Source organism: Temnothorax nylanderi, unplaced genomic scaffold, assembly GCF_030848795.1.
Source record: "Temnothorax nylanderi isolate EJ_2023f unplaced genomic scaffold, tnyl_v1.0 TNYL_tig0003_pilon, whole genome shotgun sequence".
In the NCBI taxonomy this organism is placed as follows: domain Eukaryota; kingdom Metazoa; phylum Arthropoda; class Insecta; order Hymenoptera; family Formicidae; genus Temnothorax; species Temnothorax nylanderi.
Genome location: NW_027249065.1, coordinates 3,200,818 through 3,647,274, shown reverse-complemented (window position 1 = coordinate 3,647,274; position 446,457 = coordinate 3,200,818). Strand labels below are relative to the sequence as shown.

Sequence of the window (446,457 nt, the reverse complement as noted above, 5' to 3'; positions counted from 1 at the left end):
AGAAAGTATAGGAAAAATTTAGAGAGCAAAGAATAAAACGATACGCAGAAGTAAATATTTCCATTAAGACAAAAAACGAGACGTCTGTTGCAGTCGTGGCAAAAACATAAGTTGCTGTTATAGGCTGTGGCGGTCAGCTGTCTGCCACGAGCGAACTTGAGAACGCTGTAGAAACCCTGCCGAGCTGCCCTAGATATAGAGGTCGATGTTGAATCTTAATAACGCGAAAATATACCGGCGATGCGCCGCGTAGCGGACGCGAGTCGAACCCTCTCGCCGCGCGAGCCCGCGTTGCCGCTCGCGCCGCACGATCGTGGACGACGGAAGGCGCGCGGGATGTAGACATTATTCGAGAAAAATTTTCTGCGTGTATACATATATTGTTACAATATACTTATATTATTAATTGTAACCTCGTTGCTTTCGGCCGCCTTCCCTATCGCCAGCTCTTGATAGGAAAGTACTTACGGCTGATAATATTTGTACTTTCTCCTCACTCTCCACACTTACACTTAGTTTTAATTTAGACATTTAGGCCAATGTTGCCATATTATACTTTGGCTCAAGCCTGGCTGAGCGAACATGCCGAAGTTGGTTGTGTTATGGCAGCTACATCGGCCCAAGCTTGACTCAATGTAGCTGCCATAGCACAACCGAAGTTTGGTTGTGCTATGGCAGCTACATTGGGTCAAGCTTGGGCCGATGTAGCTGCCATAGCACAACCAAACTTCGGTTGTGCTATGGCAGGTACATTGGGTCAAGCTTGGGCCGGCTGAAGGCCCAAGCTTGACCCAAGGCTTAGCAAATTCACGCTTGGCTCACGCTTGGTCCAAGCTTGGCGCAATAGTTTAGCATTGGCGATTCCTACCTGGGTAGTTGGTTGACACATCAACGATACAAATATATTTTACGCTATGCGATTTTAACCGATTTAAACGTAGTTAGTTCATTCTATCTCTCAATTGAGAACACGAAATGGCAAATAGTTGAATTAATGAATAATGTATTCACCAATTATTAATAATATTTCGCGTATTTCTTCTTCAGTGTACGTTAGGAGGCAAGCAAAGTCTCGTGCGATTGTCGAATATACTGAGTATGCAATGTATGCATGTAACTATAATTAATTGATAATAAAATTCTTATTTTAATAATTTATTAAAATCATAAGAATAATTCTTTTGAGATAAAAAAATTAATATGCATAACATAATAATACTAAATTAATTCAAAGATATGGTAACTACACTATGAGAGATGGAAATCAATTTTCAGAAAAAAAATTAATTTTTGTAATTAATCGACGATCTTTCGCAAAGTAGTCGTTCGAGGTAAGTTATCTTGCACTTATTGAAAGCGTTGGAATCTTAGCTATCAAACGATCTTAAAATCAACTTTGCTATTATTTTTCTATTAGTAAGTAGTTCTGTAAAGATATTAGCGATTACCACCATTTCGATTAAAATGTCTCTAAAGATGGAAATCTCGGAACAAAATCAATTTTATTTTCGGAATCAATGATATCTCATAAATTAATGATCCGAAATAAGCAACTTTCATCTCGTTAGAAGCACTGAAATCTTAGCTTTCCAATGAGCTCAAATTAATCTTGTTATTATTTTTCTGTGCAAAGATATTAATGATTATATCGATCTCGTGAGGACAGAATCCGACTGTGCGCACATGCATTTTGCGGCGGCGATGCTTATCTTCAAAGCACGTATACTACATATGTTTCCACATCAGATTTTTTAGGAAGGGATTAGCACATGCCAAATCACATGCAAAAAAATTCGCATGGTCTTCTTTCGTGAATGGTGCGCGCGCGCCGGACTTTTAAAACGCTATAACTCGACAGGAAATCGATGTAACGACATGTGACAAAAACGGATCTTCTGTGTGTTTCGCGTCCCACAGATGCCTATGTTGAACACGTGAGACTTGCATATGTGTGCAATGGAATAAAAAATATTAGTTATCAGTTATCACCTCTCGCGCAATTAACTAGCTCTTACGATTAATGATTTGTACGCGTATCGAGGCGATAAATGCTCGTTCAAGCAGAGCATATTTCATTCGTATATCTATTCATTCGTAAAAATCGAAGCGATACGCGACGGGAATGTCGAGTTTCAATTACATTGCATATTTTTACACGGTCTTTTGAATTTTAATCGATCATTAATTCACAATAGAAGTAGTAAAGTCTCGCGTACGTCGGGTTTGTCGTGTCGCGCGATTGTAATTAACTGTGTTTTCGCGAGTGAGTGTTTGTGTGAGTGCGACAAAAGAATCTCAAAGGAATAGAAGGCGATCTGGAAAGCAATAACGACGAAGAGCGTTAATAAAGTGAGTATTTTATTATTTATTATTTTATTGCTTACTTTTAGAAGTTTTAATTGTGTAAAGATACACTATATGCGTTATTTATTTTTTTTATTGATGCGCAAAAATTCGGTAGCAGAAGAATCGATCTTTTCACTGTTCTTCTCGCAATTTCGCATACTTAAACTCGTTCGCCGAAAGATAACAAATTTCCCGTTAATTGCGACTTCATCAGCGACAACGTGGAGATTGAACATATTTTAAAGTGAATTTTTAAAGACGTGCGGAGAAGAAAATAATCCATTTGGCAATTTTGATCAGAAAAAACTTTCCAGAAGCATAAATGTTTCGCGGTCTATAAGATTTTAAAAGCTTCACTTACGCTTACGAAATCTATACACACTAATTTGCATTTACATGTTAATTTTTATTTTTGCGCAATCATCTTTAGGAAAATTTAATGCAAATTTAATAGTCACAAACCTTGTGAAGTAAAAATTGTATCATGACAATCTTTCTTCCATACGCAACCTATATGGCTATCACGAAATATTTCTTCCAAGTAAATTGCAACGCTATGCTAACATGACATGATTCTATTACCATGTTATTGCGTATATTAGGTATATTATTAAGAGGAAACCATTATTTCCTATTATTTATCACATAGCGTTATTAATATCTTGACATAGTCAATAAATAAGGACTAGCGCCCAGTTAATATTCGAGACCGACGTCGCCGGAACGTCTGACGAGCCGTTTGCACCCACGTTCCGCCGTGTGTGGAGGAGGTGTGTAGAAAGTGGCAGGGCGGCGTACACACGGCGGGGGGGCTAGACGAGGGACGCCGTAATGGCGGCTAAATTCCTGCAACGGCCGGATGCAATTTAATGCCAGTCGTCGTGGCACTATCATCGCCTCGCTGATGCAATATCTTTCGAGTTTCCGGCGTCTAGTTAGTGCGGAACGAGCTGTTGATAAATCTCTCCCACCAACACGCCGTTCCTCCCTCCTACCTACTTACACCCCCTTCATCCAACTATCCGTCCTCGCCCCCGCCGCGCGCGCGGTATGTGGAGGCCATTTCTCCGGGGCGGAATTACATCCCCCAAATTGTAATTTTGTCGGGCACCGCTTTCCAGCAGCACTCGCATTATTTCTCTCTATCCCCTTACGCTCGTACTCCACCTCTCTCGTGAGAGAGAGAGAGAGAGAGAGTTCCTCTTTCCCCTTTTAGTCTCGAGCAGGAGCTAACTTGCCGACGTCATCTTGAACGAGCCGCGTCGTGTTCCTCGTACGGCCATGTGTCTGCGAGCGAGCATCGATAGCCGGCTATTGGTTCAGCGGAATCCGCGAGTTATCGAAATGTGACTTCCGGAGAAATTAGATGCGAATTTAACGCGCGACCTTCAGTCGCTTTAACAAGGCAGACTGTATAACATTTTAGCGGATATTTTACTCAGTACTGAGAGGGAGTTGCTGATAAAAATAAAAATAAGAACGTATCGTTTGAATCGAATGTAACGCCGCGATAGCATCGAATTGAGAGAGAGATATCGCGCGAAACGAATTGAAATGCGGACAAAAATAAAATTCCGAGATATTTTTCCGCGCCACATTTTTGCTTCTACTAGGAAAATCGCCCGGTACGTCTGTCGAAAAAATTTTTTTTCATAAATATCGGCGCAACGATATTTCATTATACCGGTTGGAAAACTTAAAGGGAGATGAATCGTAGCGATGACAATTATCCTCTATAAATACCGTGGATTTCAAGGAGGAGGATGAAGAGAGCGAGACGCACGTCGCGAAACTTTAGAAGGGTCGCAAAATTAAACTGATCTTTAAGCATCAGCGACGAGCGGAACTTTAACGACGTCGTTATGAAATTAATTATTAAAACCGCTCGATAATCGTCGTTGAGTGTAGAAAGTAGCCTTTATCCCTTTTCAGCCGAACTGCCTTCAGAGGTTGCAGGACAAATTGCATCGAATTATCTTGAGAGTGCCACCCATACCACGCCATAGTTCGCTATGCGCCATGTAATTAACATTAAACGAGCCGGTGAGGCCGAGGCTTTCACTTCTGAATTGCAGTTCCCCGTCTGTTTATGCGTCCCTTACAAAATAGAGAACTTTACAAAAAAAAAAAAAAACAGTAGAAATAATTAAAAACGCCATGTGTTTTTTGTCCGATTTTTCGGCATGCGGCGCGTTCTTTAGAGATGTAGTAAAACGTGTGATAAAAAGAAGAAAAAAAATGGGATTACACATGCATTCGATGAATTGAAATAATAGAATAGAAATAATGCAAGTAAAAGCTGTCATTTTCACCGGCACATACCTTTTCATTGCCGAAAGCTTTAATTAATATGAGTGATGGAATTTATAAGAGTAAACACGAAGTTTTTCATTGGTCGATCAATCTGCTCTCTATTTAAAATATTAGTATTATTTTTTTTAAACATAGCCTATATGCTCTCGACCGATTTATCTTAATTATCGAACAGCATTAATTATTGTGTGAAAATTATGAGTCTGGAATCACCGATTGCGTTGAATTAACAAGACGTCTCCTTTCTACAATCGACGCTACATAATTGTACTTTGTACGTCATTAGTTATTTAATCCTGAAATTATAAGATCCGTCTTTCCGTTCGTTGAAATTCACGAAGACGATATCGACGCGAGCATTCGAAATCCAATGAGAAGAGCACTATCCCCGATAAAGAACCACCTCCATTAGTGAAATTGTAAGGCGGTGCGTCGCTTTCGGCATTTCGGAATGATAACGGGAAGACGATACTCGTTTCTTCGAAGTGCGTATAAGCATTCGAGAAGCGAATTTACGACGACTCTTCGTTGCCTGTATCGACGTCTGTATCGAAACTAGATGCGCCTGCACGAACTGCGCGTGCTCCAGCGAAGGTTTTATCGGCGAAGAAGATAGAAGATTGGCCGTACGTTCGGCGTCTTTGCCGGCATGATTGCAAGCTCGCCCGGATAATTAACTAAATTAATTAGGATGGGAAGGGGGAGGAGAGGCGAGAGCGGATATTTCGCAGGTTGACGGCGAAGACGCGGCCGGACGGTATAGAAGAAGAGGCGAGTCGCGCCTTCGGTGATAAGTTCACTGATAAAGTCTAAACTTCGTGCGAAGCGTGTGCCTCGGCACTATCAATCATGCCTTCTTGCTCCCTCACGAACACCGCTATCTAACATTCGTATACGACCGACGGCACGAAAGAACTCGGGAGTCAGGAGCCTCCATCGACATATATAGATAAAAAGATTTTATTCGCGATATCAAAAACTTAATTGCTTATTCCAATTGTTATATTTTAATCGCATTATTTAGTCTTGTTTCAATTTTTTTTTATTTAAATTCCTAAACGTTCTAATGTTTGCGATCTACTTCGTATTGCGACTTGTAAATTACGCGCGCCAAACACGTTAGGATCATCGCCCGCGCAGTCCGGACGCACCTGCGATAGAGAAGAGCGAAAATTAATTATACAACATCCGCGTGTTGCAGCGGCGTTCGCAATCGACTGCCACGGCGGTACTTCTGCAGATTGAAAAATTTTTATACTCGAATCGGTATGGTCGCTGACATCCGGATAATTCCCATATCCGCCGTGTCAACCCGGTTCGTTAACTTTCCGCCGGAAGATCGACAGACCGAAGAAACGAAAGCTAATGCGAGAGAGAACATTAGCGACAAGTCTGTGAACGTTAATACCGTTATTAGCACTGTCGTTAGACGAGGAAACAAGTAAAAAGAGAGAGGGAGAAAGAGCACGAAGGAGAGAGAAGTGTTGGCAAGGGGAAAGTCGTTGTTATAGAAGAAAGAGAAGGACAGTGATGGAAATGCCGCTCGCTGAAATCGAGCTCGATCTAGCACAATCAATCAAACGAAGGCAAATCGCAGGAAGAAACAGGAGAAAGGGGTGGTGTCCGAAAAGAGAGGAATCACCTTGGAAAGGAAGGGGGAGGGGGAAATAGATCGCATCAGCCGCGGGGAACGCGAAGAAAAGAAAAAAGAGAGCACGGCGCGGCATATAGCGCGACGAAGCGGCAGAGACATCACAAATCAAAGACGCGGTGACAGTTAATTCATAACTCGCAATCCCCCATGACCGTCCCCGCTGTGCCCCGCCACACGTCGTTCCCAACCCACCTTGGTCCCCCCCGTTTCAATCTGTGCCCCCGCGGATGTTATGCGTGCAACGTATGCACCTCACGGGAATGGACACCCCGTTGACTCGCGCGTGTGTGCGTTGCGGCACTTTTGTTTCTTGCCGTTCGCCGCTTTTCCCGGCCGTTCGTAGTTTTTTCCGGCATATTACGACGACACGAATAATTATCAAGCTTCAGTTAGAGGCTTAAACGCGCGATTTTTATCTCGTTTGCTTGTAATTCGAGAGCTACTGCGCGGGTCCCGACAAATTCGTAGGAAAACTTTTGAGAACATTTTAATTAATTTCCAGAATATTTAATAAAATACGTATATACGATTGTCATGCGATACCTACGTGCGTGCAAATTGGAGGAATATAACGAGTGAACGAGTTAGTGAGTTAATTGAATACAATTTTCTTTTCAAATGAAAGAGATTTATTATAATTATTTATTATAATTATTTGCAAGAAAAAATTCATTAATTAATCAAGATTGTCAAACAGAAATTTATTTCTAATATTTTTTTAACAGTTATTATATTAAAACTGCTTAAACATATTATATATTTTGTTATATATATTTAAACAGTTGTATAATTTTAGACTTTATCTTTTCTTGCATAATTTCACTTATGCGTCTTATTATCATGTTATTTTCCTTAAGAACATCCATAAAGAAATATTACTGTCGATAACGACAATAAAATAAAAATTCCGGTAATAATACTAATAATGATAATGAATGTATCTGCGCATTTCCATTCTTCAACTTTTAACTGTTCGCTCGACGACGGATATCGGGTTAATTATAATTCCAACAGGATTAGCTTTCATTAATTATATCGTTTCATCGTCATTCGGTGTCAGGCAACGGTTTCACCTTTATCTCCATCGTCGATCTGTTCAACCGCATTCACCACCCTTGCCCCGATAGCCGCCCTTCCAAACCGACTCGCCACCATGTTTCGTGCGACCGACGTACACTGAATGGGCGTTCATAGCTCATTTACATTAATACACGGGAAACACGAAACGTCGTTTGCCATTTGCTGCGAAAAAGAAAATTATTCCTCGGCCAAATGTAAGCGGTCCTCATTGCGCCTGACGAACGATCGACGCGTCTTTAAAACGGAACATTCCCGCGAGCGACGCGGATTGTCGTGATTTTTCGCGCGCGGTCGTCCTTTTAATTATCCCCGTCATGAGAGAATTATCGAACATTCCCGTGCCTTCCTCGAGATTTCTCATCGCCGCAGAAATCCGTACGGGATGTTTCCTTGATTTTCATTTGACTCGATCTGTTTCCGAGAAGGGCTGCCCGAAGCGAGGCTCGAAGTTTTCTGCCTTTCCGAAAGAGCAAAGAATCCGCGATATGCGAGAAAAGGAAGCGAGAATGACTTTCGCCGAGCAAATTAGCCCCCTCAATGAGGATATAACTTTGGAAAGCTTGACTAACGTTGCGTTTCCATGAAACGGAAGTTTCCTAGGCCGGAGACCTGGTAAGTAGTCAGGCTCGGCAGGTATCGCTGAAATATTTAAGACCCACTTTACGTCGATGTGGTAGACGTCGCTTCTGCTTAAGCCGCGTCGACGTGTCAGCGAGCAATAAATTTTAGTAATCGAGACCAAAGATTACAGAGTTGAGGTAGCTGTCATCGTTTGCCGCGTGGGACACGAGTTTGAGACTGTCGCCGATTCAAAAGGATCTCTAGCTAGCGAGGGTGCAGTTTGCAGTAGATAAATTCTGAGAAATCCCTGATGGATCGTATAGCTCGGAGACATGTATCGTATTAACAAGGCAAACTAGCAAAGATGTTTTATATAACAAGAAAGCCTCCGAAATGTTGAAATTCTTAAAATTATTCGTAAAGAATTCTTTTTTTTTTCTTCGTGCTCGATAAAAATTCTCCGCGTTTGTAGCTATGTAGTTTATTCCCGGCGATAAGGTATTCTTATTCGAATATACGTTAGAATAAGAAATGCGAATGAGTATATAATTTTAATCGGATATAAACGCGGATTACGAGAACTTCTAACGGAATCGCGCGATAATCATTTCTCAATTTGCGCAATCGGGTTAATGAGGGGCAGCCGGCACTCGGCTCAGCCGGCGATGCTCGATTGCCGGTGCTTTAAAGGGCCTAATCGATGCCTGATAGGGCAACATTATTACCTAACGCCAGACCTACGGACCGTGCCATTATCTCGCCCGCTACCATTACGCATGGCTGACCGGCACCTTTCGATTCCGCGGATTATGCCGTCGAATCACGCCAGCTCGCTCGTAATTTGTGCCGAGTCCGCTGAAACTAATAAGAGAAATTAAACGTTCCTTATCTGGGAAGAAAGAATTGCAACACGGTTGATCGAGTCGGTCAGTTCCAAGTTCTAAGATTTACTTGACTCAAAAAACAACGGCGGAATGAAAAATCATAAGAAGTTAAGTAATTGTCAAATATAAAAATTACGAAATTTTTGCGCACTTTGTATTCTTATTGCTTGCATTATTACGCATATATTGCATGAATTTTTATATAATATAAAACGTGGTTAATAAAGATTATTTATCGATCGAGTGCCCGAAACGATCGTTATTAGAACGGCCGACCACGTCTGACTTATAAGATTTGTCACTACTTCGCGCATCCGACTGTCGTCAATTATTTCCATCTCGTTATCACATTTTGAATGACTTCGACATAAGATCAATGATGTTTATTATTCAAATCTAATAACTCTCGAGTTACACGTGACGAGAGTTTCCGAATCGATTAAAAATTAATATAAATTTCGATAATTTTGATTTTAACTCGATGTTCAGAATAGAATTTTTCGTTTCTCCTTATTCATGGTTTTTATATTTCCCAATTCGAATAAATGAGGAATATCAAGTTAACGAATTTCAAAGATATTAACTTAATATATCCAGTCATTAGCGTATATATAGTACGACAGTAAAATCAGTTGATTGCGTTTTGTTCGGCATTAAATAAAAACTTCCGCGTACACAGAAATTTAATATTGGTTTAATAGGACCCGTCTGATGAATTGCTTTATCTCATTTAATACACATGCATTTATAAAGAGTAATCGGTACACGGAAAAGCTGTTGCGCGGCGAATCGATGCGAGTGGAATTGTTCTATATCTACCTCATTCTCTTTCCTTCTCTCCCTTCCTTACTTTCTCTCTCTTTCGTTCTTTCCTCTCCCCTGTCTATTTAATAATCCACCACCGCGTCGCAAATCCGCCGAAATACGAGGCGAATGCGAGCCGCCTCGAAGATTACACTACCATCGGCATTCGGATCGAGAATTGCCTTCCTTTTTTTCCTTTTTATGTTTCGATTTCTATTTAATTAATACACGCGTATGGAGGGTAAAGCCGCAGGAACGTATAGGAAAGATTGCCACTGCTCCGACGAAAGCGGGACGACTATGAGAATTTTCCGTTGGACGCCGCGCCGCGCCGGCTCCCATGAGGTGCTCCGCCGTGCACGGCGAGATCGAATGCTAATTCCTTTAGGTGCCTCGAGGCCGGAAATTTGAACGGGATTGAGTCCGGACGGGCGCGGCCCTCCCCGAAAATGTTCACCGTGCATAACAAAAAAAGTCGACTATCGCAGGCGGCCTAACGAGAATTACCTATGCGTCGGGCACTCGAAATGAGACTCAATTAGAAGCGGCCAACGCCGTCTGACCTGTAATACCCGCTACTACTTCGCGCATCCGACCGTCGTCAATTATTACTGTCTCATATTCGCTTTTCGTACAACGCTAACACGAGACACTGTTAATGATATTTGTTATGCAGTTTATAAAATCTGATAGCTTTCAAATAATAGGTATGTAATTTTGTTGATTAAAAATTAATTTATTTATAATACATTCGAAACGAGTACCCAACCCTTGATACAAATTAAATGATTGCTTTAGTCCACACAGTCGTTTGCGTTGTCTTTTAATTTTTGTCGATTAATCTTCCTCTCTTCGAAAATGTTTTAAGGTGCTACAAGTCCAATCCGATCAAATGTTTCCTTCATTAAGCGTAATTAAAAATTCCACCGATTTTCCGCGCTTTATTCCGGAGAACCTCTCTTTTCTAGACCACGTTACAGGGATCTTTCGTGCATTGGCGGCTTTCATAATGCATAGGGCGAACTATACGCACAACGCAGGTATTAAAGCGAGAGCACGAACCGACGTGCACCTCGAAGCGCCGCAAATTACCTGAACGCGCGGCATCAAATCCTTCGATCTGGAGCGAGAGGTGCCGAACGGTTCCCGGGCATCGATATCGAAATTACCTGCGAAAAAGCAAAGGTGAGACGCGCGAGAGGAAAGGGAGAGAAAGAGAACGGGTAAACGAAGCGCGCGCGCGCGCGGGCACGGGGATGTAAAAGGATGCTGACGCGCAGCGTTCCCTGACGAGAGAACGACGTCGCGTCGTGTCTTACGAAGAAGGGGGATGAGTCTTTGGAAACGCACGTGCCGCGGATTGCGGCGGCGGACTTAGCAGGCTCGCGAAACCTCCGGTGCGCGCGGCAACCCCCCGCCGTCGGGGAAAGGGGAGGGTGCAAAAAGCATCCCGCGAGAACACGTGCTTCACCCTTTTCAGTTAAGGCGTCGACACGGCGTGGTAGCGACGAGGAAGCGGGAGCGTTGGTGGATAAAAGGAGAGAAAACGATCCAGGTTGGGCGAGGACGGCAACAGGCTTTGCCTAATGGCCTGGGTCGCCTACCGCAGATCGGTTGATACTCAGTCAGAATAGGGTAGGTGGGGGAGTCTGCGTCTTTCTCAACTGAGTCTTACCCTCTCGTCTACCCCCTCGGCATCCCCTCGTGCCCGTCGTTCACGCGAGCGACACCCGGAGAATCCTTCAATGCTGCGAAGCTCCTGACGTTTCACGGAGGAGACGATTTGAATAATCGTTATATGCGCGGCGGTAGCTCGCAAACGAATTCGTTATCGGTGGCCGGATGCTCTTTCCCGAGACGGGCTGCTGCTTGGGAAAATTGAGAGTGCCACGAGTAGCTAAGCGATTCTACCGGTGGCGCAGTCCCGAATGCGAAAGCCCCGGATGGTCAGCGCGGAATAATACGCGTGCATTACGGGCTTTTTAAAAGCCTTAGCGAAGGAAGAGCGATGCGATGGAGCTTGGGGTGGATGTGGGTGAACGTGTAAAACGTGTTCGTCAGGAAATAGAGCTCTTAGCAGTAGTATTTTTGCTACCGCGCAGAAATTATCGCGTGAATTCTAGCGATAAGTGGAAGTCTTAAATTAAGCTCGCGGCGTAATACATTTTTTTTTCTTTCTACGAAATTCCAATCGCGTCCTGTCCCTCGCGCAAATATTTCCACGGTAAATATATATCTCGCGTAAAAATTAATTAGCATGCCGCGAGAGGAAAAAGCTGCAGGCTTTTCCTCCCGGCGAATCAATTTGTCGGCTTTATCGGCGGGTACCTTATCAAAAGTGCGACGAAAAGCGCCGCCGCCCGCGCGTTCTGCCAATTTAATTTGGCTGTCAAGCCCGAAGGAAAAGCTGGGGAAAACGACAGCCGTGGCGCGCCGCTGACGCTTCGAGCGGCCGCGCGGCCGGGGCAACGCGCGCGCGTTAATTTCTCGGCGAATTTATTAAACGTCATTGCCGCACCTGTACCTCAAAGCGAATCGACGCCGAATTTGGCGCGCTTTTACGCCGGAAACCCGATACGCCGACAAAGCTGATTTCCCGCGGCCCCGCTTGCGTATACCACCGCATTCTGTAAGCGATCGCGAGCAAACAACCTCTGGTCTTCTCTCTCTCTCTCTCTCTCTCTCTCTCTCTCTCTCTCTCTCTCTCTCTCTCTCTCTCTCTCTCTCTCTCTCTCTCTCTTTCTCTCTCTCTCATTTTTTTTTAATTTACGTCACCGCCCTTTTTACTTCGCAAACAACGCCCGCCCGGGCGACGAGCGATTTATGCGCGTAAACGGGGAGGAAACGCTAATGCGGCTAATGAATATGTGAGAGAAAACGTGTTACACACCGATGAACGACTTTATCATCCCGGGTTGTACATACATATGTTCGTCACGCTTTTAACATCATCGCCATGCATACGGCGAACGCCGAGAATGTTGATTTTTCCCTCGCGCGGAAAGTGCTGATTGTTTGGTGCGTTGGTGCCATGCATGAGAGAGGGATCGCAAGATCGCAAGAGAGATACCGGATTTGTGTGCGCGCCGGTAAATCTCCTAAATTGATCCCGACATCTGTATCCTATTATAAGGACATTTACATGCCGTTATACATCCGCGGTGCGTGTCTAATTAATAAATAAGAGTAAAATCGGAGGCGCCTTGACGGAACAATTTAATTTAATCGATTAATAATCCAAGGGACGGATAAGAACTAAAAACGGAGTCACATCTGTAGAATCTATCTAGTTTTAATTTCCGGTCTCTCGCGGAAGATCGTAAATGATATATCGAGGAAGTGCTTCGTAATTGCCGGCTTTATCTCTCCTACGTTCAATTTTAATTGCCGTGAGCTGTCATTGGAGGATGATCCATGGTGTGCAAGGTAAAACGTTTATTTCGACAGATAATCTGAGTCGGAAATAAGAAGATACCTCGAGAAACCTCGCTATCCGCGGCTCATCCGGTGGAAAGAACAGTATCTTTCGTACTTTTTCTCTTTGTCTCCATTATTAATACACAAGGGACGCGCGGGATCGTCGCCGCTTTCCGTTTTACAACAAACATCTCGCTCTCTTTTCCTCGGCGTTGTCATCAAGATAAGCTTCTTAAAAATCTTTTAAACCTCTGATGTGTTTTCTCTTTAAACGATAACCATCTCTCGTACAAGCAGCTTGTTTTTAATCGGCAAATTAGAGATATCGTGTTTTATATATTTTTCTCCAGAGAAATTTTTTCGGATCTTTATGGCCTCTGTGTATGATTTTCGCGGAGAAAACAATATCCGTCAAAAATTTATATTTTTCAATGCAAATATTTTTCTTTCATTTTCAATAATTTTCTTTTTTTATTTTGCTTTGTTACGGATGCGAAAAATAACGTGAAGGAAAGTCTCGTGAAACGTACGCGTTCCATTAATACAAGAGTTAAAAGAGAAAAAAGAGGAGACAGCTCGAACATGATTCCGCCATGAAATGATTACGCCGTTTCGATGACACCGAGATATGATACGCAAATTGTTTTGATAGTCAAAGTTAATAGCTTCGCCGGTGTACGGAACAACAATCGGGGAAAAGCGCGCGCGGGTGGGTCGCGATGTTTCCTCCCGTGAAATAAAGACCTCGTCGAATCGAGAGCGGCGATTTTCGATTATCGTCGCGGGCATAGGTAGATACACGCTCATGGATCGCGGAGGATCTACTACGGCCGAGATTATTCGCGGTCGCAGGCAACTGAATCGTTCCTCGTTTCGCGGCTAAATTGCCGTACCACGATTGGCAGCTCGTCATCGATTCGACCCCGCCGCCCCGCGCCGGACGCGTCCGCCGCGCCGTCCGCGCTATTATTGCACGCGTATATGCACACGAAGGTAGGATTGTGGTCGCCGCACGTATAACGGCGACTACTCCCTGACTGACATATGTATTTTTGTCGTCGACGCCGCCGACGTTCATGATTTCCATCTGGAATGAGGTTTCACAATCAGCGAAGGATGTAGTAGGTGCAAATCGAAAGCGAAAGATAGAAACGGATAAGGAGAGAAAAATATAAGAGATGCAAAGATGCTATAAACTCCGTAAATCGAGCCATCACGAAAAAATGTTTATAAATAATTATTTTTAATAATTTTTATATTTCAACTTCTGACGTAATATTCAATAATACTTTCGTAATATATGAACCGTAGTATAAAATTAATTATTTAAAAATAATTAATTTTATATTACTGTTCATATACCTACTACTGTTCATATAAAATTATTTTAAAATAATTAATTTTACATGATTTTACAATATGTAACTAATTATTGCTTCTATATAACAATGTTATTAGTTAAAGAGTTAAGTTTCATGTAACAACTTTTTCTTTATATAAAGTGACGCTCCATCAAACTTGAAATGGCAGAGGAAAAGCTAGTGATTGCGATCGCGTAAAAGTCAGTCTGAATTAAAGGTAAACCAAGACCGGGGGAGCAGAAAAATTCGCCAACTCCATAAGTAACTCGAAGAAAGAAAGGAGAAAGAACTTCGCCTTCTTCACTTCGCGATCGAGCCATATCGCGCGGTTTTTTCCTCTTTTTACGCGAGACTCGAGAGAGCTGGGGGGTAGGGGAGGGGGCGCGATGAAAAAGATTCATAAAAATTCTTGTGCATCTCGTTCCCGGTCACACTCCCCTCACGCCGACCCCCCCCCCCCCTCCCTCGCGAACAGCTCGCTGGCGAAACTCGCTTTCTTTCTGCGCGGCATCGTCGCGGTGATAAGTCAACCTCCATGCGCGAGATCGACGAGAAGTACGACGAGCAGAGAAAAAGGGGGGGCGGGAGGGGGAGGATCGGAGGTGCTCCCAGAATTTAATAACCATAGGTTCTTCCGCTCAACGGGAAAGACGCGACCTGGATGTAAGGCATGGATGTAATCTTGGCGGGTAACTCATACGTTAAGAAGACCGTGGAGGGGAGGGCGCACATTCCGGCGCCGCTAACAAACGCTATCAACCCCCTGGCTGTCAGCGGCGCTCGCCTCCGTACGGAGTTGTCTGGCCATGAAAAGGGGGGTGGGCGGCGGTCCCGGGGAAGGAGGGACGGCACGGCGCGCGCGAGCCGCCGCGACATAATTCTAATTTTATTGCCCGGGCCCCGGCGCTGGGATGCGCGCGCCTGCGAAGGAGACGTCGAATTTATGGGCAATTTTTCTTATTAATTTTCATAACTTCGACATGTGAGCGAGGCAGCGCGACAAAGCGGGCCGTCCCCGCTTTCCCCGGGCATTCTCTCAACCACCCCCGGGCTTTCCCTCCCTCTCGGCACGGAGATCGAGGGGTTGCGATCGTCACTCCGCTGCACGTGGAACGGCATACTTTCTTCCCGCGATCCTTATCGTGTCAAACTACACGGATTATGTCGGGAGGAAGATGCTGGATTTTCGAGGGAACTCACGGAACAAACATCTGTGAATCTAGATAAAATAATAACTAAAGTAGATAACATTAATTATAATAATGGGGATAAGGTGAGACAATTTTAAATTACGTCCGATATGATCTCTTTATTATTAATTATTTCAATAATTTGAAAAGTAGAGAAGGGACTGCGCTTTTGTTGAAAAGATAAGTTCCTTTATTTCAGCAGTATTTAGCAAGAAACCTGCATTTGCTCGGTTCTTACAGTGAATTATATCGATCTTACCACGAGATTTGCAATTCGATTCACAGCGCGAATCACGAATCATCGGCAGGACACTCGGAAAATTCGCGAACGCGTCGCAGCAATTTAGGATCGTCGCCGAATTTCATGAACCCGGCTCTTGTGCCGGGACTGGAGAGACTGCGGGTGAAATTTTTCGAGCACCGGAGTGGAAAGAAGCATCTTCGACGTTTCGAAGTGGTAAATAATGGAGGGTGACGGACGGGAGTGTTGCTGCAGGCTGTTGCGACGAGGGTGGATGGGCGAAAGAAGGGGGGGGGGTGGCAGTGGCGGATGGTGAGACGACAGTGGAGAAAAGGATCGAAAATTGCACGGTAAACTCGTGCCACGATTTCCACCTCTCGGCGCGGTAAATTGAGAATAAACAGGCGTAGACGAAGCCGATGGAGTATTTCGCGCGTCTCCGAGATTCATGAAGGAATCCGATGAAAACCCGGTGTTTGATTTCACTCTGTTGCGAATGATCGATGCGAGAGAGGGAGGGTGTCTTTCTCCCGTCGATAACAAGACTTGGGAAATCTCTCCCATATTCCGAAATAAATTAAATTATAATTCATTAATAAATATAATAATAAATATGACTAGGGACCAAAATACAGAATTTTATTTATCACATAAGATATGTTATAAGTCCCTAGTCATGTTTATTGTCATATTTATTGATCAATTGTGACTTAATTTATCTCGGAAAAAAAAAATAAAATATAAAATTGTATTAAATACTATACATAATATATATTAAGATTAGTTTTTTGTCTACGCTTCTACAAGGCATAGAATCTCGCCAGAATGTCATTGCTCACACCAAAGGTTTCCTCCGAGGTAACAGGCAATCGCGATAGGATACCTTTTCTTCCGAGATAGGCCCCAAAGAAATCTTATCTTCGCCGTGTATTTACAAGCTGCTTTCTTCCTACCCTTTACGTATTACCTGGCGCTATCTCATTCCATTCGGTGCGGCAATATCGCGCGGTGGAAACGTATATACGGAAACGTATAACGTTTCGAATTGCACGTGTTGCGTCCATGTCTTTCCCTTACTCGGATACGGTATTGCGCTGTCGGCAAAGTCTGCGTCCTCTCATCCATCACCGGGCTAAGGTCGCCGGTAGTCAGGAAAAGACGAGAGAAAGGCCTGCAGGCCGACAGGAGCTTCCTCCGATATCTCGACACGACGTTACGATTTGTCCGTGAACGGTGTTCCGTCATCCCGAAACAAAACTCCCGTCGTGCCCGGTCGAGCGTCCTGAGAAAAGTCGTTGCAACTCGCCAGCCGAGTAATTTCGATATTTTCTTCGTGGCACATCAATCGCTCAATGATCTCTCGATACATTATCGCGAATCCTAGGTTGATATTTTTCAGCAAACGGTGAATTGTCAAATTCATTACTAACTATTCATTACAGTATTATCGCTCGAATTTTTTCAGATAAAGAAGACTATTATTCTAGATGTGAAAATCACGGATATTTAAATTAACGTTAAAAATATATTTAAATACGTTGAGACACAGTTGATCACGGTGAATGAAGTAAGTTGAAAGGAACATCTTTTGCGGCGTTTATGCTCTCATTGCGATACGATTGCGCCGAAAAGGCGGGGAAGCTCGCTTTATCGCTCAGGCGAGAACTGCGAAGGGCGGTTATTATTAATTGCTTCCAGAGGGTTTTACAACCGGGCGGTTAAAGCCACGGTCTTTTTTACGAGCATCGAACGGGCCGGTTTGGCCTCCCTTTTCCACCGCACCGCCACCGGCGCGGCGCTCTCTCCATCCACTCTTTTCCCGCTCCGAACACTCGACCGGAAACTTCATTTACATCGTCAGCATCTATAAAATGGATTAATTGCAGCTGGCTGTGCGACGAGTGCTGGCATGCACAGCCGACGAACGTTCGACAGATGGAATTTATCCGCGAGTGAATCCTCTACAAAACCGCTCTTTTTATATTCTTTTCTTTCTAAAATATATACCTCCGGATCTTCTCTCGAAATACTCCATCTTTATTTAATGTTATTAAAGTGATCAAATTTTTTATACTTTAAAAGCTTTCCGAAAAATTGACGACACATCAGGAGATTGTAACTAAAAGAAGACATTAATTCTGTAAATTATGATTGCAAAAAATTCAAGCCTTTTAAGTCTGTGAAAGAAACTAGAAATTTAAAATCTCAAATATTGACGAAGCGTTAGAAAAACATTGCCTACGACTATGATTTAAAATAGAGTAAAAGAGAGACAAGAAACATCAAGAAACATTTTAACTACATTACAGCAACGTTTTAACATTAATGCAATATAGTTGAAATGTTTCTTGACGTTTCTTGCTTACTGGGAATATATTAATTGAATTATTTTCTCTTAAATTTTTACAAATAATACAATACAATATTTTACAATTAATATAAAATTTCTAACCACACAACTTTTTCTTCTTGCATTTTTTTTTACAAATAATTTAATATGAAATATTGAAATTGATATTAAAGATAAGGTCTGTAGTATAAAAACACAAATTTAAATTTGTTCTGTTTTAATGCTAATAATACCTTAATTAAAGATAATATTGTTTTACGGATTAAAGATAAAATTTTGCGGTTAATATAAAAAAGAAGAAACACTATTACCGAACGTAAGTCAACGAGTTTTAAATGGAACTACGCAGGAAAATGGAAATACACAAAAGTTGTGGATCATTTAACGAATTAACAATTATAATCTGCGATTAGAATTCCTGTCATTAGCATAAGCCCGCGTCAGTGGGGCCGAAAAGTTTCCAGCGTTTGTTCGCCAGTGCCAAAATAACCAGGAGGGAAGGAGTAATTTTATGCGATCGCGCCGGGAGATTATGAGGGAAAAGTAGCCGACGAAGTAGTTGAAGAATGTTAAGTCAGAGAACCTTATTATCTTACCAAGATAAATCACGAAGGAATTGAGATTCTTGTTTAATCGTCGTAATTACAATGGCAAAAGCTAAAATTAAAATTAGATACAGCAAAGTTTGCTCAGTGGATCTCTTTGATACGATTCGGCAATATTTCCAAGAAATATCAAGAGACACGATAGTGTTTCGCGCAAATTTACACCAACCATTGATAAAACAATATTGATAATGAGTAAATAAAAAGCAAATAAGTATTGGATAAGCTTATACCGTCTGTGAGCTTTATGATTACGTTATATGCAGGTTGATAATAATATCATACATTGTTATACTATAACGCAAAGAATTATAAAAGAAGAATTAGATTTCAGAAGAAAGAAAGAAGGAAAGAAGAAAAAAATCCTAGAAGTAAAACCATACGTTATCTTTCAAGATTAAAACTATTTTATCATTAATTGTCTCTTATATGTATAATAAATATAACGAAAAGAATTTTATTTTATTTTTTTTGCAAAATAATAATAACAATAAGTTAATAGTAACTGATACTGAACAGTTGTATAGTTTTCACTAGAAGAATTAAAATACGTAGAAATATATTTCTTAATTAATTTTTAACTTAAAGAGAGGATTTTTTTTTATTTAACATAGTTTTTGTCTGTTCTTTTACTTGTATGCGTAAGGCAAATATATTTATATTTATGATGAACACTATAAAGTATTATAAATAATTATAATAAATTTTTTCTGCCATATTCCAGTTTCTTCTACTGAGAACGCAGTACATATTAAATTTTAGGTACTACTCTTCTAAAATCAATATCAAGAACTCTGAGAATACCAAGCGTCGGTTATTCTCATACTTTCTTCGTAATACAGCCCTATAGGTATATACAGAAATCGATTTTCTTCGCTGGTAATAGCAGTATAACGGTATACTGCCGACTATAAGTACATACGTTTAAATCGATCGTAGGAAACCTTGAAGATAATATACCTACTGCTCGGTACGGGCTATTGATAAGACTAATGGAGTTCGCATTCGTTGTTCACTGCTACAGTACAGATGCCCTTACTTGTACCTATTTCAGAGAGAAAAGGATTTTTATGTAATATATCTCTAAATATAAAAAGAAGAGAGAAAATAAAATTACCGCAGGGATAACTGATCCGCACAATGCATTGCGGACATTTACATACATTACACATACGTCCATACAATGATACAATAATATGATTTTGAGAAAAATTGAAAACAAGACGCGGTCTAGCTTAAAAACATTAAAAATAATCAAAATATAAATAATAATAATAATTAACAAGAAGAATAAGACATGTATATGTATTTGATATATAAGTGGTAATGTTATTATCTCTTTAACCGAGATCATTTCGAACAGTTTGCGATTATTAGATCGTATATTTAATTAACTCGATAATTAAAAAACTTCTGAACGTAATGAGGAAGCAGTAATTTACAGAACAATATAATTTATTCAATTTATTTATTACAGAAATCCGGGTGCTTGGAAAGAGGATTTATAAGTCGCCTTTTCGTTGCGATGTATTTACGAGCGATAATTATCTTTTAAATAGCCTAACTTATGTAAGCTTGGTACTCGTCTTTTTAAGTGTTATACCGATAATTACACGGTTTTTCCTGATAATAATTCCTCTCACGAGTACGACTTGTAAGTGGTAGAGAGGCTCAGTATTCTAAAAACGAGGAAGTCAACGATTTTATCGTTACTGTTAACATAACATTGCCAGTTTTTCATCAATTTAAATGTGATTTGTACATTACCGTTGTCAGATTAACAACGCAAGGTAACACGATTGATTCAAGCAATCATTCTGTCATTCCAGAACATTAATTAATTTTTAAATATTTTAGGTTTAAATAATATTAATCTTTAAAGTAATTATATAAATATCTTTATACTGTTTCTTTGCTTTATAAATTTGCTTAAAAATGTTCTAGAATTTTAATGTGCAATCTAATTGTGATCTATAAACGTAAGAACACACACTATAAATATAATTATAGGTACATAAATTATATATATTATATATATATTCCTTATACATATTATTATTACTAGAAAAGCTTGTAGATAAGAAACAAGACAAAATTATATATGTAATTAATTAATTTATTCGTATAATTTCTATTTGTATAAATCCAATATTGAATTGTCATACGACATATAATTGTACAAGTTACAAATAATCTAATCAACGCCACGATTTTATTTAGGACAATTCGGTCTTCTACGGGAAAATTCGGCGATTTCATTTTTAAACGGTTGATTCGTATGATAACAAACAATAGATTTAATTTTATTTTCTCTAGCCTCGTCGTTAAGACTTTTGTCATCCATTCTTAATACTTTTCCATTTGCAGATATTTTCAAGTCTTTAAACATGTTTTGTAGATTTGCGTAAACTTGATTTTCGTAACACATATTCGAATGAATAGAATTTTGCATAGCGATTTTGTTCCTAAGATTTCTCAGTCGGGGTTGCAGCTTATGATACGCTTCCTCGGCACTCAAACGACGATCTCTTTCCTTCAGTAGAAAATTGGTGCTGTTCTCCAAGTTTCTTATCAAGTTCCGATTATGTTCAATCATGAGAGATAGCCGATTTTTTAATTCGTCCGCGTTGGTCCAATTGATGTGAGTTTTTACTACATTGTGTGATTTATATTTTCTACCACCTTTTCTTCTCATCTTCCGTGTATGCGTAGTTTGCTGTATTTGTAAAATGCAATCTTCCTGCGTCTTGGTTTGCTAAAATAGAAAAAATATGTTATATAAAGCGAATGTGTAAATGATATATTTTTATCAAAAATCTAATCGCGCGCTTTCAATTAATATTTAATTTGAACAACTTACAGCTTGATCTTTGTAAAATTTGTTCTCTTTTGGTACATGCTGAGAAGACTTGTCCTTTGGCATCATATCTTGTACAAAGACTTGTTTGTGGCTCAGCAACCTTTTCTTCATCGGTATTCTTTCCCCTTTGCTTTTCCTTTTCTTCAAAGTCTTGCGAATAATTTGAAGTACGTCAGCCGACACCTCATTATCCCTGAGATCAATCTGCGTGAGCACGCTATTTGTTTGTAAAAGCTCCAATACAATTTCTCCTCCGTGTTGAGTGATTCCGCAACATCGTAAGCACAGTGTCTTCAGCCAAAAGTCATTTTTCAGCACACGTGTCAATTGCCTCAAGCCAATATCGCTAAGATGATTTCTATCAAGTATTAGTACTCGCAATCCTTCCTCCTGAAATGCAAATGCAAACGTATTAAATAATTTGTCCGTAAAAACGTGACATCTTAATTAGAGTAATATTTTTCTCTCAATACATACCACCGTTGTGTTAGCGTCTCGAGGTAATGTTGACTCCTTCCAAATATTTTGCAGCAAATCCGCTTTTCTCTTTTTGAAGAACAACGATGACAAGTACGTAGCGCTTCTATTAGTGAGACAGCATGACGATAGATTCAGAACATGAAGATTTAAATTACATTGCAAACTTTCCAGCAACATATAACATCCTGTAAAAAAACACAAACACAAATATCTTTATTATTTTCATATTAATTAAAATTTATAAAGAGATTGTAAGAAACTTCTATTTGAAATATCCAGTAGATATAATGTCTGATTTATAGTGATAGCTTGAAAATTTGAATATTTTACACGTTTTAACCAACCTGCATCTCCTATTCGACATCTGGCCAACGACAAGCTTCGCAGATTACGGTTATTTGCCAGGCCATCACTGAGGATCCTTAAATATTTGGGCGTCAGAGGGATACCGTCAAGTGTGAGGTTGGTAATCATTAACGAGTTCTTCAGACAGACCGCGACGGAATGAACGAAGCATCGTAGCAAACAATTCGTGTAGAAAACTGGCTGCCGTCGATCCTTTCGCGCGCATCTCCTGAACGTGCGAGCAGAATGCCAATCCATTTTGCCATTTTGCGATTTGCGAGTTTATATATCATCGTCTTTTGCCATTGTCATATCTTTCAACTCTCCCTTTGACTGTCCCGTTGCCGTGACGTCACCTGCAAGCTTAAACTTACTGCGAGTAGTATCCGAAAGAAAAAAAATAATCATTGTATTTAATTTTATTTTTCAAACATTTCTCATGACAATGAAAATTTGGAAGAAGTATCAACACTGAAAATAAGATATGATTTAATTTTCTATGTTAATTCTATAAAAAATGTGCTTTACTCTTGAATAAAATTACTTTGCAAAAAGTTATTTATTTATCTTTCGGTTATTATAATCTTACTTTACATTTTACATAAAAGATTTGAAAATAAAAATTGACTTAATTTTAGACAATTATATTAGAATTCAGAAATAATTTTCAATATTATGATCAAATAAATTAAATAAGAGTAAAAGGCATGTAAGAGCCAATGCCGATGATGAAATGAGAACAATATACAGTAAGGCAAATTTATTATAAACATTTTCTTAATGTTTAGACCCTCTTCAGTGTACACAATATTTTGAATATGTCATAAATAATATATGCGGTTATCATTTATCATGCAATTGGTTAAATCAAATCACTGATGTCAAATCGCAAAAATGACTGCTATTTTATAAATAAAAAAAAGAAAAGTCAAAATAAATAGTCAACAAATAACTTTTGAAGGAAAATGCTTGAGAAAATTTAGAAACCTGGGAGACTTTTAAAAATGTACGTTTGGAGTACAGCATTGTATGATTACGAAACGTGAACGGTGACAGAAGCGGATAGAAAAAAAAATACAAGCATTTGAAATGTAGTGCTACAGGCGCATGATGAAAATACCGTGGATACATATAGTTAGCAATAGGGAAGTATTAGAAAGAAAGGAAGAAATATATGGAAAACAATAAAGAGTAGGAGAGATAGGATGATAGGACATCTGCTGAAACACAAAGGATTAGATTCGCGATGAATTGGACAGTTCAATAATTTTATTATTAAAGTTTTTAAATAAAAAATAAAAAATAGAAAATGTTGCACTGTTCCTAGCTGCATAAGCAGTAGGTAGAACAGAAAAAAAAAAGAAAAAAGTTTTAAATATAAACGTCTTTATTTAAAATTTCTAATGTATTTAAGCCTTTAAACCTTAAAACCTTTTATTCATTTTGCATATTTCTTTATTAAGAATCTCAGTTTATTATAAAAATGGAGTGCAGTAGTTAATGAAGAACTTTCTTCGAAAGATTTTACATGCAAATTACATATTAATGGAAATGATATTTAAGGAGGTTTGGGTGCTTCATCGGGGGGAGTAGTGGGACGCGGGGGTCCAGTGCGTGCTGCTGCTTCTGTCAAGCGTTAACCTTAAAAATGACTGATAAACAATACAGATGGAAAGGAAAGTTTGTGAGTAAAAAAAAATACAAGTGTATGGAAATCAGGACTTTTAATAACATGCACAATTTATCAAAAAATTTTTATATTATCAATCACATTGCAACTTCTATTCAAATGCCCCGCCGTACAACCTCTACTATACTCGTTTGCGCTGTTGTCATAATTTGCTTGCGTTCATTTCTAGCAGATGAAAAATCAAGCAATTTATGCTTTAAATAATTAATTTTTCTACGAAATGTGCGATAACCTACCCCTTTCTTTCACACATTTATTTGAAAATTATTAAGTTACATGTGCATATTTTTCTTTCCTTATCATTTACATTTTTTCTTGCATTATTTCATTCTGAAGGTGAGCAATATGTCATTTCCCATAAGAACCTATGCTAAAAAGTACAATTTTTGGAGTCAAATTTTTTCAAAACGTGACCATAAAAAATTCCCAAAAAATTCACATAATTCTATTTTGCATTCCAGAACAATATATTAAAATTTCATGAACCTGGCTGCATTTTTTTGTAGCACCTGAACCTCCTTAAAAAGAAGAAGATAGTCATGCCAATGGGTTTATACATTATAAGGATAAAATAACGATTTGGATAAAAATAATGATATTAATCATTCCTATAAATTAATTAATAAAAATATAACTGAGATAAATGTAATATTATAATTTTCTTTATATTAAATGATAACATGGACTACTAATTAATTTTTAAGAATAGTATTGATTCTGTGTCGATAAATGTACCTATATTTCCAGAGATGTGATGGAAGAGGTAAATTATAATTAATTAATTAATTAATTATAATTTAAAATTTTAATAAATTATAATTAATTAATATATTTATAATTTTAGTTTTAAAAATATAAGCCATAATATGTCTGAGAAATTTATTTGCTTCTCTATGTTATTGAAATTAATTTTAGGTAGTTTTTCACAATTTAATTAACTGAAACAAGTACTAAAGATTTTTCAATTAATTTACTTATTGAAGATTTTCAAACAAAATCTTTGCCAGAAAAATGGAGTTGGATTAATTTACAGATGATGAAGAAGTATAATATCTCTTTACAAGCGACACACTTTCGCCAACGGTCAAATCACGCCGATATACAAGTTCTCGTCCGATCACTTAAGTCAAGCGACGTTGAGCGCGGTTAGTACTTAAATGGGTGACCGTTTGGGAACACCGCGTACTGTTGGCATTTTTTTTTTTTTTTGAATTTACTTATTTTATGTGCCTAAAAATTATATTGTAGTTATACATTATTTATTGTATAAAATTAATTAAAATGATAACATGTGACATAAAATATAAATTAATAGATAAATATAAAATTAATAGATTCACCGATTTTTTTGACTGTATCGAAAACTTACAATCAAAGAATGCAGTAATGATAAAGTCATCGAATTAATGAGTAACGGTTATTTGCTTTATATATTCTAGTAAAAACTTATTCTCTCTTGTAAAATATTTAGAACAAAGAACATTAAATATTATTGGTACAAAATTAATAAAAACTAATTCTATATACATTAAATTATTGAAAAACTTTCTGAAAAAACAATTACACTCGTAGAATGTATGCTTCATCAGAAATATTTGACAAAAAAATATTGATTAATTTTATACTTATACGAGATTATTTTCTTGCAAAATCTTTTAATAAAAATATTATCGAAAAAAAATCACGACAAAAAGATATTGTACAAATGCCAAATTATAATTACATTTTAGCAAATATGAATTAATTTATCATCTCAGTTTATAATTTAAGAATGGTACCAATCAAATTAAAGTACTCCGTTAATGATTTTTAAATTAATGTCCAGGAAATTAAACTTTTGTCATAATCAATTTCATATGTAAATTGCAATCTATGGTGGGAGGAATTAAAAACGTTAGTAACTGTTTTAATCATACAACTAAGAACTGTGATCGAAATGTCATTAATATATTTGAAATACATGGGCACGCAATAATTAGATAATGGGAAAACCGTAGGTATATTATCTCTTTACAAGGAAGAGACTTTCGCCAACGGTCATATCACGCCGATATACAAGTTCTCGTCCGATCACTTAAGTCAAGCGACGTTGAGCGCGGTTAGTACTTAAATGGGTGACCGTTTGGGAACACCGCGTACTGTTGGCATTCTTTTTTTTTTTATTTTGTTACTTATTTTATGTGCCTGGAAATTACTTAAACTAATTAAAATAACATGTAACATAATATATAGGTGTACCAAATGTTTCTTTATGAAAAACATTATTAAATTTAAATAAAATATGTTGACTCAAGAACAAACTGAATAGCGGTCAAGAATTGGTTTAAAAGGATATTGGTGTTTATAGGATTATGCGACCATCGGTGTCTAAACACTCGTCAAGGCTAACAATAAGTCGATAGGTACGTTAGTAAATATAAGGATACTACATATCTAAAGACATTAAATTAAAATGTTCATCAATACGTTTACCTGAAAGCTTTGTGAATAAATCAAAACTATTATTAAAGTAACCTTTAGCTTTAAGTATGCTTTAATAAATTATTTTATGTAAAAGTTTAGCAAAAAGATATAATGGACTATTAATGGTAAATATTATTATTCTAATAGACAATTAAACTTTGTTATTTTAGTTAATTTTTTGTTTATTCTAGAAAATCCATAGGCCCGAGGTGTAACACCATCAGTGCAATTTAAAAGTCTGTATTGATTAAGAGAAATAAAGTTCTTTTTTTAAAGAATTTTAGGAGAATGTTCAAATCCTTACGGACCTCGTCAACTTATGTACAGGATTCTATTATAAAACTATCTAAGTATTAGTGTTGCTGAGTATACTATTTATCTTTTCAAAATAATCTGTTTTACATGTGATGTTATTCTTACCAGCCCTAATAAATATTAAATTATCGTTATTTTTCAAAAACCGTTTAGTATCACAAAGTAGTTTATTAAGATGAAAGTCAAATTGTTTGCTGGAAATATTCTCAAAAGATACTCTTTCAATGGTTGGTGTGCTATGAGTGCGGATGGATTGTCTAGCATTAACTGGTAAAAATTTTAAATAACATTTAATGTGTTTAATAAAATCACAAGCTACACAACTTTTATCTATTATTAAAATATGGCATACAAAATCACCTAACTGTAATAAACTTTGTATTGTCGGTGATAAAATGCGACTAATGAAAGATTGACAAATTACTTGCAATGCAAGCGGGGAAACGACCTCGAAAAACTCGTAGTCATAAAGGAAGAATCATTCGAGATAGATACTAGGAAGAGGAACTAGTGAAAATGAAGAAACACACTTTGTTTTGTTGTTAGGTGTGAATGATGAACGTAGCCCTATATATGATTTTGAGAAATAAGGCAAATTCGTTGTTTAGCATAAAGGTTTAAATATTAAGATCAAAACGTTTGTAATAAATTTGCCTTACTATATATATATTGTAATTCTCGCGCTTTACCATCGGCGTTGGCTCTTACTGGCCTTTTACTTTTATTTAATTTATTTGATCGTATATCTTGAGAATTTTTATTTCTGTATAGTTCAATATTATAGTTAAATAATAAGAACTGGTACCGAAATAATTTAAATATTATTTCCACATACACACATACATACACACATATACAGATAAAAAAATTTTTTAATATATTTCCATTTAAATATTAAAATGATTTAATAATTAAGTTATCTAGTTTTAATAAGTTTCTAAACTAAACAAAGCATCTATCAAATCAAGTAAATATTTATTATATTTTCAATTACCGTAATTTTATGAGTTTCTCTTCTGTATTCATTTTCTCTCTAATCTTTTTGCAGCGACATCGACTATACACATAAATTTTGGACAGACTTCGATCTTGCATTATACTGTCCAATAGCGGCGACCAATCTTTCAAATTTAGTTGATCAGCGCAAAATCGTAAGCAGTTCTTTTGTAGATACATTTCCATCATCGGCAAAGGTTTCACGTTTTTTTCGCGACATAGTGCCTTCATTAAAGATACATTAAAGATACATTAAAGATCACATATCTTATTTAAAAAAATTAATGCTTACGATGTTGGATAATAAGTTATTAAATAGAAACAGTCAATAATTTATTGTGCTCATTCAAATATACAAACAAGTTTTTAGAAATTACCTTAATAATTATCTTATTTTTTATAAATAATGAAGTAAATTCTCTGTTTATAATATTTTCAAAGTATAATTAAAATATAGCTAAATCATAAACCAATGGTTATATATTCGAACAAATTTGAGAATAACAAACCTTGTATGCGCATTCAAATAATTCACTAGAACCTTTCTCTTCGCAATTTTGCATAATGTCACAATTTTGCTCGATCACAATTTTTATTCCCTAACAACCTATAATTTTCAATGAAATACCGTTTTAAAAAAAACTCCAGAAAATGACGGATGACGCGTTCTGAACGGTTGAAGAAATCGATGTAAAAGTATCAAACATTTGAATGCGTACTATCGACAAAAAGATTTCTCAAGTTTCACCTCATACATCAAGAGACACAGTAGTGTCTCTCGTCGCTGTTGTTCCTTCATAAATTTCAACAACGGTGTTGCAAAGAAACGCGATTTCTATTACTTGCTCTTGAATCTTCAAGAAAACTTGGAGATCTTTTAAATTCGCTATCGATATATTTAGAATTTTCATAAATCTAAAATTTGTAGTTTTCATTTTTCATAATATTATACAAAATAATTCTAAGTGTTCGTGTGTTTTAATTCAGTTTGATCATAGTAATTTCGTGATTAATATCGAAGAATCGATTATTAATTGAAACGACGATTATCAGGAAAGAATTATTTATTTGATTCAATAATCAGATGGTAACAATCTTTTAGTTCTGCATACGTTATTATGGCTTTTTTTCTTCTCTCATTACAACTAATAGAAAGGAGAAAAATAATTGATTAATATATTGATACATCGAATATCACAAGCTCATAGTTGAAAGGTAGAAAAAGGGAATGCAGAATTTTCATGATAATTAGCATATTCAAAACATTTATATAATATATAACTTTTCATATTAGTTACATATAATATATTTATAATAAAAATATATAATAGGAATAATGAGACAGAAGGATAATTATACGTTATTGTTGAATATTATTTGAAAAATTATTTTAATTAATAACACGCATGCAGAAATATTAAGACTAAGATAAACAATAGAAAAATAAGTAGTAGAACATTAATTAATAGAAATAACAATAAATTATTTTATATCAAAAAATTTTTTAAATCGTGCATTAGATAGGTTTAAAAATATTATGAACCATAGAATAAAAGACAAGTTCATATTAGAGAAATAGAAAAATGTCGAATATCAATATATATGTAAAGATAAAAATTTGTCTTCTTAAAATGCATGACAATATATTCACAAGATAAAAGAATGTTGCATATAGGAGCAATGAATAAAAAATGCATTATACAATTGCTATTATACAAAGCAATATCAATCGTTCTTGTAAATGCACCTGTGCATCTCAAACTGCGCGCACAAACCGAGGACTCGCATTGAAGTGCAAGAAGTTAACGCGTTAAAAAGCAACGGATAAGAAGTAAAACAGATATACAAACGCACGATAAGCTCTCTCTTGCGCAAAGATAACTTACGTCACGGAAATTCTCTAAAACGGCCCTAAATAGTTGCCTTATAAAAAACGGCGCTGTGTTAAGCGATTAAATTTACAGTGATAATCCCCCGACATCTTGTATTTGCTACTCGCAAATTCTACCTATCCCTCCCTCTATTGTCTGCGATTATTACAGGCTTAAAATCACCACTTATCGTTCAAACACGCGCGTGGATCTTTCGTATACTGATCTCTGTTGTATGTTTAAATACTACTCAAATATCTCTGTTGCATCGTTTTTAAGCAAAGACACGAGATAGATAGATGCCGGGGGGGGGGGGAACATGTAAGAAGACTTTGAACAAGTGAGATACGCAGATTCTAAAGATGTCCTCGAGAAATCGCACAATTTAGCCAGTGGGTCTGAGGCCACTGTGCTGCCTACATCCGATTCTCGGTCTTCATTAAAATCTCGCGCACACCTCGAGGCGCCGTGTATCGCTTGACAAAGGAGCGTCCGCGATTCGTATTGTTCGCCACTGTGAAATCGTCATCGCAATTGTTACGTGACATCGCGAAAGTCCGCGACGAAAAGTTTTCACCTCTATCCCATTACCTTCTCGTCAGTTGCCGAAATACGTCGCCTGAATATTCCACCGTGTCTGACCAAGTGTTCCGTACTTGTATCGTATCTACTTCAGCGCGAGGCAAGCTTTGAAAGAAAAAATCTCTCACTCCGCTGCGAAGTTTAACGAGACTGCAAAGTTGATCTTATCGGCGTCCTTCCCAGTACAGAGCCCTATTTGGACGACCTATACGGTCCTATACGGTCGTAACATCGTGTTAAAAAACATGCGATAGGCACGCTCAGTAAACGTACGTACATGCTTGTATAAATGTACTGGCCTGTTATCATTGTTTATTTCTGCGGGCAATTAACGGCTTTATTCTTCTTTATCGAACAATTCAAGTGTACTTTTATTTACTAAATCGATTATGCATTCTATTTGTTATCTTTGTATTCTGAACCGACGTGATTTGCATGTATTTGAAATAAATCTTTTTAAATGTAATTACGTGTGAATATTAGCGTAATGTAAAACGTTAAATAAATTATCAATATTAATGATTAATATAAAATCTATTGCATACACATTTAATAATTAAATTGATTAATTTATTAAAATAAATCTTATAAATTAGATTTAAAATTAAAAACCAGCTTTGATTACCTTCTTTATGTAAAAATGCTATACATATTATTTTTAATAGAATTATAATATCGTTTTCTTCTTCACGCGTGTATAAAAGAGTTTCAAGATAGCAAAATAAATAAAAATTTTCATTTATTTAAGGTTTTTTGTCTTAAAATCTTTTCTATTTCTCTCACTTTAAACTTTAAATGCCCGTATCTCGGTATAGGAACTATAGACTTGCATCACTATGAAAACAGTGCCTCCGGTAATTATGCACACAACACTATTTGCCCGCTTCATGCCCACACAACGCGTAATCGGACGAATTACGTGAACGGCTATCTCGCGCGGAACGTCTCTGATTGCGCACGCCTCGAGGATCGTGGCTGCCAAGTGATACAGCTATTTGAGATGCGTCGCGGAACTTTTGAATTACATGTAGACACTTTCGGCAGAAGATAAGATAAAGCGGACTCTCCGAGAAAATTGCACTGACGTATGACCCCGTATACGCGAAATCTTCGCCTCGGTCTTGACGCGCGTTCAATGCCGAATTAGTCGTCAACGCGTTTGCAGAGTTTTCACGAAATTTCTATTCGTCTCGGCAAATCTTTGATCTGACCTTTCGACGAGCAATTAGCAACTACCGTGCATTGTGGACGCAACAAACTTTGTTTAATCTTTAATTAATTTTTTTGAAAGTGAAAGAAACTCTAAGTGATTGAAAAAAATCCTGGTTACTCGGCGTAAATTTCATCGGCGTTTACTCGTCGTTTAATCGAGTGATTCGAACGATTTAGCATATCGTTCCAAAGTGGTTTAGTCTCGACCTTATTAGCACGATCCTTTACGTGCGTTAATTAATGCAAAATAGTATTCGCACAATCAATGTTTGGGTTATGCAAAATCAGTACGCAGAGGATTGTTTCCTTCGGTCTCCGAGATAAGCAAATTGATATGGCGCAAGCATAAACGTGCAATTTTTACACACACACGCGTGCTCGGTAAGCACACGTTTCATTGAACAATATCGAATTCTCAGCAATCTTATTTTTTTTTTCTAAATGAAAAAAAAGGGGAGATTTCGCTTCTACCAATCGCCTTCGATGAAAGGTAACCTAACGATACTTGTCGTGGCTGTCATTGACGATTCAGAATCCGGCCGAATGCTTTTCGAAGTTTCCGACGATGCGAGAAATAGCAAGGAGACCCACCGCGATTTGAGAGCTCGTCTTAAGAATGGGATGCAAGATTAGCATACTGGAGTGCATGAGAGGCAAAGTCGAGCAAGAGAAGAGTATATCGTCGGGAACTAGCAGTTCTCTCGTTACAAGCGGTACGTTGCTCTTTTTCTTTCGTCTAACATATTTTTGTTTTAATCGTTTTGAATTTTAGAAGATAAATTGTTACATATTTCCAAAGCTTAAATTCGGGATTTATATCAAAAGATGTAGACAGTTGGAAAGATGTTTATATAACAATGCAAAACTATACATAATTTTCAGAACTTTATGGTGAAGATAGACACGATTAATATATAATTTATTACACACTTCATACAGCTATAAATTTAAAAAGCATTTTTGTAATGTTACTTAAAAAATCATAGCTATAGCTAAAAGACTGTATTTTATTATATGTAATTATTTAATAATTTTTATGGATAAATGATATAAAGATATATATTAGTAATGTATCGATCGCGCAGACCACCGCTTTAACTATTTCTTAATGAATGACACTGTAAAACCTATAAATGATGTATGTACGTCGTACATCAGTCTCTAACTTTAAATGCCTCCTTCTCATTGCAAAACATGATCAAGTTTGCACGTATTCGACTCTCAGATACGTAATATATGACTGGAGAACGTCAAACGCCGAAGCATAGTAATCTTCTCTCGAAGGTCAAATTCTGGGTGGTTATACGTTTCTTGCTTTATGTTTGCTCGGTATAACCCGTTTACGGCTGTGAGAAGTAACGCTACACTCTTCGAGAATTTATTTTTCAGATGAGAATTTATATTTCTGTCTTACCGCATGGCATTAATTTAATCTGTGTATCAGTGTATGTCTTCACACACAATCACAATAGCAAAAAATCAATACTTTGGAAACCAATACAAGTGCATTTTAAAACATTATGCCTAAAATCTACATTATCGTTAACATTTTCATAATGTCATTATGTCATTACATAGATATGCATTATACTCATATATTATAAAAAGAAATTTTAGAACCGCATGTATAAGTGAAATATAATAATGACCTTATTTGCGTTATATATTATTATTTTCAGCAAATAATTTAAAATTTGTGACTGTCATAAAAAAATAGCCATTTATTTATGTCTGTTTTATTTCTTATCCACTGCTTCTTATACTTTGGTATATATTTTAAAGCATTTTATTAAAACTATTTTCAGTTTAAAAGATGTGTATATACTCCTTTAATATTTATTGATGCCAATCAATCATCAATTATTATTTCAATTTTTACGAACTACTGGGGGCATATTATGGTTAGGATGAATATTACGTAATAATAAGTTTCTTTTTACTATAATTGAAGGAAACTGTTAGCTAGACATTTTTATAGTCAATCAAACGAGAACTTATTGTTACAAATGTTTACTTCTTCCTCTGACTTTCCAACCGTAATATCGTTTGACATTAACAAAAGCTGAACAACAATCAAATCGAAATCGCATATAATGCGTCCGTCTGATGGATGCCTCTCATGAAAAAGAAGGGAAGGAAGAGCGGGGAAGGTAGACTTCAGGTAACAGTCATTCTCCTTGACCTAGTCTACGACTGACCACGCCGTACGTATGCCGACTGGAGTCATCGTTCGAGACATGAATTAATCAAATATACAAATCCAGAGAGCAACTTCCAGCAACACGTTTCTAGCTTTTTGATTTAGGAATCTACGCGACGCAACGTCGAGCAGCGGTCGTATATTTCACTCTCAAGGATCGATTTTCTAGGACAAAAATTAATTATTTCCAAAGAGATTTTTCAAGGGAGTTTTTATAATTCTACTACTTTTTTTTACCAATTCTATATAACTTTAAGTTCAAACCGATTAACTTTCAATAATCCATTTAATAATAATTAGCCCAATTCTTTAAAAAAATGTTTTCTCAAATTTTGCCTTGTTTCTTAAACTTGCTTTTGTAACAATAATACGCAACTAGGATTTCATTTTTAGTTATTTTCCTAACGTTTCGCAATTGTGAGAGCTGTCTATATATGATGTCATTTTTTTCATTAGGTATTTAGTACACCGTAGTGATTTCTAGTAACGACTATCGTCCTTTTGTAACCTCTTATGAGGAGAAATTGAGGTTTATTATTTAAATCACTATAATCAATGTTGTGTATACACGATCTGCGGAGATTACGTAAACGGGACATTCTATTCATTCCTTTCTTTACACGCACTATTGTAATGCAATATTGTGATGTAATGGTTTACTAATAAATATTCCACAACTGCATATACATGAATTTAAATACATTTGATTCGAATGTCAATATCCTAAATCAGATATAGATACGTTATGTAATATTTCTATGTAATATATCTAATGTAAATGCACGTCGGGTACTTTATCGATCTCGTCGATTCCCTAGAGAGCTTATTAATACATTAGTTGTTTTAGCTTACTAGCGACAAAAACTTACACGTAGATATTATTATTATTACAGATACAACAGAGACCGACAAGAATCAAGACAGTTTGTATCTCGCATTCGGCAAGAGCCATTTTATTGAAGAGGACGATGGCAAAGTAGCGCAACGTTAGTTAATTATTAAATTAATCGTAAAGCTATCTATATAAAGTCTATCAATATCTATCAAAAGGCATTACACGAGTGCCGTTAACATTTCATATGATCTAAAATCGTAAACTTGACTTTTACATGTTATCGATGTTTACACGCGTGTATTTCCTCAATCAATTAATTAGATTAATTTCACTAATGTTCATATAAAATCGATAAGCTTGACTCCTGTGTAAGTCACTTAACTAATATGATGATATCTATAATGTTTTTGCACTCCTATGGACACGTAAGCAAGCTACAGGTTATAGCTTGAATTTTTATCTTATCAGATCTAAGATTGTTAAAATAAATTTATATTAATGCCTATGGCCTATGGTAATGTATTCGTTCTGACCTAAACAATTGTCACATAATTGTTGTTTAGACTTTCAGTTTAGAATTATGAGTAAATATCTAAATGTAGATTCTCTTTCGTCTGTTTAATTTTATTCTCTCAAATTTAATTGCTTGTGATTGTGACAATATCTATATGTATGTTTTTAAAATAATCTAATAGTTTTGATACTTTGCATTTTCTACATATCAAATAATATCCAATCTTTGACTTTTATCATTTATCACCTCTGTATGTGTTGTAGTTTTTTTAAAAATATTGTTAATTATTTTGTCGACGTTTTATTCCTAATTCTCATCTACCTCGGGGAAACCACGTTCCACTTCTTTTGAAACTCAGTTCGACACGGTACATATTTCTGTCCGTGTATCATGTTAAATGGACCTGCAGTATCTCCGGTCTCCCCGACAACGCTATCGCGTCGCTCTTCTGGGACCAGTCACTCTCGAGTAGAATTTTAACTTGGTCGATTCAGTGTTCTCGGTCAGTCGCTGTCTTTGGGCCGCAAACGACGCATCGTTCGGCATCGGCGCACACGTACAACACGTTTTTTTATCGTCGTTTTAATCCACTCGCGATTTTAATGTTCGCGAACAACGTCGGGACAAATTGTACGTCAGTGTCGTTAATTGTGAAACCTCACGAAAACTGACCATTTCGAGTGCGTGTGTTGTTTGTTAGCGAATTCTAATTACATTCTTTAATATTCTTAAACATATATTTAAATAATGAGGTGTGACAAGAAAAACCAAACAGAAGGATGTACACTCAATTGTTTGACTTGATAAATGCATGTGGTTAAAAATTTTTAAAAAATGTGAAGACTTTTGGTAATGTTTCTTCTTTGACAATAATTTACTGCAAAAAATTAACATTTTAAAGAAATTGAACTAATAAAAATAACTTTAATTTTTATTTTTTACGATATGATAGATACAACTTTTATATTATTTTTCAACAAAAAATTTACGAAATATTTTATAATTAAAAATTATACGATTTTTTTGGACAATCTTGACCTTTGGAACAGGAATAATCTATTGATCGACTTATTTAAATCTAGATGACTGACTCAACATCTCCAAAATTAATGATTGATAAGACTTCGATGATTATTTGCATCAATTAAGATTACATAATTAATGTATAACTTGATATATAATGAATCATTTCTGATCATTTCACTATGACAAATACGTTTATAATAACTTTGCAATTAAAGTGCGATATACTTTTATTTATATTTCAACTCAAGAGCATTTGATTTTTCATGCAATTTATAAATTACGAAGCCAAATTCAATTCTCTATACAAATATACAAATTATATAAATTTAACATTTTTTTCGGCATATTTATACATCTAAAAATAACAAATATATTTTATTATATTGTGTAAATTAAGTAATTTCTATTTTTATAAAAAGAGAAAAACCATCGATTGCATTGACAAATAAAAATATATAACATTTATAACTACAATATTAATTCGTACGCAGAAAATAATTTTTTAATACCATATTTCTAATATATTATTATGTGAGAAATTAATAAATTGCTTTTAATAATAATATGTGATAAAAAATGTTTCAAATTAATAATATATCTACTGAATTTAAATAATTAAAATTAATTTCAGCTTTTAAGAATGTAAAAACTTGTCTCATTAGTGCGGATTTCAGTGATCTTTTAAAAGAAAAATTCTCTGACAAATGTTCAGTGTAAACAATGGCACGTAACAATATAACGCTGTTAGTGTAATGAAAACAGACGCAAAGAAATATAGTTTCAAACAGTGTGAGATCATGTAGCCCCGCTTAACTCAATGATCGCAAGGCCGAAAGCATAATTCATATGGCATCGCCGCCGAATGAGTATTTCTTCCCAAGCGAGGACGAAGACAGCTTGGAGGATGAATTATTTCCAGATCATTTATTCGGTGCGTAAATGATCGTATCCAATCTCTCAAACTCCATTTTGGCGCCATTAAATATACACGTGCGTGCATTACGCAATTATTTTGTAATAAAGTACGTCATCCTGCAAATAGAACAGTATCTTAAAAATTGAAGCAATATAGATCAATTCACCTTGTCCATTAAATCCAATTAGCTTTTAATTGCAACAAATGCTAGTGTGACCCATAATCCTCATAAGATACGCGCATAAGTGAATGCACTTCTAACAAGCTTCGTTACCATAATTACTAATGCATTGACAACCGGATCACGTTAATTGATAAATTGAGCGCGACTAGGAAAATGCCCGATGTAGGTTCATAAACCAATACACGTACGAATAGAGAGTACCAGCTTTATTACATGGAATCAAGCTTGGCATTAGAGTCGGCAGACCATCAATTACGAAGCTATGGTCACGCTTAGCAACTACCTGTTGCTAAGAACTTTCGATTATTTGAAATAACACCGTCCGAGTTTCGAGCTTGATCGTAATTGAATTGAATATTCATTGATATTGTTTCAGGTAAGACGGATGCGCTTGATATTGTGGCTGAAAAGGATGAAAAAACACCCTTCCAGGACAGCACACTTGACGAGAACGGCGATTACTTGACCATTGTAAGTTGCTTTCTTATTGTTTAATGATAGTCTAGTTTTTGTTGATCATCGTTAACATCGATCATCGTTTTCCTTTTAATTTTTAATGATATCGTTAATTCTTTAATGAAGAGAATATTAGAGAATATTTTGAATGTCATTTTTGCTATTTTATATAAATTGCTTGAAAAATCACGCAGTAATCGAATAATTTATTTGTATTACTCTCCGATCTATTATTCTGTAAATAATCGATATGTTTATAACATAGAAAATCTTCATTACATTTCTTAAAACAATTAATCTTCAAGTTATAAAATTATCAAGTTAATTGTTAGTTATGTGAGAATATAATAAACTTCGAATATTCTCTATAATTAATCGATATAACAAATAACAAAAGATACAATGATATTTTATCGGACTTTCCGAGAAAGTATAAGCTAACGCATAAAGACGATGCACTTGACGATAGATGACGCGGCTTGTGACGTAGTCGCATCGTTATCACATTCCTATTAATCAGGTCTGCTATCTAGACTCTTTAACATTCGTAATCAAAGATAAGGATCGCCTAGGCATTGTTCCACTTTATATTTTTGAATACGGATAAGAGGTAGGCCAGTTTTCGATGGTACCGCATCGATCTTCGCCGATTCTTTCTTAATTTTCAATAACATCGTTAATAATGTAGAGTATATTAGAGAATATTAATCATCTAACAATCTAATAATAAAAATATTAGCAAATATGTAATATATTTTAACATTATATTCATATGATGAAAAACTCAGAATCCAAAATTAAACGATATATTAAATGACGGAGCAAAGTTACATATTTAGTAAATGTATAATCAGCATTATATGAAGTTTCGCTATAAATATTTATCTAAATATTCAATCTATAAATGTCGGTTTTAATTTGCCATGTCTTTAATGTAAAAATGTATTGTTATCACCTCTTTTACTTCTACATCTCTTTTACTTTTATATCTCTACTCTGTTATGTTCTGCATCCTTTTGGCTTTTACATGGAAGAGTATCTATTAAAAAATTCTCGATAATGTTATATTATTTGTTTATAAAGTATCAACACAATCGTCCGGATTGTTTAAAGAATTTTTAACGTGTAAGAGAGAAAATTGAAATTATCCAGCAAAAGGAAAGTTCACGAAAAAAAGCGGAAGTGCATAAATAGCTGGAAAAGGGAGAGACAGCGCAAATCCCGCTCGCGGGGAATATTCAATCGTTAAGGGAACGCAGCGAAAAGAAAAAAAAAGAGAGATAAAGAAAAAAAAAGCGGAGAAATAATCTAGCGAAGAGTGGCCGTCGGCGTCAGCCCTCTCCGTTCTCACAGGGTACCGTCGGGAAACCCTGCAATCAAGGGCCCCTCTTCCCCGCGATAAAAGCTTCGCGAGGCAGTGATTCTAAATATACGTGGGTTTTTTTTTTTCTACGTATCGCTGACGCGGCTTTCCACCGCGAGACCAACCCTTTTCAATAATTCGCGCGACGTTTACCGCAAAGTTTCGCGCGGGGGTGACGACAGGGTATAATGCTCGATCGGCCCGATAGTCATCCCCCCGATGGTCCGATTAAATATGAAAATTGTTCGGACGCGCTTCAACGTTCGCTGGCATAAACGCGGGCTGAATAATTGATTCGCCGCGCGCAATCGCGGTGAGTACGAACTCTCTCATTTGGCCGCTACTCCTCGACGAGTCAAGATCTCGCCGCTCCGCTCGCGGGAACGACTATAGACATGGTCTATAGACTGTCTATAGACGGTCTCTGGTGGAGCGCGGCCGGTCGGACGAAGAACAGTCGGGAGCCGCTCGTTTAAAGTATGCGGATGTGCGAGTGCACGCGATTGTCCGGCGCGTTTCGGACTATCCGAAAAATATCAGGTAAGAGGAAGATGCTAATGAAGTTACGTACTGCGCGCGTTCGGGAAAAATTGAAGCCGAAGCGGGGAAAGTCGATCAATACGACGGTACCGACGACACGTCAGATCGGAGAGCCCCCGCTGAAGAGAGTGTAAAAAGTTGCCATACAATAAACTTTCTATTATTTTCCGACGTTCCCGATCGTCGGCGTTGAACGAGCCGGGAGTTTATAGTTCGTCTGTGCGGCCAGAAGAAGTGTCTAGTTAAGCAGAAGTTTGGCGCGTGTTCCGAACGCGACGATGTCACTCTTTTGTCTTATTCACTTCGCTGCCGTTCCCCTCTGTTAATCGTTGTCTCGCGAACGTGCTCGTACTTATGCGCTCTCCGGCAGTCCGAGTGATAACACAATTGTCGGAGTTGTCACGCACGGCAATTATTCTGATTGAATTATCGGCGGGAGCGGCGTGTGTTTTATGCGAAAAAGTTAGACGAAAAGTTTGATACTATAGGCTAAAAGCGATCACGTTGCGTCAAGTTAAACGGGCGTTTGCGTTTAACAACCTGTTGATAGAATCATTCCAATTTTCTGCACTGTTTTTGCGTGAATGTTTTGGTTCACTGTATAATATTGTTTTCCTCCATGATTTCTCTAAGTTTATATAAAAATGTAAGTATGTAAGATAATTGCAATTGTCACTCGTGTTTTCAGTCACTATTACACTTTACGTCTATAGGAGACGTTGATTACTACCGCGAACGTAACTCGCGGGCGGCGAATCGATAGCAGGACGACCGTTGTTCTGTCGCAAGGAGCTTTTTTCTCGGTCGCAGAACTTTCCCTATCTGAATACAGCAGAACTTTTCAACCCTTCCTATGATTTACCTTCGTCGAACAATTAAAAAAACGAACACGTATCCTACGCGCTCTTCGTCCTAGCGTACAGTTCTCTTTTTTTTAATTAGCAGCTGTCTTCTCGCTTGGAGCGCAAAAAAGATCGAGAATGTAATATTCTGAACTGACCATAAAATGTCTCTCTAATTCCGTATTTCATCCACGAGGGATCAACTGTAATGACTCAAATGGTATCTGTACAATAAGCCGCATAGAAAGCGTGGCAAAATTGAACTTGTCGCAAATTTACGATGTCCATTTGATTTTTATTGTAAAAGGTAAATAAATGTAAGATTTATAGAGCGAGTTTTGCTAAGAATATGTGTGGATGATAAATTTTATATTAAGGATACATAAAAATATTTTTGAAAAATAATGGAGCTAATAATTTTCTCTCAGAATGAAAATGCATGTGATGTCATACTAAGAATATCGTCATGCTGTATATACACATGTGTTATTTGAAGTGCACGATAAAACTTATTTATAAACGCTTTTTTCCGTAGAGTAAAGTTTTATCCGGCTTTTTCATTAAAAAATACTGTCGTTATAGGAACTCTGGTATGCACCCAGACGCCTTATCGCAGATAGACGACTTCTGGTCTGATACAACGAGCGAATATATCGATTTCGTTATCTACTGATCGATGATCAGTGTCGCGATGATCCTCTCTTTAAACGTGTCGTTCTGTGCGATTCTGTGCAATGATTTGATAAAGTTAAACGATGGTATTAAAATATGAAGTACTTATTACAAAATGACCCGGAAAAAGTATCTAAAAGACGTATACATAAATTAAAATATTCATTTCGAGAAATAACAAAAAAATAAATAAATAAATGCTATATGAAATAATTAATATACATATGTAGATCTGGCTGCCAATGTGCAGTGTAATACATCATTTATGCAGTTATGCTATTTTACTTCAACGATCCTCAACGTTAATGAGACATTGAAAAATGAATAGATGTTGCCTTTACGAGTGCTTTATGTATACGTGACGAGACTGACGACGGTAACATTCGCAAGGAAGACTTGCAGTCGTAGTGTAGTAGCGTCTTCAGTGTCGTGTGCAGGCAAAGGAGATGGTGGTGCACTAAAAATACGATGCAAGTGGCTAAATTGATTTCGCAACTGGCAGCACGCATTAGGGTACGAATTTATTACCAATCATCGTTTCCGGCACGTTTGTTATATACTCGTAATTTTATGTTTCTGAAGAGTATTCGGGATAATAAATTAACTGCTCTCTCGTGAGCATCGCGAAAATAATCTGCGACGTATCTCTAATGCGCAGTAAATGCATATAGATTTTTTACAAAAGCAGCAAGAGTTTGCGATAACTCGTAGTGGTTGACTACTTGTTTTTTTATCGACGATTTTTATCAATTGGAAATGTGTACAATAAAACTGCTGACTTCGTTATTATCGTTATTATCGTCACATCTTTGACACATAGAGGCTAGATTAATACGGTCCGGCTGTTAATTTATCGCAAATGAAGGATCAGATTACGTGTAATAAAGCCGCAAAAAATGTGGAGGCATCTCCGCGTGCGCGTCGTCGGGCGAAAATTTACAAACTACTTGAATCGATGTATCTAGATAAAGAGGAATCAGTATGTATCCGGCACCCTGATATCGATGCATTAATATTAAGTCTCTGATTAGATTTGGTTAAATAAAAGCGTTACTCATGGCAAACACGCACAAATTACGAATAATAAAGAACTGATAAGTTTAACCTTTGACCCTTTAAGGGCCAGTTTCACCAACGTCGATTAACTGTAACCTTCGATTAAACTCACTCTTCATCTCTTTCTAACTGTCTCCCTTAGAAAGAGACGAAGAGTGAGTTTAATCGAAGGTTACAGTTAATCGGAGATGGTGAAACCGGCCCTAACCCATTTAATCGTAAATTTATTTTATTCAGCTTCGTGATTTACTTTTTCTTCTGTTTGCAGAAGGGGCCTCAAGATCTTAGTAATTATTTATTGACAACCAACGTTCCTAGTATCGTAAAAGTAAGTATTGCGCCATCCGAGATTCACGGTAAAATTATCGTCAATAAAATATTCGACCTTTGGTGCCACTAATGCATTAGTTTTGTTTTTCATACTTTTCTGTCAAACTTCTCCACTGCGCAGATATTATTAGTCTTTAGCAAAGATGACCCGCAATTGGACATACTTGCTAATACCGCGAGAAGATTGGGGTGGAGCGTGTCGGTGGCGAAAGACGCGGAGAAAGCAATAGAACTTTTCCAAAATCGTGCTCATGAATTAGTAATTATCGATCACAGGGGACATCACGCGGCCGAAGGCGATGCTATTTGTAGGTATGGCAGTTCGTTTAAATCAAATCTAATAAATGTAGTATCTAGAGAAAAAAAAAAGATTTCTGCCCAAAAAGTCAATTTATTCAAAAACATTTTATTAGTCCTTATAATGTGTAATAAATTATTTACACGTTCTTCTTACATAATTTTATTCAAATATCAAAAATATTAAATTTTAGAGCAATCAGATCAAGTCCGGTTTATCACAATTCTGTCATTATAGCGCTCGTGAAAAAATCGTAAGTTTGCCAATATTTTTTTCGCATACGATTTAATTTATTTTTACTTTCGTTTTAACGTTTGGGGACCTTGCATATCTTTTAGATACTTCATGCTCGATGAGAAAGACCATATTGTGGCATTGAACTTGCTAGAAACAGGTTTTAGCAGAGTGAGTGTTTGTTCACACATAAGAGTGCTTTAGGAGCACATAAAAAAAAGATTTATAGACAGGTTTTTTTACTGGGTTCTTTATTCAGTTTCGCTTGTATTTCAGGCACTGATAGAATGTTCACACGAAGGTATATTAATAAACGAATTAGTAGGGATATACACTAGCTCATTATTGCCAAGGACTCAACTAGCAGCAGCGCATGCATTATATTTGGCACTTGACAGGTGTCGCGATATGGTGCATGTGACCAATGATAAGAATATTGTACAGGTATCGTAAATATTGATATTCAATCCTCATATTTTGCACAGTCATTCTCAATATTTTCAACTGAAATGAAGAAATTTTATCTTATTGTACATATAATTATGCATTATGTATTATACATTTTATACTATGTAAAATACAAATATTTATATGTAGACAATAATTTCACGTTGTTTTTAGTTTCTAAATAAAGTCAGCGAAAAATTGTTAGGATATAAGACGGAGGAGATGATGGGAAGAAATCTCTCGGAAATAGTATTCTACGAAAATTCCGCTCTCATGGAGCAGCAATTGGCTAAAGGTCGGGAATTCGAAGGGAATATGAATTGCAAGAGGAAAAACAATCAAATGATTACGATCAATTGCAGGATAATTCCGTTCTGTATCACATTAAAGTACGTTCTATTGACGTAATAATCTAAAAAGTTTAACATCCTTTTTTGTCATAACATTTTATTTCTTTATATTGATTTCGTTAAAATTTTTAACATTTTTTTAAGCCATCTCTTTTGATATATAGTATCATCATTATTAAAATACACACTCTATTTATTATTTTATAACAAGCTATTCCGATTAATTGTTATATCTGTCTTCAGGAAACCAAGTCATTACATATACGTATACGACACTACGTATCTGTCGGAAAATTCAGCGCCAATAAGCCCGGTTAGCAGCCCGTTGCATCCTCCTCTTAAAACGAGTATATTATCGAACGCGCGGAAATCTTCAGATGTCAGATCTGGCGTAAGCGAAGGTAAGAAGGTACTTTTTTCTACAGATATGTAATAAATAACGTCGCTAATATCAATGGATTGCACCAACAATAATTAGAAAAAGTTATTAATACAAATAATTTTGTTCTCTCTCACTTTATTGAAATGTCCTTCGATATAAAAATGAACGTTGTAAGGCACAAATTAGGTCACCGGCAATTTTATGGTGCATTTTGCGGCACGTATTTTTACGTCAAAGCATTATCGTGCCGATATCAACCTTACATATCGCCATAAACATGTCAAGAAATTTAATAGCACAAAACTGGGGCGCACCTGCTATAGCTTGGCTAATGCGAAAGCTTCATGCATTTATCTCTCTAATTAATATACGTCGCTAATACATTTTCAAAAAATTGAAATTATGCGTAGCATCCTATTAGCATGCATATTCTGAGATTTTGATATTTCTATAATGTTAAATTGCACAGTTATCTCCAAAGGTTTTAAATCTATTACATGCTGTAATCTTTCTTTTAATGTATCAATCCCTAAAAAAAAAGATTATGTTTTCGTAACAGGTCGTAGGCGGTCCAGCTTGCAGAAACTGCACACTTTGCAACTGGAAGCTCCTATCACTAAAGTCATCACGTTACTTTCGAACGCGGTCACGGATACGACTAATCCGGAAACAGCAGCGCAGATCGATAAAGTACGTGATTAATCGAGATGCTCGTATTGTCTTATATATATATATATATATATATATATATAGTCACGTTCTGTCCAATTAAATATACGCTGCTACATCTTCTGCGTCTTCCGCAGGCAATCGATATCCTAAAGACGACTGAGCTCTACGTGCCGCATCTTAAGGAAGATAGAGCAATGTACAGTGATCCGGTTGCCACGGATCTCGTTGGCGCGTTACTTGCCGTAAGAATTATATGCCGCTCTTCATTTCGTATAAAGAAAATAATAGATTTGCAACAAACAGAAATCACGCGCGTCTATGCGCTCGAGATTTTTTCTCTCTCTATCGATTCTTTTGTTGTTTGATTGACAGTCTCCGCGCACAGCGTGGGAATCTAGAAGATCGTCGTCAGATTCCGCGAGATTGTCCACTATCAAAGCTATCGCGTATCCGGCCAACTCACGTGTGCAGGTGAAAAATTTTCGGGGGCCGCAAGAACTCATGGAGATACTAGACAACAGTCTCGACTGGAATTTCGAGATATTCAAGCTTGAAGTGCTGACGGAGAAAAGGTGAGTCATACGAACTCCCAACGCGACATGTAACAGTTTTGCAATTATTAATCTAAAACAGACGTCATGATTCCTACATTTCTTCCTCATAAAGGTATATTATGCCTAATTGTTTGCGTTTCGATTTGTTGCAGGCCGCTCGTTTTTCTGGGATTGACGATCATGAATTTGTACCAAGTGCCCGCTATGTTACATTGCGATGAGAAGACGTTGCAGAACTGGCTAGCCATTATCGAGCACAGTTACAACGCGGAGAATAGCTATCACAACTCGACGCACGCGGCCGACGTCATGCAAGCCACTGCGAGATTTATGCAATCGAAGAGGCTCAAAGAAATCTTAGAGCCTGTAGATGAGGTTGCTGCTTTAATAGCCGCTGCCGCGCACGATATTGATCATCCTGGACGGTCCAGGTGATACTTACTTTTAGTACTAAGAGAATATATTAACAAAAGCAAGAAAACTTGACAGAATTTTCTTTCGGCTAATTATTTTTTTACAGATTTAAAATAAATTTTTAATCAAAATTTAATTGACACTTATCATTTGTCAAAAATAATATATAAACTTGCTATTAAATATGTCGATAATCTAATGAATTAAAATTATTTTCCAGTCAGTTTCTTTGCAATGCCAACAGTCGTTTGGCAATACTCTATAATGATCTGTCGGTTCTCGAATCGCATCACGCAGCTTTAACGTTTAAACTATCACTCTCCGACGACAGTGTGAACATCTTTAAAGTAAGTTTCCTCTCATGCATTCTCTGTGTATCGCTATTCTGAAGGCGAGCGTGTAGAAAAATCCGAAGGTGTAATACCAAATTGAATGCCTGCTTTAGAATCTGGAGCGAGATGCGTACAAACTGTTACGACAAAATGTCATTGACATGATTCTGGCGACCGAAATGACGAAGCACTTTGAGCACCTGGCGAAGTTCATGAATGTTTGCAGCGCAAGAATTGGCGATGGTCAAGAGGTATATTCTTATTTTGTGAAAATCCTATTTTATATTTATCACAATTTTCTGTTATAACTTAAAATTTATAATATATTACTATGCTCACATTACCTTCCTAATTGATATTATAGTTATGTGGATTATCAGGTATATAAGAGAAATCTAATTATATATATATAATTCTTAATATTTAAAAGTGTAATTTTTTATATCCTTATCACATAAACATAAATGCATTAAGAATAAATTTAATTTCTTAGTATTTCAAAAATTATTTTACAAATATTTAAAATTTAATTTTAATATAAATATGTAGTATAGATGCAATCTTAATTTTATTTAAATTTATCATAATTTATCATAATTTTATTTAAATTTATAATTTTAAACCGTTCTAAGACGCGTGCAGAATAATGAACAAAAATCTAACTTCGAAAAAATCTTTCGCAGACTTATTCAGATTCTTTGGACATGTCTGTGGTTCTACAGCCAGATAATGTAATACTGGTTAAAAGAATGATGATCAAATGCGCGGACGTATCTAATCCAACGCGGCCATTAAAATGTTGCGTCGAATGGGCGAGACGAATCGCGGAGGAATACTTTAATCAGGTGAATATTTTGATAATTATTAATTGGAATCGTTCATCGCAGGAAAGATAATTCGCTACTCTCGCGTTCAAACAATTATTGATAATTTTCAGACCGACGAGGAGAAAAAGTTGAAAATGCCAGTCGTAATGCCGATGTTCGATAGAATGACGTGTTCGATACCGAAATCGCAAATCGGTTTTGTCGATTATATCATTAACGATATGATCGAGGCTTGGGATGGTTCGTTCTCTTCATTATTTTAAAATCTTTATTAAATATTGATATTTGAGTTTTGTTACTTTTGCCATTTGTTTCGCAGTGTTCATTGACATGCCAGAAATAGTGGGCTATATGCGACACAATTACGAGAAATGGAAAGAGTATAATGTAAGGCATCAGTTTTTTAATTTAATTTACTATTTAATTACTTCGAGATAATTAATTCGAAATCGCTATACTATGCAATAATTCGTTAATTCGTAATTTTATGCCATAATTTGAAAATAGAAAGGAAAACATGAACCACCTTAAATCTCTATAATTCAAAGTTCACTGACGTATTTCCTTTTTAATTGTGTGTCTTACAGGAACAGGGTATATCCACTTTACAAGATGTCGAGAAGCTACAGCAACATCCCGAGATGCAAATACCGCGATTATCTTGAAAAGCGCGTCTCGTTTCATTCTTGTGTCTCGTTATGTAATATTTACGCTGCGATTATCGCAAAGACGTGTATAGTATTTATGTATTTAAGGATAGAGCAACGTCATTGTGTGTGTTCTCGAGAGTCGTTTCTAAGAAAATACATGTAATTCGCCATTTTACGCGCCATCAGCATCCTTATTATTTATATATAACATTCATTCCCCTCAATGACACTCGCCGTATTACTATTTTAAACACACACGATGCACATTAGTAAGGTGCTTATAATATTAAGAAAGAAATACCTTTGTATATGCAGCTCCGATGACTATGTTACTTCGAATGAAGTCTTCGCTGTGTTTATGCATGTTGGCCATTATATTGTGCATTTGAGAACAACAAATAAATAACAACATTGCATTTGAATCATTTCTGATTTCTTACAGCCAGAACTCAATCCCTCGTCTAATTTTTTTCATTAAGTTTCGGCGATGACTTATTACTTGGAAGGACTGGTATAACTTACAAGTTGAAAGAAAATACACTATGTGTGTCGGATTTCACTTTATTGTTTCTTTCAGCCAGAGAAATGGCGTAGGGCCTATTTCTATGCGCTGCATAAATACAGAATTAAATAAAACCAGGTATAAAGTGTAAGCCGTATCGAGATAGAATTTTCCACAATTTTTTCATCAACAGAGCGTAGATATGGTCTCAGTTATGCAAATTACAAATTTTTCGTTCTTGTCTTTTGTTGAATACAGGAAATACGCATTCGCTTTTTCTCAATCCTAGGACTGCCCTGACATAAACGTTGTTGCATCTAAAATAATTACACTTATGCACGTTACAAATCAAAGTGGATGAGTATAATAACATCAATAGCCTATCGAGTTACAAGTATCAGCCTAACAGATGGTTACTAACAAAAGTCACATTCATAGTAAAGATTCTTACGTATGCTGACATATGCTTACAAGTATACATATGTGTTACATCATAATATTCCCTACGGGACGCACGGATGATCATGGTCGTTTTATCCAGTATCGACGAGACATTTAGCTTCATTTTTTTTTAAATCCCTAGCGACAATCAGAGTATCGAGTCATTTTTAGAGTTTATTCGAACGTTTATTGACACGTAAACACACGGAGTATTTTACGACAATATCTCGGAGTAAAGGTGAAGATTAAAGACACGAATCCTCCTTAAGGTAAGACTCCAGCTTGGAATTATCGATTATTAATATGTAATAACAAGTTTCAAGCACATTGTTGCTTATCGTTACTATTATAATGCCACATAGTATGATTCGTCCGAAGATCTAGGAATTACGCTTAACGCTAAATTACCCGCGTCTTCAGTGCAACCTACAACAAGTGCGTTGCCGGATCTAAGAATTTGCCTAAGCTCTTTCTTTTCAGTTATCTCTTTTAACATAAATAATTTTGCTGAAAATCAGGATTTGCCATCGATAGCCGTTTGTTTCGAAGTCCTAAAACTATTTTTCGCTTCTGATCGGTATAAGATATTTCGATAATGGTTATCGTCCAGCTTCAACATCACAGATACATCTTCTTTGTTTTGGTTGCGTGAGTTTGAAATTTATTCATTTAGCAGAAATGCAACTGTTTGCTCAACGTATTGTTCATTTTTGGTAACAAGTGGCGTATTTTTAGACGAAACGTGAATCGGGAGCTATTTCGAGAGATTGCTTCGTTAGCACTTGCCGCTAGTAGACGGAATTCGCGGAGTAACGAAGTAGCCTAGCATACAACACCTTTCCCTAAGTATTAATCTTATTATTAGCATTAAATATAGAAATACACATATACCTAAGTTGTATCTTTTTATTTTTATTATTTTTTTTTGGTGACGTGCACGTCATTTTTTGTCATTGTTATAGATTTTTGTTACATTTTGCCATCCTTATATCCCGGTTATCCCCGCGCGAAGCGACGCGTGCAACAATTGATCGGACGTACGACCATCACGATTCGGTATATTGCCACATTTGTGCTCGCGCGAAGCAACGCACGTAGAAAGTGATCAGACTATAATCTATTTTAGACCCTACATTATATCAACGTGCTCCTGCTTAATCTCGCGCTGAGATTTCCGCGGCCAAAATGATATAATCTCTAATAGCGTACTTGAAATTCGAAGATATTGGCTCGACGAAAGTGTGCGTCGTTAATTGTCGCGCAAAGCTTAACGCCGGCGTTTAATCATAACTTTCCTTATGCATGCTGAAACGAGAAAGAAGCAAATCGAAGGAAAACGTATTCTAAGAAAAATGCGTATAATCCAATATCCTAAAATAACACGCGTGTAGGCGTTATAGCATTCAGAACGCGCTCTTAGCACTCTCCGTGCCTAAAAAATTTCTGCAGGACTGGTGACGCCCGATCTAATATTTTATATTAGATTATAATTCGTTAATTCGATCTTTAATTCGCGGCAACTAAAGTGTCCCGGGTGTGTGCCATGATTTCCGAATAAGTCGACATTTTAGCTGCACTGAGAGAAATGTTTTGTTGAAACAACCAAAATTAACCAAAATTTTGTTACAGTAACAAAATTTTGGTTGTTTCAACAAAACTTTCTTCAACATTTCTCTCAGTGTGATCATCGCGACTGATCGAAGACGCGCTGTTTCTATTTCAGTCGATTTCTCTATTTCTAGGAAGGTTTGCTAAGCGAATTACGGTGGGAGCGAGAGAAGCTTCAGAGTCCCCCGTTTGGTGCGATGCAAACGACGGAACGATCAGTTCTTTAATTCATTATAGTACAAAAAATGTAACGCGTCGCGATGACGAGATTATTCGTTCCGATCCACTCTTAGGATTTCCGTTTTGGGTTTTTTTTTTTTTTTTTTTTTTTTTTAGCATGACCGTCCAGAATAACGCGCTGAGCAAAATGCGTTAGATCGCCTACTATTACGCCATTCCGCGATCTTGACGGAAGCAGCGTTCGAACGTCAAGGGAAGGCTCGATAACGAATCGATGACGTTTGCTCGAACAGTCAGACGGTTTCGCGGATAGAATCGACTCCACTCGGGTCTGCCTCATAAAGACAACACCGTCGGTTCGTTACGGGCAGCCCAAATTCGGATCGTGAGATCGCTACGCCTCGCGGCAATCGCGGGATGATGAATCAGCGGGAGGATTTCCGATCCTAAAAATCGTAGCTTCGCGAAAAATAGCAAGAAATGCCGTTGTCGCGGGAAAGAAAACGGCGGAGTCAATCTCGACCAAAATCTCGTCTGTATTCGAAGTCGATGTATTCTTGGACAGGACAGTCAGTGAAACGTCACGTGACATCGTAGGAAAACACCACCTCCGCGTCGCGGCTATTTAAGATGGACCCGCGACTCGCGCTGAATCAGAAGTCGACTCGGGCGATATACGGAATAGTCCGGTGATCTTCGAGTAAATCAATCGCGGATCTTCACGTTCCTAGATAAAAGTACGGTAGCACGTGTGATATTCCCGTGTTGCGCTTCTTCGCGAGTGTGTACCGCACCCCCCGCGGGATTACCCCGTTTATCCTCGCATCCTCACTTACGCACTAATTTGTTTTTGTTGTATTTGGGAAGGATGAAGGATACCAATAAGGATTACATCCTTATTATAATCCTATCGTAATCCTATATTATAATCCTACAACTTAAGATTACTTAAGAGTAACCTTACACGCTATTTACCTCAATTTATGCGTATGTTTTAGATCAGAATGTTAAGCTTATTACTTATGTTTTGTGCGGAATAATCTTAAACTAACGGATCCTTAGTTAATTTGCCAGTTAGTGCCCATCTCAGTGAATCATCTACCGTCGAGAACGGTCGTTGAAAACGCGTGTCCTTAATTATTGAATAAGCGAAGAGGGAAGAATTTTTTTGTCGCGAGTCACCCGCGATGTGCGGAGATCGCAGGTAATCGTTAATCATCGATATTGCGTATAATTGGTAAATCGCGCACAGTTTCAGACGCGCGTAATGAGGTACAAGGCTGTTGCGGAGGGCGTATGACTATAAACTAGTCCCTGCGCTGGTTCTGGATTGATCGTTATCGTTGTTCCATCGCTTAAGTTGGTCGATACTCAATTTCCGACAATTCCTGTCGGCCCGAGATTGAGCTCGGAGCTCTCGCTTAAAAACTCCCTGCGTGATCTTACGCGAACGGACTAGCTTCTTGCGGTTACGCTTCTGCCGCTTACGACTTACAACTAGCCTAAACTTTAGTGAATTTTTGTTCTCTCTTTTTTGAGTACCTGTCGCGAAACCGATTTACGATCTACTAACAGTATTATCTTTTCGGTCATCTATTCTCGCGTTCGTATTAATTTCGCGTTGCTCACTTAACTTGTTAGGAATTATTGAGTTGCGCGGGTCTGGTGTAATGCGTAAGAGGCTCCCAGATCCGCGATTTAGACCTGGAGTGGTTGCACGAGGGTGTTTTTTAGCTGGTGCAAGCCCGGAATAACTTTCGAATCTGTTTACGCGAAGTTTCTCTATCGTCGCACGAGGAAAGTTGTGTTAGATTATGTCGAAGGTCGTCTGATCTATGTTGCGTGATGGTATAATAGCAAGAAGAGTTAAGATCTTTTTTTTTTATATACAGATTTATCCAGTTATCGTCGAAGGGAAGAATTCAAGTAAAAGTGAGTTTTTCGCGTATGTGTATTAGATTTTAACGATTTTAACGGGGTGACACCTAGCTGTCACACCTAGCTGTCGCACCTAATCTATTAACGTGCAAGTTAGCGCTCTTACGTTTCCCTAAAAATTATCGATTAACCGTACCAACGAGTAGCCTAATTATTAGCGATTAGTGTCATCGACGTATGACGAGTCGGATTGGGACCTCGTTTATTGTGACCTTTATATTATTAATACGTTAGATGCTTATTGTGACTTTTATATTATTAATGCGCATTTTGTATGCATTTCACCTCGAAAACTCATCCACTCCGAAATGGATGACTTGGTAAGTCTTTTGTAACTACGATGTGCTTCGGCCGTTGTAAGATTTGCATGATAAATTTTCATCTATTGAGATCGCGTGTATAAATGCCTGCAAATTAGAACTGTATATTAATAGTATTTCGAGAGTAATTCCAAAAGATTAATTTATCTGCTTAACGATAATTCTTAAATACCGCCCGATCAAGAATATTAACGAGAGAATAAATGTATGATGTATGAGAAATAACGATTAATAATATTTTCGGTTATCTTGGCGTACCCTAGCTTACGTAGCTTAAAACTTAGAATTATAGTGCATACGCTGTGGTTACTATTTAATCGCGTTACTGTCTATGCGTCACTTACTTTGGAATACTTCGGTCTACTTCGGTTTTCATTCACTCTTGTCTCTCGCCCGGGCTGTCCATATTTTATCTTTTCAATTTCCGTTGAAAATGCTCTTCTCTTTTTTTGTTTTCCGATGGGATTTTTAAAGATCAAGCGAAAAGCACCGATCAGTCGTTACCGATTGTCGCGCTGATGTTTGCAGATGTCGATCGTGCCGCTCGTTTTCCGTAATTGGTGGGACGACTTCGACCGTCCCGTCTCACGACTTTTGGACCAGCACTTCGGCACCGGCCTCCACCGCGACGATCTGATCTCAAGTCTCACCGGTCTCGGCATCGATCGGCCACCCCTACGCTCGATCTTCGGGAATAGACCATACTACCGACCATGGGGCAACGTGACGCGACAAAGTTCGAGCGGAACCAGCACGATCCAGTTGGACAATGATACTTTCCAGGTTGGTGTTTATAGAACGACTTTGCGATACTGAACTCCAACGAAACGGGCTCAACATTACACGGTGCAATCAGATCGAAAGTGAATTTGCGTATCTTTTTCTCGCTCTTTTGCAGATCTCTATGATTTTGAATTTGAATAGGTCTAAATGTGGCTCTTTGCGAACAGGATAATATTTTTGGCTTGTTGTTATAGGTCGCCTGCACAATGGAGCATTGAAATATTGGAAGACTTTATATTTCTACTTCAATTTTAATTTATTCACGATTATTTCAATGGGTGTGAAGATAAATTTTTTCAATTTTACTGAGAAATGATTTTTTTCAACTGAGACTTTGTTGGTTTTGTAGTCAAGTTTTGTAGTTCATATTCAAATATCTTATCAAGAACACAAAATCTCATATACTTAATTTTTTTTCTATTTTTAATGTGCAGTTACTCAAAAGGTTTACTCAAAAAATTATTGCCAAACTATTTTTGTTTCCTTTGATATTTGCCAGTGTTTTGAGTGTCTCTCTGCTTGTTATTTGTTTCCCGTTCGTTAGAGAAGTAGTATTAGAAGTTTATTCAATTTATTGCATCGACAGGTAGAGCGATAGAATATGTACGGAATCTGTCAGGCTAGAAAATACGTCTTTTTCCGCGATCGTGCTCGTCCATGTTACGTGACATTCCACTGTGAAAATGGTCTTTTGCTACTTTTTCTGTTCAGCATTCGATTTGTCGTTTCATCTTTTCGTGGCGAAACACGAAAGATGGCCTTAAATTATAAACCTTACATTACAAGGATAATTTTGCTTAGGCCCAGTAACTCCTCTTGTTATTTTTGGTCGTCTTAATACCTATATCCTAGTATGTCCATGTATATATTCAATTATGCATTACGCATTAATTTAGCCTAGTAACGCGCAGGTCTTGCGATCAGGCGGACTTATCAAAGCCGAAGTAACGTATCTTTTTGTCGAAATCAATTTTATCTTGCAAATTATATTCACGTATCGTATATTTAATTCGTGAGACGTTGGTTGATCAAATTTTTCATCGTAGAGTTATTATTGAGTTTTTGTCAGGAAAGTGTTAAAAGCTTACTTAAGATATATTATAGGGCGGAAGTACTGCTGTGTAACGGTCCAATTCCGTCTTTCGCAGGATCCTGAAGAATATCATAGAGCAGGATCCTGCGAAAGATGGGAATTGGCCGAAAATTATTCAGAACTAATAGAAGTTCAGGGAATATTTAATCTCGCTGTCTTACGTAATAATCGATAATAATAATAACTCAAGAATAATAATAACCGATAATGCAAATGGACAATAAGAGACTGTTATCACTTTTCGATTGATCTGCAATTCAAAATCTCACCGCTAATTTCGCCTCAGAAGAATATCGTTATACTAAATTGCTTATAATTTTTGCAAGCCGCTTCTACACGTGTGCTCTTACAGTTTCCGGAAGAAGCTCTCTTCTGTCTCGTAATCTCAAAATCGCGTAAAATGACGTAAAATTATTCGTAATATTTTTCCTGTTAAATGTGCGTTTGTCGTTGGATATGACTTCGTGGTGCGGCAAGAAAGCGTAAACAAGAAGCAACGCGCGTTAAAATTACCACGGAATGCCCCGAATGCGAGTGTGATGCAAACGTGTTTATTTTTAGACGGGTTTTTCGCGTATTTTTAGTCGTTGTAATGCCGCGGAACTGTCCACAACTGGCTGGACATACCTAGCTTCCTCAGATTACGGAAAAATTACAAACCAATAGCCGTTGCGTTTCCTAGCACGGAGCGTATCGAAGAAATATACGGCTTTACGAGTGTGTTGGTCAGAAAAATCCATGTAAGGCTCGCGATTCGGGCTGATATGCACGCGATTAATGCTTAGGATTAACACGCGCTGCGGGGTATATCGATTATCTTACGCTTGCAGTTATCCTAAAACATATAGTAGACAAGTCGAGAATCAGGAATCAGTCGAATGCCTTGCTGTCGCGTCCGAGAGTATCGCGAATGAATTTAAATCGTCTGATCAATTTATACAAAATGTTTCTCTCCCTTTCTTTGTCTCTCTCATTCTCTCTCTTTCCGAGAGGTTCGAGTGCAGATATGCAGGGCGCTATTATCCCTTCGATTATAAGACGTCGTTGGATCTTTGACCTTTCGTTTGATTTCACACTGGATAAAACGTCCGCGGGGTTTGCTACTTCCCGATCCTCAAGATCGTTCAGCTATCGCGCCTCGGATCTAGCGTAACTTAGTAACTCGACAGTAATATCGATTAATATACATCAGTCGCCCAATAAGTTTAATTTTACATACGCAAGCTATAGATACGTGTTTACTCGGCGCGGTGTACAACTTGTGTCGCGACACGCCTAAATTAAGTTCGCAAAAGCGTTGTCGCGACACGCCTAAATTAAATTCGCAAAAGCGTAAGTCGGTTATGCTGTAATCGTTAATTATCTTATCTCTCCGGAAGTTCGGTAATGCAACAACAAATAAAATATAATCACGTTCGCTGTGTGCGATAACTTAGTCACGGTCTGAAGTAACGGTCTTTTTCGTGTTGTATTGGTTGTTTACGTCGAATATGCAACTTGCCTAAAAGCTCCAAAACTCACGAATTTTACACGGTCTTTGGCTCATCAAATTACATTCGCGCTTTGTCATGTGTGCAACATTGATTCACCTGACAGTTCTAAATTCATGAATTCGAGATCACTCTGTGCTACAATTACATTTATTTCCTCGAGAAAGTTCGATGATGCAACAGCGAACGGAATGTGCTCAATTATGCGTGATAGTAACTTAGGCTAAGACACGACTTAAACTCTTTAGCGGTTCTTAACTCCTTATTTTGGTATCGGTAACTCGAGCGCGATTTGCATCGGACGCAAAATAAATTTTGTGTCGAATACAAAGAGTCTCAAGTGATATCCTACGAAAAAAAGTACAATATTTAATAAGTGTAGTTATAGGGGAAGATACTTTCGTTTACGTTATCTTCTGGCAAAAAAACGAACAGCGAATCGTAATTAGATTTCGAAATATAGAAAAGTCGCAGGAGACAAATGATGAAAGATGACGGGAGTGGCGTAAGAGGAAAGGACAAAAGGGCGCATTCGTAAGAAAGAAAATTAAACGGGACGGAGAAGGGGTGGGGAGGGAAGGGAATGGGAGGAGGAGAGGGGAGGGAAGGGAAAGGAAGGAGAGGGGGGAGAAAAAAGGTGTTAACGGAAAAATCGAAATGGAGACTCTATCTACTCGAACGTTACTTTCGAAGGGAACGAATCAGCCGTTAAAAAGAAAAAGAAACCGCGGCAGGGGATGAAACTAAACGTAAGGGACGGGTGAAACTCAACGCTCGGTAAGAATGGTTAAAAGCAACGAACGAAAAAGTTCCGGAACACCAGAAGGCCCGAAAAACTGATGACTGCATCTGCTGCGGTTGCCGTTGTCTCTATCGTTGTGCATGCATACATTGTGCATCATAACGCGTCATAATTACGCTTTCATAATCGCGCGATCGCGAATCGACCGGGAGGGCGGCAACTCGATTTTTCGACGGATCGGGATGGTGAAACGAGTATTCGATTAGGACTATTTTTTTGGGAGGGATAAGAGGGCGTTTTTTTGCACCTCCCTCTGGACGAGGGAGGGCGAGTAAATCGGATTGGAGAGACGACTTTTCCTTCTGTTTTGCTCTCTTTTATAAGTTATTTTTCTTTGTTACTTCTTTCTCTTTTTTTCCTCTTCCCCGCAAAGGTTCGAATAATCTAATGCTCGTCAAGAAAACATCCACGGCGTTTATCTGTCCCCTTTTACAATGATTTCGTTTGTGCCGAAAAGAATTTAGCTTCTCCTACGGTATGGTAGTTCATCTAATCGCCCTATTTGGACAAGATCCAGTTGTGTAGTAATAGTCACGGTGTTAGCAGATTTCAGTCTAAAGGGACCAATTATCCTTCTCGTTTTGCCCGAAAATGTTCTACGAAAGGTACGCGTATCAAAAAAAGGACGATCGCGCTGCACGATCTCCGGTTAGTCACGCCGGTTTCGGAATCTCTATAAAATCACAGTTTTACCACAGTTCTCATTTTACCTCCCCCTTCTTTAATCGTATTGTGTGTGTATATATATATATATATAATATATGTGTATGTGTGTATGTATATTTCTTCTTTGTTACTTCTACTTTTCCTTCTCTTTCCGCGATATTTTTTCCTCGCGCAATCGCGCGCACGGTTTGCCTGCCGCAGGGTCCGAGGTGACTACTATTCCGTTCGTTATTAACGTCTTATGATTTTTCGTTGAGGGTTCGCGCGCGAGAAATCGCGCGCTGCAGCCACGGAATAAAATATGCAACCGAAAGAGTAGATGTATCGCGTCTCGCGCTTAGTCAGTCTTGTTCGAATGGAAGAACCGAGGCTCGTGCCGTCCCCCACGAGCGCTGACGCACCCCTTCAAAGGGTGCGCCGCTCACGCGAATGGGACCCACGGGGCCCGATCCCCCGCCCTGTTTTATAATCTCTATACAAAAATAAATGCTTTTTGAATACCCACAACAATAGAATCGTACAAAATGACTTTTGTGCTTTTTTTTCTCTCCTTCTTACACGGAACTCGCGTTTCTCTCTATCTCTTTTATTTGTACAAAATATGTCTGCGCGCAGCACTCGAGTCGACCGTCCGCGGAGCGGTCGCTCCGCAAACCTTCTTCTTCCTCCTCCCTTCTACTCTTTCTTTTCTTTTGGTACTATTTTCGAAAATGCACAGCCAGTTATCCTCCGCTAATCTCTTCGCGCTCGCGTTCGCCGCCGAGCTCCAGGATCACGCAGGATCACCCGGAGAAACTCGGGCACGCTTGCCTCACTACTTATAGGTTGTTAAAGCTTCCTCTCGTCAAAATGTTGTTTACCTCTCTCTTCTGTTTTTTTTTTTGTTTTTTTTTTGGTTTTGTTTTTATTGATGAAGGAATTTTATTTCCTCTCTCGCCGAAGCGAGCCGTCCCGGCGGTCGCAAAGGACCGCCAATAAATCACCTACTTGTATGTGTGCTCGTTTTCTTGATCGTAAAAAAAAAAAGGAACAATTTCACACAAGTAGGTGCGCCGACAACTACATCTTCCCGGTTTGCTTTTGTACCATAACGCGCAATAATCTAAATAAACGCGGGTTACATATGAGTGAATCGAGACGAGAAGAAAATTATTATTTTTTACGATGCTCTTATCTGACGGTCGGGATAGGATCTAGAACGTTAGCTGAATTGTCATTTTCCTCGCTCGTCGCGGAGGAACTCCAACAACCGGGCCTGATCGGCGATTCCCTGAACGCGGAGGGCGTGAAAAGGACGAATGTGAGATTTATCTGACGAAACGCTGTTTCAGATGGTAAGCCGGAATTATTGTGCCTGAAATAGCTCGCCTAACGCGTACGATGTTTTAGGATTTAGAATATGCGCTAAAATATGCACAGCGGCGTTCGAGATCCTCTTCCAGACGAAAATTCAGTCGAGCCAGAGCAAGAACGTAACATCAAAATAAAAGAAACGCTAATTCGCGCGGTGCAAGAAAAGGGTGGTGGGTCTTATTGCTCTCAAAAATCGACCATTATTTTTCGGAGTAAGCTCATTCGGGAGTGATATCGATACTTAACTTTCGCATTACGGATGCATGGCGGCTGTTTTACGATCGCTCACGGAAGAAATGCGAGAGACTTCTATTCCTCGGTGACGGACGAGAGGGGATCCTGAGCGAAGCTAAGTGACAAAAGCCCCCTTCCCGCGGGGCTGCGCTCTCTGATCCGCAGGTGATACTGGACGTGCAACAATTCTCACCGGACGAGATCTCGGTGAAGACGGTCGACAATCACGTCGTTGTCGAGGCCAAGCACGAGGAGAAGCAGGACGAGCACGGCTACATCAGCAGACACTTCGTACGCAGATACGTCCTACCTCCGTCTCACGACCTCGTCAACATCACCTCGACCCTCTCCTCGGATGGTGTGCTAACTATCACGGCGCCCAAAAAGGTACGCTCGACCGAGCCGAGACAATCCGCGTTAACATCCGCCTAGCTCCCTCATTCGCGGATTCAACCGCGAACGAACGGAGCCCTCTTTCTCTCTCCCTCTATCGCTCCCTTCTCTCGCTCTCTCTCCCCTCTCTCGTCTTTGTTATAGCTGATGTGGCTTACGTTACATATTTGACTTTTGCTTTTCGATTCCGACGTTCCCAATGCTGCGCCTCAGTGTGCAGTACTAGAGGAGGCAGATGGTGCCGACGGTTTTGGATCAAACACTACGAGCTCTGCTCTAAACTACAAAACAGAATATCTCTCGTTAACGTACGGAATTCAGGGGCGCAGTCTTTGCGCGTGGACGAGGCACATTCGCGGTATATCGTTAGATCAGCGTGCGTCGATTTTAAAGCAAGTTCCTGAAACTCGGCGATACCATGCAAAAGCGAATGACAAACTATCCGCGAAAAGACGACGATAACACGCTAAACGGTGTCCTTATCTCGATATTTAATCCCTTAATGTCCCCAGATTTAAAAGCAATTGCATTTTCGGTGAGTTTCAAAAATTGAATTCTGTTAAAATCGATGACACTTAGTCGACAGTCGAGTGTTCCTCGTCAAACGTGACACAGTTTTAATTTATTATGTAATTTATCGATTTATCGATATTGATCGATATCGATTAATTTATCACTATTGATATTTATCGATAATTAATTTTTTTGCTTATTTACATCATCTTTCTTAGTTTTTAGCTGTCAAGTACCATAAAGTGAATTTAATTGCAAATGTATACATATATATATTTAATTAATTATATATTTAATATATTAAATTTTAAATTCCCTATATCTAAATTTTGACTGTAAATTTATGGTTCTCTTGTGCGATGATTCCGGATGATTCCGACGCGTAAAAGTTAATAAAATTATCGGGGTAGAGACCTCTTTTTTGCAGATGATATGAATATATAAAGTTCATAAGTAGTGTATATGTTATAGTAGAATAAAACAGTTCAAAGCCGCATTTGTTATCCGCACTATATGCCTCGTACATTGACCTTAATCGTCGTATTTTTAACTATTTAAATTCATTGTTCAGACACATAATCCTATTAACTTAATGCATAATATATTATCGTCTAGACACCTTGTGCGCTTACCTATTATCGCAGTTCTCTTCGCATATTTGTTCGAAGCGTGAAGGAATTTCACAAATTCTAATCACGGCTGTTATCGTCGCGTACGGATTGTTCAAGCACCGACCCCGTAGGGTGCACTAAAAAACACAAACATAGCTCTCATAATTCGCTTATCGGGGCATCCGACGTTTATTTCTGTACATATGTTTTTCAGAACGTGACGCCGGCTGGCACGGAAAGAGTCGTCAACATTGTTCAAACGGGAGTACCAGCTGCCAAGCCGGTTCCCGTGGAAACAACTGTTGCTACTACTACTACTACGACCACCACTACCACCGACTAAGGAATTCATTGTCCGAAACTTTCATTCCGACATTTCACTTCATTCTTTTACTTTCTCGATTCTGGATATAGCAAAGCAATTTTGTAGAATGACAGAATCGTGCCGTACATAATAATTCTCTAATATTTTACCAAAATATAATTTTTTAATGCATAATATACATATATTTTGTTACATGATATAAATTATAATACCTTAAAATAGCGTAAAATTTATTTGTAATGTTCAATCGAGTTATCAGAGTAGCATCATCAATATGTTAATTTTAGCTTAAGTTTAATTGATTTTCTTTCCTTGTCTCTTCAATCCTAATTTGGAAAGAGAGATAACTAATTTCTGAGAGAGAAACAATTAAACCTCGGTTAAAATCCCTGAGAGAAAGTCTAATAATATAATTTACATGTGTGTATATAACTGGAATTTAGAGATTGTCAATTAAAAAAAAAAAGAAATACCAAAATGTTAAGCATCATAATATAATTTATATTCATCTTCCTTAGTATTGCTGCTTTCCAATCGCATTATCAATAATTACAGCAAATAAATTGTTTCCCTTTTAAATGCCCATCCAGAGAGATGGCTGAGTGCAACTGTGACCTCAACCATCTTCATTACTTTTACAATAAAAGTTAATACGATAAAATTTTATACACCAAATCTAATATCAGCAAATACCATGCAAATTATAAATTTCCTACTCAACAATTTAAGTATAATATAACATATGTGTATGTTGCATTTGTCGAATAGGAAGTTCTAAGTTGCATGTTACTTAATGTTTTCTAGGATTAGATCAACCCCAGCAAACCTCAACTAACAGTATTGCGTCAATGTCATTATTTCCCACTCAACAATGTATAACATATGTTATACCGCACTTGCATTGTTGAGTGTGAAATAATTCAAATAATAATATAGACGCACTGTTTATAGTTCTTGTTTGCTGGGATGAATCAAACGATCGCGTTGGAGCATCATCAAGCGAATAAGAGAAAAGAATTAAGAAAAACCCGAAAACTCGGGGGGGAATACCTACGGTAAACTGTCGCGCTCCGCACCGTGGTGCCCGCTCGCCTACATTTTCCCGTGCCGGCGGTCTCGACGAAGTAAGAAGCCGAAGTGTGTTACACTGATGGTGGAGGGTGAAGGGGGTCTTCGGGTGTTCGCAGCGTCCGAACTGAACCAGGGTTTGTTTACGAATGCGCCGCGGCTGGCCGGCCGGCCGCTTTATATAGGCGCGCGCCGCGTCGCCGCAGCGCGCGGAGGAAGCTTCGAGATCTCCGGCGGCGTCTCCCTCGCTCCGCCGCGGCGCGCGTAATGCGCAATTCCGCGCGATCGATCGTTTCGGGCCTTTCGCGGCACCCGACGCCAACGGCGCCATCGTAATCGGCATCGTCGCGACGAGATCTGTCGATCGGTACGTCGATCGCGACATTTTTTCCACGGCATAGCCGAAAAATCAGCAAATGCCGAGTATTGATCGGCGCCCGGCCCGGCCGGCAGGGACGACGGGATTTCTGGCACGTTCGCTCAGCTCGACCGGGCGGGGGGGGGCCCACCATAACGCCCAACCTATACAGGAGAATGCCGCCGCTTCCCCTCTCGCCCCCGCCGCCATTAGTACAGTCACCGGTGTGTGTGATGTAATGCCATGCCGTTTGTATAACGTGGCGTAGCCTTCTCGTCAACCGGCGCGCCGGTCTCATGTGCGCGTCGATTTGTTTCGTATTTCGAAAGAGGTACCTGCGGCAGAGGACCCGGATAGGAAAAAAAAGAAATACGGACATGTTTTGAGGCTTATTGCGTAACGAAGCGACCGCGCGGGGAACCTGTATACTTCGTAGGTGCGAGGCATGACCTTGGCCTGCCTCGTGTCCGTCCGAAATATTTACTCCGCAAGGAATTACGCGAGGAATTACGTTCGCAGGACGATTGATTTATGTCGCAGAGAAGACATTCCAGGGCGTGACGAAATGCGCGCTCTGTACAACGTGCGATAATGAGGATTCTGTTATCGCCGAGAGAGACAGAGAGAGAGAGGCCGTTATCACTGGTGGACCGATTAGACCGGTTGTTTTCGTAAATATTTTGTAAGCGTACGGTACCACGGTGGGGGCGGTGGGAGAGGACGCTACGCATCGTCCAACATTGCGAAATCGCGTGCGTGCGCCACGCCGAAACGCTGAAATGAAACGCAGTTTCTTCGGTCGGGGAAACGTTCGTGGTGGGATTTCCGTGCTGCGCAGGCAACTCGCGGAGTGACCTTGCGGTCGTCCCCGGCGTAGTTCCTTTTTTTTTCTCTTTTTTTATCAGCTCTTGAGGCGAGCGACAGCGGCTATTTTTACGACATTTGGAGGCGCGGTCGCGGGAGACCGGCCGGCCTGCGACGCACGACGACGCGTGTTTGCAAACACGCGAGAGGGGCCCCCGGCCCCCGGACTCACTCGCGGCGTGGTACGGGCGGCGATAGAGCGTGAGAGTGAGCAATTTCGATGCGAGCGCGAGATGGTCGGCAACAATCGGAGGCGCAAACATTACGCAACGTAACGCCAGCCCGCCTCGCGCCGCGGTTTGGATGTGGGTCGCCGGGACGATCCTCGCTATGCCCGGAGACGCGTAATCGTGAAGAGAGAGAGAAAGAGAGAGAGAGAGAGGGAAAAATGAGGAGATAAATGAATCCGCGCGCATTAGAGATCGCAACGGTTTCGGCGGTGCGCGACCGTCGGGCAACGGCGTATAATGTAGCGGCGTACAACCGGGTTGCATAACATTACGTTGGTCCCTCTCTCTCTTTCTCTCTCTCGGTGTATCATGTGCCGCTCTATCGATTTCCTTTTCATATTGCTCGTTAGCCCGGCCCGAACGTATCCACAAAGGCCGCTCCATTTTAAGTAGACGCAATTAATGCAATTTTATTCAGAGAGATATATGTATGAGGGGGGCGCGCGCGCGCGCGCGCACGTACGCGCGCTAGATACTTATCTCTCCCTGCGAGATCGTCTTTTTGTCGGCCGTTGACAACGGCCGGCGGATTAAGCTCCGACGGAAGGGTTGAACGGAGAACTACTTGTATACTTCATAGAAATAACAATGCGCCCCGTGCGATACCGCGTTACATTCAGATGTCATTCAGAGCGGCGTAATGAAATGCTAAGGTAGAGACGGTTGCCAACTATGTTGCGTCAAACGGGAACGGGCGTGATGATCTGTGGGAACTTTCTCAACGATCGCGATGTCTCTCTTCTTGCCGATCTCGGTTAGGCGATCTCTTGTCGGTACATGTCGGAAGATTGCGGTGTATACAGTTAGCGCACATCGCTAACGAACGGACTCTCAATTGGTACACCTTCCCACCGATGTAGCCTTTTTTTTTCTGATTCTGACAGGTCACTGGAACAAATCGACACAGTTAGAAAATCGAGAGCACGTTCTTTCCGATCTCAGGAGAACGATTAATTACAAAGAAATGCATTTACAGTTAGGAAATGTCGTGTGTAATTCGACGATCTCGCGGTATACCTCGAATATCCCAGTTTAAATTTCTTACTCGGCGCATCGCTCGTAAGTAAATAAATTTAGAACGAGCGATATGACCAAGTATATAGCGTGTGGTTTTTATATGTGGTTTCACATTCTGATTGCGAGCGGTCTCCAAGCAGTAATATGGCTCAGCAAATTTACTGAATAATAAATTCCTTCAAGTACATATAATACGTTCTGTGTGTTTTCACACATTTTTTTTTAAATATGCGAACACTGTTAAATATTAAGGATGAAAATTTAAACTAATATATCGTGTGGTTTTTATGTGGTTTCACGTTCTGATTGCGAGCGGTCCGCAAGCAGTAATATGACTCAGCAAAAAAATTTGCTGAATAATAAATTCCATCGAGTACATATAATAGATACGTTCTGTATACTTTACACATTTTTTTAAATATGCGAACACTGTTAAATATTAAGGAATAAATGTTAAACCTTGAGTTTAATAAATTGAGTTAAATAATACTTTGTTATTTTTAACTCCCATGTGTGTCAAAATTTATTATATTAACTCTGTTGGTTTAATTAAATTAACATTGTTTTAGTTAAATTAACGACAATATTTTGAGTAGGAGCAGTGGCGACCTATAGATATGGTTAAAAGTGACTCAAATTGAGTATAATTTGACACTGCGTGGTTGACAGTGAACAACTTACATCTCAGCAATTAGTAATAGCAATTGATTTCCTTAACAGATATCTACAGGTATAACGGATTCGAGAAATCGCAGATATTGCAGTTTAGGTGCTTTCCACCGAACGTTCTAGAACATTCGAGGCTCAGCTGCAGCAGCTAATCGATAGATGCACGAAGCGAGTTATATAGATATAACGTATAGAAAGTGCGCAAATGTTCGCTGTCTCCGACCCAGCAAAATAAACGGATCGATTATACGTTTCGTGCATTATTCCCTTCTCCACGGATTGTGTTTACCAGTGATAAAAATAGGAATTGCACGGTAGAGATTAATATAACTTCGTCGCAAGCTATTAAAAAAAAAAAATTCTTATTATTCTTGCGACTCTGATATTAATATCTACGCGTAAATTAAAGCCTATACCATTATAGTGTAAAAAAAACCTCAGTTTTTTTTTCCAACAAAATATACAGCTTGTAATGTTGTCAGAATGAAGAATAGCTTCGATGTAAAGTTAGACGGTTTTCCTCGCGTTCTCATCTATATTAAACCCAACAAGTTGTTTATACTTGATCGCACAGCCGGGATAGCAAAGGGTGAACGTCTATTACGCAATAGGGACGAAAATTGCCCCACCCATAATCGACGAGCGCGGCGCAGAACTTCGATCTGCCGGCGGGGAACGAAAGAGCGACTACGTCGCAATATTCTCTCCCTCGGAGGCCCCGGGGGCTGTATAAAGTTCTCCTCTCGCCATCGCGGCACCACGGTCAACCCTCATCAGATCGCTACATAAATAACGAACTCTCATTCGCGCGGCGTCATGCTTCCCCGAGCGGACGGGTAACCTGCCTGCCTGCCTGCCTGCCCTGCCCTGCCCGCTGAACTAATTTTAGTTTGCCTCGCCGGTACCGCGCGACCTTGAACTCGGCAGTCACGTCGAGGATGATGTTGCATCACGGGGTCGGGATACACCGGCGGATATATACTCGAATCTCAAATCTGGACCCGGAGATTCCGGTCGCGCGCGCGCGCGGCCGGCCGTGTCGTGTCAAGCCGGACCAACCGGTCGAGCCGGCCAGCCGGTTTGCAAACGATCTGCCCGGTTTGACACTTGTGACACGACAATGCTGCAAGGTATACCTTTTTCCACGGGAGCTAGGCAACATGGGCGTTTTCGAGTCCCGGGATGTACGCAGGTGTGTGTGTGTGTGTGTGTGTGTGTGTGTGTGTGTACGCGGTGCGGCGGCCTGGGGCGCGCGTTTCTCGAAACGTCGACGAAACGCCCCGCGCGCTATCGATCGCATCCGTGACCAAGTCCCAGCCGGCGAGAGTGTGTCGCTGGGTGAAGGTTGATGAACCTACGCCGGTTACGATGTTTTCGCCCGGCCCGGCCGGTGCAAATCCCGACGTATCCACCGGATAAATTACGGAAGAAATTGCACAATCCTGTGAGCTGCCGTGCCGGGATTACGCAAGGGATCGTCGTGCGAACCGTCGGAGATCTTTATTCGCAAAATATTACCACGTCAAAACTACGTTACTTTCTCTTAAAATTGAATTAAATTAACAGTTTAAAGGTTTAGACTATATATTATTTTAGTTGGTAAGAATTTACTCATGCGCTGATTTGTTTCGCTATACTGAATACATTTGTACTCATCTGAACAGGAATAAAATGTAATAACAAATAATAGGTTTAAGAAAAATTTGAATTCTTCATTACCATCTATAGTTTGTAACATTATCTTATGCGAATTTATGTGGAAATGATAACAGAAATATATAAATGGAATTTTCTGTATTCTTATTTACAAAATAGAAATATTTCACAATAGAAAAGACAAACGTCACAGCGAATAAAATCGAGTGTCTGTATATATATACATGTGAGCTTTAAGCTTCAGGTTTTGGACCTTTGCTTCGAGAGAAGAAACAAAATTCTAAAAATAATGAGATAAAAATAATGCACAACTCAGCGTGAGATCTTTTAATATTCTAGAAGCATCCAAGATGCACTGCGACCTTATTAGATTTTACCCACTCGGATATTCTATTTTTAAGTGGCGAAGGGAATTGTACCTCCAAACATGATGGATGTACTATTGAAGAAACTAGAAAAATAAACTCAAAAATTTATATATTTATTAACTTTTTTCTATCTAACAAATATAATAGGAACATTGCGCAACTTACACGGCGCAGATCTTCTTTGTCTACAGCCGATTCATGTACCACAATCGATATCAAGATAGTTATAGAGCAAATAATTTATTTATACAATAGGCTTCTTTGTTAAAAAAAAAGAATTTGTATCATATTATTAATGTCTTTTATCGGTTATATATATATATATAATAGCAATAAATAAATTGTTTTTACAAATATTAGAAATATGAGAAAAAACTGGAATTATATTATATTAAAATGTGTATGATCACATTCAACAATTATTAATTTTTAGATGGATTCAATATTTAAATGTTAAATAAATGAGAAAAAAAGTCATTATATTAAGATTATCGTCGAATTATACATCTGCCATCTAGCACAACTGGAAGTTACTCAGAAGAAAACATGACCAATAGATGATAATCTATAATTATGTAATTGTTTATCAAGTAAAATATTAAAAATTAGATTATTATACTATAGCTTCATTTATAGACTGGATATATAATAAATTAAGCCTGTATGTTATTTATATTACATGATTACATTGCACTATTCGAATGTATCTATATATATGTTAAGATTTTTATCATTAGATTCTCTCTTGCTTTGTCGTTTTTCTGTAAACAGCATGTGATAGGCATATGTTCCAAGTAAAGCTCCCGAAATAGGACCAACCCAATAAATCTAATTAGACAAAAAAAATTAAACGATTTGATAGAAATTTAAAAAGAAAAATAAATTAAGGATAAAAGAACATTATTTTTATATTTTATATTAACTATTGTTCGGATATACGTTTCATTCTTATACAAAATATTATATTCTACATAGTTTAATCTCGGAATGATATTGCCACTGAATTAAAACTGAAAAAAAATCATCGATATGCGATGTTTAAATAAACTGACATAGCGTTAAAGATAATTTTGTTATGTGTGCTACAATCGAGTTGCTTGTGCGTTCGTTAACGTAATCGGACTTCTATGTATCGTACATAATCTGATTGTGAGTTGATTATATGAAACAATAAAATACACTATCATTATAAAATCGGAGTCTGACAATCTTAGGAATAAATTTTCGTTTATATTTATAATACAGCAAGATTGTCATATAAAACAGAATTTCCATTTTCAACTTACCCAATGATCCTTCCAAGCATTATTCCAAAATGCAGGCCCGAATGTCCGCGCTGGATTCATACTGCACCCTGTGTAAGGACCCTGAAGGGATAGAAAAGAATAAATTATTGATTTTTTCAATCGCATATTTCACTGTAAAAAGATTATTGGTTTTTTTTATGTACTTTGTTACTTTCCTTTCTTATAAAATGGCAGCTGTATAGGATTTTATTGAAAATTTCATTGAAAATTATTGGACTGTACACAGAATATATTTTTTTCCAGTAAAAGAATAATTGATGCATTGAAGTAATAATAATGTTAATAATAAAGAAAATTGCGTTGTTTAAGAGTAATTTTTTTTTACCGCCGCGAAGGAAAGAGTAGTGACTGAAAGGCCGAATTTGAGGGCGCCTGAGTCCGAAAGGTGAGCGCATCGTGGATCACACGCGGCGCAAAACGCGCAAAGTAAGCAACTCGTGCAAAACACCTCGACTAATAAAGCCTGCACGTTGCTGATCCCCGGATGAACGACCGTCATGCAAACACCGACAGTCGAGTTCGGGTTTCCATCGTTGAACAATTCCGCCGGCGTTATCATCTGCGGGAATACCAAATCATCGTTCGCATCGAATATCGGGTGTACCGTGTAACAATAACGAAACAATAAAACAGCACTTTTAAAATTCCATATCCCCCGATGGCGCCGATAAATTGTCCCAGGATGTAAACCACGCCGGTCGGAATTGACTTCAGGCCCATTATGACCGCGCCGATGGTGATAGCCGGATTAAGATGAGCGCCACTTACGTGACCTATCATCTGAGAAATATCGGCGATTGAAATTTTGTACGCGGAAACACGATGAACCAGACTTTATATGCCTTGTAAAAATATATGTTTTTCATAAAATCTAATCAGCAAAATTTAACTTTATCGATATTGCAAGTTTTATGAAACTTATATCGCATATGAATGAAAAATACATATATTATGCATTACAAGTAATAAGTATAAAATGTAATAATAAGTATCAAATATATAAACTTGGCATTATATGTGTACATTACAAAATCCGTATCATAAAACAAGTGTACATTATACGTATTTTAGTAAATTGTGTTTATTAAATATATTCAGCAAAAAAGAATATTCATATCATTTCGAGGAATCAAGTATTCGACAATACGTACCATAATTATGAGATTCACCGTCAGACCGAAGGTGAGCGCCGGTTGCAGCGGCGGAGGCGGCGCGGATCCCAATCCGCCGATACTTCCCATGCAACCGATGAACAAGAGGACAGCAGTGCCAATGATCTCCGCCACGAACATCGTGATAGTGTTCTTCTGCATCTGCCATATTCCGCCTGTAAAAATTGCATAAGCATATTTTGACATTTATCTGAATTTTGATGTTAAACACTCACTACCTTGATCGTCCGACATGATGATTCGAGTTCACTGACGCGATCTGCGCAAATCGTTGCGCTGCGCGTCACATTCTTCGTATAAGATATTTAAAAAAAATGCGACATCTTATCGATAGATAGGGTAAGTGCTTCTTGTGAATCACTGCATACACTAAGAAGATATGCACATTCACGATATTACATCATTTCTTCGAACTTTAGTAGATATATAAATGATTAATTTTAAATCCAAATCAATAATACTGATAATACTCGATAACTCGATACTACGATAACTCCTGAATGGTCAAAGCCTGGTTTTTTATTTGCACGAGTCTACTTACATTCCGGGTGACCATTCTCTGGAAAGAACTCTACTCCTTCAGCCGACGTGGAAGAATAAAGCTCCGACTCGGAGAGTCTGAAGCTACCACCGTCACAGCGCATGCGTTGCCGCTGAAATTGCATGCGTTTTCCTCGCCATTAAAACTTTCAACGATTCTCGCAGATTGCCCGCAGAAAATCATCGCTATAAGAGATATGAATTACGCACGCAAGTGCCCGCGGTTGGCTCCCGCGGTTGGGGCACGCTCGTGTCCGTCTCAGTCGTTGGGGGGGAATATTCGCGCATCGTCTATAATCCATATAAAAACAAATTGCGAACTAGAAATTCCGCGAGCGATGTCGACGCAACCCTTTACGCTATTTCGCAATCACAATTATAAGGCCGACACGGAGTACGTGGTGAAGGTGGCCAAGACTCTGTTAACGCCCGTCGGTATCTGGCCGCTCTATCGAGGCAACTCCAAAACCGACAAGATCAAGAATCACCTCCAGACAAGCTTGATATTCTGTCTGATGTGCTTTCTGCTCGTCCCGCACGTCATATACACCTTCTTCGACGCGGAGGACCTGACCAAATACATGAAGGTCATAGCCGCCCAGGTGTTCAGCCTGCTCGCCATCATCAAATTCTGGACGATGATCATCAACAGAGATGGGATTAGAGACTGCCTGCAACAGATGGAGATTCAATACAGGGACGTGGAGTGCGAGGAGGATCGCTTGGTGATGACGAAGAGCGCCAAGATCGGCAGACTCTTCACGGTGACGTACCTGGGGCTATCGTACGGCGGCGCGTTGCCTTATCATATAATTATGCCGCTACTAGAGGACAGAATTATCAAGGAGGACAACACGACGCTAATACCCCTGCCGTACCTAAGCGACTACATCTTCTTCGTGGTGGAGGACTTTCCAACGCCGTTCTATGAGATTGTCTTCGTCTCGCAGATCCTGATCAGCAGCATCCTCCTCTCCACCAACACCGGCGTTTACAGCTTAATCGCCAGCTGCGTGATGCACAGTTGCTGTTTGTTCGAGGTCGTACGCAGGCAGATGGAGACAGTCCTCAGCGGCGGGATCGACGATCTCCACGAGCGACTCGGAGGAATAATCGAACACCATATGCGAGCCATCAGGTGAAAGTCTTCATTTGCGCCTTACGCGTTGGTGTCTCTGTAAATTTCTCCAATCGTATTTTCAATTAAATCGCATGCAATATGCATTAATATGCTATTAGTAACTAAGATAAAGACAGAAAAACGCGTTTACGTAATTTACATCAGTTTTATTTACGTTCACTGAGTAATGAAATACATTACAGATTCGCGGAGATGATTGAGAAATCATTAAACATTGTCTTTTTATGCGAGATGGTTGGATGCACTATTATTATATGCTTTCTAGAATTCGGAGTTCTTAAGGTATTTTCATTAATATGAATTATTAGAACAAAATGCAGGATAAAATTCAAACCTACGCTTATGCAAATTTATTTCAGGAATGGGAAGACGGAAAGATTTTACCTATGGGCACATACTTCGTTCTAATGACATCAATATTTGTGAACGTTTATATTGTATCAGCTATCGGTGATCGCCTTAAAGAAGAGGTACATTCCGCAATTTGTATACTAGATAATTCATAATTTATAAAATATTTCGTAATACGTATCCATCGCAATTACAAATAAATAAAAATTTTCCATAAAAATCGCTCGAGCTTGAATTCTAAGAATAATAAAATTAATGTAATCAATTAATCGATCGATTGATTTATTTCTTCCTTTTACGAAGAGCGAGAAAGTAGGAGAAACGTCGTATTTTATCGATTGGTATAATTTGCCATCAAAAATCGTGAGGGATTTAATGCTGGTGATGCTCAGATCAAACCGCCCATCAACCTTGACGGCCGCAAAAATATTCGATCTTTCCCTTCAAGGATTCTGCGAGGTAATTGCTTAATGTTTATCTAAAAATTGATACAAATAATATCCGCTATATATGTATTATGCGCGTTTCAGGTGTGCAAAACGTCAGCGGCGTACTTTAATTTTATACGAGCGATGACTACATAAACTCTGGAGTTATATCCTATATATAAACTATCGAACGCCTATGTATAAGAAATGCTAAGCTACCGTCACTTTGTGAGATATATGATATATCTCACTTACTCTTTTTATCAAATATTAGCTAAACAATCACCTCTCTGTCGAACAATAAATCGTATTACTACAATAATCCGAATAGCACACGTCATGCAATTTTCATATACAGTGTCTTCGTCCACAATTTTGCCTCTTCTCCGAAAAGAATTAATTTAAATTACTCTCTGAGTTATACGTCTAAGTTCGCAATATTGTATAATGCGTATTCTTTGTTTTGAACTTTTATTGCCGTATCATTATTTTTCCCTTTCCGAAACTTCTTCCTTTTCTCGAGTTTTATAAAACACAATTCGTGAGTAATACGAGACTGCAGCGTGTTCTACAATCATCCTAAATTGTCGGGCGCAGTTTGCTTGCAAAGAACATTTCAATAAAATGACTTACCAAATGGCCTGACATTGTTGAAAATGTTGAAATAGAGAAACCACAGTTGAATTTATCTATATAAACTTGTATAGATATATCTGCAAATATCAATTATTAAGAGATCTGTATAATGTACTTATTTATTTTTATATCAAAATTAGGAAATGCATAGAGAATTGCACATTAACTGATATCATTGCAGCAAACACACCCAGCAGACATTTCGAAATAGATTTCCTTGCTGAAGCACAGAAATATTCGTCCTTCTGAACACCGTACACTTTTGTCCTCGACGGCTCGACGAAGTAAACCTCCGTCTTCGCGACTCTCGATAGCGCCTGCGTAGTCAACGAAATGATACGTATTCTTTTCTCTAATGGAAGTTGCGGTGATTCTCAGAAGAATGGCCCCTTGCTGAAAGTTGCCACGAAGAGGCGAACTTCTCACACGCAAGCGCCCACGGTTAACTCGCGCGCTGCCCGATCAACGATCCCACGGCCACCACTTTGTTGCGGTCAGTCGGGAATCAAACGTGCGAAGCGAATAATTGTAAAAACGATGATCGCGGGCATGTCGCTGGCCGACGACCGCGCGCTATTCCGAAACTTCGACTACAGGTCGGACGCGGAGTACGTGGTGAGAGTCGCCAAAATTCTCTTGACGCCCGTCGGCGTCTGGCCACTTTATGCGGACGACTCCACGATGGATAGAATCAAATATATTTTCCAGACGAGCGTCGTATTTTGCTTAATGTGCTTTCTGCTCGTTCCACACGTCATCTATACTTTCTTCGACGCGGAGGACCTGACCAAGTACATGAAGGTCATAGCCGCTCAGGTGTTCAGCCTGTTGGGTATCATCAAGTTCTGGACGATGATCATCAACAGAAACGACATCAAGTGCTGCCTGCAGGAGATGGAGATTCAGTACAGAGACGTGGAGAGCGAGGAGGATCGATTGGTGATGGTGAAGAACGCCAGGGTCGGCAGGCAATTCGCGATTATATATTTGGGATTGCTGTACGGTGGCGCGTTGCCTTATCACATAATTATGCCGCTGGTGGCGGATAAAGTTGTCAAGCAGGACAACACGACGCACTTGCCTCTACCCTATCTCAGCGACTACGTCTTCTTCGTGGTGGAAGACTCACCGTTCTACGAGATCCTCTTCGTCGTTCAGATTATATTCAGCACCCTCATCCTGTCCACAAACTGCGGCGTTTACAGCTTAATCTCCAGCTGCGTGATGCATGCCTGCTGCTTGTTCGAGATCGCCCGCAGACACATGGAAAGATTGCTGATCGGCGGAACTGATGATTTTCACGAACGATTCGGTTGGATAATCACGCACCACATGCAAGCTCTCAGGTCGGAAAGAAAATTGTGAATTTTTCAGCAAATGTGTCGCCAATAATATCAATTTATTGGTATAAAAAAGAGAGAGAACAAATTTAAATTTTATTTTTACTATTTTATTTATTATTTTACTTTAAATATCGTCTTGAATGGCGTTAAATAATACGTCTTCATCGTATACGTATTGCCATATTTATTTACAATTACTCCGATTTATAATTTAATTACATTTATTTTGATTCCATGATAATACTTATTACAGGTATGTTGAGATGATCGAAAATTCATTAAATTTCGTCTTTCTATCAGAGATGGTTGGATGTACTATTATCATATGTTTTCTTGAATATGGAGTACTCAAGGTATTTGGATATATTCTCATATAATCTCGCAAAAGAATGATTTATTTAAAAAAAATTTCTTTTTCCACATAAATTTCTTTAAGGAATGGGAAGACAATCAAATATTCGGCGTGATTATATATTTTATATTAGTCATTTCGATTGTTGTGAATGTCTTTACCTTATCAAGTATCGGTGATCGTCTTAAGGAAGAGGTACATTTAATTTAAAACAAATAAGTAATCAATTTAAATTAAGCTATTAATTAAAATTAATCAATTAGTTTAATTATTAAGCATTGAGCTCGAGATTCATATTTAACTTTTTGTCTTGAAGAGTGTAAAGATTGGAGATGCATCGTATTACATCGATTGGTACACGGTACCAACGAAAAACGTGAATAGCTTAATTATGGTGATGATCAGATCGACCCGTCCGTCAACTTTGACAGCTGCTAAAATGTTCGATATTTCTCTCCAAAGCTTTTGCGAGGTAAGTGTAATTTCTTCCGTTGTATTAATCTGGATATTAAGCATATTGTTTGATTAACGTTCACAAATGTTTACAGGTGTGCAAGACATCAATGGTGTATTTAAATTTTATTCGAATGGTTACGACGCAAAACGTATGATTATTCCAAATGCCATTCACTGAAATATGAATTCTTTGTCTTGCTCAAAATATATATTAATTTCCTACCTGCTAAACCACAAATATAAAATATTATATTCATCATTTCTCTTTGCTCGTATTTATCATTTAGCGACGTTCATTTACGGCGACATTTACGGATCAAACGGTGAATCAGTTGCATTACTAATTCACTAGCAATTAATTAAAACAACATTAAGACTATTTCTAGGTCAGTCATTATAACAACATTAATGCTCGTTATTTGGATGCATATTTAATATACTTTTAATTTATTTTTACTTTTATATTTACAGTTATATTAAATAATATATTTATTAATTACCTATACCGTACGCAGTAAAAGTGTTTAATGCTATTATTATTAGTTGATATCATGCAAAAACACTCGGCTTCCACGGTTCTCCCTTTTCGCAGAAAGAAACGCAATCAGATTGCAAACTATGATTTTACGGTAGACTCGACGTTTTACTTTGCAAGTCCCCTCCATTTTAAAGTACCTCAAAGCATTATTAATATCCCCTCTGTTTTCAAAACTGCGCTTTTTTTCTACCCCATCAGAAGGTTCTACAAAACTTATGGAATACGTTCCGTTATGAACAGTGAAAACTATAATAACTTTTTACTCGACCCAACTGACCACCTTCTATTAATTATAATTATCACGACGTTTCGATCATTGGTTTTGGTCCTTTTTGATTTAACTTTTCGAACCTGGATCTTCCTATACTTAATCTGTGACGGGCAAAAAAAAAACTTTCACGTTCAACATGTAGAATTTTTCCAGGAAAATATTAGAATTACGTATTGTCAGTAACTTTACGGTTATCCTCGGACAAAAGTTTTCACCACGTCATCGTGATGACCACGACGTCCTCGCTCACCCCTTTCCGATTTGTTCCAACCGCAGCTGCTGTTTTTTCCCCCATGAAACTTAACCGATACATTAGAAAATGCAAATTACGAGTTATCAAAGTCGCAGCTTTTACGCGGCGAAGACGCGGAGGAGAGTTCATCGAACGGGCCGCGCATGCCTCGTGGTAGAAAATCGCGCACGGAAAAAACGGTTTTGCTGAAGTATCTAAAAATTTAGATACAGGTCTGAAAATAATTTTGTTGCACCATTACTCAGTACCTGGCCGTCGACCGACAGCCAAACAAAATCACAAATATTTTTCTTGTGATCGTCTGTTATCTGCTTCTCTATTGCTACATGGTATCGGGTGATCTTTATTACGTAGTCATCGATGACGAATCTTGGGAGAAACTAAAAATGATACCATCGATCTTGTATTCGATCATAGCAATCACTAAGTACAGTAATTTATTTATCTACAAGTGTGATATCAGAAGCTGCCTGCAGCACATCGAGGAAGATCGGGGAACAGTAGCCATCGGTGACGCTCGAAAAATAATTTGCTGAGCAAAGCCTGAGCAAAGGTACCAGGAGACGATTATTCGTCTTGTGCTTCACGTTCGTGTATTGCGGTGGACTATCTTATAACACGGTGGTGCCGCTGTCGAGAGGAAGTATCTATCGATGAGAATAGCACGATTAGACCCCTGTTCCAGTTATTATTAAGTTTTCTTTAATTTGTGTGCGAAATAGTTATACCTACGAACTCGTGTTTTTTCAACAAATTCTTTGAGGTTTCGTCACGTAGACGATCACATGTGACAATTTGCAGTTTCGCCACCATCTTCCATGACGACCATCTTCCTGATCCATGCATGCGCGCAGATGGAGATCCTGATGCGATTGATAGAGAGCCTTCATCAAATAAGAAACATCAAATAAGAATACAAAAGTAAGTGTTTCGTTTTATCGTATATGTTTCGTATTACTGTCCTTAATGTATTTGTATTATATATTCGATAACGGTCTATATGACAATCATATTTCTATTTATGAAATTTCGGCTATTTTCGAAATATGGGAGGTCGTTATTGACGACCTATCGACCAGAGTCATTGCTCAGATCGCTCTTGCGAACACTCTCGCTTCAGACATCATACGAAAAGTTGCCCGCGCTTAAAGCAAATAAATATAAGCCTCATATCGAACAAAATAGACGATACCTCACTACCTGCCTTTCCTAAGAGTCCGCGGCTTATTAATAGAAGACAGGGGTCTTTACCTCGTTTGCGTCGATCAAGGAGGAATTACCTGATACTACACGCAAAATATCCAACAGTATATTCTTTTTCGTCAGTATATATATGGACATTAAGGACCAATTTTACCAAGGTCAGTTAAATGTAACCTTCGTTTAAACTAACTCTTCATCTTTTTCTAACTGCTCCCTTAGAAAGAGACGAAGAGTGAGTTTAACCGAAGGTTACAGTTAACCGACGTTGGTGAAACTGGCCCTAAGTGTATAGCATTCGAAATATACGATCATTCTATAAGTATATCTATAATTTCGTAATTATGACTCGATATTATTATTAACAAAAAAATTATTATAAAGTAATTAAAATGGCTGTAATTTATTTCATGCTTTGACAATTTTACCGAATAAATAAAACTGAGATTGCAATGAATTTCTCTTTGAGATAAACGTATCTATGGATTGTAACATATTGCTGAAAGATTTATTACCGACATTAAAAGTAACTAGGGTATAAAAAATAAACAGTAGTACATCATTTATAAAATACACAAGTATACAGTATCAATTATAAAAAAAATATTTAATACGGGAGGTATGTACACTGTAAAATAAAATATATAAATATTATTTAAAATACGAAATATAAAAAAATGTTAATACATCACAAACATCTATTTTTTTACGTATTTACAATATCTCTTTATACATTACTGACGGAAAATTGTAAAGTTTAAGACCGCACCGCTACCACGAGAAAACTTTCTTCTCGGAACGTCAACCCTTTTGTATTAGTTTCCGGGAAATTCTTCCTCCATAATGTTGCAAAATAAAAATAGTCTCGCAATATCCCTCTCAAAGTTTCTACGCACGCGATATTAGCGATTTATTGTACGTGGCTTTGAGAGATTGTTTCAACCACGCAAGCGCGCGCGTCGCGAGTTCCCTTCTTCCCTTGAATCGAATCGCGGATCAACCGCGATCAGTCAGATCAGTGGCGAGTGAAACGCGCTCATCGTTTCATCTAACCTGCGTCCAGTCGCACACGGGATTCACGTGGAAAAGATGTTTGCCAACAAAAATTACAAACGCGACGTGGACCACGCTTTCGAGCTGAGCCGCTTCGTTTTTCGGCTGCTGGGTATCTGGCCGTACGCGCGTACAAAGTCCCGCTTACCGGAGACCTTCGAGAGACTCGCGGTGGTCCTCGTTTCCTACATCCTCCTCATTTGCGAATTGGTCCCGGCGATTCTGTACATGGCTGTCGTGCAAAAAGAGACCCGCGGCAGGCTGAAAGTCGTCGCCACCGTGATATACACGATAATGGCGATGGCCAAGTACGGCCAATTACTGTTCAGCAGGGATCGAGTGAGAGACTGTCTCGCGCAGGTCGAGGACGATTGGCGGGATGTCGAGTCGCGCGATCGCGACGTGATGATCGACAAGGCCAGAACTGGCAGGCGTTTGCTCATAATTTGCGCCATATTCATGTACTCCTCTGGAGTGTCTTTCCGAACGGCCATACCGTTGTCTCGCGGAAAGATCGTCACCGCACAGAACGTCACGATCAGGCATCTACCGTGCCCGACTTACTTCGTTCTGTTCGACGTGCAGCTCAGCCCCGCTTACGAGATCGTGTTCCTCATGCAGTTCTTCTCGGGATTCGTCAAATGCACGGTCACGACGGCGGTGTGCGGCCTCGCCGGTCTCTTCGTAATGCACATTTGCGCGCAGCTGGAGATACTGATGGCCCTGATGAACAATCTGGTGAACGAACGTGAATTTAAAAATGTGAACGAAAGATTGTTTGCCACAATTGTTAAGCATCAGATCAAAACGCGAAAGTAAGACAATCTTTGCATAAGTATCCTTGGCAAATTTTTTTATTAATATTTTAATGTTTTTTAATTAAAATTCATGTGTAAAATACCTACGTGTTACGTTACTGTAATTATAACAGCACATATACAATAAGTTGTTCGATGAATAAGATTCTTTATATACCAACGTACTTGGTTATTAATTATATCTATCTTTATTTTTGTGTAAAAATATCGGGAATTTTATTTATTACACGATTATCATATTTCTTTTTTCTTATGTATAAGAAAAATGTATGTATAAATTTAAAAAAAATTATATTTTCTCTACATTGCATTTCAGTTTCTTGCAACTGGTGCAGAGCACCATACAATATACAAGTCTACTGGAAGTTATTGGATGCACCATAATCTTATGCCTCATAGGATATTTTGTTATTATGGTGCGCAAAACATGATTATGTACTAACAATAATTTGAATAATTTTGAAGGAACATTGTACGACGCATACTAGGATGCACAATATACATGGGAACATACAAATAAATATAATGGTCAAATTTACAGGAATGGGAAGATAACAATGCAGTAGCTTTATGTTCATATCTCGTCGGACTCACATCGATCACTTTCAACATTTTCATTTTTTGCTTCATCGGTGAACAACTTTCGTCGAAGGTACATTATTATGTTATCGAAGTAATAATTAGCTTTTATTAGCTGACAATGTGAGCGTCATTATTTTAATTGATAATACGTATAACTTATTAATTAAACCAGGGAGAAAAAGTAGCATTAACAGCATGCACATTGGAGTGGTACCGTCTTCCAGACACGAAAGCGCGATCGCTGATATTAATCATGGTCATGTCGAATTCTCCGACGAAGCTCAGAGGAGGAAAGTTCATCGATCTTTCGTTCCGGACATTCGGCAACGTAAGTAACAATATGTTAGGAAAGAATAAAATATAATTTTACGAAGATATTTTCCTTATATTTTAGGTCGTTAAGACGGCCGTAACGTACTTAAATCTTCTTCGCTCTGTTGTTGGCTAAGTTTGAATAGTCCGTAGATGCAACGTAGTCCTTAAAGAAATATGTAAATACGGCAAAGACATATTATTCCCGAACAGTAACATTTTTGTTAGAATATCTGTTGTAAAAAGAAATGATAGCCAGACGAAAGTTAAAATACGTATTGACGTTCATACAAACACGTAAAAACTTTTACTTACCGATCAACATTGTAACTTTGAGAAATACAAGTTGCAACAGAAACATTAGCAGAATCAAACATGATTGTTTCCCAGAGAATCAGAAAACTTGATCAATGCAACATTGAAGCACTTTCTATGGAAACGATTTGCAACTTTTATTTTCTGTTTCTCACGCAACTACAAGTTTACTTTCCTGCCACAAACAGTAATTGTAGAATAAAATAAAACATAGGAATATAAATGTGATTTCAGCTTTATTTAATTTTCACTGACGTAATTAGAATTATAATATCAGAAATACGACAACATCATTACATCAAAAACAATACGATTGTTGTTATATTGATTTCTAAGCAGTCTTCTGTACTACACGTAAGCGAAACCACTGCGGTCAACGTCCAACGGACGCAATCATGAGTTTTAACACAGGAAGGAAAGTTAAAAACGTCCAACAGACTATTCTTAGCTCACTTAGCTGCTTGAAAAAAAAAAATGTACACGTTGACGAATGGAAGCACTATTCGTGGAAAGCAATCCTGACCCTCGGAGAATAGTTTGACTTGGTAACTCTTCTGCTTTCGAACCCTCTTCTTCACGCAACATTTTAATCTTTAAAACGCGCAAGCGCAAGCGGAGTACGAATTTACTTTATCGGCAGTTCTTATTTGCAGCGATCAGTCGTCATCCAGTTCGCGTAAAGATTTCACGCAAAATCGACAAAAGCATGCTGCGCAACGAACACTACAAAGATGACATGATTTACATCACGCAATTGACGCGAAACGTTCTGAGCCTACTCGGAGTCTGGCCGGCATATAACAGAAGAAGCTCCACCGGCGAAAGAGTCTGGAAGTACTTTTTGATCACGATGTCTTACATTCTTCTCTACTGCGTTCTGATTCCCGGTGCTTTTTTCTGGACAATCGAGAAAAGACCACGCGTCCGAGTCCAAACGATCCCTCTGATGTTCTACGGCTTCATGGCCAGTGGTAAATACAGCAATCTGGTATTCCGCGAAAAGGATATCAGGCGCTGCTTGAAGCACATCGAGGAGGATTGGAGGCTCGTTAATAGCGTGGAGGCGCGGCACATGATGATCGAATCTGCAAAGATCGGAATACGACTGGTGACACTTTGCGCGGTATTCATGTACGGCAGCGGGCTCTCCTTTCGATCCATCCTGCCGTTTGCCAAGGGAAAAATCGTCACCGCACAAAACATCACGATCAAACCTCTGCCTTGCCCGGCTTACTTCTATATCTTCGATATACAAGTTAGCCCCGCTTACGAGCTGATCTTCGCAATGCAATTTTTATCCGGGGTAGTCACTTATTCGATAACGATAGCTTTATGTGGCCTCGCGGCCGTCTTCGTGATGCACGCCTGTGGCCAGCTGAAGATTCTGGCGGATCTGATGAGAAATCTCGTCGAGGAGCAATGGCAAGAAAAACAGGACGTGAACAAGAAGCTGGCGAGAATGGTCGAACATCAAATAAGAATTCGAAGGTGAGAGTTTGAGAGTTTTTTTAATTTTTATTAAAACAACATATACATCAAGTGACTCATCGTCTATACAATAATGAAATATTCGCTAATCGATAATTCACATAATATACATGCGGACTGTAGTTAATTTTATTTTTCCATTTTCTACATGTGTTGATTCGGTACCGTTGACATTCCAGTTTTTTACAATTGGTAGAAAATACTTTACAACAAGCGTGTCTAATAGAATTGATGGGGTGCACGATGATAGTATGCCTTCTAGGATATTTTATAATAATGGTTCGTAGTCTCATACATTTAAAAGTTTCAATAACAAAGCAAAAAAATGTTTCCTTCGATAATGTAACGTTTATAGGAATGGGAAAATAGCAATTCGATAGCTATGTGCTCTTACTTTATAACAGTTACATCCCTCATGATAAATATGTTCATGTTTTGTTACACTGGCGAACAACTTAGTGTTCAGGTATGTTTATCCATACCATTTCATAGAAAATATTACACATATGGTGATGATAACACAATTGGACGTGCAGTTTATAATAATATATGGTAATGCTATTTGTTGCTTAATACAAGACAGTACTTGAGAAGATGTTATTGGAAATGTTTATAATATTTTTTAAATAATGCTTAAATTGGCGAAAATTTCTACAAGTATTGGATAATATTAATAACAGGCAGAAAGAGTAGCTAGTACATCTTGCGAGCTCGAGTGGTACCGTCTTCCGGACAAGAAAGCGCGTGGGATCGTGCTGGTAATAATCATGTCGAATATGCCTACTAAGATTACCGCTGGGAAGATCATGGATCTATCTTTCAAGACGTACGGCGATGTAAGAACATACGTTCATTCATTTCTTCATCATTGTAACACTACAATTAAGAACATTATTAAGTAGTTACATTTAACATTTTAATATAATGGATATCACACAAACACACAATCGAATACAACTTTCTCAATTTATCACACGCTTGTAAATTAAGAATATAATCGACGAAATAGTATATAAACTGTAGGATATTATGCTTGTTTTTCAGGTCGTGAAGACAGCTGTGACATATTTTAATATGCTTCTAAAGATAGCCGACTGAACATTTATGATCTGCATCTCCACCTTCTCGTTGGAACTATGATTACAAACGCATCGTAATGGTAACATCGTATCGTGTGTGCTCGTGATATAGATGTGTCAAATACAGGAAGCATGGTATGATGTACATATATATTTGAATATATTCTCGATTTAAATATATCTTCTCTATATAGAAGGGCGCGTGAGAAATTTTTGTTTCTCAGTAAAACTATACCTTAAAGTTTCATAAAATGCAGTTTAATAATTAATTAAGTTATGTAATTTTTTATTTTAAATTATTATTTTATCTCTTTATATAATCTCTTTTTTATAAACTGCATCTATATTTCATTTCACGACATAAAGAAGAGCACCCAGTAGAAAATAAGAGGTATCCGAAAATATAATTTCACAATTCGTCAATCACATATGTATATATAAAACCAATGCTGATTTAAAAATCCGTTGATCTGTGCGTGCGTCTATATCTCGCAGGCGGATCGAAGTATTGCATTTAAGCTATTACACATCAATTGTCAATTAACGTTCGCTCTTCAAAACTATAATATAAGCTACACATCATATTGATAAAGCATTGTATGTGACATAAGCATGCGAAGAATACAAAACTCAGACATAATATTACCTGATTTTGATTTAAATATATATTCTTATTAATATAATTGATAAAACTACTTTTAAAATATCAAGTAGCTTTTCAATGTTATATGGTAAAAATAAGCTGTACAATAATAAGACGTTTTATTTTGCTTCGTAACTATTATACTGCTCTTGGAAATCCATCTTACCCGGCATTAAAATCTCTAAAACATTAGCATGACACGCCGTCAAATATTATCTTAAATAGGACACTGTAACTTTCACTAAATGCAGTATACATTTTAATCGGGAGAATGATCACAAAAGATACTATTATATTTATTATTTGAGATATAATTACGTAATAATTACAAATTACAAATATGTTTGCATGCAATCCCGTCCAAAGTTTTTACACATGACTTTATCCATCCGATTAATGTGGTTTTTTAGTTGTAATAGAGACTTTAGTACAATTAACAATCAAAGGTGATTAAAAACTTGATTAATGTCGGCATAATATCAAAACACATTCAATGGAAATGATGTACCGCTTTCATTTTCATCTTTTCGTGCACCAAGTTTAATAAGTTTACTTTCAGATATTATATAAGAACATAAACACAGTTTTAGCTTTATTTAATCCACTGACGTTATTAGAAATACCACGTCAGAAGCACGATAAAACCATCACGTCAGAAGCATTATTGTTATATGTATTGATCTCTAAGCAAATCCAAGTATTACTGTAACTTTGTAATCGAAAATATTGCTGGCGGTCAACGTCCAACAGATGCAATCATAAGTTTTGATACAAGAAGAAAAGTTGAATCCAATCGACTGTTCTCAGTTGCTTGAAAAAAAAAATGTAGACGTTGACGACTGGGAGCGCTATTCGTGGAAGGCAATCCTGACCTTCGGTGAACAATCAAACAGGATTTCAATATTATAGAACAGAAATAAGCTATACAGTAAGCAATACTCTATTTTGAGTACTGTAACTCTTACTATGTAAATGCACTGCACATTTTAATCGAGAGAATAATCATGATGATAAGCAACAAAATATACTATTTATTGTTTAAAATAAAATTGTACGACGACTACAGTTATATTTCCACAGATACTCTGCTTTAATCAATAACAGCATTTTGTTGATACATTGCTATTATGTGGATGTCTGAAGGGATTTGGAAAAATTATTTGATTTGATATTTTTCTTAGTATCATGCACGCTTAGCTTTTACTCTAGGATCACAATGACGAGGACGTGGACAAACTTCCAGTCCGGCTTTAAATTTTAATGCATCACTTTCCTAGAGTTTTGAAACAGCTCCAGCATAACTAATTTTTTTTGTTTGGAACAAAGGGGTTTAACTTTAAAACCCTCCCTAGGATACACCAGTGGCTATTATCAATAAGTTTTGATTACAAAAAGTTAACCCTTTCATTGCTTCCAACAGGAAAACTTTATGTTCTTTACGAAGGGGGAAAATCACAAACATGTTTGCATGCGATCCTTTCGAAAGTTTCTGTGCATATATTATCCATCCGATTGATGTGGCTTTTCAATTGCAAGTTTAACAGAGACTTCAGTGCAGTAAAAAGCAATTATTTTCCAAAGAATCTGAAAGTTTAATTAATGTCGGAACAACACTCTTCTCTAAAACGGTTTATCACTTTTATTTTTAGATATTCGCGCAATTACAGGTTTAACAAGTTTTCCCTATTACAAGTAGTTGTCGCAGAATATAATGCTGCGGCACCGTATACACTATACACGAATATAAATATACTTTTATCTTTATTTAATTTATCGACGTCCTCAGAATCAAATTAGAAACACAACAAAATCGTCATATCGGAAATACAATGATAAATGTTATATATATTGTTCTCTAAGCAAGTCGGAGTATTACTCTAACTTTGTAATCGAAAATATTGCTGGCGGTCAACGTCCAACAAATGCAATCATAAGTTTTAATACAGGAAGAAAAGTTGAAGCCAGCAGACTATTCTTAGCTGCTTGAAAAAAATGTATACGTTGACGAATAGAAGCGCAATTCGTGGAAAGCAATCCTGACCCTCGGTGAACAGTTTGACTTGGAAACTCTCCTGCTTCCGAACTCTTTCTTTCACGCAACATTTTAATCCTTAATGCGCGCAAGCGCAAGCGGGCAACGAATTTACTTTATTGACAGTTCTTATTCGCAGCGATCAGTCGCCATCCAGCTTGCGTAGAGGTTTCACATAAGATCGACAAAAAAAAAGAATGCTGATCAACGAGCATTATAAAGATGACGTGATTTTTATCACACATTTGACGCAAAACGTTCTGAGGCTACTCGGGATCTGGCCGTCGTTTAATAAGAAAAGATCAAGCGGCGATAGACTTTGGAAGTACTTCTTGATCTCGATCTGTAACATTCTTCTTTATTCTGTGCTTATTCCGGGTCTCTGTTTTTGGTTGATTGAGAAGAGAACACGTATCAGGATTCGAACGATTCCCCTGCTTATCTTCGTTTTCATGGCCTGTGGTAAATACAGTAGTATGATTTTTTACGAAAGAGATATCATACGTTGTTTGAAGCACATCGAGGAAGATTATAAGACAGTTACCAGCGTGAAAGCACGAAACACGATGATCGAAACCGCGAAAATCGGAAGACGACTGGTCACACTTTGCGCGGTCTTCATGTACGGCAGCGGACTCTCCTTTCGATTGATCTTGCCGTTTGCCAAGGGAAAAATCGTCACTCCACAAAATATCACGATCAGGCCTCTGCCTTGCCCGGCTTACTTTTATTTCTTTGATATACAAGTCAGCCCCACTTACGAGTTTATCTTTGCAATACAGATATTATCCGGGATAGTTACTTTCTCGATAACGACAGGTTTATGTGGCCTCGCGGCCGTCTTCGTGATGCACGGCTGTGGCCAGCTGAAGATTCTGGCGGATCTGATGATAAATCTGGTCGAGGAGCAATGGCAAGAGAAACGGGAAGTGAATAAGAAGCTGGCTAAAATGGTCGAACATCAAATAAGAATTCGAAGGTAAGAGTCTGGAACTTTTAGTTTTTATTAGAACCATCAGTAATTCAACGTCTGTAATATCTGATTATTTGCTAACCGGTAATTAACATCATATACATGCGGAATGTAGTTAATTCTATTTTTTCATTTCCTGAATGTGTTGATTAATTCAATACCATCGACATTGCAGTTTTTTACGATTGGTAGAAAATACATTGCAACAAGCGTGTCTAATAGAATTGATGGGATGTACGATGATAGTGTGCCTTTTAGGATATTTTATAATAATGGTTTGTAATTTTATACACTCGAAAAATTCAATAAACGGAACAAAAAGAAATGTCCAATAATGTAACATTTATAGGAATGGGAAAATAGTAATACGATAGCTATGTGCTCCTACTTCTCATCAGTTACATCCATGATGATAAATGTGTTCTTGTTTTGTTACACTGGTGAACAACTTACCGTTCAGGTACTATACGTACAGTATAGTAAATAATAATGCATGATAATGCTTCGTTTTACGCGCGCATCATACAAGATAATATATAGGGGAGATTGGGGCGAAGTCGGCCCCGTGGCGGAGTCGTTTTTGCAATTATCTCGAAATCTGTATGTTGTGTGAACTCGCCATTAATACTGTAAGCGCGGCTTATGGTGCCCACGTGACCAACGGAGTTTTTGAGGTTACGTGCCATGTTGTGATTCTTATCGAAGCAAACGTGTTTTCGCAGGTCAAAAGTAAAATTTCTTCCGCGTCGAAAGTTTGTAATATCTTAAGTATTATTGTCTCTCCGAATCTCAAAGTAAGTGATTCTAAAGAGTAATGCATGCTGAACACGAATCCAGTGTAGTTTTTTTATTTTCATTGATTTCTATTATTTTATAAGCGACCAAACCTAAAACTTGTGTTCGGGGCGAAGTCGTTTCCAAGCCAAAACGAAGTCAAGAAAGCTAAATAATATGTGCTGCGTATGCTCGGAGATAGAAAACAGAGCCGATGGAAAACAGTGCATTTCGTGCAGGCGTAAGGCACACAACGAGTGCGTGTGCTCGTCAGACTCTGTTTTTACATGCTTTAACTGTTAGCGAAAAAGAAAATTGATTTTCTTGAAATTATTTTCCGCTTTACATTTTTCTACTAAAAAACAATGAATAAAGTGTTATCTATTATATTTTATGATCAAAATTATGTATCTTTATTTAAAATCCAGTCCGAGAATGAAGACACGACTCCGCCCCGGGAATTTTGACTCTTCGATTTTTGCACCTTTGTCGTTTTTACTCTATACCGGTTGAACAAAGCGACGTAGACCAAAAATGCCGATATAAATTCTGTAGCCAAGGGTTCACTCTTTACAATGGTATACTATATTTCACTAAAATGATTTATTTTGTTGTTAAACATCGGCACCGAAAAAAAAGGGCCGACTTCGCCCCGGTCTCCCCTACTTGAGAAGATATTGCTGGAAATCGTTCTATAATATTCTTAAAGCGATGTTTATATCTGCGGAAATTTTGCTTCACGAATTTCATGATATTAATAACAGGCAGAAAAAGTAGCTAGAACATCTTGCGTGCTCGAATGGTATCGTCTTCCGACCAAGGAAGCGCGTGGGATCGTGCTTGTAGTAATCATGTCGAACTTGCCCATGAAGATCACTGCTGGGAAAATCATGGATCTATCATTCAAGACATATGGCGATGTAAGAACATGTATCCAAAAGTATTTATTTATTTTTTCAGGAATCAGCAACACTAGAATTAAATACATTATGGAGTGTGATTATATTTGTCTTTGTAATATAATAGACACCCACACACACATACATGATTCAAGTACGACTTTCTTAACGAATCTCTCGTGCCAATTTTAACAAATATAATGTATGAAATAGTATGTAAATAATTGCAGGATGTTATGCTTGTTTTACAGGTCGTGAAGACAGCTGTGACATATTTTAATATGCTTTTAAAGGTAGTTGACTGAACATTTCTGATCTACATCTTCACCTTCTCGTCGGAATTATGACTACAAACGCATCATAATGCCTATACGTACACGTATCGTGTATGCTCGTGATATAGATGTGTCCAATACAGAAGCATGTGGTATGATGTACATATACTTACATTTAAATATATGCTCGATAAATATATAAAATTTCTTCTATATAGAAGTGTGCGTAAGAAATTTTGGTTTCTCAGTACGGTAAAATTATATACATGTATGAAAATTTCATTAAGTGCAGTTTGATAATTAATTAAATTATGTAATTACTCATTTATATTTCATATAAACTGCAATTATACGAAATGAATAAAACTATCCAGTAAAAACTAAGAAAACTAGAAATATAACTTCATATTTATCAATCATATATATGCGAAATTATTTGGTGCTTTATATGCTTGTTGATTTCGGTGTACGACTGTAATTTACCTTTAGGAAAATTTACTTAAAGTTCTTTAAAGTTACTTAAAGTATTTTAAAGTATTATAAAGTATACTAGCCGTAATAATAGTATAATAGTACTAATAGTATAATAGTATAAAAGTACTAATAGTATAATAGTAGACTAATAGTATACTGACAGCCGAACGTAAAGTTTTCTTTAAGTTATTAACCTCAATAAAAACTTTATAAGCAAGTCGCAAATATACTTTAAATTTACTTTTAACAAACGTAATACTTATAAATATACTTTAACTTTACTTTTTATACAGGTAATACTTAAAGCTGATTTTAACTTATGCGTGTTGTTTCAACAGTATACTTAAAAAGACAAGTTCCCTTTTTCACCACACTTGCACCACACGAGACATTAAGAAATATTATACCATATATCCAATTCAAAATTTTATTACTCTTTTTAAACTGAATTTGTTTCTTAAGATGATTTTTGAAAAATTATATATTTGCGCTGGTTATGACATATGTAGACTATATATAACACTTACATCAAATTAAGAAGTAGTCTACCACGTAAGGCAGTTGGCTCACGATCCAGAGGTCCCGAGTTCGAATCCCACCAAGGTAAGTGTGTTTTTCAAATACGAGAAAATATTTATAATCATAGACTGCATCTTAAGAAACAAATTTAGTTATAAAATAGTAATAAAATTTCGAAATAAATAATTTTTTTTTATTCCGGGTGAATATCGGAAATCAGTGTCCTCTAGTATTAAGAGGACTGCAATCTTAAGTCTAGTGTCTCATGGTTAGAGGATATTCCTCTAGATTTTAAAATATCTTCTTGAGACCGTATTTCAGAGGAAAATCCTCTAAAATCAAGCGGGAGCCACTAAATGACACAATATTTTTTTGGGGTGATTAATAGTAATTGCATGAGTTAACTTAAAGTAACCTTTAAAGTATATTATAGAAATACTTAAAGTTTGGTTCGAAATCACTTCTAGTTTATCAATAGTTTATCAATAGTAATTTCTTTGGTAAACTTTCTAGTTTATTTTAAGTTTTTTTAAGTAAATTTTCCTAAGGGTACAAACAAATCGAAATATCGTATATAATTGCATAATTTTTCTCGCAAAGTAGCAAACAGGATTTTAATATTATAGAACAGAAATAAGCTATACAGTAAGCAATACTCTATTTTGAGTGCTGTAACTCTTACTATGTAAATGCACTGTACATTTTAATCGAGAGAATAATCATGATAATAAGGAACAAAATATACTATTTATTGTTTAAAATAAAATTGTACGATGACTACAGTTATATTTCCACAGATACTCTGCCTAATCAATAACAGCATTTTGTTGATACATTGCTATTATGCACTAGTGGATGTCTGAAGGGTTTCGGAAAAATTATTTGATTTGATATTTTTCTTAGTATCATGCACGCTTAGCTTTTACTCTAAGATCACAATGACGAGGACGTGGAGAAACTTCCAGTCCTGCTTTAACTTTTAATGCATCACTTTCTTAGAGTTTTGAAACAGCTCCAGCAAAACTAATTTTTTTTTTATTTGTAACAAAGGGGTTTAACTTCACAACCCTCCCTAGGATACACCAGTGGCTATTATCAATAAGTTTTCATTACAAGAAGTTAACCCTTTCATTGCTTCCAACAGGAAAACTTCATGTTCTTTACGAAGGGGGAAAATCACAAATATATTTGCGTGCGATTCCTTCGAAAGTTTCTGTGCATATATTATCCATCCGATTGATGTGGCTTTTCAATTGCAAGTTTAAGGTGGTTAATGCAGTAATTTGAAGTCACAAAAACAACTATTGTTACTAGTGACAAATATGAATGATTTAGTATGTAAAAATCAGCATATATTAAAATTAATTATTCCTTAAGGTTTTTTCTCATTTAATCGTTGCTATAAACTGAAAATATCAGAGCAAAGTCACAAATTTGACTAGAGTTGGTAATATAACCATAAATATGATCACGCCGGTAAAGAATAAAATATACTAAAATAGAAAAAATATACGTCACAATTTCTACAATTCCGCGATAGTGAATATATTCATACAACTGCCGAAAAAGATATGTTATCCTTATAACCTCCATTCAACGGTAGGAGAATGGTAGGACACGCGTCTTGTGCGTCAGCTGACGCGTGCGACGTTGCCAAGCAGCCACTCAAGACGGCTGCCATGACTCTCGTGTCGTGTCGAAACGTCGAAAGTTGCCGAAAGTTTGTCGAAAGTTCCGCTTTATTTATATACGGTACGGTCAATCAATTTGGTGTCGCGTCAGTATCTTTAGAAATGTTTATTGCATCGATTAAACAGTTTTTTATTCGTTCATCTACTCGAGAAGTATGAACGTATTCCATAAATGTGCGATCTGACCCTCCTTTCTTTATTATCACCATGTAAAATTGGCAAAGTTTACGGACATATATCTCCGGAACCAAGCGGTAAAAAAATTTGAAATTTTTCAGACACACTCTAGGAACGTTAACCTTTCATTTAATACCATATTTTCCGGGCTATCTACATTTGACCTAAATGCTTGAACCACCTTAACAGAGACTTCAGTGCAGTAAAAAGCAATTATTTTCCAAAGAATCTGAAAGTTTAATTAATGTCGGAACAACACTTTTCTTCGAAACGGTTTATCACTTTTATTTTTAGATATTTGCGCAATTATAGGTTTAACAAATTTCCATATTACAAGTAGTTGTCGCAGAATATAATACCGCGGCACCGTATACACTATACACAAATATAAATATATTTTATCTTTATTTAATTTATCAACGTCCTCAGATTCAAATTAGAAACACAACAAAATCGTCATATCGGAAATACAATGATAGATGTTATATATATTGTTCTCTAAGCAAGTCGGAGTATCACTGTACTATGTAATCGAAACTATTGCTGGCGGTCAACGTCCAACAGATGTAATCATAAGTTTTAATACAGGAAGAAACGTTGAAGCCAACAGACTATTCTTAGCTGCTTGAAAAAAATGTACACGTTGACGAATAGAAGCGCAATTCGTGGAAAGCAATCCTGACCCTCGGTGAACAGTTTGACTTGGAAACTCTCCTGCTTCCGAACTCTTTCTTTCACGCAACATTTTAATCCTTAATGCGCGCAAGCGCAAGCGGGCAACGAATTTACTTTATTGACAGTTCTTATTCGCAGCGATCAGTCGCCATCCAGCTTGCGTAGAGGTTTCACACAAGATCGACAAAAAAGAATGCTGATCAACGAGCATCATAAAGACGACATGATTTTTATCACATATTTGACGCGACACGTTCTGAGCGTATTCGGAGTCTGGCCAGTGTATAACAGGAGAAGATCTACCGGCGAAACAATTTGGAAATACATCTTGATCTCGATCTGTAACATTCTTCTTTATTCCGTATTTATTCCGAGTCTCTGTTTTTGGTTGATTGAGAAGAGAACACGTATCAGGATTCGAACAATCCCTGTGCTTATCTACGGTTTTATGGCCAGTAGTAAATACAGTAGTATGGTTTTTCACGAAAGAGATATCATACGTTGTTTGAAGCACATCGAGGAAGATTATAAGACAGTTACCAGCGTGAAAGCACGAAACACGATGATCGAAACCGCGAAAATCGGAAGACGACTGGTCACACTTTGCGCGGTCTTCATGTATGGCAGCGGATTTTTCTTTCGATTGATCTTGCCGTTTGCCAAGGGAAAAATCGTCACTCCACAAAATATCACAATCAGGCCTCTGCCTTGCCCGGCTTACTTTTATTTTTTTGATATACAAGTCAGCCCTACTTACGAGTTTATTTTTGCAATACAGATATTAAACGGGATAGTTACTTTCTCGATAACGACAGGTTTATGTGGCCTCGCGGCCGTTTTCGTGATGCACGCCTGTGGCCAGCTGAAGATTCTGGCGGATCTGATGATAAATCTCGTCGACGAGCAATGGCAAGAGAAACGGGAAGTGGATAAGAAGCTGGCTAAAATGGTCGAACATCAAATAAGAATTCGAAGGTAAAAGTCTGGAACTTTTAGTTTTTATTAGAACCATCAGTAATTCAACGTCTGTAATATTTGATTATTTGCTAATCGGTAATTAACATCATATACATGCAGAATGTAGTTAATTTTATTTTTTTATTTCCTGAATATGTTGATTCAATACCATCGACATTTCAGTTTTTTACAATTGGTAGAAAATACATTGCAACAAGCGTGTCTAATAGAATTGATGGGATGTACAATGATAGTGTGCCTTTTCGGATATATTATAATAATGGTTTGTAATTTTATACACTTGAAAAATTTAATAAACGGAACAAAAAGAAATTTCCAATAATGTAACATTTATAGGAATGGGAAAATAGTAATACAATAGCTATGTGCTCCTACATTACATTATTTACATCCATGATGATAAATATGTTCATGTTTTGTTACACTGGTGAACAACTTACCGTTCAGGTACTATACGTACAGTATAGCAAATAATAATACATGATAATGCTTTGTTTTACGCGCGTGTCATACAAGATAATGCTTGAGAAGATATTGCTGGAAATCGTTCTATAATATTCTTAAAGCGATGTTTATATCTGCGGAAATTTTGCTTCACGAATTTCATGATATTAATAACAGGCAGAAAAAGTAGCTAGAACATCTTGCATGCTCGAATGGTATCGTCTTCCGACCAAGGAAGCGCGTGGGATCGTGCTTGTAGTAATCATGTCGAACTTGCCCATGAAGATCACTGCTGGGAAAATCATGGATCTATCATTCAAGACATATGGCGATGTAAGAACATGTGTCCAAAAGTATTTATTCATTTTTTTTCAGGAATCTGCAACACTAGAATTAAATACATTATGAAGTGTGATTATATTTATCTTTGTAATATAATAGACACTCACACATACATGAATTAAATACGACTTTCTTAATGAATCTCTCGTGCCAATTTTAACAAACCTAATGGATGAAATAGTACGTAAATAATTGCAGGATATTATGCTTGTTTTACAGGTCGTGAAGACAGCTGTGACATATTTTAATATGCTTCTAAAGGTAGTTGACTAAACATTTTTGATCTCCATCTTCACCTTCTCGTCGGAATTATGACTATAAACGCATCATAATGGCTATACGTACACGTATCGTGTATGCTCGTGATAGATGTGTCCAAAAGAAGTATGGTATGATATACATATATCTATATTTAAATATATAATATCGATAAATGTATAAAATTTCCTTTATATAGAAGTGTGCGTAAGAAATTTTTGTTTTTCAACATGGAAAAACTATACATTAAAGTTTCATAGAATGCAGATTAATAATTAATTAACTTATGTAGTTATTATTTTATCTTCTTATGTAAACTGCATCTACATTTCGCTTCACGAGATGAAGAAGAGCACCCAGTAGAAATTTAGAAATAATTGAAAATATAATTTCACATTTATCAATCACATATGTATACATATATATAAAACTAATGCTGCTTTAAAAATTAATCTGATGTGCGATTATATCTCACGGGAGGGTCAAAGTATCGTATGATGTAACTCGAGCTGTAACACATTAATTATCAATTAAAATTTACTCTTTAAAACCACAATCTAAACTACATATTGTATGGATAACATTGCATCGTACGTAACGTAAGCATGCGAAAAATACAAAAATCAGACGATAAGCATATAAAATATATCAACTGATTTTTATTTGAATATATCCTTATATAATTAGTTGCATAATATTTCTATTTTTAAAATATCATGCAGCTATTCAATGTAATATGTTGGAAATGAGTCGTACAATAAGAAATATTTTACTTTGCTTCGTAACTATTACTGCACTTGGAAAACCATCTCACGCGGTATTAAAATCTCCAAAACACTAGCAAGGCACGCGGTCAACTATTATCTTAAATGGAGAACTGCCACCCTTACTAAATCTATTATACATTTTAATCGATAGAATGATCCTGATAATAGTAAAAATATATCAGTTTATTGCTTGAAATATAATTGCGTGATAATTAGAATTATTTTTCCACAGTTACGCTGGCTAAATAAAAAGTAGCGCTTTGCTTATATATTGCTATTATCAGTAAAATCTTATAAAACGAAAATAATTTCATTGCTTCCAACAGAAAAACTATTTGTCCTTTACGAAAGAGAAAAGTCAGAAATGTTTGCATGCAATCCCTTCGAAACTTTCTAATGTAGCTTTTCAGTTGCAAGTTGTAACAGAGACTTCAGTACAATCAAAAGCGATTACTTGCCAGAGAATCGGAAAACTTGATTAAAACCGGCATACAGGATTTAATAGGAAGAAAAGTTGAATCCAATCGACTATTCTTAGTTGTTTGAAAAAAATGTACACGATGACGAATGAGAATGATATATTCGTAGAAAAAAGTAGTCCTGACCCCCGGTGAACAGTTTGACTTGAAAACTCTCCTGCTTCCGAACCCTTTCTTTCACGCAACGTTTTAATCCTTAATAATGCGCGCAAGCGCAAGCGAGCAACGAATTTACTTTATTGACAGTTCTTATTCGCAGCAAACAGTCGCCATCCAGCTTGCATACAGATTTCACAGAAGAATGGTTGACAATAGAATGCTGATCAACGAGCATTATAAAGACGACGTAATTTTTATCACACATTTGACGCGACACCCCAGCGAGAAATGACCCATCGAATCGACGTCTAATTAACGTCGAAAACGTATATCGAAAAGTAATTGAAATATTCATCGATTTCGATTGATTTTGCGGCACAACTTTCGATGACTTTTCGACTCAGAATAAATCGATTTCGACTCGATATTGATTATTTCCTCACTGCAGATATGGGCCGATTCACCGTCTCCGATTAACATAATCCTCCGATTAAACTCTTCGGCTCTTTCTAAGGGGGGTGGGGGAGATCCATAGACTTGCAAGTTGCGAGAAGAAGACGGATGAATTGATGAAGGGGATTATTAAAAAATGGGAGAATATCTCTTGGAGATTGAGGAAAGGTTTCCTCAATGTATTTGACTAAATAAGAGGCTTTACTAGAGTATGATACGCAATTAAATATTACATGGTTAATATTTTGCATTGGGTTGCTGCAAGGGCAGCGTTCGGCTGATGACAAAGAACGAGACGTCTGTCGTAGCGTGGACATAAAGTAAACCATACATAGAAAAACGTAAGACGTAAAAGACTGTACAATATATAACCTTTCGCGACTTACGTTTTTCTCTAACTTATTTTAGCCTATTAACAGCCGTTCGAAGTTCCGATCGCGGACTTATATCCAATTGCAGCACTGCTGTTTGGCGCCGTCGGCGCTCAACGAAATATTCAAGTCGTTGCTCGGTTGCCGGATTGTTTGCGCACGCGCAGCAAATGGCTCATACATATAACGCAAGTAATAAAAAGCTGTGTTCAGCAGAGAAAACTACTTTGCAATTGTTGTAAAATTTGTGAATGTGATTGGTGTATGCTTTTAATTTTGGCCGAAATTAAGAGTAATACACCAATCAAATTCACGAATTTTACAACTGCAGTTGCACAGCAGCTTTTTGTGCTGAACACAATTATAATTAGTATAATGCTTGTATATATAGGTGCCTATATATAAAAACTTTTTTACTTTCTGTGTTTAATATTTAGTTTTTATTATTTAATTTTTTAATTTGATTTAATTATTTTATTTTTAATAAGTCCAATTATTAATATTTATTTTATAATTGAACTTATTTTTTATTTTGATAAATGTAAATACAAATATCTTATTAATATTTAATATTAATAATTTAATTAAATTGCTTAATTTAACTTCTTGTTTAATAAATGAGCGGATGTAGTACTGAAAATGTACTTATTATATAATATTTTAATTTTCAAAATTGTCAAATTACAAACAGAAATTTTGTTGTGACTTTTACAGTTATAAAGTAACTATTTAATGGAAATGGAAGCCTAAAAAAATTAATATTGTAACGCAATTATTATAATCCATCTTCACCTTCTCGTCGGAATTATGACTACAAACGCATCATAATGCCTATACGTACACGTATCGTGTATGCTCGTGATATAGATGTGTCCAATATAGAAGCATGGTATGATGTACATACACCTATATTTAAATATATGCTCGATAAATATATAAAATTTCATCTATATATAGAAGTGTGCGTAAAAAATTTTTGTTTTTCAGTACGGTAAAATTATATACATGTATGAAAATTTCATAAAGTGCAGTTTGATAATTAATTAAATTATGTAATTACTAATTTATATTTTATATAAACTGCAATTATACGAAATGAATACAACTATCCAGTAAAAACTAAGAAAACTAGAAATATAACTTCATATTTATCAATCATATATATGCGAAATTATTTGGTGCTTTATAAGCTTGTTGATTTCGGTGTACGACTGTAATTTACAAACAAATCGAAATATCGTATATAATTAGAGTTATTACACATTAACTATTGATCAACATTTTTCGAAACTACAATCTAAACAGCATATCGGTAACATAAGCATGTGAAAAATACAATAATTCGACGCGATATACAATATATGTACGACGTGATCTTGATTTGATTATTTTTTTATATAATTAATTGCATAATTTTTCTCGCAAAGTAGCAAACAGGATTTCAATATTATAGAACAGAAATAAGCTATACAGTAAGCAATGTATTTTGAGTGCTGTAACTCTTACTATGTAAATGCACCGTACATTTTTATCGAAAAAATAATCATGATGATAAGCAACAAAATATATTATTTATTGTTTAAAATAAAATTGTACGATGACTACAGTTATATTTCCACAGATACTCTGCCTAATCAATAACAGAATTCTGTTGATACATTGCTATTATGCACTAGTGGATGTCTGAAGGGTTTCGGAAAAATTATTTGATTTGATATTTTTCTTAGTATCATGCACGCTTAGCTTTTACTCTAAGATCACAATGACGAGGACGTGGAGAAACTTCCAGTCCTGCTTTAACTTTTAATGCATCACTTTCTTAGAGTTTTGAAACAGCTCCAGCAAAACTAATTTTTTTTAATTTGGAACAAAAGGGTTTAACTTCAAAACTTTCCCTAGGATACACCAGTGGCTATTATCAATAAGTTTTTATTACAAAAAGTTAACCCATTCATTGCTTCCAACAGGAAAACTTCATGTTCTTTACGAAGGGGGAAAATCACAAATATATTTGCGTGCGATTCCTTCGAAAGTTTCTGTGCATATATTATCCATCCGATTGATGTGGCTTTTCAATTGCAAGTTTAACAGAGACTTCAGTGCAGTAAAAAGCAATTATTTTCCAAAGAATCTGAAAGTTTAATTAATGTCGGAACAACACTCTTCTCGGAAACGGTTTAACACTTTTATTTTTAGATATTCGCGCAATTACAGGTTTAACAAGTTTTCCCTATTACAAGTAGTTGTCGCAGAATATAATACCGCGGCACCGTATACACTATACACAAATATAAATATATTTTATCTTTATTTAATTTATCAACGTCCTCAGAATCAAATTAGAAACACAACAAAATCGTCATATCGGAAATACAATGATAGATGTTATATATATTGTTCTCTAAGCAAGTCGGAGTATCACTGTACTATGTAATCGAAACTATTGCTGGCGGTCAACGTCCAACAGATGTAATCATAAGTTTTAATACAGGAAGAAACGTTGAAGCCAACAGACTATTCTTAGCTGCTTGAAAAAAATGTACACGTTGACGAATAGAAGCGCAATTCGTGGAAAGCAATCCTGACCCTCGGTGAACAGTTTGACTTGGAAACACTCCTGCTTCCAAACTCTTTTTTTCACGCAACATTTTAATCCTTAATGCGCGCAAGCGCAAGCGGGCAACGAATTTACTTTGTTGACAGTTCTTATTCGCAGCGATCAGTCGCCATCCAGCTTGCGTAGAGGTTTCACACAAGATCGACAAAAAAGAATGCTGATCAACGAGCATTATAAAGACGTGATTTTTATCACACATTTGACGCGACATGTTCTGAGCGTACTCGGAGTCTGGCCGGTGTATAATAGGAGAAGATCTACCGGCGAAACAATTTGGAAATACATCTTGATCTCGATCTGTAACATTCTTCTTTATTCCGTACTTATTCCGGGTCTCTGTTTTTGGTTGATTGAGAAGAGAACACGTATCAGGCTTCGAACGATCCCTCTGCTTCTCTACGGTTTCATGGCCGGTAGTAAATATAGTAGTATGGTTTTACACGAAAGAGATATCATACGTTGTTTGAAGCACATCGAGGAAGATTATAAAACAGTTACCAGCGTGAAAGCACGAAATACGATGATCGACACCACGAAAATCGGAAGACGACTGGTCATACTTTGCGCGGTCTTCATGTACGGCAGCGGACTCTCCTTTCGATTGATCTTGCCGTTTGCCAGGGGAAAAATCGTCACTCCACAAAATATCACGATCAGGCCTTTGCCTTGCCCGGCTTACTTTTATTTCTTTGACATACAAGTCAGCCCCACTTACGAGTTTATCTTTGCAATACAGATATTATCCGGGATAGTTACTTACTCGATAACGACAGGTTTATGTGGCCTCGCGGCCGTCTTCGTGATGCACGCCTGTGGCCAGCTGAAAATTCTGGCGGATCTGATGATAAATCTCGAGGAGCAATGGCAAGAGAAACGGGAAGTGGATAAGAAGCTGGCTAAAATAATCGAACATCAAATAAGAATTCGAAGGTAAAAGTCTGGAACTTTTAGTTTTTATTAGAACCATCAGTAATTCAACGTCTGTAATACTTGATTATTTGCTAATCGGTAATTAACATCATATACATGCGGAATGTAGTTAATTTTATTTTTTTATTTCCTGAATGTGTTGATTCAATACCATCGACATTTCAGTTTTTTACGATTGGTAGAAAATACATTGCAACAAGCGTGTCTAATAAAATTGATGGGAGGTACGATGGTAGTGTGCCTTTTAGGATATTTTATAATAATGGTTTGTAATTTTATACACTCGAAAAATTCAATATACGGAACAAAAAGTAATGTTCAAAAATGTAACATTTATAGGAATGGGAAAATAGTAATACGATAGCTATGTGCTCCTACTTCTCATCAATTACATCCGAGATGATAAATGTGTTCTTGTTTTGTTACACTGGTGAACAACTTACCGTTCAGGTACTATACGTACAGTATAGTAAATAATAATACATGATAATGCTTCGTTTTACGCGCGCGTCTTACAAGATAGTACTTGAGAAGATATTGCTGGAAATCGTTCTGTAGTATTCTTAAAGCGATGTTTATATCTGCGGAAATTTTGCTTCATGAATTTCATGATATTAATAAATAATATTAATAACAGGCAGAAAAAGTAGCTAAAACATCTTGCGTGCTCGAATGGTATCGTCTTCCCACCAAGCAAGCGCGTGGGATCGTGCTTGTAGTAATCATGTCGAACTTGCCCATGAAGATCACTGCTGGGAATATCATGGATCTATCATTCAAGACATATGGCGATGTAAGAACATGTGTCCAAAAGTATTAATTCATTTTTTCAGGAATCAGCAACACTAGAATTAAATACATTATGGAGTGTGATTATATTTATCTTTGTAATATAATAGACACCCACACATACATGAATCAAGTACGACTTTCTTAATGAATCTCTCGTGCCAATTTTAACAAACCTAATGGATGAAATAGTATGTAAATAATTGCAGGATATTATGCTTGTGTTTTACAGGTTGTGAAGACAGCTGTGACATATTTGAATATGCTTTTAAAGGTAGTTGACTGAACATTTCTGATCTCCATCTTCACTTTCTCGTCGGAATTATGACTACAAACGCATCATAATGGCTATACGTACGCGTATCGTGTATGCTCGTGATAGATGTGTCCAATATAAAAGCATGGTATGATATACATATATTTATATTTAAATATATAATATCGATAAATATATAAAATTTCCTCTATATAGAAGTGTGCGTAAGAAATTTTTGTTTTTCAACACGAAAAAACTATACATTAAAGTTTCATAGAATGCAGATTAATAATTAATTAACTTATGCAGTTATTATTTTATCTTTTTATGTAAACTGTTTCTACATTTCGCTTCACGAGATGAAGAAGAGCACCCAGTAGAAATTTAGAAATAATCGAAAATATAATTTCACATTTATCAATCACATATGTATACATATATATAAAACTAATGCTGCTTTAAAAATTAATCTGATGTGCGATTATATCTCACGGGCGGGTCAAAGTATCGTATGATGTAACTCGAGCTATAACACATTAATTATCAATTAAAATTTACTCTTCAAAACCACAATCTAAACTACATATTGTATGGATAACATTGCATCGTACGTAACGTAAGCATGCGAAAAATACAAAAATCAGACGATAAGCATAAAATATATCACCTGATTTTTATTTGAATATATCCTTATATAGTTAGTTGCATAATATTTCTATTTTTAAAATATCATGCAGCTATTCAATGTAATATGATGGAAATGAGTCGTACAATAAGAAATATTCTACTTTGCTTCGTAACTATTACTGCACTTGGAAAACCATCTCACGCGGTATTAAAATCTCCAAAACACTAGCATGGCACGCGGTCAACTATTATCTTAAATGGAGAACTGTCACCCTTACTAAATCTACTATACATTTTAATCGAGAGAATGATCCTGATGATAGTAAAAATACATCAGTTTATTGCTTGAAATATAATTGCGTGATAATTAGAATTATTTTTCCACAGTTACGCTGCTAAATAAAAAGTAGCGCTTTGCTTATATATTGCTATTATCAGTAAAATCTTATAAAACGAAAATAATTTCATTGCTTCCAACAGAAAAACTATTTATCCTTTACGAAAGAGAAAAGTCAGAAACGTTTGCATGCAATCTCTTCGAAACTTTCTAATGTAGCTTTTCAGTTGCAAGTTGTAACAGAGACTTCAGTACAATCAAAAGTGATTACTTGCCAGAGAATCGGAAAACTTGATTAAAACCGGCGTACAGGATTTAATACAGGAAGAAAAGATGAATTCAATCGACTATTCTTAGTTGTTTGAAAAAAATGTACACGTTGACGAATGGGAATGATATATTCGTAGAAAAAAGTAGTCCTGACCCTCGGTGAACAGTTTGACTTGAAAACTCTCCTGCTTCCGAACTCTTTCTTTCACGCAACGTTTTAATCCTTAATGCGCGCAAGCGCAAGCGAGCAACGAATTTACTTTATTGATAGTTCTTATTCGCAGCGATCAGTCGCCATCCAGCTTGCATACAGATTACACAGAAGAATGGTTGACAAAAGAATGCTGATCACCGAGCATTATAAAGACGACGTGATTTTTATCACACATTTGACGCGACACGTTCTGAGCGTACTCGGAGTCTGGCCGGTGTATAACAGGAGAAGATCTACCGGCGAAACAATTTGGAAATACATCTTGATCTCGATCTGTAACATTCTTCTTTATTCCGTACTTATTCCGGGTCTCTGTTTTTGGTTGATTGAGACGAGAACACGCATCAGGGTTCGAACGATCCCTCTGCTTCTCTACGGTTTCATGGCCGGTAGTAAATACAGCAGTATGGTTTTTCACGAAAGAGATATCATACGTTGTTTGAAGCACATCGAGGAAGATTATAAGACAGTTACCAGCGCGAGATCACGAGACGCGATGATCGAGTCCGCGAAGATCGGAAGACGTTTGGTCACACTTTGCGCTGTTTTCCTGTACAGCAGCGGGCTCTCCTTTCGATTGATCCTGCCGTTTGCCAAGGGAAAGATCGTCACTGCGCAAAATATCACGATCAGACCGCTGCCCTGCCCGGCTTACTTTTTTTCCCTCAATGCACAAGTCAGCCCCATTTATGAATTTATCTTTGCAATACAGATATTATCCGGGTTAGTTACTACCTCGATAGCGACAGGTTTATGTGGCCTTGGTGCTGTCTTTGTGATGCACGCCTGCGGCCAGTTGCAGATCTTGGTGTATCTGATGAGAAATCTCGTCGAGAAGCAATGGCAAGAGAAACAAGAAGTGAATAGGAAGCTAGCTAAAATGGTTGCACATCAGTTAAGAATTCGAAGGTAAGAGTCTGGGACTTTTTATTAAAGCCCTTTTTATTAAAGACTTTTTATTAATTAACTCAACGTCAGTAATAATTAATTATTCTGTAATTAACATTATATATATGCAGAATGTAGTTAATTTTCTCATTTTCTCATTTCCGGAATGTGTTGATTTAGTATCATCGACATTTCAGTTTTTTACAATTGGTAGAGAATACTTTACAACAAGCGTGTCTAATAGAATTGACGGGATGCACGATCCTAGCGTGCCTTTTAGGATATTTTATAATAATGGTTCGTAATTATATATACTCGAAAAATTCAATAACCCACATAGCATGCATATCAAAAAGACGTCCAGAAGATATCCCGAAGATATCCTATCTCCTAAATATATCTTCGGGATATCTTCTGGACGTCTTTTTGATATGCATGCTATGTGGGAAGCAAACAAAAAGAGATGTTTCTTTCAATAATGTAACATTTATAGGAATGGGAAAATAGTAATACGATGGCTATGTGTTCTTACTTCACATCAGTTATATCCATGATGATAAATATGTTTATGTTTTGTTACACTGGTGAACAACTTACCGTTCAGGTGTGTTATTATTGTGTGTTATTATTGGTGTGTTATTATTTGCAGGAAAGAATTATATTATGCAGTAATAATATATGTTATATTTATAGTGTATATAATATATGATAATGCTATTTGTTTTTCAATACAAGACAGTACTTGAGCAGATATTGTTGGAAAAGTTTCTATAATGTTCTTAAAGCGATGTTTAAATCTATGAAAATTTTGCTTCATGAGTACTATAATATTAATAACAGGCAGAAAAAGTAGCTAGAACATCTTGCGTGCTCGAGTGGTATCGTCTTCCGAATAAGGAAGCACGGGGGATCATCCTTATAGTAATCATGTCAAATATGCCCGTCAAGATCACTGCTGGCAAGATCATGGATCTATCATTTAAGACATATGGCGATGTAAGAATTTATGTTCAAAAGCATTCGTTTATTTTTTTCGGAAATCAGCACAAAAACTAACAATACAATTAATAACGTTATCCATTGGGTATTATTATCGTCATAATGGATCAATCAAAGAACTCTTCTTAATCAATCTATTGTACTAGGTGAAAGAAATCATAACGAAATAATTAGAAAATAACTGCGAGATATTATGCTCGTTTTTTAGGTCGTGAAGACAACTCTTACGTATTTCAACATGCTTCTAAATCTAACTAAATGAATGGTTCTGCTATAATATTCAACTTGAAACTACGACTACGAATTCATCATAGAGATAACAAAGCTTGGTATGATGTATATACATAGTTTGCTTAAATATATTCTTGGTTTTTATATATTTTTATTATATAGAAACGTGCGTGAAGGATTTTTGTTTTTTAGTACGGTTTAACTGTACATTAAAATTTTATAGAAAGCAGCTCAATCATTAATTAAGTTATGCAATCACTATTTTGTCATTCTATATAAACCATATGATTATTTCATTGCAAGATGAATAAAGGCATCCAGTAAAAATTAAGCAATAACCAAGCATATAATTTTATATTTATCAATCACATATATACGAAAACAATGTTGCTTTATATCCGGTAACTATTGCACGTGATTGTAGTACGCGAGCAGATTGAAGTATCATATGATGTAACTAGAAGACATAAATTGTCAGTCAACGTTAGTTCTTAGTAACTAGCTAAGTTAGTTGCATCGGTAACATTGCAATATGTGTGCAAAAAATACGACGTGATCTGTGTTTGAATATGTTCCAATATCATCGATTGCATAACTTTTCTTGATTTAAAGTATCAAGCAGCATTTCAGTATATGATATAAATGAGCTGTGTGCAATAAGCTTTATTCTATTTTGCTCCGAAATCTTTATCGCACGTGGAAGTCCGACCGCGGTGTTAAAATCTCCAGAGCATTAGCATGGCACGCATCAAATATTATTCTATACGTACGGACCACTGTAACTCTTAGCATCTAATTTCACTGTATATTTTAATAAAAGATATAAAGATAGTCACAATGATATAATCAACAAACAATATTGTTTGAGATATAGTGACGTGGTAAATTACTGTTACTTTTCCACGGATACTCTGCCAAGTCAAGAACAGCGTTTTGCTTGTATTGCTATTATAAGTTTTCTTTACGAAACGTTGACTTTTTCCTAGCTTGCAGGAAAAAACTTTTTGTTCCTTTCCCCATGAGGGAAAATCAAATAGATCTGCACGCAACCTCTTCGAAAGTTTCTCTACGCATATATTAGCCATCTGCTTGACGTGGCTTTTCAATCCCCTTGATACGCAGGCGCACGTGAATTATGAATTACGTTTGTACTCAGCGAAGGATACTGTACGCTGCTGCGATCAGTGACAAACAGACACGGTTCGCATCAGTATCGTGCGTTACAGAAGTGTTTCCATGCTGCATGATATCATCGTGCTATAAAGTAAAAAGACTTCGTATAAGGAATTGTAAAATCAATCCATCTCTCAAAATGTTTGCAAACAAGTATTATGAACGCGACATAGAGAACGCTTTCGCGATGAATCGCTTCTTCTTTCGCATGTTAGGCATATGGCCATTCGCGCGCACGAATTCCATTCATCTGGAGCTGATAGAGAGAGTCACGCTGGCCTTTGTGTGTATCGGTCTTATCTTGTGCGAGACAATCTCGACTGTACTCTATATGTTCATGATACTGACGGACATTCGTTTGAGGCTGAAAGTCGTGGGCTGCACGATATACTCGTTAGTAGGAATAATTAAATACGGCTACCTGCTAATTAACAAGAATCAAGTACGAAACTGTCTAATGCTGGTCGACGAAGACTGGCGAAACGTCGTCAATCCAAGCGATCGCATCGCGATGATCGACAAAGTCAGAACTGGCAAACGTCTGATTGTGATGTGCGCACTATTTGCATATCTTACCGGCGTGGGTTTCCGAATGATCACGCCTTTGTCGCTGGGGAAGATCGTTACTCCTCAGAATGTCACGATCAGACCATTGCCGTGCGCGGCCCACCTCGTTATATTTGACGTTCAGCGTACTCCCGTTTACGAAATCGTATATCTCATGCAATTTTGCACGGGATTTATTAAGTACACGATCACGGTGGCAACCTTTAGTTTCGTGACATTTTGCGCGATGCACTTTTGCGTGCAGTCGGACATACTCATAACGTTAATGAATGATTTCGTGAATGAGAGTCGACCGGAAAACTTGAACAAGAAGTTGGCCACTATCGTGGAGCATCAAATTAAAATAAGAAAGTGAGTTCTTTCTTGCGTACAATGATGACGGGGTCTATTCGCTGATTCTTTAATATAATTCTAACTTCACTAGAGACTATGTCAGAGCATAATACGCGATAGGTTCTACGCAAAATGGGTAACGTGTCATCAGTTATCGAAGAAATATTGGATTAGCAACTAATAACTTTTGTTAAACACGATTTTCATAGTTTTCTCGGCATGCATTTTAGTTTCTTACAATTGGTGCAGAATACCACACAGTATCCAAATTTAATAGAAGTCATGGGATCAACCTTGCTGATATGCCTCGCGGGTTATTACATGATGATGGTGCGCAGAAATATTTACGTAACAAAGAATTTTAAGCGAAATATAAGAGTAGATAATTAAACGTCGCGTAGCAAAATACGTTGTGTCGCGTGTTCTGTAAAAAAGAATTAATAAGATTGTTCAATTTACAGGAATGGGAAAATTTTAATATTGTTCGACTGTGCTCATACATTGTTGCATTAACAATGTTCTGTTTCAACGTATTTATCTATTCCTACATGGGCGAGCAAGTCATCGAGCAGGTATGTAGTCGAATTGTTGTTCATCGTCGGAGACAATAATAACCGTAAAATATGTGGAAAATAATGAAACGGAACATTAGCGGAATGTTATTTTTTTTCGTTTGCATTACTGACGCTTGTAATTAATTAATAAAAATTAGGGAGAAAAAGTAGCATTAACAGCATGCACTTTGGAATGGCACCATCTTCCGAATGCAAAAGCACGAACGCTGATTTTACTTATAGTCGTTTCTGAAAATCCATTAAAACTTAAAGCGGGAAATGTCATTGATCTATCCCACAGAATGTTCGGCAACGTAAGTGACATAAGCATTCTTCTAAACTTATCTAATAATAAAACTTGTAGCATAGAAATTCCTGCGGGGAGGAAGAGCAATTAATAATCACATATACATTTATTTTAGGTCGTTAAAATGTCCGTTACATATTTAAATCTTCTTCGATCACTTGACTAAACTTAAAGAATTAATCGTGATATATAGACTAGAACGTCTATCTGTATGTTCCCTAATAACAGCTAAACCCTTTGACCGATCTGGACCAAATTTTGCATAGTTACTCTCCAGAACCCAGCGGAAAATATATGCTGCTGATGAATACCTCTTCCCCTGATATTTTATCCCTTTAATACTTTGTGATAATCCTGAGTAACGCCGGATAGTTTGAGCTAGTTGTAAATATATAGATGAAATAGTAGCAATAAAAATCTGTAATTAGAGAATTGAAGTAGTAATGTAAAATAATGTTTTTGTTCTTCAAATATCTCCTTTCCAAATAAAACATTGAATACATTTACAAATGTTTATGATCATATTCAAACGACGTTGTATAACTCTTGATTCTACTGATTTATTTTTCATTTATCTATATAAAAATGTGTGTACAAATTTTTGTTTCTTAGTGCGGTTTAACCATATTAAAATTTCATAGAAAGCAGTTTAGTTATTAATAAAGTTATGCAGTTACTATTTTATCTCTCTATATAATCAGTATTTTCATTTCATTGCAAGATGAACACAAGCATTTAGTAGATATTAAGGCCGGTATTCATAATCAGATCTTATCTCAAGACCGTCTTAAGTAATATTTTAAGATGCTAATACGGCTCTGTGATTGGTTAATGACATCTTAAGATTGTACTTAAGATGGTCTTAAATATAAGAACCGACTATGAATACCGGCCTAAGAGAAATAACTGAACATGTAATTTTATATTTATCAATCACGTATGTACAAAAACAATGCTGTTGTACATCCGTTAACAATTGCGCGTGATTGTAATACGCGAACAGATTAAAGTATCGTATATAGAACACATAAATTGTCAGTCAATGTTCGTTCTTCGTAACTAGCTAAGTTAAGTTGTATCGGTAACATTGCAATATGCTTGAAAAGACATAAACATACGAAAAAAAAATTTAGACGCGATAGGCATAATACGATGTGATCTTGGTTTAAATATATCCTTATATTATATTGATTGCATACCTTTTCTTAGCATAAAGTATTAAGCTGCACTTCAGTATCATATAATATAAATGAGCTACGCAATAAGCATTATTCTATTTTGCTTCAAAAGTCCACCTCACGTGTTACTGAAATCTCCAAAGCATGGCACGCGATCAAATATTATTCGATACGGAACACCGTAACTCGAATCTTATTATCTAAATGCACAGTACTTTTCAATCAACTAAATGATCACAATAATATAATCAACAAACAATATTGTTTGGGATATAGTGATATGAACAGTTACTTTTCCACGGATACTCTGCCAAGTCAAAAACTACGTTTTGCTTATACTGCTGTTATAAGTTTTCTTTACAAAACGTTAACTCTTTCCTAGCTTCCAGGAGAAAAACAGATCTGCACGCAACTTCGAAAGTTTCTCCATATACATACATAAGCCATCTGCTTGACGTGGCTTTTCAGTCCCTTCGAAACGCAGGCGCACGTGAATTATAAATTACGTTTGTATCCAGTGCAGGATGCCGTACGTCAGTGTACGCTGTTGCGATCAATGGTGAATAGAAACGTTTCGTCTCAGTATCGTGCAGAAGCGTTTCCATGCTATACACAGTATCATCATATCTTAAAGTGAAAAGATTTCGTATAAAAAATTGTAAAATCAATCCGCCTCTCAAGATGTTTGCCAACAAGTATTACGAACACGACATAGAGAACGCTTTCGCGATGAATCGCTTCTTCTCTCGCATAATAGGCATATGGCCATTCGCGCGCACGAATTCCATTTGTCTGGAGCTGATAGAGACAGTTACGTTGGCTTTTCTGTGTATCGGTCTTATTTTGTGCGAGACGATCCCGACTGTGCTCTATATGTTCATAATACTGACGGACGTTCGTTTGCGGCTGAAAGTCACGGGCGCGATGATATACTCGATAGTGGGAATAATCAAATACGGTTACGTGCTGTTTTACAAGAATCAAGTACGAAACTGTCTAATGCTGATCGACGAAGACTGGCGAAACGTCGTCAATCCAAGCGATCGCATCGCGATGATCGACAAAGTCAGAACTGGCAAACGTCTGATTGTGATGTGCGCACTATTTGCATATCTTACCGGTCTGGGTTACCGAATGATCATGCCGTTGTCAATGGGGAAGATCGTTACCCCTCAGAATGTCACAATCAGACCATTGCCGTGCCCGGCCCATCTCGTTATATTTGACGTTCAGCGTAGTCCCGTTTACGAAATCGTATATTTCATACAATTTTGCACGGGATTTATAAAGTACACGATTATGGTGGCAACCTTTAGTTTCGTGACACTTTGCGCGATGCACTTTTGCGTGCAGTCGGATATACTCGTGACGTTAATGAATGATTTCGTGAATGAGAGTCGGCCGGAAAACTTGAACAAGAAGTTGGCCACCATCGTGGAGCATCAAATTAAAATAAGAAAGTGAGTTCTTTCTTGCGTACAATGATGAGGGGTCTATTCGCAGATTCTTTAATGTAATTCTAACTTCACTAGAGACTATGTCAGAGCTTTAATACGCGATAGGTTCCACGCAAAATGGGGTAACGTGTCATCGATTATCGTAAAAAATTTTGAATTAACAACTAATAATTTTTGTTAAAAACGATTTTCATAGTTTTCTCGTCATGCATTTTAGTTTTTTACAATTGGTGCAGAGTATCACTCAGTATCCAAGTTTAATAGAAGTCCTGGGGTCTACTTTCATGCTATGCCTCGTAGGATATTACGTGATCATGGTGCGCAGAAATATTTACGTAACGATAAGTTTCAAGGAAAATATAAGTTTAGATAAACGTGACATGGCAGAGTACTCTGCGTTGTGGTGTCACGTTGCATAAAAAAAAATTAATAAGATTGTTCAATTTACAGGAATGGGAAAATCATAATATTGTTGGACTGTGCTCATTTATCCTTGCGCTAACAATGCTCTGTTTCAACATATTTATATATTGCTACATGGGCGAGCAAGTCATCGATCAGGTATGTTGCCGGTTATTCTCCGTCGAAGAAGTGAATAACCGTAATGAAGCGGTATATTAGCGGAATGTTATTTTCGTTCGCATTACTGACGCTTGTAATTAATTAATAAAAATTAGGGAAACAAAGTCGCATTAACAGCATGTACCTTGGAATGGCATCATCTTCCGGATGCAAAAGCGCGATCATTGATTTTACTCATAATCATTTCTATAACTCCATTAAGACTTAAAGCGGGAAATATCATTGACCTGTCGCTCAGAACATTTGGCAATGTAAGTGACATAAATATTCTTTTAAACTTATCTACTGGTAAAACTAATAACATAAAAATTCTTTCGGAAAAGAAAAATAATTAATAATTACGTATGCATTTATTTTAGATCGTTAGGCTGTCCGTTACATATTTAAATCTTCTTCGATCAGTTGAGTAAATTTTAAAAATTAACCGTAATGTATAAACTAGAATATCTGTCTGTATGTTCCTTGTTAACTCCTAAATCCTTTGACCGATCTGGACTAAATTTTGCACAGTTACTCTCTAGACCTCTGCGGAAAATGTAGGCTACCATGAAACCTCTAAACACCCTACCTTCCTCACAAATAATTTCATACCCTTTGAGACTTCGTAATAATCCCGAGCAATGCCAAGTAATTTAAGCTAATCGTAATTATATAGATAGAACAATAAGAATAAAAATCTGTAATTATAAATCAGAAGTAGTAATATAAAAATAATATTTTTCTTGTTTAAATATCTCCGTTTTAAATAAAAAATTAAAATACATTTGCAAATGTTTATAATCATATACAAATCTCGTTATATAATTCTTGACTTACTGATTTATTTTTCATTCATTTAATGAACGCGCATATACAAAATGATAAAAATATCCAGACATAAATATATTTCAAGATTTATTAAAAAGATATAAGAGTAAGTAAATAATAATAATAAGTGAAACACGATCGTATGATATACAATCAATTGACCAAGATCCAAGCTACCAAGATTTAATCCAGACCGTAAATGGAGATTATTTTCTTTATTTAGGTAAGTAAATATTTATTAGATAACTATAAAACATGAAGGCTTTTCGTTTTACTAACTAGGAGAATTGTTTACACTTTTTATGTAATTTATGATTATTCCAACGCACGCTCAAACTTACATAATTCTTAAATTTGATCAAATTATGTCACAAGTAACTGAATCTACCATTTATTATAATATAAAATATTATACATAAGACATATTTGAAATCCTTAAAACATCCGATGCTTATTTTAACATGATTCGCACTATAATAAATAATCGATTAAATGTCCGTTGAAATCAGAACGTGAGATATACACATTTTTCCTTAATATCATACCGAATAAGTGCGGTATGATATGTTTAAAAAATTATGATAAAATAATAAAAAAATAACTGTGAGATATTATTCTTGTTTTCTAGGTCATGAAAACAGCTGTTATATATTTTAACATACATATTGTACTTCTACATAAATGGAACTGACTGAACGTTTCGGCTTTATCTCCTTCTTTATCTTGAAACTACGACCACAAAATCATCATAATGGTAACAAAGTTTGGTATAATGTACATACATAGTAGAGGAAAGTGCCCTATTATGAGATAGGATCCTAATATGAGATGGCGGGGTTTTTTCATGGTGGGATCAACAGATAGGGCCTATATAGGGCCTTTTAGCTTAACATATCTCATATTAGGATCCTGTCTCATAATAGGGCACTTTCCTCTATAGATAAATATATATTTGATTTGATATAATTCTTTTATATAAAAAAATGTGTATAAAAATTTTGTGTTCCTTAGTGCGGTTTAACTATATATTAAAATTTTTATATTAAAATAGAAAGCAGTTTAATCATTAATTAAGTTATGCAGTTACTATTTTATCTCTCTACATAATCTGTATTTTCATTTCATTGTAAGATGAACAAAAGCATCCAGTCGATGTTAAGATATAACCGAACATACATAATTTCACATTTATCAATCACGTATATACGAAAACATTGCTGCTTTATACCCGTTAACTTTTGCGTGCAATTGCAATACGCAGATTGAAGTATCGTATGATGTAACCAGAACACATGAATTGTCAGTCAATGTTCGTTCTTCGTAACTAGCCAAGCTAGTTGTATCGGTAACATTGCAATATGCTTGAAAAAACATTAACATGCGAAAAAAAATTAGACGTGATAGGCATAATACGACGTGGTTTTACTCTCAATATATTCTTGATTGAATATATTGTTACGCCTTCGGCATCGACTCGGCACTCGCGCACTCGCGGAAATAAAGAACTCGGGTTGCAAGTTAAGAAGGTTTAATAGAACACACAACAAAGAACGCAGAGAACACTTCTGTAACACGAATTAGCTCGTCAAACCCGGTGATGCTCGCGAGACGTCAAACGTCAACGAAAGCTCGGAGAAAACTCAAAACTCAAACACTCAAAGCTCAAAGGCGACTCGTTGATTTCGCACCGTCCTGGCAACGAATAACGATCTTCAATTTCAACTACCGGCCGTTTCGTATCGATCGGCCGGACACAGAGACGACGAAACCGAAAGATGTAACAATATCATTAAAACTTTTCCTAAAGTATCAAGCAGCTTCAGTATTATATGATACAAATGAGTTGTGCAATAAGCATTTTTTTATTTAGCTTCGAAATCATTTTCGCAAAAAAGCATTAGCATGGCACGCGATCAAATATTATTCTACACGAATCAGCACCGTAACTCGAATCTCATTATCTAAAATATCTAAATGCATTGTATAACATTTTAACCAAAGATATATTCACAATGGCATAACCAACAAACAATATTGTTAGAAATAGTCGCGTAATAAGTACGGTTTTTCTCCTTTTTCTACGAAGACTCTACGAAGTCAAGAACTGCGTTCTGCTTATACTGTTATTATAAGTTTCCTTTACGAAACGTCAACTCTTTCCTAGCTTCCAGGAAAAAAAACTTTTTGTTCCTTCCCATGAGGAAAAAATCATAAATAGATCTGCACGCAATCTCCTCGAAAGTTTCTCCATACATACATTAGCCATCTGCTTGACGTGGCTTTTCATTCCCCTCGAAACGCAGGCGCGCGTGAATTATGAATTACGTTTGCACACAACAAAGGATACTGTACGCTGTTGCGGTCAGTGACGATCAGACACGTATCGCATCAATATCGAGTATTACAGAAGTGTTTCCATACTACATGGTATCATGATACTATAAAGTGGAAAGTCTTCGTATAAGAAATTGTAAAAATCCACCTTTCAAGATGGTTGCTAACAAGAATTACGAATACGACATAAAAAACGCTTTCGCGATGAGTCGCTTCTTCTTTCGCCTGTTAGGCATATGGCCATTCGCGCGCACGAATTCCATTTATTTGGAGCTGATAGAGACAGTTACGTTGACTTTTCTGTGTATCGGCCTTATCGTGTGGGAGACGATCTCGACTCTGCTCTATATGTTCCTAATACTGACGGACTTTCATTTGAGGCTGAAATTCACGGGCTGCGTGGTATACTCGATGGTAGGACTAATCAAATACGGCTACCTGCTAATTTACAAGAATCAAGTACGAAACTGTCTAATGCTGGTCGACGAAGACTGGCGAAACGTCGTCAATCCAAGCGATCGCATCGCGATGATCGACAGAGTCAGAACTGGAAAACGTCTGATTTTGATATGCGCGCTATTTGCATACCTGACCGGTCTGACTTTCCGAATAGTCATGCCGTTGTCACTGGGGAAGATCGTTACTCCTCAAAATATCACAATCAGACCATTGCCGTGCCCGGCCCATCTCGTTATACTTGACGTGCAGCGTAGTCCCACTTACGAAATCGTATATTTCTTGCAAAGTGTCTCAGGATTTTTGAAGTACACGATTGTGATGGCAACCTTTAGTTTCGTGACCATTTGCGGGATGCACTTTTGCGTGCAGTCGGAGATACTCGTGACGTTAATGAATGATTTCGTGAATGAGAGTCGACCGGAAAACTTGAATAAGAAGTTGGCCACTGTCGTAGAGCATCAAATTAAAATAAGGAAGTGAGTTTTTTCTTGCGTACAATGATGAGGTCCGTTCGCTGATTCTTTAATGTAATTCTAACTTCACTAGAGACTATGTCAGAGCTTAATACGTGATAGGTTCTACGGAAAATGGGTAACGTGTCATCGATTATCGAAAAGATATTGAATTAGCAACTGATAACTTTTGTTAAAAACGATTTTCATAGTTTTCTCGTCGTGCATTTTAGTTTCTTACAAGTGGTGCAGAGTGCCACTCAGTATCCAAGTTTAACAGAAGTCCTGGGGTCTACTTCCATGCTATGCCTCGTAGGGTATTACGTGATTATGGTGCGCAGAAAAATTTACGTAACACTGAGTTTTAAGGAAAATATAAATTTAGATCAACGTGACATGGCAGGGTACTCTCTGCGTTGTGGTGTCACGTTGTATAAAAAAAAATTAATAAGATTGTTCAATTTACAGGAATGGGAAAATCATAATATTGTTCGGCTGGTCTCATTTATTATTGCGCTAGTAATGCTTTGTTTCAACATATTTATATATTGCTACATGGGTGAGCAAGTCATCGATCAGGTATGTTGCCGGTTATTCTCCGTCGGAGAAGTGAATAACCGTAATGAAGCGGTATATTAGCGCAATGTTATTTTTTTTCGTTCGCATTACTGACGCTTATAATTAATTAATAAAAATTAGGGAGAGAAAGTCGCATTAACAGCATGTACCCTGGACTGGCATCATCTTCCGGATACAAAAGCGCGATCATTGATTTTACTTATAGTCATTTCTATAACTCCATTAAAACTTAAAGCAGGAAATTTCATTGATCTATCTCTCAGAACATTCGGCAGTGTAAGTGACATAAAAGTTTCTTTAAACTTATCTACTAGTAAAACTAAGTGACATAGAAGTTCTTACGGAAAGAAAGGGCAATTAATAACTGCGTATGCATTTATTTTAGATCATTAGGATGTCCGTTACATATTTAAATCTTCTTCGATCAGTTGAGTGAATTTTAAGAATTAATCGTAATGTATAAACTAGAATATCTGTCTGTTCCTTGTTAACTCCTAAATCCTTTGACCGATCTGGACTAAATTTTGCACAGTTACTCTTTAGACTTCTGCGAAAAATGTAGACTACTATGAAACCTGTGAACACTTTACCTCCCTCACAAATAATTTCATTCGTTTGACACTTCGTAATAATCCCGAGCAATGCCAAGTAGTTTAAGCTAACCGTAATTATACAGATAATACAATAAGAATAAAAATCTGTAATTATAAATCAGAAGTTGTGATATAAAAAGAATATTTTTCTTCTTCTAAATATCTCAAATAAAAAATTAAAATACATTTGCACATGTTTATAATTATATAGGGGAGAGTGGGGCAAAGTGGACATGTGGGGGCAAAGTGAGCACTTGCAATAAATTTTCATGTATTTATTATAAAGTTGTAATAATTGCATTCAGAACTTCTATTAGAATGTCTAAAATAATAAAAATAAAAATTTCTTTGTTTTAAGCGCTAGTTTTTTTAATTTATTGCAAGTACACACTTTGCCCACTCTCCCCTACAAACCTTGTCGTATAATTTCCGATTTTCTGATTTATTTTTTATTCATCTAATGAACGCGCATATACAAAATGATAAAAATATCTAGATATAAATATATTTCAAGATTTATTTAAAAGATATAAGAGTAAGTAAATAATAATAATAAGTGAAACACGATCGTATGATATACGATCAATCAACCAAGATCCAGGCTACCAAGATTTAATCTAAGACCGTAAATGGAGTTTTTTTTAATTAGGTAAGTAAATATTTATTAGATAACTATAAAACATGAAAACTTTTTATTTTAATAACTTGGAGAATTGTTTGCATTTTTCATGTAATTTATGATTATTTATTTCAACGCACGCTTAAACTTATATAATTCTTAAATTTAATAAAATTACGTCACGAGTAACTGAAACTACTATTTATTATATTATAAAATATTATACATAAAACATATTTGAAATCCTTAAAACATCCGAGGCATATTTTAACATGATTCGAACTATAATCGATTGAATGTCCGTTGGAATCAGAACGTGAAATATACACATTTTTCCTTAATATCATACCGAATAAGTGCGATATGATATGTTTGAAAAACTATGATAATATAATAAAAAAATAACTGCGAGATATTTTATGCTTGTTTTCTAGGTCGTGAAGACAGCTGTTATATATTTTAACATACTTCTACATAAATGAAGCTGACTGAACGTTTCTGCTTTATGTCCTTCTTTATCTTGAAGCTACGACTACGAACTCATCACACAATGGTAACAAAGTTTAGTATAACGTACGTACATAGTACACTTAAATATATTGTTGATTTTGATATATTTCTTTGATATAAAAAAGTGTGTAAAATATGTTTCTTATTGCGGTTTAACTATACATATACTAAAATTTCAAAGCAGTTTAATCATTAATTAAGTTATGCAGTTACTATTTTATCTCTCTATATAATCCGTATTTTTATTTTATTGCAAGATAAACAAAAGCATCCAGTCGATATTAAATCGATATTAAAATACAACCAAGCATATAATTTCATATCTATCAATCACGTACCTATATACGAAAACATTGCTGCTTTAACTTCTGCGTGCGAATATAATACGCGCAATACGAGCAGATTGAAATATCGTATGATGTATCAGAACACATGAATTGTCAGTCAATGTTCGTTTTTGTAACTAGTTAAACTAATTGCATCGGTAACATTACAATATGCTTGAAAAGACATAAACATGTATAAAGAAATTAGATGCGATAGGCATAATACGACGTAGACTTAGCTCCAATATATTCTTTATTGAATAAATTATTAATTGCATAACTTTTCTTGTCCTAAGTATCAAACAGCACTTCAGTATTATATAATATAAATGAGCTGTGCAATAAACATTTTTCTATTTTGCTTCGAAGTCATTATCGCACTTGGCAGGCTATATCTTGCACCCGGTACTGAAAACTCCAAAGCACTAGCATGGCACGCGATCAAATATTATTCTATACGAAGCACCGTAACTCGATCTTATTGTCTAAATGCACTGTACATTTTAACCAAAGATATATTCACAATAACCAACAAACAATATTGTTAGAAATAGTCGCGTAATAAGTACGGTTACTTTTCTACGAAGACTCTACGAAGTCAACAACTGCGTTCTGCTTAATACTGTTATTATAAGTTTTCTTTACGAAACGTCAACTCTATCCTAGCTTCCAGGAAAAAAACTTTTTGTTCCTTTCCATGAGGAAAAAATCATAAATAGATCTGCACGCAATCTCCTCGAAAGTTTCTCCATACATACATTAACCATCTGCTTGACGTGGCTTTTCATTCCCCTCGAAACGCAGGCGCGCGTGAATTATGAATTACGTTTGTACACAACAAAGGATACTGTACGCCGTTGCGGTCAGTGACGATCAGACACGTATCGTATCAATATCGGGTATTACAGAAGTGTTTTCGTACTATATGATATCGTGATACTATAAAGTGGAAAGTATTCGTATAAGAAATTGTAAAATATCCACCTCTCAAGATGTTTGCCAACAAGTATTACGAACACGACATAGAGAACGCTTTCGCGATGAGTCGCTTCTTCTTTCGCATGTTAGGCATATGGCCATTTGCGCGCACAAATTCCCTTCATCTGGAACTGTTAGAGACAATTACGTTGGCCTTTGTGTGTATCGCTTTTATCGTGTGCGAGATGATCCCGACTTTGCTTTATATGTTCGTCATACTGACGGACGTTCGATTGAGGCTGAAAGTCATGGGTTGCTTGGTATACTCGATAATAGGCCTAATCAAATACGGTTACGTGCTGCTTCACAAGAATCAAGTACGAAACTGTCTAATTCTGATTGATGAAGACTGGCGAGACGTCGTCAATCCAAGCGATCGCATCTCGATGATCGACAATGTCAGAACAGGAAAACGTCTGATTGTGACGTGCGCGTTATTTGCATACCTGACAGGTCTGGCTGTCCGAACGATCATGCCGTTTGCAATCGGGAAGATCGTTACTCCTCAAAATATCACAATCAGAATATTGCCATGCCCGGCCGATCCCATTATATTTGACGTGCAGCGTAGTCCCAATTATGAAATCATGTTTTTCATAGAATTTATTGGGGGATTTATAAAGTACACGATTACGGTGGCAACCTTTAGTTTTGTGACCATTTGCGCGATGCACTTTTGCGTGCAGTCGGACATACTAGTGACGTTAATGAATGATTTTGTGAATGAGAATCGACCGGAAAACTTGAATAAGAAGTTGGCCACTGTCGTAGAGCATCAAATTAAAATAAGGAAGTGAGTTTTTTCTTGCGTACAATGATGAGGTCCGTTCGCTGATTCTTCACACAATGTAATTCTAACTTTACTAGAAACTATGTCAGAGCTTAATACGCGATAGGTTCTACGCAAAATGGGTAACGTGCCATCAATTATCGAAGAAATATTGGATTAGCAATTAATAATTTTTGTTAAACACGACTTTCATAGTTTTCTCGCCATACATTTTAGTTTCTTACAATTGGTGCAGAGTGCCATTCAGTATCCGAGTTTAATAGAAGTCCTGGGGTCTACTTTCATGCTATGCCTCGTAGGATATTATCACGTGATTATGGTGCGCAGAAATATGTAACAATCAGTTTTAAGGAAAATACAAATTTTGATAAACGTGATATGACAAAGTACTCCGCGTTATGATGTTGCGTTCTATAAAAAAATTAATTAGACTGTTTTATTTACAGGAATGGGAAAATCATAATATTCTTCGACTGTGCGCATATTTCATTGCGCTAATAATGCTCTGTTTCAACGTATTTATATATTGCTACATGGGCGAGCAAGTCATCGATCAGGTATGTTGCTCGTTATTCACCGTCGGAGACACACAATAACCGTAATGAAGCGGAATATTAACGGAACGTTATTTTTTTTCGTTCGTTGCTGACGCTTGTAATTAATTAATAAAAATTAGGGAGACAAAGTCGCGTTAACAGCATGTACCCTGGAATGGCATCATCTTCCGGATACAAAAGCGCGATTATTGATTTTACTTATAGTAATTTCTATAACTCCATTAAAACTTAAAGCAGGAAATTTCATTGATCTATCTCTCAGAACATTCGGCAGTGTAAGTGACATAAATATTTTTTTAAACTTATCTACTAGTAAAACTAGTAACATAGAAGTTCATACGGGAAGGAAGGGCAATTAATAATTGCGTATGCATTTATTTTAGATTATTAGGATGTCCGTTACATATTTAAATCTTCTTCGATCAGTTGAGTAAATTTTAAGAATTAATCGTTAATGTATAAACTAAAATATCTGTCTGTATGTTCCTTGTTAACTCCAAAATCTTTTGACCGATCTCGACTAAATTTTGCACAGTTACTCTCTAGACTTCTACGGAAAATGTAGGCTACCATGAAACCTATAAACAATTTACCTCCCTCACAAATAATTTCATCCGTTTGACACTTTGTAATGATCCCGAGCAATGCCAAGTAGCAATTAAGCTAATCGTAATTATATAGATAAAACAATAAGAATAAAAATCTGTAATTATAAATCAGAAGTTGTGATATAAAAAGAATGTTTTTCTTCTTCTAAATATTTCCGTTTCAAATAAAAAATTAAAATACATTTGCAAATGTTTATAATCATGTAGGGGAGAATGGGGCAAAGTGGGCATGTGGGGGTAAAGTGAGCACTTGCAATAAATTTTTATGTATTTATTATAAAGTTGTAATAATTGCATTTAGAACTTCTATTAGAATGTATGAAATAATAAAAATTAAAATTACTTTGTTTTAAGCGCTAGTTTTTTAAATTTATTGCAAGTGCCCACTTTGTCCCACTCACCCCTACAAATCTTGTATAATTTCTGATTTACTGATTTATTTTTTATTCATCTAAAAAACGCGCATATACAAAATGATAAAAATATCCAGACATAAATATATTTCAAGATTTATTTAAAAGATGTAAAAGTAAGTATATATTAATAATAAGTGAAACACGACCGTATGATATACGATCAATCAACCAAGATCCAAGATCCAAGCTACCAAGATTTAATCTAAGACCGTAAATGGAGTTTTTTTCTTTAATTAGGTAAGTAAATATTTATTAGATAACTATAAAACATGAAAACTTTTCGTTTTAATAACTTGGAAAATTGTTTGCATTTTTCATGTAATTTATTATTATTCATTCCAACGCACGCTTAAACTTATATAATTCTTAAATTTAATAAAATTACGTCACGAGTATAACTGAATCTACTTTTTATTATAATATAAAATATTATACATAAGACATATTTGAAATCCTTAAAACATCCGAGGCATATTTTAACATGATTCAAACTATAATCGATTGAATGTTCGTTGGAATCAGAACGTGAAATATACACATTTTTCCTTAATATCATACCGAATAAGTGCGGTATGATATGTTTAAAAAATCATGATAAAATAATAAGAAAATAACTGTGAGATATTTTATGCTTGTTTTCTAGGTCGTGAAGACAGATGTTATATATTTTAACATACTTCTACATAAATGGAACTGATGGAACGTTTCTGCTTTATCTCTTCGTTAGCTTGAAGCTACGACTACGAACTCATCACAATGGTAACAAAGTTTAGTGTATAACGTACATACATAGTACACTTAAATATATTTTTGATTTTGATATATTTCTTTGATATAAAAAAGTTTGTAAAATATATTTCTTAGTGCGGTTTAACTATACATATATTAAAATTTCAAAGCAGTTCAATCATTAATTAAGTTATGCAGTTACTATTTTATCTCTGTATATAATCCGTATTTTTATTTTATTGCAAGATAAACAAAAGCATCCAGTCGATATTAAATCAATATTAAAATACAACCAAGCATATAATTTCATATCTATCAATCACGTATATACGAAAACATTGCTGCTTTAACTTTTGCGTGCGAATGCAATACGCGAGCAGATTGAAATATCGTATGATGTATCAGAACACATATGAATTGTCAGTCAATGTTCTCTGTAACTAGCTAAACTAATTGCATCGGTAACATTGCAATATGTTTGAAAAGGCTTTAACATGCGAAAAAAAATTAGACGTGATAGGCATAATACGTCGTGGTTTTAGTCTAAATATATTCTTGATTGAATATATTGTTACGCCTTCGGCACGGACTCGGCACTCGCGCACTAGCGGAAATAAAGAACTCGGGTTGTAAGTTAAGAAGGTTTAATAGAACACACAACAAAGAACGCAGAGAACACTTCTGTAACACGAATTAGATCGTCAAACGCGGTGACGCTCGGGAGACGACAAACGTCAACGAAAGCTCGGAGAAAACTCAAAACTCAAACACTCAAAGCTCAAAGGCGACTCGTTGATTTCGCACCGTCCTGGCAACGAATAACAATCTTCAATTTCAACTACCGGCCGTTCCGTATCGATCGGCCGGACACAGAGACAACGAAACCGAAGGATGTATTTACAATATCATTAAAACTTTTCCTAAAGTATCAAGCAGCTTCAGTATTATATGATACAAATCAGCTGTGCAATAAGCATTTTTCTATTTTGCTTCAAAATCATTTTCGCAAAAAAGCATTAGCATGGCACGCGATCAAATATTATTCTACACGCATCAGCACCATAACTCGAATCTTATTATCTAAAATATCTAAATGCACTGTATAACATTTTAACCAAAGATATATTCACAATGACATAACCAACAAACAATATTGTTAGAAATAGTCGCGTAATAAGTACGGTTTTTCTCCTTTTTCTACGAAGACTCTACGAAGTCAAGAACTGCGTTCTGCTTATACTGTCATTATAAGTTTCCTTTACGAAACGTCAACTCTTTCCTAGCTTTCAGGAAAAAAACTTTTTGTTCCTTTCCATGAGGAAAAAATCATAAATAGATCTGCACGCAATCTCCTCGAAAGTTTCTCCATACATACATTAGCCATCTGCTTGACGTGGCTTTTCATTCCCCTCGAAACGCAGGCGCGCGTGAATTATGAATTACGTTTGTACACAACAAAGGATACTGTACGCTGTTGCGGTCAGTGACGATCAGACACGTATCGCATCAATATCGAGTATTACAGAAGTGTTTCCATACTACATGGTATCATATGATACTATAAAGTGGAAAGTCTTCGTATAAGAAATTGTAAAAATCCACCTTTCAAGATGTTTGCTAACAAGTATTACGAACACGACATAGAGAACGCTTTCGCGATGAATCGCTTCTTCTCTCGCATAGTAGGCATATGGCCATTCGCGCGCACGAATTCCATTCATCTGGAGCTGATAGAGACAGTTACGTTGGCCTTTGTGTGTATCGCTTTTATCATGTGCGAGACGATCCCGATTGTGCTCTATATGTTCGTCATACTGACGGACGTTCGATTGAGGCTGAAAGTCATGAGTTGCTTGGTATACTCGATAATAGGCCTAATCAAATACAGTTACGTGCTGCTTCACAAGAATCAAGTACGAAACTGTCTAATTCTGATTGATGAAGACTGGCGAGACGTCGTCAATCCAAGCGATCGCATCTCGATGATCGATAAAGTCAGAACTGGAAAACGTCTGACTGTGACGTGCGCGCTATTTGTATATCTGTTCTGTCTGGTGTTCCGAATGATCATGCCGTTGGCAATCGGGAAGATCGTTACTCCTCAAAATATCACAATCAGAACATTGCCATGCCCGGCCGATCCCATTATATTTGACGTGCAGCGTAGTCCCACTTACGAAATCATGTTATTCATAGAATTTGTTGGGGGATTTATAAAGTACACGATTACGGTGGCAACCTTTGGTTTCGTGACCATTTGCGCGATGCACTTTTGCGTGCAGTCGGACATACTAGTGACGTTAATGAATGATTTCGTGAATGAGAGTCGACCGGAGTACTTGAATAAGAAGTTGGCCACTGTCGTAGAGCATCAAATTAAAATAAGGAAGTGAGTTCTTTCTTGCGTACAATAATGAGGTCCATTCGCTGATTCTTTAATATAATTCTAACTTCACTAGAGACTATGTCAGAGCTTAATACGCGATAGGTTCTACGCAAAATGGGTAACGTGTCATCAATTTCGAAGAAATATTGGATTGGCAATTAATAATTTTTGTTAAACATGATTTTCATAATTTTCTCGCCATACATTTTAGATTCTTACAATTGGTGCAGAGTACCATTCAGTATCCGAGTTTAATAGAAGTCCTGGGGTCTACTTTCATGCTATGCCTCGTAGGATATTACGTGATCATGGTGCGTAGAAATATGTAACGATCAGTTTTAAGGAAAATACAAATTTTGATAAACGTGATGTGACAAAGTACTCCGCGTTGTGGTGTTGCGTTCTATAAAAAAATTCATAAGATTGTTGTATTTACAGGAATGGGAAAATCATAATATTTTTCGACTGGTCGCATTTTTTATTGCGCTAATAATGTTCGGTTTCAACGTATTTATATATTGCTACATGGGCGATCAAGTCATCGATCAGGTATGTTGCTCGTTATTCACCGTCGGAGACACACAATAACCGTAATAAAGTGGAATATTAGCGGAACGTTATTTTTTTTTTCGTTCGCATTGCTGACGCTTGTAATTAATTAATAAAAATTAGGGAGAGAAAGTCGCATTAACAGCATGTACTTTGGAATGGCATCATCTTCCGGATACAAAAGCGCGATCATTGATTTTACTCATAGCCATTTCTGTAACTCCATTAAAACTGAAAGCAGGAAATGTCATTGATCTATCTCTTAGAACATTCAGCAGTGTAAGTAACATAAATACTTCTTTAAATTATCTACTAGTAAAACTAGTAACAAAAAAGTTCTTACGGGAAGGAAGAACAATTAATAACTACGTATGCATTTATTTTAGATTGTTAGGATGTCTCTTACATATTTAAATCTTCTTCGATCGGTTGAGTAAATTTTTGGAATTAATCGTAATGTAAAAATAAACTAGAATGTCTGTGTGCACATTCCCTGTTGACCCTTAAACTCTTTGATCTGGACCACATTTTGCATAGTTAATCTCTAGATTCCTGCGGAAAATGTAGGCTACCATGAAACATGTAAACACCCTACTCCCCTCATCGATAATTTCATCCCTTTGACCTTTTGTAATAATCATACCGTGTTGTTTAAGGGTTTAAGCCAATCGTAATTATGTAGAAAAAAACAGTAGGAGAATAAAAGTCTGTAATTATAAATCAGAAGTAATAATATAGAAAGAATATTTTTCTTCTTTAAATATCTCCGTTCCAAATAAAAAATTGAATACATTTGCATGTTTATTATCATATACAAACCTCGTTGTATAACTTTTAATTTACTGATTTATTTTTTATTCATAAAATAAATGTGTATGAGGAATAAAAGTATCCAGATTAAAATATATTACGGGATTCATTTAAAAATTCTAAGCAAGTAAGTAATAATAATAAGTAACACACAACCGTTTCATATATAATTCTTTGAAATTCGGTTAATTATTTCTTGAAAAGTTAGAAAAATTAGAAAAACCGGTTTCCAGAAAATTGATAACAAAAAACTATACACTTTATGGCACTCCCCGGAAAATTTTATCCCTACTTCATATACTTTTGGTAAAAATTCGGTCCACTAACGAATGAGTAGTTCGCGGTCAGAGAGACATACATACATACAGACGTCAGGTACTTATAATAATAGATAGTGGAGAGTGGGGCAAAGTGGGCATGTGGGGGCAAAGTGAGCACTTGCAATAAATTTTTATGTATTTATTATAAAGTTGTAATAATTGCATTCAGAACTTCTATTAGAATGTCTAAAATAATAAAAATAAAAATTTCTTTGTTTTAAGCGCTAGTTTTTTTAATTTATTGCAAGTGCCCACTTTGCCCACTTTCCCCTACAAACCTTGTCGTATAATTTCTGATTTACTGATTTATTTTTTATTCATCTAAAGAACGCGCATATACAAAATAATAAAAATATCCAGATATAAATATATTTCAAGATTTATTTAATAGATGTAAAAGTAAGTAAATAATAATAATAAGTGAAACACGACCGTATGATATACGATCAATCAACCAAGATCCAAGCTACCAAGATTTAATCTAAGACCATAAATGGAGTTTTTTTTTAAATTAAGTAAGTATATATTTATTAGATAACTATAAAACATGAAAACTTTTGTTTTAATAACTTGGAGAATTGTTTGCATTTTTCATGTAATTTATGATTATTTATTCCAACGCACGCTTAAACTTACATAATTCTCAAATTAAATAAATTTACGTCACGAGTAACTGAAACTACTATTTATTATAATATAAAATATTATACATAAGACATATTTGAAATCCTTAAAACATCCGAAACATATTTTAACATGATTCGAACTGTAATCGATTGAATGTCCGTTGGAATCAGAACGCGAAATATACACATTTTTCCTTAATATCATACCGAATAAGTGCGGTATGATATGTTTGAAAAATAATGATAAAATAATAAGAAAATAATTGTGAGATATTTTAGGGCGGCAGTGTGGTCTAGTGGTAGAGCGCCAGACTCGTAATCTGAGGAACCAGGTTCGAGTCCACTAGAGCCATGTAAACATGGAGTGTTTTTCCGAAGCTGCGCCCCTCCGTGCAAGATAGGCTCTTGTGCGGAGCAAACTGGGCTCCGTCTTTCGGAAAGAGACGTTAAGCCGTTGGTCCAAAAGGGTTAAAGTGAGAGGAGAAAGGGTAGTAGTGTAAAGGTTTGGGTAACGTTCCTTATAAAAACGACTTGCAAACTCTGCGGGGATAAGCAATAAAGATAGTTTAACTGTGAGATATTTTATGCTTGTTTTCTAGGTCGTGAAGACAGATGTTATATATTTTAACATACTTCTACATAAATGAAGCTGACTGAACGTTTCTGCTTTATGTCCTTCTTTATCTTGAAGCTACGACTACGAACTCATCACACAATGGTAACAAAGTTTAGTATAACGTACGTACATAGTACACTTAAATATATTTTTGATTTTGATATATTTCTTTGATATAAAAAAGTGTGTAAAATATGTTTCTTATTGCGGTTTAACTATACATATATTAAAATTTTAAAGCAGTTTAATCATTAATTAAGTTATGCAGTTACTATTTTATCTCTCTCTATATAATCCGTATTTTTATTTTACTGCAAGATAAACAAAAGCATCCAGTCGATATTAAATCGATATTAAAATACAACCAAGCATATAATTTCATATCTATCAATCACGTATATACGAAAACATTGCTGCTTTAACTTTTGCGTGCGAATGCAATACGCGCAATACAAGCAGATTGAAATATCGTATGGTGTATCAGAACACATGAATTGTCAGTCAATGTTCGTTTTTTGTAACTAGCTAAACTAATTGCATCGGTAACATTACAATATGCTTGAAAAGACATAAACATGTATAAAGAAATTAGATACAATAGGCATAATACGACGTAGACTTAGCTCCAATATATTCTTTATTGAATAAATTATTAATTGCATAACTTTTCTTGTCCTAAGTATCAAACAGCACTTCAGTATTATATGATATAAATGAGCTGTGCAATAAACATTTTTCTATTTTGCTTTGAAGTCATTATCGCACTTGGAAGCCTATATCTCGCACGCGGTACTGAAAACTCCAAAGCACTAGCATGGCACGCGATCAAATATTATTCTATACGAAGCACCGTAACTCGATCTTATTGTCTAAATGCACTGTACATTTTAACCAAAGATATATTCACAATAACCAACAAACAATATTGTTAGAAATAGTCGCGTAATAAGTACGGTTACTTTTCTACGAAGACTCTACGAAGTCAACAACTGCGTTCTGCTTAATACTGTTATTATAAGTTTCCTTTACGAAACGTCAACTCTATCCTAGCTTCCAGGAAAAAAACTTTTTGTTCCTTTCCATGAGGAAAAAATCATAAATAGATCTACACGCAATCTCCTGGAAAGTTTCTCCATACGTACATTAGCCATCTGCTTGACGTGGCTTTTCATTCCCCTCGAAACGCAGGCGCGCGTGAATTATGAATTACGTTTGTACCCAACAAAGGATACTGTACGCCGTTGCGGTCAGTGACGATCAGACACGTATCGTATCAATATCGGGTATTACAGAAGTGTTTTCGTACTATATGATATCGTGATACTATAAAGTGGAAAGTCTTCGTATAAGAAATTGTAAAATATCCACCTTTCAAGATGATTGCTAACAAGTATTACGAATACGACATAAAAAACGCTTTCGCGATGAGTCGCTTCTTCTTTCGCATGTTAGGCATATGGCCATTTGCGCGCACAAATTCCCTTCATCTGGAACTGATAGAGACAATTACGTTGGCCTTTGTGTGTATCGCTTTTATCATGTGCGAGATGATCCCGACTTTCCTTTATATGTTCGTCGTACTGACGGACGTTCGATTGAGGCTGAAAGTCATGAGTTGCTTGCTATACTCGATAATAGGCCTAATCAAATACAGTTACGTGCTGCTTCACAAGAATCAAGTACGAAACTGTCTAATTCTGATTGATGAAGACTGGCGAGACGTCGTCAATCCAAGCGATCGCATCTCGATGATAGACAAAGTCAGAACTGGAAAACGTCTGATTGTGACGTGCGCGCTATTTGCATACCTGACAGGTCTGGCTGTCCGAACGATCATGCCGTTGGCAATCGGGAAGATCGTTACTCCTCAAAATATCACAATCAGAATATTGCCGTGCCCGGCCGATCCCATTATATTTGACGTGCAGCGTAGTCCCACTTACGAAATCATGTTTTTCATAGAATTTATTGGGGGATTTATAAAGTACACGATTACGGTGGCAACCTTTAGTTTCGTGACCATTTGCGCGATGCACTTTTGCGTGCAGTCGGACATACTAGTGACGTTAATGAATGATTTCGTGAATGAGAGTCGACCGGAGTACTTGAATAAGAAGTTGGCCACTGTCGTAGAGCATCAAATTAAAACAAGGAAGTGAGTTCTTTCTTGCGTACAATAATGAGGTCCATTCGCTGATTCTTTAATATAATTCTAACTTCACTAGAGACTATGTCAGAGCTTAATACGCGATAGGTTCTACGCAAAATGGGTAACGTGTCATCAATTATCGAAGAAATATTGGATTAGCAACTAATAATTTTTGTTAAACACGATTTTCATAATTTTCTCGCCATACATTTTAGTTTCTTACAATTGGTGCAGAGTACTATTCAGTATCCGAGTTTAATAGAAGTCCTGGGGTCTACTTTCATGCTATGCCTCGTAGGATATTACGTGATCATGGTGCGCAGAAATATGTAACGATCAGTTTTAAGGAAAATACAAATTTTGATAAACGTGATGTGACAAAGTCTCCGCGTTGTGGTGTTACGTTCTATAAAAAAATTCATAAGATTGTTATATTTACAGGAATGGGAAAATCATAATATTGTTCGACTGGTCGCATTTTTTATTGCGCTAATAATGCTCTGTTTCAACGTATTTATATATTGCTACATGGGCGAGCAAGTCATCGATCAGGTATGTTGCTCGTTATTCACCGTCAGAGACACACAATAACCGTAATGAAGCGGAATATTAGCGGAACGTTATTTTTTTTTCGTTCGCATTGCTGACGATTGTAATTAATTAATAAAAATTAGGGAGACAAAGTCGCATTAACAGCATGTACTTTGGAATGGCATCATCTTCCGGATACGAAAGCGCGATCACTGATTTTACTCATAGCCATTTCTATAACTCCATTAAAACTTAAAGCAGGAAATTTCATTGATCTATCTCTCAGAACATTCAGCAGTGTAAGTAACATAAATATTTCTTTAAATTATCTACTAGTAAAACTAGTAACGAAGAAGTTCTTACGGGAAGGAAGAACAATTAATAACTACGTATGCATTTATTTTAGATTGTTAGGATGTCTGTTACATATTTAAATCTTCTTCGATCAGTTGAGTAAATTTTTGGAATTAATCGTAATGTAAAAATAAACTAGAATGTCTGTGTGCACATTCCCTGTTGACTCCTAAACTCTTTGATCTGGACCAAATTTTGCATAGTTAGTCTCTAGATCCCTGCGGAAAATGTAGGCTACCATGAAACCTGTGAACACCCTACTCCCCTCATCAATAATTTCATCCCTTTGACCTTTTGTGATAATCATACCATGTTGTTTAAGGGTTTAAGCTAATCGTAATTATGTAGAAAAAAAACAGTAGAGGAATAAAAATCTGTAATTATAAATCAGAAGTAATAATATAGAAAGAATATTTTTCTTCTTTAAATATCTCCGTTCCAAATAAAAAATTGAATACATTTGCATGTTTATTATCATATACAAACCTCGTTGAATAACTTTTGACTTACTGATTTATTTTTCATTCATAAAATAAATGTGTATAAGGAATAAAAGTATCAAAATTAAAAATTAAAATATATTACGGGATTCATTTAAAAATTGTAAGTAAGTAAGTAATAATAATAAGTAAAACACAACCGTTATGATGTATAATCCATTAAAGAGAGAAATGGCGTAGACAAATTAATTATACGTTAACATTATTAATTTATTTTTAACTTGCATCATTGACAAACGCGAAAGTAAAAGAAAAGAATGTTATTTCATTACATACTAAACATTAGGTACTCTATACGCTGACTTCCTGCTGTATAGAAGATAACATTTCCTGAGAAATATGATCGGTATGCGAGGTTTGCCTCAAATCTTATTTTCTACCGTATAACTTTTTATTTTCTAGAAAGTCAACCCTCGCGTTCAGGTTCAAGTTCTAACCAGGAAGGCTACAGCACATACAGCGATCATTTCGAAGTTTCTTCTTACCATTGTCAAGTCATCATGACGTGAAAAATTGATGCAAAAGGCGCACGTGCACATAGCGGTTTTCGCATGCGTGAGATGGTCGATTTCAAGCGCGTAACGATCAGCAGCGATCGAACTTGCGGCTTACGAGCACGAAAGCGTCGCAAAATATTATCAATATCTTCTTACTTTTCATCGCGAGAGAGAACGTGTCATTAAACTCCCTATAGTTTCACAATGAACCTCCTTTTAGAGAAACATCCAAATAAAGATTACGAGCAAGATGTAGAATACGTTACCAAGCAAAGTAATTTTCTTCTACGAATACTCGGCATTTGGCCTCTGCTCGACAGAGACCTATATCCGTTTTTGAAATGATCTGTAAAATCCTTCTGACAATCATTTGCTGCACTCTCGTTTGCTTCGAGGGCATCCCCACACTGAAAAAAGGTTTTGGTTATAATAGCCAAGGCTTGGTGAAATAGCTTCAAATAAGGGTTTAGTGATTATGACAAAATATTTGGTTAATGTTAACCAAATTTGTTAACATTAACCAAATTATTTCGTCATAATCACTAAACCCTTTAGTTGAAGCTATTTCACCAAGCCTTGGTTATTATAACTAAAACCTTTTTTCAGTGCAGTATGCTGTACTGCGTATTCATCAGCGAGGAAGAACCGCGTACCAAATTGAAGATGATCGCACCTACGGTCTACTCGTTCACCCGCGCTCGCCAAGTACGGTGCTTTGATTGCCTACGAGGACGAGATCAGGAGTTGCTTGAGGCACATAAAAGATGACTGGAAGTTCATCGCGGTGTCGAGCGCGAGGGACAATTTGCAGTGCCTTCCTGTATTCCGCCGGTCTCTCTTATCACACGATCGTGCCGTTATCGCGGGGAAAAGTCATTATACACGATAACAACACGATCAATTCAATGTTGCACATGTATTTCCGTTCTGCAAAAGAGTAGTTTGTTTAAAATATTAGGAAATACCATAATGATGTGTTTCGTGGGATACTGTATCTTGATGGTAAGCAGAACGTTCAAGTCGTGTCGCGCGCGCGGTGAATAAGAACTCTTTTCTGACTATTATATTACCGCAATACGTTACAACATTCATTTATCGATAATTTGTCGCGGGGAATCTAAATGCTGAGCGCATGTTGAACACGCAGGAGTGGCAAGGCGGAAATACCGCGAATGTATGTACCTTTCTCGTTGCCCTAGCTTCCGACACGGTTAATATTTTTCTTCTCCGCTATATCGGCGAATATATATTACAGCTACAGTAAGTTTATTCTGTATGTTTATTTAACTTTATCGCATTACACTTCAATTATATTAATGTCCTGTCGTTCCAATCGCGTTTCTAAACGTATAGAAATGAAACCTTACATAAGTGAAAGCAATTCCGTACACATTTATTAGGCGGACCAAGTAGCTTGGAAAACAAATATGCTAGAATGGTATCGTCTTCCAGCGAAGGGAAGATATGAAGGCCTGATATGGTGCTGATAATAATTGTATCGCATATTCCGTCAAAGATTACGGCGAGTAAATTTATTGTCCTTTCCTTAAAGACATTTGGCGATGTAAGCGAAATATATAATTATATTTAACATTGCGACGTCTGAAACATGATTGACTTCGTATGATACATATTACTGTGTCTAATTAAAAGGAATTATTCTTTAATAAATAAATATTTATTAATTATTTAGGTGATCAAATCAGCAGTTGTGTATTTCAATATACTTCGCACAGTTGCCGATTAAACAACGATATGATGTTTATCAAATAAAGTATGTAATTTGTTAATCATTCAAGTATTAGAACGTGCTGTAAGAACAACTAGATAATAACGCGAGTCTCACGGAGAATGTGCTGTGCATAATAATGAAGTTTCTCACAAATATTATAATATATTTATTTATCAAATATTTAATAGCGTGTCTTCTCTCTCTGAAACAAAATAAGATACTTTGCAGAATATATTATTCGATTATTTAATTCAAGTAAGTGGCTTTATAAAAATATTAGCGATCTTGCTGTGACGATCGACATGCATATTTACGTAGTTAAAACGAGCTCTCGCAGGATATCATCAAATTGTTAGCTACACAGTCAACATTATGATTGCAAGTTACAATTCAGAAAGAAAGAAAGTTAAATGTAATGATTTTCCTAGTCGCTGTAAAAGTCAACGCACGTAAGCGGATAAGAATACATTTCATGGAAAGCAATCTCGCCCCCCCCCTCCTCCCCCGATAAAGGACTCCCTTTACAAACTTTTCAACTTTTGTTCTCTCCTCTCATGCGACGGAGCACGTTTAAATTCTTAAAATGCGCAAGCACATGCGCGAGCGACGAGTTGACTTCGCGCGGTATTGCCCTTCGACAATCGCGGTAACGATTCAGTTCGCGTTCAGGTCTCGCATTAAAGTGCACGTAGACGGATAGAGCTCGGGAGTATCCGCAGGACATTCGTCCAAGTTCACGTAGAAATGCCGCGAAACGAGCATTATCAGAGCGACATTTTGTACATCACGCAACCGACTCGCAATATTTTGCTCGCGCTCGGTGTCTGGCCCTCCATCAGTAAAGAAAAATCTGTATACCCGAAGACGCACAATCTCCTGCTAATCTGCATATCCTACATTCTCTTCTCCAGCGACCTTATACCCGGTATCCTTTACTGGGTGCTAGAGGAAACGACGCGCATTCGACTGCAAATAATCCCTCTCCTCCTCTACGATTTAATGTCCGCGTCTTCATACGGCATCTTCATATTTCGCTACGATCAGCTCAGGCGTTGCTTGAAGCATATCGAGGAGGATTGGGAGAACGTTTTCAGCGCGGACGCGCGGGACATTATGCTAAAATCCGCGAGGACAGGAAAACGCCTGGTTACCATCTGCGGTGTTTTCATGTACAGCGGCGTCATTACCTTTCGAACAATCCTGCCATTGTCCCAGGGAAAGATCGTCACCGATCAGAATGTCACGCTGAGACATTTCGCCTGTCCCGGTTATTTCTTTTCCCTCGACGTGCAAGTCAGCCCCGTTTACGAAACGGTCTTTGTAATCCAGTTTCTAACAGGATTCATTACAGTCTCGGTCGTGACAGGTGCATGTGGCCTCACGGCGATTTTCGTGGTGCATGCTTGCGGCCAGCTGAAAATTCTGATCAACTTGATGAGAAGTCTCGTGCAGGAACAGTGGCGAGAGGAGCGTGAAGTGGATGAGAAACTAGCTGAAATAGTCGAGCATCAAGTAAGAGTGCGCAAGTAAGTTCGCAAACTGGCAATCGTTATTCGTGTTCATGGTTTTAACACTCGAATAATACAAATATTTATTAATAAACTCATAAAATCGATATGTGTTTATTAATAATAATACTTTTTAACAAATAATCGTTGCTCGGTGAAAATGATTAAATTTCTATTTGCTCACATTAATGACATTAATTTTTTTTTACCTGTACTAATCCAGAGATAACGTTAATTGTTATCATCAGTAATTGCATTTCAGTTTTTTACGATTGGTGCAGCATACCTTACAGGAAATATATCTAATGGAAATCCTGGTGAACACGATAGCCATCTGCCTTTTAGTGTATTTTATGTTAGTGGTTCGTAAACTTGGTCAATTAATTTTAATGAGTTGAATAAATTAAATTTTTGGTCTATTAAAATAAAATTAAAAAAACAAAAAAGATCAAAGCTTCGATAGGTATTCATGATTTAGAATTTTTATTTGAATTTCAAACTCTCATGATGATGCACATATCGTTGAAAAATCATTTCAGAGATTTTACAATTAATCAGTAATAATTATAATATAATTACCAAAAATATTTATATTTATAGGACTGGCAAAATAAGAATATAACAACTTTATGCACTTATATAGTAAGCGTTACAAACATAGTAATACACATATTTCTATTTTGCTATACCGGTGAACAGCTTAGCAGCCAGGTACGCCTCATAAATATTAACATATTCGATTTTTAGAGCAATGAAACTAGCAATAACACAACGCTCTATAATTATAGAATAATTGATTTTTAAGTAATGTACAATTAAAGTTGCATTTAATTTTACTCCTGTAAGAGTCACTGTTGCGTGCTAAAATAAGTTTCATGAATATCTTTATGAGTATATCGTGAAAGAAACACAGGGAATATGTTGCAAATCCTTGAAATAGCGAATGAAAATTGATGGAAAGAAATTTCATGGCTATTGCTACGTGATGATAAATTCAACGACAGGCGGAAAAGGTAGCCATTGCATCCTGTGAACTTGAATGGTATCGTCTTCCGGACAGAAACGTGCGTAGCGTCGTATTGCTGATGATTGTGTCTAACGCGCCGACCAAGATCTCTGCTGGAAAGTTCATGGATCTCTCGCTCAGGACATTTGGTGCTGTAAGTTAACTAATTTTGTATTGATTTACTTATGTCTACTACAAAAGACTATCGAAGTGTATTGAAGATATTCATAAATTTTATTAGCCGTTTATCTAATCGCGTTAACTATAGTAGCGATGAATGATATAAACATCAATGTTTTACATCTACATATATCAATAATAACAATCAGATAATTTTTAGGTAGAAATCCTTTTTTTATATGTTTTTATAAAATAATTATCACGTCATTTATATATATGTCAATTTTACTAACGTGTGCCTGCTATTTGCAATCACAGTAATTATAGTTTATTGGAAATATGTCAGAGAGTTGAAAACAATTGGACATGTTTTAGGTCATGAAAACAGCTGGAGCTTATTTTAATATGCTCCGAAGTGTAGTCGAATAAATATTTAAATTCTAATAGTTAAATTACAACGTAAACTGTATATGATATACTCATCATATTATATTGTGTGAATTAAATGCGTACATGAATCAAAAATACAAAATCTTAATGCAATATATATGTAATGCAAAATGTCATTTTAACATGTATATTTAATTATATTTTATTGAACGATTTATACTATTTAATGCCTCCATTAAATGCTTTTATTAAGAATAAATGTCATATTTGTTATTTTTACAGCAAAATTAAAAAATTATTAATTGATATATATAATCCGATATTCAGCATATGACAAAAAAAAAACTATTTCTTCCTGACTGGCATTATACCGCCATCGCATGTAGGAATTAAGATTCCAAAGATAAACATGATCGTTTTCCTACAAAGATTGACAAATGGATAAGAATACTTTCCTTGGAAAATAATCATCCCTTTTGACAAGCAACTTTCCTCGCAAACTCTATCGCTGTAGTCTCTGTTCTCCACGCAACGCTTGAATTCTTTATGCAAACGCAGGAGAACTTCCGTTGTGAATTCAACTTGCGATCAACTCTTGTCTTCGATCATCAGTCGTGATTCATGACGCGAATTACAACATAAAATGATTGAGAATATATTTTAAGTTGTGGAAGCAACACTGTTTATTTTTTAATATGCACAGAAATATAATCCGATATTTTTGTTTAATCCGGTATTTTCATTTAAATGCTTAAAGTTTAATTATATCACAATTTTAACGCTATATATTTGTGTGTATCAGTAAAATTATATTATTAGAAACAATGGTGCATATGTATCAAATATGAATTAGTGCGATTTTTCCCGGTAAATACAATAATGTGACTGAGACAATACCAAGTCTATAAAACAGGAAGAAACGAAGTTAGATGCTATAACTTCTCCGGTTGCTTTGATAGGGAAGGTTGACGGATAAAAATACAATTCTTCGGAAGCAATTCCTTCTCGACTCTTGATAAATTCACTTTGAAACTTCATCCATTTCGAGCTTACTCAAGAATTCTGAACGCACGTTATTACTTACTTTCGTTTGACATGACTAATCAATTGTTCGGAACGCAAGCGCATTTACGTACCGAGCTATCCTCCGAGTGGAAGGTAGCTCGCTGCGATCAGTGATCAAAAGCACGCATCTGGTCGATGTTCCTCGCGTAACCTCGCGTATGACGTTTCGTTATATGACAAAGCCGCAACGTTATAAAGTGCTCGTAAAAATATACGATAATCATAATCAAAATGTATCGAAATCAAAATTACGAAACCGATATAAAATATACTATACAATTAAATCGCGTCATTTTCAGTCTATTGGGCATCTGGCCGGAGACAGAGCCCTCCTTTCTCAAAAATCTCAAGGAACTTTCGCTGATATTAGGCTGCTACTTTATTCTCGCTTTCGAGCTAATTCCGACAATCTTGTTCGTAGTGTTCGTAGAAAAACGACTCGTCGTCAGAATGAAACTTGTATCGTCTATAATGTTCACGATACTTGCAGTCCTTAAGTATAGCAGCCTGGTACTCAGCAAGAACCAAGTAAGAAATTGTCTGACGCGAGTGAAGGACGACTGGCAAAATGTCTCCAGCATGAGCGAGCGTAATTCCATGATTGACAAAGCCCGAACTGCGAGACGTTTGCTCATTCTGTGCGGTATATTCATGTACACCTCTGGCTTGTATTTTCGTACGGTCGTGCCGTTAAGCAGGGGAAAGTCCGTCACCGATCAGAACGTCACGATCAGGCACTTGCCGTGCCCGAGTTATTTCATTCTGTTCAACGGGCAAATCAGTCCCGCTTACGAAATCGTGTTCTTTATACAGTTCCTCGCCGGAATGATTAAGTACACCATCACAGTGGCGATCTGCAGTCTCGCCGCTCTGTTTGTTATGCATACATGCGGGCAGCTGGAAATCCTGATGGCATTAACAAACAACATGGTAAACGAAATGGAGGAGAAACAATTGGACAGAAAGCTGACCTTGATCGTAGAACATCAGATCAGGATGCGGAAGTAAGTCTTGCTCGGTGACATTTTTATATCTATGTCCATTTATTCTTATTACTTGTATCAAGATGAGCATCTGCGAAATTGATCGAATTTTGCATGAAGGTGGTACGTCACGTTAATGCGCTGCCTTTTTTGTATTATTATTATGTTCTTCTTTTACTGTGGCAGGTAGAGATTTTTTAACGATTGTGCGCGTCCCTTTATAGTTTCTTAAGATTGGCGCAGAGCACTTTGGAGCATACGAGCTTGATGGAAGTATTGGGATGTACGATAATTTTATGTTTCTTAGGACACGATATTATCATGGTGCGCCTAAATAATTATGTAGTGATAATAGCTGGCACAATTTTACGTCTAAATGTCTATGTTATTTTATTACGAGTAAAGCATACGCTATTTCGCATACACGCACAGGCTTAATAAATATAACTGTCAATCCTACAGGAGTGGAAAAATCAAAATGTTATATCTTTGTTCTCCTCTATTACTCTACTCACGTCAATTGGGTTCAACATTTATATATTTTGTTTTATCGGTGAACAACTTTCTGTAGAGGTATTGTATCATAAATTTATTGTCGATAAAATGCTTATAACGTGTTTAATAAGTCAGTAGGACATAGAATGTCAGATATTTTTCTTTCCGATTTTTAATTTATGCTTCTAAATAATTTGTTAATGAAACTAGGGAGAGAGATTAGCACTAACAGTGTGTACGTTGGATTGGTATCGTCTTCCGAATGCGAAAGCACGATCATTGGTTTTAGTCATAGCCATGTCGATCGTCCCGACGAAAATTAGAGCCGGGAAGTTCTTCGATCTTACTATCAGAACTTTCGGTGATGTAAGTAACGGGTTTATTGGTAAAGACTGATTAACGAAGATGTATATTATACTCTAGATCGTTAAGACGATTGTGACGTATGTTAATTTTATTCGGAAAATGATGGACTAGTAATTCGACGCCATGCACAAAAATATCTGACTGCTACTTTCTAGCAGGCGTGGAGATGTAGCGTCGTTCGGTAGAAATACTAATAAAAGAATAGAAATATTAAATTAAAAAATATTGTATAACGCAAATTTTCTCTCAACGCTTACCATGGAAAAAATGAGATATTTTGCGAAATATAAATCTCCTCAAATATATTTCTCTCATAAAATAATGCATTATATCATTTGTACGTGTTTGATTTTTATTTCTGACTTTCTGCTTGCGCCGAAAAAACACCTGAACATGTGTAATAGTCTTAATCTCTGAAGAAGAAACAATTAATATGTTTAAGACAGCGAGATTGACAATATGTTAGACGTCTCTTGTGATTTCTGTTTGATATTGCAGCTCATGCAAACATTTATATTCCTCGTTTGATTTACCGTATCTCTTGCTTCATCTTCCATAGCAAAATATTTTATTTAATTAACTCAAAGCGATTAGCGTACCATAAAAAAAATCAATGCAATAGATGCGGATTTTTTCTCGTTATTTTCTCCTGCTTTCTAAAGTCGCTAGACTTCCCGTCGCGGTGCTCCCTTCCTCGAATATTTCCAACAACTTTTATGACTTTCCCGTGATCTATGAAAGGGGAAAATAGATTGCGAGTAACAATCGCTACATCAATCTCTCACTTCTTCCATTCTTGTTGAAGACGCAAGCGCAACGTTACTTTACGCTTTATTCGGTACGTCTGACTAGTTCTTCGTCGGCGACATCATCAAGATCAAGTAGATCCTCAAGTCATCGCTAGAAAGCACGCGATGTTGAGCTGCCGAAGCGATCGAATCAAGGATTGCATCAAACACATCGAGAAAAACTGGAGTAAAATAAGCTTGATAAAAGATCGCAGGACAATGATGGTCAACTCGAGGATCGGACACAGCCGCGCAATCCTCTGCATGGCTTTCGTGTACGACGGCAGATTCTTGTATCGCACGACCGTGCATATGCACGCGTGGAGCGCGTACGTATGTTTGTGTGTCCTCTATATCTCAAAATAAACAATAATATTATTTAAAAAAGAAATAATATCTACAAAATTACCTTTTCAAAAAAAATAAAAAATGACGCCAAATGCACGCGCCTCTCGTTATGTTAAACATTTGTACAAAAAGATTTGATATCAAAAACTGACACCATTGACTTATAGTTGTCAATAAAATCTAATGTCACAACATTTTATACTTTTACACACTGTGATTAGATCCTTTTATCATGTGTATAAAAGAGCTGATAAAAAAACTGATGTCAATTAGAGTCTGTAAAATTTAAATTACTATAATATGAAAGTTATAATATCGTAAAAAAAAATCTTACAAAAATTGTATAATATCAAAACCTGACACCAATTTATAGATTTAATAAGATTTATATCTTTTAGTTATCACTCATATTTGACAAGCATTTTTCCTCTCAAACTCTATCGCTGTAGTCTTTGTTCTCCGCGGAACGTATAAATTCTTAACGCGTTTAAACGCAGGGGAGCTTTTAGTTGTGAGTTTATCCCGCGATCAACTCTTTTGTCTTCGATCATTAATCGTGATTCACGACGCAAGTTAAAACATTAATGTCCATTTCCACCAATGCAGATTAACATTAATCTAGATTTAATATATTTTTCATTTTTTTCTAATTCTTAGAACTAGAAAAAGATAAAAAATAAGTTAAACCAAGATTAAAGTTAATTTGCATTTGGCAGAAATGGACATAAGTGATTAAGAATATATTTTAGATTATGATAACAGCTGGATATATTTTAATATGCACCAAAATGTAATTTAATAATTTAATTAATATTTGAAGTTTATTTATCAAAATTTCATTATTAATCATATATATATGTAACAGTAAAATTGCATATTGTGAAACAATAATACATATGTATCAAATATAGATTAGTGTGATGTAAATATATGTAGTACATAAATTTGATCATTTTATTATTCTGCATTACGTGGAATTTTTTCTGGCAAATACAATATTGTAATTAAAACAATACTAAGCCTACGAGACAGAAAGAAACGTTAGATACTATAACTTTCTTGGTTGCTATGTTAGGGAAGATAAATAAAAATACACTTTATCAGAAGCAATCCCCTCCTGACTCTTGATGATTTCACTTTTAAGCTTCATCCATTTCGCGAGCTTATACATATAAATTTCAAACGTTACTACTTATTCGTTTGACATAACTAGTCAAATTAGTCTAAAATCCGCTAGAACGGGGAAATGAGCCTGGTTACGGTCTGTGGAGTCTTCATTTACAGTGTGGCGCCTTTACCTTCCAAACAATTTTGCCATTGTCCCAGAGAAAGATCTTCACCGATCAGAATGACACGATGAAACATTTCGCCTGTCCTGGTTAGTTCTTTCTGTCCCATTTACGGAGACGCTTTTTGTAATCCAGTGTCTAACAGGATTTATTACAGTTTTGGTCATGACAGGTGTATGCGGCCTCACAACGATTTTCGTGGTGCGTGCCAATTGACTATTTTTATGGACTTGATGAGAGGTCTCGTGCAGAAACAGTTGCAAGAGGAGCGTGAAGTGGATAAGAAGTTAACTGAAATAGTCGAGCATCAAGTAAAAGTGTGTAAGTAAGTTCGCAACTTGCTAATGTTATTCATGCTCATAGTTTAAGCGCTCATACTTATCAACATATGTTTATGTTTATAATAATGCATATTAACAATGCTGCACGGTGAAAACTATTAACTTTCTATTCGCTTACAGTATTGACATTTATTTTTTTATCTATTAATCCAAGTAAAGTCAATTGTTGTCATCAGTAATTGCATTTCAGTTTTTTACAGTTAGTGCAGCCTATCTTACTGCAAGAAATATAGCTGATAAAAATTCTGATAAACATGATAACTGCCTTTTAGTATATTTTATGTTTGTAATTCGTAACTTGGTAAATTAATTTTAATGTTGAATAAAATAAATATTTAATTTTACGTCGGAAATTTTATAAGAGTCATTATTGCACGATAAAATAAGCTTCATACTTAAATATCTTTATAAATATGTCATGAAAGAAACACAAGAAACATATTGCAGTATTCTTATATAACAAATAAATATTAGATATTCTAATAAATAAAAATTTAGTGATGTATATGTTCATCATATTATATTGTGTGAATCAATTATATACATGAACCAAATACAAAATCTTAATGTAATATAAATTTCATATAAATATTTATATTTATATGAATATAAATATGTATATTTAATTATATTTTATTAAACATTTATATTAAACATTTAATTATACTAGCACCACAGACGCGCGCTTCGCGCGCGCTATTTAGCTTTAACATTATGCTATTACTATTACACTATTAATTTCTTGATACACACAACTGTCAAAATATACGATGACAGCTGCAAATGAAGTAAGCGCAGCGAGAAAACCAATCAGCATCGCGGAAAAGCGGCAACAATAAATTCGACTATCGACTTAACATGCCTTTTTTTAGAAAGGATTCTATTAAATATTGTATTTTACGCATGCTATTTACTGCCTACATTAACACATGCTCTTATTAAAAATAAATAGCATAAAATTATTAATTCGTACTATTTGATATATACAAATCGGAACATTCGACATACAAATAAATCTGTTGCTTCCTGACTGGCACTGTATTGCTATCGCATGTTACAATGTAGGAAGACTTAAAGGTAAATATAATCGTTTTTCTAGTTACTACAAAGGCAAATAGATAAGAATACTTTCCTTGGAAACAATCATCCCTTTTAACAAGTAGCTTTCCTCACAAACTTTATCACTGTAGTCTCCGTTTTCCACGCAACGTTTGAATTTTTAAACGCGTGCAAGCGCAGGAGAGCTTCCGTTCTGAGTTCAACTCGCAATCAATTTTTGTCTTCGATTGTCAGTCGTGATTCATAACACGAATTACAACATGAAATAGTTAACAATATATTTCAGATTATGAAAACAGCTGCATATTTCAATATGCACCAAAATATACAATCCGGTATTTTCATTAAATATTTGAAGATTAATTATATCAAAATTTTCGCAAAATCGCTATACATATGTGTATCAAAAAATTGTATTTTTAGAAACAATGGTGCATATGTATCAAACATAGACTAATGCGATGTAAATATATGACATGCACTTTATCATTCTATTATCCTGCGTAACGTAAAAGTCGCTTTTCCTGGCATACATAATACATATTGTGACTGAGACAATATCAAGTCCGTGAAGTAGGGAGAAGCAAAGTTAGATACTATAACTTTTCTGGTTGTTATGACAGGGAAGGTTGACGGATAAAAATACACTTCTTCAGAAGCAATCCCTTCCCGATAAATTCAAGCTTTCAAGCTTCATCCACCGAGCTCACTCAAGAATTCCGAACGCACGTTATTAATTATTCGTTTGACATGACTAATCAATTGTTCGGGACGCAAGCGCATTTGCGTACCGAGTTATTCTCTGAGTAGAAGACAGCTTGCTGCGATCAGTCATCAAAAGCACGCATCTGGTCGATGTTCCGCGCGTTGTACGACGTTTTGTTATATGATAAAGCCACAACGTTACGAAGTGGTGCTCGTAAAAATATACAATAATTATTATAGAAATGTATCCAAATGAAAATTACGAAACCGATATAAAGTATACTATACAACTAAATCGCGTCATTTTCAGTCTATTGGGGATCTGGCCGGAGACAGACCCCACCTTTCTCGAAAATCTCAAGAAATTTTCGCTGATATTGGGCTGCTACTTTATTCTCGCTTGCGAGCTAATTCCGACAATCTTATACATAGTGCTAGTAGAAAAACGAGTCATCGTGAGAATGAAGCTTTTATCGTCTGTAATGTTCACGATACTTGCAGTCTTGAAATATAGCAGCCTGGTACTCAGCAAGAACCAAGTAAGAAATTGTCTGACGCGAGTGAAGGACGATTGGCAAAATGTCTCCAGCACGAGCTCTCGTAATTCCATGATTGACAAAGCCCGGACTGCGAGACGTTTACTCATTCTGTGCGGCATATTCATGTACACCTCTGGGTTGTATTATCGTACGGTCGTGCCGTTAAGCAGGGGAAAGTCCGTAAACGCTCAGAACGTCACGATCAGGCACTTGCCGACCCCAAGTTATTTTGTTCTATTCAACGGGCAAATCAGTCCCGCTTACGAAATCGTGTTCTTTATACAGTTCCTCTCCGGAATGATTAAGTACACCATCACAGTGGCGATCTGCAGTCTCGCCGCTCTGTTTGTTATGCATACATGCGGACAGCTGGAAATCCTGATGGCATTAACAGACAACATGGTAAACGAAATGGAGGAGAAACAATTGGACAGAAAGCTGGCCTTGATCGTAGAACATCAGATCAGGATGCGGAAGTAAGTCTTGCTCGGTGATATTTTTCTATTTCTATTTGATATTTATCTATATCTATTTATTCTTATTACTTCTATAAAGATGAGCATCTGCGAAATTGATTGAATTTTGCGTGATGATAGTACGTCACGTTTTAATGCGCTGTCTTTTGTGTATTATTATTAAGTTCTTTTTTTAATATGGCAGGTAAAAATTTTTTAAATTTGTGCGCGTTTCTTTATAGTTTCTTACGATTGGCGCAGAGCACTTTGGAGCATACAAGCTTGTTTGAAGTAATGGGATGTACGATAATTATATGTTTCATAGGACACCTTATTATAACGGTGCGTCGAAATAATTATGTAGTGATTATCGCTCGCACAATATTACGTTTAAAAGTCGATGCTATTTCTTTATGTTTAAAACATACGCAATTTCGCCATACATGCGAACTTTATAAACATAATTGTCGATCTTATAGGAGTGGGCAGCTCAAAATGCTGTATCTCTGTGTTCCTATGTTGTTGTACTCCTGTCAATTGGGTTCAATATTTATATATTTTGTTTCATCGGTGAACAACTTTCTGTAGAGGTATTGTATCATAAATTTATTTTGTCGATAAAATTCTTATAACGTGTTTAATAAGTAATGGGACATAAAATATCAGATATTTTTAATTTATACTTCTAAATAACTTGTTAATGAAACTAGGGAGAGAGATTAGCACTAACAGTGTGTACGTTGGATTGGTATCGTCTTCCGAATGCGAAAGCACGTTCAATGGTTTTAGTCGTAGCTATGTCGATCGTCCCGACGAAAATTAAAGCCGGGAAGTTCTTCGATCTTACTAATAAAACTTTCGGTGATGTAAGTAACGGGTTTGCTGATAAAGAATGATTAACAAAGATGTATATTATACTACAGGTCGTTAAGACGGCTGTGACATATATGAATTTTATTCGGAAAGTGATGGAGTAATAATTCGACGCCTTGCACAAAAATATCTGAACTGCTACTTTCTAGCAGACGTGGAAATGTAGCGTCGTTCGGTAGAAATATTAATAAAAGAATAAAAATATTTATTTAAAAAATAATATATAACGCAAATTTTCTCTCAACACTTACTTGGAAAAAATGAGATATTGTGTGAAATATAAATCTCCTCAAATATATTTCCCTTATAAAATAATGCATTATGTCATTATGTACATGTTTGCTTTTTATTTTTGACTTCCTGCTTGCGCCGAAAACACCTGAACGTGTGTGAAAGTTTTATACAAGCTATCACAAAATCTTTATTTTTTTGTTTTAATCTCTGAAGATGAAATAATTAAGACGGCGATATTTTTTGACAATATGTTAGACGCCTTTTGTGATTTCTGTAAAATATTGCAGCTCACGTAATCATTTATATTTTTTGTGCGATTTACCGTATCTCTTGCTCTATCTTCCATAGTAAAATATTTTATTGAATTATAAGATTACCTGATTAGCTGTCTTTGTGGCAGGATTGCTCTAGGTACTTCATCTTCGTGCCGAGCACGTAGATAAAATAAAGATATTCCTCAAAGAATTGAACGCGCGTTGTCGCTTCAAGATGATCGGTGCCTTGTGCAATTGCTGAATGGGATGCTAAAGCACACGATGTTGAGCTGTCGAAGCGATTGAATCAAAAGCTGCGTTCCGATATTCACTGCAAGTACTGAAAATCTATAGTTTACGTAACGTACACTATAGATTTTCAGTACTGGCAGTGAATATCGGAACGCAGCCAAAGGATTGCATCGAGCACATCAAGAAAAATTGGAATAAAATGAGCCTGATAAAAGATCGTAGAACAATGATGGTCAGCTCGAGGATCGGACGCAACCGTGCAATTCTTTGCATGGTTTTCGTATAGGACAGCAAATTTTTGTATCACACGATCGTGCAAATGCACGCGTGCGACGCGTACGTATGTTTATGTGTTCTCTATATCTTATAATAAACAGTAATATTATTTATTTATAATATTATTCAAAAAAGAAATATTATCTACAAAATTACCTTTTCGGAAATGATAATAAATGACGCCAAATGCACGCGCCCTTCATTATGTTAAACATTTGTACAAAAGATTTGATATGAAAAACTGACACCAACTTATAGTGGTCAATGAAATCTAATGTTACAACATTTTATACTTTTGCACACTAAATGTGAATAGATCCTTTTATCATGTGTATAAAACAATTGATAAAAAAACTGATGTCAATTAGAATCTGTAAAATTTAAATTACTGTATTTTAATATAAAAATTATTATATCATAAAAAAAAATCTTTCAAGAATTTTATAAAATTAAAACCTGACACCAATTTATAGTTTTCATAAATTTATTTTTGTTTTTTAGTTAGTCGCTCATATTCTGCCTAATTCGTTTAATTAATATTCAAAAAAAGCATTAATGATACCACCGACCGACGAATATGATAAAAATACTTTCCTTGTAAAACACTCATCCCTTTTGACAAGCATTTTTCCTCGTAAACTCTATCGCTGTAGTCTCTGTTCTCCACGGAACGTTTTAATTCTTAACGCGTTTAAACACAGGGAAGCTTTAGTTGTGAGTTCACCTCGCGATCAACTCTTTTGTCTTTGATTTTGATCATCAATTGCGTGATTCACGACGCGAGTTAAAACATTAATGTCCATTTCCACCAATGCAGATTAACTTTAATCTAGGTTCAAATTATTTTTCATTTTTTTCTAATTCTTAGAAATAGAAAAAGATAAAAAATAAGTTAAACCAAGATTACAGTTAATTTACATTTGGCAGAAATGGACATAAGTGATTAAGAATATATTTTAGATTATGATAACAGCTGCATATATTTTAATATGTACCAAAATATAATTTAATAATTTAATTAATATTTGAAGTTTATTTATCAAAATTTTAATCATATATATATATATGTAACAGTAGAATTGCATATTGTGAAACAATGATACATATGTATCAAATATAGATTAGTGTAATATAAATATATGTAGTATATAAATTTGATCATTTTATTATTCTGCATCACGTGGAATTTTTTCTGGCAAATACAATATTGTAATTAAAACAATACTAAGCCTATGAGACAGAAAGTAACGTTAGATACTATAACTTTCTTGGTTGCTATGTTAGGGAAGATAAATAAAAATACACTTTATCAGAAGCAATCCCCTCCTGACTCTTGATGATTTCATTTTTAAGCTTCATCCATTTCGCGAGCTTACATAAGAATTTCAAACGTTACTACTTATTCATTTGACATAACTAGTCAAATTAGTCTAAAATCCGCTAGAACGGGGAAATGAGCCTGGTTACGATCTGTGGAGTCTTCATGTATGAAAAGTGGCGCCTTTACCTTCCGAACAATTCTGCCATTGTCCCAGAGAAAGATCTTCACCAATCAGAATGTCACGATGAGACATTTTACCTGTCCTGGTTACTTCTTTCTATCAGCCCCATTTGCGGAGACGCTTTTTGTAATCCAGTGTCTAACAGAATTTATTACAGTTTTGGTCATGACAGGTGCATGCGGCCTCACAACGATTTTCGTGGTGCTTGCCAATTGAAAATTTTTATGGTCTTGATGAGAGGTCTCATGCAGAAACAGTTGCAAGAGGAGCGTGAAGTGGATAAGAAGTTAACTGAAATATAGTCGAGCATCAAGTACAAGTGCGTAAGTAAGTTCGCAACTTGCAAATGTTATTCGTACTCATAGTTTTAGCGCTCATACTAATCAACATATGCTTATAATAATGCATATTAACAATGCTGCACGGTGAAAACTATTAACTTTCTATTCGCTCACATTATTGACATTTATTTTTTTTATCTATTAATCCAAGTAAAGTCAATTGTTGTCATCAGTAATTGCATTTCAGTTTTATACGATTAGTGCATCCTATTTTACTGTAAGAAATATAGCTGATGAAAATTCTGGTAAACACGATAACTGCCTTTTAGTATATTATATGTTCGTAATTCGTAACTTGGTAAATTAATTTTAATGTTGAATAAATTAAATATTTAATTTTATAAGAGTCACTATTGCACGATAAAATAAGCTCTATACTTAAATATCTTTATAAATATGTCATGAAAGAAACACAAGAAACATATTGCTGTATTCTTATATAACAAATAAATATTACATATTCTAATAAATAAAAATTTAGTGACGTATATGTTCATCATATCATATTGTGTGAATCAGTTGCATACGCATGAACCAAATACAAAATCTTAATGCAATATAAATTTCACATAAATATGTATATTTAATTATATTTTATTGAACATTTTTATTAAGCAGTAATTATATTCTATTAAATATTGTATTTTACTCATGCTATTTACTGCCTACATTAACACGTGTTTTTATTAAGAATAAATGGCATATTTGTTACTTTTATCACAAGATTAAAAATTATTAATTCATACTGTTTGATATATACAAATCGGAATATTCGACATACAAATAAATCTGTTGCTTCCTGACTGGCATTGTACTGCTATTGCATGTTACAATGTAGGAAGACTTAAAGGTAAATATGATCGTTTTTCTAGTTGCTACAAAGGCAAATGGATAAAAATACTTTCCTTGGAAACAATCATCCCTTTTAACAAGTAACTTTCCTCGCAAACTTTATCGCTGTAGTCTCCGTTTTCCACGCAACATTTGAATTTTTAACGCGTGCAAACGCAGGATAGCTTCCGTTCTGGGTTTAATTCGCAATCAATTTTTGTCTTCGATTGTCAGTCGTGATTCATAACACGAATTACAACATGAAATAGTTAACAATATATTTCAGATTATGAGAAAACAGCTGCTGATTTCAATATGCACCAAAATATACAATCCGGTATTTTCATTAAATATTTGAAGATTAATTATATCAAAATTTTCGCAAAATCGCTATACATATGTGTATAAAAAATTGTATTTTTAAAAACAATGGTGCATATGTATCAAACATAGACTAATGCGATGTAAATATATGACAAGCACTTTATCATTCTATTATCCTGCGTAACGTAAAAGTCGCTTTTCCTGGCATACATAATACATATTGTGACTGAGACAATACCAAGTCCGTGAAGTAGGAAGAGTTAGATACTATAACTTTTCTGGTTTTTATGATGGGGAAGGTTGACGGATAAAAATACACTTCTTCAGAAGCAATCCCTTCCCGATAAATTCAAGCTTTCAAGCTTTATCCACCGAGCTCACTCAAGAATTCCGAACGCACGTTATTAATTATTCGTTTGACATGACTAATCAATTGTTCGGGACGCAAGCGCATTTGCGTACCGAGTTATTCTCTGAGTAGAAGACAGCTTGCTGCGATCAGTGATCAAAAGCACGCATCTGGTCAATGTTCCGCGCGTTGTACGACATTTCGTTATATGATAAAGCCACAACGTTATACGAAGTGGTGCTCGTAAAAATATACAATAATTTTATAGAAATGTATCCAAATGAAAATTACGAAACCGATATAAAGTATACTATACAACTAAATCGCGTCATTTTCAGTCTATTGGGCATCTGGCCGGAGACAGAGCCCACCTTTATCAAGAAATTTTCGCTGATATTGGGCTGCTACTTGATTCTCGCATGCGAGTTAATTCCGACAGTCTTGTACATAATGCTAATAGAAAAACGAGTCAGCGTCAGAATGAAGTTTTTATCGTCTGTAATGTTCACGATACTTGCAGTCTTGAAATATAGCAGCCTGGTACTCAGCATGAACCAAATAAGAAATTGTCTGACGCGAGTGAAGGAAGATTGGCAAAATGTCTCAACCACGAGCGCTCGTAATTCCATGATTAACAAAGCCCGGACTGCGAGACGTTTACTCATTCTGTGTGGCATATCCATGTACACCACTGGCTTGTATTATCGTACGGTCGTGCCGTTAAGCAGGGGAAAGTCCCTCAACGATCAGAACGTCACGATCAGGCACTTGCCGAACCCCAGTTATTTTGTTCTATTCAACGGGCAAATCAGTCCCGCTTACGAAATCGTGTTCTTTATACAGTTCCTCGCCGGAATGATTAAGTACACCGTCACAGTGGCAATCTGCAGTCTCGCAGCTCTGTTTGTTATGCATACATGCGGGCAGCTGGAAATACTGAAGGAATTAACAAACAACATGGTACACGAAATGGAGGAGAAACAATTGGACAGAAAGCTGGCCTTGATCGTAGAACATCAGATCAGGATGCGGAAGTAAGTCTTGCTCGGTGATTTTTTTTCTATTTCTATTTGATATTTATCTATATCTATTTATTCTTATTACTTGTAACATCAAGATGAGCGATCTGCGAAATTAATTGAATTTTGCGTGATGATAGTACGTCACGTTAATGCGCTGTCTTTTTTTGTATTATTATTAAGTTTATTTTTTAATATGAAAGGTAAAATTTTTTTTTAATTTGTGCGCTTCCCTTTATAGTTTCTTACGATTGGCGCAGAGCACATTGGAGCATACAAGCTTGTTTGAAGTAATGGGATGTACGATAATTTTATGTTTCTTAGGACACCTTACTATAACGGTGCGTCGAAATAATTATGTAGTGATTATCGCTCGCACAATATTACGTTTAAAAATCGATGCTATTTCTTTATGTTTAAAACATACGCAAATTCGCATACATGCGAACTTTATAAACATAATTGTCGATCTTATAGGAGTGGGCAGCTCAAACTACTGTATATTGGCTTTCCTATCTTACTTTTCTCCTGACAATTACGTTCAATATTTATATATTTTGTTTTATCGGTGAACAACTTTCTGTAGAGGTATTGTATCATAAATTTATTGTCGATAAAATTCTTATAACGTGTTTAATAAGTAATGGGACAAAAATATCAGATATTTTTTTCGATTTTTAATTTATACTTCTAAATAACTTGTTAATGAAACTAGGGAGAGAAATTAGCACTAACAGTGTGTACGTTGGATTGGTATCGTCTTCCGAATGCGAAAGCACGATCATTGGTTTTAGTCATAGCTATGTCGATCGTCCCGACGAAAATTAAAGCCGGGAAGTTCTTCGATCTTACTAATAAAACTTTCGGTGATGTAAGTAACGGGTTTACTAATAAAGAATGATTAAGAAAGATGTATATTATACTACAGGTCATTAAGACGGCTGTGACATATCTGAATCTTATTCGGACAGTGCTGGAGAAATAATTCGACGCCCTGCACCCCAAAATATCTGACTGCTACTTTCTAGCAGACGTGAAAATGTAGCGTCGTTCGGTAGAAATATTAATAAAAGAATAAAAATATTTAATTAAAAAATAATATATAACGCAAATTTTCTCTCAACACTTACTTGGAAAAAATGAGATATTGTGCGAAATATAAATCTCCTCAAATATATTTCTCTTATAAAATTCCTACTTGCGCCGAATACACCTGAACGTGTGTGAAAGTTTTATACAAGCTATCACAAAATCTTTATTTTTTCGTCTTAATCTCTGAAGAAGAAATAATTAATATGTTTAAGACGGCGATATTGACAATATGTTAGACGCCTTTTGTGATTTTTGTTAAATATTGCAGCTCACGTAATCATTTATATTTTTTGTGCGATTTACCGTATCTCTTGCTCTTTCTTTCATAGCAAAATATTTTATTTAATTGTAAGATTACCTGATTAGCTACAATATTTTTGTGCCAGGACTGCTCTACTTTATCTTAAATTCGTGCTCGGCACGTAGATGAAGTAAAGATATTCCTCAAAGAGTCGAACGTGCGTTGTCGCCTCAAGATGATCGGTGCCTTGTGCAATTGTTGAATGGGATGCTAAAGCACACGATGTTGAGCTGTCGAAGCGATTGAATCAAGAGCTGCGTTCCGATATTCACTGCAAGTACTGAAAATCTATAATTTACGTAACGTACACTATAGATTTTCAGTACTGGCAGTAAATATCGGAACACAGCCAAAGGATTGCATCGAGCACATCAAGAAAAATTGGAATAAAATGAGCCTGATAAAAGATTGCAGGACAATGATGGTCAGCTCGAGGATCGGACGCAACCGCGCAATCCTCTGCATGGCTTTCCTGTACGACGGCAGATTCTTGTATCGCACGAATGATCCGATAATGCGATATGATGCGATATGCATGTGATCCATGACGCGAATTACAACATGAAATAATTAAGAATATATTTCAGATTATGAAAACAGCTGCAGTATATTTCAATATGCACCAAAATACAATTCAGTATTTTCTTTATAAATATTTAAAGTTTAATTATATCAAAATTTTCGCAAAATCGCTATACATATGTGTACCAAAAAATTGTATTTTTAGAAACATATGTATCAAATATAGATTAATGCGATGTAGGCATATGTCATACATACACTTTATCATTTTATTATCCTGCGTAACGTAGAAGTTATTTTTTCTAGCAAATACAATACATATTGTGACTGAGACAATATTAAATTTACACAAAGCAGGAAGAAATGAAGTTAGATACTATAAGTTTTCTATGATAGGGAAGGTTGACGGATAAAAATACACTTCTTCGGAAGCAATTCCCTCCCGACTCTTGATAAATTCACTTTCAAACTTCATCCATTTCGAGCTTACTCAAGAATTCCGAACGCACGTTATTACTTATTCGTTTGACATGACTAATCAATTGTTCGCAACGTAAGCGCATTTGCGTACCGAGTTATCCTCTGACTGAGAGGTAACGCTCTGCGATCAGTGATGAAAAAGCACGCATCAGGTCGCGGTCCTGCGCGTTGTATGACGTTTCGTATGACAAAGCCATAACGTCACGAAGTGGTGCTCGTAAAAGTACACGACAATCACAGTAGAAATGTATCGAAATACGAATTACGAAAACGACATAAGATACACCATACAACTAAGCCGCGGTATTTTCCGTCTATTGGGCATCTGGCCGGAAACAGAGCCCTCCTTTCAAGAAAATCTCAAGAGGTTTTCGCTGATATTGAGCTGCTACTTTCTTGTTGGTTGCGAGCTAATCCCGACAATCCTGTACATACTGTTCATAGAAAAAAGAACCCGCATGAGATTAAAGCTTATATCATCCGTGATATTTGCGATACTTGCACTCATCAAGTATAGCAGCCTCTTGCTTAGCAAGAATCAAGTGAGACATTGTCTGACGCGAGTGAAGGACGATTGGCGTAATGTCGAAAGCGCGAGCGATCGTAATTCCATGATTGGTAAAGCCAGGATTGCGAGACGTTTGCTCATTCTGTGCGGCATATTCATGTACACCTCCGGTTTGTATTTTCGTACATTCGTGCCGTTAAGCAAAGGAAAGTCCGTCAACGCTCAGAACGTCACGATCAGGCACTTGCCGACCCCGAGTTATTTCGTTCTATTCAACGGGCAAATCAGTCCCGCTTACGAAATCGTGTTCTTTATACAGTTCCTCTCCGGAATGATTAAGTACACCATCACAGTGGCGATCTGCAGTCTCGCCGCTCTGTTTGTTATGCATACATGCGGGCAGCTGGAAATACTGATGGCATTAACAGACAACATGGTAAATGAAACGGAGGAAGGAGATTTGGACAAGAAGCTGAGTTTGACCGTAGAATATCAGATCAAAATACGAAAGTAAGTTTTTGCTCGTATTAGTCACACTTCTATATCTGTATCTGTTTATTCTTATTATTTGTATCAAGATAAGAATCAAGAATCTGAAAAACGATTGAATTTTGTATGAAGTTACGTCACGTTAACGCGATGTGTCTTCTTTGCTTTATTAGTAACAATAAGTTCGTCTTTAATATGGCAAATAAAGATTTTCTGACGAAAATTTGTGCGCGTTCCTTTATAGTTTCTTACGATTGGTGCAGAGCACTTTGCAGTATACAAGCTTGTTGGAAGTATTGGGATGTACGATGATTATATGTTTCTTAGGATACGATACTATCCTGGTGCGTCTAAATAATTATGTAGTGATAATAGCTGGCACAATTTTACGTCTAAATGTCTATTACTACGTTTGCGCGAGTGTTACTTTTATAATAACTTACGATAATTTACATGTTCACGCGAAGGAATTATCATATGTTACTACAGAAATAACGCTCGCGTAAACGTAGTATATATTATTTTATCACGTTTGAAGCATATTCGCTATTTCGCATACACGCGTGCTTGATAAATATAACTGTCAATCCTATAGGAATGGAAAAATCAAAATGTTATATCTATGTTCTCCTCTTTTACTCTACTTACGTCATTTGGCTTCAACATTTATATCTTTTGTTTTATTGGTGAACAACTTTCTATAGAGGTATTGTATTATAAATGTATTGTTGATAAAATGCTTATAACGTGTATAATAAGTAGTAGAGCACAAAATATATCAGACATTTTTCTTCTCGATTTTAATTTCTCACTTCTAAATAACTTATTAATAAAACTAGGGAGAGAAATTAGCATTAACAGTGTGTACATTGGCCTGGTACCATCTTCCAAATATGAAAGCACGATCATTGATATTAGTCATAGCCATATCGGTTGTCCCGATGAAACTTAGAGCCGGGAAATTCTTCGATCTTTCCATCAAAACTTTCGGTGATGTAAGTAACGTAGTAGATTTACTGGTAAAAAATGATTAACGAAAATGTGTATTATATTCTAGGTCGTTAAGACGGCTTTGACGTATTTTAATTTTATTCGGAAAATGTTGCAGTTATAATTCGGCGCTTTGCACAAAAATATCTGACTTCTATTTTCTAGTAAACGTTGAGCGTCATTCAGCAGAAATATTAATAAGAGAATAAAAATGTTGAACTAAAAAATGTTATATATAACGCAAATTTTCTCTTAAAACTTACCCTGGAAAAAGTGAGATACTTAACAAAATATAAATCTCCTCGATTCAAATATATTTTTTTTATAAACGATGCATCATATCATTATGTTGTCCGATTTTTGTTTCTGACTTCCTGTTTGCGCCGAAAACACCTGAACTTGCGTAAAAGTTTCATACGAGCTATCACAAAATCTTTATTTGTTCATCATTAGTTCATCTCTGAATAAGAAGAAACACAATTAATATGTTTAGAAGACGGCGAGATAGACAATATGTTAGATACTTCTTTCGATTTCTATTTGATAACTACAACTTGCTACTAACAATAAGAAAAGAAATTGGTATAAATTTTATATTGCGACTCCCATAATTATTTATATTCCTTATTTGATCCACCGTATCTCTTGCTTCATCTTCCACAGTAAAATATTTCATTGAACACGAAGGGATCAGCGTACTATCAAAGGATCAATACACCATGTGCGGTTTTCCTCGGCTCGCTATTTTTTCCTCGCTATTTTCTCGCTACTTTCTAAAGTCGCTAGACTTCCCGTCGCGGTGCTCCCTTCCTCGAACATCCCCAACAACTTTCGCAACCTTTCCGTGATTTACAAGAGGGGAAAAAAAGATTGCGGGTAACAATCGCCGCATCTGCCGTCAATCTCCCTCACCTCTTCCGTTCTCGTCGAAGACGCAAGCGCAGTGTCATTCACATTTTCCGCTTCATGACGGTACGTCCGATTAGTCCTTCGTCGGCGACATCAAGATCAAGTAGGTCCTCGAGTCATGCACATGAATATCCGCGATGACATCAGGCGCACCGTGCACGTTACGCGCGGTGTCTTAAACCTGATCGGCATCTGGCCGTCGCCCGATGTCTCGTCCACTGTCAAAATCGTCCAGACGAAGATGCTCAGGATCCTGTGCCAGGGCCTGCTCTACTTCATCTTCGTGCCGGGCATATTAAAGATGTTCCTCAAGGAGTCGAACGCGCGTCGTCGCCTCAAGATGATCGGTCCCATGTGCAACTGCTTGATGGCGGTGCTAAAGCACGCGATGTTGATCTGCCGAAGCGATCGAATCAAGGATTGCATCGAGCACATCGAGGAGGACTGGACTAAGACGAGTCTGGCGGAGGACCGCAGGATCATGATGGGCAACTCGAGGATCGGACGCAACCTCGCGATCTTCTGCGTGGCCTTCGTGTACGGCAGCGGATTCTCGTATCGCACGATCGTGCCGTTATCGCGCGGAGTCATCGTCACGCCGCAGAACGTGACGATTAGGCCGATGGGATTCGCTGGTTACTACGTATTCATCGACCCGCAGAAGACTCCGGCTTACGAGATTATCTTCTCGATTCAGTTTCTCTCCGGATTCGTGCAGTACTCGGTGACCAGCGGAGCCTGCAGTCTGGCAGCTCTTCTGGTGTTACACGCCTGTGGCCAGTTAAAAATTCTTATTGCCAGAATGGAGAATCTCACGCAGGCCGAATACTTCTCTGATAAGAAAGCCAACGTGGAACTGGCGGCCGTCGTGAGACAGCATATCAGAATTAAAAGGTAACATTATTATGCCGATCGCATTGTGTGTGGGGGGAAAATTACACAATTGCCGTTTTACACATATAAAGAAAAAATTATTAAAAATGAGATGTTATTATATTAATGCCATTCAGCTTTTTAAGCAAGGTAGAAGAAATTTTACAATACGTATGTTTGGTGGAAGTAGTCGGGTGCACGCTCATCTTGTGTCTTCTTGGATATTATATAATAATGGTATGCGATATAATTGATAAGCTTATAATATAAATCAAGAATATGTACACGGAGAGAATGTTTCGTTATATTTTACCGTTAAATTGACTACAAACTTGGGACAACTTAGGAACCAAGGAATTTTTGAAATATGCAAAAGACATTTTACAAACAACGTAATAAAAATCACCAAGCAGATTGGTAATTTTTTAAAAATTATTGAAATTTTACTATACATTTTAGTAAAATTAATCCAACATATTTTACTGTAATAAATATTAATATTTTTTATCATAATAAATATTAATCAGAACAGCTCGCATATAATTCTTCGCAATACATGTTGTCCCACAACTACCAGATTTTCAGGATAAATTCTAAGAGAAAATTCTCTCTGTGTATTAAAGGAGATTAATTAATAGAAGATATTTTGATGTTTGTTCTACAGGAATGGGAAAATAACGATGCGGTGTCCATGCTAACATATACCATACTTCTTTTAACATTCATCTTTAATATCTTAATACTGTGCTTCATCGGTGAGCTTCTCACGGATCAGGTATTGATCGATAAATTGTTACTTGATCAGATTGATCAAGAATTATTTATTTGTTACGTAATCGTATATATAGAACATGAAGATGTACATTACCTTCTGTACTCTCGACTGGTATCGAATCCCGCATAAGACCGCGCGCGGTCTCGTTTTGATAATCGCGATGTCTAGCATTCCCGTAAAAATCACAGCCGGAAAATTTATGGATCTATCTCTCAATAGTTTTGGCGCCGTAAGTGTGCTTCACATACTTCCATCTCGTTCGCTTAAAATGCCAGAAAAAAATTCAATGATTTTCTAGATATATAGTAATTCGAAACGATAAATCGTCATTAAATATACAATTGTGTATTTTTTAGATTATGCGAACATCGGTCGCGTATCTAAATATATTGCGTACAACCAGCATTTAAAAGATGCAATTCGTTAGATGAAAGAAATAAATATCATCTGTAGAAAATCGTGCAGGATATTGAAATCTACGGATTTCAGTGTAATGTATATAGCACCATTAGTATGGTAGATCAACGCAAGCATGAAAATTTCTGAATTCCTTTATCATTATATTCATTTTTTATTACACACATATGTTGAAAGCAAAACGTATGATCTTCATATATTTTTATATTCATTGTTGTGTCACGCATGTAACTTGGCATTAAACAAATTTTCGTATCTCTGATGCAAAGGGTTATTTAACTGCGAGGGTAATGTATGCGTTAACATTTTACTTACGTGACATTCTGCTTACGCATCACAAATAACATACGGCACAAATTACAGCTGACTTTACCCTTTCTGGTTCGTAAATTTAAATTTTACAAAGTCGTATGCCACGCGTCGCACGGCGATTCTTCTCTTTGTCCGTCAACGTTGCGTTTATCCGACAGTTTGACACGTAAAATTCGCCAACCCCTTGCGTGTAACCCGGCATTATGCGCAGACGTTTTATGCACGCAAGCGCGCTGTACACTCTACTCTTACCACAAAAAAAAACCACCTGTCAATATATACACCTACCCAGTCATGCTCGAGTTTCTGGTCCCGCCTGACCATCTGTCAGTCGTGAACCCGAAATGCGGGAACGGAATTAACGGAAATTCATAGTGCTCGGGAAAGAACGGTACAAGCGCAAAATTCGTGGTCCAGAATTCAATCGCGTGTTAAATTTGAACTTAATAAAAGAAACATTAAATAAAGCTAATCATGGAAGGCTCGTCGAAGACGAACCGGCACGAAAACGATTTCAATTACGCCGTGCAAGTGACTCGCGTTATCCTGCGAATGATCGGCACGTGGCCGATTCCCAGTTACGCTTCCAACGTGGAAAGAATCGCGACCCGCTTGCAAAACGTCATTTGCTACTTTCTGTTCGCGTTCATCATCGTGCCGGGTCTCCTGCGGGTATTCCTGAAGGAACACGAGTTCAAACGTAAAGTCAGATTGCTCGCGCCGATCCTAAATTGTTGGATGGGTTGCATGAAGTACAGCCTGCTTATATACCACGCGAGAGAGATTCAATCTTGCGTGAAGCAGGCATGGCAGGATTGGAATGACGCGATCGATTGGAACGATCGGCAAGCGATGCTGTCTAAAGCGAAGGTAGGCCGGAAGTTCGCGATCTTTTCTGCCGTCTTTATGTACGTCGGTGGACTGTCTTACCGCACTCTCGTGCCGCTCTCAAAGGGTCGCATGCTCACGCCGATGAACGTCACGGTGAGAGCGTTGGCCTGCCCGAGCTATTTTGTGAAATTCGACGGAGAGGTTTCGCCAGCATACGAGATCGTCTTCACTCTACAGTTCTTCGCAGGATTGATCACGTATTCGGCAAGGGTTGGCGCGGCCGGATTGGCTGCGTTTTTCATCATGCACGTTTGCGGACAACTGAGCGTTTTAATCAACAAGCTGCAACGTCTCAATGACATGCCGCAGCCCGATGATCGAGCTATCGCGATATTGCTAGCTGATATCGTGGAGCATCAGATAAAAATAAAACAGTAAGTCTACAAAGATAAAGGGAAAGATATTTATGTAAATAAGACATTTCTTATTAATTTTAGTAAGGTCGAATAATTACGAAACGGAATTGATATAATGAAATTAGCATGTTATTATTGTACAATGTGTAGCTGTTGTATATATTCTTTCATATTATGCTTATCAGGAAAAATACAACAGATTAAAATTACAAATTGTAAAGTGAAATAACGAACTATTACACTAGTCGGCAAAGTTAAATTTTTTTAATAACATGAATGAAATAGGATGTCTCTAATTCGTACGTAGTAAATATGAAAAAGACAACAAAAAGTTCGTAACACGTAACACTTTTATATTATCGATATACAATTTATGTAATTTCAAAGATCGAGATTTTTTACGTATTGTATAAAGCATGTTAGTCCCATTATTACATTTTAATTTTCTGCTCTTGGATTACAAAAAAGCAATCTCATGTACAAAAAATTACGATACAAGCAAATAAATTTTATATATTGTATTTTATTTATTATAATAAAAATGAATAAGTCCGTATACATTAATAATAGTAAAGTATTCAACCACTTTGAAGTCAGCAACTCAAAGAAACACATTAAAGAAAAAAACTGAGTTTAATTATTAATTTTTTATTGTCATATTGTCATATAATTAGAATATTAAATATTTTATTTAAAAAAAATAAATGTGTTTAGCCGTGTTAGAAAAACCTTGTTAATTAGTGTAATTATTATGATTATGATATAAGACAAATACTAGACAATTATTATTTTGACACTTTATTAAATACATTCTAATATGACATAATGCTGTAAACACAAAATTGCACAAATGTTACAATTACGACATAGATATATCGTTCGTTTACAGTTTCCTGAAACAAGTAGAAGAAACTATGCGATATGTATGGTTAGTGGAAATAATGGGCTCTGCTATACTCTTATGCCTTTCGGGATACTACATTATTATGGTAAAAACGACGAACAATTTTCGCGCGGCCTTTATTCATGATTAATAATTTAATTTAAGTAGATTGAGTTCAATTAATTCTAGCATAGAATTAAAACAGTGATGGTATTTGTCGCAAATCATTTCACAAGTATATTACAATTGTTTTAACTTTATAGGAATGGGAGAATAGTAACTCGACAGCTATGTTAACTATGTCTGTGATGCTTACGTCATTCACTTTCTCCATTTTTACTAATTGCTACGTCGGTCAACGGTTGACAGATCAGGTAGCAAGTGACAAAATGCTTGCTGTGAAAATTAGACAGCAACGCGTTCATGACCATTGCCCATAAAATATACTTAATTAATTATGACAGAGCATCAAGTTTGGGTTAATGACGTCCACGACGAGTTGGCATCGTCTTAAGTACAAAAGGGCTCGTACTTTAATCCTGATAATGGCAATTTCCAATATTCCGGCAAAAATCTCGGCAGGCAGAATTGTAGAAATGTCCCTACCTACATTCAGTAACGTAAGTATAGAAGCTTGTCACATTTTCATTTACCAGTAGAAAATTATTTATCTATTTCGTTATTTCATAGATTGTTAAAACATCGATGGCATACTTTAATCTGCTCCGAAAATTCACATAATTGTGATGAAATAATTATCATAATGATATAGTATCCGTTTATAAATCTGTAATTAATACTATCTGACTGAATATTATTGGACTAAATGAATAAGATAATCAATTCTTCTTATTTTAATCTTAATCTTTCCTTTTATCTTTCATGAATATAAAAATATTTCATAAGAAATCAGGAAAAGTTAAACAGCACCTTTTCAGCATATTTTACATTTGCTTACAATTTTTAATTTTAAAATTAGTTATAGCAAAAGATTCAATATGTTGAGTTAATTAACAATTCGCGAACTTCTGTTCAATATAACTCACGATCTACGATGACCTAACGCAAGGTAAACGTCCTTTCGGCTAAAGGCCGTCTCGTGTGAATCGATCCCATCCTATAATTATCTCGTACCGGCAAAAAATTGCGCGCACACAACAATTTGTACCAAACTTTTCACCGTGCTGCGACAGAGGCACCGCGGGGTAACGGAGACGATTCACGCAGACGCGAGAGCGTGCATAATGCAAACTGGCAGGTTTCGTCGTACTTTTATCTGTCAGTTGCAATCGTGCGATCGCCTCGCAAACAAGTGAGAGGGAGAGATTCGGGTTTTCCCCCCGGCTCGCGTCCATATGCATGCCATGATCGAACGAACGGATTTACGGAATTCCAACTATGAGTTGGACATTAGATACACCGTGCAGGTCCACAGATTGATTCTGGGACTGATTGGCATATGGCCGAACCTGGAGAAACCTCCGAAACTGACGCGATTTCTCAGAGGACTCGTTAGGACCGCGTGCTGCTTCCTGCTATCCTTCAATCTGATACCGTGGATGCTGTACATGTTTCTAATCATGGATACGTTCAAGAGCCGACTCAGAATGACGGGCGCGCTCTGCTTCTACAGCATGGTACCTGCCATGTACTGCACGCTGATGTTACGGGAAGATCGTATCAAGGAATGCATGAGACATATGCAAGAAGACTGGCGAAACGTACAGGACACGAACGATCGCAGAATCATGTTGGACAAAGCCAAGGCCGGGCGATTCATTCTCATTTGCACCACGCTGTTCCTCTTCATCAGCGGCTTCACTTACCGTCTGATTCAGCCCATAGCCCGCGGCAAGATCGTGATCGGGAATGTAACGATCAGACCGCTGGTGCAGGGTAACTACTTTATCTTCTTCGATCCGCAGCTGAGTCCCGCTTACGAGATCGTGTTTTCGATGCATTTGGTGACCGGCATCGTCATATACGTTGTGAAAACCAGCGTCTGCGGGATCACCGCGTTGTTCACCATGCACGCTTGCGGACAGCTCAAGATGTTGGCCGTTTGGTTGGAGAATTTGGCGAACGAGGATCAATGGTCGAAAGATCGCGTCGTTGCGCTGAGATTGGCGGCGATTGTTGTGCATCACGTGAGGATACGTAAGTAAGTAGCTGAAGTTGTTACGTATTTCCCGTTAGGGCCAAAGCACATATGACAGTCGTAGTCATGGACGTAAGTAACGCACAAGCTTTGGCGTATCCTGATCTGTCAGGTCGGGGATTACGACCGTCGTATATTGCTATGCCATGTTATGTGCTTTGGCCCTTACTTTCAAATTTCTTTCTAGGTTTGTAATTTAACTCTGATATATGAATATTTTACATTGAAGTATTAACAATTTTGTGTGGTGCTCCTTGGGATCGATTAAGTTTCTATTTATTGAATATTAAATTCAGAAAGGCTCTCTGCGAATTTACTCCTTGAATTATCTTATACAATAAGCTTTATATAATGCCCTTATATAATAAGCCTTACACGATGAAAGATTTTATCAATAAAAATATTAATTTGAAAAAAGTTTTTAACATACAATACTGGAAATTATAATTACATAATTTCAAATTTTAGATTTTTACATCAGATACAAAACGTTGTAGGAGAAATGTGTTTTATCGAAATTATTGGTAGTACTTTGGTACTGTGTCTCTTAGGATATTACGTGATTACGGTATGCACACAACAGCGATGCATCATATTTATAACATTTTATATCTATTTTCATGCAATCTACGTGCAGAATTTTCGTAGTTGCTCTGAGATTTTCAAATAAAATAATATTTTAGGGATGGGAACGAAATGATGCACTATCCTTTATGACATATGCCATAATGCTCGTATCCTTTACTTTTAATATTTTTATATTATGTTATATTGGGGAAGTTCTAAGTAGTCAGGTAAGATACATAGATAACAGAATTAAATGTTCAAATGCAAAAATACTGTTAACCGGAAAAGTACATAAAAATAAAGTACTTTAAAATAATAAGTAACAAATAATGAAATAATACATTTAAAGGAAAGTTATTAATTTTTGATAATAAGATGCTAATATACATGAACTTGTTGCACATTACATAACAGGGGAGTAAGGTAAACACAACTTGCTGCACGATCGATTGGTATTGCCTGCCTAGTAAAGAAGCTCGTTGTCTTGTCCTAGTAATCGCCATGGCCAGATATCCTACGAAGCTCACGGCGGGTAAAGTAATCGATCTTTCATTCAGCAGCTTCGGTGCCGTAAGCAATTTTGTCTGTACATTTCACCCACAATATAGTAGTAACGAAGAAAAGTTTCCGTAGTATATAGAAGTTTATAAGATTACATATATAATTAAAATTTAACCTTTCAGAATTATTTTATTAATATAGTATTTTATTAATATAGTATTATTCCGATAATCGGTTTTCCTTTAAAAATGCGGATAAATTTACATGCATATATATGTATATAACGTTTTATGCAAATAAATTTTATTTAATTTTCAGGTTATTAGAACTGCGATGGCGTATTTAAACTTATTGCGGACAGTTACTTTATAACTGTGTGAATATTACATTGTATATATGAATATACAGTGTGTATAAAAAACTTTATTACAATATGCAAAATAGGTATTTGTAACTGGAAATCTTAAATGGGCATCCATACTAATTTGATTTCGTCTTTATTCTTCAGAGATTATTACCATCCCAAAAACTCTAACATTATTCCATTTATAACAAAATTAATCAACTTTCAATTATTGATGAAAGACATTATTAATAAAATATACATGTTATATGTATACACTGGCGGATCCTAAAGGAGGTTTGGAGATTAAAACCCTCCCCTTTCCAAATAAATAAAATCAGTGTTGCTAGAAATTTTGCTATTAAAAAATCTACGAAAAAAACGAATACAACAAATATTTAAAAAAGTAAAATTGGGATTAGAAGTTTCACTACGTCCTCGTCTCGCTGCTTCTGTAGTAAAAGCTAAGCGTGACAACAAGAAAAATATCAAACCAAATAATTTTGCCGAATTTCCCTCTCTCATTATCGACATAAGGATCTGCTAGTGCATGTATAATATATAGAATAATATTTGAATATTATTTTTTACAATTGATACCATTACAAACCATTTCTTGGCATAGTTCTTTTTCCACGAGAAATATACTTGTCTGTCCGTCAGACATATTGCAAAGACTAAACCGCACATTCGTCAGTTTGCGTATAACGCTTCTTCTTTTTTCACGATTTTTTAAAACGCAGGACTTCTACAACCAATTAAAATTTAACAGCGCTTTCATCTTCTTCTTCATGGCCGTGATGAAGTACTGCGTCCAGCTTCTGCGCGAGGACACAAGTGTGTCAATTACATCGAGAGACTGGAGGGACGTGAAATACATGAAAGAGAGGAAGATCATGATGGAGAACACAAATTTCGGCTGTTAGCTAGTGGTTGTCTGTAGCGTCTTCATGTACGGCAGCGTTATATGCTCTATTTCGTGGCGATACATTAACTCGCACGAAAATTGTTTAAGAGGATGGCAATCTTACCTATTTCGGTAGCCGAGTATAGCTTGGCAGTCTTCTTCGTGATGCATGCTTGCGGACAGTTACAAAATGCTCATATCCTGGATAATTTATCTAGTTGACGGTTGAAAAGGCATCAACGATATTCGTCGATGCACCGACCGATAAATAGATAAGAATACTTTCCTTACAAAACAATTATCCCCTTTGCAAGCAATTTTCCTCGCAAACTCTATCGCCGTAGTAGTCTCTGTTCTCCACGCAACGTTTGAATTCTTAACGCGTGCAAACGCAGGAGAGCGTTTATTATCATTTTAACTTGCGATCAACTCTTGTCTTCGATCATCAATTGTGATTCACGATACGAGTTAAGACATTAAGTGATTAAGAATATATTTTAGATTACAGCAAACGGTTGCATATTTCATATTTCAATATACATCAAAACATTTTTACAGGAGTGAGAAAATAACGCCGCGGTGACCATGCTAATGTATATTATACTTCTTTTAACATTCATCGTTAATATCTTCATACTGTGTTTCATCAGTAAACTTTTCACGGATCAAGTATTGATCGATAACTGTTACTTAATCAAAACGGTAAGAATTATTTATTTGTTGTATTGTATATAGAACACGAAGATGTACATTACCTTCTGCACGCTCGACTGGTATGGAATTCCGCACAAGACTGCTCACGATCTTTTTTTGATAATTATAATCGCGACGTCTAGCATTCCCATTAAATTCACTGCCAAAAAATATATGGACCTCTCTCAATAGTTTTGGCGCCGTCAGTGTGCTCCACATATTTCTATCTTCGTTTAAAATGCTAAAACAAAAAAAATAATGATCTTCTAGTCACTCGAAACAATGATTCGTCATTAAATATGAAATTATGTATTTTTTAGATTGTGCGAACATTTGAATATATTGCGCACAACCAGTACATTTAAAGCTGCGATTAGTTAGATGTTGGATAAATAAAATAAATTTCATATATGGAAAATTATGGATATTGAAATCTATGAATTTTAATTAAATGTATTACATAATAGCACCATTAGTACGATAGATCAACGCAAGCATAAAAATTTCTGAATTCTTTTATATTGTACCCCTACGTTGAAAGCGAAATGTATAATTTTTATATATTTTTATATTCACATCATTGTTATGTCACGCATGTGTGTGCGTGTAACTTAGTATTAAACAACAAACAAATGCTCGCATCTCTGTAATGGGTTTTTCAACTGTGAGAGTAATGTACGTGTTAACATTTTAATCACATGCGACATTCTGCTTACACACCGCAAACGATATGCGGCACAAATTACACAGATGACGTTACCCTTTCTGGTTCGTAAATTTAAAATTTACAAAATATAATCGTATAATTTCACGCACAGTAATTTTTCTTTGTACCCGTCAACGTTGCATTTATCCAGACACGTAATTTTTGCCAACCCTTTTGGGTACAACCCCAATATTATGCGCAGACGTCTTGTGCACGCAAGCGCGCCACATACTCTACATTTACTGCAAAAAGAAGACCACCCATTATCATATACATTTGCCCAGTTATATCCGAACTGATGGCCCCTCATGACCATTTGTCAGCCATAAACTCAAAATTGCAGAAACGCTATTAACCGAATTAAACGCTATTAAACGTAGAATCAGATTGCTTGCGTCGCTCCTAAATTGTTGGATGGGTTGCATGAAGTATAACTCGCTCATGTACCACAGGAGAGATTCAATCTTGCGTGAAGCAGGCGTGGCAGGATTGGAGTGACACGATTGATTGAAACTTCTTATTTTAATCTTAATTTTCTCTTTCATATGAAAACATTTCATAAGAAATCAGAGGAAGTTAAACAGCAACTTTTCGGCTGTTTACATAATCTACATTTACCTAAGAGTCTGAATTTTTAAGATTAGTTACCGCGAGAGATTCATTATGACTCAATTAACAATTCGCGTATCACTGTTCAACTCACGATGACCTAACGCAAGGTAGACGTACTTTGCTAAGGGTCGTCTCGTGTGAATCGATCCCATCCTGTAATTATCTCGTATCAGCAAAAAATTGCACGCACATAACTTTTGTACTAAACTTCTAACTGTACTGCGACCGAACCGCGGTGACGGAGGAGATTCACGTAGACCCGAGAACGTATATGATACAAACCGGCAGGATTCATTGTATTTTTTTATCTGTCAGTTGCAATCTGCAAGTTGCGACTGCAAACAAGTGAAAGGATTTTCCTCCGACTCATCCATATGCATGCCGTGATCGAATGAACGGATTTATGGAATTCCAACTATGGAGAATGACTTTATCTTCTTCGATTCACAGCTGAGTCCCGCTTACGAGATCGTGTTTTCGATGCATTTGGTGACTGGCATCGTCATTGTGATAACCAGCGTCTGTGGGATCACCGAATTGGTCACCATGCATGCTTGTGGACAAAGCTATGTTAGCCACTTGGCTGGAGAACTTGGTGAATGAAAATCAATGATCGAGAGATCGCGCCGTTGCAGTTGCTCTGAGATTGTCGGCGATTGTCATGCATCAGATGAGGATACATAAGTAAGTAGCTGAAATTGTTACGCGTTTCTCGTTAGTTCTAATTTTTTTTTTAGATTTGTAATTTGACTTGATATATGAAAACTTTATATTAAAATATTAATAATTTCGCTTGTGATGCTTTGTGGGATCAATTAAATTTATTGAATATTAAATTCAGAAAGACTCTGAGTAAATTTATTCCTTGAAATAGCCTTACATGATTAAAGATTTTATCAATAAAAGTATTATGTTAATTAAAAAAAACGTTTTTAACATTACTGAAAATTACAATAACAATTAATCTCGAATTTTAGATTTTTACATCAGATTCAAAACGTTGTAGGAGAAATGTGTTTTATCGAAATTGTTGGAAGAATGTAACGCGATAACGACATGCACACAACAGCGATGCATTATATTTATTAACATTTGATATCTATTTTCATGCAATCTACATGCATATTTTTCGTAGTTCCTCTGAGTTTTTCGAATAAAATAATACATTTTAGAGATGGAAACGAAATAATGCACTATCCTGACACATGTTATAATGCTTGTATCCTTTACTTCAAATATTTTTATATTATGTTACATTGGGGAAGTTCTAAGTAGTCAGGTGTAATACGTAGATAATTGAAATGTCTAAATACTAAAATATTTTTAACTGGAAGAGTACGTAAAAATAAAGTACTGTGTATAAAAGTAATAAGTAACAAATGTTATTTAAAGGAAAGTTATTAAATTTCGATAATACAATGCTAATATACATGCACTTGTTGCACATGACAGGGGAGTAAAAGTAAACACAATCTGCTGCGCAATCGATTGGTATTACTTGCCTATAGTGAAGAAGCTCGTTGTCTTGTCCTATAGTAATTGCGCCATAGCCAGGTATACATATCTTACAAAGCTCACGTCGGGTAAAATAATCGGTCTTTCATTCTAGAGCTTCGAGATGGTAAGCAATTTTCTCTGTATATTTCACTCACAATATAATAGAAAGAAAAAGAGCTTCAATGATAAAAGTTATATATATCTAAAGTTATATATTTGTAAAAATGTAACCTTTAAGAATTATTTTTTTAACATAGTATTTTTATATAGTATTACTCTGACATTTTTCCACTTATAAAGAATATAACTCAAACTTCAATTATTAATGAAAGAAATTATTAATTAAATATACAACTTATACGTATGTATAATATATAGAATAATATTTAAACACCATTTTTTTTACAATCGGTATCACGAACTACGTCAAAGCACAGTTTTTTTCATATAATGAATATATTTCTCTTTCCGTCACCACATTACAAAGACTACCGCACATTCGTCAGCTTGTACATAACGTTCCTTCTTTCTCTACAATTTTTTTAAATCGGAATTCAGTCCAAATATAACTTCACGTCGTCTCCCTTAGTGTCTACCAACATGAGCTATTATAAACTGCACCTTTCAGGAAACGATTCTCGAAGCACCACGTACCCTTTTCAGATAATCGAACAAAGTTTTCCGCTACTCGCTTAGAAAATTTCCGCGTAAAATCCCTTTTTCTTCCACGGAGACCACAAAGTGGCGCAAGCGCAAATCACGTCGATGACAAGCTCGTAGCATCGCGACTGTCAGTACGTATCAATCATCCGTACTGCGATAATGGAAAACTCGCTCCATTATCCTGATACCCGCAAAGAGCCTAGGCTGTATAATCAGAATTACAAAGATGATTTTCGAGCCAATATGCGACTGAATGTCTGGGTCATGAAGATGATCGGTACATGGCCGCTGAGACATTCCTGGATAGAGACGCTGTGGTACAGAGCGCTGAATGTCATCTGCTACGTGCTACTGGGTTTCCTTTTAATTCCCAGCGGCATGTTCATCGTCCTGGAAATCAAGGACTTCTACAATCAATTAAAACTCGGCAGCGCTCTCACCTTCTTCTTCATGGCCGTTTTGAAGTACTGCGCCCTGCTTCTGCGGGAGGAGGACATACGTAGATGCGTCGATTACATCGAGGGTGACTGGAGAAACGTAAAATACACGGACGAAAGGAGGATGATGCTGGAGAGCGCGAACTTCGGTCGTCGATTAGCGGTCGTCTGCAGCTTCTTCATGTACGGCGGTGTCTTGTTCTATTTCGTGGCGGTGCCGTTAACTCGCGCGAAGACCGTCGAAGAGGATGGCAATCTCACCTATCGTAGGCTGGTGTTTCCAGTGCCCAACGTGATCGTCGACACCCGTCGTAGTCCCGTCAACGAAATCTTTTATTTCATCCAGCTATTTGCCGGCCTTATCGCCCACAACATCACGGTAGCCTCATGCGGCTTGGCAGCCCTCCTCGCGATGCATGCTTGCGGACAGCTGCAGGTGCTCATGTCCTGGATAAACCATCTAGTTGACGGTCGTGAAGGCGTCAACGATACCACGGACGAGAGACTGGCTAATATAATACAATTACATGTACGCATCTTGAAGTAAGTATGACTTCGAACATGTTAAAACATTGCATCGTCATTTGTTAAATGTTGCGATGCCAAAAATTAATTTATACCGACAATTAACTAATGTTATGCGATAACCGAATATATTTGACAATAATTTAAGTTTAAATAATTAACAAGGGAACTTCTTTGAATAAAGATATTGCCACATAAAATATGACTTTCATAAAGAAGACATGCTATTAGTTTTTTCTACGTATTTTTAGCTTCATATCGCTAACAGAGGAATTGTTGCATGAAATATCTCTGGTCGAAGTTGTGGGATGTACATTGAATATATGTTTTCTTGGATATTATTGCATGATGGTACATATCGACTTAACATAATAAGTTCATGAATCCTATATTTTTGTGAATAATATAAGAAGAATCATTATCCCTTTTTGATGTTAATTATTTGGCAATCATATAAATTCTGTGTATTGTAGGAATGGGATTTTAAGCAACCTGTAAGCGGCTTAACATATTTGACACTCCTCATTTCGCTAACATTCAACATATTCATATTTTGTTACATAGGCGAACTTTTAACGGAACAGGTATACCAGTTATTTTCCAAAACATCATTACACAACGTGCAAATCCTACGAACTTTGAACAACGATATATTGCATAATAGCGCCAGATAATTTGAAACACTTTTCGTGACAATCATTTATAACAGAAATCTTATGACAGACTGTAAAAGTACGTGAGAGCTCGTACATGATCGATTGGCACCGGCTTCCGAAAAAGAAGAGTCTTGCCGTAATCTTGATAATATGTATGTCCAACGCAACCACCAGACTGACTGCCGGAAATATAATCGAGCTGTCCATCAGCAGCTTCGGTGACGTAAGTATTATACTCATATATTTAAAAAATTTAGAATTTTACATTATCTATTAATATTTTTAAAATTCAAGAGTTTAATTTAAAAAAAAAGAAAAAACAAACATATAACAAAATAAAAAATCTGTTGCATTCTATGCATTCTATATATCGGAATAGATATTTTTAAATTAATCGTATAAGATATTATAACAATATAATTATCTTAAAAAGGTTATCAAATCATCTGTCGCTTACTTGAACATGCTACGAACGTTTACTACTTGAGAAAGTACGATTTGAAATGGTAGTGCTCATCAAATGACATTAAATCCTTCACGAAACTGCAGTAAACTTTGTACGAGTACGTTTATTCAATGAATCTTGATACTTGCGCTCCGAATAAAACAGTCGAAGTATGTAATATTGCACTTTTTCAATTATTACCTGGTACTATTTGGAGATTAGACTTGTCTTCTCAGATAGTATCATTAGATACGTGCACTTCAGTTATTTTATATATTAATAAACTATCGATGCTCCAATACAAAGCAGAATAAACTACTTCCCAATGTATCTTTATGAAAATATACTTTGTTCAAATGATATTACGGGAACAATTCTACTATATTATACAACAATTTTTACAATTTGGAGAACACATCGCAAAAAAATGAGACAAAACATTTCCTTCATTTGAAAACCAATTGTAATATCATTATTTTTAACATTATGTAATCTACATACATGTATACGTATGAAAAATCGTGTTTATCGCGTAATATCGTGTAATATCATTATTTTTAGCATTATGTAATCTACATACATGTATACGTATGAAAAATCGTGTTTATCGCGTAATATCGTACAACACTTTACGCAACAAAGAAACATTTGCGATCCGTCCCGATCGCGGAAAATATCTCCGCGAAGAATGTAAATCTTTTCCGTTCATAATTCATGAACAGACAGGTGCAGCACCACATGAGGAAACCTACGATCCCCCTCGCGGAAATCGAGAATTGCGTCTGCAAAGTTCACCCTTCGTGTTCCGATCGCTTTGATCGCCCCTTTCCTAGAAGGGAAGTCGCGCTGGAACAGCGCAGACGCAGCGCGCGTTTGACTTTCCTCGTTCAAACTCTCGCGCATTCCTCTCCAGTGATCGTCGAACCTTCGCCAGTTCAATAATGCTAGAAACTATAATGGAAAGAACGAATCCTGTCGCAACGGTCTACGAGCATGAGAAAGACATGCAGCTGAGCGTTCAGCTGAATCGTTGGATACTGCAGCCGATCGGTGTCTGGCCGAAATTAACTGAGATTTCACATATGGAGAGATACGCGTACGGGCTGGTAAACGTAATTTGCACCAGCCTGATCGGCTTCCTCTTCGTACCCTCTGCCATCTTCATGGCGCTCGAAATGGATAACACGTACCACATCCTAAAACTTTCCGGTCCGCTGAGTTTTTGCCTAATGGCCGTTGTCAAGTACTCCTCGCTGATCTTCCGCGAGAACGATATTCGCACGGGTATCAAGCATATCGAGAGCGACTGGATGAACACCCAGCATTACGGCGATCGGGTCATCATGATCAGGAGCGCGAAGTTCGGCCGACGTCTCGTGGCCATCTGCGCGTTCTTCATGTACGGCGGTGCCGTGTTCTATTATCTCGCTCTGCCTTTCAGTAAGGGCAAGATCACGGAGAGCGATGGTAACCTGACGTATCGGCCACTGGTGTATCCAGTCGCCCGGGTGATTGTCGACGCGCGACACAGTCCCGTCGCTGAGATTCTCTTCTGGATGCAATGCTTGTCGGGTTTCATAGCACACTCCATCACTGCCGGTGCCTGCAGTTTGGCCGCCGTGTTCGCGATGCACGCTTACGGCCGCCTAGAAGTTTTAATGCAATGGATTGAACACCTAGTAGACGGTCGGGAAGACTTCTGCGATAACGTGGACGAGAGATTGACAATGATCGTGCAGCAGCACGTTCGAATTTTACGGTGAGTCATTCTCCGACGAGGATCGTTAATATCTTTTCAAATTTTTATTAAACAGTGCCATTAAAACTGTAGTGAAGTGCTCTATATACGTATTTATAGAGCACTCCAATTAATTTTTATTTGTTTTCGTAACGACATTCTCTTGCGAAATATATTCTGTCCGATAATACATCCGTTACCTTCCAGTTTTATATCGCTAACGGACAAAGTATTGCGTGAAATATCTGTCGTGGAAATTGTAGGATGTACGTTAAACATGTGTTTTCTTGGATATTATACTCTCATGGTATGCATATCGTACAAAATGTACGTACCATGCGAAGCGCATTGCTATTTCGAAGCAATGTCGGAGAGCAACGTGTACGATTTACAATGGAGCCTCGAATACAGGAATCTTTACTTTCCAGGAATGGGAGAGTAAAGAGACTACAAGTTATATAACGTATATCGTTCTTCTTATATCTCTTACGTTCAATATTTTTATATTTTGTTACATCGGCGAACTTGTCGCCGAAAAGGTAAAGTACTTATAAACGAATTGCTTGCACTTGTGATAAATTAAAAGCAAACTTTATGATAAAGTATATCTTCACGGTATATTTTCATAATAACAGGAATATTATAATTCTAATAATAATAGAATTTATGTAAAATTTATATTTTAGACAGTAACTCTTGGGTCGGTATTCATAATCGGTTCTTATATTTAAGACCGTCTTAAGTACACTCTTAAGATGTCATTAACCAATCACAGAGCTGTATTAACATCTCAAGATATTACTTAAGATGGTCTTGAAATAAGATCTGATAATGAATACCGGCCTTATAGTAAGTGTAATTGTATATCACATAAAAGAAATAAGAAAAATAATCTTGTAAACAGTGCAAGAAGGTCGGCGAGGTATCGTACATGATCGATTGGCATTGTCTATCGGGAAAGAAGGGTCTCGCTCTCGTATTGATGATCGCGATGTCCAATTCGTCGGTCAAACTTACAGCCGGAAATCTCTTTGAATTGTCCCTCAGTACTTTCGGCGACGTGAGTAACGCAGCATCAATGTCTATCATATTTGTGTCGAGCAATATGACTTATACATGATTCGTCCAACTGATAGGTGGTTAAAACATCTGTCGCTTACTTGAACATGCTGCGTACGTTAACTACATAAAACTTGTTCGACGTGTCAAAATTATTAATACGACGACTAATTGCGAATAAATGCCAATTATAGTTACCTGATGCATATCGAGAAGAAAGAAAGAAATAAATATGTAGTATAAATATTTTCCTTTAAATTATCTCTTGACGCTACATATATTATTACATGAGGTAAAATCATGTAATACAAAATACAATTGAAAATATTAGAATTTTGTTTTCATATTATTGTTATATCAGATAGTATCATTAGATATGTGCATTTTTACTATATATATCTCATATTTTTATATTTTTACTCATGCTTGATGAACTACTGATGCTTCAAAATGCAAAGCAACGAGATAAAATATTTTTCAATATATTTCTATAAAAATATATTTCGTTCAAATATTAATAGAAAAAACAATTCTATTCTATTATAAAATAATATCTACAATTTGGAAAACATATCTTGAAGTAAGACAAAGCATTTTCTTTTCATTTAAAAACATGATATCTTTATTTTTATAAATTTGTGTAAAAATATTACATATTTTTATAATTCCTCTATTTAAGTATTTTATGTAATCTATATATATGTATTTGTATGCAAAATTATATTCATCCACATATGATATTATATAATACCTTATACAAGAAAGAATCATTTGCGTTCCGTCCCGATAAGTCGCGGAAAATATCTCCGCGAAGAATGGAACTCTTTCCTTTCATAATTCATGAACAGACAGGTGCAGCAGTACCACATAAGGAAATCTTGATCCCCCTCACGGAAATTGAAAACTGCTCACATAAAGTTTACCCTTCGTTTCCTGCCGATCGATTGATCGCCCCTTTCCTAGGAAGGAAGTCGCACGCGGAATAGCGCAGCCGCACTTGACTTTCCGCACTCGAGCTCTCGCACAATCCCATCAGTAATCACCGAGCTCTCACTGACTCAACAATGCATGAAACCGTCATCACAGAGAAGGCAAATCCCGTCGCGATCGTTTACGATCACAAGAAGAATATGCGGCTGAGCATCCAGCTGAATCGTTGGCTTCTAAAGCCGATCGGTGCCTGGCCGAAATCAACCGAGATTTCAAGTATCGAGAGATACGCGTACGCGCTGGTGAACATCATTTGCACCAGCCTGATCGGCTTCCTCTTCGTACCCTCCGCAATCTACCTGGTGCTCGAAATGGACGACGCGTACAATATCTTGAAACTTACTGGACCGTTGAATTTCTGCCTGATGGCCGTCGTCAAGTACTCCTCACTGATCTTCCGCGAGAACGACATTCGCAGGGGTATCGAGCATATCGCGAGCGACTGGACGAACACTCAGCATTACGGCGATCGGATGATCATGATAAGAAACGCGAAGTTCGGCCGACGTCTCGTGACGATCTGCGCGTTCTTCATGTACGGCGGTGCCACGTTCTATTATCTCGCTCTACCGTTCAATAACGGCAAGATCACGGAGGACGATGGTAACTTGACGTATCGGCCACTAATGTACCCGGTCGCCAGGGTGCTAATCGACGCGAGACACAGTCCCGTCAGTGAGATTTTCTTCTGGATACAGGCACTGTCGGGTTTTATCGTGCATTCCATCAGTACCGGCGCATGTAGCTTAGCCGCTGCTTTCGCGATGCACGCTTACGGCCGTCTGGAAGTCTTAATACAATGGATAGAACACTTGGTGGACGGACGGGAAGATTTGTGCGATAACGTGGATGAGAGGCTGACGATAATCGTGCAACAGCACGTTCGAATCTTAGAGTAAGTCGCTCTCCGACGAGCATCGTCGGTACTCTTGCATACAATATATATATGTATCTGTACAGGGCGCTGCAATTTATTTTTAATCATATAGAAACAATTAACAAAGTCATGTTTTTCCTGCAAAACATTTTCTACGTGATAACGTGTCGGTTACTTTTTAGTTTTATATCGCTAACGGACAAGATACTGCGTGAAATATCCGTCGTGGAAATTGCAGGCTGTACATTAAGCATGTGTTTTCTTGGATATTATATTATCATGGTATGCATATCGTACAAAAAGTATACGTACCACGCGAAGCGCATTGCTATTCTAAAACAACAGCCTAGTTTACACCGACCTGTCGGTACGCGTAAAAATACTATATTCGTATCAAATCCGTATCAAATCTCGGTTTACACCGGTATAACCCGAGATTTAACACGGATTTGATACGAATATAGTACTTGGTACGCGTACCAAACGATGTAAACTAGGCCAATATCAGATTCGCGATTTATAACAGGTAAAATGTAATTCCGAATACAGGAATCTTTACGTTCCAGGAATGGGAGACTAGAGAGATGACAAGTTATGTAACGAACATTATTTTATATATATCTCTTACTTTCAATATTTTTATACTTTGTTACATCGGCGAGCTTGTTAGCGAAAAGGTAAAATCATACAGTCCTAATTTAATTCCTCTGCACCTCTGATAAATTTAATGCCAAATCTCAATACAAATACAATACATTTCACAGTATATTACACTGTTGGAAAATTTGTGTTAAATATAACATAAATCGCATGTCCCAAACCGTCCACTCAAATTTTTGTGTTAATTTAACATAATATGGATGTGTTAAATGGTAACACCGATACTATGTTAAAATATTTCTACAGAAAAGAAATGTAATTGTGATCGTAATTTGAGGTTAATTATGTGTACAATTAACATAACTTTTATGTTGAAGTTAAGATTGTAAGATAAAATCAACATTCTTATTCTGTAAATTTTTATTCCCACTTCTGTTATAGAGTAAAATCAACACTCTTTTTTTGTAAATTTTAACACATTTAATAAATACATTCAAATTGTGTTACTTTAACATATTCTTTAAATTATTTTAATAATTTTATATTTTTTTGTTTAGTTCAATTAACATAGCAGGCATATGTTAAATCTACACATGTATGTGTTGATTATTTTACACAAAAACTTTAACAAGGACCTTTTTTAACAAACCTACAAAAATTTTCCAACAGTGTACATAATTTTATGATACGAGCAATAGAATTTTAATAATATATAAAGAAAATAAAATTCAGAATCCTATAAAGTAATTCTTAACGGTGTACAGAAAGTTATATTTATTCGTATAAAAAAATAATCTTGTAACCAGTGTAAGGAGATCGGCGAGGTATCGTATATGATCGATTGGCATCGTCTACCAGGAACAAGGAGCCTCGCTCTCGTGTTGATGATCGCTATGTCCAATACATCGGTCAAACTTACCGCCGGAAATCTCTTTGAGTTGTCTATAAGTACTTTCGGCGACGTGAGTAACGCAATGTCTATCGTATCTTCTTGCGAGTAGCATGATTTACACATCCTTCATCCAATTAACAGGTGGTTAAGACGTCGGTTGCCTACTTGAACATGCTGCGTACATTAACTACGTAAAATTTATCCGAGGTATAGAAATGAATAATACGACCACTGATTGCAAATGAATGTCAATTAGTTATCCGATATGTATCGAGAAAAAAAGAGAAATAAATGTAATTTTAATAAATAAGAGATTGACATATCTATTATTATTTATTAATATAAATATTGATATTTTCTGAAAAAGAGAGTACAAGTATGTCTCGTCTAGTTTTCTACTAAAATATGTCCCAGAGCTACACACACATCATTACACGATATAAAATCATGCAAAGCGCAATCTAAAATACTTATAGAATTTTGTATATTTTGTGAACTTTCATATTACTATTATATCGTCGCGCTTGTAATTAAAACAAACTTTCAGCTATCAGCAGTGGGTTGCAGTAATCGTTAGATAATGCATGTATATGAACTGTAATATTTTACCTGTATGACATTCTGCTTGCACGGCAACAGGAGCAAATTACCCGATTTTACCCTTTCCGACTTATAAATTTACACTTTACGAAGCGGTATATGTACGTGCGTCACACGGCAATTCTTTGAAACGTTGCATTCATCCGACACTTTAGCACGTACAATTCGCTAGAGTCTCTTTCGCGTAACCCTGTCATTATGCGCAGACGTTTTATGCACGCAAGCGCGGCGCACACTACTCTTCCCGTAGAAAGAGAGACCGCCCATTATCACATACATCCTGTCCAGTCATGCTCGAGCTTCTGGTCCCACCTGACCATCTGTCACCCGAAATGCGGAAACGGTATTAATGCTATTAACGAAAATTCTCAACGCCCGGGAAAAAAACGAGACGAGCGCAAAAATCGCGTGTTAAATATTAATTTAAAAACAGAAGAAGAAAGTGCAGCTAATTATGGGAGATTCGTTGAAGGTGAACAGTGAAAATGATTTCAATTACGCAGTGCAAGTGACTCGCATTATCATGCGAATGATCGGCGCGTGGCCAATTTCCCGTTACGCTTCCAGCGTGGAAAGAATCGCGACTCGCTTACACAAAGTCTTTTGCTACTTTCTATTCGCGTTCATCATCGTGCCGGGTCTCCTGCTGATGTTCTTGAAGGAACGCGACTTCAAACGTAGAGTGAGATTACTCGGGCCGCTTCTGAATTGTTGGATGGGTTTCATGAAGTACAGCCTGCTCGTGTACCACGCGAGAGAGATTCAATATTGTCTGAAGCAGGCGCGGCAGGATTGGAGGGATACGGTTGATTTGAGGCATCGGCAAGCGATGTTATCCAAGGCGAGGATAGGGCGAAAATTCGCGATTGTCTCTGCCGTCTTCATGTACGTCGGCGGATTGTCTTACCGTACTGTCGTGCCGCTCTCGAAAGGACGAATGCTCACGCCGATGAACACCACGGTGAGAGCGCTGGCATGCCCGAGCTACTTCGTCAAGTTCGACGAACAGGCCTCGCCGGCATACGAGATCGTCTTCACTCTGCAATTCTTCGCAGGATTGCTCACCTACTCGGTAACGGTCGGCGCGGCCGGATTGGCCGCGTTTTTCGTCATGCACGTTTGCGGACAACTAAGTGTCTTGATAGGCAAGTTCCAGAATCTCAACGACATGCCGGAACCGAACGATAGAGATGTCGCGATATTGCTGGCTGATATCGTAGAGCATCAGATAAAAGTGAGACGGTGAGTCGACAAAGATGAACGTGATGGGGAAGATTTTTATGGAAGTGAGACGCTTTATATTAATTTTGTTGAGTGCGGATAATTACTAAACGGAATTGATATAACAGAATTAGAATGTCACTATTGCGATAATTTCTTTCAGATTATGTCTATTACAGAAAATACAACGAAACATTTCGATTAAAATTATAAAATTATTACAATTATCACACATACGACAAATACTATTATTTTATTTTAACATTTTATGAAATATATCTTAATACAATATAATGTTGTAAGCAAAACTGTATAAATAATACAATCATTAAAGAGATAAATCGTCTAATTACAGTTTCCTAAAACAAGTAGAGGAATCCATGCGATATGTATGGTTAGTGGAAATAGTGGGCTGTACTATACTTTTATGTCTTACGGGGTACTACGTTATTATGGTAATCTCGTCGAACAATTTCCGCGAGGCGGAATCTTTTATCTATGCGTAATAATTTGACAGTTCTAATTCTCGCATAAAAATTAATACTGAGATAGTATTTGTTAAATATTATTGTATCGCAAGCTTCGTGTACTGCAACAGTGATAACTTTATAGGAATGGGAAAGTAGCGATTCTACAGCCATGTTAACTATGTCTGTGATACTTACATCTTTCGCTTTTTCCATTTTTACTAATTGCTACGTCGGTCAACTGTTGACAGATCAGGTAGCTAGTGTTGACATTCACATTACGCGCTGTCTACATTGAACACCAACGTCTTCACGAGCACAAAATATATACTTAATTAATTGTGACAGAGCCTTAAACTTGGGTTAATGACGTCTACGACCAATTGGCATCGTCTTCCGCATAAAAGGGCTCGAACTCTAATCCTGATAATGGCGGTTTCCAATATTCCGGCAAAAATCTCAGCGGGCAAAATGATAGAAATGTCTCTACCTACGTTCAGTAATGTAAGTTGAAATCTTGTCTCATTTTGACTTGTGTGTGCCAGGATTAAATTATATGTTTGTTTCGTTATTTCATAGATCGTTAGAACATCAATGGCGTACTTTAATCTACTCCGAAAATTCATCACATAACTTTAATGAAATTGACTGTCATAACAATTCAGTACTCAAATATTAATTATCTGTAATTAACGCCACCTTTGAAACGAATGGATAAGATAAACAATCAATACTTCTTATTTTAATGTTAATCTCTCCCTTTTCCTTTCATGAACCTTAAAACATTTCATAAAAAATAAGAGAAAGTTAAACAGCATCTTTTCGGCATTTACATTTACTTAAGATTATTAACTTTAAGATTATTTGTTGCAAAAGATTCAATATTAACTTAATTAACAATTCGCTTATTACTGATCAATACGACTCACGATCTACGATGACCTATATAACGCAAGGTAGATATACTTTTGTTAAAAGCCGTCTCATGTAAATCGATTTCATCCTGTAATTCCATCCTGTAATTCCTCGAATTTGCAAAATATGCACACACGTAATCCGTTGCACGTAACCCCCGAACTTTTAACTGCGCTGCGATAGAAGCAACCGCGGTAGAGACATGCAAACTGGCACGTTTAATCGTACTTTTACCTGTCAGTTGCAATCATGCGATCGCTTTGCAAACAAGTGAGAAGGTTTTCCTCCGATTCGTCCATAATGCCATGATCGAACGAACGGATTCACGGAATTCCAACTATGAGTTGGACATTAAATACACCGTGCAGGTGCATAGAACGATTTTAAAACTGATTGGTATATCATAAAAAATAGTGATGTTGGGTAATATGAAATAGTTCGTATAACCCGCTATTTTTATAAGTATTACATTTTATACCGTACTATTTCTTTCTTTCGGGAATAATATTATTATGATCAGTATATATTATTATGAATAAAAATTTTAAACATATTACTTACATTTGTATGACATTATTATAAAAAAGTATAAAAATATAATAAATTATTAAAAAATTATTAAATATATATATATTTATAAATAAAACTTTCGCGCATCATTTACCGCGCTGGTTCTTAGTTAGCCCGGTTTATTCGTACGGATTTTCCATTGGAACCTATACTTCGAATTTTATAATAAATTATATTTTATATTTATTTGATTTATAATAAATTATAAGAGATACGTAATATAATAATCATTATAAACTATTTTAAAGGGTTGTTGACCCCGTCCAAAAGGTTAGCTCAGACGGTCCACGTCTGAGAATGATTTACCGTAAGATTCGAACATACTGTTGCACGATCATTGTCAATCTCTCATCCACGTTATCGCAGAAATCTTCCCGACTGTCTACTAGGTGTTCAATCTATTGTATGAAGACTTCTAGGCGGCCAAGCTGCATGTGCCTAACCGGCATCGGCAGTGATGGAGTGCTATGAAACAGACACATCGTCTATCGGGAAAAAAGAGTCTCGCCCTCATATTGATAATTACTGTGTCTAATACGTCGATCAAACTTACCACCGGAAATCTCTTTGAGTTGTCTCTGCAGAATACTTTCGACGTAAGTAATGCAATGTCTATCGTATCTCTTTGTGAATAGCATAATTTACACATCCTTCAGCCAATTAATAGATTGGTTAAGATGCCGGTTACCTACTTGAACATGCTGCGTACATTAACTACTTAAAATATGTTTGAAGTATAAAAATGATTAATACAACCACTGATTGCAAATAAATTTCAATTAGTTATCCGATACGTATCAAGGAAAAAGGGAGAAATGAATGTGATTTTAATAAATAGGAAATTAACATATTTATTATTATTTTATATTATTGCAATATTTGCTATAAAAAAAAGAGATTTTCATCATTTTTTCTACTAGACTATGTCTTGGAGCTGCACACATCATTATACGCGATATAAAATCATGCAAAGTGCAATCTAAAATATTAGAATTTTGTATAATTTTGTATTATATTATTATCGCGTTTGTAGTTTGTAATTAAAACAAACTTGCATATGTAACGGGTTGCAATAATTGTTAGATAATATGTTATATAAAAATTATAACATTTTACTTGTATGACATTCTGCTTACATATAGCAATATGCCGGAAATTACCTGACTTTACACTTTCTGGCTTATAATTTTAAATTTTACGAAGTGATGTATGTGCCATGCATCGCACAGCAGTCCTTGGCAACATTGTATTTAATCGATAATTTGGCATGTAAAATTCGTCTATTCTCTTTCGCGTAACCCCGTCATTATGCGCAGACGTTTTGTGCACGCAAGCGTGGCGCACACACTACTCTTCCCGTAGAAAGAAAGACCATCCATTATCACATACATCTGTCCAGTCATGCTCGAGCTTCTGGTCCCACCTGACCATCTGTCATCCGTAAACCCGAAACGCACATGATTTTGATGAAATGACTATTATAGGAATATAGTACTCGAATTGTCTGTAATTATAGTACTCGATAGTAACCTGTAATCTATTAATTATCTGTAATTGACACTACCCTCGAAAGGAGTGGATTAAAATTACATAATCAATACTTCTTGTTTTAATCTTACGTTTCCTTTTCGTTTTAAGACGTTTCGTAGGAAATTGAGTAGAGTAAATAATAAATTTTTGGCATATTTTACATTTACTCTAAATTTCTAATTTTTAGGATTAAATACTGCAAGATATATTAATCATTGACTTAATTAACAATTCGCATAGTTTTGTTAATTTAATATAATCCACGATTTATGACCTATGACCTAACTCAAGACAGACTGTTCGTACTGTCTTGCTAAAAAACTGTCCCGTATGAATCGATTCTACCCTGTAATTATCTCCTATCGGCAAAAAATTGCGCGCACGCTATCTTTCGTATCAAACTTTTAATTGTGCTGCGACAGAACCACCGTGCGCGGTGACAAAGACGCGACAGCTTGCATAATGAAAACTGAGTTCATCGTACTCTCATCAGTTACGATCGTGCAACCGCTTCGCGAACAAGTAATCTAGGGAGAATTTATGGAGAATGTTTTTTTCTCATTTCGTTCGTATGTATGTCATTATCAAACAGATTAATTTACGGAATTCCAACTGGATAGAAAACAACATTAGTTATATCATGCACACATTGGGATTGTATTCGGCTGAATCTGAAGAAGAGAAATCTCGAGAAATCCCGAAGAAATAAACGAGATTTTTTAGAAGATTCCTCAGAATAATTTCTGTTCTTCAACCTAATATTGTAAGTGCTTTACATATTTTTACATGGACGTTTAAAAGTGTTTCATGAGTACCGGCGAGTTTTGCTTGTGATATATTTTGAGATCGATTAAATATCCATTTATTAAATCTTAAATTCAGGAAAACAAAGTAAAATTATTCTTGGATTGTAAGATATACCTTGAATATATATTTTCTTGAACTATTATATAATGATATATTTACATCTATTTAATTTTTAATATGTGTAATAAGTTCATATATCCTATATGCTATATAATATATCAGAAATATATAATTCTTTTTTGCTGTTATTTATTTGTCAGTCACAAATTATATATATATATTTTTTTGAAATGAGATTTTAAACAACTTGAAAGTAATAGCTTAACACATCTGATATTTCTCATTTCACTTACGTTCAACATAATCATATTTTATTACATAGGCAAACTTTTAATGGAACAGATATGACTGTTATTTTCTTTAACATTATTTTATGTTATAGAAAATCTTCCGACAAAAATATATAATACTACAGGACAATTTAAAACATTTTTTGTGATAAACATCTCTGTACCAGAAATCTTGTGATAGACCATAAAAGTACATGAGGCACCGACTTTCGAAAAAAGAGCCTTGCCATCATCTCAACTGGCAGGCTTATTGCTGGACATATAATTGGTCTATCAGCAGCTTCAGTGATGTAAGTACTATACATCCACATTATAAAAAGAAAATTAGAATTTTGTATTTTATATTAATAGTATTTGAACTACGAAAATGCAAGTTTTTTACAAGAAAACAAAAACATGCGATAAAATAAAAAATCTGATTGCAATCAAAATAAATACTTTCAGTTACACACAAATATTATAATAACGCAATTATCTTAAAAAAAGATTATAAAATCATCTATTTAAACATGCCTATTTAAATATGCTATAAACGAAATTACAACTTGAGGAAGTACGATTTGTGTAAATTAGATGGAACATATATCATAAAATACAAAGCATTTTCTGTGCATTTAAAAACATATTAAAATAAAATTATTTATTTTATATGCCTTGTGTATAAGTATTATGTAATATACATGTATACGTATAGAAAATCGTATCTTTCCAATGCAATGTAAGTAATGTGGAACAGTACCTTATGTACGAAAGAAACACTTGCGATCCGTCTCGAGAAATTGCGGAAGATATTTTTGCGAAAAATATAAACCGCTCCGTTCATAATTCATAAACAGACACGTGCAGTACCACACGAGGAAACCTTGAACCCTTTCATGGAAGTTAAAAAACGCGACTATAAAGTTTACCCTTCGTATCCCGCCGATCGCTCGATCGCCCTTTTCCTAGCAGGAAAGTCGCGCAGAACAGCGCATTCGCGACGTTATAACAGATTCTTTAACTGTCAAGATAATGCATGTGTATATTTGTATATATGTGTAACATTTTCCGTACATGGCTTACGTAACTATATGCAGCACAAATCACTTGGCGCGCGCAATATCATTTCTAACTCGTAAATGTAAACTTTAGAAAATCGCATTGTACTTTACGTCGCACGACGGTTTTCTTCTTTGATGACACGCAAACGCGGCACATATTCTGTTTTTACAAAAAGGGAGACCCTCGTCATTATACATTTGTCTGGTCATACTCGAGCTTCTCGTACTGCTTGACCACCTGGTCAATATAAAAGGACTCATATTTCGATACAAAGCGACATAAAATATTTCCCAATATTATTTCATAAAATATATTACAAAATTTTTATTTTGATGATATAAGAACAATTTTGCTTCATTATAAAATAATTTCTTTAGTTTGGACGACATATCTTAAGATAGAATAAAGCATTTCTCTCAATTAAATACGTACAGTAATAATATATGTTTCCATGCGAGTCACTTTTAAGTATTACATAATATACATGTACATATATGCGAAATCGTATTCATCCACGTATAACATCGTGTGCTACTTTGCGCAAGGAAAAAACGTTTACTGTCTAAGTCGTAGAAAATATATCTACGAAGAACGTAGATCTCTTCCGTTCATGAACAGAATAATTCATGAACGGAAAATGTGCAGTGTACCACACGAGGAAACCTTGAACCCTTTCACGGAAGTTAGAAAAAAACGCGACTACAAAGTTTACCCTTCGTTTCCTGCCGATCGCTCGATCGCCCCTTTCCTAGAAGGGAAGTGCGCGCGGAATAGCGCAGCCGCATTTGACTTTCCGCACTCGAGCTCTTGCACAATCCTGTCAGTAATCATCGAGCTTTCACCGACTCAACAATGCATGAAACCATCATCACAGAGAAGGCAAATCCAGTCGCGACCGTTTACGATCACAAGAAAGATCTGCAGCTGAGCCTCCAGCTGAATCGATGGATGCTGGAGCTAATCGGTGCGTGGCCGAAATCCACAATCTCATGGACAGAGAGATACGCGTACAGGCTGTTGAACGTGATTTGCACCAGTTTAATCAGCTTCCTCGTCATACCTGCCGTCGTCTGCATAGTACTCGAAATGAATGACTCATACATTATCTTGAAACTTTCTGGAGCGCTGAGTTTCTGCGTACTGGCCGTCGTGAAGTACTCCTCGCTGATCTTCCACGAGAAAGACATTCGCAGGGGTATCGAGCATATCGAGAGCGACTGGATAAATACTCGACATTACGGTGATCGGACCATCATGATTAGGAGCGCGAAATTCGGCCGACGCCTCGTAGCGATCTGCGCGTTCTTCATGTACGGCGGTGCCGTCTTCTTCTATCTCGCTCTGCCGTTCAGTGTCGGCAAGATTACAGAGAGTGACGGAAACCTGACGTATCGGCCATTAGTGTATCCGGTCGCCAGAGCAATCGTCGACGTACGATACAGTCCTGTCAGTGAGATTTTCTTCTGGGTGCAATGCTTGTCGGGTTTCCTCGCGCACTCCATCACCGCCACTGGATGTAGCTTGGCCGCCGTGTTCGCGATGCACGCCTACGGCCGTATGGAAATCCTAATACGGTGGATCGAGCACTTGCTGAACGGACGGAAAGATTTGTGTGATAACATGGATGAGAGATTGGCGATGATCGTGGAGCAGCACATTCGAGTTTTACGGTGAGTCACTTTCCGACGAGCATCGTCGATGCTTCATCGCGCATTCAACATTCAACATATATGTGTATCTTTGTGTAGCATTTCAATTTAATTTTAAATTGTTTAGGAACATTTTATAAAATCCTACTTTTCCTTTAAAATATTTTTGCGCGATAATATGTCCGTTATTTTTCAGTTTTATAGCACTAACGGACAAGATACTGCGCGAAATATCTGTCGTGGAAGTTGTACAGTGTACAGTAAGCATGTGTCTTCTTGGATATTATACTCTCATGGTATGCATATCGTACAAAATGTATGTACCATGCAAAGCGCATTGCTATTTCGAAGCAATGTCGCGAGAGCAACGTGTACGATTTACAATGGAGCCTCGAATACAGGAATCTTTACTTTCCAGGAATGGGAGAGTAAAGAGACTACAAGTTATATAACATATATTGTCCTGCTTCTATCTTTTACGTTCAATATTTTTATATTTTGTTACATCGGCGAACTTGTTGCCGAAAAGGTAAAAAGTCCTAATAGACGTAACATTCCTTTGTTAGGTAAATTTAATGGCAAATCTTGCAAGCACATTTCTCTTCATGGTATACTTTTATAATAGCAGGAGTGTTATATTTCTATTATAATAATAAAATTTAAAAAATTTAGAATTTCTTTTAGAAAGCAATTATTAGCGACGTATGCATAGTTATGTTTTATATTAAAAAATAAGTAAAATTCATTAATAAAAATTCTGCAAACAGTGCAAGAAGATCGGCGAGGTATCGTACATGATCGATTGGTATCGTTTATCAGGAAGAAAAGGCCTCGATGTCGTGTTGATGATCGCTATGTCCAATGCGTCGATCAAACTTACCGCCGGAAATCTCTTCGAATTGTCCTTCAGTACCTTCGGCGACGTGAGTAACGCGATGTCAATATCTATCGTATCTATTTGCGAACAGCAAATGACTTACGTGTTGTTCATCCAACTTGTAGGTGATTAAGACATCAGTCGCCTATTTTAACATGCTGCGTACATTAAATATATAAAACTTGTTCAAAGGGTAAAAATGATTAATGCAACCACTGATTGCAAATCAATTAATTATTTGATATGTATCAACAGAGAAATGGTTTTAAGAAGGAGAAATAGTATTTATTATCATATTTGATGAAAAAAGAAGTTTAATTTATCTATATTATGTGAAAAAAACTGATGATATGCAATCAATATAGAATAAACTTACCATTTACAATTCAAACTCGGATCTTGGTAGCCTAATAATATTTTCCGTGTGTATTTTCTGTGTGATTTGGTTCTAATAATCTCCAGATCGAAAACCGTTATTAAGATAACCACCGAAAAAATGGTTCAACTATTTATTGCGACTTTTGGAGATGTAAGTTTATCCGATAACTTTTATATTAACATTTTTCTGTAGATAATAAAATTTCAATGCAGGCTTACATCTGCAGACTTCCATAAATTTTCTTCAAATCTTGCTACTTTTATTTTTAACTATTTAATAGTTATTACGTTGTAATATTTATTATTAACAATTTTTGTATCATTCTAATACATAGGGAGCTTACGGAGACCTAGAAATGTTATTACAGTAAAAAATACGCAAAGATTGTTCAGATCTATCAATTATAACCACTTCAGGTGATGAAAATAGCGTTTGCTATTTAAATATATAGTCAGTGTCAGAACGGTAGCGACATAACACAAACTAGATAGACATGGCATGAAAATTTCCGATAACAAATAAAATGTAAATTATTACTAACTGATGTAGTGATATAGTTGATTCTTGTCGCATTAATAAAAAAGCACATTTTTATTCCTTAATAATGCCATTATACACATACTAATATATCTCATTTCGTGTTTTATCTTATTAATAACGATATTATACTACGATATATGTAACGGACAAGATATAATTTCTGATGGCTAAAGTGTCAAGAACAAAGAACGTCGCCCTTTCATCTAATACAATTAACATTAAGAATACTATTCGTTAAACAAAAGGGAATAATAGCTGCAAACTTGATTGCATTTGTCGACCGAGCTATCTCACGAATAGTGTTTTAGATGTTCTCGTATATAACACACTGCGATTTCGTGTGCAACAAGTAACTATAGATATCGATTACGTTCCGTCTCAGCCGGACGGTGCAATAATTTGTTCTCTCTCCACGCGTGTCCGCGCAGGCGCTGGCACAACCACTGCTTCGTTGAGAAACGCAGCCAGTAGTAGTGATCAGTACCTAGCGCGCCTTCCGTGAATCGACTATGAAGCGAGCTTCTAGAGAAACCACCGTGGACGTTTACAGGCGAGATAATGATTATAGTTTGCAGTTTAATCGTTGGTTTCTGAGATCGATCGGCGCTTGGCCGGAATTAAAGACGAATTCGATGACCAGGAATATCCTGATGAATATCCTACGATTAACGTGTCACTCTTTAATAGCTTTTACCGTGGTACCTTCTATATTATATATATTATTTGAAGAGAAGGATTTCCGCCTGAAACTCAAGGCTATAGGGCCTACGAGCCATCTTCTCATGGGCGGAATCAATTACTGTTCTCTCCTGCGCCAAAACGATCGGATACGCACGTCTGTAGAGCATATGGAGACCGATTGGCGGATGGCGAAGAGAGGACACGATCGGAAATTGATGCTGAGAAACGCGAGAGTGGGACGCGCTATAGCGGGTGTTTGCGCGCTCATCATGCAGGGTGGTGTTATTTGTTACAATATAGCGAGGGGGATGTCGCGGATAGCCGTGGTGATCGGCAACGAGACGATCGAGACGGGTCGCCTACCGTGTCCGTCTTTCAACAAATTCGTGGACACCAGACTTAGCCCGGTGTACGAGGTCGTGCTCGCGTTGCAGTGCCTCTCGACTATCGTGGTGAACAACATTACGATCGGCGCGTGCGGTCTCGCCGCCGTTTTCGCGATGCACGCTTCCGGCCAGCTCAACGTAGTGATGCTACGTCTCGAGGATATCGTCACGGAAGAGCAAGATCTCCTCCAGTTGAGACTGGCGAACATCGTGGAGCACCATCTGCGAGCGTTGAGGTAAGAATCTTAAAAGATTACGCGCAGATCGACTTTGATTATCCAGAAATGATACACAGTTGTATTTTATGAATTTTTACTGGCCTTTTTAGACGATCTCATGTAAAACTTTTCTCGTAAAACGTAATTTTTGCTTGCTTTTAAAAAGTGCCAGGAAACTATAACACGTTGGATATATTATTTTATAATGCTTTTTCTAAATATGACATATTTGCAGAATTGCAACTATCGCGGCTGTAGGATAATCGGATAAAAATGTTGAGTAGCTTTAACGTCGCGGCTATGCTGGGTGTGTCGATTACAGGTTTCTTTCACAATTGGAGGCAATTATGCGCCAGATATGTTTTGTGGAATTAGTCGGGTGTACGTTCAACTTATGCATGCTAGGATATTACACCATTACGGTATGCTAAATATTTGAGAAAGGTGAATATATAACAGATCGCCTATCGTTATTTCCTATTTTAATTTTAAACGCTCTATCACTTTATGTGTCTTTTCAGGAATGGCATGAAGAGAGTATAAACACTATAATAACATATGTCATGGTACTGACATCGATGATGTTTAATATCTTCATATTTTGCTTCATTGGCGAACTCGTAACGGATCAGGTAAAGTAATATTTTATCTCTAAAAGCTTTTTTTTATTAGTCTGTCTGTAATGATTAAAATATTATTTGTGCTTGGATTAACGGATTTTTAATTTCGTGATAGTGTAAAAAAGTTGGTGAAGTAGCTTATATGACAGATTGGTATGAATTGCCGCATAAAATTGTTCTCGATCTCATTTTAATAATCTTACGATCAAGAGTTGTTATCAAAATCACGGCAGGAAAGATATTTCATATGTCTATCCAGACTTTCGGTGTTGTGAGTATTATGAAAATTATAAATATAACTTCTAAAATTATAATAAAATAAATTTAGTGTATTTTCTATTACTGAAGTATACGCAAAAAGTATAAATGTATAATTATTATGTATAAATTTATTTTAAATAATAACAACTTATTAAAATTAATATTAATATTAAACATTTTAGGTAATTAAAACATCTGTCGCATACTTGAACATGCTTCGAACTTTGACTATGTAAATTGTATATGACGAAATACGAGTATTTGTATTTTCTCTATAATAGATATTATAAAATATATAATATTTCTCGTGTATGAACTGTTTTATACATAAATATAATATAAATCTAATTCACATATGAACGTGCAAATATATAAGTAATAATACAGGATGTTCATAAAGTTTTTCCCTGATTACAAAACGTTATAACTGACATACTATTTTAGATAGAGATATGCGGTTTGTGGCATTCTATAGCTAAACTCACCAAGTTTCGGTATTGTTCTCACTTCTTCAAGTATTTTCGCACTTTTGACGTTAAATCTCTATACAAATGCATTTTTTTAAATGTATGAATCTTATAATGCATCATTTTAATGTACCTACAATAATCTTATATATATATATATGTATATATATATATATATATATAATTAATTTTTAAAATGCAGTATATTTGATATTTCATATAATAAATATGTTTGATGAAAAAAACAATCCCCTTGCTAGTGCAAAAAAATCGATGAGGTATCGTACATGATTGATTGGCATCGTCTACGTCGTCTACGAGGAAAAAAGGGTCTCGCTCTCATACTGATCAACACCATGTCAAATTCATCCGTCAAGCTTACCGTCGCGAATTTTATCGAACTGTCCCTTAGTACTTTTGACGATGTAAGTAAAACGTTGTTTATCAAATTTGTTTACGAATCGTATGACGATTATGTGTCGTTTATCTAAACAGGTGGTTAATACATCGGTTGCCTGCTTAAATATGTTACGTACATTAACTACTTAGAAATTCGAAATGTACAAATAACGTTATAACTTTATTACATTTATACAGAGAGTAATATATAGTAAAAAAAAGGACTAGCAATTTCATAAAATCAATTAGTCATCCAGTGTCGCGTCAAAATAAAGAGTAAGAAAAATAAGAAATAAATGCAAATTTAATAAATAAAAAATATGTGCATTAAGTTTGGCGTTTATTTTAAAATGTAATACTTCTTTAATATCTTATCTCTCTCTAAGTTTCTTCTACTTATACTATTTACAATTGAATTCTCTAATGAATTTTTAGAGCATGATCATATTTTTATTATACATTAGAAAATTATTTCCAAATTTATTTAACACACGATTAATTTATTTACACATTGTAAGAGTTATAAAATTATATACTTTCAAGTAGAATAAAAAAGCAAGCACAACGATGTTATATTCTACTTAGTACACAGATATAAATAATCAATATAGAAAACATTGCAACATTTTATAATACTCTAAGGAAGAATTCTTGAAAAGGAGAATCACATCGCGATTCTTATATCAATGACATCCCGACTGCTTCGCGGAAGATATCTATGGGGAAGAGAATACAAGTTTTACGCACATAATTCACGGAACAGTGACAACTATATCATACAAGGAAGAGGAAGAGGTGAATCCCCTCTTACATAGAACTCACGTAAAAGTCAATATAAAATGCACCCTTCAACTTCATGACATGACTGATCGTTTGATCGCTCTTCCCTTGGAAGTCGAGCGCGCAAGCGCTCGACGCTATCCGTCCTTCAATCCTTTCAGTACTACCTGAGCTTCCGTGCTTTCACGATGCGCGGATCACCGTCTATTCAGAAGTCAAGTCCGGTCGCGATCGCGTACGATCATGAGAAATACGTGCGACTGAGCATCCAGCAGACCCGTTGGATACTGAAGTCAATCGGCGCCTGGCCGAGATCACTCGAATCCACCTCTCCGCTAAACAGATACGCGCACGTGCTGATGAACGTAATTTGCATCGGTCTCGTCACCTTCCTCTTCGTCCCGTGCGCCTTATTCGTCGCGCTCGAAGTCGAGGACACGTACAGCACCTTGAAGTTCACCGGGCCGCTGAGCTTCTGCCTGATGGTTTTCCTGAAGTACATCTCGATGATCTTTCACGGAAGAGATATCCGCGTGTGCGTCGAGCACGTCAAAAGCGACTGGATGAACACGCGGCATCGCGGTGATCGCGCGATCATGGTCAGGAACGCGGAGTTCGCCCGTCGTCTCGTGATGATCTGCACGATCTTCACGTACGGCAGTGCCGCGTTCTATCACATCGCCATGCCGATCAGCGCGGGCAAGATTACGGAGGTGGACAGTAACATGACGTATCAGCCACTGGTGTATCCGGTCGCTAGGGCGATCGTCGACACGCGTCACAGTCCGATTAGTGAGATTTTCTTTTGGATACAGTGCGTAGCGGGTTTCGTTACGCAAGCCGTCACAGCCGCCGCCTGTTGTTTGACTGTCGTTTTAGCGATACACGCTTGCGGCCGTTTGGAGGTTCTCGTACAGTGGATCGTGCATCTAGTGGATGGGCGAGAGGATTTTTGTAACAACGTGGACAAGAGGCTGGCGATAATTGTGCAAGAACATGTGCGAATTTTGCGGTAAGTTTGCTATCTAGGAAATAATAATTATCTTTCTTAAATGTGTTGTATCAGGCATGGTCAACTTCGAGCTTCGGAGCTGCTACGACACTTCTCCCTTTCCATCCGCGAAGAGCGAGGGAAAGGGGCTCCTCCGTTGGATGTGTCGTGAAAGAGGTGTCGTGACTCCGGAGCTCGAAATTGACCATACCTGTGTTATATACTCAAAATTCTTAAAAAAGTTTTATTAGCAAAATAATTCGCACAAAAAAGAATTGTGAAAATTATATATTGTTTTCTTATCTGCAATTTTATGACTGATTCCTATATGTCCAACCATACGTGTAATGTTTTGCAGTTTTATATCGTTAACGGAAAAAGTATTGCACGAAATATCTCTCGTGGAAATTGTAGGATGTACGCTAAACTTGTGTTTTCTTGGATATTACGTTATCATGGTAGGCATATCGTGCAAAATGTACGTACGGCAGAGCACGCTATTCTGCAGTAATATCAGAATACGATCGATGCTATGCAGAATATGTGTTTCCGAAAATAAGAATTTTCAAATTGCAGGAATGGGAGACCGGCGATTTCGCAACTTACGTAACATACATTATTCTGCTTATATCTTTCACCTTCAATATCTTCCTATTTTGTTATATAGGTGAACTTGTCGCCGAGCAGGTATAATTTCTCACTATCAAATATTAAAATATACGCGATTTTACGAAATAATTTTTATTGCTACAAATGTAAGGTAATGTGTAATATATTTAATAAATTAATAAATTAATCTTGTAAATATATACAGTGCAAGAGGATTAGTGAAATATCGTACATGATCGATTGGCATCGTCTAGCGGGAAGGAAAGCTCTCGCTGTTATATTAATGATCGCAATGTCCAATTCATCGGCCAAACTTACTGCTGGAAATATCATCGATTTATCGATAAGCAGTTTCGGTGATGTAAGTACTAATATGAATTAATTGTAAATCCTATATAATATAATAATTTATAAAATTAATTTATAAATTGTTCATTAAACAAACAGGTGATTAAGACGTCGGTTGCCTATTTGAATATGTTACGTAAACTAACTTCTTAAAAATTTTTCATAGTGTATAGATTATTTATATTGATGAATTGTATTTGCAATAAATAATAATATTCGAACAATAAATGATAAGATTGAACTTTGGAAGATACATGTCAATTAGTCATCCAACTTTGCATGGAAATAAAGAGAAAAGGATGCGATGTATTAAATTAACACTTATCTAAAAATCTATCACATCTTCTATGTCCTAAATACGTTTAATTTGTCGTATATGTAAATTCTCTCTGTCTAAATATGCGCAGTCTATCGCATATATAAATCCTCTATTACTCTTACATATTCATAATTATTTAAAAAAACAATATACACTTAACAAGCTCGTCTTTGTTTCGTATTTTTTCTATTAATACCTACTCAACTTAAAGCGTGCTTATAATTATTTGTTTCGCTTCTATTTCATTTGATGCTCTCAAGAGCATATCAAATGAAATAGAATAGAATTCTTAATAAAACAATTTAGAGCAAAACGTCAAATAAAGCATACGATCTTCCCGTATGCAGAACGAAAGACATATATCTTGTAACGTAAAGAACTATATTTCACGAATGAAAAATTCATCGTGTTTACGTGACTTATAACTGACGGCACTTGTTCAATCATTTTCTACCTTTATTGCTCGTATACCGCACATTACGCTGAGCTTCTATATGCAACAAGTTGCGGTACTATAAATATCAATTATGCACAGTCAGCCGACACAGCAATGTATTTTCTCTCAGGAAATAAGCTATATGTCCGCGCATACACTGCCGTAACTATATACTGCTTACCATCGAGACATACGGTCAGTAGTAAAGACTAGTATTTGACGTGCCTGCCGCGGATTAAGTACAATGCGTTCCTCCCACGAGTCTAAAATAGGTATTTACAGCTATTTTGGACTCGTGAGAGGACCGAAATAACGATTACAGTCTTGAATTGAACCGTTGGATCTTGACGGGTGTTTGGCCAGAATTATTCACGAGTTCGGCAGTTGAGAAAATTATATCAAAAATTCTGAGATTAACGTTCCTTGATAGGTCTCACTGTGATACCTTCTATACTGTACATTCTTTTCGAAAAGAAAAATGTCCGTTTAAAACTGAAGATCGTCACCACGAGTCACTGGCTCGTGGGTGATATAAATTATTATTCGCTGTTGTATCAAAAGGGGCAGATACCTTATAAATCTATCGAACATATGGAGGCCGATTGGCGAGTGACGAGGGGAGAGGGCGATCAAGAAATGATGGTGAGAAACGGACGGATGCAAGAATGGGCGTTATAGATGACGTTTGTGCGCTCATTATGCGTGGTATCTTTTCTTATAACGTGGAGAGGGAAACACTGATACTCGTGATAATTAGCAACGAAATGGTTGCGATAGGTTGATTACCATGTTCGTCTTTCAACAAGCTCGTGGACACCAGGTTTACCCCGGTGTACGAGGTCGTATTCACGCTTCACTGCCTCTCGTCCCTCGTGGTAAATAACACCACGAGGTTGGTGCGTGTGGTCTAGCCGCAGTATTCGCGATGCATTCGTGTGGTCTGCTTGGTATTGATGTCGCGCCGAACTTGATGAGGAAAAACAACGCGACGTCATTCAGAGAAAACTGATGAATCTCGTGGAGCGTCATTTACGATTATTCAGGCAAGATGGCTGTATAATTTATCATTGTGCACACTTGAACTTTTGAATATCTGTAAGATAATAATAGAATAATCGAATCTAAATAATCATTTAACTAAATTTATTTAAAATTACTTTCTTGTAAACTGTTATTTTACTGTTATTAATATTTTACTGTTATTAATATATTACATTAAATATTATAATAATATTAATTATAATATTAATAATGTTATTAATGTTATATTAAAATAATTTTAAATGTATTCTTAGAAGCGTAATATTTTGTCTATAAAAGCTCTCTAGAATAATAATTATTTTCACTATAAGATATATTGGATAGAAACATTGAATGTTATCGAATGTAATGCATGCAATTACTGTTGAGTGCATCAGTTTAAGGTTTTTTTGGTGCATGGAGATAATTATGTGTCAAGTATGCCTTGTGAAATTAACCGGTTTGATAGTGAACGACATCTTGATTCAAGAAATTGAATCTTAAATCACGACAATGTAAAAAAGTTGATGAAGTAGCTTATATGACAAATTAATACCGGTAAAATTATGCTCAATCCGATTTTAATAATTTTCGATCGAGCATAGTTATCAAAATTACTGCAAAATATTTCATAGATTAATCACTCAACTTTCGGTGATATAAGTATTCGAAAAAAAAAAAAACGGTGTTTATATATTACAAGTTATATGCAAATTAAGTTTTTTAAATTAATTTAAATAATTAAAACTTCTGTGGCATAGTTGAATATGCTTAGAACTTTAACTATGTAAATATTATACAATAGAATGTGAGTCTTAAATAATATCTATTATAATAAATATTTTGCACAAAATTATTACTCTGTATATTATACATGTAAACATTGTGCATAATATGCATTTTAAATAGTAGATTTTTATAATGTTGCGACTTGTCAATCTTCTCATTCAACTTTTTTATCAATCTTTACTTTAATTCGTATTAAGAAAAATAATTTTTCCTCTGCTCAACAGAATAAATTAATTTTACAAATTATAAATATTATGCAAGTTAAATAGTATACGATTTTATACTTAATTTATCACTTGCGAAACTGTACTGCACACGTCACAATTCGCATGTTATCTACATGTCTTTACTTGCAACTGGCGGTGCAACAAGTAGCGATTATCGATTAGCAGACTGTCTCCCGCCTCTTCCACGTATAGAATACTCTGAATGAAGATCTGCGCAATCGCCACATTGACTTTCTCCGCTTCCACTGAAAAACGGCATAACGGGAGGGCGGTCAGTGACTTGCGCGCTTCGAAAGAACGATCATGACGATCGCACCCGAATCCGATAAGCCGACTTCAGCTCTGTATCGCCGTGACGAACACGATTATAGCCTTCAGCTGAATCGCTGGTTTTTGAAACCGATCGGTGCCTGGCCGGAGTCGCGCGCTACCACGATCACCGAGAGACTCCTGTCGCGAATCATCCAGATAACATGCTACGCCCTCATAGCTTTCACGGTTGTGCCTTGCATGCTGTACTTCTATTTCGAGGAGCAGGATCTCTTGACTAAGATGAATTCGGTGGGTCCCGTGAGCCACTGGATTATGAGCGGAATGAATTATACCTCCCTGCTGTGGCGCAGCAAGGACATACGTCGTTGCATCGAGCACATGGAGAGCGATTGGTGCGCGGTGAGCAGAAACGTGGATCGCGGAGCGATGCTCCGATACGCCAAATTCGGCCGTTCCGTGGCTGGATTTTGCGCCGTTTTCATGCACTGCGGTGTGTTCTCGTACAGTGTGGTGAACAGTTTAACGCCGATGATCTTCGTGATCGGCAACGAGACTATCTCGGCGCGACGGCTCCCTTGTCCGTTCTACAGCAAGCTACTGGACACCAGCCGCGATCCGGCGAACGAGATCGTGCTGATGATACAATTCCTGTCTGGTTTCATAGCTAATTCCATCACCGTAGGTGCGTGCAGTCTCGCCGCGGTTTTCGCGATGCACGTGTGCGGCCAATTCGCCGTGCTCTACACGTGGCTGAACGAGCTGATCGACGACAGAAAGGAGAAGCAGACCGCCGAGCGCAAACTGGCGAACATAGTCGAGCATCATCTACGTGTGCTAAAGTAAGGTATCGCCTAATTCAGTTTATAAGGAATTTGCAAGACTTACGATATGTACTAAATATATTGAAAATTAAAATAATTATGGTATTTCTAGTTTTATATCACGCTTCGAAAAAATTATGAATCAAATATGCCTGGTGGAATTATTTGGATGCACGATAAATTTGTGCCTGCTCGGCTTCTGTACTATTAAGGTATGATAAAAATATGACTGGATATATCCTTTTTTTTTCTTTGAAATAAAAATGCACACTTTTTTACATGACACCTTTCTTTTTTAACATTTTTCTTTTCTTTTTGTGGCACTCGGTTTTGCAATTTCAGGAATGGAATGCAAGAAACACGAAGACTATAACAACATACGGTCTTGTGTTCATATCATTATCTTTTAATATCTTTATATTTTGTTACATCGGTGAAATAATCACGGAGCAGGTAATGCGTGCAAGCAAACCACGAAACTGCTTGTTTCGATTGTTATTTATATTTATGTTGTAATAAAAATATTAAAAATATTATTCAATCGATCCACAAAAATATTCTCGTAATATTCATAAAATTAACTGCAGTGTAAAAAGGTTGGCGAAATGGCTTACTTCACTAATTGGTACCTTTTACCTCATAAAACTGCCCTTGGTATGGTGCTGATAATATCGAGATCCGGTGTTGTGATTAAAATTACTGCTGGAAAATTGATTCAACTCTCTTTAATGACATTTGGTGATGTAAGTATACATTTCGGCAACATCGAACATTTTTATCCAAAAATAAAGTTTCGTTATTTCCTGTATTCTTTATTGTATTTTTGCTATAGTGCGCATATTATAAATCTTTCACTTTATACACGTAAAATAATTTAACTTAACAAAGCTTCAAAAAAAGATTATATATAAAAAAAATTTATATCTTATAGAATTATTAACATAATAATAATTAATCTTATAGAATTTATTTTATTTCGTCCGTTGTTTCTTTATTCTAGGTGATTAAAACATCTGCGGCATATCTGAATATACTTCGTACTATAATGTAACATATTACGTGAAAAATAGGCGTCAATTAAATATCCAAGCAAGAGGAAACTATTTTAAAGCTATTAGTAATGCCACTTTTCTTATTATTAATAATAATATAATTCTGACAAAAATTATCGAAATTATCATAGTGTACAAAGAATTAAAGTACATATAAAGAACGTATAAATACTCACTCGCTATATGTATCTCAAAGTTCACAGAATATTAAAATTGCTGTTTTGTCATTTTATTTTATTTATAGCTTTCCTTTCAACACACACATCGCGACGCCGGGAACAATCAATGCAACAAGTTGCACTACCGGTCAGCGTAAAATTTCGGTTCTCCGTTACGACATATTTTCTTTTCTACGATAAAAAAATGTCTCATACGTCACGTATGACAAATGATTGATACTCGCGGGCTCATATAGAGACATATTCGCACAATGTTATCCAAGCAATGAGTTCTATGACACCGGTCGATCGATCGGATCTCCTTCGCGGTGGACTATCTTTTTCCCTCGCGCAGGACACCACAGCGTCTAGGAAGGCCGCCTCAAAGGCTGCGTTCGGGGAGCGCGCTGTTAGCGCTATTTGCTTATTCTATCTTTGTTTTACACCTGATGAGCGATAAAGATAGAATTATGCAATAACGCTAATAGTGCTCTCCCCGAACGCAGCCTAATAGTCGATTAGTAGCCGTTGTGACATCGCGTAGTCACCATGTGTCGGTCGGTAGCTAAAGATCTCCACGATCACAGTGTGCAGCTGAATCGGTGGTTCCTGAAGCCGATAGGCGCGTGGCCACGGACCTCCGCGACTTCGAGCATATAAGACTAGAAATTATTTCTTAGTTATAGTATTTTATAGTATAGATGTAGTATTTTTTAATGTCGCCAAAGCATTTTAACACTTTCAAACGCATTTTGCACAAGAAAGAATCAACGCGACACTTCGACGTGTTGTGCCGTAACCGGGATAGTTCCGGCACAGGATTCGGAGATTCCGGATCGAAGAAACAAACTCGTCGCGATGTATAAAATAATCAGTTTAAATATATTTGTCTTGCCCAAATTTACAAATGTTCCTTTTATTTCAGTTTCATAATCGCGTTATATTCCCGTAAACGATTGAAGTTCTTAACGAGTTATTATAATCGGTATGTTGACGCACGTACTTGTTCCGTTTCTGATTTATGACTGACCCGCCGATCGTTCCATTCGGCGGTATTTATCCTGTCGTAGTCGCGTGCCGTTGCTAACCGAGGTAGCTCTAGCCTTCCGCGGTCAGCGCCTTGTGCTGACCTGTGCGTCAGCGTTTTCGGTTGTCCCGGAGTTGAACGCTCCGGGTTCCCGTGTCGGATTGCATCGGACGACCGATCATCCGATGCAATCGTCAGATTTTCGGCGGGTGTTAGCTTCGACTCTTGCCGCTAGGGTCGGATTACCAAGTAATCCGGCCCTCGGTGTTGCCAAGTACAATTATACGTTGTGCGCTCACAACAGACGAGAATCAATTATCGATTAGACGTGCAAGCGTCTCTCTAACAAAATACATCACCCTGTCGCTCTGTCCGTTCACCAATCGATTCGCGCAGGCGCTCGTTCGAACACAGCTCCAGCAGGTGTTCGCCGAGGTCAGTACATTGTGCGCCACCGCGAAGCGATCATGACGTATTCTCACCATGTGACAAGGGGCATCGAGCTTCCCTACAAAAACGATTATAATTACAGTCTTCAACTAATTCGTTGGTTTCTGTTACCGATTGGTGCTTGGCCGCAAAAGAACACGGCGACGAGGGTGGAGAGGATCCCCTCGCACATGCACATTTTCGCATGCGCATTCTTAATAGCGATCGTCACGGTGCCGTTTCTGTTATACGTGACGCTAGAGGAGAAAGATGCCGAGATCAAAATAAGCCTAATAGGTCCGCTGAGCCACTGGATCATGGGCATGATCAATTATTGTTTGCTCCTCGCGCGCGGCGACGACATCCGCGAGTGCATGCTGCACATGGAGACGGACTGGCGGCTCGTTCGAAAGATCGAGGATCGTCAAATAATGTTGCGACAAGCCAAGATCGGTCGCTTCATCGCCGGATTCTGCGCGGTGTTCATGCAGAGCGGCACATTTCTCTTCGCTATCGCGAAATCGCTGTCAACCACTATCGTCATTGTCGGCAACGAAACCGTCTCATTTCATTCGATGACCTGTCCAATTTACACCAAATTCATCGACACGAGATTCAGCCCCGCGAACGAGATTATGGTGGTTGTGGAATTACTGTCAACTTTTACAGTGAACTCTGTTAACGTGGGCGCTTGCAGCCTCGACGCTGTCTTCGCGATGCACGCGTGTGGTCAGCTGAACGTGCTATTTTCGTGGTTGAACAAACTCGTAGACGAAGATAAGGGAAACAAATGCGCCAAGCAAAGGCTGGCCGTTATCGTGGAGCATCATTTAAGAGTGCTCAGGTATCTCGTTTTAGTATCAAAAATTGCATTTTTATCATATTAAAATAATGTTCACATGAGTAACGTATATTTATATTTAAAACAATTCCACATAAGCTCGTTTTTCTATAAATATACGAGAAAAAATATATCACACATATTATAGTCGCATATATGCGTTTCAGTTTTATATCGCGTATAGAAACCATTATGCGAAATATCTGTCTCGTGGAATTGCTGGGATGTACGATGAATATGTGTTTACTTGCATATTATTTTATTACGGTACGCTAAAAACGTGAAAGGTGAATATGTGATATAATTGCATTCTATACTTTTATTTATAGAATATCAAACTTCAGTATTCTTCAATATAGTAAATACCAACAAAGATCAATTCTTCGTTATCTAATCGAAACTTAAACTTAAACTTTCGTTTTACAGAATTTGGACTCGTTTGATGCAGCGAAGGCAATGTCATATGTCCTTATATACCTGTCTGTGGCTTTCAACATTTTGGTATTTTGTTACATCGGTGAGATTCTCACAGAACAGGTAATAGCTAGAAACCGAGTTAAAGATAAATTAATATTTAAGATATATTCGAGAAAGTGGATATTTATTTCGTTATTTATAACTTCCGCATCTTGTAATATTTCTTTAAATATTTTTTATATTTCTGGACATCAATAAAAAGATTAAGTTCAAATTTCTTAGTGCAAGAATGTTGGCGAAAAAGCGTATATGATCGATTGGTACGAATTACCGCACGAAACTGCCCTTGGACTTATTTTGGTGATAGCACGATCGAGTAACGTTATCAAGATGACTGCTGGAAAATTATTTCATTTGTCTATCGCAACTTTCGGTGATGTAAGTAATATATATGTTACATTTATAACAACTGCATTAATAAAAATTTTATATATATTCTATATACTTTATAAATATTCATTAACTGCATTATTAAAAATATTCGTATACTGGTTGCATTTTTCCGTTTAAATTTATATATTATTTTAAACTTATTTTTACTAATTTTTAAAATTTTCCGGACTTTTAATTTATGTCGTAAATAGGAAGGAAGACATTGCTGTTTCAGGTAATTAAGACTTCCGTGGTATATTTGAATATGTTACGAACTATGTCAACCTCTGCGTGAACTATATTAAATTAGAAAAAGTAAGAAATATATTTTGAAGAAATATATATTAAATATAAAACTGATAGTATATGTAAAATACTAGTATATACATATAAATATGTGTAGTATAAATGTAGATAGTATATATATGTAAAATAGTATAGTAAAAATGCTTAATAAATAGAAGTTACGTCGAGCACACACAATACAATTTATATAATTACGTTATTTGAAAGTACAGTAAAGTTACATGTCATCCAAGACAGTTTTCCTCAAATTAAAAATTAATATTTAATATCAACAAAGATCAAATATATCTAATCATGAGTATGACATAAATAATACCTAATTAAATGAGAGATTCAATGCTTTTCTCCAAACGTACCATAATTCACGTATTTACACACAATAGTAAAAAATTTTTTTGATTAAAACAATACTGCACCACCCTTTATCTTTCCATGACGGTTTCCGTACATTCTTTCCCAAACGGTCAACGCTATATTTCCACGACTAGCAATTATCGATCAGATGTGCATGCGTCTCTGTCCGGAAGCACATACATCACCCTGCCCGTTCATTAAACCGCTCTAAAGATTTGCGCACGCGCTCATTTGAACGTAGCTCTAGTCAGTGCACCGTTCGCCGTAGTCAGTGCATCGTACGTCTCCGCGACACAATCATGACGTATTCTTACCATGTGACAAGGGGCATCGAGCTTCCCTATAGAAGCGATAACAATTATAGCCTTCAACTGGCTCGTTGGTTTCTCTTACCGATTGGTGCTTGGCCGCGAATGAGCACGGCCACGAGGGTGGAAAAGCTCCCCTCGCATATGCACATTTTAACGTGCGCGTCCTTAATAGCGATCGTCATGGTGCCGTGTGTGTTATACGTGTCGCTGGAAGAGAAAGATTTTGAGATCAAAGTAAGCGTAATGGGTCCGCTGAGCCACTGGATCATGGGCATGATCAACTACTGTTTGCTCCTCGCGCGCGGCGACGACATCCGCGAGTGCGTGCTGCACATGGAGACGGACTGGCGGCTCGTTCGAAAGATCGAGGATCGTCAAATAATGATGCGACAAGCCAAGATCGGCCGCTTCGTCGCCGGATTCTGCGCGTTGTTCATGCAGAGCGGCACATTATTGTTCGCTGTCGCGAAATCGCTGTCGACCACTATCGTCATCATCGGCAACGAAACCGTCTCGATGCATCCGATGACTTGTCCAATTTACACCAAATTCATCGACACGAGATTCAGCCCCGCGAACGAAATTATGGTGGGCGTGGAGTGGCTATCGTGTTTTATAGTGAACTCTGTTACGGTGGGCGCTTGCAGCCTCGACGCTGTCTTCGCGATGCACGCGTATGGTCAGCTGAACATGCTGTTTTCGTGGTTAAACGAACTCGTCGTAGACGAAGATAGGGAGAACAAATACGTTGAGCAAAGGCTGGCTGTTATCGTGGAGCATCACTTAAGGGTGTTGAGGTATTTCGTTTCAGTATCGAAGATTACATCATTAAAACAACGTTCACATGAATAACGTACATTTACATTTAACGGTTCCACATAAGCTCGTTCTACTTTTTATAAATACGAGAAAAAATATATTACAGTCGCAAATATGGTTTTCAGTTTTATATCGCGTATGGAAACCATTATGCGAAATATCTGTCTCGTGGAATTGCTGGGATGTACGATGAATATGTGTTTACTTGCATATTATTTTATTACGGTACGCTAAAAACGTGAAAGGTGAATATGTGATATAACTGCATTCTATAATTTTGTTATTTATAGAATTTCAAACTTCAGTATTCTTCAATATAGTGAATATAAAAAAAAGATCAATTTTTCATTATCTAATCGAAACTTTCGTTTTACAGAATTTGGACTCATTTGATGCGGCAAAGACAACGTCATATGTCATTATATACCTGTCTATGGCTTTCAATATTTTTATATTTTGTTACATCGGTGAGATTCTCACAGAACAGGTAATAGCTGGAATTGATATAGATAATTAATATCCAAGATATATTCGAGAAAGTGAATATTCGTATTTAATCGCATTTTGTAATCTTTCTTTAAATATTCGATCTGATCTTTAATATTTTCACGTTTCTGGACATGAATAAAAAATTAAGTTTAAATTTATTAGTGCAGGAGTGTCGGCGAAAAAGCGTATATGATAAATTGGTATGAATTGCCACACAAAACTGCTCTTGGACTTATTTTGGTGATAGCACGATCGAGTAACGTTATCAAGATGACTGCTGGAAAATTATTTCAGTTATCTATCGCAACTTTCGGTGATGTAAGTAATGTGTTACATTTATAACGATAACTGCATTAATAAAAATTTTGATATATATTCTATATACTTTATAATTATTCATTAAAATTATTATCAATAATATTCCTGTAAGCACCGGTTGCTTCTTTGTTTAAGTTTATATATTATTTTGACTGATCTCTTGAAATTTTCCGGACTTTTAATTTATATCGTAAATAGGAAGGAAGACGTTGCTTTTTCAGGTAATTAAAACTTCCGTGGTATATTTGAATATGTTGCGAACAATGTCAACATCTGCGTGAACTATATTAAATTAAAAAATGTAAGAAATATTTTTTGTATAGAACTGGATAGTATATGATAGCAAAAATACTTAATAAATAGAAATTTCATTGAGCACAATTTTTATAATTACGTTATTCAAAAATATAATAAAGTTACATGTCATCCAAGACAGATCTTTCTCAAAATTAGAAATATTAATGTTTAATATAAACAAAAATCAAATATACATATATCAAGTCATGAGTGTGACATAAATACCTGACTAAATAAGATCCAATGCAAATATTTTACATACCGTAATTCACATATTTACACACAATAGCAAAAAAAATTTTGATAGAGAGAAACAATACTGCGCTATCCTTTATCTTTCCATGAATTCCGTGCATTCTTTCTACCCAAACGGTCAACGCTATATTTCCACGACTAGCAATTATCGATCAGATGTGCACGCGTCTCTGTCCAGAAGCACATGTATCACCGTATCACCCCGCCCGTTCATTAAACCGCTCTAAAGATTCGCGCACGCGCTCGTTTGAACGTAGCTCTAGTCAGTGCACCGTTCGCCGTATAGTCAGTGCATCGTGCGTCTCCGCGTAGCAATCATGACGTACTCCGAACATGTACTAGCGAGCATCAAATTCACATACAGAAGCAATAACGATTACAGTCTTCAACTTACACGTTGGTTTCTGATGCCGATCGCAGCTTGGCCACGTGCGAGCATGTCGACGGTGGAGAGGGTCTCCCTGCAAGCGCAAGTACTTGCTTGCTCGTCCCTCATAGCGGTCGTCATGATACCGTGCATGTTGTACGTGTCGCTGGAAGAGAAAGACGTTCAGATAAAGTTGAGCGTGATGGGCCCGCTGAGCCACTGGATCATGGGCACGATTAACTATTGGCTGCTTCTTACGCGCGGCGACGACATTCGCGAATGCGTGCAACACATGGAGACGGACTGGCGGCTGGTGCGTAAGATCGACGATCAGGACGTGATGCTGCGATACGCGAAGATCGGTCGCTTCATCGCCGGTTTCTGCGCGGTGTTCATGCAAAGCGGGACGTTCCTGTTCACCGTGGCCAAAGCGATGACATCCATGACCATCATCATCGGCAATGAAACTACGTCGACGCATCCGATGACCTGTCCGATATATAGCAAGTTCATCGACACGAGATTCAGCCCCGCGAACGAGATCATGCTGGCTGTGGAATTGCTGTCGTGTTTTATAGTGAATTCGATTACGGTGGGCGCTTGCAGCCTCGCGGCGGTTTTCGCGATGCACGCTTACGGCCAGCTAAGCATGCTGTTCTCGTGGTTGAACGATCTCGTCGAAGATGAGGACAAGGGAAATGACTTTGCCGAACAGAAGCTGGCCACGATTGTGGAGCATCATTTAAGAGTGCTCAGGTATTTATGTATCGAAATTCAATCGTGTTTGTGCATTTTCCCGTACGAGACACAATTTGATCACGAATTAAATATTTCCGTTAGTTTATAATGAGATATTTCTAATCTTTTTTGTACGAGAAATATGTATAGGTAGATAATAATCCAATAAATTCAAACAAATGTTTTCTTTATATTGAATGTAAAAAAAAAAATAGTTGGGTCTTCATGTAAATCTTTCAGTTTTATATCGCGCATGGAGAGTATCATGCAAAATATCTGTCTCGTGGAATTGGTGGGATGCACGATGAATATGTGTTTACTTGCATATTATTCTATTACGGTATGCTAAAGACTTGAACAGGTGAATAAGTGTTATCAGTAACACTTTGCAACTTCTTTGTCTATGAAATGTTAAGTGTAATTTTTGATTTTTCAGAATTGGAGTGATTTTGATGCAGCGAGAATAACATCGTTTATTATTGTATACATATCTATGGCTTTCAATATTTTTATATTTTGTTTCATCGGCGAGATTCTCACGGAACAGGTAATTCCTCGAAATTACGATTAATACTTAAAAACATTCAATTTATTATATTTAAAAATATTGCAATTTAATTATCCTGTGTTTGACAAATTGATCATTGATCATAAATCATTTGAGTTTTGTATTTTGTGACGTTTCTTAATTTCTTTCTAAATTTTTAACAATATAAAAAAATCCTTTTGTAAAAAACTTTAGAATATATTAATTTATTTATTAGTGCAAAAATGTCGGTGAAAAGGCATATATGACTAATTGGTATAAATTGCCGCATAAAACTGCTCTCGGTCTCGTTTTGATAATAGCGCGATCGAGTAATGTTATCAAGATTACCGCTGGAAAATTATTTCACTTGTCTATCGCAACTTTTGGTGATGTAAGTAAAACGTATATAATATTTATAACGACATTTTACTAATAAAAATTTAATACATTTTTTAAACGAATTATTATGAAATTTTCCTCCACATTTCTCTTCGTTTATAATCTTGTAAGTGATATTTACATATTAAAATGTTTTAATGCTTCAATTCTCGAAATGTGATTAATCATATCGTAAATAGGAAGGAAGACGTTGTTGTTTCAGGTAATTAAGACTTCTGTGGTATATCTAAATATATTAAGAACAATGACATGAGACTCCCGCCACGTGAGCCGCACGTTAAATTAGCAAATGTGTATATCGTAAATATATTTTGTATAGAACAAATGTGATATAATAGAGAAATAGAAGAAATATATTTAATAAATGAACTGTAAATACATATATTAATACGATAATATTATTCAAATACACGCGTGACAGTATCGCGCGTTTTATCCAACAAAAATTTATTCTTGACATTAAAAAGATAAATGTTTCTTACAAGAGAAACTATTATAAAAATACTTGCTTTTTTTGAGACTGTTGTTTCACAAGAAAATATTTTCTCTTCTAATTAATATTTTCGAAAAACAATGAAACAATAATGACTAAAGTTTTACACACCTGAATTATATATGCAAAAGGATCGCATTCTTTCATATACCTTAAATAACAATAAATTAATACTCTTGCAAGTGCGTGTTCGTGGTCAATTCCTCAATAGTGCGAAACACCCCCTCAATAGTGGAGCGTACTCCGTGCGTATCGATCGACTAGCGAGACGCACAAATATCCTATTATTACCTATTACGTTACCAAGTTACTCGCTGGCGCAGGCGCCACTTCCTGTCAACTGCACGCGCGTCTAACAGTCGATTCAGTAGCATCTGCGCGTTCCGCGAGTAATCATGGATAACGGTGAATCCGAGGGTGAATCCGTCAAGTCGCACCGGGACGCGAGCGATTACAGTATTCAGTTGAATCGTTGGTTCCTGAAGCCGGTGGGCGCTTGGCCGAATTCACCCTCAACGACAGTCAGGGAGAAGGCGGTCTCGACGATACTGATAATCATCTGCTACTCCCTGATAGCCTACACGGTCATACCGTGTATCCTGAACATCCTGTTCGAGGAGACCGACATGAAGAAAAAATTAAGAGCCGTCGGTCCATTGAGTCACTGGTGCATGGGCGGCATGAATTATTTCTCCCTGCTGTTTCGCAGCCGCGACATACGTCGTTGCGTGCAGCACATGAGGACCGATTGGCGGACGGTGACGGAGATCGAGGACCGGCAAGTGATGCTGAGATACGCCAAGGTCGGCCGTCTCGTCGCCGGGCTGTGCGCAATTTTCATGCACGGCGGCGTGTTCTCGCACAGCGTGCTGCAAGGCACCACGCCGACGTACGAGACGATCGGCAACGTGAGCGTGTCGGTGCACGTGTTACCGTGTCCGTCGTACAGCAAGTTCGTGGATACCACGCAGAGCCCGGCGGGCGAGATCGCGTTAACGCTGCAGCTCATCTCGAGCATCGTCGTCAATTCCGTCACCGTCGGCGCTTGCAGTCTCGCGGCGGTGTTCGCGATGCACGCGTGCGGCCAGTTGAACGTGCTGATGAAATGGCTGGACCAGCTGGACGATCGGAAGCAGCAAGACGCGGTGCAACATCGATTGGCGATCATTGTGGAGCACCATCTGAGAGTATTAAGGTAATACCGACATAAATAAATTTAAGATCTCCCGGCTGATATTCCTGCTTGATGTATCAAAAATAAAATTCTTTATATTTTGTGAGGTCTGATTTTTTTTTACACCAATTCAATAATTTATCTTATCTCACTCTCTCTTTTCTTCTCTGAATAATATAATTTAGTTCCATAAAGAATAATGTATATATATATGTAACAATATGATTGTAATTTACATTATTTACAGTTTTGTAGCGCGAATGGAAGCACTTTTGAATCAGATATGTTTTGTGGAATTGCTAGGATGCACGTTTAACTTATGTATGCTCGGATATTACGTCATTACGGTACGCTAAAAAGTTAAAAAGGTGAATATGTAATTAAGGCACACCGGCATCATGCGACTTTTCATTTTTACATAAAATGCAGTACGAAAGACGTACATATAAAAAATAATTAATCGCAGAGAAAGCATTCATCTTATATCATTATTTAAAATTATAGTATTTTTCATAATATAATAATGTATTATAAAATATAAAATATAAAATATAACACATCCGAAAACTTTCAGGGATGGAATGTAATAGAGAAAAAAACGTCAATAGCTTACATGATCATATATATATCCATGTCTTTTAACATTTTTATATTCTGTTACATTGGCGAGGTAGTCACAGAACAGGTAAAATATAAATCACGAAGCTAAAATTTTAATAGTATTCGCGAGTATAAATTTAAAAAATATGAATTTTAAAAAGCCAAATATATGCGATTATTATAACTTTTTCATATTATGAAATAAATAATTTGATAGTGTAAACAGGTAGGCGAAACAGCCTATATGACTAACTGGTACCGTTTGCCTCATAAAACGGCTCGCGGTCTGATCTTAATTATTTCCCGATCGAGTAACGTGATCAAATTAACTGCAGGAAAACTAGTTCATCTTTCTATCGCAACGTTCGGTGATGTGAGTACACAAAGTTGTATATATTTTTTCGCATATTACATTTAAGAAACGTTTCCAGGTGATGAAAACCTCTATGATATATCTAAACATGCTCCGGACCATGACGGCTTCTTAGACAATAACAGTTCCACCATTTTGTACAAAGCGTTAGCAAATTCTCTAGTTACCACCATAAATTAATATTATATTAGAATAATTATATAAATTACCAATAAAATACAAGACATATATTATTTAGAATTTAGAATTTATTTAGAATTTTTCATTACCTACCTTTTTAAATTCTAATATATGATATATAATAACAAATGAAAAATATTATTTAAAAATAAGAATATATCGGTATCGCCACAGAAGAACAGAAAGAGACAAAGTAGAGATAAATATGCTTTCTTATTGCACGATACATACGTATCCCTTGACTCGTCTAAAATTAAATAACTAAAGTTGAATATTTTATGAAATTTGACCTGCTTTTATACATGTAGGGGAGACCGGGGCGAAGTCGTTTTTGCAATTATCTCGAAATCTGTATGTTGTGTGAACTCGCCATTAATACTGTAAGCGCGGCTTATGGTGCCCACGTGACCAACGGAGTTTAGTGAGGTTACGTGCCATGTTGTGATTCTTATCGAAGCAAACGTGTTTTCGCAGGTCGAAAGTAAAATTTCTTCCGCGTCGAAAGTTTGTAATATCTTAAGTATTATTGTCTCTCCGAATATCAAAGTAAGTGATTCTAAAGAGTAATGCATGCTGAACACGAATCCAGTGCAGTTTTTTTATTTTCATTGATTTCTATTATTTTATAAGCGACCAAACCTAAAACTTATGTTCGGGGCGAAGTCGTTTCCAAGCCAAAACGAAGTCAAGAAAGCTAAATAATATGTGCTGCGTATGCTCGGAGATAATAGAAAACAGAGCCGATGAAAAACAGTGCATTTCGTGCAGGCGTAAGGCACACAACGAGTGCGTGGGCTCGTCAGACTCTGTTTTTACATGCTTTAACTGTTAGCGAAAAAAAATTGATTTTCTTGAAATTATTTTCCGCTTTCCATTTTTCTACTAAAAAACAATGAATAAAGTGTGTTCTATTATTTTTTATGATCAAAATTATGTATCTTTATTTATAATCCAGTCCGAGAATGAAGACACGACTCCGCCCCGGGAATTTTGACTTTTCGATTTTTGCACCTTTGTCGTTTTTACTCTATACCAGTTGAACAAAGCGACGTAAACCAAAAATGCCTATATAAATTTTGTAGCCAAGGGTTCACCTCTTTACACAATGGTATACTATATTTCACTAAAATAATTTATTTTGTTGTTAAAAATCGGCACCGAAAAAAAGGGCCGACTTCGCCCCGGTCTCCCCTACTCCGCACATTCTTCTTTGTACACGGTTTTCTGTCAAATTGACAAAATAAAAAACATGCTGTGGACGATTATTGATCGAATGTGCAAGCGTGCTTCTCAAGAAAAAAACGTTGATATAAAGTTCCAAACTTTATTCGAAGTTGACGCAGGAGCATATTCGAAAATAATTCTTGCAAGCGCACTATTCACCGTGACAGTCTGACAGTATATCGAGTGCATCCATGAAATAATCATGAAGAAGTCAAAATCTATATCCAGAAGTTTTAAAAGTAAAGTTGATTATAGTCCTCAACTAAGTCGATGGTCCCTCCAATTGGTGTTTGGCCACAAATAAATGGTTCAAGCATAACGTGCAAGATACTCGTGTTGTTATCTGATCATGGTGGCATTTATAATACCATGTACATTATTCGCATTATTCGAGGAAGACAACATCAAACTGAAACTGAGCGCTACTGGTCCGTTGTTTCACGGGGTAAATTATTGGATGCTTTCCAAACCGCATAGAGACATTCGTAAATTAATATGACACGTAAAGACAGACTGGAAAATCATAAATTGGATTGAAAATCGCGAAATAATGTTGCAATACGCCAAGTTCGGTCGTTTCGTCGCCGGGATCTGTGGGGTGATTATGCATGGCGATGATGCATCATTATTTATCACAACCAGGGCGATAAAAACTATAATAGTGACTGTCGGACGCATCCGATGGCGTGTCCGATTTATAGCAAAATCCACGACAAAATTCATCACAGTGAATGAAATCGCATTGATTGTACAATTCCTGATATCAACATTTATAGTAAGGTCATCTACATTTACGGTGCTTGCAGCCTGGCTGCCGTCTTCGCGATGCATGCCTGTGTTTAATTGAACGTGCAATACACTACACGAATTTGTAAAAACCAAAACGGTATAAAGTATAAATCATATAACCGAATGGAAACGTTATATGTTATTGTGGAGCGTCATCTCAGAGTATGGAGATACGTAAGTAGACAATAAACTTTCTAGAACAATTTGGGCATCATACATTTTACATAAAATAATATTATCAAAGACATACAGACAAACAGAACAAACATTAATTCTTTTAATTATTACTGAAAACGATGTGTGGTTATCGATATATATATATATAGTTATTCTATTTGTAGGTAGATATGTTCTCTCGAAATGAACACTTTACGTCTAATTATGAGCATTACTATATATATACATTTAATATGATCAAGGCAATGACATTTACACAGTTATTTAATCACTTGTTACTTAAAACCAAGTCCGTTTTCCACGTAAATTAAACTTTATTTAAAAAAAAAAAGAAAATCTTTTAAATTGGAATCCGATTTATGAAAATTCGGAATAATTTTTCAGTGATGTAGAAAAATTAAATCATTAGTCTAAAAAATGAAATAAAAGATGATTGTATTGTAAAATAAAAAGAGTTCTTTCATTTGATCACCTTTCACATATTCTTGTGTCAGAAACTTTTGGATTTTATTACGTATATCACAATCACTACATCTAGAATTTTTTTGAAACAGTAATTTATCATATTATATAGGTACGTTTCACCTGACAAATTGTAAGCGATACAAAATAACGAAAAGTCAAGAGCTGTCACTTTCGGAAAAGTATTTTCACACTGTTCACTGAACGCTGTCTCCTGTCAAACTGACAAGCAGGCTTCGTGTAAAGAATGATTATTGATTGGATACGAGCGTGCGCTCTTCTTAGGACAATGTTATCGACCGGTCCCTTTACAAAAACATTCTCGAAAGCTGGCGCAAGCGCCAGCTTTTTATGCATGTCTCTAGCTACAGCTAAGCAAAACCTTAGATAATCATTGCAGTAACGTATCGGTCGTCTTTGTGAAACGATCATGAGCGATCCGAAACACATAACAGATAACGAAAACCTCAATGACTACGGTATACAATTAAATCGATGGTTTCTCATATCGCTAGGTGCTTGGCCACAAATAAGCGCGTCGAACAGAATGAAAAAACTCGCGGTGTTAATGCAAATCTTCATTCTTTGGGCGATGGCGGTTCCTCTGATACCATGCATGTTGTACATGTTATTCGAGAAAAAAGACATTAAGACTAAATTACACTCCCTCGTTCCGCTGGTTCACGGAATCATGGGAGCTGTAAATTACTGGATGTTACTCACGCGTAACAAAGACATTCAACATTGCATACGGCATATGGAGACGGATTGGAGACGGATTCGGAGAAACGATAACCGCGAAGTGATGTTCCAATATGCCAAGCTCGGCCGCTTCATGACCGCGTTCTGCGCGACGTTTATGCACAGTAGTACGTTCTTCTTTGGCGTGGCCAGGATGATGAAAACAACAACCGTTATCATCGGCAACAAAACCATTACGATGCATCCGATGGCATGTTCAGTGTACAGCAAGATACTTGACGTGAGATTGAGCCCTGCGAACGAGATCATGCTGGGTGTGCAATTCTTGTCGGCGTTTGCAATAGTTCACTCTACAGCAACTGTCTGCACTCTCGCTGCCGTTTTCGCAACACATGCTTGCGGTCAACTGAATGTAATGCATACATGGTTAAACGAGCTTGCCGAGGAGAAGAAAAATCACTTAGCAGAACAAAAACTTGCAGCTGTCGTAAAACATCACAGGAGAGTCATAAAGTATTTTACTTACAATCAGATATAGAGTTTTGATTGCACTTTGTGCGAGTTTCTTTTTATTGAGTATTAAAGATAAATGAACATTTCCATTACATTGCTTTGCATGAACTAATATCTTACGTTAAACTTAAAATATTGTTATACTATATCGTAAATTGAAGTACATGTGAGAGAAAGAGAGAAAAAAAACTCCTATGCAAATATTTAAATTTATTTTAAACGATCTATACATATAACTCGCGTTAAATTTTAGAATGAATATGTGTACACATTACACATACACATACATACATATACATACACAGATGAATGTATATTCCTATTACTTAAATGTTCTTCGTATTACACAGTACACATAGATTGTAAAAAAAAATATTATACTGAATACTAACACAAATCGTAGATCGTCTAAAATAAATTTTGTAAAAGAAACGTAACATCACGCTTGAATGTATTGTAACTATAGAGATATGTTTCAGTTTTATAGAACAAATAGAGAGTATTATGAATAAAGCCTGTCTAGTAGAAGTGATGGGATGCACGATAAAAATGTGTTTACTTGGATATTACATTGTTATGGTATGCTAAAGATGAATAAAACATCTTCTCATATCGCACATAACTGAGGTGCCGCAAAAACAGATTAATCTTATTTTTCCGTAGTAAGTAAATCTATCAATTGATTTTCCAGAACTGGGGTACGCTTAATAGATCAAAAATATTATCATATTTTATCGGATACATGTCGACGGGTTTCAATATATTTATATTTTGTTACATTGGAGAGATCCTCACGGAACAGGTAATACCTTGAGATAAAAAAAATTTTTTAGAATTGTGAAAATTCAATCATTTTGATTATACATATATAAAATATAATACAATGTCGTTTCGTTAAATAAATATGAAAATATTGTATGCTTCATTATTATTTTATTATTATATATTTAAACAAGTAATGTAATTGTATTAACATATCAAAATACTTTTTAATATCAAGTTTATATAGTACAAATTATTATGTTATTGCGATTTCGAAAACCAGTACCAATCCCTCTGAGATCCTCGTTAGTTAACTAAAGCCCGTATCAGAGACTATGGATTGGGATTGAGTTTGGATTGAAATTTAATCAATCGGAATAGAGAAAATTGATCTCAAGTTTAGTGAACTTTGCATTGATCAGACTAACAAAGTTGGTAGTCTGATACGGGCTTAAAGGTCACCAACTGAAGATCTTAATAGAGATTGAAATGACAGAAATCGCAATAACAGTGTAAGTATTTGTACTATATAATTTAATTTATCGCATGTACAACCGCACCGCAGACCTACACTAGCCACTGAATTGTAACTACATTAATACGAGTCAAACAAATAGATCTGATTAATCATATCCTCCTTTGATATTTTTTCGGCATTAGACATTCAGATATTTAAAGAAATTTCTCAATATTTTTATTTATTAGTGTAAAAAAATTGGAGAGATAGCATATATGACCAAATGGTATAAACTACCTCGCAAAACAGCGCTTGGTCTCATTTTGATAATCATGCAATCGAGTCACATTATCAAGATAACTGCGGGAAAATTAGTTCTGTTATCCATAGCAACCTTTGGTGACGTAAGTAACGCACATACTACAGTTATCGACCATGTCAAATAAAATTTTGATAAAATTTGCTTTCTTATCGTTCATAAATTGTTATAATAATTGTATAGTGACTTCACGACTTGATCTAATACAACATACTGTATCGAAACAAATGTCAACAATGTAATACTTTGCTGTACATTTATTGTTAGCAAAAAACAAGGTATTTTATCATTTCAGATAATCAAAACTTCCACAGCATATTTAAATATCTTACGAACGATGACAGCATAAAACGTAGAAACTCAGAAAGGGATAAAACACATGTATGGAATATCTTCCAAATGTTAAATAAAGAATAAATGTTAAATAAACAAAAAGTGGTGGCAAAAAGACCTGTTTTTTCGCCCATTTTTTGGGGACCTCGAATTTCAAACATTTTTTTATACCAAATAGTACTATTAGATGAAACATTAATCCTAGTAAAATTTCAAGATGAGCATAGGCACGGTTCCGGAAATACAAGGGAGTGAAAATACGGGATATCGAAAATTCGTATAAGGGTAACTTTGTCATTTTTAGAGATATCTTAAATCCGCAAGCGGGTGCTGTTTCGGAATCGTTTGTACTCGATTCCGAAACAGCACCCGCTTGTGGATTTAAAATATCTCTAAAAATGGCGAAGATAGCTCTTAGTCCAATTTTGAAATTTCGGTACAATCACCTCCTTAAGGGTACAAACAAAACTGGCGGTGGTACAAACGGATACAAACGATTCCGAAACAGCACCCGCTTGCGGATTTAAAATGTCTCCAAAAATGACAAAGTTACCCTTATACGAATTTTCGATATCCCGAATTCTCACCCCCTGCTTGTATCTCCGGAACCGTGCCTATGCTCATCATGAAATTTTACTGCAATTAATGTTTTATCTAATAGTACTATTTGTCATGAAAAGAAGTTTGAAATTCGAGGTCCCAAAAATGGGCGAAATTTGCCATCACTCTTTAATAATAATTATAATACACTGTTAAATTTATAGGGTCAAATTATACTCAATTTGAGTATAATTTTCAACGAACTTAATTTTTAACCATTCCTATAGGTCGCCTCTGCTCCTACTCAATACATAGTTAATTTAACTAAAACAATGTTAATTTGACTAAACCAATGAAGTTACAATAATACTATTTTGTTTTAAAATAATAAATTTTGACGCACATGGTAGTTAAAAATAACAAAATATTATCTAATTCAAGGTATTGGTTTAAATTTCATTCTTTAACATTTCACAGTGTACAACAGAATTTTCTGCGATTAAGCTCTTAAAAGTACTAATAGTACCTCTCACAATTTCTCTGAATCTAAAAGAAATTAAAACCTAATACTTTTGTCATCGATACTTGAATCTATCGAAATATTGTTGTCGCTTTTCCGCGATGCTGATTGGTTTTCTTGTTGCGCTTACTTCATGAGCGGCTGCCATGGCATATTTTGACAGTTGTGTGGTTAATAGTGTAATAGTAACAGTGAAATATTGAAAATAAATAGCGCGCGTGTAGCGCGCGTCTGTGATGTCTAGTACATGTAAAAAGTGCTAACTTTGACTTCCATTATTTCAACTTCGATACAATCAATCTTTTTCTAATTGCATAATGTGTGTAAATCATGTTTATATTAATATACTGTTCAAATTTTACAAGATTCCTTTAAAAATCGATATACTAAGGTACTATCTTAAATGCAGCACTAGCGAGAAATTACGCCATCTAGTGACGGAAAAATCAACAGTACAGACGACAACGACAATAACGTTTCTTAAATGTAAATTTGCTAATTCGGACTTTGCATCGCAATATCAGCGCTGATACGACACGTAGAGGAAAAAAACTTTTTTATTATATAATTCAAACCAAAGTTATTGATTGAGCCTACACAGAACTTGACCGGTTCAGCCGTCATTAAGAACTGATAATTTAAAAGTCTTTCAACTAGTTGGCTCGTGTATAGATAAACGGTCTATTTCCCCGTTGCGCATACCCTTGGCGCGAGACATTACCGTGTCTCTTGATAGCATGTATCGTTTCCATAAAAACGTTTCCAAAAGATGTACTAAAAGAAAAATTAATCAGAATATTCTTATTGTTGTTTGTTAACTAAAAATCTTAACAATCCTATAAAAATTGGATTCACAATAGAAATAATCACTTTCATGTTATTCATTGTCCTAAAAAATAATAATTGTTAATCATTTGTTCAATTAAAAAAGGCAAGTTAGATTTAATATCGCAAACATTATGTTTACTGTTCTCAGAATATACAATCATTTGTATAATATGCAGATAAATAATTAATTAAAAAATTTCAATATTACAGTTAACAGTAACAAGGAAAAGTGAGCTTCGAAAGTCAAACGTGATTAGCTGTATACGAGGTAATATTATAGATATAACATTTAATTAATAATTTAATACAAATTACAAATCGTACATTTCAGCTCTACTTTGAATCATCTGCAGGGATAATAGATAAATTAAATAATCTCAAGCTCTACGAATACGATGAGCATAAGATAAGAATTTTAAAATTAAATGTACAAAGATAGTGTAATATCCAAGAGGATATATTAGAAAAACTCTGCTAATATTAACAAATCTGTAAAATATTCGGACTAAAAATACCTATACATTGGACTAACCAGCGAAAAAAAAATAAAGTCTGGAGAACGTATGACTGACAAACTAAAGCCTTGGGAAAGACATCGGAAACTGACAATGATTTTTAAACGACGACGGTCGTTTAAAATAACAGCTGGATCGATCGGTTGTCAATAGCCGACTCCAACCACCTGTTATTTAAAACCAAGTCGACTTTCCATGTAAATCGCACTTTTATTTTAAAAATAAAAAAAGGACTTTTAAATTAAAATCCGATTTACGTGAAACAAAGTTTAACAATAATAAAAAAATAATCTCCGCTAAACAATTTTAAGGAAAAAAATTTAGAATAACTTGTCAGTTGTACAAGAAAATTAAATTAGTCTAAAAAAAATAAAATAAAAGGCAATTGTTAAAAAATAAAAAGAATTCTTTCATCTTATCACTTTTCACATAGTCTTGCAGCAGAAACTTTTGAACTTTTTTACGTACAGTAGTCGTACACCACAATATATCATTAAATCTAGAATTTTTCTGAAACAGTAATTTATTATATTATACATATACGTATCACCTGATAAATTGCAAATGATACAAAATAACTAAGAGTTTGTTGTCACTTTTGGAAAAGTATTTTCACTGTTCACTGTACGCGGTCTCTTGTCAAACTGACAGGCAGGCTTCGCGGAAAGAACGATTATTGATTGGGTACGATTATTGATTGGATACGAGCGTGCGTTCTTCTTAGGACAATGCCATCGACGCGTCGCTTCACAAAACATTGTTAAAAGCTGGCGCAAGCGTACTTATGCATGTCTCTAGTTAAACTACAGCTACAAGCAAAACTTTAGATGATCTTTGCAGTAACGTATCGGTCGTCTTTGTGAAACGATCATGAGCGATCCGAAACACATAACAGATAACGAAAACCTCAATGACTACGGTATACGAATAAATCGATGGTTTCTCATATCACTAGGTGCTTGGCCACAAACGAGCGCGTCGAACAGAATAAAAAAATTCGCGGTGTCAATGCAAATTTTCATTTTTTCGACCGCGATGGCAATCATTCTGATACCATGCATGTTGTACATGTGGTTCGAGAAAAAAGACGTTAAGACTAAATTACCCGCCATCATTCCGCTGATTAACAAAATTGCGGGATTCTTTCATTACTGGATATTACTTACGCGTAACAAAGACATTCAACGTTGCATACGGCACATGGAGACGGATTGGAAACTTATTCGGAGAATCGATAATCGCAAAGTGATGCTGCAATATGCCAAGTTCGGCCGCTTCATGACCACCTTGTGCGCGACGATACTTGGTAGTTCGTTCATTTTTGTCACGATCAAGACGATGGAAACAAAAACCGTTGTCATCGGCAACAAAACTATTACGATGCATCCGATGACATGTCCAATGTACAGTAAGATACTTGACGTGAGATTAAGCCCTGCGAACGAGATCATGCTGGGTGTGCAATACTTGTCGGGGTTTGTAATATTTTGCTCTATAGCAACTGTTTGCGGTCTCGCTGCCGTCTTCGCGGCGCATGCTTGCGGTCAACTGAATGTACTGCATATGTGGTTAAACGAGCTCGCCGAGGAGAAAAATAATCATTTAGCAGAACGAAAACTTGGAGCCGTCGTGAAACATCATTGGAGAGTCCTCAGGTATTTTACTTACAATTAGATATAGAGGAAAGTCCCCTATTATGAGATAGGCTCCTAATATGCGACAGCAAGGTTTCTGCTAAACTAATAGGCCCTATCTGTTGGTTTCACCATGAACTTATTACCCTTGGGATAAAACCTATTTAGTGGAAAATTCATTGTTTGATCGTGCGTGTAGTCGTTGCAGAGAATTAAATTGTAAAATTGGATGTTGTCAAGTGCCATGGATATGAGTCTTTAAACCTTGTTTATTATATAATTAATAAATATTCGGCAATAAGTTCTGCATGCAGCGATAGAGTAAGGTCGTATTAATAGGAAAATACGGGATATGTTGAGTTGCTCAATTGTAGAGATTAGATTTGGTGAGATCGCGAAACCGCAAGGCGTGGTGCTCGTAACATGAGATACTCAGGGTACTCCTGGGTTGCTGGAGTATGAAAGTTATTGTATAGTAATAAAAGAAGAGAAAATACTATATTAACGTTAAGGGAAGGTTTATACGAATTTATAAGACTGTGCTGACCTTGATTTGAGGGGGAAGGGTGGAGGGGGAAGATTAGGTACCTACAATATTGAGTATAAGGTATAAGTGGGTTTACGATTGTTGCAAATATGCTTCTCCATTACATTTGTCTTTCAAAAACTTTAAATAAAGTTTTTTAATTGCAATATGATGTATTTTGCATTTTATTAGCGATTTCCCGGGGTCTCTCATATTAGGAGCACACTTTTTCGATTTTTTTGAAAGCTTATTTTTTACATTTTTCTAATTTTCAGAAAAATCAATATTTAAATTAAATTTTACATTTCAGCATCTTAAAGCTTATTAAATTCCCTTCATAATGACCTACTATATTTTTCAATTCTGCCCATAGACTTCCGGCAATCACACAAAATAGATGTGGTATCTCATAATCGGGGTCTTTCCTCTAAAGTTTTGATTGCACTTTGTGCGAGTTTTTCTTCTTTATTGAGTATTGAAGATCAACCATTTCCATTACATTGCTTTGCATGAACTAATATTTTACGCTAAAATAAAATACTGTCATATATTATAAATATGAAGTATACATGAGAGAAAGCAAAAAAAAGAACTCCCATACAAATATTTTATTTAAATTTATTTTAAATGATCTATATACAATAATCTTATACATATAACTCGCGTCAGGATGAATATGCGTGTATGCATATCTCTCCGTCAGCATATCATTTTTTTATTAACACTATCAGCAAATGAGGACTTTTAAGTCCACCCTATGTTATTTTTATGTTCTAAGCTTTCAAAAAATAAAAAAATTTTGAGTTACCTATCAATATCTTTACTACAATATCCAATATAGTTTTAAAGCCAAATATTAAACTCATTTGTTTAAAAAACAAAATTTGAACACAAATGGGGGAAAATAGAAATTTGTTTAATAACTTTGCAACAAATAAATATTAAAACAATAATTGCAGGGTTTTGTACACTTCAGACTATGACCTTTCAAAAAAATGTAGTCTTATTTGAATCGACTCCAAAAAGTATTTTAACAAATTATTTTAACAAATAAAAATGGTGAAATTTTAGAGGGGTTTATTCGTGTAAATATAGAGAAAAATAAAGTTTAACTTTCTTTTGCTTAAAAATAAATTCTTATTGTAAAAAATTGTTAATTATATAAAATATTATTACAAATGTAAAAGAAAAATATAAATACAAAGTAAAAAAGTATCGTAGTGTTTAACGTTTTAATTAACAAACACTATTGGAAATATTATTAGCGAAAAAACGAAAAAAAATCATTTACTTGCGCCGGTAAATACTAACGCCGTCAGCAATCTGAATCGTTCAGGGCACAGGCTTAACTTTCCCAGGCCATTGCTCGAACACGCATTGACGGGAACCGGCGTCACCGCGGCAGCGAAACCCCTCTACCGTAAATTTTTCTTAGCAGGGGGTACCAGTCACTGCTTCTTTCTCTTCAAGAAATTCAAGAAGAAATTCTAGAAATATATTTTGCTTGTGCCTTAAAAGACTCACATTGTCGATAGAATAATACACACACACACACACACACAGATGAGCGTATTCCTATTATTTAAATGTTCTTCATATTACACAATATACACAAAGATTGTAAAAAAATTATTCTGAATATTAACACAAATCGTAGATCGTCTAAAATAAATTTTGCAAAAGAAACGTACCATCACGCCTGATGTGTTGTAACTGCAGAGATATGTTTCAGTTTTGTACAACAAATAGAGAGTATTACGCATAACGCCTGTCTAGCAGAATTGATGACAGGCACGGACGGCGAATATGTGCCTAATGGGATATTTCGTTGTTATGGTACGCTAGAGATAAATAAAACTTTCTCTCATATCGCAGATAACATAATTGAGATGCCGCAAAAGCAGATTACTTTATTTTTCTGCAGTAAATAAAGCTAGCGATTTATTTTCCAGAACTGGAGTGCGTTCGATAGGGCAAATATATTATCACATTTTATGGCATACATGACAGCGTGTATCATTACATTTATATATTGTTACATCGGTGAAATCCTCACGGAAGAGGTAATACCTTGAAATAAAAAATATTTTTTAGACGTGTGAAAATTCATTCATTTTGATTATGTACACTGAGAAAAAATTTGTTAATCCGGAAAAATATTTAGTCCAATACGTGCAACTAAACATTTCAGTTAGTTTAACTAAACATTAGTTGAATTAATTAATTCCTGATTAAAAAATTTTGATGATTGACATGGTTGACCCTATAGGTACCTTTTTTAGTGCAACTTAATAATTGTTGAAACAACTAATGTTTAGTTAACTAACTAACATGTGTAGTTGCAAATATCAAAATATTTTTTAATATCAAATTACATACATAGTACAAGTAATTATGTTGTTATTGCAATTTCTAGAACCAGTATCGATCTCTACTGAAATCCTCGTTAGTCCACTAAAGGTCACCAACTGAACATCTTACTAGAGATCGAAGTAGACAGAAATCGCAATAACAACGTAAATATTTGCATTATATAATTATTTTAATTTATCGTATGTATAACCGCACCCTCGACTCACACTAGCCATTGAATTGTAACTACGGTAGTACGAGACAAACAAATAAATATAATTAATCATATCATTTACTATGATTTTACTATCATCATTAGCCGTTTAGATACTTGAAGAAATTTCTAAATATTGTCATTTATTAGTGTAAAAATGTTGGAGAAATGGCATATATGACTAATTGGTATAAACTGCCAAACAAAACAGCACTTGGTCTCATTTTGGTAATCCTGCAATCGAGTCACGTTATAAAAATAACTGCGGGAAAACTAATTCATTTATCCATAGCAACCTTCGGCGACGTAAGTAACACACATACTATAATTATTGACGATGTCGAATAAAATTGTGATAAATTTGCTTTCTTATCGTTCACAAATTGTTATAATAATAATTGTACGTGTATATAATGACTTGAGGATTTAGTTTGTTACAATATACAGTACATATATATCAAAGCAAATATCTATAATATAATAAATCGTACATTTACTGTTAACAAAAAAAATGAGAAATTTTACCATTTCAGATAATCAAAACTTCCACGGCATATTTAAATATTTTGCGAACACTGACTACATAAATGCGTTAGAAAGTTATAAGTATAAAACACACGCATGGAATATTTTCCAAGTAGAATAGATGTTAAATAAACACACTTAATAATAATCATTCTGATGCAACAAAATTATCTGCGATTAAATGTTTAAGAGTACAAATAGTTTCCCTCACGATTTCCCTGAAACTAAAGAAACCAAAACTCGATAATTTACAAAATTTGCATGCACAAACACAAAAAAAATATGCCTCCTCAAAAGCCTCTTGCGAAATTGACAAGACAAAGCATCCGCTATGAAAAAATCAATCCGATATGCATGCGAAACTCTTGATTAAAAAAAAATTAATGTAACCATTCGTTAAACTCATTTAGAAGTTGGCGCATGCGCTTACTCGGATAGGGCCCTTGTCAGAACATTGCCCGCCGTGGCAATACATCAGACATCTTCACAAACCAAATATGACAAACCCGAAACGTGATTTAGAAAACATTAATTTCAGGTACATCAACAATTATAGTTCTATCTGTAAATTAACCGGTAATGTTTCAAACTTATAGGTACTTGTCCCTTAACAAGCATGTCGAGTACATTAAAAAAATAATAAGACATTAAAAAGAATATATAGTGTTGGAGATCACATCTGAAGCGTTGGAATAACAATCACTGAAAAAGATAAATAGTAAAGCGCTAGAATAACAATCCGATAACAACGGTCAAAGTCAAATTCAAGAGAAAAACAAAGTGAGGTCGAAACGTAAGCCTATTAAACAAATTAATAAAGTCATCTAACACTTCTTTTAGAGTACCTAAAATTTTCTCAACAATACTGGCCGTAATTATATGCTTAGCTGTTGCTTTAGACGAGCGTCAATATCCATCTCTTTATACAAACTATTATGTTCTTGGGGATTTCGAAAACCAGTATCGATCCCTCTGAAATCCTCGTCAACTAAAGGTCACCAACTGAAGATCTTACTAGAGATTAAAATAACAGAAATCGCAATAACAGAGTAAATATTTATACTATATAACTTAATTTGTCGCATGTACAACCGCGCGCCCAGACTCACACTAGCCATTGAATTGTAAATACAGTATTAGTACAAATCAAACAAATAAATGTGATTAATCATATCATTTACTATGATTTTACTATCATCATTAGACGTTTAAATACTTGAAGAAATTTCTAAATATTTTCATTTATTAGTGTAAAAAAATTGGAGACATAGCATATATGACTAATTGGTATAAACTGCCTCACAAAACAGCGCTTAGTCTCATTTTGATAATCATGCAGTCGAGTCACATTATCAAGATAACTGCGGGAAAACTAGTTCTGTTATCCCTATCAACATTTGGTGACGTAAGTAACACGCATACTACAGTTAATGACGACGTCGAATAAAATTTTGATAAAATTTGCTTTCTTATCGTTCATAAATTATTATAATAATTATATAATGACTTTACGATTTAATCTGATACAATATACTGTATATCAAAGTCGACAATGTAATAATTTTTGTACATTTATTGTTAGCAAAAACAAGGTATTTTATCATTTCAGATAATCAAAACATCCACAGCATATTTAAATATCTTACGAACGATGACCGCATAAAACGTAAAAATTTAGAAAGTCATAAAACACATGTATGGAATATCTTACAAATGTTAAATGAAGAATAAATGTTAAATAAACAAACTTAATAATAATTATGGTATAAGAGAATTTTCTGCGATTAAGTCTTAAAAGTACAAATAGTACCTCTCACAATTTCTCTGAATCTAAAAAAAAGAAATTAAACCTAATACTTCACTAACTTCACGAAACCTGCATGCATAGCCACGAAAAAAAGTACTGTTGTATTCATCCCCGAACGCGGCCTTAACAAGCATGTCGAGTACTTTTAAAATTGCTAATATAATACAGATCATCGTTTGTTCACTTCCAATAGCAATCGTTACGGTGCCATGTGCAATGTATATATTACTGGAGGACCATGCTATCACAACGAAACTGAGCGCTATTGGGCCTTTGCTTTACAGAATTATGGGCTCAATAAGCTATGGGATGCTGCTCCAGCGCAAGCACGACATTCAGGATTGTATACAACACATGGAGACTGATTGTCAGCTCATACAAAGAATCGGAGAACAAGAAACAATGCTGGAATATGCAAAGTTCGGACGTTTCCTCGCCGCAATCAGTGTGGCGACAACGTAGAACAATCAGCTACTTTTCGGTATTGCGAAAGTAATAATACCTACGACCATTATAGTCGGTAACCAGACTTTCAAAACACATTCGATTACGTATCCAGTAAGTATACAGTAAAATTATTGACACAAGATTCAGCCCAATAAACGAAGTCATATTGGCTGTGCAATTCGTGACGGATATTTGTAGGGAGTTCAGCAATAGTGAGTGTTTGCAGCCTTGCTGGTGTTCTCGCGATGCACGCCTGCGGCCAGCCCAACGTGTTGTATACATGGCTAAACGAATTCGTCAACGATTACGACAAGAAGGGGAATCAGTCGGTTAAACAAAAATTAGATGCTATTAGTGAGCATTGCACTTAAGAGTCCTAAGATGCTCTACTTTATTATAAACGTGTACTTCTTGACTGATGTAAATTCGCATAAATTTGCCTTTAGAAATACGACATGAATTAGAAATAGATATTTATTTTTGTTACACACACATACAGATATACATATTTCATAATAATTAAAATATATTGTCATTTGTATGGAATATGCAAATATACGTTGACAACTTTTTACACGAACACTCTAATTATTAGCAAAGACGTCACATTTAAACATACCACAATTATAAAAACGTGTTGTAGTGTTATAGCACATGGGTTGTACAATTCCTGTCAGCATTTATAGTGATATCATCTACATCTACGGTCGGTGCCTGCAGCCTGCCGTCTTCGCGATGCATGCCTGTGTTTAATTAAACGTGCAATACACTACATGAATTTGTAAAAACCAGAAAAGTATAAATCATATAACCGAATGGAAACGTTATATGTTATTGTGGAGCGTCATCTCAGAGTATGGAGGTACGTAAATAGACAATAAACTTTCTAGAATAATTTTAGCAATAAGAAAGAAATGATCTCCGTGCAAAACAATTTTAACGGAAAAAATGCAGAATAATTTGTCTGTTGTACAGACAAATTATATTATTAGTAAAAAAATTAAATAAAAGGTAAATGTATTAAAAAATAAAAATAGTTCTTTCACTTTATCACTTTTCATGTAGAGTAACTCCGGTATATGCGCCGCACTTAAAAAAAAACTTAATTTATCAAGTACTATTTACTATGTTTAAGGCAAATAAATTATACCAATAAAAACTTTATATTCTCTACTTAACTTTAAAAAAATTAGAAATATGAAATATTTATTCTTTATATTTAACAAAAAAAAACTTTTTAAAAACGCGTATAAAAAGTTTATTAAGGTGTAATAATGATAAAGAAATTATAAAACTGAAAGATTTTAAAAAGAAAATAGACAAACGATAGATGCATTAAAGGTTATTGTTTACGATCCAAAAAAAAGAAGATAAAAGAACACATAAGAGATTTTTACAGAGTATATATATGTACTATGACATAAATCTCGCACGCTAAAAATGCCATTTATCCCAAATAGATAGGATATATAAGATATCAAGCTAAACCAAAAATACAAGATATACTTATATTTTGTATTCTATCCTTAATATCCCTTTACATTTATGTATCATCAAATAAAATGTATCATGAGAACCATTAAACCTTTTACATTCCCTACACTAATCATTTTACGTAGGTCGTAATTCGTAATACATGATCGCGTTACTTACTACATTGAGAAATCGATTCAACTCACAGTTTCGTTAATATTAACAGTAAAGAATTGAAATTATAACACACTACTAATAAAGGCATAAAGGCACACAATAGGGGCAATGCAAATACCTTCATTCCTTCTATTTTTTCTGATGTCGGCGGAGTAATTACCGGAGTTACCCAATTCTTGCCTCAAAAACTTTTGGACTTTATTACGTACACCACAATATATCACTGGATCAAGAATTTGTCTCAAACAGTAATTTATCATTATATACGTATCACCTGATAAATTCCAAGTCATACAAAATAACGAAAAGTCAAGAGTTCATTGACACTTTCGGAAAAGTATTTTCACACTGTTCACTGAACGCGATCTCTTGTCAAACTGACAGGCAGGTTTCGCGGAAAGGACGATTATTGATTGGGTACGAGCGTGCGCTCTTCTTAGGACAATGCTATCGACGCGTCGCCTCATTGTTAAAAGCTGGCGCAAGCGTATTTATCCATGTCTCTAGTTAAGCTATAGCTGAGCAAAACTTAAGATGATCATTGCAGTAACGTATTGGTCGTCTTTGTGAACGATCATGAGCGATCCGAAACACATAACAGATAACGAAAACCTCAATGACTATAACGGTACACGAATAATTCGATGGTTTCTCATATCACTAGGTGCCTGGCCACAAACGAGCGCATCAAACAAAATGAAAAAACTCGCGGTGTCAATGCAAATCTTCATTTTTTCGACCGCGTTGGCAATCATTCTGACACCATGCATGTTGTACATGGGGTTCGAAAAAAAAGACGTTAAGACTAAATTACACGCCATTGTTCCGCTGATTAATAGAACTGGGGGATCCTTTTATTACTGGATAATACTTACGCGTAGCAAAGACATTCAACGTTGCATACGGCACATGGAAACAGATTGGAAACTCGTTCGGAGAATCGATAATCGCAAAGTGATGCTGCAATATGCCAAATCCGGCCGCTTCATGACCGTCTTGTGTGCGACGTTCCTACATGGTAGTACGTTCATCTTTAACGTGGTCAAGGCGATGGAAACAACAACCGTTATCATCGGCAACAAAACTATTACGATACATCCGATGACATGTCCAATATACAGCAGGATACTTGATGTGAGATTCAGCCCTGCGAACGAGATCATGCTGGGTGTGCAATACTTGTCGACGTTTATAATGATTTCCTCTATAGCAACTGTTTGCAGTCTCATTGCCGTCTTCGCGGCACATGCTTGCGGTCAACTGAATGTACTGCATATGTGGTTAAACGAGCTCGCCGAGGAGAAAAATAATCATTTAGCAGAACGAAAACTTGGAGCCGTCGTGAAACATCATTGCAGAGTCCTCAGGTATTTTACTTACAATCAGATAGAGTTTTGATTGCACTTTGTGCGAGTTTCTTTTTGAGTATTAATTTACCAATAGGTTGGAACAACCGACCTCCAGATTGCTGATGGATACACACACACTCATATACACATACAAGTGTATTCCTATTATTTAAACGTTCTTCATATTACACAGTACACAAAGATTGTAAAAAAAGATATTCCGAATATTAACACAAATCGTAGATCGTCTAAAATAAATTTTGCAAAAGAAACGTATCATCACGCATGATGTGTTGTAACTGCAGATATATGTTTCAGTTTTGTACAACAAATAGAAAGTATTATGAATAAAGCCTGTCTAATAATATTGATGGGATGCACGATGGATATGTGTTTCCTTGGATATGTGATTGTTATGGTATGCTAAAGATAAATAAAACTTCCTCTCATATCGCAGATATGATAATTGAGATGCCGCAAAAACAGATTATCTTATTTTTCTGCAGTAAATAAGGCTATCAATTAATTTTCCAGAACTGGAGTGCGTCCAATATGAAGGCAAAAATATTATCACATTTTATGGCATACATAGCAACGATTATAAATATATTTATAATTTGTTACTTCGGTGAAATCCTCACGGAAGAGGTAATACCTTGAAATAAAAAAGATTTTTTAGACATGTAAAAATTCACTCATTTTGGTTATATATAAAATACAATGTCGTTTCGTTAAATAAATATGAAAATGTTGAATGGTTCATTATTAATATTTTATTACTATGTTTTTAAACAAATAAAATACTTGTATTAACATATCAAAATATTTTTTAATATCAAGTTACATACATAGTACAAGTAATTATACTATTATTGCGATTTTTTCTGGAACCAGTATCGATCTCTACTGAAATCCTCGTTAGTCACAAACTGAAGATCTTACTAGAGATCGAAATAACAGAAATCGCAGTAACAGTGTAAATATTTGTGCTCTATAATTTAATTTACCGCATGTACAACCGCACCCCAGACTCACACTAGCCATTGAACTGTAACTACAGTAATACGAGTCAAACAAATAGATCTGATCAATCATATCCCATGATAACTTTTTACCATCGGCATTAGACGTTCAGATACTTAAAAAAAATTTTAAATATTTTTATTTATTAGTGTGAAAAAATTGGAGATATAGCATATATGACTAATTGGTATAAACTGCCTCACAAAACAGCGCTCGGTCTCATTTTGATAATCATGCAATCGAGTCACACTATCAAGATAACTGCGGGAAAACTATTTCTGTTATCCATAGCAACCTTTGGTGACGTAAGTAACACATATACTACAGTTATTGACGTCGAATAAAATTTTGAGAAAATTTGCTTTCTTATCGTTCATAAATTGTTATAATAATTGTCTAATAATTTCACGACTTGATCTGATACAATATACCGTATCGAAGTAAATGTCAACAATGTAATACTTTGTTGTACATTTATTGTTAGCAAAAAAAAACAAGCCATTTTGTTATTTCAGGTACTCAAAACTTCCACGGCATATTTAAATATCTTACGAACAATGACCGCATAAAACGTAGAAACTCTCAAAGTTATAAAACACATGTATGGAATATCTTCCAAGTAGAATAAATGTTAAATAAGCGTGCATAATTGTAATTATGGTATAACAGAATTTTTTGCGATGAAGTTCTTGAAAGTACAAATAGTATTCCCCACAATTTCCCTGAAACTAAAGAAATTAAAACCCAATACTTTACGAAACTTGCATGCACAGCCACAAAAAAAGCACTTTCGTATTCCTTCCCGAACGCGGCCTTAACAAGCATGTCGAGTACATTACATCTACAATTTAACGTTTATTTTTATATTTCTTATTTTTATCCTTTCTCAGCCTATATCTCCGAAGCTATTTGAGTCCGACCCTTATAAATATATATGAAATGACTTGGGAAGACTCCCCCAACAACATATTTAAAAACAAACCAAATCGGAGAGGGGGCCTTTTTATGCATAAAAACCGATAAATGTATTGAAAAATAAAAATAGGTCTTTCACTTTATCATTTTTCATGTAGAGTAACTCCGGTATATACGCCGCACCTAAGGAAAACTTCATTTATCAAATACTATTTACTATGTTTAAGGCAAATGAATTTATATATATATATATTCAATAATAAAAACTTTATATTCTCTACTACTTTTAAAAAATTAGAGATATGAAATATTTATTCTTTGTATTTAACAAAAACAACTTTTTGAAACCGTTACACTTATGCCATATATCCTAGGGGTGGGATATATGCATTCATGAAAATATACGCCTTATAAAAAATTATAAATAATGTTTATAAATAAAACAATAAAATGTCATAATAAGTTATAAAATACATGTAAAAAGTTTATTAAGGTGTAAGAATGATAAACAAATTATAAAACTGAAAAATTTTAAAAAGAAAATAGATGAACGATAGATGCATTAAAGTTATTGTTATACAACCCAAAAAAAAGAACACAGAAGATTTTTACAGAACTAGTGTTTGTACTATGGCACAAATATTGCACGCTAAAAATGCCGTATATTCCAAACAGGAGTTATATAAAAGTTATCAAGCTAAACAAAGAATATATACAGTCTGTTAAGTAAGAGCGTGTACAGGTTAATGTGTAGAAAAATTTATTTTAAATAATTTTTAAATACATGGGTTTGTTGTACTCCATCAGAAGAAATATGTTTTTCCATCAATAATGTGTCCAGTCACCACCGGCTTCGATAATTGCCTGGCATCTTCGAGGCATGCTTTCGACTAAATGCGGCACTCATGGCGGTTTACGTATTTCTCAGGCAAGAATTCAACGCCAACTGAATCTTTCGTGACAAAGCATCCAGGACAAAGGTTCCATCTGTCGACTCACGCAAAAATTAGGGCGATATTTTAAAACCAACTGCCAGTTATGCTGTACACGCTCTTACTTAACTGACTGTAAGCTATGCACTTGTATTTTGCTGCATTCCATCCTTTACTATTTCTCTACACTTATGTATCATAAAATAACCATTAAACCTTTTACACATTCCCTACAGTAATCATTTTACGTAAGTTGTAATATAATATGAACGCGCTACCTACTTACTTATACATTGAGAAATCACGACGCGGTTTCGTTAATGTTAACAGTAAAGAATTGAAATTATAACACACTACTAATAAAAAAATTAAGGCACACAACAGAGGTACTGCAAATACCTTCATTTCTTCTATTTTTTCTGACTTCTGTGGCGTAAATACCAGAGTTAACCAATTTTTGCGTCAGACACTTTTGAACTTTATTACATACACCACAAAACATCATTAGATCTAGAACTTTTCTGAAACAGTAACTAATCATATTATAAACGTTTTACCTGATAAATTACAAGTGATATAAAATAACGAAAAGTCAAGAATTCGTGGTCACTTTCAGAAAAGTTTTCACACACTTCACTGAACGCGGTCTCTTGTCAAACTGACAGCAGGCTTCGCGCAGAGAATGATTATTGATTGGATACAATTATTGATTGCATACGAGCGTGCGCTCTTCTTAGGGAAAAGCCATCGACGCGTCGCTTCACAAAACATTAAAAGCTGGCGCAAGCGTATTTATGCGTGTCTTTAGTTAAGCTACCGCTATAAGCAAAACTTTAGATGATCATTGCAGTAGCGTATCGGTCGTCCTTGTGAAACAATCATGAGCGATCCGAAACACATAATAGATAACAAAAACGCCAATGACTATGGTATACAATTAAATCGATGGTTTCTCATATCACTAGGTGTTTGGCCACAAACGAGCGCGTCGAACAGAATAAAAAAACTCGCGGTGTTAATGCAAATCTTCATTTTTTGGACCACGATGGCAATCATTCTGATACCATGCGTGTTGTACATGGGGTTCGAGAAAACAGATATTAAGATTAAATTAGGCGTCCTCATTCCGCTGAATAACAGAATTGTGGGAATCATAAGTTACTGGATATTAATTACGCGTAACAAAGACATTGAACGTTGCATACGGCATATGGAGACGGATTGGAAACTCGTTCGGAGAATCGATAATCGCAAAGTGATGCTGCAATATGCCAAGACAGGCCGCTTCATGACCGCCTTGTGCGCGACGTTTATGCATGGTGCTACGTTGTTCTTTACCGTGGCCACGTCGATAAAAACAACAACCGTTATCGTCGGCAACAAAACTATTACGATGCATCCGATGTCATGTCCAATGTACAGCAAGATACTTGACGTGAGACTCAGTCCTGCGAACGAGATCATGCTGGGTGTGCAACTCTTGTCGGCGTTTGTAATAATTTCCTCTATAGCAACTATTTGCAGTCTCGCTGCTGTCTTCGCGACGCATGCTTGCGGTCAACTGAATGTACTGCATATGTGGTTAAACGAGCTCGCCGAGGAGAAAAATAATCATTTAGCAGAACGAAAACTTGCAGCCATCGTGAAACATCACTGCAGAGTCCTCAGGTATTTTACTTACAATTATATATAGAGTTTTTATTGCACTTTGTGCGAGTCCCTTTTTATTGAATATTAAAGATAAATACACATTTCCATTACACTATTTTGTATAAACTAATATTTTACGCTACCCGAGTCAAAATTTGGAGCCTACTTTCGACCTCAGTATTCAATTTAACGTCTACTTTGGTACTCTAAATTAAACTTAAAATATTTTTATATATCTACCTATTATAAATTTAAGTATAGATGAAAGAAAGAAAAACAAAGCTTTCATACAAATATTCTATTTAAATTTATTTTAAACGATCTATATATAACTTGCGTCAAATTTCAGGATGAATATGTGTGTATGTACATCTCTCCGTCAGCAATAATTTTTTTTACTAAGGCTGTCAGCAAATGAGGTCTTTTAAATCCATCCTACGTTACTTTTATGTTGTAAGCTTTCAAGAAATTAAAAAAATTTTTGAGTTACTTGTCTCTACTACAATATCTAATAGGTTTTAAAGCCAAATATTAAACCCGATTATAAAACGAAATTTGAACACAAGTAAGGAAAGAATAAAAATTTGTTTAAAAATTTATAACACTTTGCAACAACAAATATTAAAGAAAATGATTGCACGGTTTTGCACTTCAGACTATGATCTATCAATAGAATGTAGTCTTATTTGAGTCAACTCCAAAAAATATAATTATTTTAACAAGTGAAAATGGTGAAACGTTAGAGATTTATTCATGTACTAAATAAAAAGAAAAATAAAGTTTAACTTTATTTTGCTTAGAAATAAATTTTTATTGTAAAAAAATTGTTAGTTATATAAAATATCATTACAAATATAAAAGAAAAATATAAATAAAAAGTAAAAAAGTATCATATTGTTCAACGTTTCTCTCCGCCATTTTATAAATAATGCTCTACTTACTAATGATAGAAGTGCTTTAATAATTAGCAAATACTATTGGAAATACAGCGAAAAAACAAAAAAAACTTGCGCCGGTAAATACTAACGCCGTCAGCAATTCGAGTCGTTCAGGGCACAGGCTTAACTTTCCCGGGCCGTTGCTCGAACACACATTGACGGGAACCGACGTCACCGCGGCAGCGAAACATCTCTACCATAAATTTTTCTTAGCAGGAGGTACACCAGTCACTGCTTCCTTTATTTCCTCAAGAAATTCAAGAAGAAATTCAAAAAAGAAAGAGTGACCCTAAAATCGCACGTTTTTAGCCTATTTTGGTGGCCCTCGAAATTCGAATCGAATTGTATGCTAAACGATGCTATGTGATGGGACATTAATCTCAAAAAAATTTAAAGTTGAGCATAGGATTAGTTTTGGAGATACGCGGGATCAAAGTAGCCAAATTCAGCAGAAAGACTTTTTTTGTGCAGAATTCCTAGACAAACAACTTCCATTCGAAACATTTTTTTCGTATCTCTATCCGTTTTCCAGAAATTCGGCAAAAACTTTTTTAGGGTAGTTTTACCCCTTTAAAAAATTAAACAACAGGGATGGAAGGGGTGAATTTTTAGTACAGTAATCAGAGAACCATTCGGACTAATTCTATTCAAAATACCACTATGATCAAAAAAGTTTTAACTTCCTTTTTGTGTCTATTGTAACTTGGACAATATTGGGAATTTGGCCACTTTGACACCCCGTATCTCCAAAACTAGCCCTATGCTCAACTTTAAATTTTTTTGAGATTAATGTCCCATCATATAGCATTGTTTAGCATACAATTCGATTCGAATTTCGAGGGCCACTAAAATAGGCTAAAAACGTCCAATTTTGGGATCACTCTTTCGCTTGTGCCTTAAAAGACCCAGGGCCGGTTGTTTCAACCTGTTGATAAACTAACTAACAGTTTAATTATATATGTCTTTGTTTTTCCTTCAAATTAAACAAAGATAGACATGTGATTTAACTATTAGTTTATTACTAATAGGTTGGGAAAACCGACTCCCAGATTGCTGACGGAAGGATACACACACACACATACACACAGATAAGTGTATTCCTATTATTTAAACGTTCTTCATATTACACAGTACACAAAGATTGTAAAAAAGATATTCCGAATATTAACTCAAATCGTAGATCGTGTAAAATAAATTTTGCAAAAGAAACGTATCATCACGCCTGATGTGTTGTAACTGCAGAAATATGTTTCAGTTTTGTACAACAAATAGAAAGTATTATGAATAAAGCCTGTCTAGCAGAATTGATGGGATGCACGATGAATATGTGCTTAATGGGATATTACGTTATTATGGTATGCTAAAGATAAATAAAACTTCCTCTCATATCGCAGATAACATAATTGAGATGCCGCAAAAACAGATAACTTTATTTTTCTGCAGTAAATAAAGCTAGCAATTTATTTTACAGAACTGGGGTGTGTTTGATAGGGCAAAAATATTATCACATTGTATGGCATACATAACAGCAGGTACCAATATATTTATATATTGTTACATCGGTGAAATCCTCACGGAAGAGGTAATATCTTGAAATAAAAAATATTTTTTAGACATGTGAAAATTCATTCATTTTGATTATGTGCACTAAGAACAAAATTTGTTATCCGGAAAAGTATTTAGTTCGATACGTGCAACTAAACATTTTAGTTAGTTTAGCTAAACATTAGTTGAATCAACTAATTCTTGATTAAAAATTTTTTGTAGTTGACATGGTTGACACTATAACTTTTTTAGTACAACTTAATAATTGTTAAAATAACTAATGTTTAGTTAACCAACTAACATGTGTGGTTGCAAATATAAAAATAATTTTTTAATATCAAATTACATACACAATACAAGTAATACATAGTACAATTATACTGTTATTGCAATTTCTAAAACCAGTATCGATCTCTATTGAAATCCTCGTTAGTCCACTATAAAGGTCATCAACTAATCATCTTACTATTAGGGATCGAAATAGACAGAAATCGCAATAACATTGTAAATATTTTGTTACCGTATAATTTAATTTGTCGCATATATGTACAATCGCACCTCAGACTCACACTAGCCATTGAATTGTAACTACAGCAGTACGAGACAAACAAATAAATATGATTAATCATATCATTTACTATGATTTTACTGTCATCGTTAGATACTTGAAGAAATTTCTAAATATTTTCTATATTTATTAGTGTGAAAAAATTGGAGACATAGCATATACGACTAATTGGTATAAACTGCCTCACAAAATAGCGCTTGGTCTCATTTTGATAATCATGCAATCAAGTAACATTATCAAGATAACTGCGGGAAAAATATTTCTGTTATCCATATCAACCTTTGGTGACGTAAGTAACACGCATACTACAGTTAATGATGACGTCGAATAAAATTTTGATAAAATTTGCTTTCTTATCGTTCATAAATTGTTATAATAATTATATATAATGACTTCATTTAATCTGATACAATATACTGTAGCAAAGGAAATATCAACAATGTAATAATTTGTTGTACATTTATTGTTAGCAAAAGAATAAGTCATTTTGTCATTTCAGGTAATCAAAACTTCCACGGCATATTTAAATTTCTTAAGAACGATGACCATATAAAACGTAGAGAGTCAGAAAGTTATAAAACACATATATGGAATATCTTCCAAATAGAATAAATGTTAAATAAACACGCTTAATAATAATTATAGTATAACAGAATTTTCTGCGATTAAGTTCTTAAAAGTACAAATAGTATTCCTCACAATTTCCCTGAAACTATATATAAAGAAATTAAAACCCAATACTTTACGAAACTTGCGTGGACAGCCATGAAAAAAGTACTATCGTATTTCTCTCCATGGCCTTAACAAGCATGTCGAGTACATTAGAGAAAATTGCTAAGATAATACACACAGATCATCGTTTGTTCACTTACAATTGCAATCAGTGCCATGTATATTGTATGTATTATTGGAGGACCAGGCTATCACAACGAAGCTGGGCGCTATTGGGACTCTGCTTAGGATTATGGGCTCAATAATCTATTGGATGCTGCTTCAGCGTAATCACGACACACGGGATTGTATACAACATATGGAAACTGATTGGCAGCTCATACAAAGAATCGAAGACCGAGAAACGATGCTGAAATATGCAAAGTTCGGACGTTTCGTCGCCGCAATCAGTGCGGCGACAACGCAGGGCGGTCAGACACTCTATGGTACCACGAAAGCAATAAAAATTACTACCATTATAGTCGGTAATGAGCCTTTCAAGATGCATCCGATGACATGCCCAGTACAGTAAGATTATCGACAAGATTCAGCCCTTATATAAACGAAGTCATGTTGGCTGTGCAATTCGTGACAAATATTTATAGGGAGTTCGACAATAGTGAGTGCTTGCAGCCTCGATGGCGTTCTCGCGATGCACGCCTGCGGCCGGCTTAACGTGTTGTACACATGGTTAAACGAATTCGTCAACAATTACGACAAAAAGAGGAATCCCGCGACGGATAAGATGAAGCATTGCTCTCTCCCTCTATGCCGTTCTCCTATAAAAGTCACCAAGTTACAAAGAATCACACGATTTTCAATTGATTTAACGCTATATTCATCTATGGCACTTGTAACAGCGCCCACACTGCACCGTGGGTGACGCGCTCGGTCCTAAAGCGAACTATATCTCGAAAACTAAGTCTGCCCTCTTGATTCCGGAATCATTTTAAAGGGAAAGAATTCTACTTTTTTTGAGATTTCTTAAAAGAAAACCAAAGATGTTCAAAATCGAGAAAAAACGATTTTTTATCTTTTTCTTCAAAAATCTTAAGTAAATTTTGACTTAAAAAAAACTGATTTTATAGCACTAAAGGACATAAAAAGACCTTTCAAAATCACACCTTGTTTTTTAAAATCGGAGTAGTTTACTGAAATTTATCGGCGTTTAAAGTTCGACGCCGACGGACCTAGTGATAGAAATCTATAAGCTCCTGTAAGTAGACAACCCGTTGGACGTGGGTAAAAAAGTTCGGGCAATGATTTTAGTTCTGATAGGACTACAAATTGTGGAAATTTCAGCATGATTGAAAAACTTTGAAAATTTAGCTGGATCACTTCATAAATAATGCCACATATATGTTCGCGCTACTTACTACATTGAGAAATCGATTCAACTAACGACGGTTTCGTTAATATATTAACAATAAAAAATTAAAATTACAACATAATACTAATATGGCATAAAGGTACATAACAGAATGATTGCAAATACTTCCATTTCTTCTATTTTAACTTCTGCGGCGTAAATACCGAAGTTACCTTATTCTTGCGTCAGGACTTTATTACGTACACCACAATATATCATTAGATAAATAATTTTTCTGAAACAGTAATTCATCATAGTACACACAATTCACCTGATAAATTGCAAGTAATACAAAATAACGAAAAGTCAAAAGTTCGTTGTCACTTTTGGAAAAGTATTTTCACACACTTCACTGAACGCGGTCTCTTGTCAAACTGACAAGCAGGCTTCGTGTAAAGAACGATTATTGATTGGATACGAGCGTGCGCTCTCCTTAGGGCAAAGCTATCGACGCGTCGCTTCACAAAACATTAAAAGCTGGCGCAAGCGTATTTATGCGTGTCTCTAGTTAAGCTACGGCTAAGCAAAACTTTAGATGATTATTGCAGTAACGTATCGGTCGTCTCTATGAAACGATCATGAGCAATCCGAAACACATAACAGATAACGAGAATCTCAATGACTACGGTACACGAATAAATCGATGGTTTCTCATATCACTAGGTGCTTGGCCGCAAACGAGCGCGTCGAACAGAATAAAAAAACTCGCGGTGTCAATGCAAATCTTAATTTTTTCGACCGCGTTGGCAATCATTCTGATACCATGCATGTTGTACATGGGGTTCGAGAAAAAAGACTTTAAGACTAAATTAAAAGACCTCATTCCGCTGGTTAACAGATTGTTGGGAACAGTAAATTACTGGATATTAATTACGCGTAACAAAGACATTGAACGTTGCATACGGCATATGGAGACGGATTGGAAACTCGTTCGGATCGATAATCGCAAAGTGATGCTGCAATATGCCAAATCCGGCCGCTTCATGACCGTCTTGTGTGCGACGTTCCTACATGGTAGTACGTTCATCTTTAACGTGGTCAAGGCGATGGAAACAACAACCGTTATCATCGGCAACAAAACTATTACGATACATCCGATGACATGTCCAATGTACAGCAGGATACTTGATGTGAGATTCAGCCCTGCAAACGAGATCATGCTGGGTGTGCAATACTTGTCGACGTTTATAATGATTTCCTCTATAGCAACTGTTTGCAGTCTCATTGCCGTCTTCGCGATGCATGCTTGCGGTCAACTGAATGTAATGCATACGTGGTTAAATGAACTCACCGAAAAGAAGAATAATCATTTAGCAGACCAAAGACTTGCGGCCATCGTGAAGCATCATTGGAGAGTCATCAGGTATTTTACTTATTGTTAGATAATAGAGTTTTGATTGCACTTTGTGCGAGTTTCTTTTTATTAAGTATTAAAGATAAATAAACATTTCCATTACATTGCTTTGCATAAACTAATATTTTGCGCTAAACTTAATATTGCCATATATTATAAACTTGAGTAGGGGAAAGTGAGGCACGTTGAGACACCTAAAATTCAACTCGCTGTATTTCTTTAAATATTTATGCTAAAATTTTTTTAAAGTAATTTTCAACACAGATTTACTCAAATTTTTAAATTTTAATAAGTTTATTGGTTTAGCGTGTTTTACTTCTTAAATAATTTAAAAAAATCAATTTTTAAAAAGTGTCTCAACCTGCCCCACTAATGGGGCAGGTTAAGACACCCAGTAGGAAGGATTAAAACAATGTGGGACACAATGAGACATATCAATAATAATTTGTGTTATCATTTATTTACGAATTCCAGTGATGTATGTACGCGGCGTACTTATGCATATTATGAAGAACACCGTTTTTTCAACTTTTTGAATGATTATATCTCGGAAACGGTGACTCTTACAGAAAAAAGTATAGAGACAATTATTATAGATAATTGCACGATCTACAATTATTGTCTAAGCTATTTTTATGATAAAACTTACCATTCGGCTGAAAAACACAAAAAACCCATTTTTGCCACCTTTGACCTTGAATAAAATTTTTTCCAGGCACGGGATGTATGGGGACTTTTCACAGTTCATTTATAATAGTGTTCCGAACATTCGTACGAATTTTCAGCTCTATCGGAATTATTGTAACCTTACCCCTATTTTTTGGGCTAAGTTGACCGGACTATGAACAATATTAGAACATAAAAAAATATCATGATAAAAAAACAGTGTGTCGGCATCAAAATTACCTTTTACTTGAGGTTTTTTCCGTTATATGACCATTTTCAATAAGCAACAGATCTAAGATAAGAAACTACCTTATAAAATACAGTTATCTTTAAAGGTGTCTCATTTTAGTCCAAAAAGTTTTATATCTCAACCTGCTCCATAGTTATTTGTCTCAAGGTGCCCCAACAGCAGTTTTCAAAGCTAACAAAGCTAAACCGAACTAAATTGATTATTGTGCAAAAATACAAACTGTGGAAATTAAACACAACTATACTATAAGACTATAAGTTATCATTCAATAATAAATCTAAAATTTCTATCATCGTAATAAAATAATTAATTCAGTTTACCTTAGCAAATTAAAAAATTTACATTTAATACTCAAAAACACTTATCTTTCGCTCACAACAAAACAATGCAATCTGACTGCAAAAACTAAGATTATGTTACCTCCTGGATAAACAAGGCATGCAGTGATGACAGTGCAGCAAACCTAAAAAGCCCCCTTTCCCTCCAACCAGCAGTGTCTCAACGTGCCCCGCATTCCCCTATACATGAAAGGCGAAAAAAAAACTTCCATACAAATATTCTATTTAAACGATATGCCTACGACACAAATACACACACACACGCACGCGCGCACACACACGCACACGCACACACAAGCACCCTCACACACACATACATGTACATACATCACAGATGAGTGGGATGAGTGTATTCCTATTATTTAAATGTTCTTCATATTACACAGTACACAAAGATTGTAAAAAAAATATTCTGAATACTAACACAAATCGTAGATTGTCTAAAATAAATTTTGCAAAAGAAATATACCATCACGCTTGATGTGTCGTAACTGCAGAGATATGTTTCAGTTTTGTACGACAAATAGAAAGTATTATGAATAAAGCCTGTCTAGCAGAATTGATGGGATCCACCATAAATATGTGCTTAATGGGATATTTCGTTGTTATGGTATGCTAATGATAACTAAAACTTCATCTCAAATCGCAGATAACAGATAATTAATAATTAATAACAGATAACAGATAATTGAGATGCCGCAAAAACAGATTACCTTATTTTCCTGCAGTAAATAAAGACAGCAATTTATTTTCCAGAACTGGAGTGCGTTCGATAAGGCAAAAATATTATCACATTTTGTGGCATACATAACAGCGAGTATAAATATATTTATATTTTGTTACATCGGTGAAATCCTCACGGAAGAGGTAATACGCATGAAATAGAAAAGATTTTTTAGACGTGTAAAAATTCATTCATTTTGATTATGTTCACTGAGAAAAAATTTGTTAATCCGAAAAAATATTTAGTCCAATACGTGCAACTAAACATTTTAGTTAGTTTAACTAAACATTAGTTGAATTAATTAATTCTTGATTAAAAATGTTTGATGGTTGACATGGTTGACACATACCTTTTTTAATGCAACTTAATAATTGCTGAAACAACTAATGTTTAGTTAACTAATTAACATGTGTAGTTGCAAATATCAAAATATTTTTAAATATCAAATTACGTACATAGTACAAGTAATTACACTGTTATTGCAATTTCTAGAACCAGTATCGATCTCTACTGAAATCCTTAGTGGACTTTAGTGGACTAATTAGTCCACTAAAAGTCACCAAATGATGATTTTACTAAAGATCGAAATAACAGAAGTCGCAATAATAGTGTCAATATTTGTATTATATAATTTAATTTACCGCATATACAACTGCACCCCAGACTCACACTGGCCATTGAATTGTAACTACAGTAATACTAGTCAAGCAAATAGATCTGATTAATAATATTCTTTGATATCTTTTTACCATCGGCGTTAGACGTTCAGATACTCAAAGAAATTTCTAAATATTTTTATTTATTAGTGTGAAAAAATTGGAGACATAACATATATGACTAATTGGTATAAACTGCCTCACAAAACAGCGCTTGGTCTCATTTTGATAATCAAGCAATCGAGTCACATTATCAAGATAACTGCGGGAAAAATATTTCTGTTATCCATATCAACCTTTGGTGACGTAAGTAACACACATACTACAGTTATTGACGTCGAATATAAAATTTTGACAAAATTTACTTTCTTATCGTTCATAAATTGTTATAATAATTATACATAATAACTTTACGAATTAATCTGATACAATATACTGTATCAAAGCAAGTTTCAACAACGTAATAATTTATTATACATTTTGTTGTTAGCAAAAAAACAAAGCCATTTCGTCATTTCAGGTAATCAAAACTTCCACGGCATATTTAAATTTCTTACGAACGATGACCAAATAAAACGTAGAGAGACTTAGTTATAAAACACATGTATGGAATATCTTCCAAATAGAATAGATGTTAAATAAACACGTTTAAGGTGATGCTGGAGCCGTCTGTATAACCGACAAAATTACCATTTTCTATGTTATCGACTAAATCTGTCCTTGTATAGACAAAGATATAGACAAGGATAGCACGCTACATTGCACGCACACATACGCACGATGCACATCGACATCATACTTTTATATTACGCTTCCAAATCTTGATTTGGGGGGTTTATCGATGTTGTTCTTGTTGTGCAATTCAGGGAAGCTTGTTTTCGCGTTCGTATCAATGGTATATCTCTTATATGAAACACATCTTGTGATGAGCTGACAGCTCGCCGCAACTCGAGACGCCATATTAGGATAAAAGTAGATAAGGAAATCTGTACTTCCGTAATTTTTTCTCGTTTTCTATGTAAAATCGAAGTTTCCCTGAATCATTAATGTATGTATTGCAATTCTGGAAAAGGAATTTTAATTCTGTCAAATTAATACGACGCCACGTGACGGCAAAAAATGCCGGTAAAACAGACGACTCCAGCATCACCTTAAGGGGATCCTGCAGCCGTATGATTTACAGACATTATCGTTTTTAGATGGATCTCTTAATTGGCTTTATAGAATTGCAAAAATCTTTTACAGAATTAAAGTCCGCACAAAAATCTAAGGTAACAAACGCGATTTTATCAAAAACACCAAAAAATTAAAAATATTACTTATTTGGGCACATACAGCTGTCACCTGACGACAATATTTGCTTAAAACAAAAATTCTGCAGTTTATACATACATAATGTTTATCATCCTCCCTTGGGAAAACATGTAGGAATAATATCGTGCAAGTAGAAGTAAGATTCAATGCGTACAAAAAAAGATCCATCGAAAGTTTATTTTAGTAATGCAAATACGGATGCAGAATGACAAGAAGAGCAGCAACAGTAGTTGCCGGATCTTGCGAGAGATGGCGAGCAATCAAACAAGGACAGATGTCATTTCGTTAGACAAAGACAAATATAAGGAAAACAAAATTAGAAAGGTTGACATTATCGACATCGAGGAAGTTCGCCTGTCACTGCAGGATCCCCTTAATAATAATTATGGTATAACAGAATTTTCTACGATTAAGTTCTTGAAAGTACAAATAGTATTCCTCACAATTTCCCCGAAACTAAAGAAATTAAAACCAAATACTTTACGAAACTTACATGCATAGCCACAAAAAAAGTACTATCGTATTCCTCCCCAAACGTGGTCTTTATCAAGCATATCGAGTACATTAGAAGAAATTGCTAAGATAATACAAATCATCGTTTGTTCATTTACAATAGCAATCGTTACCGTGCCATGTATAATGTATATATGTTACTGGAGGACCAGGCTATTACAACGAACCTGGGCGCTATTAGGCCTCTGCCTAGGATTATGGGCTCAATAAGATATTGGATGCTGCTTCAGCGCAGCCGGCATTCGGAATTATATAACACATGGAAACTAATTGGCAGCTCATATAAAGAATCGGAGACCGTGAAACGATGCTGGAATATGCTAAGTTCGCACTGATTACGGCGAGGAAACGTCCGAACTTAGCATATTCCAACATCGTTTCACGGTCTCCGATTTTTATATGGTACCGTGAAAGCAAATAAAAATTGCGACCATTTTAGTCGGTAACGAGACTTTCAAGACATCCGATGACGTGTCCAGTATACAGTAAGATTATTGACACAAGATTCAGTCCTATAAACGAAGTCATGTTGGCTGTGCAACTCGTGACAATATTTATAGTGAGTTCGGCAATAGTGAGTATTTGCAGCCTCGCTGGCGTTCTCGCGATGCACGCCTGCGGCCATCTCAACGTGTTGTATACATGGTTAAACAAATTCGTCAACGATTACGACAAGAAGGGGAATCAGTCGGTTGAACAAAAATTGGATGCTATTGTGGAGCATCATCTCTTAAGAGCCCTAAGGTACTCGATTTACTTTATTATAAACGTGTACTTCTTGACTATAAATTCGCATAAATTTGCCTTTAGAAATACGACACGATTTAGAAATAGATATTTATTTTTGTTACACACACATACAGATATACATATTTCATAATAATTAGAATATATTGTCATTTATATGGAGTCAAATATATGGTCGACAACTTTTTACAAGAATACTTTGTTAGCAAAGGCGTCACATTTAAACATACAACAATTATAAAAACGTGTTGTAGTGTTATAGCACATGGGTTGTATAGTTCCTGTCAGCATTTATAGTGATATCATCTACATCTACGGTCAGTGCTTGCCATCTCCGCGATGCATGCCTGTGTTTATTTGAACGTGAAATACACTACATGAATTTGTAAAAACCAGAAGGGTATAAATCATATAACCGAATAAAAACGTTATATGTTATTGTGGAGCATCATCTCAGAGTATGGAGGTATGTAAACACCGCGCGCGCGCGTGTGTGTTGTGTGTGTGTGTGTGTGTGTGTGTGTGTGTGTGTGTGTGTGTGTGTGTGTGTGTGTGTGTGTGTGTGTGTGTGTGTGTGTGCGCGCGCGCGCATAACATCTACAATTTAACGTTTATTTTTATATTTCTTATTTTTATCCTTTCTCAGCCTATATCTCCGAAGCTATTTGAGTCCGACCCTTATAAATATGTATGAAATAACTCGGGAAGACTACCCCAACAACATATTTAAAAATAAACCAAATCGGAGAGGGGGCCCATTTTATGCATAAATACCGATAAATGTATTGAAAAATAAAAATAGTTCTTTCACTTTATCACTTTTCATGTATAGAGTAACTCCGGTATACGCCGCACTTAAAGAAAACTTCATTTATCAAGTACTATTTACTATGTTTAAGGCAAATAAATTATATCAATAATAAAAACTTTATATACTCTACTACTTAAAAAAAATTAGAAATATGAAATAGTAATCCATTATTTTTTCGCCTTGAAATAAACGAAAAAATAATGGATTTCTTTTTCCCCAACCTAATATTTATTCTTTATATTTAACAAAAACAACTTTTTGAAGCCGTTACATTTATGCCATATATCCTAGGAGTGGGATATATGCATCCATATGCATATATACGCCTTATAAAAAATTACAAATAACGTTTATAAATAAAACAATAAAATGTCATAATAAGTTATAAAATACGTGTAAAAAGTGTATTAAGGTGTAAGAATAATAAACAAATTATAAAACCGAAAAATTATAAAAAGAAAATAGACGAACGATAGATGCATTAAAGGTTATTGTTATACGATCAAAAAAAAAACACATGGAAGATTTTTACACAACTAGTGTCTGTACTATGGCATAAATATCGCACGCTAAAAATGCCGTATGTCCCAAACAGGAGTTATATAAAAGTTATCAAGCTAAACAAAGAATATATAAGCTATGCACTTGTATTTTGCTGTATTCCATCCCTTACTATTTCTCTACACTTATGTATCATGAAATAACCATTTAATCTTTTACACATTCCCTACAGTAATCATTTTACGTAAGTTGTAATATAATATGATCGCGCTACCTACTTACTTATACATTGAGAAATCACGACGCGGTTTCGTTAATGTTAACAGTAAAGAATTGAAATTATAACACACTACTAATAAAAAAATTAAGGCACACAACAGAGGTACTGCAAATACCTTCATTTCTTCTATTTTTTCTGACTTCTGTGGCGTAAATACCAGAGTTAACCAATTTTTGCGTCAGACACTTTTGAACTTTATTACATACACCACAAAACATCATTAGATCTAGAACTTTTCTGAAACAGTAACTAATCATATTATAAACGTTTTACCTGATAAATTACAAGTGATATAAAATAACGAAAAGTCAAGAATTCGTGGTCACTTTCAGAAAAGTTTTCACACACTTCACTGAACGCGGTCTCTTGTCAAACTGACAGCAGGCTTCGCGCAGAGAATGATTATTGATTGGATACAATTATTGATTGCATACGAGCGTGCGCTCTTCTTAGAGCAAAGCCATCGACGCGTCGCTTCACAAAACATTAAAAGCTGGCGCAAGCGTATTTATGCGTGTCTTTAGTTAAGCTACGGCTAAGCAAAACTTTAGATGATTATTGCAGTAACGTATCGGTCGTCTCTATGAAACGATCATGAGCAATCCGAAACACATAACAGATAACGAGAATCTCAATGACTACGGTACACGAATAAATCGATGGTTTCTCATATCACTAGGTGCTTGGCCACAAACGAGCACGTCGAACAGAATAAAAAAACTCGCGGTGTCAATGCAAATCTTAATTTTTTCGACCGCGTTGGCAATCATTCTGATACCATGCATGTTGTACATGGGGTTCGAGAAAAAAGACTTTAAGACTAAATTAAAAGACCTCATTCCGTTGGTTAACAGAATGTTGGGAACAGTAATTTACTGGATATTAATTACGCGTAACAAAGACATTGAACGTTGCATACGGCATATGGAGACGGATTGGAAACTCGTTCGGATCGATAATCGCAAAGTGATGCTGCAATATGCCAAATCCGGCCGCTTCATGACCGTCTTGTGCGCGACGTTTCTACATGGTAGTACGTTCATCTTTAACGTGGTCAAGGCGATGGAAACAACAACCGTTATCATCGGCAACAAAACTATTACGATACATCCGATGACATGTCCAATGTACAGCAGGATACTTGATGTGAGATTCAGCCCTGCGAACGAGATCATGCTGGGTGTGCAATACTTGTCGACGTTTATAATGATTTCCTCTATAGCAACTGTTTGCAGTCTCATTGCCGTCTTCGCTATGCATGCTTGCGGTCAACTGAATGTAATGCATACGTGGTTAAATGAACTCACCGAAAAGAAGAATAATCATTTAGCAGACCAAAGACTTGCGGCCATCGTGAAGCATCATTGGAGAGTCATCAGGTATTTTACTTATTGTTAGATAATAGAGTTTTGGATTGCACTTTGTGCGAGTTTGTTTTTATTGAGTATTAAAGATAAATAAACATTTCCATTACATTGCTTTGCATAAACTAATATTTTGCGCTAAACTTAAAATATTGCCATATATTATAAACTCAAGTAGGGGAAAGTGAGGCACGTTGAGACACCTACAATTCAACTCGCTGTATTTCTTTAAATATTTATGCTAAAATTTTTTTTAAGTGATTTTCAACACAGATTTACTGAAATTTTAAAATTTTAATAAGTTTATTGGTTTAGCGTATTTTACTTCTTAAATAATTAAAAAAAATCAATTTTTAAAAAGTGTCTCAACCTGCCCCACTAATGGGGCAGGTTAAGACACGCAGTAGGGAGGATTAAAACAATGTGAGACACAATGAGACATATCAATAATAATTTGTGTTATCATTTATTTATGAATATATATTCGATAGGAACAATATTAGAACATAAAAAAATATCATGATAAAAAACAGTGTGTCGGCATCAAAATTACCTTTTACTTGAGGTTTTTTCCGTTATATGACCATTTTCAATAAGCAACAGATCTAAGACAAGAAACTACCTTATAAAATACAGTTATCTTTAAAGGTCTCATTTTACTCCAAAAAAAGTTTTATATCTCAACCTGCTCCATAGTTATTTGTCTCAAGATGCCCCAACAGCAGTTTTCAAAGCTAACAAAGCTAAACCGAACTAAATTGATTATTGTGCAAAAATACAAACTGTGGAAATTAAACACAACTATACTATAAGACTATAAGCTATCATTCAGTAATAAATCTAAAATTTCTACAATCATAATAAAATAATTAATTCAGTTTACCTTAGCAAATTAAAATTTACATTTAATACTCAAAAACACTTATCTTTCGCTCACAACAAAACAATGCAATCTGACTGCAAAAACTAAGATTATGTCACCTCCTGGATAAACAAGGAATGCAGTGATGACAGTGCAGCAAACCTAAAAAGCCCCCTTTCCCTCCAACCAGCAGTGTCTCAACGTGCCCCGCATTCCCCTATACATGAAAAAAAGGCGAAAAAAAAACTTCCATACAAATATTCTATTTAAACGATATGCCTACGACACAAGTACACACACGCGCGCGCGCGCGCACACACGCACACGCACACACACATACATGTACATACATCACAGATGAGTGGGATGAGTGTATTCCTATTATTTAAATGTTCTTCATATTACACAGTACACAAAGATTGTAAAAAAGATATTCTGAATACTAACACAAATCGTAGATCGTCTAAAATAAATTTTGCAAAAGAAACATACCATCACCATCTTGATGTGTCGTAACTGCAGAGATATGTTTCAGTTTTGTACAACAAATAGAAAGTATTATGAATAAAGCCTGTCTAGCAGAATTGATGGGATCCACCATAAATATGTGCTTAATGGGATATTTCGTTATTATGGTATGCTAATGATAACTAAAACTTCGTCTCAAATCGCAGATAACAGATAATTAATCATTAATAACAGATAACAGATAATTGAGATGCCGCAAAAACAGATTACCTTATTTTCCTGCAGTAAATAAAGACAGCAATTTATTTTCCAGAACTGGAGTGCGTTCGATAGGGCAAAAATATTATCACATTTTACGGCATACATGACAGCGTGTATCGTTATATTTATATATTGTTACATCGGTGAAATCCTCACGGAAGAGGTAATACGCATGAAATAAAAAAGATTTTTTAGACGTGTAAAAATTCATTCATTTTGATTATGTACACTGAGAAAAAATTTGTTAATCCGAAAAAATATTTAGTCCAATACGTGCAACTAAACATTTCAGTTAGTTTAACTAAACATTAGTTGAATTAATTAATTCTTGATTAAAAATGTTTGATGGTTGACATGGTTGACACTTACCTTTTTTAATGCAACTTAATAATTGCTGAAACAACTAATGTTTAGTTAACTAATTAACATGTGTAGTTGCAAATATCAAAATATTTTTAAATATTTTAAATAAATTACGTACATAGTACAAGTAATTACACTGTTATTGCAATTTCTAGAACCAGTATCGATCTCTACTGAAATCCTTAGTGGACTTTAGTGGACTAATTAGTCCACTAAAGGTCACCAAATGATGATTTTACTAGAGATCGAAATAACAGAAATCGCAATAATAGTCAATATTTGTATTATATAATTTAATTTACCGCATATACAACTGCACCCCAGACTCATACCGGCCATTGAATTGTAACTACAGTAATACGAGTCAAGCAAATAGATCTGATTAATAATATCCTTTGATATCTTTTTACCATCGGCGTTAGACGTTCAGATACTCAAAGAAATTTCTAAATATTTTTATTTATTAGTGTGAAAAAATTGGAGACATAACATATATGACTAATTGGTATCAACTGCCTCACAAAACAGCGCTCGGTCTCATTTTGATAATCATGCAATCGAGTCACATTATCAAGATAACTGCGGGAAAAATAGTTCTGTTATCCATATCAACCTTTGGTGACGTAAGTAACACACATACTACAGTTATTGACGTCGAATATAAAATTTTGACAAAATTTACTTTCTTATCGTTCATAAATTGTTATAATAATTATACATAATAACTTTACGATTTAATCTGATACAATATACTGTATCAAAGCAAGTTTCAACAACGTAATAATTTATTGTACATTTTGTTGTTAGCAAAAAAACAAAGCCATTTCGTCATTTCAGGTAATCAAAACTTCCACGGCATATTTAAATTTCTTAAGAACGATGACCACATAAAACGTAGAGAGTCAGAAAGTTATAAAACACATGTATGGAATATCTTCCAAATAGAATAGATGTTAAATAAACACGCTTAATAATAATTATGGTATAACAGAATTTTCTACGATTAAGTTCTTGAAAGTACAAATAGTATTCCTCACAATTTCCCTGAAACTAAAGAAATTAAAACCAAATACTTTACGAAACTTACATGCATAGCCACAAAAAAGTACTATCGTATTCCTCCCCAAACGTGGTCTTTAACAAGCATGTCAAGTACATTAGAAAAAATTGCTAAAATATAATACAGATCATCGTTTGTTCACTTGTAATAGCAATCGTTACGGTGCCATGTATAATGTATATATGTTACTGGAGGACCAGGCTATCACAAGGAAGCTGGGCGCTATTAGGCCTCTGCCTAGGATTATGGGCTCAATAAGATATTGGATGCAGCTCCTGCACAGCTACGATATTCGGAATTGTATATAACATATGGAAACTGATTGGCAGCTCATACAAAGAATCGGAGACCCTGAAACAATGCTGGAATATGCAAACTTCGGACGTTTCCTCGCCGCAATCAGCGTGGCGACATGTGGGAACATTGATGTTACATCGAATTTCCTTGAAAACCAAATATTCGGATACCACGCTAAATTCATGAATCGGATGCATTACGAAGGTTTTTGAAGTCTCCGATCACGAATCTATTATCCAAATGGCAATTATGTAGAAATGACGAATCAAAAATAACGTCCTTGACATGTAGTTTTGTAGGTAGCATTACATTATTCAAATATTTTATCGAAATGAGTCTGAGTGGGCTTTTTCAGACATGCTAATTACGAATCCATTAATTAAATAAAAAAATCTAACATGGCGGATTCAAGATGGCCGATCCAAAATGTTTGTATTGCCGAAATAAAATCAGGTAATTCGCTTATTTCATAGAAGTAATTCACTTATTTTAGAAGAAAAATAAGTGAATTGCCTGATTTTATTCCGGCAATACAAACATTTTGGATCGGCCATCTTGAATCCGCCATGTTAGATTTTTTCATTTAATTAATGGATTCGTAATCAGCATGTCTGAAAGAGCCCGCTCAGACTCATTTTGATAAAATATTTGAATAATGTAATCCTACGTACAAAACTACATGTCAAAAACACCATTTTTAATTCGCCATTTCTACAAAAATCTAACATGGTGGATTCAAAATGGCCGATCCAAAAATCGGACTTTCTTAACATCCTCCTTTGTCTTAACAAATACGACACAATGAAAACAGATAATGTATATTGAGGTTAAAATTAAATTTTTTCAAAACTCTGGAAAATATTCAAATTTATTTGTAAAATCAAGAAATACACACTGAGAAAAAAAATTGTTAATCCAAAAAAGTATTTAGTCCGATACGTTCAACTAAACATTTTAATTAATTAACTAAACATTAGTTGTTTCAACAATTTATTTAGTTTCTCAAGAATTAATTAATTCAACTAATTAAAGTTTAGTTAACTAACTAAAATGTTTAGTTGAACATATCGGACTAAATAGTTTTTGGGATTGACACATTTTTTTCTCAGTATAGTAATTGTATTCTTATAGTATATTCCTCTCAATATATATTCTGTAAGCCATTACATATTTAAATAAAATACTTATGTAAAATAAAAGATTCTCTATATTTTCTTTATTAGTGCAAAAACGTCGGAAAAATATATATGACTAATTAGTATCAACTACCGCACAGAACAACCTATTGCTTCATTTTAATAATAATGCGATCAAGGAATATAATCAAGATAACTGAAGGGAAATTAATTCAATTATTTATCGCAACTTTCGGCGATGTAAGTAACGTGTTTAATTACTCCTTAATAATAATTTTACATTTAATGAATATATGATTTCAATCTTACTATATAATTTCAATTGACTCATTATATTCGACTAAAACGTTATAATGCAAAATTTCATGTACAAAACCGTGTACTATCAATAGAAACAAAAATTTAACTGTTTCAGGTAATTATAAAACTTCCATGGCTTATTTAAATATTTTGAGACAATTAACGTAACGTGGATTCTAATACTACATAAAATATAATTAATGTTTGTGACATATACAGCAGATTTTTTATTATTAAATTTCTTAGAAGTTTAGCGGATATTCCTTGACACGACTCGCATAAAATTAAATAACTAATGTTGAATATTTTTCGAAATTTGTACCTACACTGAGAGAAAAGTTTTGTTACTATGTGAACAACCAACATTTTTTTCTGCAAGAACTAATTAATTTTGCAATAATAGCAAAACCTTTTGCAGTAGCAAAGTTCAGCAAAACCTTTTGCAATAGCAAAGTTCTACAAAACTTTTATTGCAATAGCAAAGTTAAGCAAAACTTTTGTTGCAATAGCAAAGTTCAGCAAAACTTTTGCTATTGCAGCAAAAAATGTTAGTTGTTCACATAGTAACAAAACCTTCCTCTCAATGTACTTTCATAAATATACTCGCATATCCTTTTTTATATACGGTTTCCTGTCAAATTGACAGAATAAAAAACATGCTATAGACGATTATTGATCGAACGTGCAAGCTTCTCAGAAAAAAAAAACGTCAATATAAAGTTTCAAACTTTATTCGAAGTTGACTCAGGAACATGCTTGAATATAATCCTTGCAAGCGCACTATCCACCGCGACAGTATATCGAATGCATCCATGAAATGAAAAAGTCAAAATCTATATCCATGCAGAAGTACAATTAGTTTTAAAAGTAACATTGATTATTGTCTTCAACTGAATCGATGGTTCCTCAAACCAATTGGTATATAGCCACAAATAAAAACGGCTCAAACATAACGTGCAAAATACTCGTGTTGTTATACATTTGTCTGATCGTGGTGGCATTTATAATACCATGCACATTATTCGCGTTATTCGAAGAAGACAACATCAAATTGAAACTGAGTGCCATGCATTGGTCCGTTGTTTCACAGGGTAAATTATTGGATGCTTTTCAAACAGAGTGGTGACATCCGCAAATTAATACGACACATGAAGACAGACTGGAAAACCATAAATTGGATCGAAAATCGCGAAATAAAGTAGCAATACGCCAAGTTCAGTCGTTTCGTCGCCGGGAGTGATTATGCATGGCGATGCATTCTTATTTATCACAGCCAGTGCGAGAAAAATTATAACTGTCACTGTCGGATGCATCCGATGGCGTGTCCGATTTATATAGCAAAATGCTCGACACGAAATTCATCACCGTGAATAAAATCGCACTGGTTGTACAATTCCTGTCAACATTTATAGTAAGATCATCTACAACTACAGTCGATGCTTGCAGCCTGCCGTCTTCGCAACGCACGCCTGTGTTCAACTAAACGTGCTATACACTAAATAAATTTGTAGAAAACCAGAAATCATATAACCGAATGGAAACTGGACATTATTGTGGAGCATCATCGCAGATTATGAAAGTACGTAAACAGACAATAAACTTTCTAGAATAATTTAGGCATCGTACATTTTATATGAAACAATAATATCAAAAACATACTGACAATTCTGTACAAACATTAATTCTTTCAATTCTTACAGAAATGCTATTATCGATATGCATACATAAACAGTTATATTCTATTTGTAAACATCTTCTCTCGAGAAAAAAACTTTACGCCTAATGATTCTGAGCATTATAATACAGATTAAATATGATCGAGGCAATAACGCACAATTGAAAACAGACTTGATTTAAAATAACAGCGGTTTCTCCGACTGTCAACAGTTGACTTAAACCCATGTTATATAAAATCAGGTAGTTTCCACGAAAATCGGACTTACATTTTAAAAATACAAAGAAATCTTTTAAATTAAAATCCGATTTGCATAAAACAAAATTTCAACAATAATAAAGAAATGATCTCCATACTAAACAATTTTAAGGGAAAAAATTCAGAATAATTTTGTCAGTTGTACTAAAAAATTAAATTATTAGTCTGAAAAAAATGAAATAGAAAGTGATTAGGTATATTCAAAAATAAAAAGAGGGTTCTTTCGTTTTACCACCTTTCACATATTCTTGCGTCAGTAACTTTTGGACTTTATTACGTATGTGACATATGATCACAATCATTATATCGAGAATCTTTCTGAAACAGTAATGTATCATATTATATGCGTTTCACCTGATAAATTGTAAGCGATACAAAATAACGAAAAGTCAAGAGTTCATTGTCACTTTCGAAAAAATGTTTTCACACTGTTCACTGAACGCGGTCTCCTGTCAAACTGACAGGCAGGCTTCGTGGAAAGAAAGATTATTGATTGATTGAGTACGAGCGTGCGCTCTTCTTAGGACAATGCCATCAACGGGTCCCATCATAAAAACATTCTAAAAAACTGGCGCAAGCGTATTTATGCATGTCTCTAGCTACAGCTAAGCAAAACTTTAGATGATCGTGGCAGTATCGTATCGGTCGTCTTTGCGAAACGATCATGAGCGATACGAAACACGTAACAGATAACGAAAACATCAATGACTATAGTATACAATTAACTCGATGGTTTCTCATATCGCTAGGTATTTGGCCACAAACAAGCGCGTCGAGCAAAATGAAAAAAATTGTGATGTTAATACAAATCTTCATTCTTTTAACTTCGATGGCGATCATTCTGATACCATGCATGTTGTACATGTCGCTTGAGAAAAGAGATATCAAGACTAAATTAAAATCCTTTGTCCCGCTGATTAGCAGACTCATGGGAGCCATAAATTACTGGATATTACTTTCGCGTAACGGAGACATTCAACGTTGCATACAGCATATGGAGACGGATTGGAAACTCGTTCATAAAAACGTTGACCGCGAAGTGATGTTACAATATGCCAAAATCGGCCGCTTCATGACCACGTTCTGCGCGACGTTTATGCATGGTGCTACGTTGTTCTTTACCGTGGCGACGTCGATGAAAACAACAACCGTTATCATCGGCAACAAAACTATTACGATGCATTTGATGACATGTCCAATGTACAGCAAGATACTCGACGTGAGACTCAGCCCTGCGAACGAAATCATGCTGGGTATACAAATTTTCTCGGCTTTTGTAGTGGGTTCCTCTACAGTAGCTATTTGCAGTCTCGCTGCCGTCTTCGCGACGCATGCTTGCGGTCAATTGAATGTAATGCATACGTGGTTAAACGAGCTCGCCGAGGAAAAGAAAACTCATTTAGCAGAACAAAGACTTGCAGCCGTCGTGAAACATCATTGGAGAGTCCTCAGGTATTTTACTTAGATATAGAGTTTTGACTGCACTTTGTGTGAGTTAGTTACTGAGTATTACAGATAAATACAGAGTATTACAGATAAATAAAATATAATACGTTACTTTGCATGCGTGAACTAATATCTTACGCTAAATTTGAAATATTGTAACGTATAATTTAAGCATATGAGAGAGAGAGAGAGAGAGAGAGAGAGAGAGAGAGAGAGAGAGAGAGAGAGAGAGAGAGAGAGAGAGAGAGAGAGAGAGAGAGAGAGAGAGAGAGAGAGAGAGGAGAGAGAGAGAGAGAGAGAGAGAGAGAGAGAGAGAGAGAGAGAGAGAGAGAGAGAGAGAGAGAGAGAGAGAGAGAGAGAGAGAGAGAGAGAGAGACGGACTCCCATACAAATATTTAAACTCATTTTAAAAACGATCTACATTCAACTCGCGTCAAATTTCAGGATAAATATGTGTGTATTCCAATTATTTAAATGTTTTTAATTTTTCATATTACACAGTAAAAAAATTGTAAAAAAAATATTCTAAATGCTGTAACCACAAATCGTAGATAAATCGTAGATCTAAAATGAGTTTTATAAAAGAAACGCATCACACCTGAATGTGTCGTAATTGTAGAGCAATGTTTCAGATTTGTAGAACAAATAGAAAGTATTATGCATAAAGCCTGTCTAGGAGAATTGATGGGATGCACGATGAATATGTGTTTCCTTGGATATTATTTTATTATGGTATGTTAAAGATGAATAAAACTTCCTTACACATCGCGAATAACAAAACTGAAATGCCACAAAAATGGATTATTTTATTTTTCCGCAATAAATGAAGCTATCAATTGATTTTCCAGAACTGGGGTACGTTTAATAGAGCAAAAGTATTATCATATTTTATCGGATACATATCGACGGGTTTCAATATATTTATATTTTGTTACATTGGAGAGATCCTCACGGAACAGGTAATATCTTGAAATAAAGAAAATTTTTTAGACGTGAGAATTCATTCATTTTGATTATATATCAAATACAATACAATGTCGTTTCGGTATATGTATACAAAAATATAAAAATATTAAATGCTTGATTATTAATATTTTATTATTGTATTTTCAAAACAGATAAAATAATTGTATTAACCTATCAAAATATTTTTTAATATCAAGTTATATACATAGTACAAGTCATTATACTCTTATTCCAATGTATAGAACCATTATCGATCCCTACTGAAATCCTCGTTAGTCCACTAAAGGTAACCGACTGAAAATCTTACTAGAGATCGAAATAACAGAAATCGCAATAACAGTGTAAATATATTTGTACTATATATAATTTAATTTACCGTACGTACAACCGCACTCCAGACTCATACTAGCCATTAAATTGTAACTACAGTAGTACAAGACAAACAAATAAATATGATTAATCATATCATTTAGGGTAAACTCAGGGAAGATGGCCATAGAGGGAAGATGGCCAACCTATGTTCTTTCAATCTAGCTCGCTATGAAACATCGAATGAACATGAGTTGGCCATCTTTCCTGTATGGCCATCTTACCTGAGTTTACCCTAATTTTACTATCATCATTAGACGTTTAGATAAGTACTTGAAGAAATTTATAAATATTTTCATTTATTAGTGTAAAAATGTTGGAGAAATGGCATATATGACTGATTGGTATAAACTGCCAAATAAAACAGCACTTGGTCTCATATTGGTAATCATGCAATCGAGTCACGTTATAAAAATAACTGCGGGAAAACTATTTCATTTATCCATAGCAACCTTCGGCGACGTAAGTAACATACATACTACAATTATTGACGATGTCGAATAAAATTGCGATTTTGCTTTCTTATCGTTCATAAATTGTTATAATAATTGTACGTGTATATAATGACTTGAGGATTTAATTTGATACTATATAATATGCAATACATATATATCAAAGAAAATATCCATAATATATTAAATCGTTGTACATTTATTGTTAACAAAAAAAGCGAGAAATTTTGCCATTTCAGATAATCAAAACTTCCACGGCATATTTAAATATTTTGCGAACAATGACTGCATAAAAGCGTTAAAAAGTTATAAAATACACGCATGGAATATTTTACAAATAGAATAGATGTTAAATAAACACACTTAATAATAATTCTGATATAACAAAATTATCTGCGATTAAATTCTTAAGAGTACAAATAGTTTTCCTCACGATTTCCCCGAAACTAAAGAAATAAAAACTCAATATTCTACGAAACTTGCATGCACAGCCACAAAAAAATATTCCTCCTCAAAAACGGCCTCTTGCGAAATTGACAAGACAAAGCATTTGATACGAAAAAATCGATCCGGTATGCATGCGAAACTCTCAAGGCGTCTTCCATTGGGAAAAACTCACTGGCACTCAGTGTCTCAGTGCCGCCCTAATTTTCGAGTTTTTCAGAAACATGCTCACTAATTCTACCAATGAAATACGCTTCAAGCACTCAGTGCTGCCAGTGTCAATTAAAAAAAAACATCAATGTAAGCGTTCGTCAAACTCTTCCAGAAGTTAGCGCACGCGCTCAAACGAATAAAATCATCGCTTGAACATTGCCCGCCGAGGCAGAACATCAGGCATCTTCACCAAGCAAGTATGACACCCCCGAAACGTGATTTTGGGAACGTTGATTTCAAGCACATCAAAACAATTATAGTCTGCAAATCAAATGATGGTGCCTCAAACCGATACATAGTGGTACCGATCTGAACGTAGACGAAAATGATCGAAAATGATAGCTTTTACGTATGAATAGATATTTTTGATTATATAATATATAATGGGAGCTTTCCAGCAAGCGACACAAGTCGACACAAACGTCGTCCTATCTTTCTTTTTTGGCAATGAGTAACAAAGACAAAACGACACTTGTGTCGAATTGTGTCGCTTGCTGGAAAGCTTCCAATATAGGTTTTTATGTTTGTTGAGATCATAAACGTATAACTGGTTTTTAGATTTTAGTAAAAATTACTTCTATATTAGGGGTTTAAATATAGAGAGTTAAAAATAAATAATTAATAACAGTTAATTATATGTATGAAATTATTTTACTAACCGATTTTTCTAAAAATTTTATAGATGTAAAAACAGTGATAAAAAAAATTAAGTTATAACTCATTATTATAAAGAATATTTATATTTAATCTAAAGGTAAAAAATATTTTTACACTTTGAAGCAAATTATTATCTTTAAAAACGTACCAAAAATAAAAATAGAGAGTATCTTTCGAATTCGTCAGAATAATTAGTCACTTGAATACGCATGCTCTATAACTGCAGCCTACATAATAGTTTATAATTTTTATTTCTGCAAGCTTCTGCAAGTAATTTATAAGGCAAATATATAGCCATTATCTAATCTTTATAATACCTAATTTATGAGTTCCTTTTGATTCCTTTTTTAGTAAAGTTAAATTTCTGCATTTATTATCGAAAAAAATGACCGTTTTCCTTGAAGTAATTATCTAAGAGCAAATGTAACTTTAAAAGCACAACTTAATTTGCGTACTATTAGTTTAAGGTACCTTTCTGTTTCCTGGCCGAAGCCAGGCGTTATTTGGCCTCTTTTTTACAGAATTATGGGCTCAATAAGCTATTGTATACTGCTCCATCGCAGCCACGACATTCGCAATTGTATACAACACACGGAGATGCGGATTAGCGGCTCATACACAGAATCAGAGGCCGTATAACGATGCTACAATATGCCAAGTTCGGACGTTTTCTTGCCGCCATCAGTGCGGCGACAACGCAGAACAATCAGCTACTTTTCGGTACTGCGAAAGTAATAAAAATTACGACCATTATGATCGGCACGAGATTTTCTAAACGTATCCAATGACATGTCCAGCCTAAAGCAAGATTACAAAAAGAGATTCAGCCCTATATAAACGAAGTCATGTTGCCTGTGCAATTCGTGCATTGGTAGTGAGTTCTGCAATAGTGAGTGTTTGCAGCCTCGCTGGTGTTCTCGCAATGTACACCTGCGGCCAATTCAACGTGTTGTATACATGATTAAACGAATTTGTCAACAATTACGACAAAAAGGGGAAACAGTCGGTTGAACAAAAATTGGCTGCTATTGTGGAGCATCACTTAAGAGCCATAAGGTATTCTACTTTATTATAGATGTGTACTTCTTGGTTGTAATTAGCCTTAACAAATATGATACGCTTTAGAAATAGATGTTTACTTCTGTTACACACACACACACACACACACACACACACACACACACACACACACACACACACACACACAAAGACATAAATATATCGAAATAATTACAATATATTGTCATTGTACGGAGTATGAAAATACATGTGTGACAACTTCTTGCAAGAATATTTTGTCAGCAAGGACTTCACACTTAAACTTACTACAATCATAAAAACGTATTATAGTTTTATAGCGTGTATGGAAAGCATTATGCATAAAGTCTGCTTCACAATATTGATGGGGTGCACGCTAAATATGTGCTTACTTGGATATTATTCGATTATGGTATAGGGGAGACCGGGGCTGGTTGTGACATTTTTTCTATAAAGTGTCTCAACTCTTTGATTATGTTGTTCTTATAAATGAATCTAGGCTTGCTAGATTCAGTAACTAATCGGGATTTAAATTTAATAATAATTTTATCTAACCGCTTATTAGAAATTATATAAATTAAAAAATTCTGAAAAAAGAGACATGTAACTTTTTACCCCACACCAGGAGCTGGTTGTTACACCACACAAGGTAAATTGTTACAACAAAAAAACAAATGTAATCTCAAACTTTTTATTAAGAATAATCATAGTTTGTCTTCTTAATTCGAACAAAAATGAAATATTATTGTTTGTAACGAATTACAAAAAAAGTTTTACTTAGGTAATAATATGGTCACAACCTGCCCAGAGAAAATGTCACTTTTAGCCCCAACACCAAAACTAACCTCTTAAGATTAAATATTAAAACACAAATATTTGTAAAGCTTATAAAAGTAAGGTTTATTGTAAACAGAAGGAATTAGAGAGTATATACCACAACATACACATTTTCGGTTAGCTACCGTTGGCACTGTAACAACCTACCCCTGTAACAACCAGCCCCAGTCTCCCCTACTAAAGAAAAATATATTACTAAATAAGAGCTACTCGTATTTAATAAATACTCTACAATAATAGCCTTCATCACAAAACCTTATTTAGTACAAGTAACACCACGATTCTAATAAAAATATAATAACAGTACTGACATGAGTTGAGAAAGTGATAAAATCAACAATTACTTACTTCAGTATAAAATGTGTTTAAAAACTTTTCTTGAATAATACGATTTTTTAAGCATTTTTTCTCGGATTCAGCAAGTAATAATGAGTAAAAAAAAATAAATCCAACGATTCCTGCGTGCTCCCCAAAATGCCTAAAACGCATACGCATTCTTTAATATACGTACGGAATAGTATGGTATCAATAGAAACAAAAATTTTACTGTTTCAGGTAATTAAAACTTCCACGGCTTATTTAAAAATTGTGTAAACATTGACTACGTAAAATGTTTTCAGTTAATAATGTAGTTAATTAGAAATACGTAGCAAATTAAAAAGTTAGACAACATATTCTGTATAGAATAGACAAAATATATGTATATTTTCCAAGTATATTAATATTACATAAAAAACAATTAATGTTTATGACATATAACAGCAAATTTTCCTACAATTAAATTTTTCAAAAGTTTAGCGAATATCGCTTGACGACTCGCCTAAAATTCAGTAATTAAAGATCACTATTTCACAAAATTTGTACTTACTTTCGCAAGTGTATTCTCATCTGCCTCTCTATACGATTTCCTGTCAAACTGACAGAATAAAAAACACGCTATAGACGATTATTGATCGAACGTGCAAGCGTGCTTCTCAGAAAAAAAAAACATCAATATGAAGTTGCCAAACTTCATTCGAAGTTGACGCAGGCGCATATTCGATTACAATTCTTGCAAGCGCACTGTCCACGTCGACAGTACATCGGGAGCCTTCGTGAAGTAACAATGACGAAGTCGAAACATATGTCCACAAGTACTAGCTTTATGAGTAACAATGATTATAGTCTTCAACTGAATCGATGGTTCCTGAAACCAATTGGTATATGGTCACAAATAAACGGCTCAAGCAAGATACTCGTAATGTTACACATTTTTATTTGCGTGGTCGTGGTGGCATGTATAATGATACCATGCACATTATTCGTTTTATTCGAAGAAGCCAACATCAAACTCAAATTGCTTGTCATTGGTCCGTTGCTTCATAGAGTTATGGGTTCGGTAAATTACTGGGTGCTTTTGAAACGTAGTGGCGACATTCGTAAATTAATACGACATATGGAGGAAGATTGGAAAATCATAAATAAGTTCGAAGAACGCGAAATAATGTTGCAATACGCCAAGTTCGGTCGTTTCGTCGCCGGGATCTGTGGGGTGATTATGCATGGCGGTACATTACTGTTTAGCATAGCCAGGGTGATGAAGACTGTACCTGTCACTGTTGGCAACGAGACCTTTAGAACGCACCCGATGACGTGTCCGGTTTATAGCAAGATTATCGACACGAGATTTAGCCCTGTGAATGAAATCGCATTGGTTCTGCAGTTTATGTCAACATTTGTAGTGAGTTCATCTACGATCGGTGGTTGCAGCCTGGCTGCCGTCTTCGCAATGCACGCCTGTGGTCAATTGAACGTGCTATACACGTGGTTACGTGAACTTGTAGAAAATCAGAAGGAAAATCATGTAACCGAAAGAAAAATGGCCGCTATCGTGGAGCATCATCTCAGAGTATTGAGGTACGTAAAAAGACAATAAACTTTCGAGTACTTTGGGCCTCGTACATGTCATATAAAGCAATATTATCAAAGATATACAGACATTTTTGTTAAAACAAATATTAATTGTTATAATTACTAAAAAAGATGTGCCGTTTATCGATATAGTTTCTCGCAAAGAATCTTTACATCTAATAATTATGAGCACTATTACACACATTTCAGTTTTCTAGCACGCGTGGAAAGTATTATGAATAAGATCTCTCTTGCGGAATTGATGGGATGTACGATAAGCATGTGCTTAATGGGATATTGTTTTCTTTTGGTATGATAAAGACCTAAAAAATTGTCATCTTATTAAATGTATCAACCAATCAATTTCTTTATTTATGAATATTTAAATGTCATTATATTACCAAGAAAATGGAGTGGAAGCAAGTTAATCATGTTATTATATAAAAGTATAGAGATTAGCGTTATAACTTTTTAGGCTTTGGAAGATTTCAATGCAACGAAAATAACATCTTATATTAATGTATACTTATCGATGGCTTTCAATATTTTTATATTTTGCTATATCGGAGAGATTATCGCAGAACAGGTAATATATCGACAATATAGAATAATATTCTTTATTTCATAACTCAACAAATCTAAACTTTATAAAACATGCTTTTATGTTATTATATAAAAATACTAAAGTAAAATTGTTTAATTTTTAGCAAAACTCGATATTTGCATATATATATTGCATTCATTAATAATTTTCTTGAACCGAATTATCATATTTTTAATAATTATAGAAAATTTTAATTTTATATCGATTTGCTAGTGCAAACATGTCGGGGAAATGGCATATATGACCGATTGGTATAATCTACATCACAAAACTGCACTTGGTCTTATTTTAATAATTGCACGATCAAGTAACGTGATAAAGTTCACTGCAGGAAAATTATTTCAATTATCTATCGCAACTTTTGGCGACGTAAGTAATATAGCATTATTTTCTCTATAAAAACTTCTGAAAAATATGCTAAAAGAAAAATTAATCAATATACTTACATAGTAATTTGTTAATTAAAGATCTTAATAATTCTGTAGAAATTGGAATAATCATTTTAATGTTATCCATTGCCTTAAAACAATAAGTCATTTGTTTAACTAAAAGAAAAAAAGAGATTTAAAATCTCAAGAAATATGTTTATTGTTCTTAGAATACATAATTATTTGTATACCATGTAGAAACAAACATATTGTTGTTTCAGGTAATTAAAACTTCCATGGTATATTTAAATCTTTTACGAACATTAACTGTGTGAAACATAACATGTTTAGAAATGTGAAAAATATATTTTTTATAGAATAAGATGTAAAATAAATATGTCCTCTAAATCAAGATAAATGCGATTAATTATTATATTCGAATGACACAGAATTTTTGGCCATTAAATTATTTTCAAAGATTTATGCAATATAAATTTCTAAATTTTATCACATATCCGTATATAACTTCTATATTTTACAATGTTCTTATTTTATTGCCATTTAAAATTAATTTTGTCCTAATAATAAAGGATATCTTAAGAGATATATCCTTTATTATTAGAACTGTAAAAATTACTTTTTTATAAATAGGTAAAAAAAGAACTCCAAGTGTCGCACCCGTCAAAATATTGTGCGAAACAATGTTGATTTAACCTATTTTTATATAAATATAGTAACATCAGATATTACGCCAACAGAGCTTGAACACTTGTACAAATTATAAAATTTAATTCTTTATAATACATACTTATAAAACTGACGTACTTGGCGCACATAACTCATACTGTATTAGAGGAAATGCGAGTACTGTGAGATAGTGGAGTAATGAACCATCACGATATCTAGTCTATTAAGTGTTACAACTTAGCAGACAGCCGTGGAATTACTAACTGCTGGACCACTAACTTAACGTACAACACGGCAGCGTAGTATACGGTGTCACAGAGTTAATACGTCAAATTTAAAGATTTGGTGTATATCGCTTACTGCATAAGATTATTTTATAAACTTTTATTTTGCAGTCAATCTACTTCGCAGATTCTTAGTCGTCATTTGTTGCATGTAAAATTATGATAGAACTTTAGTGTAGTCTATTTAGTAAATGTCATACATTTCTACTGTGTACGATAAAAAGGCAAGAACTAATTAATTTTGCAATAATACACGGAGAGAATTTTCTCTTCAAATTCACCCTGAAATCATGGTAGTTGTGGGACAACATGTACCACCAAGAATTTTATGCGAGCTATTCTGATTAATATCCACCAAAATAAAAAATATTAATATCAATTACATTAAAATATAAAATATGTTTGATTAATTTTACTAAAGTATATCTAAGAAATTTCAATTATTTTTCAAAATTTACCAATCTGCTTGGTAATTTTTATCACGTTGTTTGTAAAATGTCTTTTGTATATTTCAAAAATTCCTTGGTTGCCAAGTTGTCCCAAGTTTGTAGTGAATTTAAGGGTAAAATATAAAAAATTCTCTCCGTGTAGCAAAACCTTTTGCAATAGCAAAGTTCAACAAAACTTTTGCTATTGCAGCAAAAAATGTTGGTTGTTCACATAGTAACAAAACCTTCCTCTCAGTGTACTTTCATAAATGTACTCGCATAGCCTTCTTTATATACGGTTTCCTGTCAAACTGACAGAATATAAAAAACATCCTATAGACGATTATTGATCGAACGTGCAAGCGTGCTTCTCAGGAAAAAAAACATAAATATAAAGTTTCAAACTTTATTCGAAGTTGACGCACGAACATGTTCGAATATAATCCTTGCAAGCGCACTATCCACCGCGACAGTATATCGAATGCATCCATGAAATGAAAAAGTCTAAATCTATATCCATGCAGAAGTACAATTAGTTTTAAAAGTAACATTGATTATAGTCTTCAACTGAATCGATGGTTCCTCAAACCAATTGGTACATGGCCACAAATAAACGGCTCAAACATAACGCGCAAAATACTCATGTTGTTATACATTTGTCTGATCGTGGTGGCATATATGTATAATACCATGCACATTATTCGCGTTATTCGAGGAAGACAACATCAAATTGAAACTGAGCGCCATGCATTGATCCGTTGTTTCACAGGGTAAATTATTGGATGCTTTTCAAACAGAGTGGTGACATTCGCAAATTAATACGACACATGAAGACAGACTGGAAAATCATAAATTGGATCGAAAATTTGCGAAATAAAGTAGCAATACGCCAAGTTCAGTCGTTTCGTCGCCGGGAGTGATTATGCTTGGCGATGCATTCTTATCTGTCACTGTCGGATGCATCCGATGGCGTGTCCGATTTATATAGCAAAATGCTCGACACGAAATTCATCACCGTGAATAAAATCGCACTGGTTGTACAATTCCTGTCAACATTTATAGTAAGATCATCTACATCTACAGTCGGTGCTTGCAGCCTGCCGTCTTCGCAATGCACGCCTGTGTTCAACTAAACGTGCTATACACTACATGAATTTGTAGAAAACCAGAAATCATATAACCGAATGGAAACTGGACATTATTGTGGAGCATCTTTGCAGATTATGGAAGTACGTAAACAGACAATAAACTTTCTAGAATAATTTAGGCATCGTACATTTTATATGAAACAATAATATCAAAAACATAACATAACAATAATACAAAAACATACTGACAATTCTGTACAAACATTAATTCTTTCAATTCTTACTGAAATGCCATTATCGATATGCATACATATGAACAGTTATATTCTATTTACATATAAACATCTTCTTTCGAAAAAAAAACTTTGCGTCTAATGATTCTGAGCATTATAATACAGATTAAATATGATCGAGGCAATGACACACAATTGAAAAACGGACTTGATTTAAAATAACAGCGGATTCTCCGACTGTCAACAGTTGACTTCAACCACCTGTTACATAAAATCAGGTAGTTTCCACGAAAATTGGATTTACATTTTAAAAATACAAAGAAATCTTTTAAATTAAAATCCGATTTGCGTGAAACAAAATTTCAACAATAATAAAGAAATGATCTCCATGCTAAACAATTTTAAGGGAAAAAATTCAGAATAATTTTGTCAGTTGTACTGAAAAATTAAATTATTAGTCTAAAAAAAAATGAAATAGAAAGTGATTAGGTATATTCAAAAATAAAAAGAGTTCTTTCGTTTTATCACCTTTCATATATTCTTGCGTCAGTAACTTTTGGACTTTATTACGTATGTGACATATGATCGCAATCATTATATCTAGAATTTTTCTGCAACAGTAATGAATCATACTATATATATTTCAGCTGATAAATTGTAAGCGATACAAAATAACGAAAAGTCAAGAGTTCGTTGTCACTTTCGAAAAAATATTTTCACACTGTTCACTGAACGCGGTCTCCTGTCAAACTGACAGGCAGGCTTCGTGGAAAAAAAGATTATTGATTGAGTACGAGCGTGCGCTCTTCTTAGGACAATGTCGTCGACGGGTCCCATCACACAAACATTCTAAAAAGCTGGCGCAAGCATATTTATGCATGTCTCTAGCTATAGCTAAGCAAAACTTTAGATGATCGTTGCAGTAGGGGAGACCGGGGCTCGTTGGCACAGTTTTCACAATTTCGGCATTTGAGTTTTTAAACAACTAATTATCATGATTAAACAGTACTAATATGATAGAGAGAACCTTTCTCTACATTTTCATGCCAGAAACGCTCTTATTTACTGTATAGTTTCTTTGTAATAAGTGAAATACGAACATGCTGCATTGTAGCCAACTTTCCCCGATAGTAGGGTAAGTTGGCTATACGGCAAAAGTCCATGTTAAATTAATGAAAACGTAATAGAAATACAAAACGGGTATATAGTAGATATGTACTTCTTGATAAAGATTGTATCTTTTAAAGTTATTTTGTAATGATCGAATAGCAAAATGCTGTTACAGAAAAAAAATTGTCAACTATTTTAGATGTAGCTTTCTTCAATATAAAAATATTAATATAAATATATATCTAGCTTCTATCAGCATTGTAGGTAGCAAATCACATACTCAAACAGGTCTCACGCGCGCGGCAACAATAAGTCAAGCTAAGTGTGTCTTGATATGAGCCAACATACCCCATCCCTACATACGTTTCATTTCAGTCATTTTATTACAATAAATTACTGTTGCTACTCAAAATAACATGTCGTATAGTAACAGAAACTTTTTTTTTAACTAATAATACGTCACTTTGATTTACTTCTCAAGTTGAAGAACATTAATACGATATTTTGAAACGCTCGAAAATTTCCCACTAACTTCCCACCTCTTGAATCAGACTTTTCCCTTTTTTTATTGTAATACTTGTTTTATTTAAATAAAACTTTGGGAAAAGTACCTATGTCATAAAAGAGACATTTTGTGATAACTTTTCCATTGTTTCTTTCGCTATAAATACACAAACGGAACGCATTGCCAACTTGCCTCTTGTGCCAACGAGCCCCGGTCTCCCCTATCGTATCGGTCGTCTTTGTAAAAAAAACTTTAACAAGGTCCATTTTTAACAAAAATACACAAAATTTCTTACTGTGCAGAGACATAAATATATCAAAATAATTAAAATATATTGTCATTGTACGGAGTATGAAAATACATATGCGACAACTTCTTGCAAGAATATTTTGTCAGCAAAGACTTCACACTTAAACTTACTACAATCATAAAAACGTATCGTAGTTTTATAGCGTGTATGGAGAGCATTATGCATAAAGTCTGCTTCAATATTGATGGGGTGCACGCTAAATATGTGCTTACTTGGATATTATTCGATTATGGTATACTAAAGAAAATATATTACTAAAAAAGAGCTTCTCGTATTTCATAAATACTCTACAATAATAGCCTTCATCACAAAATCTTATTTAGTACAAGTAACACCACAATTCTAATAAAATTATAATAACAGTGCTGACACGAATTGAGAAAGTGATAAAATCAACAATTGCTTACTTCAGTATAAAATGTGTTTAAAAACTTTTCTTGGATACTACGATTTTTTAAGCATTTTTTCTCGGATTCAGCAAGTAATAATGAGTAAAAAAAATAATAAATCCGACGATTCCTGCGTGCTCCGCAAAATGCCTAAAATGCATACCGTTTTTTAATATACGGAATAGTATGGTATCAATAAAAACAAAAATTTTATTTTAGTTTCAGGTAATTAAAACTTCCACGGATTATTTAAAAATTGTGTAAACATTGACTACGTAAAATGTTTTCAGTTAGTAATGTAGTTAATTAGAAATATATAGCAAATTAAAAAGTTAGACAACACATATTCTGTATAGAATAGACAAAATATTTTCCAAGTATATTAATATTACATAAAAAACAATTAATGTTTATGACATATACAGCCAATTTTCCTACAATTAAATTTTTCAAAAGTTTAGCGAATATCGCTTGCCGACTCGCCTAAAATTTAGTAATTAATGATCAATATTTCATAAAATTTGTACTTACTTTCGCAAGTGTGTTCTCATCTGCCTCTCTATACGGTTTCCTGTCAAATCGACGGAATAAACAACACGCTATAGACGATTATTGATCGAACGTGCAAGCGTGCTTCTCAGAAAAAAAAAAACATCAATATGAAGTTGCCAAACTTCATTCGAAGTTGACGCAGGCGCATATTTGAATATACAATTCTTGCAAGCGCACCGTCCACCGTGACAGTATATCGGGAACCTTCGTGAAGTGACAATGACAAAGTCGAAACATATGTCCACAGGTACTAGCTCTATGAGTAACAATGATTATAGTCTTCAACTGAATCGATGGTTCCTGAAACCAATTGGTATATGGTCACGAATAAACGGCTCAAGCAAGATACTCGTATTGTTACACATTTTTATTTGCGTGATCGTGGTGGCATGTATAATGATACCATGCGCATTATTCGTGTTATTCGAGGAAGCCAACATCAAACTGAAATTGCTTGTCATTGGTCCGTTGCTTCACAGAGTTATGGGTTCGGTAAATTACTGGGTGCTTTTGAAACGTAGTGGCGACATTCGTAAATTAATACAACATATGGAGGAAGATTGGAAAATCATAAATAAGTTCGAAGAACGCGAAATAATGTTGCAATACGCCAAGTTCGGTCGTTTCGTCGCTGGGATCTGTGGGGTGATTATGCATGGCGGTATATTACTGTTTAGCATAGTCAGGATGATGAAGACTGTACCTGTCACTGTTGGCAACGAGACCTTTAGGACGCACCCGATGACGTGTCCGGTTTATAGCAAGATCATCGACACGAGATTTAGCCCTGTGAATGAAATCGCATTGGTTGTGCAGTTTATGTCATCATTTATAGTGAGTTCATCTACTGTCGGTGGTTGCAGCCTGGCTGCCGTCTTCGCAACGCACGCCTGTGGTCAATTGAACGTGCTATGTACATGGCTACATGAACTTGTAGAAAATCAGAAGGGAAATCATGTAGCCGAAAGAAAAATGGCCGCTATCGTGGAGCATCATCTCAGAGTATTGAGGTACGTAAATAGACAATAAACTTTCGAGTACTTTGGGCCTCGTACATGTCATATAAAGCAATATTATCAAAGATATACAGATATTTTTGTTAGAACAAATATTAATTGTTTTAATTACTAAAAATGATGTGCCGTTATCGATATAGTTTACTCGGAAACAATCTTTACATCTAGTAATTATGAGCACTATTATACACATTTCAGTTTTCTAGCACGCGTGGAAAGTATTATGAATAAGATCTCTCTTGCGGAATTGATGGGATGTACGATAAGCATGTGCTTAATGGGATATTTTTTTCTTTTGGTATGATAAAGACCTAAAAAATTGTCATCTTATTAAATGTATCAACCAATCAATTTCTTTATTTATGAATATTTAAATGTCATTATATTACCAAGAAAATGGAGTGAAAGCAAGTTAATCATGTTATTATATAAAGGTAGAGATTAGCGTTATAACTTTTTAGACTTTGGAAGATTTCAATGCAACAAAAATAACATCTTATATTAATGTATACTTATCGATGGCTTTCAATATTTTTATATTTTGCTATATCGGAGAGATTATCGCAGAACAGGTAATATATCGACAATAGAATAATATTCTTTATTTCATAACTCAACAAATCTAAACTTTATATAAGACATGCTTTTATGTTATTATATAAAAATACTGAAGTACAATTGTTAAATTTTTAGCAAAACTCGATATTTGCATATATATTTTGCATTCGTTAATAATTTTCTTGAACCAAATTATCATATTTTCAATAATTATAGAAAATTTTAATTTTATATCGATTTGCTAGTGCAAACAAGTCGGGGAAATGGCATATATGACCGATTGGTATAATCTACATCACAAAACTGCACTTGGTCTTATTTTAATAATTGCACGATCAAGTAACGTGATAAAGTTCACTGCAGGAAAATTATTTCAATTATCTATCGCAACTTTTGGCGATGTAAGTAATATAGCATTATTTTCTCTATAAAAACTTCTGAAAAATATGCTAAAAGAAAAATTAATCAATATACTTACATAGTAGTTTGTTAATTAAAGATCTTAATAATTCTGTAGAAATTGGAATAATCATTTTAATGTTATCCATTGCCTTAAAACAATAAGTCATTTGTTTAACTGAAAGAAAAAAAAGAGATTTAAAATCTCAAGAAATATGTTTATCGTTCTTAGAATACATAATTATTTGTATACCATGTAGAAACAAACATATTGTTGTTTCAGGTAATTAAAACTTCCATGGTATATTTAAATCTTTTACGAACATTAACTGTGTGAAACATAACATGTTTAGAAATGTGACAAATATATTTTGTATAGAATAAGATGTAAAATAAATATGTCCTCTAAATCAAGATAAATGCGATTAATTATTATATTCGAATAACACAGAATTTTTTGCCAGTAAATTATTTTCAAAGATTTATGCAATATAAATTTCTAAATTTTACCACATATCCGTATATAACTTCTATATTTTACAATGTTCTTATTTTATTTGGCATTTAAAATTAATTTTGTCCTAATAATAAAGAATATCTTAATAGATATATCCTTTATTATTAGAACCGAAAAAATTACCTTTTTATAAATAGATGAAAAGAAAACGCCAAGTGTCGCGCCCGTCAAAATATTGTGCGAAACAATGTTGATTTAACCTATTTTTGTATAAATGTAGTAACATCAGATATTACGCCAACAGAGCATGAATACTTGTACAAATTATAAAATTTAATTCTTTATGATACATACTTATAAAACTGACGTAATTGGCGCACATAACTCATACTGTATTAGAGAAAGTGACGTCTTATAAGTTAGTGGAACAAAGTGAGCAGAATCAATTCTAAATAATATTTTTATTTGTTGCTCATTTATTGCTAAAAAGTTGCCAAAGAAAAAAATTTGTTGCTCTGTAAGTTTTCTTAAAAAATGATGTTCCGCTAAAAGAAGATTAAGTTAGCGCGACAATATACATATAACAATGAAATTGCACATAACAATAACGTAAGAATTTTTTGCTAATTTGTTGCTCACAAAATATGCTAGTCCCGATTTCGTTTCTCGCAAAATAAGTGTAAATAACAGCGGAAAACCTCAGCATGCGGACAGTTACAAGAGTAAAGTACTAGAAAAAAATTGGTTGCTCGTTTGGTACTGGCGTATTGTCTGAATTTGTTGCTCTCGAAATATCCAAGTTTTAAATTTGTTGCTTGCAAAATAACTATAAACAATAGCGGAAAATCTGAGCCTACAGGCAGTTACAAGAGTTAAGTACCAGAAAAAAATTTGTTGCTCGCTTTACTCTTGTAACTGCCTGCACGCTGAAGTTTTCCGCTATTGTTTATACTTATTTCACAAGCAACAAATTCAAAACTTGGATATTTCGAGAGCAACAAATTCAGACAATACGCCTCTACCAAATTTAAGCGGACAACTTTTTTTCTGGTACTTTACTCTTGTAACTGTCCGCACGCTGAGGTTTTCCGCTGTTATTTACACTTATTTTGCGAGCAACAAAATCGGGACTAGCATATTTTGTGAGCAACAAATTAGCAAAAAATTCTTACGTTATTGTTATGTGCAATTTCGTTGTTATATGTATATTGTCACGCTAACTTAATCTTCTTTTAGCGGAACATCATTTTTTAAGAAAACTTACAGGGCAACAAATTTTTTTCTTTGGCAACATTTTAGCAACAAATAAGCAACAAATAAAAATATTATTTAGAATTGATTCCGCTCACTTTGTTCCGCTAACTTATAAGACGTGAGGAAGTGCGAGTACTGTGAGATAGTGGAGTAATGAACTATCACGATATCAGTCTATTAAGAGATACAACTTAGTAGACAGCCGTGGAATTACTAACTGCTGGACCACTAACTTAACGTATAATACGGCAGCGTAGTACACGGTGTCACAGAGTTAATACGTCATTAAAGATTTGGTGTATATCGCTTACTACATAAGATTATTTTATAAACTTTTATTTTGCAGTCAATCTACTTCGCAGATTCTTAGTCGTCTTTTGTTGCATGTAAAACTATGATAGAACTTTAGTGTAGTCTATTTAGTAAATGTCATACATTTCTACTGTGTACGATAAAAAGGTAAGAATAGCGATGTCAGATAAATAATGGAATAGTTTGCATAACCCACCACTTTTTATAAGTATTTCTATTGTTTCTTTCTTTCAGGAGCAATGTTATTATGATGAGTATATATTATTAATAAGTATATATTATGAGTAAAAGTTTTAAACATGTTACATACGTTTATATGACATTGTTACATGAAATACAAAAATTAGAGTTTGTAGGTAACTATAATGTAATAAATATATAATATTATAATATAATATAATAATTATTATAGACTATTTGATCATTAACATGCATCAAAATACAAGAAAAATTATTTTTTTTTTTGCAAGATTAATAAAATGTTCTGCATTACTCGACATGTTTCACATTACACTTCCAAAATTTACCTTAAAAAATTGATATAAGATTAAACTCACTATAAATAGTATAAATAAACGAAATTTGTTAGAAATACGTTATAACAAAGCATTTGGTATTACAACTTGGTGAAAACTGAGTTCAGTAATCTTCAATAGTTTTAAAGTTATCTTAAAAAAGGCTTAGATCCCGCAATATCAGCACTTCCTCTACTTGGTTGCCATAAGATCCGGGAGCGCAAAGTACGTCAGTTTTATAAGTACTAGACATCACAGACAGTCGCTACGCGCGCGCTATTTAGCTTTTTATTTAAAAAAAAAATGTTCTGCAAAACTTAAATCTGAAACAATCTTGAATACATTGAAAAGGAAAAGAGAAGTCTTTGTTGACGTAGAAGCAAATGTTAAAATACTTAAATGTTTAAATGCATATTACAATTAATATTAAACTGTTATTATTATACTATTAACTCTTTCATACACATAACTATCAAAATATGCGATAACAGCCGCTCACGTAAGCACAATGAGAGAACCAATCGGCATCGCGGAAAAGCGACAAATATGAACTTCGATAGATTTTCGTATCAATTTAAAATACCTTTTTTAGAAGTGGATAATAAAAAAATTACATTTTATATGTATAAACTCATACACAGTTGGCGCAATATTTGATAATTGATATCACTTTTTTATAGCAAAAACAGATTCAAACAATTAACATTAACTACTTTAACAGTCGCGGACACTTGGAGCTCTTCCTTCACTTAAAAAAAAAGTAATTGTTGTAGTAATATCACACATTTTGTAATATTAGATATTCTTTGACGACTCGTCTAAAATTAAGTAATTAAAGTTTTATATTTTACGAAACTTCCGCAAATGTATTCTCATCTTCCTCTCTGAATACGGTTTCCTGTCAAACTGATAGGATAAATAATCCGCTATAGACGGCTATTGATCGAACGTGCAAGCGTGTCCCTCAGGAAAAAAAACGTCAATATAAAGTTCCCAAACTTCATTCGAAGTTGACGCAGGCGCTTATTCAAACACAATCCTTGCGCACTGTCCACCGCGACAGTACATCGGGAGCGTTCGTGAAGTGACAATGACGGAGTCGAGACATATGTCTAGAAGTACTAGTCTTATAAGTAACACTGATTATAGTCTTCAACTGAATCGATGGTTCCTCAAACCAATTGGTATATGGTCACAAATAAACGGCTCAAGCAAGATACTCGTATTGTTACACATTTTTATTTGCGTGATCGTGGTGGCATGTATAATGATACCATGCGCACTATTTGTGTTATTCGAGGATGCCAATATCAAACTGAAGCTGAGCGCCGTTGCTCCGTTGATTCACAGGGTTATGGGTTCGGTAAATTATTACGTGCTTTTGAGACGCAGTGGCGACATTCGTAAATTAATACGACACATGGAAGCAGATTGGGAAATCATAAATAGGATCGAAGATCGCAAAGTAATGTTGCAATACGCCAAGTTCGGTCGTTTCGTCGCCGGGATCTGTGGGGCGATTATGTATGGCAGTACATTACTGTTTAGCATAGCCAGGGTGATGAAGACTGTACCTGTCACTGTTGGCAACGAGACCTTTAGGATGCACCCGATGACGTGTCCGGTTTATAGCAAGATCGTCGACACGAGATTTAGCCCTGCGAATGAAATCGCATTGGTTGTGCAGTTTATGTCGACATTTGTAGTGAGTTCATCTACGATCGGTGGTTGCAGCCTGGCTGCCGTCTTCGCAATGCATGCCTGTGGTCAACTGAACGTGCTATACACGTTGTTACATGAACTTGTAGAAAATCAGAAGGGAAATCATGTAGCCGAAAGAAAAATGACCGTTATCGTGGAGCATCATCTCCGAGTATTGAGGTACGTAAATAGACAATAAAATTTTGAGTACTTTGGGCCTCGTACATGTCATATAAAGCAATATTATCAAAGATATACAGACATTTTTGTTAGAACAAATATTAATTGTTTTAATTACTAAAAAAGATGTACCGTTATCGATATAGTTTCTCGGAAAGAATCTTTACGTCTAATGATTACGAGCATTATTATACATATTTCAGTTTTATAGCACGCGTGGAAAGTATAATGAATAAGATCTCTCTTGCGGAATTGATGGGATGTACGATATGCATGTGCTTAATGGGATATTACCTTCTTTTGGTATGATAAAGACCTAAAAAATTGTCGTCTTATTAAATGCATCAATCAATTAATTCTTTATTTATAAATATTTAAATGTCATTATATTATCAAGAAAATGGAGTGAAAGCAAGTTAATCATGTTATTATATAAAAGTAGAGATTAGCGTTATAACTTTTTAGGCTTTGGAAGATTTCGATGCAACGAAAATAACGTCTTATATTAATGTATACTTATCGATGGCGTTCAATATTTTTATATATTGTTATATTGGAGAAATTATTACAGAACAGGTAATATATCGACAGCAGAATAATTCTTTGTTTCGTAACTCAATAAAAATACTAAAATATAATTGTTTAATTTTTAGCAAAACTCGGCATTTGCATATATATTTCGCATCCATTAATATTTTTGTTTGTAAACTTAATTATCAAATTCAAATTATGAAATTAATTATAAGAAACATTTAATTTTGTATCGATTTGCTAGTGTAAACATGTCGGGGAAATTGCATATATGACCGATTGGTATAATCTACATCACAAAACTGCACGTGGTCTTATTTTAATAATTGCACGATCAAATAACGTGATGAAGATCACTGCAGGAAAATTATTTCATTTATCTGTCGCAACTTTTGGCGATGTAAGTAATATATATCGTCTCCATAAAAACGTTTCTGAAAGATATGCTAAAAGAAAAAATAACCAATATATTTTCATAATAGTTTGTTAATTAAAAATCTTCAAAATTCTATAGAAATTTGAATAATCACTTTAATGTTATCTATTGTCTTAAAACAATAAGTCATTCGTTTAATTAAAAGAAGAAAGAGAGATTTAAAATCTCAAGAAATATGTTTATCGTTCTCAGAATATATAATCATTTGCATAATATATAAAAACATACATTTTGTTGTTTCAGGTAATTAGAACTTCCATGATATATTTAAATCTTTTACGAACATTAACAATGTGAAACATGACAAGTTCAAAAATGTGTAAAATATATTTTATACGGAATAAGGAATGGGGGATAAAAATATGTCCTCTAAATCGAAATAAATAAAATTAATTATTATATTCGAATGACACAGAATTGTTGGCCATTAAATTATTTTCAAAGGTTTATGCAATATAAATTTCTAAATTTTTATCACATATCTGTATACAATTTCTATATTTTACAAAGTACTCATTTTTATTGTCATTTAAAATTAATTTAGTCCTAATAATAAACGATATCTTAATAGATATATCCTTTATCATTAGGAGCATAAAAATTACGTTTTTATAAAAAAGTGAAAAAGAACGCCAAGTGTCACGCTCGTCAAAATATTGTGCGAAATAATGTTGATTTACTTAACCTATTTTTGTATAAATGTAGGGGAGACCGGGGCTCGTTGGCGCAAGAGACAAGTTGGCAATGCGTTTCGTTTATGTATTTATAGCAAAAGAAACAATGGAAAAGTTATCACAAAATATCTCTTTTATGACACTAGACACCACAGACGCGCGCTTCGCGCGCACTATTTAGCTTTAACATTATACTATTACTATTGCACTATTAACTCCTTGATACACACAACTGTCAAAATATACGATAACAGCTGCTCATAAAGTAAGCGCAACGAGAGAATCTGCATCGCGGAAAAACGACAGCAATAAACTTCGATAGATTCGAGTATCGACTTTAGATGTCTTTTTTAGATATGGATGGATTGGCACTTTTCCCAAAGTTTTATTTAAATAAAACAAGTATTACAACAGAAAAAGAGAAAACTCTGATTCAAGAGGTGGCAAGTAAATTTTCGAGCGTTTCAGAATATCGTATTAACGTTCTTCAGCTTGAGAAGTAAATCAAAGTGACGTATCATTAGTTAAAAGAAAAGTTTCTGTTACTATACGACATGTTATTTTGAGGAAACACAGTAATTTATCGTAATAAAATGATTGAAATCAAACGTATGTAGAGATGGGGTATGTTGGCTCATATCAAGGCACGCTTAGCTTGACTTGTTGTTGCTACGCGCGTGAGATCTGTGTGAGAATGTGATTTGCTACCTACAATGAACTAGATATATATTTATATGAATATTTTCATGTTGAAGAAAGCTACATCTAAAATAGTTTACGATTGTTTTTCTGCAACAGCATATTGCTATTCGATCATAACAAAATAACTTTAAAAGATACAAACTTTACCAAGAAGTACATAATATCTGTTACCCGTTTTGTGTTTCTATTACGTTTTCATTAATTTAACATGGACTTATGTTGCATAGCCAACTTACCCTACTATCGGGGCAAGTTGGCTACAATGCAGCATGTTCGTATTTCACTTATTACAAAGAAACTATACAGTATACAGGAGTGTTCCTGGCATAAAAATGTAGAGAAAAGTTCTCTCTATCATATTAGTACTGTTTAATTATGATAATTTGTTGTTTAAAAACTCAAATGCCGAAATATTGTAAAAAAGGTGCCAAAGGTCTCCTTTAGTGACATCAGGCATTACACAAACAGAACATGAATACTTGTACAAATCATAAAATTTAACAGAAAAGTATATGTTTGTTTCGCCAATAGTTGATTAACGAGAAATATATTTTTATAATCGACAACGTTTGACTATCAGTGTCGTGACAATTCGACCATTGGTTTTGGTCGGATTAATTGTCAAAACGTTTTCGACCATAGGTTTTGGTCTTTTTAAATTGAAATAATCTTCGATACTTATGTATAAGCATCTCATTTAATTAAATTTAAATAATTAAATTTATTGCGAAAAATATTACCTCAGCCAATTAATCCGACCAAAACCAATGGTCGAATTGTCACGACACTGATAGTCAAACGTTGTCGATTATAAAAATAGATTTCTCATAAAATTTAATTCTTTTATGATACATATTTATAAAACTGACGTACTTGGCGCACATAGCTGATACTGTATTACAGGAAGTGCGAGTATTGTGAGATAATGGGGTAATATAAGCCATCACGATATCTAGCCTATTAAGTGTTACAATTTAGCGGACAGCAATGAAATTATTAGCTGCTGGACCGTTAACTTAACGTACAAAGCGGTAACGTATTACAAGGTGTCATAGAGTTAATACGTTAAATTAAAGATTTGGTGGTAAAAACTGATAGAACTTTAGTATAATCTATTAGGCAAGCGTCATATGATGTACATTTCTATTGTGTACGGTAAAGAAGTAAAAATGACGATGACAGATAATGCGGGATAGTTTGCATAACCCACCATTTTTATAAGTATAATATTGCATTTTCTATTGCTTCTTTCTTCTAGGAGTAATATTATTATGATGGGTATATATTATTAGTATATATTATTATAAGTAAAAGTTTTAAACATGTTACATACATTTATTTGACGTTATTAGAAAAAATACGAAAAACAAAGTTTGTAATAAATTATAATATAATAGATATATAAGAATACAATTATTATTACAGATTATTTGATCATTAATGTGCATCAAAATACGAGTAAAAATATTTTTTTGCAAGACTACTAAAGTGTTCTGTATTACTCGACATGTTTCACATTACACTTCCAAAATCTACCTTTAAAAAATTGATATAATATTAAACTTACTATAAATAAACAAAATTTATTAGAAATACGTTATAAAAAAACATTTTCATTACAACTTAGTGAAAACGGTGTTCAGTAATCTTTGATAGTTCTAAAGTTATCTTAAAAAAGGGTTAGAGTATTCCACAATAGTCGCACTTCCTCTACTTGATTGCCATGAGAACGGGGAGCGCAAAGTACGTCAGTTTTACAAGTACTAGACATCACAGACGGGCGCTATTTAGCTTTTTATTTAAAACAAAAATGTTCTGCAAAACTTAAATCTGAAACAATCTTGAATACATTGAAAAGGAAAAGAGAAGTCTTCGTTGACGTAGAAGCAAATGCTAAGGTACTTAAATGTTTAAATACTTAAATATTTAAATGCATATTACAATTAATATTAAACTGTTATTATTACACTATTAACTCCTTAATCTTAATACACAACTGTCAAAATATGTGATAACAGCCGCTCACGTAGTAAGCACAGCGAGAGAATCAATTGGCATCGCGGAAAAGCAACAATAAACTACAATAGATAGTATCAATTTAAAATACCTTTTTTAGAAATGGGTAATAAAATGAATTATATTTTATATGCGTATTTTCGCAAAAGTTTATACAATATAAATTCCTAATTTTTATCATATATGTATTTACTACTTCTACTTCTATTTTATGAAGTTGTAATTTTTATCACCACTTAAAACTGATTTTGTCTTATTAATCAATACAAGGGACGTAGCTAATATACGTCGTCGAACAAAAGAAAATCTGCTAAATTAAAGCTCTTTTAGTATCACTTCCACGAATCTACGCTTACACTCCTCATGACACGCGATGTTCTCTTAGACATCTGACAATAGAAACTCTCGACGAACAACTATATCGATTGAAATTACGCCCCTCTCAAAGTAATTTTAAGGCCGTTCACCAAACTCTTCCTAAGGTCGGCGCAGGCGCTTCTTCATATTCAACTCCAGCACGATGAATTGCCTATCCATGGCAGTGCACCGTGCGCTTTCGTGCAGTGATCATGTCAAATTCCAAATGTGCGCCAGAAAGCGACATATCAAAGAAATATAACGATCACAGTTTACAATTGAGTCGGTGGTTTCTCGTGCCAATCGGTGCGTGGCCACAAATAAATGCGTCGAACTCAATATGGAAAATCCTTGTGTTACTGCAAATTCTTATTTGTTCGAGCATGGTAGCATCCGTAACGGTACCGTGTTTGTTACATGTGTTGTTTGATAAAGTTAACATCAAGGCAAGACTGAACGCCATTGGGCCACTGCTTCACAGGATTATGGGATCGGTAAATTACTGGGTGCTACTCAAGCGCAGCGGTGATATTCGCAAGTTAATACGACACATGGAGGCAGATTGGCGTCTCATACAAAGAATTGACGATCGCGAAGTGATGCTGCAACACGCCAAATACGGTCGTTCTGTCGCCTTGATCTGTGGACTGATCATGCAAGCTGGTGCCTTCTTATTCAGCTTAGCAAGGGCGATAAAAACTATACCTATCACTGTTGGCAATGAGACTTTTACGACGCATCCGATGACATGTCCGATTTACAGTAAAATCATCGACACGAGATTTAGTCCTGTAAATGAAATCGCATTGGTTCTGCAGTTCCTATCAACGTTCATAGTAAATTCTTCTACCGTCGGTGTTTGCAGTCTAGCCGCTATCTTCGCGATACATGCTTGTGGTCAGCTGAACGTGCTGTACACGTGGCTACATGAACTTGTTGAAAAGAAGAAAGAAAATGATACAGCCGAAGGAAAAGTGGCCGTTATCGTGGAGCATCATCTAAGAATATTAAGGTATTTTACACGCAGGCACATGTTTAAAAAAACACATTTTTCAGAATTTTATAAATTTAATAAACAAACTCTCTAAACTTACTTGGAATAATGTAAATTAATCATTAATTATAATCATTTAAAGATAGATATTTTCGTTAGAATTAAGATAAATTTATTTTCCTTTTCTAAATTATTAAAAGAGGATCTGTCATCATAGTGTTCACGAAGAGCATCAGTTCAATGTACGGATGACTCGTTTGTAAAAAGAACTCTATCGTGTTACACCTACATCTATACGTTTCAGTTTTATATCGCGCGTGGAAAGTATTATGCATCCAGTTTCTCTTACGGAATTGATGGGATGCACAGTAATTATGTGTTTACTTGGATATTACACCATTATGGTACGCTGAAAACGTAAGAAAATCTTATTAGAAAATCTCATTAGAAATTCTTATTAATCGCACCTAATTGTAATTAAATTTATGAGAAGCCAAATATCGCTATTTTATTACAAAACGCGCATTTAAAGTAATAGATTAAACGATAAAGATGAGCCTATATTTTAATTTTTAGGCTTGGGAAACGCTCGATACAGCAAAAATAATATCTTATGTTATTGTGTATTTATCGATGAGTTTCAATATTTTTATATTTTGCTACATTGGAGAGATTATTACAGAACAGGTAATACATCGAGAATTAAAATGCTGAGACCATGCAGGAAATGTCAGATCTTGACATTTTCTAATAATCCATTCAATACTTTTAAAAAAATAATGAAATATAATACTCGTATATATTAATAAAGAAAAATCTCAAAATATAATTCACTTTTAATAAAACTAAATATTTCCGTTTCGTTTAACATCTTTTGTTAAATTGTCAAATTATTTTTATTATTCAAGCAGAATTTAACTCTTATGTCAATTTGTTAGTGCAAATATGTCGGGCAAGTGGCATACATGACCGATTGGTATAATCTACATCACAAAACTGCACTTGGTCTGGTTTTGATTATTGCTCGATCGAATAACGTTATCAAGATGACTGCTGGAAAACTATTTCATTTGTCTATCGCAACTTTTGGTGATGTAAGTAATGCAGATATACCGTTTCTTTGTTTCCTTACAAAAATTTTAATAAATTTCTTATACCTTATTAATAATTTCCTTATACTTTATTAATTCCAAATTATAATCATCTAATAAGAATTGGATTGTTCAATTGGATTATCTATTACCTTTAAAACATTAATATATCTATAACTTTTATAGAATATAATATATATTTTTGCATTGTGTAGGAACAATCATGTTGTTGTTCCAGGTAATTAAAAGTTCCATGGTATATTTAAATCTTTTGCGAACAATGACTATGTGAAACGTATTTATGTGAAACATAAGTTAAGAAATATGCAAGATATATATTTTATATAAAATAGAATATATAGAACAGAATTAATATATCTTGAAAATAAGATTTAATAAATAAAATCAATGATTTTGTCAGACTCAAGATTATCAGTCATTTTCAAAGATGCACGCTGTACAATTTTTTGGGATTTTCCTGATACTTGTTACTATAATTTCTACATTTTATAAAATACTGATTTTCGTATTCATCGAAATTACATATTCACCCTTTTTAGCAGCATAAGAAGCACGCTCTGCATAAAATCGAATAAAATACAGTTACACCTGATAATTAAAGCGTATTCGGTATCGTTTATACGAATTCATTCGTATGGTCTTCGTGACACGCGATATTCTGTCTCATAACTGATACTATAAACTCGCGACAATACAATTGCTTGAACACGCAACCCTTTCAGAGCAATTGCAGGTTGCTCACCAAACTTTTTAGGAAAGTTGGCGCAGGTGCTATTTCACATTCAACTTCGGCACAATGAACTGGCCATTCGTGATAGCGCATTGCATGCCTTCCTAAAATAATTGTGCTGAACTATAGGTACACGTGTGGCAGGAAGCGTGGAACTGAAAAAGCGTGACGATTGCAATTTGCAATCGATGATTTCTCGAATTTCAACTTAAACATGTTACATATGAATTAAATTGACTACTTTTTCCTAAATTATTAAAACTGAATGTATATTGTGCTCTACGCGGAAAAGGAAGATATTCGTAAAATTAAACATTTGCTGACATATTTTACGAAGAGTCACGTCTAAAAGTGTGGTATAACTATATATCAGTGTTAACACATGAAAGTATTATGTAAAAAGTTTTGTCTTGCTAAATACATACTTAATTAGATATTACTTATAATATCTATATTAAAATATTGAAAATATATATAATATGTAAATATATTATTCGCAGTTTATTATAATTTTATTTTTATAATTTTCATTATATTCATTCACATTATAATTTTCTCAATTATAGAAAATTTTTTTAATATTAGAGAATTAAAATTTAAAAAGTTAATTCATTTATTTCTGAAGAAAGCTGTCAATAAATTTGTACTTTCCAGAAGTAGAGTGCATATGGTGAAATTTATTAAGTGATGTTAATAATTTTATGACTTTATACATATATATATATATATATATATATATATCCATAATTTAACTTAATATCCATTGTTAAATACAAATTTGTAAGCAATCATATTCTTTTCAAGCACTTTTCACTACACTATAACACAGTCGACTGCCTAATTTTGGAACAAGTTTCATTTGTGTATCGATTAAAAAAAGTTTCACCCTTTTCCTCTCGAACAAATCGATATAAACACAGGTATCATGTTGTTCAACTCCCCTTACTCTGAAGGGATAAGACAGATGAACAGAATGGAACTGATAGGGAACAAAATAGAGCTACCACAAGCGGTCGAGGGATAAGTTCTTATTATCCGTTCAAATAAAAATACAGAAACGAATGAGTTACAACAGAGTTACAGTAACAAAAAAAAGGTAGTCGAATTGCGTGACTGGAAATCTGTCGCTTTCGCCGTCTATCTTGCAATGAAAATTCACCACCACTTCAATTTGCTATCGATTACCTGAGAGATGTGTGTATAAAATGAAAGTATAGTCTCATAGCCAATACACCGCGCACGCGTTACTCTGTAACTGCTACCCCGCGTGCGTTTCGAGAAATCTGCGCGAGTCAATCGTGTCTCTGCGCTCGAGAAGTGAACATGACGAAGCTTCCACAGAACCCGCCGATCATCTTTAACTACGTAGAGAATAAGGAGTATAGCATCCAGCCGATTCGTTGGCTGCTGAAGCCGATAAGTGTTTGGCCGATGACGGACTCGTCGATCGCGGAGAGGATCTCGTTAGTAGCGTTGCTGATAGCATGCATTTTTTTAATCGTCAGCACTTTGGTGCCTTGCGCGTTGGCCATAATCTTAGACGAGAACAAAGATATGGAGATGAAGATACGTGATTTTGGACCGCTCAGCAACTGGGTGCTGGCGAGTCTCAAGTATATCTCGTTGCTGGCGCACGTTGACGACATATATCAATGTATCAAGCACATCGAGATGGATTGGCAAGCTGTGACGAAATTCGAGGAGCAGGAGATAATGCTGAAGAATGCCAGGATCGGTCGTTTCGTCGCGATATTCTCCGCGACATTCGTGCACAGCGGCGTATTCTCGTACAGTATTTTTCGAGGAATGACGCTAAGCGAAGCCGCCGTCGGGGGCGATAACGTGTCGGTGCGTCCGCTGCCTTTCGCGTTCTACGATAAGCTTCTGAACACCACGACAAGCCCAATGTACGAGATAGTGTTCATAATACAGTGTCTATCCACGTTCGTTGTGAATTCCATAACAGTAGGCGCATCCTGTCTCACCGCCGTGTTCGTTATGCATGCCTGCGGTCAGTTAAAAATCCTTATGTCCTTGCTGGATAATCTGATCGAAGAAAGAAACGAAAAGAGAGACTCCTCGCAGCTGAAGTTCGCCATCATCGTCGAACATCATTTAAAAATACTCAGGTAATCGAAGGGTAATTTAATAATAATTTTTTTGTATGTAATGACGGATATTTTTATCTTCGTTTTAATTACATGCTAAATGTTGTGTGAATAATATCTACATTGATCTATTATTAAATAAGTATGTTAAAATAAAACCTCGAATAAAACATGTTAATAACGGTAATACATAAAAATGTACCATTATTTTGATACGTTATACATATAATATATCATATATTCTTAAATATATGTATTTTTAGTTTCGTGTCTTACGTAGAGAAAATTATGAATATAGTTTGTCTCGTGGAAGTAGTAGGTTGCACGATGCACATGTGTCTCTTGGGCTATTATTGCATACTGGTATGCGTATTGTGTGAAACTTTGCCGCTCGTTACCTATTGCTCTAACAAATTAGAGAATCTCTTTTAGGATTGGAACCAAGACGAAAAAGAAGGTATGGTGGCATACGCTATAATATTGATCTCAGTTACTTTCAACATCTTTATATTTTGTTACTTTGGGGAGATCCTTTCAGAACAGGTAACGGCAACGCTTGTTAGACATATGAAAAATGATTTTATACCTATCGATAAGAATACCAATCGATAAAAAAACTTTACAATCTATTAATAGTTAATTTTACGTGTGAGTTTTATCGAAACGCGATATTGCCGCGAGCGTATTTTTTCGATTTAATCGTAATATAACAGAGCGGCCAAGTTGGTGAAACTGCCTACATGACAAATTGGTATCTGTTACCCGGAAATACCGCTCTCGGTTTCATTCTGATCATTTTAAGATCCAGCATTGTAGTCAAAATCACTGCTGGAAAGATGATTGAGCTTTCCTTTTCTACCTTCGGTAATGTGAGTATATACAAAAATAGTATTTTTAATTTGCAGACATGTACACTGAGAGAAAGGGGCGAAACTTCCGAAAACGTCCGTGCTCAGATTTAGGTCAAACTTTGTAAATAGGTTCCTTTTAGATAAAAAAGACATATACCAAAAGGATTTTTTGCCACTCCAAAGTTTAGCAATTTTTTTAACATTTTTGGTAAATCTGAAGAATAGTGGCCTCCTCACCGATTTCGTTGAACTTAGGCTTAATCGACGCGTTTTTGCACAAAACGACCGAATCTGGCAGAAAAAAGTGTCGCTCTGCCCCGCGAAGCGAGATATTAAACGTAAAAGTTGACGGGGCCGCTGTACCGAACACCCCGAGGAAACGTTGTAAACTACGATGCATAGTTTTCGAGATATCAATTTATATAATCTATCACATAGTATAATAATATACACAGAATTAGCAGAGAGAGAGAGAGAGAGAGAGAGAGAGAGAGAGAGAGAGAGAGAGAGAGAGAGAGAGAGAGAAACAGTACACACGTAAGCAGGGGAGGGGCTACCGCACTTCCCCCGAAAGCAGGGGGGGTGGGGGTGAACCTCGGTTCGCGTGAAAAGTGTATGCGTGAAGGCAGTAGGTTCCGCCCCCCTGCGGGGGGCTCCACTATTATTAAACTAGACACATAGTGTGCCTCCAAAGTCCATGCGTGAGCTTTCCACGCATGGAAAGTTGTAAACCCTGTGACACCTCGTTTCGCGTGGAAAATGTATGCGCGGAGGAAGCAAGTTAAAAATGTAAAAAAAGTTGCTAAACTTTGGAGTCGCAAAAAATCCTTTTGGTATATGTCTTTTTTATCTAAAAGAAACCTATTCACAAAGTTTCAACTAAATCGGAGCACGGACGTTTTCGGAAGTACAGCCGAGAAAGGTTTTGTTACTATATAAACAACCAACATTTTTTGCTGCAAGAGCTAATTAATTTTGCAATAATAGCAAAACCTTTTATTGTAATAGCAAAATTCAGCAAAATTTTTGTTGCAATAGCAAAGTTCAGCAAAACTTTGGTTTTGCTATTATTGCAAAATTAATTAGCTCTCGCAGCAAAAAATGGTTGGTTGTTCACATAGTAACAAAACCTTTCTCTCAGTGTAGTTTACAGAAAGAGTACTTTATAATATTATATAATTATTTTATATAGCTTGTAAAAATTATTATAAAGATTAGATGATTGTTTTAACGACTAACCAAACAATCACATTTTTTATACTGACAATATAATTAAAACTATTTCAGGTAATTAAATCCGCGTTAGCATATTTAAACATACTTCGTACCCTCATTATTATATAAATAATATTAATGTTATATATATAGATATATATAGATATATATAGATTATAAACAGTAAATATAGTATGCAATTGAATAATTAAATAATAATGATACTGTTGTGAGAATATTTTACACGTCATGTTTTTAAGTAAAATATAATTTCACTTTATTACTCCTTTAAATTTGCATATCCTGAGAGAAATATGATTGATCTTCTTAATAAAATTAATGTTTTGCTTACTCGCTGAGGTAAATCGCAGACGTGATCCACAATATAACTGCGCGTTCAGAACTGTAATATTCCGTACGTAAAACTTCAGACCTAACTATCGATTACAAGCTGCTTCTACCTGTTGCCGCGGCGGCTACACGACAATACATTATTAGGACCATTATATCATGTGCCGTTCAATGTCTGCGCACGCGCTGACCGTTACTACTGCGTGTGCGGCAGCGAAGGGACAGCCTCAGTAAGTTCGCTACCTTCGTCAGAAAACGATGGAGGATGATCTCACGGATAGTACTAGCGTCTCCGTATCCACGTACTTGGTTGAATACAAATACAACGAGTACAGTATCCAGATAATACGTTGGATTCTCAAGGCGATTAATGTATGGCCGCGTCCCACCGATATCTCAATCGTCGAAAAGATCCGCTCCGATTTCGCGATATTCGTGTGCTACTTCCTGATAATCAGCATCATGATACCAACTGGTCTGAGTATACTCATCGACTCGCAGCAGTCTAACGACGACAAGCTGTTGAGCGTTGGCCCATTCACCTTCTGGCTCATAGCGATGATGAATTATTCTTGCCTCTTGATGCACGTGGACGATATACACGACTGTGTGGAGCACGTGAAAGCGGACTGGCGAATTATCAGGAGATTCGAGGATCGGAGAGTGATGCTGAAGAGCGCCAAGATAGGTCGATTCATCGCCGGTTTCTGCGCCGTGTTCATGCACAGCGGTGTGTTCTCGTACAATATCGTCCAAGGGCTCTCCAAAGTTATCTTACACGTGGGGAATAGTACCGTCGCGGTCCGCGCGTTACCCTATCCCTTCTACATCAAGATTCTCAACGCGCACGTCAGTCCGACGTACGAGCTCGTGTTTTTTGTACAGTGCCTCTCGTCCTTCGTCGTCAACTGCGTTACAGTCGCCACATGCGGCCTGGCAGCGGTTTTGGTGATGCACGCGTGCGGCCAAATGAAAATCATGATATCCTGGCTCGAAAATTTCATGGACGACAAAAATGAGGAAAAAACTTCTATTTCTATGAGACAAAGGTTCGCAATCATAGTGAATCATCATTTGAGAATCCTGAGGTGAGCTATCATTTCTGACTTTTTGCTGTGTAGGTACTTGATATTTTCTAATTTGCATCACCAGATCCAATCCAATTTAATTAAATCGTAACGTAATTAACAGCTGATATCAGCATATTTTTCTAATGCAACTGTTATATGCTTAAGTCATAATTTAGGTTTCATTTTTAAATGTTACATAAACGTTATATGCTTAATCGAATAAAAATTGCTGCAAAATAATTACGATAGATCGTGATCATACGCTATATTTGCAGTTTTGTATCCCGTACAGAGAAAATTATGAATATAATATGTCTTGTGGAATTAATTGGATGTACGATGCATATATGTCTTTTAGGATATTATTGCATTATGGTATGGAAATTCTTCCATAGAATATATATGTATATAGTCACAGTTTATATATTTTCGTTTTACTATTCTACCACTTGAATGTACCTAAGATTTAATAAAATAAAGTCTCTTTTAGGATTTTCTTCACGACAATCATCAAAGTATTTTGTCGCATTCAATGGTATTATCTTCGATTACTTTTAATATATTTATATTCTGTTATATCGGAGAGATACTTTCTGATCAGGTAACATTTAAAATTGAAAATAACAATAAAAAGTTCTAATAAAAAGTTGTACGTTCTAATAAAAAAGAATCGATATAGAATCGGCGATAGAGTTTATAGTGTTTATACTTACAAGATCGAGATTTATTATTGAAATTTATTGAGATGCAATATCGCTGGTCTCTTTAATCGAATTATAACAGGTATACAAAACGGCCTTTAGGGCGAACAGATCGGTAAATCTGCCTATATGACAAACTGGTATCTCTTGCCTGGAAAAACCGCTCAGGGGCTCATTCTGATAATTCTAAGATCCAATGCTGGCATCAAGATAACTGCCGGAAAGATTGTTCAGCTCTCATTTTCCACTTTCGGTGATGTAAGTATGCAAAAATATATATTATTTATAATTTATGCATATAAAACAACATACAATTTATATTCATATAAAAAATGTTTGTCTGCATTGAAATTTTATCACATTTGTAATATTTCGTGCAATATATCTGTAAAAGTATTTTAAGATATAAATATTTTTTCAAATAATGGATTTTTGAACGAAGATGAGTAATTTCTAATTGCTTTAGGTAATTAAATCTGCCTTAGCGTATTTAAATATACTTCGGACTGTACTGCTTACGTAAATAATTGTACAACTTTGGTATGAAAAAAATAACATGCAAAATAAGCAGTTTATAATAAATATAGATACTTGATAAAAACTTTATGTAATGTTTTTTTATGTTAAATAAGTATTCATTATCCCGGCCGCAAATCATAAATTAACCAAAAATAATAATACTCTTGTTTACCAAATGTTTTTTCTTAATATCACAATGGGTGCTTTTCATTTAGCGACTCAAGTCGATACAAGTCATATTCTGTTTTTTTTTTAACATCTAGTGAACAACGAAGATAGAGTGACGCTTATATCGACTTGTGTCGTTAACTGGAAAGCACCCGACATATAGTGTGCACACGAACACAAGTCTTACTTACAGATTCAGGAAGCATCAGTAATACATATAAATATGCTTCGAGCAATTCTCTTTCATATATTTATATTTATCTATATAAAAATGTTAATTATACTAGAAATATTGAATTTATCAAAATAAACTAATTTATTCAACATTGTCATTATATTTTCTTATACGTTGCACTCTAATAACAGCTAATAACTTTAAAGGAATATTTTAATTAACCTTTTAGAAAGGAATTTATCTCTCACATGCATTTGTTCTTGCGCTACCCTTTTTAAAGACACACTCATTTCCATCAGAATAACCATATGTAGAGTGAGGTATACGTAAAAGGTCGTCTACTGGCTATGTCAGAAAATATGAAGCAGGAAACATGTATCCAGTATATTACGTATTCCCCCTTGATCGTGAACAATAGCGCATCAGAACCCTTTTTTCCCATCAAATTTACTTCCTTATCTGCATCCCCTCAAAAGGACTTGCACGCAGCACGCAATAAAGTTCCAGGAACCATAGTCTCACTAATAAATAATTAAATAGCAGGTAGAAAAGGAAGAAAGGAATCAATTGCGTTCACGCACGAACGTTTATATGGGCGGACAGAAGACGCACATGCGCATGCCGAACTGGCTGACCGTCAGCAGTTCGCTGACGCTCAGTCAGTTGCGTGCATCGTCGCGATTTAGTCCTTACTATGCTCGAGCATTCAAAGTTGAACTCTATCAAATCCATTAGTCTCGAACTAACGGACGGTTGGAACTACAGCATTCAGCTGAATCGGTGGTTCCTGAAACCGATCGGCGCGTGGCCGTTGACTCTCTGCGAGACCACGATGGAGAAGATCGCTTGCATGATCCTGACGGTGGTCAGTTGTTTCCTGATATGTTTTCTGCTTATCCCATGCACTCTTTGTACCATCCTAGTGGACACCGATCTCGATACTAAGATCAGAATGATCGGTCCGGTCAGTTTTATCCTGATGGCCGCGGTGAAGCAGTACATCCTCTTCACCCGCAGTGAGAACATCAGCGAATGCTTTCGGCATATCCGCACGGACTGGAGTCGCGTCGCGTTGGCTCGTGAAAAAGACCGAGAAATAATGGTGGACAATGCCAAGTTCGGCCGCTGGCTCTCCTCTATCAGCGCGATCTTCATGTACTCCGCCGGCATATTCTTCACCACGGTGATGCCGATCTGCGCGAGAAGAACGGAGATTATCGACAACGAGACGGTGAGGATGCTCTCCTTCCCGATCTACCGTGGCCTCTTCGATCCGCGAACCACGCCGGCCTTCGAAATAGCGCAGTTCATGCAAGCTCTAGCTGGTTACGTCATTTACACGATCACCATCGGCGTGTGCAGTGTGGCAGCGGTATTCGTCATGCACGCCTGCGGTCAGTTTCGGATACTCATGCTGAAGATGGATGATCTCGCGGATGGGAAAGAGAGGAAGAGCGCGAGCAGCACGCACGAGGGAAGGCTCGGCGACATTGTAAAACATCACATCAGGATACTTAGGTAACGTGCGCGTTGATTTCCATATTAAGCGCGGCTTATAAGCAAAGATTATATACCCACAAAAAAATATATCATTTGCAATTTGCGAAAATCTTTCTTACACAATATCAGAATCCTAAAGTAACTTTATGATAAACGATATAAGTCTTGTGTGTACAAATTTTTATAATTAAAGACAGACTTTGTAAGCCAGCAATCCTGATAATTACTATATCATAAATGTGTTCCAAGAGATTAATATATTATTATACATAAATCTGTAATATAAAAAGATTTTAATTTCCATTTTAATTTTAATCGCATAACTTGCAGTTTTATCACTCGCACCGAGGAGCTTTTAAACGAGATTTGCCTCGTGGATGTAGTCGGCTGTACGCTCAACATATGCTTTCTGGGATTCAATATGATGACGGTACGAAACATATTTTGCGAACGATATTTTAAATACGCTACAACATAATACAATTACGTTTCATGACGTTAGCCTTCTAGGAATGGGAACATCGTGAAACATTAGGAACGATGACGTTCAGTTCGTTGCTCATATCCTTCACGTTCAATATATTTATCCTTTGCTATATCGGCGAAATTCTTGCCGAACAGGTACCTAAACTGTAATTGCAACTTTTACATACTTAGGGTAAACTCGAGTAAGATGGCCATACAGAAAAGATGACCAACCCATGTTCATTAGATGTTTCATGACGAGTTAAATTGAAAGAACATGGGTTGGCCATTTTTCCTGTATGGCCATCTTACCCGAGTTTACCCTATTGCAAATATGATTTTATATTTGAGATAAAATGTTAGCGTAACAATAAGAAAGATTAATATAAATTTTATTTTTTCAACTTTATAGTTAATTTTTTCAAGCTAAAGAAGTTCGTTATTTTTCTGTTAAACTCGTTAAACTTGATTTTATACAAAAAAATTCAAACTTTTTCATTAAAGCTTCATAATATAAATAACTGCTGTTAAACGTTATTATAAGAATTGTTTTCTGTAAAGAACATCACCAAAATCTCTTTGACAGTGTATACAAATCGGCACAAAGTCTTATATGATAGACTGGTATCGTATACCGAATAAGGGTGCGCTCGGTTTGACATTAATAATGGCCATGTCTAATGCTACGATCAAACTTACAGCCGGAAAATTTATGGATTTATCTTTGGCCAGTTTTTGCAGCGTGAGTAAAAATATCGATAGAATTATTTTCGTTTATACAATTATTTTCAATGTCATTATTCATAAGAAATGGATGTGCAAGGGAAAAATTTCAGATCGTGAAAGCGGCCGTGGCTTACTTGAATTTACTTCGTACCTTTTACGTTTAATACGGTGATATCATCGTTACGGGATGTATTATAGTAACGTTAGCGTTAAAATATATTTAATAAAAATTAGATATAATATATATTCGCGCGCGTTAATAAATCGTGTTACATAAATTATCATTTACGTAAATGTAAGCTTGAAATAGAATAAAATTTATTACAGTATTAAAACTGCAAATTAACTAATTATATCTCAATAAAATATAAAGCTATGTTATATATACGCAAACTTGCGCGCAAAGTGCATACAGCTATATCCTTACGCATTTACTCTACTGACTGTAATTCTGACTTCCTTCCAACGTTGCGTTACGCACTATGGAAATGACGGGGATTGCGTATATCCGTCAGCAACTATGTTAGAACTCGTAAACTTTATATCGTTACGCACTTTCATGCGTAATCATCAGTCATGCAATGACATGGGAAAGGGAGACAGTCCCTCGTGCACGCACGTCTTCCCCTTGCCTTGTTACATATGACAGACATACGGGACGCACCTGCACGCGATCTCGGAATCGTTATTTCCCCGCGCTTGCGTCGCCACGCAGACATCGAGACGGTGCCGTATGCGTATTTCAGTCAGCGTTGCAGCCTGCGGACGACAGCATGCGCGATCGATCCCAACTTCCAGGCAGGATACACAATGTAGAATATGAACACGACATACGCTACGCCATGCAACTGTGTCGGTGGATCCTGAATCCAATCGGTATCTGGCACCTGATTTACGGTCGCTCGTCGCAAAGCGAGAAGCTCCTTTCATTAATGCTGATCCTCGCGTGCTTCTTCAGTCTGTGCTTCGTGCTTGTACCCGCCATTCCGTACATTTTGCTCCGCGAGAAGGACATCGACATCAAGGTCAAGCTCTTCGGACCGGTCGGCTTTTGTCTAACTTCCGCGGTCAAGTATTGCTTCCTGAGAGCGCGCGTCTTGGCGATCGGAAGATGCGTCGAACATGTCGAGAGTGATTGGCAGATCGTGCGACATCAGGACCACCGTAAAATGATGTTGAGAAACGCGCTGATAGGCCGCAGACTAACGACGCTGTGCGTGATTTTTCTTTACACCGGCGGCATGTCCTATCATACGATCATGCCATTGTCCAGTGCCATTGCCAACACGAAGACGAACGGTAGCTTCACGAGCAGACCATTAGTTTATCCGGGATATGATATATATTTCGACCCTCAGGCAAGTCCCGCTTATGAGATCGTCTTTTTCATGCACTGTCTGTCCGCTATGATACAGTATAGCGCTACGACGGCAGCGTGCAGTCTGGCTGCTACCTTTGCGACGCACGCATGCGGTCAAGTGCAGATATTGATGACACTTTTGGACGATCTAGTCGATGGAAAGAGGATTAAAGGCACGGTGGAGAAACGTCTGAGCTTGATAGCGAAGCATCACGTGCGTGTGCTGAGGTGAGACGAAAACGGGGAAAGTGCCGGGATAGTTTACACGAACGCGTTTCTATTTGACATTTGGGGTAGATACATGGCGCGTTTCTAGATTTACGGCCGACGTGGAGGAAATATTACGTGAAATATGCTTACTGGAATTGGTGGCCGCAACCTTGATTATATGTTTGCTCGAATACTATTGCCTAATGGTAAGGAGATTACGATGGCGGACATCACATCTTTCTGAATAATAAGTTCTGTCGTGCTCTTCGTAGTATAGCTGTTTCTGTAATATTATAATAATTGTAACGAAACAGAAAGAATCGTCTCCTTTCACTGATAAATTGTAAGGTAAATATACCAATGTCTGGACGTACGTACCTATGTCTGGACATTTTTATCATTTTAGTCCTTAAATAAGTTATAACGCGAATTAAAATAAAAAAATCAAAGATAAAAATATTTTTCTTGTATTATATTTTTATCTTTGATTTTAATTCGTGTTATACTTATTTAAAAACTAAAATGGTAAAGGTGTCTGGACATAGATCTTAAGTGTCCCGGCATTGGTACATTTACCTTAAACATCTAGGCTGCATTCCCTTTGGACGCTTTCGTGCTGAAAGCGTATTCTATTTTTATTCTATTATTATATGTTAAAGAAAGATAGAATGACGCTTTCAGTACGAAAGCGTCCAAAGGAAACGCAGCCCTAGTTATACGTTTGTCTTCTCAGGAATGGGAGAATAGCGACGCCGTGGCCATTTTCACGTATTTTATTTTATTGATATCTTTAACGTTCAACATTCTGATATTTTGTTATATCGGCCAACTCCTCGTGGAAGAGGTATTTTTTTATGGTATTGCTGATAAAAATTTTTTTATAGACGTATCTTCAGTCATTGAATTCTATAAAAGTCCGTAGTGTATCAATCCTATTTTGAATAAATAGTAATAAACATGATACAATTGTAATATTTAATTATTTCTATTTTTATTAGTTTGGCAAAATCGGCTCGGCTGCGTATGAGGTTAATTGGTATGATTTGTCCGGCCATCAGGCTGTTGATCTTGTTATGATTATCACAATGTCCCATTATCCACCTAAACTTACGGCTGGCAAGTTCTGCGATTTATCCCTTAATACTTTCAGCACCGTGAGTCTCAAAAATAACTATTGTTATTGCTTGTGTAAATTGTATACCTACATAACCCATTTATATATTTATTTCTTTATATTTATTTTATATTAATTTACTTGTTATTGTTACCTACTAATTATTATTAATTTAATATTATTAATTTCATGTTTCTAAAGTTTACATTGTTTTTAGGTACTTAAAACATCCGTAGTGTATTTAAATTTACTTCGGACAGTTACGCAATGAAATTTATACATTCCTTATTATTGTTCCTAGCAGCAAGTTTGTTACAGATACGGATATATTTTTTGCCAACAAATATTGTATAGAAATCGATAATAAATTAACATATATATCACATTCATTATCTCATTCACTCAGTTTTAAAACAGGTAAAATATTAAAAAGCGAAATTAAATTATAATAACTTATTATTATGATTTAATTGATCCTGAGGCCAAAAATGTATCGTGTTTAAAAATTAAAATTTAAAATTAAAATTTAATTAAATTTACTATATCGGGAAAAATTAGAAAACTGCAACTGTATTGTAAAACAATATATAAAATCCATACTTATATCATATGTGATGCTTAGACAATATTTAAGAAGTCATCCACAATACGTTATTTGAAAGATATCGAAGCTACGCACTGTGTATAGAACTATATATTAGAACTTGTCATAAACTTTCGACCCCTTCGCGCTTGCACATCATTGAACGTGCAATGACCGGGGGGAAAAGTCAATCCGTTCTCATACGCATGACTGAGCACCTCATCATACATGACAGACATGAAACGCACATGCACGCGATACTGGAATCATTATTTCCCCGCGCTTGCGTCGCGGAAACGGAAGGTCGCGCAACGTCCGCGTGTTTCAGGTTTCAGTCGTCGTTACACAACGCGGGCGACAGCATGCACGATCGATCATCCCGACTTACAGGAAAAATGCTCGAGATGTACAATGTACACCATGAGCACGACATACGCTACACCATGCAGCTGTGCCGCTGGGTTCTGAAGCCGATCGGCATGTGGCACCCGATCTACGGCCATCCGTCGCGGAACGAGAAGCTCGTCTCGATAGCGTTGATCGTCACGTGCTTCTCCGCTCTGTGTTTCGTCCTGATACCCGCCGGACTGTACACTCTGTTTCGCGAGAAGAATATCAACATCAAAGTCAAGCTCTTCGGTCCGATTGGCTTCTGCCTGACTAGCACGATCAAGTATTGTTACCTCGGTGCGCGCGCTGCCGCATTCGGAAGATGCATTCAACACGTCGAGGACGACTGGCGAGTCATGCAATATCAAGATCATCGCGGAATAATGCTGAAGAACGCGCTGATGGGACGCAGGATCACCACGCTGTGCGCGCTTTTCCTGTACATCGGCGGACTGTCCTACCACACAATCATGCCGTTATCTTCCAGACGGGAGATCAACGAAAATTACACGATCAGATTACACACTTATCCCGGTTACGATCTGTTTTTCGATCCCCAAGTCAGTCCCGCTTACGAGATCGTGTTCTGCGTCCACTGCCTGTTCGCGCTGGTCACGTATAACATCACGACGGCAGCGTGTAGCTTGGCGGCGATTTTTGTGACGCACGCGTGCGGACAAGTACAAATACTAATGACGTTGTTGGACGACTTGATCGAAGGAAAATGGAGCAAGGGCACCACCGTGAAGGACCGGCTAAGCATGATAGCAAAGCATCATGTGCGAGTACTGAGGTAAGTAGAAAGTGTGATGAGAGTGTCCAAGTAGATACACACGACGCGTAATTTTCTAGATTTTCGGATAGATACGTGACACGCTTCTAGATTTTCGACCAACGTGGAGGAAGTGCTACGCGAAATATGTTTAATGGAAATAGTGGCATCCACTTTAATCATATGTTTGCTCGAGCATTATTGCCTAACGGTAAAGAGAAAGATACTGTAATATAACGTCACGATAATTGTGACGGTCTTTTTTAAAAGCAGTGTACAGACTTAGTTTGCCAGGTTTTGTCGAAATTTTACGATAGTACATTTTACCTTCAATTTTACCTAATCTTCCTAGGAGTGGGAAAACAGTGACGCCGTGGCGATCTTGACATATTTCATCTTGTTGATATCCTTCACGTTCAACATTCTGATATTTTGTTATATCGGTGAACTCCTCGTGGAACAGGTAATTTTCATAATGTTTTTAGGATATAAGAAAGTTTTTCACGGGCTTATTTTTAACTATATCACGTTAATTAGTTTAATTCTGCAATACAAAAAATTATAACAGAAAAGAGAGAAAATATAATTATTAATATCTTTTTGTTAAAGTATTTTTGTTTAAAATGTACTTTATTTGAGCTGTGTTCCCATATTCACTGCCAGTACTGAAAATCTGTAGTTTATGTCACGCATACTATAAATTTTCAGTACTGACAGTAAATATGGGAACACAGTCTTTAGTTATTAAGATCTTGTGCAAAATCTCTCAGCGGCATTGGTTGTCCACGCATGATTAACTACAAACATGGTACGGCCTTAAAATCTATAATCTATGTACAGTGAATTTTAAGTAATAGTTTTGTACAACGTTGCATTACAAATAATATGAATACATTTATACTAATGTTTTACTTTCATCAGTATAGCAAAATTGGTTCCGCTGTCTACAAAATCAATTGGTACAGTTTATCTGGGAATAAAGCTCTTAGTCTCGTGCTAATCATCGCGATGTCTCATTATCCGCCTAAACTCACAGCTGGCAAAATTTTCGATTTATCCATTAATACATTCGGTGCAGTGAGTTTCTCACGCAATTATTGTTATTACTCAAGTAATTTGCTGAACTTGATTAATAACTTTGTCTTTGTATATTTTTTCTTTCTTAGTTTTTGTAATTCTAAGACTATTATCGTTTTCAGGTACTCAAAACATCGGTAGTGTATTTAAATTTACTTCGTACGGTTACGGAATAGAATTTACGTTACATGTAGATAGCCCTTATTACTTAAAATTTGACAGATAGATATATTTTTATTATAATAGATATATTGTATAGAAAAAATATTAATAAAATAACTATTGTCGATCAAAATATCTTTCATACTATGTGTACATAGCATTCTGCTGATCGCGTATTTATGCATGCTCAAATAGCTGCAGCAACAAAATCCGGAATAGAGCAACAAATTAGCAACAAAAAAATACTAAATTTCTATACATGTTTTATTCGTTTGTGCTAAAGTGGCTATGTCAGCTTGATAAACGTTGCTCAAATATATTTCATAGAAAAAAAACAGATGTTACTATGATATTTATTTCAATTTTTACTTACTAAATCATATTTTACAAATTAATCAAAAAATATTTCCAAATTTAAGGCAGTGTAGTCACTTTTATGTAATAATCTTGTAGGCTGATAACATGTAACTGAAGCTATACATCTCTCTCTTCGGCATAAAATCGATTTTTCAAGTCTGTGCTATCCTCTCCTCCCTTTATACTTTTCTCCTTCCTTTGTTCTCCCTAATATATCGCTGAAAGTACTGATTGTGGTCATGCGCAAATTTTCTACGGTTTTACAATCGATGGTATTAGTCAGTCGCTCGCGCACCTTCGACATCCTTCGCAAATATTATACAAAATTGGATATACAGTGCAGCAAAGTCGGGCATATTTCGTTTAAAATTGAATGGTATAATTTACCGGGAAAAGTCGCTCTTGACCTGATGTTGATAATCAATATGTCTCGACATTCGGTGCAAATTACCGCTGGAAGATTGATAAGTTTCTCTTTCGCTAATGTTGGAAATGTATATAAGTATAATTCAAAATGTAAGTCTTATTTCGAAATAGAAATACATTAAATGTAAAAGAATGAAAATGATTAAATTTAAACAAAGTTTGTAGCAAGTAGAATTTAGTACGATAATAGTTCATGCACTGCACTTTGTAGATTCTGAAAACATCGGTCGCATATTTAAACTTGCTCCGAACTGCCGTTTGACAGAACGTAAAATAACATGCAATCATTCAGATTCTCTCTGGCGCAAAAAGCATTATTAAATAATTTTTAAGATAAAAATGTATGCATGTGTTAAATAAACTATTTAATGCACAAATTACATCTATAAAAAATTCATGTTAGTTTTAAAATTAAGAAATAAGACTGATTAAATAAGACGTTTTACCTGCATGTTTCTAAAAGATAAGAACAGATAATATACATATTTATGAATACACTTTCTAACAAAACAATATTTCTAAAAGTATACCTGTTATTAAGACACAATATTCAACTTTTCTGCCTCCATAAATCACTCCATTTTAAATCATATCATATTATTTAATTTAAAAAGAAAGCTTAATTGCTCAGTGAAAAAAATACACAGAAATAGCACAAGCAGTTTTACATGTTGCAGAAAAACCCTTTGTGTAGGTAGTAATACAACCCTCTCCTCTGTGACAGCAATGTTCCCCTCGATAAAATTGTTTTTTCGTGCGCGTGCATGCTATCTTTTTTTTCTTTCCCATCCAAACTTTGTCGAAAGCATCTGCGATTGTCATGCGCAATTTTTTACTATCACGCTATCGACAAAGTCTTTGTCGATAGCGTGATGGTAAACCAGTCGTTCTCGTACCAGTCGTTCGCGTACCCTCGAAACGGTAGTATGGCCAAGCTTAATCTCTTGGTCGAATGTGAATTGCAAGAGGGACATAATTAATGTGTTAGTGTGGAGCTAGTGGCTACTACGAGTGCTCGGAATTTGGCCACTGGTATATATTCAGACTTTCAGACACCCCTCGACGATCGAGAAGATTCTGGCGACGATATCATTCGTGTTATACTAATCTGGGCTCAATTTCTTTCTGATTAGTTCTCGAAACATACTACCACGAGTGATAGGATCAAACTGTTAGCTCCGCTAAACAATAAACTATGTCTATGACGATGCTAAAATATTTTTTCCTAGTGATTCATCATAAGAGCATTCGGCAATGTATTCGCGTGCTAAGTGTCGATTGGCGTGTGGTCCAGCAAGAGGATCATCGAAAAATCGTGATTAAGAATACGGCCAAAAGCCATGTGTTATCCAAATTTTGTGTAATGCTCATGTATATATATATTAGTGCGGAGGCTTGACTTTTTTGGCATACTGTGATGTCGTTTCTGTCGCACGCCGCAATCGATGAACAGAATATCACTGTTAGACCAATACCTTACCCCGGCTTCGATACCATTTTTTACTTCCATTATATGCCGACTTATGTGTTGATTTTTTTGTGCGCAATGGTTATCTGCTACCGTCTTATCCAACGTCGCGGTGGCGGCGATGTGTTGCTTGGCAGCTATGTTCGTAGCTCACGCTTGCGGTCAAATTGAAGTTGTGATGGCATAGAAAGCCTTGTAAAAAGTGCACAAAGCAGTCGCATGAATTCCAAGCTACGTGTGGCAGTTATTATATCATGAAACACCACGTGCAGTCATTGAGGTGAGTGTTGCATCATTGCAGAAAAAATTGTCTGTATTCTATAATTGTTTGAATTAAAATTTTATATGAATAGCAAATAAATAAGATATATGCAAAAGATATATACAAAAGAAGAAAAGTGGAAAATTTTTTAATTTTTATAAATATATAAAGATTTACTTTATAAATAAAAATTAATATAAATTTAGCTTCTATTAACTGTTCTCAATGTTACCTCGTTTCGCTTCTTTTGTAAAAAAAAGTTTAAACACATTTTTGTATTATATGTTCACTGTTAAATATGGATATTTAACATTTTTATACGTTCTTTTATATGCAATTCTTATTTCTTTAAAAAAGAAAATTTTGTAATGTGAACACATGCGTTTTTAATTTAATGAGAAAATTATTAGCAAAATAAATAATTTAATATTTTGTTATCGTCACAGGAATGGAATAACAACGATAGCATAGCTCTTTTGTCATATTTCTTTCTATGGTTATCGAATGTCTTCAACGTTTTCACGCTTTGCTACATCAATAAACATTTAACAAATTAAATGTTGAAACATTTGACTAGTGCTACTCCATTTACATTTACTTATATCGTTTTTCTAAATACACACTTCAATTTCAAAACTGTCATCAAGACAAACATGATAGAAAACAATATGATTTTTAATATACACACTTGTATCTCCAATGCACTTATATTTTATATTAGCAATAAATCTTCATTTTGCATTTTATTTCAATCTCGCATTTTCAAAAAAAAATTAATAAAACTACGACAAGAGTTTATCTTGAAATCATCACTTTTTCGCAAATTATTTGGTCTGTTTCTTTTAGCTGCACTGACTGAACTGGTGCACACAAAATATACTTGTCTCACTCTAACTTATTGCACCAGTTCAGCCTAGTTCAACCAGTACAGCTAAAAGAAACAGACAGAATGTGTTTTTACGGCAATGCTAGAGTTCCGAACAAAAACGCTTCACACAATGTTAATCACACACAGTTAGACGGTGGACTGTGCGCAAACAGAAGGATGTCTGCAATTTGAACGCAAGCGTATATTCGACGACCTTGCAATCAATACCGCGCGTCTACCCGCGCAGTCTACCCGCGCAGTCTACGATAGACCATCTACCTCGTGCAGTCTTTAACAGCCGCCGTGACCACGAACATGCCAAGTGCACGCGACGAGCAGAATCTCAGCTATCAGGAAGACATTCGATATGTCTTTAAGCTGAATAACTGGATTCTGGGTTCAATCGGCATCTGGCCAATCTCGGTTCGGGGTATCGGACGGCACGTGTCAAAAATCGCGATCGCGCTCGGTAATCTCGCGTTAAGTTTCGCGATGGTGCCTTGCGCCTTACACATGGTGTACGATGAGAAGGACATCATCATGAGACTGAAGCTGTGCGGTCTGCTGGCCTTCTGCCTCACCGCGATGATGAAGTATTGTATTCTCGCGATACGTCGCCCTAAGATACTGCGCTGTATCGAATACGTAAAGAATGATTGGTGGCAGGTCGGTGTTGTCAATAATTAATAAATTAATATAATGTATTATGCTAATTTGCAGAATTCACCACGAAGTACCGAGAATGGTTTGATTTTGGGATCTCGTATAAATTAGTGTGACGTCGGGGGATTTTTAAATAATTTATTTTCAATCTTTTAAATCTATGATTTTTACTGTCGTTTTAAAAAATGTATCTTGCAGAATTATAACGTAATATTTAAAATAATATTCGGCACAGTGTGGATTAATTAAATTTTTCTTTTCTATAACTTCAATTTATAAAGGCAAAAGAGCAATAGTTAGATAATTAACACTGCGCGGACACCGTGATTTTGGAGCACTCACCCGGGTGCGTACCCTGGGACTTTTAAGTCCAAAGAGTTTTTGAAAGCGTTTCTGTGTACAAAAAAATCTATAAAAATTTATGTATCATCTTTAAGGTTTCAAAAAGTGATTTCTATACTTACATATGCCGGAACTGTTGCACTTTTGTTCCCCCATTCCCATGGAAATCATAAATAAAAAATCGACTGTGCCTTAAGGGGATCCTGCAGCCGTATGATTTATCGACATTATCGTTTTTCGATGAATCTTTTAATTGGCTTTATAGAATTGCAAAAATCTTTTACAGAATTAAAGTCCACACAAAAATCTAGGGTAACAAACGCGATTTTACATCAAAAACACCAAAAAATTAAAAATATTACTTATTTGGGCACATACGCAGCTGTCACCTGACGACAATATTTGCTTAAAACAAAAATTCTGCAGTTTATACATATATAATGTTTATCATCTGCCCTTGGGAAAACATGTAGGAATAATATCGTGCAAGTAGAAGTAAGATTCAATGCATACAAAAAAAGATCCATCGAAAAATTATTTTAGTAATGCAAATACGGATGCAGAATGACAAGAAGAGCAGCAACAGTAGTTGCCGGATCTTGCGAGAGATGGCGAGCAATCGATCGGGAACTAATGCTGAAATACGCTACCATCGGGCGCAATCTAACGATAATTGGCGCATCTTTTATGTACACCGCCGGCATCATTTATTACATGATTCTGATTCCGTTTTTTTCCGAGAACAAAATCAACAATCAAACCGTCAGACCACTTGTATATCCGACTTACAGTGAATTTCGCCAATCTCAGATTAGCCCAATATACGAAATTGTATATGTGGCTCACTGCATGTGCGGATACACCATACACTCGATAACAGCCGGTGCGTGCGGATTGGCCGCTCTGTTCGCAACTCATGCGTGTGGCCAGATCCAAGTGATCGTATCGCGATTGGAAGATCTCTTAAACGGCAAAAGCCCGAACATTCATCAACGAATCGCTGTCATCGTGAAGGATCATGTCCGCGTAGTAAGGTAATACCTCAGAGCAGCAGATCATTAAAAATTCATGACAATTCAATGATATAAAAAAATGTTAAACTGTAGTTAAAATTTTTTAATAATTTGCAGTCTAAATTGTAACTGATAAAAAGGTTTTGAAAATATCTAATAACAAATTATTTTTCGTATAACACTGTCTCTCGTATAACACTGCTTATAATTCGATTAATATAATTAATTTAGTTCAGAAATGATGTTACGTATTTATTTCATCACGTCCAATTTGATAACAAAAGAATTAATGTAATTGCAAAATGTTGCATAATTTTGTTCATATAACTCTGTTTCTATACTTTCATCTCGTTATACATATAAAGAATGAGATAGAGAATGCAACAGGTGGTCTCAACGAATATGCAATACATTTCAGTAAAACGGTGCTATTATATGTCAAACAATGGCTATAAGCATACCTTATTGTAGATATACCGATAAGTGTACGCTATAGATATAATATGCTGCGTACTTATACTACACAACAGCAAATACGCAGTTATAGTTAGAGTAAAAATGTACGGGACAATGCATAAAGTTTTCTCGTACAAGTTAGGGTGATTTATTGCAGGTTTTCAGCCGTGGTGGAGGAAATTTTACAAGAAGTATGTTTAGTGGAGTTCACTAGTTCTGTATGCACGATATGTCTACTCGAATATTACTGTATAGTGGTGCGCTAATATATACCGTATACTTAAAAAAAAAAGAAAAAAACATAACCAGTAGCGCGAAAAACCCTAAAATTATATTTGCTACTTAAAATTTAATAGGATTGGCAAGAGGACAATAGGCTTAGCTTGGCAACATATTTTTTACTCTTCATTTCATTCTGCTTCAATATATACATATTATGTTATATTGGCGAGCTTCTCATGGAAAAGGTATAGGCCCCCCTCCGTTCTCTATCTTACCATCTTCTATTCTACCTTCTATTTTAAAGTAAAATTATTCTATTGAAAAAACCAATCTCCAGAATTATTTAATAATCTTGTATGACAAATTTAGTGTAGGAAAACGGGCAGATATGATGCAGCGTTTGTATAAATGTATATATCTCTTTTAATAAATCTTCGTTTTACAAGAAGTAATCAGGGCGCGTACAACCACAGAAAGTGAGATAGGTAGAAGCGATTCTCTGATAGGGCGATAAACTATGTAACTATAGATGGCACAGGAGTGCCGCCTTTATATCATTTCCAACACTCCCCCGTAAAAAGGCAATCCCTGTGACAATACAAAAGAAAAAGAATAATAAAGGAGAGAAATTAATTCCTTAAACCAATGTCTTTGATACATTTTTCGTGCTTGGACATTGAGAGTCCTTTAGTTAGCACATCAGCAGGCATGTCCTCGGTTGGAAGATACCCAATTTTGACCTTGCCATCTTCAACTGCTTCCCGTACGAAATGGTGTCGCAAGTCTATATGCTTGGTGCGTTCATGGATAACTGGATTTTTCGCTATTAGTCCAGCACTTTGGTTGTCACAGAAAAGCATCGTAGTGTCCAGCTTTCCCACGACTTCAGATAAAAATCTTCGTGTGTAGATGATCTCCTTGGCCGCTTCGGACAGTGCCATATACTCTGCCTCGGCACTCGACATGGCCACTGTTTTCTGCTTCCTCGATGACCAACTGATAGCACCGCCAGCCAGTTTGAACACGTAGCCGGTGTAAGATCTTCGATCGTCTATGCTCGCACCCCAATTAGCATCTGAAAAACCGACTAATTCGTTACCAGTTTTAGTGAAGGTGATTCCCAAATTCTCTGTTTTCTTCAAATAGCGTAGCACACGCTTTGCAGCCTTCCAATGATCTTGACCAGGATTTTCACTGAACTGGCTGAGTATACTTATTGCGTGCGCTATGTCCGGGCGCGTACTTGTAGCTAAATACATCAAAGAGCCGATGACATTTCTGTAAGGAATTTGGCTCATTTGTTTCTTGTCCTCTTCGGTGGTCGGGCTCATCTTCTTCGAAAGTTTCACAGCAGGATTCATTGGCGTAGCCACTGGTTTGCAATCTTCCATGTTGAAACGTTTCAGTACATCTTGGATGTACTTTCTCTGCGTCATGCGAATTTCGCGTTTCTTCTTATCTTGAGAGAATTCTATTCCAAGGCAATAGTGAAGTTGCCCTAGATCCTTCATTTTAAAGGATTTTTCGAGAATTTCCTTCAGTTCAAAGATGTTCTTGTCATTCGAGGCGAAAATGACATCGTCGACATAAATCACAGCAATCGTTAACTTTCCGTTCTCTCTTCGAATGTAGACGCAAGGGTCGGCATCAAGTGGTTTGAAACCTAGAAGCTTTAGTTTTAAATCAAGCTTCTTATACCACTGACGGCCGGATTGCTTCAATCCATATATCGATCTTTTTATAAGACACACCTTGTCTTTGAATATCTTCTGGTGTTGCTCTTTTTCCAGCACTGTTGACAATCCTTCCGGAAGCTCCATGTAGATTTCTTCATCAATATCTCCGTTTAAGTAAGCGCTGGTGAAATCAAGCTGATGAACTTCCAGTTCCAGTTCTGCTGCAAGTCCCATCACGATTCGAATTGAACCAATCCTGGCAACCGGGGCGAAGGTTTCGTGGAAATCAACGTTCGGTTCCTGTGAGAAACCTTTGGCCACTATCTGAGCCTTTCGACGTTCTACCGAGCCATCTTCCTTGAATTTGGTCCGTAGAACCCATCTCCAACTGATAACTTTTCGATCTTTTGGACGATCGACTAAAGTCCATGTACCATTTTCTATCAATTCTTCTAGCAGCATCGCTTTTCGCGTTGGTCCTTCAGATTCGTAAAGGCTCTTCAATTTTTGCCAGACTTCTTTAGACGTGGTGCATCCGTTTACTTGTTTTAGTTCCTCGGCACTTATTGCGAGTATGATGTCGGCCATGGCCTTCTCGTCGACCATTTCCCAGGCCTGCAACGTCAGCTGCATTCGTGGCTGTCGCGACAGGTTTTCTCTTCGTTCCGCTGACATAACCCCAAGCATCGTTCTTTATAAGTAATGCTTTCATGTGGATTTTCCACGTATCATAATTTTCCTTTTGGGGAGGCGGAATTTTAATCCGACGCTTGACTCATCTTTCACGGGAAAATTACGGCTTATAATCGGCGAAAAGGTTATGTTTTTCTTACGATCGCTTTCGTATGTGTACGTTAAGTTTTGCACGTATACTTCCCTTTCAGCGCAGTACCAAAGCTTCTGGGCCCATAACCTGTAGGAAAATGGGCAGATATGATGCAGCGTTTTGTATAAATGTATATATCTCTTTTAATAATACCTTCGTTTTACAAGAAGTAATCAGGGCGCGTACAACCACAGAAAGTGAGATAGGTAGAAGCGATTCTCTGATAGGGCGAAAAACTATGTAACTATAGATGGCACAGGAGTGCCGCCTTTATATCATTTCCAACATTTAGGCCCAGTTCAACAGTGGCCAGTTAGCTTAACTAGTAGTTAAATCTCACTCTCTGTCTCTTTCTAACCTCAAAGGTTAGAAAGAGAAGGAGAGTGAGAGTTAACTACTAGTTAAGCTAACTGGCCACTGTTGAACTGGGCCTTAGCAATAAATTTTATTACAAAAATTGTAAAAAGCTAAATTACGGCTAAAGAAATATTATCATATTTTAATATAATTTTTTTAGGTATTGAAAACTAGCGTGGCGTATCTTAGCTTCCTACGGACATTAGTCATGTAAATTAATATACATAATAATAATATCTAGAGAATAATATCATGTCAGATGTAGATATACCTAGTCGCATTTTTTCCCTGTTAATTATGCTATTGTGCTGTTCATACACAAACAATTTGTAATTTCCCTTTTTATTTTTTTTTTTTAACACTTGCTAACAATTAATTTAACATTGACAATTAAATAAAGCAGAAAATATTAAACTATGAACAATTTTCTAAATTTTACCAAACCTGTTTGATTTCTTAAATAACCGATTAATATATATTTCTATCAATGCAGATTAACTTTAATCTCGATTCACAATTTACGTTTCATCTTTTTCTAGTTCTAAGAATTAGAAAAAGATAAAGAGTAAGTTAAATCGAGATTAAAGTTAATCTACATTGGTAGAAATGAACATCACAAGATCGGAAAAATTTAGGACGGCAAAAGTGCTCCTTTGATTTAGAATTGCCGAGATGTAAAATATGCTCTGCACGGTTAATAGCGCGTACACGATCTGTCAGGCTATCATTGACTGGCATTGCAAAAAGGTATACCTGCAATGTCAGCGCAAGCGCACGTCCCGCGACCTTGCAATCAATGCCGCGCATCCGCCTGTTCTTGCAGTCTTCGGCGAAATCTGTCACCGCAAACATGTCCAGTATACACGATAAGTCCGCGACATCGCAGAACTCCAGTTATCAGCGCGACATTCAATATGTCTTCAAGTTGAACAACTGGATTCTGGGCTCGCTCGGCATTTGGCCAGTCGCGATACGAGGCATTGGACAGCACGTGTCCAAGATCGCGATCGCGATCTTTAATCTCGCGTTGAGCTTCGCGATAGTGCCCTGCGCTCTACATATCGTCTATGATGAAAGGGACATCATCTTAAGGCTGAAGCTCTTCGGACTGCTGGCTTTCTGCCTTACCGCGATGACAAAGTACTGCATCTTCGTGATACGTCGCCCTAAGATACATCGTTGCATCGAATATGTGAAGAGCGATTGGTGGCAGGTCGGTGTTGCTAGTAACTGACATATCGTGTTAATGTGTGACATTCGTTATAAGGTATTGAAAAAAAAATGATTTGAATAAATAGAACATGATTGAAATGATCTTGATCATAAATTAAATTCGACTTTGTGATCTCACTGTTCAAGAAGTGCATATATTTTGTGTAATTATAATAATAAAGATATTTTTATATTTAATTTACAATTATATTTAATATGATAATACGAATCAAAATGCACGATTAATTAATCTTTGATCCGCGTTGTGTAGCTAAGGCTTAAAATTCTGAGAAGGAAAATTAGATTGCAAAATTGATAAGTGCTGATTTTTCATATATCGATAAATAAAAGTCACTAGCAACACTGTGACAGGTGACATTCAGATCCGATCGCGAATTGATGCTGAAGTACGCTGCCACCGGTCGCAATCTGACGATAATCGGCGCATCTTTCATGTACACCGCTGGCATCATTTATCACTTAATTCTGCCCTTCTGTACCGAACACAAAGTCAACAATCAAACTATCAGACCGCTCGTGTATCCGACCTATAGTAAATTTAGCCAGTCACAAATTAGCCCAGTATATGAAATCGTGTATGTGGCTCATTGCATGTGCGGATACACCATATACTCGGTGACAGCCGGTGCCTGCGGATTGGCCGCCTTGTTCGCCACTCATGCATGTGGCCAAATCCAAATACTTGTATCACGACTAGAAGATCTCTTAGCTGGTGAAAGATTCGAACAAAACCCGAATGTTCATCACCGAATCGCTGCCATCGTGAAAAATCACGTACGAGTAATAAGGTAATGTATTACGATTCGCATGTCTTTCTAAAATTTTGCGATAATTTATCGATATGGAAAAATTGAAAGTTACAGTTAGAAAATTTAATCATTTTCAGCTTAAGTTGCAAATAAAAAATTTTTTGAATTATACTAATGGCACACAAATTTGTTCGAGTCTACAACTCAATACATATAATTGATTTAGTAAAGGGAATAATTTCAATTTGTTACCGAAAAAGTTAATATTACTGCATTAATTTCGTTTATATAATTTGTTTAATTATTATCATTTCATCGTACTATACATGAATATGATACATGGAAAGAACGATTTTGCTGAAGTATCTAAAAATTGAGCTAGATACAGATTTGAAAATAATTTTATTGGACCTTCAAAATAATTATGTAGAACATTCAAGCTGATTGCTAAAATGTCAAAATTTTTTACAGTATTATCATCATACTTCAGCGACCTATACTATAATTATTTTGATGGTGCAACAAAATTATTTTCAGATCTGTATCTACCTAAATTTTTAGATTAGATATTTCAGCACCGTTCTTTCCGTGATAAGAAGGTAAATGCAACAGGTGATCTCAACCAACCTCCGTCCATAGGCGGTGCCACTGCGCGTCAGACAATGCGCAGATCATAAGCATGCGCTATTATATGTATATCGGCCTATTATATGCCCCATCTATTTGCACCATATACCGACTTTAAACACGTACTTATATTATATTATTTATTATTTATTATATTATTATATTATTTATAGTTAGAATAACAGTAGGATAGAATAAATGAGGTAATGCATTCAAATTTTCTTTCTTATATAAACAGGAGGGACTTATTTCAGGTTTGCGGCTGTGGTGGAGGAAGTTTTGCAGGAAGTGTGTTTAGTAGAGTTCAGTAGTTCTGTATGTACAATATGTCTGCTCGAATACTACTGTATAGTGGTGTGTTAACATATATTAAAAGAAAAGAAAGACACAACTTTTAATAAAATAGTCTGTAAAATTACACTTTCTATTTAAAATTTGATAGGATTGGAAAGCGGACGATAGAATTGGTCTTGCAACTTATTTTCTGCTTTTCATGTCATTCTGCTTTAATATTTTCATATTATGCTATATCGGCGAGGTTCTCATGGAAAAGGTACGTCTTTATTTTTCTTATATAGGTACCACATTTAATTTCGACAGCGCTAATAATTGGATAATCATTCGTGACTGGTTTTGCAGAGCAGTCAGATTGGATCAATATGCTACATGATTAATTGGTATCAACTATCGCCAAAATCAACTCGCAGTCTTATATTGATAATCGCGATGGCCAGCCATCCTATAAAATTCAGTGCTGGTAGAATGGTAGATTTATCATTAACGACTTTTGGAAATGTGAGGCATTTATTAATTTTAGCCCATCTTGTATCTTGTATCTTTTATTCTACCTTCAATTTTAAAACTCAATAATTCTAAAAAAATTAATATCTCCAAAATTATTTGATAATGTTGTATAATAAATGTAGCAATAAATTTCATTCTAAAAATTGTAAAAAACTAAATTACAGCTAAAAAAATGTCATATTTTAATAAAAATTTTTTTAGGTAATGAAAACTAGCGTGGCGTATTTGAGCTTCCTACGGACGTTAGTGATGTAAATATGATTATAATTATATAACATACATATGTTAAGAAATATTTTAAATTTAATCTAATTAAACTATTCAACGTAGAATATTGGTATAGCTCTTAGAGTAGAATATTGGTATAGAATATTCTACTTCAGATACTTTTTTTAGGTAATGAAAACTAGCGTGGCATATCTAAGTTTCCTACGTACGTTAATAAATGTATGGAATTATGTGACAGAGATAGAAATAAATTATTTTGAATTTGATTTAATTTATCAATTCAACAAGAAAGAAAATCTTTGTACGTAAAATCTATATATATAATATGATATTATTTATCGAATAAAACATTACATCTCTATATCAGATATGCGCGTCTCTGCACTTTCCTTACCTTATTATAATTCTTGTCATTTTGAACCACCTATATATCTAATGTATCACCAAATAATTTCAACTTTTTATTTTTTATATAATGCGCCCTAACGAATAATTTAACTTGGACAGTTAAATAGAGAATGTTAAATTACAAATTTGTTAATTTCCTTTTTATCTTAACTTCTCTGATTTCTCAAATTGCCGATTAAAGAATAATTTAAGTGAAACGGGAGAAGTGTATCTTTTCGATCTAAAACCACCGGGACGTAAGATACGCATCGCACAACTACCCTTCTGTTAATCACACGCACATGTCAGACTATCAGCAGGCAGAAGGATGCCCCGTAACAAGAGCGCAAGCGCATGTCCAGCGACCTTGCAATCAATGCCGCGCGTCCACCGTTCACCTGATGCAGTCTTTAACAGAACCTGTCATTGCGAACATGGAAAGCTCACAGGATAAGCATGTGGTGTCGCCGAACGTCAGTTATCAGCAGGACATACGATATATCTTCAAGCCCGGTAATTGGATCCTCGGCTCAATCGGCATCTGGCCTGTCGCGATTCGCGGAATCGGACGACATGCGTACAAGATCTCGATCGTACTATGTAATCTTGCGTTAGCTTTCGCGATAGTGCCTTGCGTTCTGCACATGATCTTCGACCAGAAGGACCTCAACATAAGGCTGAAGCTCTTCGGGTTGCTGGGCTTCTGCACTACCGCGATGATGAAGTATTGCGTTCTCGCGATACGTCGACCCAAAATATTGCGCTGCATCGAGCACGTGAAGAGTGACTGGTGGCAGGTCGGTGTTGTCAATATGTAAAGTGCGTTACGGAGTCAACAGAAAATTTTCAGCGTAATGATGACAAGTGGCGACTCATTTCTTTTTCTTGCGAGTAAAAAAAAATGCGCGACGAGAAAATGACTAATGTGATCTTCGTTTTTAAGTAATCCCATATTTTTTAGCAAGTCTTTCGACTTTAAACGGTCACTTATTTCATATTCTTGAATGTAATTTTTACTGTGTTGTTTATACGAATACGGATTGAGCGCGCAGATCTAGCGTTGCAACAGAATACGCTAGTGTTGCAATATTAAAAATATGATTTTTTTTCCGTAAATAATTTCTTTAATTAAATGAATTATTGCAACGAGATTTAAAACCGCGTTTTATGCATTGACAAAATTTAGATCTAATTATTCCAAACCTGCGTGTATATTTTTCCATGTTCACAAAACAAATCTCGTTTTCGAATGATTCTATCCATCTTATAATTTTGTTGATAAATAATGATTTTTTTGTCACTTATCTCTTTTGATAAATACAATTGTTTGTAATATTGGCAGGCAAAATTCAGCTCCGATCGCGAATTGATGCTGAAGTACGCCACCACCGGTCGTAGACTGTCTATGATCGCCGCGACTTCCATGTACATCGCCGGTTTTATTTATCATACAATTCTACCGTTCTGCACCGAGCACATAGTCAACAACCAAACTATTAGACCACTCGTGTATCCGACTTACAGTAAGTTTTTTAAGACGCAAGCGAGTCCGATATACGAAATAGTGTATCTGGCTCACTGCGTGTGCGGATACACCATGTATTCAGTGACGGCCGGATCGTGCGGATTGGCAGCAATATTCGCCACTCATGCGTGTGGTCAGATCGAGGTGATCATGTCTCGACTTGAGGATCTTTCGCGTGGCAAAAACTTCGAGCAATTGTCGGACGTTAATCAACGAATTGCTCTCATCGTGCAAAGTCATGTTCGAATATTAAGGTAACACAGTTACATACATTTTCGTGAAATTAATACCACGTTTTCAAAATTTCAATATAATTAATAGAGTTTCAATGTGTGTGTGTGTGTTTCTTCCAAGAGTTTTTTTTTTAATTCTTATTATATTTTAAAAAGTATCCTAGTGAATAAATATAAAAAATAAGAGCCTGAAAATAAGAATGCCTCAATTTTATATTTTTGTTACAAATCGCTAATTATTTGATTTTAACTAAAATCAATTTGAGTTATAACATTTTCTATAACAGCATTCCTAAGGTTCTTCAAAATTTAAAAAAATCCGCGAAAAAATTTTGGAAAACTTTGGAAAATTGTTATCTCTATAATATCTTTACATTATTTATATCACGTACATTTCCATGTTTACTCTATTTTTATTTGAATATTATTGATAGAATTCGAACTCTCCTCTAAAAAAATCTAAAATTTTTTTCTATAGAAAAAAAATGTATTTTAGAGTATATTTCAAGAAAAAATTCTAGTTATTAACATAACTTTTTTGAATAAAATAAAAAAATTATAAAATGAAAAATTTTTTATTTTATTCAAAAAAATTATTTTGAGTGTTAATAGCTAGAATTTTTTCTTTTTGGATAAAAATTTTCAATTTCATAATACAGTATATAATTTTTCATCACGACTTGAGCAACGTACAAAGGGCGGGTAAATGCAACAAGTGCCTTTAACGGATCCTCCAATGCATTTCAGTGGGCGGTTCAGTTACATTCCTACGGATTATGCGCAGGTCACGAGCATGCGCTTATATTCTCAACGAATGCATATACATATATATACTTGTCGGTATATAAAGCCGAATCCAGACTATCCAAGCGCGCGAGCGCGACAAACACAAACGAACAACTTGCTTGAATGTGAACTGGTAGTATGGCAACATTGTTCACATTTAGCAAGTTGAAACAAGTTGTTCATTCATATATTTGTTTGCGTTTACTCGTTTGATCTAGATCCGACTCAACATCTTTGAACAAATAATACGTAATAAAAAAATTTTTTTCTTATTAAATACTACTGTATATATGCGCACACACACATATTCTTATTAAATACAATTATAAAATATTCTTTACGCCCAAATCGCAAAATGACAAAACTCCTTTTTTTTAATCTTTATTATATACCTTATAGCTATTTGACAATGCTGAGAATGAGAAGTTCATACACGGAAAGAAAGGATTAGCTACTATAGCAAATTTAGTTGTAAAATAGGAATAACTAACATTTTTTGCAGCAAGAGCTATAATTTAGCAATAGTAGCAAAACTTTAACAAAAGGTTTTGCTACTATTGCTATAAATTATATCACTCGCTGCAAAAAATGTTAATTGTTCCTATTTTACAACTAAATTTGCTACAGTAGCTAACCCTTTTTTTCCCATGTAAAAATCGACTTCTCACGTGCAAGTAATAGCGGTCTGTTTCAGATTTTCCGCCGCCGTAGAAGAAATTCTACAGGAAGTGTGTTTACTGGAATTCGCCAGTTCCATATTCACAATGTGTTTGCCCGAATATTACTGCATAGTGGTACGCTCTAATATGTATTAAAAAAAGAAAGCCAATCTTTTCTCTAAATCTTAACTAGATTGAATTGCTACTAATTTTTAATAGGACTGGCAAGATAGTGATACAGTAGGACTAACGACTTACTTTCTGCTCTTTGTTTCATTCTGCTTCAATATGTATATACTATGTTACATTGGCGAACAACTCGTGGAGAAGGTATATTATTTAGACTTAATATAATTTAAAAGCATTTAAATTTTGTAACGTTTAATTATTTGATTTTCGTATAAACATGGAGCTGCTGTAGTGAAAAATGAGTGAAGTTCAGGACATGTGGAACATTTTTCAACGATTTGACGTTTCAGAGCAGCCAGATTGGAAGGAGGTGCTTCATGATAAATTGGTACCAGCTGCCGGCAAAGTCAATTCGTAGTCTAGTTTTAGTGATCGCTATGTCCAGCCATCCCATAAAGATCAGCGCTGGCAGAATGATAGATTTATCACTGGCGACATTCGGAAATGTAAGGGATTATACGAGGCATTTACGCGAAATTAATCTGACGACAGAAAATTTAAAAGAAATAAATAATCGATATTCCAAAATTATTTGAAAGCGCTTTTATTTTTTCTGTATGTGCCCTTATAAGAGACCGCAGTTGATAAGCTAAATTACGAGAAAGTAATATGTATTATTTTAATATAACTTTTTATTAGGTACTCAAAACAAGTCTGGCATATTTAAGTTTTCTTCGAACGTTAGTAGTGTGAATATGGGAATGCTATGGCAAGTGCCTGAAGGGATAATATCAACGATGTCTCCTTTATAATAGAATCCTCATAGATCAAACGTGAGCATCTTAGTAAAATAATCGATTTCTGGAAAAACTAATTCTTCCACAAACTTTTCCTCTTTCCAAACATGTATATAATTAAATTTTATTTTACCACAATTTTATTGTATTTTTAGTTCATTGATTAAACAGCGTTCAATATATGATACGATATGATATCGTATTGATTTTACATATCCATATATAAGTGTTTAAAAAATTTAATATAAAAATTTAATATTGCTAATATTGCTATTTTACATTTGTTCGATACGAAATCATGTGGCGATAGGGTGATAGTCAGCTGATTGCTGGTGATTTTTACCGATTGCTGGTTAAATTGCTGCTGTCAGAGAAGAGAGGCACAAACTGACACAGTAGTGTTTTCCATAAGCAACAAAATATGACTAAAATATAATTAATATTCCAAATAAAAATATATAACTCGTGTAAATAAATAATTATTGTGACCGTTTCTATGAGAGTGTAAAAAATGTAATGTATCGGCGACTCCAGTTTTCGCAGCTGTTGTTTTTATTTTTCCTAACCTATATCTATTATACTGCAAATTTACCTCGTGTAACAAAGATTTATATACTTTTGTAATATCCGATCTCACACAAAATTTATATACCTAAAACGAGAGAAACAAGCAGTGTACGTGTATACTGATAATATAATGGAAATTAATCGGATATAATTTAATAATACAGTATACAATTTACGAAAAAAGTATTTTTGACAGAAATTGGATATGTTGTGGAAATGTAAAAATGCCCTAATTTCTCCTAATACAATTTTTTAATATTTACTAGACAAGATTTCTAATTGTATTAAGATGTCAGAGTGCGTTAATAAATTGGTGTGAAAATTGCGTTATAAATATTACTATCGCAAAATGTCTGAAAAAAATGCGGTTGGTGGTATTCCTGTGGAGTGTCTAACTGGAGAATCAGCTGCAATATGGTCTGGCTGGCGTACACTGAGAGACAGAGAGCTTGTGAGAGAAGCCTCTGCCAAGGGAACTCATATAAAACTAGCTCATAAATGCCTTGCGTACAGAAGAAATTGTACTGTAGAGCAGGCATGTATATATTTCAACAAAGAAGTAGAAAATTGGGTCAATGAATTATTAAGCAAGAAGCAGGTTTATAGAGCTTCACATATTTTAAAAAATATGGTATGTCATATATATTAATATTTTTTTCCAAGATAGATTATAATTAACAAAGTTCGAAGTGATGATTAAAAGAATAATATATTTATACAGTCAATTTAGACAGTTTAGAAAAACGCCATTTACAGTCCGGACTGGTTCTTGGTAGCCTAATAATAATGTTGTGTAAATTACGTATACTTTTTACCATAAATGGCGTTTTTCTCTCTAAATTGATTGTATCATCGTGTTTCACTTATTTTATTATATTTATACAGATTTATATTTTAAACAGATAATAACTTTTTTACAGGGAAAGGATCCTGTGGAACATATTTTTGCTGTTTCTATAAAAAGCAAGGATCCAGTCTTAAGAGACTATTTGTGTGAATATATGATAAATGTCGATGGATTTAAGACTGAACATGTCACGGCATGGAACATTACCAAATCTATTAAGCAACATGAGGAAAAGTGCAAGTAAGTTGTGAAAATAGAAAATACATACACATCACATAATAGAAAAAAATATATATTAACAAATTATCTTCTTATTTTAGAATCCAAAGTGGATTAAGCTCTTATATATGTATAGATGATATAATGAAACTACCACAGAATATTGAACAAGCCTTACGCACTGAATTATATTTTTCTTTGAATAACCCAGAGATTTTGGGAAACGTGTCAAATAATATTTTGTGGGATTACTTATTATCTAATAATAAAATTAATGCTCTAAGGATATGGATTGATACAAAATATAATCCAGACGTTCTCGAGATCTCAGATAAAATTGATCAACATTTGAAATCGTTATTTGCGAATTTAGATATTACACCCGATATGGTCGATTATATAGATTCCTCAAATGCTAGTGACCTCGTAAAACATCTAACCAAAAATTATTTATGTAGGTATGTATACAACTGTTTTATGTGTATTTATATTTTTCTTTGCTGGTGTAATGATAAATCACAGAGAAAATGTCCAAATTTATTGTTTTAGATATGGCATTTATACAAAAGAAGAAAAGGACGACTTGAAATTAATATTAAATCGTTCTTTCGGCTGTGGTATTACGCTGGAAGAACTTAGTACAATATTATCTTTAGCTTCCTGCAATATCGATAAAACAGAATTTTTGCAAAGCATCGATCAACAACTGTGCCTTACACACTGCTCGCAAAACTGTCATACTGAGGAAGACAGTTTAAAAGTTAAAAAATTATTTAATGCTTTAACCGATATGTGTAACGCTCGAGATAACTACGAAGATGCGTTACTACATGGAATCGTAGAATCGATTGATTATATTTCCGATGATTTTAATGCTTATCTGAAAGCGAATTATTTAGTAAACTTGACATTAATATTTTTACGATTATGGCAGACGCGAAGCGCGTTGTGTAATGAAGCAAATTCTTCAGGGAGGAATACACTAATAAGAGATATATTTACGAACAAGACTGTTTTAAAAATTGACACGCGTGTTGTTTCCCAAGAAGTTCTTCAGTCCACGCTTGCACATATGCCGAGGCTGCAATGTATCATCGAGGATCAAAGTGAAAAAGATGATATTACAGTATACGACTTATTGGACGGCTATAGAAATTTGAATTCGAAATTCTTATTCAAGTGGCGCTTCAAAAATGAACCCTTGCCTACTTTCACGAACGAAAATCTGATCAAAAAATACGGGTATCAGGAAACGCTAACGTACGGTTATTATCTGAAAGAAGGCAGGCCGAATATGGCTGTGCACAGTTTAACACACGCTCAAGCGAAATTACTTGGAAATGTATCCTCCCATAGGTTCGTATATTTGCGATGTTAATATTCATTTTATCGTCATTAACGTCAACAACTCAAATAATTTTAGGAAATTCAAAGCGGCCTTATATGCGCATCTTCTCGCTTTGAGAAACTTAGATAAGTCTGATATCGTGTGTAGCTGCATTGCGTTCATCGAGTTGCTGAGAATCGACTCGAGCAATTTACGATTACACGTTACTGTGGCAAAATACGTGCAAGAGCAACTAAACATCTCCATAGGTAATGTAGCTTATGTAACTGATATATGATGATATCGGCATGGGAAAGTATTTTAAATGACATTCTTTATTGTACAGGGAACTTATTAGAAAATGTAGTGTATAAGAACCAAACTGATTTAAAGTCTGTGATATCGTATCTTGAACAAAGCTTTCAAAAACATTTATTGGATAAACCTTTCATGTGCGATAACACGCAATTTATCGAAGCATTGAAATTATGGGACGTCATCGTACGCTTTGCACGTGTTCACAACTATACGCTACCCGATACGTTGCCGAAATATTTAGCAGATCATGACCTGTGGTTCGAATTCATTGCAGTCTGTCATATATTCGCTTATCCTAAAACCCAGGTACGTTTCGAAATAACGCTGATTAAAATAAGGCCTATAAAAATAAAACACGAATCAATCACGTACTAGATGCTGGAAAACACCAGATTGTTCAATAACGCAAACATACGGGAACACCTGCTAACGTGTTTAAACAATGATAAACTTAGCAAATCTCAACCATGTAACAAACAGAAGATGAAATTTCACGACAGACAATCATCATCAAGGCAGCATAAAGTTGGAGTGAAAGGAAATGTAAGATTGTTATTGCTTGTTGATAATTTTAGTTTTTGTACATAAACAAAGTTATTCTCCAGGAATCACCAGTGTCCACCTCAGCCATATCAGAAACTGAGATAGATGCAACTGATACAACTAGTGCCAAAGATATTTCCAACAGTTGCACCTCGACTTCTTCAGATAATAACTTATGGTTGACTATATTAAACTGTCATCAAAGTCAAGACCCACCCGGAGCATTAATTAATGCGTCTCGCTCAAATCTAAGGCCTATATTGACTGTCTTAGCTACGTGTTACGAGGTGTTACTTTATTTTGATTGATATTAGTACTAATCAGGTTTTATCTTTCATTATGCGACTTAAAAATCTCGTGTTTATAGCCGTCATCTGTAGCAGCATATTGCTATTGTTGGATGGTAATATCGACAGGAAGAGAGGACATACTTCTTGATTACACGGAATGTCTTGAACAACAAATATGGCCTTCCGATAAAGTATCGGAATTACTAAATAAAATGGTTCGATACGGTTATATTAACACAGTCAATCGGGCTTACAAAATTTTCATGCCTGTAAGTTCAATTAATATAACAGCGATGGTCGAAGATTCTTCATTGTAATTAGTACTGATGTCTTGCAGGATAGTATTTTGAATTCATTCTTCGAGTTTTTGATGCAAGCAATCAGTTATGGCGAATTCAAGGAAAATCAACGGCATTTAATAGAGTTTAAGTCGCAATGTTCCTCACTTAAAAGCAATGTACGTACAGAATTACAATGAAACAACTCCAATATACTAGCTAGCTCACACAGCTCACACGGCCTTTTATCTTTTTTAGAAAATTATGGATTGGGATAGTGTCCATTTTACGTATTTAAAGAACTTGTATTGGGTCGCAGTTGTTGCAATCCAATGCATTGTTACGGCACTCGGCTACGGCTTTCGAAGTACGCCATTACGAGTAAAGTTTCTTGAAGCGTTAATAAAGTGTAATTTTTCAGCAGATTTACCAGGTAAAATATGTGAAATGAGTATATGCACAGTTTTTTTTTTAATATTAATCTGTCCTACTAAATACAGTTGCAGTAACTTGTGAAAATTGTTATTGTATAGGTGCAGTACCGGATTTTCAACGTTTGTTGGATATAACAAAAATTTTGCAGAAAACCGGCGTGACATTAAATTTCAGAGCATTTACTCTAATCGATAACGCATATAATTTTGACACGGAAATTCAAAGATGCATCGACGATTTAACAGCAATCGAAAATTACAGCACTGCCTTGGAATTAGCATGCTGCGCCGGGTTAAATGCATCCGAGATCATATTAGCACAAGTAATATCTTTCAAAATTGATTAAGAAGTCGAACACTCTTTATATATTACTTATACTTTATATTATATTATACATTTTTTCTATGAATATAATATTATTTTCAGGCTCGAAATACTTTCAAACAATCAATAAATGGAGATGGTCAAGTAAATTCTACCTTCTGGACGCAATGTGCTCAGGATTTTAATAAATATAACGTTCCGCCTCAAGTAGCGGTTGAATTTTTTGTCGAACATGCCGAGAAAGTTGTATCGCACAAAGAAAGGTAAATAATATAACGCAATGCTAGTTCTATTACTAAATAAGTAATCAATTATTTTTTCTAGATATGAAGTTTTGAAATTGGCTTATGAGACTTTGAAAAATACCGAAATCGAGCAACAAATTATCGATACTTTAGAGATGGCAATGTGGAAGTCGTGTATTTTAGCTGGACCTGAAAATATAGAGTTCGACTACAATAATTATACTTTTAATAAATTAAAAACGGAGTTATTATCTGGTTTGGATAAGTTACAAGTGACTTGCTCCTTGATAGACGAAAATGAAAAAAATGCTGTGGAAAATCTAATAAATAAATTACTTGATCTGCGCAAGTTGGATATTGCCTTACGAATAAGCGTAATTTTTAATTATAATCATAAGGTAAATAGCATTCTTTTATTTTAAGATTTATAGGTATACTATTAAATTTAAAAGTATTATTTTTTTTATAGGATCTGCAAATATTGATGTTGTGTTTAAGCTTAGCAGAGGGTGAAATTTCACCGGCGAACTTAACTTCGCAGCAAAAGAGTCTTTTGGAAGAAAGGAACCAGAAGCAACAAAAATATGGCACTTTGCGTAAACGCGGTCTGCAGAGATTTTCTTCATCGTCATCCTGTATGTCTCACGATTTTCTTTAACACACATTGATATATATATTAATATTTCTACACTTCTACCTTCTATCTATCTAAAAATATTCTTCAATGTTTTTATATCTTAATATACTTTATTTTTTTTTACAGTAAACACCATTTCGTCGATCGAAGCTAACAAAACAAACGATACAACGATCAGCCATCTCCAAATGGAGTGTATTTCAACTTTAGAAAGATTATCGGAAATTCTTACACATGGAAATGAGATATGCTTTAGAATTGTTTCATATTATAAACTTGCTACGCGTTTAGGGAAGACATATCAATCACTGTTGATGCTAAAAGATCCGATAAAGTTCTTACAGGAGATTATAGAAAGTAACATTGAAAATAAATTGGAGACTGCTAACGACATAATAATGTCTTACAAAATTAAGACGGAAGACGTGGCAATATTCCTGGCCGATAATATTACAATGCACATAAATTGTGCCATAGAAGGTAATTATAAAAAAAATCTCTTATTTTTTACTTCGAATAATTATCTTAATATCAAACATAATAATATCCCAACAGATGGTCAGGAAGATTTGATTTTTATGTGGAGCTATTCCTTGAATTCGCACTTTCATTTAATAATGGAACTGTGCAGCGATATCTCGTTATTAGGCTTAAAATTGTTGAAGACAGCACAATCATTGCTGGGAAGATACATTAGTACTCACGATGAAAAAAGAAATGGTAATTTACATATTTTCTTCATTATATTATTATAAAAATATGATAATATATATATATCTGTTTATTGCGTTATAGTTTCAGGATTGAAAACAATAGTGGAATTATTGATAAGATCCCACGATTGTTTCACGGCTTCCTGTAACATGGAAGGAATAGCCTCAGTATTACGAAAGTGTCAGAGTCTCGCGAATATGTTACAAATCTTAAAATACTGGGCGCTACTGGTACATTTATCAATTCCATATTTAATCAATTACTGCAATTTTAAAAATTTATTTACATTTTTTTTCCATATTGCTAGGTACGTCTTGTAACTGGTGTTGGGCGATTTACCGAGATGAATTACATATTCCAAATCTTGAAAGAAAACGATCAATTCGAGTCTTTGTTGGGACAAGGCTTGGATAAGGTATCTTTGCTCGTACGATATTGAATAAACTCTTCCTTTTTATTTAAAAAAACACTCATGTTTCAATTGAACAGGTTCCGGGCCTAAAAATGGCATTGCTGGAATTCTTGAAGCGTCAATGTCCAGAAGATAAGGAGCTTTTTACTCTAGTGGCGCTTCATTTCCGCTTATATTACGAAATCGCACTCATGTGGGAAAATGAAGCGAAGGAAGTAATTGCAAAATTAATATCTGACATATTAAAAGAATGCGGAAGAGGCATAACTGGTATTCCGGTAGAAATAAAATTGACTCGAAATGATAATGTCCAAAAACAATTGCAATTGGCTGTAACTAACTTTACTCATGCTACTCAATATTATTTACAGGTAAAAAAAATTAAATTAAAACGTATGCATCTTTCGAGTAGAAATTGCCATAAAAACTAATGTATTTTACTTTCAGGATAAGAAACTGAATCTTGCTAGCCGGTGTTCGCATCAAGCCCAACTTGTCGCGCTTCAAATTTCACTGCTGAACGCAATACCACAAAATCAACAAGCAGAGTGTTTGCTGAATTTGAAAAGCGACGAGTTAGACAGAATATTATCTCACATTTTAAACTTCCCTCAAGCTCTTATTGTTATCCGCGCTTATAATTATCATGCGGATTGGGTTAATCTTATTTATCATCACTGCATCCTCAAAGGAGAGACGAAATATCTCAAAGAATTCATGACAGTTAACAATCTTACGCCTACGATTGTACAAGATTGTGCACGTAGGTAAGTTTAATATGCGACCTATATAAGAGCGTATATCTTATTTAAAATTTAAATTTAAATGATTTGTAATTAAATAATATTTTTTTAAAATCCTGTCATTGTATGTACTTTCTTTAGGTACAGACTGGAAAAGAGTATCAATCATTCCATGACAGATAACATGAGAACTCTAATATCTGAATTATCAGATGTCGAATGTAAATACATGCTAGCTAGTCAGCTTGGCTTTAAGGATATTGTAGAGGAAATACTCAACGATCCCATAGTGGGCTCCTATTTAAAAGACACAATTTGGAAAAAAGGATATACCGCTTCATGATGTAACTCGTCATTCGATGGAATTCGATGTTATCATCTGAGAAGGAACGCCACAAATTTAAATGTGACGACAAACTGTCACAAACTATTCATTTATTATTATAATAAACAATATAAATTTATACTTTTGTCAACGTTTTATTATTGATATCGCAATAATTACCAATAAACAGTATTTTTTATATCATGTCAGTCTCATTTAATTAACCCTATAACAAAGCAATTTCATCATCGTAATAGAAAGTAGCTTAGAAAGAAAATTAATATTTTCTAACTAAGAAATAATATTATTTAAATCATATTATATTGCATATATGAAATCGTATCATACGTTGATATTTTACATTTACCACTGGATGTTACCCTGTGCGCGTAAACTGGTTTTATCGATTTAGGGGTTGCTCAAGCCAAGGGTAGGTACATCAATAAGACTGGAAAGAAGCACGCGTCGATAACACGATTCACGATTCCTCATCTATTTCTATCCTTTAACGTTAGCAGATAATGATGCGTACGTTTTATCTATCGTCTATATCTTTTGAAGGCAATTTATCTGCCATCGCTATTATATTTCTTACTAGGCTACATTGTGATAAGAGATAAAACCGTTGGTGTCAACTGTAACTGCCTGTTCAGCAAAAGATTCGAAACAATGATAACTTGTTGCCTGCCCACGTGCTATCACGATATGATAGACGTACTGATCACTCATAGATACAATATACATGATCATATCTTAAATTAATAACATTATTGCAAGAACTGATATAATGTGGCCTGAATATTTTTCTATGAAATATTGATTATTAATGAAAACTGTTGAAGTTTATAAAAAAAAGTCGTATACTGATTTAATTTAGACATATGTATAGAGTATATAAGCATTTTTTAATTTAAATGTAACAATAAAGCAATATAAAAGTTAATTAACTGATCTTCTTTTTTATATAAAAGAAAGCTATTATAATGAAGATTTATCATTGCAGAGAGAAGGGGGGGAGGAGACGAAATACAACACGAAAAAGATCGTCAAAAAAGTAATTTCGCGCGATTATTTTAGTCAACGGGAAATGACCCAATTTATCATTTTAAGATCTGCTATATTTTGCGCTGGTGAGTTTAAATTCCGGCGTAACGTGATTCCAAGGTTTATTACTAACATTTAGCATTTTAATGAGTCGGCTTTTTTAAGAGCAAAAACCACGTGTTTATAAACAGGAAGAATAGCGTAAAATAAAAATGCAAAGAATTCTTTATAAAATATGCGTGCGGACTTTTTTATTTCCTTCCTATGTATGATACACATAAATTTTTTAGTACACCCTTTTTTATTTTACTCTGCATTACCTTTTCAGGAAGGATCAAAGGGTACAATGCCTAAAGAATTCGAGATTTTCTTTTGGAGATAGAGGACACGCGTAGTCAAAGAAATTTCTTCTTTGATGTGCATTACAATTCACTGCTATTTGAAAAATATTTCCGCCCGACGATTTCACGTACTTAATATGTTAGAATAATAAGATTCTAGCTCAATATTCCACAAAACTTTTAATTAATATATAATTTAGTAAATCTGTAATAATAAATACAGCTCGCTGTGTGTCAAACAAATTTTTGGAATTAGCAAAAGAATTATGTTCGACAAAACGCGTTTTGTGAACAATAAAATTTGCCAGTTGGGTCGAACATAATTCTTTTGCTAATTGTTAATTATTCACTGGCGATTCAAGTTCTCCGTTTTTAAATTCTTGGAATATAATATAACCAACCAAATGCGATCATCTCCTTTTTCTTCCGAAAAAAATAGAGCCTCGTAATCTTATTAAACCATAATTTCATTCTCATATCATAAAGATAAATCCTTACGTATATTGAGCTTGTATCTTATTAGAGATTCAACGCACGAACGCAATCTATGACGCGCATAAAGAGAGAGAGAGAGACGCGGGTATTCTACGCGGGAAAATTTACGTGTAACGTTGGCATCTTGTCCTGTGTACGCCTCTCCGTTTTCCCGGAATAAAGACCGCTCACCGCGCGTATAATTTCGGTATATTTATGGGATTAATGCTTCCTGCGCGCGATACCCGTATAGAGATGGGTTCTCGATAGATCGATTAGACCAGCTGGCATAGGCACGCGCTGCTAAGCCGCTTACGTCGTCCCCAAAAACTTTTGCGCTTTTTTGGAAATTCGCGCGCGTCCCATAATCCGACAGGCGCTGGCATTAACAGTAATTTCAAGGGAATGGATTGATAATTGATTTCGTAGGGGATCAGCCAAGAGACGGATCGTCGTGCGCATACGCGCGCATGTAAAATGCACGCACCTATGTCGCGTGTCTCTACCATACGGAATGCCTGGTGCGAGATTACGCCTAGCTCTCGTGAATCCTTTTGCATTACCCTCACCGTAATACGTAAAAGTAGGATAATAACAGATCCGATAATACCGGATCAAACCGATATCCGCTTATTTTCGATATCCGCGATTTTTAATGCATTATAATTGCTACATTAAAGGAGGCACACACAGTAACTTGTTTGAGCGTAATCAAGTATTAGCTATCGGATTTTACTCTCGCTTTGTTGTACCTCTTCTCTCGTGAAAATAGACGGTTTAATCTCTCTATATCGGTTTTTCCCCCCTACATACACGTTATAACAAAAATAAAATGTTCGTGTCAAAAATTCTATTAAGATATGCAATCTGAAAATAAATGCTGATTGCTTAATAATATCATCATTAGAGAGTCTTAGACATTTGACTCTATTCAACTAGATACGATACGAGTACAAGATATTCAAGCCTTGATATATGACGTAAGACCGTCCATTTATCGAGGCGTCAATCGAATATTAAAATCTGATGTGAAGTTAATAGCACGCAATTACGAAAGTACCTTCGGTTACGACATAATTAATAAATAAGCTTCATTATTAATTATACTCTTTTTGTAATGACAATTATACCGACGTGCTTTGTCCCGGAGAAACAGTCCCGATAGTGTGTGTTTTAGCAAAACAGGCTATTCTTCCGTAGGTACTATTGACGCGAAGAAAAAGCGGACGCCACATCTTAGATACTGGGGTTAAACTCAGCGTGCCACGAACGCGAGTAATCGATATATATATATATATATCAATTTCATGATGCAACCATTGAATATCGATGTCCAAGCTTTGCAATAAAGTGCGATAAGCGCGCGCACGAGTTTCTAAAGGATGGCTTAATAATGCGCTTTGCTATAATTAATTCGTGTGCTCTCGCATTAAAAGTGGTGGTATTATATTCGATCGAAATGAGCAAACTCATTACGAGTCACTGATGTACATATTCTCGTATTATTGTCAGGCTGGATAATTACGAGATACAATTGAACGCGCGGCCGATTATGACGATCATAATATCGCGACATTCATATTGCAATAAGTTTTTATATCCGACCAATTGTTACCTCGCCAAACACACGTCCTACAGAATTATCAAACATTAAACAGAAATATCAAACGTTAAAACGACCCAGTTCTCGACGTTTACGGTCGGACATTCGGACGGAAGGGGCATAATTCTGAGTTATGCCGAGCATTTTGCCGAAGATTACAAGTTACAAATGAGAGCCATATATCCAGGGATTACATCCCGCTTGATGCGGTATTGAAAGAAGACCGGGCTCGGCCTGAGCAAACAAGTTCCTCGGCAATTCGTCGCAGTTCAACTCGCAGTTTGGCAGCGGCAGATCCCTAATAAAGAACGTCGATAATGCGCGAATCCGCCGAGACATATGCTTATGATAATAATCGTGTAATTCATTGATCTGCCGGAAATTACGAGCAAGGACACTTCGCAGCCTTCCCTTGCAATTCCCCTTGCTCCTTCAGACCTTTTCTGGCTTTACTGGTATGTTGAACGAGTAGAGAAAAAACCGTCCTGAGAAAATACATGCTAATGCACCCTACATATCTCTCTGCCAATATTAGAAATGGTAATAATAATACAACGACATCGATATCTTTCTTTACTTTGTTATTTTCAGCAAGCGCAGTTTCAGCACAACAGCGGTGGAAACGTGATCAATAAAATCTAATTATTGGGAAAACTGCCGATCCTCTAAGCTTTCAGAGTTAAGCCGATCAAAGGGAACGGCTGGTATAATATGGTGAGTTGAATAAACTTGTCGCTCTCCCTCTCGAATCTGTAGTATTATTACGTACGATTGTGCATATCTTGCAATTCAAAGATTAATAAATATTCAACAATAAAAAAAGTCTATTAATTCTCTGGATATTACTTTTTAAATCTCATATTGGGAATTCTATTCAATTTGTATTCTCAGACGTGCAGATAAGGGTACTCCTTGAAACCTTGTGAACCAAGATGAATATTTTTCTCCCGAGTTTGCATCTCGCGAAATTATATACAGGAGACGCACCAGGAACGCTTTTTCATCGTGACATAATTTATCGCGAAGTAAGCATTGCGTAACTAACGCGCCATAACTAAAGATGAGCCCCACCCGACACTCGTCTCCACTCGAGCACAATATCGAGATGCCGCATCCGGAATAGCATCTCCCGGCCGCCCAGGTTTACGTTGGTAAAAGGGGCTCGAATATTGTCAACGTTACGAGCGATTCGACACGCGTTAACGGCGTCACCAGGGGAACACGTTAAGTACTTATGTACGGACCCACTGTCCGCCATTGTACCATTCAAATCGCGTAAATAAATTGCGCCGTCGATGGGTTTGCGCTCGTAATCGAAATTTTTCGTTTCGAGTTTTCATGAAATCTCTCTCACCCTCCAGTTCGTATCACGGACTAAGCAGTAAGTGATCTAGAAACGTCACGGTGGATCTAAACCTCGAAAATTAGACACCTTGTCCTCTGTTTCTCAACAATTTACACACTATGTCCGAGTCCAATATTTAAAATTTGAAAGTAATTAAGAATAATGACTATCTGCACTATAAATCACCTTCAATTCGGAACGCGCTATCGATTTCCTAATATTACATTTTATTGCATCACATCGCTAAGAGAAATAAGCAGATTAACTACGTGGTCACTTATGTACCAGAATAGAACGTATTACTTGTCCAATTTCAATGACGACATGTCCCCGACGTTCGATACAACGCGTTAGCAATGTCAGTCCCTGATAAGGTAGCTCGTTGAGCGACATATGCGACGGACAGTGGACTCCGGGCGAGCTTCCTCGGCCACAAGCAAGATACGTCTGTCCACATAATTGTAAGATGGCTTGAAAAATTGCGGTGGAACTTAATCACCGCCAAGACACTCGCCCACACGTCTCATGTTAGCCTCTGACGTGATTAAACTTGATAGTAGAAAGACCAATCAGAGCTAACCCGCAAATAGGATAAAGCAATTACGAAGATGACTTTAATTTTTGCGCTTCAATATCTATACGCACGCGGTATAATTCTCATAAGTTCTTTTTCTGTCTATCGAGATTTTACTTGAAAATTTTTCATCTTTGCTCGATGTCTTATTTTCGAACTATTTTTTCTTTATATCTGCGCTCGCATCGGTTTAAGATATTTTCGAGATAATTAAGATTTTAAATAATAATTTGATGTGAAACGCGAGATGCAATAAGGAACTAGCGATTAAATTTGTCCGGAAAAAAGTTGTAGAAAAGAGCTCCTAATTGGTTGACCGACATCAGAAATGGCAGCTGAATACATTAGCGTCGATTATACGTCTCTTGGAACTTTTAATTAACAGCTCGAAAGTCATACAAAGATTATAATATATTTTGCATTGGAAAACTTAGTAAGCTGTTAACGGGAAATCTACATTAATGAAAGCATTATACATGTATTGTATAATACAATAATATAGGTCTATCTAAAATATTTCCATCTTTTATCTTTTTAAAAACAAAAAATGTTCCATAAATATACACATATTTATTGCATTCGTGTGATGCATAGGATTACATCGTTAAAAGAAATGATACAACGTAAATGATTATGAAAAGAATAAAATATTCTTCCTCTCGATGAACTGTGGATAGAGCTCATATTCTATTTTAGATTTCTTTTCTGTAGAATGGAGTATTTTCTTCATTTTTATTTTGAATTTTCTATGGTTCAAGTGAAACGCAAGCTTTGTAGTATAATTGCTTTGAGCCGGTATTTTGAAAACACACATACCTTAAAAATCTGTAAAATATACTGTTTATCTCTAGTGGAAAATAACTTCAATAACGCCAGAATTTAGAATTGCCACGAGGCATTTTAATAAAACTGGGATTGACGAGTTGGCAATAGAGATTCACTTTGCGAGCTGGATTGCGTAAGGATTTGCAATATTGCACGAAATAGGCAGATAACTCTATGACAACGCATCCAATGCCCAAGTAACAAATTCAGGCAACGCTACTATTTTACACACCACAGCTCGAAATAACGTGGTGTTTCGTTCGGCAACTTAAAGCCGAACGTTGATAACGCGATATCGAATTCCCGGGAACACGCAGAAAATGCGCGACAATAAATTTGTGTGATAATTGAAGTACTACCAAATATTATTGTGTACTAACTAGCGCGATGATAAAATAATAAGGCTAATTACATTATGCGGCTAACAATAATATTCATATAATAATGGAGACTTAACAGCAGTTATGTTAAACGCGATACGCACGCGGTTTATGTTAACGAGTTCGCTAAGTATCCTCGATTAGCATAATTCTGTAATAAATCACGGGGATGGCGAGAAACGGAGATGCATCCCGGCCCGACGAACAGGAAGTCTGGAGAAAAAGGGAGAGAGAGAGAGAGAGAAAGAGAGAACGAGAGAAAGTCCTGGAACAGAATGATATTCATATTGATCATACGCACCATTGGCCGTTTACGCGACGCACGCGTTGTCTACGTCGCGTCGTATCCGTTTTTGTTGGAAACCACCAGAATATCATCGAACTGCTCTCTCCGGCTATTAATCGTCGGTCCTCGACGATTCGGAAGGCTCTAACCAGTAGCGCGAGTCCTTCGGGCGCGAATGTCAGAATCGACGAACACCTGGTTCTTGATGCGCTCGGCGCGGTTTCCAGCGAGTCGGAAAATTGCCGTAAAATTGCCGCAGAAAGCGATATTTTATTCCTTTCAGTGGCGACCGCCCCTATAGCGCTCTTCGGGGATGTTTATGGGATTTTATAGACTCGTGTCGCCCCCTTCCACGGGGATGTTGCGAGCCACTTGAATACGCGAATAAGCACGCACCTGGATGGAATGATAATGATTCCGAGCGAATCGAGCAGCCGATACATTCTTGGCGTTCTGCCGAATTTAGGTGTAAGGACGTACAGAAGAGCCCGGCAATAAAGGGTTAAAAATTTTAATATCTACGCGAGAGATACTGAAGATTGTTTGAAATGAATCTATTTTGCATTCATCGAAAAATTCCATTATTAATTCAGAATAACATTCTGAAACAATTTTCTCATCTTTAAAACAACGTTCCATAAATTTAACAAATCAAATTCTACATTTTAAGAAATTTAATGCATAAATGTTTCACGAAATAAAATATTTCATGGAATTTTAAGAAAGTAAACTTGCAATTAGTGAAAATATCGATTACCGATATCGAAATTCTTCATTTGACGTTATAATATGTAAAACGTCTAGTGATATTTAAATTTTTCTTTTCAATATTCCCCGTTATTTTCAACAGCTTCGAATAATTTTTGTATTGTCACGATCGGTAAACGAGCGCTGCAGCGCTGCAGTTGTTGCATGAAAATTATTACGCAAACATTCTTCTCGCTAGTCTGATTTAGTCGTTGCTGCTGGAAGGTAAATAGTGCCGACAAAAACAATGGTGCTACTTAATGCAAGCAGACAGCACATATAGCAGTCTACATTCTATTATACATTTCTATATTATACATTAGCTTTTTAAAGAATATTTGTTTTTATTTATCAAAAGTATCAAGTTTTTCTCAATACAGCATATTTCTCTGCTATATTTCACTACGTCTTTTAGTATGTAGTTCATCGTACGAATAAACAACTGGTGTAAAAGTTAAGCAATAAAAAGCTAAAGTTGAAAGTTCAAGTTGTAATTAGAACTATAATAACACATACAGCACATACACAATGTTACATAGAAAGCGAAAAAGAGAAAATTAATTAAAATAATGCTTAAAACTGCGAAAATTTTGTAGTGCAATATAATAAAATGCTCTATCCTATTATATTTTATACTGCAGACAAAACTAACTTCTCTCTCTCTCTCTCTCTCTCTCTCTCTCTCTCTCTCTCTCTCTCTCACACACAGAAAAATAGCATTAAAAGACAGAATAACATTTTTATTCTCTCCATATCTAAAATTTATCACATTTATTTCACACTTTTCGTGCATTCTACTATTCTTTGTTCGAATGCACCGAGTTCAGAGTTAATTTTTATTACACAGCAAAATCGAATTACGACAGAATGTGCTGAGAATTTCGTTCCTTTCAAAACACCTAGTCCTTTCAACCCCGATGATAACGCGATTACCGCGAGACGACAATACGTCCGTTAGCGCAACGCGACGGCATATCCTTAATCAGAAGGCGTCTTTAGCCAAGTATTATCCCGGCACGCGTGCATTATGTGCCGGCACGTGGTCGGAAGCGCAATAACGTTATGGGCGCTGCTCTCGCAACGAAGTTAAATCGCAATTTTCGTCCATTGTCCAACGTGGACGGCAAAGCAAAACGAGGTTTGATCGTCAGCGGAAAAACGGATGAAATAGTTTAACGAAGTTTTCGAGCAATCGTTCCAGAGAGACGCTGACTTTAATAAATGACGCTTCTGAATTCACCCTTAGGGGATACACAAGACACTGTTTTTTCAATGTACACTGAAAAAAAAATACTTAGATCCAAGAAAATATTTTTTCACATAGTACCAATGGCTTATTTACTTAATATAATCACATATTTATTTAGAATTAGATATCTTTACTTAAATTAAGTAATAAGCCATTGGTACTATGTGAAAAAATATTTTCTTGGATCTAAGTATTTTTTTTTTCAGTGTATATATTATGTTCTCCTTTACTTTTGAGAATTAAGTTTAACGTAAAATCGTTTCTCAACGTAATAATCACTATGATCATTGTATATATATATTTTTTAAGTTCACTTTCTCTCTTTATCTCTCTCATTTGATCTCTTATTTGATCTTATTTGATCTTACTTGATCTTGTTTTATTTAAGCTACATACCCTACTAGATTATTCTTAAATTAACAATATCGTAGTTCGTAAATTAATTAATGCTAACAATATTAAATAAGTTTTTCCTATTCCTTTCCTTTCCTTCAATTAATCTTCATTACAATAAATCGATTTAGATTTTGAGAATAATTGGTGACGACGCAACCAACGAAAAGTCTTTTAACGACAGTCTTTTTTGTTAGTCCCTTCCCATGAACCGTGATGAATCTATAAAACATCCATCGTGAAAGGGGGTACTGGCGAAATTCGGAGCGGAAAGGATATCTCTGGCGTTGCTTCGTCATTGTAAGTTCATTTTTCGCAAAGCCACTTAGGAGGGAAACGAGGAAAGGTCAGCTTTCAGGGGATTAGATCGCGTCGTTAAAACCAATGCGACGGAGCATGCCTCTTTACTTCTTCTCTGATTTAAAAGATATAAAAGCCACTTTAATTATCATTTCCGATATGTTTATATGTAAGCGTTTATCAGTTTTATCAGTAACTGTATACTTCAAGTAGTAAATATATTAAAAAATAAAAATAGAAGAAACTGTATACAGATATATTTTCTATTTTTATATTTCTATTTTCTTATGTTACGAATACACAAAATAAAATATCTTGTAGTAGAACAGGTATAAGTACGAAAGGTCTTGTGAACCTCGTGTATTTCGCACCTAAGACTATCCTTTGTGCTAAACTCTTACATGAAAGATAATGAGAACATTGTTTCGCAAACATTGACCAAACTTTGCTGGAATAATTACGAACGTGTCAGAGATACGTGAAATATTCTCGCGGTGAACTGGGTTTCCAACGTGAAACAACCTCAAGAATGAAGTTCTAGGGTATCCTCGAATATCTTGTCGAGTATCTTGCTTAGAGACAGACCAAACGAGCCAAATTCTCTTGTGCGCGTGTACGAAAGAGCTTCACCATACATAATCCGCCTTTCGCGCTGGTGGCAGATGGTTTAAAGAATACATAAGAAAAATTGTGGCACGCAATGTAATCCTCTTTCTTGGTTCGCAAAGTAGGTAACCGTGTCTCTGTTTGCGCTTTACCTTTAAAGTTCTTTTTCGTGTAAAATGGATTTGCAGGATTTGTCATGTAACTTGTGTTATTTTTTTATGCGCGTGATATATCTTCTGTGTGCCCAAAAAAAAAACCATTTGGAATTTTTAGATTTTTAATAAAATTGTTAATCATCGAATTAAAGGTCGAATTAAATTAAGAACGAATTAATAAAGTTACGCGAATAACTAACTTAAACATTTCTTTGATATTTTTATAGATAAAAAATTATCTCTAATTACCTATTCCAAAAATTATTAGTCCTTATCTGTTCGTGAATGTAAGGGGGGAAGCGAGAAGAATACAGAATATTCCGTATGCATGCTAACTTCTATTAAAATCAGAATTTGCATGTTGCGAATGCTCCTTTGCGAGGCAAGGTTCGATTCAATACTTGTGGCTATCTGAAGCGAACAAAAATCGGCACAATAATTCGATTACTTCGGCGGTCCGTATTATCCTAACCAGCGGGTGCTCTCGCGCGAAATGGAATTAGCATAGATTTATTCGTTCCGTTATTCCTGAAAGAGAGGGAGATGCGCTTAGCTGCTTTCTCATCCGCATTGACGTATCTTTCGGACCTTTTAACGTTTGACGAGCCAGTCATTACGTCTCATGATACTCTCACCATCGATCCTGCTACGGGACGATCGTCGTCCGATTCACGCTGCTCGACAAACCGTGCGGTAACCGCGAATCTTCAAAGGAAGATGAAGAAGAGAGCGAAACTGACTGCTGCTTTCACGTAGAATCCTCGACGCGTGTCAAAACATAAATGCCCAAATTCTAGAGAGTAAAGGAGAAGAAAAATAAAAAAGTTACGAATGTGAAACGGAGAAAAAATCTTATTTTAGCAGACAATATTAAAATAAATTAAGAACAGAAGAATTTAAATAATAAAACGATAATTAAACGTGTATAATTTAAAGAAAATACAAATAAAAAGTAACAAAAATTATATTACAATTTCAAGATATAGGGATAAGGAAAAAAAGAAAATAAGGGAAAAACTAAAGACTGAGAAAATATAGCGAATGAGAAAAGGAAAAATGAATGACCAACATAATAGCCAGAATGGAGAAGGGGAAAAAGGCGTCCCTCCTGCACGTAGAATAAAACACGTGTAACACGGGTGAAATTACCGAATGATCCACGCTAGGATGATCCTATCACCGCGGGACCGATCATTGTTGTCGACAATACAGCGCGAAACAATATTGTAACGTTGCCGACAAAAGATCATCGATGCTCTTTCGTTTTTGAACCAAATAAATCTTCATATTACATTTCGCATTTGACGTGACTAATTAAATGGAAACATAAATGTGGACATCAGAAAACAGCGGTTTATTATCGGATCTATCAGTTGTCGGCATTAAAATCGGTTAAATAGAGCTTCGTATTTTTATCTCTCACATATTATTTATAACGTATTTTTTAGACGAACCCCTTAAGTCCGAGTTACTTAACTCGGGCAGCGCTTTATTTTATATTACCGTGCACGCGCCCGTGTTAACTCGGGCATGAAAAATAATTACACTATAGTTATTTATGAATATACGTATCTAATGAATATAGGCGCCAGACAGACGGCTCGTCAGAAATATTTAGTTTTGTTTATTCTGTTATTAGCAATGTGTAACTAAAAAGACGTACAATATTTAATGAATGCATTATTATAGAGGTAATTTTTAAACTATTGTTCCTCACCTAATATTTATGCTCTTTTTGTCTCTAATTTTTACAACACAACACGTAAGATCAGAAACAGAGTAGACTTATATTAAATTTGTTAGCAGATTTTTACCGCAGGAAAATTTACATGATAAAAGAGAAATATTAGAGGGAAAAAAAATTCCTTCTCGCTGTTAATAGCACACACATTCTCAACCATGGAAAAAATAGAAGTTCTCATGAGAAATAAAAGCAAAAAAAAAAGAAGAAATTGTCTGAAGAAAGTAAATAACTAATAAAGGCCAATTTAGATCCTTTAGAAAATGACATCTCTGGAACAGTTAATTCTTCCTCAACGCAACCACAGAAGTTACGCTATCGAACTGGAGAAACTTTCGACCCCTGTAGGTAGAAACTTCGAAATTGCCACATATCCGTTTGGAATCCGCGGTGTATTCAACGAATCCGAGACGAATAGTTACTTTCGAGGAAACTTCCTAACGTGACTTTCATCGCTGAGAGAGACAGAGAAGGAGAGAATGAATTTATTGTTCTTTCAAAATATTCTAACTGATATTAAAAGAACCGACGACAGGGGTAATATGAAATTTCAAACTGCTTGTCGCAAAGATAAAGTATGTCTAGTACTTATATCAAGTAATTACATCAGAAGACAAGACCGCGACTAACTCGACTGGAAATGTCCCCATCGCTCGTCTATCTGATTTCATCGAAAAACAAACGTCCTTAAAGTTCTACTTTTCCGAAAAGGGTTAAGTGGCCCTTTGCTATGGTGCATCGACGCGAGTAAAGCAAATTGTCGCAGCTGATCAGCGTGCAGCGTCTTTGTGAGTCGTATCGACAATGTGGCGAGGGAGGATACGGTAGCCCAGCGCTATACAGGATTTTTGCGAGTCTTCGCCCTTTCGACTATAGCCGAATTATTTGCCCGACCTAGCAGCAATGAGATATATCCGAAATCGTATTTGCCATTCCCATGATCATATCTATCGGCGCCGCTTTTTTTCTCTCTTTTCCCTTTCATATAGATGACCAACGGCGTGGGTTGTTCGACTCGAATGGGATGCTCCTTTGTGAGCTCGTATTCTCGAACGGAGAATGCGCGTTTTTTTCCGCCGGGTGAAATGAGCCGAAGTCTAATTTCCGAAGCTCTACCTCAGAGATCGGGGTGGAAGGGAGTACACTATCGACGGTGAAAGGAGTAAAGACTCCGAAGGAGCAGCGAGTTTGTCGAGGACATCAATCGGCTGAGTGTCCCCCGTGTGTACACATCGGGAAAGAAAACCTGATTCCATCTTCCGTGAGTCTCGATCAAGATCGATGTTTTAAAGGGAGATATATCGAGGGCCTGGATTAAAATAGATCACGTGCATGGTAGCGTAAGGATTATTGTCTACTGTTTTCATATTATATGCTTTATCGCGTTTATCTCGTAGAATCTTTCGTTTTGTGCTCAATCTTCTCTTTTTGTTAACGGACGTTAGCATAAAGACCAGGTTAGCAACTATCAATGCGTAAAATCTTTCTCAATGTAATGTCTGATGTAATGTTTGAACACAAATCGTGGCATCATACTGAAGTCAGTGAAGCGAATACATTATTTTGATAAACAAATTCAAAGTTAAAATAGATGACTGTAAATTATTCGATAATCTTAGAAATAATAAAGCGAAAATTTTTTTGATTGTATTATATTTGAATTGTTTTTATTAAACATCAAAATTTTTCATTTACTTATTTATTAGTAAGAGTATATGAGTTAAATATATCGCAGCGTTAACAGATTAAAAAACTGAATCTCTCAAGCTATAAAAATGCAAATTTTGTGTCGTTACTATGGTTATATGAAAAATTCAATTTGTCAAGCCGGGAGATTTGCGGATGACTTTTATTCGATTAAACGCGAATATGAAAAGTTCGCAGCGGATTCTCTCACGATGTACGACAGTTCGCCAGCAGAACTTTCGGCGTACTCCGCCGCGGCCGATTGAAAAATGGCGACGTAAATATCTGAGTTGTCAGCTAAGATCGACGTCAACCACGAGTTTTGTCGGGTTCGTATTACCGCGAGAACGACAAAATTAAATTTACCTCAGACTTCAATGGAAGTAACCCATATCTTTCCCCTAAGTCGTAATATTTTATTACGTAGGGTAGAATACTTGTGAAACTTTCTTCAAGGGTCGCGTACGAATTTCACTTTAAACGTCGAATGTGAATTATTCGATCCGATCATAGTCAAATATATTCGTTTTGTTACATAGTAGAAAAAGATAAAAAATATATTTTGGCAATAGTTATAATTTCATATGCTCGAATGCTTTTAGTCGATTTTACCGTCGCGATACGATTTCATCGGAATAAAAGTAGTTTTTCGAACGAAAGTGCGCGATCGAGTACCGCACCGTAAAAGTGACAAGTCAGTCGTTGATATGAGAAAAAGAGAGGTAGTGGAAAATATAAGGAAAGACGAGAAGTGTCGAAATGCGATTTGCAGAAGTTGAGGATGGAAGTTCTCCCTTCCGGCTCGTTAAGCCGTCAGTTCCAGGCACCAACAGTCGAAGTTTACGTTTGGTTTTCGAGAAAAATACGACGTGCTCGTGTAATATGTTTGCCAGCGTTTATATGTAAGTCCCGGAGTGCGTCAAAAGGTTAATGCCCAAGCACGGAGGCGCTTATCGTCGAAACGATTGCGAGAAAGTCCTTTCGGTTTTCAGCTTCATTTCCGCGATTTTCTGGACGAGATACTGAGATATGTTTTCAAATATTTAGCTTGACTGAATCAGTCTCGAGTATTTCGCTGAAATTTCGCAAGACCTGCCACCGGCGATATTGCCTCGCAGCAGGATACCTTGAAAGTTTCACAACGAGGAATAAGTTCGCCCAGCTAAGCCGAATCGTATATGTATACGACAGCGATTATCCTGATATTCCGGAGAGAGATTTTCAATTCGTGTTTAGATTCCATATCCCGAACCGATATTCGCATCAAGTGGGGCATAAAGTGACGTAACGTATTACAAGAATATTGTTAAAAGTATGTTGACTATATTTATCGCGGTGCTGCGCGATGTTATCTGCGGATGTTACGTTCTTACCTGAAATTAACAATAAGCAGATCGATTCTATCGTGACCGCAGTAAATGATTATTACCGAGTTTCCCGGTATAGTTTGCTTTGACTCAATTAGCTCTGAATATCGATCGATACTGAATTTGGAGTAGAGAGCATCTCACGCCAAAATCAAATGGAAAATCACCTTTCTATTTATAACTTCCTGTTACAAAGAAGAAACTTGATAAAGATAATTTTCTCTTTAAGATCATGCATAATATCTTTGGCTCGAATGCACATCGATAAGAACGCGTATTCACATGTAATATGTCCTTGTCTCTTATTATATCCAACCATTATATCCAATAAGAAATGTCAAAGGTAAATTCCTTACTTAAACCTTATATATTATATACTTAAATCCCTCGTCCTCAGTCTTAGAAAAAATATTGGAAGAGATATTCTTACATGGCAATAGTTCCAATTTCGGTTTTAAATAACAAATGTATCACTAAGATTTCACACAATTTTATCATAACTTTCAATAATAAATAATTGGCATTTTAGAAGAATAAAGAACATCATACTTATATCGTTTATAAAATAATTAAAATCTTATATGTTAAACTATACTGTTATTACTCTGTGATGCTGCGCTTCGCTATGGCTGTTACTGATTAAAAATTGCGACGCTTCGATGCTCTCGCCAGAGGTTTGAAGGCCTGCTCTCGAAACGGAAATTCTGGATGCTCATGGGCACAAAGATTGGACAACTATCGCGACCGTACGAGGGTAGTCACGCCCCGGATAAAAGGGAGCGACCAATAGGACGACTCCAGGTAGAGGGTCGTGCACGAAATTAAAATATCCTTCCTATGTAATGACGCTACAGATACGCCGCTAAGGACGCACGTGAGTCCGCAGGACGAGAACTATATGCTGCGAGTCCGAATCGTTCCCTTTGCAATGGGAAGGGTGGTTCTCGACCCCTAGTTGAAGGGTTCCGCGGGCATCCCCTTGGAATCGCGGATCCGGCGGACATATGCTGAGGCAAGGGAGAGAGAAGCGTTATTGTATTATTCACGACTCTCGGCCCCGTAAGATAACGTTACCGTGATTTTTAATAGGCGGACGGCAAGGATGTGAGAGTGCGGGGGGTGTGCCCCTTCGTGTATGCCTCGATAATGGAATTAGTCGTGTTGTTAGGGGGTTTAAAATCACGGCTATGTTTTCTCAACTTTACCGGCGCGCGCTAAATAATACGGTATATTATCTGCCAATATCAAAACGTTCAATCCTTAGATTAGAGATTATCACGATCCAATGTAAATTTTCATTGACGATAATAGGTAAGGATAACATGTATATAGATAATTCTAATAAAAACTAATTAAACTAATAAAATGTTAAGTGTTTTACAGCTAATGCAAAACTTGAGACTTCCTTTTAAAGAGCACTTCTTTTCATTTAACTGAAAAGTTTATTGCATGAGATTTATTAATATTTTTACGGCACAATTGCACAAGTCAAATAATTTCATAACTATCAATATTTAAATATCGCAGCAACTATTATTTCTTTCTCTTCTAGGGTATTTACTAAAATGTATTATCATTGTATCATATTGCCCCAATTTTGTTCCAATCACGAAGCGATCATCAGGTCGCGTTTCCCTCGACATAACGAATGCGTCGTCGCGCGCAATTAATTTTCGGGTTCATCGACAGGTGCAGCCGGCATGGAGTCGTTCGCACAAGAATACACTCGCGCAATGACGAGGCCGAAACTCGGATCGTGAAAGTGGATATTCGAAACGGCGTTTCATGTTAAACACTAATTTTCCGCTTTGTGAGCGCATCACACAGTCTCGTCTATTGCGCGACTCGCTCGATAAATTACAGGAACGGCTAATCAAGAAATTAGTCGTGTGTATGGAAGTCAAACAGCATTACCGAAACGTTATTGCCTCTCTTTCCGTTGATAGACTATACCGCAGTGGCAATTTTCGGAGGGAATCTCAATACAAATACGTTACACGCGAATGCAATATGTTTATACTTAAAATTCAAATGCAATATATCCTATGAATAATAATTAGGTTTTCATTTGCGTCAATAAAAAACCGATAAATAACTGATAACTTCTATAAACTATTATAACATTGTGCAAGTACGAATTTTTTAATACATTTTACTTGCAGTTGCAACTTATCATTTATATATAAATCATTGTTTTGGTTCACTTAAGAATTTAAATTTCTTTCGTAATTTGATTAAAATATATTAGATATTGCAATAAAAAAATAATTTCTACAATTTTGCTAAATATCACTTTAAGGAGATTAAAAAAAATATACTGAATCCTCTACAGATAAATAAAACGTTTTCTGACGATCCTCGGTATTTGTCATTCAACATTCGGACCATCGAGCTATCCGACGAATTCCGTATAGTTCTCTCTCGCCATTTTTCTCTCATTATTCCCGCAACCCGCAACAATGATTTTTACTTCAACTGCAGGATTTTATCAACGTAATACACTCGAGAATGCAAATTCTCGTAAGAGGAAGGAGAAAGAAGCAAATAAAAAGTAAGACCAGAAGAGTCTTAGTTTCTAAGGCAGATCCGAGATTTGATTTAAGCTTCCCTGCTGAATATCGACCGCGGCGGGAAACGAATTTATGTTTCGCCCCTTCGGAAAGACACCGACGGAAAGCGGCTTCGTCTGTCGCTCGTCACACCGGCATAATCTCATTCCTATGAAACTAATCCTATGAACTATTCCTATGAAACTATCCACCTACGTAATAGACGGCGATAATGTCGAAATTCATTTCTCCGCGGATCCACCCGGAAATTTTGCGACTCGTGAATCGAATATTTAAAAAGGAAATCGAGGTATATTACAATTTCTTTATTCGTATTCTGCATTTATTTAAACGTGCGTTCGCATAATTTCTAAACATACGTTACTTAAATCGTTTATATAAATTTCAAACCGCATTTAAGTTCTTTAAAAGTCATATATCCGAGTGAACTATAAATAAATGAGGATTATGCAAAGAGGACAAAATAAGCAGGATAAAATTAGAGATACACGTGTTAGATATATTCTCTTAATATTCTGCTTCTAAAATATTTCATATGCATTGGCAGCTAAAGGCTAGATTAGATCATTATATTATCACGTCCAATTTTAATTTATTTCTCGAGATCCATTGTAGCGTCATTTGCCTAATTTCATACGGATGAAGATTACTAATGACGCTTTCCACAAACCAGAGTAGATACTAGTGTCTTTAGCCCCGACTCTTCTTACTAGCTTATCTTGATTACCCGTGCAGATTCGTCAGCACGTTCGAAAGAAACCTATTTGATAAAGGTTGACGAGGAGAAAAGATAGAAAGGAACACGAAAGAACGTTCCACTTGTACGTGAAGAAAAATCGAAGGAATGGATGAAAAGATTCTTTTTCTTTCTCACTGCTCACCTCGAAACTGGACCATATAAATTTAAATCATCGTATAGACAACGGAGATTGTATCAACATTGAAACGTACACTATAATATATAATGAGATTCATTAATAATAGTATTTCCGAATGATAATTCGCACGATAAAATATGTCTTTTACGTAACGTTGGATTTTTATAAATCATGAACTCGATTATTTTCATTTCCTTGCGGTAACTCGAGATTTTTAAAGTTGATTTCAGAATTTTTTAAAGCTTTTTATAAACTTATCGAAAAAGAAGGAAAAAATCTAATATCTATATTAACTCATTTCCATCGATTTAAATTATACTTTGAGTTCATCGGTCGTACTCCGGAATAACAACGGGCAGGGTATAGCGGGGTTGGAGAACGTCGATAATAATAGAAAGATGGGTAAAGAGGCCGTATAAAATTTCCGGCGATATTAGCCACCCGTCGAATTAGCGCTGCGAGAAAATGCCCTACTCACTGTCGTTCCCCGGGGAGGGCAGTTGGGGTGAATCCCGAATGGGGCACCCTCGCGGAGAAGAAGGGCGGGGCCCCGTATGAAGGGGCCCCGGATCAAAAACCAACCCCTGGGTGGAGTTTGCACCCCGTATATATATAACGAGTCGGGGGTCCTGGAAATACAGAATTCGATGTACCTTCGTGCAGTTAGGATCTGCGAGTCTACATTCGGCTCGATTTCGTCTTATAATTGAAAACATTAAAAGATCCGAATCGATATCGCGAGAGAAAAAGTGGAGAAAGCTGATCATTTTTCAAAGAGAAACCATTGGAAAGATTTAAGAACGAAGTGATTTTAAAGTATCGTTCTTCGGAAGAAGGATTTCGTCCTGTTAAACTCAAAGCGGGGATTAAACAGAAGTTAAGTGCGACAAGATCTCAATGATCGTTGGATTACTTTGTGTCGCGTGTGAACTCCACGGCTTAAAGTTGGACACAACTTGAGCAGCTGTGTTAATCTTCCGAAGATTTTTTAACGAGAAGAAAATGTCTCGAAGCTTCCTAGTGGATTCTTTGATCGGCAACAACTCACCGCCCTCATACCCGCTGCCATATTATGGCAATCTGCCTAATTATATGTTCAATTTTTTTAATGTGGGTTTGGGCTACCAACCTATCAGACCGGTGCCCAGGCCACCCACTATGCCCGTGCCGATCAGCCCACCGACGCTGGGTGTCTTGCCGATACCTAGACAGAGTCCTCCGTCACCTTTGAATACCTCGACAAACAGACTGCCAGGTAAAAATGTGGCTAGTAATTAACCTAGAATAAATCCGTGACAATCGACTACTAATGATTCGTAAACGTATAATCACTATCGTGCGTTAGACACGCAATATGATCGTTAGCAATTAATAGAGCGACCCTAAAATCGTATTTAATGGTATCTCGTATCTCACAAAAACGTCATTTATTTCCACTTAATTATATAATATTTAATATAATTATAAATATCATATAATATATAATAAATAAATACATATAATTATTATATATTAATAAAATAAAATTAATACAGATATATTAAAATATTCAATCATTTTTTTAAGATTTCCAAGATATTATTTTGACATAAAATATGCATTTTTATGGTATCTTTCCAATCTCGCTAGACATATCACATAAAAGCAAGCATTGATCTATCGAATTTCTCCTATCGTAATAAGTATCTCTCTCTCGCAGCAGCGCCATTAACCTCTGACCTTTTTCCTCAGACGTTTCAACACCCAACGAGTCTCCGTCCCGCAACAGCACCCCGACGCCTCCGCCAAAATCCCCGAGCTCCATTAGCAACAGCTCGAAGCGTATCCGGACCGCGTTCACAAGCACTCAGCTGTTAGAGTTGGAGCGCGAGTTTTCCTCGAACATGTATCTGTCTCGACTACGTCGAATCGAGATCGCGACCAATCTGCGGCTGTCGGAGAAACAGGTGAAGATCTGGTTTCAGAACCGCCGGGTGAAATATAAGAAGGAGGACCTGCCATCCGGCCAGAGCCAGAAATGCTGCTGCTTACGGACCTGCAGTAAACGGAAAGATAGCTGCGGAGAGGAATCGCCCAGCCGGAAATGCGATCAAGAAGAAGATGAAAGAAGATCCATGAAAAGTGAGAGTGATGATGGCAAATCCGGTCGCGGAACCGCCGTAACCGAACGCCTCGAGCGATCGATCGCGAACGAAGACGTCGGCCCCGAGGAGAAGTTCAATTTCACGATAATAAACTCCGTGCAGGAGGATCAGGTAGTCGGATACGAAGCGCGAGATCTCTCTCGCGGTTGCAAGAGGAACCTGGCGGATGCAAGTGAAGGGAACGACAAGAGGAGGAAGATGGAGACGATGGCAGATTATCAAACTTCAAATCCGGAGGCGATTGCAACTCCAGTATTTAGAAGTATAGCATGCACGAAGCATACCGTCGAGAGAATCGTTAACTCGTGAATTCGGAAGTCTGTACATAAGTTCTCGAGGCTGTAAAATAATATAACGTAAAGTTCAAACGTTCATGATACCTTTGCGAGTATATAACTTGAATATAGTTAAATCAATAGATAAACGATCTAAGAAAAAAACAATGAGATTGTATCAGAATGCGTTCAAAATTGTGAATATTGTAAATATATTTTGTAAGATTGTATTGTAGATATATTTTTGTATGATTTATAAAGAAAACCAAAATTGTATATTTTTAATATAAATTTAATCAAAATAAATAAATATCACGATTATTAAAATGCCATCAGAATCTTAATTCCTTAAAGCAACTGCGATATATTCAAATATTTTGTTCATCAGATACATTATTTTCACAGAAAATAAATTCTCTAAAATAATTCTACAATAAAATTTTAATTTTTATGTAAAAATTTCATTGCAGTAAAAAAATTTCTTCTTCTAGTATTAAAAAATGTACAAAACAACCAAAAATAAGAATCTTATTTTGAGTAATAAAAGAATAATGAGTTTTTACTACTGTTATAAAATAATTTTAATAATCAAAGTAATTCTATTGTAAATCGCAAAATCATTTTCAATTAGCTATATTTAGTTCTTGTTATTAAAATATTAATGTTGCTCTTCATTATTACAATATAATGTAAATGTTTTAAAAATATAATTTTAGAAATATATTATATAAAAAAGCTTCTCCTGTTATAAAATAATTAAAAAAATAGCAAACATGATAAAAACACAAAATATTATTTTCAATATATCGTAATACAAATATAAGTATATCATATATCTTAAATGCATAAATACAATTATAATGTTAAACACACATAAATGCAACTAATAATGAAATTTTATATGATCTTGTTATACATCAAATTTATTTCATTCTAAATACGTAACACGTGTCGCATGTGCTCAGAATTTACTTAAAAGATAAGTGACAGCAGATAAAAAGTTACGAACTGACAAATCATAACTGATTACCAAAATATAGTTTCTCACATACAAAGCCTACAAATAATGTATCAAATGTTCATCATAAAGAAGTGTCTCCAACACATGTCACCACCTTCAATGACGTAACGCGCGTCTATGCGTGATTTTCCAGTCAAACGATTGGTCAGAAAGAGTATACAACTCAACAAGAGTGCAACGCGGTCACTCGGAGGGTTCGGTCGCTATTGTCGGCGGGAAAATCGGTCGTGTTGCCCTAAATCCCGAAAATTTGTCAAGAGGGCCTCCCACTTTAGGTTAAATTTAAGGTAAAACGTAGTTAATGGTACTAAGGAGCCGTGCGACAATACGCCGAGATCTCTCGCACTCTCGAAGTCTCGAGCCTGGGCCGACAATGGCACACTTGTGTTACTATTCGCGGGGCCCGACGAAACGTGAAAACCAGCCGGCTGCCCTTTTTCTCCGTGCCCGAACGCGACAACGCCGTGCCCCATTCACGGTAGCCAAGAAGTCGCCCCGTAGTCGCGTAGATTTGGTTCATTCATCCGTTTAGAGGATCAATAACGCGGAGGAGGAAGAGGGACCGGATCGCGCACAGGCTGAATGACGACGAAAAGTCAGAATCGAGAAATCGCGCTTGCACGATCCGCCTTTCTGCCTTTCGTTCCCGCACAACGGCGGCCGGTGCTTTTCAATCGGATCGCTCGGAATGAGCCTAAAGAATAAGGAATGCGGACTCGTCGACAATTTCTCGCCTCTTAAGAGCGGTAGCAAGCGCTATTCGATTATGGCAGTTTAAAGTCCGAAGCGTGAATGCGAATACAAGTGATGTATGGAGTGCCTCTTAAATCCCGACGACTTTTCTAATCTTTTCTACCTGAGGCGGCGGTTGCTTCTGAGTTACGACGCTTTTAATCAATTGCAAGATTATGTATAGAGAGAATATACCGACGAATAAAAAAGAATGAAAGATTCAGGAAAATAACGATTTTCATATACGCACGCGTTTAACGAATAACCGTAGAAACGCCCGACGGCGATATTTGCCGCGTTTCACCCTTCAATTGAATTCAATGTTTTGTTCATTTGCGGTGGCATCGGGTTAAATGAACGTGTGTGATGTTCAATCGCAATTCAATTTTTCGGGCCCTCGCGTGTTCACGTTTCGGATTCAATCGGATCATCGCATAGGCAACAAAATTTATACATAGATGTAGACGTTCCTTTGTATGTCAGTTCGGCATTCGCATGTGCCAGTTGATCCCGTCTGCCAGATTGCGATGTGCCGTGTCGCGCAATCCTACGACTGCATCAATGAGAAACCCGTTGGAATAATTAAGCGCGTTTCGTCCTTGCGCTGTCGAGAAACTTAATGGAATCACGAGCGGCATACGGAGAAAATGACGACGGCGTATTAAGCGTTGTTCGGTTCACTTTACCGAATTCTACGAAACAATCTGCGACGCTGTGTCGAGCACAATAACATCATCGCGATACTAAATTATGTAACGTTACATATAAATCGCATTACGCAACTCGTTCGATCTTTCCCGCGTGACAGCAATCTAAGACAGTTTCAGAGATTTGATATATTCCTAAGCTAATGTGAAGACAGAGTAATATAATGTCACATAATATTAATCTATCTTTCTTTCCTTTTATACGATAAAAAATCGAAATTTTATGATCTAAACTGTACAACTTCTTGCAGTAAACAAGCTATTTTTCTCTCGTTTTGTTTTATATTTAGATTTTTTATTTACGTTTTTTCTTTACGTTGTTTGATTATCATGCAACGGCAGAGATAAAATATATTTTCTCAGTGCTATATAAAGAATGTTATATGGTATTACAGCAATTATCTGTATTATATTTCATGTAATATATGTGTCGCGAATACTTTGCCACTTTATCATTCGGCTTGACAAGTTGCAAATCAAAATAGCATGGGGGAGCATATAATTTTACCACCACTTCATCATCGCACGCGCTTGAATTTTATCCGGATGACCAAACCTAACAAAAGTAGGGCGATTTCTTACCCCTAGCGGCAACTCGCGACTGCGGCCGTTTCTATTCAACGACTCTGACGGATCGTCGCGGTCCAGACTGTCGGAGAGGGTTTGGCTCGAGTGATTGTAATAAGTCCGAACAAACTTGCGACGCGTTCTCCAGAGAAACTGGTGGGACCGCAACGGTCTGTGCGACTCGAAAATCGCGGGGAGGAGACGACGATAAAGAACGAGGCAAGGAAAGACGAGGAGTGGAAAGGGACAGAGAGAGGGTGACAGAGTTGTCGGCGGCGGCCGATTTCTGGTTCCGGTGCGCTAATTCATTTCATCTTATGCGCACTGAAGAGGCGCTCCATCAAAGCTGGAAAAAGCCACCGCGACAGCACTCCACAGCGCGGAAGAGCGACGGAGGGCGAGATGACAGGGTGGTGCGGGCACTCGAAAGTTGAAACCGTTTTTGCCTCTTTACACCCAACTGGAGGACAATGGCGGCAGCGACGTCGACCATTGTGGATCGCTTTCGTGGCGTGGCTCCGGGCAACTCGCGTTTGAACCGATCGATTGATACCAGCAGATGCGGCCATGAGAATTTCAATAAATAACGCGAGAACATTGTTTTTTGGGAGACAGATATCCACGGAGAAAATTCTTTTTCAATCTATCAAAAATGCACACGAAGGAATACCGAGTGAAGAAGAGAAGAGAGCAGAGAGGGTACGGTGAATTTGCTCTGCCAGCGAGAAAGGAAAAATTAATCTTTTATGACCTAGCAACAGTTTCCCCAAGATAATAGAAAACAATTTTGCGGAAACGTAGAGAGAGCATGAAGCTATATCTTCCCGAACTCCGTTCCAATTGAGATAACGTTTCGAAGGTAGGAAACTTAAATCGACGCGATAAATCTGTTCGGCACGATAAATTTGTTTTAACGGCGTTTCCGGGCTCTCCCCCGACATCGGTGACTTCACACAAAGCGCGAAACTCTCGAAAGGCATAAACCTTGCGAGCGACAAAGTGTTCCTCATTGTGTCATGGGGTACATTGTGCAACGGTATCGCAAGAATGCATCGCGCTCGCCGGCCACTGTCGTGTGTGTATGGCCAATGACGCGAGAATAATTTCGCAGAGACGCCCGCAAACATGATGATCCGTTGTCACCCGGTGTCTCATTGTCGCGAGTTCTATGCGCGCCAGCGAGAAGCGCGCGCGTGAAGATCGATTTACTGCGGCGGCTCGAGGTCGTTTAATGATTGAGGAACGTCAGAACGGCCGGGAAATAAATTTCTTATATACACGTTGGAAAGAGTCCAACGCGCAGTCCAAGTCACAGAGGGATAAAATCAAATAGTAAAAGTAGGGAGTGACAGCACTGACAGCAGGTTTGTCATGTACCCATCGTGATCGACGCTGTTCGGAATTTTACAGAATTTTTAGAAATTTCAAAATGCCATATAATCTAGTATTATTTTCCGCGTAACTGTAATTATTTTTTAAAATATATTACTTTACAAACAACGCAATAATGCATTAACTTTCGAGAAAGTCACTGTGACGAAGAAATCAATTGCAGTTACTCCGCCTTTTTTCCCGAGGGTCTTATTGTCAGAAAAGTAGGAGAGAAAATTCCTCTCGTCCAAAAATTGGTAACAGCCGCTAAGGGTGTCCCGACAGTCGCGGCAATTTGAGGAAGAAACAATAAAGATAGGGTTTCACCAAGTCATTACATCATCATTACGCGTGGCAGGTGGCGTATCACCTACACGGACGCCGGCCGTCCCGTGCACCTTCTTCCTGTGTGATCTTCGCATTAAACCGTGAAATACACACGTTAAACGCACCTGTGTCCCAAGCGTGTTCGCCTAATGCGAGCCGGCAACTTTCAGGAAATTACCTTTGGGACCAGTTTAACTTAACCGAAAACCTGCCCGAGCGTGCCGCAATGGTCGATCGATCGTTGTAAACCTGTTTCTACGCAATGAACGGAAAAACTTCTGCGCTACAGAGGCGTATCGTAACAAGTCACGTCTATATTCTTAGCAGGCCAGGCGTTAATGACTTTGTTATTGTAAAAAAATTGCATTTTGCAAATAACTAATTATTCTAACAAAATAATAAATATGCGCGTGTATATCCTATATTAAAAGTTATCATAAAGTACCTACAATAACAATTTAAAAATTAAATTGGCTTACGTGTGAATTTTGTATGTCGTGACAAGCGGAACTTTAAAACTCGCATTTTTCGGTTTTCATAACAGATTAACCGAGATTTATCTTTATAGCTGATATTAAATCACGGACTGTAACTTAAACGAGTTTTAGCACGATTCTGCGAGCGATAAACGAAAAGGTGGGAGCTATTGCATTCGCAGTATACGAAGAATAATAAAAGTTATCATACATTTTAACGTGATGCGCGTTATTCGCTATCGCGCATGCAAAGCACAGATATTATTTGAAGATTTATTTTATATTTTCAAGTTTGTTTAATTTAACTTTCACATCACGTACAGTCGATTTGCCGGGTTAAACGATACATAGAAAATAGATAGTGGGATTCGCAGTCAGAAATTTAACGTTATACATTCTGTCATTAATTTCAAGAGAATAAGAGATATAATAATAATACCAGCCAGATATATAACAAAAATATATACACTAATAAAAAAATATCAATTGAGACCGATCTAAATTAGAAAAATGCAACAAAAAAAAATCGGGCTCAGCCGGGATTTGAACCCGGGACCTCTCGCACCCAAAGCGAGAATCATACCCCTAGACCACTGAGCCGTTCTTGGTACGGAAGGCTTACTTCACGACATCATGCAGAGTGCAGTAAATTTTATTCATATATGTGTATATGATATTTTTATTTTTCTATTTAATTATATGAATGCCTAATTAAAATATTAAATTTCGTTAACATCGCATTAATTAAAATTAAAGCAACAACATATTTGAGCGATTTAGAAGAACACATATTAATTATAATTACCACAAAGCTAATTTTGCAATGTTTGAACGACATTCGTTCGTGAGTTTATCTTTATTATCATAAAAGACTGTAGCTTTTAGTTAATAAAAGCGGGAGAAATCTGATATATTTACCACGCCAAAAATAAATTAATGAATCACCACGTTAGACGGAAAGAAAGTATTCCCTTTTCAACGACAAATTACACCGCGAACTCGACCGCCATTTGGCCGGGGCATTTATCACAATTAGCGCCACAAAATAGCCACTTAATTTCGGGACAGGACCGTCCCTCCCTCCCCTTCGCGCTCTTTCTCTCCGCGAAAAAAAGAAAGCAACACCTTCGTTTACCGGCGACAAAAAAAAACGCCGGCCCTTGTACCTTTGTTTCGCCGCAGTTAACTCGCTCGTAACGTGTCGTCACCCTTCCGGCAAAAACATGCGGTGGAAACGCGCCGCGCGACAACCCTCATGCACGGCGAAGGGTCGGAGAAGATTTGTGGTCGCGTTGGGTGGACCGCATAGGAAGGACTCAAAGGGACGGAATCCCAAAATCTCTCTCTCTCTCTCCCCATTGACGTGCGGTCAGACAGTCGATTTTGAATGGACTTCTCCAAAGCGAAGATCGAGAAGGCGCGTTCGATTGTTCGTTCGAACGATGCCGGCGATATAGGGCTACGGACAATCTTAAAGGCTGTTGACTGACAACTTTGAAAACACGTGTATCACGCGCTATAATAACTTGGCAGGTGCTACAATCGCGGTTATAATATCGCTTTGAGGAAACACTTAGCAGAAAGTGTTATATTTCGCTCTAATTAACCTTGATCCTACATCAATGCAATCTCGTGTCCTACATCTACGCAATCTAATGTAGCAAAGACGGTCCTTCTTACTCAAACAATTCTTTTTCATTCAAACGCTTGTTTTATTTACTTTGCCAACACCTAGTATAGTGTTTGGCATTTATAATAATATCAATCGTGTTAATATCGCGTTTTGTAATTTTATTAATATTTTTAAGCATTTAAGTCCACTTTAGACTAACTATTTTTGTCAGAATAGTGCCTTGTGACAATATATGACAAATTATTAAAAGATCAGAAATGCACACATATACAAAGATTTGTGTATTAAAATGCATGGTGCATTTAAAATTACAAATAACATTCTATCCTGATATCTGACAATGTGTAAATTTATCAACTTCCTACTTATAAGACTTACCTTATAAAGCTCACTTCAGATAATCTATTTCTGTCAGAGTAATCCATGTGACAAACAATTGAAGAATCAGGAATGCACACATATATGAAATATATATTTAAAGATATTCGTACATCAAAATGCATGTTTATATAAAATTATAAAGTTCTATCTCTCTGTCTAACAATGTGATGTAAATTATATATATACTTTCTAAAATCTACTCTTTTAAAACTCAGATAATCTACTTCTGATGTAGCACATGTGACAATTAAAGGATCAGAAATTCAAACATATATTTGAAGACATTCAAATATATGTATATCAAACCGCATAAAATTATAAAGTTCTAATATCCTGATATGTGATATCTGCAAATCACAGACCTTCTAAAGCACAAACTTTATAAAGTTCACTTCCATAATATATTCCAGGTAGAAAAGTGCTATGTAATATGATAATAAACAGTTGAAGAATCATAAATGTGCACACACATACATATATAAAATATGCATTTAAAAACTCAATGTATCAAAATGTGCACATGACGTGAAATTATAAATAGATTTTTATCCTGAAACCTGAATCTCGTAGATCTTCTAAAATGGACTTAACAAAATTCACTTTTAAGGTCACTTCTAAAGCAGACTTTATAAAAAATCCACTTCTAACAATAAGTTCACTTTTAAGTTCACTTCTCTGTCGGAGTAATTTGTGCCATAACAGACAAACAATTGAAGAATAAGAAATGCACACATAAAATATGCATTTAAAGACAAACAATTCAATGTATCACAATAGAACATAGAACGGTACATAGAATTATAAATTGGATTCTATTCTGAAGTCTGAATTATAGATCCTCTAAAGTGAACTTTGTAAAGACTCTATTTCGACGACGTGTCAGGCCATATATAAAATATGCATCAGAGACAAACAATTGAATGTATCAAAATAGAATATAGAATGGTGCATAGAATTATAAGTTAAATTCTATTCTGAAGTCTGAATTATAAGTGAACTTCGTAAAGACTTTCGACGACGTGTCGGGCCATATATAAAACATGCATAAAAAGACAAATAATTGAATATATCAAGATAGAGCATCGAATAGTACATGCATAGAATTACAAGTTGAATTCTGTTCTGAAGTCTGAATTATATAGATCCTCTAAAGTGAACTTCGTAAAGGCTCTATTTCGACGACGTGGCCACGCCACGCAAAGTACGTGCACGTCATACCGCTATATATAATAATACCGTATTGAATGGTCGTTCATCACGAGATTCACGAGCAGAATAGATGAAAATCATGCCGCGATACAACAAATTATATTCACTCACCGGCCGACGTGCCGCTTCGCCGCTTGTCGCCCCTGCAAACTCGACACTCTCGACACAGCGATCCTTCCTTGATTGCTCCATCGCTTCCCAGACGCTCCATCGCCGTAGACGCTCCATCGCACTAATTAACACAACACAATTACCGCCCGATTACCTCGCACCGGCACTCCCGACAGTCCCGACACGCTCAGTCTGCTCACGCTCACGGTGCACCGTGACCGTGTAAACAACGCGAAACGTGATCTCCAAGCCAAATTATCGACACTTATCGCGCGATCGACACCCAGGAGTAATTAACGCGACACGCCGGTCAGTTTGCTCGCGAGACACATAACCAACGCGAGACACGGCACTTGCCTCCTTCTCAGTCAGTCAACGTGATTATCGCACTCGCGATGAACTGGCGACGAACTCGCGACGAGTAATTAACGAGATGCAATTGACGACCGCCAATCAGTTTGCTTCTCGCGAGACACGGCACTCGCCTCCTTCTCAGTCAGTCAGTCAACGCGATTATCGCACTCGCGACGAACTCGCGACAGTAATTAACGAGATGCAATTAACGTTCGCCCGTCTTGTTCGACACTTGTCCCGAACCCGTTTCTGCCGAGCTCACGACACACAAACAACACACACACAACACACACACACACACACGTAAATATGGCGATCACCCGCTACGCCGGCGGCCGAACCCGCCAAACGACGTTCCCGCTTGATGCTAGATTCGCACTCGCGGCAACTTCACGATTTACGGCGACGGCATTCGCGTCTTCGCGAACGTTCCAGCCTCGCGCAGGTCGAATTGATCCTTTCTGGCGATCGATTATTTCGAAAAATCAGCTCGATGCCCATTTACCGCTCTCTCTCTCTCTCTCTCTCTCTCTCTCGGCGACGTATGTATTTGCTTCTTCCTATTTGGTGGCTCCTGTCTCCGTATACATTTGCATATTCGCGGATAGACGCGCGAGCAGCGCGAGCAAGAATGCGGGGGCACGAGACGACACCGGAAAGACGGCGCTAATCGTCGCGAGCGATTCGATGACGATCATAGACTACGCGAGTCAAAGTGAGTGTCGCGATCGCAGGCACGAAATCATAATTACTCCGTTATTTATTATAGAAGACGCGCTACTCGCGTTGAAATTCACGGGCAAGTAAGCCGATAATATGATTCCCAAGACAACGTATCGCTCGAAATGGAAACGATTAGAAGCGACGATGACGTGGCTTGAATCGCGCGGTCGGGTGAAGCCTCACCCCCCCCCTCCCCCGCGATTTTTGTTTCCACTCGAGTGGTCTCCGTGTCGCTTCCAAGTACGCGGAAACGCCGCACAGTGGAGCGAAACATAGAGTTTCTCGGACATAGCGGTGGAGCGTTCTTGGCTTTTTTATTTTATACGTCTATTTCATTTATATAGTATTTTTACTTGAGATTTTGATATAATATGATAATATTTTCGTTTTAATAATTTCGAGCGTAAGTAATAGAAGTATATGTACACGAAAAACAATTGGCAACTATCTAATGAGCATAATTATGAATTACAGATAATATTACTTACCGATTAAAATAAATTTTAGACGTCAGAGTTAGAAGTGTCAGATTTAGAATTTTCTGCATTACAGTCTTCATCGTTTTCGGAATTTTCTTCTTCTTGAAGAAATAATTCTTGTACCTCTGGAAACATTTCTTTCTCTTTTGATTTTCTGAAATCGGGTCTTAGGCTGGATATAAATGGATCAGACGATATTAATAAATGATGCAATAAATCTTCATTTGAAGAATTTAGCGAAATTTGTTATTGATAAATACGGATGGTATTATATACCAGGTCCATAAGATTCTGTTCCATGGTGCAAAAATTATAAAATATGCAATTATGCCAATAGGACAGCTCACCGAAGAGGATCTTGAGGCTAGACATAAACAGTTTAGGAAATATCGCCTTGAGAATACTAGAAACTAGAAAGATCAGTAGAAAAATGATTAATGAAGATTTATTGCATCATTTATTAATATCATCCATTTATATCTAGCCTCAAACCGATTTCAAAAAATCAAAAGAAAGAGAAATGTTTCCAGAGGTACAAAAATTATTCAAGGTAGGTACAAGAAGATATTCGAAATAAGCAATTAAGATAGGACATCCTGTTTATTATTATTATAATATTAATATTTTGGAGAAAAATACAAAATTAATTTAGTTATTTTTTTTCATTAATAATGTAATTTGTAATAATTTGTATCTCTTTTGCTTCTTTTCTAGTAAAAATGATTTTAACTCTGTTATAGGTGTAAGAGTAAGAAATATTTTTCTATGCAATTCCTTTTTTTACAACAAAGTAGAAACAAGTATCTCTTATACATAAATATATTTGACACATTTTTCATTACTATACAGAGCTTTTTTAAATAAATACTTGAAATTATTTGTCCTATGATATGTAAATTAACATCTTCATAAATATATATTTTGTAAAGTAGCACGTAGATGCACTTACATTTATCACGTATGAATAATTTTAGAAGTATACTTTTATAAAAATTTTGGTACAGAACGGGCAAGTCTAGGCATTTTTTTAAAACCTTTATTAAATGTCATATTTATTGACTAAAACTCTCAATAAAATAAAATAAAATACACAGAACGGAAAGTGCATATTTTTTATAAACTATATGGAAAAATTATATTGTATAGTAATACTAATTTGATACTATAACCCTAATTTGCAAGGTAAACGTATTTAAATAAGTATCTTATAACTGAATCAGATAGTGCATCTTGACGAAGTCAACAAAATGTTTGAGCGGTATACTTTGATAAATTTTTTTATTCATCTGTTTCTCGTTATGTTAATTCTAATGTAGGAATGAAAAGTATGACTATTTTACTAAATATTTTTGATAGTTAAGTGTTCACAATTAAGAAATTTTTTTTTCAAGTTTTGTCCGGGAATTTACAGTGTTCGCTCCACTGTGCGACGCGGCCGTAATGCTCCGAGGTCGTTATTTTGAATTCGGGTGTCAACAAGTCTCTAGGCGCGCGGCGGGCGATCGTGGTGGGGGGGTGGTGCGATATCACTACGCGAGGGATCGAGCAAGCGCCCGATCGATACGGGTAATCGCTATCGCCCGGTGTCGCCGGTGTCCTTACGCCATGTTGCTCGGAAGGATCAAAGTGATCGCGGCCGGATTTACTCCGCGCATCTCCGCCCGTCGACGGTGAATCCCCGCACGCGACGAGCGACGGGCGTGTCGAATTGAGCTACGGCCGATCGCCCAGGGATGATAATGGACTCGGTATCGCGGTCAATCCCGTCGTTCGACACTCGCGAACGCCGACTTTCCCGTCTTACGAGGTAACGTACGTCATGATGATGATCTCGCGTTTCACCGCGCATCGCCGATGAATGCGTAATTCGCTCAACGTGCGCGGACCTGTTCGGACGTGTTTTGTCCGGAACGAAAATTTTTTAAGTATTGCGACTGATACTGTCTGCATTGATTCTCACTCAGTTTTTTAGTGATTTCCATTTAGACTTTGCCACGCTAACAGTCATTCAGACTTTTACGCAAACAGGGGTAAATGCTGGCCATATTGTCCTCGTACTAGAGGCAGGAGCCAATGCAAATATAAGAAGAAGAAGAAGAAGAAGCCGATGAATGCGTCATGCGTCGTCGAATGCGAAAACGAGTGCCGCGAGCATGAATCGAGATCTCGGGCGATCTAGCGAACTATTAATTGCGTGCGTTAATTATTTGTTCGTTTGTTTAGAATTACGCGTTTGGGCGAGTGAGTAAAAGTGCCGAGCGAAATGGACATGTGGAGCAGCCGGGGTGTCTGGAACGGAGCAGGGACGAGAAAGGATCGGAGCTTCGATGGCGGCGTCGTCGGGGATTCAGGTGGTGAGTAAACTTAATTAGATATGCGATTAATTATGTCTCTGATTGTTCATTAATTTTGACTCGACGCTATTGCGGTATAGGCCATTTATGCTACTTTGAGAGTAACGAATGCGTATTTACAGCATGTAACTGTCGTTCAGTTGGCATTGCTATTTAAATTGAATATTCCGTATTTTCGGAGTAAACGCAAAAATAAAATTGATTATTATTGTATAAGACATACCGTCGACTAAAATAAAATGTACTTACAGCATGTAACTGTCGTTGAGTTGGGATTGCTATTTAAATTGAACATTCCGTATTTTCGGAGTAAACGCAAAAATAAAATTGATTATTAATATTATATAAGACGTTTGCGACGATCGAGATTTATACTGCCTGCCGAATAAAATAAAATGTATTTACAGCATGCGTCTTAATTACCGTACAATTTGCTACGTAAAAAGAAATTATTATTCCGTATTTTTCGATATAAGAATTATAAAGGAAAATTATTATTATATAAGACGCGACGATCCTGCCTTTCGAGTCAAATAAAATCTATTTGCGACATACATTTTAATTAACGTTGAATTGGCATTGCTACGTAAATTTATCATTCCGTATTTTTAGTACAAAAATATAAGGTCGATTATTATATAAGACATTGTTATATAAAACAAGATCGAGATTCATATTGCCTTTCGAGTGAAATAAGATGTATTTAAAGCACGCGTTTTAATTACTGTTTAACTGGCATTGCTATGTAAATTTATCAATCCATATTTTCGGTACAAAAATATAAAATTATTAATTATCAGTATTATTATCGTACGAGATATCGCAACAGTCGAGATCGTCACGAATTCGTAATGTCTTTCGAATAAAATAACACGTATTTATCCTAATTGCTTTTCAATTGACCGTGCTAGGTAGTATATACAATATGTTACACTTTCAGTACAAAAATTGTACAAAGTTATTGATATTATTATATTAAACGTCGTTGGTTGAATAATGTCTTTGAATAATTTAAGAATTTAAACGACCGTCGTAAATAATTGCCGGTTTTTTTTGCGGACGCACGCGATCCTCAGATAAAAGTCGGCGCCCGCAGAACAAAGCTCCCGCGTTCGCCGGCTAATTTCCAGCGAGATAATCCGATCTTGGATCATCCCTCGCCCCTCGTTCCGCGCCTTTTAACGTCACTTTAACGCCGCGATACCGATCTAGCCGGTTGTCACACGAGACGCGTTTCTCCGGCTCGCGGTTTTTCCGGGAAGGAGTTTTCGTAAAACCGACCCCGCCGTCGTCGTTCTCGCCGAGTCACCGCGCTAATCCTTATTTAACCCGGCGTTTATCGGCCACATCGAGGCGCGCGGGATTAACTTAGACGCGCGCCAGCACAATGGCTCGCACGAGGAGACACCACTTAACGCACCTTCGGCCCCTTCTATCTCGATGCCGAGAACGATAGAGATCGTGAACGAGAGTTGTCAGTGCTTTTGTACCTGCGCCCGCTCGCCAAAGCTTTCTCACTTTCCTTCTTTTTTTTTTGTAATGGAAATCGAGTGAGGAATTCGGGTTTGATTCACGGGACTGAGATTTACCTCTCCGATCGACACCCGAGACGCGATTCAATCCGCGGAAACGGCATCGGGATTAAATTAAAACGTCGATTGCGACGACGTTTCTCGACAATCAGTCTCGTCTCGCGGAGATATATATCCCGCCAGATATTTCTGTATCCACGTATGTGTGTGTGTATTCGCTGCTCCGACGCGGACGGTATAAAGCGTCGTCCTTACAATTGCTAACGTCAGTGAATAAGATATTATTGCTAACGTCAGTGAATAAGGTATTATACGATTACATTATCCATGCTTTTTAAAAGAAGCTTTTACGCCGCGATTGTAACATCAATGTTTTCCAAAAGAAACTTGATATATGAAATCATATTTTTGGATGTTTAATCTTTTTTTAACTGCGAGATAATTCCGGCGGAAGGTGGATATTTTTACGTTGCAAAGGGAAAGCGTAAATCGTTATATCATTTCTTTTGTATTCCTACTTTGACATTATACATTCCGATAAAACATAACAATGGTATGTATATATAAATAAGTTTTTATGATAATGACAAATGAGCGCTACGTTATTACAATTAATTCCTGTAATAATGCAATTAGCAGTCATTTATCATCATCAACGAGGATTTTATTACTGCATTTCAACAAAATGTGATATCGAAATAAGAATGTACAATAAATGACGATTAAATTCAATCCTCTCTCTCGCTTGCATCGTATAAAATATCTTTCTCCGAGAAATTATCTCAATTCTTTTAATTACTTCACCTAGTTAGATTAAGTAAAAGAAGATTTATTTTAAAGCTTCGTAATTAAAAGATTTATTTTAAATCTTCGTATATCCGGAAATGCGATTCCATATAAAATTTTCACGACGCATGAAATTTCTTTTAGAAAATATAGATGATATAATTGTATAGAGATATTTTATCAATTCAAGAGCTAATTTGTATATTATAGATTTAATAATTAATGTCCGCTTTATCGATCAATAATTCGCGTTAAAACTCAAGACAGAATTTTATTTATAATTTTATATGCCATTTAAAGCTCGCGTTAGATGATATGCAATTCATGTCAGATTTCAGGATAAAATCCTATTTTTAGTTTTATACTCTGTATTTTAATACATATTTTATATACGTGTACGTTCTGATTTGCCCAATACTTTTTGTATTACACGGCACGTAAAATTACAAATAGAATATTCTATTCTGAATTCTAACACGAATCGTACATGTCTGAAACGGGCTTAATTTTGTGAAATCTGTCAGTTTGACTAATTTTATGATGGAAATTGCCTTTCTTTCTTTCTTGCGTTTCTTATAATCTTTTTGCCAATAACGATAATTTAGATGAATATTTGCAGTTTCTCTAAATCTGTCCTTCTGACAATTAAAATTGAAAAGATGACGAGCTCATAATGACACAGATCCACAGTGATCTCCATTTCCCGATTTGTGCTGACTGGAAAGACAGGTACAGTGCGATTAGTGCCGCTAATTACCATCATTCCGGCTCTGATTAAACGACACGCTTGCCGGGCGTATGTCCGGAAGCAGCGATGCGAATCGATCAGCAGAATCGACCATCGCGTGCGTGTGACTTACGGTTTCGAGTGTTGGACGTTTAATGAGAAATTTGCATGACATTACGGTCGAACCCTTCCGCGCGACGGATTAATGCGCGCGACTTTTGTCGCATAATAGCGCGACAATGAGCGCCCGGGGCCCGATTCCCTAACCGGTCGTAAAAAATCGCGGCCACTTATGTGTATGCTAATTTTATCTGCCGGCGAGACCAATCGCGCCACTAAATCAAAAAACGGAGGCGCGGCAGAAGCGCGAGCTGGAGAATAATTGCGCGGTGAGTGGATTTTAGAGGATCCGAGCGTGCTGCGAGTGTGACAGATCTTTCCGTCTATTATCATAATGGCGAGAAAAATCTTATCAATTTCGAGCATGCAAATTGATGCCGTTCTCCATTGCGCATTAGCATATCAGATACGAATAACGGAGAATGTAATTTTTTTCTTTTACCAACCATTTCCGTTCTCAGAGAGATGGTCTTTTCGTTTCCGAATCGGATAAAATCATCATTCGCGATCTCGTTTCAGCAGAATGAAAATCTAATCTAATTGATACACCTCTTCGCGCGCGTTAGATGAGCATGGTTGCATCGTTTCGTGTTACAATGCAGCCTTAGCTGGATGAATATGGTCTTAATTGAAGCGCGAGGCGCAACGAAATTAATTTTACGGACACGCGAAATTCAACTTGCGCCGCAGATTGACGATTTATTTCAATTATACATGTATTATCCGTGCGAAATAATGGCACCGAATAATCGAATTTTTTAACGTGTCTCTCATTTCGGCGTATCGTCGATTGATTACGATGCGAATTCAATCACACTCGAACGAGTGCGAATCATGCGCATGCAATTTATTAATCGAAGACGTATATAGATTTCTATCGCACGCTACCACAATTATCAGAGGAAGAATTTAAATTAATTTTTATATATGATACGACTTCTAATCCTTATAATATTACATGACATATAAAAATTTTTAGTAATATCTTTCAATAAATATTCTTTGTATTGTTGATATATTTAAGTATTTTGCGCATGTACAATGATTACTTTTATATAGCACTATCATACTTTTCTTCGATATCCTAACATACTGTATTATGCTTACCGGGATTACAGATAAATTATCGCAATTAACTTTTTAATATAAAACACAAAGTTGATAAGAATAATATATTCATTCCAATTTTATATTATTTTTTTATTCGGACAACTTGAAAAGAAATCTTGCTGCAAATATTGAACTTCTAATTATATGCTTCGATAAAAAAAATAAGCCCAATAGTATAAAAGAATCCTGTTACAACTCCGTATAATAACACATTAAAACATTCATACTTGTAAAAAAGAATAAAAGGGGGAGCGTTCCTCTCGCTTCAAAGTCACTCTGTTTGCACTAACACGGGCGATTTCCTTTGTGAAGGAGTGCATTACGTGTTTCGGTCGCTTGTCGTACTCGAGTAAAAGAGGCGTACTTAATTAATGAGCCCCTTCTGGGTCGCATTGTTTGTCACATTGCGCGTCTCTTCTAAAGCCTTCAGCTTCTGTTTGCAGCTCGATTCGACGATTCGACCTGGCAAGTGAACCGTTAAAGCCACGTCGAGTGCTTCTCCTCCACTCTCCTCCTCTCTCTGCCGGTCGAGTAGATCAAGTACACCTGGTTATACATCGATTCGACTTTCTGCGACGTCCAATAAGATCGTTAAATTTATGTGCTCAGCCATTATTCATAAACGAGCTCTTTCAAAAATGCCGTCCTTAATTGAATGTCTACTGCACTGGCGAAATTTTTTATGAAGAAAATATATGGCCTTTAAAAACCGGGAGGATAGGAATCTATTAAAATTTGATAGACTTCGCAATTGTTAAATTTAGTATCATATTTAGTAGAAGATGGGATATCTGATTTCTTACGTTTTTTTTTTAGATATAAAATTTACTTAATATTTATTTTTATGTAATATACAACAGTTGTGTACGTAATCGATTACATGAATATAAAATTGAGATAGTTATACAATAGGATGTTGATTAGATACGAAATGTTATGTGTTTAAGATACATATTGAGATAAAATAAAAACGCATCTAATCATTCTCTATCATCTTCTGCGCCTTCTCATCGTCTTCCATTCTGCGAGAAACTTTAAAGAGACCTCATTAAAGCAGAGTAGGTGCATTAAACTTCTTGAATCGCCTTTACGTAATCTAAGCGGTAAATCATGGCGCCACGGGACATGTCTGAACTTTCGGCGAAATTTTGTCAGGAAGAAACAAAATTTTGCAAAGTAATTACAGAAATCTGTTCAGCGTATCTTCTACTAATATTAGCTTTATTAGTTTGCCTTGAAACAAATTGTTTCTCAAAAACCGCAAAGAATTTTAATCGATTATCCACGTCAATCGCCTTGCACAATCCAAAGAATAAAGTAAAGCTAATAATGAATTAGATTAGATGAAATGCGATTTATCTTGATTTCGTAATTCCAAGCACGAGGGATATTTCAGTGTAGAATTACAATTTTATTGCAAGGGATGTTCAATAAAAAACGTTCTTAGAGTTAATTCATGAAAGATATAAACATTTTCGAGATATTTGTAAAATAGCTAATCCGCCAAAGCGAATGTCATCGTCATTGTTGATCGAGTTGTTGATGTTCGACAACGAACAGAATGTCGTTACCACAATAACCGTTTCGTTGATCTAAATTCCTTGCGTAAAGGAGACGTTTCTGTGTTCGAGCTCCGTTCGTATTCAGGTACATGGTCTCAGGTTCACGCCCCGTGGGTATTTGACATTGGTTTGTGGTCTTTGCAGTCGGGTATTTGCGTTGTCGAGCATGCGAGTGCCGCCCTGCCAACGATTTAGGAGCGTTGTTAAACGGATTAACGACGGTGACACAATAACTTCTGCGTTTTGACTCGCGATCGATCGACGTCTACTCGAAAGAGTCTACTTTTCTATCTCGTCTCTCTGAATTTCTTAGTACAGACGTAAAAAAAAAAACAACATAATTTTTTTACGTGACATATAAGTATCCACATAAATTAAAAGAATTTTTTAATTGCTTTATCTTTTGGTGTTTGTAAGGCGTTTATTCAAAATACAAGTAATTTACAGCTCCGATGCAAACTAAAATCTTTCGCATTCTTCCGATTAATCAACCTCTGTGTTTCAGAGAGGGACAAAGAAAATGATTGTTGTGAAATCATAAACTCCTTGGGGTGTACTAAAGATTTTAGTTTCCATATAGAAGAGTCTTTGTCACAATTTTATTGCGACACAGGCACTCTAATTGAATATTGTGTCAGAATATTTTAAATTTATTTTAAGGAAAACTAAAAAATATTTGACAAACAGAAAATCAGAAAAAGAAAATACGAAGTACGAAAAATTTTACTTCTGTTACAATTTGATTCCAAAATACAAACTTAAGATGCATACCACACGAATTGCAAAATAAATGTCGCCTTCCATAAAAGACCTTACATAAGGTATAGTATAATAAATGTAAAAGGTGAAACGATACAAATTGTGTGTGTCGAAATATTTTTAGCATTGTTTTTATCTTTATCTGACCGACCTCTGTACGTTTCTCTCATCGTAATGGAATTTCTAAACGTCGCGTAAAGGTGCAGAAAATTCGTTTGAAAATAATGTGCTATCTCTCAGGAGAGTCGTCTCTCATGAGAAATTACGTGAAAGAACGCGGGATCGTCCGGAAGATGCGAGTATCGCGACGACCAAAGCGAAAACCTTTAAGAACGCGCGTCTCCAGATGACTCCGAAAGAAATTAAAAAGAAATTACTCCGACTTCCTTGATACTTTCATACTGGTAACCCGGAACATGATAAAGATTTTATTGAACTTTCTGCCACGTTATTTGGTAATGAAATAATGAACTTATCGATTCACACATTTTTCACAAAACAAAAATTGCACAAACTCGTTACATAAAGTTAACAATATTGTTAAATATATTGCTAATATAAAAGTTGTTGATAAAAAACTGTAGATGATATCATAAACACATTTCTCATTTAATCGATATTCATGCGATACGTTCAGCACAGTTTGTATAATAGATAGATAAATGATATATACCTCATATATTTAAACAGTATAAATTTTTTATCGCTTCGTATATTTCACGCGTCGATTTAAGCTAGTCTAGCAAATAGGTAGAGCGATGTTTGTCAATTATATACGTGACATTTTTATTGCAGCCGTAAAAAGAACGGCATGGTTCCATTTGTCTTCATGTTAATGGAATGAAAAGGAACATGTACATGTATTTCTTTGGCGCGGTTAAAATAGGACAATCGATTACACAATTACTAATGAACCTTTTCAATTGTTTTCTTCTATAAATCCCATTCGATTTAAATCATATTTCGAGATAAAAATGAACAAGTACTATTTCGGAAAGTTTCTGTGCAAATTGTAATTTGCGGACTGTTCTATCCCTGGGTGAATTTCCCTGACCTACTTTTAGCGGGATTTAAAATTTATTTGGCGAAAAATATAACAAAAATTTGCGATTTATTTGACGGGTATTTGCGTGGATCGTAAATTCGGTAGCAGCACAACCAAGCACAACGATTCTCATGAAACGAGCGAACTGTCGTTTAATGGCTCGTTAAAACGGTCGAGCTCGACCTGCCCGACTAGTTCCGTAACCAAACAGAGATCAGCAGTTATGGGGCCTGCGGGCTTACATGGTTATAATTTTTCTTAGGTACATAAAGAAAAAAGATGATCGCTCCGGGGGCACAACGATATGTTTCAAAAAACATCTACTACTATATTATGCAAGCCGGCAGCTATTGAATAGCGTATCGGGTAAGGAAGGCCGATATAAGTTCGCAGATTTGAATTTCTCACGAGTTCAATGAGATGATGAATATCAGTCCGATATCATACAATGTATTCAATTTTTACATGATTACACACGCTACAGCCACTTTTAAAAAAAGTTTACTAATAGATTGGTTTAAACAATCGAAAATTATAATTTATTGAACAAGTGGAGAGGAAATGTAATTATGCATCTTGATGCATAATTAATTGATAACTACGCATCGGAAATGTAATTGTGCATCTTGATGCATAATTAATTGATAACTACGCATCGCTTGATCTTTCTGACACTCGATTCGACATGTATAATCCGGCATGTATTTCTCTTTAGTATTTTTAGTATATTTTTAGTATTTTTCCCTTGACATACCCATGTAAATGGCGCGGCCAATTCACAATGGAGCTCGAGCAAACGATCGTGCTGTATCCGGCGCAAGAATATCCGAAAGTGTATCGTCGCGATCATGGCATTTGTATCGCCGAGTAGGATTTTCTGTGTGCGTGCGGGGTGAGGAGTTGCGCGTGTTTGATCGAACTCCACCTATTGTGCGCGCGACCCATAATACGCGGCGTCCGTAGGATTCACAGGGCCCCCGTGGGTGCTCTCATTGTTAGCCCCGGCGCGATGCGTACCCTTCGCTGTGTGCAGAAGTGCTTAATGCAATAATACAATATAAAGATACCATCGGGAACTCGATGGCCCGTGTTCTTTGCTCAGCACACACGAGCCCCGTCCTCGCCCGACCAGATTTTCTTCCGGCGCGCGGCGGGAACATAAATTAATAAGCGAATCGTACGATCGCGTCTCGATCTCGACCCGGACTCGTAAATTTTGTAATTGGCCTCATCAGTCGATCGATGTGCACCGGTGTGCGTGACCGACGTTCGCTCCTCAATGCTGCTCGACAGTGAATTACGACGGCGAGAGAAGAGTTGAATCGGCGAGGATTAACTGTGCTATAGCGAGTTCGAAAGGGCAAATGCACCATGGCTTTAACTCTCGCTTTAACTTTAACGAGATTTTGCGGGATCGCGACTATTTTAGTCACATCGCTGTCTAAAGACCTGTAATTTAATGTGCTATGTTCATTTCTACGCTCAATTTAAATTTTAAGGCTTTCCAGTACTAACTTCCGCATTTAGCATTTCGCGTAACATCACATCGAAACGGCGAGCGAAATTTACTCTCTCTTTTTTGCGTTTTTATGTCTCATTATCTTTCGCTCTCTCGTCAACGCTTTTATTTTAATAATTGTATCACGCGGCTTTACTCTCTTTAACGGGGAAAAATATATGTTACCGCGGATTAATGTTTTTAATTAGATGAGTTTTATAATTCGAGTCGCAATTTTGCAAGACACGCGCATATATTGTATAACATTTAACGACGATTCTAACGGAAGTGTATGTTAGAATTGTAAGAAATTTTGTTTAATTTCGATTTTTTCACAAGAGGAAAAGGCGGACTCATCAATTCTCTATCATGTCGCCGCGGTTTCGCTTGCATGTGAATAATTAATGGGGTCAAAGCCGGCGCTCTGAAACGGTAATATGCGCCAGCAGTAAAAGCCGACGAATTCGGCCGAGCATATTCTCGGTTTATAGTCTGCTGCACAGGTGCAGAAATGGGCAGTCGGATTAGATCCGGAACGGCAAGAATTTATCGACTGTCGTGGCGCCGGCGGCACCGGCGACAAATTTTTATCCAAGTGTCGAGACGTGAGAGTCATCTGTATTTTTTCCTTTCAAGAATTAAGCCAAATGGGTTCTGTCTTCAATGACAAAGTATCATCACTTTATCTTCTTGCATCTCCAGATTAGGCAGAAAATGTCCTTTAAAAACCATCCTGTTTTATGTGAAAAGATCTATCCAGAGTAGTAAAAATTTTGTTAATATTTCTATCGAATTTGAAGTTGGTCACGTCTTAGAAAATTAAATAGAGCATTAATCAATAGATTATAGTTATGTACGATTTAGAAGATGATTTCTTAAAATGATCTTATAAACTGTGGACTTAACTCACTTCTTTTATTAACAATTTATGTGCATAAGTTTATTACGAAAGAAATTAAGACAAACTTCTAATATAAATATAATGATAAACGTCAAATAATGTAAGTATTCGTCTTTAATCACAATCAGATTTATCGTATCAAGGTCTTCGAGGCACAGATCGATTTCTCGATCTCTGACTCGATTCTTCTCCCTTGCTTTAGAATTCAACAATTTGTCAGAGAGCGTCCCATTACTCGCGTTAATGAAGAGGAGGGCCGGGTCAAGAGGGGTTACAGCTCGTGACCGGCCACCGGGTAAATTACGTCACGCCTCACACAGTATTCAGGTAGCCGCCAGGTGTCTGCGTACCCTACCAGCGGAACTATCGAGCTATTCGAAAATTTTCGCTGCTCCTCCAGATTTCTTCAATTCGATATTCTTCTCCCGCCAGCATGCCTTTCGAGCTCACGTAGTATGTTTCGCCACAATGTGAGACTCTGTCTGTCCCTAACATGTCGGCTTTGTCGGCGCCGCGCTGTCTCGGTCGACTCTCTGACAAATTGGTTGGATCGAAGGTGAATCTGGTATTTCAAAATGAAAAGAAGTTTGCCCACGTAGGAATATCGATGCGTTCGGTTTTCGGGACTCGTCGATTTTTATCATCGGTGTCGAAGGTTCGAAAATAACAAGTGACTTCGCGATTGTTATACGAGAAACCATTATGTACGCCAGTAAAGAATCGGTACTTCTCAGGAATTTTATTTCGTCGTCGGCAAATGTATGCGCTATAAAAGTTTCACCGTGTTCCCAAACAAGTAGGACGGATTGCAGTGTACGCTATATACTTTCTCGGGTACTATCCTCTGGTTGAGTAAAAGGATTTTTCAACTAGGCAACGCGGGTTCTTTTATTCGTGTGCCTTTAGCAGACTATAAACTGAAAACCTAAAAAAGCGAGTAGTTTTGAAGCTCTTTAACGTAAACCTCTTAATGGTAATAAAAGGGATTTTTTAGCGATTATTAAACTTTTAATAAACGTTCATTATAATACACGCATCTATTATTTAGATATTAAAATTTTCAAAATAATTTCAAAACATTCGATTTGAGCACAGTGACTTCTATTATATTTTAAAGATACGTACACTTCAGAATTTTTGTACGCAACGCTTGACAAGCGTTGTAACTTCATGGTATAAACCGCGGCTATTCAAAAACCGTTCGCTCGAACCCCGCGAATCCACAAAAGTCGGCGAAAGTCTTTGGCAGCTGCCTCGTTCCATGCCTATTTCCCGCGTTAGAACCGAACGATTTGTCGGACGCACTGTGGAGCCCTCCATCGAGATTCGACATGGTGGATCTCTTGAGGATCTTCGAAAAGCACCAAGGATTTCACGCCTCTCCACGAGGAGAGGCTCTTCGCGAACGGTAAATGTTACCTCGAGTGCATCGCCACCGTCGATGCAACCGACCGTACACGAGGGAGATCTAAAGAAAGGTAAAAACTTACACAGGCGTGTGTGGATAGGTACACGGTAGTTGCAGCTCGTTTACGCAGTCGTTTAAAGAGAACGTGTATTCGGTCTGCACAGCTCTACAAAACCAAACGAAATTCGCAAGCTAACCGCAAAAGCACGTCCCACAAACCTCTTTTAAGTGCTTCTTTTTTAGAACTTCCGTATATTTCGTCGAACTGCACGGTCGAATTTCTTGGCACGGCCTCGATCCATAAATCTCCTGTAATACAGCTTTACTGTAATTTCTGGTCCTTTTAAGACTAGTTATTTATCTTGTGGATTATCGCATATGGCGTTAAGTGGAATTTATTATATGGAATAAAGCTAATTATCTGTAATGATAAAATATTCTGACATAATTTTTGTTTAATCGTATTTTCCAGTTTGTTTTTGTTTCACAAAAATGTGTGCTTTAATCAGTATGATTATATACACTACACGATTAACTGTAACACAATAACTACTTTAAAGTACAATGGAATAACAGAATTACGGATCGTAGATTCGCAATTAGGGCAGAGTTTAAGTGATTGCGGAGCAGAATTACAATTGCGCAAGAGCCGTTGTGCTCGTATCGATAAACTATTACTAGCCACGAAGCCAGTGATTGATGTGCGCAGTGAGAAATGCTTGCAATTCATTATCGCGAATTATATCTTAAGATTCAATAATGCGCTAATGCACTTCCGCTCATTTTGGTTCATAATTTAAAAATATTTACGTGGATATTAATGAATTTAATCATCATATGTGGATATACTTATTTTGCAATAATTACAAATAATATAACTTGTACACTAAGAAATTTCTGATATCACATATAAGAGAATATTCATTCGTACAAATTTGTACATTTTTAATTAAAATTTTTAATTACTTTAATTATATGTAATAATTAAATACAGGAATAAGTGTTTCTTGATAATTTAAAAGATTAGTGAAATAAATTAAAGTAAAGAGTAAGTAAAGTAAAGAAATAGGTTAGCAAGCTAGCTTTTAATTTTTAAATTTCGTTCTCAATTCAGATGCCATTACTTAATTTACTTAAATTTGTAGTTGTAAGCGGGTTAGCTCACACACAATTTAATCACCAAATAACTTCGCTTTTGAGTTAAATCCTCATTTAAATCTATATGTACTACGCTTACGACCTATTTCTTTCATCTTCAGATACACTGGATATACCTACAGCTTCTAAGAGGTATAGCTTTGCGCTATAAATTGTCGAATTTTATCGAAATTTTAGACTCAGAATTTTCAAAAATTTCTACCTATGAATAGAAACATTATACTTTGCCCGCTACTCTAACAATAAGACATCACGAAAAAAAGGATTATTTGCGAAATTATTAGATTTAGTAAAGATTTGGTTCTCGATCTTCTCCGTGAAATGAGAAATTAGTTTAATTTACATATTATAATAATTTACAAATAGATAATAATTATAGATATTATATTAGAATTATTATATTATATTATCATGTAATGTCTATTTCAATAGGAATAGAATTTCTGAGAGAACAATTTTCTTCATTTAAGCGATATTTCAACTGCATTTAATTTAGATAAGATAATACTTTCTTTACGGATATCTTTGCTTCAAAAATTCGTGATGGCAACATTCAAATTTCTTTTAAAAAAAACTGCGATTAAAAGTTTCATCGCGCAAACGCTACAAAATTCGTATAATATAGAAATTATTTCAAATTTGTAAAAAAAAGACATAAACTAGCGCGCGGTTTGCGAATGAGAGGATAAGTCGACGGATAAGAGAATAAGCGGTTGAAGATATTTTCAAAGTGTAACATTTCTTTCACGAATACTGTAACATTTTAACCATAAAAGATTATCTCGCTTGAGCAGCAACTATACTCGATGAAAATCCATGATTAGCACAAGAACAGAAAGTTTTTTTTTATCTTAAAACCATATTATCGTAAGTTGTCAAAAAGTGCAGGGACTTGTTTCTAAAAGAATATATAGGTAAAAATATCTGAAATTCTGTTTTAAATAAAAGCTGAGCTTATTTTAACAGCAGTCTAATTTGTTAGTCAGTTATCGAGATGCTCAACGTTAAAAAATTAAAATAGTACTTAATTTAATCGAGAAAATTAATAGGTATATTTAATGAAACGTTTGCGAAATGTATATCAGTCTGTTTTACATTTGAATTTATCTTGTAATGATAAATTGATTTATTATATTAATGGCAGGTTTAAAATTTCCTTTCCACAAAATTTACCGATACATTAAATTTTATGGAAGAAATACGAGAGTAATTTATAAATTTAATTCGCTTCTTGTTTATGTCAATTCATACTCACGCTCTGACATTTAATCGAGGCGAGATGCACATTGCAGCTCACATATAAAGCTGGCAATTAAGCATGAAAGGTGAACTACTTACTCGTAAAAGGGCGTCGCGACGCGACATGGCGCGTCGGCGTCGACGTCGCGCGTCTTTTAGATTGGCTTTACGCTTCCGGCACGTGATGCAATTTCCAGCAGTAAAGGAAAGACGGGTAAGCGGCGACAGGGTCAGTTTTAACGACGGTCCCAACCGATCGTGGTTTCACGTGGGGCGAGTCGCATCGTCACAAAGGGCGGAAATTGATGAAGCTTCTCTATCCCGACGGCGACGATCCCTCCGATACATTTTCGATTCGCGTCCGCCCGACGCTCGTGCGCTCGAAAGAAATTCTTGCCGCGCGACAAAAAGGATCCCCGCGTCCTTTCTACCGCCGAATAAATCGATTCGCGAAACCCCTGCGGGGATATCTCGCGTGAAATTCCTCACGTGAGGGAAAGGAAGCGGTGCATTCTCGATAAAATCGCTGCTGCACTTTTACGCGAGAACATTTTCTGTCTCGCCGATGCGCGCAAATCTCGGATGATGTACCGAGAAAACGAAAAGCGCAAATAATATTTTTGTCAAACAGAAGCTTATTGTGGATCTTCGCCCTTTACACGGCGGAAAATCGTGGACGGTTGGAAAAAGGGTAAATGACCCAATATTGCCTTTCTAGAAGGCTATAAAACGCAATACTGTTTCTTCCTCTGCGTGAAAGCAATCTGTATTTTTCTTCATAGGGACGAGGCAGATCGGAAATTGAAGGATTAAACGTCGCGAAATGCTTTTCGTTCGTTAAATTGCAATAAACGATGCGCAACGTCTTGTATAAGAACGATTCTAACAGATTGTATACTTTCAATGTGTTTCGTCAATCTGTTTGCATATAAAGAGAGAAGACATTGAATACGTATATAAATATCGTATATCGCAAGAAAATATCTCTTACAATCAGTGGGACTGATTGTAAGCTGGGCATGTACGGGGATTCATCTATTCATCGACTATCTCGACTTTCGTATCTACTCGCTTTCATTATGGTCCCGAAGAAACCCGTTACCGTATCGCTATAAATTGTACCGCGTGCCACTAACGACAAATTAAATGAGGAAATCGATCTTTCATGCGGCGACACCTGACACCCCCGTATCCTTCTGCGATTACGGACCTCGAAAGAGTCAAAGTCACAAAGGGAATATCGAGGACACGGCTCTAATACGAAATCGATATTCATAAATAATAATGTAATAAATTGAGTAAATAATAGATTTTCGTCGTGTATATGTATATATAACACTATATCTAACTACTATACATCGAAAAGTAAATATAGGTGAGCTACACATAATACGAAACATATAACGTGACCTTATTTGAGAAATGAAAAATTCAAAAGACATTTAAAGAGAGTATATCCATTTAAAAAATCGGGTGTCTCTTAAGCATCCTTGCAATATTTCTTCGATATATTTGTTACGTGAAAAATTTCCTGTCCGTATAAAAATTTTCTCACTCCCCTGGTCAGTCCGCATACAAAATTTACGGCGCATGAAACATTGACTCAGTATCGCAATCTACACGGCCATCATTTTATTGGGTTATTAATAAAATGTAAAAAGAAGGTTCAGTTTTATGCGCGGATCGTAAAAGGAGGTAGCACGAGGTAGTGTACATACTAAAGTCTATATGACTATAAACGCGATGAAAAAAAAGGAAACGTACGAAGAGGAACGCGATACTCTGATCCGATGCGAATTTACGAGAAATTCCCTCGCTCGCGGTCTACGGGTGCTAATACGAAATCAATAATCGACCCCGCCTCCGTCCCGGCGAGAGGACGACGGCGGGCGAGTGACTTCTGGCGAATGAATACGACTTTTCATTGAAACATGTGTCCATGTCTAGATCATTCTTCTGCACGGTTTCTCTGTCTCTCTTGGAACGCCCTAAATTGGGCATAAAGACCCCAAGGCCCCGTCGGGATCACCGTTGGACTCAATGATCCCCGAGAGTCCGTATTATTCTCGTAGTAAGTCGCGCTGACCAGATGGTTAGGCTCTTCTTCTTCTTGGCTCGCAGGCTGGACCGTAGTAAGCAGTTCATTCACAAGTGCTCGAGACGTTGCCATTGTAACCTAAAGTACCTGTAACCTAGAAGAGTCCCGACGTATATAGGCAAAACGAACCCACATAAAATTTAAATTTTTCGCACCGTTTGGAATTCTCGCTGAGCTTCCGAGTGTACACAATGATAAAATGCAGCTCGACGAAAAAAGAATAGAAAAGTGAAGAGAAGAGGATGGGAAGAGGGTATCAAAGGGAGGATGGTCCGGGCATTCTCGGGGGGTGGCAAAGGGGATTCAACTCGGCGATGGAGGACGTTTTCGAGATGCAAAGGCCAAGTGCCTCTTTCGATTTCATTCATCGGCGACGCGATGAATGGAGGTCGAACGAATGGCATCCTGCTCTGGTAGATATCGTACGGAGTAATAGCCGCTATGAAGTGCGAGAAACCGCGGGTCGTCGCTGTGGGTGTCACTTGAGAAGTCGATCCCTCTGCTCAAACCGAAAGGCAGTAAGTCTATGAAAAAAGGTTTAAGAGTTGATCCTATTGATTTCCCCGGAGAGCGATTCTGGCGGTGGTTCTTAGAAGATTAGATGCTACTGGTCAAGTAAACAACCTTCTTCGAACGGATCAAAAACACGGTTAACGAGAAACGAATTATAGAATAATCCACGACGCTGTCGCGAAAGGTGAGGCGATTGTGGACATTGTCGATGTCCATTGACAGCGGACAAATATTTTTAAAGACGCGCAAAAGTCTCTCGAAAAACGCGCGATAACATCTCTCTTCTCTATAAATACCTCGGCATACACATTCGTTGAATTTTATTAATGTTGTTAATCGTTAATTATCTTGATATAAATCTAAAATTAATATTTGTAGTATTGTTCACATATATGAGATTGCAGAACATCGATCTATTATTTATTTTTCGCTTGAACGTGTGAAAAATGTCACGAGTGAAAATATCGGAAGCGCCCCGCAATTTCCGAGCTGCATCAAAGGGTTTGCCTACTCTTCCCACGAGGAAAGGTTCTCTAATGCGTCGATCGAATCTTATGAGAAGAAAGGTGCCATGTCTATGTCTAACGATAACACTGCCTACTCTATACTCCCACGCGTGCTACATCATTCCTGATAATAAAATCAAGTACGTAGGTAAACAGTAATTTATGTCGCGCTACACGCTACACGTGTGCTCCCCTTTTACGCCTACGACGATAGACGTATATCTTTTGATTTTGCGTATTTCTTTTACGTAAACATCATGCAAATAAAAAATGGTAGAGGCGAAGTAAATAACTTGTTAAGCTTCATTAAATATTGTCTCTTTGCGATATGTTCCATCAATAATTCATGATATTCACATATCCCCTTTTGATGGATATTTAATCCTTATCAAGTTTTTTATTCGAAATGTCCGAAGCCTGTCGATATTTTATTTCACTTACTCAGTTACATTGACTTAATAAAATTATATTGTGATACCTAGATAATGTTGCGTCTTTTGAGTTATATAGTTTACATACTCTCTCTTATACGTTACTCTGTCTTATACATTAGGAAATTTAAGATAACAGAAAAAAATGAATACGGCTCTTTGATACTTCTTAATGTCGAAACTTATTTTTCTTTTCTACCTCGCTCCAAGATCAACCAGCTTTCTTCTCAGTCATAAATCTTTATTTGTCAGAGTTTCTTAAGCTCCACAGGCGACCGAGAGTGCGGCTTCTCCGTGATTCTTTTTGCTGGCACTACTATGAAAGTGCTCTATTGCCTGACGTCTTTGATAAAGTGCCAGAGCCGCGACTTTTAACTCGAGCCATCTGGGTCACGGTCTCTTTAATAAATTAAATAGTCCGTAAAATATAAAATTGTACTTAATTTACATTATTTGCGATAGCTCTTAAGATTTAAGAAGCGCAATTATCTACAAAAATAAATTTCAAAAAAGTAGATTAAAAGACAGTTGTGACAAATAAATAAAAGTAGAGAAAATGGTTACGGATACCTGAAAACGCGATTAAAGTGAGAAGATAAGTTTTTTATATTTAGCCCGTAAAGCATATACGGGTATTATGAAAAGCTCGGTTACTCAATACTAATTGTGAAAAGTGCATAATTTATGGAAGTGACAAAAAGCGGGTACTCGCGGTATCATGATTGTGGATAAAACTTTAGAAAGCTGGCCAAACTGGCGCGAATTGTACAAGGGGTTTTATACGCCTTGATAGCGCGTGCTGGTTTCTTCCATCGAGAGCTTTATCGTGAATCATTCGCTCTCTTCTCTCGGCCGAGAAATTGAAATACAAAATCCAAAATTGAAATACAAAATCCTCTGTTAGCCGCGAACTTCGTAACGATGAGATATTGGCCAGCAGTCGGAGATGAAATGTGGATTTTCAATCGATTATCGCAACTTTTTATTCATGTATGTTCATCGATAGCGCGTAAAATGACTGGCGAAACGTGATTTGTATTTCACATATAATATCATTAACGACTGTTGTGTAAAAGCGGGATTACGAGAATATAATTGTTTCCTGGGAATAATAATTGGAATGGCCAAATAATTTTTATTACACACAATTATTACATGAAAATAGAATACTAGATATATATGTTTTTATAATACGTACTGAATTTTATACAATAAAAATATAACTTTTTTGGCTAATATTTTTTAACTTAATAACTTAATGCAATAATTTTTGCTTTCAACAAATACTATCGCATAAAGGTTGCACCTCATATCCTTTATGATTTAAATTCTTTGATATTTAATAATTATCCGTTGTATTGGATACAAATTTCGAATAATTAATCAACGATGTAATGTATGGCAAGGACGCAAACGAGAGCGAATTCAACCGAACGCGTCATTAAATTCCGCGTCGTTGCGTCATTCGATACCGTTCAGGCATTGGCGCGGGGAACGTTAGCAGGCGACATTAAGTTCAAAGTATGTACAAATTGAACATTCCGGAGACGAGAAGCATGTCGATTGAAAAAAGAGACGCGGTGATGGGCTGCGCGTCAGAGAGAAGCGAATCGCCATTCTTACAGCGACGAACCGCAACCCCTCCGTTTCCTTGTGCGGGGACGTTTATTAAATTAGGTATCAAGGGGACAGAGGGTTGTGGACACGACTTGCGCAAACAACGTGGGGGGGGGGGAGGAGGACAAAGCGTGGAATGCGCGCGACGAGGGTGATCCGTTCGACGACGATTGTTAGCCGAGGAGAAGAGAAGTTATGGTACAAATGCATTTCGCGTAGGGTGCTAATAATTATCATGACGGTACTATCGCGATTAAAATGCGTTACACAGACCATCAGAGAGACACGTTCGTCGAACAAAATTACGTCCCGTTTTATCCAATCGATAAAACTGATTAATTTATGCAACTACTCGTGCAGATTTTGTAATTCGAGTATTATTTTCCAGTACGAAGCTTAACGCAGGCTGAAACGCGATCGTGTATCTTCAATTTTACCGAAATCCAGCAACACCTCGCCAATTGCGCTCTCACACGGTATCTGAAATTAAGATAAAATCATCGTCGAGTTATTAGGGAAAGTCTGCCGATTCATCGCGGGTCGTTGCATATTCATTGCGCCTCGGGAGCTAATAACTTTACCATCATTGTGCTAGAATGCACCCTCGAGTCGCAGTCGGCGGTCACATTCATTTTCCGGCCGAAACTTTATAGCCTCAATAAACGGCATGATATGCCGTTTTGGATATTACGAGGCGAATTCATTGTGACGATTTCTTCCGTGTTGCACGTCGCTAAAATTGATCTAGGCTCGATGTATTTCCACAGCGATTAGCGTGAGGCCAGCACAGATCGATTGTCAAGATCGTTGCACAACTTGCGATATGATACTATTGCACGCAATTGCAAGAGGCGCTCTGGAAGATGGTGAAATAAGTTAAAGGAAACCTTTATATTTTTTACTTTTTATATATCTACAATAATCTGGAATAACGATTCGTACATTTCTCGTACATCTTGCATAAATATCTTTATACAACCGTGATTAAAATCGGCATTCCTAAAAATGTTAACGTAACTTTCGATTATTATGAAAAGATCCGTCATGAAAATTCACACAAAGTCAAACAAAAAAGATATAAAAACAAAATTTACAACGTGAAAGCAAACTGGCTATCTCCCATTTTTGCATTGAGTTGCATGACATCCATGCATATAGCGAGCGGGTCTTTCTCATCGCTCACTGTCGTTCAATTTACCGAAATCAGGGTTCGATGTATAAACATGAAAAAAAAAAAGATAGAGAAAAAGGGAACACACGCTCCAGTTACGGCTGCGAAATTTTCGGGTCCGGCCGCGGGTTCGTTTCGCACTTTCATATGCGCACGTTGTCGCAGCCGTCAACGTGACGCGCGATATATCATAATTTTGTAACTCCTCTCCTCGAATGCGCATGGGGTGGGGGATCGAACATGTTTCCCGTATTCATAACCCGACAATGGGCACTTGAACCTGCCTTGTTAGACGGGAGCGGCGAAGCGTGGAAACTGGGTGGAGCCGGCACATAACACCTATAGCTTTCAGAACCCGTTGCGCGTTATTGATGGTCCTGCGGATGAAAGATCCTCGCGTTCATAGCTTCTCCTCGATGAGAGCGCGAGATCGTCGATCGACCGCGTCACGATTGCGAGAGCTGTCTCCTCAAGGAGGCAGGAAAGCACCGGCGAACGGTGCCGGGAAGATGAATTCGCAGGATTAAGCCTGTGATTTTGCACGTGTGATCGTTCAATCATCACGGTTCCTAATGACCCTTAATATCTTCCGCTTAATTATTTGCAGTATCTCGCGATTGATTTATGTTCATATTTTGGGATTAGAATAATTAATTTAACATTAAACGTTGTATATAGGCAGATATGGTATACTTTTCCTGGAAATATCCAAGTTGCGAACAAATTGCTCTAGTTACTTGATTAAAAAATTGCTAGGATAGCAAATTTACATTTAGTATGAATGAGGGAGAACAGGATTTTGAATAATTAATAACGGCATATCTGAATCTCTATATAAATGGGTATCGGGAACAATGTTGATCACTGTACTGTTATGGCATTAGAAGATACTAACTGTTTGCACGGTATTAATGTCTATCATGAATACTATCGTGAATAAACTAATGCTTTCAATTTTCCGATGAAGTTAATCGAATAACTTACATTCTATTCTATTCTACATTTATAATTCTGAAGCTAATCTAATTAATCCTGATTGAAACATAGTGCAAGGAAATTTTTTTATTTTTGTTGAATTATTTACTTTAAAACATACTGATTAAACTTTTTTATTGATGCACAAGTTATAAATAAGAAAATCATTACATTTCATCACTATTTCATATAAAAAAATCATGAATCTCTTTTTGATCTCTGCTTTTGTTCGTGAAGTAGATATAGAAATGTCGCATAATTCTCTAACATCCCTTCTAGGTACACAAATTGGTATCACGAAGTAAACTCCGGAGAACTAGACTCTCGGTTGAAATTAAGTTCGCTATAGTTACTTGAGGAATTGGTACAAGTAATCAAGTCCGTTTGGCCAATCAAAAGATATATCATGAACCAAATGCATGAAGTTAGATTCCCAGGCACTAGTATTCCGCTTTCTCGTGTCAAACAATCTTGTTGCTCCAAATAACATCATTTATCTATCCATCTCTCGATGTTTGTCCTGTTGCTCCTACATATTACAATCCTCTTTTCACATTGGTATTAATGGTTTATATTTTTCCAAACTCACACAAATATTTTTCAGCAGCATGACATTATTTCAGAATTACGAAAATTCGCTTTAAAATGTCACGTTCCGCAAAATGTCGCTCGCAGCGTTTTTCCATTTATCGATGCAGTTCTGCAACGAGATGCGTCCTGACACGCGCAAACGGGCGAAGTCGACCTACGCAATCGGCGAGAAATTGCATGGGGTTAATTCTTAATTAAATTGCGCACGCAAATTTGTTCCGTCATGGGACACTCCCTCCTCGTATTTTCCGCGCGCACCTGCACACCCCCGACGACGCGACGCACGCCACGTGGAATCCATAGAACATCGGGGCATCCACGGCGAAATAGAACAAATACGCATCACCCGAGCACGTCCTCGAAGCTTAAGCAATATGTGTCCGCGACCCTAAAGCGCCGCCTCTGAAAAAGACACAACGACGTGCTATATTCGCGGCACGTTGCGGCCACATCACTGGCGTAGAATCGTGAATTACTATTGTGCCGACTTCGACCGCTCCTCGTGAATGGGCCGCGTATCCCGGGAGACAAACGAAGAGAGACTGCGTATTTTTCGTTCCACGAGGTGTGGCAGACATCCCGCTACGAACGTTAATTTAGTTGTCGGAGTAATAGGGAGTCTTTATCTTAATCTTGGAGAAACTCTCGCAGAATAGACAAATAGGTTCTCGCCTGACATATCAAATGGATAAATGGCAGTGAGAAAGAGAGGAATTATGACAAATATAACAGATAAAATTATAAAAATAGTAAATAGAGTAAAATATAAATTGATATAAATTTATTTATTAAACATTCGCATCCGAAGCAGCCAAATAGCGAGACAAATTAATCCAGAAAATTCAATTTTTTCGACTTCGGCATGACGTTAAATATTTAAATCGATTTGCCCGATTTGTAATTTTCGTCCAAGTTTGGATGCAAAATAGGTGTTGTAGATGCGTGTATCCGACGGCGGATGGCGTACGGAAAGTCTTAGCTCGAATTTCGTGATATCGTAGTCACATGTGAAACAGTTACGGCAGTTTGAAGGCAGTTTAGAGAACAGCGTGCACGTACGTTGCAGTTGCGATTGGTACGAAGCAACTGGGAGACTCGTAACGCGAGTCGACTCGTAACTCCGGTGAGGTCGACTTAACACATCGACACCACTGCAATCGGAACACGCGCGGGGCCCGCGGGGCGCGGACCGTACACACTTTCTCTCTCTTTCTTGTTCTCCTTTTCGCTTACTCGCCCTTTGTACAAACTGCACGTGTGCTCTCGTCATGGTCCCGGTCGGTCTTCGACGCAATGGCGCGCACGTTAATGCGCCTTATATATCGATATCGTGTGTGCCGGTACTAGATACCGCGTAACAAGCACCAGCCAGTAGTCGAAGAGGCGGAGGGTCAATCTTCGTTCTATACGCTTTAATGTGGGTAACATTAGCACGCGATGCACTATACACGCCTGTTTGCATGATTGAACACACAATCGCGGATAATGCAACGCCAGCGATGCAATAGTTATCATTCATCCTTTTGCCCCAAAATTGCGTTCGGATCGGTGAAATATAATTACTGTTTGTGTTTGCTTTAATTACTTCTAATCTATCGGATCGCAATTCCCGTTTATTCAGATACAATTTAGACACAAAAGGTATAATACAAGCTCGAACTTTCAATAACATTAATTCTCCAAAATTGAACGTTTGTAGGCAAATAGCAGACGCTAGGAAAAAAAATTACGATGTCCCCCAATCGAATGTTACATGTGTTACGGTTCAATAATCCATCACAACGACATTAATTTTACGTAGGGCTGTTGCTCTGGAGTGTAGTAAAAAGACGCGATGTTTATGCGAGAAGCGTGGCTATACACGCGTCGGAGGAAAAAAAAAAGTTAATGATTTCTCGTCATTCTTCGAGAAACTGCTGTTGCTGTCACGCATCTCGATGAATGCAGAGGTGACGCACGGAAATGAAATCGTCATCGATCTCATTTGAAAGTTGGCCGTACGACAAATTCGTATTAATGACCAGGCACGTTTTTTCGTTTCTACGTTTCTGCATACTCATCACCCGGCACAATGTCGACGTAACAGTTGCGAACGATCCCGGATAGTTCTCGGCGTAGCGGAGTTTCTCTTATTGTCGACTTCAAATTGGTCGGACATCATATGTCGCCGAGCCCGGCGACATTTGGACCACTGTCATGCAGATTCGCCGACAATCGATAGGCATACGGCTGCAGTCCAATACGACACATCCAATCACACGCGCTATTCATCTATAATCAAATTATAGAAGAATGTCCCCAATTTGAATAAAAAGAGTATCTTAGAGAAAATTATTACATGTCGGAACACGAAAAGGACGTTGCGCGCGAGAGTCCTTTAGAAAACAATTTGTTGTCCAAACGTACGTTTTCTCTTGTTATCTCTGAAGCTAATGCTACCGCATTTTCTCATTAAAGTTAAAGTTGGATTTTCAGTCGCGCGTTGTGTTTAATGGCGTTAGAATATAACAATGCAACAATGAGGTATTCACGATATTTCAATGCTATTAAGTAATTAACATTAGCCTTTAGTACGCGGCATTGCCGGGTAGCGCGACATTACTGGCGCAAATTAAATCGGATTAGAGAACGCAGAAACGAACAAACAAAGGCAGAAACGATTCCCGCTAATGCCGCTCACGAAAACTCTCTCGCGGCACATCCACTTCCCGTTACCTCGATGGGAATTCACCATGGCGTGCGCGATTTTGTTTTACACGGTATCGTAACGACGAGAGAGAGCGGAGCCGTAAAGCATATAACAAAATTCCGTAAAAACGTAATGGGAACAGGGTTAACACACGCCGTGGGATCGGTTTAAAAAAAAAAACAACTATCCCTGAATGTTCGTCTATATCATTCCCCGTGGGATGATGTCATGTACTGAACATGCACCCTCACATATCGTACACGTTGCTGGTTACACACATACACATCCACATTCATTCGGCATTATACATGATCAGTCGAACATCTACAAAGTACGTCTGCGTATGCACGCGTGGCATTGTGCGTGATCAACCACACACACACACGTACTCGATCGAACAGCACGCGGGGCACGCGGGGCACGCGTCTTCGGCTTTGATGCACAATCAAGTGTCCCTCATTATTGTCGGCGGTTATTTGCCTGGTGGAGTAGTCAATGAGAAGTGATTTAGTAAACAAGTAGCATATTGCCGATGGCAGCCCGCTGAGCCATGTGATTTAATGTTTCGTGGAATACACGTACAGCGTAGGTATAACTCGGGGAATCGATTCTTCCGTCCCGGGGATCTTTCTCCCCTTTCTTTGGTGGGAAAACCGGCTTGCCGACAGCACTCTGCTGATTTAAGTATCCATCGTGTCGAAATGGTCGACGGTTCATTAAGCGTCATCCACGTAATATAGATAGGTGCTTCGATCGGTTTGTTTGGACGCTTCATATATACACAAAACAATTTCTGTAAGATTAACGCAACTTATGTAAAGGAAATTATTTTTAAATACGTCTCAAATATTTTATATAAATATAATATTGAAAGAGATCACTAAAGTAATGCGCGATAATTAAAATATATAAGATTATTTTTATTTATATTTTATTCATATTTATATTTAAAATTTTTATTTAAATTCTAGTTCTTTATATTTAATATTACTTATACCTAAAGTAAATTTTTCTAAGTGTTAAAAGAAAGGAAATATTTCTTTCGCTTAAATGTAGGATTAGACGAAAAGGAAAATAGCTTACGGGTGCTAATTGAAACGTACAAGGATTAAAATAAATTGTTTCCATAAAGATCTCGCAAAAATAAAAAGAGATAATTATCAGATGGAATGATCTTTAATTAAATCACCTGATCATGCCTCACTTTCGTTACATGGTTTTAATTAAACGTGTACTTACGATCTGGCGCCAATTATGTCTTGCGGCTCATAACCGGCGCATTGTTCTCGTTTAATTAAACACGGCTTAGCCACCGTGTTTTCATAAATTCCCCCACATGCGCGATTTAATCCAAAAGCTGACGGCTTATATAACTCGCATGTACGAACGTAGAAAGTTATATCATGAAAAGAGTGATTCGTCGTGAATACCTCGAGTCTTGGTATTCAACGCCGATAAATTACTCAGTCATAACTTTCGCGAAGTAAAACTCATTGCGGAAGTGTGCAGGCGGATCGATAACTCATCCAAGTGCAATCTGTCTCTTCGCGATGACCGATTATTAAATATTCTATTAATTTGTCCGATATAAATGTTCCATTAATTTTTCTCCTTTTCATGTTCCTCTGTTAAATGCAATATCTTAGATATCTTATGTATAACGTTTAATTGTTTCACAAACCAATTCTTGTTGTAAACCCAAGCTTCATGCACTTGACTATACCACCAATTTCTTCATCTTATTGGCAAAATTGAAGGCGAAGCAACGGGGGTAACAACCTACGTTGCTTAACTACCAGCGTGATTCTGAACTATTTCAACCTTGCCACTCCCAACCAACTCTGCATTATCGCCTGCACATGACCCAAGTAAACCAGCTCGGCGAAGCTTGGCGCGCCGAACAAAAACCTAGCAACCGCGATCGCGTGTCTGAAACCTTAATAGATCGTCGTAAAGTCGACTTCTCGAAGTGCCAGAGGTAAGAAGGGAAAGGGAAAGAGAGAAAGAGATCATTCGTTAGCCGTTATAAAATGAAAGGGAGAAGCGCGCGCGCGCGTGTATGTGTGTGCATTTCCAGTAATATGGCTAGCCCGGTAATTTTCCAGGACATTAACTTCATACGACGTACATATATCTTCGTAGAAGTCGCAGGAAGTCGGGTCAGTTTAACGCTTATGTCACACATCGATAGGGCGGCCCGAGACGCCCTCGCGCTCTTCGGACATCGAGGGTATTTTTGGAGAAGGAAATAGCACCGTTACACCTTCTCTGTAGCACGCTTCGAAGACATATGTATGCCCCTTTGTGCCTGTTCGTCCTCTCACAAGACTCTCCTTATCCTCTCGCGATGCTTTTTCTCCACCTATTCCCCGAGCCGGCTCTTTATCTCCTGTTCGAACGCTACCGACGCCCCTTGCGAAGGGGAGTTCTGGCGCGTGGTCAATTTTATTAATGGCCCACACCCGTGTCGTGGCCGACTTAGGCTTGAAAGATCGCACTGCATCTCCGTTGCTGTATAAAAGATTATAAGCGTTATACGATTGAAGGAGATACTTGAACGTTAGGCAGGATATAAGAATAACTTGACGATCTTTGTCACGCACGAACACACATCAAACAAATCACACGGAAAGAACGGTTTTGCTCAAGTATCTAAAAATTTAGCTAGATACAGATCTGAAAATAATTTTGTTATTAAAATAATTATGTAGAACACTCAAACTGATTGCTAAAATGTCAAAATTTTTTACGACATTATCATCATACTTTAGCGACCTACCATAATTATTTTGATGGTGCAGCAAAATTATTTTCAGATCTGTATCTAGCTAAATTTTTAGATATTTCAGCAAAACCGTTCTTTCCGTGCAAATTTATGATATTATATATTTATTTTACTAGAAATACTATTTTCACTTTAAAGTTGCGAATACTACGAAAATTTATTGTTAAAATATAACGTGAAGTTATAGAATGTAAAATAAACTATATTTTTTTAAAAACAGGGCTAATATGAAAAATAAATAGCAGAACGCATCACTAAGAAAAACCAACAGCAGTTGAAAAGTAAAAAACGACGAAGTTGAAATACGCGATGGATTATTCTTTTTTCTTTTTTTTTTCGAATAACACATGCGGGAACATTATCGCGCGTGTCCGACGTGTCAACGATATTTGTGGCAATTTTCGAATCCACTACAACGAAGAATACCGTCGCTGCACTCAGCCATGCACGTCGGAGTCAGCGATAAAAAATGCAACGGTAAAACCGCTCTATAAATCCGCGCAGTTGACAAGTTCGCCAATAAACCACGCTCAACTCAGCGTATGCTGGAGAAAATGGTTCGCTAATTAGATTCGTAATGGAGCACACCCCATAATTTATTTTGCTCGTCGCCGTCTTCACGAAACGCAAGAAAATGCGAGAGATATAAAGAGTGAAAAAGAGAGATAGAGTGAAGAGGTCAGTGAAGAGGATTTCCTTTTTTTTTCTATGGCATAGACCTCGGTTTCCCTTTGTATTTCGCATATTTTTCCTCGATTGATTCGATCATTATTCACAATTTACCTGTCTCGGCAATCCCGACGCGCGCGAGCAAACAACGATTTGTCCCGACACTGTCGGTGCTCGTCTTTCGCCGACATGTGTACACGGTGGCATGCGAGTGCGTGGATGTCCGCGTATGCATATGCATGCAGCATCGACGAAGAGCGGAAATGCAAGCGCGGGCGGTGATGACTTTTCGCCTCGAGAATTCGAACCGCGTGACCTCGCGTGGGCGCCAATTGAGTGTCTATCTTTTTTTTTTGTTTTTTTTTTTGTTTATTCTGTTTCGTGGCTTTCGTTCGATCGTTGTGTCTTCATGTCGATGGTGCGAATGCTATCGTCGACACGTGCTAGTTTTCACTGCAGTAAGCGTTATTGGATCCAAAATCTTTTTCTGAACGCGTAAAGTATTATATTTTTCTTTTATTTAAAAAAATATATGTACACAGTATTTCTATGTCAGTAAAACTGAAATAAAAAATTGGATTTCTATTTCATTCGTTTGACTCTGAAATACAGAAACTCGGAATTTATCTTAAGCTAGTCCCCTTGGCAGACGGTACATATCCCTAAGTTCCTCTTTGATCTGCGCTACTAATAGCGGTACAGATAGGAGATAATTGACCAGTTTGCTTTACTAAACCTCTACGAGAGATCTTGATGAGGAAGTGGTCGAAGGGACAGCTGACATCGTCAGCTTGATATCGTGTCTCTGCATATATTGATCTGGCCACTTCACGTTCGATATGTGGGTCGAGATTACTCCTGGACAATGTATTTGGACTTGCCAGTATTCCAATTTATCTCGATGATATTTCGCAAGAGTATGATCTCGAATGATAAAAATATTTGTCGGTTAAGAGTACCGTTTCAAAAATAATTATAATTCCAGGAAACTTTTTCACACATATATATATAAGAACAGTTTTTTGAAAAAAAATCATTTTTCTTAACTTTTAAACTATATATACTTTTTAAGTAAATTTATACGGAAAGAGGATATGTGAGCATATCTGTATGAGTGGGATAATCTCGTTTGAATTTGGCTCGAACTGCACTGCATATTATTTATAGCAATTCTATTTATTTGCATATGAAAATCAGTTAAAGTAAAATAAATGCGATCAGCTCGTCAATAATTTCGCGAAATAATTCGGCTTGTCTGAAGCAGCGCATTGTTCTCGTTTAATTAAATCACTTTATTAAATTGCTTTATTAACGCAGTAACACGAAAGAGCAATATAATTTTTGGAGGGAAAATTACATTGTGAAGCTGCGCTGTGTCGGTCGAGTGAAAATTTCAATTATCTGTGCAATGGTGAATTCGGCGAGATTAAAATAAACACAAACGAGCTGTTGTCAGCGATTCCGCGGGACGGAAATTTCACAATTTGACACATATGCATTTTATTTATGTAGTTCCTCCACGATCTCGCTTTTATTAAAGATGCATTTCGTACCGAGAGAGACAGAGGTATTGATAGAGAATGAGAGAGAGATGGACAGATATCAAAACCTCGCGGAATTCTACAAATTTTCAATATAACGTACGTTCAAGTGCGTATTTTACGTCTGCATATGTTGAGATGTCCACACATACGAGGTCCTTTCCGCTGGGCGGCGCATATTGAATTCGCAAGTGAGCGAGTTACGCGAATGCAGTTTCCGTGACAATTTCGAAGATATTCTCGTTGATTGTGGAATGCCCGTGGTGCCGAATATCGAAACCACTTTGTTTCGGGGCTTTATCCAAAGGATAAAGTTCATTGGATAAATAATATTGTCGAGCCCACACGTTGTCGACGCGATATGTTTCTCGGAAATATTATCGAAAAATTTAGCTCTCAAAATATCTGTCAAAAAATATCCCACGTTTTCTCGTGAACGTGACTGAACGAGAAACGAATAGTGTCCCTTGCAAAATTTAAACTCGATTTTCGCTCAGAGAAAAAAATCGGAGATTACCATTTTTCGCAATTTGAAGCTTAATAATGTAGCAGTCTCTCCGCTGATACGTAATATTAAGACTAATGGTACCTATTTCAGATTATCCGGATCGTCGACGTAAATTCGCGCGCGAAATGGAGCTTTTATTCCGCGAATCCACGTGAATATCCGATCCGTGGATGATGGTCGCCTCTCTCTCGGCCGGTGATTTAAAGTGATATTTACGGAAGCGAATGAGCGTCGAATTTTGTGCTAATCACGTTATTAGATCGCGTCTGTTTGATTCAACCGCAACCGGTGTCATTCGCAGCGGCGACCGGAAACTGTTTTGCCGTGACAGACGGATATTCGATGTAGAAAAGTCGAGGGGCCGTCACTCTAGCGCGCGCTGTAATTAGGTTAAACTGCAGCGGACATTTACACGCGCACGTGCACCCGATCGTGGCGACGGCGGCGGTCGAGGAAAAATCAAATGAGGATCAACCGTGACAAGTAGCATGGTATTGTTACCGCGCTATATTTATCGGCGCGTATATGGTCGCGAATTTGTACGCTATTTGTACTATATATCTGTCGTCCGATACCGCAATTCTATCAATCGATGATTGGTAGAATTATAACAGGACTGTTTGCAAAGGATACGTAACAATATTGCGATGCATGCGTTTATTAATGGCAAATAACAAGGTTGTCGGAAGCCTCTGAATTAGCTGTAGTTCCGAGATAGCTGATGCGCGTATATAGCTCGGTCCTAAAGGATTTGAATCCCTTTATGAACAAATAAATCCGCAAATTCTATTAGAATGTCGATTTAGAATATCGCACGAATAAATACGTGCATCTTAAAATTTGCACTACGTGTTTTTTCATTAATCAGCACGCAAGAAAGAATCGATATCTCTCAATTACGAAATACTTGCTGCTGCCCACAATTTGCTTTTTTTTTTAAATCAAGCGAATTTAAATGAAGACTCAGTGCTAATGTCGATGAAAAAATAACATCACATTTGTTCCGATTTACATTTCCGTCACTCAAACGAGAAACTTCATTTCTTCATCAATCTCTTGTTCCGAAAGTTATTTATCATCCCAGTCAATCTAAATTTCAACTTTACCTTGTCAAATAAGTTCATGCCGAGTTAAGACTTCACTGTTTCGAGAGTATCAAACGCGCGTGACTGCAATCTCGGAAATCGCCACGAAAGTTTCACCCACATCATAACGAATTGTCATTGCGCGTGAATCGCGCGAAATAAACTTTTCCCAGACGCACGTCAAAGTTCGCCTGTACATTTTTGCCATTCCATTTGCCCACTCTCCATTCGTGTCCATCAATGTTTTTTTCCGCGTGTGCTCCTGACCGAAACAAAGGATTGCGGAATACCCTTGCGCCGGAATTGAAAAACTACCGGGGACAAAAGGAGAACGATAACACGTAATGCATTCTGCAACTTTTGGTCTACCCGCGCAAAATCGGTACGAAGTTTCTCGCGACTAAGAAACTACTTTTGCGTGGAAACAAGTCCCGAGCATTTTTGATTTAGCATTAAAATTCAAGTACCAGAGTTTCACTCTCTTCGAATATTTAAGGCTGCTTTCTGAATAATGCAAATTATATATGATTACTACGACGTTGTTCTTCTACGATTTCTGTCTATTCTTATTTGAACAACGTAATAATATAATGTTATTATTTTACTCCAGTGTGTTACAATATATTTTATTTTTACCGACTTTCAAATGATATATATGTGGGTATATAAAAAATTCTTTTTTACTTTTAACAAAAAATGAAAATATAATACATCCTTTTTTTATACCTATTTGACGTATAGATTATCTCGACGTTTTTCACATTCTAGTCACGTTCTGGGATTTACATGCTGAGCGTTGTGTAGAAACTGAGCGTGCACCTCCGGTTCAATTTATTGAATGTAAAATTTACCGTAAATAATTTTATAATCCGGCTTGTCATAAAATTCTTGTTAAGAGAAAATTGATCCTAACTTACTTGAATGAAATACGTGATATCTGCCACGTAAAATTACGTCGTAAGAACCTTCGCAATCTGGTTTTACATTCCGGATAGACTGTATAGCGAGAAATCTCCATTCATGAGCATCTGCGGGTTCATGATCAAGAAAAGTGCCGACCGAGTTGCTTCGTTTAACAAAGAAATACACCTAACACATACGTCGAGGTCCTGATGTCGAAGGGTGAATCTTTAACGGGTTGAAAATGTGTGTGTGGCTCCCACGCTTGAGAAATTGCGGTTCACTCCCATCGAGATGAGATATCAGAAGTCTCCTCGGCCTGGCAATCACCTCCGTCCTCCACCCTCCTCCTTTGCGTTCACCTCTCTCTTTCTCCTCATCAAGACCTAAGAAAGAGAACTAATGCCCAATGATAGCTATCCTGAACGGCGAGAGAACGGAATCAATAAAGCCAGGGCAAGTTTCGCAGCGGCTGTTCACCCTCTCGTTCTCCCCCTCGCTTTTTTCGGCTTCCTCTCGTTTATTTGATGACGATCTTTCATGAGAGAAGCCGATTAAAAAATTTGAGCGTAAATAGAAACTCAATCTCTAATATTCAGTGCTGTAATTACAATTTTGCATATGATATTTATCAGGTCGAGAACTATCGATAATATTTTTTTTCTTTACGATTGATGGCAAATGTATCGTACAATTATGTATGACGAACTATTTCTTATAATAGACTTCGTAATTTAGAGAACTGTTTACGAACGTCTGTGGATGTCTGCAAGCTTTTGCTACTGAAAGAATTAATTAAAGATGATCGCTTTTAAAGCCGTAATCTGAAGCCCGGGCCGCATACGGAATCGAATAAAGCAGGGATCATGTAGCGAGCAACACGAGGTCGTCGTCACCGCAAGTGGGATGCTGCGGACTGACGACCGGAAGCTAAAAACAGCATCGCGGATCGATGCTACTGTCTGGTTCGCGTAAATTCAGGTAGCTCGCTGATCTCAGCGTACACAGTTTTGTCACTTCGTCTCCTGCACTGTCTATTTCTCAATACCCCGCGGACTCTGAATTAATTATCCTCGATGGATTTTGTCGTCTCTAGGGTAATTAAACGCAAAAATGAAATCTCTCTCTCGATCGTTCTTTAAGTGGTTTTTCCTGTTTATACCATGTATCTGAGATACCTCGTATCTGAAATACCGATAAAACGCGCATCGTATAAACAGGAAGTGGTAAAAAATCAAGTATACAGCAGTGCGCAATACGCATTGCCCTGTTTATAAAACGTAATACGCTCCTCTGAATATTTTCTCTCCCCGTTATCTCAGGTCGCCGAATTTCCGCTCTGTTTATCCTCGTTTACTCTTCTACGGCAGAAACGAGCCAACATGGCGACTTTAATGTACTAATGCGATTCAACGGCGAGTTGGCCAGTGTGTCGTCATGGCCGGACGATGGCGAGCGACATCACAATTCCGTCACGCTTAAAACACGACAATGGAGGGGAAATGTTGTGGTCTTAAGCCAAACCCTATGCGGAGCCCTGTTCAGTAGAGGATCCGGTTTTCCGGGTCGTTCCAGCCATCGGATACACGAGGTGCTCTTCACGGTAGGCGTGGTGCCGAGAGCAAATCGTCTTTCGATGTATGCCTGAATGATTTCGAATGGGAGAAACCAGACGAAGGAGAGAAAACAAGGGGTTGCGGCGTGTAAAAAGTGCTCGAGTTATGATCTCGGTTTGAAATACTTGTTCCGTTTTCAGTATGGGTCGCGACGCGCTAATTTATTATCCGTCAAAGGCAATCGAAAAGCTCTAAACGAAACGTATACTTTAGCGCTAAATAAGTAAATATTCAATATCAATTAATAATTAATTTGAATAAGCCTGTATCAATTATTTTTCGATTAATTATTTTTGCACTTTATTATTTTTTGTATTGTACGCGTGCGCAAAAAAAGCAGATAAAGTAATCATCTCCCATCTTAATATATACGTATTTAGCACTGAAAGTTCATATTTCAAACGATGCACATTTTTCACGATAAATAATATAAATCTTCAGAATAGCGAAGACTTCATTTTTCATTAAACGAAGAAATTTCTTACGACGTTCAGATGCATTCTTTTTCTCTCTTGCCCTCTGCCGCTCTCTGTTGCTGTTTTAACTCGTTTCACTTTTTCCAAGTCATTTTAAGCAACGTCTATCCGAAACGGTATAATTAATGCAGGTGCTTTCTCATTCAAGTAGAAACTCGACTCCGTTGCCATGCAATTTCGCGTCGCGTCGCACAGAAGCTATAGGTATCAGTGAAGAACATGGAAAGTAAACAATTTCTTCGGATTTAGTTTTGCGCCCCTAACAGTTCGACTTAAAAACAAAACTAGCGCGATAGTAATCTCAATAATGATTAAGAATCTCATCTCTTATCGAGGGAAATTTTCCGCGAGCTTTCTCTTTCGATGAGGGCTCCTCGAGGAAACTTAAACCGACGTCTTATCTCTACCCGGCTTACTTTTAATCTAGCCCGATCGTCTCACGTTTAATCCAACGCTGCCTCTTTCTCCCTCTTTACCGCTCCCTCTGGCCCTTCCTTTCCTCTCGTGGAGGCATTGGAGGCAAGAGTTACTCGAGGAAGGAACGTTGTCGTCGTCTAGCAACCGCGAACAATGGCCGATCGTGAACAGAGTTCCTCGACACAATCGGCATCGGGAATCAAGGTATTGTCGGTGCTTCAAGGTTTACCCATCGCCCATAGTGTATCCTTTCACGAACGATCGATCGGATCCTTCGAAGATATGTACACGTATGCGAGAACGAGAGCGATCGCGCGAGGGATCCATCTGCGCGATCTTCGAGCCGACCCGAACGCTCCAAATGGAAGTGTCGGCCTACGTGAGGGACGGATCTCTTCTCTCGATGACTTAATTCGTTTTGACATCGCAGTTTAACCCACCCGATCCGTTCCCCCGCCGGACGACAAACGGTCTTTTCTTTCTCACTGTTATTTAGTAGCTGAATTAGAGCGTTGTGCACTTCGGACAGATGCCAGATCTCGCGATAACGTCGGACCGACGCAACTGGCTCCGGAATATAAATATGAATATCGACTATATATACCGGTGTTTGGTTGGAAATAGTGTGTATATATATATATATATATATATATATATATGAACAAATTTGCAAACCGTATATCTGTCGATCAACTTGCAAATATTTTTTTACAAGTAAAAAAAAACATCAATCGTATTTGACGATTTAATTTAGTATCACCCCTATATTTATCCGTTTTAGTATCCAATATGGTAGTAATACGATCGCACGTTATGCTCTCTAATCAGAAAATCTAATGTGTATAATCTTCAGCAACGTAAATTGCAGAGTGAATTAACTACTCGCGATAAAATCTAAAATGTTGGCGTTTGCCCGAGCCGATAACGAGATAAAAATCACATAATAATTATTAGAATAGCTACGTATTATCTACATTAGCTTACATATGCGATGCTTAATTTGATTTCTATATTATCAATAGTATTTTAAAATACTTTCCATTATTATTATTTGCATAATATGAAAAATATATTAAAAAATATTTAAAATAATCTCAGAAAAAGAAATTAATATTTCAAAGAAGTTTTTTACGAACTTTCAACGTACCGATCTTCTTATATTTAGTTAACGCATTGGAGATCTCTAAATAATATTTAAATAGCTGTAATTGATATTTAAATACTTATAAAGATACCGACTGAAAATTTAAAAAAGTTTTCCCGATTGCATTTTTCATTATGATACTCTCAAACTTTTGCCGATAATTGAAATGCTCATCTTAGTTTCTTGCTCAATTAACATCCTTATCATTTATCTTCTCGAAATTCATTAAGTTCAAGCGAGGCAACATTCATGAGGTTATCGGTTTAATGTCCAGATGTCTATTAATCCTAAGTGCCTGACCTAAATTCATCGTATACCTACACCAAGTTATTAATAATTGTCTTCGCGATATCGAGTGAAATATATCGCGCATTTATGTTTACATTCACGTACTTTATCAAATTATTATTCTATGTTATTGTACATCGGACAAATTTACGTGAAGCCAAGGCAATCTTCGCAGTTCCCACAGCTTCGATTGCCGTGTCACAATAAGGCTTCACGAACTATTAACGTTCTGTCACAACAAGAACACGCGCGTTTCTGTTCTTGGACACAATTAATGCCATCTCTTTTGAGGTTTCTCCATCGGCTTTGTCGAGCCCTTTTTCCAGGTCGTGCTTTAGTCACGTGACGAGAGTAGAATTGCCCTAGGGACGAAAGAGAATCGCCTCGTCGTCAAATGTCAACCCGTAAACGCAGCCACTCGAGTTACTCAAAAGAGAAATACGAATCTGGAGAAGCAGTTGCGAGAGGTTCGCATAATTTTATCACCGGTTCCCAGCAATGAAATTTATGCCGGCTCTCCGATAGCAACGACGTGAAATCTCGTAACGAATTTACACCTCAACTGACGATTATTAAAATAGGAGAAATCTTTCATTGTATTACAATAGATCGTTGTGACGAATTATGGCCTTATTCTTTATAGATTTTTCTTTTTTAACCGAAATTTTGCTATTATAATAATGTCTAGTGGATAAAAATAAACGAAACAGCCGTGTTACGTTTCTGTGCGTTTAAAAAATTCTGTTGGCGATTGAAACTGTTGCGATAAATCGTGACGAGGTCTGTCGTAGCAATTCAAATACTCTCGTGATGCTGATCGTGGAAAATTGCAACAAGCTTCTGCTTGGTCACCATTGGCAGTTTCGATGCAATGCGCCACAGTTCTGAAATTGCCAGCTTTACCGAGATGGGAAATGTTGGTCTCGAGTGGGGAAAAACTGTGGGGATGTGTGCTCCGTACCGTCTCGACGAATAAAAATACAAATCGGATGTGAAAATAAAATATGATGGGACGCATCGGAGCGCGGAAAGGAACTTCAAAATCAATAGAAGCCGATACCAGGTCTGTCGAACTTGTTCTGGAAAAGCGTACGAAGTGTACAAACTGCATTTACATAGAGTTCACAATTCGTCATCGATCGGCTTTTACGCAGCCCATCCCAAAAGTCACATATACTCCCCGAACCTGAAATTGCAGAAAACCGAATTGAAAAAAGACGATAGTTTTTTCTTTATTCGGTACATTTTTTTTCCTTTTTTTTAGTTTAGACTTGTTTACCTTGTTTTTCCAGTGGATATTGAGAGTAAAATGCTGAAAAAATAATATCGCTTAAATTTACAGTCGGCAGTAGATACGCATTTGCAATGCAGTCTGCAAATTGTCGTTTACGTGTACCCTCTTTTAATGTTTATCCCGTGGTCGTTGAATTTTCGACTTTTGTAGTAGATATTTAAAATCATAATTCTGGGGCATCGTGTACTACACATGCGATGCGTCACGTCGTCGGTGCAATCAGCCACATCTGTCATATTTTCGATAATCAGCTGCAACTGTGCCTGTGCATTTGTCGATACCGCGTGTGAATTAGAATAAATATTTTTCTTTGCATTGCGTTTTTTTCAAGTCCTTCGTCGCAACGCGGAATATGTATTCCGAGATGTGTATTGACAATTGTGATCGTACCGGCGGATCTCGGTGAGAAAACTTTCGGCACGCCTTTCGAATTCGGCAAAAGGATTTCGAGAGTTCTCCCGTCGTACGCGTTTCGTGAATATACTTCGCAGCGATGCACATTTACATTTAGATGAAATTCCATATTTTCACGTACAACCTCCGTCACCATCGCTAGGACCGCTTGATAACTCGGCGCGGATTTATCGTTTAACAGGAGAATAAAAAGGATTTATTCGGCTATTCTATTTTGTCAACGAGTCTAAAAATCTATATTTCAAAAGTATAGAATATATGCAGAAGTATATGCAGAAGATCTTTGATTTGTTTAAGCTACAAAAATTAAATCACGTTTTTGTAAAGATATCATTTATTAATAATTAATTACGTCATATCCTTTTATTGCCTGATATTAATAATTTTAATTACAAATGTAATTCATTTGCCAACAATCAAATTACTGTGCAGCGTGCATTAGTCCGAAAGCCACATTGTTTGTTAATATATTAGCGAGCTATCGCTACCCGATTACTTTGTCTCCTGACTACGTGTATGTAATAATGACATTGTTAACTACTGTATGGACAGCCTAATAACAATTCGGACGCATGCAACTATGATAGAATTATGCGTCAGTAGTGGGCATCTAAATTAACATACGTGATATTCCTGTAGCATTCATAACAATGATCGACGAAATATTCACGAGACAACGTACGGTTTTATAACAAAAGCATCTTCTTTCATTTTGAATTTTACGTCGAATTTTGCATATCAATAAAAATTCCTTTCGCAATTAATGAACCTCTTGCTGCACGAAAGTTTGAAAAACATTTATATTTTTTTTTACTTTTGAAAATATTCTTTATTCGAAGTGACAATGGCATAATTAAAAATTAATAAAGCAGAATAACATTTTCAAATGGAAACGTACGTCACAGAGTAGAGTATTTTATAACTATAAATAGATAAAAGATCAACGAACATCTGCTGCAAAATTATAAACTAATTAGGAGAGTAAAATAATATATTTGTCGACAATTTATTTTCTCTTCGGTTTTAAACGAACATTCACGAGCTCACGTAATAATATTCCAACGAATGGCTACACGAATGTATAATTCTATGGGTACTGTCCTCGTCGAATAAATTAATCACGACGTTAATTGAAGCGATGACTTTGTTTAGACCAACATCAGTCGGCATTACGAATTCCGACGGCATTCGAGCCTTTCATAATTATTTTATGAACGGACGATACCGACAGTATATATACAAAATTATTATTGTACGCAAAAATCGATATTTAAAGACAATTAAATGTTTATTTACGATGCACGTGCTACACCGTACCTATTCCAGCTAATGCAGCAAAGTATTCCTGGTATGCTTTTTCTGAATTAGAAAAAAGAATCTACGTACTAAAAGGGTAGGAGTGGGGCACTTTGTGAAAGGAAAGGACGTGGTGAATGTGATACTGTAAAGATAGACGGCGGGAGAGTCTGTTTGCAGGAGAAAAAAAAGACTGAGCCGCAGGTGTCACTGTATACCATGTAGACATTTTATATTTTCAGCACTCGGCGGTCACGTTATAAATAGGTCACAAGTTATGAGTCCACCATACTGCTTACACACAGTCGCTTCTTTTACAGTATACATTCTATATAAATGTACTCGTACGGTTATCGTTTGTTTTACAACCTCGATATTTCTACGGGGAATACATAGTAAATGTATGCGTATCAATATATTATACGTTACATTATGTTTACGCCTCTCTATATCGTATGTATATTATACAAATGTGTGGTACATGCACTGGCACTGCTCGATTGTTTAGTTGCATCCTTCATCGGGGTTGCACGCAGGTATGTCTTCAAACACGTTCCGGTTATTTGTACAGGCATCTAATTACACGTGAAGAGACGAAACAGCATTGTTTATTTTACTCACGTGCCTTTATCTCCAGCTCCCGATGTTTTATCAAAATATATTCGCGAGGTTGATATAATTAATTATCATATTTAAATCAAAGCGTCGATGACAATGACAGCACATTTTACGTAACTACGATATTTTTTTTATGTATTTCTTTTATATAAATCAGAAGTCAATTATAACATATTAATCGTTCGGGAAATTGTCTAATATTCGCGAAGCACAGAAGGATACTGCGCGTCGATAAAATTGCGGAATGTAGATATTATCTCGGAGAATGAGTTTCAGCGGAATCACGAGAATATCCGGATTGCATAACCGCCGAGATACCAAATAATTAGAGCGACGACGAAATTACATAGCGGGTGCGCTTACATCTTCGTGTACCATCCTCGCTTTACCTGCAACGCAGAAATGTTTCAGTATGCAGAATGTGTACAATGAATCTTCACGTATGTACACGCGCCTGCAATATGTGTTACGCGAAAAGTTATATCGCGCAAACGGGATTTCGCGTCTGTACGGAATTCATCATGACGAGAAAGGCTCCCGACGGAAGTCGCAAACATCGCGCCTCGTTAGGGACACGGAGGAGGTTTCGACAAAAAACCGGAACGTGCTTCGGGGGAACGTTCTTTCGCCTGCTACGATGAGCTTAGAGCTCATTACATCAGGCAGTTGACGATCTGCGCGATCATCATGTTCCCGTTTTAAATGGCCGTTCCGAAACGCGCTAACAGCAGTGCGTTAAAGAGGAGAGGCTTTCCTGGCGGACTCTCTTGTTCGTCCCCAATTCAGTTTCCGGAAGCCCATTATACAATCGCGCAAATCGCGAGTGCTACCTGTATTCCGTTTCTGTAAAGATACTTTAGTCCGTATCTTCGTCGCTCATTTAGTGCTAAATGTGTTTTGTTGCGTTTCTGTTTTTTTTTCTTCTTTATTTAATAGATGAGCTCGCAAATGGACAGCCGCAATTAGCGCTAAATGTGCGGTAAGAATGCGAGCGTTCGTAATGATTCGTAACGTATTTTATCGATGACGTGGCTACTTTTTAAGCGATATGTCATTTTGAGTGAAGTTTAGATTACGTATTACCGTGCTGACTTAACGTTACGACGACCGGAAGACGTCTATTTGCGTCTCTTAAATTTGGTAGATCGTCGCAATGTTAAATTACCATGGTCGTACAATATTTTAATGTACGAGTAAATAAAACTTAGCGACTGTTTAGATTTTAATTTATTTAATCATTTATACTAATTTTATAATTAGTTTTCTAATTATCCACGCGATTATAAAAAGAACGATATAATAATACAAGATATTCCGCAAAAATTGTCTTAGCCTTAACGATAAGACGAACAAAATTTTTAAAATTTGTCCTTTGAATTAATTTGTCATTTTTAAATAGATTTCAAAAAAGGAAAGTATCTATGCGTTTAACTGGTAAATAAAGCGCATTTAGATTGAACCTGCCGCTAAGTTTATCATTGTTCATGTATATATATATATATACAAATGCAAAATATGATAAAAGATATGATTAGGCATTAGAGTTCGTTAAAGCTGCATATAAGACTTGCTTGATTACAAGAGGACAAGGGGTGTCGTATATGTATTATAGCGTGACTTATGCTGATTACGATTCAAAGCCGTGATTGGACCCTTGAAGTCTTCGTATAGCGGTTATAACATGTGAGCGCGATCGAGTCGCGGATCGGCGAATTTATTTTACTTACATACGGCAACGGGGGCAATCCGCGGCTGGAAAGGGCTGGAAATCGCAACGAAGGGTTTTTCACGTTTAAGAAAATTACATCGAAATCGCATCGACGTGTGTGGTCGGGTCGACGAGCGCTAACGGTTTACTGTAACGTTATCCGATTCTCCATTTTCATCGGACAGCCCGCGCTTCCCGTTTCAGACGACTGCATCACGACGGAATAATGAAACGCCCGAAAACAAAATCAATACTGTAACAGCGGTTTATGGCGATCGATACATATCCGCCGCTGTTACGGGATAACAATTGTTACGGTACAGAAGCGATTCCGGCACATTCTGCCGTGTATCATTGAAGCTTATTTTACCGATAATTCTTGTTAATAATTCCGTTAATAATTCCGTCCAAGTGAATTTGATTATGATGTCGTAATTATAACAATTGTCATTGGGATAACACTTGTGCAACACAATGTAAACTGTGGAAAGGCAAATTGAGCGTTTATTGATTACTTAACACCTCTTTTAATATACGCATTTTATCAGCAGTGAGCGATAATTATTTTCTTTTCGACAAATTCGTGTTATATTCCGAGGATCGAGGATGACTTGTTAAAACGAGCGGCTCGAATTTTCCTCTTCGTTTATACTTTTAGACTTTATTTTCAGGGGTACGATGATAATCCGTCGCGGAAATAATACATATCGTCTTCGAACACGCTTCGATGCGACGAGGGATCATAAGTTTCGACGTCGCTTTCATCCCGTGGCATTTCGATCGACGCGATTTCTTTTTGAGGAAAATTTATTCGCGGCGTGTATGATACGCATGATGAGCATGAACGAGTGCATTGATTTCCGCTGAAATAGCCGTTGAAACAAGCACCGATTTTGCACAGTGGCGTAACGGGATTAACGCGAATATACATACGTGCATATATGTCAATTGCAGTTAAACTCGCGCGAAAAAGCGGGGCTTTAACGGCAATTTTTCGTTTTGACACTTGTATACGTTCATCAAGCAATTGTGTACGCTTCGTCACACACCGATGCATCGTTTTTTCGCTAAGTTCTTCGGCGACTAAGTCTCTACTTTAATCTCTACGAGGAATTAAAATTTGCAACATGATTTTAACATTTATATAAATTTAACGTATGTATTTAACAAGCGTTTGAAAACATATATTTAACAGCTCTTGTGAATTATTAAAAATAATATGCTTCCTCTAAAGGTAAATCGTAAATTTTCAATGACCACTAACGGTACGTTTTATTAGTACTGCCCTTTAATATATAATTCGATACAGTGTAACACATTAATTTTTCATAGAAATTTCCCTAAGTTCCGCGAACTCATTTGCGCGATTTATGTTCCTGACTTACGCCACTGTCGCGCACGCGAGGCTCGTAAGAGGCTGAGAGAGGACTCTAGATATAACTACGAAATTGGACCAAACTGACCAACCATAAGTTATTTGTAAGAGCGAAAATGATGTAGAAAAGTACGATCGATGTTTTGCACGAGACGTCTCGTCTCGTCTCGCTGTCGTCGCGGCGGACGAGAACGATCTGCGTGACGCTGCATGTAAATTCTACGTTAAAGCCTGGACCACAATTCGCGACTTGGCGCGTGCAAATAATCCTAATAGCTAAAAACACGTACGTATCGCTAAAACACATAACGCAGTGTCCGGCAAAATTCCACCCGTGACAAGTCGACGCCCGAGTGTGATTCGGGGGAACAAATGTCTTCGAATCGAATACCGATACCACACCGGTAACACGGTCGTTCGGCGGATTATACATTTTGTAGTGGCTAAAGTACCATTAATCGCGTATCGCGTTTCGACCGTTCGTATTGTTAACGCTAATACCGTTTATCGTTTACCGTTTCCGCGCGTTTACCGCTTATTCGTTTCGCGCCTCGAGTACCAACAGTCGAACGGCGCGCGCCGCGGCGCGCGCGCGTTTTTAACGGTAATCAGCGTCGAAACGGGTCTGCAATTATCTGTGGAAAATCAGCGGGAGAGAATTGATGAACCGCGCGCGCATACATTTCGAATTAACCGAAAAATGTCGCGCATATTGATAACGGATATCCCACGTGCCCAATCAAATACAACGGACCCTGCTGTACCTGGAAAGGGCGTCCAGTATAAAAATAAATAAACTCTACTCTCTATCCTAGGAAATTCAACGACATATCTCAACGCAGTACGTCTAATAACATAATTGCTAATCTCGACGATATTATGCCTAAGTGGGGGCCGAAGTCGGAGCGAGGACTGTGATCTCAGATCGAGATTTGGACCTTATCTCGACGAGATATATTCCAAATTCACTCGATATACGAATGTATTACACGCGGTTATCACCAAGTCCCGCTGCCGACTCGTCCTCGAGTATAAAGTTACGCCGCATTCGCGCAATTATCACGACAAAATATCATCTATCGTTCGATATATCGTTATGTATAGATATATATTCTACGCATCTCGTACATTTTATAATTAATCAGCTTAGGCATCGTAACAGGTTTGTTCCTACGCGAGGACAAAAAACACATAACACGCTGTACGAATGTATAGTACCAATGGAATGAACGAAAAGTCAGGTCACTGTCTTTCATTAAGCGTGATTAATCAATTAATACGCTAATTATTCTAGTCGGGAATAAACGGCGATTTTTCCGTCGTATTTTCGGCGAGTCGTTAACACTAGAATGGTAGCCAAGTCTTTCTAATGGCATTCAAGAACGATATAAACCGTCCCATATGCGAATTTTTGGCGAAATATTGATAATGCATGAAACAATTGTTATATCTTTTAATATATCTCCGATAACGTAATCAAGAGATAGCTCTAAAAATCAAAGTGTCTTCCATTCTAGCGTTATCATTATCGACATTATCACTCGTGTTCACGCACGCACGCATGCAGACATTGCAGGCACGCACATGCATCAATGACACCGGACGCGAACGGCGTTGATGGTAACCCAGATAGTTAATCGACAACACAGTGGCTCACATATGATACACGCTATGTACAAGACACACTATACTGATCGATTATCTTTATAGACAGCCCTAAATCGCAATTAATCACGATTAAGCAATCAAAAACAGATCGTGGACGGGTCAAAGGTATTCTCACAATACACACTCTTTCTCTCTTTCTCTCGTTGTAGTTTTTTTCTAATTTACAGACTTCCACATTCGTTGACATTTGTACATTTGTTAGCTAAGAACGCTTATTGGGTTGCACTACACACACACATGAATATGGAAACGAATAATAACGTAAATGATCGATAAATGTATTTTATTTCAATTTTAATACCGTATCGTAACGTATCATATATTATTTAATGTATTGTTTATTATTTTATGCAAAATACATAAAAGAAACTTTAGATTGCTGATCACATTAATCGACGCATGGTTCACATTTTTGAATATATCTTGCACAAAAAAATAATTATCACTTATTTGTTGTTTAAATTAAAGCTTGATATATATTTTATAATCATTAATGAAATTCTCATTTTTTAATGAATTTCCTCATTTTCTAATTGATTCTCTCGGGATATCAGGATAACATAAAATGCAGCGGTTTGTGGTGTTGTATAATAGCGTTCTGCTCCGCGATTCATATCTTTTAGTCTTCTCCCTTTTTCTTCTACGACTCCGTTTGCCGCGGCGTAGCGATATCGTAAAGCCGGGAACAACCGCCGAATTTTCGCCAACGAAAATCGATGTGCAATTCACTATCGGTCAGTACGCAGCAAGTTAGCTCGTAATTCAATGAGCTAAGGCGGATCTCCGCATCTCCACCGCACATTTTGCATTCAACACGGTTTCCCCATCCAGAGCTTTTGTTTAATACGTGAAACGTAATGCCATAAACTCCGGATATATAATATTGCGAACAGTGCGGGCACGTTTGCTATAAACGCATGATGAAAAAATACGATTCGCAATAATAGATATCTCAGAAATCTGAAGAAAAAAAAAGAAAAAGAGTAATCTTTAATATTATTTCGGTATTAAATCGGAATTATACATGTGTTTTTTATGATGACTATTCACTGATTCAGATTTAGAGAGTGTCAATCGTCGTAGAGAAACTTAGTGAGTTCAACACAATATGATCATATTCATATATTCGTATTCGGAATTGGGTCACTTTTACATTCAAATATTCACATGTTCAAACTTGTCCAGAATTTCCTCAGTCACACGTGAGTTTCATATATATGGGCACGTGTCTCTCTGGTCATCATATGATTTATATCCGTAGCTGTCACGTTTGACTGTGACGTATGCTCGTTGTTTTTATGAAACCACCTACGATAGTATCGTATTTTTTACAATATAGGCAAAAACCCAATTTAACTATTACCTGTCACAATTCCATTGTAACCTTTGCGCTATCTGACATGATAAGATAATAAATACATTATTTTATTGTTTTATTTTATCAAAACGAAATTACTTCTTACATAAAGAAAACTAGTGGCAACATAGTGTTCAAACGCATACGATATTTCAAAGCAAGCGAACCATGCTTTCGATATTGAGTGATACAATCTTAATCAGTTTTCATTAAAGAATGAACAGTCGGATAATTATTTTACATTTTCGATATTTCCCATATTACCGCATTTATTCTATATCTACTTTGCACGGTAATTTTCTATGTGACAAATAAGGAATAATAAAAGCGTATTCTCGTGTTCCAGCATTCGTTCGATGGAAAATCGAATGGGATTTTCACTCGTTGAAATAATGGTAAACGAATAAACGATGAGTATGGAAATATCGTGGAAGGCGCGTTCCCAGCGGAGATTTATTTTACGTTCGTGTGCACGCGGACCAGCTCGGCTACAGCCTTAATTACGACACACTCACCGTATTTATTTATTCGTATTTATTCAGTATTAAATAAAGTATGGACCCGTTTTCGAACCAGTCGCAAATGCAAACACAAGAACGATGTACCTGAAGTAAAAATTAACGGCCGTTATTGAAACACTTTTCATTCTCATAGATCGCCTATCGTTGCGTTTGGTCAGATATTTTTTTTTATCGGAGAAATTACTCTTATATTCTCGTACGAGTATATCTATATTTACACGCATAATATGTGTCATACGAGTAAATGCTGCTTTTTCATCTGTTTAAAAAGCATTTACTTGTGTGACCCGGTACAGTGATTATAGGTACATAAAGAACGAATACTCATGTATGGCATTACGGATTAACGTTCACGGATCAGGCTTGCTCTATTTCTATATAAAAAACTATACAAATTATCCAGCCAAATAGTCAGATCGCGTTAGAATTGATAACATTCGGCTAAACGAACGTACAAATATCCATATACGTGCAAAAATATGTGTTTCATCATCTGTCGCGATATTTAGATTTGAGCACATTCGCGCGTTCGCGATGAAATTTTCGTTGACGTTAGGAGTATATTTAATGTCTGATCTTTATATGTCTACAATCACTGCTTTCGGTATCTACGTATAATGCAAAATCAGCCCTCGCGGAACGCCCTTGCGTTCAACGCTTGGAACGAAGCTTGCTGACGTTCTGATTTAATTGACGCATTGTTCCTTTCCTCTCCTTCTTCTCTCTCGGTCTATTTTTTTCTTCGACATGTTTTGCAGTGAGGCGCGATCGGTCGCGTCGTAATCGCAAAAGGACGACGCGCGACGCCTGGATCGAAGTCCTTTACGCAGGATGCTCGAGACGCGTGCATAACACGCATCACACGGTGTGTCGACAGAATGAGATGTACCATTAGCCTAATTATAAAGCTTCCAAATTTAGAGATGTGCATTTTATCGTAAGTTGAGACAGTGTGTTTTGCGCACCGAATGTACTGCGATAAGTTTTGTAATTTTGGGAGTGAAATTTTGAATCTCAGAATTGACACATTCTGCGTTTTAAATTTCTTTATAACTGGAGAATATAACTGTATATTTATGAACATTTACATTCGATGGTATTTTTACACGCGCACCACTTCGTTAAATAATTAATAACTCTTATAACATCGTAATTTTCCACGCGTATAGTACCTGCGAACGAAAGGGATCGCAGGGTGAATCGCATTTTTACTCAGAAACCCGCTCACTGACCTACTTTCGCTCAATTTAATCTGCATTCTGATCGTATCCCATCAGTTTTTACATCTTATTTGAAGCAGAAGCTTTCAACTTTGACTCGACTCATTCTGTTATTCTATTCGTCTATCATTCCTATGAAATCAGCATGACCAATATGATCTCTTTCGCTAAATCTTCACGCTTATGCTTTCGTCACCTTTCTTTTTTTTATGAGGGATAGTAAAAAAAATCTTTTTCAAATAAAAAGTTAATTGTCGGGTCTGGAGAGAAGCGTATCTGAAGCATTGAACCGAGGTAAAGTTTCAGCGAGAATATTGGGCGTATCATTAATTGGTTCGTTAATTTCTATCCCGTTAATTGCGCTATTCCTCGAATAATAACGCGAGAATCATATTATTTACATTGTTAGCCCATATAGAATTCAAAGAGTGAGACGGGAACGGCAACGATCTGAGCATACTAAGTACAAACCTTTATAAAAAAAAGTAGTACGCGTGTGCGAGTATCTGTGTATCTGTGCAGTATGTGTGTGGAAATCTATTTGTAACAATTACACTGACAAAGTGTATTGATTAGTCGATTGCGTTTAAGATTGATGTACTAATCGATAGTACGCAACTATAGCAGCTCCAAGATGTGTTTACTTTCTTTTGAGAGTCGATACGATGCTGTTTTTTTATTCCGAAACGTCATAAACATTCGACAGACTATTTGAAATGAGGTCTACAAGAAGCGATTTGAACGAATAGAGAAGTGAGAGGTCACGTTACAAATTTTTCGTACAAAATGCAAAGATTGAACACCTGTTTGTTACTTAAACTTAAATTATCTATATTTCCTTGAAAAAAAAAAGTTGATTTAAAAAGTGACGGTTTTATAATTTGGCTCAGAAAGGGATAAAAATGAAGTAAAAAAGATCGCATGTCTCCTCCTATTTACATTTTCTATTTCATGTCAAAGCATCTTTAATCAGATCCACTTACCTTCGGCCGACGCTCGATATTATCCGAAGATAACGTAAAACGATCGAAAACTTTAATACGTTTACGAATTACGGCTGTGTATTCTCACGAGCATTAAATTCCATGCTTCCTTCTCGCACGCGAAATTTCGCACGAGTATTATCTTCACGACAGAGAACGTTGAATGACAGGAACAAATAATCTCGATATCACTTCCGTCACTAAGTGAACAGAGGAACTCAGTTGCCGTAGTCGGTTGCCGTAACTATTCTCGCCAGACTTGATTCGATGAAGCAGATTTGCGCGTCGTGTCGACCGGCAGGAACACGTCGTCGTCGTCGTCGTCGCCACCGCCACCGCCGTCGCTCGATAAGTCGATACCTGGTTTCGTTCTTCCCCCGTGTGTCGGTTTTTCACTCCGTACGATTCTTCGCTTCTTCAGATGTTTGAAGTAATAACGCGGAATTCCGCGAAATCGCAAGTTCTCGTTTGGGTGAGCCACAACTTTAAACGAGGCATTACGTCGTAAAACTGTAGTCGTAGGATTTCCGCGAGTTTTCCTCAACTTCGTATACGGTCTTCAAACATGGCTCGTCGAGTTTGTTGCGCGTCGCGTTTTCCGCGGGGGCGTTTTACGCGGAAATTAACGAAACTCAAGCTCGAAATCTCCAATTGTCGAGAAGTCTTGCAGAATAAATTTATTTACAAATATTCACTGTGTGTTCAAACTTCTCATAGTTATTTATAGCGGAATGAGAAGAAATACATTTTTTAGCTTATTTGTATTTTTCTTGGAAGTTACATAAAAATCAGGGAGAAAATCAATAGGTTGTTGTTGGGTGAATTAAAATAATCGGAAGATCGGTGATTACAGATCTGACAATTGTTCACATCGAATCGATATTACAATCGGCGCTGAATTCCTGGGCAGATATTTCCTGGAGAAAAGAAGACATATTGCTTGGCCATTCTAATTCAATCGAGTTATGTACGTGCTTCGAAATTCAATTTCTGCGTTTAATTGGCGCGCGAAAAGAGAGACGAGTGCTATTTGCGAGAGCGACGCATCGGAGATCCCTGTTTTGATACGAGTGTAGAGGTCTCCGTATCGATTTCTTCGCCAAACCGCAGCCAGGACACGACTTAAATCGATATTACGACGCTTTAGGGACGAAATCTTTCTGAAAATATTCTCTGTTTCTGCGAAGGCACGCTCCAATCCAATATCATTCTTACAAGCATTCCTCGGGTAATCTTCTTTCGACGATGAAAGTTTCATTCTCTTTTTCCTTTCGCCGCTGCAGATTTTCTTTATCGCGTACCGAATCCGGTTGAATCCACCATTAAATTATGTAAGCTTTCTGCCATGCGCATTTTCGTGAGATTGAAAACAACAATAAGAGCTCGACGCCAATATTTTATTTTAATTTACATCTTGAAAGGGTCGCGGTTATACTGGAAATCATTCATTTTCGCCGTGCATTTAACGTTGCTCAAATATTACCGCAGAACTGACTTCTCTCTCATATTCTTACGAATTAATTGGAATAAATGAGTCATGGTTACACGCTTTCGTTCCATTGTGCTCGCTTCATCCGCCGGGAGATAATTCCTTCGCGATCGATTCCGGATTCTCGCTGATATATTTCCGTCATGTGGATATCCCTTTTGCGGAAAATGCAAAGACTCTATCCCAGGATCTTGCACGTGGTGGGAGTCGGGAGCTCGATTATTCACGAAAGCGATATACCCTCGTCGACCTTCGACGGCGTTTTCCTTTCGCGACCTCGTTATCCGTTTCCCTTCACCGTCCCCTTTCATCTCGCAAATCCTACCCTTGCGGGCAGCAACCTCGTTAGCGCGGGGAAGTTTTCGAGATTACGAGTCGTTCCCGCCAGCAATGCTGGCCCCGGCATTCCGTCTCCGGAGTTCTTCCGCCGCTGGTATAGCGAGACATCTCTCCCGTTCCTTCCGTCGCGATATCGTTTATTCATCACAGCTCGATTATATCCGGCGCGCGAAACTGAACTTTGCTGCAATACTTCACCTCCTGCACGATCTTATTGCCACAATTGTCCAGATCAACATCGCTCCGCGTACCGTCGTCGTCGTCGTCCTCCTCCTCCTGCAGATCCTCCAGAACCATGCGTCTGTCTAAACTCCAACCAACCCCGCTACCGGCCGCCAACTTCTTTTTCTTCTTCTCACGGATTTTATTCTGGCGAACGGATCGCCGTGGTTATTTGTATCTGAAAGTCGAGCAAAACGGGCGCGCTTTGGAGCGTGAGTATGCTCTTATCGATCGTGGGTTCGTTGCCTTACGTATAAAGTTCATTTTATCTTATTTTACTTGTAATGTGTGCGTTGAGATGTGTGCGTGGTTTGAGATAGATCGAATAAAGATGCTGTCAAAACCGTACTGGTTCAGGAAACGTAATTTTGCGTTAGCGAAATTATTGGGCACCACGATTTCAATAAGTTAAGCATTTACCATTTTTTTTGTGTGTGTGTGAAATACAAACGACGAAATTGCGGAATGGATATTTTTGCGAAGCCAAGCGTTTTTACGCATCTCTTGCAATCGCCACGAATTCTCCAATCATGTCGTTATTACAGTGGGCACGCAACGCGAGCTGCGAACGATGTTCACATATCGCCGGACGATAGGAACATGATCGGTGTGCGTTTATATGATCCTCACGTTACACGACCCTTACTACTCAGCTCTCCAAATGTATCAAATGTTGTAACATACGCAGATTGAAACGCGGTGCCGTCGGGACAAAATATTTTTCATTATCGGGTTCTTCGTCGTCGTAAAGTAGTTTTTCATCGTCAATTTTACGAGAATTAGATCAACATCGCCCGTTATTTTCATTATGAGTAATATTCGTAGATATATTCCAAGAAAAATTCGTACAGCATCTGTGTTACTCTCCCATCATTTTAATTTCGAGAAAGAATAGTTTTTATTGAAATATATTGTCGCTTGTTATATCTGCAAAGGACAGAAATTTGAAAATATACAAATTACATAAAATAAAAATTTATACACGTATGGACAATATGTTTAATATTTATTAAAATCCATATGTTTAAGTTTAATATTTACAAAAACTTACATGTAGATAATCGAAGATGTTTAAATTTTTGTATAAATAATTACTAGATACTTTTTAAAGTTTTATACATGTTTCAAAGATATATCTCTCGTTAAAGTAAATCGAGTAACATTGATTTGGTCTATTGCAACTAGTGCAATTGATCTTTTCGTCGTTGGTCCGAAATTGTATGTGGACAAATTGATCATTTCAAGTTCCAAAAATTGACTTACCTTTCTGGTAAAGGGCATTCCAGAATTCTGCAGAAAGCCAGGCCGACTGCCACGATTAATATTACAAATAAAACCGCGTACGCTACGCACAGATGAACTAAAGAAAAAATATAGAGCGTCTTGTGACACCACCTATTGGGCGCGTACAACGAAAGTTCGTATTCTGGCCACATTATATGCAGTATCCAGTAATGTCCTAAAACAAAAAGAGAAAAAAACAATGAACTTAGGAATTAATTATTCGATTTAAAGTCTAAGCGATGAAAGGAGGAGCATCGCATAGAATGTCGGGGCATCGATGTTATCAAGTTAGAACGTTATCAAGCTATCAAATTATTTAATTCATGTTATCAAATTATTCAGTTTGCCATACCGAAGGATTTTGTCGAAACATACATAGAAAAATTTTCCTCGTATCCGTTTGTTCACTCGATTTCACCTCGAAACTTGTTCTTGTATTAGGCCTAAAAATTTTCAAAGTAATAACGTTCTATATTACGTACATGTTAAGCAGCCTACAATCTCGTCCTGCATTCCGACCAACGAACTGTCGCGTTTTGCCGTACGAATTGGTGCGCCGCACGAAATACATACATATAAATATTGCACGACGGCGCTTAGTCACGAACAGTTAAATCGTCATGAACCGTGAATTTTTTGTAATCGCGAAATTTTCTCTCGCACACGGATTTACATGCGCATGCTTTCAACGCTCTTTGCCATTTCACGTGAATTTGTATTAGGAATTATTTTTAAGAAAATCCTCAAGTATAAAAGTAAAATGGAAAAATATAATCAATCCATAAATCTAATATATCATACACGTAGCATAATATTTTATAATATATATCGACAATTTATAAAAAAAAATGAAGATAACTGTATATGTTGATTAATAACGACGCTATTAAAGCGCACTTTTGCGATACTTTAATATTGATCCATTTATCGCTAAAGATAGGACACGCCGTTAAAACCATCTATTGCAACGTGCAAATATAAGCAAAGCCTAGCAGCAACTTGACCGATATTTTCGTCAACATAAAACTTCATAAGAATAACATGGAACGGAAAGTTCCATGCGCAATTAAGACCAATATGCAAGAGAGTTAAATATAATACACGCTGCAATTTATGGAACAATATAATATAATAATATCGTGACGGAATTGTTTTTCATAGCTATATACACTACGTCATTTAAAACTTTTCAAAATCTCTATTCAGGCCTGCCATACAAGAGATTTCTATTAGAAACCTGAATTTTATCTCAGAGAATTTTATTTTAAAAATATAGAATATGGTGCAATAAAATTAAATTATAAAGTACAACGAAATGTGAATAACTAATGAAATAAAAACAGAAAAACAGTGGAAAACAAAGAGATAAGTAGAGAATAAAAATTATATAATTAGTTATCAAAAAAATGTTAAGGAATAGGAACTATTTATTTTATTATTTTAAAAACAATAGGAATTATTAATTTTATCATTATTTATCTGGAATTTGCTCAATCTTGTACGTAACGATTATCTTCTAATATTTAATTACGTTAGCATAAAGTTATTATGTAATCATAGAGCCGAATATAATGAAACATGTATTTTCGTAATCCGACTCACGCATATACTCGTCGAGTAAATCCTCTGTGGCTTTAACGCTCGGAAAGTTCTGGCGGTGCGAAATATAACGCGTCGTGTACAATTTTAGATGAAATTTCTTGCTTACCTAACACGAACCACGCGACCAGGAAGCATGATAAAGCTATGGAGAGTAATTTCATAGGCGAGACGTGTGGTCTGACGGCGGGAACGGACAAGACCTCCGGCCTCCGAGAGCGTAACTGCGAGTACAACGCCCAGAACATACGCACAGCGCCCAAAACGCCCCCGATCAGCATGTACACGGGAATATACGGTTCTTTAGGGCAATCCTTAATGAACTGCACACCTGCAAAAATAAATTCAAACATTGATTGTTAACATGTTTGCCGTTTGTTGCAACACAAAGGCGAATTTAGAACGAACAAACAAATGCGAACTAAACACAAAAGTATGCTATTCTATTCACTCGTGTGCTCGGTCTGGATCTGGCTTCAAAAAGTCTGCTGTGCACGTCGAAAATTAATACGCAATATATTCTTTTATATTTCTTTTGAATATAAAATGTAAAATTATCTTTAGTTAAACATATAAGACATATACGGAATAATTTCGATGTCACGTTGCATCGTATAATAAGTGCAAGTTGCAGTAAACTCGATAATTGATTATAATGACTTCTGCCTCCGTCGTTTTCTCGCTGCAACTTGCTTCATTAGTAGACGTTTTATGGCGCCGTCTTCCTTTTATACCCGTCCTTTTTATATCCATGACCTGAATACTTTATAGTTTGAGTAATAACCAGAAATAATACGGGATATAGTAATTCATCTAGAGCTTATTCCTCGTCAAAAAAAGAGAGAGAGAGAGAGGCGCTCCTTAACCGATATTCTTGTCCATCAATTAAGATCTAACGTATATCTGACGCGCATTATTATGCGCTTTTATGGCAACGCCAGCGAGGAATAATTTAGCATTAATTGCTTGTTGCCTGACATTCTGTGTATCACGACATTCTGGTTCGACGTTCGACTCAGGATAACATGTGCATACCTCATATTCTCCGCAGCGATACTAGAGTAATGTGTATCTTGTTATTATGCGCATTTTTTGTATAAACTATTTTTCTCCCGACTGCTGCCAACCTTCGGTTGGCGAAGACGAGGGAGTATGCGTTTCACTGCGGCCGAACCTTTGTTACCTTAGTTCTCGATAACTACAACATACTATGATATGTGCTTCCGTATATATAAGTTTCTTATTGATCAAGCAAGGTTTATAGCTTATAATTATCATTAATCGTTGTGTTAAATAAAAAGCGAAAAAACGATATATTACATTTATCTGCTACAGCACAATCCCCGACGGTTTTTTTTTTAGAATTTATTTCGTGACATTCGCTGCGATGAGAAATCGATACCGTCGTCCTAAATACTTCGATAATTGCAAAGGTATTGTAATATTTATAAAATGTTAAAAACTCCAAGAAAACATTATTTTAAATTTCTTATCTTTATTATCTTTGCTTTGCAACACTGTAATGAGTGAATCTCGTGAGCTCGAAATAATTGGATAAACTTTCTCGGAAAGCCGGAAATCGTGATATATTGATCGCTTCTTATATTCTTTCTACTAAGAAGATTTCTTCATCGAAATGCGCGATGAAGAAATCTTCTCAGTAGCGTTCTAATTCTAATCGAGAATTCAATATGCTTCGCATTGCTCGAATTAGCTCTCAACTTTAAGTGCCTCATTAAATTTTCACAGCACAGTTCCCAATCTATGACTTAAATTCCATTTTCGTATCGTGATTTACGAAAGATTTAAGTCGTATTCGGAATCGACGATCTGCGGTCACTTTCGCAGCTTACCTATGCCATTATTATCGATTGCACGTTCTTACTAGGTGGATTTTGCCGGGAGGTGAATGCACCAGGTTTACAATAAATCAGGTTGAACGTCCGTGCTCCCTACTGCGCGAGTAACCTGCTCGAGAAATTAAGTATGCTTGCATGCTGCAAGCTCAACACGCTAGCGATTCACGTGTCGTAATCCCGGTAGCATTAATTAGCTCAGAAATTATGTCGTACATTTCGTGGAATTTTAACTGAATTGGCCGGAAGGGGAAATGCCTATAGATGCTGCATTTCTGATAGAAACTTATTAAGAGATTTATTATTGCATTAAAATTTAGTTATATTAAAACTATATGTAAATGTTGCAAAATCACACGAGTGATTTACCAATACCATTAGGAATACCATTAGGAACAGACTGGGAAATTTGATTTCGTAAAATGTTAAAAGATTTGTTGGGAGAAGTAAGATTTTATTTACTTTGCCTTGCCGGAAATCTCTTCCTACCGCCGTGAACATTTATCAAATATTTACATTTCGCTGGTTGAAACTTCATGAGGGAAGGAAACAATGCACCATTTGCATCTTGAATCTTTAGGTGGTCTATAATTTGCATCAGATTTCAAGATATAATTCTATTTATAATTTTGTATGCCGCATATTTTAATATATATTTTATGTATATATTATATCTCATTTTTTAAATGGTTTTTTTTACATAGCACATACAATTATAAATAGAATTTGATCCTATGAATTCTGAATTAGATACATACTGAATCTAGATCATCTAAAAAATATAGGCTTTATTTTGAATTTTACACCGCGAGCAAATTATAGGAAAAAGGATCTCTCATATTTACCTGAACGATAAATTATTATTTCTGAGTTTATCTCGAAATTTAATTGCATTTATTTTCTAAAAATATAATAAAAAATATAATTATGTTGTTCTAATATCATTATATGTTAGACATTTAAAAGAATATACATCAAGTGCAATACCTAATAGCTCCACAAAATTATATTATTGCAAGCAATATGATTACGTGATAGATTGCGAACTTCAAAAATTGTCAGCTAATAAATCTTCCCCACACTGGAGAGAAATTTCGCCAGTTTATTCGTAAAAAATTTCAAATGTAAATTTATATTATTAACGATAGTGCGAAATATACTTCTGCCAGGACGCTGATAAAAGAACCTTATCCGCTATCCTGATTGACGCGTCTTTCACGTGAAATACTCCGGGGAATTATCTCTCGCTATCAGGTTCCGTATTTTTAACTCAAGTTGAACTTGGAGATTAGTTGAAGAGAGAAAAGTGACTAAACACAGCGCGATACTGATGGGTATTACGCGTTAAAAATTTTCTTTGATATCTGCAAAATTATCTCCGCCGGGCTATGCGTAAAGCTTTCCCTTAAGAGAGGTTAAAGAGGCAATAAAAGAGCTCTAACTTTCCCGAGAGATATGTAATGGAGAAAAATTTACATCAGAAAAAGCTACAAGATTTTACGTAGTTTATTGAAACACAAAGAAAGTTTAAGAGAACATCTTGTTTAATCACTCGTTCTACATCATTCTTTTGAATATCAACCGAATATCTTTTTACTGGCACATATTCGTACAATAATCATTAAAAGCAATATCGAGAAAGTATTACATATTAAAAACAAGTAAAATAAAAAAATATTAAGTAATATCTACTAAAAAAAATAACGCTGGCAATTCTTGAATTTTAAAAAGCGCCACAAATCAAAGAGCAGGGACAGACTGTATAGTTTTCCTCTCTAGGTCTCACGAGACCCTGCCGTTATAGTTGTTATGGATATAGGTACTGCCAGAGAGAGGTATCGATCGGCTTTTTGTTTCAAAGTGTAAAACGGATTGAACTAACTTCGGTGAGGTCATTTTCGACCCACTTATCCAGCTGATAGTCATTATGTAATATTCATCATGCTATCTGAACATACTTTCTCGTGATTAAGTTATCCATACATGGTCGATTACCGGTCGAAGACCTTTCTCGATTCGCGCAACCGAGATTAATCGAAACCATTCGTTTCTACCCGCATCTGCCCGTGTCTCTTTACTCACCGAAGATGAACATCAAAATAGGCACAGTGGACAAACAGGTCAGACATATGGTGAACGTCATCGTCTTGCTGATAACTCTCAAAGCGCGAAAGACGAAGTCACAGATGCCGTTCGCCTCGAGGTGGGCGTCTTTCAATTGAAACACGACTGAGCCATAGGTCGCCACACCGAGATTCGCAGCCTCCACATCACCCTTTTCAGGTGCCTTCGCGCCGCTGGCGCAAAGCCGGCGCGATTCATCGCCTGAAAGCTGAAAGCACACGCGACCAGCTCAAATCAGATTTTCTCCCGTACTTAATGTGATATAATTTTGTGCCGGCAAGTACATTCATTCTGATTAATAGCATATACGTAACATTAGACTTTATTATAGAAAAGCTTTCACAAAGCTATAAAGCTATAAAAGACACATTCTAACTTTTAATTTATTTTAACTCCCTTCCTCCCCCTCTCTCTCTCTCTCTCTGTTTCTTTCTCTGCATTTTTTTTATTGTAATTATATTTTAGTAAAACGTTAGTTTAATTTTGTTTTATTTTATCTTAATTACCTTATGTCGGTCTACGTTGCCGTGTACCATTTCGTATTTCTGTATTTCGCTGATTATAAAATAATCCAATTAGCGATGAAATAAGTACAGTTTTTCCCGGCTTTCAGTAGGAACCCGTATTAACTAACACGTTCGCAATTCAGAAATAAAAATTAACGGCGGTCCGAATTTTAAAAACGGTGTATTCAACGATTTTACAAAAAATTCTTTTGAATAGATTACTTTTTTTCTTAATGAATACAAATTCAATGCACCGTGCGAAAGATTTTACGTAGCAATTTAATCACTAGCAAATGAAAGTCGATACTTTTTATATTCCATGAGAAACCCGACTCTACGGTACGCTTTAATTATTGGTTTCGGCACTTTTTATCCAGCTGTGCTTCTTCGCAACGCCGCCGCCGCGTAGATTTGGCGTCAGACTCGAGATCAATTTACATTCCGTTCACTTTCCACACAACGTGGATCCAATAAGCGGTCCTGAAAAGCATGAGCACTGCTTTGCAGATACGATCTCCTCTCTCTCATTGACTGTCGTCGATTCTCGTTTTACGCGCCCGCGCGTTCTACGGAATAAGATTCTTCGAGAAATCCTCGGGTAGCGCGGTACACGTCTCGGGTACGTTTTTCGCGCGGATATAACCGCGGAAATAAGCCGCGGATGTGATCTGTGCGACAAAAATTCAAGCTGTCACGAGCAAAGTGTGCCGGCACTCTTCGTGCAGCTTCACACTATAATTCTCGTAGGAAATAATAGCCATGCGCTTATAATAATTGCTTTAACAATTTGCAAAATGCTTCAATTTCATCGTATGGATTTGTTCCGTCATCTGTCATTAAAGTTGCGAAGTCAAGATGCATCTCAGTCAGGTTTTATTTCTCAAAGAAATCTCGAAAAAAAATTGTCTTTGAATTTTTCTAAGAAAAGTATGAAGGAGAACTTAAAATATTGATCAAAGTTTTGAAACATATATATGCTATGTATATATGCTTCACTTTTTATTCTCCTTTTCCCTTTATCAGTTGATCTTCTTTATCTTTTGCATAACTTTTCTGCTTTGTTTGTTAAGCGTGATTAAACATATTTATCTTCGTAGAAAGCTCATTAGAGTTTTCCATCAAAAGGCAATGAGCATGCCACCAGGGATACGGGCGTGGAGGATCTCGCGGTGAAGCTATCGCTTGTATCGTCATTCACTCGACCTCGCCTCGCGTGCATTGCAGCAACATATCGTGCCATGCTGCGTCTGCACCAGAAAACCAGTCCGGAGTGCAATTTTAGATCGTTTAAGCTTCTTTTTTAGAGGAAAACTTTCCGTTGATAGGTGCAATATACGGAGGAAATACTTTCTATAGTTCGTGTAATTTAACAAAGAGATAAATGACCAATCTTGGAAAATAAGCGGTATTATCATCACAATCTCTTCGTTATACGAGTATGATTAATATAACATTCTTTCCGGTTAAATAAGATAGACTATTTTCAGGGCGGGTGGTCGTCTGTCTTTTATCATGCTTACTATACGAGCAGATTTCTGGCTCATTTCACTTTTATAACCGAACTTAAGCAAATTTTGTCATTAAAAATAAAATTGTAAAAAGTCTTACGAAGTCGACGGGATGTCCCTGGAGTAATAAGGAAAATTACTTGGAAGATTTTACAAGGATAAGCGACGAAAAAGAAGACGGGAAATAACGCTTTCGCAAGACTTGATCGGTTTTTGTCTCGATAAAAATGCGTTTGGCAAAGATCAACTTTTAGAACGAAATTCCCGCGAGAATCCGAGCCTTAATACATTTGAATCCAAAATCTTTCTGTTTTAAATTTAGATAATTATGCGAATCTGTAATCCGTATCGTAGTTTAAAGAAAATCTACCCAATAATTTCTGCATCGCCGTACTCACGAAATATTAATAAAATAAAATAAATTAATAATTTGCTTTATATTGTGAGAAGGCATAATATACAGTATGTTTAGGGCAAATATGCATATTCAATATAAATTTTAATATGCATGTACTGTTATTAAAATTTATGCAAATATTTAGATTTTACAAAAAGGTACATAAAATTTTGAAATTTATATAATTATACAATGTAAAATTTTATGATAATAGGTATTATTTATTAATTGCTACTAATTGCTCTCGCTCTGTGAAAAGTTTAAAATCAGTTACATCAAACTCGCGTGAACTCATTATTCTCAATATCTAAAACAATATTTTGGTCGCAGAAATGATTGTGTAAAAAAAAAAAGTATTATGCACTCGTACCAAACCAGTCCGCGTTCGGAAAAAGTTCCACTTTTTTTTTCCTCTTTGCACAACTCGTGGTTTACGGAAGTTGCCTTGTTAGCGCACTTCCGACGAATAAAAAGAATGCTCTCGTGCTTTCTGCCTGCAACTGCTTCACTTCATCGTAATTACTGCAACGGATGATAAATGACAAATTGCAACCTCGAGTTGCCCGCGGTATATATCTGTTGAGTCATAAAGATGGAGAGCGTCCCAGTCGCCCGTTTCCGTCGCTCAGACGAGAAATTCCGGAACACTCGTAACACAACTGGGGCGTGCACTGTAACGGCATGGCCGAGAAAGAAATTCCTTGAACGTTGCAAACCGGGATTGCACGACAAGAAAGAGTGAGTGAGAATGAGAGAGAGAGAGAGAGAGAGAGAATCAGTTACCTGCGAAACGGAGCTGCTGGCTCGCCTGGAATCGGCCCAGGCGTTCGTTCCATATCCCAGATTGACCTGTGCTCCACCACTTCCGCCTGATCTGACGCTTCCCGAGCTCACTTCTCTTTGACGATAAGGCGAGGAACTTCGGTTTCTCGTGCTCCCTGGACACAAGCGCAAATATTTGAATTTATTCGACTGCCTTTCGAAATTCCTGCACGAGAAAGAAGTATCTCGCGCACAATTCTTCGCGCGATATCCCGTGAATATTTATGAGGACACGGGACGAAACAGTTCGCGCGGGCGTAAGAATCGCAAAATAGAATCTCGTATTCTTCGAACTTGCCGACGTTATGTTTGACAAAAGATACTTCTACTTTTTCCATCGATTTGCAATTTCTTTTTTACGACTGGGATGTATTCTTAAATTCTATACATACGAATTACAATTAATGTGCGTCAGATTGGCTAAATTCTCTATGAAAATTTTACACACTGAAAAAAAAATATTTAGATCCAAGAAAATATTTATTTGAATAGTACCAATGACATATTTACTTAATATAATCACATATTTATCTAGAATTAGATATTTTTACTTAATTTAAGTACTATTCAAATAAATATTTTCTTGGATCTAAATATTTTTTTTTCAGTGCATGAACTTAACTTGTGTGTGGGATATTTTCTAAATAGACTGTAGGTATATAAAGTTATAATATCCATTTATTTTTGCGTTTGAATTTTTGGGGATTATTTTATTCTAACTAGTTTCTAGTTTTTGACTCTCTTTGTTTTGCAATTAATGAACACTATAATAGATAACTACGCAGTTACGAACAATGGTAAACGGCGCGCCAATTAACAGTATTAGTGCGCAATTTAATTTGTATTCTCCATTTGCAGGAAATTCGCTCGTTGTGAAGAGACATCATGCACTGCAAACTCAGGCGATGAGATATCTTTGTCAACAAGCTTCTGCGTAATGCGCGCTGCTTCGCGCGATAAATCCGCGCTTTCAATTTACAGAATACGAATCCCATCTGCTGGGGAGATTTTGATTATTGCGACGTTTCTCGCCGCGAAATTTATCGACTTTGCTCGCCCGCCAGTAGTTCGGTAAACAGGTCAATCTTGTCGCTATCGATCTCCTGGCGATAATCATATGGGGCGGTGCGGGCGCGAATTTGAGCGATAAAACCTTTAAGAAAGCGGTTTAATACGTTGTTGTGTGACACGTGTCACATTATTACAATACTTACGAGATCAGAACAATTACAAAATTATAATGAATTATTCATTGTGTATTTGCATTTTTACTGTTTCAGATTATTCAAGGAGAAACTTACGCTTCGAGCAGTTTATCTGGCCGGCTAAGAACAACACACGCAATCCCTTTCGCATCGCAGTCGCGCAAAGTGGGTAAGTATGGGAATATGTCTCAGACGCATATTTCAATCTCGTGACCGGTGGTGGTTTAGTGTAGCTACTAACGTTAATAAGTATCGTGTGCACGCGCGACAAAATCAGGCCAATTTGCGCGACCGAAACGTAACTTTCCCGCACGACGTTAATTATCGCTCGGGCAAATGTCTCTTACTTGCCTCGCGTTTGACTTTCTTGCCCTCGTGTTGGCGTCACCGAGAATCGCGCGGCAATAAAAAAGCCGTCTTAGCGTGAGGAATTATTAAGTTTCCGTTTCTCGTGAGTTTTATCTTATTCAGGAATATTAGTGGCGAATTATCACCGCGAGATATATATACATATCTGCATGCGCATATATATATATCTGAGATTGTGGTGAACCAATTTGCATAGGTCGACTTAGGAGGTTTAATACTATTATACAACACTACTATGTGTGGGTTTTCCAGCCGCCAATAGCAATTTAGCACACGATATGTTTAAGTCTAATAACCTGCCAGAACTGAACTTGCCAAAAATATGATTCGTGGTTTATTACGGCAATTAACATATCGAAAGCTGAATTTTTGTGAGGGGGGAAACTGATGATTTACATGTTAAATCAAATCTAAATATTAGTGCAAAATCAAGCTGATAGAAAATGCTTTTTATATTATTTAGTATCTTGCTGCGCATTAATTTCGAATATATCATGCTATATTATTACTTGTGACGCAATGGAAAGATCGATGGGAGAATTTGAAGGTACTTCGCGTTCGTCTGACCTGATTAAATCGCAATAAATTTAACCGAGCGACAATTCGGAAAATTAAGAGGGAAGGATATCGACAAGGGTTTCTTAACGAAAGCCTTGCACCGGAATCGACGTCGGATCGTTGTCGACTTGTCGATATTATTTTACATCTCTAGAACTCTAGGCAGATCCGTTCCTTCCGTTCGTGCGTCATGCTTACGTTACTCCGAGGCGCGAGTGTCTATCGCATCCGCCGCAGGATTTCAGTGAGAAGTATCGGATGTGCGATACCGTGCGCAATCGACACGCACGAGAGTGTATCGCCTAGCGACCAATTTCTGTCATTCGAGATATATTATGCGCGTCTGTCGCACTCAATACCCGGAACATGGGAGAAACGAACGAAAACTAATCGGCCTCTCCAGAGACCTGGCGTCGAGCGTACGGTAATGAGCGTCAAATTGCCATTACATTCCCCGGAGGAGAGAAGATACTTGCCTCGAGGTAGATGCTTAGCCTGTAAGTGGGGAAGGGCAAGTAAGGAAACGCTTGCGTGAAATCTCACTGATGAATATTTTATGATCCGTCCTTAAACCGTGTATAAAACAGCTCCGCTTATAATTACTCGACAAGCAGAAAATAGATAAAAGCATCGATTATTTTTAATATTTATTTTAATATGCGATACATAATAAAATTTGCTCAATCCCCGAATAAGCTTATTATTATTTTTAACAAATGTGCTCGCTTCCAGCAATTTCTTGTCGTAATCGTAATTTCTCCAGTCAATAACTGAACGGGAAATTGTTTAATTCCGTCATGTATGATTGATATGTCGCGCATGTAGGCATATTATTGGCACAATCTGACCGCACTTGCGGCAAGCGCGAACGTTTCCTTTGCACATCGCGTTGCGTTTCACCGCGACGCTATAATTTCGCGATTGGATTATATCTGTATTTTGGTATTCGGATGCAGAGCATTGCGGCTTGGATACACGATACATCCAAGGACCACATTTTTGCGGTAGTTTTTGTATCGAAGATTACGCAACACTGGCTACGATGCGCGAAGACAAGTCTGTGTTGATTCCAATATCGTAACTCTCGATTATTTGTGTTGTGTAGAAAAAGCATAGTCCACAACTCGAAGCTTAGTAATTACTTTCACCGTGCAATAGCAATCCTAGCAATTATTATACTTGTTAAATTAAAAAAATAATATATTTTAAAATGTTAGGACACAAAAAAGAGTATCTTGGAGGAGTTTTAAGAAACTGAATTGATGGGATATCAAACGGATTAAGAATATTTAGAAATTTTAAATTCTCACCCTGATCCGCGGAAGCTCTTCTAGGATCTTGCAAGCCCAGATTGCCCCTCGCCGCCCTTCTGTCTTGATGCCCTCCGAGACTACCTCTAGGACTTCTATTGATCCCGTCAGGCCCGATGCTTCCTCTGGGACTTCTGTTTTCGTCGTCGTTGATGGCTCCGAGGGAGCCTCTCGAGTGTCTGTCGGCGTCGTTCACGCCAATGCTTCCGCGCGGCGATCGATTCGTCTGATCGTGCAGTACGATCGAACCTCTCGGACTCCTGTTGCTCTCCGGGCATATCGATCCGCGCGGGGACCGATTCGGGTCCGGCGCTATCGATCCTCTGGGCGATCTGTTGGGATCGGGCGCGATAGAGCCGCGGGGACTCTGGTTCAGACACTCCGAGGCTATCGAACCGCGTGGACTCCTGTCCACGATCTCCATGGGCGTGATACTCCCCCTGGGTACCCTATGGAGGTCCGGGCAGATCGAGCCACGTGGACTTCGGTCGAAGTCCAAGTTCGCCATGCTGCCTCGCGGACTTCTCGTCGAGTCCGGCACCAACGAGTGTCTGGGGCTACGATTGAGGGCCACGATCGCGTTACCATTCTCCGGCAAGAGGGATATTCTGGAGCCGCCGACCGCCATACTATTTCTAGATGGACTCCGATTATAGGCCACGTCCGGCACCAGAGAATTCCTCGGGCTGAGCGCCGAGTCCGGCACCAGAGAGTGACGCGGACTGTGAGAGACTTCCGGCGTCAGGCTATTCCGCGGCGACCGTACCATGTCGGGTACTAGACTATTGCGTGGGCTCCTGTTCGGGTCCGGTATTAGGGAGCCCCGCGGGCTTCTGCAGTAATCGTCAGGTATCAGAGAGTTTCGTGGGCTGCGGCTCGCCTCGGGCGCCAGGGAGTTGCGGCCGGTGCCATACTGTTCGGGATCCGGCAAGATCCTGCGACAGACTCCCTGAAATAGAGCACCATAGATTCTAGAGCATTACCTCGTAATCTACTCTAATCATTAGCAGAAGAAGCAGGTTTCTTAGAGCAAAAATTAATGTTCAAGCGTATATATGAAGTTTTTGTAAAAGAGATCGCACTCTCTTCTCCCTTTCACGTAAAATATTTATCAAGAATGTTAATTAGTCACTTTAGTGAATTAGCTCGTCAATTTTCTCTTTACAAATTGTTTAATTTCTATTTATTCAAGTTAATTCGTTTTTCTCATTTTACTTGGAAATGGTTGGAGATATGCGTATTAATATTGCACGCATTCATATCTCTGCAATGTATCTAATTTAATTAACATAGGAATTAACGTAGGAATAAATTTACATTTGCATATGAAAGCTGCACGCTCGCGGAACATATCAAAACACTCGATTGAAGTGAACGTATTTTAATTATTTTAGCGATCGCTGTCCAAAGCCAACCGATAACTTTTGAAACGCATGCCTATGCCACACCAATCATTCGCTAATGAATAACATGTGATGGCAATCCATTTGCCGTGAAAATTTCATGACCTCAAAATTTTGTGGATAAACTGATGTGTAACATGCGTGACAAAAAGTTCGTATTTAGTTTCATCGATGGATGCGGTGCGCGCATCGCATATCGATCGAATACAATGTCAAACACCTGTACAGTCGAATATCCCTTGAGTAATTGAATATTCTGTATAACATTGCGTAGCCTGAAGGGAATAAAAAAAAACACGCACACACACAAAAAAGAATGAAAACTGCTACATATTTCAGGCTCGGAGCACGGTTGACTGAGAATTTCAATTAATTGGAGTTATTTTCTGTGCTCTACCCATCAATTGCCAGTATTGTAAAATTGTCGTCGATCGAATTGCTTAAATCATTATTCGTGACAGTTCTAAGAATAGTAAATCAGACCTTCATACATCTTCTCGGAAAGAATGAGGTTTTGACATTTGTGCTCGGCCTCACATATACCAAAACGAAATAATTGTCGCGGACAAGAGTGTTCATACTGTTCATGTTACTGTATACACTGCAAATCCAAGTATATTATTTTAACTGAAGCTCTTCTTACACATTTCTTGCCGCTTTAAATCACGTTATTTAACACGGTTGAACGTATTAACTTTTAATTTAATAGGATTGAACGTGTTAATTTAACAGCAACAAAACATGTAAAACGAGCTTCAGTCAAATGTGTCATTTTTAGACGTTTATACGTGTAGAAATAACACACTTGGATTTCTAGTGTAGTAAAAGCAATAACGATTCGAATACATATAAAGGGATTACAGTGGAATTCTAGAAATGTAAGAGGGTGAGCACTAACCTCGTCGGGGCAGTCGCTCTCGGTATCCAGAGCAATATTCGGCACCACGCTACCCCTCGGCGACCGTTGCCTTTCCATCGTTCCGCCGGGGCTACTTGGTGGCAAGATGAGGGGTTTTTCAGTGGCTACGCTCGCTCGTCGACCTCGCATCGTCGGAGATGCCGGCTGGCTCGAGTTTGCCACGCTTGGCGACGCTCGCCGGCGCCGCGACGAAGCGCTTCGATGTAACATCACGGCGACATCCTTTTATCTCTGCGACACAATGCATTTCCCCATCTCACCAAAAATCTCGCCAGAAATATTCGCAAAAGATTATTTAGCGTCAATATTAATTTTTAATCAATATTAATGTCAAATAACACGCGTTCTACGACAAATATGTGACGTAAGAGGTATTAGAATACATTGAAGTGCTTATGAAATTAACTATGCTAACTATTAAAGAATATATTTAAGTAACTTGTGAATTTTCAAGCTGTATCTCAGAGAAATTTAGAGATTATAAGAATTCAAAGCGTATCTTTGCGACAAAAGAATGTTTTGCTTCGAGGTACGATCATTAACACAATTGCAAAAATGCCACCTCCATACTAAGAGGCTAGCATTGCCTATTAGAAGTTTGAAGAAGTAACAAAACTCTTTAAACTTCTTCCGAGTTTTTCGCGTGGCACGTTAAAAAGACAAGTGCAGTACTACAGAACTACGAACTTAATTGCTTGAAACGACGTTTCTCTCTTCAGAATGCACAAAAAATTACAACTCGAGGGTCTACTTAAATGAGAAGAATACATATTATTATACTAACTATATTTGTATATGTTAGTATAATATGGTTAGTTTTATGAAATGATTTAATGTATATTGTTAAATTATTTATTAAATATCTTTTAATACATAAAAATATTGAAGTCTAATTATCTCAGACAGAAGATATATATATATATATAGCTTAGGCTACTATTATAATTATAAGAACTACGTTCAATGCACATATATGTTCCCGGATAGACAATTAAATGCCCAACGAGTTTCCAAGAACATTCATTATATGTCTACGCTACATGAACAGTTTCTACCCGGAAGATGACCCAGATAAGTGCACAGCGGGGTTTAGTGCATTATATTGGCCTGCCTAATTCCCCGACCCGAACTGCGACGTGCATTTTGATGCGCCGATGGGAGCATGTCTCTCATCGCACGTAACACCTCTTGCATATAGGCCGTGCATATATTATCGATTCGCGTATAGGTCTAAAACAGTTCCAGAGCGGATTAATTTACGACCGGGTATTGTATGTCGTAAAAGTAAGCAGTGCAGGAAGCCTTTCACGCGAACTCGGTAACGCGTGGAAAAATATTTCGCAATCTATTCCGAATGAGGGAAGATCCGGAACAAAATTTGAAATTATATATCTCAATTGAAAAATATGCGATACCGGTCTATATGATTATTTATTGGAAAACTACGTGAAACTGAATAATAACTAGGAAATTGAACATCTGTTTATATCTCATGTTATGTAATTAAATGCGAAATATGGAGGCACGAGCATGAACGGGATACTGTGCGTTCTGAAAACATGACCATCGGCAACGTGGATGAATTATCGTGATATCGTTAATTGTTTTGCTGAACGCGATCAACATGGTGAATAAAATTCGTTTATATTTTATAGGTACGATGCTTGGTCGACATTTAGTTTGGCGGAGTCAATAAAGGCTTTATTGGGAAACTTTTTATTAACAGAGAATAATTTTTTTGCGAAAATGATCAGCAAATAATGTGCTTTTTGAAGTTAAAAGCTGAAATGATATAATTTAAGATAATTGATATAACAAGAATACCACCCATGTATTTTTCGTGAAAATTGAACGAAGATATACGAATTGTTTTTTCTTTACCATTTTTTATTACCGTTTTCTCATTCTATTTTCATGAATTATCTTCGCTTGTAAATAAATTCCCACAGAAATTTTCACGTCAATGTAACTTGTGGGACGTATTTTTGGAACGAGTCCGCGACGTGTAACTTACCGAGTATTATTACTGCAATTTTAGACATTATTATTAACAGAAAAATAATCCGCGATGTTAAAAAAGTCCTAGTATCTCGTATGCTATACAGGCTAATTTTTCAGTCAGAAAAAAATGTGTGAAAAAAATATTCAACGCAAAAAACTGTGAGCGCTGCTAGAGCTTAAAATATAGAAGATATTTTAAGCTCTAGCCAGCATCACGCACAAATCTTTTACGCGCGCGCGTTAAATTTTATTTTTACGCGTCACAAAACACAACTCTGTAATATCATTACTTCTTTTTAGGAAAATTAAAAATACTAACACTTGACACATGTTAAAATTTACCTGTTTAGTAAAACGAGCGTGAAATTTTACGAGAAATTTCAAGCCGAAATCTGTAAATCTGTGGCACGTTAATTAAAGCAACGAGAGTGGCACGAAATCTAGTCATTACGAAAAACTTTTCGACGTAGGCGCGAGACGGCATTAATTTCGTTGGTACTTCTTCTTATTTTTTGCCATTATTCCAAACAGAAGCGCGACTTCTGAAAGAAAGTTCCACGAAACTTCGCAATGAAATCTCTCTCTTGCGAAAACTTAGAGATCGCACGTATGGCGTAACGATATTATATCTGCCGACACGTTTTCCTCATCCACTGAATAAGCAACTTAGACTGTGCGTACACATATTCTTCATCTATGCATTACAGTTTCAAGACATACGAAACTTCTGTATGCATTTATTACGAGGTTACTTGTCTCGTAAAGGTGCACCTCGTACAAATCGAGTAACATCGGGAATCCACAGCGAATATGATGATAAGAAACACGCGACATAGAATAGAATTTCGAAGCGAGGTTTTTCATAATTCAATGGTCTTAGACTGCCGACACCATTACGATCTTGTGTAAGCGCGACACGTTTACTCAACTTATGGCGCCGCTCGATGAGGCGCGTTGAAAATATTTCGCTGACATTTAACAGTCATGACGTGCGCTCGTTATTTTATCGCCCACGCGAAAGTCTTTCTAAGTCAACTTCGCAGCTTGCATATCGTCGCGAGATCATCTACGTTATCAGCGCCGGCATTTTCTTTAGCGGACTGCGATTACGTCAACGGTTGAGCCACGCGCAAGTTTCAGGTGTAATAAACTAATTAACGTGCTATTGATGTTGATTGAATAACGCGAGTCGCAATTAAAACCATTCGATAGTGCGCAATATGCTGCTGCAAGTACGGCGACATTTTGCGATTATACGTGTCACCACCTAAATTAATTACTGTGGACTATAAAATGAACAAACCAACTAAGACCAATTATTCAACTAAGGCCAATTATTCAATGACTAGAGATAATTATGAATTAGAAGCCTAATTATTCCTGCTTTACAACATCAAATAATGCACGGTGTTTTTCGGTTTAATAAAATGATGTTATTTAAATCAGTCTGTTTAAATTAATTTGTAAAATGATTAATACGATATCAATATCACTTTTTGCGATATATATTTTGTATGAAATAAATATATCTGAAAAAAGACCGCTCATAATAAATTTAAAGTAACAACCGCGATACAATAACATTACAATAGTACGGCAATTTTGTAATTATACCTGTGTGTGACAATTCGTTCAAAGTAATTAACTATTTAAATACGGTAATGCGTTAATGAACTACAAAATAAACTGACAAAACAAGCGATAAATATTCCTATTTACTAAATATTACAAGCAATTTACCGAATTGTAACGGAAAATGCATTGCACGTGCTACATTTAAAATTACTAGCTTTTCATTTTACTGTAGATGAAGGTATGAGAAAAACGCGTGGGAGCAAATAGCTGTATTGCATCTTTTTTTTAAAAAATAGAGAAAAGTAAATAAATATGAAAAAGATAATTGAATAGGGTAAACTCGGATAAGATGGCCATACAGGAGAAATGGCCAATCTATGTTCTTTCAATCTAGCTCGGCATGAAACATCGAATGAACATGGGTTGGCCATCTTTCCCGAGTTTATCCTAAACTGAAATTATTTTTAAATCTCAATGTACGTCATTGACATACATCGAGGCTTAAATAACGTCGGTAAAAAAAAAATCCATTGTGTGCGACGTGTATTGATTAAAAATAAGAAAAAGGAACTAAAAAAGAAGTTGAGAAATTAAAATATCGAACAATACTGCGGGGGTTGGGCGTCCAGGGGATATTCATTAAATGGCCGCTGTATATGGGATAGCGCGAGAACGACAAAGTACTGAAAGTTAATTAATCGGAGCAAGCAGAGTGCGCAGTCAATTACTCGTTGCGATACTTCGACGGATCGACTCTGCGCCGTAGGCCGTATACCGTATATCACTCGACCGACAAGTCATTTACGGCCACCTAGCACGAACATTCGTAGTTGTAAACGACTACCGTCAGTACCGTCAGTACCGTCTACTACGGTGTTCGCCGGCTGAATTACTCGCACGGTGAAGATTAATTTTGCGCGTCCATGATGACGAGCCGCGGAAGACGATCCACCTAGATGCTGCGCGCGCGCGCGCGCGCGCGTCCATTCAAGGCCTAAGAATATCTCTCAGAACGTAATTATCACGTTGCACACCGTCGTGTCTGAAAAGACGTATGAATTATTGGACGGACGAGAAGCGGCGTTAACGAAGATGGAACGCGACGCGAGTTCGTAATAGCGAGTGTTCTCTGAGCTCTCTTCGTATTTCTCTTGCGAGACTGAATTTCCGCGCGGCGCGAGTTCTTAAGCTGCTGAATGCATAATGCCGAGCACGACAATTAGACTCTAAGGTGAAATGCATTCGATGCATACAGAAAAGTCTGTGTATTGCATGGAAAGCTTGACGATGTCCACGTCATTACAAGTGAAATGTTAAGAATCGAAAGTTCATACTGCGCTATCCGTCATATATTACAATCTTATTTTTTTTTATTATTTCTTTCATTAATGTTTCGAATTGCTGTTTGCGATCTAGTAGACTGCCACTACAATTTTGACTCCGAGACCATTAAATATTTCTATTTCGGAGTTGCCTTTGTCGATCCGATTACTACACCGATAATTAATTTTCGTTGAGCAAGTTGAGAGTGTATCGACCAAACAACGGCATGCAAATAAGATCGATAAGGAGTAAGTCGGAACAGATAATAAAAACACATAATAAGATACAGTATTACTAGTCTATTATATGGCACACTTAAGATATTTTGTCACTGAGAAGAGTAACTAATTACAAAAGGTAATTATTCTTATAATAAATACCCTGACTTAACCAAACAACCATTTATCAATCACATTTGGCTATCGGTATCAGTACTTAAATGAAGGCAATATAATTAATCACGCCCCCGCATCACTCTCTATTAAATCTCCGTATATCCAAATATAACGCGAAAACGTTTATCACGCTCGATTAGCACCGCGGATAGTAACTAGGAAAAATCAACTAACTGAATACTAATTGACGTGCCATTAAGACAAACGATTCCGTAAGTCTAGTGATAATCGAGCGAGTTAAGTCCTCGGAAAGTTGAAGGGTATCACCGTTAATTTATATGGATCAACAAGCATTCCGACACGCGGCGTTCTTTCCGGCCACCCACTCGCGCCTTTTCTCTTATCATTTTTCCCGCGGGCATCCGAGGAAACCATTTGTCTTCTGTTGGGCCAAGCCGGCAAATGAAACGGGCGAGCTTAACGGCGTGGAATTCATGCCAATCCCGCAGAGTGCGATGCCGTGTATACGCGTACGACCGCGATTCGTTTCAATTTTTATCGTCTACAAAATTATTCCGCGGGCACGTACCTATCCCGAAGGGGTGGAACACGAATAAGTGAGTTTCTGACGGGTCGAGGATAAACGAGAAACACGTAGACGCCGGGAGCTGTGCGAGCGGAGATGTCGGCAGACTATATATTGTAGCTCGCAAGTGATGATGGCCCTTGAAGCCAGCGCTTACTTGCAGTTTTCGAGCAAACTAATCGTCAACGCTGATTATTTCAACAAAACCTAGAACTGTTCATTACGAAGTCTTACTCAAACACGAACTAGAATATTTAGGACACTTTGAAAATACATGTAGGTTGAATAAACCATTTTACTTCACATAAAAGGATTGGGGAAATAACAATAGATATCTAATAAAATATGCGGCAGAATACGTTAAAAAAGGGGACGCCATCTATAATTCTATATTCAATTATCCGGCATCGCGATTTTTCTGGAGGAAAGAAAATGCAAAATGAGTGAAATAAAAATGCAGAGAGGATGCAAGAGAATAAAAGGGAGAATGAGAGAATGAATGCTTGACGATTTCACTTTATCGAGGGATTTTTTTTGCGTATATCATAAGTGTGTAGGCGGCCTGAATACAAAAGCCATTTCTAGATAAAATTTTAACACAAGCACTCACGTTTAATTCTTTTATCGAGTTTTCGACGAAATTTAATGAAAAGTTAAGGAATTAAAATTAAATGGAAAGTTGATCCAGGTGAGGCTACACGCGCCATTCTTTTATTATTATAACAACTTTGGTTTAAGAAGTCTTTGTGCAGCGAGGCCAATAGCACGAGCTTAAAAGAACATCTTTTCTGTAATTCTTATTGTTGACATTTGAAGCGTTTTTCTATCTTCAAATGATAGTAAAAGCACTTAACTTTAATCGAGGATTCTCTATAAAATAAGGTCAGCTTTTTATATTTCATCCTTTTCTTGGATGATAGGATTTTCATATCAAACCAATACTGTCCTTTTACTCTGTCATCTTTACTAGGAAATCATTATAGAAATGAAAGTCCATACGTATATTTGTATAAGCAATCGTGAATTCGTAGAATTCATAAAAGCATTCACAGATATAGATACAAGAAATTGCTGCTGTCGCTTTGTAGAAATGTCGTTACTAAATACTCGGTATTTCCTGAAACACTTCACGGAATAGACAGAAGCCACGTGTCATTCTCAACAGATTCTGCTGGAAAAGCTTGAAATCTTTCGATAAAACTCATTTCTGAGAATGTTAACGTATTGCAGTAAATGCTTCGAAATAATCTGCAAGCTGAATGATCGTGTATAATAAGTGAATGAGAACAAAAAGCTCGAGATAGCACTTTTCGCGCGCGGTGCAAAATTCCACAATATTTATATCTCGGGATAGTGGCCGCTGTATTTCCCTTTTGTCATACGGATTTATCGTATTCATCGAGAGCGTCGTAATGAGCACGCGAGAAAGAACGTAATTCTGTTGTAGAACGCCCCTTGTATTTAACGCGGCAACGCTGAGTCAGACAAAGTAGCTCCTTATTACTCAAATTTCTCCTATTACCACGCAAACGAAACGAGAAAACGACGTACGTTGCCAACAAAAATTAAAAGCTTCATACCTATACAGAAGCGCGTTAGTCTGAAGAATAAATGTAGCTACCGTTGTGAAAACAAAATTCTGTATAACTGTTCGTTCAAAGCTAATGCGTAACAGCCTGTCAACATCAGAAATTCAACTGCAAAAATCGACGTCACGTCAGCGGAACTTTTTCGCTCTTACAGGCGAGGCGCCTGTAGCGACGTGTCCGAAACAAAAAGTGAAATTTCCGATGCCGCGGGAAAGGAAGTAAAACGCGCGGAAATGCATTTCGCGGAAAATCCGGCAGTTCCGAGAAATCCTAATCTTCTCTCGTAGGAGGAAAAGTTTATCAATTCATAATTACGCTAATGACTTGTAGCATAGTGCTAATGGTTTAGGCCAGATACATTTTCAGTAATGGTAGATGCATATGCTCACCGCTAACGAACTGTATCTAACATAAACGTGCTTTTCTCGTAATATAAACTGATATTTATCTCGGAAATTAAAATAAGCAGGAACATTTCATGAGAAAAAGCGGCGGACTCTTTCTTAATCTCTTCATTTCTAAACATTTATTAAGATTTATGTGCATCCTTTTAAGAGCAAATATTGCAAAAGATATCTATGACAAGTTAAGCTTATATTGTGTATTGTAAAAAGTTTTCAACGAGTTAGCAGTCGACCTATTCTCGAACCACTCTCTGATTCTAGAAGAGAACTTTATTGATACGACAGAAAAAAAATTTCCATTCCCGCAAGCTAGATTAAATTCTGAATGATTGGGTTAGTAAACTTAGAGTAAGACCATCGGGGGTTCGGAGAAGAGGTCCTCCGAGAGCGGAATATCAAGCGCTCCGACAAAGTAACCGTGCATATAGCGAAGGAAATACTGCATCTCTTCCGCGATTGATCCTACCAGAAAAGAGCATTTCATGATGCTTGTGACAAAAAGAATACGGTTACCGTTAGAAGGTACAAGTAGTCGACCAAGAGCTCATTCCTTTTACTCGTCCAAGTGCCGTCCGCTTCGTCTCTTTGTTTTTCTTCTCCGGAGTCATCTACCGAACTATATCAATTACTTTTTACCGATCCAAGAACCGGGATCCAGAGAGAATGACAGGATAGCAATCCATCAGAGTCGCGGTCTCACCGCTACCGATTGCGGTGTCTTTAAGGCCGGCGTTGCCCTCGCTCCGGTAAATGTCACCGCGTCTTCCCTCGTAATCTCGGTGAAGGAGGCATAATTAAATAGACGAGATACAGAGGGCTGGCAGGCCAAGGCAAGATGTTGGCAAACATGATTATGTTGATGGTATTCAGATTAAATGGGTAATGTAATGGCATTAACGCCGACCTGCTCCAGCAAGTTGTTTCATATCACGCCAAGTTTGTATAATGTACGCGGATCTCGGGGGGTCCTACCGTTCGGGAATTACGTTCAGAGGGTTACTCGCGAACCATTCCGAATGCATTCCGAATCAGACGATAATTATAAAGCATACAATGGAGACAGATGCGCGATGCACGAACGATACGACGAACGGTTCGACAGATTAATCGATAATGGATCGAAAGTCACGATAGAACGATGCATTCGACGTTATGGTAAATCGAGAATCGTGTAAGTGCGTCGAGAGAGTGTTATAAATACGTAGCATGAGTGCCAATAAATAAACTTCGAGTACTTGAATAAATAGACTCCGATTTAATATAGCCGGATATGCGAAAACGTAGCGATGTGCAATCGTTAACTGCTGAATCGGAATGAAAAACGAAATAGCAAGGGAAGCTTTACAACGTAATAAAAATCGTACGTCTCTCCAAGCGTAACACGTTTCGTTTTACCGTATACCTACTCTGACATAAAAATCGGCGGCGGTAAATGTCAATATGCAAATTCGCAAAGATGGCCACCTACGCGACAATCGCGTATACCGAGAGAAACGGCGAAAGATAAATTAAACGGGAGACAAAACGTTACCTCTCTTGATATCGCGATCTCGTTATCATATTGATGCGCCGGGCGTAATTTCCCATTGCTACCCACAGCTACCCGTTAGTAGCTTCTCCTAGGCATACCGTTACATCCCATGAAGTCGATTTACTCCCACGGCAATTTGAAGAAACATTTCAAGTTAAGCGCCTCGCAAAATCTCCCTGTCGACCGTCGAAGCCTGCGCGACGGAAATTCTCGAAGGGAAATTCTTGAACGGAAGGTTTCTCTCAAGCTTACGATGTTCGCGATATCGTAGTAGTGAAATCCTTAACAGATACGAGATCTTGAGTTCACGAATAATAATCGCGGTAAAAATAAATGTTGTTTCTTACTTATTACTTATTACTTATTACTGTTTATAAATCAGACAAAATTAAATGATATGCAATTTTCATCTGTAGGTTATAATTAGTTAAATTAAGATAGGGAATTCTCTAAATATTTTGTACAATATATTATAAGAAGTAAAATTGATTACAATAAAAATGATTACAGAAATAACATTTACTCGCGTGTATCTCGAAAGAAAATTCAACAAAGAAGGTTTTACGCGTTCGAAATATCGCCCTACTTGAAGGAACGTGAATAATTGACACGGTAGGATGTGAGGAATTTTAATGGAAAACGTGAAAACGAATCTCGGCGCGCTCCGACCCGACTTGTATCGCACGTAGTCAAAGTAACGATGTAACTTTCGATTGGATTCTCAATTAATGACGAGTACCGTTGTCGTCGGCGCGTGTCCGCAAGCGTTGTTACCAGTTAGCAATTAATTACTCCGTTCCAGCAAAGGGGGATTCTGCCATAGCGAGCAGCTCTGTTAACGACAACAATTAATCTGACCATCGATCCGCACGTTTGTTAATTGACGAACTCAACATTTTGTCGGTACTTTCGTATATTGTCGCGCAACGCGCACTGTCTCTCTATTGGTTTATCCATATTTAATATGCGACCGGATCTCTGTAGAAATGCGCGAAATGTTCGATAAAATCTCGATGAGAGAAACATTCGAACGTAAATACCTTCGACTGTTGGATTTTCTCGGGAGTTCTCGAAACGTGTCGTTAGGTATTCCGTATTTTATTTATCGAGCCTCTCTTTCTTGCAATTACCTACCGTATTCTGAAAAATTCTGAGATGAAATTATAGCCGATTTTTTCTGAAGAGGAAATCGATGGCTAACATAATTACAGAGGCTAACACGAAGTGTTTTAAGATTCTAAAGAAATTTTAGCTTTAAGAGTGGATGTATAGATTTTGCTTCAGCAGTTAATTAAAAAGTGTCAACCTTGTGAACGATTATTTAGAGAGTAAAAAAAAACCTCCAAGTTATATAGAAATTCTGATATGTACTAGCTAGTCGTTAATTAAGGCATTATGCGTGAATGATTAAAAAAGATATAATGAAGATCGTACCCAGAGTGCACTTATTATAGCATTAATGCAGCCGTGTCGGTTTAATTATCAAGCTCGACCACTGTGACGGAGTGGACTCGGTGGACGCGCGCGCAACGGCACATCGGGAATTTTTAAATTTGATTCCTACTTATGCCAGGCAACCGTGGCACATTTAGAGCCACGTTCATTTTAAAGCGGAACAGCTATACAGCATCACAAAAAGGGGGAAAAAGAAAGAATGACTCTATGGCTGTACTTACTAGTTTTTACTACTTTCGCAATTCATTTCGCGGAGAATTGCAAAGTCGTTACGAAAAGTATTCACTCCGGTATTCACTCCGATAGGTAATGCCGTTAGGTAATGCCGCAAAATGAAGAGGAAAACTACGTAACGCTGCATTTAACAATAACAATATTAAATAAAACAATTTTTCAAACGCATATCCTTACGTCTCCCATGGAATACTCAGTACATCAATCATAAATAAAGGAGATTCTTTATTTACAATTGACATGTTGAATATTCATATTTGAAAGGATTGAACCTCGATAAATCGTAAGTGTTCGTATCCAGCTCTTTCGACATACAACACGACACGCGATTTATTTGCATGTGTCTTGTGCTCCCCAAAACGAGCGTTCGGTTAAAATACGACTCGGACTGATTTACACGTATCTCCGCGTTTATCCCTCCCGGGTATTAGCGTCGTTTCTCTTTCTTTTTTTTTCCTTTTCCTTTTTTTCTCTTTTCCTTTCCTCGCTGATACGTGACAATGCTCGCTCGTTTAATTTTGCCGTTTGCAAAGGAGATTTAGCACGGCCAACGACGCGGTGTTACGACTTCAAACGGCGTAAGCGAGGATCGATATGGCGCAACGAAAATAGAACTTAGCGGAAGGAGAGACATACCGGTGCGATGCGGGATGTACCCGCAGATGTAATAAAGTCCGGTTGAAAAGTATCATCCCTCTCCCACGCGATAACCATCCCCTGGGGTCGTAAAAGCGTTTTACGGGGTCGCCGAGAAATGTAAACTTGTACATTATGAAAATGTCGCATGTATTGTACGGGCAAGTCTCGGGGATCGGAATCTTTCCGTGACGCGTCTTTATGTACGTACGTAATGAAATCTTTCGGAACGACGGGCACAGCGCCGACGCGAGCGAAAAAAAATAGAGAGGAAACAATGGGAGAACGCACAACTTCGCTCGTCATTTCAATGGCTCGTTCGACAGCACCCACAATCGATCGCGGCAAAAATAGAGCGCGAAATTGATCGGTTCGTTTTTAACATTTCTTTGATATTAACAAAACTGCTATTGTATGAATATCATAATATCGTGTGTCCACAATTAAATTTGTTTCACTCTACTGATTCTACAAATATACGATTAAGTATTCGTATTAACTCGCTTTTAAAAGCTTCAAAAACTCCAAAAGGTAATTTTTATTCTATTACTTTTTATATTCGCGTATATATAATTTTTATTACGCTTTCCTGAAACTACCACGGAAAAAAATCTGTGTTCCCTCCTTCTTTCTCTCTACGATGTTTTGTAGTAATGTTGTTAATCCAAAATTCCGGTCAGCGTGTGCGCAAACAACTCGGATTGCCCTACGGTGCGCTCGACTTCGTGGTAAATCTTAGAGCGTCGAATAATACATAAAGGCCGCAGTGTTACACGACGTGCGAATGCTCGTGAGCGAGTGCCGTTCGTAAATATTAAAACGTACATACTATCTATTGCCGAGAATTTACGGTGCGGAACTTCGACAGACGTAGGAATATTTGCGAGCGAGGGTGTTCGTTTTTCTGCAGGCGGTGTGCCATGCGCGAAATGCAGGAAGGGCGGAGATAGGAGACTAATATCTCAGGAGAGTCTCGAGGCAGATGAATGGCGACTACCTTTCGAGAGAAAAAAAAGCAGTAAGAACATCAGCGACGTAGAAAATATTATGGGCAACTTTTGGCGTAATTCGTCATGGCGTATGGCCGCGCATTTTCGGCATTACGAACGTGTCAGGAGAGCTGAATGCTAATGCGCGGAATCTTGGCTTACGTTTTCCTTTCTTCGCGTCAACAGGCCGAAAAAGATGACGAGGATAATGACTAAATGTAAGAACAGCTACGAGTTTCTTTCCCCACGACGCGATGAATAAATTAGATATACCAGAATGTCATCGCTTCGACATCGTTGCTAAAAATATCCCCTATCGAACACGTTTTTAGAAAATAACGTCTGAATGTTTGCATACGATAGATTAGCTCCTTTTTATGCAATCCATCCATTAGTCCATCCATTAGTCTTTCGCCACGCAATTTAAAAGAGACCATGCACGCATTAATTTAGTCGTCCATTCACGGGAAAAAAAGATTAGCTGCTTTAGCAAAGTAGTTGTGAAACAGTGATAACTAAGCTGTAATTTAGCAATAGTAGCAAAATTTTTCGTTAAAATTTTGCTACTATTGTTAAATTGTAGCTCTTGCTGCAAAAAATGTTAATTACCCCTATTGTACAATTAAAGCTATAGTAGCTGATTCTTTTTTCCGTGTTCTAATCATAAATTCTTAAAGGCCTCCAGCGGTAAAACTAACGATTGCTACTCACGTTTTCGACTCTTATCATCGTATCACAACGTGTCCCCGAATACAAAATCGAGCTACATTCTGTCTACAGAATGTTCAACTTGTTGACCCACTTGAGAGATTTGCTCGCATCGTTGTAGTTTCGCGCTACAATTCACAGTCCCATCCGATTTCTCGTTCGATCACGCATCTCCATTTTCACATTCAGCATCAACAGTATTGGCACTACGCGAGTTCCCCCTACTTATCGCGAGACTCGGCGAGAAACAGACTTTTGTTCCAAATGAAATAAAACTACTTCGCGAAATAGGGTCAACGGCCAGTCGCCTGTGTACACAAACTTTCTTGAAAAAAGATGCAAGAGAATGCAGATGCTGAGTTCTCTTGAATAAACTTCTTCCTGAAATTCTTCTACGTTTCCCGTTTAAAACTTAACTTAGCAGCTGTCACCCTCGAAATATGACATTCGTTTGAAAAAAAAGAGTTAAAGTCGACCATCTATATACTTCCTATGCATGACTTTTACTATTTATGATGGCATAATTTCGTATAGTGCGTTGTAATCGAGTATGAGACTTTGAAAGGCAGAAATTGAAAGATAAATTGAATCATAAATCGAAATATTATTTAAATGCATTGAACATTAAATGGAGATTTCATCATCCATTTGTACTTCATGGGAATTTAAGTCTTAAAATTTGAGCCGCGGAACTCGCAAATCGTTGATTCACATCGACTTTTATCGAGAAGAAATTAAGTTAGAAAATTGATGGAGGGGACCAGTAGCTAAAGGAAACGCGAAACGATAAGAACATAAAAACATAACGAACATGTCAAGCCGATGAGAAGAGACTTTCCGCCGTGATTGCAAAACCCGAAGCTTTCCCGCCCCAAGGGTCTTCCGCGGTTACGTTATATAAGAAATTGCGCAGTCACAGTCACGCCGCGAGCTAGATCGAATACAAGAAGGGAGGAATACAAGAACTCACCTCAGCATGATGAAGCTGTCCGCTCGCGTTCATGTGTGACGCGCGACTCTACCGCCGTTTTCTTCTGTCGTCGTCATTAAAGTTCGGGGCGAGTCCGCCGCGAAAGACAAGAACCGAAACGCGCAGACCGAGAGAAAGAAAAGCTCGCGAAATATACGCTCGTGCGATCACGATGCATTCACCCGCGTTCTCGATCTCTCCTCGCAGACCTTTTTTACGCGAGCGCGCGCCGCGCCACGCCGGTTGAATCGGCGCGCGGCGATGCGCCGATCGTCGGGGGTTGTGCTTCTCGTTATCGGCGGACGAGAATGAGTGAGTGCGCGGGGCGGCGTTGGGTGCCTCGCTCTGCGAAGGGCCAGCGAGCCGGCGCGCGGCGCAACTTACCCCACTCGCGGCTCGAAGCTGACTGAAACGCACCCCCGAGCCGGGAAGGTGCGGGTGGAGAATCCCGACGTGGGACGCAGATCGGCGGCGACACGCGAGACCGCGACCTGTCGCGGATGCGGGGTGCCCTTATCGGCGTCGGGGCTGTCTTATCCCCGATGGCATCGGGTAGAGTGGAAGATATTTATCTAAATCTTACGTTTAGAGATCCGCTGATGTGAAACGAGTTGTATAGAAGCAAAGCTCGCGCGTTTTCCACTATCGAGGATTTACGACCAAATTGAAATCTCTTATACGCGCAGTTTCCAATGGATCGCGCATCTAGGTTTTCTTTATTTAAGAATAAAGACATCGAGCTGGAAAATGTAATGTCAGACGCGCTTGATACTTTTTTATCCGAAATTGATATATACAGGAAGATGTCGAAGACGGTCGTTCTTGTCGAAGAAACTTCGAATAATAAGGCGACCTTTACTTCCACTACTTCTTGAATAACAATTATTTTTACAGAATGTATTCTGTACTCGTTAAAGAGACCCAGTTACTTCTTATTATAATCAGGAAACGTGTACAATGTTAAAGTCGATATCACTGAGAATATCAATTACTAAATGCATTGCGTTATCGTTGATATGCAAATCTCTGCATGAATAAATCAGGAGCAACGCAAGCTGCCGCTTTTGTAATTATAGTATGCGGAGAAATGTCTCCATATATAGGAACTTTACAGCAAAGTTGCTAACGATTAACGGGTTATTGTTACGTGTGAATTAACAGTCACCTTGATGCCAGATACGTTGCGTGACACTTTCAGGATTCTAGTATTTCGTGATATTCTACGGAGCAAGCGTTTTGGCTGGCTCTGCGTTACATTTGGCAGCGTTTCAAAGAGATAAATCAAAAAACGCTTGCCGAGAAAACGCACCGAGCGCTTTTTTGATTTTGCCAAAAAGAATAATCCGCTTTTCAGCACGTTTGGAACTGCAAACTTTATTCCCTTGGTACGGAAAATTTTGCGCTTCGTGCGTGTTTACTTGAACCGAAAGTTCCAACCAAGTTGAGGGCGAACAGACCGAGAGAAACGTTTAACTTTTACTTGTTCGTAGAAAACTCCGTGCGAGCTCGGCAAATCGGACGGTATGACCTAAAGAGATACTTCTGACAAATCAGATTTGCAAATGCGTGTCGAGTGAATACTCGAATCCATTTTTATGCCGAATTTTTCTTCCATAAAATGCATGATTTATGAGACAACTATAGTTCCCCGGTGAATACCGAGTTATTAAACATTCTTCGTTCCGCGCTTCGAAGAAAATGTACGAGCCTCGGGCTGCTCAGCGCGAAAATAACATCGCGTGCAAATCCTCTTACGTTGTCTAAGCTCGAGTTCGCCCGTTAAGCTACTATGCCCGTAAAACACCCGAATACTTACCACCCGCGCGGTGGCATGGTTACGCGAAAGCATACTATCCGAACTTTCGCGCTCGCACTCGGGCTCAATCTCATTACGTGTGCCCTGCCGAAGAGCACGGTGAAATAGTGGCATTACGCGCGGTTCTACATATATACGGCAATGTAGCAGCGGCGGCGGTATCGTGACTGCATCTTGTCGAGTCTCTGTCTCCACGCTTTATGCAGCCATATTTCTTCCGGCTGTAACTGTAACTTGTCCCGGTTAAAAGAATTTTCTCGTTCCTGGTAATCGCGTATTCCCTGGGTCGTGTAGCTTTACACGAGTTCTCCGAGACGTTCTCTGATGTGCAACGGCATTTTCAACAGCTTTTCCACGTACAGTGGGTTGGCGCATATTTTAAGATAAATTGATCGCGAACAGATTCTGTTGCGTAGTTCGGCGAAATTTTATATGATACCGACAAAATAAGTGTATCGCATTCGGAAATCAGAGTATCTCTATCGCTGTCAGTGCTCGTGGAACGATACTGTTATACTATATTTTCAAAAAAAATTCTATTCAATTCGTGATTGAAACCGAAGTAAGCATTGCTTTGCATATAGTGTACAATACGTTCTGTGTGTGTTCATAACACGTTCGGATATTTCGCTTTTAATTTCATCGTCGATACAACCGGCACAATATACGCGACGAACGCAACGAGCGCGGAACAATGCAGACAGATTGACTCTGGTGAATGCCGTTCTTCGAAAATCCAGAGAGATACGCAGCTTTCGCGCGCGGTACGTTTTTATTGACTCTCCTGGCACGATAATATTAACTCGGCATCGGGGGGACGATATTTCGCGTATCTTGTCGCGCGGCTGAATCCGAGAGGGCAGATTTATAATGCGCGTGAGGCGTTTAATATCGCGGAATCCTCCCATAATACGCTTCTTCGGGAGACAAAACCGGGTCGGAGCAGTCGATTTGTCTGGTACTCGGGGTAAGATTAATAGCGATGCGACAGAGGGAAAGGGGGGGGGGAGTGGTGCTCTCAGCTTCGAAACGGTCGGAGAAAGAATGTTCTGTTCTCACGAGGTGATATATAATTCTATAACATTCTGCTTGCGCGCGCCAGCGAACGTGCTCCCATAACCCCGGAAAATTAAAAATCAAGAAGATCCCGACGAAATGAAGAAGCGGAGATATATATCCGAAGAATCTTGGACGGTAGACAGTATAGACACTAGCGATTTAAAAGAAAGAACAACGGAAGTTGTTCAACAGTGAAGGCTGGAGTGGATAACTTTATATCGGATATATTTTCTTCGTCGTTATAATTATAGTTGGCGCACTTTAAACTTACCTTTCTCACCCTTAATTAGCGCGAGGATACTAATTTTAATGGAGCTTGCAGCGATAATCTTGTTTTCCCTCGTCGCCTTTATCAGACGGAAAACATGTGCTCCGAACGTCGCCGAGGACTTCCTTCCCACTGCCTCAGTCGTGGCGTCCGTGTTTATCGCCAAGATTAACCTTCAGACAGGACGTGCGGTTGCACTAACGCGGTGACGCTCCAAGGAGGTGGTCTCCCCATCTAAAAACTGCCTCGTCTTATCCACAGTGATGTAGGTTAAAGTGCATCGTTTCCCGAGTGATGTAAAAAACTTTAAACGACATCTTGCTGAGCGGTCGATTCCGTCCCTTCGTTAATGCATTATTGATATACGAGGATTCCGAAGAAGTGTCTTTTAGAATTTTACAAATCTTAATACGTTTAACAATGCTTTTTATATTGAACGAAATCTGTTATTTCTTTAGAATTAAAGAATTTAAAATTCTCCAGAACATTTAAAGTACGAGATCTCATAAATTGCGATTTTTTTTTTATTTTTCCATCAATCCTTAAATTTCTCAGATGTCGAAAGAAACGCTGTAACGAAATAGTTGCTCTTTACATGAGACACTTTCGTGAGTTCCTCTTCCATCAAATGAAGATAATGTGATTTTGTCCTTTCCATCCATTTTAGTCCGATGTCCCTCAAGAATATACGAATAGTTTGGGAACCCTTCGATCCGAAATCCACCCACCTCGGCAATTCGATCACTCCGATATGTATGGTTCAATATGCGGTGGCTAACCAGGCGACACAATCGGGAGTTCGTTCAGAATTAGGGTCGCCCACAGGGAGATCTATATATATTTAACAAGGACGCGGAAGATGCGAGCGTGACGGGGCTCGCAGCTCCGCTACGTAACGTTAATGAACAACGCCTTCATAAATGTCGATTAATGTTAACTAACGACCTTGACGGTTACTCCAAACGAGAAACTTTCAGCCATCGCGATGAACGGTCATGCGAAAAATCAGTTCTTGAGGCAAAATGCATCGCCGAATGGACATTACGTCGCATTTGCAATTTTTCCCTATCATATTTTTATCCTCGTAATAGATACGATATATTATTAACTCCGTTCGCATATTTGTTATTAAAACGAACGCTTCTCGTACACATCGCTAGAATGTTGATATCAAATTCGATTATTCACAGTCCGCTCACGTGCCATATGAATATTTTATTTTATACACGTGTCGCAGCGCGCACGATACGTTCGTGCACGTTGACGGGTCCAACGAGCAGCGCTTATTCAGGCCATGCAAACAGTTCTTGACTTCCTATCTGCGCGCGAGCGACCTGATCTCGCGAGTTAAACGTCGCCTGGGTGATTACCTGATTCGACTTGACGCTAATTGAAGGCGCCTACACAGCCTCGCGAACTTTAACCAGCGCGCGTGGGTTAACGAGTTTACCTTCGATTATTCGGTGAAATCGACGCGCGACACTCGCAAATAAATTCCCGGCCAAATCGATTACCGCGAGAACTTACGCTATTAACTCTAATTGGGTCCTTCTATTAAGCGCCAAACGAGCCGGTGACATTTCAAAAATATCGGTATAATTATATGCCAAAAGAAAATTTCTCAATTCGCTATATCGGTCATTTGCGTAATTAGTGGAATTGCGTAAACAGCATTTCTGTCACGTGAAGCGCGTAAAACAAACCACATAGAAAAACATGGTTGTTTCGTTTATCTAAAGATTAGGTAGTCCACAGCTGGTCGTCAGTGGCAGGTAAAAATATTCCATTTCCAATGCTTGAAACTTCATTCGATCGTGGGACATCATCGCCCAGCAGTATTCATGACTTTTTGATCGAATTTGCGACACTTTTCGATGAGTTCCGATTGTTTACTCATTTACAAAGTATCTCTGTAGCTAATATTTGACCAGAAACTAATACTTTGGGAATTCGGAAAAAGAGCAAGTGCTGAAAAAAGAACTTTTCAAGAACTTATTCGACAGACATTTATGAATTATATTGTATATTGACATAGTCAATTAGATAATGTTAATCATAAAGCTGTCGCGAAGCAGAATTAATTACGTTAAACGTTTGAAGCCTTATGAAATATAATCCTACCATGTTCGTAGCTTATTATAGTTGTATTTTAAGTGCCTGTTCCGGATATTATATTATAAGAAGCTTTCAAGGAATGCTATTAGTATTGCGAGTAAATTGCGACTGACGGCATTTGAAGCGTGCCAATTTAAGTCGATTGCTCTTAAAAGATTATCATCTTTAATCTTAGCTTTGCGTTTATAAGATATAAAATGCAGAGTAAAATAATAGTCGAACGATTGCACAGAAAATATCGTCGTTATTATATTACTATAAATAAATCGTTTATTCGACCGTGATCGACGATACGTTCGATAGTTGAGTCGCTATACGGGTCGAAGTCAGTGCCCCTTTAAACCCCGTTCTCCGTTCTTTATCAATTTTGTTGAAACAATTTTGAAAGCTCTTACCCGACAATTGGATGCTCTTCGACGGGAATAAGTTGTCGTCAGCAAGAAGCGTAGGTGGCAATTCTCGCGCGTTAACGAGTGATCCTATATCAAGACTTATCCCCCTCAAGACCTTCTAAATATAGGTAGAGCCCAACTTAGCTCGATTTTCTATTCTCAGGCTTAAGAGCGTCCGCACCAGCGAACCAAGTACGTTTCCGTGTTCTTCATTATTTCAACGATTACTCGGGGAAGTCGACGAATTTCGTCGGAAACCTTGAAAAGTTGCTTTCTTCTTTATTCAAAGGTAACGACACAAGCTGTGAAGTGAACGACTTCTCCCCTGTCTCGAATCGATTAAGCCGAGATCTCTTTTTACTACTCTCCAGCGCCGCCACTTTAATTCAGGGTGATATCCTTCAATCGGTAGACTTACGGCCGCGAGAGCGCCTTTTAAGTTCAAATTACCATAGATATTGCTAACATTTAATACAGTCTATCTGGGCCGAGGAAGGGAGACTTATCACGGTAAATACAAGAAAATGAGAATAATTTTAATCAAGCATGGACACGAATTCCGATTAAACGGAATCCGCGTTTTTTTTCTGTCGCATTTCTCGTTTGATTAAAAAGACGATTTACTACTTCGCGTAAAAAGATTCTCGAACGAGAGTAATTTTCCATATAAGCTCTGAAAGGAAAACAATAAAGATAAAAATTCTGAAAATTTTCAGTAAATAAGTAAAAAAAAGAAAAACTAATAAGTTTAAAGACAGTTTTACTATATCGAAACTTAACTCGCGAAAAAGTTTATTAATTTCTTTTTCTCCGCCACTCAACTGATGAGACACCGGCGCAACTGTCCCACTGCTGAAAGTTTAAATTTAATGGCGCGGCAAGCTCGAGATTAAATTTCATATAAAACACGCGACGAGGGAAGCTATAGGCGGAGGTGGTACGGCAAAGCGGGAAGATGAAATAGAAAGCGCGGTGAAACATTAGCAGCGGCGTTTGCACGGCATTCTCTGAATTCTGCGTCACCGAGATTGCTTTTCACGGAGGAGAGGGATGATCGTTCAACGTCTGTTTCCGAAGAAACGACCCGAATCATTCTACGCGCGATGACGGCGGGGGGGGGGGTTGCTGTCGGGTGTACACGCACGCAATACTTCTCGCGTGCCGCGCGGCAAAATTGATGGCGTGTAAAAAGAAGCTTTCACGTGTCCTTTGTTGGAGCCACGCGCGTATTGTACTGCATGCGATAACACGATTAAAGGATATCGAGTACCCAGAGAGAACCCGCGGGAAACGATAGGGCTTCTCCATCCTTCATCGATTCTGACGTAGAAATCGCGCGGCAATAAAACCGCTCGAGTACCGAAACGAGTCCTGTTTCTCTCTCCTGCGCGCGATTTTCTGGTGTCTCTCGGAAAAATCCCTCTGAAGTTCTCAAAGAGATAGCAGCCGTAATGTGACTTTTGAAATGAAATGTTCCCCCGGCGGAACGGGATCGTAATCGTATTACAGACCGCTCGAAGCAGACGTATTAATGACATCATTAATACGTCTGACGGTATCGGAGATAGTCGTGCCATTTTCCCCATTTTCACGGCAGAAGCTGCGAAACGTCGGATAATCTTATCGCGGCACGAACAGAAAGAAACTCATTAACCGTACATTACGCTCCTCCTTGTTCGATCGTTCAATTTTTAATTATCAAATGTCAAAGGGCCATCGTTGAGCCTAGAATGCCTGCACTTTAGCACGATTTTAAACGGTGGACGTAATTTTAAAAGTGTCGCGTCGTACAAGCCTCGGAAAAGATAAAAGCGTCGAATAATGCGTTCCGGTATTAAAAAGCTGAGTTATGCAAACTGCATTGCGGTGAGCGTCTCGACGGAGAGAGGATCCTCCGGTACGAGAATAAAATTAAGCCAATATACTTGGATGTGCTGCTCGTCATAGCGCTTTGTGCAATGTTAAACGCCTTTCCCTTGGAGGATCCTTGAGCGACGCAAACGCAAGCCTCCCTCCGAGCAGCTATATACGCTACAATCCCCGCGGGCGAGCAGACAATCGTCTTCGAGTTGCTTTACGATTGTATCTCGCATCGATTTCGCGTAACAATCGGGGGGTTTCTCCGCCATTATTCCGATGCATCGCTGGGACCACTTGTGGGATCGCGTGTTGCGTATTGTCAATGTTGCACTCAGAATTTTCTCGATAACGTCGTGTCGCGTGGATGACCCTTGTTACACAACGATTACATCACGGTTCAAGTAATCTCGCGAAGGACGTCCCGTATTGTACGCGGGAAAACGGGACTTCCACTCGATCATCCGAAAACTAGCGCGCGCGGATAGTGCGCGGAAGGAGCTTTCCTGCTTTTCGAGACTCGAACCGCAATTGAATAAATCATAGTCTTCAATTTATCCTTGTCAGTTTAAGAAACAAATACTAGAATCGACGTTACATCGCGACAGGCTATCGATAGACGATGCGTTAAGGCTGGATCATATACGTATGTGACATAACGTAACGAGAGATATCATAACTCGGCGGTGTCCGCGTCACCCCGACGGTAGACGTGTCCGTATCGAACAAGCGTGTCTCACTTTTTCTTATAACGAGCAGCTTATACACCCACGGATCCCGCGATCTGCTCGATATTCCGCACTTCTAAGGAAATATATTCCCTCGCTGTATATTCGACATTAGAATTTATCCGATACTTTCTTCTCACGGCTGAACCGAATCGACCGCGCGCTATTTTGTTTTGCCTTCCATCGCTAATTCTGCTTAAACGATTTGTTCCGGGAACTTTCGGAGCGGCGGCGCTCCGCGTATAAAGGATTCGTTTCATACTAAACGATTAGCCTGAAACTCGTAGCACGCTCACACAGCGATGCTGCGGTGAACTTTGAAAATTCACCGAAACGTTGTATCAACTCTTTGTGCGCCGTCGAATAATCGAGAGGTGGCCATCGACACACGAGGGAGTTTAGTTTTCGCATTTTTTTTTTTATTTGCTTTTAAAATCAAATTGAATTAAACTGATTGACTGGACGAATAAAA

General features: G+C 36.6%; 58 protein-coding genes, 6 long non-coding RNA genes, 1 other non-coding gene and 5 pseudogenes across 81 annotated transcripts; 63 read left to right on the top strand and 7 right to left on the bottom strand.

The window, feature by feature from the left end:
* Nucleotides 1-20,901: 20,901 nt before the first annotated feature.
* On the bottom strand, nt 20,902-24,856 carry LOC139772538 (uncharacterized). The gene is made up of 4 exons (XM_071706301.1): nt 22,491-24,856; nt 22,144-22,331; nt 21,667-22,056; nt 20,902-21,561 (listed from the first exon to the last, which is right to left on the bottom strand). The coding sequence occupies exons 1-4, from the start codon at nt 22,747-22,749 to the stop codon at nt 21,019-21,021; spliced, it is 1,380 nt and encodes a 459-aa protein (XP_071562402.1). The 5' UTR covers nt 22,750-24,856; the 3' UTR covers nt 20,902-21,018.
* Nucleotides 24,857-25,257: 401 nt separating this feature from the next.
* Nucleotides 25,258-25,375, top strand: LOC139772600 (5S ribosomal RNA; annotated as a pseudogene).
* An 835-nt stretch (nt 25,376-26,210) lies between these two features.
* Nucleotides 26,211-26,328, top strand: LOC139772593 (5S ribosomal RNA; annotated as a pseudogene).
* Nucleotides 26,329-31,215: 4,887 nt separating this feature from the next.
* On the top strand, nt 31,216-48,136 carry Pde8 (phosphodiesterase 8). Of its 6 annotated transcripts, none has more exons than XM_071706246.1 (20): nt 31,216-32,333; nt 34,714-34,806; nt 37,672-37,766; nt 42,493-42,552; nt 42,676-42,866; nt 43,046-43,105; nt 43,191-43,257; nt 43,363-43,530; nt 43,708-43,922; nt 44,127-44,284; nt 44,825-44,955; nt 45,072-45,179; nt 45,310-45,509; nt 45,644-45,922; nt 46,126-46,252; nt 46,351-46,488; nt 46,921-47,082; nt 47,175-47,304; nt 47,384-47,451; nt 47,652-48,136. In XM_071706246.1, exons 1-20 carry the CDS (start codon nt 32,237-32,239, stop codon nt 47,727-47,729), a joined length of 2,625 nt encoding a protein of 874 aa, XP_071562347.1. In that variant the 5' UTR covers nt 31,216-32,236; the 3' UTR covers nt 47,730-48,136. The 6 variants fall into 6 exon arrangements, with proteins under 6 accessions (XP_071562347.1, XP_071562353.1, XP_071562363.1 ...); XM_071706272.1 differs by lacking the exons at nt 31,216-32,333; nt 34,714-34,806; nt 37,672-37,766 and adding exons at nt 39,467-39,654; nt 40,597-40,803; nt 41,079-41,681; XM_071706252.1 differs by lacking the exon at nt 34,714-34,806.
* On the bottom strand, nt 36,089-39,418 carry LOC139772559 (uncharacterized). Its single transcript, XR_011718164.1, has 2 exons — nt 38,707-39,418; nt 36,089-37,227 (listed from the first exon to the last, which is right to left on the bottom strand). It is a non-coding gene; the product is annotated as an uncharacterized lncRNA (long non-coding RNA).
* A 123-nt stretch (nt 48,137-48,259) lies between the features above and the next one.
* Nucleotides 48,260-69,951, bottom strand: LOC139772542 (aquaporin AQPAn.G). Of its 4 annotated transcripts, XR_011718161.1 has the most exons (8): nt 69,894-69,951; nt 69,655-69,830; nt 69,140-69,283; nt 68,829-69,062; nt 68,483-68,563; nt 62,021-64,374; nt 60,663-60,778; nt 48,260-59,798 (listed from the first exon to the last, which is right to left on the bottom strand). XR_011718161.1 is itself a non-coding variant. In XM_071706315.1 (6 exons), exons 1-6 carry the CDS (start codon nt 69,907-69,909, stop codon nt 67,890-67,892), a joined length of 786 nt encoding a protein of 261 aa, XP_071562416.1. In that variant the 5' UTR covers nt 69,910-69,951; the 3' UTR covers nt 67,289-67,889. The 4 variants fall into 4 exon arrangements, 1 of the variants encoding a protein (XP_071562416.1); XM_071706315.1 differs by lacking the exons at nt 48,260-59,798; nt 60,663-60,778; nt 62,021-64,374 and adding an exon at nt 67,289-68,024; XR_011718163.1 differs by lacking the exons at nt 68,483-68,563; nt 68,829-69,062; nt 69,140-69,283; nt 69,655-69,830; nt 69,894-69,951 and adding an exon at nt 66,309-66,323 and having other exon boundaries at nt 62,017-64,374.
* Nucleotides 53,232-61,479, top strand: LOC139772552 (protein lethal(2)essential for life). Its single transcript, XM_071706341.1, has 3 exons — nt 53,232-53,486; nt 59,290-59,511; nt 60,856-61,479. The coding sequence occupies exons 1-3, from the start codon at nt 53,232-53,234 to the stop codon at nt 60,982-60,984; spliced, it is 606 nt and encodes a 201-aa protein (XP_071562442.1). The 3' UTR covers nt 60,985-61,479.
* Nucleotides 69,952-70,535: 584 nt separating the features above from the next.
* LOC139770427 (odorant receptor 82a) lies at nt 70,536-72,609 on the top strand. The gene is made up of 5 exons (XM_071702359.1): nt 70,536-71,353; nt 71,539-71,638; nt 71,716-71,826; nt 72,011-72,166; nt 72,238-72,609. The coding sequence occupies exons 1-5, from the start codon at nt 70,554-70,556 to the stop codon at nt 72,289-72,291; spliced, it is 1,221 nt and encodes a 406-aa protein (XP_071558460.1). The 5' UTR covers nt 70,536-70,553; the 3' UTR covers nt 72,292-72,609.
* Nucleotides 72,610-73,308: 699 nt separating this feature from the next.
* LOC139770417 (odorant receptor 82a-like) lies at nt 73,309-75,131 on the top strand. Its single transcript, XM_071702349.1, has 5 exons — nt 73,309-74,117; nt 74,368-74,467; nt 74,551-74,661; nt 74,783-74,938; nt 75,015-75,131. Exons 1-5 carry the CDS (start codon nt 73,309-73,311, stop codon nt 75,075-75,077), a joined length of 1,239 nt encoding a protein of 412 aa, XP_071558450.1. The 3' UTR covers nt 75,078-75,131.
* Nucleotides 75,132-78,273: 3,142 nt separating this feature from the next.
* Nucleotides 78,274-80,492, top strand: LOC139770410 (odorant receptor 4-like). Its single transcript, XM_071702337.1, has 5 exons — nt 78,274-79,052; nt 79,372-79,471; nt 79,597-79,707; nt 79,810-79,965; nt 80,032-80,492. Exons 1-5 carry the CDS (start codon nt 78,274-78,276, stop codon nt 80,083-80,085), a joined length of 1,200 nt encoding a protein of 399 aa, XP_071558438.1. The 3' UTR covers nt 80,086-80,492.
* A 478-nt stretch (nt 80,493-80,970) lies between these two features.
* Nucleotides 80,971-83,197, top strand: LOC139770403 (odorant receptor 4-like). Its single transcript, XM_071702324.1, has 5 exons — nt 80,971-81,752; nt 81,932-82,031; nt 82,108-82,218; nt 82,433-82,588; nt 82,797-83,197. The coding sequence occupies exons 1-5, from the start codon at nt 80,971-80,973 to the stop codon at nt 82,848-82,850; spliced, it is 1,203 nt and encodes a 400-aa protein (XP_071558425.1). The 3' UTR covers nt 82,851-83,197.
* Nucleotides 83,198-85,703: 2,506 nt separating this feature from the next.
* LOC139770398 (odorant receptor 4-like) lies at nt 85,704-88,457 on the top strand. Its single transcript, XM_071702310.1, has 5 exons — nt 85,704-86,485; nt 86,655-86,754; nt 86,829-86,939; nt 88,018-88,173; nt 88,404-88,457. The coding sequence occupies exons 1-5, from the start codon at nt 85,704-85,706 to the stop codon at nt 88,455-88,457; spliced, it is 1,203 nt and encodes a 400-aa protein (XP_071558411.1).
* Nucleotides 88,458-92,125: 3,668 nt separating this feature from the next.
* LOC139770389 (odorant receptor 4-like) lies at nt 92,126-94,633 on the top strand. Its single transcript, XM_071702298.1, has 5 exons — nt 92,126-92,938; nt 93,104-93,203; nt 93,278-93,388; nt 93,563-93,718; nt 93,947-94,633. Exons 1-5 carry the CDS (start codon nt 92,157-92,159, stop codon nt 93,998-94,000), a joined length of 1,203 nt encoding a protein of 400 aa, XP_071558399.1. The 5' UTR covers nt 92,126-92,156; the 3' UTR covers nt 94,001-94,633.
* A 3,692-nt stretch (nt 94,634-98,325) lies between these two features.
* On the top strand, nt 98,326-101,215 carry LOC139772404 (odorant receptor 4-like). The gene is made up of 5 exons (XM_071706086.1): nt 98,326-99,701; nt 99,867-99,966; nt 100,041-100,151; nt 100,339-100,494; nt 100,723-101,215. The coding sequence occupies exons 1-5, from the start codon at nt 98,926-98,928 to the stop codon at nt 100,774-100,776; spliced, it is 1,197 nt and encodes a 398-aa protein (XP_071562187.1). The 5' UTR covers nt 98,326-98,925; the 3' UTR covers nt 100,777-101,215.
* Nucleotides 101,216-101,772: 557 nt separating this feature from the next.
* LOC139770182 (odorant receptor 4-like) lies at nt 101,773-104,343 on the top strand. Its single transcript, XM_071701957.1, has 5 exons — nt 101,773-103,103; nt 103,280-103,379; nt 103,576-103,686; nt 103,923-104,078; nt 104,290-104,343. The coding sequence occupies exons 1-5, from the start codon at nt 102,208-102,210 to the stop codon at nt 104,341-104,343; spliced, it is 1,317 nt and encodes a 438-aa protein (XP_071558058.1). The 5' UTR covers nt 101,773-102,207.
* A 1,180-nt stretch (nt 104,344-105,523) lies between these two features.
* Nucleotides 105,524-107,744, top strand: LOC139770380 (odorant receptor 10-like). The gene is made up of 5 exons (XM_071702285.1): nt 105,524-106,403; nt 106,616-106,715; nt 106,847-106,957; nt 107,098-107,253; nt 107,362-107,744. Exons 1-5 carry the CDS (start codon nt 105,556-105,558, stop codon nt 107,410-107,412), a joined length of 1,266 nt encoding a protein of 421 aa, XP_071558386.1. The 5' UTR covers nt 105,524-105,555; the 3' UTR covers nt 107,413-107,744.
* A 1,361-nt stretch (nt 107,745-109,105) lies between these two features.
* On the top strand, nt 109,106-111,226 carry LOC139770173 (odorant receptor 10-like). Its single transcript, XM_071701944.1, has 4 exons — nt 109,106-109,884; nt 110,078-110,198; nt 110,332-110,442; nt 110,559-111,226. The coding sequence occupies exons 1-4, from the start codon at nt 109,106-109,108 to the stop codon at nt 110,796-110,798; spliced, it is 1,251 nt and encodes a 416-aa protein (XP_071558045.1). The 3' UTR covers nt 110,799-111,226.
* Nucleotides 111,227-113,448: 2,222 nt separating this feature from the next.
* LOC139770371 (odorant receptor 10-like) lies at nt 113,449-115,873 on the top strand. The gene is made up of 5 exons (XM_071702275.1): nt 113,449-114,539; nt 114,749-114,848; nt 114,984-115,094; nt 115,215-115,370; nt 115,480-115,873. The coding sequence occupies exons 1-5, from the start codon at nt 113,761-113,763 to the stop codon at nt 115,528-115,530; spliced, it is 1,197 nt and encodes a 398-aa protein (XP_071558376.1). The 5' UTR covers nt 113,449-113,760; the 3' UTR covers nt 115,531-115,873.
* Nucleotides 115,874-118,037: 2,164 nt separating this feature from the next.
* LOC139770363 (odorant receptor 33a-like) lies at nt 118,038-120,276 on the top strand. The gene is made up of 5 exons (XM_071702263.1): nt 118,038-118,913; nt 119,127-119,229; nt 119,357-119,467; nt 119,587-119,742; nt 119,851-120,276. The coding sequence occupies exons 1-5, from the start codon at nt 118,135-118,137 to the stop codon at nt 119,899-119,901; spliced, it is 1,200 nt and encodes a 399-aa protein (XP_071558364.1). The 5' UTR covers nt 118,038-118,134; the 3' UTR covers nt 119,902-120,276.
* A 2,299-nt stretch (nt 120,277-122,575) lies between these two features.
* LOC139770351 (odorant receptor 10-like) lies at nt 122,576-124,899 on the top strand. Its single transcript, XM_071702254.1, has 5 exons — nt 122,576-123,609; nt 123,818-123,917; nt 124,045-124,155; nt 124,279-124,434; nt 124,542-124,899. The coding sequence occupies exons 1-5, from the start codon at nt 122,831-122,833 to the stop codon at nt 124,590-124,592; spliced, it is 1,197 nt and encodes a 398-aa protein (XP_071558355.1). The 5' UTR covers nt 122,576-122,830; the 3' UTR covers nt 124,593-124,899.
* A 2,964-nt stretch (nt 124,900-127,863) lies between these two features.
* On the top strand, nt 127,864-129,966 carry LOC139770341 (odorant receptor 4-like). The gene is made up of 5 exons (XM_071702250.1): nt 127,864-128,682; nt 128,892-128,991; nt 129,118-129,228; nt 129,351-129,506; nt 129,614-129,966. Exons 1-5 carry the CDS (start codon nt 127,904-127,906, stop codon nt 129,662-129,664), a joined length of 1,197 nt encoding a protein of 398 aa, XP_071558351.1. The 5' UTR covers nt 127,864-127,903; the 3' UTR covers nt 129,665-129,966.
* Nucleotides 129,967-130,762: 796 nt separating this feature from the next.
* On the top strand, nt 130,763-132,287 carry LOC139770165 (uncharacterized; annotated as a pseudogene).
* Nucleotides 132,288-132,982: 695 nt separating this feature from the next.
* Nucleotides 132,983-135,353, top strand: LOC139770332 (odorant receptor 4-like). Its single transcript, XM_071702238.1, has 5 exons — nt 132,983-133,816; nt 134,061-134,160; nt 134,399-134,509; nt 134,803-134,958; nt 135,300-135,353. The coding sequence occupies exons 1-5, from the start codon at nt 133,035-133,037 to the stop codon at nt 135,351-135,353; spliced, it is 1,203 nt and encodes a 400-aa protein (XP_071558339.1). The 5' UTR covers nt 132,983-133,034.
* Nucleotides 135,354-136,463: 1,110 nt separating this feature from the next.
* On the top strand, nt 136,464-138,545 carry LOC139770322 (odorant receptor 4-like). The gene is made up of 5 exons (XM_071702227.1): nt 136,464-137,383; nt 137,587-137,686; nt 137,825-137,935; nt 138,068-138,223; nt 138,281-138,545. The coding sequence occupies exons 1-5, from the start codon at nt 136,611-136,613 to the stop codon at nt 138,332-138,334; spliced, it is 1,194 nt and encodes a 397-aa protein (XP_071558328.1). The 5' UTR covers nt 136,464-136,610; the 3' UTR covers nt 138,335-138,545.
* A 4,309-nt stretch (nt 138,546-142,854) lies between these two features.
* Nucleotides 142,855-144,954, top strand: LOC139770315 (odorant receptor 4-like). Its single transcript, XM_071702215.1, has 5 exons — nt 142,855-143,768; nt 143,990-144,089; nt 144,227-144,337; nt 144,458-144,613; nt 144,671-144,954. The coding sequence occupies exons 1-5, from the start codon at nt 142,996-142,998 to the stop codon at nt 144,722-144,724; spliced, it is 1,194 nt and encodes a 397-aa protein (XP_071558316.1). The 5' UTR covers nt 142,855-142,995; the 3' UTR covers nt 144,725-144,954.
* Nucleotides 144,955-149,110: 4,156 nt separating this feature from the next.
* Nucleotides 149,111-151,114, top strand: LOC139770309 (odorant receptor 82a-like). The gene is made up of 5 exons (XM_071702203.1): nt 149,111-150,017; nt 150,244-150,343; nt 150,480-150,590; nt 150,718-150,873; nt 150,931-151,114. The coding sequence occupies exons 1-5, from the start codon at nt 149,161-149,163 to the stop codon at nt 150,985-150,987; spliced, it is 1,281 nt and encodes a 426-aa protein (XP_071558304.1). The 5' UTR covers nt 149,111-149,160; the 3' UTR covers nt 150,988-151,114.
* A 1,431-nt stretch (nt 151,115-152,545) lies between these two features.
* LOC139770304 (odorant receptor 4-like) lies at nt 152,546-154,792 on the top strand. Its single transcript, XM_071702188.1, has 5 exons — nt 152,546-153,415; nt 153,639-153,738; nt 153,990-154,100; nt 154,234-154,389; nt 154,452-154,792. The coding sequence occupies exons 1-5, from the start codon at nt 152,643-152,645 to the stop codon at nt 154,506-154,508; spliced, it is 1,197 nt and encodes a 398-aa protein (XP_071558289.1). The 5' UTR covers nt 152,546-152,642; the 3' UTR covers nt 154,509-154,792.
* A 619-nt stretch (nt 154,793-155,411) lies between these two features.
* On the top strand, nt 155,412-157,502 carry LOC139770157 (odorant receptor 10-like). The gene is made up of 5 exons (XM_071701920.1): nt 155,412-156,187; nt 156,304-156,403; nt 156,831-156,941; nt 157,015-157,170; nt 157,298-157,502. Exons 1-5 carry the CDS (start codon nt 155,412-155,414, stop codon nt 157,349-157,351), a joined length of 1,197 nt encoding a protein of 398 aa, XP_071558021.1. The 3' UTR covers nt 157,352-157,502.
* Nucleotides 157,503-157,964: 462 nt separating this feature from the next.
* On the top strand, nt 157,965-163,510 carry LOC139770151 (uncharacterized). The gene is made up of 10 exons (XM_071701907.1): nt 157,965-158,003; nt 158,139-158,935; nt 159,807-159,906; nt 160,064-160,174; nt 160,265-160,436; nt 161,181-161,961; nt 162,427-162,526; nt 162,642-162,752; nt 162,940-163,095; nt 163,345-163,510. The coding sequence occupies exons 1-10, from the start codon at nt 157,965-157,967 to the stop codon at nt 163,396-163,398; spliced, it is 2,421 nt and encodes an 806-aa protein (XP_071558008.1). The 3' UTR covers nt 163,399-163,510.
* Nucleotides 163,511-164,752: 1,242 nt separating this feature from the next.
* LOC139772484 (uncharacterized) lies at nt 164,753-227,183 on the bottom strand. Of its 2 annotated transcripts, XR_011718135.1 has the most exons (4): nt 227,030-227,183; nt 205,388-205,618; nt 205,157-205,295; nt 192,049-192,353 (listed from the first exon to the last, which is right to left on the bottom strand). It is a non-coding gene; the product is annotated as an uncharacterized lncRNA (long non-coding RNA). The 2 variants fall into 2 exon arrangements; XR_011718134.1 differs by lacking the exons at nt 192,049-192,353; nt 227,030-227,183 and adding an exon at nt 164,753-165,210 and having other exon boundaries at nt 205,388-205,476.
* On the top strand, nt 168,182-171,024 carry LOC139772371 (odorant receptor 10-like). Its single transcript, XM_071706041.1, has 5 exons — nt 168,182-169,427; nt 169,661-169,760; nt 169,883-169,993; nt 170,133-170,288; nt 170,499-171,024. Exons 1-5 carry the CDS (start codon nt 168,607-168,609, stop codon nt 170,550-170,552), a joined length of 1,242 nt encoding a protein of 413 aa, XP_071562142.1. The 5' UTR covers nt 168,182-168,606; the 3' UTR covers nt 170,553-171,024.
* Nucleotides 171,016-176,990, top strand: LOC139770054 (uncharacterized). Its single transcript, XM_071701712.1, has 9 exons — nt 171,016-172,269; nt 172,456-172,555; nt 172,677-172,787; nt 173,153-173,365; nt 174,309-175,192; nt 175,357-175,456; nt 175,741-175,851; nt 176,581-176,736; nt 176,808-176,990. The coding sequence occupies exons 1-9, from the start codon at nt 171,452-171,454 to the stop codon at nt 176,859-176,861; spliced, it is 2,547 nt and encodes an 848-aa protein (XP_071557813.1). The 5' UTR covers nt 171,016-171,451; the 3' UTR covers nt 176,862-176,990.
* LOC139770050 (odorant receptor 49a-like) lies at nt 177,247-179,694 on the top strand. The gene is made up of 6 exons (XM_071701697.1): nt 177,247-177,252; nt 177,700-178,508; nt 178,843-178,942; nt 179,100-179,210; nt 179,303-179,458; nt 179,534-179,694. Exons 1-6 carry the CDS (start codon nt 177,247-177,249, stop codon nt 179,585-179,587), a joined length of 1,236 nt encoding a protein of 411 aa, XP_071557798.1. The 3' UTR covers nt 179,588-179,694.
* LOC139772441 (odorant receptor 4-like) lies at nt 183,839-187,084 on the top strand. Its single transcript, XM_071706146.1, has 5 exons — nt 183,839-185,837; nt 186,013-186,166; nt 186,235-186,345; nt 186,584-186,739; nt 186,819-187,084. Exons 1-5 carry the CDS (start codon nt 185,020-185,022, stop codon nt 186,870-186,872), a joined length of 1,293 nt encoding a protein of 430 aa, XP_071562247.1. The 5' UTR covers nt 183,839-185,019; the 3' UTR covers nt 186,873-187,084.
* LOC139772475 (odorant receptor 10-like) lies at nt 188,049-190,132 on the top strand. Its single transcript, XM_071706207.1, has 5 exons — nt 188,049-188,915; nt 189,220-189,319; nt 189,419-189,529; nt 189,633-189,788; nt 189,961-190,132. Exons 1-5 carry the CDS (start codon nt 188,122-188,124, stop codon nt 190,012-190,014), a joined length of 1,215 nt encoding a protein of 404 aa, XP_071562308.1. The 5' UTR covers nt 188,049-188,121; the 3' UTR covers nt 190,015-190,132.
* LOC139772503 (uncharacterized) lies at nt 190,712-191,638 on the bottom strand. The gene is made up of 2 exons (XR_011718145.1): nt 191,467-191,638; nt 190,712-191,360 (listed from the first exon to the last, which is right to left on the bottom strand). It is a non-coding gene; the product is annotated as an uncharacterized lncRNA (long non-coding RNA).
* On the top strand, nt 191,598-193,584 carry LOC139772438 (odorant receptor 10-like). Its single transcript, XM_071706131.1, has 5 exons — nt 191,598-192,436; nt 192,774-192,873; nt 192,992-193,102; nt 193,230-193,385; nt 193,472-193,584. Exons 1-5 carry the CDS (start codon nt 191,613-191,615, stop codon nt 193,523-193,525), a joined length of 1,245 nt encoding a protein of 414 aa, XP_071562232.1. The 5' UTR covers nt 191,598-191,612; the 3' UTR covers nt 193,526-193,584.
* On the top strand, nt 193,682-195,247 carry LOC139772417 (uncharacterized; annotated as a pseudogene).
* On the top strand, nt 196,359-198,364 carry LOC139772382 (uncharacterized). Of its 4 annotated transcripts, XM_071706060.1 has the most exons (4): nt 196,359-197,275; nt 197,370-197,469; nt 197,845-198,000; nt 198,258-198,345. In XM_071706060.1, exons 1-4 carry the CDS (start codon nt 196,467-196,469, stop codon nt 198,306-198,308), a joined length of 1,116 nt encoding a protein of 371 aa, XP_071562161.1. In that variant the 5' UTR covers nt 196,359-196,466; the 3' UTR covers nt 198,309-198,345. The 4 variants fall into 4 exon arrangements, with proteins under 4 accessions (XP_071562161.1, XP_071562154.1, XP_071562173.1 ...); XM_071706053.1 differs by having other exon boundaries at nt 197,845-198,364; XM_071706072.1 differs by lacking the exon at nt 197,845-198,000 and having other exon boundaries at nt 198,258-198,340.
* On the top strand, nt 199,818-202,263 carry LOC139772447 (odorant receptor 10-like). Its single transcript, XM_071706160.1, has 5 exons — nt 199,818-200,767; nt 200,932-201,031; nt 201,191-201,301; nt 201,464-201,619; nt 201,849-202,263. The coding sequence occupies exons 1-5, from the start codon at nt 199,962-199,964 to the stop codon at nt 201,906-201,908; spliced, it is 1,233 nt and encodes a 410-aa protein (XP_071562261.1). The 5' UTR covers nt 199,818-199,961; the 3' UTR covers nt 201,909-202,263.
* LOC139772456 (odorant receptor 82a-like) lies at nt 202,573-204,680 on the top strand. Its single transcript, XM_071706172.1, has 5 exons — nt 202,573-203,381; nt 203,529-203,628; nt 203,780-203,890; nt 204,055-204,210; nt 204,432-204,680. The coding sequence occupies exons 1-5, from the start codon at nt 202,573-202,575 to the stop codon at nt 204,489-204,491; spliced, it is 1,236 nt and encodes a 411-aa protein (XP_071562273.1). The 3' UTR covers nt 204,492-204,680.
* On the top strand, nt 204,934-207,179 carry LOC139772468 (odorant receptor 82a-like). The gene is made up of 5 exons (XM_071706197.1): nt 204,934-205,885; nt 206,108-206,207; nt 206,304-206,414; nt 206,632-206,787; nt 206,998-207,179. Exons 1-5 carry the CDS (start codon nt 205,080-205,082, stop codon nt 207,046-207,048), a joined length of 1,224 nt encoding a protein of 407 aa, XP_071562298.1. The 5' UTR covers nt 204,934-205,079; the 3' UTR covers nt 207,049-207,179.
* LOC139772461 (odorant receptor 10-like) lies at nt 207,670-209,682 on the top strand. The gene is made up of 5 exons (XM_071706184.1): nt 207,670-208,483; nt 208,710-208,809; nt 209,037-209,147; nt 209,280-209,435; nt 209,494-209,682. Exons 1-5 carry the CDS (start codon nt 207,684-207,686, stop codon nt 209,548-209,550), a joined length of 1,224 nt encoding a protein of 407 aa, XP_071562285.1. The 5' UTR covers nt 207,670-207,683; the 3' UTR covers nt 209,551-209,682.
* On the top strand, nt 212,536-215,596 carry LOC139770044 (uncharacterized). The gene is made up of 5 exons (XM_071701684.1): nt 212,536-213,506; nt 213,962-214,061; nt 214,174-214,284; nt 214,950-215,105; nt 215,316-215,596. The coding sequence occupies exons 1-5, from the start codon at nt 212,698-212,700 to the stop codon at nt 215,367-215,369; spliced, it is 1,230 nt and encodes a 409-aa protein (XP_071557785.1). The 5' UTR covers nt 212,536-212,697; the 3' UTR covers nt 215,370-215,596.
* LOC139772410 (uncharacterized) lies at nt 218,139-225,835 on the top strand. Its single transcript, XM_071706099.1, has 2 exons — nt 218,139-219,411; nt 225,099-225,835. Exons 1-2 carry the CDS (start codon nt 218,627-218,629, stop codon nt 225,274-225,276), a joined length of 963 nt encoding a protein of 320 aa, XP_071562200.1. The 5' UTR covers nt 218,139-218,626; the 3' UTR covers nt 225,277-225,835.
* LOC139772492 (uncharacterized) lies at nt 223,843-224,765 on the top strand. The gene is made up of 2 exons (XR_011718136.1): nt 223,843-224,412; nt 224,617-224,765. It is a non-coding gene; the product is annotated as an uncharacterized lncRNA (long non-coding RNA).
* Nucleotides 227,184-227,413: 230 nt separating the features above from the next.
* Nucleotides 227,414-229,954, top strand: LOC139772428 (putative odorant receptor 92a). The gene is made up of 6 exons (XM_071706120.1): nt 227,414-228,045; nt 228,122-228,278; nt 228,579-228,678; nt 228,795-228,908; nt 229,433-229,588; nt 229,799-229,954. The coding sequence occupies exons 2-6, from the start codon at nt 228,187-228,189 to the stop codon at nt 229,850-229,852; spliced, it is 516 nt and encodes a 171-aa protein (XP_071562221.1). The 5' UTR covers nt 227,414-228,045; nt 228,122-228,186; the 3' UTR covers nt 229,853-229,954.
* Nucleotides 229,955-232,010: 2,056 nt separating this feature from the next.
* On the top strand, nt 232,011-235,195 carry LOC139770142 (uncharacterized). Its single transcript, XM_071701895.1, has 2 exons — nt 232,011-232,798; nt 234,974-235,195. The coding sequence occupies exons 1-2, from the start codon at nt 232,011-232,013 to the stop codon at nt 235,080-235,082; spliced, it is 897 nt and encodes a 298-aa protein (XP_071557996.1). The 3' UTR covers nt 235,083-235,195.
* Nucleotides 235,196-238,489: 3,294 nt separating this feature from the next.
* On the top strand, nt 238,490-239,293 carry LOC139770133 (uncharacterized). The gene has a single exon (XM_071701884.1). The coding sequence runs from the start codon at nt 238,490-238,492 to the stop codon at nt 239,291-239,293; it is 804 nt and encodes a 267-aa protein (XP_071557985.1).
* Nucleotides 239,294-239,918: 625 nt separating this feature from the next.
* Nucleotides 239,919-242,874, top strand: LOC139772499 (uncharacterized). Its single transcript, XR_011718141.1, has 3 exons — nt 239,919-241,386; nt 242,050-242,205; nt 242,420-242,874. It is a non-coding gene; the product is annotated as an uncharacterized lncRNA (long non-coding RNA).
* Nucleotides 242,875-245,930: 3,056 nt separating this feature from the next.
* LOC139770127 (odorant receptor 82a-like) lies at nt 245,931-250,360 on the top strand. The gene is made up of 5 exons (XM_071701871.1): nt 245,931-247,444; nt 248,827-248,926; nt 249,058-249,183; nt 249,851-250,006; nt 250,221-250,360. The coding sequence occupies exons 1-5, from the start codon at nt 246,660-246,662 to the stop codon at nt 250,272-250,274; spliced, it is 1,221 nt and encodes a 406-aa protein (XP_071557972.1). The 5' UTR covers nt 245,931-246,659; the 3' UTR covers nt 250,275-250,360.
* Nucleotides 250,361-254,773: 4,413 nt separating this feature from the next.
* LOC139770120 (odorant receptor 82a-like) lies at nt 254,774-257,734 on the top strand. Its single transcript, XM_071701857.1, has 5 exons — nt 254,774-255,561; nt 256,188-256,287; nt 256,404-256,514; nt 257,197-257,352; nt 257,582-257,734. The coding sequence occupies exons 1-5, from the start codon at nt 254,774-254,776 to the stop codon at nt 257,633-257,635; spliced, it is 1,209 nt and encodes a 402-aa protein (XP_071557958.1). The 3' UTR covers nt 257,636-257,734.
* A 2,119-nt stretch (nt 257,735-259,853) lies between these two features.
* Nucleotides 259,854-263,855, top strand: LOC139770295 (odorant receptor 4-like). The gene is made up of 5 exons (XM_071702176.1): nt 259,854-262,427; nt 262,632-262,731; nt 262,897-263,007; nt 263,239-263,394; nt 263,675-263,855. The coding sequence occupies exons 1-5, from the start codon at nt 261,637-261,639 to the stop codon at nt 263,726-263,728; spliced, it is 1,212 nt and encodes a 403-aa protein (XP_071558277.1). The 5' UTR covers nt 259,854-261,636; the 3' UTR covers nt 263,729-263,855.
* Nucleotides 263,856-268,742: 4,887 nt separating this feature from the next.
* LOC139770112 (uncharacterized) lies at nt 268,743-271,372 on the top strand. The gene is made up of 4 exons (XM_071701844.1): nt 268,743-269,981; nt 270,457-270,567; nt 270,799-270,954; nt 271,236-271,372. Exons 1-4 carry the CDS (start codon nt 269,199-269,201, stop codon nt 271,287-271,289), a joined length of 1,104 nt encoding a protein of 367 aa, XP_071557945.1. The 5' UTR covers nt 268,743-269,198; the 3' UTR covers nt 271,290-271,372.
* A 3,208-nt stretch (nt 271,373-274,580) lies between these two features.
* LOC139770109 (odorant receptor 10-like) lies at nt 274,581-276,635 on the top strand. The gene is made up of 5 exons (XM_071701831.1): nt 274,581-275,371; nt 275,575-275,674; nt 275,837-275,947; nt 276,147-276,302; nt 276,582-276,635. Exons 1-5 carry the CDS (start codon nt 274,581-274,583, stop codon nt 276,633-276,635), a joined length of 1,212 nt encoding a protein of 403 aa, XP_071557932.1.
* Nucleotides 276,636-280,227: 3,592 nt separating this feature from the next.
* LOC139770289 (odorant receptor 82a-like) lies at nt 280,228-282,464 on the top strand. Its single transcript, XM_071702162.1, has 5 exons — nt 280,228-281,099; nt 281,386-281,485; nt 281,658-281,768; nt 282,020-282,175; nt 282,411-282,464. The coding sequence occupies exons 1-5, from the start codon at nt 280,300-280,302 to the stop codon at nt 282,462-282,464; spliced, it is 1,221 nt and encodes a 406-aa protein (XP_071558263.1). The 5' UTR covers nt 280,228-280,299.
* A 1,782-nt stretch (nt 282,465-284,246) lies between these two features.
* On the top strand, nt 284,247-287,202 carry LOC139770104 (odorant receptor 10-like). Its single transcript, XM_071701817.1, has 4 exons — nt 284,247-285,052; nt 285,295-285,394; nt 285,464-285,574; nt 285,745-287,202. The coding sequence occupies exons 1-4, from the start codon at nt 284,247-284,249 to the stop codon at nt 285,991-285,993; spliced, it is 1,266 nt and encodes a 421-aa protein (XP_071557918.1). The 3' UTR covers nt 285,994-287,202.
* A 282-nt stretch (nt 287,203-287,484) lies between these two features.
* Nucleotides 287,485-289,825, top strand: LOC139770282 (odorant receptor 10-like). The gene is made up of 5 exons (XM_071702151.1): nt 287,485-288,536; nt 288,794-288,893; nt 289,009-289,119; nt 289,322-289,477; nt 289,686-289,825. Exons 1-5 carry the CDS (start codon nt 287,707-287,709, stop codon nt 289,740-289,742), a joined length of 1,254 nt encoding a protein of 417 aa, XP_071558252.1. The 5' UTR covers nt 287,485-287,706; the 3' UTR covers nt 289,743-289,825.
* Nucleotides 289,826-290,747: 922 nt separating this feature from the next.
* Nucleotides 290,748-293,018, top strand: LOC139770279 (odorant receptor 13a-like). 2 transcript variants are annotated; one of them, XM_071702135.1, is made up of 5 exons: nt 290,748-291,599; nt 291,912-292,011; nt 292,092-292,202; nt 292,633-292,788; nt 292,883-293,018. In XM_071702135.1, the coding sequence occupies exons 1-5, from the start codon at nt 290,776-290,778 to the stop codon at nt 292,934-292,936; spliced, it is 1,245 nt and encodes a 414-aa protein (XP_071558236.1). In that variant the 5' UTR covers nt 290,748-290,775; the 3' UTR covers nt 292,937-293,018. The 2 variants fall into 2 exon arrangements, with proteins under 2 accessions (XP_071558236.1, XP_071558226.1); XM_071702125.1 differs by having other exon boundaries at nt 292,633-293,018.
* A 165-nt stretch (nt 293,019-293,183) lies between these two features.
* Nucleotides 293,184-295,841, top strand: LOC139770270 (odorant receptor 10-like). The gene is made up of 5 exons (XM_071702116.1): nt 293,184-294,360; nt 294,449-294,548; nt 295,076-295,186; nt 295,341-295,496; nt 295,674-295,841. The coding sequence occupies exons 1-5, from the start codon at nt 293,354-293,356 to the stop codon at nt 295,725-295,727; spliced, it is 1,428 nt and encodes a 475-aa protein (XP_071558217.1). The 5' UTR covers nt 293,184-293,353; the 3' UTR covers nt 295,728-295,841.
* Nucleotides 295,842-295,954: 113 nt separating this feature from the next.
* LOC139772363 (odorant receptor 4-like) lies at nt 295,955-299,533 on the top strand. Its single transcript, XM_071706028.1, has 5 exons — nt 295,955-297,222; nt 297,313-297,412; nt 297,554-297,664; nt 298,123-298,278; nt 298,401-299,533. Exons 1-5 carry the CDS (start codon nt 296,210-296,212, stop codon nt 298,452-298,454), a joined length of 1,434 nt encoding a protein of 477 aa, XP_071562129.1. The 5' UTR covers nt 295,955-296,209; the 3' UTR covers nt 298,455-299,533.
* On the top strand, nt 299,281-301,041 carry LOC139770095 (uncharacterized; annotated as a pseudogene).
* An 861-nt stretch (nt 301,042-301,902) lies between these two features.
* LOC139770089 (uncharacterized) lies at nt 301,903-304,880 on the top strand. The gene is made up of 5 exons (XM_071701793.1): nt 301,903-301,953; nt 302,092-302,487; nt 303,433-303,860; nt 304,453-304,552; nt 304,652-304,880. The coding sequence occupies exons 1-5, from the start codon at nt 301,903-301,905 to the stop codon at nt 304,766-304,768; spliced, it is 1,092 nt and encodes a 363-aa protein (XP_071557894.1). The 3' UTR covers nt 304,769-304,880.
* Nucleotides 304,881-307,457: 2,577 nt separating this feature from the next.
* LOC139772347 (odorant receptor 4-like) lies at nt 307,458-311,385 on the top strand. 2 transcript variants are annotated; one of them, XM_071706000.1, is made up of 6 exons: nt 307,458-308,589; nt 308,961-309,397; nt 310,240-310,339; nt 310,428-310,538; nt 310,625-310,780; nt 310,991-311,385. In XM_071706000.1, exons 1-6 carry the CDS (start codon nt 308,173-308,175, stop codon nt 311,042-311,044), a joined length of 1,275 nt encoding a protein of 424 aa, XP_071562101.1. In that variant the 5' UTR covers nt 307,458-308,172; the 3' UTR covers nt 311,045-311,385. The 2 variants fall into 2 exon arrangements, 1 of the variants encoding a protein (XP_071562101.1); XR_011718113.1 differs by lacking the exons at nt 307,458-308,589; nt 310,991-311,385 and having other exon boundaries at nt 309,310-310,107; nt 310,240-310,725.
* Nucleotides 311,386-316,061, top strand: LOC139772357 (odorant receptor 4-like). Its single transcript, XM_071706015.1, has 6 exons — nt 311,386-312,201; nt 312,747-313,183; nt 314,643-314,742; nt 314,827-314,937; nt 315,087-315,242; nt 315,436-316,061. Exons 1-6 carry the CDS (start codon nt 311,707-311,709, stop codon nt 315,487-315,489), a joined length of 1,353 nt encoding a protein of 450 aa, XP_071562116.1. The 5' UTR covers nt 311,386-311,706; the 3' UTR covers nt 315,490-316,061.
* On the top strand, nt 315,907-323,961 carry Spg11 (spatacsin). 2 transcript variants are annotated; one of them, XM_071705979.1, is made up of 23 exons: nt 315,907-316,046; nt 316,367-316,731; nt 317,021-317,187; nt 317,268-317,624; nt 317,716-318,522; nt 318,590-318,762; nt 318,840-319,117; nt 319,187-319,354; nt 319,417-319,641; nt 319,722-319,913; nt 319,982-320,101; nt 320,181-320,355; nt 320,456-320,679; nt 320,784-320,944; nt 321,006-321,324; nt 321,396-321,561; nt 321,690-322,043; nt 322,119-322,283; nt 322,359-322,507; nt 322,585-322,692; nt 322,767-323,060; nt 323,137-323,456; nt 323,574-323,961. In XM_071705979.1, the coding sequence occupies exons 2-23, from the start codon at nt 316,450-316,452 to the stop codon at nt 323,773-323,775; spliced, it is 5,406 nt and encodes a 1,801-aa protein (XP_071562080.1). In that variant the 5' UTR covers nt 315,907-316,046; nt 316,367-316,449; the 3' UTR covers nt 323,776-323,961. The 2 variants fall into 2 exon arrangements, with proteins under 2 accessions (XP_071562080.1, XP_071562086.1); XM_071705985.1 differs by having other exon boundaries at nt 315,909-316,731; nt 322,365-322,507.
* Nucleotides 323,962-343,323: 19,362 nt separating this feature from the next.
* Nucleotides 343,324-344,774, top strand: LOC139770431 (uncharacterized). The gene is made up of 2 exons (XM_071702373.1): nt 343,324-343,576; nt 344,053-344,774. Exons 1-2 carry the CDS (start codon nt 343,324-343,326, stop codon nt 344,772-344,774), a joined length of 975 nt encoding a protein of 324 aa, XP_071558474.1.
* A 5,695-nt stretch (nt 344,775-350,469) lies between these two features.
* Trnap-ugg (transfer RNA proline (anticodon UGG)) lies at nt 350,470-350,541 on the bottom strand. Its single transcript has one exon. It is a non-coding gene; the product is annotated as a tRNA-Pro (tRNA).
* Nucleotides 350,542-356,438: 5,897 nt separating this feature from the next.
* On the top strand, nt 356,439-419,301 carry LOC139772328 (uncharacterized). Its single transcript, XR_011718106.1, has 3 exons — nt 356,439-356,638; nt 357,055-357,185; nt 418,931-419,301. It is a non-coding gene; the product is annotated as an uncharacterized lncRNA (long non-coding RNA).
* On the bottom strand, nt 396,262-438,139 carry LOC139772322 (uncharacterized). 2 transcript variants are annotated; one of them, XM_071705943.1, is made up of 8 exons: nt 437,751-438,139; nt 423,394-423,645; nt 421,093-422,041; nt 417,612-417,766; nt 414,376-414,625; nt 410,547-410,768; nt 408,818-409,013; nt 396,262-407,732 (listed from the first exon to the last, which is right to left on the bottom strand). In XM_071705943.1, exons 2-8 carry the CDS (start codon nt 423,622-423,624, stop codon nt 407,723-407,725), a joined length of 2,013 nt encoding a protein of 670 aa, XP_071562044.1. In that variant the 5' UTR covers nt 423,625-423,645; nt 437,751-438,139; the 3' UTR covers nt 396,262-407,722. The 2 variants fall into 2 exon arrangements, with proteins under 2 accessions (XP_071562044.1, XP_071562034.1); XM_071705933.1 differs by lacking the exon at nt 396,262-407,732 and adding an exon at nt 407,740-408,481.
* Between the last annotated feature and the right edge of the window lie 8,318 nt (nt 438,140-446,457).

Excerpts from the sequence above, each read along its gene's own strand:
- LOC139772538 (XM_071706301.1), bottom strand. The coding sequence starts at position 22,749 with ATGGATTGGCATTCTGCTCGCACGTTCAGGAGATGCGCGCGAAAGGAT. Across the intron at positions 22,332-22,490 it reads ATGTCGAATAGGAGATGCAG|GATGTTATATGTTGCTGGAA; the intron begins GTTGGTTAAAAC and ends GTTTTTTTACAG. Across the intron at positions 21,562-21,666 it reads AATTTTACAAAGATCAAGCT|CAAACCAAGACGCAGGAAGA; the intron begins GTAAGTTGTTCA and ends TTTCTATTTTAG.
- Pde8 (XM_071706246.1), top strand. The coding sequence starts at position 32,237 with ATGGGATGCAAGATTAGCATACTGGAGTGCATGAGAGGCAAAGTCGAG. Across the intron at positions 42,553-42,675 it reads ACGTTCCTAGTATCGTAAAA|ATATTATTAGTCTTTAGCAA; the intron begins GTAAGTATTGCG and ends TCCACTGCGCAG. Across the intron at positions 42,867-43,045 it reads GAAGGCGATGCTATTTGTAG|AGCAATCAGATCAAGTCCGG; the intron begins GTATGGCAGTTC and ends ATTAAATTTTAG.
- LOC139772552 (XM_071706341.1), top strand. The coding sequence starts at position 53,232 with ATGTCGATCGTGCCGCTCGTTTTCCGTAATTGGTGGGACGACTTCGAC. Across the intron at positions 53,487-59,289 it reads TGGACAATGATACTTTCCAG|GTGATACTGGACGTGCAACA; the intron begins GTTGGTGTTTAT and ends TCTGATCCGCAG. Across the intron at positions 59,512-60,855 it reads CTATCACGGCGCCCAAAAAG|AACGTGACGCCGGCTGGCAC; the intron begins GTACGCTCGACC and ends TATGTTTTTCAG.
- LOC139772542 (XM_071706315.1), bottom strand. Across the intron at positions 69,284-69,654 it reads CGGTGAATCTCATAATTATG|ATGATAGGTCACGTAAGTGG; the intron begins GTACGTATTGTC and ends GATATTTCTCAG. Across the intron at positions 68,025-68,482 it reads ATGCTTGGAAGGATCATTGG|ATTTATTGGGTTGGTCCTAT; the intron begins GTAAGTTGAAAA and ends TTGTCTAATTAG.
- LOC139770427 (XM_071702359.1), top strand. The coding sequence starts at position 70,554 with ATGTCGACGCAACCCTTTACGCTATTTCGCAATCACAATTATAAGGCC. Across the intron at positions 71,354-71,538 it reads CACCATATGCGAGCCATCAG|ATTCGCGGAGATGATTGAGA; the intron begins GTGAAAGTCTTC and ends AATACATTACAG. Across the intron at positions 72,167-72,237 it reads CCCTTCAAGGATTCTGCGAG|GTGTGCAAAACGTCAGCGGC; the intron begins GTAATTGCTTAA and ends TGCGCGTTTCAG.
- LOC139770417 (XM_071702349.1), top strand. The coding sequence starts at position 73,309 with ATGATCGCGGGCATGTCGCTGGCCGACGACCGCGCGCTATTCCGAAAC. Across the intron at positions 74,118-74,367 it reads CACCACATGCAAGCTCTCAG|GTATGTTGAGATGATCGAAA; the intron begins GTCGGAAAGAAA and ends TACTTATTACAG. Across the intron at positions 74,939-75,014 it reads CTCTCCAAAGCTTTTGCGAG|GTGTGCAAGACATCAATGGT; the intron begins GTAAGTGTAATT and ends AAATGTTTACAG.
- LOC139770410 (XM_071702337.1), top strand. The coding sequence starts at position 78,274 with ATGTTTGCCAACAAAAATTACAAACGCGACGTGGACCACGCTTTCGAG. Across the intron at positions 79,053-79,371 it reads CATCAGATCAAAACGCGAAA|TTTCTTGCAACTGGTGCAGA; the intron begins GTAAGACAATCT and ends ATTGCATTTCAG. Across the intron at positions 79,966-80,031 it reads CGTTCCGGACATTCGGCAAC|GTCGTTAAGACGGCCGTAAC; the intron begins GTAAGTAACAAT and ends CTTATATTTTAG.
- LOC139770403 (XM_071702324.1), top strand. The coding sequence starts at position 80,971 with ATGCTGCGCAACGAACACTACAAAGATGACATGATTTACATCACGCAA. Across the intron at positions 81,753-81,931 it reads CATCAAATAAGAATTCGAAG|TTTTTTACAATTGGTAGAAA; the intron begins GTGAGAGTTTGA and ends TTGACATTCCAG. Across the intron at positions 82,032-82,107 it reads TAGGATATTTTATAATAATG|GAATGGGAAAATAGCAATTC; the intron begins GTTCGTAGTCTC and ends TAACGTTTATAG.
- LOC139770398 (XM_071702310.1), top strand. The coding sequence starts at position 85,704 with ATGCTGATCAACGAGCATTATAAAGATGACGTGATTTTTATCACACAT. Across the intron at positions 86,755-86,828 it reads TAGGATATTTTATAATAATG|GAATGGGAAAATAGTAATAC; the intron begins GTTTGTAATTTT and ends TAACATTTATAG. Across the intron at positions 88,174-88,403 it reads CATTCAAGACATATGGCGAT|GTCGTGAAGACAGCTGTGAC; the intron begins GTAAGAACATGT and ends CTTGTTTTACAG.
- LOC139770389 (XM_071702298.1), top strand. The coding sequence starts at position 92,157 with ATGCTGATCAACGAGCATCATAAAGACGACATGATTTTTATCACATAT. Across the intron at positions 92,939-93,103 it reads CATCAAATAAGAATTCGAAG|TTTTTTACAATTGGTAGAAA; the intron begins GTAAAAGTCTGG and ends TCGACATTTCAG. Across the intron at positions 93,719-93,946 it reads CATTCAAGACATATGGCGAT|GTCGTGAAGACAGCTGTGAC; the intron begins GTAAGAACATGT and ends CTTGTTTTACAG.
- LOC139772404 (XM_071706086.1), top strand. The coding sequence starts at position 98,926 with ATGCTGATCAACGAGCATTATAAAGACGTGATTTTTATCACACATTTG. Across the intron at positions 99,967-100,040 it reads TAGGATATTTTATAATAATG|GAATGGGAAAATAGTAATAC; the intron begins GTTTGTAATTTT and ends TAACATTTATAG. Across the intron at positions 100,495-100,722 it reads CATTCAAGACATATGGCGAT|GTTGTGAAGACAGCTGTGAC; the intron begins GTAAGAACATGT and ends TGTGTTTTACAG.
- LOC139770182 (XM_071701957.1), top strand. The coding sequence starts at position 102,208 with ATGCGCGCAAGCGCAAGCGAGCAACGAATTTACTTTATTGATAGTTCT. Across the intron at positions 103,104-103,279 it reads CATCAGTTAAGAATTCGAAG|TTTTTTACAATTGGTAGAGA; the intron begins GTAAGAGTCTGG and ends TCGACATTTCAG. Across the intron at positions 104,079-104,289 it reads CATTTAAGACATATGGCGAT|GTCGTGAAGACAACTCTTAC; the intron begins GTAAGAATTTAT and ends CTCGTTTTTTAG.
- LOC139770380 (XM_071702285.1), top strand. The coding sequence starts at position 105,556 with ATGATATCATCGTGCTATAAAGTAAAAAGACTTCGTATAAGGAATTGT. Across the intron at positions 106,958-107,097 it reads GCGAGCAAGTCATCGAGCAG|GGAGAAAAAGTAGCATTAAC; the intron begins GTATGTAGTCGA and ends AATAAAAATTAG. Across the intron at positions 107,254-107,361 it reads CCCACAGAATGTTCGGCAAC|GTCGTTAAAATGTCCGTTAC; the intron begins GTAAGTGACATA and ends CATTTATTTTAG.
- LOC139770173 (XM_071701944.1), top strand. The coding sequence starts at position 109,106 with ATGTTTGCCAACAAGTATTACGAACACGACATAGAGAACGCTTTCGCG. Across the intron at positions 109,885-110,077 it reads CATCAAATTAAAATAAGAAA|TTTTCTCGTCATGCATTTTA; the intron begins GTGAGTTCTTTC and ends CGATTTTCATAG. Across the intron at positions 110,443-110,558 it reads GCGAGCAAGTCATCGATCAG|GGAAACAAAGTCGCATTAAC; the intron begins GTATGTTGCCGG and ends AATAAAAATTAG.
- LOC139770371 (XM_071702275.1), top strand. The coding sequence starts at position 113,761 with ATGGTTGCTAACAAGAATTACGAATACGACATAAAAAACGCTTTCGCG. Across the intron at positions 114,849-114,983 it reads TAGGGTATTACGTGATTATG|GAATGGGAAAATCATAATAT; the intron begins GTGCGCAGAAAA and ends TTCAATTTACAG. Across the intron at positions 115,371-115,479 it reads CTCTCAGAACATTCGGCAGT|ATCATTAGGATGTCCGTTAC; the intron begins GTAAGTGACATA and ends CATTTATTTTAG.
- LOC139770363 (XM_071702263.1), top strand. The coding sequence starts at position 118,135 with ATGTTTGCCAACAAGTATTACGAACACGACATAGAGAACGCTTTCGCG. Across the intron at positions 118,914-119,126 it reads CATCAAATTAAAATAAGGAA|TTTCTTACAATTGGTGCAGA; the intron begins GTGAGTTTTTTC and ends CATACATTTTAG. Across the intron at positions 119,230-119,356 it reads GATATTATCACGTGATTATG|GAATGGGAAAATCATAATAT; the intron begins GTGCGCAGAAAT and ends TTTTATTTACAG.
- LOC139770351 (XM_071702254.1), top strand. The coding sequence starts at position 122,831 with ATGTTTGCTAACAAGTATTACGAACACGACATAGAGAACGCTTTCGCG. Across the intron at positions 123,610-123,817 it reads CATCAAATTAAAATAAGGAA|ATTCTTACAATTGGTGCAGA; the intron begins GTGAGTTCTTTC and ends CATACATTTTAG. Across the intron at positions 124,156-124,278 it reads GCGATCAAGTCATCGATCAG|GGAGAGAAAGTCGCATTAAC; the intron begins GTATGTTGCTCG and ends AATAAAAATTAG.
- LOC139770341 (XM_071702250.1), top strand. The coding sequence starts at position 127,904 with ATGATTGCTAACAAGTATTACGAATACGACATAAAAAACGCTTTCGCG. Across the intron at positions 128,683-128,891 it reads CATCAAATTAAAACAAGGAA|TTTCTTACAATTGGTGCAGA; the intron begins GTGAGTTCTTTC and ends CATACATTTTAG. Across the intron at positions 129,507-129,613 it reads CTCTCAGAACATTCAGCAGT|ATTGTTAGGATGTCTGTTAC; the intron begins GTAAGTAACATA and ends CATTTATTTTAG.
- LOC139770332 (XM_071702238.1), top strand. The coding sequence starts at position 133,035 with ATGCCGCGAAACGAGCATTATCAGAGCGACATTTTGTACATCACGCAA. Across the intron at positions 134,161-134,398 it reads TAGTGTATTTTATGTTAGTG|GACTGGCAAAATAAGAATAT; the intron begins GTTCGTAAACTT and ends TTATATTTATAG. Across the intron at positions 134,959-135,299 it reads CGCTCAGGACATTTGGTGCT|GTCATGAAAACAGCTGGAGC; the intron begins GTAAGTTAACTA and ends GACATGTTTTAG.
- LOC139770322 (XM_071702227.1), top strand. The coding sequence starts at position 136,611 with ATGTATCGAAATCAAAATTACGAAACCGATATAAAATATACTATACAA. Across the intron at positions 137,384-137,586 it reads CATCAGATCAGGATGCGGAA|TTTCTTAAGATTGGCGCAGA; the intron begins GTAAGTCTTGCT and ends GTCCCTTTATAG. Across the intron at positions 137,687-137,824 it reads TAGGACACGATATTATCATG|GAGTGGAAAAATCAAAATGT; the intron begins GTGCGCCTAAAT and ends TCAATCCTACAG.
- LOC139770315 (XM_071702215.1), top strand. The coding sequence starts at position 142,996 with ATGTATCCAAATGAAAATTACGAAACCGATATAAAGTATACTATACAA. Across the intron at positions 144,090-144,226 it reads TAGGACACCTTATTATAACG|GAGTGGGCAGCTCAAAATGC; the intron begins GTGCGTCGAAAT and ends TCGATCTTATAG. Across the intron at positions 144,338-144,457 it reads GTGAACAACTTTCTGTAGAG|GGAGAGAGATTAGCACTAAC; the intron begins GTATTGTATCAT and ends TAATGAAACTAG.
- LOC139770309 (XM_071702203.1), top strand. The coding sequence starts at position 149,161 with ATGTTCCGCGCGTTGTACGACATTTCGTTATATGATAAAGCCACAACG. Across the intron at positions 150,344-150,479 it reads TAGGACACCTTACTATAACG|GAGTGGGCAGCTCAAACTAC; the intron begins GTGCGTCGAAAT and ends TCGATCTTATAG. Across the intron at positions 150,874-150,930 it reads CTAATAAAACTTTCGGTGAT|GTCATTAAGACGGCTGTGAC; the intron begins GTAAGTAACGGG and ends ATTATACTACAG.
- LOC139770304 (XM_071702188.1), top strand. The coding sequence starts at position 152,643 with ATGTATCGAAATACGAATTACGAAAACGACATAAGATACACCATACAA. Across the intron at positions 153,739-153,989 it reads TAGGATACGATACTATCCTG|GAATGGAAAAATCAAAATGT; the intron begins GTGCGTCTAAAT and ends TCAATCCTATAG. Across the intron at positions 154,101-154,233 it reads GTGAACAACTTTCTATAGAG|GGAGAGAAATTAGCATTAAC; the intron begins GTATTGTATTAT and ends TAATAAAACTAG.
- LOC139770157 (XM_071701920.1), top strand. The coding sequence starts at position 155,412 with ATGCACATGAATATCCGCGATGACATCAGGCGCACCGTGCACGTTACG. Across the intron at positions 156,188-156,303 it reads CAGCATATCAGAATTAAAAG|CTTTTTAAGCAAGGTAGAAG; the intron begins GTAACATTATTA and ends AATGCCATTCAG. Across the intron at positions 156,404-156,830 it reads TTGGATATTATATAATAATG|GAATGGGAAAATAACGATGC; the intron begins GTATGCGATATA and ends TTTGTTCTACAG.
- LOC139770151 (XM_071701907.1), top strand. The coding sequence starts at position 157,965 with ATGCTCGAGTTTCTGGTCCCGCCTGACCATCTGTCAGTC. Across the intron at positions 158,004-158,138 it reads CGCCTGACCATCTGTCAGTC|CTAATCATGGAAGGCTCGTC; the intron begins GTGAACCCGAAA and ends CATTAAATAAAG. Across the intron at positions 159,907-160,063 it reads CGGGATACTACATTATTATG|GAATGGGAGAATAGTAACTC; the intron begins GTAAAAACGACG and ends TTAACTTTATAG.
- LOC139772371 (XM_071706041.1), top strand. The coding sequence starts at position 168,607 with ATGGAAAACTCGCTCCATTATCCTGATACCCGCAAAGAGCCTAGGCTG. Across the intron at positions 169,994-170,132 it reads GCGAACTTTTAACGGAACAG|ACTGTAAAAGTACGTGAGAG; the intron begins GTATACCAGTTA and ends ATCTTATGACAG. Across the intron at positions 170,289-170,498 it reads CCATCAGCAGCTTCGGTGAC|GTTATCAAATCATCTGTCGC; the intron begins GTAAGTATTATA and ends TATCTTAAAAAG.
- LOC139770054 (XM_071701712.1), top strand. The coding sequence starts at position 171,452 with ATGCTAGAAACTATAATGGAAAGAACGAATCCTGTCGCAACGGTCTAC. Across the intron at positions 175,193-175,356 it reads CAGCACGTTCGAATCTTAGA|TTTTATATCGCTAACGGACA; the intron begins GTAAGTCGCTCT and ends GTTACTTTTTAG. Across the intron at positions 176,737-176,807 it reads CTATAAGTACTTTCGGCGAC|GTGGTTAAGACGTCGGTTGC; the intron begins GTGAGTAACGCA and ends TCCAATTAACAG.
- LOC139770050 (XM_071701697.1), top strand. Across the intron at positions 179,211-179,302 it reads GTCAACTGTTGACAGATCAG|AGCCTTAAACTTGGGTTAAT; the intron begins GTAGCTAGTGTT and ends TAATTGTGACAG. Across the intron at positions 179,459-179,533 it reads CTCTACCTACGTTCAGTAAT|ATCGTTAGAACATCAATGGC; the intron begins GTAAGTTGAAAT and ends GTTATTTCATAG.
- LOC139772441 (XM_071706146.1), top strand. The coding sequence starts at position 185,020 with ATGCATGAAACCATCATCACAGAGAAGGCAAATCCAGTCGCGACCGTT. Across the intron at positions 185,838-186,012 it reads CAGCACATTCGAGTTTTACG|TTTTATAGCACTAACGGACA; the intron begins GTGAGTCACTTT and ends GTTATTTTTCAG. Across the intron at positions 186,167-186,234 it reads AAGCGCATTGCTATTTCGAA|GAATGGGAGAGTAAAGAGAC; the intron begins GCAATGTCGCGA and ends TTTACTTTCCAG.
- LOC139772475 (XM_071706207.1), top strand. The coding sequence starts at position 188,122 with ATGAAGCGAGCTTCTAGAGAAACCACCGTGGACGTTTACAGGCGAGAT. Across the intron at positions 188,916-189,219 it reads CACCATCTGCGAGCGTTGAG|GTTTCTTTCACAATTGGAGG; the intron begins GTAAGAATCTTA and ends TGTCGATTACAG. Across the intron at positions 189,789-189,960 it reads CTATCCAGACTTTCGGTGTT|GTAATTAAAACATCTGTCGC; the intron begins GTGAGTATTATG and ends TAAACATTTTAG.
- LOC139772438 (XM_071706131.1), top strand. The coding sequence starts at position 191,613 with ATGCGCGGATCACCGTCTATTCAGAAGTCAAGTCCGGTCGCGATCGCG. Across the intron at positions 192,874-192,991 it reads TTGGATATTACGTTATCATG|GAATGGGAGACCGGCGATTT; the intron begins GTAGGCATATCG and ends TTCAAATTGCAG. Across the intron at positions 193,103-193,229 it reads GTGAACTTGTCGCCGAGCAG|TGCAAGAGGATTAGTGAAAT; the intron begins GTATAATTTCTC and ends AAATATATACAG.
- LOC139772382 (XM_071706053.1), top strand. The coding sequence starts at position 196,467 with ATGACGATCGCACCCGAATCCGATAAGCCGACTTCAGCTCTGTATCGC. Across the intron at positions 197,276-197,369 it reads CATCATCTACGTGTGCTAAA|TTTTATATCACGCTTCGAAA; the intron begins GTAAGGTATCGC and ends TGGTATTTCTAG. Across the intron at positions 197,470-197,844 it reads TCGGCTTCTGTACTATTAAG|TGTAAAAAGGTTGGCGAAAT; the intron begins GTATGATAAAAA and ends AATTAACTGCAG.
- LOC139772447 (XM_071706160.1), top strand. The coding sequence starts at position 199,962 with ATGACGTATTCTCACCATGTGACAAGGGGCATCGAGCTTCCCTACAAA. Across the intron at positions 200,768-200,931 it reads CATCATTTAAGAGTGCTCAG|TTTTATATCGCGTATAGAAA; the intron begins GTATCTCGTTTT and ends TATGCGTTTCAG. Across the intron at positions 201,620-201,848 it reads CTATCGCAACTTTCGGTGAT|GTAATTAAGACTTCCGTGGT; the intron begins GTAAGTAATATA and ends TTGCTGTTTCAG.
- LOC139772456 (XM_071706172.1), top strand. The coding sequence starts at position 202,573 with ATGACGTATTCTTACCATGTGACAAGGGGCATCGAGCTTCCCTATAGA. Across the intron at positions 203,629-203,779 it reads TTGCATATTATTTTATTACG|AATTTGGACTCATTTGATGC; the intron begins GTACGCTAAAAA and ends TTCGTTTTACAG. Across the intron at positions 204,211-204,431 it reads CTATCGCAACTTTCGGTGAT|GTAATTAAAACTTCCGTGGT; the intron begins GTAAGTAATGTG and ends TTGCTTTTTCAG.
- LOC139772468 (XM_071706197.1), top strand. The coding sequence starts at position 205,080 with ATGACGTACTCCGAACATGTACTAGCGAGCATCAAATTCACATACAGA. Across the intron at positions 206,208-206,303 it reads TTGCATATTATTCTATTACG|AATTGGAGTGATTTTGATGC; the intron begins GTATGCTAAAGA and ends TTGATTTTTCAG. Across the intron at positions 206,415-206,631 it reads GCGAGATTCTCACGGAACAG|TGCAAAAATGTCGGTGAAAA; the intron begins GTAATTCCTCGA and ends TTTATTTATTAG.
- LOC139772461 (XM_071706184.1), top strand. The coding sequence starts at position 207,684 with ATGGATAACGGTGAATCCGAGGGTGAATCCGTCAAGTCGCACCGGGAC. Across the intron at positions 208,810-209,036 it reads TCGGATATTACGTCATTACG|GGATGGAATGTAATAGAGAA; the intron begins GTACGCTAAAAA and ends GAAAACTTTCAG. Across the intron at positions 209,148-209,279 it reads GCGAGGTAGTCACAGAACAG|TGTAAACAGGTAGGCGAAAC; the intron begins GTAAAATATAAA and ends ATAATTTGATAG.
- LOC139770044 (XM_071701684.1), top strand. The coding sequence starts at position 212,698 with ATGAGCGATCCGAAACACATAACAGATAACGAAAACCTCAATGACTAC. Across the intron at positions 214,062-214,173 it reads TTGGATATTACATTGTTATG|AACTGGGGTACGCTTAATAG; the intron begins GTATGCTAAAGA and ends TTGATTTTCCAG. Across the intron at positions 214,285-214,949 it reads GAGAGATCCTCACGGAACAG|TGTAAAAAAATTGGAGAGAT; the intron begins GTAATACCTTGA and ends TTTATTTATTAG.
- LOC139772410 (XM_071706099.1), top strand. The coding sequence starts at position 218,627 with ATGAGCGATCCGAAACACATAACAGATAACGAAAACCTCAATGACTAC. Across the intron at positions 219,412-225,098 it reads CATCATTGGAGAGTCCTCAG|AATTATGGGCTCAATAAGCT; the intron begins GTATTTTACTTA and ends TTTGCTTTACAG.
- LOC139772428 (XM_071706120.1), top strand. The coding sequence starts at position 228,187 with ATGTGGTTAAACGAGCTCGCCGAGGAGAAAAATAATCATTTAGCAGAA. Across the intron at positions 228,679-228,794 it reads TTGGATATGTGATTGTTATG|AACTGGAGTGCGTCCAATAT; the intron begins GTATGCTAAAGA and ends TTAATTTTCCAG. Across the intron at positions 229,589-229,798 it reads CCATAGCAACCTTTGGTGAC|GTACTCAAAACTTCCACGGC; the intron begins GTAAGTAACACA and ends TTGTTATTTCAG.
- LOC139770142 (XM_071701895.1), top strand. The coding sequence starts at position 232,011 with ATGAGCGATCCGAAACACATAATAGATAACAAAAACGCCAATGACTAT. Across the intron at positions 232,799-234,973 it reads CATCACTGCAGAGTCCTCAG|TTTTGTACAACAAATAGAAA; the intron begins GTATTTTACTTA and ends AATATGTTTCAG.
- LOC139770133 (XM_071701884.1), top strand. The coding sequence starts at position 238,490 with ATGAGCAATCCGAAACACATAACAGATAACGAGAATCTCAATGACTAC.
- LOC139770127 (XM_071701871.1), top strand. The coding sequence starts at position 246,660 with ATGAGCAATCCGAAACACATAACAGATAACGAGAATCTCAATGACTAC. Across the intron at positions 248,927-249,057 it reads TGGGATATTTCGTTATTATG|CAATTTATTTTCCAGAACTG; the intron begins GTATGCTAATGA and ends AAATAAAGACAG. Across the intron at positions 249,184-249,850 it reads GTGAAATCCTCACGGAAGAG|TGTGAAAAAATTGGAGACAT; the intron begins GTAATACGCATG and ends TTTATTTATTAG.
- LOC139770120 (XM_071701857.1), top strand. The coding sequence starts at position 254,774 with ATGAGCGATACGAAACACGTAACAGATAACGAAAACATCAATGACTAT. Across the intron at positions 255,562-256,187 it reads CATCATTGGAGAGTCCTCAG|ATTTGTAGAACAAATAGAAA; the intron begins GTATTTTACTTA and ends GCAATGTTTCAG. Across the intron at positions 256,515-257,196 it reads GAGAGATCCTCACGGAACAG|TGTAAAAATGTTGGAGAAAT; the intron begins GTAATATCTTGA and ends TTCATTTATTAG.
- LOC139770295 (XM_071702176.1), top strand. The coding sequence starts at position 261,637 with ATGACGAAGTCGAAACATATGTCCACAAGTACTAGCTTTATGAGTAAC. Across the intron at positions 262,428-262,631 it reads CATCATCTCAGAGTATTGAG|TTTTCTAGCACGCGTGGAAA; the intron begins GTACGTAAAAAG and ends CACACATTTCAG. Across the intron at positions 263,395-263,674 it reads CTATCGCAACTTTTGGCGAC|GTAATTAAAACTTCCATGGT; the intron begins GTAAGTAATATA and ends TTGTTGTTTCAG.
- LOC139770112 (XM_071701844.1), top strand. The coding sequence starts at position 269,199 with ATGACAAAGTCGAAACATATGTCCACAGGTACTAGCTCTATGAGTAAC. Across the intron at positions 269,982-270,456 it reads TCGTGGAGCATCATCTCAGA|ACTTTGGAAGATTTCAATGC; the intron begins GTATTGAGGTAC and ends ATAACTTTTTAG. Across the intron at positions 270,568-270,798 it reads GAGAGATTATCGCAGAACAG|TGCAAACAAGTCGGGGAAAT; the intron begins GTAATATATCGA and ends TCGATTTGCTAG.
- LOC139770109 (XM_071701831.1), top strand. The coding sequence starts at position 274,581 with ATGACGGAGTCGAGACATATGTCTAGAAGTACTAGTCTTATAAGTAAC. Across the intron at positions 275,675-275,836 it reads TGGGATATTACCTTCTTTTG|GCTTTGGAAGATTTCGATGC; the intron begins GTATGATAAAGA and ends ATAACTTTTTAG. Across the intron at positions 275,948-276,146 it reads GAGAAATTATTACAGAACAG|TGTAAACATGTCGGGGAAAT; the intron begins GTAATATATCGA and ends TCGATTTGCTAG.
- LOC139770289 (XM_071702162.1), top strand. The coding sequence starts at position 280,300 with ATGTCAAATTCCAAATGTGCGCCAGAAAGCGACATATCAAAGAAATAT. Across the intron at positions 281,769-282,019 it reads GAGAGATTATTACAGAACAG|TGCAAATATGTCGGGCAAGT; the intron begins GTAATACATCGA and ends TCAATTTGTTAG. Across the intron at positions 282,176-282,410 it reads CTATCGCAACTTTTGGTGAT|GTAATTAAAAGTTCCATGGT; the intron begins GTAAGTAATGCA and ends TTGTTGTTCCAG.
- LOC139770104 (XM_071701817.1), top strand. The coding sequence starts at position 284,247 with ATGACGAAGCTTCCACAGAACCCGCCGATCATCTTTAACTACGTAGAG. Across the intron at positions 285,053-285,294 it reads CATCATTTAAAAATACTCAG|TTTCGTGTCTTACGTAGAGA; the intron begins GTAATCGAAGGG and ends ATGTATTTTTAG. Across the intron at positions 285,395-285,463 it reads TGGGCTATTATTGCATACTG|GATTGGAACCAAGACGAAAA; the intron begins GTATGCGTATTG and ends AATCTCTTTTAG.
- LOC139770282 (XM_071702151.1), top strand. The coding sequence starts at position 287,707 with ATGGAGGATGATCTCACGGATAGTACTAGCGTCTCCGTATCCACGTAC. Across the intron at positions 289,120-289,321 it reads GAGAGATACTTTCTGATCAG|GGCGAACAGATCGGTAAATC; the intron begins GTAACATTTAAA and ends AACGGCCTTTAG. Across the intron at positions 289,478-289,685 it reads CATTTTCCACTTTCGGTGAT|GTAATTAAATCTGCCTTAGC; the intron begins GTAAGTATGCAA and ends TAATTGCTTTAG.
- LOC139770279 (XM_071702125.1), top strand. The coding sequence starts at position 290,776 with ATGCTCGAGCATTCAAAGTTGAACTCTATCAAATCCATTAGTCTCGAA. Across the intron at positions 291,600-291,911 it reads CATCACATCAGGATACTTAG|TTTTATCACTCGCACCGAGG; the intron begins GTAACGTGCGCG and ends CATAACTTGCAG. Across the intron at positions 292,012-292,091 it reads TGGGATTCAATATGATGACG|GAATGGGAACATCGTGAAAC; the intron begins GTACGAAACATA and ends TTAGCCTTCTAG.
- LOC139770270 (XM_071702116.1), top strand. The coding sequence starts at position 293,354 with ATGACATGGGAAAGGGAGACAGTCCCTCGTGCACGCACGTCTTCCCCT. Across the intron at positions 294,361-294,448 it reads CATCACGTGCGTGTGCTGAG|ATTTACGGCCGACGTGGAGG; the intron begins GTGAGACGAAAA and ends GCGCGTTTCTAG. Across the intron at positions 294,549-295,075 it reads TCGAATACTATTGCCTAATG|GAATGGGAGAATAGCGACGC; the intron begins GTAAGGAGATTA and ends TTGTCTTCTCAG.
- LOC139772363 (XM_071706028.1), top strand. The coding sequence starts at position 296,210 with ATGACCGGGGGGAAAAGTCAATCCGTTCTCATACGCATGACTGAGCAC. Across the intron at positions 297,665-298,122 it reads GTGAACTCCTCGTGGAACAG|TATAGCAAAATTGGTTCCGC; the intron begins GTAATTTTCATA and ends TACTTTCATCAG. Across the intron at positions 298,279-298,400 it reads CCATTAATACATTCGGTGCA|GTACTCAAAACATCGGTAGT; the intron begins GTGAGTTTCTCA and ends TATCGTTTTCAG.
- LOC139770089 (XM_071701793.1), top strand. The coding sequence starts at position 301,903 with ATGTGTTTTTACGGCAATGCTAGAGTTCCGAACAAAAACGCTTCACAC. Across the intron at positions 301,954-302,091 it reads ACAAAAACGCTTCACACAAT|ACCATCTACCTCGTGCAGTC; the intron begins GTTAATCACACA and ends AGTCTACGATAG. Across the intron at positions 302,488-303,432 it reads TAAAGAATGATTGGTGGCAG|AGATGGCGAGCAATCGATCG; the intron begins GTCGGTGTTGTC and ends GGATCTTGCGAG.
- LOC139772347 (XM_071706000.1), top strand. The coding sequence starts at position 308,173 with ATGCCGCGCATCCGCCTGTTCTTGCAGTCTTCGGCGAAATCTGTCACC. Across the intron at positions 309,398-310,239 it reads AATCACGTACGAGTAATAAG|GTTTGCGGCTGTGGTGGAGG; the intron begins GTAATGTATTAC and ends GACTTATTTCAG. Across the intron at positions 310,781-310,990 it reads CATTAACGACTTTTGGAAAT|GTAATGAAAACTAGCGTGGC; the intron begins GTGAGGCATTTA and ends AAATTTTTTTAG.
- LOC139772357 (XM_071706015.1), top strand. The coding sequence starts at position 311,707 with ATGTCAGACTATCAGCAGGCAGAAGGATGCCCCGTAACAAGAGCGCAA. Across the intron at positions 313,184-314,642 it reads AGTCATGTTCGAATATTAAG|ATTTTCCGCCGCCGTAGAAG; the intron begins GTAACACAGTTA and ends GGTCTGTTTCAG. Across the intron at positions 315,243-315,435 it reads CACTGGCGACATTCGGAAAT|GTACTCAAAACAAGTCTGGC; the intron begins GTAAGGGATTAT and ends ACTTTTTATTAG.
- Spg11 (XM_071705979.1), top strand. The coding sequence starts at position 316,450 with ATGTCTGAAAAAAATGCGGTTGGTGGTATTCCTGTGGAGTGTCTAACT. Across the intron at positions 319,355-319,416 it reads AAGTTGGAGTGAAAGGAAAT|GAATCACCAGTGTCCACCTC; the intron begins GTAAGATTGTTA and ends GTTATTCTCCAG. Across the intron at positions 321,325-321,395 it reads TTTTTAATTATAATCATAAG|GATCTGCAAATATTGATGTT; the intron begins GTAAATAGCATT and ends TTTTTTTTATAG.
- LOC139770431 (XM_071702373.1), top strand. The coding sequence starts at position 343,324 with ATGTCTCGAAGCTTCCTAGTGGATTCTTTGATCGGCAACAACTCACCG. Across the intron at positions 343,577-344,052 it reads CTCGACAAACAGACTGCCAG|ACGTTTCAACACCCAACGAG; the intron begins GTAAAAATGTGG and ends CTTTTTCCTCAG.
- LOC139772322 (XM_071705933.1), bottom strand. The coding sequence starts at position 423,624 with ATGTTACATCGAAGCGCTTCGTCGCGGCGCCGGCGAGCGTCGCCAAGC. Across the intron at positions 410,769-414,375 it reads TATTTTGATGTTCATCTTCG|GTGTGCAGTTCATTAAGGAT; the intron begins GTGAGTAAAGAG and ends TTATTTTTGCAG. Across the intron at positions 408,482-408,817 it reads GAATGCCCTTTACCAGAAAG|ATATAACAAGCGACAATATA; the intron begins GTAAGTCAATTT and ends TGTCCTTTGCAG.